Source organism: Muntiacus reevesi, chromosome 3 (genome assembly GCF_963930625.1).
Source record: "Muntiacus reevesi chromosome 3, mMunRee1.1, whole genome shotgun sequence".
NCBI classification, from domain to species: Eukaryota; Metazoa; Chordata; class Mammalia; order Artiodactyla; family Cervidae; genus Muntiacus; species Muntiacus reevesi.
The window spans coordinates 224,398,373-224,975,088 of record NC_089251.1 but is presented as its reverse complement, the minus strand read 5'-3'; the positions used below and the strand labels follow the sequence as shown (position 1 = coordinate 224,975,088).

Below are 576,716 nucleotides of genomic sequence, written 5' to 3'. Positions count from 1 at the left end.
AGATTCTTTACTACTGAGCCACCAGGGAAGCCCTAAGCTGCAAAGCTAGGAGTCATCTTTGAAGTGTCTTTCTCCTTCCTCCTCAAAGGTAATCTGCTAGTGACCGCTTCCTATTTATTTAACTCCTAAATACCACTTACATACAGGACTGCCCCTGCCACCACCTCACTTAAGAGCCTCATAAATTCTGCTGCAGCCTCCTGATTAAACCTTCTGCCTGCAGAAGGGTATCATACAACGGCATAATGTGGAATGATTACAACAAATATAAACAGACTTTCTAAAATTATCTTCCCCATGCCTTGGACTATTTGATACACAAGAGTAATCACATATCAGTCTGCGTCTATCAGGCTAAGGGACACTACAACAATTACAGGCCGAAGGGACTTAACATGAGAATTTTCAACTTACTTGAAGGAGGGAGAAGCAAGAAAGTGAAGGCTGGTCTGCAAGGGCAGGTAGGTGAAGGATTGGAGAAAAAGTCACCACTTCAACTTGAAGCAGAAAAGCTGGAGCTCGCAGAAGTCCTGGAAGCAACAGGTCTGATCACAGAAGAGGACCAGGAAATGGGAACCTCTGGGGAGGCCTCTGGAGACTGTGGGACCACCCCTGTGACCTCTGCAGCTTTCGAGCACATTGACTTCTGCTTCACCTTGGCCTGTTAAATCGCCACAGCTTCCGCTCATCAGAAACTGATGCGTAACTACTGAGAAGGCGATTAAAGGGAAATACATTTCACAGCCTTAGGAGAGACTAGACATGTGGTGCTGGTTGACAACAACTAAGCCAACTCAGAGACTAAAACTGCAGTCTGGATTCAGAATGATTTTTCTAAAATGCACCCGATTTTGTCTTACTCAAAATCTTCCTATTGCTTTCTTTTGCCTCCAGGTGGAGGTAGGTTTAGCCCTGCAAACTTCTATTTGCATACTTACATAGTAGCATAAAGAGGTCAAATATAATTCTTATATTTAGCCTTGGATGAGCAGTGGGAGAGTTTTGAAACCTCTTCTGTTCCCTCATAACCCTGTATGGAGCCCCTTAGCAGAGGAACTTCAGCACTCCACAAATCCTCATTAGAAACCAACACCCTAAATGGTGACACCCAGTCTATCCTACAGAACTATAATAAACTTGTATTGTTTTGAGCCACCAGGTTTGTAGTAGTTTGTTACAACAACAATAGGAAAAGAATACACCTCCCTCCCAACCAAAACAATATTTAATAAAAGAAAAAAAACTTGAAACTTATTCTGGTAAAGAAATATATTAACAAAATAAATCAACACGGCAGGTATGAACTAGTAGCAGTCACTTCAGGGACTGTCTAAAATCTTCATTTATTAAAAAGAAGGCAAGATAATTCAGACACTTAGATATTTTATGAAGCACTCGCTTTCATCTTCCTGGTCTCAGAAGACATATTTGTTTGAACATAATAAATTGCTACAGCATACAATTGTATTAACGTATTACCGACATGTATTTTTTGCTGTTGTCTAGCAGTATTAGAAATGATTCCTACTAATAACCCATCCTGGCTGTAGAAAAAGTAACTTCAGGAACTATGAAAATAATGAAATTAAAGGGACCATTTACAAGCATTTAGTCATTCCCTTCAATTTAGAGATAAGTGACTGAGTTCCAGAAAGAAAGTGACATGTCCCAAGTTACATAGTTTTTAGCAGAATGGGAAGTAAAACACAGCTCCCACTGTACTCTGGGCCAGCGCCACTGGCAGATGGACGAAGGGGGAGCTAGGAAGGACATGGGGCTCTGGAGAGGATCAGGTCCAGCCTAGGGACCCTACCCAAGCATAGGACTTTGGATTTCATCCAATTGCAAGAGGAAACCATAAGCTAGATATACATTCTTAAATGCCTAAATTTAACATAATATGAATACATCAATCCACAAATATATAGTAGCATGAATACATAAATTCAGTTTTGTAGAAATACAAGAGTGAAAGTAAAGAGACCAGCTGTAAGATCTTCACAGGAATTGAGGAAAGAGATGACAGCGGCTTGGACAAGGGTTACAGCGAGGTACTAAAGAAAGATGGAGGATTCACGTGCTTCTGTGGAATCATAATCAGTAGAACTTGCTGATAGGTTGATGTGTGGGTAAAAAGAGGAGAGGAATCGAACGTTATTTGATTTTGGTTTAATGGTTCAATAAGCTGAAGTGGGAAAATTCAAGGTGGAAAAAAGCAGAGTTCTATTGTATCCTCTTAAGTTCAACTAGTTGATTAAAAACCAATAACCCTTTTTTTTTCCTGATTCAGTCCTTAAATATTCACTTATGTGTGAAGCACTGTGCTAGGAACAAAGAGGGTTTAAATTGCACCAGTCCACTTATATGTGGATCTTTTTGAATAGTAGATACCTCACGTATGGAGGGCTAGCTATAAGTTATACTTGGGTTTTCAACTTCACTCCCATGTTGTTCAAGCATCAACTGTATAGCCCCTCTTCTTATGTAGCTTATAACTAAGGGAAGGGCTAGCTGGGGGGTGTTGGATAAGAGGAGTTCAAAGACACATCTGTGAGGGAAGGCAGGATAGATTTTGTGAGAAGATTACTAATAAAGTACTACAAGAGTGTGAGATTATTTCTTACTGGACTAAAGGAGGGAAAAAGGTATAATGGGTGAAGTATTATTTGACATAATTCTTTTAGGAGTGAGGGACGATGATCCAGAAAGAAGAAACAGTGCTCTCCAAGACAAAGCAGGGGGGAAATTCAAAGCATGTCCAAAGACAAGAATAGAAATTTGGTTTTGATTCGGTCATTCAACATTTATTTTTTGAAAACAGTATAGGCGAGGTAGCATGTTGCCAGCAGGTGATCCAAAGATGTTTGAAATACACTACTATCCTTCATGAGGTTTAGTGCCTGATAAGTGGTGAACAAATTCAATGGACGCACGGGGAAGATATATGAAAACAAATATTTATACATATTTTTTAATCCATTCAGTACACATTTCTTGAATACCTACTATGTGCATTGTTCTAGCACTTCCACATTGTTCTGGAACTTATATCCAAGTGCAAATAGATGTGCTCATGGAAATCCTAGAAAAGTATTAGTAGAATTCATATTTTTAAATTAATTTTTAAGGGAGTATAGTTGATTTACAATGGAGTGTTAGTTTATGCTGTATAGAAAAGTGAATCAGCTATATATAAACATACAAATGAATTTATTTACAAAACATAAATAGAGTCATAGATATAGAAAGCAAACTTATGGTCATCCATGAGGGAAGGGGAGGAGGGATAAATTGGGAGATTGGGATTGACATGCACATACTACTATATATTAACATAAAATAGATAACTAATAACCTACTCTATAGCACGGGGAACTCTACGCAATATTCTGTAATATAGGGAAAGAATCTAAAAAAAAGTCCACATGGTTTTAATCAGGGATGTGGTTGGAATTGTTAAGGAAAGACTTTATAAATAAGTCAACTTTACACTAGAGTAGTTGGAATTCAGACCAAATGATTAGGAAAGGACCACACTGTGGAGGGCATTGGGAAGTCATTGAAGGATTTTCAACCACAGTGTGGTCAAAAGTGACAAAATTGAAGGTTTGTTTTAATTAAAGAGCTTTATCTTATTAATTTGATCCAGATAGAACTGAAATAAGGAGAAAGGGGAAAAGGAGAAGTTTCAAAAGACCCAGCAGTTCTACTCGTAGAACTATAATCAAAAGAATAGAAAAGCAAGTTCAAGATTCATATTGATGTATGGAAAAAACCATGACAATATTGTAAAGTAATTATCCTCCAATTAAAAATAAAAAAACATGTCCACACAAAAATCTATACAGGAATATTTACAGCAGCTTCATTCATTACAGTCTAAATTGGAAAAAAATCAAATATATATCACCTGATGAATGGATAAAGAAAGATGCTATATCTAGTATAGAGGAATATTAATCAGCTGTAAAAAGGAATAAAACACTTGTTCATGCTACAACATGAATGAACTTTGAAACCATTATGTGAAATGAAAGAAGCCAGACACAAAAAGGCATATGTTGTATGATTCTACATATTTTAAGTGTCTAGAATATCTAATTCCACAGAGACAGTCAATTAGTGGTTTTCAGGGAAGGGGAAAGGGTATGGTGGGGAGTGTCTATTAACGTGTTTAAGGATTCTTTTGCGGGTGATGAAATTGTTGTAAAATCAGATAGAAGTGAAGACTGCCCAACTCTGAATATACTAAAACCCCACTGAATTACACGTTTTAATAGGGTAGTTTTTTACATTTTTATTTTATATTGGAGCATAGTTGATTAACAATATTGTGTCAGTTTCAGGTGTACACTAAAGTTATACATACACATGTATCTGTCCTTTTTTGAATTCTTTTCCCATTTAGGTTATTATAGAATATTGAGCAGAGTTTCTTGTGCTTTGTCCAGTAGGTCCTTGTTGGTTATCTGTTTTAAATATAGCAGCATAAACATGTCAATCCCAAACTCCTGATCTATCCCTCCCCCACATCAAAAGGGTAGCTTTTATGGTATATGAATTATATCTCAATAAAGATATTATTTTAAAAATTGAGTGACTCTAAGACTGACAATAACCTTATCAGAATATAGAGGACATGAAAGGGAGCAGATCTGGGGAGAAGATGAACTTGGGACATAGTGAAACTAAAACACTTATAAAACTTTTAGCTGTTTTATAAATATTCATTATTTTAAGAGCTCATTTACAACTTTAAAAGCAGTGTATTGGTACTGTCTACACAGAAATGACTATTGGAAACATTGAAGTGGTTAAATGCTCTGAGTGAGAAAAGAGGGGAGGTCAAGTCCAAGATAAAATCTTGAGAAACGTCATGGGAAAGCAGCAAGAGAGAGAACAGAATTCCAGGAAGAAAAACTATTTGGGAAAAGGCCTGAAGAAAGAAGGAGGCTGAAACAATGTGAACAGCTTGAATAGAAGGCCAGCATGGCAGAGTACAGAAGTAAATGAGGGGAAAGACAAGACGGGAGGCATTTTTAGAGGTGAGTAGGCAGGGTTGAGGATGCATGGTCCTTAAGCTAAAGAACAATACGAAACTCATAAACAGGAAAAGTCGAGATTAGATTTGTATTTTTAAAAGATCACTTCAGCTGTAGTGTGAGGAATGATTTGGAGAGGGTTCAATCAAAATAACACTGGTGGGAGATGAAAACTTGGACTAGGATAGTGATCATATAAGTGGAGACTTGAGAGAGATTTCAGAGATGAAATGATAAGTGGGTGATGATTGAAAATGGATAGTTGGTGAGGATTGAATGTGGCTGGTGAGGAAGAGGCAGATGTCAAGGAATATGCCTTGTTTTCTGGCTTTCTTTTATTGGATGTTGGTGCCTTTGAATGGAATATAAAAGAAACCCATTGTGAGGGAATTAATGGTGTTTGTCAAAATCCAACCAGAGCTATTGAGAAGAAAGTTGTATGAACAAGACTGCTGCCTAATAGGTAGCTCTGAGCTGAAGATAATAACCTGGGAGTCATTATCATGTGGACGGTCAGTGAAGTCAGGGAGTGAATGAAGTTGATTAGAAAGAGACCGAGAAGCCAACAGAATCAGTCTGAAACTATAGACTAATGACCACAATGAACTTGAAGAACACCAACATTTAGTGCTCATATTGAGTTGATTGAGCCACTGTAAGAGAAGGAGAGAGAGAAGGACTGGTTGGAAAAAGAAGGAACACCAGGATAATCCTCTATCATGAACACCAAGGAAAGAGAGTGTTTCAAAGAGGAAGGGGTAATCAGCAAAGACAGATGGTTTAGATGTTGCTGAGAGATCATTAAGGATAAAAAATGTTGGTTGTGAAAATTTGATACAATTCCATAGTGAAAATATATCACAAATATCTAACATTACAAAACCCAAATCTGGACACGATCTTTGAATGAGGAGGTGTGACCGATGCTGACTGTTGTTGAATGTGCCTTATGACTGTTCAAAGAAGTTCCTGGTGATTAGGGAACTGAGACTTGGTGGCCTTCCAAGTGGCTTCAGTAATCAGACATGAGGCAACCATGTGGGGGTGTTTGAGAGTTGCAGTTCTCAAACCCATATTCCCTTGGGTCCTCCCTCTCCAGAACCTCCACTCAGAGAAGCCTAGGAGTGTGGAAACAAATGGGGGGATTCCCCATCATTTTTGGTAGTCCCTGAAATCAAATCAGGAAAACACTCACATTTGAGTTACCAAATCTTTTAGTAATACAAAAATGTATGTATTTCTTAAATAATAAGTGTATCCTTCCCTCTTTCACACATCCCAGTCCCACCTTCAGCATCCTATAAGCTCATGTTTTAACTCCTGTTCGCTGAAGATGTAACTGGTCAGTTTTGGAGCAGGAGTGGGTAGGTGGTTATCCAATGAGCTATGCAGCAGTACTGACAATGTAAATTACAGCATTGTCCAACCATTTTTGTAAAATTTTCATAATCCAATAATGACTTCAGTATTGATGGTTATCAGTGAGGTAGGATGGCAATTTTCTGTTATTTAAGGTAATTCAATCCAAGCAGAACATAAACATTGTAAAAATTTATACTTTCAACTAGATCTATTTTACATGCATTTGAAAGCTAGCTGTATTTAATCACTTTTTATTACATAAGCTAATGATGTGGATAATGTTGTTGACTTTTTATTCATCTCTTAATGGGTAGTTTCAGAGCTAAACCACCTCAAGTGCCCTCCTACAGGGCTGCTAAATGATAAGATCAAAATCGTATAGGAAGATGACAAATTGTTCATCAAGAACCACAACCCTAAGTTACAGAGAAGATAAAATGGAGCTGAAAGGTCTTTATAGAATCTCTTGCAATTGCTCAAGAAATAGTAAAGTATATTTGACTGCATTCAGCTTAAAAGTATACAGTGGATAAAATCTAAGCTAACTCACTAAACTTGTTTTTCCAACTAGTATAATTAACAAAGTTTGACTTCTAGATTGTGTGTGCTTTTCAAATTAATGTGCAGTCAGATCTTACTTTCTCAGGGGCTATAATTTGGTTATCATATTTTTGGATGATATAGGCCCTCTGCTTCTTCTCCTCCTTTACTTCTCTCCCTTTGTTGTTGTTGACTATTTTCAAGATATGTCATCCCTTGTTAGTAATTCTGCTTGGCAAGGGAGCAGAGAAAGGAGCTGCAACATAATTCCATTCATTTCACCTCTTTGCTAGCAGCAATGGTAGAAGATTTATTACAGGAAGAGGTTGAAAGTATTGCCTGAAATGAAGTTCAAGGAAGACGGTATGTTTCAATTATTTGCACTCTCTCTCTGTTCTTTAGACAAACAAACCAGTCTTGGGCATGCAGTCAGCTGTTCAAGTCTTATTATCTCAAGTGCAGGCTGTCCATATACCCTGTTTCCCCCCACCCCTCACCTGCTCTGTCTCCCTACCTTTGTTGACAGCCCTATGTGTTACTGACTCTACCTGAAGAGAGATAGCACGAGGAAAGCCTAGCTGCGCATTGCACTCATGTCCGCTAAGAAGAGTAAGAAGTTGCAGCCTTGGAAACACAGTCCTTAGGGTTGGCTTAGAACCACCTGGGGATCTTGTCAAAATGCAGATACTCAGTAGGTCTGGATTGTAGCCTGAGGTTCTGCATTTTGTTCATTTTTTTTTCTTTTACAGAAGACAACTTTATTGATTATTTATTAATGAAGTAGCTATATTCTATTTTTAGTGCTACACAATTAAGAAAGGAAATTTGTAACATGTAGAAATTTAGAAATCATTGAGATAGTCAAGGCATGTATCACAAGGGTTCACTAAGTTCAATAACAAATGGTAACATGAATGGGGTCACATGTCTTCCACAATAAGGTCAATTTTAAACCCATACACTAAAGAGAAAAATTACCAGTATTATCATGATTATTACTATATTATTATTTGTGTTAGTGCCATATAATATTGTTAAGATGCAGAAGTGATAAGCAAAGAACTTGTAGCTAAGATAACAAGGCTTTAAATTTGTTAACTTTCTCTTTGGCTTCCTCCCTGTCGAAGTAGAAAGATGTATTCTGCCAAAGCTTCTGAAAAGCCAAAACTTGATAAATCCTCTTGGAAAATGTTGAGGTTCTGAATTTCTCATAAGCTCCCATGAAAACTCTGTTGCTGCTTGTCTAGGGACCCACACATTTTGAGTAGAAAAAGCTTAGAAACCCTGTGGCAGACCTTAATAAGCAATAACTAAGAACTTATTCTACTTTACATAGAGTTTGGGGTATAGATAATAAAATAAAGATCTTCCAAGGTATATTTTTGTTTAAATACAGAAACAGATATTTGTTCAATTGCTCAGTCATTTCCAACTCTTTGCGACCCCATGGACTGCACCAGGCTTCCCTGTCCTTCACCATCTTCCGGAGCTTGCTCAAGCTCATCTCCACTGAGTCGGTGACGCCATCCAACCATCTCATCCTCTGTCGTCCCCTTCTCCTCCTGCCGTTAAACTTTCCCAGCATCAGGGTCTTTTCCAATGAGTTGGCTCTTCGCATTAGTGGGCTTCAGCATCAGTCCTTCCAGTGAATATTCTGGGTTGAGAAAGATATATTTTGCTATAAATCAGTGTTTCAAACATGGTTCCTTTTTTTTTTTTTTAAAGAATTTATTGTGATCAGAACACTTAACATGAGATCTACTCTCTTAACACATGTTTAAGTGTATAATCCAGTATTGCTAACTATAGGTACAATGTTGTAAAGCTAATCTCCAGAATTATTTTATCTAGCTTTACTAAAACTTACGTCTGTTGATTAGTAACTCCCCACTTCTGCCTCACTAAGCCCCTGGAAACCACCATGCCACTCTGATTCTGAGTTTGGCTATTTTAGCTACATTATATAAGTGGAATCACGCAGTATTTGTCTTTTCTGACTGGCTTATTTCATTTAGCATAATATCCTCAGGGTTTGTCCATGTTGTCACATATTGCAGAATTTTTTTTTTTAAAGCTGAATAGTATTTCATTGTGTGTTTATATTACTCCTAGCTTCATCTATGGGAAGGAAGGTGTCGGCACATGCATCTAACACCCCCGCTTTTCTAAGGGGGCTCCCCAGAGGACTAACTTCTGTCTTGCCAGTACTGGAGCTCTGATGGGTGCAGCTCAGTCTAGTTGCCTGGGGGAAAGGAGACGGCAGCTTGAGCTACTAGGTGACTTAGCCCAGACCAAATGGATGAAAAGTCTTAGCTCTCTGCTTCCCCTTGGGAGGTAAAGAGTGAAATCAAACATGTTTTCTGAAAAGCAGTAAAACTCCTTTCTCAAAAGAAATATTTAATAAAACTTCACTACGTAAAACAGTAGAGTGGTTGCATGAAGGGCAGATCCCCTAAACCCTACCCACTTAGCCCTCCTTTCAGTTTCCCTCAGCCAGAAACATCTCAGTGGAACTGTAATTTCCAAAGGGCATACATATAAAACCATTGTTTTAGGCTCTAGTTTATATCTCTTGGCCAGTGCCACACAGTCGTGTCCATTCATTCTTTCAACACATATTTATTGAATGCCTACTGTGTGCCAGGCACATGGTGGGGCTTTACATTCTAATGGGAAAGACCAACAATAAACAGCAAACAAAATGAAGAAATAAGTCACATAATATATTAGAAGGAGATACGAGCTACAGAAGAAAGTGGGGAGCAGGGTGAGGTGTATAAGGATCCTGGTGTAGGCTGGGGCAAGTACAGCTGCAAACGGGGCGATCAGAGAGGGCCTCATGCACGTGTGTGTGTTCAGTCAGGTCTGACTCTTTGCCACCCCGTGGACTGTAACCTTCCAGGCTCCTCTGTCCATCAGATTTCCCAGGCAAGAATACTGGAGTGGGTTGCCATTTCCTACTCCAGGGGATCTTCCCGACCCAGAGATTGAACCTGAATCTCCTGCATTGGCAGGTGGGTTCTTTACCACTGGCCTCCCCTGGGAAGCAGAGAGGGCTTTAAGGAGAGGCAAAGACTTGAAGGTGACCCAATGCTACAAGGATGGTGTCGTGAACTCACAGTAAGAGGTTGGTTCTGAGACCCACCCTATGATTGTCTAAAGGCAATCCGTGATCGGTAGTTTATCCTGCAGATCCCTTAGCCTGGCCAACATCACTCAGATCGCAAGGAGGCATGAAGCCACACACTGTTTTACACCCTGCCATCTTCCAGAGATCCATCAAGATTTTGGAGTCAGTATCAATTATTCATTTATTCATTTCTCAAATATGTTTTAATCATTCACCATGCTAGGGACCTTGTACTGGGTGCCAGGCTATAGATGCCAGAGGGGCATGTGCATGAAATAGCAATCCCCAAACGGTGTGCTAAGTGCAAGCTAAAGCTATGCACCCGGATATTGAGAACTCAAGAGCATCAACCCAGGTCTGGGGTTACCCCGGACATGAAGGATGAGCAGGACTTCAGTGATGATGGTCCGCCTCCCTCTCAACAAACCCGCTTGCTAAATAATGGCCCTCCACAAGTCTGAAACCCTTTATAAATATCAGGTTTTGATTCGTGGATTTAAAAAAAAAATCATTGCTAATTGAAGTAAATTGTTACCTTCAAATATTCTTGGACTCTGCATTAGTGAGGTGCTTTTCTTCATTTATAGAGTAATTTATTTTGCTATACATTCATTGCTCATGACACTTCATCATGCTGAAATGCATTTTCTTGATTGTCTGTGGAGTTACCCAGGGGTAATAAATGTGTTGCTACATTTTGTAGACTGAATAATATCCTGCGTGAAGGAGCAATAGTGAAAAGGCAGACAGAGGGGTGGGCGGGGGAAAGACACACAGGTGCACAAAGAGAAAGGCAGAGAACAAGCAGAAATAAGCCCCAGAGTGGGGAGAGGAAAAGCACATTTATCCGAGTGACATAGCATCAAGTGACGCTTCTGTTCAAGTGATACAGCTTTGCTCATGCCAGGAAGACCCAGGGGTCGGCCTGCTGGCGGCCACTGTTGACACCTTTGTCCTGAGACAAGGTGCCCTAAGAGGAACTTGAATGCATCTCACAGTCTCCCAACACCGGGGATTTGGGCATTGTGGGGACCAGACTTTTCAACTGAGAGATCAAAGAGGAGATATCCAAACGGAAACTGGATTTGAAAGGATGTCGCCAGAGCTGTACAGAAGCAGGCTGATTCCTTTATCCTCTCAGTCCTGCCCTGGCCCTTCCAGGATGCCATGCAGACCTCCCCTGGCTGTGATCCTTTGGCACCGGGTATGTGGGCTCCTGGGAGGCTCATGTGCATTTTTCTGCTTGTAAGAAACAGTCACACGTTGTCCCGAGGGACCAGCTCTCTAGCACAAAAGCTTGGTGTGATTGGGGGGGTTCCTGGTACCTTCTGTTCCCCTTTTATCCACCTCCTTCCTTCCTTCCCCACTCAGCTCTCTCCTCCAGAAAGACACAGCAACCAAAAATAGCTAGTGCACTTACTCTCAATTCTCTGAAAGTTGATCAATTGCCACCCCACCTCCACCCCCAGGCTGGGGAATTTCCATCACCATTATTCCTGGGACTCTCTTGTGGCGCAGATGGTCACACAGACATTTCCTGACTGGTCCCACCCCTTCATTATCATAGATATCTTTTTAGCTCGGAGGTCATTAATCACAGGACTCTCCCTTGCATCTCGGAGCAGGCAGCCCAAGCCAGGAATGCTGAGAGAAGCAGTTGCTGGTTTTCAAGTCCAGATTTACTTTAAATACTTGCTTTTATAAAGGAAGAAGCAGAGTGGACACAGGGGCCATTTGTCGTATCATACTCTTTCTGATGGTGACCTCAAGGGACAATTTGCAGAAAGGCACACCTTGGAGAATTTTCCCCAGCTTAATTACATTTTAGCAGCAGTCTCAAAAGATAACCCTCCAACACCCTATTGCTTCCCTTAACAATTTTTTTGTTTGTTTAGTTGCTAAATCCTGTCTTTTTTGGGACCCCATGGACTCTAGCCCACCAGGCTCCTCTATCCATGGGATTTTCCAGGCAAAAATACTGGAGAGGTTTGCCATTTCCTCTTCCACGGGGTCTTCCCAACCCAGGGATCGAACCCACATCTCCCGCATTGCAGGCAGATTCTTCACCACTGAGCCACCGAAGAATTAGTGCTATATTATCCATGGATTTATTTACACTCATTTCCACTAATTTTTTCATGTTCTGCTGCTTAAGGAAAGAGGTTTACTACTATGTAAAGTACTTCCTATTTTTGTGAGCGTGCTAAATTTGTCTCTTTAATCCCTGCTTCCAGTATTTGGTTAATAGATCTGTGTTCCATACCTTTTAAGAATTGATCCATGAATGCATTTATTTAATAAATATTTATTGAGCACTTTCTCATAATGACTAAAAAGTTCTACTTTCCTTTGTTGTAGTTTACCTTCATACATATTCTAGACGATTTTTCTCCTTGTTTACCTACTGGTTCTTACCTGTGCATCCCAGGTAGGATAGTCTTTCTCACTGACTGGCAGCCAGCACCTTCCACTGGTACAGACTTCTATATTTTGATGCAAAGATAAGGTAATTCTGTATGTTTTTCATCTCCACTTCTCATACTAACAAGGGCCTATATTTTCTTGGTCTTTCATTGCAACTATACCTATTTACTTAATAGTCTCACTATTTGTTGTTGAAATTGTTCCAAATTAATGCCTGTGTGTTTAGGTCTGTCTGTAACACTCCTTTGGATACTTTTCCCCCAGTGCCAGGACCTTCCCCTTACTCAAACTGAAAGTGTTAGTCGCTCAGTCTTGTCCAACTCTTTGCAACCCCATGGACTGTAGCCCGCCAGGTTCCTCTGTCCATGGAATTTTCCAGGCAAGAATACTGGAGTGGTTTGCATTCCCTTCTCCCAGGGATCTTCCTGATCAGGGATTGAACTGAGGTCTCCTGCACTGCAGGCAGATTCTTTACCATCTGAGCCACCAGGGGGGTCCACTCAAACTGAAGTGCATTTCACATTTTAAATATCCTGTGCAAAGCTTAGAAAGATCTCACTGGTTAACATCTTACTGTCTGGAAGATTTCATCCTATTCTGCCATGTTAGTTCAGATCAACTCAAAAAGCTGCTAAACCTTACAGTTCTTTACTCGCCTAGTAAGTATCACATCAAATAAAAATTTAGCCTGGACCAATAATTTTTCAGCCCCATCAATGAGTTATGATCATAGAGAACAAAGAGAGCGATGTTATCATCAAGCCCACAAATAATTCACCGGCCTCACTGAAGCCCTTAAATAAAAGATTTCTCACTATGGAACTTTCTCTTTCTTCCATTTTACACCTTTTTGCCCCTATCCTTTATCTTTCTATCAAAACCATTGATTAAAAAAAATAGTAGAGATATAAATAACTACCCAGATGTAAGCCAAATCCTTGATAAGCAAAGCAGGTCAAGGTGACAATTTTTTTTTTTTTTTTTTTTTTTTTTTTTTTGATGGTTTGAGTGTGAAAGGAGTCTGCTAACTGGCCCACCAAAATCCATTTTCCCCCTTTACTGGGGGAACACACCTCAACTTCTTCTACAGCATCCCTTCTTATTCAGAAGAGCCACCTGTATGTGCTCTAACTAACTTCCACTGAAGTGAGTCATTGCATATTTGGTCTGCTTCTTCCTTCAACTGAGTCTAAGCTGACATGTAACAGGAATTCTCTCCCTTAGAGTCAAGTCTCTCTCAGCCAACAGGGATGATTTTCCTAATCTAATAAACAGATCTCCCAACTGCCAAGTCATGAGGAGAATTCTTGGAAAGAAAGGATACAGCTATTTACTATTCCCAGCCTTCAGAGTCAGAGAGTGAAAGATACAGTAAAGAGTTTGATGTGAATGCTAGTGGCTAAATCTCCTGTGGATATTTCCCTGTATCTAATTCATTCATTTTTTTTTTTCCCTCACAAGGCTGTTTCTGTCATGGTTTCTATGGTGTATACAGCTTCTGCTAAAGGATAAACACCCAGAAAGTCAAGGCTGCAATCTGTGAGTTTTGATAAATGAACAGAGTCACATAACCACCATCACAATGTTCAAGATATAGAACATTTTTGTCTCTTCAAAAATTTTCCCCTTAGTCTTTGTAACCAGCTCACCCTGAATCCTCAGCCTCTTGTAGCCACTAATCTGTTTTCTCTAGAATCTCATATAAATGGAAACATAGAGCACATACGTATGTTTTTGGAAGAGGTTTCTTTCATTAATATAGGGCATGTAAACTTCACTCACCTTGTTGCAAATATCGGCAATCCATTCCTCTTTTTATTGCTGAATCATATCCCGTTATATTGGTGTATCCATTCCCCAGTGAGGGACATTAGGGTTGTTTTCAGTTTTTGGCTACTATGAATAAAACCACCGTAAACATTCGTGCGGCTTCCCAGGTGGCTCAGTGGTAAAGAATCTACCTCCCTAAATCAGGAGACACGAGTTCGATCCCTGGGTCAGGAAAATCCCCTGGAGAAGGAAATAGCGATCCACTCCAGTATTCTTGCCTGGGAAATCCTGTGGACAAAGGAGCCTGGAGGACTACAATCTATGGAATCGAAAAAGAGTCAGACATGACTTAGTGACTAAACAACACAACAAACATTCATGTGAGAATTTTGTGTGAGCAGAGGTTTCATATCCCTTGGGTAAATAAGGAGTGGGATTGCTGGGTTATGTGGGAAGTGTGCCTTTAACTTTACAAGAAATTGTCAAAATATTTTACAGTGTGACTATTCCATTTTATACTTCCACCAGAGTTCTAGTATTCTAAATAATATATATCCATTCTAATACAGAGTGCCATGAATTATTTTTCAATGTTTTCTAGAACATCATATGAACTATTTTTTGCCTCTTCTAGAACATCATATACCAGAAGACTTGAGGGTTCAGTTCCAGACCACTGTGATAAAGCAAACATTGTAATAAAATGTTACACGAATTTTTTGCTTTCCCATTACACACAAAAGCACATTGAACCTATGCTACAGTCTATTTAATGTGCAATAACATTATGTCTGAAAAAAAAACAGTGTACATTCCTTAGTTAAAAATATTTTATTGCTAGAAAATATTACCCATCATCTGAGCCTTTTGCAAGTAGTAGGAGTAACATCTAAGATCACTGTCACCATAATAGATAAAACAATTATAATGTTTGAAATATCATGAGAATTATAAAAGTGTCACAGAGACACAAAATGAGCAAAGGCTATTAGAAAAATGGCACAAAAAGACTTGTCTGACCCAGGGTTACCACAAACCTTTAATGTGTAAAAAATGCAATATTGGCAAAGTGCAATAAAGCAAAGTGAATAAAACAAGGTACGCTTGCAAATGGAATCACTTGTCTGGCTTCTTTTGCTTAGCAGAATGTATGCAAACTCATCCACATCAGTACACGTATCAGTAGTTATTTCGCATTTTTTTACTGCTGGGTAGTATACCATCGTACGGCTAGATCTCTTCTGTTTATTCATTCAGCTGTTAATGGGCATTTGGATTGTTTCCAGTTTGGGTCTATCATGAGTAAAGCTGTTACGAATATACTTGTACTGTCTTTTTATGGACATACGCTAACCTTCTCTTGGGTATATCCTTATGAATGAAATTGCAGAGTAGGAGTATTTAACTTTATTAGAAACTCCTGTATCTGATTTTATCTTCTTTTCCTTAAAGAAAATTCTTAAAATGGTGTAAGCTTCAGAGCCAATAAAGATGAATGTGTCCTGCAAACAAGATTTCAATCAAGAGGTCAAAGTCACAACAAATCCTCTTCCAGGGAGTGAAGTCAGGATGCACATGGCGGCTGCAAGAGTCATCCCCTCTATCACCGCATTCTCCTGGCAGCCACAGTCCGCTCTCTAAGTAGCACAGAAGGTCAGACCTGGGTGGGCAGCTTGGAACACGGGCCCTCGAGTCAGCACATTTGTATGTCCTGAGGGAAGACACAATTGCTCGGATAACTAGGCCCTTGACTGCTCTTAGCTAACTCTCAGTCAATCGGCTATGGCAAGAATTAGACCTTTGTTTGGGGCTATGATTTATCTAGATCATGGTGCCGGTTCTCCTACTTGATGGGCATTGATAGAGACGCCTGACAAGGCATTAAGATGTTATTTGTGACCCAAGTTCACTCAACTGCCAGGAAATCCAGTGCCCTTCTGTCCATGGCGGTGCAGGAGGCGCTCAGCAAGGAGCTGGGTTGAAGGGCCCACCTGTGCTGGCGAACCCTCCCCTCTGACCTCAACTAGAGGCTCCCTGCACCTGCTGGACCCCAAACACCTCCCCATTCCCAGCTGAGTGCATGCTCAGTCGCTCAGTTGTGTCTGACTTTTGGCGGCCCCATGGACTATAGCCTGCCAGACTCCTCTACTCATGGAATTTTCCAGGCAAGGATACTGGAGTGGGATGCTATTTCCTCCTCCAGGGGATCTTCCCACCCCAGGGATGGAACCTGCATCTCTTGTGTCTCCTGCATTGGCAGGCGGAATCTTTACCTGGGAAGCCCCCTATCCCTAGCCATGATCTAACCCATAGCTCAGCTTGTTTCCCAGCTTTTCTGGATCACGTTGCATGTGGTTTATTTCAGAAAATGACCCAGTGATGAAAGACATGAAGTTCACCCCTGGTTATTCTACCCACTTCACACAAAGAGAATGCTCCCCCACATTGCACTCCGAAGAACACGGCTCTCAGGCCCTCAGACCTGATTATAATGGTCTGATTAACCCGCCGGGGGCTCACACAGATTTTAGCCAGTGCAGATTTACCTGGGCACTAGTCTTTCAGCTAATCCTATCAAAGGCTGTAGGCTGGGGAGTGGGATGAGATGACAAATCCAAACATATTTACACAGATGTCTTGTTTAGCCCTGCACGCAGCCAGGCCTGTGTTTGCATCTTGTAACAGAATCACAGTGATCACTGGCCAACTCTCTTAGAAACCTAAAACCAGGATATTGAGCGAGAGAGAAAATGGGAGAGAAAGAAAATGGATGGAGATTAAGATTTGAAAAAAAAAAAAAGCTCCAGGGGAAGCGGCTTCCAGCAGCAAACAGCTGAGAGCAGCACGTTTGTGTTCAGCCTATGTGGTTATTTTCTGATTAGACAGGTTGTCTGTCTAATCAGATTTTCTGCTTCCCTGTTATCCATCATATTAGGCTCTTTCTACATGTGCAGCTTTGGGTTCCCATCTAGCAGTCCCAAGATGATTCAAAGTAATGATCAACAAACGCACTTACTGTGGGATGGTATTTATTAGGTTTATTCCAAGTCAGGCCTCTCTGACTCCACCTAAGTAAGAGGATAAATATTCCTTTTCTTGCTTTTAAGTCTCAAGAGTCTAGTTTTCATGCAAATCTGATAATGAAAATGGGCTTCCCTGGTGGCTCAGTGGTAAAGAATCCACCTGCCAATGCAGAAGACGTGGGATTGATCCCTGGGTGGGGAAGATCCCTTGGAAGAGGAAATGGCACCCTACTTCAGTATTCTTGCCTGGGAAATTCCATCAGCAGAGAGAGCTGTTGGGCTGCAATCCACAGGGTCACTGAAGAGTCAGACACAACTCAACGATTAAACAACAGCAACAAATAATGAAAATAGCTTCTCGACTAATCAGAGCAGATCCTCTGGGTAGAACCTGATTCCCTCAACATAAATCAATGTTACCTGAGACCTACTAAGTGCCAAGCAGTGGGGCTGTAGAGTGATGGGCAGAATGCACACAGAGTGCAACTATTAGTATACAGTCTGGGACACACAGGAGAAAAGGGTTTTCTTTCACTGCAAAGAGCATGAATGGAAGAGAGACGGGTAATTTGTGTACAGCCCTTGCTCTGTCAGTGGCAGAGTAACATGAGGAAAAATGTTGTTTGTTTTTTCCCTAACAGCCAAGCAAGTATTCCCACCTGCCCAGCACATAGAACAGAATACCCTTGTGAAGTATTTATGTAAGCAGCTTTTGAAGAAAATTAAAATGACAAAAGTTCTTCCTACAATCTTTCTGTACTTTTAAACTTGACAATTTGAGACCATGACAGGAACAATCTGTAAAAATAGTACTTTAGAGGAAATGTATTAAAATCTCAGATAACTACATTACATGTTGTACACAAAGTAATCTTATTTCAGATTCTGTGATGAGCAAAAATGGCTATTTAGCAGAGAAGGCAAGTGCTGCCCCATGGCTAAGAAGAATTGAGCTCCACGTCGATTGTGAGAAGAAAATTCACCTTCTCTTTAAATGCCACCTACTGATGCTTTCCAGCAAGCCTTTAGCTATTTTGCAATCACAAATTGCACAAGGAATTTTGACAATCAAGGGTATGTTAAAGTCTTTAGAGATCTTTCTGAGACGGATGATCTCAAACATTTCCTACTTGCTACAAAAGGCAGTTATTACAAAGTCAAAATTTCTCGTGATTTGAAAATCCTGTTTACTTCTTGTTTCAGAATCTATGCTTCAGGCACAGAAATTTGCCTTAGGTCTAGCGTTTATGATGGTGGAGACGATGTTTATTTAAAGTCGAATAGGAATGGGGCCGGTAGAGATGGTCAAGTGGGAGTCAGCCTTCTGGGGAATGGCAAGTTACCCGTGTAGAGCAAGTGTGAATCCTATAAGAGAAGGAAGGGAGGCCCCTGAAGCTAACTTTCTGTTTCAGAATTTACACAGCACAAGAATTCAGAGCCCTGTGCGAACTGACACAAAGTGAGCCCCACTGTCCTGGTGTGCAGAAATGGGAACTGGAGGTGGGAGAGGAGGTGGGCGTTGGGATGCAAGGAAGACTGAGTCCTAGATGCACCCGTGTTGACTAAATCCTTCTCTCAACACTTATCTTTTTGCCTCCATGGCACTCAAAGTGGCCTTCCAACCCATGCTTTCTCTTTTTTTAAGGAATTTTTTTTTTTTTAATTGTGGTAAGATATGCATGCGTGGGTGCTCAGTCACTTCAGTCATGTCCGACTCAGTGACCCCATGGACTGTAACCCACCAGGCTCCTCTGTCCATGGGATTCTCCAGGCAAGAATGCTGGAGTGGGTTGCCATGCCCTCCTCCAGGGAACCTGCCTAACCCAGGGATCGAACCCGAGTCTCCAGCAGCTCCTGCATAGCAGTTGGATTCTTTACCACTGAGCCCCTGGGGAAGCCCATAACATCAATTTTGCATCTTAATCATTTTAAATGTTCAGTTCAGTGGCACTAGATGCATTCATACTGTGCAATCACTCACTCTCAGAACTCTTGCCATCTTGCAAAACTGAAACTTTGTACCATTAAGCAATAGCTCCTCATTCCTCCTCCAGGATTACAACTTTTTAAAAAGTTTAAGTGTAGTTGATTTACAATGTTGTGTTGATTTCAGATGTGCAGCAAAGTGATTCATATATATATATGTGTGTGTGTGTATATATATATATACATATACATATATATATATTCCTTTTCAGATTCTTTCCCTTATAGGTTATTACAAAATATTGAGTATAGTTCCCTGTGCTATACAGTAAATATGTTAATCCCTAATTTATTCCTCCACCCCCTGCTTTGGTAATTGCAGTTTGTTTTCTGTCTGTGATCAGCCACTGATTTCTTAATTCTCATTCTTTCTGAAGGAGAAGGCAATGGCACCCCACTCCAGTACTCTTGCCTGGAAAATCCCAAGGACGGAGGAGCCTGGTAGGCTACAGTCCATGGGGTCGCTAGGAATTGGACACTACTGAGGGACTTCACTTTCACTTTTCACTTTCATGCATTGGAGAAGGAAATGGCAACCCACTCCAGTGTTCTTGCCTGGAGAATCCCAGGGATGGGGGCGCCTGGTGGGCTGCCGTCTATGGGGTTGCACAGAGTCGGACACGACTGAAGCGACTTAGCAGCAGCAGCAGCGGCATTCTTCCTGAGTGCTGTCTCAGGTTCTCCACCTGATCCAGGACCCTCAAACTTCCCCCAGCAGCCCCACTGCGCAGCCCTCCACCTGCCCTCAGCTACTTCTTGTATCTCCATTCTGTTGTGAACAGTCTCCTGTGTGATCACACTTTACTCCATGGGTACCTTCTACTAAAAGCTGCCTTCCCCTCTTATCCCCATCCACAGTGGGGAATGTCTCTTCTTCTCCTTTTCTCTCATCTCCAGTGCTGGAGCTGGGCTCAGAGAATTCCTTACACCCACCTCCAGGTCATCATCCCACTGCGTTTCCTCCTCAGCTGCCTCCTTTGATGGCTCCACTAACTACCTAGGAGATTGTCTTGGCAGTCTCTCCCTGAGCCCCCAGATTCCCACCATGCTCAGTGAGGTCAGCTTAGGAATTAAAACTGCCACATGCAAACTACCTGTCACTTGCTTGAACCCCTAGCCCAAGACCCCAAGGAGGGATGAGCCTGTACTTGAGCACTTGGTAGTAGGAAACACTCCTTCCAGTTTTAAACAACCCTGCTGCTGCTGCTGCTAAGTTGCTTCAGTCGTGTCCAACTCTGTGCGACCCTATAGACAGCAGCCCACCAGGCTCCTCTGTCCCTGGGATTCTCCAGGCTAGAACACTGGAGTGGGCTGCCATTTCCTTCTCCAATGCATGAAAGTGAAAAGTGAAAATGAAGTCACTCAGTCGTGTCCGACTCTTCGGGATCCCATGGACTGCAGCCCACCAGGTTCCGCCATCTGTACTGGAGTGGGCTGCCACTGCCTTCTCCACATTTCAACCTAATGAAGATCTTTTTCAATCTTGATTTTGTCAATGTTTGTTTGCCATTATTCCCAGCTCCAGGTCACTTGCAGATTAATGAATGTGTCTTCTATATCTTTATTCAAGTTTTTTTTTATTAAATATGAATACAACAGTGTTAAAATTAGAGACTTATGAAAAGACACTAAGGAATGTCCTTCAGAGTAACGTCTATCTGTTAATTAGCATCTTTTGAATACAATTGTTCAATTCATCTATTTAAATGTACCTCATTTTTCTTCTGTTTTGTCCCCAGGCCTATCTTGAAACTTGGCTGCTCTATATGTATCACATTTTTCACTTGTGTCAATTTAATAACCATGACAACTTGAAAAAAAAGATTCATTTGACATTACCTCTTCAATGATATTTATTAATCACCAGATTCCTCCCATGTATAAGTTCTGCCTTGTTGTTAAGTCGGGTCCAACTCTTTGCAACCCCATGGACTGTAGGCCTCCAGGCTCCTCTGTCCATGGGATTCTTCAGGCAAGAATACTGGAGTGGGTTGCCATTTCTTTCTCCAGAGGATCTTCCCAATCCAGGGAGTGAACCCTCATCTCCTCCACTGCAGGCACATTCTTTATCACTGAGCCACCAGGGAAGCATATAAGCTCTCCCTACCATCCTGTTAATAAGTAATCCTAGGATCTTACTTAGAATCATGATATTTCCAAGAAAGTTTAGGGAGGAAAATGCCTCATCCTCTTCATTTTGAGAACCAGTATCCCACTTGCCCATCACCAGCGTTTCAACAACTCTCCTCCTTTCCATAATTTCCTCATTGGAGAAACAATCTGTTTCTGAGAATCTCAGGATTCATTGAAACCTCGTGAAACGAATCTTAGCCTCCCTCATGTTAGGGTTATTTGTGTAACATCTTACTCCCTCCACCCCCACCTCAAGACCGTCAAACTTGATTATGAACTCCTTGGCAACAAGGGACAGTGCTTATTTTTCTTGTCCCTGATGTGCCTTGCACTGTATATTTGAAGGTTAGAATTGAAGTGAATCACACAAAGGAAGAAAATTAGTTTGGTCTATGCAGTCTCAAAATCATTTTCTTGGTCAAATTGGATTCTCTTCATCTATCTTAACATCTAATTTGTGCATAGCTGAATTAGTCTTGCAGTTAATCTGATATGGTTTTCCGTCTACTGAAGACACTAAATTCATTTTCCTGATCTGGTGATTTTTAATCATATAGTTATAGCCCACTCACACAGAAAAATAAAACAGCAGATTAAATAGCAAACTAATAGCAGAATGATGAATGGAATTATCCCTAAACACAAAGGCTTTTACATATAATCTATAGTTTTTGCCAAGTCGTTTGTTCAGTTTTGATCCAATACCCTTTTGTTAAAGTGATAATAATAGTCACAAATTTCTGAGTGCTTCCTAGGGGTAAAGTGGTTAACTGAGACAGATTAACGTGATGATTAAGCATGTGGGGCTTGGCTTGAGTCCTGGGTATGTCGTTGTTGTTTGGTCACTGAATTGTGTCCAAATCTTTGTAGCCCCGTGGACTGTAGCCCACCAGGTTCCTCTGTCCATGGGATTTTCCAAACAAGAATACTGAAGTGGGTTGCCATTTCCTTCTCCAGGGGATCTTCCTGACCCAGGGATCAAACCTGCATCTCCTGTGTTGTACCCATTACTATCTGTGTGACTTTAAGCCAGTTACTTCAATTGTAGAACAAAATATAATAAATGTTGGTTATACCATCATTATTTAAATGTATTATCTCATTTAATCCTCACAACAAGCTTGTGAGCCATGATTATTTTCTCTTACTTTACAAGTTTGCTAGGTACTAGCTGCTGGATGATGTAGGACTCATAGGAATGGTCATGTCAGAGTCAGTCATGGTCTTGCCCCCAAGGACTTCATAAGTAAGTAAAGAGGACTGAATTTTGAATAACTAACTGTAATCAAAGAGAAGAATCATATATTTGCTATAGCAACATGAATGCAAAATGTGTGCGAGCACAGAGGGTTTAATAGCTAACTTTATATAAAAGAGATTCTGCCCTTGGGTGTCTCTTCAACCCCCTTTTTACCTCTCTCAGCCTTGCTAACTCTGTTACACTGGTTTTCTTTCATTCTTGAACAAATCATGCTCCTTCCTATGACAGGGCCTCTTTCCTCTACCTGGATGCTCTTTCCTCTACCTCACCTGACTACTCTCATAGGACTGTCTCACCCTTTGAATCTCACCTTAAGTGTCCCATGCCCACTTAAGATATTCTCTCCCTTTATTCATATCCTTTCTCAGTCCTTCACTGGATTCCTTCATATACTTATATGTCTATACTTCATAACTTATCAGATACTTTATTTCCATACTTGTTTTTATCAGTCTCTGCCTTTAATAAGAAGAGCCACCATGGGAATCATCTTTCACCTCTCCACTATTGCATTCCCAGTACCTAACAAAGAGTAAATATTCTTTAAATATTTGTTGAGAGAATTGATGACTATAATGCTGGATGACTTGGGTAGGATTTTCAAAAGCTAAACTTCATTTCTCCTCACTCCCCAAAACAAATTTTAAAGCTATACAGAAAAAAGTAGGCTTTAATTAGATATAATCAAATCTGATCATAATAGATTCTTTATCTTCCAACGTCAAAATTGATTGTGTATATTGAACTGAATAACCAGGTCACTTGTTTCCTTTTTTGTGTTATTTGTTATCTAAATGGTCACATTTCCTTGTGTTTACAAAGTCCTTTTTTTTTCTTTTATTGTTTCAGTTCCTATTTTGCAGGTATCTCATCCTGAAGTTTTCATGATGTTTAATAACTTCCCACATGCAGATAACATTATCTTCCAAGAATCAGGGAATTGCCTTCTTGTGGAATTAGTGGCTACAGAACTAGCTTGATGGTGAAGCTGGGAACCCTCTTCTGACAGTTACATGCCCCCTCCACCCTTTCAACAGTTCAATACCACTGGGGAGGAAAGAAAAAGGCAGGCAGCAAGAGGTTGAAAGCTCCCAGCTTGTTTCTGCCAAGACACATCAGTTTCAGGTCATGTTTCTGCAGCGCACGTGTCATGGAGCGAGCATAAGCTGTCAGCATGGAGAACAGAGAAGTTCCTTTGACAGATCCCACGTCTACATTCCAAACCCATTACAACAGGAGAACTTATTCCCTTCCAATGAGCTGCCCTCTCCCTCAACTGGACCCCCAGCTGCAGAAAGGCTCTCCATGTCTGGACAGCCGTGTCTTGAGGCCTGGAAGAGTCGCATCTCTAATTGTCATATGTATTTACAGGGCAGAGCTGCTATATTCATAGCTGGGGGTAGGGGTGAGGAGGGACAAGCAGGCAGAAACACAGCCTGTCTCTGCAGAAAGGGCTGCCTGTCATGTCACATTCTTGCCAAATGTGTTCCGTTCATATCTAGAATCATAAAAATGTGAGCTTCAGATTTAACTTTCTTTTAGTGTAAACCTCACACTTCCAAAAGTAGCTTTCAAGAAATGACTAAAAAAATACTATAATGAAAATTATAAACTCTGCCATTACCTCTGCATTCTAGTTTCCATATATAAGAGGGCTGGGGAGGAAGGCAAAGAAATATTCATTGACTGGGGCTACGCATTTTAAAATAATGGGAGAGAGGAAGTTCCACTTGACAACAGAAAGTGGTTTGAAGATGCCCCCACTGCATTTCTCTCCCAACTTTCCACTAAATCTCATAAAACCCAGCAATAGATGTAAACTTTTTACACTGGCTAGAGCTAGTACTAATAATAGTCAAGCTATTGCCAGAATCTAGGAGGAATTTCCATGAACCACAAGGATGGTAGAATTGGATTGAGAAACACATTCTGTGGTCTTTTAATTCTTCATCTCTAGAAAGAGAGCAAATCTGAACAACCTTCTACCACCCTCCCTGTTGTCCCTGGCCCAGCAGGTAAAAGCTGAATCGCCCAGAGATACGGGGAACTGTCTCTGTACCCCGCAGGTGGTGGAGAGAGGTGGGTTGGGGTGGACTGATGATGCTGATGGCAGGATGTGAATGTGTGAAGGCAGTAAGGGCATTGGATGCTGAGAGAGGTACAGTCTCACCTATTTTGGATGTTCTGAGTGTCAGAGCATCTCGCCACAGTCCAGTTGAGTCACACTGGATGAAAATGTATGGGGTATGAGGAACTGGTCTTGGAGCTATGCATAAAATCCTTCAAAGGCAAAATTATTCATTCATTCAGCCAGTGTTTACAGAGTACCTACTATACGCCAGACACTAGTCTTGGCACTGGGTAAACAATTGGCTTTCAAGGCGCTTACTTGCAAAGTGGGAAATAAAATAAATAAAAAACAAATGTTGTTAACCAACAGCAAGTGCTATGAAGAAAGTTCTATCTGAATAAGAAGGTAGAGATGGGAGTGTAGGAAGGCCTGAGGAGGAAGTCCTCCTGAGGACTTGAAAGTGAGAGAGGGAGCCAGTGTGAAGGTTAGGGGAACGCTTTCTTGAGATCAACAAAATTAAAAATGCACTTTTCTTTTTACAACAGATTCTCATTGCATTTTAACTCAATGGAGACATTAGGATGTTTCATAGTACAAAGAGCATTTATTAAGATGGGTGATATCATAGCACCACCATCGACTACTGGGGGGTAAACTCCAGTCAGTCTGGAGAATTTATTAATGACAGGAATGGATAAGCTACTGTTGCCAGCCTGATCAGATGTCTGCCTACCTTTATAAATAAAGTTTCTTTGGAACACATTAGGCCCATAAAGCCTAAAATGCTTACTATCTGGCTCTTTACAGGAAATGTATGCTGAATATTATTATAAAAGATAAGGAAAAAATTTGAGAAATAACGGACCTGAAGACAAGAGCTGGAAGCTAGGTTCCAAGGGGAGGTGCCAGCCTGAAGGAGGAACAGGGACATTTTCCATGTGTCACTGGGGTAAATGCAGGTAGGATATACAAACATGGGACATTAGCAAATCTGGAGATGGTTTACCAGGTCGTTCTCCTCTAATTATTTCTATTTCTTCCGTGAAGAAAAGAAGCGAAGTTGTCCAGTGGAGTGTGGAGAGGAGAAAGTGCTGGATCTGAAGATATGAGAAATGAATTAAAAAAAACCAGAGGGAGCAGAGGTTAGAAGGGACACATCCAACCATTTAACAGAGTGTATTGCATAGTTCTTCCCTCATTTGAGAATTTTCAAATTAAATAAAATCAACATGGGGACTTTCAGACAATCACCGAGGATCAGGAGAAATATCCTCACCAAGGCTTCAAAAAAGATATAGCTACAAACCGATAATTAATTTTAAGAGATATTAATTTCTAGCAAAACATGTTTTCAATGGCCAAGCAACTGCATTTTCAGGTAAGCACCTTAGTGAAATGTGTAAACATAAACAAATAGATAAATAAACCTCACACAAAGGCTTTTATTGCAGTCCTTCTAGTAAGAGCCAAAAATCCAAGCCAACCTATATGTTCATAGTGGTGGTATAGTCAAAATAACTGGTACATGAGGGACTTCATTCATATAAAAGTGACCTTGAAAACACAATGTTGAGAAATATTCAAGTTGCATGAGATTATTTATAGTCCAGTCAATCATTTACATAAAATTTACACACTCATAAAACAATGTGTTGTTTATTAATCTATATTTAGGAAACATAAAAACAAGGACTGGGATCACAAAATTCATGACAGCAGTTAACTGTGAAGAGAGGAATAGAGAAATTGTGTTGAGGGAAAGATTTATAGAAGACTTTAACTTTATGATAATAGTTTATTTCTTAAAAGATCAGATAAAATGTGACATAACATTAATATTTGTTCATTCTAGGTAGACAGGTGCATGGGTATCTTATCTTTTTTTTTTCTTATTATCTTTTTGAAAAACTTTTTGGTTAAGTTATTTTTCAAAATAAAAATGAATTATTAAAGTTTATAAGGATTTTTTGAAAACACCAAAACTGGAGTTGAGGTGTTTTTTAAGACTGTAACAGGGTACAGTCACCCATAAGCTCAGCACAAAGACTTCCCTGGCAGTCCAGTGGTTAGGACCTTGCACTTTCACTTCTGGGGGTCCTGGTTCATTAGCTAGTTGGGTAACTGAGATCCCAAATACTGCTCAAAACCTTAGCATTGATGGTAGGTGGGCAGGGAGGCACGTTGGCCCTTCACCATTTCACTCCTTCTCCTTGGGATCCGCAGCTGGATGCCCCATCTACCTGTTTATCTCCACGTTACCTTTCATTTCTCAGCTTACACACCCTTCTCTCAGGACCACTTTTCCTACTTTGCACAAGTGAGTTCTACTCCCCTGCACTGCACTTGACAAGCTGTGTGTTCCCACCTTGCTGCAGTTAGCACTCTAGAACCACTTCCCATTTTCTTGTTTGTCCCCACACTGGCGTGGCTGACTCCTTAGGGAGAGGCTGTGTGAAACCATCAAGAGTTCTCTAGCTGGCACAGTTCCCAAACCTGACTACATGCTTCCTACATTTTTGATGATTTTGTAGATTTTGGGTCCAGACTGGTGCCGTAGGGGGCTTTCTGCTGGCAGAGGGCAGAATAAAGGTGCTGAATGCCTGAAGATGCCAGCAGGAAATAATCTAGGCAGATTGTCTACTGAAAATCTTTTGCCTGGAGTTAGATTTGCGTTTCAGAATCATTGATATCTGAACCTGATCTTCATTTAAAAAAAAATGTAAATCAATTTTTAAAAAGCATCTGATCTTCAGGCTTGCTTGTCCTCTTTGCTTTATCTAAACATATGTGTAGGGAAAGTTGGCTCAGAAATCATTCAAAATTGGATTTTTCTTTTATAGTTTCCACTCAAAATCCCCCACGTTTCCCACATAAAGTAGCCAAGCCTCAGGCCTACAGAAAACATTCTATAGATATTTTCCTATTTTGTCATCTTGTCCAATTTTGGAAAATGTTGGAACCACGTCAGACCCACCCATTTTAAGTAATGGGGAAAAGATGGATGGGGAAAAACCACTCTTCCACAACTCCTGTCAAGCTTAACCTTAACTCATTTATAGTTTTAAAATTATAACTTAATAGTGATGCCCTCAGCTTGAAAACTACTGGTCAGAACATGTTAAAAGGCATGAACTCAGGAGCTTCCCTGTTGGTTCAGTGATTAAGACTCCATGTTCCAATGCAGGGGCCACAGTTTTGATCCTTGGCAGGGGAACTAGAACTCTATTCTGATTTTGAGTAACGTGGTGTTGTTTCCAGGACCCAGGCAAACAGCTGAGTCTGTGACCACATAGGAGGTTGTGTAGTCCTTCCTGAGTGTTCACCGTCCCTCCCTACAGTCCGCCTGCCCTGTCCATGACTTGGAGCCCCCGTGGAGGAGTGTCCCGCCCTCCCGCATGGGCAGGAGCTTGGCCAGGGAACGCGAGTGGAGGCAAAAGGCGCCAATCTCCAAAGAAAGCTCGAAGAGGCATTGGTCTTTCCTCTAGCCAGCTTATTCGCCTTTCCTGCCTCCAGCATGTTACAGAAAGAGGCTGCCCTTTTAGCCTGAATTCCAGAATAAAGAAAATCTAGGGAGCTAACTTGCAGCTGATACATAATGTGAGCAAGGAGAAAAACCAAACAAAATGAAACAAAAACCCTTCGTTTGTGAAGCCACTAAGATTTTAGGGTTGTTGGTTACCATGTCATAACCTATTAAAAGGTGACAGATGGTGAACTTAAAATTAGAATAAATTAAAAATATGTCCATGCAGTAGGTACTAGGTTAGACTCCTCTCTGCTATCAGCAGCAAGGACTCTGTAGAAGGTGAGAGGGAATTTTGCTATAGCCGGACCTCTTTTTTTCTGGAAGCCTAGCTGCAGCACATATTCTCTTTCTGATACACAAGTTGACAAGAAGCCTCTTGTGTTTTTTTTTTTTTTTTTTTTTCAATTCATCTCAAAGGTCCAGAATTTTCTGAGTCTGGAACCAGCTCCAGGGTTCCCCTAACTTCCAGGCAACTCTTTAACATTTCTAGCCTGGTTACAAATCACCATTGCTGTTTGAACTGAGCAGATTATTTCCTGTCTTCTCTGTATCACTGGTTGGAGAAACCAGAATTTCCCAAATTAGAGTAATTTTTTTTCCTATTGATTTTGCCATTAGTGACCTGCAATGGTCTCTCCAGGAAAATAGAAAGACTTTCATTAAATATTTCTTGAATGTGGGTGTAGCCCAGAGCCTGCCTGTGGCTATCCTGTTGTTTAGGAGCAAGACCAGAGTTTCATAGTTACAGAGAGGAAAAAGGCTGAGCTTCATGGAAACATGGTTCTTGGCAGGGGTGATTTTCCGGAGGAAACAGAAACTGACTAGGGGCGACAACACAAATGCTGGATACAATACAATACCAAGTAAACCCTGCAACCATGAAATGAGCGGTATCCATTTAACTTTAGTAGAATCAGTCCATCGTTTTCTTCAGCACACATAGGAATGCTCTGTTTATCAAAATAACTTTCTCAATACCAAACATGCATATGCTGCTGAGAATTCAACATATTATCCTTACTTCCAATTATCATAGGTCCACATTTTAAAGTAGGAATAGAAATACATGATTACAATGATTGCTTTTAAATTTTAGAACCTTAGTTAATGTTATTGGAATATTAGTGATGAACAGCATCTCAGCTTCTTTAGAAGAAATTCCTCTTTAGGTAGGATGTGCTCTTTTATAGTATATCATCTGCCTTTGGCGTGAACTCTCTCTTTTTGGTTTCTCCCACCCAAATTCTTTGCCTCCTTTTTCCCCCTTTCTTCTTTCCTTTCCTTCTCTCTTGTTCCCCACCCTTTGCTCTAAACAGCTTTACCCCTTTTTTGTCTATTTCCCATTCCCATCATCCACCTGATGACCTTAGTCCTGGGAGGGGCTGTATTGCAGCAGGAGAGGGAACCGAACTTAGACTCAAGGGACTTAGGGTTGAATCCTAGTGCTGCCACCAATGTACTGTGTGACTTGGGGTAAGTGACATACCTTCTCTGTGTATCCATGGCCTCATCCATAAAATGAACTGAGGAAACGATTCAAGACAGAGGGAACAGTCCAAGTGCTGAACGATGCTGAGAAGTTAGGTGAGCAGAGGACTGAGACATGACACCAGGTTGAGCAGCTTATTCCTCATTAGTGGGTACAGAGGCTTCACTGTGGGCTCAAAAGACAGATGGGAATGTGATGAGGAGTGAGTGGGTAACCGGGAAATGAAGGCAATGAGCATCACCATCTCTCAGGAAGTTTGGCTTGTGGGACACAGTGAGGAGAGAGGGGGTAGCTGCAGGGGGAAGTAGGGCTCAACTCAACTCTGCTTTGCATTGCTTTTATGATACTGAATGTGGATGAGAGAGACGCAATAAAGTGGAAGAACCTGAAGATGGGGACTGGGGAGTGATCTATTCAGTGAGGTCCTTGAGGATCCTGTGCACAGAAGGGGGATTAACCCTGTCCACATCACATAAAGGGAGGGACAGAGACCATCAATGTGGATGGAATGAGGTGCCTGGTTTGGTGGCAGTAAGTTGAGGTGTTCCCTATTGCTTATTTTTCTTTTTCATGTAAAGTGGGAGGAGAATCTCATCTGTGGAGGATGAGCTGAAAGCTGGAGGTTTGAAGAGAGTACATTACTTTGTGAAGTTCTCCAGCAGAGAGGGCCTGCGAGTTCCAAGGTACAGATAAAGCACAGTGTTGGAGGAAGCTGAGAGTTGAGATGGCGCTACAGGCTGGTCCTGGTAAGGCAAGGACCTCTAGGTCAAGATCTTTGCCCCAGATGAAAATAAGCATCTCTAATCCTCCCTGTCTGTCTTAGGTCTGTTGCTGAATAACTCAGTTTAAATGAGTAACTTCTTCCTTGTGGGCTAGGTTGATATCACTGGACAGGATCAGCTAGTGGAAGATAACCCTACAACTCCTATGCATAAACTTGGCCAAGATCAGGCTTTTCCAGAGGCATAACATCCACAGGGAATACTGTATAGGCAAGGTCCTTTTGTATCAGTTTGATCTGGTTAAGTAATATATGTCTTTTCTGTGTCCCACATGTGCCAGATACTAGGAAAAGAGCTGAGAATGAAAAGGAGATATTACCCATTTCCGTGGAGTTTACAGTATAGTGGGGACTCAATAATAACTAATTAAATAATTCTAAGTGAGCCAAGTATCATAAGGGAGTTTGGTTCTATAGCAATCAGTGGGCTTCCCAGGCACTAGTGGTAAAGAATCCGCCTGCCAATACGGGAGCCTCAGGAGATGCAGGCCTGATTCATGGGTTGGGCAGATCCTCTGGAGAAGGGAATAGCAACCCACTCCAGTATTCTTGCCTGGAGAATCCCATGGACAGAGGAACCAGGCAGGCTACAGTCCATGGGGTCACAGAGTCGGACACGATGGAAACGACTTGAGCTTGCAACGCATGCATAGCAATCAGTAGAAAGAGGGCTCCCCTTTATGTTAGAGGTGAATATGTTATGAAATGTATGTTTGTGGGGTCTGGCTGCTCACCATTCAAAAGCCAATAAACAGGCCAAGTTGGTGGAAAGGAAAGTTTGCTTTATTTCAGATGCCAGTAACTACAAGAGGAGGGGTGGCAGACATCTGTCCAAAGGCCGATTCCCCTGCACTGGCAACCAGTGAGGGAAAGAGCTTTTTTATACAAAAGTGTGTGGCGTGGGGTGGGGGGAGAGAACTACATGCAGAAACAGCACAGTCATCTGTAACAGTCATCTTCAAATTGGTCATCAGTGGTCTGATCAGCATCATCTTTGTTGTTTTAGATACAGTTCATCTTCAGTTCCAGGGCTTCCCTCCTAGCTCAATTAGTAAAAAATCTGCCTGCAAGGCAGGAGACCTGGGTTTGATTCCTGGGTCAGGAAGATCCCCTGGAAAAGGAAATGGCAACCCACTCCAGGATTCTTGCCTGGAGAATCCCATGGACAGAGGAGCCTGGCAGGCTACAGTTCATGGGGTCGCAAGAGTTGGACATGACTTAGTGACATGACTAGTTGGACATGACTTGACTTAAATCACCACCAATCTTCAGTTCCAGAGTCCATTTGTTCCCATTTCTCTGAGGCCAATTCTTGGAATTGTGGCAGCTCACGTTCTGGGTACAGTTTGGTCATCATGTAATTAACTTTTCCACCTGGTATTTTAGTGTCTATAAGGATAGGGCTCTGAAAATTATATACAGCTCCTGAGAAAGAACTAAAGGTCCTTGACTATGCTTAATGACTATAGTATTATTATTTAGTCTTCTTTGACAGTTTTCCTTTGTTTCCACATTTCTCACTTCTCTGAATAAAATTATTCTTTGACTAAAGTTTTCCACAGACAAAAGGCAGGCAGAGGTCATGGTGGAGGGGCAAGGACCATAAGGCCTTGCTGTTTCAAGAGAAGATGCCAGGGATGCATTTAAGACATGAAAAATGAGTAGGTGCTTAGTGAGTGAAAAGAGTTAGCTGGTAGGGGGGAATGATCATCAAAGGGTCATGGACATTACATCTTAAGAAAGGTATGAGGTCAATCTTGGGAGAAGTTGGTAATTAGCTGTAAGTGACTCTAACTTGGAAAGTTTTGGGTGCCAATAGACTAGTCATGATTTCTTTTTCCAGACTTACCTTCACTAAGGCTGCTTCTGTGATTACGGATCATCCCTGATGGATGTTTAGCCTTTCAAGTCCTTTAGCTAATGGCTGCCATTAGTTACCTGGGGCACAAGGATTCCATACCAGCTACATCAGAATCACTCCATGTGGAGCCTGGCCATTATTTAGAAAGTTTCCAGGTGATTCTAACGTGGAGCTGACATTGAGGCCCACCCCCCCACTCCCCACCCCGCCCACTCCCCCCACCCCCCCACCCCCCATCCCCTTATCCCCCCTACCTCCCCACCCCCTCTGCTGTGGGGAGACGTGGGTGCACTGGTGCCAAACCCTCAGGACACCCAACCTCAGGTCTCAGAATTAGGGCAAGAGCATTTGCATGTCTCAGCTCCACCCTCTTCCTTCAAATGCCTCAGGGAATTCCTGCTTCCACCAGGTCTGAGAAATTAAATTCTTGCCTATGTTTGAGTCTGAACAGGCTTTTGCTTCTTTCTTTTGTGACATTGCATGCATCTCGGTAATTTGGAGCTCATATCCTTGTCTAGTTTGTTTACAGGAACTCCAGCCATCCATCCACCTACCCTCCTTGCCGAGGCCTTTGTGGCTGTTCTGGTTTTCGGGGGCGGGGGGTGGGGGGGGCGGGCAGCAGGCAGAGTTTTCTCAGCTGCTCCCTCAGCGATGCTCCCCCACTGCTCACAGCATTGGAAGAGTTTTCTGTCTGCAGCGATCTACAATTATTCATTCAATCTGCTCTCTTGAGCCTTCCAAACTTTGCCCTGCTCTTTCCACTTTAAGTACCAGGCTACACATATTGAAGTAGCAGTGTCCATAATCGTGCTCAAAAGAAGCATTTCCCAGCTAAGTCGAACGTTCACCTTTGTGTACCAAAGGGTGAGTTCATCTTCTGAGAATTTGAGGCAGTATTTGTCTACCCTATTTGCTCAGTGGGTAGGACCTCTGACCAGGTAACCTGGGGGCCCTAGTGCAAATCAGATTCCTTAGTCCACCTAGGTGGCTTGAAGGTCCTGAGATGGGTGCCCAGCAAGGAATTCCCTGTCCCCTTCTCAGAAAATGAAAATGATGAGAGCCAGCTAATTGGACTAGATACTCATGTTGGCTAGTCTCAACACATTCAACTCTAGCCTTGACTAAACACACCATTAGACTTTTCTCCCAGACTTCTCATACTACAAATAAATTTCTGGTAAATTACCCGGCTTTGAATACAGACACCTGGGAGGACAGAGACCTTCCTGGGAGGTCTGATTGCACATCGTGTGTTGATCTTGACTGTCTTGCATGGAGGAGGGTGCGTTTCTACATGGTACACTTGGTATTTAGGTCACGCACACGCAGGGTCATTAATTAATTAAATATGATAATAAAGCTAGGGATGGGCCCAATCCTTTGAGCACTGAGAAAGACTTTAAAGGTAGGGATACTCCCAGGTCTGAATATTTCCCGGGGCCAAGCGTGAGTCATGAGTGAGCCCAAATGTGTTCTCTCCAGACCTTTTCAGATACCTCAACGCAAAGCACCTTAAGCATGAGCCCTGTCCTCAAACAACTCGTCTTCACCCAACACCACTGTGTGATGCAGCCCCTCGTTGGTCACAGGCCTGTGTTGTTATTGCTGGGAGAGGCTGGGGTCAAGGCAAAGCTAAACCAATGGGCAGCTAGGAAGCTGGACCAGTAGCCATGGGCGCGTAAACATCAGGGAGAAGACAGACAGGCTGTGGGGAAGGCAAAGCTCTGGGTGCATACTCCCCACGACCCAGATAGTGACGCTCCTCTCTAGAGAGATTAGTGGTCAGACAGTAAATCGCTTTTGAATGCTTCTAAAGAGATGAATGGATGTGTTGAGAGTATGACTTATTTTTAGCCCTTCCTTTTACATCATGGCTATTTCTGATAGTATTTTTTCCATTTTGCCTAGCTTCAACAGAGTTTCTTTTCACACACACATTTCCCCACATTCACAGAATGATCCTGTCCCTTCCATAAGAAGACTTCTGTGGAGGCCTCAATTTCTAGCCTGAATGTGGCTTTGGAAGCTGGTTGGAACACTTGATGTGCTGAAAACCCTGAGAAAACTGTTTCTGAATAAGTGATTATCTCTAATTTAGATAAATAATCCTGCTTTTTTAGGCCATGATTCTGAAAATGATTATTCCCACTGAACATTTTTTCTTCTCAAGTTAGAATGAACAGTCTATGTTTCTATCAGGTGAGCTTGCTTTTTTGGTTAAAATTTGCTCCCTCTAAATTTATTCTCTGCCCTTCCCTAGGTTGGTAATGACCATCTCACAGCTGAATGAAGGAAGAGGAGACCTCTAAAAGCTGTTCTCCATTACCCATGTCTTAATTACTTTGAGCATCAAAGAAGGAACATTTTGATGAATTTATCTTTTCTCCAACTCAAGCACAAGCAATGTAGCTTTCTCAGAGACTAATGGTCTGGGTTCTTTGGGGTTCTTTTCCCCTCCTGTATACAAAGAAGTGGGCTTCCCTGAAGGCTTAGACAGTAAAAAATCTGCCTGCAATGTGGGAGGCCTGGGTTCAGTCTTTGGGTTGGGAAGACCCCCTGTAGGAGGACAGGGCAACCCACTCCAGTATTCTTGTTTGGAGAATCCCATGGACAGAGGAGCCTGGCGGACTATAGTCCAGGGGGTTGCCAAGAGCTGGACACGACTGAGCAACTAACACTCCACTTACACATACAATAAAGAGGGTGGATTAGATGTTTTCTAAGTTTCCAGTCATCTCCAACTTTGTGACCTGAGAGACGGCTTTTAGTGAAAGTGCCGGATAAATGTAGAGCTGTCACTCATGCCATCCTGGTGACACGTGTGTGTGGAAGAGAGTCCTGGATAAGGAGTCGAAGTCCTTGTGGTAGAAACTACCAGTTGGACCTCCCTTAGCTACTCTAAAGCCTTAGCTATAAAAGCTGTAAGTGAGGTCATGTTGACTAACTGAAGCAATGATTTGTTGGAAGTGCTTTGACAATAAACTAAAATATAAAGAATTAGGAGTTGCTCTTAAGAGAATAGCAAAAAGTCCCTTTCAGAAACCATTTCTCACCTTCTGAATTTTAGGTCTCTAGGCAGCTTAAAATATAACTATATAGAGATTCCTCCTCTTACCCACTGCCCCCCCCCCATCCAATTTCAACAAATGCAATGGATTAAAATTTGCCAAAGGAAATAACAAAACAATAGTAATTTGCTAATGGGAAAAGCCATGATTCTAAAATGAGCTATGGAGAGTAACCCCTGAAAATGAAGACTTGATTTGAAAGTCACTTTGGAAATCTGCCTTGGTTTTGTAATGTCAAGTTGTAAGTTAGAAATTTTTATGTTCAAAAAATTCAGAGACCTGTTTTTCAGCAGATTCCAGTGGAGAACACACCAGGCTAAAGTCATACTGCCTCATGTTCATGCTTTAGTCCTGTTCCCGAGTTGCTATGCAAGCTTAGAAAACTGGCTGAATCTCTTAAGATCAAGTTCTCCCAGTTATAGTGTGGATTGATAGCAGATGCTCAGAGTTTTCACATATTTCACTCTAGTATGAAAGTTAAAGGTAATTTATTTTAAAATATTTGTGAAAGCCCTTTTGGTATTTCAGATAAAAGTTACCATAATGCAGCTAAGGTACCACATTTAACTTTATATACCTGATATGCCCTGAGCATTATTTATAAATAAAATCTTATAAATGTGTTAGGAAGGGGATATAAAAGGCCTTTATAAAGCAAAGGATCATTTTTGAAACTCCAAATTGAGTTACCACGTAAATCCACGTTTTCAAAACCAGATTTTCGATGAAAGCAGTCTACCTACAGCATTGTTAACCTTAAACACACAGAGCTATTCACAGAGGTTAGTAATAAGAACTATCTTCATGTGACACCTTAATAAGCACCAACCACATCACCAATCCAGAGCCTAATAGAAAATCTCTAACTTTGGGGAAAACGTATTTTCTTGGAAATTTCAAAATAAAGGGTGCTAAAGAATAACCAGGAATCATAAATGAGCTGGAGTTTTTCAAGGTCATTTTCAATGCCTATCATTTTACTAAGAAAAATGCAATAAAAGTGCTGCATAGCTAAAAATGACATTTTTACTATTTAAATATTTGTTTCCTGTTGCAGAAGATACTGTCAAGGGAAAATGTTTTCTATTGCATCATCACTAATATAATCAACCCCAAGAATAAAATAAAATTTGAAAATAGTTAATGGGGTAGTACTTAAATATATAGATACACACACACACATTTTTCTATTTCCTGATTTAACAAAGAAAATGGTCTAGGGAAATTGCAGATCTGATTGAAGGGTCTGGTAATCTTTCCTTTGATCTTCTGCAGCACATACTGTCTGTATGAAACATTTGGCATGGGTGAATTGTCTTATGTCTTTTCATGCATTTAGTTCTTGTCTATACAACTAAGTGAGCTCCTGGAAGGAAGTTCCCTTCAACACTGAGCTGTCAAAGCCTTGTACGTAACCCGGGTGCCTTAGTCATTGATTGGCATGTGCATTGCAGGGAGGAGCCTGGTGAGATACACTTAAAATCTTTATTCATTGATTTACAATATGTACAATATTTACAAAATTTAGGCATTAAATCCCATATTGACATGAATGCTGTGGGAAGTCTAAAAATAAATAAATGGCACGTAGGTTCATATTCACATCTTTGCACTTCATCACCAGCTGTAGGATTTAATGGAAGGTTTAAGGTGGTAGAAAATTCAGATGGATGACTGGTCCTGGACTTTCCACATGAATAGCCCTTCCTTGGCTCCTCGAGACTGGGGTTGGTGAGCAAACTGCTTTCTTTGAAGAGAGTGAAATACCAGCCATTCTATAGGCACATGGATGCACGAAGCCACACCCAGGTGGGAGTTTGCAGTGGCCCCCTGGGTAGCAGATAAGTTTGCACCATTGCGGACCCGGTCCCTCCACACCAGTCAGGAAGGCTTCGCAGAGGCGCCTTCTTATGAAGAACCAAGATTTGGACTTTATCTCTTATTCTAAACACATGCAGTACATGGAAGGTGTCAGTGGAGAGTGACCCATGCATGAAAATGTATTTGTAGGTATATACAACATCAAATTGTCATTTTCTTATGGCATCTTCAGATGTAGGATCAACCTGCCTCCTCTTTGATAGCAAAAGGAATGGATGAAGAAGCCATACCTCACCCCCCAAAGAAGAAACACTGTCTGGAGTCACACACAAATGACATCTTGTAGAAGCAGGACTAAACAAATTCCACATATAAGATGAAAGAATACCCATGATGTTAGGCCTGGAAGTTTTCCTAGGGATGGCAATTCTACCTTCCCTTTCTCTTCCATCCTGCCTCATCTCACATAACCTAAACCAGAAGGAAAAGCTTCTTAGAGACTCAGTATCTTCATCTGTCATCTGTCAAGTGTAAATACTAGTAACATTCCTTACTGGGTTATCACAGGCCTTATATGACCCAACTCACGTAAAGTGCTTAGCCTAGCGTCTGGCACCTAAGAGGGGCTTAGTAAATGTCTTGCCTTCTCTCCCTCTACTTCCCCTACCCCAACTGTAAGCAACATATTGATAAGCCTACCAAACTTGGAATTAAGGCCATTTGATGCAATTAAAATGATTTTGTATCAGAGTTTCTAATGTCAGGTCCCATTTGGTCCCTTCGGGGGGGGGGGGTCTCATTTCATGAGTCCAAGATCTCTTCCTGTGCAGGGCAGATGGCCCCCAACAACTGTCCTCCTAATCAGTAATGACTCCACCAAAGTCCATGCAAAGATATGCCCTAACCCTACTGAAAAACTCGTACCAGTGGTGGTCACCACCTGAATACTTTTCGGACAGCACCACTGAGGAAACCAAGAGCAAAAGCCTTGAGGCCAACACATTACTCTTTTTCATAAGTTTTTTCAACACTGGTGCAAGTATTATAGATAACTTTCAACAAACATATATTACAAGCTCTACCACCGTTGAAAAATAGGCATTCTGATTTGATCGTTTTGTTCAGAATAAAGAATCTTTTATGATATATCTTAATTTCTAGTAATGCCATACAAAAATAAATATTATATAAGTGATTTATAAGGAAGAAGAAAAAAATGTAACTTGAGGTGCCAAAAGTATAGGAAGGATGGTGAAAGTTTTACCATTTGCTTCAAAAGCAATCATCTCAAAGAAAGAAAAACTTCTCTCTGGGTTTTTGTACTATTCTCATCATGACCCTACTGGCCCACCTGCTTCTCATCCTGGGATATTATTACTTCTTTCCCTATCAATCTAGAGACAACATAATGCAGAACCTTCTCCCTGAAGTCACGGGGGATTTGGAAGAGAAAGAACAAAGAAGGCTCTTGGGCAGTGTAAATTGCAGATGAAAGGTTTGGCAGAGACAGTGACTGGGCACTCACAAACGAATCAGTTCCACACATCTTCCTTTCATTCTGAAATCCTTTCTCTATCTTGATTAGCCATGCCTGAATAGAACCTCATGCTTGGAGGAAATAAGCCCATCTTGCTGTCAGCTACTTTGGATACCTATTAGTCCAAGTAGAATCCAGAATTTCATGGAGCAAAATTAGATGCCAGTCAAGGCTAATCTCACCAATTATATGAAGAGATAAACAGCCACATTATGAACGCTAATTAAGTTGGGAAAAATCCTTTTCCAGCCTCCTCTCCTCCCATACAAAAACCTTACGATCGCCTTTTTTTATCCCATGCAGAAAAAAGGCAGTATGATTCCTATCACTGGGAGAAGAATATTGGGACAATTGGACAAACTGCTTACTATTTTTCTAGGGACTTAGATCAGAATTGTCAAGGAAATTGACCATTCATTTGGGAATCAAAGTTTTAAAACTCTAAAGCTATAAGTGAATTCATGGTTGGACCACCTAAATCAGTGGTCATTGACCTTTCTCCTGAAGAACATAGATCTACATGTGTCCATATAACATATTGGGGCTTCCCAGGTGGTGCTAATGGTAAACAATCCACCTGCCAATGAAGGAGACGAGAGACTCAGGTTCAATCCCTGGGTTCCAAAGATCCCCTGGAGTAGGAAATGGCACCCCACTCCAGTATTCTTGCCTAGGAAATTCCAAGGACAGAAGAGCCTGGTGGGTTACAGTCCATGGAGTCACAAAGAGTCAGACACGTTGGAGGACTGAGCACACACATACATCTCAGAGGGTCCCAGGACTTCTGTGGTTCGTGCATGGATTCCAAATTAAGAGCCCCAGATCTCAGTAAATGAAAACTATTTTTTAGAGGGAAAACAAATGCTTGCGGCATAGAATTCAGGGGTTGTTTGGGGGCAGGCTGCTTTGATGAGGTCCTGAAATGACTACACTGAAGCAATGCTTGTTCCTCGTGGTAAGTAGAAGTGCTTGGTTGTGAAGACACCCGGAGTGCTGTGTTTTCACATACGTGACTATTGTCAGGCCAAGGCCTCATGCATGACTATGGACCCTCAAGGTCCCCAGGGGTTGCCACTACAGGGTGCCTTTGAGCTGCTATAATGTGAGTCCCAACCACACCCACAAGCAGGACACTATCACGGACATGCAGTGTGGGTGCCCATTCGTCTGATTTATGGGTGATGTTGTGGCAAATGTGGCATCAGTTTCATTTCGGGGGAGCGGCAAGTTACAGATATTTCCTTCACAACAGGAAGTGCAGACCTGAAAGAAAGGAAAAGAAAAAGAAGGGTGATGAGGAGCTGGCAGATGAAGGGGGCAGAGAGTTCTGAAGGAATTGGCTCCCTCACTGCAAGACTCAAATGAAAATTACCTGTTCTGCAAAGGAAACACCGACTCTGCGTTTAAGTGGGTGGGATGAAATTTTACCTGGAAGCGTTGTGATCAAAATAAAACCTCCTGCCCAGACTAAACTTCTAGGGGTATTCATTCTGTTTTTCACATCCTACCACGCGGTCCTTATGGATTTCCCTGGTGGCTCAGATGGTAAAAGAATCTGTGTGCAATGTAGGAAACCCGGTTTCAATCCTGGTGGGGAAGATCCCCTGGAAAAGGGAACGGCAACCCACTCCAGTATTCTAGCCTGGAGAATTCCATGGACTGAGGAGCCTGGCAGGCTACAGTCCACGGGATCGCAAAGAGTCGGACACAACTGAGCACAACAACATGTGGCTATTATACCATTTTACAGCCTTCCAAGGTCTCGGTTATTCCATCTGTGAAATGGGAATTATAAAACTTACCTTTGTCAGAGAGGCTCTCTGACTACTTGAGGAAGCTGTTAAGACAGTAATTAATTTGCCACCTTTTCACAGTGAAAGTGAAATGCCTACAACCTAGTTAATTTAAACTTATTTAATACTTTCATTAGAACTTTCTGCATAATTATCTCCACCCCCATGGGTGAGTTAAAATTTGAAGAGCTTTCATTTATGCAGTTACTCCTGCTTTATACAGCTTTCCTCATGCAGCATAAGAAAAAAAAAAGATTATTGACAGAAATTATTTTAAGCCATGGCTCCCAAAGTACAGTAGCCTCAGCTTCAACTGGGAAGTTACTAGAAATGCAAAATCTCAAACTTCACCCCAAATTTAGCAATTTAGAATCTACATTTGAACAAGATCCCCAAGTGATTCATACGCACAGTAATGTTTGAAAAACTCTTTGATGCCTAATATCTTACATAGTTGTTATCTTGCAGAGATCTGAGTTTGGTCACAGGTGACATGGACTAGGAAGACATGATGTTGAAGAGAGAAACCAAAGGTCAGAAGTGAGTTTGGATTCTGTCTGTCACTAGTTCATCTGAGCACATGAATCACTTCTCTGACCTACAGCTTCCTTCTTGGTAAAGTGTCACTATAATGTGTGAAAGCCAAGCTTAGTTTGGAGTGGGGTAGGGGGGTCTGGTCAAGTAAAACTCTTGGGTTTATGTTTCATATTTCAATTATTTTTTATGACCATAATTTCTCAATAAACAACAAAAAAATGAATTCCTAGCGTATTTCACAAGTCACTTGAAAACTGAGTGTTGTCTTAGGAGAAAGAAGCCCCCACTAACAGTGAGAGTGGGGGCTGCCTCCAGCCACCAGGAAGGTAGCCCAATGGGGAGAAGAGGGCAGCCTCCAAGGTCAAGGACTGACCTACAAGACATGTACAGCCAGCTTGGAATGAATGGCGGGAGAGTCAGGGGTGTTCCCCACTCCAATCATGAGTCTGGCTGCCCTTCTCTGAGTCTTGACATTTTCCTTCAAGGCTGGCTTTGAAGTCTGTTCTACACTGCATGCTTCTGTCCAGGGACCAGATGGAGTTTAAGGAAAGTAAACCCACAGGAAGCAGCAGGGTCTCCTGTCACCTGCTCAAATGACTCAGAAGCCAACGTGTTAGTGTTAGTCACTCAGTCATTTCCGACACTTTGTGACCCAGGAGCCAGCAGATAACTTCCACATCAGCGTCCCGATAAAGATATGAGCTCCACTTTACAGAAAGTTATCAATGCTAAATTGTCTTGTCCATCCTCAGTTGAATGAACTTAACAATAATTTTCAATACTTTCCTGGTGTTGTGTTTACATAATTTATATTGGTTTACAAAATTTATACTGGTTGTCCTACACCCTGATGTAATTTTTTATTCTTTTAGCACCAACATGAAAGGAGGCATCTTTTCATAATGGTATGAAGACAGTCAAAAGTCAGCCTACATGGGGGAGTAGGCTCATGGAGCTCATGAGCCCTAGTGGGCATCTGGAGAGGAGGAAGCCTATGGTGTCCCATCATTTGCTTTGTTGCCAGACCTTGTGGCCTTCATGCTCGGAGTCTCTGCAGCCAGTGGACAAGCAGTCTTCCAGCGGAACACAGCGCTTGGTGACAGAGATGCTGTTTCCTGTGACTTCCATGGTGTGCTGAGTGTAGCAGTATCTAGTCTCTGTCAATACGAAAACATGGTTTAATTGAGATGGGAAACAGCCCAACCTGGATGAAAACGAGACAACAGGAGTGTTGACACTAAGATCTAATGGCACCCTGAACATACACTGTGTTAAGTTCATATCCAGTCCCAAGATCTCCTTGGAGAGATTCACTTCGCTGTGATAGAAGGAAACCTAACACTGCTCTCTGCCCAAAAAATCCCCATAAACCAAGACCTAGCGGTATCACTCTTTGTCTTCCAACAAATTTCGCCACTGACAAATTTTGCCACGGTACTGATTTTTATTTTTAGGGCATGAGAGGTTTGGAGGAATGATTTAGGATGTGGAAATCATACAATTTTCAGGAAGATGAAGGGGTAAAAAGTCCAAAGAACACGAGGTTAAAAGAAAAAAAGTGAGACAGGTAATGAAGATCTTCAAGGAAAGAAAAGACTATAGCAGAGACTGGTGTGTGTGTGTGCATCCAAGCATGTGTATAAGATTGGGAAACAGCTATTCCCAAGTAAGACAGAATGATTAAAAACAGATTCATTGTATCTGGAGAAAATGACTTCATCCAAAAGAAAGAACTTCTAGCCTATGAGCATAGTTGAATCCAACAATTCATGACAGGAGAAAACTAATCCAGCAATAAGAGTCATCTCTCCCCAGGGTGATTTCAGTTTCTTTCCAAAAAGGCAAATGGACACCATGAAGTGAGTTTCCAGAGTCCCTCTAAGCTTGTTGCTGCTGCTGCTGCTAAGTCGCTTCAGTCGTGTCCAACTCTGTGCAACCCCACAGATGGCAGCCCACCAGGCTCCCCCGTCCCTGGGGTTCTCCAGGCAAGAACACTGGAGTGGGTTGCCATTTCCTTCTCCAATGCAGGAAAGTGAAAAGTGAAAGTGAAGTCGCTCAGTTGTGTCTGACTCTTCGCGACCCCATGGACTGCAGCCTAACAGGCTCCTCCGTCCATGAGATTTTCCAGGCAAGAGCTTAGGAGTCTGAATACATGAGATTTCCTCCAAAATTCCATGGAGAATTTTTTAACTTGCAATTTAAAGAATAAAGAAAAATGACTTTGTCATGTAATTCTTTAAGGCCTCTAGGTGGTGTTCAGCTTTCTAAACCTGGGATTTAGGAGAATGTTCCTGCTTCACTGTCAGATTGAAAAAAAAAAAAAAAAACTCTTAAGAAATGCCACCAAGCTATTTTTCATCCACATCTTGGATCCAACTTTGCATGCTTTATACATTTTGGATATTTAGTGGCTAAAATAGAATTATGACCTTCTGTGATATTATTTACTAGGCAATAAAAATTCCCCTCACCAAAGTACTAAAGTCAAAAGAAGAAAGCTCAGGAATTTTAGGTCCAGAGAATGAGCTAATACCACACTGACATATTCTGGGGGTCATGAAAATCAGGGGTTTAATATTCTTCGCAGAAACCCTCACCCAACAGAATCTGAGTGGCCTGATTGAGCCTTGCTAAGGGTAAAAACGTGTCCAACGTCAGTGTGGGTACCTGTATTGAGTCTGTGTCAATGCCCTCTCCCAAGGGCTGTTCTCACACTGCCAGGATTTCATCATTTGGGACCAGGTCAGGGAAGTTCCTAGTCCCAGGTCAGGGAAGCTCAGGATTTGGGGGCTCTTTGGAGTAGGTAAAAGTAAGGTCACCCAATGAGCTCACAAGAAAACCTGCAAGTTTTGCACCTGGCAATGGTTCTCCCAAAGCTCTAAAATATTTTAAAATTGGAATGGTTGCTTTTCTGATGAAGAGGAGGTGTCATGATGTTTTACTTATTTTTTAAACCTTTAGCAGTGTTTAACAAATGGAAGTCAGTGCCCTAAGAGGTTTACCGCATCTTCCAAAGAGGACTGGCTTACTTTAGTACCAGACTTAGATGTTTATGGCCATGTCAATAGATGCCTTTCTCAGCCCCAACCCCAACTTTTAGACATTCAAGAAAGCAATAAAAACAGGAATGCTCTTATCGTCTGTCACTTCTTCCCACAGACAACCAGGAGCAGCTGCCAGAGGTTTTATTGCTCCAAATGTAAATCTGAGCAGATAAGATCATACATTTATGGAATAAGTAAATCATTACATGGTTTCAGTTTGGGAAATTAGGTTTTGTCTCTCAAGTATCGAATTACCTTGCTTTAAGGAAGCCTTAAAATAACAATGGGTAAACTTCATATGACTGCTTTTTGTTCATATTTTTATATCTATAACAAGCTCTCTTTTAATTTATTAACTTGAATAATTAAATGAAAGTAGAGACAATTGATGAACCTGTTTGTTTGTTTTTTCAGGACAATATGCAAAAGCCCAATATGTAATAAGCCAATTCTTGCCATTCTGTGGGGAAAATGGTGATCAATGATGATACTGGTTAAAGTTTTTTCTTACATGTCACCAAGTCCAATCTATAAAACAAAGATACATTGAGAACACCCCATTACTTGCAGCCATAGAGACCTCAGATCTGAAGTGTGAATCCCTTGGAAATATCCATTCTTAAAACACAAAATCCAAGGTGAACTGTGAAATGCCTTAATGTGGAAAAGGATTCGGGAGTTAAATAAGTATTGGAAATGCTCAAAGTTGAACAACTTTCTTTAGTGGATAACTTATGAAAGCCTTGCATTTACATTGCGGTCTCCAAGGAGGGCGGGCTGGGCAAGCAGGCAGAATTTCCCAAGCAGAACTAGGTGGACCACGTGTGACTTATCACTGGACGGTAGGATTGATAAAAATTCAGCCCCGGAGCCCTGCTCTCTATGCATTTTGAATAATCCTTGGGTTAGTAATGAGGTTATATGAGAATCAAGCCTGCAGATAACTTCTTCTAAAAGGATTTCAAAGACTTTTATCTAAAAGATAAAAGATGGATTTGAATTTCTACCAGGTTAGTTTCAGCCTCTAAAATCTCATATTCCACAATTGCATGGAATTCCCAGAGGTGGTGAAACAAAAGTCTTTTACTATGATACTCACATAAAATCAGAACTGGGTAAGAGAGCTTGATCAACTATTGAAAAACAAAATATAATTTTTATGAAATTCACACATACACAGTTTCTTACAGTAGCATAAAGTTGGGTTATGTATTTTAGTACACTCTGCCAATCCATTTCTTTAATTTTACATTTAATGTAATTATTTATATGGTAGCACTTAATTCTGCCATTTTAATTTTTATTTTCTGGTTGTTCTGCTTTGTGTTTGCTTGTTTGTTTTGTCTATTTTCTTTTTCCTTCATTCCTGTGAACATTTTCTAGAATTCCATTTTTATTTTTCTACAGTGTGTTTGGATGTATCTCTTTTTATAGCTTTTTTATTTTTAAGTGGTTGCTCAGGTATTGTTACATGCATAACTTATCACAGTCTGCTGGTATCATTTTATCAGTTCAAGTGAAGCATAGCAATCTTCCCTCTGTTCATGTCTTACTACCCTCTCTTGTTTGTAATATAATTGTCTTCAATAATCCCTTACATACATTTAGAACCACATTAGACAGCACTACAAATTTTGCTTCAACCATCAAACATAATTTAGAAAACTCAAGAGTAGAAGTATGGTCATATCATACTATCAAAGACATATTTTCACTTACCATGTTTTTTCTTCCTTCCTGATATTCCAACTTTCCTTCTTTCATCATTTCTTTCTGTATAGAGAACTTACTTTGGCCATTCCTTTAGAGTAGGTCTGCTGGTGAAAAGGTCTCTTTGTTTTCTCTCATCTGAGAATGTCTTATTTCCCCTTTCTTTTCCCAAACAAAATTTTCTCTGGATATGGGATTTTGCATTATTTTTTTTCTAATGCCTGAAAACTGTTGTGCCATTTTCTTCCATCCTCAGTGGTTTCTGATGAGAACTTCTGTCAAATAATTTTTCTCCTACACAGTGTTCTTTTTCTCTTCATCTTTCAGTAGTTTTCTTTGTTTTTAGTTCCAGAAGTTTGACTGTTGTGTCTTTGTGTAGATTTCTTTAGTTTTATCCTCTTCGGGATTCACTCAACTTCTCAAATCTGCAGGATTTCATCTTTAACCAAATTTGGAAAGTTTCATCCATAATTTCTTTGAGTACTTTTTTCAGCTCTTCCCTTTTCCTACCTTTCTGAGACTCCAATGACACAGTGTTAAATCTTCTGTTATACTCCTGCAGATCCCTGAGGCTCTGTTTTGGGAGGGATTTTTTTTTTTCTCTTTGTTGTTCAAAATCTGGTAATTTCTATTCTTCTACCTTCTAGTTCACTGATTCTTTCCTCTATCTCTTCCATTCTACTGATGAGCTCATCCACTGTGTTTTAATTTCAGCTACAGTATTAACAGTTTTGAAATTTCCATTTGGTTCTTCTTTATATTTTCTATTTTTTTTTGGCTGATATTTTATTTCTCATTTGTTTCAAGTGTGTTTGTATTTGTTCACTGACACATTTTTGCTATGGTTACTTTAAATCTTTATTAGCTAATTCAAACATCTTTGTAGTTATCTCATTGCTTAGTTCAGTTCAGTCACTCAGTCGTGTCTGACTCTTTGTGACCCCATGGACTGCAGCACACCAGACTTCCCTGTCCATCACCAATTCCGGGAGCCTACTCAAATTCATGTCCATCACGTTGGTGATGCCATCCAACCATCTCATCCTCTGTTGTTCCCTTTTCCTCCAGCCTTCAATCTTTCCCAGCATCAGGGTCTTTTCCAATAAGTCAGTTTTTCACATTAGGTGGCCAAAGTGTTGGAGTTTCAGCTTCAGCATCAGTCCTTCCAATGAATATTCAGGACTGATTTCTTTTAGGATGAACTGGTTGGATCTCCTTGCAGTCCAAGGGACTCTCAGGAGTTTTCTCCAACACCACAATTCAAAAGCATCAATTCTTTAGCACTCAGCTTTCTTTATAGTCCACCTCTCACATCCATACATGACTACTGGAAAAACCATAGCTTTGACTAGACAGACCTTTGTTGGTAAAGTAATGTCTCTGCTTTTGAATATGCTGTCTAAGTTGGTCATAGCTTTTCTTCCAAGGAGCAAGCATCTTTTGATTTCATGTATGCAGTTGCTATCTGCAGAGATTTTGGAGCACAAAAAAAAAAGTCTCTCACTCTTTTGATTGTTTCCCCATCTATTTGCCATGAAGTGATGGGACTTGATGCTAGTATCTATTAATTGTCATTTTTCATTCTGTTTGAGATCTTCCTGGTATGACAAGTGATTTTTTATTGAAATCTGGACATCTTGGTATTATGTTATAACATTTCAGATCTTATTTAAACCTTCTGTTTTAGCTAACTTCCTCTGACTCAGTTCCAGCAGGGGGATGGGGTCTGCAGCCTCATAACTGCTGGGTAGCAGTCAAGTCCAGGTTCCCTACTGTCCCCTTTTGCAACTGAGAGTGCTCTCCTCATTACTTCCGGGTGGGATTTACAGCTCCCCACGAGGTCTCCTATGATACCTTCTTGGCTAAGAGTGGTAGGAGTGCCTTGTTAATGAGTCCCACATGACCTCAACTGACACCACTCTACTAACGGGAGTCTGTGGCCTTATTACCACACACTCCCTAGTGGAGTCCTGCCTCTCCACTTGGCCTCCTCTGACACAGTCCCAACAGGAACTGGGGGGAAGAACAACGTCATTACTGTTGGATAAAGGTAGAAGTTCAGGTCCCAGACATGGTCTGTACTGACACCATAGGGACGGCCTCATTACCACCCAGGGGGAATCTCAGCATCTCAGGAGAGGTTAGTATGTCTCATTACAGCTTGTTCAGGGTGGAAGTCTAAGCCTTTGTTAGCATGGGGGTGGTGGTAACCTACAATTGCTTTCTGTGGTATTTGGCTGGAGTGGTTATTGTCTAGATTTCTGTCTTTCTAGGCTGCCTCCTTCTTGGTCCTTTGGCTACAGAGAGATAACTTGTGTTGGAGTTTATTATTTCGGTTCCTGGGGTATTTCCAGGTTTCCAGCTTTGTCATCTCCAAGTCTGGAATGTATAGGACATAAACAAACCCCAGAGAACTCACCTCCTTGGGTCATGAGGACCTTAGCTAGTCTGCCCTTTTCTCTCTTTCAGAGTCTTTCTTTTCACCAATATATATAATGTTCAAGAATTTAGTTGTACTTAGCAGGAGGAATAGAAAAGTACATCTGCTCTGTCTTTCCAAAAACCCTCAGCATTTCCGACATTTTGAGTTAGCTAGTTCTGAGTTGGGAGACAGACTTGTACAATGTAGTATATTTATCAGCATCTGTGGCCTCTTCTTACGAGATGCCAGTAGCACCCCCAACTGTGATGACCAAAAATGTTTCCATACATTAGTAAATGTCCTTTGAGGGGCAAAACCATTCTCAGTTAAAATAAACTATTTGAGATTATAATCTTCTTGAGACTAAGGTTCATTCTTGAGCATGTCGGCATCCCCACCCCCACTCCAATATACAGCACAGGACCTTGCATCATATAACAAGTGCTTAATGTATTAAGAATATAGATGGATGGGTGGAAAGAATATATATATATATCTGGTCTCTTCAACTCAAGGTTGCACCAAATCAACTGTTTAATTTAGTTCTATGATATCTATAACATCTCTTCCATTTCTGTAGTTTGAGTGATCTCTTCAAATTTGAAAGTGAAATAATACTATATTTCAATCAGAAGCACAACCTTCACATAGTATAACTGCTTTGGGAAATCGCTTGCCAGGATTTACTAAATCTCAACTTAAGCATATCTTAGGAATCAGTAATTCCACCCTTAGATATACATCCAACAAAAAAGATAAGTACTAGAATGTTCATAGAAAAATTATTTATACAAAACAACTGGAAACTCCAAAAATGCCCAATGGTAGAATGAATAAATAAACTATGGCATATACTCACACAGCAATGAGAATGAATTGCCTAGAAGCAGACCTAACAAAATGGATGAATCTCCCATAATATTGAGTGAAAGAACTCAGATACAAGATGGTATATACTGTATGATTCCACTCCTATTAAAAGACCTGATAAGAAACAAAACTAATTTTTGCTATTGGAAATCAGGAGGATAATTGCCTTAGTTTTCTAGGGCTGCCGTAGTAAAGTAGCACAGACTGGGGATCTTAAACCACAGAAATTTATTTTCTCACAGGTCTAGAGGCTAGAAGTCCAACATCAAGATGTTTGCAAGGTTAATTTCTTCTGAGGCCTCTTTACCTTTCTTATAGATGATCACCTTCTCTCTATATCTTTACATGGTCTTCCCTTTGCAAGTCTGTGCCCTAATCTCTTCTTGTAAGGACACCAGTCATATTGGGTTAGAACCTACCCCAATGACATCTTCAAATACAGTTACATTTGGGGGTACTGGAAAGAATTTGGTGGATGGCACAATTCAGCCCATAATAGGGCCCTTGGTGGTAGGGACAGTGACTGAAAACAGACATGCTAGAACATACTGGGGTGTGGAATATGGTCAATTTCTTATCCTGGGTGCCACGTACATGGTAAGATCAGTTTGTAAAAATTCATCATGCTGTTCACTCTTCTGTATGGATATCTCAATTTTAAGTTCAGTTAAATGAAAGTGAAAGAAAAAAAGAATCCACGATGAAGGAAAATAGACTTTGGAGAAAGATGAACTACAAATGAGTTGCAGATAAGCTGAATTATTTAAGGTGTACCCTAATTAGGAATGTTCACATGTTCTTCTCTGGCATCCAGGCATCTGATTAATCTCGTGGCTTTCCTAGTCCTATCAACTGCTATCCATAGGCCTGTAAAAAATACTGTTTTCTTTTCCCAAGTAAGAAATGTCTCAAGGCAGAAAGGAAAAGTAAATACTTATCAACCAGATTGAGTCTTAACTGCTCTCCTTTACCCTGCAGTCAGCATCTCCTGAAGAAACTACTAGTTACTTCTCTCTTTTTTAAAAACACCATCCACACTTCTTAAGGACAAGTGACACACGTCAGGAATCTCGGCTTTAAAGCAAATCCCTGAAATTCAGAAAGCGATGTGTTTATCTCCAGACAAAGTCTAAGAAGGTGACTGAAAAGGATGCAAAGCGAGTGAGGATAAATAGAACTTTAGGGTGGACAGTAGTTAAAATCAAAACGAAACGTAAAAGCATCAAATAGATGCTTCCTATCTGAGACAATTCTGTTAACAGAAAATATTTCGACAAAAACACTGAGTTGGAGTAGGTCAGATGCTCTCAGTTCAGTTCAGTTCAGTAGCTCAGTCATGTCCAACTCTTTGCGACCCCCAGGACCAGAGCACACCAGGTTTCCCTGTCCATCACCAACTCCCAGAGCTTACTCAAATCCATGTCCATAGAGTTCATGATACCATCCAGCCATCTCACCTTCTGTTGTCCCCTTCTCCTCCTGTCTTCAATCTTTCCAAGCATCAGGGTCTTTTCTAATGAATCAATTCTTCGCATCAGGTGGCCAAAGTGTTGGAGTTTCAGCTTCAGCATCAGTCCTTCCAATGAATCTTCAGGGCTATTTCCTTTAGAATTGACTGGTTTGATCTCCTTGCAGTCCAAGGGACTCTCAAGAGTCTTCTCCAATACCACAGTTCAAAAGCATCAACTCTTTGGCGCTCAGCTTTCTTTATACTCCAAATCTCACATCCATATATGACTACTGGAAAAACCATAGCCTTGACTAGACAGACCTTTGTTGGTAAAGTAATGTCTCTGCTTTTTAATATGCTGTCTAGGTTGGTCATAGCTTTTCTTCCAAGGAGCAAGCGTCTTTTAATTTCATGGATGCAGTCACCATCTACAGAGATTTTGGAGCCCCCCCAAAATAAAGTCTCTCACTGTTTTGATTGTTTCCCCATCTATTTGCCATGAAGTGATGGGACCGGATGCCACAATCTTAGTTTTCCGAATGTTGAGTTATAAGCCAACTTTTTCACTCTCCTCTTTCACTTTCATCAAGAGACTCTTTAGTTCTTCTTTGCTTTCTGACAGAAGGGTGGTGTCATCTGCATATCTGAGGCTATTGATATATCTCCTGGCAATCTTGATTCTAGCTTGTGCTTCATCCAGCCCAGTGTTTCTCATGATGTACTCTGCATATAAGTTAAATAAGGAGGGTGACAGTATACAGCCTTGACGTACTCCTTTCCCAATTTGGAATCAGTCCATTGTTCCATGTCCAGTAATAACTGTTGCTTCTTGACCTGCATACAGATTTCTCAGGAGGCAGGTCAAGTGACCTGGTATTCCCATCTCTTGAAGAATTTTCCACGGTTTGTTGTGATCCACATAGTCAAATGCTTTGGTATAGTCAATGAAGCAAAAGTAGATGTTTTTCTGGAACTCTTGCATTTTTGGTGATTCAGCAGATGTTGGCAATTTGATCTCTGGTTCCTCTGCCTTTTATAAATCCAGCTTGAACATCTGGAATTTCACTGTTCACAGTTCATGTACTGTTGAAGCCTGGCTTGGAGAATTTTGAGCATTACTTTGCTAGCGTGTGAGATGAGTGCAACTGTGCAGTAGTTTGAGCATTCTTTGGCATTTCCTTTCTTTGGGACTGGAATGAAAACTGACCTTTTCCAGTCCTGCGGCCACTGCTGAATTTTTCAAATTTGCTGGCATACTGAGTGAAGCACTTTCACAGCATCATCTTTCAGGATTTGAAATAGCTCAACTGGAATTTCATCACCTCCACTAGCTTTGTTCATAGTGATGCTTTCTAAGGCCCACTTGACTTCACATTCCAGGATGTCTGGCTCTAGGTGAGTGATCACACCATCGTGATTATCTGGGTCATGAAGATCTTTTTTGCATAGTTCTTCTGTGTATTTTTGCCACCTCTTCTTAATATTTTCTGCTTCTGTTAGGTCCTGTCCTTTATTGTGCCCATCTTTGCATGAAATGTTCCCTTGGTGTCTCTAATTTTCTTTAAGAGATCTCTAGTCTTTCCCATTCTATTGTTTTCCTCTATTTCTTTGCATTGATCTCTGAGGAAGGCTTTCTTATCTCTCCTTGCTATTCTTTGGAACTCTGCATTCAAATGGGTATATCTTTCCTTTTCTCCTTTGTCTTTCATTACTCTTCTTTTCATAGCTGTTTGAAAGGCCTCCTCAGACAAGCATTTTGCCTTTTTGCATTTCTTTTTCTTGGGGATGGTCTTGATCACTGCCTCCTGCACATTGTCACAAACCTCCGTCCAGAATGCTTTAGTGACCCTGTCTATCAGATCTAATCCCTTGAATCTATTTGTCACTTCCATTGTATAATCATAGGGATTTGATATATAGACCTGAATGGTCTAGTGGTTTTCCCTACTTTCTTCAATTTAAGTCTGAATTTGGCAATAAGGAGTTCATGATCTGAGCCATAGTCAGCTCCCAGCCTTGTTTTTGCTGACTATGTAGAGCTTATCCATCTTTGGCTGCAAAGAATATAATCAATCTGATTTTCAGTTTGACCTCAGATGCTCTAAGGGTACAAAAAAAAAAGAAAGAAAAGAAAAAACTTGCTTAGGCTGATAGCAGAACTTTTGGTGAAAAACTTGCTGGAGAATTCTAACTGAAGAGTGATTTTGAGAATTCCAATGCCACCTGAGATGAACCAAGAAATGGTAGCATAAAACTAAAATAGTTGGATACTATTAAAACAACAACCGAAATCTTGTGAAAGCATAGGTGAGCTACCAAGGCAGAGAGGATTTGATGAGCAAGATACCAGTCAAATCAACAATGCATTAAGCTTAACCTGACACTCTATACCGATTCTGCCCTCGAGGCACTTGCTAATACACAGGTGAAGAGGCTGAGAAGCCAGGCAGAAAGCCCTGCTGGGAGATGGAGAAGCTAAGCAGAGCCTTTGTCTTAATTGGGAGGCACCAACAGGAATGCAGAAGGAGCAGGGCAGCCAGGAGACAAGGGAGGAGGGAGACTGACAGTCTTGGTATAGAATTATAGGTTGGCAGTTACGTACTTCCAGTGCTTTAGGAAACGTCATTCCATCCACTTCTAGCTTCTATTGTTTCTGTCCATACTAAGTGTTGGCAAGGTTGTGCAGCAATTGGCACTCTCACACATTGCTGGAGAGTCTGAAATTGGTCCAGTGACTCTGGAAACTATAGGGTAAAATCCAGTAAAGCCAAAGCATGATTACCGCATGCCCAGCAACCCCTTCTCCTGGGATAGACCTGGTGGAAATGCATCTACAGGCGCACCAAAAGACACATGCCAAAATGCTGTGCACGGAAGCAATCCAGATGCCCATCAACAGTGGTATGGATGGATTTTAGTATATTCATATAATGATCTCCTGTGCTTCTGTGAGAAAGAATGACTGCTGCTCACAAAAATACAGATGAATTTCACATATATAAGGTGGGAAAGAAAGGAGGACATTCTGTATGGTTCCATTTATATAAAACCGCACAACAATCACAACCGTATTACCTGTGGGAGGTGGACAGTAATGACTGGGGGACCTAGGTGGCCTTCTGGGCCACTATGACTTCTGTGACTTAACAAGAACAGCAGATACATTGCACATTCATGCTGTGAAAATTCAACAAACTGTGCACTTATGATCTATGCACTTTCCAGAATGTATGGTAAACTTTAATTTTTAAAAGTTTGCTTTTAAAACAAGAATCGAAATACAGACATAGAAAACAGATGTGTGGACACAAAGGGGCAAGGGGAGGGTGAGGTGAATTGGGAGATTAGGTCTGACATAAATACACCATCATGTGTAAAATAGATAGCTAGTGGGAAGCTATTTCATAGCACAGGGAGCTCAGCTTGATGTTCTGCAATGACCTAGAGGGGTGGGATGGGGAAACAGGAGGGAGGCTCAAGAGGGAACCTATCTGTATACATATAGCCAATATACTTCATTGTATAGACGACACTAACACAACATTACATAGTAATTATACTCCAATTAAAAAAAAGGTTTTTTAAAAAAAATTTTAAAGGATGAAATCTAAGACTTTCATTTAGCAATATGACAAGATAGATCACCTGAACACTACCTCATTACATAGCAGCCAGAAGTGTTGGATAACAGATAACCAATACCTTTTGTAAATGCACAAATGAACTCTCCAGGAAGCTAGGGAAACTCCAGGGGCCAACACTGAAGAAAGCACTGAATTCTCCACCCTGGTGGGAGACGGGAGGGCTAATAGATAAAAGATAAGAAGATGCAAGGCCTTGGGTCCTCATGCGGTGTAGAGGTACAGACTCCTGTATAAGGGCAGGAACCCTGAAGGGCTATGTCCTATGAATAAGACTGCCTGAAAGAGAAAAACAAACAAACAAACAAACAATCCACCCTTAAGTAAAGTAAACAAAAAGACTGTCTGTCTAGCCTGGGCTTGACAGTCTTTCCTGAAAATCTGTAACTGTGGGGCTTGTCTTCAGTTGAGCTGGGGATCACATTTGTATTCCCTGTTTATACCAGATAACAGATACAGAAAGAGCTGCCAAGGGACATGCTCAGATTTTTCTTTACTTTCCCAGAAAGACAGCAAGCAGCAGAGGAGATGGAATGAAAAGGATACGTCCCTCTATCTCAAAATTCTGGCCAGACTTTATATCAGCAGAAATTTCCAAGGAAGATTTTGCCCTTAAGGGAGGCACCTGTACTTTATAATTAAAAAGGAACATAAAATCCTGAGCAGCTTAGGTATCTCCTACAGAATAAGCCTTTCAAAAAACTGCAGTGTTTTTGACTTGATATTTAATTCTACAAACTCTTAATAAACACTTAAGACAGTCCCTGTCTCAAGGAGATTTTAATCTCTCAGCACAGAGAAAAGTCACAGGCAAACACAGGTGCATCTGAGCACAGAATGCTCAACTCTTGTTCACCTTCACCAGTTTCTTCAATTTTGGTCCTTCATATAATATGATTTCCAGATCCTTTCCCATTCTGGTTCACAGAGATAAGAAAGTTACATAGATTTACATAATGAGCAGTTGATGAAATTAAGGTTATTGCAAAGGAAGTGCTCAGAGACTAAAGCAAGCTGAGGGGTGAACAATGGCAGTCCATGATGGAGGCTGTCCTAAATTCTCATGCCTTGGGAAGGAACATGGTCCCATGAATCTATAAGCGCCAAAGGCAGTTAACAATGCAATGGAGGAGAAAGCACTTTTATAACACATAACACACATTTCAAAAGTCAGAATGAGAAGAACTTGAAATCCAATCAATCTCCTAAGCAATTTGGGATGCAAGTTTATTCCATAGGGATAAAATTTAATATTTACACAAACTGGGTTTTTTTCACTTTCAACCAATTATTTTCATATCAGGTGTTCATTGAAACCTAGTTAAATAGATCACAAAATAAGCTAACAGAAAACAAGGAATGTCTCAGAAGAAACAACTGAGCTGTCCTTAGCATGCCTGTTGGTAGTCCTATAGCTATTTTAATCACACTAATAAATGGGTGGAAAATGTAGATTTAATGAGTAGTTTGCAGTAGACACATTTTACATTTTGGTGGCTCTAGTGGTTAAAGGACCCACCTGCCAATGCAGGAGATGTAAGAGACTTGGGTTCAATCCCTGGGTCAGGAAGATCCCCTGGAGGGGGGCATGGCAACCCACTCCAGTATTCTTGCCTGGAGAATCCCATGGACAGAGGAGTCTGGCGGGCTACAGTCTATAGGGTTGCAAAGAGTCAGACACGAGTGAAGTGACTTATCATGCACTAGTAATGATGGCATTATTTTCATTCCTAGAAAAATCTGGAGAAAACCCAGAAGAAAGGTCGATGGCTCATGGGAATCATGACTGCGCAAGAAGGAATCATCTTTTCTCAGGTTACAGCTCCAATCCTCACTCCTTACCTGATGTTCAAGACCCCACAAAACAGCATGGCTCCTCTGTTCTGCTCCTACCATTCCCCAGCACATTCTGCTATATCCAGCTCAGGTCTTTCAGGGCCCGCAGAGCCCACATGTGTGCACCCCATGCCTCTGCTCTGAGTGACTTCCTGGAAGACACGCCCCCTTCACTCTTCCTCCCCCTCCTTGCTCACCTGTCGGGCTGTTGCCATCTCCCCAGCCCACAGCACTGTCAGTGGTCACCTAAGCCCCCCAACTGCAATTCTTCCTCTTCAACCCCCACAGCATTTAATGCCATGCTGCCTTTGGCATTAGCCTTTGTCCTGCTATTTTTGACATTTGATATGTTCAGATTGTATCTCTTTGGCTCAACTGCCGGCTCCTTGAAAGAAGAAACCTGATTCCTATCTTTCACCATATAATCCCCCAAAGGGTTTGGCATAAGTGGTTCTGTGTCATGAACCTCAGGGCATCACTTTCCATTTAATCCTATAAATTTCAGGATGAAAAAGGGAGGAGAAACTGTGTAAAGACTTGCGCTATATCCAGGAATCTGTACTTTAGAAGGATAGATTTTGACCTTGAGAGAAAGCATGAGGATGGAACTTTCTTGTGTCTGGAGAGGAATTCAAGAGGAGTACTAGAGCTCCCTGTCTTCCCTTTGTGTCAGGAATAAACTTGTACACCTCCTGACTCAGACAGGGCCTCTGTGAAATACAACCCTCAGCCCAAGAGAGCACGTATTCACAAGCCCTCCTTTTCCTCTGCATCGTCTCTGCCAGGGTGATCCTGAGAGAAGAACTATACAGTATCCTATACAGTATCTCTGACCAGCACCAATGGTTCCAAAAGTTCATTTGCCAGCTTTGTCCCGGCAGGAACCAGCCCAAAGGTTATTGGCTATACAAGCAAATCATCCTGTTTTTGTCCAGAGTCACTGTATACATCGAGTCTCCAATTTTGCTGCCTATTCAAACTACTGGGAAAGCTTTCAAAAATTCATATGCCTGGCTGCACCCACACCATCTAAATATGAATCTCTGGGAATGGGTCTAGGCATCAGTGTTTTCCCCGGTGATTTCAATACGCCGCCAAGTTTGAGAAGCCATACTTTAACCAGGTCCACCAGCAACCCACCCAAATTCACTCTGTAGTATAATATTAGAAAATACTGCTGATTCTGGAATGAATACCTGACTGCAGAAGGCAGTGCAGACAGAACTTCTCTTTGATTACTTGGCTGACTAGATCGCTAGGTTGTGATTAAGCTGATCTTCAGTATTTTCATATTTTCTTCTTCCCTGTGGTCTTATGAAATTCAGCGAACATCAAAGTAAACAAGAATCTAGAAATGACAATACTACATTTTGCTCTCTAAGAGTGGGGAGAGGAGCTCCCAGTAGTTCTTGTGCCTGACTGTTCATTACAATCACCTGGGATATTTAAAGACATGGATGCATGGCCCTAACCTCAGAGATGTTGGCTCAGTTGGTCTAGAGTTGTGGTTCTGAATGCCTGACCTCTAGAACACAGCTTTGTTAACACTGTGGATTGCTTTAGAAATGCAAACTCTCAGGCCCCATCTCAGACCTACTGAATCAGAAACTAGGAAGGAGGGGGAGGGGGAGGTGGGGGCCAAAATCTATATTTTAATAAGCGCTCCAGGGAATGATGGTCATGATGAAGTTTGAGACCCACTGGTCCAGGCAGGACACAGGTCCAGATGATTTTGAAAAGATCCACAGGTATTTCTGCTGGGCAGTCTGGATAGAGACTCCTGCATCACATAAATAGCAATGGCTTAGGGAGATAACACCTGCCCTTCACAGCAATCTCCATGCTCTCCTGATGCCCATCCTCCAGGGGAAACAGCATGCTTTCCACTGGGGTGAGTATAAGAGCTCTGGCATTACATTGAAAAAATAGCAGGTTTGGTGTTGGTATATTCAGTCATTTTAACAAGTGCATTAGATCAGCAGTGAAGTCCATCTTACTATATGCTCAAACATTTGTCAATAAAATACCCCATCCATATCATCTCCCCATCAAATGAACTGACTTTCCTTCAAACCTAAAAGAGCCAGTTAACAGTGACTCTATGTAAAAATATAACCATCTTATTTGATTCAATAGGATAAAAGAGACCTGAATATGAAGCATCTACTTCATTTTGAAACAGGCCTTTGAGTCAAAATTTCATGCTCCATAGGGCATCCATCTCATCCTTCAAAGAGAACTTAATAGTTTAAAAAGCTCAGGGTTTTTATTTGTGCAATGATGACACTTAGAATTCTAGCTTTCATGCAGTCTCAGGATAGAAGCCTCTGGCAAGATATGTAATAAATGGGATCTTTATATGAACAGCAATTCATATTTTTACTTAAAGGAAGTTCCTATGCAATGACTAATGCTTCAAAGAGTGGATTACAGGCTGGTTGTTCTCTTCTTGTCCAGCGTTTGTCAGGCCTGGGGGTAAGAAGTATCACTTACCTCTTTTGGAGCTCCAATGATGCTTCATAAGAAAGGGGCTAAACCTACAGATCAGTTTATAGCTCTGACAGTGTCTGGTGATAAGTTACTGATGTGGCATAAAAGATCTACTAATAGCCTTAGACAAGAGAAGTTGAGACTGCAAGCATGCCTCTCTCATACATGCATCACAGTCAACAAGACATTCCACTTGTGGACAGCTCTGGACAGTCCAATGTGTCTACTGAGAGTTTACCTCGAGGGCAGTAGATGTCTGGAGCCCATCGGTTGCACTCATAATTGTCTGCTGCCTTTTCACAGGTGAAGCACTTAAATCCACCAGGATATGGTGTGGCTACAAAAAAAATCAAGAGAGAAGATTAATTTTTTAGATTGAGCATAAAAGCCTACATGGTGAAGTGAGATTTTTTTTAAATTTTATTTGTATTTCTTATTTTCTTTTATTAAAAATAAAAATAAAGGATTATTAGATCACAGATTATTTTCAGAGTCTGAAAGTGTTAACTGGCAACTAGCCCTATATTTGAGAATTTGTAAAATGCTGGACAAAACATAAAAAACAGCAGTATAGCAGTGTGGAGCCTGTAGTTTTAGGTGTTATATAGAAATGCACATAGGAAATTTTTTAAATTATTTTTTTAAAGGATTATCAAAATAGCCTGACAGTTTCTCAAAAAACTAAACATGCATCATATGACTCAGCAACTGCACTCCTGGGCATCTATCTCTGAGAAATGAAAACATACATTCACACAAAAATCTGTACACAAATGTTCATAGCAACTGTATTTGTAACACTGTCAAACTGGAAACAACCCAGATGTCCTTCGATGGGTGAAGGTTAAACAAACTGCAGTACATCCATACCATGGAACACTAGTCAGCAATAATAATGAATATTAATATAGTCAACAACCTGGGTGAATTTCTAGGAAATTATCCTGAGTGAAAGAAGTCAATCCCCAAAAGTTATATATTGTATGATTCCATTTATGTAACATTCCATTTATGTAACATTTTTTACATGAGAAAAGTTTAGAAGTGGAGAAAAGATTAGTGGTGGCTAGGAGGCTGGGGATGAGAGGGGTAGGAGAGAGACGGTCAGAGGGACATGGTGTGAATGAGGCCAACAGAAGCAATCTTTGTGCTACGGAAATTGTTTAGTGTCTAGACTTGGTGGTGGATCCACAAACCTACATGTGATAAAATTATGTAGAACTAAATACACAAAAACACTCATGCAAAAATACACAAATGAACACGAGTAAAATGGGGGAAGTCTGAATAAAACCGGTGGATTAATGTATTAGCATCAATAACCTGGTTGTGCTATTATTCTACAGCTTTTCAAAATGCTACCATTGGGGTAAATGGGGTAGAGTGCACATGAAATCTCTACATCTAATTTCTTATAAGTACTGATGTAGCTATAATAATCTCAGTAAAAATATCGATTAGTAAAGGGCACTCTAGATTTCCTATCATTGACTTTTATATGTCAACTTAAGTAGACATATTAACATGGCAAATATAAATACTAGGCTCAATCATTAAAACTTTATTGATGTTTGATCATTTCTTATCAACAGCATTTCTTTAGCTCAATTTAAAATTTTTATCGGACTGGACATGACATAATTAAGTATCCCGGGGGATAGTCAGTTTCAGCTAAGAGAAGAGTCTTTGTTGCTAAAATACATACTGCCTGTGCAGAGGTGACCCTCCTAATGAGGCCTGGGAGCCGATAGCCAATGTCAGGGGCAGCGTGCTCAGGGCATGGTGGGGGGTGAATGCACGGTGAATCCTAGCTCCAGCCTCAGGGATTCATGATTCCAGGAAGCTCTTCCTAGCCATCCCCTCCATTCCACAGCCCTGAGCTGCCTCTTCCTGCCTTCTGAAGGGGCTGTCCTCCAGTGCTTGTATTCTTTACCTTGCACTTGTGTTCAGGTGGGATGCACCCATGAGAGTCAGGCTCTTGGAGGGTCTCTTTGGCACTTAAGGAAGAGGATCCACAAGGAATGTCAGGCCAGCCTGTCTCTGTTCTTTACCCTGATGTATTTTCATTTTCCCTGATGCTGCTTAGTTCTAATCATTTGCTTGCTTTGTTGCTTAGAGTTTTGCCTTTCATAGACAGAACTTGTGTGTGTGTGTGTGTGTGTGTGTGTGTGTGTGTTCTAATTTGTAAAACAACCTGGCCTCTTTGAAAGCTGCAAACACGCAAACACTTCATCTGCAGCAGCCAACTGTTCTTCCTCGCAGATGGCTGAGCCTGCATGTCCCACTGGCGGAAATAATCATCTCAGGGCAAATTGCTTTGCCCACATGGAACCAATTAAGTATATTATCAAAAATAAATGAAGGAGGAGGCAGCAGCTTAAGGCCAGAATTATGGGCCAGATATAACTTTGATTTTCACCTTGCCTAGAAGAGCTGCCCATCCTCGTACTTGCCTGCAATATTTCACAGAGCTGACTCTGACAATATCCAATAAGCTAACATGATCAAAAGTCATAAGCTGTTTAAAAAAGACAGATAACTGGAACATTTAACAGGCCCATTTGAGAGTTCTATGTTCTTCCTAGTGACTGGTGACTGGTGACTCAAGTTCATAAGCAGAATGATTCTGAGAGCATGGGTTGTCTTAAAAAATGAGGAATGTAAGGCAGCCTAGTCATAGCCATCCGACCACTGCATTCCCAGAGAGAAAATTTCATTCTGGTTAAACATGCTCTCGCTATCATGTAATTATAATAAAGCAGAAGTCAAGTGTTTTGTAAAACTACACATAGAAAATTTTTCTATATTTACATCCTACTGCCTAGATAGGTGGGTTACATTCAAGTTAAAAGGTTCTGGTTTAGGTAAGTACACACCTAAAGAATTTAGAATAAATAGATTCTCATATTCCAAAAGGCACTCAATATTCTTATGGACATTTTAATTAGATTATTTTTATAGATATCATCATTAAAAACCATACAAAGTATTTTAGGAAATTATCCTGATTGGATACATTAAAAATAGCTTTGCTACCTACTTCAAGATATTCAATATATAAAAAAGTATAACAGAAAGAACTTTGTAAGATTTGAAGTAGAATTATTAAAGCAGGAGTTTTGAAAAAAATGCAAATGATTTGTCAAAGAAGAGCATTTCTCAAAAAATGATCATATTCACCAAGGTTTATGACTGCAAGTTAACCATAATACTTCAGCTTGCATGATTAATTCACTAGAGTATCCAATCTTATCTGTCTGTCACAGCAGCCAGTAAGATTTTTAGCTGGAATGCTGGATTAGTTATTCTTGGAAAGTTTCCCATCAAAGAGATAAATTAAGAACTTTGAACGAAGATTGATGATCCAGCCATTCCAAAAATAAACTCATTGAGAACCTAGCACTAGTAAGTTGCAGTGTTCCCAAATTTGGATTAATAGAGTCTTCAAAATTATCTTTTGCAAGACTAGTGACAATATTAAACACTGCCATTTCTTATACAAGTAGGCCTAGACTCTGAAATTAACTCAAAGTATATAAAACTTTAAACAGGAATATATGCTCTGTTTAAAATCATTTATCTCTGAATGTGTTTATCAGCATGGACCATTGACAATTAACCAAATGATCTCATTTTTGGTGAGCTTTATTTTTGAATCCACAACTTCATATCTGTGTGCATTCTCAACAATGACAGGCTAACATTTACTTTTAGGAACTTGTACTTATATCTTGGCAGGTAGTAGTGATCAGTGAATAATCAAATCCTTTTCGGTGACAAATCTCTGAAAACAGACTCAGCTTTCAGTCAATAATTACAACACAATACTATGTAATGGTTAAGTTCCCCATCCTGGAAATATTTAGCTAAAAAGCAAGGTCTACAGATGAACAATTATATCTCCACTAACTTGCTAACTGATACTGCATCTGATAAAAAAGTTTTGTTTTCTTTTTTTTTTTTTTAAGGACGGAAAGAGGTTTCTAAGAGATGTGCTATTTTCTTCTTTGTTACTTCAAAGCATTACAAAGCAAGTAGGGTTTCAAATTGTTGTGGCCCCAGCTGCGAATGAATCTAATTTGGCTCTTGATCACAGAGTTAATAAGCTTAGTACTCTGTATTTCAGGGCATAAGTCCTTGGTCCCTCATGAGAAGGTGATTGTAAAGAAAAAAAGAAAAGCCAAAGTGCCCAGTTACTCCCTGTAATATAATCTGTCCATTAACTCTCCTGGTCAGCCATAGTTCAACCGACCATAATTCATTTGTAAGGCATCAGGAAAGATTTCGTCTCTGTTTCCATCTCTTGGAAATTTCACCTGGAAAAAGGCCTTAAGTTACCAAAACCATGATGAGAAGAGAGTCTTGTTTTAAAAACATATACTGATGCATAATGTATCCAAACTTTTATTTTTCATTCTTGCTAAATTAATTTCCATTGTTTTTGGAAACTGGATGCAAACACAAAATTTCTAGAAATCGAATAAACTGACCTTCTCTGTCCATTAGGCAACAACATGTTGTCAGTATAATTTTAATACCATGAGTATATTCCTGATAGAAATGCATTTCCTGGGACCTTTCTAGACAGTCTTCTTACTCCCTACAATTTCCTAGGCAAGAATACTGGAGTGGGTAGCTATTCCCTTCTCCAGGGGATCTTCCCAACCCAGGGATTGAACCCCAGTCTCCAGCATTGTAGTCAGATTCTTAATGTCTGAGCCACTAGGGAAGCCCTCTTGTAAAGTAGAACTATGGAAAATTTTCACTGGCTCACTATCTGGGCGTGAACAAGCCACCTGCAGAGAGAGATCTCTTTGGTCCACACGATTAAGAAAAGCCACAGGATATGCAACCAGAGGAAAACTGGATTCCTCTGGAAAGGTTTCTATTACAAGGACAGAAAAGAGGCCAAGAACAGGCTGAAGTCACTTAGGATGTTAAATTCTGCTATCATGCATGAAGTCTAACCAAATAAGTAGCTCCATGTCTCTTAAAATGAACACCTGCTTTAAAGGTTTTTATTAGGCTTGTGGTACTTTAATTATGGGCTAGGAAGAAATCCATCATTTTTCACATGAAAAAGAAAAAACATATAAATGATGAAAAAGAATGTTATTGAGGATGGTGCCTTAAGTTTGAAAGCCATTAAGTTTATTTCTTTTAAAGGCTTAAAAACTTCAAAGATTAGGGAACCAGAGAGCAAAGCAGATTAGTCATGGGAGGTTGAACTTTGACAACCCAGGTTCCAGTCCCACACCTTGTTATCTCTGAGGGCTGTTTGGGGTCTCTGAGAAATGAGTTCATGTTTGTCTGGTGTAGAAAACGTGTGTCTTCTCACATCTCGAGCATCACTGCATTTCTCCTTGGGCAGGTTCTGAGCAGTATCTAATATTAATGGAATCGGGCTCACTCACTGACCCCAAGAAAGCTATCTGTGCCTCCATCTACAAAGTGAGGCGATTATATTAATAATTCAAAATCAAAATAATCCCACACTTCCCTCATCTATTTTTTATTATCTGTGTTCTACAGAAACCTGCTTATTTGTGGAGAGATAGCTTTATCTAAACTCAGTCTACTAGGTACTGCTCAAGGGCAGACGACCATGACCATTTAAAAATTCCAAACGTAAAAACAAGCAAACTCACACCGAAAACTTCTGAAATAGTGCAGAGAAATGTGAAGTTAACTCGGCTTTAAAGTGTGCAGAATAAACCAAGTTCTGGCCAACTGGGAAACGTGGACAGGAACTTGAATCCAGCACGAACTTACATTCCTCGTGACCAGTTCTCTGAAAGAGAACTCAGCCCAGACCTGTGGGTGAATCAACATACAGTGTAGCTGACGAACAACTGCCTCTGCCCTTCTCCATATTCCAAAATCACATCAGAAAACTCCATCACTTCTTTTATCAGTCAGTTCAGTCGCTCAGTCGTGTCTGACTCTTTGTGACCCCTTGGACTTTAGCATGCCAGACTTCTCTGTCCATCACCAACTCCTGGAGCCCACTCAAACTCATGTCCATCGTGTCGGTGATGCCATCCAACTATCTCATTCTCTGTCATCCCCTTCTCTTCCCACCTTCAATCTTTCCAAGCAGCAGGGTCTTTCCCAATGAGTCAGTTCTTTTCATCAGGTGGCCGAAGAATTGGAGTTTTAGCTTTAGCATCAGTCCTTCCAATGGATATTCAGGACTGATTTCCTTTAGGATTGACAGGTTGGATCTCCCTGTAGTCCAAGGGACTCTCAAGAGTCTTCTCCAACAACACAGTTCAAAAGCATCTGTTCTTCCATGCTCAGCTTTCCTTATATTCCAACTCTCACACCCATTCACGACTACTTGAAACACCATAGCTTTGACTAGATAGACCTTTGTTGGTAAAGTAATGTCTCTGCTTTTTAATACACTGTCTAGGTTTAATACACTGTCATAACTTTTCTTCCAAGGAGAAAGCATCTTTTAATTTCATGGTTGCAGTCACCATCTACAGTGATTTTGGAACCCCAAAAAATAAAGTCTCTCACTGTTTTGATTGTTTCCCCATCTATTTCCCATGAAGTGATGGGACCACATGCCACAATCTTAGGTTTCTGAAAGTTGAGTTTTAAGCCAGCTTTTTCACTCTCCTCTTTCACTTTCATCAAGAGGCTCTTTAGCTCTGCTCTTTTTTGCTTTCTGACAGAAGGGCAGTATCATCTGTGTATCTGAGGTTACTGATATTTCTCCTGGCAATCTTGATTCCAGCTTGTGCTTCATCCAGCCTGGCACTTTGCAGGATGTACTCTGCATATAAGTTAAATAAGCAGGATGACAATATGCAGCCTTGACATACCCCTTTCTCGATTTGGAATCAGTCCATTGTTCCACGTCCAGTTCTAAACTGTTGCTTCCTGACCTGCATACAGATTTCTCAGGAGGCAGGTCAGGTGGCCTGGTATTCCCATCTCTTGAAGAATTTTCCACAGTTTGTTGTGATCCACACAGTCAAAGGCTTTGGCATAGTCAATGAAGCAAAAGTAAATGTTTTTCTGGAACTCTTGCTTTTTCGAAGATCCAGTGGATGTTGGCAATTTGATCTCTGGTTCCTCTGCCTTTTAGAAAACCAACTTGAACATTTGAAAGTTCACAGTTCACATACTGTTGAAACCTGGCTTGGGGAATTTTTAAGCATTACTTTGCTAGCATGTGAGATGAGTGCAACTGTGCAGTACTTTGAACATTCTTTGGCATTGCCCCTTCTTTGGGGTTGGAATGAAAACTGACCTTTTCCAGTCCTGTGGCCATTGCTGAGTTTTCCAGATATACTGGCATATTGAGTGCAGCACTTTCACAACATCATCTTTAGGATTTGAAATAGCTAAACTGGAATTCCATCACCTTCACTAGCTTTGTTCATAGTGATGCTTCCTGAGGCCCACTTGACTTCATATTCCCGGATGTCTGACTCTAGGTGAGTGATCACACGATCATGGTTATCTGGGTCATGAAGATGTTTTTTGTATAGTTCTTCTGTGTATTTTTGCCACCTCTTCTTAATATCTTCTGCTTCTGTTAGGTCCATGCCATTTCTGTCCTTTATTGTGCCCATCTTTGCATGAAATGTTCCCTTGGTATCTCTAATTTTCTTGAAGAGATCTCTAATTTTTCCCATTCTGTTATTGTCTTCTATTTCTTTGCAATGATCACTGAGGAAGTCTTTCTTATCTCTCCTTGCTGTTCTTTGGAACTCTGCATTCAAATGGGTATATCTTTCCTTTTCTCCTTTGCCCTTAGCTTCACTTTTTTTCTGAGCTATTTGTAAGGCCTTTTCAGACAACCATTTTGCCTTTTTGCATTTCCTTCTGTATAGTGAGCTCTTTTTAATCAGGCCATGTCTCTATTCAATTAGCATAGATCAGTTCCATTCAGTTCAGTTGCTCAGTCATGTCCGACTCTTTGCAACCCCACAGACTGCAGCACGCCAGGCCTCCCTGTCCATCATCAACTCCCAGAGTCTACTCAAACTCATGTCCATTGAAGTTGGTGATGCCTTCCAACTATCTCATCCTCTGTCGTCCCCTTCTCCTCCCATCTTCAATCTTTCCCTGCATCAGGGTCTTTTCAAATCAGTCAGTTCTTTGCATAAGCTAGCCAAAGTATTGGAGTTTCAGCTTCAGCAGCAGTCCTTCCAATGAATAGTCAGGACTGATTTCCTTTAGGATGAACTGGTTGGTTCTCCTTGCAGCTCAAGGGACTCTCAAGAGTCTTGTCCAACACCACAGTTCAAAAGCATCAAGTAACATAGGTCACCTGAGTGGAAATTTTCCATCAATTTCTAAACAGCATATATGGTTGCCCCTCCTGTGTTATTCAAAGATCATCATTCAAAGATCCCATTCTGAAACGGACTTTCCAAATATGGTCCCATTTGCGACTTCCTTGGTAGCCCAGTGGTTAAGAATCTGCCTTCCAGTGCAGGGGACACGGGTTTGATCCTCGGTCTGGGAAGATCCCACATGCTGTGGAGCGACTGAGCCCAAGGGCCACAACAACTGAGCCCGTGTTCCTAGAGCCCATGCTTTGCTATAAGAGAAGCCACTGCAAAAAGAAGCCCAAGTTACAAAGAAGAGTAGCCCCCCTTTGTCACAACTAGAGAAAACCTGCACACAACAATAAGACCCAACACAGCCAAAAATAAATAAACAGAGGTGCACCCAACACCAGCACTGGCACACCATACCACTGATGCAGAAGCAGCATATGTGTTTGTCTGGTTCTTTATCACTTAAATCAACCCCTCTTAATTTTCCTTCCCACTCTGTGCATACAATCACAGCCTCAGAGAAGGCCAGGCATGGGTCTGTTATGAGGTCCAGCGACTTCTGAATCTGTCACTGAAGCAAACAAAGAATCCCATAGAAGCTTTAAGTCCGGGCAATCAAACACAAGAGACCGGAACCTAGGCTTTTTTTTTTTCACCAACTCCAATTAAAAAAAGCATGGCTGTGACCCCATGGACTGTAGCCTGTCAAGCTCCTCTGTCCATGGAATTCTCCAGGCAAGAATACCGGGATGGGTGGTCATTCCCTTCTCCAGGAAATCTTCCTAAGCCAGGGATTGAACCAGGGTCTTCTGCACTGCAGGCAAATTCTTTACCATCTGAGCCACTAGGGAGGCCCTTGGAGAAAATAACACAATGCAACCCTAGAAAACAGAAAAACTAGCAAAGCACTCTCTTTTCATGAATGTTACTAAAATAAACTGCCTTGGAAAAACAGCCAAATAAGCTTTCCACACAATTAACCAGTAGACACCAGCCTATACTGGTGAGAACAATAAATCTAAAGAAACTACTAGCTGCCAATCAAAAATACATTTGGAGTTTAAAAAATTAGTGATAAAAAAAATTAGTGATGTACATTTAGCATTCTCAGTTTACTATCTGAGTCGATTACAATAGCATAAATAATAAACATCTGATTTCATGTTACGTATTTGCCTTGTACTTTACAAATATTATTTCTAGTCCACAATACAATACTAAAGGGTATGCATCATTCTAACCATGCTAGAAATGTAGAGATCAAACTTTAAAAGATTCTCCTAACATTTACTAAGCATTTACTATGACTCACAGGCTTCCCAGTGGCACTAGTGGTGAAGAACCTGCCTGCTAATGCAGGAGACGCAAAAGACATGGGTTCAATCCCTGGGTCGGGAAGGTCCACTGGAGGAGAAATAGCAACCCACTCCAGTATTCTTGGCTGGAGAACCCCATGAACGCAGGAGCCTGGTGGGCTACCGTCCATAGGGCTGCACAGAGTCGGACATGACTGAAGCGACTTAGCACACACACACGGCTCACAGTGCTAAGTGCTTTGTGTGTGTTCTTTTACTTACTCTTCACAAAGTTAGAGAATTTATTTCAAGTCAGAAGGCTATGAAGTAGCTGACAGAGGTGCTCACCCAAGGTCAGGTGGAGTCCAAGCCCCTGTGCATTCCTTGAACCATCTCTCATTTAACCAGAACATGAAGACATTAAATTTTTAACTATGTAGCATCAAAGGAGTCCAAGTGACTGCCTCTACCTTGCAGACTGCAAGTTCCTCAAAAGCAAGGACTATGGTTGGTTTGCCTTTACATCTCTCATGCCTTTCACATCATGACGCCTGACACACAGTACATGCTCAAAAAAGGTTGTCAAACAGAACATTTGAAAAGAGTGATACACCTTGAGGCAAATGCTAAAAGGTCAGCCCACAGACTAAATACCCGCCTCTCACTACCACCAGTATTCTTGCCTGGAGAATTCCATGGACAGAGGAGCCTGGCTGGCTACCATCCATGGGGTCACAGAGTCAGACAAGACTTAGCAACCAACACACACTCACCACCATGCTGGTAATCCAGCAGAGGGTCAAGCAAATATAAAAGATGAGATAAATACAGAGATGGTGACCAATAGAGGAAGCTAAGCTGCTGTGTTTCCCAAGGTGCGATTCTTAGAATATAGGCAGCAGCAGAATCACCTGCCTGAATTCTTGCTGAAAGCAAAAATCCATGGGGACCGCCCCAGCTACATGCAGTCAGACACTCCGGGGAAGGGACCTGGGACACACATTATTCTGCACTCTGAAGATAACTCTTAAACACAGGAAACTGAAAGTGATAGGCAATAGGAAGTGGTGAGAGGCAATTATGCTGAAACTGAGAATTAGATGCACAGACAGGAAGGCCAGCTATTATCTTGCTTATAAAGACCTGATCTTTTACCAACACCTTCCTCTGGGACTCGGTCATTTACTTTGATAACTGACTGAGACCTGGCACAGTCAGAGAGAAGAGGGTTCAGAGTCAGAGCCATGGGGCAGGGAACAGAGCAAACAAGACTAACATTTGACTTAAAAACAAACACCCTGTAAAAGGGGGAGGTAAACACGCACAGCATATTTTGGTAGCATGCACATGTGTGCATACTCAATAGCTAACTCATGTCTGACTCTTTTGCAACTCCATGGACTGTAGCCCACCAGGCTCCTCTGTTTATGGGATTTTCCTGGCAAGAATTCTGGAGTGGGTTGCCATTTCCTCCTCCAGGGGATCTTCCTGACCCAAGGATCAAAACCTGCATCTCTTGCATCTCCTGCATCTCTTGCATTAGCCGGTGGGTTCTTTACCACGAGTGCCACCTGGGAAGCCCAGCACGTCCACTCCCAACAATTTAGTCACCAGGTTACCCCCACATGGAAGGCTACCTACTCCTGGCCAGTTTTCAGCTTTCAAATCTTATTTGAAATCAGGTGACATTTCTGCAGCGAAGAGAAGGGAGTCTTACTTGAAGGGTGGAGGTAGATAATGTCTTTCACGGTGAAGTCCCGGGACTGGGCGGCTTTCAGACAGTCAGCCAGCAGACTGAGGAGCAGCAGCCAGGCCAGGGCGGGGCCAGCTTCCATGGCAGACCGAGGCTTCACTCATCCAGGGGACCTGGGAGCGGGGACTCCAGACGATGCAAGAGGATTTGCACCTGAAATACGAAGCCAGAGTCATCTCAGTGTCTAAATGGGGAAAGTCACAGAGACTCGGCCCAGCTTCTGCTGGCAGGATGAGCTGGGGAGAAACAGGGAGCCCAGGGCACAAGGATGTGGGTAGACAGGGAGAGAAACTTTATAGACTGTAATTTTAGAGCACTTAGAAAATTTCAACCCAAATCCATTCTTAATTAGGTTGCTAAAGCTCCACTGCTAGCAGTCCCTTCTAATATCCAGCAGAGATGGTATCAAGAGAGATTGAATTTTAATGAAATCCAGCTATTTTTGCCAGGAGGCCAGGGGATGGCTGCCAGAATCGACAATAAATAAGTCAGGTGCAGAAGCTCAGAAGCATTTCTTTGATAACAGCAAACGCCAGGGATGAGAGTACAGCCGCACTGGGTCATGCTGCCCATACAAACCTGTACAGGCTAGACTTTCAGATTAGAGGAGAAAAAAGATACAGAGGTAAATTGGCCTCCCCAATGAACCAAAATGTGTCTTTATAGCTCAAAATCTCCTTCACATAACGAACATTATTGGCTGCTTACTGTTGAAGTCCTTAGTATGTATCAGCTGGTTCTCCTCATAACCCTATGAAATAGGCACTCTTACCATCCCAGTGTGAGGTAACAAGTCCAGCAAACATATAGAGGAGTCGATTTAAACCCAGGGAGTCTGGTAGAGAACCTGCCTGCAAAGGCAGGAGACATACGATACCTAGATTGGATCCCTGGGTCGGAAAGATCCCCTGAAGGAAGGCATGGCAACCCATTCCAGTATTCATGCTGGGAAAATCCCACAAACAGAAGAGCCTGGTGGGTTACAGTCCACAGGGTCACAAAGAGTCGGACACGACTGAAGCGACTAAGTGCATGCCCAGTCTGGCCATTGAGACCACATTTAAAACTAGGTGATACTGTGTTCTTCCAAAGACTGATTCATGGTATATAACAAAACCTGAAAAAATGAGATCAATGTGTTACTGTAACACTAAGCTATCATCATTCTATCCTTTATTTGGACTCTATTCTTTTCAATTAAGTTGATGGCAGTAAAATCTTTACTTACTTACTTAGAATACCATCATTTGAGCACCCATGCAATGGGTCAAGTTAGATATTCACTTTATTTTAAACTGGCTAAAAAAATAATTTGGACATTTTGTTTACAAATTCTGATACAAATATTCAATGACATTTTAAAAACAGCATAACAAAATAATCCTAAAGTTATTCTGCCAAAACAAACAGAAAACAAGAGTAAATATATTACAAATCAAAATCAATAAAAAAAATCAATATGGATTTATCAGATATTAGAACACAGTACAGAGTAATATTAATCAGAACAGAATGAGAGAAAGCATAAAAATGAATTCAGAAAAATAGAACACTCTAGGGAGCTCAGACATAGAACTATTTTTCAAAATCACAGAATAGGAAAATATTATATAATAGTATGATAACTTTATAAAAAACTGTGAAAAAGATGAACTGACACCCAACAGTGCATGATACACTCAAATTAACTCCAAATGGATTGGTGTGTTATTTTGTTTTAAATAGATGAATTGCTAGAAAAGGGAGTCAAACCCTTATCACCATGTAACAGCCTGATGATTCCAGCCTTGCCAATTTCACACTCACTACACTCTCTTCCATTTATAATTTGGTTCCCCCAAACAGGTTTGCATTCAGAAAGGGAAGGAGAGGCTCATTCACTTTATAATGCGACTGCCAGGCACTGTGCTTGGCACTTGGTTAAATAGTGTGATGAGAAAACAAGCATCAAGGATCTCTTTCCCTCCATGAGTGACAGACACGTTTATCTCATCTGAAACGGAGGTAAGAGTACTTCCGTGTACATCCACTAGGTCGAGTGAGACAGCATCTGAGGGACAGATTCGCACAGCGCCCCCTGGACCCCCAGAAGGAATCGCACTGACACCAGTCTCCTCACAATCTGGGCTCAGTTCGAGAGGGATGGTGAGGAAAGCTTTCTGGTTTTATTTTGAATAATTTAACATTAAATATCAACTAGTTACCAATCTTAAGTTCTTTTTAATCTGAAACTTGATGTCAACACATACCAAACATTGCAAGAGGCTCATTTTCATTAAAGCATCTTTCAACCACAGTATTCCTTCCAGTTATTGATTTAAATGTCTCCCTCTGCACAGTCCTTGTATAAGCATCAAGCATTACTTAATGTCATCTGAAATTAACCTTACTTCAACCTCTTGGGCATGGCTACCCAGCCAAGAGCCTTCATTTCACAGCTTGCATTGATCATGCGGGAGTAACACATAGAGGGGAAGAGTGAGATGCCTGAATTTGAAACCTTACTCCAGTACTCTTGCTGTGCAACCTTAAGTGAGTTACTTAACAACTCTGTGCTCCAGTTTCCTCATCTGCAAAATGAGGATAATACTGCCAACCTTAAAACTGTACTATGCTGGCTCAATGATAAGGAATCTGCCTGCCCGTGTAGGAGACATGGTTTGATCCCTGGTCCAGGAAGATTCCCACATGCCATGGAGCAACTAAGCCCCCCACGCCACAACTCATGAGCCTGTGCTCTAGAGCCCGGGAGCCCGAACTGTGGAGTCCACGTGCCGAAACTATTGACACCCATGCTCTCTAGAATCCCTGTTGCACATCAAGAGAAGCCACCACAGTGAGAAGCCAGAGCACCGCAACTAGAGGGCAGCCCCCCCTCCCTGCAACTAGAGAAGAGCCCGCACATCGACAAAGACCCAGCACAGTCAACAGTAAATAAATAAATACAATTATATTAAAAAGTGTACTACAAGTTGTCCTTAGAGAACAGACTTGGGTTTGCTAAGGGGGAGAGGGTCCTGGGAGGGATGGAGTGGGATGCTGGGGTTAGCAGATGTAAACTATTATATATAGAAAGGATAGAACAGCAAGAATGGGAGGAACAAACCCAAGACAATGAGGGTAAAGGAAAAAGAACAGGAGGGAAAAATAGACAGAGGTTAAGATGAAGCTAGAAAATATAAAGCAATGTGATCCTATGTTACTATGCTGCTCACCACTTCATAACAAGTCACAAAGAGATGATTCCAAGGAGCAGCTGCACTCCGTGTGGTTGGTCCATGGAGGAAGAAGGGAAGGAGAGTTTATCTGCCTGGGGCCATTCTGTCTCTTGTCTCCCACTGATCAAGTTTCATTCCACAAAGAACTCACTCCTCGATATTTCAGCAGTCAGAGTGGAGGGTCAACCCCATGTGGATGCACCTCTGACCAAGAAAGAGAAAGAAGGCACCAGCCACAGGAATCTAAGGTAACACTCAAGGTTTGTCCCAAGTGCATGTGCTATTAAACCTTGTAAATGCCACAAGCTTTTGTTTCAGGGTTTGTTATTTTTATTTTATTTAAAATTTTTTCTATTGAGATGAAATTCATATCACATAAGACTCATCATTTAAAAACAATACAATTTAGTGGGGGCTCTTAGTATGTTCATAGTATTGGGCTACCATCATCTAGTCTAGAATGTTTCCATCACCCCTGAAAGAAATCTTGCACCCATTAGCAGTCATTCCCAATTCTCTCCTCTCCCCACTCCCTGGCAACTACTAAGCTACTTTCTATCACTATGGATTTGCTTATTGGGAACATTTCATGTAAATGGAATCATACAAGATATAGTCTTTTGTATCTGGCTTCTTTCACCTAGTATAATGTTTCCAAGATTCACCCATGTTGTAATATTAATCAGTATATGATTCGTTTTTATCGCTGAGTAACATTTCACTGTTTGTTATACTACTCATCATTTGATAGACATTCAGGTGTTTTCCACTTCTGGTCTATTTGTGACTAATGCTATTATTAACATTCATGTACATTTTTTGTATAAACATGTTTTTATTTTTCTTGGGTATATACTTAAGAGTGGAACTGCTAGATCTTATGGTAACTATGTTTAACCTTTTGAGGAACTGCCAAATGGTTTTCCACTATGACTACACTATTTTACATTCCCATCAGTAAAATTTCTCTGCTTCTTCACTAACATTTACTTTCACCAAAACATTTTATTACAGCCACGTTAGTGAGTGCAAAGTGTACTGTGGCTTTGAGTTCCATTTCCCAAATGACTACTGAGTTGAACACATTTTCATGCGCTTACTGGTCATTTGCATATCTTCTTTGGAGTAATATTTATTCAAACACTTCGCACACTTTAAATTGAGTTATCTTTTTATTGCTGAGTTATAAAGAGTTCTTTCTATGTGCTAGACTCTGGACCCTTCTCAGATATATGATTTGCAACTGTTTTCTCCCTTTCTCTGTGTGGACTTTTCACTTTCTTGATGACATATTTTGATAAGCAAAAGTTTTAAATTTTGATAAAGACCACACATTGCTTTTTATAAAGAGATTGTGTTCCCTTACACAAGTCAAGCGCAACACAGTGCAACACAAGAAAAAAACATGTGTGTATACAATGCACAGTAAAAGAGCTCATCTACTTTATAGTAGCCAGAGCTATTTTTCCACCTCTCTTTTCCATGAGAAAACAGGATGGGCAGGACTATTTATTAATATCACCAGCTGCTTACATTTCTGCAATAAATCATGAAGCACCACTCACCTATTAATATTTTCTAGGAGACGAAAAGTGAAAGATGAGCAGCAGGCATTCACAATTAGTCTAACTGCTACTGAAATATGGGCTCTGATGACAGGGATGTATCTTTTCTATTCAGATTCTCAGTAGTTGATGGAGTTCTAATCCCTTCACCCCACAAATACCCTGCTGGACATACTCAGTGATATGAAAGGTCATTTCTAGAACTTTGATGCTTTTCCCTAGAGTCCACTGTGTCTTTGGAATGTTCTAGAGATTTAGAAAAGATGTTGTATTTCCATTTTGTGCACTGCTATTTGAATATGCACTGAGGATTCGTCCCTGACTACAGCTCTCTTATGAAGAAGCACACTCTCATTTTCACAGTTCTGTGACCTTTCATTTGTTATTTATGAGCTTTTGCAAATCTAATACCATTCTGACAGATTTAATTTGTGCTCTAAATTACCTTTGCATGAGTTACTCAACTGCTGGGTTTATTCCAATAGATTACTTGCTACATTCTGAAACAGAAAAAAAAATTAGTTCAAGATCTATTAGACTTCTTCCACTTGGGAGAAAGTTGAAAAGAGTGACATTCTGATTTTTACTCCATGGTATTAGATGGTATATAGGAGGATTTCTAACTCTAGTCAGACAGTCAAAGCAACAGAGTCAGAACACAGGTCAAACTTTACAAAGCTACATTCTAATTGCTATTTCATATAGTATCCATAAGAGAAGATTACTTCCTATTCCTTAAACTGATCACTAAATGACAATGAAGCACTTCTGGAAGTTACAGATATATTAACTAAGTACTAAGTGACATGGCTCAATACTAAGTCAATATATAAGCAATTGTAAAGTAGAGAACTAACCCAAATATAAATATTTTTCAATGCTACTCATATTAAAATTTGAACTGCCTTAATATAAGAACAAAATGGAATTCTAAAACCTGATTCTTGATTCAATTGTCAATATATATAGATTAGGCTTGGTGCCTTAGTGATCTAAAAAAGTTAGTCCAGCTCCCAAAAGTATAAATTAAAGGTATGATGTCACAAAACTAAGTCTACTTAAATATAATTCTGACCATAGTACCTGTCTCACAATCTGGGGACTGCCCATGATATGTGGTGGTTTTAAAACATGTCTACAAACCTGTTGACAGGTCACTGTTACGAGGTGGGATCTATTTCTCCCCTTGATTCTGGGCCAAACTTCCTGGCCAGTTGACCAGAGTGTGGTGGAAATGACACCATGTGACTTTCAAAGTTGGGTCGCAGAAGGTGATTCAACTTCTAGCCAGTGCTCTGAAACACTCACGCTGAAGCTGCACAAGCAGTCTGGGTACTTTGGGCGAGATGATGTGAGAAAGTTCAAGTCGTCCAAACAGAGCAACTGAGAGCTCTTGAGGAGAGAGCTGCCTGCTGGTCCCTAGCTGCTCCAGCTCCCTTTTCTCCCCTCCACCCCAGATCCAGCCACTGTCCGACTGCCACTGCGTGGAGACTCCAAGCGAGAACTGCCCAGCCAAGCCCTTCCCATATACCTGACCCACAGAAACCATGAGATAAATGAAATAATGGTTACTGCTTTATGCCACCAGGTTTGGGGTGGTTTATATGCAGAAATAGATGTCTGGAACATAAGGAACTGGAGCAGGAGATCTAACTAGGAACTGCAGTTCTGCTCAAGAAGATAATCCTGCTTTTCACACTGGTTGGAAGGCATAGAAATCCAAATCAAACAAGCTGTAACCTAAATTGAAGGAAAGGGGTTGAGGGGGAGAATTTTACTGTATCACTTGACTGTCCAGCTCAGACACAGCTGGACTTTAAACCCACTATCAGAAATTTCTATCCCTCTGAGAGGACTTCTGTTTTGTCCTCTCTCTTGCCTTTATTCTCACTCAGGTCTTCTCAAACTGTAACCAGTTTCAGAAGCATTCCCAGGGAGGCCTTTCCCCATCTGTTCCAGGCAAAGCCTGAAAAAGGAGCAAGCTTCACCCTTTGACCATAACTGGCCAGGGCTGGGTGACTAGCACATCACTGAGACGAACACATAGCATCAAATTCACGGAAATCACATGGATATATTGGTTTCCCAAAGGAAAATCTAGGTGCTTTTACCTGAAGAAGAAAACTGGATGCTGGGCTAGCAGAATTACACCAATGTCCACTACAACAAATAACACAGACTTCTAAGTAACTTCATTAGCCTAGAAGTGCAAAATAAAATGAATGGAAGCTCACACGAACATTTCAGCAAATGCCAGAAGGTGGAGAGGTTACCTACTGACATGATTTACTTCTGTAAAAATGGAATATTACTCCATTACAACTTTCAAATCAAATATAAGGTTTAAACAGTGAATACAGTTCACGTGGGCGTATGGAATCAGTTTTGCCCTATACCTTCCCCTTCTGAATGGAATGGCTCCTCTATTTACACATACCGTGCATTGCTATTGGCAAGCACAATGTTCTTTCACAAGCCATCCCACAGGACACTGTTAATCAGCCCTCTCTGAAAGAGAAGCCCCCAAGAAGTAAAACTCAGGAGCATGTGTATGTCCTGTTCTTCCCCATGTGGAAGAACATGGGGAAGGAGGGAGAAGGAGGAGGAAGAAGAAGAGAATGAAGCTTGCTGGCCAAGAGAGACACAGGAGAGATAGAGCAGAAACCAAGCTATGTACAACCCTTGCTTTTTGATCAATTCTTAACTCTTCCCTTGGATGCTTCAGTCTCCATCCAATAAATACACTTTGCCCAAGCTCGTTTGAAGAGACTTTCTGTCCCTTGACATCAGGAGCTCTTACCAATTCAAGAGTCTTCCAAAAGGGTCCAGACACTAGGTTATATTTTCCTTTGCAACAAATATGCACTTTATCAACTAAAATATGCTCTTATCAGCTAAAAGTTTAGAGTTGCTTTTTCAAATGTCAATAATAGAGAACTATCTCTTTCAGACTTCATAGATACTGATGCTTCATTTCCATAACCTAAAGGGTGATAGATGTTCACATATTCCCAATTTAAATTGAGGATCTATTTGCATAAAAATCAATGCTTTAAAGAATGTGTATTTTTTTTTTCAGGAACCCCTTGGCAAGGGCTTGAGTTATAGGGAAAAGCTGCCTTTCTATTTTGCCCTAAGCTGATATAGAGGTCAATTGCATCAAAAATGCTTCAATTCTTGAAGGATAAATGATGCTGGCCAAATATGTCTAGCAGTATGTTCAAGTTTCTAAAAGATGCTGTATTAGGTCTCTTCTGCTTGTTGGCCATAGGCTTGTTTGCTTCCTCTATCAATTTGAAGGTACTAGAGAACTGACGAGATGGTTTTGAAGTGCACACAGCCATAAGGGGATAAAGTCAAAGAACTCTCTGGGAAAAAACAGGACGCTGGGTACATTTCAGCTAGTCTGCCAATTTTTTATTTACTTAGAAGGGAGTAGCAATTTGGAGAAAGTTTTGCTTTTGTGTTTTTCACTAAATGTTTCTCTATGTTTAAAAATGTCGTGTTTACATTTTATTTTTTCTAGGAATTTTCATCTTAGAAACCTTCCCAAAATGTGAAAGTTCAAAATATTCTCAGAAACAATACGATAGTTAAAAGGACTTCCCTGGTGGTCCAGTGGCTAAGACTCCACACTCCCAATGCATGGAGCCCGGGGTTCAATCCCTACTCAGGGAACTAGATCCCATATGCCACAACTAAAGATCCTGTATGTCATAACTAAGACCTGGTGCAGCCACATAAATAAATATTTTTTCAAAAGAAAGAAACTATATGATAGCTATAAGTTGATTTAATTGCAAACGCATTTGCTCTTGGGTTCAAAATAGCCCAGTTCCATATCCAACATTTAGATCAAAGAAGAGTTACCTTGGTTCTGTACAGAAGCAGTCTTCTCTGTATTTGGAGTAGTATGTTAATCTTTCCCCTGATAATTTAGAGTGTTTCCAAAACTTCCCTAATAATCAGTTATAAAGCTGACACTGCCTACTGTGAATCCATGGGGATGTTCTGCAGTGTTTGAGCACGTTTTACTGGCAGAGACCACTGCATGGTGTTTGGGGCCACTCTGTTTTGCTTTTAGAGACCTGGTGTGAGGATTCCTTCTGAGACCTTGAGGCCTATTAATTCTTCATGTCACCCCTCCCAGTTGGCTGTGGCCACTACCATGCTCACCCACATTAAGTGCTCTCTGCCTCTCTCATCTCCTCTTACACATCAGAAAGCCAGACGTAAACAAATGACCCCACATCTCTAACCTCTTCATGAAATATTCCTTCTATTGCTTTAAGATTGACTAAAGTCTGGCTCACAGAGAAAAAAAAAAAGAAAATACTTTATCCAAGACTTCTGGTGGAAGGTGCTCATCTACCCAAGCTCCACGGATCCTGGGGCAGGAAGGAGCCAACATTCCTCTCCTTTCTACTGCAGCCTACAAACATCGCTCTTCCTCTTCAGCTGATATTCCTCCTCATCTCAAAAGCTAAACCAGCTGCCCTTGTGGCTGCTGTGAAGTGGCTGGAGAATATTAAGGATATAGCCCACCATCAACCATTAACAGCACTCAGCCTAATCTTGATTTTCATCCAAGATTCAGAAGAATTAACCAATCTTAAATCTTATTTCCTGTCTTGCATGGAATAGAGTTTTGCCCAGGGTTCCAGGAATCCTAATCAAGTTTTTGTCAAAAAAGGCCTTGAAGACTGTTTCCATTTAGCCATGGATAACTCAAGTTCAAGAAGACTGTGTAACTGCTAGTTTGATAGGTGTGGAGAGCCCTTTCAGGATTTCTTACAATGTAGGAAAGACAGCCTTGTTCTCTCTTCTTGTGGGAAAAATGGGGGAAAAAAAATCAAATAGCCAACATCAAAACAATGGCTTATGTAAAAACACTATGGCTATATTTTTTTCAAATCACTGGGTTCTTTGCAGCTAATTATAGACAGACTCCCCCCACCCCCACCCCCCACCAACAGTTTATAGTGGTTCAACTTAATGAGTTTTCAATTTCACAATGGTGCAAAAGCAGTAAGCAATCAGTAGAATCCATTTTTAATTCTGATCTTTTCCCAGGCTGGTGATTGATGGAGCTGGTGATGCACAATACAATCCATCCCGATGCTGGGCAGCAGTTGCAGTTCCCATCAGCCACACCATCATGAAAATGGAAACAATAGTCATTCTATTAATATATCCATACAACCATTCTGTTTTCCACTTTCAGTACAGTATTCAAAAAATTCCACGAGCTATTCAACACTTCATTGTAAAGTTGCTGTTGTTGAGTCACTAAGTTGTGTCCAACTCTTTTGCGACCCCATGGACTGCAGCCCACCAGGCTCTTCTGTCCATGGGATTCTCCAGGCAAGAATACTGGAGTGGGTTGCTATTTTCTTTTCCAGGGGATCTTTCCAACCTAGGGATCGAACACACGTCTGCTGCTTGGGCAGGCAGATTCTTCACCACTGTGCCACCAGGGAAGCCCTTCATATAAAATAGGCTTTGCGTTAGATGATTTTGCCTTAATTGTAGGCTAGTGTTCTGCTTAAGGCAGGCTGGGCTCGGCTACCATGGTCCATAGGTTGGGTGTAGCAAACACATTTTTGACTTCAGGATATTTTAACTTATGATAGGTTTTTCAAGACCTAACCCCACCATAAGTCAAGGAAGACATGTACTAAATCTTACCCCATGTTTCTCATTTAATAAATAGTATGTTTTTAAAAACAAAATTATCCATGCATTCATCCTCCAGGTTTCTGATAATCAATACCTTGAGCAACACATAGTATGTCTCTCTCCCGATGATTCAAAGATCATCAGTTTTGGTTTTGTGAAAGGGTATTGGGGTCTGTTAAAACTCAGAGTCCAGACTATAACTTGACTTTTTAAGAACACTTTACAGATTAACACAGTCATTGTGAGGAAGGAATGATTTCTTCACTCTGGGTTTGAAGGCAGAGGAATGTATCAAATGACTCTCTAACTCTGTATCATTGAGGTAGCATTCTTCCTTTGTAACACTCCATCTTCATTTATAAGTCTCCATAAATAATGGTTATTAAAGAAGTCTACTACTGTAGCAGAACAGATTCTAATAAGATTTTACATAGTATTCATTCAGACAGAAAAGGATATGGGAATTACTAATAAAAGAAAATTATCCTTGGTAACAGAAAATTTTTGTTTTTGCATCTAAATTGATTTTCTTCTTACTGAAAAAAATTACTGAGTAGCTTCTTGTGTATAAGGAAATGCAGCTATCTAGACAGACTCCGACTGCTGACACTGAATTCAGCCATGTGAGAGTGAGTTTCCCCTCCCTTCTCCCTTATTACTGTTTTCCTATTTCAGTTCCCCATTCATTCCCCTTGTTTTCTATTTCACTTATTAACTCATTCATTCATTCACCATCCTCCACCATCGTTCATTCATTCATTCACCATCCACCATAGTTACCTAAGTGGCTGTAGGTAACATTTCCTGTTACACTTGTTAATAGCTCCAGTTTAATACACAAAATTTTCAACTCTATTAGTAAAAATTAATGCAATTCTTAAAAGTCTTTTTAAAAAGACAGATGATGCATCTTTGAGTCATTTAGTCAAGAGTGATCACAGTGTTGATGTTAACCTTCTTTCCTTACAACCAAGGCTACATGTTTGTAAGATGCCAAGCAGAGGAGACAGTTAACACAATCACTGCACCACCCCTCCACAGGCCCTCTGGGCAGGAGGTCATAAGACACTGAACAATGAAATCCAATAAGAGGTCCATATTCCTTCCTATGGAAGCAGCTTCACCGGAAAAGGGAAGAAAGGAAGAATGGAGACAGGCATGACACATTTCACTTTATAAAGATCCAGTTAATCTCTAGGTTCATCTGAACAATCATATAAATATACTGGTAATAATAGGGCACTGGAACTAGAGGGATTGGAGAAAACAAAAGATGTTAAAATTCCCAAGTGTCACAGCCAGAGGTGAACTCATCCTGTAGTGAAAGGTAAACCTCAGGGGTTTACCTTTACTGCCTGGGGCCCTGCCAAGAGTCCTTCCTAGATTTAGGATTGCAATTCACGTATTCTATTCCTTAAGGACATCTCTTTGCTAAAAACCTGGCTCAGCCAGCTTAATGCAAAGTCAAAAACTTTTACGACTCCTCATAATATTCTTGCATTTTCCCCGAGGGAATTAGGTTAATGAATAAAAATACATGCTGTCATTCTACTCTCATGGAAAGGAAAAAAAGAAAATGAAAAAGAAGGAAAGCCAACCCCTTCACAGAGGCAGGCCTCCTCAAAACAAGGGAAGTGATATCAGAGCTGGAAAAAGCGATCAACCTACCAAGTAACTCCAACCTTCTGCCAGTCCTCCAACACTTGTGAGTGCATGTGCTACGTCACTTCAGTTGTGTCCGATTCTTTGTGACCCCATGGACTGTAGCCCAACAGGCTCCTCTGTCCATGAGGTTCTCCATGCAAAAATACTGGAGTGGGTTGCCATTTCCTACTTGAGGGGATCTTCCTGACCCAGAGACTGAACCCACGTCTCTTGTGTCTCCTGCAGGAGCTGCAGAGGCACTGGAAGTGGGACGGAGGCGAGTCTAAGGGAAACTCCCAGCCACAGTCAGCAGGGGCATGCAGGGCTGACTGGGCAGAGGGCAGAGAGGATGCTGAAGTGCCAGCTGAAGAGCCAGGAAGCCCCCAGACCTCTCCACCTACCACCTAGGAGTGCGATGCCGGGACAGACTCTGGAGCAGTTGCTGAGGGCACAGGTTCTGCAGCCAGCCCAGGTTAGGATGCTGACTCTGCTCCTAGTTGAGTCAACTCTGCTGATAGTTGATTGAACATAGGCAGGTTTCTTAACCTCTCTCTACCTCAGTTTCCTCATCTGCAAAATGGGGGAAATCATACTGCCCATGTCATGAGGGCTCTTATGAGGGCTAAAGGAGATGATACACATAAAACACTGTGGACCATGCCTGCTGGCTAATATAATTCTCAAAATCATCCCCTAGTGGCCTAGCAAGGCATCCAATTTCTCCTTTGAGTCAACATGCTGGTTCAGAACTGTCTGATCTCCTGTCCAGAAAGGAGGCATGAAAGGTCTTCAAAAAGGCACCGATGCATCGTTGTGTTCTATCAGGACAAATCAAAAGCCGAGGTTGCTTGTCAGATTTTCTAGCTGATCCCAAACTATGATCCACATCTGCCATGAGGATAAAGACACAGGGCAGGTGAATTAAATGAGGCAGATTAGGGAAGGGCTAGGGCAGGATTTCTCAAATTCGAAAAATGCTTTCTCCTTCGGTTAGAAAAAGACTTATAGACAGAACCTATCCCTACTGTCAACTAATTAATCCTTACTATAATAATTATACTGCTACTCACATATAAACAGAAGACTGGTTTTAAGTTCTTTAAAGCCCATGTCATAGCTTTAAAGCTAAACAAAAAGTACCAGTATAAATAAAATCACATTCACATTAATGACAGTTAAATAAAAGGGAAAATAACATATATTGAGTACTTACAATAGGGTTGAACATTATGAAACTGCCACTACTCCATCATTCTGCCCTACAAAGATGGTAATTTCTTATCTGTAATACCTACAACACTGAAGTAGGTATTATTATTGTCCCATTTTCCAACCGAAGCACCAAGAAATAAGGAACACATTTTCAAATCTTCTTCAGATGTGGCAGGTGCCCGAAGACTCATCTGCAGACACTGCTCTGGGAAGCCCTTCTGGAGGGGAGGGGCCCCCAAAGACCACTTCGACTTGGTGGCCTTTTGTCTCTGTTCTGGCTTGGCTTATCCTCCCAGGGGACAGGTGCTGGCCCTCCTTGGGGATCAACAGTTAAGGTGGATACACGGAGCCAGGAAGAGCCACAGAAAGGATAATAGGAGAAAGTGTAAGTAAGAAGGAGAAGAGAGTGGTCAAAAAAGGTTTCCAAATTTGCTGCACTTTAGAATCATCCAGGATCTTTATAAATCAGGGGTCCCCAATCTCCAGGATCTAATGCTTAATGATATGAGGTGGACCTGATGTAATAATAGAAATAAAGTGCACAATAAATGTAAGGCACTTGCCTCATCCCGAAACCATACCCCTGTCCTCGTCCACAAAAAAGTTTGTCTTCCATGAAACAAGTTCCTAGTGCAAGAGAGGTTGGGAACCACTGTATAAACTAAACTACTGATGCTGATTCTCACCCACTTATTGTTGTTTAGTCACTAAGTCGTGTCTGACTCTTTTGTGACCCCTTGGACTGCAGGCCGCCAGGCTCCTCTGTCCATTGGATTTCCCAGGCAAGAATATTGGAGTGGGTTGCCATTCCCGTCTCCAGGGGCCTTCTTCACCCAGGGATCAAATCCATGTCTCCTGCATTGGCAGGTGGATTTTTTTTTTTTTTTTTTTTTTTTTTACTACTGAGCCACTTGGGAAGCCCTTCTCACCCACTAGGATGTCATTGGTATGGAGTGTAAATTTGGTATTGGGATTATAAAAACCCTCCAGGTGTTTCTAACTTGCAGGAAAATTTGAGAAACTTTATTACACTTATTGCAAGTTGCTGGTGGAAGGAAATAGCCTTGAAACAAGTTCTGTTCATCCACGGGTACCAGCAAACCACACTGAAAAGTTCCCCACGGCACTTGATTACAGAACTATTAAGCAGTCCAACATAATCACTGTGATTTATCCTCCTAGGTCCCCTCTCTCATTCCTTCCTGGGCTCCTCAGAGCACTGGGGACAGGAAGTGAGCAGAACATGACTTATAAAATGCCCACAGCTTCCCACCTGACTTCTTCACTGCTCTGACTCGAAAGCTGCCAGGCTTCTCTTGGCTTCTTTGGAAATCACTTCTAGAAAGTAATTTTCACTCTCTTGATGAAGGGATTGTTTCCTGTTGCCCTTGAAATGCTCCGGGGTGATGTGCATGCTACAGTTCGGACTTAACACACTTAAGTTTTACGACAATAAAACAGAAAATGTCTCAAGGCCTCTCCTAAGACCAAAATCCTCTCACAACCATTCCTCCAAAGGCAGCCAGAGAGAGAGGTGAACTTTTGAGAAAGGAAACACATATGCCAACATTTTCAGAGGCAGCTTGGAGTGATGGAGAGAGAATGGTTTTTGCACAAGGCAAACCTCAGGTTAAAGTCTGGCTCTGCTGCAAAGAGTTGTGTGAACTTGAACAAGAAAACTGCCCTTTGGTTCAGCCTCTCATCTGCACTGACACAGCAAAATGCCTTCAACTCATCAGGACCCCACACCCTGACATTTCTACTGAGTGACTATGATCTTGAGGTAAAGGCTTGATTATCAAGTGGCTCCCATCTGTTTGGTGGTAGCAAATTTTCTATCTTCTCCGATTCTCTCATCATTTGTTCTGATATGATTCATAGAAAGAAAGCAGGACTGAGGACAAAACGGAACAAATACAAGTAACCTACTTGATAAGAAACAGGAAGAGGAGTAATACATTCATCGTAATTTCACTCTGTAGGCGTTAGTCACTCTCAGTCATGTCCGACTCTTTGCGACCTGCTGGACTATATAGCCTGCCAGGCTCCTCTGTCCATGTGATTTTCCAGGCAAAAATACTGGAGTGAGTTGCCATTCCCTTCTGCAAGGAATCTTCCTGACCCAGGTATCGAATCCAGATCTCTTGCATTCCAGGCAGATTCTTAACCATCCGAGCCACCAGGGAAGCCCAGAGTGAGAACGACATAGTTCCAATATCTAAAGCAAATAATTTATGCAGTTGTGTTGTATTTTGCCAGGTCTTTACTATGGATGGAAAAACAAAACCAAGCATATATTGTAGAGAATTATCCTACAAGAAGCAAAGGAACTGGATCAAAGATCTTAAAAGGATTTGATATGAGATGTCAGGTTGTTCCAGTTCCTGTTTTCATGATTACAGTGATCTGAAACTTCTAGCGAGCCTGTCTGTGCAAAGATGTCTAAAAGTAGTAACAGTATAAGCTTCAACCATTCTATGTGCACAAGCAAAACGGATCGCTTCAACCATTCTATGTGCACAAGCAAAACGGATCGTCTAAGTCACCCTGCCAGACACAGCTTCCTGCAATGATGGAAACATTGTACATTGGGGCTGCCCCATTCAGGAGTTACTAGCCATGTCTGCCATATGGAGCAACTGAAATGTGTGACAGAGGAAGTTCGTTTTAATTTATTTAATTGTTACTGAAACTAAATAGCCACATGTGGACAGTGGCTACAGTACTGGAGGGTGGAATTCTAACTTAGTGATAAATAAATGAAAACCAGTGACTGAAGTTGTGACCTCAGAATCAATTAGGACCAGGGTAAAGCAGAACAAAGATTACGCAGCTGGGTACCTTTACTACAGTGTTAATTACATCAAATAAAAAGACACAGCACAGCTGCTTCTGTGGAGGCACTTTTGGCCTTATCATTGGTGCCGGGGTCAAAGAGGATAAAAAGGAAATAACAGAACCCTAAGGGTGCTATATTCAGGAATGCCACAAAGTACCTCCTCCTGCATTTCACTTTTAGCTGATGGCTGAAAATATTATCTTCTTATGTGACAAGATGTCAATTATTTTATGGGGTATTTTTTAATCCCAATTTTTATAGATGAGGAAATTTAGGAAGAGAAGTCAATGGCTTCAAGGTCACCTGGGTAGAAAGTGTGGGAGTGGACACTGGAGTTCATACAATCTGGCTTCATACACCATGCTCTGAAGAGCCATCAGCAATTTAGAAGTTAGAGTAAATAAAAGAACTACCTTTGAGAGGAGGCTGGCTTGCTCTACATATCCTGGACATACTAAGACTGTGCCTTTTCAGATAAAAGTGGTCATTTCAGTTTTAAGAAGGAAACACGGGAACACTGCACAGAATGAGGAGGGTGAAGAGATAGAAGTAAACGTGGAAACCAGGGGCCAGGGAGACTCACTTTGCCATTTTCCCCAAGCCTTCTCTGAATCTACTGATTTCCTTCTAAGTAACTAATGTCAATGGCAAGATTGTGGATGAGATGTGAAAAATAGCACCAGCCCTGAGAGAATTTGAGGAAGTATTTCTATTGGTGACAGCTGGTCTCTAATCCAGCTTGCTTCAAGTGTAAAATTTTAGCCTTAGGACTCAAAATGTAGGTAATTTTAAGGGGCTACATTCCCCTCCTTCAATCCTCCATTACTACCCATTTCAAAGGCTTCCAGATTTTTGTATTCAAAATAACATTGTGAGTAACATCCTTGCTGCTACGTCACATGGAATATTCCCTATTATTTTCTTAGAATAAACTCTGAGACAGAGAAAATAAAGGAAACGAAAGGACTCTGGCTTACACTGGGTGGACCAGGAAGAAGGCTAGCTGAGTGTTCCCTTTCCCTGGAATTGTATCACAAAGTGATGAGGTAAGTACTTCCTAGGAACCTCTGTTCTCCTCTGCCTGCATGGGGTGCTTCATAACCCCATGCTACCGCAGACTGTATTAACCTCACCAAAGAGGTGACTAATTCATTGTTTTATTCAAAAAATATTTACTGAGGAGCTAGTATGCACTAAGCCCTGTGCTAAATATGGAGGTTCAGATTTGAAGGAGAGTCAGCCTTTATCCTCATGCAAATCATAACAAAGCAAAAAAGACAGAAATGTAAAGGTACAATGGTATATTATTTAAGGATAAGTAGATTTTTATTAGGGCTTTCCTGGTGGCTCAGACAGTAAAATCTCCATGCAGGAGACCTGGGTTCGATCCCTGGGTTGGAAAGATCCCCTGGAGGAGGACATGGCAACCCACTCCAATAATCTTGCTTGGGCAACCCCATGGACAGTGGAGCCTGGTGGGTTACAGTCCACAGGGCCACAAGGAGTCGGACACGACTGAGTGATTAAGCACAGCACAGATTTTATTAACACATTTACTCCCTACTTAAAGGCAAACATCTTTTTCTTTTCTCAGTTGTGTATTTCTATTTTAAGGTTGATTTCTTGATTTCCCAAAAAAACTGACATCTTTCAAAGAAAAACAAAACAAAAATGTTCCCAAAATGCCTTAAATCATAACCCAGCTATTTGAAAGATTTTAATGCATGAGACATCTTTTTACTATAAAACTGTAGAAAGTAAATGTGGATGTAGGAAATACAGATCATGAGCATTTTAAAATATTAATACATATTTAGTAAGTGCTTTAATAAAAGGCACATCAAAATTGCACCTCATACCCATACTCTGAGATTTCTTTTTGAATCTGGTCAAAAAGATTCAAAAATTGAAACAGTTTTTGAATACTGGCCAAAACCACAAATTAACTTGGGAGAAGAAAACAAAGTATAATACAATTTTCTTAACTGAACACCTACTCTATCAAAGTTTTGTTGCTTATGAAATCCTATTGCTAGTGATAGAAATTCGTAAAGATACAAATACAACACCAGCTCTTGCTAGGGAAATTTGGTCATAGAGTTTCTGATTGCTGAAGGCCCATCTATACATTATAAACAACTGACCCCGGCTTGAGCCTGTCTCTAACTCACGCACTTTTGCACTAACCAGGTGTGGAATGTGTTCCCACTATGCTGTAAGGTGTGGGTCAGATGGGGCCCAGAGTTAGCACAGACTTGTCAGTTGTTCCCAACACCTCTTTCCTTCATCCCCCTCAAGCCCAGTCACAGCGCAAATTCAGTTTCCTGGTACCATTCCAGGCCCACAAAGCAGGTGTGTGAACTTCACTTTCCTTATGACCCTGACCAACACTTTAATGCACACAAACTGAAACCGCTCCATGCCAGAGTACTGGGAGAATCTTAACGACCAGACTAAAAGGCCAATCAATTGGTAAACTCCCAGGGGAAGCCCTAATGCCAGGGAATTGATTAACTGGTAACTGATTTCAAGAACAAATGGAAAGTGCAAATCTCAGAGAGATGAGGTAGGCAAGGAGAATCAAATAAACAGGATCAGAAACTCTGAAAGAATTTGGGCCATAGAAACCGGGATTTGGTAAGTCTATAACAATGCAGAGAGATGATATTCTTTTTTTTCTAATTCCTTTTTATTTTTCTAATCAAGTTTAATTTTTCTTTACACATGGCAAAATTTGGGCTGTTTCTTCTCATCATCTATTTTCCTGCATAATATTGTGATAAATAAAAAGCTGGAAGAAAATGTGTCCAAAAATTCACAAACTGGACCTCCTCTTCCCCACACCCTAGTTTCACTGGTGCAAGAAAAGGCTGTGTGGCAAGGGTGTCAGGTTCAGGGTTTTTGAGTGCTGAAGGACCTATCTGGGCAGACTTAAATATTCTCAATTTGCCTTGTGTTTGGATAAAAACTGATGGATGATGCTTAACGATATGCTAATCCTTTATAAAGTCAGGGTGAAGGGAAAGGCAAGCCATAGGAGAGATATTCTGAGATGAGTGTGACATTCTCAAAAACAACAGAAATGCAGAGAAAATTAAAAATAACATAAACCTAGTAAAATATTGTAACTGTGATTGGTCTTAAAGTTCAGCTCTGGGCTACCTGACTCAAACAGAGGTCTGGGGAGTATAATGAGTTAACGATTTTGAAAGAAGCCCATTTCACTGGCACATGATTCACATGAAATATTTATTCTCTTTCTTCCATTTTCATTCCCACCACAAAAGACAGTTTGGATCCTAATATGAGATGACTTCTCTTATAATCTTTTAGCTTAAAGAAACAAAAGTGAAAGTGTTAAATTAATCTGTCATGCCTACTCTTTGCAATCCTATAGACTGTAGCCCACCAGGCTTCTCTGTCCCTGGAATTCTCCAGGCAAGAATATTGGAGTGGGTAGCCATTCTCTTCTCCAGGAGATCTTCCTGACCCAGGGATCGAATCCAGATCTCCCACACTGCAGGCAGATTCTTTACCATCTGAACCACCAGGGAAGTAGTTGACAAGGTATTTTGGCCCACAGTGATGGTGCCCACAATGAAATATGGAATACTCATTTCCTATTAACTGGAAAAGAGAGCACAGACACTATCTGTGTGCAAAACCTCTCTTGGACACTGTATTCACACAGTATACTATCAGAAAAAAAAAGTATACTGTCAGAGAAACAGACTCAGGGAGTCTAAAGCAGAACTAGAAAAAAACAAACAAATTCAGGTGTAAAAACTTTAGGATTAGGTCATGAAAAACATGAATGAATATCATCCCTAAATAGCACTCCACAAAAAAAGAAAATTTGTGAATAAATCATTTTAGAATGATCAATTTTATCAGTTAACAAGGGTGAATCAAAACAATTATTCAAAGAAATATAATTTGGTCACTATAAAATTGGCAAAAACACTTTGCTTAATAATATATCATGTTAGAATATATGTGGGAAAAGAGGCCATCTCATTTGAGAAGTAAATTCATTTCTCTTTTTTGGAAGGTAATTAAACAGTATCTATCAATTTTTTTTAATGTGCATACTCTTCAACACCAAAATTCCATTTCTGAGAATCCACCTAGCAGCTATATTTCAAATCTGTGCCAAGATATCCTAGGTGAGACTGTGCATGATAATCTATAGTAACAGGAGGTAGGTTTATAAGTTAAAGTGCAACCTTATCAAGGAATGTTGTATAGCTTTTAAAGAGAGACGATCCATAAGATATAAAGAAAAAAAAAAAAAACGATGCAGATGAGACTGTTTACTAGATCCTTGTGATTTTGTGATTTATAATAAGAAATATATATCTGTTCTTCATCCCCCATCCCTACACAGAGCTCCTTAGACCCTCAGAATTTTCTAAGTGAAGCAGTAAAAGGGGTCTTTTGTTATGCTAATGCAGCAGGCTGTCACATCTAAGGATGTCAGCTGGTTGCCAAGAGAACTAACCATCTGATTGGAGGGTTGGGACTCCCTCAACCCCTGGGAGAGTAAAAGGGCTGAAGGCTGAATCACGTGAAATGGCCAATGAATCAATCAATTATGCCTAGGCAATGAAGCCTCCTGAACAACTTAAAAGGATGAGTTTAAAGAGCTTCAAGGTTGGTGCTGGGAGAGTGAAGGGCCTGGAGGTGGCGTGGAAGCTCCTGCTTTTCCCCATTCCATTCTCTGCCCTAGACATCTCTTCATTGGGGTTGTTCCTGAGTTACACACTTTTATAATAAACCAATATTCTGGTAAGTAAGACATTTATTTGAACTCTGTGAGCCACTCTAGTTCGAGAGGAGACAATCTTGTAGAATTGAGCTCTTAACGTGTGGGATCTGATGCTATCTACAGGTACAGAGTGTTAGAAGTGAGTTGAATCACAGGATATCCACCTGGTGTCAGAGCATTGCTTGTTGGTGTGGGGAAACACCCACCCTCTGCATATACCCTATAACTGGTGACCAGAACTTTTAGTGCTTTTTAAAAGGAAAATGCATAAACACATAGATATATGTGGGCCCTTTATTTTCTACAGAAATAAACTTTAGGGGTTTCCCTGGTGGTCCAGTGGTTAAAACTTTGCACTTTCAATGCAGGGGGTGCAGGTTCGATCCCTAGTTGTGGAACTGAGGGCCCACGGACAGCGTGGCCAAAAACAAAAAACGAAACAGACTTTCTTTCCTAAAAGATGCTCAAGAGATTGTTAATGATTATTTTTGAGGAGATGGCCTTCACGTGGGGCGAGAGAACACTTTTTACTTGCAAACTAAAAACTGTCACCTGTCATCTGGTTCTACAAGAATGAAATCATTAGCCACCAGCAGCCACTGACCTTCAACACACCCTAAAAACAGTTCAGGGCAGAGATCAGGAATGAGGCACCCTGTGTTCTGGGTAAAAAACTGGCAGCACAGGCCTTTCAAAGTTAGATACTTTCTGAAAATTTTATGAGCCCAATTTCTTGCAACTTCTCATATCTAGAAAAGATTATTAACCAAGACATCTGTTCCTCATGGCTAGCAGTGACTTTCTGCCAAAATATGTGCTTGATTTCATGTACACTTTTCACTAAAATCATATGTATACTGATCTCCTCCCCCCCCCACCTTTTTGTAGCAGTTCTCTGAGAGATTATCTCCTTGGCTATAGTCCTGATTTGGTCCCATCAAAAAACTTAACTCACAATTCTCATGCTGTGCATTTTTTTTTTCAGCTGACACATGCATTTTATATCTTTCTATAGTGTTTACGTTTTCTTACCATGTATAAGTATCCAAGGGCATGCATGGTGCTTTCTGCAGGATATGTTTAATTCCAAGCTAGTGTCTCTTCCTATCCAGTACATTTCTTAGTCAAATACCTCACCTGTCAATCGCTGAGTGAGTCAATATATTTCAAATTATATCCTACTCACACTCCCAACCCACTTACTAGCAAAATGGATTTGGGGAGGCCTATCATAACATACTCTTGGTAAGATACTTAAATATAAGAAGCAAATAAAATTCATGGAAAGGAAAGGGAAATAAAAAGCCCAGACAAATGTATTGACTATGATTGAGCAACTAGCACAGTTCCAAGTTTCCCAAAGGAAAAGGCAAAAATGGAAACACAGTGGGTGATATCATTCTCCTTGTCTGGGAGAAGATTTCCTGCCCATCTATCATAGGAGACATTTTTACCTGGTGCTGAATTCTAAGAGACATGATACAAGACACTTTGAAAACATCTTGATTTTATGACCTTCAGCTCTCAGATTTGACCCTGCATCGGAATCACTGAGATGACTCTTCACACACAGATTGCAGGGCCCCAGTCTCAGAGTTTATGACTGAGTAGGTTCAGGGTAGGGCCTGAGACTCTGTATTCCTTACTGGTTCTAGGCGATAGTAGATGCTGCTGTTCAGGGACCACAAATGTAACACTGAGATCTTAGACCAATCATTCATTCATTAATATTTAATGGTCAATGACTTCATTGGTAGTTCCACTGACAATCTGGAGATACTCTTTATATAAGCAATTCAAGAAAACTTTGAAATGTAACCCAGTGAAAGTAATTTTAAAGCTACTGAAGCCCAAATATATGGTTTCTTATAAACTAATCAGAAAACAAAGATGGAACTTGGGAACAGCCATAGATATAAATGTATTACACATACCTTGGCCCTTCCTAATACAAATGTATTCCACATGACTTGATTCTGATTGGGTTGGTCAGACAGAGCTGATAATACAAATTCATGAGCTACTGACTCACATTAACAATAGTTTCATTTTACCCACAGGAGGATGATCTCCTGCCAACATCTAAAATATATTATAATCCAATTCCAAACTCAAGAATCAATGACCTTTAGACAATCTGTGCTCTGTTTTTTCTTTTTTTCTTATTGACAAGAGGAATGGAGGATTAACTATACCAGGACTTAACATAGGATCCTTCTCCTGAAGAGGTAAGAGTTCAACATACTTTTCAGGTAAGTAACCTCATTTGTCTTCTAAATTCCTGGGCAGGGGAGGAGGAGAGGTGAGAGAGACCGCACCTTCCTCATATCATGGGAATTCTGTCTGAGACCACCATCTCTAACCCCTAGTTACTTCATGGTTGTCAAAGCACTTGGTGTCACAGGAAATAATTGGTGTATTTAATAACTGCACCCAGATACAGATCACACATCCACACAAATACCACACATGATAGAACAACAAACAGTATGTTTAACAAGATTTAAAAAATACCCAACAGATGCATTTATAAATATACTTCAAAAAGAAGGGAAAAAAGTATTTTAAGTTTAACTTGTCATCAAAAGTTCCATTCAAGAAACTGTAATTAAGCACCTAGTATGAGTCAAGCACTGTTTTAGGAACTGGGAATTAAAGTTGGACACAATACCTACTCTGATGTGTAATGAGGAGGCATTCATATAAAACTAGTTCCAGATGATATGGGTTAAGTTACCTGTTGTCTTAACAGTACGGCTAAAAGTTGCCATCAATACGCAAAGACTAGCCATCAAGCCCCTCTTGGAGTTTCCAGGGGGCTTCCTGGAGAAGACACAGGCAGAACCCTGCACATGAGTGGTAAAGAGCTGGAATGAAGACAGAGGGGACAGGTGAAGAATTCTGGGGCTGGGCTGCTGGGTGTATATCCAAAATTCAATCACTCCTTATGTGTTACAAATAAAGATTCAGTTTTGTGCAGGATGGCATCTGCTTCCTTACAGCTAGAGTCACCATGTGCCACACTCCTGCCCAATGAGATAGGAGTGGAGGTCACAGGAAGGCTTCTGAGAAAGCCTTTGGCTCACATTTGGCTGTTGCTTTTCTTTCTTTGGGCTTCCCTGGTGGCTCAAAGAGTATGAATCTGCCTGCAATGTGGGAGACCTGGGTTTGATCTCTGGGTTGAGAAGATCCCTTCGAGAAGGAAATGACAACCCACTCCAGTATTCTTACCTAGAGAATTCCATGGACAAAGGAGCCTGACTGGCTACAGCCCATGGGGTTGCAAAGAGTCAGACACAACTGAACAACTTTCACGTTTCCTTCTTTGCCCGTTACCCTTCTTGCTGCCTGAAATACAGATGAGAAGCCCAATGTGGGGCCATTATTTGGGGGAGCAAAAAGAGTGGAAAAATGGAACGTGCCTGGTCACTCGGAGCAGACTACCTACTTCCGGTCTCCTTGGTGTTAAGAAAAGCAAATCCTGGCTGAGTTAAGATCCTGCAGTGAGGCTGCACCCAGCTGTATGGAAACAGAAACTCATCTCATACATGTAGACAGCACTATTATACATTACTATTTTCTTATTTTGTTTGCATATTCTGGGGAAAACTCCAAATCTTAGCACAAACCCTAACATCCAAAAGCAAACTCTGAATCCCTCACTTTTACCAAAATATGAAATGAAGGCTATCCTGACACTTTTAAAAACTTCTGTGACAATTAAGTACAAACACTATTAACAACTATGTTAGCAGAAAGTTTAAATATAATATTTAATCATGAGCTAATAAAATAACAAGTTACAATGTCCAGTTAAATTTACAGTTTCCTCTAAAAATGTTCACATGAATACATAATCTCAGAGTTTAAACAAGATTTGTTCCTCTCATCCTACAGAAAGAGAATTATGAACTATCTCCTCTCACACACATACACACAGAGCCACCTTCTGCCATTCTTATTGTAAAGATATGACATGTTGTTCTGAACATAAACAAAGGGCAATCTTCCCAAACTGGAAAATTAGAACCTAATAACAGAAAGGCAAATCTTCCCAAGAAAAGGCAGTTGGCATATCATAGTCATGCAAATAATAAGAATATTCAGAGATACAGAAGCAGATGGGGGAGAAGCAAAAACTGAAGAAATCATACAGGAAATTTTCCCTACTTTTCAAATAGACTTCAGTTGACAGGTTGAAAGAGCTTCCCCAACTCCAAGTTCAGAATACTTATAAAAGAATACTTATCAGTGCAAACTCTGATATATGCTAGAAGAGAGAAAAGCTATTGCTTTTGTTTATTTTATAATAAATCATCATATTCGCTTCTTAATTCTATCTAACTTTTTAAATACAGTCTCCTGGATTTTCTAAAAATCAAAGAGGAAATTTCACCTTTTCTTCTTCAATATTTACTCCTTTCTTTTCTTATATTCTCGAGAACCTCCAAAGTGAAAGTGAAAGTCACTCAGTCGTGTCCAACTCTTTGTGACCCCATGGAGTATACAGTCCATGGAATTCTCCAGGCCAGAATACTGGACTGGGTAGCCTTATCCCTTCTCCAGGGGATCTTCCCAACCCAGGTCTCCTGCATTGCAGGTGGATTCTTTACCAGCTGAGCCACAAGGGAAACCAGAACCTCCAAAATTCTGTTAAAAATTGTCAGTGAAAAGTGAAAATGAAAGTCGCTCAGTCATGTCTGACTCTTTGCAACTCCATGGACTATACAATCCATGGAACTCTCCAGGCCAGAATACTGGAGTGGGTAGCTGTTCCCTTCTCCAGGGAATCTTCTCAACCCAGGGACTGAACCCAGGTCTCCTGCATTGCAGGCAGATTCTTTACTAGCTGAGCCACAAGGGAAGCCCAAAAATTGGTAGTAGCTTTCTCATTTCTCATTTTAACGAAAAATCTTGAAATCACCCAGACAAAACCAAGTTATTGGCATCAGATTTCATCTGCACACTGTTGAGAGGAAAAAAAGAACCCAGGATTTTGTATTGACAAAAGATAATCAGGTCTAATAGTAAAGGGAAATATTGAAGGTAATTTGATAATAACAACAATAGTATCATTGAATTAATACTTATATAGCACTTATTTGGTTCCAGGTTCAGTTTTAAGCATTTCATTTATTATCATAATTTGTCTACATAGGTGGCTGCTATTAATTCCTTCCCTCCCTCTCCATTCAAGCTATACCTCCAACTCAAGGAGGAGTCTAGCCTCTCATCTCACAGAAATTGGTAAAGTGTTGTTGTATCAGTTCTAAGCCAAGACTTCGTGAAGTCTGGAGCCCTGTGTTCCGATGTAAGGGATCCAGGCTTCTCTGGTAGAGAGTGAGGTTATATGAGAGAAACTGAGACATGAGTGGAAAGCCACCTTGAACATCCAGTCCAGCTGCACCTCCAGGCGATTCTAGCCCCTGCTGCTATCTGAGTCCAACTCCATGAAAGCCCTCAAGTAAGAACTGCCCAGCAAAGCCCGACCAACCCAGAGAACCATGAGACATAAGAACAAACTGTTGTTTATACTGTTGTTTGGGGCTAGTTCACTATATAGCAACAGATAACCAGAATGCTTTTACCAATTCATTTATTCTGACAACGTTCACAAGAAGTAACTATACTAATATCCTCATTTCACAAATAAAGAGATGAGGCCCAGAGAAATTATATAACTTTCTCAAGGTTATACAGCAAGCAAGAAAAATCCTTGAAGGAATGCAATGATTCAAAAATAAATAAACCTCAGGGAACTCTATCCGATATCCTGTAATAAACCATAATGGAAAAGAATATGAAGAATATATGCATACATGTTTACATATAGACAGGTAACTGAATCACTATGCAGTATACCAGAAACCAACACACTGTAAATCAACCACGCTTCAATAAATAAATAAAGAAACCACATTCTTCATACATAAAAAATACTGAGAAAGACTCTAATGCAATAAAAATGCATCAAAGAAGAGACCTCAGGATAGAGAAAACAGAAAAAGGAGAAAAAACAGTGGTGAAAACTGCATCTTGTGACTATATTGTGAAATCTAAGATACTATGGATAAGATGACTAAGAGGATGTAAATTAAATGTTGAAGATTTCCAAAATAAGAGACAAACTACAAGGTTAGAGTAGCTGTCAAGAACGAAAGAAAATGTAGAAGTTGGGAAGGAGCAAGACTGGAGGTAGGAGAAAGAGAGAGAAATGAATGCATTCTAAAGTTCTTGGTATGAATTTCTGCAAGATATAAATGAACAAAACTGCTTCATGTAGAAAATCAAATAGACCAATTACCATTGGAGAGATTGGGAAAGTGGTTAAATTCCTACCGTTAAAAAAGAGCAGAAACAGATGATTTCAGAGTTAGTTCCATATAACTTATAAAGAATAGAAATGTTACTTAAATTATTCATGCCTATAGAAATACGAAGTTCCTAAATCCATTTTATAAAAGTGGTTTAGCCTTAAAACCGAAAGTGATCAAAGTAGTACAATAAAAGAAAACTACAGAGCAATTCCACCTATAAATATTTACAAAAATCCTAAATAAAATATTAACAAGTAGATGCAAAAGGAGATGAAATGAATATGCCAATGAACAAGTTTCTGCACCAGCAAATCCATTAGCATCATTCATGCTAGCAATGAATGCAGGGAGGAAAAGTGACGGATTATATCAACAGGTTCTAAAAAACATTTGGTAAAATTCATTGGTCATTTTTAATAAAACTTCAAGTAAACTATAAATCGAAGCAACCTCTTGAATGTGAAAATACCTATTTTGAGTTATTGAAAATCAATTGCAAACATCATTCCAAATAATCAAATGTCAGGAATAAAATAGGATATCTGCTCCCATTACAATTCAGCAATAAACTGAGAATAAGAAAACAGTTAATATAAATAGTATATGGGGAGATAAAAGCTTCTATTTTTGCTAATGATATGTTTACATAGCTAGACATCCTAACTTCAGTTTTCAAATGAAAACTACTAGAATCAATGGAGGAGTTTGTTCAAGTGGCTGGAAAAGTTCAGAGCTTTTCTTAATAATTGCAATGGAAAACTTTAAAACATAATAGCATTAAAATGAAAAGAAAATTTAGAGATAAGCATGTAAATTCAAAGTCCATATATATGTTTAGTGCAATGCCGATTAGAATCTCCAGTTCTTAAAGTGGATATGATAAATGTTTTGGCAAGATTAAATGTCTGAAAATTTCCAAGAAATTTGTGAAAAAGAATAGTGAGGGGTGGGCCATACCAGACTTAATTCCATTAAAATCAAATCATGGCATGAGAATAAACAACAGAACAGACTGAAAAGCCCAGAAATGAATCCCAGTATCATTTCTGTAGTAAACCCACTTGGTCACTGGCAATATTCATAGAAGAGACGCTTCTATATGACAAAGTGAATATTGTGATCCACTGTGGAGAGAACAGCTCATTGATAAAAATGGCACATTGATAGCTGACTAGGCATAAGGAAAAAAAGAATACGTGATATAGCCCACATTTCATTATGAAGATGCTGAAGAGACTGAGTTAGCTGTGTACTATCTCAAGAAGGGAAGTCTGTGATGTACTGCTCTTAAGAAAAGGAAAATTCAGAGAAGATATAAGAATCCCCCTATTTTTGGAATGTCGTGTCCATTACCTAGAATGTGGATCATGAATCCTGAACACCCGCCAACACTGCTATGGAGGATGCCTCCCTGAACAGAACCAAAGGTAAATATATAAATATTCACAGATGGTTATATAATCCACGGACAGACATGTGGAGACATAAACTAGGCTATTCAGCACTGTTTGACAGTGAAGGAGTCAGGGAGTCCCGGATATGAAGGGAGGGAAGGAACAAATAATGTAAGTTTGAAAATGTCACACAATGAACACAGACTGTGTCATGTGATCTAATTTGTGAAGAGCGACTAGTATGCATACACATACACACGCCAGTGTGTTTGAAAAGAGAGAGAAAAAGATGAAAGGATAAGACCTAAAATGTAATTTGTGGTTATCACAGAGGCATGAATTTTGGATGATTTTTTTACTTTATATAATCAGGAAAAAGTAAATTTCATTTTCAAAAAATTTCATATTTTTTGAAATATGAAATATTTCAAAATATGAGATAATTTCAAATATTGAAATATAAATGTATGGATACAAATTTAGTTTTAAAATACTGTATTTTAAATGGATGCCAGATAGAAGAGTCTTCAAATTCTTTTTTGTGAAGTTTAAACAAAGTGGAGAGTGAAAGCCCATTGCACAAGCATGAACATAGAGTAATTATCACTCCTATTACCATTATTTCCAGAAGTTTCCAGGTCACCTATTGACAGTCTAGTTGTAGCAAAAGTAAAACCTCAGTGACCCAGAGTGAAGGGAAGCTCATAGCATCACTAATGGCTCTAAAACCAACTTCCTGAAGAGGAAACTAAGATTCCCAGATGGCTCAGTAGTAAAGAACCTCCTTGGTGATGCAGGAGACACTAGAGATACAGGTTTGATCCCTGCATCAGGACAATCCCCTTGAGCAGGAAATGGCAACCCACTCTAGTATTCTTCCTTGGGATATTCCATGGACAGAGGAGCCTGGTGGGCTACAGTCCACGGGGTCACAAGAGTTGGACGCGACTGAGCGACTGAGCGCATGCACACACAGAAGAAAAGGAATATCACTTCGTTTCCTCAATACAACCTTACACCGAGGACAGATGACATCATTGTGAATTAAGATGGAAGCAAAAACACTGGCTTCTGAGTTTCCAAACAGAAGGTCTTAAGCACTCTTGTCATCCTGATGGAAACGTGACAGTCTAAGTCGATGATCACACTTTCTATTGGAGACATCAGGCCACCTGATTTGTAAGCAGGCTTTGTGTCATAACTCCCTACCTCCATGATCATGTCTAGAGAAGCCTTTCCCATCTCATTTTGAACCTTGGTATTCAAACCCTACCACAAAGGAAAGTAAATCACTCTGCTACCACCATGTCTCTAGCAGTCCATGTTTCAAAGCCCCAGTAGCTAAAACATGGTAATAGATTCCAGGAGAATTTAGAAATCCCTGTGGTTAAACTACTTTTTAAAATGTAACCAGTCTTTCTGGCTAGAGAAAGCTAATCTCATCTTCTCTCACGGTACACTGCAACCCAGATCCCTTAATCTTCCTCAGATGTGTGCATAATACTCTCTGATGTTCAAGCAATTCCATGTCCGAAAAGGCAGCTCCCAAAAGCAGTTCTCGGTCTGCAGTCTGCTAGCTGCCCACACAGTGGGAGCGGGGCACACTTGTCTCAATTCCCTCCTGGTGAGGCTGCCCAGCCTGTCCTCCATCCCTGATGCCCTCTAACTTAACAGGCCTTCATTCTTCATAAATTGGTTATTTAGCACCATCTAATATCCTGAAAGAGCAAGTCTGAGGTTATTTTCTTTGAAAATGCATGCTTCTGTAATTGTAAGGAGGAAATAAAACCATCTTCACATAGTGAAGACCTTTGACTCCATTCCCTCACCATAGGCATTTATGACCAGACAGACTTGTTCTGCTGCTGAAAATACTAGAAACACAAGAAAGGGCTTTAATGGAAACTCTCCAAGGTAAACTGGTCCTCAAAAATACTTCTGATGGAATCTATTTAAGTGTAAAACTGAAAAGCTGTAGATGCATAAATGTATTCAGAACTCTGATTATAATTACCATAAAAGAGGTTTTTATAGTTATCCCAGAATCATCTTGACTTCAGAAGTAAGAAAAGACTTATGCGAGGCTCTACCTGAATCAGGTGAATCAAAAGAACCCAAGACCATTCACTTTTTTATCACACACTCTGAGACAACATGCAAGGACTATTTTTCCAGTGATGTCCCACACAAAGCTGACAGGAAACTTTCCCAGGGGGTAAAATCTGGATCTAAAACATTTCAAAAGTGTACATATTCAAGAACTTTGTACTGCCTCAAGAAATGACACAATGCCTTTTTATGGTGGCATTCTGCTTATATACATGGCATAACACTACTATGAAACCACATGGGACTTCCCAGGTAGCACAGTGGTAAAGAATACACTGCCAATGCAGGAGATATGGGTTCGATTCCTGGATGGGAAGATCCCCTGGAGGAGGAAATGGCAATCCACTCCAGTATTCTTGCCTGGAGAATCCCATGGACAGAGGAGCCTGGTAGGCTACAGTCCAGGGGGTCGCAAAAGAGTTGGATATGACTGAAAAGACCCTGATGGTGGGAAAGATTGAAGGTGGGAGGAGAAGGGGACGACAGAGGATGAGATGGTTGGATGGCATCACCAACTCAATGGACATGTGTTTGAGTAAGCTCCGGGAGTTGGTGATGGACAGGGAAGCCTGGTGTACTACAGTCCGTGGGGTCACAGAGAGTTGGACATGACTGAGTGACTAAACTGACTGAGCAGGCATGCACTATGCCATCACTGCTTCCCTTTCCCTTGGGGGTTGCGGGGATTGATGATCACTACATGAATCTGCAAGATGCTGAAAGGCTGGAGTATGCTCAGGAGTCACACACGCCACTCTCCTCCTACTTTCAGTTCAAAGGCCCATGGAGAAACTGTTTTCTACAAGCACGATGACTGTGCCTTTCATGCCCACACTGACACATGCACACACCACATCCTGACTGGCCGAGTTGAGCTGTTCCTCTATAAGCTCCACCTGTCCACCACAGCACACACCGCTGTGAACCGAACAGCCTTCCCCAAATTCATATGTTGAAGGCCTAACCACCCATGTAAATGGTGTGTGGAGATGGGGCCTTCGGGAGGGGATAGATGACGTTATGAGGGGGCGGCCCTCGGGTGCCATTAGTGTTCTTATAAGAGACACCACGGAGCTTGCTGTCCTCTCCCTCCCATATGAGGACACAGGAAGAGTGGCCACCTACAAGCTAGGAAAAGGTCCTCTCCAGGAACCGGGTCAGCTGGCATCTTGAGCATGGACTTCCCAGTCTTAAGAACTTTAGGAAGTAAACATCTGTTGTGTATGCCGTCCAGTATGTGGGGTTGTGCGATGGTGACCAGAGCCAACCCCCTCCTGTGGCTTCTTCGTGCTCGGTTCTTTAATTCCAGGTGTCCTGCTGAGGCGTATCCCTATGTCCCTGATTCTCCACTTCCCACAGACAAGTCAAGAGCTTTATAACATTTCCTTCTAGTCGATGTCCCTTCTCTTCTTTCAGAAAGCTTCCTTTAGCAGCAATGCCTCCTCCTCCCACTGAAAAGCTGGTGTGTCACAGGTGAAAATCAATGGGTCACATTCAGCCCAACAAACACACTTGAGTGGCCTCTGAGAGTCACATCCGTGAAACCGGGAGCTGCCCTTAAAAGGGTCAAATAAAATAATGTACCTCGAAAGCATTTTGTAGGTTGTGAGGGGCCCCAGGAAGGTGAAACATAATCACACAATATTGCTTCTTTTGTGTAATCTGACTTCTATGTAAAAAGTCAGTAATAGCTTCAATAAAAAATTCATTTTTTTAAAAAAGCCACATACAAACAATACAAAGATCTATAATAATCCATGCCATTCCCTAAGTCAAGTGACTTCAGGGCAAGCACCTTCATCCATACACTTTTTAAAGGGTTTGAATAAGAGAAAGCTTAAAGATGATTTTAAGAACTTCACCTTCTCTACCAGACACCAGACACTAATTCAGTGACACTGAAAGAGAGGTTCCCCCACTAGATCCTGAGATTCTCCATGTCTAAGGCTGAGTTTTATTCACCTTTAATACTCCAAAGTCCATTTTAGTATCTGGCACATAGCAAAAATCAATCATTCATTCATTCATTCATTCAGTGAACAAATATGGTGCCACATTCCAGAGAATGCTTGAAGGTGTTTTCTTCTGCTGAGGATGGGTGAATAAAAATCACTCACTCTAAGATTCTTCTCTGTAAATACAGAGCAACCTAGCATAATGGAAAGCTTTGGCTGTGAAGTCAGATGCACCTGCTCAATGACACTGACTCTACCACTCAACTCGGGCAAGTGCCTCAATTCTTTCATCTGTAAAATGGGGATACTAAAAATAGGATACAAGCCTATACAGGCTTGCGGTGAATGTTAGAGGAAAAACAAATAAGGCAACTCAAGCATTGTCCAATACAGTGTATATGCTCAACAAAGAAAGCTTATTATCGATGAGTATCTCCAAACAAGAGTGCATGTTTAAATCCAATTACACTCACTATATCATGTCACAACCTATTCATCATCTGTAAACTACATCTAACAGTATTTCCATTCAATTACTGTCTACTGACTTAATGGACTGTGATGCTTCGTGCTGGACATGAATGATGCACAGTACTTAGAACAGAGTCAGTTATCATAAGAACTCATATCCTGAGATTCAAAACATAAACTAGGAAATGTATCCTGAGGCCTGAGGTCAAGTGGTAGGACCTGGATCACTGAGGGCAGTGGGCTTGGCTGCACCCATTCCAAATAACAAGGTCCCAAGGAATTTTCCAGAAAAGTAGGCTGTCTCTAAGCAGGGTAGAGAGCCACTAAAAGCAGCATAAGAATGAGTCAACATGAATATCTGCAATGAAACAGGACCACGGGAAGTGCTGGGTAAGAGAGAAGAGGAATAGTCGACAAGCGGGCCTCCCTAAGTTTGCTGAACCGGTCAGAAGTAGCCAGCACAGCACACACATTCACAGCTACCACCTGTGTACACATCTCCCCTGAGGATAAGGGTGCTCCCACCTCCCCAAAGGACAGACAAGAGGTAAGTCAAGGCATAAATGAAGTAAGAGGGTGCTGGGAGGAAGCGATCAGAAAGCAGATTACACAGTAGAACTGCAAGGCTAAAGATTTTCAAAACTGACCAGAGCCTCTTCCAGATTTTCAACAGAGAGCATTCTGAAAATGACTGAAGGTCCAAAATAGGAGTGAACTACCTGAATGGAATATCTTCTGACAAGGAATTCAAAGCAAAATAATTATTATAATTGATGGCATTTAGTTAATAAGAAGCTGATAATGATTTTCAGAGTGTTTACACATATGTTGTTCACATTTGGGAATAATGCTAGGAGGTTAAATGCTAATGGGTCAAGAGCCAGGATGGGCAGGGGGTCTGCTAGCATGACCCCAAGACAGCCACAAGTCAGGGTCTGGAGGAGGGACTAATTGGGAACCTGCAGCTGGTCCTCCTCTATCCTAGGTAGGCTGGCACTGGGAGAGATGAACTTTGCCTTGAACAAAAAACTTTACAGACCAAAAATAAAGGCACCAAACCAAACCCCCATTGTAGTGACAGGTCAAAACCCTTCATCTGGGTGACCTTTGCTGCTATTCAAATGCAGCCACTGTTATGAAAATGTGCCTGGATAGAGTTTGTAAGCCCAGAAACAGACAGGCACAAGTGTGCCTCCAGGCCATTCATTGATGCACGAGGTCATTTTGGCTTCTCTGTTTCTAATTTTCATATTTCCTTAATTTGATTCTTGGCCTCTTACTGGGTCATTCTCCTTGAAGTCAGGACTATGCCTAGCTGTGACTTTTGTCCTACAATGTTAATTTTTCAGGTGTCTTGTTTCTGTAAACCCAGGAAAACATCAGCAAATCAATTCAAAGAGAGAAGGGTCCCCCCACCCCTTGGACCCCCACCCCATAAAACTGGCTCCACCTCTCTCATGCATATTCAGGAATGGGTGTCTGCTATGAAAGAGCTCCTTGGGAAAAGGATAGGGAGACTTTTATCAGAATGAAAACTAAGGAAAGTGATCACTGCTTCCCTGAGCTCAGCAGTGGTAAAGAATCCACCTGCCGATGCAGGGGACGTGGGTTCCATCCCTGATCCAGGAAGATCCCACATGCCTCAGAGCAAATTAGCATGTGCACCCCAACTATTGAGCTGTGCTCTAGAGCCCAGGAACCACAGCTACTGCGCCTGTGTCCTGCAACTACTGAAGCCCATCCACTCTGGAGCCTGTGCTCCGCAATAAAGAGAAGCCACTGCAAAGAGAAGCCCTCACACTGCAACTAGAAAGTAGTTGCACTCATCCCAACTAGAAAAAAGAAGACCCGGCACTGCCAAAATAATTCATAAATAAATAAATAAAATGTTTTAAAAAGTGATCAGTAGAAAATCACAAAGCAACTACAATTTCCTAAGTCTTCAAAAGCCAAAGCCTAGGGTATATTTTACCTTCCAGCCACTCTCCTCTCCCCCTAAAATCATGGTACAGAGGACCTTTACGTCCTGCCCTGTAACTTGATTCGACAACATCCACCGTAAAGGGTAACACAGTGTGTAGAAGAGTACTAACCCATTCTGCTGGGCAAAGAACTTTCTGAAGTTTTCCCAGTCCTTCAGGAAAGAAGACAGATAATGTGCCTAGCATTAGGAAGGGTTAAGTTCACCAGACTGTTGAGAATTTTTAATCTTCCTTTTAATGTAAGTCATAGTACCATTAACTTGAATGTTATTGAAAACAGATTTAGTTGAGCGGATCATAATGTACCAGCACAGAGAAGAAAAAAGGTATTTGACTTCACCGAAGCTAAAACTGTAGTCAGCATTGTGCATCCCCAAATGCTGCCTCCATAAATACAGAGGACTGACTGTACTACACCATTTCATACAAGGGAATTAAGCACCCACATATTTTGGTATTCACTGGGGTCCTGGAACCAATTCCCTTGTGAATACAAAGGGACCATTGTATGTGAAGACCAGATTTCAAATGTAACCAATGGTCTTATAAAAAGAAACCCAAACATTCAGGCAGGATGACTGACTCTCCCTCTCTCCCCATATCATCAACCCCCTGACTAGCCCACTTCCTAACCTCCTCACACCCACTGTTAAGTTGTGAACATTACAGAGGCATAGCCAATTCTCAGATAGGTTCTCCTGACACATCATTTTTGCATGAGGACTTCACTGTGTGTGAATTTCCTTAGTTCAGGAAAATGGAGCCTAGTATTTCTCAACTTTCTTCTCTTAATTATCCCTAGTCGTAAAGCAAAAAGGCCTACTCAAGGGGGTTTGAGATCCAGACCAAGGTAGCAAGTAGAAATCTATTTGATGCCTCATGTTTTATTCTCTTGAGTGTCAATTACATTCTACTCCATAATATATGGGCTTCCCAGGTGATGCTAGTGGTAGAAAAAAAAAAACAAAACAAAAAAACCCGCCTGCCAACGCAGGAGATGCCAGAGATCCTGGTTCAACCCCTGGGTCAGGAAGATGCCCTGGAGGAGGGCATGGTAACCCACTCCAGTATTCTTACCTGGAGAATCCCTTGGACAGAGGAACCTGGCAGGCTACAGTCCATAGGGTCGCAAAGAGACAGACATGACTGAAGCAACTTAGCACACCATAATAAATGCATCTGTTCTCACATAAAGCAATGGGTTTCCTGAATTTATGTGAAATGAACAGTTCAGGAAGCTACACCAGGTTAATCCTACAGTTTTGTGATCATGGTACATAATGAGTATCGATTCACGCTATCCTCTATTTCAAAGAAATTCACTCAAGCTTTTAATCCTCTTTGTCTCTATATATTAGCTTTAGAAGAAAATAAGGTGAAAGGTAGTTCAACACATTTAATTATTTAAATAAAACTGAAGCCATCATTTAGGAACATCCAGAAGAAAGAAAGGGTTTTCCTGGTCACTCAGACAGTAAAGAATCTGCCTGCAATGAGGGAGGCCAGGGCTTGATACCTGGGTCAGGAAAATCCCCCAGAGAAGGGAATGGCTACCCACTCAAGAGTATTTCAATTTTATTCTTTTCCTTGTTTTCCTCTCCATCCTTCCTCTATACTGTGATGGAATGTGGTAGGTAGAATTTTTTCTACTTTCCCATTGCCTCTTTTGTGGTTAATAGGATCCTGTGCCAAGTGGAAAGCCTATCCCAAGTAGTTTAGAAATTTTTAATTCCCAAAAACCTATAAAAAGGGTGGCATCTGACCTAGACCAAGATAGAATACATATCCCCATAGCTACAATGATTGGTTCACAAATAGGAATGTGCTCAGTCAAAGCCAACCAGGGAACTCACAGCCAACCAGCACTTTTACCTCAAAGCTCTTTCTCCTATATTGCTAATATATATTAGCCATACATACATACATATATATATATATAGAGAGAGAGAGAGAGAATCCAAACTCCTTAGGGTGCCATCTGCAGTCTAGACCATAGGTCAAGGGTGGCTGATGGATGAGCCCTGGTTCTGTGTACTACACACAAAGATGATCCAGAAGATGCTCCAAGTCTTGATAAAAACATCTTTCAATTTTCTCAGTTTATTCCAATATTTTTACTCATGGCTCCTTCTCCATTCTCTCGTCTACCTAGCACCTGTCCCGTTCTCCTTGCTGGGAGTGTCTCATTCTTATTACCTGCCCAGTGGATGTTCATCATTCTATTTCAGCCCAAGCAGGTTCCCCTTGAGAACTCTTCCCCTCTTTCCCCAATGAGTTGCTCACTTCTACCCCACTTCCTTAAGGCCACTCTCAGAGCATGTAGTACTGTTGCCTCCACAACCACCAGGAGCTCCTCCAGCCTGTGACCTCTCCTACCTACCTTTGCGTCACCAGCATCTGACACAGTGCCTTCCCTATAGTAAACCTTACGTGAACATTTGTCAAATACATGAAAGAAAGAGTCAATAAAATGAACTTACATTGGTTAGCACTATTTGAATAAAGGGCAAGGTGCAAAAGGGAATGCAATTCGATGCCAGTTTGCTTCTTTCTATCAGCAACCCAACCAAGGATTGGGTTGATCCCAATTGATTACTCAAAGTGATTTGGCCTGAGAGAGAAACAAGGAGGCATAAATTCACAGAATTAGAAGTATTAAAACATTTTCTTCCCTCTCTTACTATCCACATTCAATACCCACATCTGTCTTTGATTCTACTTGTTTCAAAGAAACACTCTGTCCAGATGTTCACATAGAAACTGAGCGTTAACACAAAAATAGAGAGTGTCAAACTAAAGATGTCATTGACCTTCTGGAAGAACACCTCAGTGTGGCTAGAGGGGCCGTGTCACTGCCCCACTGGGGATGCTGAGACTTCTCCACTTTTTCTCATCCATTATCAGTCACTTCTTAGCCTGTCCAGAAACACAACATCCTGAGGTTATGATGGGGTTGGAAGCTGGCAGCTATGTCTTCATAACTGGGAAACGACTGGTAGATAAGCCTTGATTTTGTACATTCCAAGCAAAGGTGGCTGGAAGACACTTGGTATCTTGATAAAACACACCTTTCTACGTTCTTAATTTACTTCACTGTTTTTACTCAACAGGTAGCTAACAGGCATGGACTGCATGCAGCCACTTGCTGCTTGGCGGCAGGCTGCCTTATAGAGAGGGGACGTCAGTTTAGGTCTAGCAGGACCCCCCAGTCATTGCTGACCGCAATGCACCTTAATCCTTTCCCTCCCTTCCCAGAAATTACATGAGTCTTCAGAATTGTTCAAAACCGTCTATTTTCTGAGTCATAGCTCTTGCTAAAAGAGAAGGTGTGGTTCTTCCTGCTGGTACCATCCTGCACTAACCGCCTCCTTCCTGTCAGCAGGTTGGAATAGGTCTTTAAGCAAGGCCCGTGGTTTCCACCTGGGAAGCAGGCATCCCTCTCTCAACTCTGAGCCTGATAATAAAGGACCTGTTTCTACACTCACTGCCAAAGGCTATGCGTTGCAATCAGGTTTCTCTTGGAGAAGAGTTTCTAGCAGCTGAAGGCAAGAGGATGAGATCAGTGAGAAGCAGAAAATCCAGACCCTCCATGTCAATAAGCATTATTACAATTTAAAGCACAGGGTAGATGAGAAATCTGAAAATCACCTTTACAAAGAGGGGGAAATTCCTAGGCAGCTGTAATAAAAACAAAAATACTCTTAAGTGTGACAGGAAGCAAAACCTCCTACCCTGCCATTACTTTTCTGAAGACCTGCCTTTCCTTATAATTATAACTAAGTTCAGGTTTGTCTTCATTCTTCAAGAAGAGCTACCTTCCCCCACATGCTATTTATCTTTTTACAGAAGATTCAAAAGGTTAAAATAGATGGCTTTGGTTTTAAGGACATTTTCATTTTTGAAAACATAGGCAATTATAATGGTTAATAACAGGTTTGAGGGGAAATTCTTGACCTTTTGCCAAGATATATTCATTGAGCCAGGGGAACAGTGACTTAGGGATCAGTGGCGATGTTCTAGAGCCAAGTGCTGCCTTAATTGTTCAAAATCTGGAAAAGGAGCCCACCCTACCCCACTCTATAAAGCAGATGTTTCTCCTGTTCTCTCTCTGCCCCTCTCCCCTCGCACTCTGTATATATGTGAACTTTTTCCTAAGTGCCAGAGAAAAATCAACCTTTTCTTCCCACCCTTTCCCACAGCTTTTCTGTTCTGGAAAGTATACAAACAAGGCTTGATTTCTCGTTTGGTAATCAGGGGAAAGGAAAATTTCAGTATCTGTAAAGAGCCAGTCTAATTGTTTTCGCTGAATTCACTGATCATTTCAGTTTAAGAAAATAAATCTCCCCAATTGCCTTGCTGAAAAGACCAGTTAAGTCCCTCAGCTCTTAACAAAAAGGTCACTAAGGTAGCCCTATGCAGACATGATGGATATTAGGACTCTGTTGCTAGTTATCCAAAAGGCCCATTTCTTCTCCACAACAGGGCTTATCTTTAACTAATACTGTTCAATTCAGATAAATTCAATATGTCCTTGCTGGGCTTGTCCTGCTGGGGGCGTAGGGAAAGCAATGTGCCTTTCAGATGCATCTGCTCTGAATGCTGCACACAGGACTGGTAAGACTGGCAGGTCGAGTTTGTGCAAATGAAACAAAGCTAATGAATATTCGTCCTCACTTATTCACACACTCTGCCACCTAGAACCTCACGAGATCACCTTCAGGCAAAGGAGGGGTAAAAGAGAAGGAAAGTGGAGAGAGAGAAATGAGAGGCTGGGTCTCCTGAAGCCACAGGAAGGCAGAAGGATTCAGTGCTTGTACTGGACAGAGCCTTATAAGACGGGAGGGAAGCCCCACTGCCTAGTCACAGACATCCACGGTGACACCTCAAGACTGGCTGCTCCCTTTGGGCTGCAATTTCCTCTGTGGGGCCAGCTGCAAGATCAATATTGACACCCAACTGTGGCAAGAACCATGTCATGTGGAATGCTTCCTTGATGGTGTCCCTGACTGGGACCAGCACTGGGCCTTCACACAGGAACAAAGCAGATGGTGGAGATGTCACACTCTGCCAAAGAGGACCTGGAGGAGATATATCCCTGGCTACTGCTTTCTCAATTCTTAGGACAAACACACACAGTCATCTAAAATTTTCTATAGAGGATGCCATTTTGAGTTTTCTATGGTCAAGGGCAAATATCCAAGAGTTTGTGATCAGAAAGAATATTTTGTCTTCAGTTTTGCTTTGTTTTTATTTTTTTATAAGGATTTTTTGAATTTTTTATAACATTGCTTCTGTTTTATGTGTTGATTTTTTGGCCCCAAGGCATGTGGGATTTTAACTCTCCAAAAAGTGAAAAAAAGTCAAGTTGCTCAGTTGGGTCTGACTCTTTGCAACCCCATGAACTGTAGTCCACCAGGCTCCTCAGTCCATGGGGACTCTCCAGGCAAGAATACTGGAGTGGGTTGCCATTTCCTTCTCCAGGGGATCTTCCCAACCCAGGGAATCGAACCTGGGTCTCCCATATTGCAGGCCGACTCTATGCACTCTGAGCCACAGGGTCTCCCTTTAACTTTCCAACTAGGGATCAAATCTGTACCTCCTATATTAGACAGCAAAGTCTTAACCACTGGACTGCCAGGGAAGTCTCTGTCTTCAGTTTATGTCACAATTTTATGTCAACACATAAAATTGGATCTTATATATATTCTGCCAATTGCCTTAGTAAATAAAATATAAACATTGTAAAATCAAGGCACTGTTAAAAAATGAAAACTCCAGCATGGATGCTTAGATTGATTAGTTCACACATTCAGTCAGTCAACAAATATCCAATGGGCTTCCACTGTGCTGGAAACTGCAGTGGAAATACAAATAGGAATAAGACATGCTCCCTACCCTGAGAAGCTTATAAAGTAGAGGAAATGACAATATAATGTGATGTTTGCTCCAATGTGGATTTTTTTCAGAGTACTATTAGACCATAAAGAAGATTCAATGATAGTCTATGGGAGTTGGGAAAGGATTCACAAAGAAGTAGCATTTCATTTGGATCCTTTAAGGATGAATACCTATTTTATAAGTGGAGAAAGAAGTGTGAGTCATAGTAAGCACATCATAACTGAGAAAATTAGCCTTATTATCGACTTTCCTATGTCACCAGTTTCTAGAAAACCATCAACCCTGTTATCTAAAAGTAAATGCATCAGTGGTTTAAACTGAAAAGTTATATATTTGCACAAAGTAGACTGAGTTCATTATAATTTAACAAATGGATTCCCTTCTATGGTATTCACACAGCTCATGGAAGGCTTTGACCCGTAATAACTGAATAAGAGAAACGTTTCTCTCATTTGAGTTTCCATGTACTGCTTCCTTTGGTCATCTGTTTCACTCGGGGTCTCTTTAAACTGAACTGACTTTAATCTTCGAACTGTACATGTGGCAACACACATGATCGTCAAACCTCTTTGATGTTAAACTAACAGATGTCGAGTTTAATTTTGTGGCCCTTTGATAAAAGGATTAGGGGAGACCCATGAAAGTAATCACCTTACCTGAAAAGCTGAATTTTAACAATAATCAAGGAGGCCAAAGATGTGGCTAAGCTCAGCTTAGTGAGAAATGAGCATATTACAAAATGAGCACTCATATTGGATAGTTTTTGACTGACCTATTAAAACTTAAAGCATTATTCAAGGTGAGTCAGCTGGTACAGAAAACACTTAATATTTTCACACAATTAAAAAAAAAAACACTTACTGGGCTTAGGGTAACAAAAAAATTTTGGTAGTAGCATAGTAGTGACGGCTGCACAATGCTGTGGATATGATTAATGTTGCTGAATTGTACAATCAAAATGGTCAATGCTATGTTATGTATCTTTATCAAAAGAAAAAATACCCCAAAAAGCACCCATTGGGATCTTTTCTTTATAAACTAGATACTGACATTCAAGATTTTTTATTCTTACCATTTTCCTTGGAGAATTTTTTAAGAGATCACCAAAGACACTCTTGCTAACAGACTCTCTTTAACTAAAAGCCTATTGCCTTGTGTCCAGGCAAAACCAGTATGTAAAGTATTAACAAAATAAGAAAACCTAGTTTAGCTGAAAGAATTCTAGAGGAAGTCAGTCCACAAAATTCTTGTAACTGTCTCTTAAATTAACAAAGTAACAGCATTGCAACAGGTGATCAGTTTGAGTATTTGCTACTCTTCTATAGACATTCCAAAATTACTCCAATTCAATATATAGCTTTTATGTATGACTAAAATTTGTGCATAGTTAACTTGTTTTGCCACTAACTAAATCTTATACAAGATGTGAGTCAAGCTGTTGAAAGATTTAGAAACTCTAGTAATTTATCGTATAGTCAGTAACACTGGACTGAGATGCTGACTGACGTCAATGTGAGTTTCACAAGTACAATTTGGTGCTGCGGATCCAGGTCTAAAACAGGGTGAAAAGAAGGTAGAGCAAAAATTCAGAAGGAATATGTTGATGAGTTTGCTTTAAAGAGTCGACATTTTGAGGAGGAGATGGAGATGTCAAAATTATAAAACGACTTCTTATACAACAGGAAAATAATCAATTCTACCTTAGAAGGTCTAATCATACCTGTGGGGAAATGGAAGATATTTTACGCTAGTATTACTTAAGCACATGGCACAATTAGCATCATAGGAAATATGACCACAGAGTAAGAAGAAGAAATTCATACTTCCTATTTATAACAATACTTTGCACTTAAGGAAATTATAATTTCCCATGTTAACAAAAGTATTTCTAAAAATGTATTTATGATCTGGAAAGCAACCAGAACTTCCATTAACAAGGCTATGTTTTTCCTATTAAGTTAAGTAGATTTCATTTTTAAGTTCTGCAAGTATTTTTCTTACCATTAAACTTGCTCTATGGTGGACTTTGGCTGAAGATGATGAAACTCAACCCTTAATAGTGATGGACAAATATTATTTAATTTAATATTTTCTCTCTAGGACTGTTCAAAGCAGCAAAGCACAGAAGGGTAAATACAGATCCTGTGAAGTACTTTCATACCTGGAAATCATCACTAATTAACACTAACTAAAAAAAGAGAAGCTTAATAAAGGCAAAGAATACTAGACTGCAGTTCAGGAGACATGGACTTGAGTCTCACACTTTGACTTCAAGCTGTGTGATTTTTGCATACCCCACTCTCTCTCTGCCACTTCCTAGGGTTTCTGGGACCATCAGCATATGAGAAAGTACTCAGTAAATGGAACAGCACTGACAAATGTGTGTTGACCCTGGTAATAAAAACCAGCATCAGAAATTAGTCCACAGTATTAGATCTTAGTCCAATCCTGCTCCTATTCTCCTGGATGACAACGTTATACCTTCTCTTTCTCTTCAAACATCTACCACTCCCTACTCTAGCATCACCCTCTGTTGGTGACCTGGTTTCTCACTTCACTGAGAAATCCAAAGAAATCAGAAAAGAGCCTCCCCATGTTTCCTCAACATCTCTACCTACCACCAGAATCTATGCCAAACCAACACTTAATCTTCTTCCTAGTACAGGGATGAAATGTCCCTGTTCCTAAAATAGAACATCCTCTCCAGTGTTCTGCCCGTAGTCCGAGTCCCCGGTCGGGAAAGAAGACTCCTCAAAACAATGCAACTCGCAATAGGTTAATTTATTACTGACTCGAGCCAGGGCCTCCCGCCCTCACCAGGTGTGTGAGGACGAAAGGCCCCAAGCCCCAGTTCTCTCGGGTATTTATTAGGTCAAAATAAGCAGCAGGCAGTTGGCACAATCGGATTGGTCACACAGTGGGTAGTTGGCGTAAGCGGATTGGTTACACAGTTGCAAGGTAATTTTTGTTGGCCCAACGTGGAGCTTTCAGCTTTCCCCTGATAGGTTCCCTTTCTTCTGGCTAGGCATATGTCGATTGGCTGGCTCCAGGTAGCCTGATAATTATGTTACCCCGGGAAACCAGGCCTACTCTTAATCTAGGCTGCCTGCCATGGCGTTAGCCATGACAGTCTCACATCCAGTAGATCCTATCTTTTTCCATCTACTCAGCATCAACATTCTGGCAATTTTCCCCTTGAAATCATTGTTTGCTCTCCACCAGATCAGCACTATTGGCAAACTAACCTTCTGCTGTTTTATGCATCTGAAATAACAACAAATAAAAACAACAAAATAAAGTCATCTTGACTCCAGTTCCCCCATGAACTACCAACCTAATGTTTTCTTCCTTTTGCAGCAAAAATCTTCAAGAGATTTATCCTTGTTTCCAGTTTCTTTCCTTCCATTCTGCTTACAACTCTCTCCAAAGAAGAATTTGCTCCATCATCCCACCAACACAGTTTCCATCAAGGCCACCAGTGACCTCTAGCATGCTGAATTCAATGTTGAATTTTCAGTTGTCATCTTACTTGACAGTTCCAGCATTTGACAAAGCTCATCACATCTTCCTCATAACCTTTCTTCACTTGGCTGTAAGGACACCTGTTGGTCTTGGTTTTCTTTTTCAGTGGTTGATTTTTCCTTTTCTGTTTCCTCCTTATGTCCCAGACTCAGGATCCTGAGTGTCCCAAAGATCAACCATTAAACCTCTCCTCTTTTCTAATATTCTCTTATCCCTTGGAAATCTCTTACAAGCAACTTTAAATACCATCTACAGGCTCACGCTTGCTTGCTGGTGTGTAAGCTCAGTTGTGTCCGATTCTTTGCAACCCTGTGGACTGTAGCTGCTTGTCCATGGAATTTCCCAGGCAAGAATACTGGAGTGGGTTGTCGTTTCCTACTCCAAGGGATCTTCCAGACTCAGGGATCGAACCTGCATCTCTTGCATCTCCTGCATTGGCAGGTGGACGCTTTATCACTGAGCCACCCAAGAAGTCCCATGACTTAAAACTAAATATTTTCAGGGCTCCCCTGGGGGTTCATGGGTAAAGCATTTGCCTGCTAATGCAAGGGGCGTGGATTTGATCTCCAGTCCTGGAAGATCCCATATCTTACAGGACAACTTAGCCCATGTGCCACAACTACTGAAGCCTGTGCACCTAGATTCTGTGCTCTGCAAAAAGAGCAGTCACCACGATGAGAAGCCTGTCCACCACAACTCGACAGCAGCCCTCATTCGCCACAACTAGACAAAGCTCACATGCAGCAATGAAGACAGAGTGCAGCCACAGTAAATAATCTTAAACAAAATATTTTCAGCTCTGATCTCTCCATTGAGCTGCATACTTCTGTATCCAGCTGTCTACTCAACATCTCCTTACTAGAGGTCTTATGTACACAGAAACTTAAAATGTCTAACCTAACATGGAACTACTGATCTGTTTCCAGGTGTCTAGTGTATTCTCAGGGTGCCCAACATCTATTAATGACAACTCCATCCAATAAATCCATCAGTCATTCAGGCCAAAATGTGTGCAAAATCCTTCTCTCCACTCGTGGTCCCACACACACACCTTATGTATCAGCAAATCTTCAGAATATATCCAGATTTTGATCTCTTCTCACCCCTTCCCTGACATCATCACCCCTCATCTGGAATGTAGCAATAGCCTCCTACCTGTCTCCTACCTGTCTCCCTACCTCCACCCTTGGCCTCCACAGTCTCTTCTCAGTAGGTAGTGATTCTTTAAAAGACACCAGTTAGCATCTTCCCTGTGCTTAGAAGCCTCCTGGGACTCTTTTCCACCCAGAGTAAACTCCAGGAGTATTACAAAGGCTTTCGAGACTCAATATAATCCAGCCCCCGTTACCTTTCTGATCTCACGTCCTACCACTCTGATCATTTCACAGCTTGCTATTTCTCAAACTTGCCAACAATCTCCTGACCCGGGGCATTTGCACTTGCTGCTAAAGTGACCACCTGGAACTTCTCTTGTGGTCCAGTGGTTAAGAATCCTCCTGCCAGTGCAGGGGACAGGGGTTTGATCCCTGGTCCAAGAAGATTCCACACTCCACAGGGCAACTAAGCCTGAGTGCCGCAACTCCTGAAGCCCTTGTGCTCTTGAGTTCATGCTCTGCAACAAGAGAAGCCAGCACAAGAGAAACCCAGGCACTGCAACTAGAGAGTAGTTCCCTTTTGCCTCAAATAGAGAAAAGTCCACATGCAGCCCCAGTACAGCCAATAAATAAATAAAAATAAAGTCACCACTTAAAAACAAGAGAACCAAAATGAAACTACAGGACAAGTACTATTATTAAAATTTGCTCAAATAAGCTCCCTTGACTCATCCTATGAATTAGACATGGTCTAATTATGAATTAGGTGAGTTGTTCCCAGGAACGAGTACAACTAGGCATCATCAGCTTAAGAAAGTGACAGCTTTAGAAAAAAAGAAGAGGCCAACTGTAGGTACAAACTGTGTCTTTCTGGATCCCTAGGGGTCTGGCCCAGGGCCTGGTGCATAGCAACACTCACTGTGTGTGTGATGAGTGAACGCAGAGGCCGAGGGAGACTCCAGGGCAAAAACACCAAAGCCAGTAAAGATGATGAAAGGAAGGCTGAAAGGACCAGAGGTGCCCTCATATAGTGTCCCTGGCTTTGCTTTTCTACACTCATATTGCTGGGCCTGCGGGAGCCACTGAGCCTTCAAAAGGTGAGAGCCCATGTCTGTGAGAAATGCTTCTGCCTCCTGCAGCACCCTTACAGTCTGATAGAGCAGTTCCATGCACAGTGTCCACTACAACTCAGAACTTGTTCAACAACTGTGGTTTTCTCTGAGGAGTTGTTATAGTAACATTTTACAGATCAAATCGCCAACATCCATTGGATCAAGAAAAAAACAAAATAATTTCCGGAAAACATCTACTTCTGCTTCATGGACTATGCTAAAACCTTTGACTGTGTGGATCACAACAAACTGTAGAAAATTCTTAGAGATGGGAATACCAGACCACCTTACCTCCAAAGAAACCTGTATGTGGTCAAGAAGCAACCGGAACATGGAACAATGAACTTGTTCAAAGTTGGGAAAGGAGTACATCAAGGCTGTATATTGTCACCCTGCTTATTTAGCTTCTATGCAGAGTACATCATGTGAAATTCTGGGCTGGATGAATCACAAGACTGCCAGGAGAAATATCAACAACCTCAGATATGCAGATGATACCACTCTAAAGGCAGAAAGATAAGAGGAACTAAAGAGCCTCTTGATGAAGGTAAAAGAGGAGAGTGAAAAAGCTGACTTAAAAGTCAACATTCAAAAAATGAACATCACGCCATCTGGTCCCATTACTTCATGGCAAATAGATAGGGAAACAATGGAAACAGTGGCAGATTTTATTTTCTTGGGCCCCAAAATCATTGTAGACAGTGACTGCAGCCATGAAATTAAAAGACATTTGCTCCTTGGAAGAAAAGCTATGACAAACCTAGAAAGTGTATTAAAAAGCAGAGATATCACTTTGCCAACAAAGGTCTGTATAGTCAAAGCCATGGTTTTTCCAGTAGTTCTGTGCAGATATGAGAGTTGGACCATAAAGAAGGCCGAAAAATGAAGAATTGATGCTTTCAAACTGTGGTGTTGGGGAAGATGGTTGAGAATCCCTTGGACAGAAAGGAGATCAAGTCAGTCAATCTTAAAGGAAATCAACCCTGACTATTCCTTGGAAGGACTGATGCTAGAGCTGAAGTGCCAATACTTGGACCACCTGATATGAAGGGCAGACTCACTGGAAAATACCTTGATGCTGGGCAAGATTGAGGGCAGGAGGCGAAGGGGCGACAGAGAATGAGATGGTTAGATAGCATCACTGATTCGATGGACATGAGTTTGAGCAAACATCGGGAGACAGGGAACAGGGAAGCCTGGCATGCTGCAGTCCACGGGGTCTCAAGAGTTGGACACGACTTAGCGACTGAACAACAATAACAACATTTTACAGATGGCAGTTCAGGTTCATCTGACTCAAGCCATGGTCCTTTAAATGTTCTCCCATGGGTTTTCCAAATTAGAAGGGGTTGATCTGCTAAGCAGGTCAGGAAGCAACAGTAGAGAACTGGACATGGAACAACAGACTGGTTCCAAATAGGAAATGGAGTACATCAAGGCTGTATGTTGTCACCCTGCTTATTTAACTTATATGCAGAGTACATCATGAGAAACGCTGGGCTGGAAGAAGCACAAGCTGGAATCAAGATTGCCAGGAGAAATATTAATAACCTCAGATATGCAGATGACACTACCCTTATAGCAGAAAGTGAAGAGGAACTAAAAAGCCTCTTGATGAAAGTGAAAGAGGAGAGTGAAAAAGTTGGCTTAAAACTCAACATTCAGAAAACTAAAATCTTGGCATCTGGTCCCATCACCTCATGGGAAATAGATGGGGAGATAGTGGAAACAGTGTCAGACTTTATTTTGGGGGGCTCCAAAATCACTGCAGATGGTGATTGCAGCCATGAAATTAAAAGACACTTACTCCTTGGAAGGAAAGTTATGACCAACCTAGATAGCATATTAAAAAGCAGAGACATTACTTTGCCAACAAAGGTCCATCTGGTCAAGGCTATGGTTTTTCCAATGGTCATGTACGGATGTGAGAGTTGAACTGTGAAGAAAGCTGAGTGCCGAAAAATTGATGTTTTTGAACTGTGGTGTGGAGAAGACTCTTGAGAGTCCCTTGGACTGCAAGGAGATCCAACCAGTCCATTCTAAAGGAGATCAGTCCTGGATGTTCATTGGAAGGACTGATGCTGAAGCTGAAACTCTAGTACTTTGACCTCCTCATGCGAAGAGTTGACTCACTGGAAAAGACCCTGATGCTGGGAGGGATTGGGGGCAGGAGGAGAAGGGGATAACAGAGGATGAGATGGCTGCATGGCATCACCGACTCGATGGGCATGAGTTTGAGTAAACTCTGGGAGTTGGTGATGGACAGGGAGGCCTGGCGTGCTGTGATTCATGGGGTCACAAAGAGTCGGACACGACTGAGCAACTGAACTGAACTGAACTGATCTGCTAAGCGGAAGAGTCCAGAGGCAATGAAGGAAAAAGTACTGGGGTTGGTGTGGGGTGGGTGATGGCCCACAATCTCTATTTATATTAATAAATTCAGATGAAATTCGGGACTTACAGAGAGATGCATACTGTGACTGAGCAGCCAGGAAGCTCTTCAATATTACCAAGTTAGAGAGAGCTGCTCCTTTGGTACAGGTTTTGGATTGCAAATCTGGAGAGTTTATCTGTAGGGCTGTTTTCCCAAGGCCTCCACAACAAAGCCAGGGCAAACGACACACCCCAGGCAGACACTGCAACCTCAGCTTCTGTTGTTTCAGCCTGGGGCGTTTTCCATGCCAGCAGGCAGCCCCTTTTCTGTTTTTGCAGCTCTATCCTGGGCTATGTTTGTTTAGGTGTGTTCACCATCTCCAGTTCAGCTGCCTCCTCTCAGGCGACAATAACACTTGGCGTATGTACTAACAAAATGCTGCAATTGTAATTTTGCAGCGGTAGTGTTTGGGGAACCAGATGCCCAATTCTGTATGCTTTGCATATTTATGGCTTTGTTCTCATTAGTAATATCCTGCATAACTCTCTCACGTCTTAGCCCTAAGGCTTCTCTACACCCAGCCATATTCTCTTGTTAGAGTCCCCCCACCCCCACCTGTTAAATCCATTCCTCACCTCTCTACAATAATAGTAATAATAACAGCAGCAATAATAATAACAAAATGATACCTTCCTGGCACTTGGGAAGGACTTTTTAAAGTCTAGTGGCTCAGATGGCAAAGAATCTGCCTGCAGTACAAGAGATTGGGGTTCAGTCCCTGGGTCAGGAAGAGCCCCTGGAAAAGGGGATAGCTACCCACTCCAGTATTATTGCCTGCAGAATTTCATGGACAGAGGAGTCTGGCAGGTTACAGTCCATGGGGTCACAGCAAGTCAGACACGACTGAGCGACTAACACTTTCAATACTTTAAAAGTCTATCAGTTGTAGCAGATGGTCAGCAAGAAAGTATGGTGGAGAGGAGAAAAAATATTAATAAGAGTATACCAAGATCATGGCATCTGGTCCCATCACTTCATGGTAAATAGATGGGTAAAAAGTGGAAACAGTTACAGATTTTATCTTCTTGGGCTCCAAAATCACTGCGGATGGTGACTGCAGCCATGAAATTAAAAGACCCCTGCTCCTTGGAAGAAAAGCTATGACAAGCCTAGACAGTGTATTAAAAAGCAGAGACATTACTTTACCAACAAAGGTCCATATAGTCAAAGCCATGGTTTTTCCAGCAGTCATGTACAGATATGAAAGTTGGACCGTAAAGAAGGTTGAGCGCCAAAGAATTGATGCTTTCAAACTGTGGTGCTAGAGAATATGCTTGAGAGTCCCTTGGACAGCAAGGAGATCAAACCAGTCAATCCTAAAGGAAATCAACCCTGAATATTCATTGGAAGGACAGAAGCTGAAGTTCCAATACTTCGGGCACCTGATGGGAAGAGCCAACTCATTGGAAAAGACGCTGTTGCTGGGAATGATTTCGGGCTGCAGTAGATGGGGGTGACAGAGGGTGAGAGGTTGGATGGCATCACTGATTCAATGGACATCAGTTTGAGCAAATTCTGGGAGATAGTGAAGGACAGGGAAGTCTGGCATGCTGTAGTCCATCAGGTCTCAAAGAGTTGGGACATGACTTAGAGACTGAACAATAACAAAATACCAAGAGCAAACATCAGGAGACCTCTGCTTTCCTGATTCTGAGTAGAAAAAGTATGTTCTAAATCTTGTTTGAGACTGTTGGAGCCCCATGGGCATAGAACACACATAAATTTTCTCAGTTTTATTTTCATCATGCCAAGACAGAGAACATGTCACATTTTTAACATATCAAAATCCAGTAGGCATCATTCTCATCATCAACTAGCTTCAGAGGAAAGGAAACCTCTCACTCAAGTTTCTCCCCATTCACACCCACAGTTACCTCCAACAGCTCCATGACTCAGCCTCACCAAGTCTCAGAACAATTTAGTTGGATACCACCTGTATGTCAAAATATCACAGTGCCATATATGTCAGTACTTAGTTACAAGGTTCTCTCACACTAATAAAAAACCTTCAAAATATCTAGACAAGTCCTGTTTTGGCCAGCTCTGAAATAAATCCACACATCCCTACCTTCATCTAAGAAAGGTGTGCATTCTAATCTAAAATAAACACTGAAGTCTGTGAACCAGCTCTTCAGATGAGTTATAGACACTCCCCCAAGTCTCTCTAGATCCCTAGATGACTGAAGTTTACCCAGACCAAGCTGGACATCCAACATCCCCTGAAATTCTGCCAAGTTCCAGAACTAATGAAGCTCTTCACTACTTTCTCTCCTTGGTCATCCCAGCACATGTAAAAGAGAAAAACCAAATATACATCATTTTTACATAATTATATGGCATATCATGATATTATGTAATAATTTTTTCTTTACTTAGCATAATCAATTTTATTCATAAAAAAATAAACAAACAGAAAGTTTTCCAACCCACACAGAAGGGTAGGAGGAGGCAGGTGTCTGTCCATCCAGCCCAGCCCACAGTCCATGTTGTTTTGGCAGCAATAAGGGGTATGGGGGGGAATGCTATGCTCAGTCGCTAAGCTGTGCCTGACTCTTTGTGGCCCTGTGGACTGTAGCCCGCCAGGCTCCTCTGTCTATGGGGATTCTCCAGGCAAGAATAGTGGACTGGGTTGCATGCCTTCCTCCAGGGGATCTTCAAAAAACAGGGATTGAACTCAGGTCTCCCACATTGCAGGTGGATTCTTTGCCATCTGAGCCACCAGGGAAGCCCACGGAGGGAGTAATGGACCCCAAATTAAAAATAGTTTATGTGTGTGTGTGGAAAGGAGATGTGTGTAAAAACTGTGAGGACTAGAGGGAGGAAGACAGACATACATACATATATATGTATATGTACATATATATATATATATAACCTATATATATATAATATTTTACAAATATGAATATGCTATAAAATCAAATTTCATCCTAAAATATAAACCACCTATAGAAAAAGTCTAATACGTGCCACCTTGCCATTAAATAGTATGTCAAGGCTCTCCCCCTTGACATAACTATATAAGGACCTCACTATAGTTGTGACCTTGTAGTTCTCAGCAGAACCTCCTAAGTGGAATAAAAATATGAATTTAATACATATCATATCCCTTAAGAGCCTGAGACTCAGAAAGAAAGCAAGAGAAAGGAGATTGTCAGGGGCAGGTTTTCTATTCAGGATAATATTATTCAATATATCCCTTGGGAAGCCACTACTTTCTGGGCCCTCAGTTACACTCAAATCCTTGCCTTCATTCTCAGAACTTCAGAACACCTGGGTTCAAGGCCTGTGTCACCACAACCTTCCAGGATGTAAGAGTTATACTTCCTCTCTGCACTTTTCAAAGTTATTAACTGAAGCATCATATTCACAAAATACTTCCTATATGGAAGACCTGGGCACAATTTTGAGACATTTATTGTTCTTTTTTTTTTTTTTTTTTTTTTTTTGGCTTCATAGTTGAATTCTACCAAACATTTAGAGATGAGTTAATGCCTACCCTTCTAAAACTCTTTCAAAAAATTACAGAGGAAAGAATACTTCCAAACTCATTCTACCATCACCCTGATACCAAAACCAGACAAAGACAACACACAAAAAAGAAAATTACAGGCCAATATCACTGATGAACATAGGTGCAAAAATCTTTCTAAACTCTTTCAAAAAATTACAGAGGAAAGAATACTTCCAAACTCATTCTACCATCACCCTGATACCAAAACCAGACAAAGACAACACACAGAAAAGAAAATTACAGGCCAATATCACTGATGAACATAGGTGCAAAAATCCTCAACAAAATTCTAGCAAATAGAATTCAACAACACATTAAAAAGATTATATATATATATATATATATATAAAGACTATATACCATGATCAAGTCATGGGATATCCCAGGGATGCAAGGATGATTATCCCAGGGATGCAAGGATTTTTTTAATATACACAAATGAATCAATAAGATGCATGATATTAACAAATTGAAAGATAAAAATCATATGACAATCTCAACAGATGCAGAAAAAGCCTTTGATAAAATTCAGCACCCATTTATGATTAAAAACTCTTCAAAAAAATGGGCATAGAAGGACCTACCTCAATATAGTAAATACCACATATGATAAACCCACAGCAAACATTATTCTCAATGGTGAAAAACTGAAAGCATTCCCTCTAAGATCAGGAACAAGACAAGGGTGCCCACACTACCACTATTATTAAACATAGTTCTGTAAGTCCTAGCTACGGGAATCAGAGAAGAAAAAGAAACAAAAGGAATCCAGATCAGAAAAGAAGTAAAATTCTCACTGCTTGCAGATACATGATACTATACATAAAAAATCCTAAAGATACTATCAGAAAATTACTAGAGCTAATCAGTGAATTTAGCAAAGTCGCAGGACACAAAGATCAATACACAGAAATCACTTGCATTCCTATATACTATCAGTGAAAAATCAGAAAGAGAAATTAAGGAATCAATCCCATTCACCATTGCAAACAAAAAGAATAAAATATCTAGGAATAAACCTACCTAAGGAGACAAAAGAACTGTATACAGAAAACTATAAGACACTAATGAAAGAAATGAAAGATGACATAAACAGGTGGAGAGATATTCCATGTTCCTGGGTTGGAAGAATCAATATTGTCAAAATGACTATACTACCAAAAGCAATCTACAGATTCAATGAGATCCCTATCAAATTACCAATGGCATTTTTCACAGAACTAGAACAAAAAATTTCACAATTCATATGGAAACACAAAAGATCCCGAATAACCAAAGCAATCTTGATAAAGAAGAATATAGCTGGAGGAATCAAACTTCCTGACTTCAGACTATACCATAAAGCTACAGTCATTAAGACAGTATGGTACTGGCACAAAAAACAGAAATACAGACCAATGGAACAAGATAGAAAACCCAGAGATAAACCCATGCACCTATGGGTAACTTATTTTTGACAAAGGAGGCATACAGTGGGACAAAGACAGTTTCTTCAATAAGTGGTGCTGGGAAAACTAGACAGCTATGTGTATTTTTTTTCTTTTTTCTAAGCTTATATATCTAAGCCAAAATAGTATGTTTTGACTTTTGAAATAATGTGGCATGAGTCCTAACTGTCCTGGCTTCTTTTCTTTATCAGGACTTTCAAAATTGGTTTAAGAAAAGATGCTGGTCATTGTAGCCTAGTAGGATACTTAGCCCCAATATTAGCTGGAGAAATTCTAAAAGTCCCAAGAAAGTTCACTCAAGACTGTCCTTTAAAGCAACATGATTCAGATATCATAGAGTTCATTTCTGTGTGTGGGCCAGGAATGGACCGTGCATATAATCTCTTCAAAAATCCTACTGAGTAAATATATGGACTCCCAAATAATGTCCCACAGCATACTCTAAATTCAGCTAAGAAAGTGGGAACATAATTAATCCCTTTACATTGTGCTCTAGAATTAAACTTTAAATGTTGTTACACAATTGTTGTTGTTTAGTCACTAAGTCATGTCCAACTTCTTTGCCACCCAATGGACTGTAGCCCACCAGGCTCCTCTGTCCATGGGATTTCCCAAGCAAGAATACTGGAGTGGGTTGCCATTTCCTTCCTCCAGGGAATCTTCCTGGCCCAGGGATTGAACCCTCATCCCCTCCATTGGCAGGCAGATTCTTTACCACTGAACCACCAGTTGAGAACATATCAGGGGCTTTTTGGAATTCCCATCACCTTTGGTTTTAAATGCTATATAAAGGATGGATATTTTGAATATGCAGCTAATGCAATAGAAGTCCCGCAGGGAAAAAAAAAAAAAAAAAGTCCATCTTTATGCTGGCTTCTGCTACTACCTATCCATGTAAGCCATTTTTGCTGACGTGACCATGGCCTCCATGCTGCCAAGTCCACCTGAGGATGTCAATCCTCCACTTACCGGACTTTTGACAGCATCCTCCACAGCTGCCCACTCCCTGCTTCTAAGAGCAGTCTTCCCTTGCTTGAGGGAGGATCGCAACCTCCTTGCTGTCCTTACACCTCTTGTGCACTTTTTTACTCCTCCCACACCTGACCTCCCTATGTAGTAACTCCCCAGGGCAATCTTGCAATCTCTTTTCTTTCAACTCTGTGCATTCACCCAAAGTGATCTCATGCATTCCCATTGCTTTAAATACCACACCAGCAATTCACAAATTTATAACTTCAGCCTAGACCTATTTACTGGCTCCAGACTCATTTACTTAATTACCTATTTGTCATCTCTAAGGCTGGCTCACAGGCATCTCAAACTTAACCTGCCTTCAGCTGAATTCTTGATCTCTAGGCAATGGCCCCTCCCTCCATACTACCTTTCTGGACTCTTGGGGGTCATCCTCAACACCTCCAGCTCCTGCACCCCACCCATCACCCCATCCCTTTCTCTCCCCACCACCATTTAATCAAATGCTCAATGTCTCTTGCTGGACCACTGCACTAACCTCCTAAGCCCTTGTTGCTGCTTTCAACCCATCTCTTTTCCAGCAACAATCAAAGAGAGCTCTTTAAAGTATAAATTTTAAACATGATCTTAAAACCTTCCAAAGGCTTACTCTGAGAGTGGTTAACAAAGTCTATGAGCTTGGAGAATGATGGCATAAACTCTTAGATGAGAACTTTTTTTTTTTTTTTTTTTCTCACTGATGTATAGCTTCATGAATCTGTATATATGTATGTCCCCATGTAACTCCCACCCAGAGCAAGATATAGAATATTTCTTATACTCCAGAAAGCTCATCTTCTGCCCTGTCCCCACTCTTTCCACAGGAAATCACTTTTCAGGCCTCTATTACAGTGGATTGATTCATTCTGCTTGTTCTTGAACAACGTACAAATTGACTTATAGAGATGATTTTTTTCCTAAACTATATCAAACTCTTCAAATGCTCCTATACGTTAATGATTAGACCACCTTTAAGACAGTAACATCCTGGGGTCACCTAAGTCAGATATTCAGCTCCAGGGTCTCAAGTCCCTACAAGAGCTTGTTAATTAACAAGTGAGAATGAAATCCACACAGCATTCCAGATTAAGCTGTCCCCATGAACTGTTCCTAGGTATTTAAGACAACACAGGGATGAACATTTCTACTCATGGGCTTTGAGCCAATCTGATAACTAATCTGCCAGGCAGATTCGCTCAGGGTACTCTTTGGATCCAAACATAGACTGAAGTGTGACAGTATGAGTGCGGTGTACAGTTACAGTCTTAATAGTGGAGTGGGACTTTATCAGGCTTAAGGTCTTACCAGGTGAGTTGTGTTACAAGTATTAGGAATTAACAAGGATGAGCTGTGGTGGGGCAGCTTAAATCTGGATAAAGCCTCACCGGCACCCATTCACCAATTATAACTTTACCCTGGAGAAAGGTTACTAAACCTATTTTTAAGGCACACTCCCTGATATGTCCTCTGTCCAGAATAAGGGCCAATTCCAATAAAGAGCCCAGGGAAGTCAACCCTCTGGGATGTCAGCCTCTCCTGAGACCTGAAGTCGAAAGAGACACCTCCCCAGGGTTTGGAATTTCTAAAGCCTTTTTGCACGGGAAGCAGAGTCCTTGGGGCTTGTTTTTGCCACCCAACCATCTCATCCTCTGTGGTCCGCTTCTTTTCCCACCTTCAATCTTTCCCAGCATCAGGGTCTTTTCAAATGAGTCAGTTCGTCACATCAGATAGCCAAAGTATTGGAGTTTCAGCTTCAGCATCAGTTCTTCCAATGAATATTAAGGGCTGATTTCCTTTAGAATGGACTGGTTGGATGTCCTTGCTATCCAAGGGTCTCTCAAGAGTTTTCTCCAACAATACAGTTCAAAAGCATCAATTCTTCAGCACTCATCTTTCTTTCTAGTTCAACTCTCAGATCCAAACATGACTACTGGAAAAACCATAAATTTGACAAGATAGATGGATGTTTGTTGGCAAAGTAATGTCTCTGCTTTTTAATATGCTATCTAGGTTGGTCATAACTTTTCTTCCAAGGAGCAAGCGCCTTTTAAGTTCATGGCTGCAGTGACAATCTTCTGTGATTTTGGAGCCGAAGAAAATAAAGTCTCTCACTGTTTCCACTGTTTCCCCATCTATTTGCCATGAAGTGACAGTACCAGTTGCTACGATCTTAGATTTCTGAATGCTGAGTTTTAAGCCAACTTTTTCACTCTCCTCTTTCACTTTCATCAAGAAACTCTTTAGTTCTTCACTTTCTGCCATAAGGGTGGTGTCATCTACGTATTGGAGGTTATTGATAATTCTCCTGGAAATCTTGATTCCAATGTGTGCTTCATCGAGTCCAGCATTTCTCATGATGTACTCTGCATATAAGTTAAATAAGCAGGGTGACAATATACAGCCTTGATGTAATCCTTTCCCAATTTGGAACAAGTCTGTTGTTCCATGTTCAGTTCTAACTGTTGCTTCTTGACCTGCATACAGATTTCTCAGGAAGCAGGTCAGGTGGTCTGCTATTCCCATCTCTTGAAGAATTTTTCACAGTTTGCTGTGATCCACACAGTCAAGGCTTTGGCATAGTCAATAACACAAAAGTAGATGTTTTTCTGGAACTCTCTTGCTTTTTTAAATGATCCAGCAGATGTTGGCAATTTGATCTCTGGTTCCTCTGCCTTTTCTAAATCCAGCTTGAACAACTGCAAGTTCACGGGTCACATACTGTTGAAGCCTGGCTTGGAGAATTTTGAGCATTACTTTACTAGCGTGTGAGATGAGTGCAATTGTGCAGTAGATTGAACATTCCTTGGCATTGCCTTTCTTTGGGATTAGAATGAAAACTGACCTTTTCCAGTCCTGTGCCAATGCTGAGTTTTCCAGATTTGCTGGCATATTGAGTGTAGCACTTACACAGAATCATCTTTCAGGATTTGAAATAGCTCAGCTGGAATTCCATCACCTCTACTAGCTTTGTTTGTAGTGATGCTTCCTAAGGCCCACTTGACTTCACACTCCAGGATGTCTGGTTCTAGGTGAGTGACCACACCATCATGATTATCTGGGTAGTGAAGATCTTTTTTGTATAGTTCTCCTGTGTATTCTTGCCACCTCTTCTTAATAGCTTCTGCTTCTATTAGGTCCATACCATTTCTGTCCTTTATTGTGCCCATCTTTGCATGAAATGTTCCCTTGGTATCTCTAATTTTCTTGAAGAGATCTCTAATCTTTCCCATTCTATAATTTTCTTCTATTTCTTTGCAATGATCACTGAGGAAGCCTTTCTTATCCCTCCTTGCTATTCTTTGGAACTCTGCATTCAAATGGGTATATCTTTCCTTTTCTCCTTTGCCCTTAGCTTCGCTTTTTTTTCTCAGCTATTTGTAAGGCCTCCTCAGACAACCATTTTGCCTTTTTGCATTTCTTCTTCTTGGGGATGATATCGATCACTGCCTCTTGTACAATGTCATGAACCTCCGTCCAGAGTTCTTCAGGGATTCTGTCTATCAGATCTAACCCCTTGAATCTATTTGTCACTTCCATTGGATAATCATAAGGAATTTGATTTATGTCATATCTGCATGGTCTAGTGGTTTTCCCTACTTTCTTCAATATAAATCTGAATTTTGCAATAAGGAATTCATGATCCGAGCTACAGTCAGCTCCCAGTTTTGTTTTTGCTGACTGTATAGAGCTTCTCCATCTTTGACTACAAAGAATATAATCAATCTGATTTCAGTATTGACCATCTGGTGATGTCCATGTGTAGAGTCTTCTCTTGTGTTTTTGGAAGAGGATGTTTGCTATGACCAGTGTGTTTTCTTGGCAAAACTCTGTTAGCCTTTGCCCTGCTTCATTCTGTACTCCCAGGCCAATTGCCTGTTACTCTAGGTTATTTCTTGAATTCCTCCTTTTGCTTTCTAGTCCCTTATTATGAAAAGGACATCTTTTTGGATGTTAGTTCTAAAAGGTCTTGTAGGTCTTCATAGAGCCATTCAACTTCAGCGTCTTCAGCATTATTGGTTCAGGCACAGACTTGGATTACTGTGATACTGTGATACTGAATGGTTTGCCTTGGAAACGAACAGAGATCATTCTGTCATTTCTGAGGCTGCATCTAAGTACTGCATTTCAGACTCTTGTTGACTATGATGGCTACTCCATTTCTTCTAAGGGATTCTTGCCCACAGTAGTAGATAAAATGGTTATCTGAGTTGAATTCACCCATTCCAGTCCATTTTAGTTCTCTGATTCCTAAAATGTCAACGTTCACTCTTATCATCTCCTGTTTGAGCATTTCCAATTTGCCTTGATTCATGGACCTAACATTCCAGGTTCCTATGCAATATTGCTCTCTATAGCATCGGACTTAACTTCCATCACCAGTCACATCCACAACTGGATGTTGTTTTTGCTTTGGCTCCGTCTCTTCATTCTTTCTGGAATTAGTTCTCCACTGATCTCCAGTAGCATATTGGGCACCTACCGACCTGGGGAGTTCATCTTTCAGTGTCCTATCTTTTGCCTGTTCATAGTGTTCATGGGGTTCTCAAGGCAAGAATACTGAAGTGGTTTGCCATTTCCTTCTCCAGTGGTTTGCCATTCCCTTCTCTTACTTTGCCGCAAACATTCACTGTTAGAGTTTGGTTACTCCCCACGGGTTTATGAGTCCATTGCTCAGTATCACAACTAAAAATGAAATTTCCTCTAAAAACAAGCTTTAGTATTCTAAAAATTGAGGCTAAAGAAGTCACAGAAGACATTGTATAAAATGGAGAGGAGGGGAAAAAAAAGAAACCAGGTTAAAACTTGTAAAGGGGCTCTGGAGAAAACAGCAGGCTCCATTGGTTTATTTAACTTTTTAAATCTTATTACATTTGTTAGATGCATGTTAACATTCATGGTTCATTTACTTTTATTCGGACTTCTATAAATAGGCACTCTATGAACCCTGATAAATGACTTAAAATCTTGTTGGACTTCAATAAAGAAATTAGCATGTTAATCTTGAAGATTCTACCCATAGAAATAAATGAAAGCTGATTTTCTGCCAAGCTCAACTCCCTGCAAGTTACTCCTCCCTCCCCAGTGCCTGGTCCCTCCCTGCCATCCTTGTTCTTTTCTTTGGCTCTGTGTTTGTAAAATCTGGCATCTTCTCAAACCTCTCAGGTCTGGTTCTCTTGCAAAAACAAACAGAAGCTACCTGGAGCCCTTGATTCCCACTTACATTCTTGCCAAAGGTCAGAGGATACCAGAGCTGGTGGCAGCCAGTCAAGCCCAACATGGGACAATCTTTATCTACCAATACAGTGTTTTCCTGTCTCTGAACAAGCCAGCATTTATTTCTCTGACATTATAAATGGAAACATATGTGCGTGCATGCTCAGTCATGTCCAACTCTTTGCAGTCATGGATTGCAGCCTGCCAGGCTTCTCTGTCCATGGAAACATAGGTACTTGCCACAAATCTGAAACTAATAAGTCTAAAAGCTGAGCCCAGAGCTGGGGCAACAGGTAGACAGCAGCCCATACAAAGCTCATAAAAAAGTAGGCAGTGGGTGGAAAGAGAAGACATAATCTTACATGACCTACACGGCATCTGGAAAACCAAGACAAGTTTGATATCCAGGTGGTTGGATCACATGGAATACATATTTAAATCATTAGCAATTCATATGAAAGCGCTGCTGACTTTTAAGTGATTAGCTGGTCTGTAGTTTTCTAGCTGAAACTCCAATATTTTGGCCACCTGATGCGAAGAGCTGACAAATTTGAAAAGACTCTGATGTTGGGAAAGATTGAAGGCAGGAGGAGGAGACGACAGAGGGTGAGATGGTTAGATGGCATCACAGACTCAATGGACATGAGTTTGGGTAAACTCCGGGAGTTGGTAACCGACAGGGAGGCCTGGCGTGCTGTGGTTCATGGGGTCGCAGGGAGTCGGACATGACTGAGCGACTGAACTGAACTGAACTGAAAGAGACTTTGGTAAAGAGTAATGTCAGTTTAATATGTGCCCCTAACAGTCAGACACAACTTAGTGATTAAACCGCCACTACCAACAACACACATATGCCAGTTCCATCTGTAAATTTCACCTCTGCCTTGATAGTCAGGGTTAAGGTCATCTAAGTTAGTTTGTCCATTAACAGCATTTCTGGGCCACCAAGAAGATCAGAAGTGGTTTTTAGGAGGCAAAAAAGATCTTACCTATAACAATAGGTGGTGGCCCTCCAAAACTTAATCCTACTTGATAAGATCTCATTCCTTAGTATTTAATTTCTCTCATTAGAAAAATTTAAATTATTTTCCCCTTTGGTGAGGGAGAAATAATGAAAAAGAAGCTGAGAAACACTATTCTAGACGCTTGGAATTGTAGATGAGCACACAGGGAAGAAAATGAGCAAAGGACAGCACTGTGAAACTGCAGGCACTAAATAAAGTAACCTAGAACCCAATAACTGGATCCTGGACTATACTAGGGTTCAGTTCGGCTCCAGAACTGCTCCAGTTCTAGAGCAGAACTAGAGAAATCCCAAAGGCAGGTTATGACACAGCATTAGAAACCCTGAGCTTGAAGTCAGAAGACCTGTGTTGAGTCAGCACCTAACACATGATCACTACTTGTGTGACCTTAGAGAAAAGGTACTTATTAATTGTGGTCTTTCTCCTTTTCTGTAAAAAGAAAAAAAAATGCCAGAATCAAAAAGGTAATTGTAATAGTTAAATGAGATCATATTGGCGAAGCACTCTGCAAACAAGAAGCTGCTGCTCAGTTGAAAGGTAACACCACCCGACAGAAGTATCTGAATATTGGAAAGCTCTGTGTGGGCAGAGGATTATATTACTAAGCCCATAGTTGACACTGCTATGAATTATTGCTTCAAGATGGTGTTAGACTGAGTGTGAAAGGGCTGCTTATAGGAATAGCATGCCCTATGTAAATAAAACAGCAATGACCTAATGAAATTGATCTATTTTAAGGGGATAGGAAGAGACATTTAGACCACAGAGAAGTGATGAGAGAAAATCTCCCTTCTTATCTTTTTTCCATCAACCAAACCAGTGGTTCTCAGCCTAGCTACACTTCAAATCACCTGGGGCACTTTTGAAAACTTTTCAAAAATGTCTGAACCTGGCAGATTGTATGAACTCTAGAAATATCTGTTGAGTAAGTAAGCATTGGCAAGCTTGCAGTAAGATAAGCATTCTCATACACTACTAGTGTGAATGTAAATTAATACAGTTTTTAAAGAAAGCAATCTGTTAATATGTACCAATTATTTTTTCATTTTGTTTGCTTTTTACTTTGCTTTTGTTTTAAAGTTCATCCCCTTGGTTGACTCATTCTACATCTAAGAATTCATCCCAAGGAAATAATCCAGTAGAGGAACAACAATGTACACTTAAGGATGCCTATCACACTATCATTTTATGTTGGGATATTACCCCATTCAGTATAGTTGGAATTGCCTTGAATGTGTATCAAACACTTGAGCTCTGTAGACCATACACTATGGATGGTTAAACAAAAGAAACAATAAATCATAAAAAAGTGCTCCTTTTTAGACAGGTATCATCTCAGCCCCAACCATACATCCTGCAACTCATCAGTATTTCAAAAAGTTGACAACCTGCCAATCAGTTTAAGTCTGAGTAGGTCACATCTTAGCCTTCCATTGTCCTGATGATCTCAACTAACCTTAAAACCAAATGGCAGACAATGAGCAATTAAAGCACCATAAAGAAAAGTAATTTTGTAGGCCAAGGCAGGACAGGCAGGAAAAAAAAAATCACATTCACCTCACTGGCTTTCTTTGTAAACTGCTGATCTCCTTGAGTCAGGACACCCCAGGATTTGCAATTCAACCCCAGCCTAGGATTCTCCACCACAAATGACAAGCATCCTCAACGGATTCATTGCCCCCTCCAATGCGGGGGACCTGGGTTCGATCCCTGGGTTGGGAAGATCCCCTAGAGAAGAAAAAGGCTACCCACTCCAGTATTCTGGCCTGGAGAATTCCACAGACTGTATAGTCTATGGGGTCGCAAAGAGTAGGACACAACTGAGCAACTTCCACTTTCACTATCCCAAAGAACCCTACTGAAAAGCTGCTGAAATCACCGTGCAAGCCTTCATCAACCCTACCCTCCTGCAGGCTGTATGATACCAACATTCCCTCAGGAGCGCGATGAGAAGGATTCATTTAAAAAAAAGAAAAGGTCTATGCCAGAGACTAAATTGCTCAAGGTTTTTAGTATCAATGATTCCAAATATAAGAATGATAATTCAGAGGGCAAACAGGTATTTTTCTTTTTATCAAATGTGTTCATCGAGTACGTTAAGCACATACTCATCAAATGAGTCAGAAATCATAGCTAATGAGCCATGTAACCCTGGTCCATGAGAATGTGGACAATAATCAGACAACTAAATATGTAATGATCAACAGCATACCTGTGTGCTTGATACATCTCAAAGCACTTTCACAAATTTATTATCTCCTAGTTCTGGAGGTATAAAGTCTGAACCAGGTCTCACTAAGTTAAAATCAAGGGTGAGCAGAGTTGTGTTCTTTCTGGAGGCTCTAAGGAAGAATTCTTGCCTATTTTAGCTTCTAGAAGCCACCTGCGTTCCTTGGCTGGTGGCCCCTTCCTCCATCTTCAAAGCACATCATTCCAACCTCTGCTTCTATTGATTATCTCCGCTCTCCTCTGCTTGCTCATCACACCACATTCTCTGCCCCGACCCTTCTGCCTCCTTATAAGGACCCTGCGATTACAGTGGGTCCACCAGGACTATCAGGACAATCACTCATCTCAAGATCTTTAATCGCATCTACAGAATCCCTTTTGCCATGGAAGGTAACATTCACAGGCTCAGGGATTAAGATGTGGGCATTTTGGAGGGATCACTATTTAGTCTACCTCAGGTGCCAATGAATCCGATACAAATGCTGAGCTCAAGGGGGTTAACAGACTATTGAATAAAACTTATTTTTTAAAAAATATTGATAAGGCATATTTTTTAAAAAGAAAACAAATTCTGGCGCTCATCAAACACCACCACTCAGGGCTATTGCAGCAGTATAAACAAAGTACTCTGGATTAACAAAGGATGGATCCATGTATCTCAACCAAGAAAGGAAGAGAGGGCCTCATGAGAGTGACACATAGAATCAGGCATCAATATGTGCTTAAACTTGTGGTTAAGGGCATCCCAGAAAAGCACATGAAAAAACTAGGAATATTGAACAGGCTGGTGTGATTAGAGCCTGGGAAACAAAAGGTGGAGAAAATGACAGAAGGAAATGTTGAAGAGAGACGCTAAGGTCATATCATAGAGGGCCACAGTGAAAGAGAGGGACTTTATGGAATTAAAAGACATTGACAGCTGTTGAACCCATCATTCAGATGTGTGTTTTACAAAGAATACTCTGCAGGCAGTGAGGAGAGTGAATTGCAGAAGGCAGACCTAGCTTACAAGCTCCTTGAATTGTCCTGAGAAGAAAAGAAGAAAGATTCAATCAAGAAAGCAATACATGAAATGAAAGCAAAGTAGATTTCAGACACATTTCCAAAGTGAAATCAACAGGACCAAGTGAATACAAGATGGAGACAAAAGAGATGCTGAAATGACTAGCTCAGGCAGCTGGTGGATGTTGATGCCACTAAATGGTCCAAAAAAAAAAACCCACACACACAGAGAAAGAGAGGGCAGTTAATGGAGGGATGTGTTTCAGATGCACTGATTAGAACCTTTATGGAGCGGTAACTCTGAATGTTTACCGAAAATGGCAAGCATGCAAATACAACATCGATGTGTCTGAGAGACTGAAAAGATCTGATATTTGGAGTCAGAGGACCTGGGCTCTGGTCCTTTCCCCATATTTAACAGTTCTATGAGTTTGGATAAGTTGCTCAAGCTCTCAGGACCTTGGTTTCCCTCTCAACAAAGTGAGAGGTGAGGTTATTAGATAATCATTCAATTTCCTTCCCATTCTAACTTATACAGGCCTAACATCTGAGTCATTATTTTCTTCTCAAACACTTCTCCCAGTTACTCTTGATATTAGCCACTAAAAGAGGCTCCGATGGATTCTGATTTTTGAAAAGAAAATGGTTAGAGCTTGAAAGGGGAGGACAAGGGCACTAACAACCTCTGCAGGCCTACTATGTGCAAGGAACTGTGTCTGCCATACTCTCCCCACACTGCTTCTCCCACTTGGCCTGGACACTCCCATAGGTATCCTAGAAATGTACTGTGTCATGAAAATCAAAGACAGGAAACTAAATAATAGCTTCTACTTTCTGTTCCACCTTCATTTTTATATTCTGTCCCCAAAATATTCCTTTCCTATTTAAAATGTGTTTATGCCAACAGGGGAAAAAATGTGTTTTCTTATTGGATATTGAAAAATTACATGGGGGATCATGACAGCCTAGAGAGGGAGGAGGCAAGTAATTTTTAAAGTCTTTTATTCAAAGAATAATAAATTGAGATAGTACTCTAATGAGGTCACTGGTATTAAAAGGCAAAATAAAACAATTCAATGGCTTCTATTGAGTTTAGCTGTAATTCTTAGTGGGGTGGACACAGGGATTTAGCACAGTAATCTTGTGGGTTTTTCAAATTATAAATTCACCCTTCTTGTCTACCCCACAAAATTCTTATACTTCCCCAGGCAAGATGACAGGAGAATTCATGTCCTCTTAAGTTTAGGAACAGGCAACAAAAAAGACTGAAAATATTAATACCCAAAATTAAATCAATATTCCATAATTAGATACACACAACTATGTTCATATGTGTACATATGCATGTGTACATGTGTATATATGTATACACATGTGTCCAAGTAAGACATTTATGTTATATATATTAATATATATGTAAAACCACTCCCTGGTGAGGCCTCTATCCTACTTTTTCCATGTTCCACTTATAGCCACACATGCCCTTCACCCTAATTTTGTTCAAACATATGACCTCTTTCAGTTGACTGTGCTGCTTTATGCCTGTGTCTTGATTCACATTCTTCTTTCTTCCTTCTTGTCCTCCCCAGGGCAGATGGCCCTCTTCAGTTGTCATCTTCTAATTAAGTCTTCCCTGATCTCCACCACTCCCTCCTTTGCATCCCACTGCACCTTCTCTCAAGTCTATAATTCTTTATTGGAAGTTTGTTATTCATCCATATCTCTCTAATTTTAAGTTTTCAGAAGTAGAAAAGGCAGGTACAAAATTGATATTTGTTGATTGAATGCATGCACATGATAACAGAAGAAGAAACATTATGATTTGGTATCACTAAGGCAAAGATATTTTCCTTTCCTCAAAATTCATTTATAGACCCAGAGAACAATTTTATTTATTTATTATCAATAATTAGAAGTAAGAATGTCCAGAGATAGTGCTGTTTTTTAAAAATAAAATATTTCATGACTTTCAGGGCAAAAAATGAACCATGTACACAACATGGTCAGCAAAACTTATTTGATTAATTTTTTTAAAATTCCAGTCATTTTACATTATGTAAACAAAAAAGAGTAGAAATTAAACTGTATGTATGTGTGTGTGTGTGTGTGCGCTCAGTCGTGTCCAATGCTATGTGACTGCATGGACTGTAACCTGCCAGGCTCCTCTGTCCGTGGGATTTTCCAGCCAAGAATACTAGAGTGGGTTGCCTAATATTCCTTCTCCAGGGGATCTTCCTGACTCAGGGATCGAATCTGTGTCTCTTGCATCTCTTGCATTGGCAGGTGAATTCTTTACCACTGTGTTGCCTGGCAAGCCCAGAATTAAACTACCACCTTAAATTTCATGCCACTGTTGGATTATAATTTGTAATACTAACACAGTGGGACATTTATTTTTGTTCCATCTGTGCTGAAACAGCTACAGCTTTAGCCTTCAGAGATATATTTATGGTTGTATCAGTCAACAAGCCCAGAGAAGCAGTTCTCAGGGAGTATGACCACCACTGACGGCAGAAATAAAGTGAACATGTTAACATGTGCTGGGTGAGACTATTATTAATGTGTTCACCTACAGAGCCACCCTGAAGCACACTCAACTGAACCCTGAGAGTGTCAGGGAGCTGCATCTAAACCCTCCCTCAATCTTAGGAGACAAGGCAATTTTGAGCAAAAAGTGCTTACTCAGTGTCAGTTATAACGCAAACATCAGACTGTGATACAGGCACTCAAAGTTAAAGCTCATAAAGCTCCCTTTAGTAGGACAAAAATCTAATTCAATGGTTAAATGCCAATCAGGGCAGGATAACTAGGCAGCAGCTGAAAACACAAGATTTAGAAATCAACTGCAACTCCTTTGGGGATGCATTACTGCTGAATGGCTGTCAGAAGCAGAACATAAGTGAGCTGAGTGAGCACCATTAACTTGGGGGAACAAAAGAATGACTCTTATTTAAGTGAACACACAGAGGATCCCACTAAATTGAAGACTCACATGTTAAGTGGGTTTAGAAATTTTTCTTAGCCTAAAAAGTATGTGCAAATGAATTTGGATGATGAAAACAAATTAGGAAATAGTTCAGTTCAGTCGCTCAGTCGTGTCTGACTCTTTGCAACCCCATGAAATGCAGCACGCCAGGCCTCCCTGTCCATCACCAACTCCCAGAGTTTAGGAAATATAGCAAAACCCAAAATACATTTTCTCCAACATAAACATATGTTATACATACATAAAGAATCAAATATCTCCTAATGTAGTCATGAAATTTTGGACTTGTGATTGATCTATTCAACCTGAGAAAATATTTAGGCTTTAGAAAAGGACATTATCTCCTGGGCCAAAAGCACATTGCAAGCCTCATCATTTGACGTTTTCATCTGCCTTCTCCTGCACTGCCACTTCTCTTGGCATTCTGAAAAGGAAGAGGGGCATCACTGGGACTCAAGGGAAAAGACCAGAAGAGACCTGCTCTAAATCACTGACCCAGGAACTCTCCTATTCACATTATGTCTTGTCCCCGGTCATTAACTAAACCACGAAAAGCAATGGCATGCAAGGTAGATGTGACAAGAAAAAGAAGGCATCTGGAAGAGGCCAGTAGTCATGGTTGGTGAGAAAAAGGTGATGTGCCCACAAATGGAGGAAGGAAAACATCTCATGTGTTTCAACTTCCCCAGCCTACACTAAGTCTCCTTTTACCAACTGAAAGAAAAGGAGCCACTAATGACAAGTACAATGTGGTTCTACCCAGGGCACAGCTGATTGGTCCAAGCTGACATCTGTCCTAGGCTCGGCCAATCAGCTCTCTTCTTCAGAACTACTGCTTCTGGGAACAGAGAGAGCATGAGTCAGTCCCATGTGGTGGCATAAACTATGAGATGTACACATCTCAGGAGCATCTGAAGTCACCCTCTCTGCACCTGGGCTGCAGTAAGAAAGAATGAAAACAAGGCGAGAGAAACCTAGAGATAGGAAGAGAATATTGGATACATTCAAATCCATGCTGGTGAGACCCAGTTATATAGCCTTGGTCTTCCAGCAGTTTTACTGACTGATTCTTCCTTTAATTAATCCTCCATTTATTCATTTAAGGGAGAGGTGACACAGTCCAACACCATAAAAATGCACTCTTAGTTAAGCACAGTGTCCCAGGTGCAGAGACAAATCCTTATAGAGTCCAAAAAGAATAAGGTAGGGGTAAGAAAAAGATCCATTCTGCTCCACACACAAAATAATCCTTGAAAAATAAATTTTTCTAAATTAACTTGAGTTATTTTATTAGTTAATATTAGATATTCGAGTTAAAATTAGATATTCACTGCTTGTAAACAAGAATCAAAATATTTGATAAAAATAATAAAAAGATTTAAATGCCTGAGTACCTATGAATATAATAGGAGTCTTAGAGGGATGAGTAGATTGAGAAGCAAAGACTTCTAAGATTCCAAAGCCATCAGAGTGTGCACAAGTCCTTTGCCTCACTGATTGTGGGATTCTTTAGGAACTGCTCACCTGTGTATGCATATATGCACATATATATACATGTAGGTTTCTGCTTATCAAGTTTTAGCACCAGAAGTTAAACCCAACATCTCCGTTCCCTGATTCAATGCAATCTCAAGATGATGTGAGTCGACTGTGGAACAATTTTGCAGCTCTGAGAAATTTCCCAAGTTTCTAATTTTCTAAAACTATATGTAAGACTTTGAGAAAGCACATAAAATGCTAAAGCGATATGCACTGTAGGTGAAAGCAAATAAAATGTTGATGTGATAAGATTGATTAGAAGACAAGGTTTCATGCAAGGAATTGGAACTGACACTGGTAAGCAGATTTAATTCCTGTCATATCAGTGAAAACTATGTACCTTCACAAAAGGTGACATCATCAAAAATACGTAATGATAGTAACAAGTTTTGTTATTTAGAGAGAGAACATTAAGACTCATGCTAGTTTTTGTGGGTCACATCTGGGTAGCCTATTCTTCCAGTCTGAAACATTAAAAATATCCTGTATTAACATTCAATATACTTTTGAAATGATGAAGCCAGGAATGAACTTTGTCCCACAGGAAAAAATATAATTAATCTAGGCAACTTTTAATTAAACAAACTCTAGTTCTCTTCAGAACAGAGTTTCAACAGCTACTTCAAAACACACAAATGCCCTACGCCTCACTGTCCATGGGTTCTCAAACCTCCCAAACCTGTCAATTCTCAGGGCTCAAGAGCTCCCAAGGCAAACAAATTGTCACTTCCTGAGTAAATGAACGGAAGAAATAATTTTCAGCAGACTCTACCATTATAAAAGCCAGCACTGTCCAGAACTTCTCCAGATCCAGCAGATTATTAATACTCCTGAACACCTACTTAATCTTGAAACAGATTGGCATTTTCATACAGCAAAGTGTCAGTTTCTCTCCCAACCCCCCTACCCCACAAAGTGGAGGGAAAGGATGAGCACAAGTGAATGAGGGACTCACTTCACAGTTTTCCACCAGCACAGATGCATTCCTTAACAAACAAGGGAAAAGAGGCCAGAGGGAGCCAGCTGTGGCCCCATCTAGTCTCCTGTTCCTCCAGGTGCTACCTTGCCTTTTTCTCTTAAAATGCCATAGGGAAGAAGTGACCCAAAAGGCTTGAGCTGTCAGGAGCAACCTCGATAGCCACCCACATCACCACCCGCACCTCTCACCTCCCTTAAGCACCAGTGTCATCTGTCCGTAGAAATGGGGCACAAAGTGGGCAGGGAAGAGAGTGGATCAGGAGGAAAGAAGCCCAGAATCTCCTGTTTGCATCTTTCAGACACCAGTCCCTACCTAGTTATACCTTCTCATGCCAGACTTCAGGATAGAACTCCTTTTAAAAATAGCAAAACGCATTGCGAAATTTGAATTTGGTTTTCTGAGTGACGCTTCCGTGTCCTGCATGGAGGGCAGAACAATCGTGCTTGGTTCCTGATTAAGCAACGCTCTTTATCACAAGCCCCACAGCTTTTACCATCATCTGACCAGTGCCAGAAAGTTTTGATTTACAAGCTTTAGAGTCAGGCTTGAAAAGCCTTTAAAATGTCTCAAGAAGCAGATTTTATTTTAATGGGCATATTTAGGTTGTTTCGAGTCAAGTTCAAAATTCAAGTCACATATGAACAATTTTTATAGGGGGGAGGAAGAACCTGATGTTCAGATTCATTTACCTCCCATTTTAAGTAATTCATCTTTAAAATTTCCGTGAAAATTCTACAGAGTTGCCCAGAAAACGGCACCAACCATCTGTAAGTAAAAACAAAAGCTCTCTATAGTATATATCACAGGTTCAAAGCACTTTGGCATCGGCAGATTGAACACGTTATTAAAAGAATTTAACTGCAAGAAGAGCTACCATAATTACACAGCAGCTGGTCTAATGTTGACAAAACAACTTTTAAAGGCTTCCAGAAGCCTTAAAGGCTAATCAATTAAAAAGGCATGAATAGTAATGTACATCCTATTCCTAACACCGGGAGCTGCATCTTCTGCCAATACAGTGAGGTTTTCATTTTAGAACAACCATTTCTCGCATCCTACGATTAAACCAAACACGTGAATAAATTCTAAGTTGTGTCTAGGTGAAACTATTATACTTAAAATAAAATAACTCCATAAAACTTGATTATAAACAGTGAACTTAATGAGTATTTCCATACGGGCAAGTTCTTATCAAAATGCCAACAGCTCATGCCAGAATTTGTGCTTACTTTACCAAGAGCAGGCAGAAAATGGCTCAGTTTACTGTCTACACTGGCCAACAGCATTTTGGAGGCAAAAAGAATGAATGAATGAACAAATGAATGGATGTTGGAATGAGTCTGTTGGCAGCATCCCAGGTACACTGACTTACTCTCCTTGAGATCTGCCCAAGTGGTCGTATGGAATGGCCTTCTCTGTCAATCCCTCTGCCAATCCAATGGCCTTCTCTCTCAATCCCTTACATTTGGAGAATGAGAAAGGATTTTACATATCACTGTATCCAACCCTCTTTAGGACCCTCAACTTTTTTTATACAGGGGCAGATAGTAAATAATCTAGGCTTTGTAGGTCACGTGGTCTTGTCACTACTCACCTCCATGGTTACAACATGAATGCAGCCCTGTCCACTTAACTGGCATGGCTGGGTCCTGATAAAAATTTATAAAAGGAGGTAGGGAAAGGATCTGGCTCAAGGTCAATAATTTGCTGACCCCTGCACCAGCAGCACGAGTCCCCTCTTTCCCAGGTGGTACAGTGATTAAAGAATCCACCTGCCAATGCAGGAGACACAAGTTCAATCCCAGGGTCAGGAGAATCCCTGGAGAAGGAAATGGCAACCCACTCCAGTATTCTTGCCCATAAAATACCATGGACAGAGGAGCCAGGTGGGCCATGTTCCGTGGGGTCTCAAAGAGTCAGATATGACTGAGCACAGACGCATGCGTGCATGCATGCTCTATCAGCATGAATTCCCTCTTCCCCATTCAAGATGCAGGAAGTCTCTTTGGGGACCCCTCCTTCAAAGGGGACTAATCTGCTCATGTGGCCTCTTCTACTTTCTGAAGTTTTCTCTTCTCTCGGCTTAAATGAATTTCCCCACAACTGGCAGTCACAGTCACATCTTCATCTTCTGCTCAGCTTTCCACTCCTAAATTATTCTCCCTCACCAGAGGGCTCTGCACAAACAGGCCTTCAAAATCATTTATTTAGTTAGAAAATAACCACCGGTTTTGCCTTCTGGAGCCCCCGAGGGGAAGTACGGTACCTCTTCCACCTGACGGCCCTTTATGTCTTTGAGGACAAGTGCAGCGGACACGCGTTCACTGCCTGACACTCATCTGGGATCTCTCTCACAGCATGTTTTATTGTTAGTTTTCTTCATCCATCTACACAGATTTTTCCTCCTCATTTAGATAGCAGTTGAAGCATAGTCCCTGGCACGCAGGCTCCATTTGGTTTTATGAGTAAGAGTGACAGAATGACCACAGGAATACCAATCAAAAAATCTTTTTAAAAACCATTCTCCACAAATTCAAAATGGACGAGCTCCTCACTGCAGTGGGAAGACTGCTTGTATGCAGAATTCTTCTGAAGTGAGCACTGATTGTTGAGAGGCAAAAGCTCTCCTTCTCCTCTCGTCCACCACCCATCAGGACCCAGGAGTATCATTTTAATGGGGCATGCGTCATAACATCAACTTCCAACTGAGAGTTCTGAGACTGGGCCTACTGGGGTCCTGGTCACACACTCAATCCTTGGCCAACAGTGGCCCTAATGTAGTCATGTTAAAATCTGTGCTCTGTATCCCTCTCCTTAGTAGTCCCCACCACAGAGTGATACACTATTAATTTTAAAATGAAAGTTTTAAAGAGTCGATTATTGAAAGTCTGCTACGGGTTTTCATATAAATACCAATGGTGTGTGTGTGTGTATTGCTTGATGTGGAATTTTATAAAAGGAAAAAAAACTGGTGCAAATTGGACTTCCCTGGTGGTTCAGTGGTTAAGACTCCATACTGCCAGTGCAGAGGGCAGAGGTTCAATCCCTAGTTAGGGAACTAGGATCCTACATGCTATGTGGCATGGGCAAAAGATTAAAATTAATAAATGAGATAAAAATGTTAAAATAAATAAAAATAGTTTAGAATAATAGAAGAAAGAAACTTCCACTGTGTAAAATGTTTTAAAGAAATAAGTTATATATATATATATTCTGTAAATCTTATTCACAAAAAAGTATAATATTCATAAAGGAAGAATTATTAAAATTATTTCTTAAACAGAAGAAGATAAAAAATTAATCAAAATTAAAATGAAAAATGAAAAAAACCTTAAGAGCACTGCTTATAATTAAGCAACCATCCTCCGGGAAAGAAAGTGGGTCCCCCACAGAACCCCTACTTTCAACTAACTAGTGAGACGATTATCTCACAACATTACCCCTAAATATTGCCCCAGGATAATTCTCTATCATAATCAGTTATAAAATATTTCATGATTTAAATAGGCTATTCTTAATATCATACTTTCTAGTGCCAAAGGTCTTTAAGACTGTAACAATAAGTTATCTCTTCCAGCATCACTCTGCCTTTCTATATTCCTTCTCCCCACTTCCATGAAGGATGGGGAGGAGGTATGTCATGAAGTCCTGACCTATTCCAGTCACTAGAAGTTACCATGGGGGCTGCATCTGGATGAGAAAGAGCTGCTTGTGGACCTCTCATCAGGGTGGTGGAGAGGCCCCAGCAAGGACAGGGTGGGCACCTGCCCACTCCATGCTCCAGGAAGCCCAAGACCCACCATCAACTTGGCTGTGCTCACCAATTTAGCAGACATTAGCCACATGTGGCCGCTTAAATTTAAGTAGATTAAAATTAAATAAAATTTAAAATTCAGTTCCTTCAGCTGCATCAGCCACATGTCAGGAACTCAGTAGCCACATGTGGTCAATGCTTCTATACTGACCAGTGCAGACACAGAATATTTCTGTCACCACAGGAGAGACTAGAACGTTCTACTGGACAGTGTTCAGCCCATTGAACTGCTCACCGATCACCACTCTCCAGCCAACACCTGTGTGTTGTGTCACACACAGTCGTGTCCGACTCACTGCAGTCATGTCCGACTCTCTGCAACCCCAGGGACTGTAGCTCTCCAGGCTCCTCCGTCCAGGAATTCTTCAGGCAAGAATATTGGAGTGGGTTGCCATTCCCTTCTCCAGGGGATCTTCCTGACCCAGGGATTGAACCTGGGTCTCCTACATTGCCAGAAGATTCTTTACTGTCTGAGCCACCAAACATCTAGGGGAGCTCTGCTCTGTACCTCCCTGAAACCCAGAGAAAAAGTGGGGATACAGAAATGTCACACCTGGTGATGCCAAACCACTAACACCATGCTGTTTCAAAGGCATTCTTTAAGCAAAATGAACAAAGAAATGGATAACTTGCTCCTACCTCAGGGAGTTCTGCCAAAGTCCTCAACTTTCCCAACTTCATGAGAAACTTTTACCCAGAATAAAAATGAGACTTGATCCTCATCTAGATTCTAGTAAAAAGTAGGAGAGGCAACAAGAGGCAAAAGTTTTCTCACCATTTGCTCTGAAGTTGGCATCCTTTGTATTATTTTATGGTCACTTTTGTTTTAATTATCATTTTGCATCAAGAAAGAAGGCAGAGGTCTTTTTTTTTTTCCTTTATAGACCATGACTCCAAAGTTCCAATGAAAGCATTAAAATACTGACAAGCCTTAGATTTATCACCAGGCAAGTAAAGTCATTCAATATCTGCCTCTACGTAACGCAGCATACAATTTTTTTTCCAACTTACTGAAATTGCTATCTAAGATTCAAGAACAAGAGAAAGTTGCTAATAAATTTTAAATTTCCCACACAGTGACTTTGGAGAACATAAAATTATGAGAGGAACTAAATTCATTCCAAGCTGCTTTCTGAAAGACGAGCTGACCTCCCGATAGTCTATAAAGTCTGTGAAACATCTGTTTTGATAACATATGTACTTAAAATTCCCCACATGTCAGTTTCAAGTTACTCAAAATATAAGGTAGCACCAGCTGCAAGGATAAGGGGAAGAAGCTGTTGCTTAACTGTCAAGAAACACTCAAGATTTTAATGAGACTCAAGACTCTATTGTGTGCATATCGTGGCCCTGGGAAATAGACGGAATACAGACTATAATTCTCACCCCTCCCACTAGTGAGAAAATTCTACCCTGAACTTGGTAAGTTTCCCGTTACTACCTTCCCGCTAAGGGGCCAGGGTTTAATTCGCTTATCTTTTAACCAAATGCCCTCCCTTCGTTATTTCTAACCCTCCAAATATCATCCATTTGCAAAGATCAGCTCCATTTTCACACTTTCCATGAAAAGTTGCTTCATCTTTTCTGGCCCACATATTCCTCACTCCTGTCAGTAGGTGTAGCAAAAAAGTGAAGGACTTTATAATGGTCACTTAACTACCCTCATTCTGCCCTGACAGACCAATCTGATCTCCTCACTCATAGGGGTTAGCTCCTGTTTCCTGGCTTTTACAGAGAGAGTGAAGCCCCCCAACTACATCTTCAGCCCAGGTTTCTCTCCTGAACTCACAGTCATATCCCCAACCACCAACTCACTGTCTCCACGTGGAAGCCTGAGAAGCATCTCAAATATAAAATGTCTCTGGGTGATGGGCTCCTCTCACAAAACTGCTCCTCCTCAGCCTTCCTATCTCAGTAAGTGACAACCCTACCCTTTCAGTTCTCTGATCCCAAACCTTGGATCCATCTTTGACTCGGCTTCCTCACTCATGCCCCACACCCTACCCTTCAGTAAATCCTATCTGCTCCATTCTTTTCAAACAGAAAAAGGATGCCGCCTTCCACCACCTCGGCTGCAACCTCCACTCCACGTTGTATCTAAACCAAAGTCATCTGGATTGTTGCAATAGCCTCCCTCAGCCTTGTCCCCTCCTTCCTAATCATACATTTAATCAGGTCATTCCTTGGTGGAAATTCTTCCAATGGCCCAGCTCTCTCAGTCCAAAGAAAGAAAGAAAAGGACAGAGCGAAGAAGGAAAGCATCTAAGACTGTGCCTGATGGAAGGGCTGCCCTCTTATGTCTTTGACCTTATACTACTCTCTTCCTGGCTTACTCCACTCCCACCATTGGTCTCTTGCTGTTTTGAGAGCCAGTGACTTCATGATGCCAAACGTCATTTGCATTTCTGCCTGGAAGGCCCTTCCTGCAGAGGTCCCTAAGGCTCTCTCCCTTACCTAGTCCAGATGCTCAAGTGACACCTTCTGAGTGGGGCCCTATGGCCCCCACACTTAAAGTTACCAACTGCCTCCAGCTCACCTCTGACATACTTTCTCCCTCCCTCCACTTCAGTTTCTCCATATCACTTAGCATCACCTGGCATGCTGCATATTTTCTTATTTATGCCCTTATCTTCTGCCCCAACCCTCTAGAATGTAAGAACTATACAGACAGGGATTTTTGTGAGAGTTATTTACTGCTTTATCCCCAGAGACTTTTTCTTATTTCAGTCACTATTGTGTTTTCACTGTGAACTGTAATTGGCATGAGTTGTATCTCAAATATTTAAAGAGACAGAGGGAGAAGACAGCCCGAGTTCCATGAAGACAGTTGCCCTATCTTACCCTTTCTATTTATATCTTGGGTAGGGCCCAGAAAAGAAGTACTAGTTGCCTGATTATCACCATGTTTGAACTGGCAAGTATAAAATATTTAGCCATTCACATTTTTGGACTTGTTAAATAGCGTTGATGTAATAATGTTAAATGATGTAACTATTTTTTAAAGATTTCAACATTATTTAAACTTAAGTTTATAATCTACTCAAGTGTGAACAATTCTCAAAGTCACCAATAAGAGACAATTTCTTAAGTGCTGCCCCCCAAATGACACAAACACCTGCCCAAAAAAAGATGGACAAGGGAAGCTTAATACTGTCATTTGTTGGGTAAATTAGAGCAAATAAAATCAACTTCTATACCAAGCCCCCAACAAGTCATTTGAGTTCTTTGGTCATTAGCTTGATTATTAAAATAACAAGTGCTTTTAATAAATCAACTCGACTTTGCCAAGTGATGCTGTTGGTAATGTCCTAGACAAACTGTTAGGGAATTACAGATATTGGAGGAATGCAACAGAGAAAAGAGGAGCTTTCCCCCAATCCTGTTTCAAAAGAGACGGCTATATACCTTCTCGTTTCTTTTCTTTATTGAGGTATAGTTGATGTACAATATATGTTAGGGTGTACAACATAGTGAATGATTCATAATTTTTAAACGTTATACTGCATTATGGTTGTTATGAAATATTTCCTATATTCCCTGTGTTGAACAATATAACCTTGTAGCTTATTTCGGTTCAGTTCAGTCACTCAGTCGTGTCCGACTCTTTGTGACCCTATGGACTGCAGCACACCAGACCTCCCTGTCCATCACCAACTCCTGGAGTTTACTCAAACTCCTGTCCATTGAGTCCGTGATGCCATCCAACCATCTCATCCTCTGTCAACCCCTTCTCCTCCCGCCTTCAAACTTTCCAAGCATCAGGGTCTTTTCCAATGTGTCAGCTCTTTGCATCAGGTGGCCAAAGTATTGGAGTTTCAGCTTCAGCATCAGTCCTTACAATGATATTCAGGACTGATTTCCTTTAGGATGGACTGGTTGGGTCTCCTTGCAGTCCAAGGGACTCTCAAGAGTCTTCTCCAACATCACTGTTCAAAAGCATCAATTCTTCAGTGCTCAGCTTTCTTTATAGACCAACTCTCACATCCATACATGACCACTGAAGAAACCACAGCCTTGACTATGCTTATTTATTTTATACATAACAGTTTGTACCTCTTCATTCCCTACCCCTGTCTTGCCCCTCCCCCTTTCCTTCTCTCCACTGGAAACCACTAGTATTTTTTCTCTATACCTATGAGTCTGTTTTCTTTTTCAAACAACTAATCTTTAACAAAGGAGACTTACTAGTCAAGAAGTCTAAAAAATGCCTAGTCTTTCTACACATCCACAGCACAGCCTATACAATATCAACAATCAAGTACAGACCCAATGCAAACGAGATTCTTTTTCACAAAAGATGACTCAAACTCTATGCCAAAAGCTTTATGGAAATCAGCATACCTAAACTGACTGAACATTCCAAAGGGGAAATGCTGTAGCATGCCAAAACAAACCCTACTCAGTGGTTTGAAAGCCCTTGGGTTCAGTCCCGCAGAGAGCATCTCATTCCTATGGGAGAAGACTCAGGTCTCCTCCAGACTTCATTGAGCTGCCGCAGTACAGAACCAGCTACATCTGTTTGGTTTGGTGAAACCTGTACAAAACTTTTTAAGTGGAATTGTTTTATCTGTGTATCTTCTGAAACAGGAAAATGAACATTAAATACTAATTAGCATTATGTTGGCAGGTTATAAAAAATTTATTTTTAAGAAAAACAGTCTGTATAGTAGGTAATGGTTACATTACTGGCATGACAGTGGTGACAGTTACAGGAAGCACTGCTCATTAACTAATCTGTTTTATTTATTCAGCAAACACTGATAGAATAGGGAGACTCTTTCTCATTAGATATCTGCTGAGCATCTAGTTTGTGCCAGTGCTTGCAATGTGCAAGGAACTAAAATGCTGCTCAAATGTTTAAGGGAAGAGAAAAGACAGCCTCTAATATGAGAAAGCTGAATTAAAAAATCTAGGCACAGTGCCACTTGGAATTCTCAGTGAGACAACTCAAAAAGGTGAGGAAACACGAGTCTTATGAGTCAAGCCAATATCATAACATGTATATTATCACTTGGGAAAAAAAATAGTTAGAAATTCTTTACCAAATTTCAAACCTCAATTTAGAGTTTAAAAATATAATTAAATGCATACAACTAATTCCAATTCTTTTCACAAGAAAAACTAAATAGGAATATTGATGTTTCATCAGAGATAAACCTGAATTCAAATAACAGAACATTTGACAAATATTCTTAAAATTTTTAAATAAGGGTGGAGGATAGACAACCAAACTTTAGAAATAGTGCCACATGTAAATTTAATCGTAAAAGAGAAATTATTATCCTATTTTGGCTTTTGTATCCTAACATTATCTAATAAATTATTTCTTTAAAAACACAGAAAGAAAACTAAATTCAGAGCCCACTGAAAGTTGTCTGCTGTGGGTTACCTGTAGAGGTTTGGATTAATTCTAATTCCAGAGAATTCACAAAGTGCAATGATGACAAAATGAAAAAAAAAAAAAGTTGTGAATCCTTATTACTTCTTTCTAACCCAGAATTAAGTCCTGTTTCCCCCTACTACCCCCGACTGCTAACAACCTCTGAAAGGGGAGCTACTTCAGCACAAGGATCCAGAACCAGCTATGCTGCACCCTCCACTCCTGCTGCCTCTGCCTCCCCAAATCACCCTACCTTTTACCAGCTCCTCATCCAGCAAAGGAGGAATCTGGCAGGAGCCAAATAGAAAGTCCAAGACTGGTGCTGGGTGAAGAGAGGTGTGCTAGATGTTGCCTGTAATCCTGAAGAGGAGGGGAAGGACAGTGCACATTTTGTATACCTTCAGTATTCATCATTTCATCTTTATGCTACAACTCTGAGATTAATTGCACTGCTTTGCTCAGAAATGCCTCTGCCAGGATGAGATCTGGGTCTTTTATAAATTGTTCCTTTGTGAAATATTATCCCCTCTCTATTCTTTCTATTAATAAACATTTCAATATTTTTGTCAGGGTGTGTGTACTGGGGGAATTTGTTATTTGTGTTCTGACTGCCTGTGACTTTATGTCATCTAAAATATACAAGTTTGGGGAAAGTGCATGGCTTGCAGGTTTGCACTGTCTCAATGTGATCTTAAAGTAGATGCAGGGATTTTTCTAAGAGTACATTTTTGATCAAAAGGTTTATACAACACAAAAATTCTTCAAGATGAGAGGCAAGGAGTTAGCTAGAAAAGAAACAGAAAGAAAGATATACTACATAGCTGTACATTCACAGAATTTAAAACTGAGAAGAACCTCAGGCAACAGCTAATCCAGTATTTGGTGTTGCACAGAACACTGATTCAAAAGATGCACCTTCTAAATGGGTCCCATTGGCAAACAGGTTTGGGATTCACTGAAGAGTATACCTCCTTTCAGATATATAGAATGATCATTCACTTACTAAAAAGTTCTGAAAAGTCTTGCAGTTGAAAAGCAGTTAACCCATTGCATCCCAAACATTTCTGACCATTGTACTTCCACACCCCCCAGACATCCCAAGGAACCAGTATCTCTTCCTGCAGACCCTGCTCTAGAAGTGCATGTACAATAGACATTCAAAGAAGTTAACTGGCTTGGTCAAAACCCAGGAAGGAATTCAGTTCAGTTCAGTCGCTCAGTTGTGGCCGACTCTTTGTGACCCCATGAACTGCAGCATCCCAGGCCTCCCTGTCCATCACCAATTCCCAGAGTTTACCCAAACTCATGTCCATCGAGTCCGTGATGCCATCTGACCATCTCATCCTCTGTAGTCCCCTTCTCTTCCTACCTTTAATCTTTCCCAACATCAGGGTCTTTTCAAATGAGTCAGCTCTTTGCATCAGGTGGCCAAAATATTGGCGTTTCAGCTTCAACATCAGTCCTTCCAATGAACACCCAGGACTGATTTCCTTTAGGATGGACTGTTTGGATCTCCTTGCTGTCCAACGGACTCTCAAGAGTCTTCTCCAACACCACAGTTCAAAAGTATCCATTTTTCGGCGTTTGGCTTTCTTCACAGTCCAACTCTCACATCCATACATGACTACTGGAAAAACCATAGCCTTGACAGGAAGGAATTAGTGGTTGATAATTCAGCAAATAGCTGGATGAGCACTTAAATTAAAAGTGGGAAATAAGCGAAGATCCCAACATCTTTTTGTTTCCACCCATACCTCACAACAAAATCATTGCCTCTTCTGGATCTCTATCTCAATCACCTTGGACTCTGATTCCCTCAACTTTTACTTGCCTATTTGACCAATATGCTGGATTCATTGATTGGCCAACATGTGCTTCCCCTCAGGGAAGCTATTTTTGTTTTTATGGCCATGCCTTGCCTGGAGAATCCCAGGGACAGGGGAGCCTGGTGGGCTGCCATCCATGGTGTCGCACAGAGTCGGACACGACTGAAGCAACTTAGCAGCAGCAGCTTGCAACAAGTGAGATCTTAGTTCCCAGAGCAGAGATCAAACCTGTGCCCCTCGTATTAGAAGCGCAGAGTTTTAACCCCTGAACCACCAGAGAAATCCTCAGGGAAACCTTTTAACAGTGCTCTTTTAGACTCTAGAGTTGAGACTATGACTCAGCACCAGAATTGCCCTAATGGAGGATGCGGTAGGAACACAAGATAACCTAAGGCAGACAGAACTTTGAAGCTCTTTTCAATTTAATTTGTTTATTTTGGGCTTTCCCAGATAAGATTGGAATGAGATAGGACTGGAAAGTTTTCTTCAATTGGTTATAAAGTAGGCGATCCTTTCCTTATTGTAAGTCCTCCAGCTCCTTCTTTTTTGTACTCTTTTTCTGCTTCCCATTTCCATGTTCAACCTTATTCAGTACACTGTTCCAGAAGAGATGTGAAGCCCTCAAGCAATGTCAAACTGCCCAGAAGCTGTAGGAAATGAGTTTATCCATTTGCCTACTATGTCTTGTAGGTGCTACAGCATTCAACATTTCTTAAATTTGTTTAACCTAGCTGAAAATTACCCCTTTAACAATGGTCTCTATGACATAGTTTCCAAGCTAAGAAAGTACCATTACAAACAGTACCTCTCTTTAAACTGCTACTCCATTACAGCATACACATTGCCTGTCATTTAGAAAGCTGAGCTTCTGAACAGCTTTGATGGGAAAAACATTTTTTGAATCCTGTTGATTTTTATTTGCCTGGTTTGGTTCTACCAAAGAATAATACTATTGGCAGCAGGAGAAAATGAACTCTGAGTTGTTTCTCAGAATTGGGTGGAGTTGATGCTAATCCAGCCACATCTCACCTCAGTTCAGTAGTGCAGTTGTGTCCAATTCTTCGTGACCCCATGGACTGCAGCACACCAGACCTCCCTATCCATCACCAACTCCTGGAGTTTACTCAAACTCATGTCCATTGAGTCTGTGATGCCATCCAACCATCTCATCCTCTGTCAACCCCTTCTCCTCCCGCCTTCAATCTTTCCCAGCATCAGGGTCTTTTCCAACGAGTCAGTTCTTCACATCAGGTGGCCAAAGTATTGGAGTTTCAGCTTCAGCATCAGTCCTGCCAATGAATATTCAGGACTGATTTCCTTTAGGATGGATTGGTTGTATCTCCTTGCAGTCCAAAGGACTCTCAAGAGTCTTGTCCAACACCACAGTTCAAAAGCATCAATTCTTCAGTGCTCAGCTTTCTTTATAGTCCAACTCTCACATCCATACGTGACTACTGGAAAAATGATAGCTTTGACTAGACAGACCTAAAACAACATTTTAAGTCAGCTGGCTGTGATTCCAACATATGACAATGGAACAGGAAGAAGAATCCTGGCTATTTGAGATTAAACAGATCTAGCCTTGTCTGGTTCTCTATTTAAAAAGCATCAGCCCTAATTATGTGTTGAAAAACTCATTCAAAGAGTTTTCAACAGCCAAGAAGGATTTTGTATATCTTTACCTATATATGGCAAGTTTGATATATTGTCTTCTGTTTTATTCTATTAAGGATAAAGATCAAACACATTGAACATATGCTAGATACATATAGCCAGGTAGCCACCATGTAACCTAGAGAAAAAGAATGCTAATAAGGTAGTAAGAAATGAATAATTAAATGTGGCTGACAAGAAACAATTATTTTCTTCCTTGAACTTTTCTGTTGTTTTCCGTTCAGCAGAAATTAATTCTATACACTTCTAAAAAGCATGGTACAGCTTAGTGTGAAAGTGTGAAATAGCCAGCTTTTTATTTTCAGGTGAGCAGATGGCTTATCTAACTTTCCCAAGTCCCAGTCACAGTGATTGATGGCTTAGAGTCTGTTCGGTAAAGACCCTCAATACCTAGAGTGTATTCCTAGGAAACAAAAGCAAGGAAGGGTCTTTGAGGAGGACAGTCACAGTTGGCAGTATTTGTTTGCTCTTGGTAGTCATTCAGGGACTAAAGGTACATGGCAATTGTCATAAACTGCAAAGCCAAAGGGGCCTCCCAGGTGGCACTAGCGGTAAAGAACCCACCTGCGAACGCAGGAGACTCAAGGGATGCTGGTTCAATCCCTGGGTTGGGAAGATCCCCTGGAATAGGAAATGGCAACCCCCTCCAGTATTCTTGCCTGGAAAATTCCATGGACAGAGGAGCCTGATAGGCTATGGTCCATGGACTTGCAAAGAGTCAGGCATGACTGAGTACACACAGCACACACAAAACCACAACCTATCTCTTCCATCTAAATCTATCTTCTGCAATTCCCTCTCCTCCTCCTCCCTACCCCTCAGCCCATCCCTAAACTTTATAGCTTTTTCTCTATGAAAGCATTAAGTCTATTCAACACATTCATTGAAGGCTTACTCTGTACAAAACAATGTACTCATGCAAGCATTCAACAGAAATAAGAAATGATGTATATAATAAGCTAGAATGTAAAAATCAGTATGCTATCATGAAATACATGTATAAGTAAAAGAGAAAAATGTACATTGATGTAAATCAAGAGAAAAGACTTCTTTGGGAAGACTGCATTTGAACTAGGCCTTGAAGGATTAAAAATAATTGTCAGTTGGGAAATAATGGATGAAAGGACACTCCTGACCAAGGACACGTCTGACCAAGAACAAGTTAGAACTGCTACAAAAGTTTCTGTGGACTCATTCAGTTGGGTGACTAGGAATATGAATTAAAAGAATTCCATAAAGGAAAATCTTTCTATGAAGTTATACATAAAAGAAAAACCATGTATTTCTAATATCATTCCTTTGATCTTATATGGAAAGACCCTACATAAATGAAAAATATTACTTCTATTAAAGTCAGTATTTTTAAGAGTTAATATTTTTAGAACACTTCAAAGTCAACTTTTCTATCTTTAAAACAAAAAAATTCTAAGAAATTAAATGTATTCTACATGGATAATCAAGTCAAAGAACAGGAAGGATCTACATAGTAAGAAAAGAACAAATTCCAGGGAGATGTGCTAGATGTTTTAAATTTCTTATTACAGATCTCCAAGAACTCTGTCTTGTTAACTTAGTTTCTTCTAAATACCAATATTAAGTCACAGTTTCATTAGATCAGTATTATTGGGTAGTTTTAAATGTCAAAAAAAATATGTTGGTTGCTACTCACCTGGGAATTTAATTAGTGCAACCCCTTGATTTTATAGTTCAAGCAAATGAAGCCCAGACACTGGGTGCCTAACTTGCTAAAGGTCAGTCAGCTAGTTAATAGTAACCAGTTAAATTGGAGGAAACTATATAATTTGCCTAAGGCACACTTGCCTAAGGTCTGGCAACTGATGGGGCTGGAATTATGTGGGGAGATTCCTGGCTTCTAAGGTTGTTCTACACTGCTCTCTCTGCCAATGGAAAACTAACAATAATCCCTCATAAGCAGGTAGAGTCCTGTAGATGAAAAGCCATACAAATAATAAGTAGAGTAATAAATGCTATTATTATAAGTGCAAGTAAGTGTATATATTATCTAAATTGCTTTAATGGCATAAAGAAACAAGTATTTCTAGACATCGTGATGGAAACAATGTGTACATTTGCTAGTTTATATACTATTTGGTACTTTTTAAGAAGGAGGGAAATAAGAACAATGCAATCTTATTTATCCTGCCTTTTAGAGCATAAAAATATCAAGCAATATATTTTTGAAAATGTTCACCCCAAATACTACTGCCCAAACACATTAACTGTATTGTATTTAATCATTTAGAATGCTTAGAGATACTTGTTTAAATGTCAGACATAGGACAGTCTTGGTTTTAAGAATTCTTATATCCATGGCTTTTAAAAGGTCTATGAAAAGATGAAGATTTCACACCCAATGCTTCTGTAGTGCTTCTGTTTTGCCAACAGTCCATTATGTGGTAATCATTTATGCATACACCTCAATGTTTTTTGGTATCTTTTTTAACTTTAGCCTTCATCCTCTCTTGGTGAAAGAGAGAGTAAAGATGAGTGAGTGGGATGTAGGATAGGAGATAGAGGTATTATTAACACATAGTCTTTGAGCTTATTACTTCCTGTCTGAACCCCCTTGCTTTCAAATTCAACAGATGTGTTTTAGTTTTTTATTTTCATGAAAAATAATCCAAGTTCACTGTATTTGTAACCGTGTGCATGAGAATTTGACTTCTGCTGTCTAGCTCTTCCTTTGCAGCAACCTCAAGAGGGTAAAAGCGTCAGCCTACTCTTTAATGGTAACTAGTCACCGGTTATATATTATGAGTAGACTGAGAGAAAACTAAAATTATCTAATGAGGACATTATACATTGGGCTTCTTTGAGGGCCACGATTCTGGAAACTGGGCACATCCCTTATGGGACCCTGGAAGCTTTGTCAACACAATTGTTACAAGAGATATCAGCCTCCATTAACTTGGTTCGTCATATCCTGACGGTGGTGGGTGGTGTAGTCGCTAAGTCGTGTCTGACTTTGTGACCCCATGGACTGTAACCTGCCAGGCTCCTTTGTCCACGGTATTTCCCAGGCAAGAATACTGGAGTGGGTTTCCATTTCCTTCTCCCAGGGAAGAGGGTAGTGTGCCTACGTGTGTGCTAAGTCACTTCGGCCGTGTCCGACTCTTTGCAACCCCATGGACTGGAGCCCACCAGGCTCCTCTAGTCCATGGAATTCTTCAGACAAGAATACTGGAGTGGGTTGCCATGTCCTTCTCCTCATATCGTGATAATTATGGCAAAAACAGAACGCCTTTTCATTTCCCCATTCTCACTATCTAAAGAAAGCACAGAGTTCATCTTCAGTCACACTTTTTCTTAGTACCAAATACCAAAAAAAAAAAAATAATAATAATTTTAAATTTGCTGCCTTTCATGTATAGGGAATTCATGGGGAAAACAGAGGCAATTTTTTCAACTACAGATTTGCAGAAGACATAAAAATGATAATCTGATGAGCCTTTCTTAAGACTATACGAAATCTGAGATTACAACACTATATCTTATTTTCATAATACTTTTTTACTAAGAGCAATACACGCTCATTGAAGAATATCTAGAAAGTACTTAAGTAAAAGAAGACAATAAAAACACTTGTAATCTCATACACACTCGTAGTGTACTGTTAGTTGCTGAGTCGTGTCTGATTCTTTGTGGCCCATGGACTGTAGCCTGCCAGGCTCCTCTGTCCATGGAATTCTGCATGAAGAACACTGGAGTGGGTAGTCATTCCCTTCTCCAGAGGATCTTCCCAACCCAGGGATCAAACCCGGGTCTCCTGCATTGCAGGGAGATTCTTTACTGCCTGAGTCACCAAGGGAAGCCCTATAATCTCATAATACTCAAAGACAGTTAGTATTAATGTACTGATGCATTTCTTTCTATATAGAAAGCTGGACAGATGAGTACAGGGAATTTATACAAACTTACTCAACTACACATTTTTAATAGTATCACACTAATATAAAATTTTATATCCTTCTCTTAACATTGACTTTAACTTGGTGGACATATCTTTTAAAAGAGAGCTGTGAGAATATTATCCAGCTATTTTGACTGTTGACGGGGATGGAATTTAAAACCATCTCCTACAAATGTGCTTGGGATTGCTTTTCCCAAGTATACTTATCTTCAATCTTCCATTTTGACTTTAATCTTCTATTATTTTTCTTCCCATTTAGGTTGTCTTTTAAATTATTCCTGTGGTTCAACTTTATAAGCATAGTTTTCACTTACTTGTAAGAACTACATACCATTTGTAGACATTTATAAAAGTTAAAATAAAACCATCCCCAAACTAGTTCCCAGAAGAGCCTACCTGTCCACTCAGAAAAGTGTCTATTTATCTCCAGTTTGTTTCTTGTTTCTTGGCCAAACACAAAAGTCATGAACAGGGAGAGAACCGTGATTTGAAATCCAGTCAAGCTTTCTGAAAGCTTTAAAACATATATCCTTTCTGCAATACTTTAGCTACAAATATATTCCCTTCTTAAACTCTAACATATGATTTCCACTTTCTCCAAAATAAGTTGTATTACTGTAATCAATGTTCACGTTGAACACTGATCTCACAGTTGTCCACAGGGACATGGATCTGGCTTGATGGCTCCAGGGTCCTCCCTGAAACTCCTCCCCTGACAAGAGCCCCTCAAGTCTTCCAGCCAAGGCTCTGGAGAGCTGTCACCTACACACTAAAGTTCAACACACTTGGATGATGACCATCTTGGAGATTTAGTATCTAGTCTGTTGATTAGGTCGAGAATATCCTCGGCACTTGCCATTTCTCAATCTATTATTTACAGTGCATTTACTGCCTGAGAAAGCCTGAGGATAGAAATATTATTCAGAAAAAGCAGAAGCAAAGAACTCATTTACATTGGGTTCTCTTTTTATATCTCTGAGTATATGTTTGGTACAGTGCAAGCCAGGTACTTCTACAATTCTCATTTCACAATATATAAGAGTCTTTCATTGTTATTTTGGGAATCCATTACAAGAATTTGTCTGCATTCATTTTTGGCTATCTCATTTTTAGTATGCTTGGGATCTGTCACCCTTCATGGGCTTAATTTAGTAAACTGACCCTTCAAATATTTATGCCTACATTAATGCAAACAAAATTAATTCTACTCATCTTAATAAATATTATGCAACATATTATGCAATATATCCTGAGCAACAGTTTGGCAAGAAAAGATCTGCAAATGATGGATTTTTAATAAATAATCATGTAGGCAGATAGCTGTAAGCTCCTTATTGCTAGCTATGCAAGTAAAAACACGATTTCTCTTTAATCAATGTCTTCTGTTGCATTTGTAAACTAGTTAATGAGGATTTCAGGACTTTTGATAAGTAGGGTTTCCCCCTCCCCCCCCCCAGAGTGGTTCTGGGTTTATTTAAGTAATGTTTTGTTCAATTCTTTAAATTCAAATGACACTAACAAAACAATCATTTATTAGAATTTCATTGTAATTGTCTATTGAATGTACGAGGAGTTTCTACTTACAGAGTTGCAGACCTACATATTTCTCCAACATCTCTGCCACTGCCACTAGATTTTTCTGAAGTACTACCCTAAGTACCAGATGGCTCAGCAGGAAAGAATCCGCCTGCAATCAAGGAGACATGGGTTCAATCCCTGGGTCGGGAAGATGTCCTAGAGGAGGACATGGCAACCCACTCCAGTATTTTTGCCTAGGAAGTCCCATGGACAGAAGAGCCTGTCGGGCTATAGTCCATAGGGTCAAGAAGAGGACACGATTAAAGTGACTTAGCACACAACATAAGTACAGGGCTTCCCAGGGGGTGCGAGTGCTTAAACACACACACACACACACACACACACACACACACACACACACACAAAACCCTGCCTGCCAATGAAGTAGACATAAGAGCCACAAGTTTGATCCTTGGTTCAGGAAGATCCCCTGGAGAAGGGCATGGCAACCCATTCCAGTATTCCTGCCTGGAAGAATCTCATGGACAGAGGACCCTGGCGGGCTACGGCCAATGGGGTCTCAGAGTTGGACACAGCTGAAGCGACTTAGCACGCAAACACCGTGAGGACATCATTCTTTAGGGTTTTGATTACTTGTATATTTAACAACTCATTAATAAAAATAATATGCCCCTTTGAAAAACATAGTTCCTTAAAACCCATTATTAGCTTTCTCCCTAAATGTTTATCAGCCCACATGTAGTGGGAGCTAAGTGGTACTTTGCACGGTAAAGCCTTTAGAGAATGGTACATAATGGTCCCGTAGCTATGGGTTGAAAAAAAAAAAAGGTACAGAAATTAGAACCAGGAAATAAGGAAGCCCAGCATGAAAGAAGGAAGAGAGGGAGCAATGGAGGGAAGAACTTGGGGAAAAAACTTGAACTCTGCTATTCAACTTCTGAGAGCTTCAGTTGTTCCACCTGTAAAACAGGGGTGATGAAAATATGACTTCCTCACAGATACTTTAATAGCAGATCTCAGCGTGCCTTGTGAAGTTTACAACATGATGCAAAGTATGGCTTTTTACTTGGCATCATTCGCTATAATCAGCCCATTTATGCATTCTGTGCTATAAACATTCATCTTATAAAGACTGTGGACAGCTTCAAAAGGTAGACCCATGCATTGTAACTACCTTTTCTGGTTTGGAAGCACTTCTGATGTTTTTAACCCAAAAAGCTAATTCACAATTTTTAACAGCATTTGTGTGCCACAAGTTCAGAAAGCTTACTGTTTGTTCTCATGACTAGAGTCCTGCAAAATCTTTTTTTAAAACAAGGAAGCCTCTTTTAAGTCCTGTTTCAGTCTGGTGCCTTTGGTCAAGGTGGAAACTAAAATTGAAAACAGATAGATGTTTTACATTTAAATGGGTTTAACATAAATGTGTATAAAGCCATTTCATGGACGATTGCACAAATATCTTTTGCAAACTTGGTACACGTGAGCACATATACAGTAACCATTAGTGTCTTCTAGAGAAATAAAGTGCAGATCCAAAATTTTAAAGAGCTACTTCGAGTTCCTCTCACTGAAAGAAAATGTAATGTCTTTAAGGGAATTGCTCTAATAATATCAAGGCATCTGAAATGGCTGGCCAGAGCAGAACCGAACAGAGTGGATGTCACCGTAAGTCAATTTAACAAGAAATAAGCTTCCCCCTGGAGAATCTAAACTCCTTAGTCTCCCACAAAGAAAATTGAATTTTGGAGGTCACACCTTGGGTAGGTTACCAAAGGGAGAAGCTTAACATTCTTTTAGTCATATGTTCTGGTAGGTCAACGCTATTCTACCAAAAAATCCCCTCCTAAACATTGCTCCTTCCTCAATTTTTCCTCTCCCCCACCTCTCCCTCATCCAAATTATAACAAGTCTTTGAAATCCCCTAGGAAATGGCAAATCATTGTGACGCTTCAGATACCGGGCCCCACTCTGGTTACAGCCATGCTCACTGAGTTTGGAACCTCGCGGATAGGAATAGGATCCGAGGGCAGGAGCTGAGGGCGCGAAACTAGTGGGATTGCGCGGGGAGTCAGAGCGAGTCAGATAGATCCACCGCAGCTTTAGGCTAAATTGTTTATCCAAATATAATCAATGGAACTGCTCTTACTGGAGAGAAAAGCAGGTCGCCAAGTCAAGCCCAGGCGAAGCTCTGGCTCCGTGGGTGAATGACCCACTCGCAAAACTCCCCGCGAGTGGGTGATCGGAGGGCCTTGGGCGTTCGCGCAACGGCTGGAAGCGCCCCACCTCACCGCCCCTTCGGCAGCTGCTCGGGATGGGCGCAAGCCGGGCCACCGCCCACCCCCATCTCCATCCCAACCCCGCCCGCCCCGCAGCAACATGTGGGGTGCTGCCACTCCGCCGCCCGGGGTTCTCCCTCCGGCTGGAGTTTCTGGTGGATACACGCTTGGCCCTGGGAAGGTGCTGAATTACTCTTGGGGAAGATTCCTCCAGCGTTGAACTTGGCAGCTCCTGACATTTCCATCCCACCCCAGCGCGCAGGCACTACACACACACGCCCCTCCGGACTTGCCCAGGCTGCGCGCAGTGCGGGCTGCCCACTCGGACGCAAAACAGCGGAGCGGGATGCCGAAGCGAGGATCTCAGCTCCGCCGACCGAGGGGCCGGGGGTGTGGGGGTAAAGGACTGTCTTAGCAGAGGGCAGTTGCAGGGACTCAGCTCACTCCGTGGTTGGTCCAGGCCCCGCAGTAGATCGGGAGGCTGGCAGGAAACCCCTCTCCTTTTGTGCTTTCCCGGGAAGCCAGCCTCTACTCACCCCGGCTGCACGCGGATTCCGGCCGCCAGCGGCAGCCCGCTGCCCCATCCCACGAACACTGCGGCGCCCCCAGAGTGTGCAATGCGGAGCCCCGCCAGCGCGCGGCCGGAGCCGGGGAGTGCGAGGAGGGAGCGAGGGAGCGAGGGAGCGAGGGAGGGAGGGGACTAGGGAGGGAGCGCGGCGGGGAAGGACCGGGCGGCGGGGGGCGCGCGCGCCACTCCCACTCGCGCCCAGCACTAGCCGCCGCCCGCCGCCGCAGCCGGCCAGCCCGGCCTCGCGGGCCGGGGGACCAATCACCGCGCGGGTGGCGGGGGTGGGTAACCGAGCCCTCCGCGGGGGGCGCTCGTAGCTTCCGAGCGCGCGACCCAACTCCGGGAGAGTCCGCCTGAGCGCCCAGTGTGCAAACTCCCGCCGACCCGAGCGGGCTCCCCGGCGCAGGTGGGGTTTCCCGGCTCAGCGCTCAGGCCTGCTGGGCGAGTCTGCCGAGTTCCGCTGACGGAACCGGGAGGATGTGAGACCTGCTCTTGCAACGCGTTCGCGGTGAGCGTTCGAAACCAGCAATGTTTGTTCAGGTTGCACCGACCCCTTCCTGTAAGGAACCCTTGCGCCGCTCGCTTCACCCCGGCCGGGAGCTGAATGAGGGAAAGCCCGGCCGTGTAAAAATGGCCCCAGCCAAAGCCTCCTCCCCGCCACCCCCAGGGTCTTGCGAAACCCGACGCACCTAAGAACCCGAGCTGAAAAACTTAGTCGAGCTCCTAACCCAGGGCAAACCTAGACCACTTGACGTTTGCAACGGAAGAGCAACCCCTCGGGGCGGGCGACGGAGGGGCGGAGAGCGGGGGTGGTGATGGCCGATCCTCGTGAGGAAGCAAGAGTCGCGTTCTGGGCTTTGGTGGGGAAAGCTCCCCCTCCTCGGCCAAACATTTCCCTCAGGTACAGCCCCCCTCCCCTCCCACTCGCTGGTGGTATGGATTTTTTTCTTCCCTGGTGTAAATCATGTTTGACTCTCGGGGACTTTTCAAGCCGGAGCCTCAGAGTGGAAGCTGAGCGCGGCCCCACTTCCCCCTCCTCCCCTCTGAGCTCCGCCGAGGGCTGGGGGGGACTGGGGGTTATTTTTTGGGCGGAGGGGATCGGGTGGCGTCCAGGGAAAGTCTGAAGGAAGGACTCCAGCTGCGAGCCGGCAGCTCGCCCCCAGCTGCCCCACCTCCGCCAGGTCCCTGACCTGCGGGCTGCCTTTGCTAGGACGGCCGCCCCGGTGGCTACGTTTGTTTGTCCATCTTTCAACCGACCTCCCCCCGCCACCTCGGCACCCCACCACCCCACCCCCGCTTCCTTGGCCTTTCTCTTCTTTGAGCTTCTTTTCAGGCAGACCTCCTCTGAACCTTCCTGCCTCTGCTCCTCCTCGTAATCTACTCCTGCTCAATGTAAAAATATCCTTTCTTTTTTTTTAAACTTCCCTCCCATTTTCCCTATTTGGAAGGGTCTCAGATCATGTTTGTTTGTTTTTTTTTTTATTCACAGCTTCTGGACCTCAGAAAGTTTTTCTCTTACTTATAGTTGATATGCACAGGTTCACACAAGCTCGAGATTCAAGTGGGCAAAAATAATTATCACTCCTTTAGAACATTTGGACGCGGGAGGTGATCACTGCGGGGCGCTGCCTCCCTGCAGGGCTCAGCACATTGAATAAATTGAACATGAATTAATCAAACGGAACCTGGACATGCCCCTCATTGACCAGGCAGGTTACCTGTGGGAATCTGGTACTAATGAGAACGCGTCCTGGGTCGTCATCGCGGCCTTATTTAGTTTCCAGGGAAGAAATTCTGTCTTAGGAAGTTCCCATCCATGTACCTAATTCATTTCATTTTTCTCTCTTTTTTTAAACTGACTCAGCTTGCAGTATAGTCAAAACTTAACGTTTGGGTTCAAAATTAAGTTCAAATATTAATGCTGTTAATGAGACTTAAGTTCTTTGTGGGGATAGCATCCTTAGGATCTATTTTAAGAACAATAGGCACTCAAAATATTGGAAGTGGTTTATCTCTGTGGACTGCAACATCAGATGAATTTTTTTTCTTCTTTATACTTTCCTGAATTTTCCAAAAAAAAATGTAATACTTATTAATCAGGAAAAAATATAATTTATTAATTCCCTACATACAATACTCTCTAGGCATCAGAAAAGCTGAAATATTAAATTCTCCTTCTACTTCGCCCTTCACATCTTTTCAATCAGCAAGTCCCATAAATTTGGTCTCCTGGAATAGCATTCAAGTCTGTCTCTCCACAGCATCTCAACTGCCACTGCCACACCTATCATCTCTTATCCGGGGTTCAGCCATAGTCTTAACCGCTCTACTGATCATGTCACTTAAAAGCTTAACATCCATCACCCTCCCCAACTCCACTGCTATGACGTTCAAACCTACCTTGGTTGACAAGGCCTTTCATTCCTGTCCCAATCCCTGCCTTCCATTTTGGCTTCATGCTGCCCCACACTTCCCTACATAGGATGATTCTACCCTACTGCGACGTTTTTGTCCTTCCCACAGATGTTATGTGACTTCGAGTCCCCATGGCTAAGACTGTATAGTGCTGCGGTGCCCTTCTCTTCCTCTCCAGCCCCAGCCCCACGGCACCAGTAAGTTCCTACCTCTGCTTCAAGACTCACTTCAAATGTCACCTTTTTAAATGAGATCCCAGAGCAGATTTAGCAACTCTTCCTCTCTATGCTTCAATAGCAAACACTTTTTTTTATTCAACGATTGATTATCCAGCTCCTATTATGTTCTAGTCACTATGAAGAAAACATATATTGTATTTATACTGCTGGAACAGACTATGAGAGAGACAAACATTAAGACCTGTCACACAAATAAATAATTGCAAACTGAGATAAGTGTGATGAAACTGCTACCAGTGCAAAAAGAAGCATGGTTTACTTTGAACAAATGCCAACTATAGTTCTTACCACATTGTGCTCTAGCCTGTTGATTTGTTTGTCCAGAGCTCTATCTCCCATCATACTCATCTGCGTACTGACATCCAGAACACAGTGCCTGGCTCACTCTAGGTGCTCAGTAAACATTCTTAAAGAAATGAATGGATAAATAAGTGAATGGGTATTCAAAGCCCCCATGAAGCATTTCATTTCATTTATTTACATACTACAATTGTGCAGAATCTAAAAGTCTTTACTTCTGTCTTTTAAAAATTAAAATTATTAGATCCTCGTCTCATCTTTTATAACTGTAATCTAGTTCTCCCAACAAAAATTATCTAATTTCTTCTTGTTTGATGTCATATTTTGGAGACATAGCTAATATACTATTTGTAGATAATTTGTTGTTAGGAGGAATTTATTCTTTTGTTCTTTTTATAAATTTGGCTTTTAACATATAAATGTTCAATTTTAAGATCCAAACCACAATCTGTAGAAGAATAAATAAATTGGGCTTTATCAAAATTAAAAGCATTTGCTTTGCAAACAAAACTGTTGACAGAATGAAAAGATATAGACCGGGATAAAACATTTACAAATCATATATCTGACACAGGACTTGTAGCAGACAATGCTAATCTATCTCAGTTCCACTAATTATTAGTGAAATGCTAATTAAAACCACAATGAGATACTGTCATACACTTAATATAATGGTTGGAAAAAAATCTGATGATGTCAAATTCTGATGAGGATGCAGAGCAACCAGAATTCTTGTATATTGCTGACGGGAATGCATAGTGGGACTGCAACTCTCAGTTTCACAAATATTGTAAAATTGAATATACACTTCTCCATATGGCCCAATTCTCCACTAGATATTTACCAAAGTGAAATGATAGCCTATATTCATGCAAAATCCTCTAAATAAATATTTATATCAATTTAATCACTAAAATCTTGAAACAACTCCAAAGTCCCTCAACTGGGAAAAAACTAAATAAAATGTAGTACATCCATAGAATGGAATACTATTCAATAATGAAAACGGACAGGCTGTTGATACAATGTTCCATATCCCAATGCACTATGTAAGTGAAAGAAAAAGACTCAAAAGCTTACTGTATATACTAGTCAGGAATGGCAGAGCAGCAAGATAAAAAACTTGAGGTTTTTAAGATGATGGGCCCAAAATAACTTGAGGTCTGGGTGATCTATATTTAGATGAGACAGTTGCTTAAACCATTGTTAATTTAAGTTTCCTGTCACACAGAGTTAAACCTCATTTTACCTAATATAATGTTGTTGTTATTGTTCAGTCGCTAAGTCATGTCCGATTCTTTTCAACCCCATGGACTGCAGCACACCGCGCTTCCCTGTATTTCACCATCTCCCGGAGTTTGCTCAAAACCCAGTATAGTGAGTGCATGAATTAATCATTAATGAAAATTCCGCTAGACACTTAGTGAAAGAAGAAACTGTGACTGTCTTATTTACCAAAATATCACCAATGTCTCACACAATGCCAGTACAGAGTAGGCTCTCAATAAATACTAGTTAAGTGAATGAACAAATAAGAATGAAGATAAAGTTGAAATTTTACAGGACTGTAACAAAATTTTCCATTCAGATGAGTGTTTTCTTCTTCAAAGTAGCTACTTTGTCACATTACATTTTTCATTCCAGTGATGCAGCTCCTATTTCAAAATATATTCCCTTCCTCCTCCTACTTATTAAAATATTGCCCTTTCTTTAAGTAACAATGTTTCCCTTAAATGAATTATTCACTTTCTTTTTCTCAATGAGCAAACAATAAATTTACCATGTCTTAACATTCTACTCATTTTTCACTATTCCAAGTAATGTCTGGTTTATCTTTTTTCTTCTGTAACAAATATCAGAAGTTTATATAACAGGCACACAGTAGAAATGAAAATCCAGATTTTATGCAAAGCTTGAGAGATTTGGGCTCAAAAAACCATCCTATTTCCAGATGTATCACTAAAAGTAATTTTCACTTACTGGACACTGATGGTTGACATTAAGCTCTTGAAATATCATTAAAATATTTCTACTCTAACCAGTTTGCACAGTCAAGTGACTTTTAAAAAATCATTTACAGCTAAGCAATTATGGAATTTATTAAAAGAACTCAATTTTCTCTACCAGTTTTTCTACCAGGAAACGGTAATCTTGGCTGCCAGGAAAGACCCCTCAGTTGCTTTAACACATCAATCAATTTTATACCTGTTTCTGTCAGGGAGCATTTTTTCATAAACATGGAAACCACATAGAATTGACATGGTAATCCTTCCCATAAATAAGAATTACCTAATTACCACCTGACAATGAAAATATTAGAGATTAAGGAGAGGAAGTCGTGAGAGATGGGCAGATAGATGTAAGCTGAATGGGGTATTGTAAAGAATAAATCCAAAAAGGTCTAAAAGTTTCATCATCTTTATTTTCCCCAGTGTCTGTGACTGTACCTGAGATAATTCAGGACTGGTTGAATGTTTGCTTGTGATCTTACTTCTGTGCTCAGGGCCAAGAAAAAATGAGATAAAAAAATTTCAAGAGGTTATGTTTTCATCTTTCCTCATCGCATAATGATGTCTATAATTCCACAATCAGGGCAAATTTGCTTAGCCAGATCGCAAAGAGGATTTATCTTGAATTGCGTGTTAACCTGAGCGGTGGTAATGGTTGCCTGGAACGCTGTGCCAACAAGGATCACAAGGCCAATCTGATGGCTCGATTAGCAAACATTTGGTGAAGGAGAGCAATTATAATTTCAATTTTGGACACATGCAGATTAGTTGTAGAATATCCAGATAATGTTACCCAGGAGGTTGTTGGATATGCAGGCTCAAAGCTCAACAGAGATATGCATTTCTGAGACTTAAGTATTAAGTTTAAACTCTCCTCTCTCCACTTGTGCACATGGCAGATGTGTGCTTGTTCCTTCTGAGACCTCACTTGGCTTCAGCACCCTCTGAGCTCACTGTTCCTCCTAACCACCACCAACAGATAGTTGTTGGAACAAAAGATGAAAAAGAAACAAAAGTTGAAAAACAATTATATCCCACAGTGTCGGATTAATCCAGGTTTAGCACCTTGTGGGTTAGGACAAAAGGACAGTAGCTAAGGAAGTTGTTTATGCTAGTGAGGGTATTAGTCAAGTGACCAACCTTGTTGTTTAAGTTGGAAGGAAAAGAAAAAACACAAGGATGAACTTAAAAATGAAAATTTTTTCCCTCATAAATTTTTCAATGAATTTTTTTCCCTCCAGCCCCGAGAATTGGAATCAACGTAATTCTCTGTCCTTAAATTAACCATGTCTTGGACCAAGCATACTTTCCCCTCCCTATGTTAAGTATTACTGAAACCAAACAAAAATAGCTTAGCTCTTTGTTCCAGGGAATATTTCCTTCTGGAAAGCTCAGTTGTGTCCAACTCATTGTGACCCCCTGGACTATACAGTCCATGGAGTTCTCCAGGCCAGGATGCTGGAGTGGGTAGCTGTTCCCTTCTCCAGGGGATCTTCCCAAACCACGGATCGAACCTGGGTCTCCTGCATTGCAGACAGATTCTTTACCAGCAGAGCCACCAGCAAGCCCAAGAATACTGGAGTTGGTAGCCTATCCCTTCTCCAGGGGTTCTTCCCGACCCAGGAATCGAACCAAGGTCTCCTGCATAGAAAGTGGATTCTTTACCAGCTGAGCTACCAGAGAAGCCACACCATGCACCATGTGGGATCTTAGTTTCCTGACGAGGGATTGAACCTGTGCCCCCTGCATTGGAAGCAGGGAGGCTCAAGCACTGGACCACCAGGGAAGTCCTCTGGAAACTAAACTGTGAGCCTATTAAACTGTTCACATTTTAAGGCTAGCTTCTCATCATGTGAGTACTTCCAGACTCTCTCCTACCTGTGCCTACCAAAAATGTTATGTCATAGTCTCTGACCATTCCAACCAGTCCCTGCTTTTCAAGACTTGCCTACAAATCCCAGCTCAGCCTCTAAAACATCCTAAATACCTATGGAAATAAGTGAAAGGAACTCAAATGAGAACAGAGGCTGTTTATTCAGAGTTTACTAGAGCAAGAGATTTCAGCCACCATCATTTGGATTTGGCAGTGACTGAACACAAGCGGAAAAGTTGTAAAACTTTATAATTAAAAAAAAAAAGACAACTTCTGGTATGCGTTGCTGTCATGGAGTGGCTGGAGTACTCGGGTGACCAGAAGCAGGGAATCCTGTCTGATTGGTTTGAGGATCATATTTGGCTTTCTCTGGTTAATCCTGGGTTTGGGAGAGAGGGCAGAAGTAGGGGAGCTGTCAGTCATTGACCAGGCTTGACCATTTTAGGCTAATTGCTGAAAAGGTTGTGGTTTGGCTTCCTGACCTGTTAGTTGCAGAGGCTGTAGGTCAGAGTTCTATTGTTATATATGATCCGGTCATTGTGCATTTGTACATTCAATCTCCCATGTCCTTTCCTAATTTTCTGATTTTGAGTCTGCACTAAGACTTTGCGGCAGATGTTCTCCACATTGCAGTAGAGTTAATAAATGGACCTTTGTTTCATCTGCAAGTGTTTCTGATGGTCTTTTGAAGAGTCCCCAGTGAACAGTCCATATCTAAGCTTCATGTTATATAGGTATCTTCTTCTCCTTTTTCCCAATGAAAGCTTACCTCCAACAAGAAAAGAGAATTCTCCCCAAAGATTTCATAGTTCTTTAGAAACATGTATCTTCTTGGTGCACTCTGTGCAGGGTCTGCCTCTCCAACCTTGGGAGACCCTTGAATGTCACAGGCTCTTGGGATCCCAGCAGCCATTCCTTTGTCTTTGCGGGGAAGGCATAGGGCACAGTCTTGCAAATCTAACACAAAAGTGCCTCTTTGCCAACATTCTCCATGACTGGTAGATTGGACAGATGTAGAGGTGTCCTAGGACAGACACTGTGAAAGTACATAGAATAATTAAATTAAGAAGTGTTAAAGTTCCCTGGAATCCTGTGTTAAAAGAATAGCAATACATTTTGCAGATAGAGCAAACTCATTCTTTTACCAAACATCTGTTCAACAAAAGGTACATACCAGAAGCTGAAAAGACAGTGATGAGCAAAACAAAAACATAGCTGATGCCATGTCTCACTGAGCTTTCAGTCTACTGAGGGACAAAGTCATTGATCAAGTTATCTAACATATAAATGTGAAATATAAGAGTATTAACAGAGAAAACTGGGAAGTCTCAGAGGGTATGCTTGAGGGATCAAACACCAGTCTTCTTCATATAATGCATCCATGCAGAAGGTATCCATAACAAGACATTAAAAAACTCATCAAAAAATCATTAGTAGATCTTTGCTTCCAGCTAAGATGGAACAGCAGGGACTGAATTTACCCTCCCAGTGGGAACAACCAAAAATCGGACAGTATCTCCTCTTGTTAACCCTGTGTAGGTTTTCCAGGACTTCCATAACAAAGTACCACAGATTGAGTGTCTTAAAATAACAGATGTATTCTCTCACAGTTCTGGAGGGTAGAAGTCCAAGATCAAGGTGTCCTTCTGGCTTCTGGTGCCTCAAGCAATTCTTTCCATTTCTTGACTTGTAGATGTATCACTCTCATCTCTGCTTCCATCATCTCAAGGCATTCTTCCTGTGTGTCTTCTGAATACTTTTTCCTTCCTAGAGGACAGGAGCCCAGTCACTGGATTAAGGTCCACCCTAATTCAGTATGGCCTTATTGTAACTGATTACAAAGACCCTGTTTCCAAATGAAGTTACATTCTAGGACTTCAGGGATCAAGACTTCAACAAGGGGCACAATTCAACCTGTAACACTCCATTCTGGGAGATCAGGTGGTGGGCGTCACTGAACTCTTCCAAGCCCCTGGTTTTTCCCAAGTCAAGAAGCACTTGCACCCTGCATTTCAGGTCTATCCCTTTTTTAATCTAAACCTTCTGGCAAACATTTTCTGCAGTACTCTTTTCTATGACTACTCTCACACAGAGTAATATATTTCACCTTTCAGTACTTAACTGAAAAACATTTCCTGGTGTCCCACCCTTAACCCATATGTATCTTTAAAACATGCCACTCAGTTTTAAGTCTGTTTTACAGGGGTTTAGGAATGTACCAGCTTTCTACTTTGTCTTGAAAAGGCCAAGCTAAAACTTGAAAGAAAACCTGGAGCTTAAGGATAACCTTCCAATTACTTAGCAAATTACATTTTTGTGAAGTATCTCTCTTTTTCTTATGCAGATACGTGAGCACACATGTCTTATCGTGGATTTATATTCTGCTGCTCTAAGCCAGGAATTGGCCATGTGCGAAGGAATGTGTAGTGGCTGCGGTGACCTCACACAGATTTCGCAGCTCTTTCTCTATTTTATAGTTAAAATGCTAGGACCATCAGTTGGGTAGAGTTCTGAGTCAACAGCCTTTCAAACATAAGCCACATGTCTCCTGTTTTGTGAGTGAGCCCTGTGTCTGTCGGGAAGTGCTGGGTGGCTCAAGTACTTGACTATATTTCTCCTGCAGATGTCACACCTTGTCACTAGCCACCCCCGCCTCCATAAGAACACCCTGCAGGCATTTGTTCCCTTTGAGTAAATGCCACTCTCCAAAGAGCCTTTCTACAGGATAAAACATGTTTCACACAAAGTCCATTCCTAATTCAATGAAGGAGCATAAAGAGCATTCTCAGAGGTAAATGAATGAGCTGAAGTGTAGAGAATACATAGTTTTGCATTTTTCCCCCACTGGCTGCATCTTATCAAAGTAATGCCTCTTGCTGAATCGTTAACAGCTGATGGTGTACATTACAGAGTGGCAAGGAAAAAAATGGAGAACTAATAAGTGTTTTGGTCGACAGATGCCAGAGCCTTTCAATACAAGAGAGTGAAAGAGACTGGAAAGACTTGTGATTTTCTGTATTTCTTCACTCTTTGCCTGGGGCAGGGCAGCCCCTGCCTTTGAACAAGGTCAGGTACATTGTGCAGGCCCACAGTTTGAAGAGCATTGAAAGATTCCTGGAGGGGGTGTATCCCCAGTAACAAATGGCTCTGTTAGGGAGGAGAAGGGACCCCACGCAGGCTGCCCTTTTATCTCCCCAAAGTAGAGGCCCTGCAGGTTCTTAACTAGCTGGGTAGAGTTAACACCTGCTCAGAGAAAGAATGTACTCACCTTCTGGTTACAGGTAGCTAACTTCTTGATGGGCAGGGCTAGAGGCCCTTTTCTTTGTCCGTCTCACTGGGAATTTTTCTCTGTCACACTGGGAAACGGATAGTAGACAACTATGCACTCTTTCCAAGTTGAAAGTTTAGGAGGCACTAACTCTCAAAGCACAGAGCAAGAAAAGAAAAAAACTTGAAAATATCGAATGTGTACACATTTGTATATGGAATATAGCTGTCCACTTTTGTATTTCAACATGTTTGGATACGTAAGTGTTTTTGTTAGGATCATGATGCACTGGACAGAGGAAGTAAGGAAATTTGAGATGGGTGGGGTAAATCAGTCTGGGTGATTGGTATTTATTGAGGTTTTCTGTGTGTGGCTATCAGAAAGTGTGCCATTTGGGGAATACTTTAATGATAAATCATGGTCTCTGCTGTTAAACAGCAGATTATCTTGGAGAACAGGATATGCACACATGTAACATTTCTAACAAATCAATAAGTACCAACTTGTATAACACAGTACAGGCATTAATAGAAGATTTAAGTGCCCGGACTGTGTCAAGTGGAGGAGTAAATAAGAGTCAATCTTGATACCGGATGTGGATCTTACTCCAGAGACTTGGGGAAAATGTCATTTCTTTACCATTTTCAAATGAATTAATTCAGACTTTTATAATAATCAAGAGGCAGTGAGTTCACCTTTCTACTCAAAACACATAGCAATGACAGGTGAAATATTTAAAAGGCAGGAAGAAAGAGACAGAAAACGAGAGAAAGAAAGAAGGATGAAAGAAGGAAGGAAGGAGGGAAGAGAGAGAGAAAGGGCGAAACCAGGAAGACTCAACCAGGTCCTAATACAGGATAAGATCTTGTGGACCAGACACAAAGGGAAAACACAAACTGTGGGTTTTCTAGGCTTTGGAAGTAGGCACCCGTGACTGGGAACTTGGTCCCTGGAGGACAAGGAGTTCTAAGTGTGAATGAGACTTGGAGCAGAGCCAGGCTTCCTGTTTGATGCCAGAGGCAGACAGGGCTTTCACTCTACTGGGACTGTGGCTTCAGATGAAGCTGTAAGCCTGAGGAGATGAAGGGCAAAGACCATGTGTTACTCTCAGAAACTGAGCCAACTACCCATTCTGTAAATGGATCAGCCACATCCATCCCTCCATGGCCTCTAGGGGCAGTACCTCCTATAGTGTAGTAAAGTGAAGTCACTCAGTCGTGTCCGACTCTTTGCAACCCCATGGACTGTAGCCTACCAGACTTTTCTGTCCATGGGATTTTCCAGGCAAGAATACTGGAGTGGGTTGCCATATCCTCCTCCAGGAGATCTTCCTGACCCAGGGATTGAACCCGGGTCTCCTGCATTGTAGGCAGACGCTTTACAGTCTGAGCCACCAAGGAAGACATCCTATGCTCAAATGCAAAATTTGGTTCTGGTTTGGGAATAGGACCAGGCTAGGTGAAATCAACTTCTGAACTGTTAGGAAGGGAGAAATTTGGAGGGGATACTCAAAATCAGCCTGCACATCCAAAGTCCAAAGCATGGGAAGAAAAACTAATTTCTCGAAGGACAGCCAAGAGGACTTGGAAGAATAGTTCACGCCAAGTGAAACTCATACTAGAATCGTTTGAAAAGATGTCAGCATAAATTTGCTGAGATTGTTCAAAGAGATATAGAAAGGCATTTATGATTAAAGAAATAAATTACAGAAATAAAGAGGCACAAATGAAATGAAAATGAAACAAATTATACTCTAAGCCAGAAGAGCTAAGGAGCCAACCTTGGTCATAATCAGCCTTCTGCACCTACCAAGTACTGAGGTATCTGAAGCTTCTGCAACGTTAACAATGAGTGGAAGAGCTCTAGTGTGAGTCCATCCCAGTCGTTGCTAGTCTTCTCGTTGTGCAGGCCCTTAGTTCCCCATGATGACTCAGCTACTTGAGTTATGTGCAGAGATCTCCCTGAAGCTGAGAGCCTCCTGTCGAGGGCTGCTGACATCCCCTCAGAAGCCAAGGCATTGAACAGAATGTCACCAAGAAGAAGGACACAGGTCTCACCACTCCAGATATTCCTGTCACTTCTTTGTCTAAAAAGCACAGGTTTTCATGCCTTACCTAGAAATTTTGATTCCCCAGATCTGGATAAAGAATCCGCCTGCCAATGCAGGAGACACAGACTCGATACCTGGGTGGGGAAGACTCCCCTTGAGAAGAAAATGGCAACCCACTCCAGTATTCTTACCTGAGAAATCCCATGGACAGAGGAGCCTGGCAGGCTACAGTCCATGGGGTTGCAAAGAGTTGGACACAACTTAGCAACTAAACAACAAAATCTGGGTCAGAGCTTGGAAATTAATGTTTCTAACAGGCTTGCTTATGATTCCTATGTGGCAGGCCCTGAGTTTGGTGAACACCGATATTGCTTACAGCCCTCATCTGTCAAGCAATTAAGCCAGGCAAGACCAGAGAGAACAGTGCTGGCCCAGGTCACACAGCCAGATCGTGCTGGAAAAAAATGCCCAGTCCTTTGTTCTGCGTATTTTGGGTTTAATCCACTCTTCCTTTTCTAGTTTCTTAGATAGGTGTTGAAGTTATTGGTTTGAGGTCCTTCTGTACTAATATAGGGGGATAAATTCTATAGATTTTCTAAGTATTGCTTTAGTGGAATTGTACAAATTCTAATATGTTATGTTCATTTTCATTCAGTTCAAAATACTTTGTAATTTCCCTTATGAATTTTTCTCTGATCCATGGATAATGAAGAAGCATGTTTCTTCTTTTCCAAATACTCTTGATATCCAGACAGCACCAGGATTGTCTGGTATCAGTACTTGGTTTTGGTTTCTATCTTAATTCTTTTGTGGTCAGAAAATGCACTGTATATGACCCGAATCCTTTTTCATTTATTGAGATTTGTGTTACACCCAGAATATGATCTCTGTTGGCAAATATTCTGTGTGCCCTTGGAGAAAGTGTGCTCTGCTGTAGATGGGTGAAATGTTCTGTGAACATCAGTCAGGTCAAATGGGTTGGGGCTGGTGTTCAACTTTCTGGTTGATCTTCAGTCTACTTGATCTAACAGTTGTTGAGAGAAAGGTGGTGAAATCTGCAACCATAATTGTGGATTTGTTCTTTACTTCTTGTAGTTTATATCAGTTTAGACTCCATGTATTTTGAAGCTTTATTATTAGGTGTAAAAATATTTAGAGTTGATATATTCTCTTGTTGAACTGACTCTTATCATTATGAAATGGAATATTTTAAAACCCTAGTAATATAGTTTATCTAATATTAATATAGCCAGCCCTGCTTTCTTTTAATTAATATGAATATGGCATATCATTTTCTACCCTTTTACTTTTAATCTGTTTGTATCTTTATGTTTAAAGTGGTTTTCTTACAGATAGCACATAGTTGGGTCTTGTTTGCTTTATCCAGTCCAATCATCCCTACCTTTTAATTGGAATGTTTATTTTTATTTAAGTTGATTATTGATATGGTTAGGTTTAAAATCTGTAGACTTGCTATTTGCTTATTATTTGCCCCCTTTTCCTCTTTTTTTCTTTTCTGCCTTCTCTCAGATTAATTTTTATGATTCCATTTTATCTTCTCTTCATTTATTTAGATATATTCCTTTGTTTCATTTTTTGAAGGTTTCTTTGGGGTTCATAATATACATCTTTCACTTATCAAAATCTACCTTGAATTGGTATAATGCCATTTTATGTATAAGAACCTTAAGAAAAGCAGTTTTTCCCTCCTCCCAGGCTTTGTGCTATTGTTATCATATATTGTACTTCTGCTTGTATTAAGAATGCCATATTATGTTAGTTTTGTTTAGTCAATTATTCATTTAAAATAAACAAATAGTAAGAAAAAGCATTATATACTTACCCACATGGCTACCATTTTTGGTGCTCTTCATTCCTTTATGTAGATCCATATTTCTACCTAATATCATTTTCCTTCTGTCTAAGAGACTTCCTGTGATATTTTCTGTGATTCTACTGGTGATGAATCTTCCCGCTTTGTATGTCTCAAACAAAAAGCTTTTATTTTATGAAAGATATTTTTGTCTGGTATAGAATTCTAGGTAGATGATTTTTCTTTTAATGCTTCAAGGATATTCCTCCTCTGTCTTCTCACTTGAATTTTTCCTTTGACAAATTTGAACTCATCTTATCCTTGATCCTCTGTCTGTAATGTGTCTTTATTCCCTGGATGTTTCTAAGATTGTATCTTTATCACTGGTTTTGATCATTTTAATTATTATGTACCTTCAAGTGGTTCTATTTCTTTTCTTATCATTTTGATTCCTTGAGCTCCTTCCATTTGCAGCTTTATAGTTTACCCAAAATTTGGAACACTGTCAGCCTTGATCCCTTCAAATATTTTTTGTCTCCTCCTCTGCCCTTCAGGGACCATTATTCCGCACTTATTAGATGGCTTGAAGTATTCCCACAGCTCCCTGAAGCTCTGTTCAGTACTTTAATCCTTTCTCCCTTCTATGTTTCATTCAGGATGGTTTGTCTTTTTGTCTTCAGGTTCATTAGTCTTTTCTTCTGTAATGTCCAATATGCTGTTAATCCTTTGCAATACATTTTTTACCTCAGCCATTGTAGTTTTCATCTCTAGGAGTTCAATTTGCATCCTTTTCATGTTTCACTTCTCTACTTAAAATCTTTCCTCTAGCATTTTAAACATATGGAATATCAGCTAATTAATTAGCTGATTTAATGTCCTTGTGTACAAAATCTGTGTCAGTTCTGGAGTGGTTTGATTGATTGATTTTTTTTCTCTTCATTTTGCTTTTTTGCATTCCTGGTTTTTTTTAATTGGGTATGATAAAATAGAATTGTACTTCATTTGGTGCTGGATCTAATTTCTTTTTAATTTTTATTATTTTTTATTGATTTTTAATTGGAATATAATTCCTCTACAATGTTGTGTTAGTTTCTGCCATACAACAACATGAATCAGCTGTATGTGTACATATATCCCCTCCCTCTTGAGCCTGCCTCCCACCTACCCCCACCTCACCACTCTAGGTCAACGCAGAGCATCAAGATGAGCTCCTTATTCTGTACGGCATGTTCCCACTAACTATCTATTTTACACGTAGTAGTGTATATAAGTCAATGCTACTCTCTCAATTTGTCCCACCCTCTCCTTCCCCACCATGTCCACAAGTCTATATTTTTACATCTGCATCTCCATTCCTGCCCTGCAAACAGGTTCATCAGTACTGTTTCCATATATATGTTACTATACAATATTTTTCTCTTTCTGACCTACTTCACTCTATATGTCAGACTCTGGGTTCATCTACATCACTACAAATGACCCAATTTTGTTCCTTTTTATGGTTGAGTAATATTCCATCATATGCATGTACCACATCTTCTTTATCCATTCATCAAAGGACATTTAGGTTGCTTCATTTTCTGGCTATTGTACTAGTGCTGCAATGAACATAGGGGTATATGTGTCTATAATTTCTTTTTAAATAAATATTAATGAATTTTGTTCTAGGATGACAGGTTACTTGAAAACAGACTGACCCTCTCAAGTTTTCCTTTTAAGCTTCGTTAGGTGAAACTAGAGAAGAGTTTGGTTCAGAACTCACATTCCTCACTGTTGAGGCAACACCCTTCTATACACCTAATGCTCCATGAATTATAAGATCTACAAGAATAGGCCCTATTTTCTGCCCTTTATGATCGCTGCTGATTGTTATCTCTGATATTTTCAGATGGTTCTTTCCCCAGCCTTTCGTAGCTTCCTCACTGCACTGATCAGAACTCAGTTGAATCCTGGAGAGAAACCTTCTCTAGCACTAGAGTTTTTTCTCTGTGCAGCTGTTTACTTTCCAGTCCCATGGACTTCCCCGACTCCCATTCTGTTTCCTCAACCCTGGGGAAACTGAGGCTCTGCTGAGATCCCCCTCCCCTGTACCACAACTGGGAACAAATGAGGTGAAACCTACAACTGCCCCAACTTACTGCTTAGAAAGATCTAGAAACTCTCTTTAGACAATAAGATGGGGCAATGGTAGAGTTCACTATATTTGTTTCCTGTCTCTCATGCATCACTGCATTCATTGCCTGATGTCCAATGCCTTGACAATTCTTGCTTTCTGCCTGTTGTTTGTGTATTTAGTTGTTCATGTGGGAGGGTAAACCTGCTCGTTGTTATTTCATTTGACAGAAGCAGACATCTCCTCAAGTACAGGTTTAAAGAATGGAGTTTATACAAATGAAAATATTACAAAATTATTGGCCTGATACCACATGAATATGGCAAAAAATCATGAAAGTGCTTTGTAAATGACCAAAGTTTAGAAAATACCTATTCACTCCAGATCATTCACTACACAAGGGAAATAACTGATGCCTCCATGGGTCACAAGATGCAGTGAAGCTCACACAGTTCCTTAGTGAGAAAAGTAAAACCAAATTCACTTTTTATCTACCTGTGTCCAGGATTCTTGCCATTATTTCATTGTTTTAAGCTACCCCAAAGCGGCTCATTAAAAAGGAGAAATTTCATATTCTTATGAAAATATACCTGATCAAATCGTGATGCCTTTGCATTTGGAAGTCATAAAAAAAAAGCATCCACTAGTTCAGTTTATTTGTATCACTATAAAAACTTTTTTTTTTCAACCTCTTTATAGACACTTTAGGCACAAAATTGTTCACATTCCTTCCACTGAAATGAAAGACATTTGCAGTTCACCTGGTAAGGAAAGGGTTGCTGTGTCCTGCGAAGTGATAAAACCTAACACTGACTTAAAGACATCTCCCCTTGTAAACTGCTGCCTTTATGAGGAACTGTTTTTATGAGGACAGGTCAGTTGTCACAGAAAGCACACATCTGACCACTAGCTCTCCATCTGTGCAGGTCCGTTAATCCACACCATAGGTTTGATCTCCTGGGGCCTTCAAAATGTCCACGGAAATTTATCAAATATTTGTCAAATAAATATTTTTGACATCTCAAAAAAATATGGGGGGAAATGAATTGGTTCCAAATATTAAAAAGAAAATTACCAAATTAAAACTTAAGGTTTTTTTTTTTAGTTGTTGTTAAATGCAATACAGAACCTGTGACTGCAAGCCAACTTTTACATTTCTATATGCATTTAATTAAATGTGGATAGCAGTTCATTTTAATATACTTGATATGTTGTAAGTGGGACATTGACAAGAATCCTCAGGACCACTAAAGTTCTTTGAAATGCCCAATGTTGAATTTGCTATAGGACATAGGAAGCTCAGCCTGGTGCTCTGTGACAACCTAGAGGGGTGGGATGGGGTGAGGGGTGTGAGGGAAGTTCAAGAGGAAGGACACCTATGTGTACTTATGGCTGATTCATATTGTTGTATGGCAGAAACCAACACAACATTGTAAAGCAATTATTCTCCAATTAAAAAAAAAAAAAGATGCCCCATATTTAGTTACTGAAATTCCAGAGTACTTAGTGTTACTTGTCACTTTTGCTTGGAAATAATGATGAATTCCATTATACCCAAGTTTATTTAAGGTTTTCTTTTTTCATTTTTATCAAATAGGAGTGTGAATTTAGTAAATTCCTAGTTGGCTTGCACTTTTGTTTGTTAAATTTGCTTCTTCTGTGAAGCCAGTTCTCAAACAAGATTAGAGAAATCCATATGCCAACAGAAATAGGTCTTTTTTTCAGTGCTCCTCTGTTGAAGACTTGTAACAGAACTTAATTATCCCCATGGCATCTGGAATGCAATAGCATTTATATTTCTTAATTTTTCTGAATAAAATTAAATCTGCTTCCTACACTCCTTCACCAAGGCTAATGAGAAGTTTGGTTATCAGCGCTTCATTACTACTCTTGGATCTTCCAGGAACCCCGGACTCCAGGAAAATGGAGGATAACCCAGTTGCGATGGAGTTTTTTCCTTCATTCACAGGCCTTTAAAGACATTAAAAACCACTAGTACTGCTGACAGCACATCAAACAGTCCTTCACACCCTCACCGAACTCAGCCAAGGAGACTTTTGCTGGGACCCTCATGTTTGACCTGCTTGGTTCCTAGTTTCATAGGCAGAGAGTCACTCCCATCTGAGGTTCTACCACCTCTAGAATATTGCACTGAGGCTGCTTCATGCCTCTGTCCAGGTTCAGGAAAACCAATCACCCCACAGGGTCAGGCTTCTTCTTTCATCCATCCACAGAGCATCAGGTCACCGTCTGATTCTCTTTTGGGCAACGTAGCCCATTCCCTTGATGGCCCTAGCGCAGTGTTTCTCCTAGTATGATCTATAGCAAATGGTACCCCATAAATCATCTGCTTGTGCTTAACCAGTTTCATATGAAAAACAACATCCAAGCAGTTTTGTTCCCACCCATTTCACAAATTGGAAATGTAAGATTAAGTATTACTCTTACAGCAGTCCCTTTATTGAGTTCTTTATAACAGGGGTCCCCAACCTTCGGGATCTCATGCCTGATGATCCCAGGTGGAGCTGAAGTTTAATAATAATAGAGATAAACTGCCCAATAAATGTAATGCACTTGAATCGTCCACACCCCCAGGTCTATGGAAAAATATCTTCCATGAAACACCAAAGCTTACAGTGAAGCCCCTGATGGAAAAGGTGCCAAAAGGGCATGAGATGAGACAGAGTCTAAGAAAAGACTAGTGTAAAAGAAAAGCCTTTGGTGGGCTCGTTGGTAGCAGTAACTAATGAGAACTCTTCTAACGGGCTGCCACAGGCTCCTGTGTTACTCATATTGCTTTCTGTTTTTCAGCTTCCCCCATGAATAGAGCGCGAAGCAGCTTTATTACTCAAAAGGAAATGTTGACACACCTGGGGCTTTGAGCGAGTGAGATGAAGGGCCCAGCTTTACACCACTTAAAGTGATAACATGGTTGATGCTAAGTGAACTCATGTAACAAAATCTACTCTTTTTAGAAGCCCCCTGGCACTAGTCCTCATGAACATTGTGAGACATTTTAGGAATAGCTAGGAAACATTTTTAGGAGAAAAAAGTGAGTTTAGACAGTGGGATAAAAGCTATCTTGTAAAACTTAAACTCACACTCTTTTCCCAGGGTAAACCTTCCCAGGAACACTCAAATTCTGCTTAACATGTCACAGAAGTATTGGTGTGTTCCTTTTCTTCCAGACATTAAGGTAGCTAATAGATCTGATATCAGGAATCATAAACTACTTTGCAGAGCAATGCAATACAACCAGGAACAAGAATGATTTTTTTTTAATTTATTTGGCTGTGCCAGGTCTTAATTGAGGCATGCAGGATCTTTAGTTGCAGCATGCAAACTCTTAGTTGTGGCATACAGGATCTAGTTCCCTGACCAGGGATAGAATCCGGGCCCCCTGCATTGGGATCACAGAGTACTAACCCCTGGACCACCAGGGAAGTCCTCGGGACTTTTATAACGCTGCTTTCTTTTCCGTTCCCTAGCAAGCGGCACCAGAGTGGTCCCTCTGTAACTGTTTTTGCCTTTTAATCCATCCTATGCAATTAACACCTCATTCTACCCAACTCTATTCTCTATACTTGACTCTTTGACACTTTATTTTGCCTATATAAAATACAGTTAATTATCACGCTGTCTTCTCACTAATTGCTATTTGAAATTATTTTATTTCCCTAACTAAATTTTAAACATCTTATGAACAAAAAGTATTGAAACTCTTCAGCATACCATAATAACTAAAAGAGGCCCATGCACTGTGTTCACTCTCTCAGTCATGTCGGACTGTTTTGCTATCCCCATGAACTGTAACCCGCCAGGCTCTGCTGTCCATGGGATTTCCCAGGCAAGAATATTAGAGTAGGTTGCAGTTTCCTTCTCCAGGGGATCTTCCCAACCCAGGGATGGAACCCATGTCTGCTGCATTGGCAGATGGATTCTTTACCTCTAGTGCCACTTGAGAAGGCCTGTGTACCTAATACCTATGCAGTTATACAATCAATAATTACTTGACTCTAAGGGTTTGCTTAATAATTTATTTTATTTAATTTATTTGACTGTTTCAGGTCTTAGTTATGGCATGTGGGATCTAGTTCCAGAACTAGGGATTGAACCCAGGCCCACTGCCCTGGGAGTGAGAAGTCTTAGCCACTGGATCACCAGCAAAGTCCCTGACTCTTAGGTTTAAACCATACATCAAAAATAAACAAATCTACATTACTTCTTAGATTTTTTCCTTCAAAATTAGATATAGCCTCAGAGGTATTGCAAAATATTAAAATTAGTTGTAGTGATATCTTTGTTGTGATTTTTTTTTTTCTTTTAAAAGTCCGTTTTAGAAAACACTGGTCTGGAAGGTGTCATCACCCCCAGAGAGATAATGGCATCACAGAAGTGCAAAGCTAAAATGGACATCTGCATAGACATAGAATTGTTTCAGTTCTAATTTGAGTTCTTAAATTGAATTTAAGAAGGCTGGAACCATTTCGCAGGCCTGTGTGGAAGAGTTAAATCTGGGGCAGGTGGAAGACTAACCATAGGAAGAACAAGACCAGGTCAAAGGTCTTCCTGTGAGAGAGGCTTCCTCACCCTGCCTAATGAAACCCTCAGTGTTTGTCCCGACTTTCAAAGCACAGAAAAGTGCCCAGCTCCACACAGGCCCCGGATCCTGTCAGCTCTGTGATTAGAGACCAGATCACTGAATTGCGGGCAGATGACCTCAGTCGCTGACTGAATCTGTCAGGTTCACTTTTTGGTGTCTTCGAATCCTTTTGTGAAGAGCCAGTCTCTCCTTCCTTCCCTCCTGTCTGGTTTGCATCACTGACAAATTCCATTTTTCCTCTCTTGAAAAAGACATTCTTCCTGGGCCCTGCCCCTGTGGAACAACATAAACCACTTGGAGATGAGCTGGAATGCAGCCTTCATCATAAAACAATGGTAAGTGGTTGAGATAAAGCACCCAATAAAGCAGCTGGAAGGAGAAAAGGCAGAAAGAATGTGTGCTTTCTTCTGTAGCAGAACTCCCCATCCATCAGCTGAAAAAGAAATCTGGGACCTGGCTTCAAGTTTTCATTAAAATGCAGTAGGGCATCCGGAAGTCGGATCTGGACCAACAACAATGAGATATTTTTCTTGTAGTTAGTTTCCTCTGAACAGCCTTGCTGTGGGCTTCAAAGCCCTCTCTATGACCAAATTGAGTGAAGTTGCTTTTTCCTCCTCTCTCTGATTGAACCTGGAGCTTTGGGTAGGGCAGCGAAGTAAGCAGAAATGAAATTGCCAAACTTATGGTTCTCAAGCAAATGAGATTTTCTCTAATGCTTACCAACTGTCACCAGGTCAGATGGATTTTTCTGCTTGAAGTCCCTGGATGCATTAATTTCTCTGCCGTCTTAGGGTATCCTTCTGGAAGCAACCCCAGCAGTCAGAAAAACATAAGAATAAAATGCATAGCACAACTGGTGCACAAAAGGACCTCAAAGAATAAAAAGTGAGGCGAGGGCAAGAAGAAAGGTCTTTAGGCAAGCGTGTCGTTTGCTTGGTTTCTGACTCAGAGGGCAATCACACAGAGCCCGACTCAGACCTACCAGGAATTGGCATAATGTGCTGGGGTTGGGTCGGCTGGACTAGAAATCCTGAAAGGCAATGGCGTGTTCTCTTTTCTTCATTCATCTAGTATGGTGACTTTAAAAAAAAAAAACTTTCTGAAGCAAAGAAACCACAATATATAAAACAACTGACAGTGACCTCACACTGGCTGAGTTGGGATCTCATGAGCAGGAGGCCTCCTCTCCCCACAGTAGCAGCCCATACAAGCTTCCCAAAAGTTATGGGGTTGGAGGCATGAAAGACACCATTCTAGAAGGTGTTAGTAATCCAGGAAGTGGCAACACAGGATTTCATTTTTTTGAATAAAAGTTAGAGGGCAAGGAGACATCCTCTGTAAGACAGTCATATACAAATTACTTACTCATTTTGGTTTCTTGAGCTGAAAATTAGTACCACTTTTAATAGATACCACAAGTCTTTATCACCTGCCATCTAACTGCCATCATCTTCCTTCCTTCAACACACATTTCAACATTTATTGAATGCCTCTAGTGTCCAAGGTGCAAGGCACTAGCTGGTTATTAAAAATATAAATAAGGACAGTATTAGTATTAGTAGCAGGTAGTTTTAGTAGCAGTAGTGGTAGTAACAATAGCAAACACTTCTATAGCATTCTATTAGTGCCAGGCACTGCTCTAAGATTTTCAAATGTATTTAGTCATTCAGTCATCTAAACAGCACTCTAGGAAAGATATGCATATTATTTCCAATTTACAGATGGGGAAACTGGGGCTCATAAAGATTAAGTAAACTGGCAGAGATCACATATCTAACAATTGGCAGGGCAGAGACTTGAACCCAGGCAGTCTGGCTTCTGAATCTGTGCTTTAGATATGATTGATGCATGTGCACTATCTTTGGGATTTATTGTCTATGCTGCAATACAGAAGTTTCTACTCCTAGAGCTTTCAAAGTCTGCCTCCTTTCTGGAACTTATTAAAGGACTGTGGGCATTGTATACGTGAGAAAGGCTGATGACATTCAGGAACAACTGAAGGACAGTTGGAGATTCTCTACCACCAGGAGAGAGAGAGGATCGTGGGAGGAAATCATGGAAGGATCGTGCCTTGCCAGTTAGGCAAGCAGGGGCTCTGGAGCATTGAGATTCAAGCTATTACTACAAATGTGACATGCATATAACCATCCCTGTGTGAAGCGTGGGACTTACAAATTGCATATATAACATTTTGAATTTTAATCCAAATGAATGTGCAGTCTCTGTTATTTGAAAAGGAATGATGGCAGAGTTATATTTCAGTAGATAGATCTTTGGGGCCTCTGTAATTCATACTCTTCCATCTTTCTTAAGTTGGCAAACATTTATTGAACATTGCCATTCTTTACTTTATCTTACCCCTAAACAACCACTGAATTATCTTGGGTACATGAGCCAGTTAAGGGTTACTGCAGGCCCAGAGAATAACAGGTCTCAGTATATTCCATATTCCTGTTCAAACCTTTTGCATATCTAATAAAAAGGGACAATTGCAGCTGACATCATTGTCTCCTTCTTTCTTCCTGACATGAATGTGGAAGGGCTGTCTGGAGCAGTAGCAGCCATTGTATAAAGAGGAGGAAATAACTATGAGGACAAAAAGGATACAAAGAAATTAGATCGAAATGGCATTTGAGCAGTTAAAAAGAACAACAATGGTTCTACATCAAGCTTTCTTGTTATGGTAGATGCTAGTGATATTTAGGCCACTATTTGTTGACTAATCTGTTCTTATAGCTAAACACCTTCTTAACTAATACACAAGAATCATGGGAAACCCATAGCTGCTATGCCTCTCATTTCTCAATAAGAATCTATTTTTTAAGACAATAACAAGTACTTGTATAATGAGCCAGTATTTTTTTTTTCCAAGATGATCTTGACATGTCTCTTCATAGAAATCAATGTTGCCATCACAACTGACATACATTTGGCAAGAACAATAAGTCCGCTTCCATTCTTATCCAGTTTAGATTCCATGATCATCATTACAGTCAGCTTTGAAATGACCTTCCTCTCTAAGCCCCGCTCCACTCTCATATTCAATTGACAAAACCCCAACCATAGAGAAATCCAACCATCCCCATCTCCTTGTGGGCAGCCAAGTTACTAAATGTAGACTGGTATCACATAAGGTTCATACTTAAAAATCTCAAAAGGGCCCTCAACTCTGCACCCAAATCTATCTACATTTCTTTAGGGCTTACGTTTCCCCCCCTTGGAGATAGCTTTTATGCCATCTTCTCTCTTCTCCACTTTCTCATTTAAAAGCATATCCCTTTCTGCTCCACCCTTGCTACTCAAGAGATGGTCTTTGGGCCAGCAGCATCAACATCACTTGGGAAACTGTTAGAAATGCAAAATCTCAGCCTCCCCCTTGGCCTGCTGAATCAGTCTGCCATTTAACAAGCTTCCCGGGGTGGGGTGAGGGGTTTGACAGGCCCACGTTTACCAACATGTGAAGTGTACTGCTCTTGACTTTATCCCTTCATGAGAACTTTGTTCACGTTGTCATTCTTAGTCTCCTGAGTCCTCATTTACTTTCCCCTTAACTCCTTAATTCCTATCAGTAAATACCATCTAGTACTTCCTATCTAAGAAAATCAAAACTCTCCAGCGCCCATGTTTTTTCTAATGACTACTCCCTTACCCCGCTTCCCTTTACCAAGTCCTTGAATTAATTCTCCATATTTGCTGTCTCGACTTCCTCCTGTCCCATTCACTCCTGAACCCAATCTGACTTCTACCTCTTCTATTCCACCCAAACAACCCTTGTGAAACTCATTCGTCACCTCCATGTAGCAAAACTCAATGGTCACTTTTCTGATCTCGCCTTTGGGATCTCACAGCTGAGCTCTCCTTAATTTTCAGATACTCTTACACTCTCCTTCCAGAGCCTGCATTCTCCAGGATTTCCCCCTTAGCGGCTTCTCCATAGTCTTTTTTGCTAACTTGTTTTTTTTTTTTTTTTGGTGCTTAGTTCCTCTGTCTTGTCTGACTCTTTGTGACCCCATGGACTGCAGCCTGCCAGGTTCCTCTGTCCATGGGATTCTCTAAGCAAGAATACTGGAGTGGGTAGCCATTTCCTTCTCCAGGAGAACTTCCCAACCCAGGGATCGAACCCAGGTATCCTGCATTGCAGGCAGATTCCTTACCATGTGGGGCACCAGGGAAGCCACCTCTCTTCCTTTACCGCACTATTCTTTATTGCAGTTTCTAAGACTTAATCCTGGGTCTCTTTTTCCACCTTGTCCTCAGATGTACTCATCCCATTTTATGGCTTCAATATCACCAACATGCTGATGTTTCACAAATAATCTCCAGGCTCTGAAATCCTTCCTAGTATATCTTCATATTGATCTCAAAATTGTCCTCCTTAAAACTGAGATTTTAATTCCTCTCCTGACTCTCAAGGGCTTCCCAGGTGGTTCATTCAGTGAAGAATCTGCCTGCAATGAGGGAGACCTGTGTTCAGTCCCTAGGTTGGGAAGATACCCTGGAGGAGGGCATGCAATCCACTCCAGTGTTCTTGCCTGGAGAATCCCCATGGACGGAGGAGCCTCATGGGTTACAGTCCATGGGGTCACAAAGAGTCGGACACAACTGAGTGACTAAGCACAGTACACCACCTCTCACAAACCTTTCCTCCCCTAGTTTTCTCCATCTCGAAAAATGATACCACTATCCATCTGATGATGTAAGCCAGAGACTTAGGAATCATTCCTGATGCCTCTTTCCCTCACCCCTACAACATATATGTCAGTAAAACTGCCTGAGGCTCAACCCTGTCTTTGGAGGTAAGCCTCGAAAATACATCTCACATTAGTCTTTATATCTCTATTTCACCACCCTACCTGAGCCTCCATCATCTTTCACTTGAACCATTGCAAAAGCCTCTTAACCAGACTCCCTTCTTTACCATCTTGCCTCCTCTAATCTGTTCTCCATACAGAAACCAAACTAGTCTTTTATTTTTTATTTACTTATTTATTTGGCTGCACTGGGTCTTAGTTGTGTCATGCAGGAGTTTGTTTTGTTTTGTTTTGTTTTTAAGCTGTGGTATACATCATGAGAAACCCTGGGCTAGATGAAGCACAAGCTGAAATCAAGACTGCCGGGAGACACCACCCTTATGGCAGAAAGCGAAGAACTAAAGAGCCTCTTGATGAAAGTGAAAGAGGAGAGTGAAAAAGTTGGCTTAAAACTCAACATTCAGAAAACTAAGATCATGGCATCTGGTCCCATCACTTCCTGGCAAATAGATGGGGAAACAATGGAAACCGTAACAGACTTTATTTTCTTGGGCTCCAAAATCATTTCAGTTGGTGACCACAGCCATTAAATTAAAAGATGCTTGCTCCTTAGAAGAAAAGTTATGAACAACCTAGACAGCATATTAAAAAGCAGAGACACTACTTTGCCAACAAAGGTCCATCTAGTCAAAGCTATGGTTTTTCCAGTAGTCATGTATGGATGTGAGAGTTGAACTATAAAGAAAGCTGAGACCTGAAGAATTGATGCTTTTGAACTGTGGTGTTTGAGAGGATTCTTGAGAGACCCTTGGACAGCAAGGGGATCCAACCAGTACATCCTAAAGGAGATCAGTCCTGAATATTCATTGGAAGGACTGATGCTGAAGCTGAAGCTCCAATTCTTTGGCCACCTGAGGTAAAGAACTGACTCATTTGGAAAGATCCTGATGCTGGGAAAGATTGGAGGTGGGAGGAGAAGGGGACGACAGAGGATGAGATGGTTGCATAGCATCACTGACTCAACGGACATGAGTTTGATTATGCTTCAGGAGTTGGTGATGGACAGGGAAGCCTGGCGTGCTGCAGTCCATGGGATCACAAAGAGTCGGACACAAGTGAGCGACTGAACTGAACTGAAATGATGTGAGATCTTGCTCCCTGATTAGGGATCAAACACAAGCTTCCTGCATTGGGAGCTCAGAGTCTGAGCTAGTAAACCACCAGGGAAGTCCCCCCAAACTAGTCTTTTAAGTATATAAATTTGATAAAGCATACAACCTGTGTAGAACTCCTCAGTGGCTTCTCTCATTGCATTTAGAATAAAACTCAAATGTCTATGAACTGTCTGTATGAGGTGACGCCTGCCTACTTCTCTGCCATTCTCCCTCTCTCTCTCCTGCTGTATTTGGCTCCCCTTCACTTTTTTTGAAAACCGTGAGTCTTTTGCACGTCTGGGAAAATACTGTTTTCTCTTCCTGGGTCCTTCTAGTCCTTGAGGAACCTGCATAGATATCTCCCATCTAGATACGCCTTCCTTGTTACCTTACTTGAATACTTCCTGACACGCATTCCCTTTACTCTCTGCACTGCACCCTCTTTCCTTTTTTTTCCCCCTGAACTCCATTCTATGTGGTATTAAGGAATGTGTCTGAACTAGGTAGCATGAAGACTGGTGTGTGTATTAAGGGCTGATCTCCACCTCTTGCTGGGAGAAAGGCACTGAAGGTAGCAATTCAACAGGACTGCCTGGACTGGCTCTCTCCCACGCAAAGTGTCACTGAAGGTTGAAAGCTCTGCTGTTGGCCAATACATCCTGAGTCATTATGCCACCATGAGCCACCATTATGCCACTATGCCGGTGAGCAAGACCTCACTCTTGTGGGTGGGGTAGGTTTTCCCCACACGCAGGAGGCATGCCACTGACAACAATCTGGGTTGCTTCTGGAACAGGAAGTAAGGCTTGGAGAGGTGGGCCTTAGACTCGAGGAACTGGACATTGCATGCCTTCCTTGGGCCTTGGCTCTGACCGCTGGGCACACCTAGCAAACTCAGAGCCCATGCCAGCCCACACACAGGTACATGAGGCTCTGCTCACAGAGCCAGAGAAGGCTCTTCTTTCAGGTTTGAGAAGGAATTGTAAAGGGAAGAGCAGCCTCCATTCTGCCTCATGAGGCCAGACTGGTGTTTGATGCAGTGACTTGAAGACAGAGCCCTGGGACTTCAAAAGTGATGAGGCACTGTGATGAGGAACAAAAGTGCTAGGGACCCATTTCTGAGCACAGGTGAAAGAGCCCTCAGCAGGACCCGGTGTAACTGGGGACACTGGGGCTTCTTGTCCCCAGAGGACGAGAATCTGGTCCCTCTCATTACAATGCATTACTTAATATATATGAAATTGTATTTCTGGTCATAAACTAGTGAGACCTCTTGTTTAAGGTGATATTTCTTGACTTAATATTAGTATTTTGTGGTTTAATCAAAACTTTTAGATGCTGGAACAGAAACTCAAAGTAGCTTATGCAGAAAAGGAAACTTCATGGCCCATGTACCTGAAAAGGAGTGGCTGGGAGCCTGGGGCTCAAGCCGGCCAAGGACCCAGTGCAGCCTTCTCTCTCCTGGCTTTGCTTTTCTCTGGGTTGGCTTCATTTTGAGGGAGACCCCTCCTCCTGTGACAAAGATAATACTTGCCAGTCCTAAGTTCTACTCACCTTACCATTAACATTTTCAAAGGAAGCCTTAAAAAGGGCTATGTCCCTGAAAGCTCTCACAAATATCCTGCAGAGAACTGTGATTGGCTTAGGTCACATGCCCACACCTGAACCAATCAGGTGCAAGCTAAGGGCTGTGCCAGCCAGGGCTGGGTACCAGAGGAGGTGAGACCATGTGGTCAGAGTTGTTGTTGTTGTTAGGTTGCTAAGTCATGTCCAACTCTTTGTGACCCCCAGGGACAGCAGCGCACCAGGCCTCCCTGTCCTTCACTATCTCCTGGGGTTTGCCCAAGTTCATGTTCCATTGAATTGGTGAATAGGTGGTTGCTATTCAACCATCTCATCCTCTGCCACCCTCTTCTCCTTTTGCCTTCAGTCTTTCCCAGCATCAGGGTCTTTCTCATGGCAAATTGAAAAGGGGAAAGTGCAAGCAGTGGTTGGAGAGTGCCACCCAACAGGAGAAGGGCAGCTAGCTCCTGAAAGGAAAAGATGCCAAAATGACAAAAAGTAACATGTCTTTTTCAGTGAAGAGCATATAAATAGCTGACAATTTAACCAAAAGCTTTACCAGTAGAAATGGAGATGATATACAGATATGCAGACTACCAGTGCAGAGGAACTAGGAAGAAGGAAAAATAGGAAAAGAGGGAAAAAAGAAAAGGGATGACAAAAAGCAGAAAAAAAAAATAAAAATGTCTTGATTTCAAAATAACCAAAGAGCCAAGCGTATGGTTGAAAATATACTATAGGCTAAGTCGATCCCTGTGGTTTCTGAGAGGTGTAAAAATGATTCCCAGAGCTGAAGCCCTGGGATATACAACTGAAGACAGTGTCACTCCATCTCCAAGGGAGGAAAGGTGGCTATTCAGACTGGAATTTGAGATGCCAGGAGAAGTCTTACATATGACATTCACAGATTTTTAATTTGTCCTCTATTATGTCCTGAAAATTGCATTCCTATGCAGGATATCTATATTTTAAGATACTCATAGATGTTCCAGGAATGGCAAATAGGCCAAGAGCAGCAACTTTCCCTGAAGCAAGCTACCAGCAGGATTTATATATGATCAAACTAGCACAGCGTTTTTCACCTAATACCCAGGGTGGTCACAGGCTGAAAGAAAGACTCTCCATGTTGGTGATGATCTTGAGATACAGTCTGGGTAGGTCTTACCACAAGTTTTAAATCAGGCCTCAAACTGCTACCTCACCAGTCAGTCTCTGGAACAACAGCCTGGCTGTGGAATCCTGTTACAGATAAATACCTGGAATGAAGGCAGATTTCATAGATCAGAAACCATCCAGTAGTGGGCATATCTTCATTTCTGAATCACTTAAAGATAAGGAGAGACAGACTACTAGGAGGGAATGTACAGAGAATGAAAAAGATTTTAGAATATATTACCACGGGCACCTTATTTTTCCAAAAACAACTGCGGAAATTAACGTAGCAGCACAGTAGACATGAGACTCTTTGGCTGTCATGTGACAGAAGAATGAATGCGAAAAAGCCATCATGGCAGCAGAAAGATGTATTTCATTTTCAGCATTTCCATTCATCATCTTCCCTCCACAATCCCTTGGTCCCTTGCCGACAGTCATCTTCATGTACAGCATCTGCAGTGCTAGAGTTCTCCCTGGTCAGCAACTCTTTTGGCTGACACAACCTCTAGCCATGTGAAAAAGAACAAAAAGTCTGGAAGGGGTGAGATGTGTCCACAGGGCTATGTGAGTGGTGGAAATGAAGAAAAGGAGACTACAGGTGTGTCTCAGCCAACCCCTCGGGGATCTAATCAGTTCTACGAGAAATCATCAAAACAACTATTTCATTAAACACCAGCCATCATCACTGTTAAGTCATTTTCTAGGCGCCACTCATCTTTCAACTTCAAGAGCTAGGACACTGTATCCCTTGGTTCTGAAAATACAATACTAGGAAATACCACATCTTGCAGATTCCATTTAATCAGCCCTGTCTTGAAATAGCTGTTTACCAATTTTGTATAATATAATTAAATGGCCAAACACTATATTTAAGAAACATTAAAACTATCGTGTATGTTATGGGAGTTGGGAAATTCCCAATTTAGAATGTCTAATAGTGTTGCAAAAATAAGATTCTCCATGAGGACAGCAAAGTGGAATGGGAATTAGAAAGTATGGTTCCCCTGCTATTAAGTATTACAATTCATGAAGAAGACAAGAGGCAGGAGCTCAACGAGGCTTAAAAATCTGGTTCAACACTTCCTCCCTTAGTGAATCTAATCCTGAAAAACTGAATTTGGTATTAGGTTTCAGAAGCTCCTAGCTATGAGGGTTTTTCAGGAAGAGGAAGAGGATGTGGTAGAGCAAGCTGGTCATTTCTTCCACTTTCCAGACTATCCATTCCTTCTCTGAGATCTGCCATCTCCCCACTCCCTTCACTATCAGGTAGGAAACCTTGGGGTCTTGATTTCTTCCTCCTCCCTAAAGCATATCTTTGACAGGCTCATATCTAAACATTCCCATCCAATCCATATGGCATCATCCTGGTAAGGCCCATGTCATGTGAGGCCATATCTTCTCTAGCCTATTACAAAGGGTCTCTCAACTAGTCTCCTACCCTCCAATATCATTTTACTACAGCCTTTGCTATTCATGCTATTGGGTTAGTTTCTAAAATGTATATTTCATTCCCACCAGCCCCGTCTATATACCTCAGATGCTTGTAGATGAAATTCAGGTTTCCATGCCTGTTTTTTTATTGTTTTGAAGATTCTGTACTTAAATGTGTTAGGTCACTTCAGTCGTGTCCGACTCTGTACAACCCCATGGACTATAGCCCTCCAGGCTCCTCCATCCCTGGGATTCTCCAGGCAAGAACGCTGGAGTGGATTGCCCTTCCCTTCTCCAGGGCTGTACTTAAATACTGTCAGTCAAATCAATCTACTTCTTCTTCCTTAATAGAGTAGGTAATTAACTTGGCACAGTGCTTGGCATATATAAGGGAGAACAAAAAATATTAGCTTACCCTCCTTGGAATAAAAGAAAGCTATTATTATTCCTGGGCTTCCCAAGTGGTGCTAGTCGTAAAGGATTCACCTGCCAATGCAAGTGATGCAAGATACGTGGGTTTGATCACTGGGTCAGGAAGATCCCCTGGAGCAGGAAATGGCAGCCCATTCTGGTATTCTTGGCTGGAAAACTCCATGGACAGAGGAACCTGGAGATCTAGTCGTGGGGCCACAGAGTCAGACACAATATCACACACACTCACACAAACACACACACTGATGGCCTATGTGGGATCTCTTTCCTCACCCTACCTCACACTCCTAGACCTTTGCCCATATCATTCCTCCTCTCTAATGTTCTCCCTTCTCTTTGCCACTTGTCAAAATTTGAACTTTCCTCTAGGGCTTTCCTGGTGACTCAGAGGTTAAAGCATCTGCCTGGAATGCGGGAGACCTGGGTTCAATCCCTGGGTCAGGAAGATTCCCTGGAGAAGGAAATGGCAACCCACTCCAGTATTCTTGCCTGGAGAATCCATGGAGGGAGGAGCCTGGTAAGCTACAGTCCACGGGGTGACAAAGAGTTGGACGTGACTGAGCAACTTCACTTTCACTTTCACTAGGAGATCAAGTTCTCTCTTCCATGAAGCCTTTTCTACTCAGACCACTGTGTTTATTCCCTCTCTAAACTTCTGCAACAACAGCTTGTTGAAAGCAATATTTGGTTCCCTCCCAAGTGAAAGGAAGCTGGTATATGTACCCACCATCTTCCATCTATCATTGTTCCCAGGAACATCGATGCTTTGGCATTTTGACCTGCCTCGTGCATGAGGTGAGAGGAAAGTCATCGGAAAGCACCAGGTCTTGCAACAGAACACTGCAGGAACGTTGAGTGCCCAGGGACATGAGAGAGAACATCCTTTCATGGTGTTAGGTGTAGAACAGCTTCCCCAGTGAATTTCTTGGGTTTCAGTTACACCCCTGTCTGCCCCCATGTTTCTCAGTAACCATATCCCATCAAGGTATCAATGCTAGTATTTAACTCTAGTAACTCCTTTCTCTACCTACTGCACCACAAGCAGGAGGACCCCTACATAATTCAGCAGCAGTGGATTAGTATGATGTTCTGTGAAATATCAATACAACTGATACTTTTGGATTATATTCTGCAAGTGCGTGTAGCCCTTGGGCAAGAATTTGATTGGTTATAGCTGATTTCTTTGTTCCAGGTGAATGAAATATTTTGGGTTTCTACTTCCTGATGCAGCCTGAAGGGTTTATGTATTAATAAACGATTACATACCAAATACAAGATGCTCTGGTGCTATGTTCTGGTAAAAACATTGTATGCCGCACAGTTACTGTGATTGAGGTTATTAAGTTTATGGAGGTCCTCCATGATTTGCCGTGATCTACCTGGTTTTTTCAAGGACTACATTAGTATATCAAATGTGAAGCCACTATAGGAAACACAGAACACCTGGTTTTATCGTCTGCCTGAAACATATCTACAGAATCTTTGGAATCTTAATGGAGATACTAGGAATGAAAAACAAAGCTTCCTTCAACTGGCAGGTGTTGGAGACTGGATCCACCTTGGTTCTGTCTGTGGGTTTGCTCTGGGAAAACCCCTAGAATACAGACTACACCAGAAACACAGTATCAACCCACACAGGATAATGGAGACCTACACTGAATTGTTGTGTTTCATTTACAGTAATAAATCTTTAAAAAGAGCAGTGATTCATGCAAATGGTAGACACCATTACTAGAAAAAAGTCTTTGAGATTCTCTGGCTATATGTTGCTAAATTGTTAAAAGAAGAAAAAAAGTTACCCATGTCAGAAGCAGAGAATGCTTGAAGAGATATGGGGCTGGGACCTCAAAGTATGAAGCAAAAATGGTACAAGCCTACATCCTAGTCTCACTCAGGAAGAGTATCATTTGTCACCTCTGGACCAGGCTAAAGCTTACCCTTCCTACTGATGGTGTTAGGGCTTCCCAGGCAGTGCTAGTGGTAAAGAACCTGCCTGCTGTTGCAGGAGACATAAGAGACACAGATTCGATGCCTGGATCAGGAAGATCCCCTGGAGGAAGGCATGGCAACCCACTCCAGTATTCTTGCCTGGAGAATCCCGTGGACAGAGGAGCCTGGCAGGCTCCAGTCCATGGGGTTGCAAAGAGTCAGAGATGACTGAAGCGACTTAGCATGTACACACACAATTCAGACTTTGGGGAATACACTCATGGATTCTGATATCATTTTTCTGGTGGAGATAAAAAGCCAGGGTTGCGCTTTCCCTGGGGAGATATGTTGTTTCCACTTAGTGGTCCTGGGAAGAGTTAATTCCTAAGATGAAGTAAAGACTAAAGAAAGAGTCAGGCTCTCAAGAAACTAATACTTTGAGAAGGAGATAAGCAAACAAACAAATGATCATTAAAATAAATAACTGAAAGCAAGAACAAGAGAACTGGATTATTATTATTTTCATTACAAGTTTAGCTGCCAAAACAGGTTTAGCCTGAAATCCTACAAGCCAGTTCCACAGAAGGGAAACACACAACCCATATCAAGGACCCATAAAACTAGGAAGCGACCATTTTACCCTGCAAAATAATTTCCAAGATGATGAAAACTATGGCAAGAAGAAGTGAGCTAAGGAACAAAAGAGATCAAAACAGAAGCAGTGGTTATATTTGGTTTACACTTCACAAAATCTCTGATGGAAAAAAACAACTCTAACTGTCACATATTTATATTAATGCTGCTGGAGGATTCCTGAGATGCTAAATAGCAGGTTGCTATCTGACCAGCTTTAGGGACTTGTTTGAAGGGACAGGTTTGTGACTAGTACTCCCCTAGTTGTATCCCCCTCTTACTGCTTCTTAGGGCCAATGGGGGCCTCCACAAGGTATGGATTACTGCAACCTATTCATCAGAATAGGAAGTTTTCTCTTCACACATCTTAGGGACCTTTATTTTGCAACATTATTTGATTTGCTGTATCCATTGATTTCTAAGGCAAATATACCTACTAAAGTTAGTAGGTATATGCAGATGACACCACTTAAATGTTAGAAAGCAAAGAGAAACTAAAGAGCCTCTTAATGAAGGTGAAAGAGGAGAGTGAAAAAGCTGGCTTAAAACTCAACATTCAAAAAAAGAAGATCTTGGCATCCAGTCCCATCCCTTCATGGCAAATAGATGGGGGAAAAGTGGAAACAGTGACATATTTTATTTTCTTGGGCTCCAAAATCACTGCAGATGATGACTGCAGCTATGAAATTAAAAGACGCTTGCTCCTTGGAAGAAAAGCTATGACAAACCTAAACAGCATATTAGAAAGCAGAAACATCACTTTGATTACAAAGATCAGTATAGTCAAAGCTATGGTTTTTCCAGTAGTCATGTATGGGTGTGAGAGTTGGACCATAAAGAAGGCTGAGCACTGAAGAATTGATGCTTCTGAACTGTGGCATTGGAGAAGACTCTTCAGAGTCCCTTGGAATACAAGGAGATCAAACCAGTCAGTCCTAAAGAAAATCAGTCCTGAATATTCATTGGAAGGACTGATGCTTAAGCTGAAGCTCCAATTCTTTGGCCACTTGATGCAAAGAGCCAACTCATTGGAAAAGACCCTTATACTGGGAAAGGTTGAGGACAAGAGGAGAACTGGGTGACAGAGGATGAGATGGTTGGATGGCATCACTGACTCAATGGACATGAGTTTGAGCAGACTCTGGGAGGTAGTGAAGGACAGGGAAGCCTGGCGTGCTGTAGTCCGTGGGGTCACAAAGAGTCCGCCATGACTGAGTGACTGAACAATGACAGCAACAAAACTAGTAAGAAAACCAGCAGTTCATGCAATGGTATAGTCACCCTTACCTCCAGAGCATATGCTCATAGACCCAATGGGCATTCTTATTATTCTACTACCATTGAATAGATCCTAATTATTGCCAAGTCTGTTATGATAAAAAATAAGTATGTTAGTCCCATCTTTATATAACATAAAAAGATGCTAAACATGACACCTGGAGATTTGGTACCTTCTCTTCACAATACCTTCTTTACCCCTCTGTCCGCAGTTCTGTCAGATGTCATCCTTTAGCCTGAATGCGATGGATAATGCCACCACTTTGTCTGTTCTCAGCAGCCGTGGCCATCATATAAAGAAATACATGAGTTACATTAACATGCAATGAGTGCTTACAGTGTCCTGAACTATATTAAAAATGAGGAGTGACGGCCCCAAGGAATAAGCTCCTATTTTCTTTGAAGCTCGGAATCTGTGTGAGGAATAGATTAAAACCATCAAGTACGTAGTTCACCTTCCAACTGTGAACTGGAAAGATGAATAACTTGTAAGAATACTTTACTTTGGTTCTGGGATTTATTTTTGTGTTAACCTGTACAGGTATGAATGAAATTCTGGGAATCCATAAAACTTCAGTCAAAATATTGAAACCACAAGGTGAAGCTCTAACTCTGCCAGGAAGGTGTTCAATTTCCCCTTCACAGGCCATTCCAGATTGAAGAGGCCATCTGTGTGTATTCAGGGGCCTCCAGAAAACAGAAGGCTTTGTGGGGGGATTCTGGAGACTATTTAGGGAAGTTTGAGTGTGACTAAGGAAGCCTGTAGGCATATGAAATGGTGGCATTAGTGGTAAAGAACCTGCCTGCCCGTGTAGGAGACATAAGAGACTCGGGTTCAATCCCTCAGTTGGGAATATCCTTGGATGAGGACATGGCAACCCACTCCAGTATTCTTGCCTGGAGAGTCCCATGGACAGAGGGCCCTGTTGGGCTACCATCTGTGGGGTTGCAAAGAGTTGGACACACCTGAATTGACTTAGCCCACATGCATAGGCAAACTTGAGGATCCCTAAGATAGCACCAGGGGAAGTCATTACCGCCCTGAGAACTGACCCTGGAGAAGGAAGGGGAAGTGTCACTGGAGCCTGGATGAGGTTAAAGAGTGCAAGGGGATCCACTATGGAGGAGCAATTATCATGGAGGGATGTATCCATGAAGAGAGCAGAGGGAGAAGGAAAGAAATACTTCTCTACTCCCGCCCTTTGATATTTTGCATTGCCTCACATTGGCCAAATCCAACAAGAAGCCAGAGGTCGATAAAGCCCAGATTATGGAGGCTGTAAGGTCCCAGGTGGCACTAGTGGTAAAGATCCCGCCTGCCAATGCAGGAGATGCAGGAGACACAAGTTTGGTCCCTGAGTCAGGAAGACGCCCTGGAAGAGAGCATGGCAACCCACTTCAGTCTCCTTACATGGAGTCCCATGAGTAGGGGAGCCTGGTGGACTACAGTCCGTAGGGTTGCAACACAACCTTCAGCTGGACACAACTGAAGCCGCTTAGCCCAGCACAAGGTCGGGGTAGAGGAAGGTGGAGAGTGGATGTGGGGAAGGGTCAAAAGGCGAACGACCGTCACCGTCACCATCTAGACCAGAGCCAAGGCCACATCCCAACCTCTACTGAACTGTCTTTACTTGCTCTAAGATACTATTTCCCAAAATGGGGGAGAGGAGTAGGTCTATGTATAACTTAATTTAACAAACACTGAATTAGCCCATTTAAGCAGGTTTCACTACTTCAAAAATTTTCAAAGCTGCAAGAGGCTAAGCGTCGTAATTTTTTTTTCAGTAAATAATTGTTCAACACTATGAGGAACCAGACATTGGGCTGGGTGTTGGTGATACAATGGTGAACAGGAGAGACACCTACGCCTGTAGTACTTACAGTCAGTAAGTACTACAGACAGTAAATAGGAAACAAGGAACTAATTAATTCCAAAATGTTGATGACAAAGTTCTCAGAGAAAGATCAACTGTGCGGCACGTCTCAAAGGAAAGTTATTTAGCTTTAGAAACCCATATTTCTAGAAATTTTTTATGAAAGGAGGGGCTCTTTGAGAAAGGCACTCTGAGTTTCGCTTCACTTTTAGTTACATATTTTGGGTTTGAAATTTACATAATTAAATGCCTAATGCCTAGTTTTGATGACAGCTTTTTCACCCTGCTGGCCCTAGACAGTCAATCAGAGAATAAATCAGATACATACGGAAAAAAGATAGTGGGAAGGTAACATGATAAAGGAGAAGCAATATCTTAGTTGTCAAAGCCACTTAAATCAACTTCACATTTTCCTTTCAGTGTAGACTCTGTAAGCCAAGATGGTATTGTTAGTGAAACAGCCATGGACTAGATGTATGTGAGGAAGATAAGCCTACTTACCTGGTTCTAAGGGAAAGTCCAAAATGATTTGGCCAAGTGGTACAAAAAGCAGAAAGCAACTTCCAGGAGAATTTGTTTGTAATACACATTTATCTGACTTTCTGTTAGAGAATAGGTCTTTTTTTTTTCTTGGTCATGCTGTGTGACATGCAGGATCTTAGTTCCCCAACCAGGGATTAAACCCATGCCTCTAGCAGTAGAAGCGTGACGTCTTAACCACTGGACCACCAGATAAGTCCCAAGAATAGCACTTTGTAAAAAAAAGTGTGCAGCAGTTGTGGTACATGCTGTTTGGTTCCCCACCTGGGAGTCCTTTGCTGGCAGGCTGGAGCCCACCACCCTGGCTGCTGGCAGCGTCGCCCACTAAGGGCTGCCCTTTCTCACGTCTCGCTGACCCCTTCACCAAAGGGAATAGTCATGAGGCTAGGGCTCAACTTTATAGGAACCCCATCCTGGCCAACTTTTCCCCCTTCACACACTCTCTCTAATAAATTTTTCCTAAAGAGCACTTCATAACCATGATCCTTGTCTTCATCAAGCTTCACAGATAACTGAGAATTAGAAGGGATTTAGACGATATCAGAGCAAGAAAGGCATCATTATCCTCTTACTACCTATGCTGTGCGCTGGTCTTTCTATTGTGCCTCACTGAGTTCTAGCCACATTGGATATTTTAATAGTTTTCCGTTTTGATTCATTTTCAGAAAGGATATGTGTGGGAAAGCTTATTGATTTACCTTGATTATCCACATCTATGAGAAGCTAAGTAAGGGAAATCAGTCCTGAATATTCACTGGAAGGACTGTCGCTGAAGCTGAAACTCCAGTACTTTGGCCACCTGATGTGAAGAACTGACTCACTGGGAAAGACCCTGATGATGGAAAAGAGTGAGGGCAGGAGGAGAAGGAGATGACAGAGGATGAGATGGTTGGATGGCATCACCGACTCTATGGACGTGAGTTTGAGTAAGCTCCAGGAGTTGGTGATGGACAGGGAAGCCTGGTGTGCTGCAGTTCATGGGGTCGCAAAGAGTCAGACACGACTGAGCGACTGAACTAAACTGAACTAGTCACTAATATGCTATAATAGACCATTGATCCACATTATAGGCATAAATATCTATGAAAAATATTTTAAATGTGACCATGGCCAGCACTCTAGTGAGCTCTTCATAATAATAGCAAAGGTTACAATCCTTAAAGAATGTTTGCCACGTGATGTAAAATATTGTTAGAATAGTATTTGCACTGTGCATTATGGTTTTTAAATACACTATCATAAATATTTCATTTGTCTCCACAGTAACCCTGTGACCTGAGTAAAATTTTGGAATCTCAGTTTCACAGATGAAGGAACTGAAGCTGAGGGATATGAAGGGACTTGCTTAGTGTCTAATAGTTATGAAGTTACTTGGTGCAGTTTGACGGAGTTTTATTTTTAGCAGATTTGGAGCCTTTCAACTTTATTGCCTATTTTATGCACTTTATCATGCTCTGTCATTTCTTAAATTATTGGACTTTACAACATCCGCTTATGGTTTAGTCATCATAAAACTCTGTAGTACTATTTGTACTCTAGAATTTCTACAAGGCAGCAAAATAGGCTGCATAATTAAATACTTACCTAATTTTTATGAACTTGATGTGTTAAGATTTTTATTTCTCTCCACTTATGAATTTGACTTGTGGTTCTGTAAAATTAATGTCCATTGATTTCTCAGAGAGCTATGCGTTTGCTACACAGAGGGTTTGGTTTTTAGAAAAACCAACAGTACATCATTATTGATTATGTATTGCTTTTCTTTAAGAGCAATTGAGAATGTGAATACTCTTCTAAATGGACAGTCAGACATGCACTTTATTTAATTCATTTTCCCAACTCAGCCTGTCTCCTAGCCAACTACAGTATAGTTTACTTTAGAAATATCAATATACTTTTTCAACCAAAAAAAAAAAAGATAGTCAAACAAGAAAATATTGCTCCAAGAGTTAGCTTTTATACTTGGAGCAAATATATGGTTTTAGCTTAGTGGTAGGGAATAGAAATCATCTCTTTTTCTGTGGCTTAAAAGAATATACTCTCCATTTGCCTTATCTCCTTGAGTTTGTGCAATTAAAAGTGACAATGGGAATATTGATGAGGCAGAGAGGGAACACAGAACTGTTGAGGGGTTCAAGCATATCTTGGAAATTACCATTCCAAATGCCTCATGCACTTATTTCTAACTCTGGGAGTGCATGACAGAGCCAAGCAGGTTTCATGTAATTGCCATACTTTAAGAGTTCCAGAGGGAAATTACTGATCACAATTATTTACTTAAACACAAATGGAAAACTCAAGTAACCTCAGGGTCACACCGAAACAGCTCTGGACTTGGGTTACAACTTCAGAATTAATGGGGAAGAGTAAGCAGTCAGGCCATCGGGGTGCACTTAGCAGTCTCACCATAATTAAAGACCGACTTGCAGCCAAATGACATTACCCGCCGCTCTGGGAAGGGAGAGGGTTTGTCCATTCCAGCAGATCTCTAAGCATCAGGTGCTTGGCACACAGTTCTAAGCCTTTAAGAAAGCACACTTCCTTCAGTGTTGTTGATATACTGATTGTCATGGACTGTCATTTTAATTGCTTCTTAATCCTCAACAGTCATGTTATCAAAGGATGTATATACCATGCCAGGCCTGGCATGGAGCTTCAAGCACCACACACAGAAGGTGTCCGTGTACAATTAGCTCTAATGAGCGTAGAGAGCTGAACTCTGCAAGTTGCAAACAAACATAACCTGCAAGCTGATCAAGTCACTCAGATCTGGAGATCTGTTAGATTCGCAGAAGGTACAATGCCCTTTGCAAGGTTATTATAATAATAAGACGAACAAGGATTAGGGATGGAACAAGAAATACATGTGAGACCCTAGTTGAAAAAACTTTACTGCTGCCAGTTGAACACATTCAAGCAATGATTTAAGCTTGTGGATGGACTGAGATCATTGTCATTGTCTGGCTATTTCATTAAAGCTGATATGGGTCACTGTGAGGGCCAAGTTTTTCCCCAGAGATGGGTCTTCCACAAGAAAATAGACAGCTCTGTTCTGTGGCCTCCATAAAACTCTACTTTGGCTACCAGGCCTTGAAGATGGAGATGCAAGGACTTACTTCCATGAAACATGTAAAAAATAAGTAAAGCAGAGAACTGAGGTGACATAGCAATAATAGAGAAAAATTTTTTGTAATATTTCCTTTTAAGATATCTGATGAGTTAGCTGGCAGAAATGAGGGTGTTTTTATTTGTTGGGTTTGGTGTTTTTTTTTTCCCCCTTTTGCAGGGGGAGGGGAGAGATTAGTTTTATGTGCATAATTGTTTCTGGTTCCACCTGCCAGGTCTTGATAGCAACAGACCAGACATCCAGGCTCCTTCTCAGGGTCCAGAGGGATCTCATTAGAAGCCGAAGTTGACATAGTTAGCAGCAGCTAGTTTGACCATGACCAAAGCCACACATTTCCTCATCTAATCTGGCTTGTTGCTCTTCAGTCGCTCAGTTGTGTCCGACTCTTTGCAACCCTATGGACTGCAGCACACCACGCTTCCCTGTCCTTCACCATCTCCCAGAGCTTGCTCAAAATCATGTCTATTAAGTCAGTGATACCATCCAACCATCTCATCCTCTGTCATCCCCTGTCCTCCTGCCTCAGTCTTTCCCAGCATCAGGGTCTTTTCCTTAGGAAAAGGCTTAGGAGGAGAATAGCAGCCCTAAAAATGAAAGATTTCATTTTCACTGCAGTTTCCCATAGGACATTAGAAAGGCATAACTCTTCTGAGAAGGTGGGCAATGGGGGAAACCAAGGCAGAGTTCAAGAATTACTTGCCTCAAATCAGAGCACCGAGTGCCAACTGCCCTAGATGCAGTGGCACATGTCACCAGAGGCATCTGGGATTAGTCAGTCACCCACAAAGAGGCCCGCTGTTCAGTTTGACCTGATTCTCAGACAACACCTGAAAAGAATGTTTGCAAGTCTCTGTGATCTACCAATGCCTTCCTTTGTCATGGACTTCTACTTCACACTTTTTAAAAACTTCTAAAATTTATTTACTTTTGGTTGCACTGGGTCTTTGTTGCTCCACGTGGGCTTTCTCTAGTTGTGGTGAGCAGGGGGTGCTCTTAGTTGTGGTGCACGGGCTTCTCATTGCAGTGGTTTCCCTTGTGGTAGAGCATGGGCTTTGGGGTACACAGGCTTCAGTAGCTGTGACGCACGGGCTTAGTTGCTCCAAGGCATGTGGGATCTTCCCGGAGCAGGGATTGAACGCATGCCCCCTGCATTGCAGGCAGATTCTTAACCGCCGGACCACCAGTGAAGTCCTACTTCACCTTTTATACACTATCAGATTGACTACAGATACTTAGAGAATTAGGAATATCTGGAAGACTTGAATTTGTAAAATCCTCATTCCCTAACATTAACGTTAAATCTATTTCCTGATATGTGAGTGAAGTCACTCAGTCGTGTCCGACTCTTCGTGACCCCATGGACTGTAGCCTATCAGGCTCCTCTGTCCGTGGGATTTTCCAGGCAAGAGTACTGTAGTGGGTTGCCATTTCCTGGTATAAGTCAGGACAAATTAACTCAATCATTTGACTGTAATAAAAAAGACTAGGATTTAAGGCTTTTTTTCTGATGCAACAAAATGTTTTATATTCTTGCTTTCCAATTATCAGGCATTGTCTTAATTTCTTAAAAACTGGAAATATTTAAAGTCTAACTAGATTATTAAACATGCTATTTGCTGCTGAAGAGAAAGGCTACTTTAAGGCACTACCTTGTTGGTTAAGTCCCGTGTGCAGGAGACAGCACATGACAAACATTTGAGCTATGTTGCCTTAGGCTCAGGGTCTGCAACCGCCTCTGTAGGCAGCAGGATCAGCAGACTCTGATTCTTTCCGAGATTTTCTGTGGCTCTTGAAATCAAAGCTTCACCATGTATACAAATTAAGGTATATGCAGAGAAGCATTTAAAGAAAAGAAGTTGAGGCTCTACCTTACTATTATTCCACCATTCTTGTTCTAAAGAAACCCATCATATCCTTTTATAGTTTAAAGAAAGGGGGGAAATTACTCATTTCAGAAAAGTAAGTCATCAGTATTTGTCTTCATGTGTTCATGTGCTCAACAACTGATAGTTTTTTTTTCTTTAATGAACATCCTTTTTGTTTTCTGAAATGAATTCGCCTATTCTAAATGTAATGCTTTGTTTTCAGTTATTCCAAGAACTGAGAGCATTAATTATCCCAGCAGCAAGTCAAACTAAAACACTGGTTACAGACATTTAAACTTTGACCCTAAGTAGTAGTTGCCCTTCAAGATGATTCATTTCAGTTTTTCCCTCTAGAGGACTAATCTTTCAACCCTTCCCAGACAACCTATAATTCTGCTCCTTTGCCCTCTCTAAAATCACCCAAGTGCTGTCTGCCTTCCAGGGAGATTTACTGCCCTAATGGCAGAAGCGGTGAAGGTCAGCTGAAAACTTCGGGTCTATCTGCCCGGGGACAGGGGATTCCTACATAATTTCAGCAGTCCCCGAAAATAATGATTGGTTTCATTAACCCGATGACAAGCCAAACTACTACCCCATTATAACAAGGAGTTTTTTTTTTCTTCACTGGGAAGAATTCATTCACTGAATCTTTGAGTATAATGATAACTAACTGCGGGGCAGAGTAAACACATCTGGCTCTGTAGCACCATAAATAAGCCATTAAAACAACTGCAGGAGTTTGTGGGGTTGTTGTCTTTTGCCCTTTAAGTGCATGTAGAGTTTGGTTCTCATTCCACATTGCTCACTTGCTTTCCTCAGGGGCATGCCACACAGGCGCCTCTGTTTTATCATTCATCATGAAGCCTCTTCAGACCTGGCATCCTAACTTATCTTAAAAGATTTATGAGATGATATCAGCTAAGTTCCTTGGAGGGTTTGCCCTCAAACTCGGTTAATATCCATAAACTTAGTGAGAGCTAGAAATTGACTCTGATTGCTAAAGTCAATTCTCCATTACCTGAGAGGGGCTTACCCCTGGCCCCTCACTACTTCTTGCCTGTGGCTCAGCCCACCCAACATCAGAAGGAGGCTTGTTGGGGGTTGAGATGAGAGTATGAAGGTCCTGGAGGTTGGTGAGTGTGCCTTTGGCTCAGTGTGTTTCCGCTGGTTGCTAAGGGAGATATTGACAGCCATTCATTCAATATGCACTAAGTTAATTTATGATTAACTTCTTAGTTATTTTCTAGGTCTTTCCCCCCATTAATTACACATTTAAATTTTAAATAATAAAACTTATCACAGATAGGACACTGTATTGGTGGACAAATCCACAGATATTTGTCTATGTAATGGTCCTCTGAATCAATTTTCAATCTCAAGTGGGCAAAAAGTAGAAAGAAAAACATGCCAATAGCATGGGGCAAGGCTCTGGAATATCAAAGAATTGAGTTCCTAAGAGTTGGCTTAATTTTGTAGTTGGTGTTGTAATAAGCATTGTTCAAATAATAGAGAAGTGGAATTTCTTTGAATCTATATGATCCCCTTTCAGGTTTCAATTTCTGGAGTTAGGATAAAAGCACCGAAGGGGCACTCCAAACCCATTACTGATGCATACTGAAGAGACATGATGTTCTCTTTCAAGGAGCACATAATTGGAAAGTTTTCCATAAAACTGTCTTCAGAAATCATTCTCTTCCATTTCTTGGCCCTCATTTACCTTCTCAAAGGCTGATACTGGCTCTCTCCCTTGACCTATATGAAGTCAGAGATTCTCATCTCAGTCTAAAACGTCTTCAAAGAATTGTTCCCTCTTAAATCTCCTTCCTTTGCTCCTTTTATGTTTGTCTCCCTCTCTTTCAGGCTGGATTGACGAACAAATTAAATGATATATATGAGTTATTTGGCTTATATTTGTCCCTGTTTTAAGGTAAAACTCCAGTTTTAGCAATGAATAATTCTGTATTTTTCTGTCGGGACATCTACACCCAGAATACACACAGAAAAAAAGTTATTGGTTTTCTCAATCCTAGCCCGTTACCTCACTAATGCTATTCTTGTTTGGAGGTACTAGGTGGACTTGAAAGACATAATGTAGCCTGGTTTCCTTAAATAAGTTTCTGTCTCATTTTTCTTCCTTTACTCAAACTTGCTTTGTCCCTTTTTCATCCTTACATCCTTCAGTTTGATTATTAATCACTCATCCTTGTTTTCCACCAAACTTAGATTTAATTTCTTGATAAAAATCTCCCAAATACTAGATCAACATTTCCCATGCAGCCTAAGACACAATCATTCATGTTGTGAATGAGGATTTGCCATCTAGCCACAAAAATATCTGCTTCCAAAAACAAAGTCAGACATATTTCTTTTGTTAATTTTTACATTTTCATTTTTGACTTCCTCAGAAGCACTGGATTTATTGTCCCATTACCATGATTTGGTCCTTTCTTCACCTTTGTATTGTCGACCCTTCCATCTTTTAACTGATACACTCACTTTCCTTCAAAAATGGAAATAAATCTGCTCCAACGTGGGATGGATTTATAACTGATGCCTTGGGTTGACTTCCTTGCTTACTTTCTCACTTTTTTTTAGCACCAAGGATGGCTGTGCACACTACCTCTGTCTCTGTCCTTACTTGTCTACTAGGGGCAACACCCTGAAGCAGTGTGATAAGAAGTCGCATTGGTTACATGCACATTTGTTCCAACCCTCAATAAATACTGCACTGGTTCCCTAAGGTTTAATCGAGATAACCTGTCTGCCGCTGTGCTGCATGAGTGTCCAGTCATGTTCAACTCTTTGCAATCCCGTAGACCGTAGCCCGCCAGCCTCCTCTGTCCATGGGATTTCCCAGACAAGAATATGGGAGTGGGTTGCCATTTCTGACCCAGGAATCAACTGAACCTTTCTAGGGCTTGGCTATGCAAATGAACCTTTCTGAAAGTTTTGCAAGGAAGGGAGTACCTTCCATACAGCAGTCATTAATACCATGTTACCTCATTGAAGTGTTGCGAACAGCCTCATGAATTATGTACCATTACCCCTATTTTGCAAATAAGAAATCAACCACCTCACAGGTAAAGCATCTTTGCCCAGATTACATAGCTGCTAAATAGCAGAAATGAAATTAGTGCCCAAGTTGGTCTGGCATTCAAAGTATCTGTTTTGTCTACAATATAGAACATCATTCTGTCTCTAAACAAGTTCCACTCTTCCAAGAAACAGAAGAAGACCTGCCAACCCACTCTCTCTCCAGGCCAAAGGAATAAAATTCACATTTTTTGGTTAATGGCCCACTCTATATTATTCCCAGGTGATTGGAGGCAAGCAGGTCATTCCAGGAGTATTCATGAAAGAAAGATGTTAAAAAATCATTTTCAATCTTTAATTCCTGAAGTTTACTTAGGCCTCTATCCAAGGTATCTTTATGGTTTAGTATCACACTGACTAAGCTCTCCAGTGTAGTCAAAATTTATTAAATTGTTCTTGAATGTTGTTGACCCTGAGTATGCATGGCATGTTTGAGTTTACAAAATGTGTGTGTGTGCTCAATCATGTCAGACTCTTTGCAACCCCATGGATTATAGCCTGCCAGGCTCTTCCATCGATGGAATTTTCCAGGCAAGAATACTGGAATGGGTTGTCATTTCCTACTCCAGGGGATCTTACTGACCCAGGGATTGAACCTGTGTCTGTTACATCTCCTATATTGGCAGGAAGATTCTTTACCACTGCACCAACTGGGAAACCCGCTACAAACTAACCATCAACTATCAGAAAACAACATTTTTAAAATGTGGATGTACGGCTTATCTGACTTTAAGTGTTGAATATGTATTTGAGAACATCTGGGTTTTCAGCCTCATGTCTCCATCTTCTCCCAGCTATTTAGCTGTGTGAAAAGAAATGCTGTCTGTCACCATCTCTTGTTTGTTCTTCCTTGAAAGAATTCCTTGGTTTTGCCCCTTGCTAACGAAAGTAAGTGGCTGTCCAAAAGTCCGTGGTTTTTCGTTCTTTTGTTGCTCTAAAGCCTTCCTAAATACAGCCTCTCTGCCTCAAATTCATCTGACATACCATAATAGCCAAACTAATCTTTTTAAAGCTTATCTTTCAGCCTTTTACCTCCATGCACAAGCATTTCCTGTGGTTCTACCTATTTTGTCAAATATAAAATTCCTCAGTCCAATCACTGAGGCTCTCTGAAATCAAGACCTGTCCTCAACAAAGTCCTCACTATTCCCCAATACAAACCCACTATCATGTCAGCTATTTCACTGGGCTCCATGTGAGCTGTAACCTGTAGTGCAAAGCCTAAGTCTCATCTCTGCACCATGTAGCTCCCTTGATCTGGAGCCTTCTCTGCATCCTATTCATGCTTCATAACAATATGTTATTGAAAGACCTCCCAGTGAACAGCCAGAAACAAAGGGCCAGGCAAACACGAGGTAACCTGAGGAAGGTCCAGGAAAAGTCCTGGAAACTGTGCTGCCACAGGAACTCAATTTCAGCAACTAACCTAGGAGGGTTGAGGAAAGGAAAGAAAGGAAGAAACTTATGGAAAAGGGTAAGCCCCAGTGTTGTCGTTACTGGCATAAGGGTCAGGGAGAAACCGAGTGTTGGGAAAACAAAGCATGAGCCCATTTCTGGGATATTGGAAAAAAATTGGAGATCATCGAAAGTCAGTGAACCAACTGCAGAGGTTTCATGAAAAAGCAGATTTAAAGATTCTAAAGACAGGCTGAGTCGTAGTTGTGGGCAAAGTAACTGAGGGCTGCAAAAATCAGAAAAAGATAATATCAGGGAACCAACTAGAACATCATGACATTGAAACTCCCAGGCGTGGTTTAGCAGCTTCCAAGAGGACCTAAACCTCAGATTAATCCCTCCTTTCACAGAGGGCACATTTGTTCAACCTCACAAAGCCCAGGATCTTTCTCGTAAATCCTGGAATTCTTTGTAAGCTTAAGTACAACTTATCTCTTTGCTTATTTGTATGTGTGATCAGAGGTATGGGGAGGGCTCTTTATGATAAGTCCTAAAGCTGGACTAGAAATATGTCTTGGAAATTTTTTTCTTTTTTGAAACTCACACATCTTTTCCAACTGTATGCCAGTTTGGAGATCGGTGGGCAAAAATTAATCTACCTGTGGGCTTCAGAGTGCCCAGGGTATTTTCCTTTTGGAGTAGTTGGATAGTAGCAAGGTAATCCTGTAGTTGCTATCCATATTTTTATACACCATTCTCTCTGGTTAGGGGGGTAGTTGGGGTCGGAAGTTAGGCAGAAAATAATAAATACCTAACAGTAGACTTAACCAGTCTTTAGGATTGCCCTTCTTTGGGACTGGAATGAAAACTGACCTTTTCCAGTCCTGTGGCCACTGCTGAGTTTTCCAAATTTACTGACATATTGAGTGCAGCACTTTAACAGCATCATCTTTTAGGATTTGAAATAACTCAGCTGGAATTCCATCACCTCCACTAGCTTTGTTCATAGTGATGCTTCTTAAGGCCCACTTGACTTTGCATTCCAAGATAGGTGAGTGATCATACCATCGTGGTTATCTGGGTCATTAAGATCTTTTTTGTGTAGTTCTTCTGTGTATTCTTGCCATCTCTTAATATCTTCTGCTTCTGTTAGTTCCATACCATTTCTGTCCTTTATTGAGCCCATCTTTGCATGAAATATTCCCTTGGTATCTCTAATTTTCTTGAAGAGATCTCTAGTCTTTCCCATTCTATTGTTTTCCTCTACTTCTTTGCATTGTTCACTTAGGAAGGCTTTCTTATCTCTCCTTGCTATTCTTTGGAACTCTGCATTCAGATGGGTGTATCTTTTCTTTTCTCCTTTGCCTTTCACTTTACTTCTTTTCTCAGCTATTTGTAAGGCCTCCTCAGACAATCATTTTGCCTTTTTGCATTTCTTTTGCAAGTCTAGGCTTGGCCACATTCTAATGGGACAGGAGGTTTGAAGAACCCTTTGCCTGGGGAGTGGGCATTGGGAATTCAGAGTTTATTTTTCAGTGTGATGCTCTTAAAGAAGTATACAAGCAGCTGTCAGATTAACTTCTGTAAGTTTCAAGCTATTCAAGTCTAAAATGTGTATATACTTACAGTACTGCAGTCTTAGAGTATTGGTGTGAGGATTGACTTAAATAATACATGCAAAGTCCTAAGTATATTGTCTGGCATTCAACAGCTATATAATGGGCTATATAACCATATTGATATTGCATATAATAACTCCTTGTTTACCGGCATTGTTTGAAAATGACACATTTTGCAAATTTTGCTGTTGTTCAGTCGCTAAGTTGTGTCCACTCTTTGCAACCCCATGAACTGCAGCACTCCAGGCTTCCCTGTCCTTCGCTATCTCCTGGAGTTTCCTCAAACTCATGTCCATTGAGTTGGTGATGTCATCCAACCATCTCATCCTCTGTTGCCCCCTTTTCCTCCTGCCTTCAACCTCTCCCAGCATCAGGGTCTTTTCCAGTGATCAGGTCTCCACATCAGGTGGCTAAAGTATCGGAGCTTCAGCTGCAGCACCAGTCCTTCCAATGAATATTCAGGGTTGATTTCATTTAGAATTGACTGGTTTGATATCCTTGCTGTCCTAGGGACTCTCAAATTTTGAAAATAGCTAAAGCCTAATTCTGTATTAAACCTTAAATTTTCTGTTGTTTTAGTTGACTATATTTCTAAAATATGTTCAGTACATTTCTGTCTTACTTCTTTAAACTGAGACAAGTTCTCCAATAGGAGCAGAGCATGGGGGACTCAGTGGGAAGAATGCTGTACTTTTAATCCTTGAATTTTCAGCTACTATTTTAGTTTTTAGAAATTAGCCTTAAAGGGGACTCTGACAAAGACTTAAGAGTCTCAAAATTAATAGCAAATTTGTTTCAGTCTGAGTCTTTATTTTCATGCCCCAAAACACCTTGCAGCCCCTGGAGGGAAGGAATTAATTTGCCTGTTTAACACATATCCACTGGGTGTATACTGTGTTCCAGGATGCTGAATAAACAGCAGGACACAGACAAATATTCCTGTTTTTGTGGAGTTTACATTCACGTTGGAGCTATATTCAAGCCATAAACAAGCAAAATATGTTTTTTTCTAAGATATTAAAAGGTGATAACTGCTGGGGAGGAATACAATTTTAAATAAATAATCAGGTGAGACCTCGCTGGTAAGGTGCCATTTGATCAAAACCATGAAAAAATATGGGGAAAGAGCATTCCAAGCAGAGGAAACAGCAACTGCTAAGACCCTGAGGTGGGAGCCACTGGCTGTCAAGCCATGGGGCAGGGTAGGCTAATGATGAGTAAGAGGAGTAGGAATAGGTGGAAGATGGGGCCAGAGAGGGTTTGGAGGATATGGAAATCATTTTCATGTCCTTAGCTTTTCTTCTGTGCAAAGGGAGAGTCCTTGGAGTGTTTTGAGCAGAGTGATTTAAGTATTCATAAGTTTGAGAAGTTCTTGAAACTCCAAATGTTTGGAAGTAGATACTTGGGGGCAAGGTGGAAGCAGAGATCAGTACTGTCATGACGGAGGCTACAGACGCGGAAAGTAGACTTGTACACTTTGAAAATATAAGGTGCAGGAGAGAGTGTCCACCATAACGCCAAGCTCTTTAGCCTGAATGATTAAAGAATGGAATTATGGCAAAGTGAGATAGTGAGGACCACGTGTAGAACAGGTTTGAAGGAAAAGAAGGAATTTGGCTTGGGGATACACTGAGCTTGAGATGGGCTTCCCCTGTAGCTCAACTGGTAAAGAGCCTGCCTGCGATGTAGGAGGCCTGAGATGTGAGATGTCTATTAGAGATCTAAGTACCACTGTTAAGTAAGGCACTTGGATATCTGAGTCTGGAGTTCTAGGGAAAGATCCCGAAATAGTCCAACATGCTAGCAATCAATTGTTACACAGGCATCAAGATAATTCAATAATAAAAGTAAAATATTTTCAATATTTGGAAGTAGATATTTATGTGGGAAAAGTAAACCTGGATCCCTAACTCATACCATACATATACATTAATGTGAGATGGATCACACATCTAATCAAAACTAAAAACCTTTAGAAGAAACAAACACCTTGAAATAGACAAAGTGTTCTTAGACCAGATGCATAATAGAAGCATTAATTATGGAAGGGATTAAGAATTTTAAACATCATCAAGTTCTGCTCCTAATATGACCATTAAGAAAATTTTAAACAAGTCTCAGAATGAAGGAAAATATTTGCAATATTTCTGATAAATGACATGTGTCCAGAGCATGTAAAGATGTCTCATAAATCAACAAAAAAATGATGGTCAACTTTTTTAAATGGGCAAAAGTCTGAATGGGCAATAAACTCCTAAAAATGTGATCATCACCAGTCATTAAGAAAGTGCATTTAGGGACTTCCCTGGTGGTCCTGTGGCTAAAACTCTGAGCTCCCAATGCAGGGGGCCCAGGTTCCAACCCTGGTCAGGGAACTAGATGCTACATGCTGCAACTGAAAGTTCATATGCCACAACTAAAAAGGATCCCACATGCTGCAACTAAACAGATTCTGGATGCCAAAACAAAGATTAAAGATCCTGAGTGATGCAACTAGGACCCAGCACAGCCAAATGCATAAAATAAATTACTATTTTCAATAAGAAAGTGCATTTATAACACTCATGAGGTGGCACTAGTCATAAAGAACCTGCCTGCCAATGCAGGAGACATAAGAGACGTGGGTTCAGTCCCTGGGTCAGGAAGATCCCCTGAAGGAGGGCACAGCAACCCATTCTAGTATTCTTGCCTGGAGAAACCCATGCACAGAGGAGCCTGGCAGGCTAGTCTATAGGGTTGCACTGAGTCAGACATGACTGAAGTGACTTAGCACGCACATTAGATACTACTTCAAACCAGTTAGAATAGCTACAATGAAATTAAATTTGACAATACCAAATATTGGGAAGGAAGTGCAAGACATGAATTCTCACACATTCCTTTTTATACATTAGGATATTACAACCACTGTGGGAAATCATGATGGCAGTTCATATACCTGCTCTTTGATCCAGAATGTCTGCTCTCAGATATTTACCCAAGAGAAATGAAAACATATATCCGCAAAAAAGCCCAAAACACAACACATACAACAATATTCATAGGAACTTTATTGATATAATCTTTGGCTAGAAACAACCCAGATGTGTATCTATATGTGAATGGATAAAACAGCAGTGATATATTCATACAATGAACTACTACTCAGCAATAAACAGGAGCAAATTATTGGACTTCCCAGGTGGCACTAGTGGTAAAGAATCCACCTGGCAATGCCTGAGATGCAGGAGACTCAGGTTAGATCTCTGGGTCGGGAAGATACCCTGGAGAAGGAGATGGCAACCCACTCCACTATTATTGTCTGGAAAATCCCGTGGATAGAGAAGCCTGGCAGGCTACAGTCCATGGGGACACAGAGTTAGACATGACTGAGCATGCATACACTCACACACACACAAATTATTTACACGTAACCACATGGATGCACATCAAAAACATTTGTCTGAAAGAAGCCAGCCTCTCCTTCCCAAAAAGCACATATGATAACATGATTGCATGTATCTGAATTATAAAAATAAGCCAAACTAGCCTATAACATTAGAAAATAAGAAAACTGCCTCTTTAGTGAATGAGGGTTAACTGGGTATGAGACTGGAATTCTCTAGGGTGAAAGAAATGTTCTATATCTTGATGTAAACATTGGCTACACAGGTATACATATTTGTCAAAACTTTTCAAGCTACTCATGTAAGAGCTGTATGTTTTATGGAATGAGAACTATTTTTTTTTATTTTAAAATAGAACTGTAAAACTGGCCTCCCCTATAGCTATAAAACTATAGAATGGGTTCCCTAAAACTATAAAAATGGGCTTCTCTGACAGCTCAGTTGGTAAAGAATTCATCTGCAATGCAGGACACCCCTGTTCGATTCCTGGGTCAGGAAGATCCCCTGGAGAAGGGATAGGCTACCCACTCCAGTATTCTTAGGCTTCCGTTGTGGCTCAGCTGGTAAAGAACCCACCTGCAATGTGGGAGACCTGGGTTCTATCCCTGGGTTGGGAAGAACGCCTGCAGAGGGAAAGGCTACCTACTCCAGTGTTCTGGCCTGGAGAATTCCATGGACTATGTAGTCCGTGAGGTTGCAAAGAGTCAGACACGACTGAACGACTTTCACACAAAACCGGCCATGCCCTCGGCCTCTTCCTCTTCCACGTGAACATTTTAGCCCATTGTTCACTCAGTGCTATTATTAGATTTCTCCTTAGAGCAATGAAAAAACACACAATTGTGAGTAAGAACCTCTCAGCTCTATCAGGTGTTGCTACTTATCCTTAGACCTTGCACTGATGGGAAGAAAGAAGGGAAGAGTTTTTAGAAAAGACAGAATTTGTTGTTATGGGCATGTCAAAGCTCAGTTCTTTCTTTCAGAATTCCAGCTGTCCCAGTTGTACCCTAGGTTAAAGTAACATGGTTTATCTAGGTAGTTACGCATTCTGTAGAGTTATCTTTACAAAATTTGAATGTTACCACAAGCAGTTTTCCAAAGAGGAAAATACACACTTGCCAAGTAATTGATTTGACTATTTTGTGATCTGATTTAAATTTTTATTTCAGTTTACTTCTTCCATATCTTGCATATATTATAAATAAGCACCAAAATCTATTACATATGACAGAGCAGTGTCTGAGTTTTCCCCATTCTTCACTATGACCCAATTTAGTACAGAGATTGGCTCTGAATCTGTGAATACCTGAATTTTTTTGTTGTTGTTATTTTTGGCCACACAGCGCTGCTTGTGGGATCTTAGTTCCCCAACAAGTGATTGAACCCAGGCTGCAGCACCAAAAGCCTAGAATCCTAACCACTAGGCCACCAGGGAACTCCTGGAATATTTTTATAACCTGAGTTCTTTATTAATATCAGTCACTTAGTGAAAGTCTCAGAGGTCTTTAAGATCTTTAAAGAGTTTTGACTTATATTAAGTAATCCCAAATAACTTAGACTGGGTCTTCAAGACCATTTTGTAATGTCTTCTGCCTCCCACCTTCCAGTCAGGCTGAACACAATCATTTCTTGCTGTGTTCACACCGTTCCTTTAAGAGCCTTGACGTTGCTACTTATAATTTACTAAGGGCAGAGGTATGAGAAACCCAGTCCAGCATTGTTTAAATAAGTGCAAGTTAAGTACATACCCAACAATAATTGAAACCATTAATAGTATTATGCTGATGAAGAAATGCATTGATGAAATACCATAGAAATTGCAGAAGAAATTATATGTATCAAAATTAGAATATTTCAAATAAACAGAGAAGGGGTAGATTATTCACCAAATGGGTGGATTAAAACAATAAAAATTTGGGAATAGGGTAGTCATTCCATCTTACCAAACACCAAAGGTAATTCCAATTAAATTAAAGTTTTAAAAGTACAAAAGAGACACTATAAAAACCATAGAAGAAATATATGTGAATATTAATATTTTCTTGGGATAGGAGTGTACCTTCTATCATACACAAAGCAGAAATAATAAAGAAAAGGATTGATTTTATTACATGAAATTATAACAAATTTAAGTGTAAAGAATAATAAAATCATAAAGCAATCAGTAGATAGAAAAATAGCTAGACATTTATGACAGCCCAAGGATTAATAGGCTTAGTATGTAAAGAGTTCTTGCAAACAAATTTAAAAACCACTGAAGTTAAAAATAGACAACAGGCAAAAGCAATTCATGAAGGAAATGTGTCTTGAAAGAGTAAAGTATTGGATGGATTCTCCTAAATAGATGCATGGACAGAGCTTTACAACTGCTATATGGGTACTTCTGTGGTCTCCTTAGTCCCCCTTCTCAGTTCTTGAATGGTTAAATTTGCCAGTTAAATGTGCAGAGGTTATGAAGGGTTTTCACTGCTGGAGCCATCTTTTCACTGGGCTTCCATTAAGCCATGACTACCCTCACAAGTGAAGAAAGCGGAGCGCCGAAAAATTGATGCTTTTGAACTGTGGTGTTGGAGAAGACTCTTGAGAGTCCCTTGGACTGCAAGGAGATCCAACCAGTCCATCCTAAAGGAGATCAGTCCTGGGCGTTCATTGGAAGGACTGATGCTGAAGCTGAAACTCCAGTACTTTGGCCACCTCATGCAAAGAGTTGACTCATTGGAAAAGACCCTGATGCTGGGAGGGATTGGGGGCAGGAGGAGGAGGGGACGACAGAGGATGAGATGGCTGGATGGCATCACCGACTCGATGGGCATGAGTTTGAGTAAACTCTGGGAGTTGGTGATGGAAAGGGAGGCCTGGCGTGCTGCAATTCATGGGGTCGCAAAGAGTCAGACACGACTGAGCGACTTAACTGAGCTGAACTGAACTGACCCTCACAATTCTTACTTGGGTAGGAATTGGGTAAGAATGCTGTCTATGAACAGGGGATAGATCAAAGTTGCTTGATTTTTCCAGGCTAGAATCCATGACTCTGCCTTTATTTACATAATTGTCCTAAGTTCCTGAGGTAAGCCACCATAGACACCATACATTATCTTCCATCTGTTTCATAAAGGGCTCAGGTGGTAGAGGCAGTTCCGTAGAGTGGTCAAAGAGGAGACCCTGGACAAGCCTAGAGTCATGGATGCCTCATTGGGAATCCTGGCTCACAATTGACAACCTGAATTCTTAACCTCACTGAGCATGATTCCCCAGCTGTAAAACAGAGATAAGGATAGTACTTGCCTTACAAAATCATTATGAATGTTTAATGAGATTATATGTATAAAGCTTTATACATATAACTATACATAGGAACTACCCAGTCACTGTTGACTGTTATCTTTATTATGGGTAAATAACCTTAATTCTCAACCTTCTAAATAAAAATGCACTGAGATATCAAAGGATGATTTAGTTCCCCTTTATGTGGACATTCATGTGGTACATGGGGAAAAGTATAGCACAGTTGGTGCTCTGTATCCATGAATATGAAGAATCAACTGGTATTCTTTGTACTGTAATTTTATGTAATGGAATTCTGATACTCATGGAGACTTATTGAACCAATCCCCTCCGGTTGCCAAGGAACAATTTTACTGGCATTTAAAGATCTGATCCTAGTCTTAAACTCACCTCTCACATTAGAAATCACATGACCACTCTGGACTCAGGTTCTGTATCTTTTAAACAAAATAGTTGAACTACTTACTGCTCTACCCTTTTCTGTCCAATATTCTGCCCTAGAGAAATACAAACTGGCAGATAAACTGGGGTCTTTAAATATGGTTATGTGTACAGTAGGTAATTATGAGGATCTTTGAGCTAATATAAGTCATAGTTTTTAAAGGCTAAAGGAAAGTATTAACTCACCAAACACTTGGAATTATATCAGTTTATTATAGCACTGATTATATCTTGTCAGTCAGAAGCTCCAACTGACAGTTAAGCATCTTTGATTAATTTTTTTAATTACTTAAGAAAAGGAGTTCATTTAGCATGTCACAAAAAGCAGGGAAAGGTTTTTAGTGGTGAAAATTTTGTGAAGGACTATCCTATGTGCTTGGTATTGACAAAGATATTCCAACTGCTAACATTTTTATAGAAGAACCAAATTCCATGTTAAATTACTCTATAGAGCATATCATGTGTTAGTCAGTTGTGTCTGACTCTTTGCGATGCCATGGACTGTAGCCCACCAGGCTGCTCTGTCCATGGAATTCTTCAGGCAAGAATACTGAAGTGGGTAGCCATCCCCTTCTTGAGGGGATCTTCCTGACCCAGGGATCGAACCTGGCTCTTCTGCAGTTCAGACGAATTCTTCACTGTCTGAGCCACCAGGAAATCCCTGTAGAACATAGAACTCTACAGAGCATAGAACAAGAGTAATAATGAAAACACCCAGTAATGTTGTACGTTTATAGTAAGCTAAGAACTATTCATCTCTTTCTGTGGATTATTTCTTTAAAACCTTACAGCAACCTATTCCCAACTCACAAAGAAGAAAACTAAAACTTAAGAATGGGACCTATTGTCCTAAGATGAATCTCCAGAATTTCAATATTTTAAACAATAAAGGAGTCTACGGAACATACTTTGAAAACATTTATAATTAACCCCCTCCCCTTTTATCAGACAAAGCATTGACAATGTGCAAGACATACATGAGAGGTAGTTCCTCCTTTCAAGTCTAGTTATTTGGGAGGGAGCAGGAGCTGGTGAAACACGTAGGTAACACATGCTGGCATTTAGAGGAATTAACTGGATTACCTACTTAAGAATTATCACTGGAACATTTTTAGTTTACTCTTGATGTCTCCTTGCTTGCTCTTCAGCTCCCTCTAAGCTTGTAAATTCACATAATTAGTGTGAAAGCACTTAAAAACATGAGTTTCAGTATTAACCCAAGTAAAATGTAATTATAGAAGTAAATGTATAATAGAAAAAAAAAAGTGTAGTTCTCTGCAATGTCCAAGAAAAGTGACTTTTGGAATTAGGAAGTATCTGCTATTAGGAAGTATTTTATTTACATGCTGTTCTCTTCTACTCATTCATTTATTCACTCTGTAATTATAGGGAACATACTAACTATGCAGGAATTGAACCCTAGTTTGAGGCAGATGATGGAAAACTGATGCTGCTGGACTGATGTTGAGCAACTGTTATCACCATTCACCTGTGGGTCTCCTTCCAGAGATGTCCTTTGATGTTTAAGAACAGCTGCAAAGTAAAAAGAAAGGAAAAAGTCAGCATTGGCCACAGTTACAGCTTTGTCCTTTGTCCAGAGAGTTCAAGGTGGATTTACAGGTAAATCTTTCACAACCAGATGCCAGTTATACATCTGAATCTCACCCTCCATGGTTGTTGCCCTAATCTCTTCCAAAATACAGAGGTCACCTTGAAAAGTGCCTCAAACACACTCTAAATTACCAGGATTATTTGCTGTTTCTTTGAAAATGACTTTCATGTGAAAATGCTTCAGAAACATAAAAGTTAATCACCCCCTATCATTACTTGCATCTAGCAGCAGAATAAAGAGAAAATTAAATTCTTCTTCATTCTTTCCTACAAAATGAATTAGAACCTCACTCAATCTTCTCCACGTTATACGTAGAAATGGAACACAACCCAATATTTCTCTTTCTTTCTCCAATGTTTCTCACTCTGTTTCAAAAAGGAAAGGGTAAAATACAGACTATTGTAAAGCTGTCACAGTTGGTGAGAAATTCCAGAGGGAGTTCTGTTTCTATCAGAAGTATGTTGTGAAGGTCTGAAAATACAAGTTTATGAGAGGTTAGGTCTCTAGGGAATGAGATGTACCTTATTGACGTATTCAACAGAAACCATCAAAGTCTTCATAAGTATGTAACCCTACATATTTTATCATCAGTGTTCAGCACATCCTGGATGTTTATTTTTAATAAGAATGTCCAATCCCAACATTTTCCTTCTGTTTCAAACTTTTCCATAGGCTAGCCTGAATGTAAAATGGAAACCCTGTGTTTTGCTAACTGCAGGGTGCTCAGTTTGAGTTCCATGAATAAAATATGACTCTGATCATTAAAATGTAATAAAAGTCAGTGCTTTGAAACCTTAACCTAAGCAAGCTTGCTCTCTGATCCTGGAGGCGAACTTCAGCTGTTCTCTCAGCAGGGCCTTTTCTGCAGAAAGCCCAGGTCTCATACAAACCACTGGAATCTGCTAAGGCAACATGCACCGCTGAACACACAGCCGGAGCCTTTGCCACAGCAGGGCTCTCCCGGGGCCTCTCGGCACTCTGTCACATTCAGGCTGCCAGGGTGTCCCTATTCCCACTCTCCCCTACAAAGAATGAATAAATAGGTAAAAGTAGGGCTCAGGTTGTAGAAAGACTACATTGTGGTTGAGTGTCCCTCACCTTGCCTCTCAGAAAATCTCTTTGCAGGAACACAGACCAAGGTGACTTCAGTCAGTTTAAGAGCTGGTTCAGCAAATGTTCGCCAAAATTGGCCAACGGGATTGAGAGAGAAGGCTCTCAAGGAAGAGGTGTAGAAACAACAGTCAAACTGTGCTCTTGGAACTTCTTTTTTACTGGTGTGAATGTAGCCCACTCTGAAGCATGTGGGAAATAGCTGTAAGCTGCTACTCCCACCAGGATTCCCGAAAAGGATGTTGAATATACCCAGAGAGCTATCTTAGGGCCCATGTTTCTATGCTGGGGTGAAAAGGTCAATTTCAACTCATACCCCAAGATGGAAGTCACTTTTTTTCCTCGAGAGAACATAGTTCAAGATTTCTCTCCTATTTCCACATAACAAACAGAAAGTAAAACTGCCCAACTAGAGGAAAAAGAAATTTTATTAAAGGAAAAGGAAGTAAATAACTATTAAAACTCCCAGGTAATACATAAATAATGTCAGATTTATTTTCAGTGCTTAATTTTATAAAGTGAATTTGGGGCACTCATGCAAAACAAATGATAACTTCCCGGTGGAGAAAAAGAAAGACACTAAAAGTCTAAATTCAAAATCCTAAATATCCCTGTGCTGAGGTGCTGTCACTGTAAAAAAAATGGTGTGTTTTGATTCTACTGAAACACTGATCCCTGTAAATTTTTACTCATAAGACATGACCAGCAGCAGAAGGAAAAGGTAACTGGGCAAACAAAAATAAACAGACACATCAAGATTCCTACAGTTGATTAGGGCTTTTGAAGCTTAGAAACAATCTATGATCTAACCCTTAATATATACTTTTCTCACTTCTGGAACTCCATTGAGTACAATTTCTATAAATGAGATTTGATCAATAGCTCGAGTACTTTAAAGAGAAGCAATCATCAGATAAGAAGGGATTGGGTGCTGTTTGAACTTACTACTGTCCCTTCTATACTCAGCTAACGTATTTGTCTTAACCTCAGTTCTCTGGTACATAGGGTACCCCAGGAGGGCATATAACTTAACTTCAGAATGAAGGTTATATCTGGGAGTTGTCTGTTAGTGACTGAATTTTTTTCTTTCATTTAGGCCAGAGCTGGCCTTCAGACCACATCTAGTTCTTATTCTGGTTTCTTCCAACCTATAGGATGACAGTATTGTGATCAGTTCAACTGAAAATGAAGTCGCTCAGTCGTGTCCAACTCTTTGTGACCCCATGGACTGTAGCCAACCAGGCTCCTCCATCCATGGGATTTTCCAGGCAATAGTACTGGAGTGGGTTGCCATTTCCTTCTCCAGGGGATCTTCCCAACCCAGGGATCGAACCCCAGTCTCCTGCACTATAGACAGACGCTTTACCATCTGAGCCATCAGGGAAGACCTTAACTTAAGCTCTCTTCAAAATTCCTCTGCTTCTCTTAAATCCCCTTTCCTGTACTAACTATCTCTCATTTTTCTTCTACAGAATGCCTCAACGCTCTCATTCTTTCATTATCTCTTCCCCCTTTTCTTATCTTATACTTTGCTCTTTCCCTCTGCTTCCCCCCACTCCACACACACTGTATTCTCTTTCTCTTGTTTCCCTTCTTGTCTCTTCTATCCACTCCCTATAATCTTCTAGAAGTATAATGATTTTTGTAGTGTTTTTCTGTAAGTCTTTGGGGCTCACTCTAAGGGCTGTATATGGAAGGAAATGTTGACAAAAGGATGTAAAATGAAAAATAAGTCTTATTTTCCTCAAGTGCAGAAGAAGAAACTTATTTCAAAATGTGTGCCTCTGTACTCAGTTGCTCAGTGGTATCAGACTCTCTGTGACCCCATGGACTGTAGCCCATGAATTAAAATTCTCACCCTGCTCTGCTTGGATGCATTATCACAAGGACCCTGTTCCCGACCTTGCCTAACCAGTAAGCCAAGCTTGTTCCTATAAATTACCTGGTTGCTTGTTCAGCCCAAGTCACTTTTGGCCACTGGGCTGCTCCCTCCTCCTACGTCACCCATCCACATTAGTCCCAGATATTCACAGCCTTGGGCTTTCCAGGTAGCTCAAATGGTAAAGAATCTGCCTGCAATTTGGGAGACCTGGGTTCGATCCCTGGGTTGGGAAGATCCCCTGGAGGAGGACATAGCAACCCACTCTAATATTCTTGCCTGGAGAATTCCATGGACAAAGGAGCCTGGTGGGCTACAGTCCATGGAGTCACAAAGAGTCAGACATGACTGAGCAACTAACAGTTTCACTTTTACATGGACAAACCAGAGGACAGTCATAACCCTTTCAACTAAGAACAGCCTAATTCGTGAAGCTGAGTCAGTAGATTTCAAGGGGCACCACCAAGCCTAGCAGGTGACCTGCATATAAACAGCAGAGATTTTCCAAATAAAGCAAAAGAGGATCTTTAGAATCCCCCACAGCACAGGTGTCCCATGTATACCTTGCTCTCCGGGGCCTATTTGTCTTAGATTAACTCCCTGCCCTTCCTGAACCAACTCTGCTCTATTTCCCAGGATCCCAGGTCTGTTGGTTTCTGTATGGGTTCAGCCAATGGGAGACACTGCCCAGAGAAAATGTGTTTCTCCTCTTTTCTTTCCTCTCTGGACTCCTTTTCCCCTACTTTTCTGCTTTAGATAAGACTCTGAGTTGGCAACTGTTCCTCAGTTGTTTGTTCAGCCTCTTCCATCTCCTGGAAACCAGTTCCCTGAATTCAGTTCCCTCTGTTTTAAATTCTCACAGTGGCTTCCATTTTTCTGGATGGACTTTGACTGGTTGCTCCTTTGGAGCAATCATCTTTCTAAAAGACGACATTGCTTCTGTCTAACCCCAGCTCCCTAATACCTGTACTGCATACCTGCATGCGCATGCATTTCAGCCACCACCTACACAAATCTGTGCCTTCCATTCTACCTTCCTAGTTAAATTCCTGTTAATGCAGGAACTGCAGATCTAATTTTCTTCCACCAGAAGAAATAGACGGGTCTAGTATGTCGGGATTCAAATCACGGAATAGGAACCGTCTCCCCAGCACTCAGCATCTGTCCCTAATCCCAGCCAAGTCATCATAAACAATAGTCAAGTGATGAAAGCTTCCCTGGAGCTCCCCAGATGGATGCCAGGGAATTAAAAACCTTATGAGATGGTACATGAGATTTTATTTGAATGCCTACTATGTTTTATTTTCCTTAGGAGACAGTCTATTTATTTCATTGATTTCTCAGAGGGAACACAAATCTAAACTGGTGAGAAGATGGCTACATCAAAATTTAAAACTTTGTACATCAAAGGACACAATCAACAGGCTGAAAAGGCAAACTATGCAATGGGAGAAAATATTTGCAAATGATATATCTGATAAGGAGTTAATATCCAGAATACATAAAGAAATCCTACAACTCAATAATAACAGCAAAACCCAACTACAAATGGGCAAAATAATTCTGTGATGTATTTCTCCAAAGAAGATATATGGTTGGTCAAAAAGCACATGAAAAGATGCTCAACATCACTAATTACTGTTGCTCATTGTTCAGTTGCCCAGTTGTGTCCGACTCTTTGCGACTCCATGGACTGCAGCATGCTAGCTCTTCCTGTCCCTCACTATCTCCCAAAGTTTGCCCAAGTTCATGTCCATTGCATCAGTGATGCCATCAAGTCATCTTATCCTCTGACACCCTCTTCTCCTTCTGCCATCAATCTTTCCCAGTGTCAGGGACTTTTCCAGTGAGTTAGCTGTTTGCATCAGATGACCAAAATATTAGAGCTTCAGCTTCAACATCAGTCCTTCCAACAAGTATTCAGGGTTTATTTTCCTTAAGATTGACTTATCTGATCTCCTTACTGTCCAGGGGATTTTCAGGAGTCTTCTCCAGCACCAGAGTTCAAAGGCATCAATTCTTTGGTGCTCTGCCTTCTTTACAGTCCATCTCTCACAACCGTACGTGACCACTGGGAAGATCAGACTTGACTATATGGACCTTTGTTGGCAGAGTAATGTCTCTACTTTTCAACACACTGTTAGGGAAAAGCAAATCAAAACCATGAGATACCATTTTACTCCCATTAGGAATAGTTACTATAAAGAGAAAAACAAAAACAAAAATGCCAAATATTGGTGAGGATGTAGAGAAATTACACTTATGCACTGCTGGTGGGATTGTAAAATGGTACAGCCACTATGGAAAAGCATAAAGTGGTCCCTAAAAAAACTTTAAATAGAATTACAAAATGTTCTAGCAATTCTACTTCTGGATATATACCCAAAAGAATTAAAAGCAGAATCTCAAAGAGATATGTGTACACCCATATTCATAACAGCACTAGTCACAATAGCAAAAAAGTGGAAGCAACCCAAGTGTCCATCAACAGATGAACGGATGAGCAAAATGTGGTACAAACATACCATGGAATACTATTCAGCCTTATAAAGGAAGGGAATTCTGACGCATTTTATTAATACAATGGATGAATTTTAAAGACATTAGGTTAAGTGAAATAACCAGTCACAAAAAGACAAGTACCCTAAGATTCCACTTAAGTACCCAGAGTAGCCAAATTCATAGAGACAGAAGGTACAATGTTGGTTGCTTGATCGCTTCTCAGTCTTTTGGCTAAGATTGAGTACAGTGGTGGTTGCTTGAGGCTGAGAGAGGGGAGACTAGAGATTATTATTTAATGGATGTAGATGTTCAGTTTTTCAAAGTGAAAATAGTTCTGGAGGTTAATTGCACAGCAATGTGAATGTACTTAACACTACTGAACTGAACATTTGAAAATTATTAAGATGATAAATGTTAATGTGTATTTTATCACAATTAAAAAATTTTAAACAATTTTTAAAAATGTGAACCCTACCATACACTTGAGAACCTATTTTATTGCCCAAAATGATGGGTTAAGGAAGATTGGATTCAGGTCACACTATGTCTTTTTATCTCCATAACTTAAATAATTAATTGAGTTGGGATTTTGTTCACTTTAGTTTAGAGATGTGTAACTGACCAGAATTTCTTAGATGAAGATGACTTTGAAGATGTGGTTTGAAGACATTGATTTGGTTTTAGATTTTAATGGACATCACATAATAAATGGACTTACTGCTGTATAGTTAATGCCGGTAGCTCTGCCATCAGGGTGATAGGATGAGAGGAATTTTGACCTGAGTCACAAAATCAGGGCATGAATCTTTGTCCCATCACTGGTGACCTAGGGCAGTGCAAACAACTTCTCTGAGCCTCAGATGCTCTGTCTATAAAATGGGACAAATAATATATGTGTCTTATTTCCTAGTATGTTACAAGGCTCAAATAAGAAAATAAATGCAAATACACTTTAAAAGTTCTAAAGTGTGATCCAGAAAAGGTATTTAGTCTAATTCTCATGATCCTTGGTTATGTTCTCCTTCAATTATTGTTATGTCTCTTTTCCAAGTCAATCTGTTATTTATTAGTTTTATTGACTTATTCAGGGGCTTCCCTGGTGGCTCAGCAGTAAAGAATCCACCTGCAATGCAGGAGACGTGGGTTCAATCCCTGGGTTGGGAAGATTCCCTGGAGGAGGGCATGGCAACCCACTCCAGTACTCTTGCCTGGAGAATCCCATGGACTGAGGAATGTGGCGGGCTACAATCCATAGGGTTGAAAAGAGTCGGACATGACTAAAGCAACTGAGCACACACATGGTTGACTTAAGCAACTTAGCACACAATGAAGAATATCATAATTAATACCAGTCTTGTGCAAATTATCTTCCAAACTTTATTAATGTGCAGGCATATATTTCTCTATGGAAATTAGCTGTTTTCTACCTCTTTATATTCTGTTTTTTCCATTTAACATCATACACCATTCTCGGGTATTAATGAGAATTATGAAAGTATCTGTTACTGCAAACCAGTAATATGACGTAGTTTGTGGCATCATTCCTGGAGAGGCCCAAGTCTTAAAATATTGGCCAATAAACAGAAGCCTCTAGAGACAAACTGATGTACTGAATATGCCTTGCACAAAAGTGCCAAATCTGATGGAACTGAGAATGAATGGAGTGTCAGCCTTTTTGGCTGACAGAATTCTGAGGCAATGCCCTAAGGAAAACAGAAATGATGAATGTGGTAAACGGCAGTCCTGGGAGAGAGAGAGACTTAAATTCTGCAGAGTTATTAACCAAAACTAGATTCATCACAAGTGAAAGACCAAAGCAGGAAACCAAGCATAGGGAGACATGGGGACATCCTTGGTGGTCCAGTGGTTAAGAATCTGCCTTGTAATGCAGAGGCCACAGGTTCAATCCTTGGTCTAGGTGCTAAGATCCCACATGCCTCAGAACAGCTAAGCCCCAGTGCTGCAAGTACTGAAGCCCACATGCTCCGGAGCACCAGCAACACAGAGAGTACACGCTGCAACAGAAGATTCTGCATGTGTGACAAGAATATCCCACACACCACAGCTAAGACTCCATGCAGCCAAAGAAATTAATTAATTTTTAAAAACGAGTAAGGAATAAAATAATTGAGATCTAAAAATAAAAAAGAAATGAGTAAGGAGATGGTGCATAAAGGGGTTCATGATTTCAGTAGCAGCCTATAAAACATGGGTTTGAGTTCCGATTCTGTCACCAACTAATGTCACTGACCTATCATTGGGAAGGACTTAACCTCTACAAGTCTCCATTGTCCCATCTACAAGACAGAATAGTAGTATCTAACTCATAGGATTGCTTGGAAAATTGAATGAGATAATACATGTAAAGCACTTCACACATGCTCAGAAATTGCGGATGTTAAGAGTAAATTTGGCAATACATTTCTATATCTTAAATACTCATTGTGAAGGCTAAATGAATTCTCTGTGGAGGGCTCAAGGCATATCAATCTTGTAGGAGTCAGGCATCCCCAACTGGAGGTGCCAACTCAGTCCCTTTTGAAGGATGTTAAATTTAAAAGGCAGCACTTCTGTTGCATTCAGTGATAAGATGGCACCCGTGCCTCCTACTGTAAACCCTTACCTGACACCTGAGTACAGGGTACAGTATTTACTACTTACAAGTGTCTGATCATCCAACATTAATGATGCAGTGTGGCGGCCAGCCCTACTTCAAGTCTCAGGTACTTGAAATTCATCCTTCATTAGATAGCAGTATCTGTTGGCAAAGAAAAAATATTGCAGTCCACTTCCAAACATTACAAATTCTGGATGAATAGAAAAGATTTCTTAAGCTGCTAATGAGAAGTAGGTTTATCCGAGTGTGAAAGCAAATCCTGTGATTTGAGGAAGGCAAGGGGCGTGAAAGCAGCAGGCGATCCACAGTTAGTAAATTCCCAGGGTCTGAAACTGCCACAACACCCAGCGGCTTCAAAAATGTGGGGGTTTGTTTTTATTTTTTCCCTTAAGGTTGACCAGGAGTCACCGTTAGCTCATTTGGCAGAAAAGCTGCACTTTCCAACATGCAGAAAACATCAAGGCATCGATGCAGAGGAGGAGGCATGTGCAGTTTCCCTGTGTCCAGTATTTGATTTTTACAGGCATAACCTGTGCCCCAACAATTCCATTCCTGGGTGTATGCTCAACAGTCATCTGTATGTGCACCAAAAACATGTACAAGACAGCAACAGCAGCTTCATTTATAACAGCTCCAAAGTAGAAACAACCCAAAGGTCCAATTTATTTATGGATAAATGAATTGTGGTATATTCATGTAAATGAATGATAATCAGCAATGAAAATGAATAAAGTACTGCTGCACAAAACAATATGAATGAACTCACAAACATAAAGTCAAGAAGCCAGATAGAAAAGAATAGGTACCTGATGATTGCCGTTTTAAAAAGCTCAAAATCAAGCTGGCGTAATCTATAATGCGGAAGATTTTGAGAGGTGATCACCTTTGTGGAGGAGGGGTCAATGAGTGCCCACTGGAAAGTGCCCACTGGGGCTTCTGGGATTCTGGTAATGTTCTACTTAATGACTACGAGGTAGTTATGTGAGTGTGTTAACTATGTACTAATTCATCAAACTGTCACTTTGACTTGTTCAGTTTTCTATATGCATACATACTTCAATTTTAAAATTTTATTAAAACAGATTTTTACTAAAATGACTAATACAAAAATATGGAGAAATTACCTTATTGGATCAGAGTGATGGGAAATTTGATCTAAGTTCCCTATAAGGAAACCAAGAGACACTCATTAAAGTTGCTATGTGTGCAGTCATCATTAAGTTAAACTTCTGTCTTTTGTCCAAATAACCTGCTCTGACACTTAATCTAATAATCCATTATTACCTTCTTCAAGTTACATTATTTTTATTTATTTGGTTTAACAAGTTCTATATATTCATTATTGCTATGAAAAATATGCCTTCTATGTATTAAATGATCTCTTTCAAGCCTTAAGGGGTATCCCAAACATCCTAGTATGCCAGAAGTTAATCAATAAGTATGCATTCATATTTTATAATTTTGTCAGTGCATTTTGTATAGTCTCTTCCTACTCATATTTCCAGATTCAATACTTGTAAGCTTTATTCTCTGTGGTTAGACCCTCAGAATTTGGGCTTTGTTTTTTATATGTGACCTTCTGGCTTACTGAGCATTTTAGCAGCCTTCTTTGAACCTGGTTTGTGTTCATGAAGTCTTTCCTAGTTTCATTGTCCATGATGCTAATGAGGTGGGTGAGCTCTGCATTGCCTGAACACCCTTCTCTCACATGCCCAGCTTCCTGAGCCTTTTGGGCAGCTTTCAGGAATATAAAAATTGCCAGCCTGGCTAACCTGCATCAAAGCTGTTAGCTCACCTTTTGTATAGTTTTTGAGAAATACATTATTTGTATTTGCCACACGGCAGCTCATCTGTCTATCTCATTCTCAGAACACTCACAGAGCCTTCCATTTGCTTTCTGAAATAAATCCACTAGAGTAGTGGTCCCCAACCTTTCCGGCACCAGAGATTGATTTCGTGGCAGACAATTTTTCCATGCACTGGGGTGGGAGGGATGGTTTCAGGATGATGCAAGAGCATTAACATTTATTGTGCACTTTATTTCTAATCTAATGCTGCTGCTGATCTGACAGAAAGTACTGGTCCACGGCCTGGAGTTTGGGGACTCCTGCACTAGAGAACCCTCGAGTTTCTTGATTTTCTTTGTAAGTTGACATCAGTGTGTATTCTAACCTCTAAAACAATTATGAAGCAATTAAAAATATATAAGCTCAGCATCAACTCTACATTTAGCCTTGCTGATTGAAAAAAAGTACTTATGTAATTTTTAGTTGACATTTCCTGGCATTAGTCTGGTTTCTTGTCCTTGCTAACACATTTTCCAAAGTGAAAGTGTTAGTCGCTCAGTTGTGTCCAACTCTTTGCGACCCCATGGACTGTAGCCCACCAGGCTCCTCTCCCCATGAGATTCTTCAGGCAAGAATACTGGAGTGGGTAGCCATTCCCTTCTCCAAGGAATCTTCCCAACCCAGGAATTGAACCCAGGTCTCTGGCATTGCAGGCATATTCTCTATGTCTGAGCCACCAGGGAAGCCCACATTTTCCCAAAGTCTATAATAGTAGTTTTTGGTTTTTTTTCTAAGATTTTAACATGAAACCTAATCTATGAACATTGGAAACTCCAATACATATATGTGGTAGTTGACACTTATCTGAATAATGACAACAAGTAACTCGGGAGCTTGTAATCAGAGTTGAGGACCCTGATCAGTGATTACATGCTTTTATCTCTTTTAAGCTCTTCAGATATCCCGGTGGGTGAGCACTGTCACCATTCCAAGTTTAACAAACAGGCCGAGGTCACCTATATCTCACTGGCGGAGCCTTGCTCTGAATTCAGGTATGATAGTTGCTGTCTGCACCACTGACACATCACTACTCCCCCTTGAATGTAACCTCCTTTAATAACCTAACTGGATATATCAACTTGTGTGAAATATTATGAACCTTAATTATCCTATATTAAAATTAAAACACCACAATGCATTTCAAAGTGAAATTTATTTTTGGATGAAGAAAGTTCTTAAATTATCTGCCACCATTAGCATTGGTAATCAAGGTTTGAGTGCAAACAGAAAAAATTTAAAGAAATTGTTGGTTGAATTGGTTGGAAAAAATACATGCCTCAAAGGTTTAGTGCAAATAAAGGAACAGAAAAGAATCTCCCTTCTTGTCTGACTTCATTGTTGCAGGTTACTGTGATCCTGTTACTCTGAAGATATCACGAGGAAACAAATCTATAGGCAAGAGGATTAGGTATCTTTAATTTTTTTTTGTTGTTGTTATTTTTTTTTTCTCTTATTTATTCTCAAGTAAGGAGACAATTCATGAGGTTGCAAAGAGTTGGACATGACTGAAACAACTGAACATACAAGGAGGCAATGGGATCAGTGGCCAGGCACATTTTTAATGGTAATAGTATAGATCGTACTCTATATTAAAGATTATGACAAATTCTCAGATCCATCTCCAGCAGTCTCAAGAAAGCAGTGCTTAAATTTCCAGAGAAAAAGTGAGACGCCAAGGGGTCACTGAGGGCATTATACTAATGTATACAAATACAGGTAAACTAAGCCCACTGCATTGAAGATTTGAACTTCACAGGTAAGATAAGTGAGGTCACTATGAAAGTGTCCAAGTAAGATTGCTCCTTGAAAACAGGCTCAAAGGAGGACAAGCAAATTTTAAACAGCTGAGTTTGTGGTAAGCTTCGAGAAGAGGTCTGATGGTGATGCTAGACAGAAGTGAACTGGCACGAATTCATTTTAGAAGAAATGTTTTTATACTTCACATCATGAACCTGTAACTGAATCAAGGGAAATTCTTCAAAATTAATTACACATCTATCATAAAATGAGAGGAGCTAGTAGCTAGTATACAAAGGCCAAGAAAATTCTCGTTCACTGAGTATGTTCATGTGAAAGCTCTGAGGTCATGTCATACTCAGTGCAAATCTCAGATGTTTTTGAGAACTGAGCAACACAGAAAGAAGGCTGATGGGACCTGAAAGATATTTATTCATTGCATTGACACTGTGTGGGCATGCTCAGCCGTGTATGACTCTTTGCGACCCTATGGACTGTAGCCCAGCAGGGTCCTCTGTCCATGGGATTCTCCGGGCAAGAATACTGGAGTGGGTTGCCATTCCGTTCTCAAGGGGACTTTCCTGACCCAGGGACTGAACCTGCATCTCCTGCATCTCCTGCACTGGCAGGTGGATTTTTTACCCCTAGCACTACCTGGGAATCCCAGGTATAAGCCAATTTCACCCAGGGAGTTTTCCAATAACTATCTCTTTGGAAATGATACTAAAATATTCACCAGGATTAAGCTTTTCCATGAGGAAAAAAAAATAATAATAACCCCAACTCTGCTCACTAAATCTGCCTTATCTATCCTAACTGCAATGGTACAGCTTGGAAGAAAGGAGGGAAGGAAAGAGCAGTGGAAGGAGAGAATTACAATTCTTCCTTCTTTATCCAAAAGGCAAGGATAATGTTCATGATGAGACTAAGGGCATAGTATCTAAAATATCCCCACCGCTGCCCCACTCTATCCTCTTTCTCTGCTGTGTTTTTCTTCACAGTGCTCATTATCACTGGACATTAGTATCTATCACTTGGCTATTTGCAGGTTGAGTACTTTCTCCATGGCAATGTAAGCTGGAGACAGCATGTGTCATCTCACTGCAGCTGTCTGCCACTCCCAGCAAGGTGTCTAGGACAGTAGGCACTCAATATATATTTGTGGAATAACAAATGGGTTAATGGATCTATTATTAGCTAATTAATCTGTGATGGGTATCAGAATATCTTCCTTTTTCAAAATATTAATATCTGGGCTTCCTATTCCCCATCAGGTATAGGACCCATCAGGTAGAGGATGCTGACATTGCTCCCCCAAGCCTAAGCCCCACTTAGGGCCACTGTCCTAAGAACAGACACACAAAAAATTTCACTTATGCAGAGAAATTCAAGCTAAAAAGAGAAAATATACTCTGATAGAAAGTGAGAAGATAGAACAGGCAATTCAAAAAGATGAAAAGAAATAGCAAAAATACATCCTCTGCAGTAATTGAGAAAATAGCTTAAACAATGTTTGATGAGAGACTAGTTTTTTAGAATCTTTGCCATTTCAATGCAAGAAAAAACTTCATTTTTTTGCAAGTGTACAGTGAAAGCACTTTTATGTGTGGCTAGTGAAGTGTCAAGGTTTAGGCAGTCTTCACTCTGTGTGAGTCTTCACTCACTCACTGTGAGTAGGCTGCCAATTATGATGTCTGTCTTGCCAGAGTGGTAAGCCCAGGGTGGACCCAACACAGGGGAGATAGGAAATTGCTCTAGAAAGACTAATTCTTTAGTTCCTCCAGATCACTACAGATGTTTAAAGATGTTGAACTCATTCAGAGAAATCAACACCCAAGGACTGCCCCACTACTCTTCAGCTGGCCTTAGGAAGGGCAGCATCTTCTATGGACTTCCAGAGAAGGAGAAATTAAAAAAACATTATTCTGTTTAAGAGTCAAACTTAAGATTACATTGTCTAAAGCAAAGAAAACAATACTGTAAGTATCTAGTTCTTGCTAAGCCAAAACCTGTCAGAACTGCATCATCATCTAGTAACACAGTGAAGAAGAGACTAAGAAAGAAAATGCCCCGGTGAGCTGCATGCCGGGCATGGTGCTAGACTCGACCTGTTAGTCCTCTCCCCGGTGCTTCTTTCTCTCTTGGGAGCCAGGAGCTTTGCTTGCCAAGGTGTAATAGACATTTATTAATCTACACTGGAGGAGATCTGAGCAATCTGGTGTTTGGGTTTTTGTTTTTGTTTTTATGGCTGCGTTTGGGTCTTTGTTGCGCACATGGGCTTCACTCTAGTTACGGCGGCGCAGGCTTAGTTGCTCCGAAGCATGTGGGATCTTAGTTCCCCAGTCAGGGACTGAAACTGATTCCCCTGCATTGGAAGGCAGATTCTTAACCACTGGATTACCAGGGAAGTCCCCAGGAGTTTGCTATTAATACAAGAATAGTCCTTAAATGCACTTTTTGTTTGCTTTGAGTGATGTAGGTTAGCTAGATAATGAGTCAAAGCCAAATAGAATGTTTGTGTTTCAGTAATCATTTTCCTAAAGTGATTTCAAATAAGTAGGTGGAACTATATTCTCTATTCTATACTTTTTTAAAAAAATCAACAGCAGTTTTCATAGTGTCTCAACCAAATGTCTTCCTCTGAAGAATATTTACAAAAAAAATGTAAATTCTTTGTAATATAGCTAATTTGGTGACGTAAAAGTCAAATTGTTGAGCTCCCAGAGCTCATTGGTAACAATTGTGGCAGGGTGGTGGTGGCTTAATTGTGTGAAGTGAGAACCTTTATCCCTAGACCATGTGTGTGTGTGTGTGTGTGTGTGTGTGTGTGTGTGTGTGTGTGTGCACGCTAACACACACATGTGTACATGTGCACGTGTGTGTTCAGTTGCTCAGTCATGTCCGACTCTTTTTGACCCCATGGACTATCCCACTGGGCTCCCCTGTCCATAGAATATTCCAGGCAAGAATACTGGAACTGGTTACCATTTCCTACTCCAGGGGATCATCCCGACCTAGGGATTGAAGCCATGACTTCTGCATTGTAAGCAGATTCTTTACCACTGAGCCAGCTGAGAAACCCACCCCTCAACATATTGCCACCAGTTTCCATTGGTCCCAAAAAGGAACCACCATAGAGGGTAAGAAAAAGTTACTTCTTTTCAATTTCCAACCTTGTCATTGAGCAGTAAACCATGATTCTTCTACTTTCTACCACTTCCTCTCAAACAAATGTAATTTCCAGAATTTCTAAACACAGATGGAGAAAATAATACTAACTAAAACTTAGAAATTTTACTCAGAGCAATTAAAAATCCTTCCTATGAAAAGGCTTCATCCCTGTTTCTCCTTTCCTTCTTACCTTTCCTTGCAAGTAACAGAGTACTCCCTTATGTGTCTTAAGAGATACAAACCTTCATTTTTACTCTCAAATCCAGAGGCTCTAGAGATCCAGAATCAACTGTTTCTGGATCCGATTCTCTCTTGGTTCTTATCCTCCTAGACATAAAATTGCTGCCTCAGCTCCAAGCATCATACCCTCATTGTACATTGCCAGACACAGACCGTAAGGTGGAGCAGTGATTTCCCTCATATTCACAGGAAGACCGTATAATTTATCACTTGAATTAGATTTTTTTAAAGTAAAAGAAGGTACTATTAGGAATTTTACCAGGACAACACACATAAACCAGTACGATCTCAGTAGCACTGAGATACATGCTTGCCTTACTTATTAGAGGCAAAAAGCATTTCCCAGAAGCTCTGGATGTTTGGAAGGGACTCCCCTTCCCCGTACACACTGCCACTCATATAAGCTTCTGTTAGCCAGGAAAAAGGTGGCTTAGCTGTTGAGTAGGCAACAAATGTTGTTGTTGTTCAGATGCCAAGTCGTGTCCAATTCTTCACGACCCCCTGGACTGCAGCACACCAAGCTTCTCTGTCCCTTACCATCTCCTGGAGTCTGCACAAGTTCATTTCCATTGAATCAGTGATGCCATCTAACCATCTCCTCCTTTCTTCCCCTCTTCTTTTGCCTTCAGTTTTTTCCAGCACCAGGGTCTTTTCCAATGAGTCAGCTCTTTGCATCAGGTGGCCAAAGTATTAGAACTTCAGCTTCAGCATCAGTCCTTCCAAAGAGTAGTCAGGGTTGGTTTCATTAAGATTGACTAGTTTGATCTCCTTGCTGTCCAAGGGACTCTCAAGAATCTTCTCCAGCACCACAGTTTGAAAGCATCTATTCTTTGGTGCTCTGCCTTCTTTATTGTCCAGCTCTCATGTCCATACATGATGACTGGAAAGACCATAGCCTTGACTATACAGACTTTGTCAGCAAAGTGATGTATCTGCCATTAATCCAGGTTCATGACAGTAAACCTAAATATTCTCTTAAAGTCTTAGAAATGGAGGAGAACTGCTTTTCTGAGAACACACCTACAGGAGGAGGAAGAGCTGTCATGGTAGTAACCATCCTTCCTCTAGACTTAAATCCTCACAAATTCCAATATTAGACACAAAACTCTCTACTGCCCGTTTGAGTCAGTATTCTCAAAGTGCATAGAGCAGTGCCCTGTATATGGGATGAGCCCACAGTCAGTATTTCAGTGAGTAGGCATTCCATAGCTCAAAGCAGGAGCATCCACCTACAGGCAAGGACGCTGATGTTGGGAGACATATTTCAGCCTGAATGCCGGGTTGAATGGCATTTATACTCTCAAAGTTGAGAATTCTAGAATAAATACCTTGAGACTTTATTCTAGCTTCACTCTCCAAGTCATAACAATGAAGTATTGCCTCTTATTTAATCTCTAAGCATCCCGTTTTAAAAATCACTTGATGTACATTTAAACGAAAATGTCTCAAAGTCCTGAAAGTTTATTCAGAAGGTTGGTAAGCAGTCAAACAGATGTGCAATAAAAATCTTTGTCATCCTTTTTTGACAGTATCTGAGTCACCTGAAAACATAAAATCAACATTCTGTTACAAGACTTTGTTTCTCATGGTGGGCATACATATGTACTATGCCTTATAAACTGTAAATGTTGAGGGTACTGACTTAGTTCAAGTCAAATATGTTCCCAACCAAAGGGGAAACACAACTGTCAGAATTTGATTTTATAAAGTATGATGGCCAAGGTCCAAAAGCCAAGGCTTTGACATTTGGCATGAAAAAATTATTTCCATTATTAAATCTTCATTTCTATCTGGAGTAATTGACAGTAAAGAAAAATTTTTTACATTTGCCTAAGTCTGATGCCTATCTTAAGTTGCTGCACCAAATGGTCTTATGAAGTTGGTTGAGGATGCATATGCTTCAGTGTCATGTTTTAGGGAATGATGTTGGGTCACTCACTGAGAATTAGACCCAATCTCCCCACTTCCAGAAGCATCTTTCCAACATCTCTGAGGACAAGAAATTAACCTATATGTCAATTGCTGATGTTCTCATCTTGTGAAATATTGAAAACCTCTAATTAAGTAGATGGTAATGGAAATCAGACCAGATTCTTGGATTTTAGCATAATTATATCCCATTATAATTATAAGCAGTGACAGATTTTATTTTATTTTCTTGGACTTCAAAATCACTGTGGATGGTAACTGCACTCATGAAACTCAAAGATGCTTGCTTTTTGGAAGGAAAGCTATGAAAAACCTAGACAGTGTATTAAAAAGCCAAGACATCACTTTGCCAACAAATGTCCGTATAGTCAAAGCTATGGTTTTTCCATATGGTAGTCATGTGTGGATGTGAGAGCTGGACCATAAAGAAAACTGAGCACCGAAGGATTGATGCTTTCAAACCGTGGTGCTGGAAAAGACTCTTTGAGAGTCCCCCGAACTGCAAGGAGATCAAACCAGTCAATCCAAAATGAAATCAACCCTGAATACTCATTGGAAGGACTGATGCTAAAACTGAAGCTCCAATACCTTGGCCACCAGATATGAAGAGCTGACTCATTGCAAAAGACCCTGATGTTGGGAAAGATTGAAGGCAACAGAAGAGGGCGGCAGAGGATGAGATGGTTAAATAGTGTCACCAACTCAATGGACATGAACTTAAGCAAATTCCAAAAGACAGTGAAGGACAGAGGAGCCTGGCGTGCTGCAGTCCACGGGAACTCGAAGAGTTGGACACGACTTAGCAACTGAACAACAACAAATCCCATTATTCTAAGTTTTTAGAATGTGTTAGGAAAGTGCCTCCCTTTCCATGAATGTATAACATGCCCAAGAAATAGAGAGCCCCAGCTGTATTTTTAGACTTTGGATCCTGTGACCATTTATGGAGGAGGATTGGTACTCTTACAAATACTCTTCCCAAATGATACTGTATGTACTGTAATCAATCTAGTCTATTTGTAACCAAATCTTTAGTGTTTTATTATTATTATGGTCCACATTGAATGGACCAAAACCATTCAAACCAAAAAATCAACTTAAAAATTAAAAAACATTCTATTCCCCATGTAATGAATGAATAAGGGCAATCCTGACTCTTTTGTAATCCCCTTTATGGTGGACATTTTTCATTCAACGAAAAAGAAGTAATGACATAAGCAAAGATATTAGAAAAGTGCTTTGCAGAAAAAGTTATTTCTGGATTTAAATCATTGTCATTAAGGGGTGAAAAAAGCAGTTTTGTACCTGTCTGATAAAAGGAATTCCATTCAGTACCTTGCAAAGTGAACTTGTCATAGTCTCCTGCTATGGTCTCAGAGTGAACCCTAGGTTCACCACATCTATGCATTGCGGTTTCTTGTGCAAAGATTGCATATCAATATGCCATCTTAAGAAAGGCGCAGAAGTAAAAAGCAATCTTAGGATCCTGTCCAGGCATATGAAAAGGTTGACAAACAGTCAGACTTGCAGGTAAAATATTTCTTCTTCAATAATGGTCTCAAAAAGCCACAGGAACATGTTCTGCTTTTGAACATGTTCTGCTTTTAAACATGCGCCATTCATCTAGCCTACAATTGTATATCGCTTGGCAAACAGGCATATTATTTCAGTCTGAGGACCAACCTCATCAAACTATGGCTGATTTGCCTCAAGCTTCCCAGGCAGTAGTTAGCTCAATGGGGTTCTCAGTAAAGGCATGCCTAACTCAGAATGGCCCCTGAGGAGAAAGGGATTAGAAAATAACACAATTCTAATAACTAGGTTTTTGTTCCTGAACTGTCTCTGCACTCTTATATTAAAAACAAAACCCCCTAAATCAGTCCAGCTGTTCTCAGTACTCAAGTTCACGCTGTCCTCTCCTGAATAGAAATCGTCTTCTTTACAGGATTAAAGCCTGAAATAGACTGCTGTGGCTTGAGCCGGCAGTGCCAAAATTTAATATAAGACCTTCACAATCAAGTCACTGTTCAAACTCATGGTGCTGAAATAGTTTTCCTACTTTTTTGTGACACTTCCATTCCAGAATTGGAGTTCTCTTTTCACCTCTGCATTGTGTAGTGACTTTAAAATATGCTCAACTTTTAGAATTAAATGAAATTAATTAGCATAGAAATAAGATTGTAAGAAGACAAGAATAGCTATTCTTGGTTGTAAATTAGGAGTAGTATTTATATTTTTATTTTTCAAGGATTCCTAGAAGTCTTCAATGTGTACTTTATTTGCATGAAGAAAAATAGGTGCTTAGAAAACTAATAGTCACAATAGTTGTATTGTTGATACATCCCTTTTTTTAAGATTTATGTGTTTATTTTGGCTGCACTGGGTCTTTGTCTCTGCGTGTGGGTTTTCTCTAGTTGCAGTGAGTGGGGGCTACTCTCTAGTGGTGTTGTGTGGGCTTCTCATTGTGATGGCTTCTCTTGCTGCGGAGCGTGGGCTCTAGGCTTGAGGGCTTCAGTAGTTGCAGCATGCAGGCTCCGTAGTTGTGGCACACGGACTTAGTTGCTCTGCAGCACATGGGATCTTCCTGGACCAGGGATCAAACGCAGGACCCTTGCCTTGGCAGGTAGATTCTTAAACACTGGACCACCAGGGAAGCCCTTGATATATTCTTATTCTAAAATAAAGCCTCTGGACTTTTATAAGTGCAAATTTTATGCAGTTCCCTTCAATAAGTTTATTTTTACTCAACTTCTTGTTTCACTTTCTTCATTTCTTTAAGATTGCTAGATTTCTTTGATTTTAAGTTCGAAAGAACTGTCTCCTTGGTCCTGTTGAACAGACCTTTTAGACTTCACTTGAATACAAAGAGATTACGCATACTATGTTGCAATATATAAATACCTTCCAAGCATCTACATATTGCTCCTTCACAGAGACATGTCCTAGGGTAGGCAAATTGTGTATCTATGGATTGTGTATGGCTGTAACTGTGAGGGCTTAAGTGACAAAGTAATACAGGATCTAGTCTCTTAACTGAAAGAGTTTTATTTTCTCATTATTTGTTCAAATGTTCCAAAAACCCATCAGCTGAAACCCTAGAGTCCTGATTGATAAGGCATGGAAGAGATGTTCTAGATATGGGAGATTCTGAGGGCAGGGTTTATCAGCTTTCTGCCTCTTCCAAAATATAACTTTAATAGTGTTCCAGTAGAATGCTTGATTTTTGATGAAGTCTGCATACCAATGAGCCTACCAGGTCGGTTAGCTGTAAAATGTACTTCCAGGTGGATCATTTAACCATGCCCTGTGCTGCACTGCAAGAACCCCTTTTAAATGCAGTTTCCCCATTAATTTAAAATTGTTCACATGCACATCCATCACTCCAAACAAGAGGGCAGAACATGTGCTTCTCATTCCTCTCCAGTCCCTGCCAGAGTGCTTAGTGTCTAGTTGATGTTTATTCAATATTTATTCAATGATTCACTTAACAGTGTATTGATTATTTGAACTTTCAGATGAATAAAACTATAAGAAGGAAATGCTGTTTTGAGAAAGCCTGTGTGCTAACACAGGTTAGGCGAGGCATCATAATGCTTCAGTCGCCTCCTCTGTCCAATCCTGCTCCCCTTTCTCTTCCTGTCATGGGTGTTGATCCCTAACTAATGTCATGCATCCCAAAGTCTGTTTCAGCATCTTCTCCCAGAGAATCCAGCCCATGATGAACTGGAATGCCATATAAGACAGAGCAAGACAAACACTTCAAGGCAAAACACATCGATGGCCTCTACACAGATGGCACACTCCCAAAGAGGCCTTTGCTGAACCTTGTTCTTAAAGTGGGCTTCGCAGGTGACATTAGTGGTAAAGAACCCACCTGCCAATGCAGGAGATGCAGGTTTGATCCCTCGGTTGGGAGGGTCCCCTAGAAGAGGGCATGGCAACCGACTCCAGTATTCTTGTCTTGGACAGAGGAGCCCAGCGGGCTACAGTCCTTGGCATTGCAGAGAGTCAGACACAACTGAAGCAGCTACCCCCACACACACATCCTTAAAAAGGTCCTCTCGATTACTCACACCCACTGTACTCCTCTTCATTCCCTTGTAGTTTCCTTCCTAACAGTATCTCTTCCTGTATTCCTCACTGTCTCCCTGTGCCAGAATGTAAATTCCATAAAGCAAAGACTGACTTGTTCCTTGCTGTTTGCCCAGCCCTGAAAGTGCTGCCTGCAATACAGTAGGCATTCGATAAATATTTATTGAATGAATAAACCATGGGCAGAATTATTATCTTAGAAACATAGAGGGAAAACCTAGAAGCCAAGTTCTTTATATTGAAATTTTAATAAGAGTTTCTTCCTATGGCTAAATTTAAAAACAAAAAAAGAATCACTGAATGTACCGAATAGCCTCAGCAGTTAATTGGATTCAGCAGCTCTAACTATAAGCTTTTGTGCAATCATGGGAATAATTACTAATTCATAAATCCTAAACAAATAAAAATCTGAGGCAGACCTAAGAGGATTATCATCCACCATCCCCCAACTATTGTATTTTGGTTTCCATGTAACCTCTCTCTGTTTTGTTTTGTTTAGAGAAAACTCCAAGGGTATTTGTTTCATGAAGACCTCATTCTCTCATAGGCTAAACAGGGAGATCACAACAGAGGAAAAAACAATGGCCAGGAAAAAAAGGGTTGAATATCATTCAACACAAGTTCAGCCTATTCATTAATTTACTTTAAAAGTAGGTATTGAAAAGTATGTATTGAAGTCACCCAGGAATTCCCACTGAAATGGTCTATAAGAAGGATCTGTCTCAGGGCAGTGTGAGGGTATGGTGTATCCTTTCAAGATTGATTTCGCTTACTTGTTTAGCAAATATTTATTAAGTGCCTTTTATATACCAGGGACTCTTAAATGTTGAAGATGTAGCAGTAAGCCAAATAGCTCCCTAAAAAGTGTGTATTGAATGGTTCCTATGATCTGAGAATAATGCTGGATTCCTTACCTCAGCTGGAGAATAGGCTAGTGGGAAAGATAGATAATAGACAGGTAAACAGATAAGCAAACCAAATGATTATTGCTTGTGAAAACCCCTTAAAAGAAGGAAGAGTGCTATCCATAATAAAGAGTAAAGAGGGGCCAGGTGGGGTTATTGTTGAGCTAGGATGATCACCTTCCCTAAGGAGGTGTCATTTAGGCTGAGATCTAAGGACAAGAAAGAACCACCCCTGCAGTGAACTGGTGGATGGTTGATTCCTTGCAAAGGCAAAACGATGAGCAAAGATTATGAAGCAGAAATGAACTTGGTGGTTTGAGCAGAGAAGGGATTAATTAGGAGGGGGCATTCACCTAGGTTGTAAAATTCAAGGGGATGCCAAAAAACTCAAAAAATTAATATTTTAATGCAAAATTTTCAAAATTAAAGTAAAAATAAATCCATCTGTGTTAACAAAATATCAATCTTTTAAAAAAAGATGTGTAGTATTATTGACTTTTCCTTTTGCCTCAAGTTCCAGTACAGCTTAGCATAACACTGACACTGATCCTGTCTTTAAATTTTTTATGTTTCTTTGAGTCATTCACCTCACACTGGCCCCAGCCCTGGGAAGGAGAAACAAGCAGGACAGAGTGACTTGAGTGTAGTAAGTAATAGGAGAGGGAAGCAGGTGCGATTCACGCCATGAATTTTATTCCTAGGGTCATAAGAAGTTGTTTAAGTGGTTTAAGCAAAGGTGTGTTAAACTTTGTTGGCATTTTTTAAAAGCTCATTCACACTATGAGTACTTGAGTAAAAATGGGGTGTCTAGGGAGAAGCCTAGATGGGGATTGCCCTAGATTGGTGGTAGTGGTGGAAATACGTTTTATTTATCTATTTTTTTAAATACGTTTTAGAGATATAACATGATTTACTAATGTGATAAATCAGAAAGAACAAGGGGAAAGGAGGAAACCACAATGACTCCTCCTTTCTGGTTTGAAATGTGTGAATGGTGGTGTTATTTACTAAGATAGAAAAGACTAAAGAAAGAATAGGTTGGGGGAAAGGGAGTAAATCAAAATTTCCATTTTTTTTTAATGCCATTGAGCCTTATGTCAAGTACACAACTAGAAATATGATTTTAGGTTTGCGAGGAGAGATCTGAAGTAAGTTACAAATTTGAGATGCACCCACATAGAGATGACTTTCAAAGCTCTGGAAATAGATCAAACCACATAGGAGAGAGCTTAGAACACAATTTGTCAATCGTCACTGCTCATTAGAATTGGTATTTATCATTTCACATTTCACCTTTAAACAACTTCACACTTGCTGTTTCCCACTTGAAAATCTAAAACTTTGTAACAGTATACTTTTGCTTTGCTTGTTCGCTCATCTTTTGTGCCACTGTTGTCCCGTCTTTTACTTTTACATTAATCATAAACTCCACCTTAAAATGTTATCATTTTTGTTCTAAAGGGTCAGATGTCCTTAGAAGGGAAAAACCCATATTCTTCCATATTTACACATTTACCGTGTTTTGTGCTTCTCACTCCTTTCTATAGATGCAAGTTTCCACATGGTTTCATTTCTCTTCAACCTGAAGCATTTAACTTTTCTTTTGATACAGTTTTGCTGGCTACATATTCTCTCATCTTTCATTTATCTGAAAAAATCTTTATTCCACCTTCATTTTTGTTTTAATCAATATATATAAAATACAGAGCAGAGACATTTGCTTTTTTTCTGACTTTCATGTTGTTTGGTCTCCGTTGTCTTGGTTTTTGTCATCATCTTTTGGTCTCCATTGTTTTTGGACTTCCCCTGTGGCTCAGACTGTAAAGAATCCACCTGCAACGCAGGAGACCTGGTTTCCATGCCTATGTCGGGAAGATACTCTGGAGGAAGGCAGAGGAACCCACTCCAGTATTCTTGCCTGGAACTTCTCATGGACAGAGGAGCCTGGTGGGCTTCAGTCCATGGGGGTCACAAAGAGTCAGACATGACTGAGCCACTTTCACCCCATTGGTTTTGACAGGGAGTCTAGTCACCATTCATATCATCATGTGCCTCTGTAATGCGACATCTTTCTCTGGCTGCTTTCAGGATTCTCTCTTTCTCTTTGGATTTCAGCAGTTTGATCATCATGTGCCTAGGTGTGATTTGCTTTGTGTTTATCCTCCGAGGGGCCACTGAGGTTTTTGAATTTTTTTTTTTAATATTTAAAAAAATCAAATTTCTGGAATTAAGGCCAATACTTCTTCAAATACTTATCTACCACATATTCTTTCTTTTCTTAGACTCCAATACATTGTTTGATGGGCCGCCAAGGTTGTGTTCATTTCACCTCAATCTTTTCCAGATTGAACGTTTTTTATTGATATTCGGTTTCACTGACTTCCTGTTCTACCCTCTTCTATCTGCTATGAAATCCACCCAGTGAATTTTTCATTGCAATTATTATACTTTTTAGTTATAGATTTTTCAAAAATTTCCAGGAAAGAATATTGGAGTGGGTTGCCATTTCCTCCTCCAGGGAAGCTTCCCAAACCAGGGATCAAACCTGCAACTCCCATGTCTCCTGCATTGCAGGGGGATTCTTTACTGCTGAGCCATCATGGAAGGCCCCAGAAAGGGAGTTGGAAGGTATAGAAAAGAAAGGAAATGAGATCACGTGAAAAAGAGGAGAGATTTGCTATTCACAAATCCATGATGAAAGGGGGGAAGAAGAGAAGATAGGTTCATATGAAGGTCCACTTTTAGATTCTGTCCTGAGATTTCAGAACTGTGTTCAATAGATTTTGATTTCTCTGTGGAATAGGAAGCACATTGTCAACTGGAAATTAAGAGTGGCTTAAGGAGACAGAAGATGGGAGTGAGCAATTGTCTTCAAAAGTAGGAAGGTTTCTTTATTAAGGAAATAAGGAAGGTTTTTTACATGAAGACTGTTTTCATGATTCTCTCACCATATTAGGTGACATGGATGGAGTGAACTGGAAGTTTTGCAGACAGGTGTGCTATAGGTAGAGAGAGGGCACAGACTTGAGTGACTGATATCCAGTATAGTGATGAAAATTAGGCTATGAATATGAGAGGCATTTGTGGTTGTGGAGATTGAGGAATTAAGATATTAGGGTATCAGGTGAATAATAGTGTTTGGGAAGGTGAGGAATTTTAAGAGCCCAAAGGTAAATTGGATACAGACAAAGGACTTTGGAGGGAAGAGAGAAATTAGGAGACGTATCAAACAGTATGTAGAAAAGAGTCCAGGTGATGACAGATTGTTGGGAAAGAAAGTGAGACTTTTAGAAGGATCAGAAATAAACAGGGATGAAACATGATAGAACAAGTTTTAAAGGTCCCTTAGAGGGTGAGAACTTAGTTCTAAAGTTATGGCCTGAATATTTAGCTTCTTCCAGCTCAAAAGCATTCTGGCAGCAAAATGATTTGTGAAAATTATGATCCATTCTTCTGAAGGTCTCTGACACAGGCTTGGGCAAGCTGATGATGAACTCTACCTCAATGGCTGTATCTATTCTGCCCAAAGATTTTTTTTAACACATGTCATATATCTAGTTTTGAAGTTCCTCAGCTATCCCTAAACCAAATTGACACAGTAACTGTAATAAATGTACAGATAGAGATTTTGTTTTCAATTTAAAGAAGTTAGTCTTAGAACTATTTTAATCAATCAGTATGCATCTGAGTTTATTCAGGAATAATGCAGCAGCACACACCCAGAGCCCTTTTGAAATGAGATTATCACACTCAAATGTAATTTGTAAGTGCAGACTGAAGAAACTCTGTTCTCTTCTTATAATGGACCAGATAAAGTAATACTGAAGAGGACAATATATGTTAGAACTTGAATTCAACATGTGCAGCATAAGTCCTTAAGCAAACAGCCCAGCCTCCTTCATGCTTGCAAGCTAAACAAGCAAACTGCAGCATGGTTTCAAATTTTAAAATCTCTTTATTACAAAAAGTAATACAATAAGATGGTCATCTCATATACATTCTCCCTGAAGGTGAAGCCAGTCACATTTATAATACGATAGATACTGCCTGTATGTACTCTGACTTCTTGAAAATTTGTATCTTTATATCTGTATTCTTTTTTTGTCTTCTCTGCTGCTCTTAAGGTAGGACCTATTGTTACAAAGCCCAATAAAACCTTGTATACACCCTCAGTGTCTGACAGATAGTAGGTACTCAGAAAGAATTTGTTGAGTGAATGGATGTAGACAATCAAAAAAAGACAACTATTGTGATCTGGTAAGGAAATTAAAGCTGTAACCTCTTGAATCCAGGATCTATGACCGTAATAGTTCAGTTTCTCCATCTGTTTCTCATGAAAAGTAAGAGTTAAAATAATGCCATCAGTAAGAAAAATGATTAGACTGACTCATGGAGCTAAGTTTTGAATAGCAATGCCCTGAAAAAGAGTCTTAATGCTTCTATGACAAAGAAAATAAAGAGAATTAACTGGCTTGCCAAAATGTGCCAAAGAGCCGACTAGATCAAAAGGTTGTACAAGTACTTGCGGCATTTGTAGAAATGCTGAGACATTTGATAGTGGATCTCTGTCCAAGTTAGTCCTGGCTTCTACAACTAAATGCAAGAGACGGGATGGTATATCAATGACAAAAAACTATTTCTCACAGACCCGAAGCCTGAAGGGCTGAGATTCAGGTGCCACTCTGGTCATACTCTGGTGATGACACCCTTCTGCTTGCAGACTGCAAGCTCCTCATTATATCCTTGTGTGTGTGCTCATTTGCTCAGTGGTGTTTGACTCTTTGCAACCCCGTGGACTGCCGCCCGCCGGGCTTCTCTGTCCATGGGATTCCCCAGGCAAGAACACTGGAGTGGGCTGCCATTCGCTTCTCCAGGGACTTCCTGACCCGAGGATCGAAGCCACATCTCCTGTATTGGCAGACAGATTCTTTTACCACTGTGCCCCCTGGGAAGTCCTTTACATGGCAGAAAGAGAGCAGGAGGGACCAATGTAATTTATGAGGACTCCACCCACATGACCTGCTCACCACTCATAGTGCGCAACCCCCACCCTCCCACCCCCACTAATACCATCATATCGGGGGTTGGTATTTCAACATATGAATGGAGGGGAAGGGAACAACAACATTCAGTTCATAATAGCCTCTACCAACACCAAACTGAGCCTACTATTTCTTGGCATACTCTAGGGTGACAAATAAAACAGGCATATCACAGTTGGCGCTACCTGCACCATTGGACATTTCTGGTTTAGGCCTCTCCTCATGGTTGCCACTTCGTATGGCTGCATGTACTAACACTTTTCCAGTTACTCCAATGGAAAACAAGAGTGGATAAATTGTACGTCAGTTCAAGGAAGAGAAGAGGAATTTGATATACAAGCATATACTTTAAAAAGAAAAAATATGGTGAATTGGCAATATGTTCAATATGTAGAAATCACAGCAGAAATCTTGCAGGACAATATCCAGATTTTGCCTCAAAAAAAAAAAAATTATACAACTAGATTGCTCAACAGAAGCAATGGTAGTATACTTCCTGTGGTCTACCACCAACCTATGATCACTGAGCAATTCCCTGCATGGTCCCCTGCAGCCACATTACTTTGCACTGACTTATATATTTCCCTATGAACATTAAGATATTGTCATATATATAAGCCCTCTTTTTCTCAAAATAGTAAAGATTTAAAAAGACATGCTTCCTCTTTTTCTTATTTTCTCCTGTGTCTCTACCTTTCCCGCTTTCTTTCCAGTTTCCAATTTTGTCTGTATTTCATTTTATCTCAGTTCATACACCTCTATCCTTATTGAATACCCGCTCCTCCAGCTTCACCCTTAACTTCTTGGCTCTCTCATAGTCTTGGAACTTGACTGAGTAAAGAGAAAATTGTGCAGAAGGATTAGCAGGAGATAGTCTTGGGTAGGAGTTTACTTGTTAAGTACTACCTCTTCTTTAGCGCATTTCTGGGAGAGAAGATGGAGACTTAACCTTACAACAATGTCATTCACCCTGAGAGGCTGGGAAAGAATGTCAGCCCTTGGGACTGAAAAGCGAAGAGTCACATCTGATTTCAAAGGCTGAGATGTTGAGGTGGGAGGAGGAGGAGGACTCATTCTAGTTGTAGTCTTTAGCCAGGACTGGAAGCTCCCCAGACCCATCTACCTTCTGTGGCACCACAGGAATGCCTGGGGGAATATGTGTACTTACTTAAAACCCGAAAGAGCTGGTAACTTCAGGAACCCAGTTCTGAGGAGGCTCAGAATTACATTTAATGAGCAAAACAATTGAAGTTGAAGAATTCTCATCTCTAACCCAGGACCTGGGTCATCAAATCTCCCACTTTAATGGGCACACATCACCCCAGGCCTCTAGGATATCAAACTTGAATGCTGTGCCCTTCACCACATCACTGCGGAGTTTTCAGCAATGAGTGGCGTGGTGCCAGGTGACCAGATCATCAGTGTCTCAACAGCATAGAGCCAGAGACAACTACTCTCAAAATAAGAGGACTGTTGATGGACTGAGGTTTCCTGGGTTTCTGTCGAGAGAACATAATCCAGTTAGCTCTAGATCCCCGGGTAGAGTGAACACTGTGGAAGTTGCTGGAGGAATCCCAGGAAGAAAGGAGTCCATGAGGGAGAAAAGAACACTATTTGTGATAAACACAGAGAGAAGTGACATTGAATGTGAACGTTAAATGTAAAGAATTGCTGTTCTATGCCTTGTGCTCAAGTTGCCACTGCCCTGCCCACAGCCCCTGGCTGACCCTGGGGTGACATGCAGACAATTTCTGCAGGAGGAAGCCTCAGGCAGCTCTCTCTGGAAAAGCAGAGGTTCTTCAGTCAATGCACAGGGCAGCCCAGAAGCATGTTTATCCCAGGAACTGGTGCATTAATGCCTCAACTTCCTCACCCTTCAAGGAGACAGTGCTGAAGTAGGAGCTACACAGTGTCTCATAAGGTCCTGGGGGGATTTAGTTGCCCACAGGTAACCTGCTCATTCAAGTTCTCCAAGGGGTTTGCTCCCTCCCCTGTCCTGTTCCCTCACTCCAGGAAGTGCTTCCTGGGATAGGATCTCCTCCCTTGATGGCAGAGAAACAGGGATATGAGAGAGAGAGAGAGAGAGACAGAAGCAACACCAGAGCACAACTTGTATTTCCTTTCCTGATGATTCTCGGGCTAGCCCGGGTGGCGTCGCCTACCAGCCAAGATCACACACATAGCAGGAGGATCCTCAATCACGGGATCACACACCCCTCTGACTGAAACTGAACACAAGAAGGGCCGGGTCCATGTCACGTGGGTGAGACCCAGAGGGGCTCCTGGGCTCAGCCTTAACTGCTGATCCAGGGGGATATCCCAAGGGCAGGCCCCGTCACAGCCCCACCCAGGACCCCAGTCTCCCCACCCGCCATGGCAGGAGTGCAGCTGGAGGAAGGCTCCCTGGGTGGGGCATCCTCTGTGACTTCTTTCCAGGTTGGCCTTGCCCAGTGTGATGTGGTCAGCTAGGCGGCACCAAATCTTAAACACCCATCTGTGCAGGCCTTACTGATGAAGGGGGATGGGATCCCCCTTGAGTGTTGAGTCTATTGGGGGAAGGGGTGGGCAGGTCACTTGGCCCTGACTTCACCTTAACAGACAGCCTCCAGTTATGGCTTCTGAGGTTTAATGTGCAGTCACTGAAGAGTATTGAAATAGTTTGTTGTTGTTATTGCTGTTGTTTAGTCGCTGAGTCATATCCGACTCTTTGTAACGCCATGGACTATAGCCCACAAGGCTCCTCTGTCCATGGGAATCTCCAGGCAAGAATACTGGACTCGGCTGCCCTTCCCTTCTCCAGGGGATCTTCCTGACCCAGCGATCGAACCCACATCTCCTGCATTGTAGGCAGATTCTTTACTACTGAGCAACCAGGAAAGCATCGACATAGTTACAAGGAGGAATAGTCTCCATGCACCTTTAATGTTGTACAGCGTTTCTTGCAGTAGGACTGGAATGGATTTCTTTAATGAGTCTTGAAATTGCCTGAGTAGCAGCCTCACAGCCTCACACATCATCTCCTGTGTGGGTGTGTGTGCACATGCATGAGCGTTTGTGTTAAGATCATTCTTTTGCTTAATGGAACATACACAAAAAATATACCACTTTTGTTCTTTCCTATTCTGACATGTCTTTGTTACTAAAACCATCACGGCCTCAGTAAAAACAAATGACTCAGGTCACATCTTGTTGTAGCCATGCATTCCAAGAAAGAAACTCACTCAGAGGGACAATGCAGAGAGTGGAGCGCAGTTTATTATACCAGCGGGCCCAAGACAGAGTCTCCTCTTAGCCAAGGACCCCGACCAGTTTTTGTGGAAACCTGATCTACATTAAGTGTATAAGATTCCCCGAAACTAGTCTGAACAAAGGAAAAAGAAAGATACAATCAAAGTTAACCCGTGATAGGTAGTTAACAGTGGACAATTATCAATAGGCTTGTCATACCCCAATAAGCATAATAGAATGTATGATTCTATTCAGTTACACAGATAATTAGAGTATTCATTTAAGTGATGAAGAGCCCTGGGGCTCTTCTTTCTGGGGGAGGGGGGGGGCCTGGTTTTCCAGTTGGTATGTCGTTTCCATAGATACTAGGCATATAGCTTAAAGTACATAGTCTGGCTCAAAATGCAGTCCTGCTCTCAAGATAGAGCCTGTTCTGTTTCCTCCTTCAACCTGACCATTTCTGCAGGTCAAGACTTCCTGTCCACAAGGCCCAGCAGCCCACCAGGGCGCCCCCCGCTCAGCTCTGCTGTCAGCTGTGGGATGTCAGGTCAGTCGCCCAAACTCTGGGCTGTGTCTGGACAGGGTGGGGCTGGCAGGACAGCACTGTATGTCCGAGTTCCTCTGCCTGTGACATCTTGAGGAGGTAAAGATTTCCTTGACAGCTTCCAAAGGTGTCCTGGGTGCGTAAACCTTCCAGAAGCCAGCTTCCAGATGGGCACTGGGAGGGGAGGTAAGCAGAACAGAGAGGGTGGGTGGCCTGGAAACCAGGCAGCTTGACTCTAGGTTGCGGGGAGGGGACCAATAGGAGGCTGGACTCAAAAGACCTCATCACACCACGTTTAGTGATCAGGTATTAACTCTCCCAGGATTGTTCACTGCTCTGGTGATTCATGGACAGGAGAGTTTCCTGCCCCACCTGGCGCTTACAGTCTGTGGGTGGAGTATGGGGAACATCACTATCTGAAATGACTTTATTTATAGTTTAAAGCCATTATTTTTAAAAGGGGGAGAATCATTTGAAGTGGGGGTGTGAGGGTGGGATGATTAGAAAAGGCCTTTCTGAGTTCTTCCAGTTGAGAACTTGCCCTTGGCCGCATCAATTTCACGGGGGCGCGGGGACAGGATGCGAGGGGCTGAGGGTGTCAGCCCACAAAGACAGGTACTGGCCTCCCTTCTTCGGGCTGGGCGGCCCCCACTCTATGATCTACCTCGCCAGCGGGCCAGGCTATGTGGAAACTGGCCGGCCCTGTTTCCCCGCCGTGATGCGAGCACTGTCCCAGGTGTCATCTATTAGACGGCTGCCCGGGCCTCCCTTCCAACCCTCCCAAGCACTAACTGTCCCAGCTGTCACTTATTACACGGCCGCCGGACCGCCCTTCCACCCCGCGGAGGATCTCCAAGGAGCTCGTGGCGGCAGGGGCCCACCTGTCCCGGCCCTGTCCCGCCGCTTCGCGGGCTTCCCAGGTAGGTCGGGGCAGGGAGGAGCCGCGGGGTCGCCTGCGGGCGCGTACCGAGCTTGGATCGGGAGCCAGGAGCCGGGACTGAGATCCGAGAGCCGGGAGCCGGGAACCGACAGGCACGAGGACAGACCCAGAGGGCACAGCGGCGCAGGTGAGCGGGACAGGGGGCGGCGGGCAGCGGGCCCCCAGCCTGGTCCCTGCGCGGCCGCGGTGGGCATTGCTGGCACCGCGAGGGAGCCGGGGGCACTGAGGGGTCGGGGTCGCGTTGCTGCCTGGGGGCGAACAGCGGCGAATATCTGCCCGGGACCCGGGGTCGGGTGGGCGCGGGGACAGGATCGGGGCTGCGCGGGTCTCTGAGCGGCCCAGGCGGCGCGGAGGCAGGGTTTGCGGGGCGCTGGTGGGGAGAGCAGGGGGGCCGGCTGCTGCGGAGAGCGCGGAGCTGGGCGGGGGGTTCGGGCTGCGGGGGAGCCCAGTGCGAGCTCCCGTCTCTCTGCGGCGCTTCACCGGCCGGCGCAGGTGCCGCTGCTCCTTCTGCCCAGGTCTTTACTTCTGGCGCTGGTGTTAAAAATCCGACATAAATTTTTGGTAGAATTCAGCTGTGAAGCCATCTGGTCCTGGGCTTTTGTTTGCTGGAAGATTTTTTATTACAGTTTCGATTTCCTTGCTTGTGATGGTTCTGTTAAGATCTTCTATTTCTTCCTGGTTCAGTTTTGGAAAGTTATACTTTTCTAAGAATTTGTCCATTTCATCCAAGTTGTCCATTTTATTGGCATAGAGCTGCTGGTAGTAGTCTCTTATGATCCTTTGGATTTCAGTGTTGTCTGTTGTGATCTCACCCTTTTCATTTCTTATTTTGTTAATTTGGTTCTTCTCTCTTTGTTTCTTAATGAGTCTTGCTAATGGTTTGTCAATTTTGTTTATTTTTTCAAAAAACCAGCTTTTAGCTTTGTTGATTTTTGCTATGGTCTCTTTAGTTTCTTTTGCATTTATTTCTGCCCTAATTTTTAAGATTTCTTTCCTTCTGCTAACCCTGGGGTTCTTCATTTCTTCCTTCTCTAATTGCTTTAGGTGTAGAGTTAGGTTATTTATTTGGCTTTTTTCTTGTTTCTTGATGTAAGCCTGTAATGCTATGAACCTTCCCCTTAGCACTGCTTTTACAGTGTCCCATAGGTTTTGGGTTGTTGTGTTTTCATTTTCATTCGTTTCTATACATAAATCACAGCAAGATCTTCTATGACCCACCTCCCAGAATATTGGAAATAAAAGCAAAAATAAACAAATGGGACCTAATGAAAATTAAAAGCTTTTGCACAACAAAGGAAACTATAAGTAAGGTGAAAAGACAGCCCTCAGATTGGGAGAAAATAATAGCAAATGAGGAAACAGACAAAGGATTAATCTCAAAAATATACAAGCAACTCCTGAAGCTCAATTCCAGAAAAATAAATGACCCAATCAAAAAATGGGCCAAAGAACTAAACAGACATTTCTCCAAAGAAGACATACAGATGGCTAACAAACACATGAAAAGATGCTCAACATCACTCATTATCAGAGAAATGCAAATCAAAACCACATTGAGGTACCATTACACCCCAGTCAGGATGGCTGCTATCCAAAAGTCTACAAGCAATAAATGCTGGAGAGGGTGTGGAGAAAAGGGAACCCTCTTACACTGTTGGTGGGAATGCAAACTAGTACAGCCACTATGGAGAACAGTGTGGAGATTTCTTAAAAAATTGGAAATAGAACTACCATATGACCCAGCAATACCACTTCTGGGCATACACACTGAGGAATCCAGATCTGAAAGAGACACGTGCACCCCAATGTTCATCGCAGCACTGTTTATAATAGCCAGGACATGAAAGCAACCTAGATGCCCATCAGCAGACGAATGGATAAGGAAGCTGTGGTACATATACACCATGGAATATTACTCAGCCATTAAAAAGAATTCATTTGAATCAGTTCTAATGAGATGGATGAAACTGGAGCCCATTATACAGAGTGAAGTAAGCCAGAAAGATAAAGAACATTACAGTATACTAACACATATATACGGAATTTAGAAAGATGGTAACGATGGCCCTATATGCAGGACAGAAGAAGAGACACAGAAGTACAGAACAGACTTTTGAACTCTGGGGGAGAAGGTGAGGGTGGGATGTTTCAAAAGAACAGCATGTATATTATCTGTGGTGAAACAGACCACCAGCCCAGGTGGGATGCATGAGTCAAGTGCTCAGGCCTGGTGGGCTGGGAAGACCCAGAGGAATTGGGTGGAGAGGGAGGTGGGATGGGGGACCAGGATGGGGAATACGTGTAACTCTATGGCTGATTCATATCAATGTATGACAAAACCCACTGAAAAATAAAAAATTAAAAAAAAAAAAGGAAAAAAAAATAAAAATAAAGGACAGTGATTACGTGAAAAAAAAAAAAAAAAAAGGAATCCGACATACACCTGGGTTAGTTACCTGCGGCTTCCAAAAAAACTGGGTATTGCAGGCTGCTCTGACTGCAGGGGGCTAAGGCTGTCAGTTTACATCCAGGTCTGTGTCCTGGGGCGCTGTCGGTGTTGGGGTGGAGGGGGAGGGGTCGCGCTCCATCTCCCAGGCCCTGGCCATCAGAGTGATAAAGTGGGAAAAGTGGGAAATATAAAAATTCTAGTTACTAGCTGTGTGACCCTGACCAGTTTACTTCACTGTTTCTCACTTTGCTCAAAGATAAAAAGCATATTATAATCATTACATGCATGCATGCATGCTAAGTCGCTTCAGTTGTGGCTGACTCCGTGCGACCCCATGGACAGCAGCCCACCAGGCTCCTCTGTCCACGGGGTTCTCCAGGCAAGAATACTGGAGTGGTTGCCATTTCCTTTTCCAATTTACAACAGCCTTAAGTTATAGGGTATTCATAAAGCCCATAACATCATGCTTGGTGAAATTTCTCTCCATTTCCCCCCCTATGTGTTAATGTAACACTCCGTGCTTCCCAGAGGTTCCAACTCATTTCTGAATTGAAGGGAGATCCAGGAAGCTCAGATTTACCCTCCTTTAAGTGGTGATGGTGGTGATGTGTGTGGTGGTATTTAGTGGCTCAGTCCTGTTTGGCTGCTTGTGACCCCATGGACTGTAGCCCACCAGGCTCCTCTGTCCATGGGATTTCCCAGGTAAGAATACTGGAGTGGGTTGACATTTCCTTCTCCAGGGGTTTTTCCCCACTCAGGGATCGAACCCGAGTCTGCTGCATTGGCAGATGGATTCTCTATTACTGAGCTATCAGGGAAGTCCCTGAAGTGTGTGTCAGGGGCTGGCATTTTTCCCGCTCTGACCTGTTCATGGTCATGTCTTCTCCAGGCTATCTTATTTCCTGGCAGTAACCTAGAAGCCAAGTTTGAGAGGTGATAGTACACAGGTCCTGAATATAGAAGTGATGTGTTTGGTCTGCTTTCATCATTGCTGACTGCATTTGTCAGAGTTCTTCTTTGAGTTGGGTTTTGGTCCCTTGAAAATTGCCTGATGTAGTATAGAAATTGACTGGGTCACATCAACAAAAGGCTGAGGATGTTTGCTTCAGGAATAGCTTGATCCAGAGGCTCACATAGGGCTGCTGGGCTTGTTCTCTCTCTCTCTCTATGGTGCGGCAGATGGTTAGATAGCATGAACAACTTCAATGGACAAGAATTTGAACAAACTCTGGGAGATAGTGAAGGACAGGGGAGCCTGGTATGCTGCTGTCCATGGGGTCACAAAGAGTCAAACATGACTTGGCGATTGAACAACAAATATATTAAATACACACACATACACACACACAATCTTGGCTCTTTTTCCTGCTATGTTGACTGGTTCTTAGTATGGAGTGATAAAAAGCACTGGCGCCTTCAGGTTTATCTGTTCCTTTGGGGCATGGGTGGGGAAACTAGTAGGGATATCTTTCGCTTTTTCCATATCCTCCATCCTTACAGCAAATCTTATTGATATACTAGACCAAAGTGGGGCCAAGCCATCTCCATGGACTGGGAGTGGTTTTCCACCATAGGAGTGGGTGCTTGGCTCAGATGCCACTATGATAGACAGCCCCACCCCAGCTGCCAGGGATTTGGGCAAGAATAGTTCCCAATGAGATGTCTGACATCTGGGCAGATAAAATAGGACCTGTTCATTGTCCTGTTTTGCCCTTTACTAACCACCACCTAAAGGAAATCTTTGGTAGAAGATAGATGGTTTGGTATAGATAGTTAGATGGTTTGCCATATTCCATCTGTCAGTCATCAAGTTTTATCCAAGGTATGGAATGTATCCTGCATGTTTATCCTTTGATTTTTTGTTTGCTTGTTGGCTCATTCTTTCATTCATCCATCTATTCATTCATTCAGTATTTAATTATTCCCCAACATATAACAGTGCCTCTGCCAAGGGTGAAAATGTTTGCTTTGAGAAGCTCACAGTCTAGTTGGAAAGGCAGTCTAGTTGGAGAGGCAGATAACAGAGTTTGTGAATATTTAACTGGGGACAATCAAAGACTTCCCAAGGAAACTGATTGAGCTGTAAATTGGAGATGAGTAGGTAGGGCCGGTTGAGGGGGAGAAGTTAGAGAGACTTCCCAGGCCAAGCAGGATAGCTTGATCCAGGGGCTCCCATACAGAAAGTACTTTTGGTACTTTCTGTTCTGAGTAATATAATTTGGGTTACTTTACTGTCATGCTTAAGTCTAGAGGTAGGTGGTTCAAAGTGGCCACAGCTCTGGGTTGGCTGCTTAAAGATTCTCTTGGTTTTCCCTGCCCTGTCATAGGGTGACTGGAGCTCCATCATGCCTTCACATGCTAAACAGCTAAACCAAAAAGGGAAGGAGACAGCTTGCTTCTCAATGATTCTCTAGATAACAAGAGTCAAAATTTCTCAGAAGTTCCCTGTGTTGCTGGCCAGGATGGTCATATGTCCATGCTCAACTATCACTGGGAAAGAAGGAGAAAGTGCCTGTGACTGTCAAGGCCAAGCCATGTCCTGGAGCTGGGGGAGGGTCACCTTCCCTGAGCACATGGATGCCCATATCTGAAAATCGGAATTCTGTTAGCCAGACAGAAAGTGAAACTGCCTGTCGGGCTGTTAGGTAGGCAGTCATCCGAGTCTCCCAGAGGTGGTAACAGATGATGAAAGACAGGGCCTTGTGGGGAGACAGGAGAAGCTCAGGACAACAGAAGTGTAGGATGTGACTGAGGCGGGAAGGGGCTGAGGTTGGAGGTAGAGACAGGAGAACCACTCTGGGCCTCTCTAAGAAGCCTAAATCTCGGTCCCATTCCTCAAGGAACTTACAGTCAGAGCCTGGCGATGTGTTTGAGTCTTTCATACTTCCCTAGTGATGGCAACGGTAGCTCACTCTATGGGAGTAACTGTGGGTGGTTTAGCGAGGGGCTGAGTATAGTTAGAAAAAGCCTCACAGCTGGTTCTGCTGTGCCTCCCACCCCACTGCATCCCCCTTCACCCTCTCCCTGTCCATTATTGAGAACATCTGCTCTCAGTCATGATTATTTGGTGTTGTTACCTGTCTTCAAACTAACAGGCTGAGACTTGGTGAAGATGCAGTTAGTTGCAGGTCCTGGATTAGAGAAAGATTCTCTGGATGACAGTCCAGCGAGTAGATACTTTATAACTCTGTTCAGGAGGAAATTAACCTCCACTGTCCACTGTTTTTGAAGCATTTCACCTGTTTTCACTGAAGGTGAGCTGCTGTTTGTTTCCATTTGACATGGTGGACACTGGTGGGCGTTTGGCATTAGATTGGGCCACCAGGTGCTCCTTGTCTTGATCCTTCGTCCTCAGTATCTACTTAGCATAGAACTTGGCATAAAGATCTAGTTAGTCACTAATCCTGGGGGAAAGGAGAGAGTGGAGGGCAGCATATTTTGTTGTTTCCATCAGCAGTCCTGCTCAGGGTCCCTGGAAGAGTGTGAGGGGATAAAGTAGAGAGATGCCTTGGACAGTCATTCATTTACACATATTTATTGAATACCCACTGTGTGGCAGACACTGCTCTGGGGATAAAAAGAGTAAATGAGAAGGACGTAGGCTCTGTTCTCATGGAGCTCACACTTTACTGGAAGGAGATGTGTTTGTTTGCCTCCTGTGTCAGATGATCAGTACTATAATGAAAAGAGAAGACTGCAGTAGTTGGAAACAAGCTGGGCACAGTGTTGGAAAACAGCAAAGTTTAGTCTCTCTCTAGTTTACAGCAGAATAGTATGGCCTGAGCTGGCATGGTATGGGGCAAAAAAAAGACCTTCATTTGGAGGAAGAGGATTACATATTGAATAACTTGATCTTAAAGGATTTCTTTTATGCAGAATTTCTTTGCTATACTTCACATTGTTCCCAAACATGATTTACAGTGACTTATGAAACATGATATGTGGGGCTTCCCTAGTGACTCAATGGTAAAAAATCTGCCTGCAATGCAGGAGACTGCCTACTATACAGGAGATGTGGTTTCAATCCCTGGGTTGGGAAGATCCCCTGGAAAGGGAAATGGCAACCCACTCCAGTATTCTTTCCTGGACAATATCATGGACAGAGGAGCCTCGTGGGCTACAATCCATGGGTTTGCAAGAGTTGGACATGATTTAGGAACTAAATCCCACCAGCAGCCACCACCACAAAAGATGATGAGAAATAAGTGAAGAAATATGAACGAAGAAACAGAAAGTAGGGGGGTCATTTCTTTCATCATTGTATCCAGAATCGTTTAGATTTGGTAGCAAGGAAAGAAGAAAGTGATTTAAAATGTAGTGATTTATGCTCAGGGTTCATTATTTTAAAAGTTTTAATGTAAATTTTTGATGCCTCAGAAAGTTATAATTTCTGGGGTGTGTGTGAAAAGAGCCAATTTTATTTGATGGGAAGAAACAGTATAGTGTTTTTTTTAGATCAGTATGAAGTGCATTAAAGGTTAACAAAGATCAAAAGCCTAATTTGAGAGTCAAATAATATGGTATAAATAAAAAATGGTGAAGATTTAAGCTTGGACTCATGACTGGCTGTGGAAATAAATTCAAATAAAATGTATAGCATGCAAGTGTTACCCAGAGGTAATTTTGATTGCCTATTTTTATTGGGTTGTTTGTTTCCTTATTGTTGAGTTTTCAGAGTTCTTTACATAATCTAGATACATATCCTGTGTCATAAATGTGATTTTCAAATAAATTCTCTCAGTCTGTGCCTTAGCCTTTTGTTCCCATAGCAGTGTCTTTCTCAGGGCAAAAGTGCTTTTAACTTTAGTAACCCAGTGTATCAGTCTTTCTATGGATCAGACTTTTGTTGTATCTTAAGATTCTTTGCCTAAGTTTTGAAACTTTTCTACATTTTCTTCTAGAAATTTCATAGTTCTATGTTTTACACTTGGGTTGATGATCTGTTTGGAGTTAATTTGTATATAAGATGCAAACTATGAGTGAATATTTTTTTGACATGTGGAATTTCAGTTGTTCAGCACCATTTATGGAAAAGACTATCCTTTTCCTATTGAATTATATGGACATTTTTGTAGAAAAGCAATTGGCCATAATCATAAGGATTTTTTTCTGGATTCTCAATTTTATTCCATTGATCTATATGCCTACTTTGTGCCAGCACTACACTGTCTAAATACTATGACTTTATAATGAATTTTGAAAACAGGTAGTATAAATCCTCCAATTTTATCCCTTTTTGAAATCATCATGACTGTCCTAGTTCTGTGTACTGTTCATATAAATTGTAGAGTCAGCTTGTCAATATCTACAAAACATCCTTCTGGGATTTTTGAATAGGATTGCACTGAATCTATAGATTCATTTAGAAAGAGTTGACATCTTTGCAATTTCCAGTATTTCAATCCATGAACACAATATTGCTTATCTCTTCATGCCTTATTTCTGGTTTTTTTTTTAATTTTTTTTATCAGCATTCAGTAATTTTCAGGATATAGATCTTCTACATGTTTTGTAGATTTATAATTTAGTATTTCATTTTGGAGGTTGCTCTTGTTGCTAATGTTTAGAAATACAATCGATTTTTATATTTTGATATATTCTGTTACCTTGCTGAAGTCACTTAATTGTTTTAAAAGGTTTACTTGTAGACTCTTTGAGGGGTTTCTACACAGACAGTCGTGTTATCTGTGAATAAAGATACTTTTATTTCTTGCTTTCCAATCTGGATACCTTCTATTTCTTTTCCTTGACTCATTCTACTAAGAGTTCTAGTACAGTGTTGAATAGGAATGGTGAGAGAGAACATTCTTGCCTTGTTTCTTATAATGGGGGGAAATAATCTTTCATTATGAAGTATGATGTTAGCTGAGATTTTTTGGTAGATACCCCATGAGGCTAAGGAATTTCACTTGTATCTGTTATATACTGAAAGTTTTTATTGCAGATAGATTTTGAATTTTGTTGAATGCTTTTTCTCTATTGACAGGATTTATTCATATTTACTGTGATAAGTTACACTGATTGATTTTCAAATGTTGAACCAGCTTTGTGTTCCTAGGATAAATCCTAGTTGGTTGTGGTGTATTTTTGGAAGGGACTGTGTAGGATTGCTATTTTTTCTTCCTTCAGTGTTTGGTAGAATTTATTAGTGAAACCATCTCAGCCTAGAGTTTTTTTTGACAGACGGTTTTTAAACTACAGTTTTAACTTCTTAAATACATAGAGGACAATTCAAGTCACCTATTGCTTCTTGATAAGTCTTGATAATTTATATCTTTCTAGGAATTTGTTTTCTTAACATAAGTAGTCAAATTTATAGATATAGAATTGTTTGTGGCATTCTCCTATTATCCATTTAATGTCTGCCGTCTGTAGTTAGGTTCCTCTTTTATTCCTGACATTGGTAATTTGTGTCTTCAATTGTTTTCTTAGTCTGTCTAGAAGTTTATCAACATTATTGATCTTTCAAGGATCTAGATTTTGATTTCATTAATTTTGTCTGTCCTTCTATTTTTAAGTTTATTGAGTTTCTGCCCTTTTTATTTCCTTCACTTTGCTTTGGGTTTAATTTTACACTCCTGTTTTTTGAGGGGTAACCATATATTACTGATCTGAGATTTTTTTCCTCAGTTTTAAAAACTAAGCATTTAATGCTTTAAATTTCCTTTTAAGTATTGCTTTAGCCTGCATTCCACAATTTTGATATGTATATTTTCATTTTTATATATTTAAATTTTTCCTTCAGACTTCCTCTTGACCCATGTATTATTTCAAAGTGTGTCATTAACTTTTCAAGAACTTGGGAATTTTCCAGAAGTCTTCTTGTTACTGATTTCTAGTTTAATTCTCTTATTATTCCATACTATAGTTTGCATGACTTTTATTCTTTTGTTCACACTTGTATCATGGCCCAAAATATGGTTTATCTTGGTGAATGTTCAGTGTGCACTTGAAAAGAATGTGAATTCTGCTACTGTTGGGTAGAATGTTCCAGAAATATTAGTTCAAGTTGTCTGATAGGGTTGTTCAAGTCTCCTGTGTCCTGACTGTCTACTTGTTTTGTCAGTTACAGAGAGGAATGTTAGAATCTCCAACTACAATTGTGTATTTTTAAATTTCTGTTTTCAGTTCTATCACTTTTGATTCATATATTTTGACCACTTGTTTCTAAGTGCAACTTATGTAATAGCCAGTTATTTTTCCAGTGAAGGCAAGTTTATTTGGGAATAGCCAGAGAAATTGCAATTCAGGATATGTGAACCATGGTGGACCATAGGCAAATCCAAAGAACAAGGAAGGGGAACTTGCTTTTATGGGGAAAAGTAGGAATTTGGGAGAGACTGTAGTAACCAAAGAGTCCTGTTGCAGGATGGTTCCCAGATGGTGCTAGTGGTAAAGAACCTGCCTGCCAATGTAGGAGACATAAGGGACATGAATTCAATCCCTGGGTTGGGAGGATGCCCTGGAGGAGGGCATGGCAACTCACTCCAGTATTCTTGCCTCAGAATCCCATGAACAGAAGAGCCTAGTGGCTTGCAATCCATGAGATTGCAAAGAGTTGGACATGACTGAAGCAACTTAGCACGTACACACGCACCTGTCGCAGGAAGCTGGGAGTTCAGTGTATGGAGACTTCTCATCAGTCGGGCTGCTTCAGTCTCTGATTGCCTGGGCTGTCTTCCAGCAGCAGGAGTACCAGTAGCACTTTGTTGTTTGGAGTAATTGATATTGCATGATAGGGGCCTGAGAGTGCCCCATATGTGCCATTCCAACTTCAATTTTAGCTGAAGTTTCTTTAATTGCACAGTGCATATGCATTTAGGATTGTTATGTCCTCTTGGAGAACTGATCCTGTTCTCATTAGATAATATTCATTTTTACCCTTGTTAACATTCCTTGTTCTGCGGTCTACTTTGGGTGTTAATAATATAGCTACTTGGAGAAGGAAATGACTACCTACTCTAGTATTCTTGCCTGGGAAATCCCATGGACAGTGGACCCAGGTGAACCTCAGTCCATGGGTCACAAAGGAGTCAGACACAACTTAGCGACTAAACAGCAATTTAGCTACTTCAGCTTTCTTTTTCTTAGTGTTTGTATCCATATCTGTTCCTATTGTTTTAATTTTAACTTGTCTGTGTCTGTATATGTAAGGCAGGTTCATTGTGGAACTCAGATAGTTGGGTCTTGTTTTTTTAATCTGACAATGTGTTTTTTAAGTGGTGTGTTGGACCATTCACTTTTACTATGGTATTAATTTGGCTTAGTTACAAACCTACCATCTTGCTAGTTATGTTCTCTCTGTTTCCCTAATACCTGAGAATTTCTATAATTCCCTTTTATCTCCACTTCTTACTTATGCTTTTTTAACATTTTTAGTGATTGTTTCATGTGTAGTTTTTCTGCTATTATTGTCATCATCTACATCATTCTTCTACATATGCTGTAAACAAAACATTGTTACTATTTTTATTTTAGACCAGGAGTCAGCAAGCCCCCCTTTCTTTGTAAAGGCCCAGAAAGTAAACATTTTGCTCTGAGGCCACATATGGTTTCTGCTGCATATACTTCTTTTATCGCTAAACAGCACTTTAAAAATATAAAAACCACTCTTTGCTCTTAGGTAATACTAAAACAGATTGTAGAATGGATTTGCTTTGCACGCCATAGTTGCTTACTCTTGGCTTTAAGCATTCAGTAACTATTTATAGCAATTTTAACATCAGAAAAAGGATTGTATTTGGCTTTTAATTTATTCCATTTTTAGCACTTATCATTTCTTTGTGTAGATCCAGATTTCTGTCTGGCATCATATTCTTTCTACCTATAAAACCTTAGTATTCCGTGTAGTGTAGGTCTCCTGCCAGTGAATTTTCTAGTTTTTATTTGCCTATTGTAGTCATTTCCCCATCATTTTTGAAATATATTTTCACTAGATATAGAATTATGGGTTGACGGTTTTCTTTCAGTGCTTCCAAAATGTTGCTTCTTTCTCTTATTTGAATACCTTCTGACAAAGTGTCTTCTGAAATTCTTATCTTTGTTCCTTTGTATTTAATGTTTCATTTTCTCCCACTGGTTTTGAGATTCTCTTTTTCTCTTTGGTTTTCAGGCTCTGATATGCCTCTGTGTGTGTGTGTGCACGCGCATGTGCATGTGCACATACATGCATATGCCTGATTTTTATTCTCCATAGTGTTTTTGAGCTTCTTGGTTCTGTGGTTTGGTATCTGTCATTACTTTTAGAAAATTCTCAATAGATAATTTCTTCTGCCCTGTACTCTTTTTCTTCTTCTGAAATTTTGATTATTTGTTTTTGTTTCATTCTTTTTGATTCTTCTGGTTTTAGTTGTTGTAATTTCTGTTGACCTATGTTCAAGTTCATTGATTGTTTCCTTGAATTCATCAAATCTACTGAAGTATGTCTGTGGAGAAAGTTTTTCATTTCTTTTACTGTGCTTAAATGTTCAAGCATTTCCTTTTGATTCTTATAGTTTCTATGTGTTAAAATTATACATTTGATCTTTCATGTTGTCCACTCTTCTTCCCATTAGGGTCTTTTAGCACTAATTATGGTTATTTTAAATACTGTGTCTGATAGCCTCCCCATCTGTGTCAATTCTGAACCTGGTTCTATAAATGGCTGTGTCTCTTGGCAGTGTTTTTTCTTGCTTTTTGTATGCTCTATAATGTTTTGTCAAGACATGGACATCTTCTGAAGGACCTTAGAGACTGAGATAGTTTTTATGCCTGTAAATGAGAATGCCTTTGTGTTTCCACTAGGCCTTTAGTGTGGGGAGTTGATCGGTCTGGTTGGAAGTTGCCTGGATTTGAGGTCTCTTGTGGGTGTACTTCTCCTTAATGCCCCACAGACTTCAGCTTCCTCTAGTGACACCTTGAGTTTAGAGTTGGGGCTGGTTTGCTGCAGGGATTGTCTCACTGTTTCAGTGTCAGCCTCAGATCTTCCTTATGCCTCCAAGTGATGTGTGTCCATGCTCTTTCAACCCCCCCACCAGGGTTCCGTTGTTGTTACTTGATACGTGTGTCCAGGCACATCTGCCTCGGGTAAAGAAGTGCCCACATCTTGTCTCTTTCTTCAGGTGCCTGGTTCTCCTCAGATTCTGGGCTAGTTTGTTCCCCTGTGACCTCAGTTCTCTAACAGACTCAAGAAAGTCATGAACTTGCAGTTTATCTGTTTTATTTGTAAGCATGGGAGTGACTCTCTTTTTAGTTCTCTACATCCAGAGCAGAATCCAAAACCCTTGATTTGATATTTTCCAACCCTTTCTTTTTATGATCTTCATGTCCCTCTGTGCTTTAGAAATCGTCATATTTTATGCTTTTTACATATAAATCAGTGGTTTACAACTCTTACATGGGGAACATGAAACAAAATACAAATTTGGGACCCCAGTGTTTTAATTGAGATATGTTGAGATCCAAGCATTGGGTACCTTTTACAAGTTCCCCAGGTGATTCTGATGTCTGTCTAGGTTGAGAACCTCAGTCTTAAGTACCGTTTACAATGTTTCCTTTCACGGAGATTCTATTCCAGTATAAATGACCAAATGAAATGTCAGGCTATATGTACATCCATCCCTGTGACTTCGTGGAGATGTTTCCCTTGTATTTGTTCCTTCAATAGTAGTTAAGGGCCTGCGGTCTAGACTGACAGTCTCATAGCATGGGGCAGACACTGAAAATTCCTTACATTTAACTTTCCATCAACATGAATATCCTCCTTGACAATCTATCCCTTTAGTGCTGTTTGGAGTCTTTCAGAGGCTGGGAGCTGTCTGCCATTCATAATAATAAACCCTGTTTTGAGGCAGTATCACTTGTTTGAGGTGTTTTCCTTCTACTGAACTGAAATATGTCTTTCTGATAATAATGTGTCTATTTCACAGCCTTGCAAACTGTTTTGAAAGAAATCCATTTGCATGACACAGTGCATGTGCATGTGTGTGCACACACACACTCACCCTTATGACAAGCGTTTTATGAAACAGCACTTATTACAAGTCTTCTGTCCTTAAATTGACCTCATGACCCCACTATGGGTTGTTTCTTGTAGTATGAAAAATGCTTACTGAGCCCATCTTCCATTAGACAAGCTTCCAAAACCTTCATGACCACTCTTCTGGCTCCCCAAGAGTTTTCATATGCCCGGTGTAGTAAGGGTTCTCTCAGCTGTGTTCAGCTTCCTCACTGTCCTGGCCAGGGTCCCACACTAGGTGGACTTCAATGAGTGGTGTCCTTTGCAAATGAATGGCCTAGTTCAAAGGTCAGGGCCGTGCAAGTGCCAGATCAGTTCAGAGTAGAGAAGGTCCCTTGTTGTTCCGTAGATAGCATTTCACTCCCATGGCCCAAATTCAGTAGGATGTAAATTGAAGCCTTCTCTTGAGTCGCATTGTTTATGGCTTTTCTTTGTAGCTTTTATGTGTCCTCTTACTTTTTTTTCATACTGATGACATGTTATTCTAATTAGCTACATTGGAGTCTTTAATTTCCAAGAGACTGAACTCCTTAGATGTTGAAAAGAATATTTCTTTCTTTTTCTTCATAGTAAACACACAAAACTTCACTTGCTGAGTTATTCTTAGAAAACTGTGTTCCCAGTCAAGAAACTTTGGCCTTTTAGTACCATTGCTTTGCTCACAGTTATACTACCAACAAGGGGCAGTGGACAAAGTGGGAATTAGATGAACTGTCACCTTGGTACTCATGCACGAGACACTGTAGCAGGTCTTGGGTGAGATGCCCAATATATCACAGCCTACAGTCTGACTAGGGGCACATGCAATGCAGGATGTGTGTCAGTGAGTTGTGTAGGGTTATGTTCTCTTGGAGGTCACAGGTGAAAGAAAGGTCACACCGCTGGTCAGGAAACTCTTGATTTTGACCTTGAAGGTAAGCATCAGGCATGTGGAATGGAAGGTATTTGGGGGTGGGGAGGATTAGCAAGGAGAGGAACACTCTGTTAATATTCTCTGAAGTTCTACAGCGTTTTTGCTGTCTCTCAGAGTTACTTGGATCTGTAGGATCTGAGAGAAACTGTAGGTAAGATATAGAGGGAAATCTAACTTACATTGTTTTTGTAGGAAGGATAGACATCAACAGAAGGTAACAGGCTAAACTCCCCTGACTGCCGTCCCCAATATCTGAATCCTCAGGGACACCGACGCTGACAGATATAGTGGGGAGGGGCTTCTGGTCGTGGTGAGGGTTCAGCTTGCCAGGGGCCACCTCAGGGCTGTTGGTTCAGCTCTGCCTCTCTGTGGCTTCCGTCAGCTTTTGGAGCAAGCATCCATGGCCACTGACCTAATTTTTTCTACTTTCTGTCCTCAGGGCTCTTAAATGTTTTATTAAGAAGCATACATTCTTAAAGTATGGTGCATCTACCATGTTTTGTGATCCACTGCATCTGTGAGACACTCTTCTTAGTATTCTTGTGAAAGTGACACTATCAAAATATTGCATAAAAGCTGGATATTGCATCATTATTGTCTTATGAAAGCATTCATTTTGGGACTGTTCTGCCATGGTAGGAGAATAGAAATAGAAGTATATTATGAATTTTTTTTTTTAAGGCACTGACTGGTGGTATTTGTTCCTTAGTGAAAGATGAGGACCACAGTTCTTAAGCAACTACAGAAGTAGTTAGAACAAAGATGAGCGCTGTGAGTAATCCCCTGCCATCTTGCACTATAGGATAGGTATTATGATGTGTTAGTACATCATACATTTCTCCTAGAATCCAGTGCCAAGATGGTAGTTTATCTCCCAAGAAGAACTGATCAATCAAGCAGTAGAGACCTATATATATTTCCTTTTGCCCCTTGGCAGCCAGGAAGCCCAGAGCTAAATGTAAAAACCCTCAACTGTATTGATGATTTTATTTCAAATTCTAAGCACAAAGATTTCTTGTCTTAAATCAGACAAGTTATTGTTTTTAAAACAGTAGCATTTATTTTTTTTTTGTTACCGCATTGATACATGTTCTTTGTAGAAAATGTGGAAAATAACAGATTACCTCCCGCACCAGATATTTTCCCACTGCAAGGTGGCTGACACTGTTTTAATCATTTCATTTCTTCTAGGCATATGTGTGTATACATATTTTTTTGTTTAAAAATGAAATGTCTTTCACAGTATATTAAATTTTTTTAAAAAAAGCTTAACCTTTACAAACATTTTTCTTGTCTTTAACTATTTCTGCATGGCATTATTTTTAACAGCTGGTATAATATTCCACTGTGAGGCCACATCTTGTACTTTTAGCTTGAATTTAGCCTTCTGCTCTCATAAACAACTCTGTCATGTACATTCCTATAGCTAAATCTCTGAGCATATCCACGATTATATCCTTAGAATAGAGTTTCAAGAAGTGACACAATTGCTTAAAGGAATGTGATTTTTTTGTGCATGCTAAGTCACTTCAGTCATGTTCAACTCTTTGAGACCCCATGAACTGTAGCCCACCAGGCTCCTCTATCCATGAGATTTTCCAGGAAAGAATACTGGAGTGGGTTACCATTTCCTTCCCCAGGGGATCTTCCCAACCCAGGGATCAAACCTGCATCTCTTATGTCTCCTGCATTGGCAGACAGATACTTTACCACTAATGCCACAATATCCATAGACGTATATTCATATATTTTGGCATGTATTTAAATGTCCAGAAAACATGAGCTAATCGTCTGAAGTCTGAGAGTGCCTCTTCCTCACGTTCCAAGATGATGATTTTTCAGAATCTCTGTCAGGAGGCAGGATTCTGGCTGTGGCCAAGTGAGGAGGTTGCACATCCTCGTCCCCAGAAAGCAGCTTTAAATCTGGACGAAATGAACAGAAACAGAATTCTCATCACTCTGGTAACCCATCCATCACACCACATCCATCTGCCAAGCTACCCCGCCCTGTGGTCCAGAGGTGTTGTCTCAGCAGGGGGAGGATCCGCCCTTTGCTGCCCAGATCAGAGGGACTTGCTCCATTTGTGGTGGGCGACACCTGCTCCCAATGAGGGTTTCTCCAGATCCCTTCTCCCTGTTTCAGTTTACTTTAAATGTTTAAAAAATAAAAATAATGTTCTTTTATCATAAACATTTATATTTATTACAACAAAAGTAGAAAATAAGCATAAAGAAAATCAAAAGCACCTATAAGCCCTCTTGGTGTGTGTTCTTCTGTAACAGCTCATTTCAGTGAAAATTTCTGCAGGGATGGAAATGTTCTGTGCGGCTCAGCACAGTAGCCACTGTCCCCATGTGCTTACTGAACACCTGATGTGGCCAGTGTAAGCGAAGATCTGAATTCTTAATTTTTGTTAATCTGATGAATTTAAATTTAAATATGCACATACAATAGTGGCTATAGTTTCGGCTGCCTTGTTTCTATTATTTGTATAATACAGAGACATGAATATATACATGTATAGTTTAAAAAAGCAAAAATAGGATCATACTTCTTATGGTATTTTGTATCCTTTTCCTGGTTAAAAATATATCAGAAACAATTTTAATAGGTGACTTGTATTAAACTGAATGGATGTACCATAATTGGTTTAACAAAATCTCTGTTGCACCTTCAGGGTATTTCCAATAATTTAGCATTATAAATAGCATTGCAGATAATCTTTAGAGCTAAACTTGTGACATTATTTACAGAGGATAAATTCTTATAATTTGATTTGTTAGATAAAATTTGATAACCTTTTCCAGACCTCTCTTTCAAGAAGTTCTACTAGTGAACATTCTTACCAGCAGGATGTGAAAGTATCTCACTATTATTACTGTAATTTTATATTGAGATGAATACATGTGCCATAAAATTCACCCTTTTAAAGTATACAATTCAGTGGTTTCTAGTATATTCACAGAGTTGTGCAGTTATCATCACTACCTAATTCCAGAATGTTTTCATGACTCCACGAAGACATCTAATACCATAAATAATCACTCCCCATTCCCCCCTTGGAGCTTCCTTGGTGGCTCAGATAGTATAGAATGCCTGCAATTTGGGAAACCCAGGTTTGATTCCTGAGTTGGGAAGATCCTCTGGAGGAGGGCATGGCAACCCACTCCAGTATTCTTGCCTGGAGAATTCCATGAACAGTGGAGCCTGCCAGGCTACAGTCCATGGGGGTCACACAGAGTTGGAAACCACTGACTGACTTACACGTTCACTTTTCCCTCCTTCCTTCAGCCCCTGGCAATATCTGCTCTGCTCTCTACCTTATGAATTTGCATATTCTGGACATTTCATATTAATGGAATTATTCAATATACAGCCTTTTGTGTCTAGCTTTCTTAGCATAATGTTTTCAAGATTTAAGGTTCATAAACCAGTACTTCATTCTTTTTCATGGCCAAAAAATATTCTGTTGCGTGGATATACCATATTCTCTGTATCCATTCATCTTGATGGAGATTTGTTTTCACTTTTTGACTATTATGAATAATGCTTCTGTAAATATCCATGTAAAATTTCTATGTAAACCTTGTGTTTTCATGTCTGTTGGATATATACCTAGGAGTAGAATTGCTGGATCATGAGGAAAGTCTGTATTTGACTCTTTGAGGAACTGCCAAACTGTATCCAAAGCAGCTGTGCCATTTTACGTTCCCACCAGCAATGTGTGAATGTTCCAATTTCTTCACATCCTTCATAACATGTTTTGTTGTCCATCTTTTTGCTTATAGGCATCTTAGTGGTATGAAGTAGTATCTCTTCAGGGTTACAATTTGCATTTTTCTACTAATTAATGATGTCCAGTATCTTTCATGTGCTTATTGGCCATTTAATATCATTTTTGGAGAAATGTTTATTAAAATACTTTGCCAATTTATTATTTGGGTTATTTGTCTTTTTATTTTAGAGTTGTAAGTGTCCTTTATATATTCTGGATATACCCTATCAGATACATGATTTACCAATATTTTTTCTCATTCTGTAGGTTGTCTTTTCACTTCCTTGCTAATATACTTTGAAACACCAAAGTTTGAGTTTTGATAACATGCTATTATATATCTATATTTTTTTTTGTTCAGTTGTGCTTTTGTTGTCATATCTAAAAAAATCAGTGACTAATCCAAAGTCACACAGGTTTACTTCAAAGGTTTTATAATTGTAACTCTTATATTTAGATATTTGATCTATTTTGAGTTAATTTTTGTGTATGATGTGATTTAGGGATCCAAATTTATTCTTTCGCATATTGCAGTCCCAGCACTATTTGTTGACAAAAGTATTCTTTCCCTCATTAATTGTCATAGCACCCTGTCAAAAATCAATTGACTATAAATATATACAATTACTTTTGTGCTCTGAATTCTAGTCTATTGATTTATATATCTGTCCCTTATGCCACTACCACACAATCTTGAATGTTTTTGTAGTAATTTTGAATTTTGAAAGTATAAATCTTCTTTGTGTGTGTTGTGTTTTTTTTTGGTCATTTTAGTTCCCTTATATTGCCGTACAAATTTTAGGATTAGTTTGTTAATTTTTGCAATAAATACAGTATGGATTTTGATAGGGATTACATTGAATCTGGAGATCAATTTGAGGATTAATACATTTCAATAGTATTGTCCTCCAGTCATGAACATAGAATGTTATTCCAGTTATTTAGGTCCTCTTTAATTTATTTCAATGACATTATTAATTTTCAGTGTTCAAATACTGCACTTCTTTTGTTAAATTTATTACTGAGCCTCTTATTCCTCCTGCTGCAGTGTAAATGAAACTGTCCCAATTTTATTTTTGGATTTTCTATTGATAGTGCATAGAAATGCAATTGATTCTTGTGTTTTGATTGTGTGTCCTGAAATCTTGAAGTTTTTCTCATTGATTGGCTCTAATGTTTTTTAGTTTGTTCTTTAGAATCTTTGATATACAAGATCATCTAAAATGACAACAGTTTAATGTCTTTCCAACATAGATTCCTTTGTTTTTCTTGCCTAATTACCTTGGCTAGAAGTGATTCTATGTCTTGTTCCTATCTAATGTTCCTGGTTATCGAGATGGCCAGTATTAGTTATGCTATTATTTGATGACTGTTTTTATACTCTAAGAATCTGAGTGATGAGGTGGAGTTGCTGCTTAGTTCCTCCAAGGGAAGAAGGAATAATAAAAAATAAATTAAAAAATCACACAATAAAAATTCCATTTGTCCTATACATTGGGAGGCTTGGCATAGTAGTTACCAGAAAAGAAACATTTTAATTGAGGAATCTATTCATGTAACATCTAGGTGCCAAGAAGTTTGACTAACATCTAGTATGTTTGTGTTTGTTATTTTAAAATAATATTTAAATTGTCCCTACTAAATTAAATTTTTCACCCTATATTTCTACATGTTTTACTTCCCACTGTATACTTCAGGTACCATGTAGGATCTCAGAGATGAATTAAACACAGGCCGTGCCCTAAGGGTGCCTGTGGAGAAGTCTTTCGGGGAAGACATACAGGAAACAGGAACTTTAGTATTCTAGCAAGTGGTCCCCATCAAAGGGAAACCTGTCAGAAGAGGTGGGCTCACCATTAGAGTTTTTGGAGCTCAGTTTGCCGATAGAACATTCACTTTCTACCCCATAGAAATCAAAGAATTTTCGAACTAGAGGCTTGTAAGTCCTTTTATCTGACCTCACATTTTTCAGTAGGAGGAACCTCTTACCTTATTCAACAATTCCATTGTCTCTTATTAGCAACTGTTCTTCTCATCTTTCTCTCAAATGTTTTATCGCACACACACACACAGACAACATACACAGACATACACATGCAAAGCAGTTTCTATAGAGAGGCAATCCATGTTCAGTCCACTTCCTGGCTCCATCTGTTGTGTCTGGTTGGGGTAATATAACACCAGCCCCCATGTTCATCTTCAGGGTGATTTGTCTAGGGTTCCTGCTTCACCTTGCCCTTGAAGACTACTCAGCATTGTCCTTCTGATAGGTGTTGATGACGTGGAATTGACAAGGACAGGGACGTTATCTGACTCCAAATCTGAGTGACCCAGAGGCTGTGAGAGGGTCTCTGTTCTGTTTAATTGTACAATCAACATTTTTTGTAAAGAGCATACTCCAGCCATTTTAAACTTGTCAATTCAGAGGATTAACTAGGATGCATATAAAGACATACCTGTTTGCTTACTGTAGTCATTTTTCTAGAAAAGAATGCAAGTGGTGCTAACAAGAGCAGTTAAATAAACACAAGTCTTAAAAATGTTTACAGAAGCTTTTAAAAAATACATCAATTCAGAATGGTAGGGAACATGTGCTTCCATTTTTACTTGGATTTTTAAAAGAAAACTTTATTCTGGCTTTGTTATATATTAATATTACAATTAAAATAACATCAGGTTACTTTTTTACATTTTTTTTTATTGAAGGATAATTGCTTTACAGAATTTTGTTCTTTTCTGTCAAACCTCAACATGAATCAGCCATAGGTATACATATATCCCCTCCCTTCTGAACCTTCCTCTCATCTCCCTCCCCATCCCACCTCTCAAGGTTGATCCAGAGCCCCTGTTTGAGTTTCCTGAGCCATACAGCAAATTCGCATTGGCTATCTATTTTATATATGGTAATGTAAGTTTCCACGTTACTCTTTCCATACATTTCACCCTCTTCTTCCCTATCCCCATGTCCATAAGTCTATTTTCTATGTCTTTTTCTCTATTGCTGCCCTGTAAATATATTCTTCAGAGTCATTTTTCTAGATTCCGTATATGTGCGTTAGAATACGATATTTATCTTTCTCTTTCTGACTCACTTCACTCTGTATAATAGGTTCTAGGTTCATCCACCTCATCAGAACTGACTCAAATGTGTTCCTTTTCATGGCTGAGTAATATTCCATTGTGTATGTGTACCACATCTTCTTTATCCATTCATCTGTCAATGGGCATCTAGGTTGCTCCCATGTTCTAGCTATTGTAAATAGTGCTGCAATGAACAATGGAATACATGTGTATTTTTCAACCCTGGTTTCCTCAGGGTATATGCCTAGGAGTGGGATTGCTGGGTCATACAGTGGTTTTATTCCTAGTTTTTTAAGGACTCGCCATACCGTCTTCCATAGTGGCTGTATCAATTTACATTCCCACCAACAGTGCAAGAGTGTTCCCTTTTCTCCACACCCTCTCCAGCAATTATTGTTTGTAGACTTTTTGATGATGGCCATTCTAATGAGTGTGAGGTGATATCTCATTGTGGTTTTGATTTGCATTTCTCTAATGAGCAATGTTGAGCATCTTTTCATGTGTTTGTTAGCCATCTGTATGTCTTCTTTGGAGAAATGTCTGTTTAGGTCTTTTTCCCACTTTTTCATTGAGTTGTTTGTTTTCCTGGTATTGAGTTGTATGAGCTGCTTGTATATTTTGGAAATTAACATTTTGTCCGTTGTTTCATTTGCTATTATTTTCTCCCATTCTGAGGGTTGTCTTCTCACCTTGCTTATAGTTTCCTTTGCTATGCAAAAGCTTTTTAAGTTTAATCAGGTCCCACTTGTTTACTTTTGTTTTTATGTTATTCTAGGGGGTGGGTCATAGAGGATCTTGCTTTGATTTATGTCATTGAGTGTTCTGCCTATGTTTTCCTCTAAGAGTTTCCTCTAAGAGTTTTTCTGGTCTTACATTTAGATCTTTAATCCATTTTGAGTTTATCTTTGTTTATTATGTTAGGAAGTATTCTAATTTCATTCTTTTATATGTAGCTGTCCAGGTTTCCCAGCATCATTTATTGAAGAGGCTGTCTTTGCCCCATTGTCTATTCTTGCCTCCTTTGTCAAAAGTAAGGTACCCATAGATGCATGGGTTTATTTCTGGGCTTTCTATCTTGTTCCATTGGTCTGTTTTTGTGCCAGTACCATACTGTCTTGATGACTGTAGTATAATCTGAAGTCAGGAAGGTTGATTCCTCGAGTTCCATTCTTCTTTCTCAAGACTGCTTTGGCTATTTGGGGGCTTTTGTGTTTCCATACAAATTGTGAAATTTTTTGTTCTAGTTCTGTGAAAAATGCCATTGTTAATTTGATAGGGATTGCATTGAATCTGTAGGTTGCATTTGGTAGTATATTCATTTTCACAATACTGATTCTTCCTACCCAGGAACATGGAGTATCTCTCCATCTGTTTATGTCCTGTTAGATTTCTTTCATTAGTGTCTTATAATTTTCTGTGTACAGTTCTTTTGTCTCCATAGGTAAGTTTATTCCTAGATATTTAATTCTTTTTGTTGCAGTGGTGAATGGGATTGATTCCTTAATTTCTCTTTCTGATTTTTCATTGTTAGTATATAGAAATGCAAGTGAATTGTGTGTATTGATTTTGTATACTGCAGTTTTGCTAAATTCACTGATTGGCTCTAGTAATTTTCTGATACTATCTTTAGAGTTTTCTATGTACAGTATCATGTCATCTGCAAACAGTGAGAGCTTTACTTCTTCTTTTATGATCTGGATTCTTTTATTTATTTTTCTTCTCTGATTGCTGTAGCTAGGGCTTCCAGAACTATGTTGAATAATAGTGGTGAAAGAGGACACCCTTGTCTTGTTCCTCTTCTTAGGGGGAATGCTTTCAGTTTCTCACCAGTGGGAATAATGTTTGCTATGGGCTTATCATATAAGGCCTTTACTATGTTGAGGTAGGTTCCTTCTATGCCCATTTTTTGAAGAGTTTTAATCATAAATGGGTGCTGAATTTAGTCAAAGGCTTTTTCTGCATCTATTGAGATAATCATATGGTTTTTATCTTTCAATTTGTTAATATGGTGTATCACATTGATTGATTTGTGTATTTTGAAGAATCCTTGCATTCCTGGATTAAACCTACTTGATCATGGTGTATGAGCTTTTTGATGTGTTGCTGAATTCTGTTTGCTAAAATTTTGTTGAGGATTTTTGCATCTGTGTTCATCAGTGATATTGGCCTGTAGTTTTCTCTTTTTGTGTTGTCTTTGTCTGGTTTTAGTATCACAGTGATGGTAACCTTGTAGAATGAGTTTGGAAGTGTTCGTTCCTCTGCAATTTTTTGAAAGAGCTTCAGAAGGATAGGCATTAGCTCTTCTCTAAATGTTTGATAGAATTCTCCTGTGAAGCCATCTGGTCCTGGGCTTTTGTTTTTGGGTAGATTTTTGATCACAGCTTCAATTTCAGTGCTTGTAATTGGGTTGTTCATAATTTCTATTTCTTCCTGGTTCAGTCTTGGAAGATTGAACTTTTCTAAGAATCTGTCCATTTCTTCCAGGTTATCCATTTTATTGCCATGTAGTTGTTCATAATAGTCTCATATAATCCTTTGTATTTCTGCACTGTCTGTTCTAACCTCTACTTTTTCATTTCTAATTTTGTTGACTTGATTCTTCTCTCATTGTGTTACTTTTTTATCATTCCACTGGTAAAATGGAATGTGAACCTTTTGGTCTTAGGCCGAAAGGAAATAAGTTGTCCCTACAAACCTTTCAAGTTTAATTGTTTCAAACAAATATGAAGTTCTAGTTTCCTTTTTTCTCTTTACTACAATGCAATTTCTACTTTGATTATGTGAGGGTGAGATAAGGATGCAGCAGTGTTCTCTGGTTCACACTGTTACTGCATATGATACAGCAGCCAATTCAATCAAAAGGAAATAGGAAAATAAGTACTCTGTTTGTGCCTTGTAAGCGGTTTGTAAAGTCCCCTCTAGTCCCTGCAATTAAATGTTGGCATCTCTCCTTGCAGGCTTATAAAATGAAATTTAAAAGTGGAGCAAACAGCATTTTAAAACCAAGCACATATACTGTGTAGGGACAAATCCAGTAAAGAATCACAGCACTGCAGGCAGTCATTTGATTCAGTGCTGTGAGAAATGTCATAGAGAGAGAAATGGATGGGACAGGGGAGCCTAGGAAATTCCAAGCCATTGAAAGGCTCTGTTGATTTGCTCATGTTGGGGGCAGTTGTGGTGGGGAGTGGAGGAGATGGGTTGGTGGAAAGCAGAGCTTTGCCTCTTGTGTGTGACAAAGGCATCAGTAAGGCAGATTGTCACTAAGTTCTCTTTACCTTCACCTAAGCTCATAAGTGGCCTGGAACTTGCTGCGGGGATGGCATGGAGAGCCTTTCCTAGAAAAGGGGGTGGCACCATGTGGACGAGAGTGTTTGGTTGGGAGTCAGGAATTGGAGTCCTGAGCTTGGTCCTTCCAGCTTCCATTCTGTGACCCTGGATAAGTCGCCTTACTTTCTGAGCTGTGGTTTCCGTATTGCAACATCCAGGGTTGGCCTAAGTACGTGCTTCCCAGATTCCCAAACTAGATTTCCAAGCCCCCATTTACCAACTCAGAGGCTGTCCACATACTAACATTGGTGTTCCTGGCCCCTGTCCGCCAAAGAGAGCAGCCTCAGCTTCCTCTCGTAGCTGTACTTCTGCAAACTGTTGTTTGAACAAAGCCGTGACTGGAAAGTGAAAATTATTCGATGGTCTGATCTCAAGGATCTTCTTCTTCTTACATTCCAGCTGTCTCTGTGACACCCTGTCCCTGCTGAATGTGACAGGGGTCAGGAACACCCATTATCCCAGCCTCTCCCATCTTGGCTACAAAACACTAGGGACGTGTATCTTCAGCAACAGAAACACAGCTCATTAGTGAACATGAAGCTGCAGTGAGGAAAGGAGTTTGCATTTGTGGGATTTCAGCCTCTGACTCGTGGACAGACCAGTTCACTCTCACTGGATGTAGTTCCCCCTTTGCTCCAAGCTTGAGGCCTGGATCCTATACGTGGTCATGTGGTGTTGAGGGCAGCTGCAGCCTGCACCCCTTGACCCTCCTTAGCTTTCCACAGGTGCTGTCTGGGTGCGGAGTCCTGGCCTTTACTGGTGTCTCTGAGGTTAAGGCAATGACATCCACCTGTCAGCTGCAAGTTGGGGTTCTGAGCAATGGGCCTCTTGCAAGAGTCACTTGCTCATTGCTGTTAACTAAGTTTTTCCTCCTTTGTTAAGTCATCAGTTATCTGGTCCCTATCTTGGGATCCTTCTCCTTTCTCTTATACATTATGTGCCTCCCTCTGCAACAAACTTTCCTCCATCTCTTTTGGAATCATAGTATATGTGCTCTTGTGTTGCCAGAACTGAACTTTTAGGGAATAGGCCTTCAATTCCCCTGCTATTTCAAGCAAATATCATGCCTTTTGTTACTTATCCCACGCTGTCCTGGTGAGAACAGAAGCCCATGAGGAAGGTTTGGCAGAGGAAAGCATCATGATAGACCTATTTTAATTGAGGAATGTGTAACTGGAGACCCAGGGAGTATTAAGTAGTTTAATTAATGTTTCTGAGGAATGAAGACTTCCTGTTTAAAAATGAAAATGTGGGCCTTACATCTCCATATCCATTTCTCCATTGTGTTGTTATTCCCTTCACGTGCTTTGTAACCTAGCAGACTCTCCTTGAGTACCCTGATGAGACTAAGCACCTTGCTAGCACGGGGCTGTCAGAAGTGAATGAACCCAGGTGTTGCCCTCAAGGAGCATATGTCCGGGTTTGGGCAGGAGCTGAGTGGTGACAGTCCGCAGTGGTCACTGCATGTTCAAGGAGGTCCTAGGAGTTGGGGACACTCAAGATGGGCATTCCTGTGCTCCTAGCTGGAGCAGGAAGGGTTCCTGCGGGAAGTACCCCAGGGGGATGCTCCAGGAAGGAAGGAGATCATTCCAGGGAGGGGCAATGGACTTGGTGGGGTTGGTCAAGTGTAGCAACCCAGAATTGGAATGCCAAAGAAAGTCCAAACTACCACACGATTGCACTCATTTCACATGCTAGCAAGATAATGCTCAAAATCCTTCAAACTAGGCTTCAACAGTACATGAACCGAGAACTTCCAGATGTACAAGCTGTGGAATATTCTTAAAGAGATAGGACATACCAGACCACCTTACCTGTCTCCTGAGAAACCTATATGCAGGTCAAGAAGCAACAGTAAGAAACTTACATGGCAATTTGATCTCTGGGTCATTTGCCTTTTCTAAATCCAACTTGTGCATCTGGAAGTTCTCAGTTTGGCATTGCCTTTCTTTGGGATTGGAATGAAAACTGACCTTTTGCAGTCCTGTGGCCACTGCTGAGGTTTCCAAATTTGCTGGCATATTGAGTGCAACACTTTCACAGCATCATCTGTTAGGATTTGAAATAGCTTTGCTGGAATTCCATCACCTCCACTGGCTTTGTTCCTAGTGATGCTTCTTAAGGCCCATTTGACTTCACACTTGAGGAAGTCTAGCTCTAGGTGTGAGACCCACAACATCATGGTTTTCTGGGTCATTAAGACCCAGTTCTTTTTTTTTTTTTTTTTTTTTTTGTACAGTTCTTCTGTGTATTCTTGCCACCTCTTCTTGATATCTTCTGCTTCTATTAGGTCCATACCATGTCTGTCCTTTATTGTGCCTATCTTTGCATGAAATATTCCCTTGGTATCTCTAACTTTCTTGAAGTGATCTCTAACTTATTCCATTCCATTGTTTTCCTCTATTTCTTTGGACTGTTCACATATGAAAAGGCAAGAAGTTAGTACACTGAAAGATGTACTCCCCAGGTTGATAGGTGGCCAATACGCTGCTGGAGAAGAGCAGAGAAATAGCTCCAGAAAGAATGAAGAGACTGAGCCAAAGCAGAAACAACACCCCGTTGTGGATGTGTCTAGTCGTGAAAGTTAAGTCCAGTTCTGTAAAAAACAATATTACATAGGATCCTGGAATACTAGGTCCATGAATCAAGGTAAATTGGAAGTGGTCAAACAGCAGTTAGAAAGAGTGAAGATCAACATTTTAGGTATCAGTGAACTAAAATGGACTAGAGTGGGCAAATTTAATTCAGATGACAATTACATATATTACTGTGGGTAAGAATCCCATAGAAGAAATCGAGTAGCCCTCATAGTCAACAAAAGTCTGAAATGCAGTACTTGTGTGCAATCTCAAAACAACAGAATGATCTCAGTTCGTTCCCAATGCAAACCTTTCAGTATCACAGTAATCCAAGTCCCCAGCCACTAATGTCAAGGAAGATGACGTTGAACTCTATGAAGACCTACAAGACCTTCTAGAACTAATACCAAAAAAGATGCCCTCTTCATCATAGAGGACTGGAATGCAAAAGGTAGGAAGTCAAGAGATATCTGGAGTAACAGGCAAGTTTGGCCTCAGAGTACAAAATGAAGCAGGGCAAAAGCTAAAGAGATTTGCCAAGAAAATGCACTTTCATAGCAAACCCTCTTCCAACAACACAAGAGACAACTCTACACATGAACATCACCAGATGGTCAATACCATAATCAGATGGATTATATTCTTTGAAGCTAAAGATGAAGATCTATACAGTCAGCAAAAGCAAGACCTGGAGCTGACTGTGGCTCAGATCCTGAACTCCTTATTGCAAAATTCAGGCTCAAATTGAAGAAAGTAGGGAAAATCACTAGGCCATTCAGGTATGACCTAAATCAAATCCCTTCTGATTATACAGTAGAGGTGACAAATAGATTCAAGTGGCTAGATCTGATAGACAGTCCCTGAAGAACTACAGACAGAGGTTTATAACATTTACAGGAGGCGATGATCAAAACCATCCCCAAGAAAAAGAAATACAAAAAGGAAAAATGGTTGTCTGAGGAGGCCTTACAAATAGCTGAGAAAAGAAGAGAAGCAAAATGCAAAGGAGAAAAGGAAAGATATACCTATCTGAATGCAGAGTTCCAAAGAATAGCAAAGAAGGATAAAAAAGGTTTCTCGTGTGAAAAATGCAAAGAAATAGCAAAATAGATTCACTTGAATCTCTTACAAAAATGGGCCTGTAGCATGCACTTACTAAGATGTAGTCATCATATTTTAGGCAAGCAGCATATCGTATTTACTATGAGCAGTCTCTTAGACTGTGTATCAGTTAGCTGCTGGAATAATAATACTGGATAACAAATACTCTGAAATGCAGCAGCTTAGAACAATGGTTTATAATCACTTCTGCAGTGGAAAGTTGCCTATGGAGCTTGACTGCTCCACTTTGGACTTCACTGAGCAACTAAACTTCAAGCTTTGGCCCTGGCCGGGCCTGGAGGTTGGTTCACATCTGCTCCATGTGGGGTCCAGTCTGAAGATAGCAGCCATCCTGGGGCAGCTTTGGCAAGGCTGTGCCAGAGCTAGAAGTGGCAAGAGGAATCCTGAAAGATTTCTTAAAGCCTGGGCTCTCTGCAGTCAGTGCAGGGCCAGGACAGCAAGCCCAAGGTTAAGGAGCCGGGGATTCTGATTTTTGTTGAAGGGAGGAGCTGCAGAGTCTCTTGGGAAAGGCTGTGCACACAGGGAGCAGGGATGCTTTGGGGCCAACAGTAAGGAGCTGTGGGCGGTGCTGGCATTTCCTCCTAATGCAGCTTCTAGAGGGGAGTTTCCAGGCAGGGTGACTCCGGGGCCTGGCTTCAATTAGTGTTCTTCATGTGCTTGTTGTCCCAGCACCGACCTTCAGGCTTTTCAAATGCCTGCTTTCTTCTGCTTCTCAGAATTAAGGGGAAGACTGCACATTTCAGGGAAAATGGACTGGTGTGAGTTTGAATCTTCAAAGTGGGGATGAGCACAGGCCTGTAATGACCCTTTCTGGAAGGATGGGAGAGGAGGGGAGGTCCCACTGCAGGAGCACTGGGCAGCCTCTCTCAGATTCACCAGGCTGTGATGACCATGACCTTGTGAGCAGAGGTGAACTCCACCAGGAGACTTACTGTTTAGACCCAAGGTTAAAATGTCTTCCCTTTGTTGTTGTTGTTCAATAGCTAAGTTGTGTCTGACTCTTTGTGACCCTGTGGATTGCAGCACACCAACTTCCTCTATTTTTCACTATCTCCCGGAGTTTGTTCAAATTCATGCCCATTGAGTTGGTGATGCTATCCAATCACCTTATCCTCTACCAACCTCCTCTTCTCCTACCCTCAGTTTTTCCCAGCATCCGGTCTTTTCCAACGATCAGCTCTTGGCATTAGGTAACCAAAGTATTAGGGCCTCAGCATAAGTCCTTCCAATGAATATTATGGGTTGATTTCCTTTAGAATTGACTGGTTTGATCCCTTTGCAGTCCAAGGACACTCAAGAGTCGTCTCCAGCACCACAGTTTGAAAGCATCAATTCTTTAGTGCTCAGCCTTTTCTATTGTCCAGTCCTCACATCCATATATGACTACTGGAAAAACCATAGCTTTCACTAAATAGACCTTTGTCGGCAAAGTGATGTCTTTGCTTTTTAATATGCTGTCTAGTTTTGTCATAGCTTTCCTTCCAAGAAGCAAGCGTCTTTTAATTTCATGGCTGCACTCACTCACTGTCCATGGTGATTTTTGGAGCCAAAAAAATAAAATCTGTCATTGCTTCCACTTTCCCCCCTTCTATTTGCCATGAAGTGATAGGACTGGATGTCATGATCTTGGTTTTTTGAATGTTGAGTTTTAAGACAGCTTTTTCAGTTTCCTCTTTCACCCTCATCAAGAGGCTCTTTACTTCCTCTCTGCTTTCTACCATTAGAGTGGTATCATCTGCATATCTGAGATTGTTGATTTTTCTCCCAGTAATCTTGATTCCAGCTTGTGATTCATCTAGCCCAGATTTCACATGATGTATTCTGCATATAAGTTAAACAGGGTAACAATATACAGCCTTGTTGTGTTCCTTTCCCAATTTTGAACCAATCGGTTGTTTCATATAAGGTTCTAACTGTTGCTTCTTGACCTGCATTCAGGTTTTTCAGGAGACAGGTAAGGTGGTCTTTAATTCTTTAAGAATTTTCCACAGTTTATTCTGATCCATTCAGTCAAAGGCTTTAGCATAGTCAATGAAGCAGATATTTTTCTGGAATTCCCTTGCTTTCTCTATGATCCAGTGAATGTTGGCCATTTGATCTCTGGTTCCTCTGCCTTTTCTAAACCTGGTTTTTACATCCAGAAGTTCTTGGTTCACGTACTGCTGAAGCCTAGCTTGAAGGATTTTGAGCATAACCTTACTAGATGCAAAATGAGTGCAGTTGTCCAGTAGTTTGAGCTTTCTTTGGCATTGCCCTTCTTTGGGGTTGGAATGAAAATTGACCTTTTCCAGTCCTTTTTATGTGTTTTTAGATGCGTTTCTCTCTGTACAGTTGAGGAATTGTTTCTTTTTCTGGGCTCCCTGCCTTTTGCTCTCCACTCCCTGGGAACGTCCTGGGAGGCGTGCCTGGCTCTCCAGGTCCAGCCCTGGGCAAGTGCTGGGAGGGAGGCAGGGAGAGGCAGCCAGGCAGGATGGGTTAGCAGGTAACTCTGCCTCTTTCTGCAGCCTCCTCAGGGCTTGGGAGGAGGATGGGGACAGTGATGGGAGGAGCTGAATGTGATTGCTTTGCTAGCTTGTAAAATAATCTCTCCTCTTCCCTGCCCTCCTTATGCTGCATGACAAAAGTATCCTTTCTTCTCCTACGAAAAGAGAGAAGAAGGGAGGACAGTCTTATAGTTGGACTTTCCTATTTTATGTGCAAGACTATATTGTGAAGTGAAATATCACATTTCTTAATATACTGTTCATTTATTAGATTAAAAAATTAAGCAAGAGCTCTAAAAGTACACTTAATAGTTAAGCATAATATTGAGTAATTTTTTTTCAGAGATGTGGAGGAAATGCATCCTCAAATTTTTTTTTTTTTTTGGTGAAAAAAACACCACCAGATATAACAAATGACATATTTAATAGTGGGTTTGGTGACCATCAGATGCTCAGTAATTGTACCCATGATGGCGATGATGATGGTGCTCTCTAGTCCGTTTTTGGTGGAGGAGATTAAAAGCAGAGAATACCATGCTGAGCACTGCCATCCAGTGCCTTCGTCCAGAGGAACCTCTCAGCCATTCCTTCCCTACTTGAGAAAGCCCAGGAAAATGAACCCAGAAAAGATCAGATTCTAAAACCAAGCCATGTATATACTTTAGAAGTTATATGCTTTTTTTTTTCTTTTCTTACAGTGGCTGTTCCTAAGAGGCAATGCAAAATAGTTACAAGAATAGACAGGCTAAAAATCTAATGGGGCAGTTCTATTTTGTTGAATCAGAAAAGAGGAGTGGATAATGATGAGTCCTAGCTATGCACTTGATAAGAAAGATCATCATGTCTTGTGCTTCAGGATGTGAACTGATGGCAAAAATCTGTCCATATTATGGTGTAGGGGAGATGAATTCAAATGAAAGCATTCAGTGATAAATGTTATTTTTCTTTTTTTCTTCAAGTATCACTTATGACTGAGATGCTAAGATAGTTGATCCATTGGCAGCCTTTCCTTAGTGTCCACTGTGCATAAGAACCATAATCATGGTTCTAAATCTTGACCAGTTAAATAATTCTTGAACTTCTTTTATTTTTCTCAAGGCAAGGGGTGTTATTTCCAGGTGTGTCAGTGTTAGAATAACATTGCCACCCAAGAAATAGCCCCTCCCCATAAAATAAGCAGAGAATTCAAACAGTTGGTGACTCAGCTACTGTATACTTATATACTCCACAATTACATTCTCAAAGTCTTATACTGAATGGGAATAACAGATTTTAGAGAGAATTATGGCTTAGTTGAATGATCCCCCACTGAAGATGAAATGGCTTGATAATGACCTGATTTGTTCATAATCTCTTACTGAGATTTCTTATAAAACTATTATGTATATTTGGATTCTTACTTTGAGATTCTTGTACTTTAAAAAGTAAATTGAAATAAATTCCTAACTAAGTCAAATGTGCTGTTTTCAAAATAGGGCAATGAGGAAGGATTATTTAATAGATTATTAAATAAATGTTTTGGACATAAAAATATATAAATTTGGGCCCCCACCAAATATACCATAACCCAAATATAAACTCCAGAGAGTTGAATATTGCAAATCAAATGATAGAAGCTCTAGCAGAAAATTTAATATTTATTAGTTCTGCATAAGAATGACAATTTTCATGACTTCAAAGCAAAAGAAGCAACCAGTGAAGAAAAAATGAACAGATTTGAAAATATTAAAATTTAAAACTTCTATACAAATGAAGAGATGACATACTGGGAAAATTTGCATAAAGTTTGTGACACATAAATGATTAACATGTGTTATAACTTTATAGCTCATTCATATGTTCTAAGGAATGAATTGGTGTCCTAAAATTGAGAGATGTAAATTATAATCGCTCTCATTTGTTGACTAGTTTCTGTGCTCACATAGATTTACAAAAATCAGATGATACTGATTGCTTTGTGCACAGAATGGTTTCTAACTAACTTTTCTCACATGCCCAGACTGTTTTACTAACTAGTCTTCTAAATCACAAAGTGTTTCATTGGTCAGGAAGAACAACTCAATTTTCCTTAAATAAGTTTTCAGTGCTTGATGTAAAGGTTACAGAAATCTAATTGAAAGTGATTTTTTTAAATTGTCTCTTCTACTTATGCAGCCCTGGTCTGCTGTTAGAATGATGGTTATGGAAAAATACATCCCCTTGTACTATACGAAGAAGTACATCTGCTACTGTTTTTATCTACAATTTTTAGGGAGTTTTTGCCACTGAAGCCTGTTTTAGTGAAAGAGGAAGTATCATTTGAGGCCCCATGCTTTTCACAACGTCATCAGTTATCTTTAAAGGCTGTAGTAAAGTGAACACGTTAATTACCATCCCTGTGAGCGTTTCTAGGGTGGTGCTGACTATAGTGTTATGTTAGGGCTCTCTGTCAAGCATGTCATTCCCTTATCTTGCTTTTATAGCAGAGGAAATAAAGGCACTAGAGAAATGTCTTTGAGGTCACACAACAAGTTAGCAGCAGATAAACATTAGAACCAGCAGCTCCGGAATTCCCACTGTGTGTAATTAGTTCACTGCAGACAGGAAATGGCAGCATGGAGAATAAATTGCAAGTGTGGTGTCTGGGGACCTGGAGGCTGGTAGAAATTCTCTGTGTTCTTCTGAATGGTTAATTAAGTTAGTTTCTTTCTGAGGTTCTCACTGCCGCAGAACTGGGAGACCTCTCAGACAGTAGTCACTCTCTAGCATCTTGATGAGCTAGCCAAGTGGAGGATATTGGCTGGGGGACTGGAGCGGGGGCGGCATTAGTAGTTTCTTGGGCCTTTCAGTCTCCTCCTGAGGCTTTTGGAGTTTCTGAGTGTGGTTTTGATCCGTAGCTGCTGATGGACCCCAGAGGAGGCTGGGAAGCATGAGGACAAGAGCAAAAAGGCAGGAACTATTCTGACTCTTTACAAGTTCCCCCTCCTTCCCAGCAGCTCCGGGATCCAGAGCACCTGGTAAGCACTTGGTTGGCTCATGGAGCACATGCTTACCTTTTTTTCTTTCTTTTTTTTTTTTTGGCCTCCTTAGGAGAGAGAGATTCAGAATTGGTGTTCTCTGTCCTATTCTTAGGCCTGTGACAAATCATTAAGTAGTAGACAGTGTGGTGTTTGGAAGCTCCACCAAGAGATTTGACATGGAGAATTCTAGGGAGTCCAGAGGCAGTCTGCCAAGTTGGAATCAAAGGCTGGCTCCATCAGATGCTCTAACAAGCTCATTAGATTCCAGAATCATGATGATCTTAATTTCAGTGGCCCCCTTTTAAGGCCATGACTAAGTCTTTAATCAGCAAGGACTGACTGGAGAGAGAGAAATCCGTGCCCCTGCTTTAGACTTTTGAGAAAGGGTGGAATTTTGGAGTTCATTTCTCTTCTGTCCACTTTGGAAAGAGCATGGCAGGCTTCCCAAAGCTCTACTACTTCCCACTGTATCCATCCTGGGGATGAGGTTCATTGACTGGCAGATTAGCATCACCTCCTGGTGGTTCTTATGCCTCCTCAAATCTGAGAAGCACTGGTATGTAAGGTATAAGTTGTTTGACTGTGAAAGGTAGCTTGCTGAAATCTGTCTTCTTGATTATATTTTCTTTATATATTTATAACCTTTAATTGATACTTTAGTCCTTTGATATTTTAATAATGGAAACATCTTTTTTTAGTTTTTTTTCTTGTAAATTATTACATTCTCACTCTAAAAGCTTCAGAAAATACGGAGAAGAGCAACTTACCCTCCAGTATACTTACATATAACATTTTCTTTGTTTTCTCTGCATAATTTTGAAAAACTTCATGTTTTTCCTGATTGTAGACATAATATATGATCCTTGTGGAAAATCAAGAAACTAGGAAAAAGCATAAAACAGAGAATGGAGAGCATCCTATATATTAGGTTTTGGAGTTTTACATAGTGTAATAAAGAGGTGCTGCCTAGTCTTTGGTTCTTTCCTTTGGTTTCAGATATTGTTTTTAGTCCTTATGCTACTTAGAGATTATTTAAATTTTATATAAGTTTATTTAAATTTGATATAATTTTAAATTTTTATTTTATTTAAATATAATTTAACTTTGATATAATTTTAAAAGATTCTGGTGTTATCATAAATGTCTCACATATTTTATCTTGCGATTAGAACAGAGAATTTATTTTCTTTTATGTGCAATTGAGCTTATTTGACTCCTTATCAGTGGGCATGTTGAATATAAGAATCCTCTTTGATCAGAAACTTCCCAGAGGGTAGAAAAGCCTTCATTGTTGAAGGATGCACGACCACACTCTTCTCCACTGGCCTGATGGGCTGTCGTCCAGTGGTAAAAAGATGGACCAGTAAGATTGCTGATCCTTAGAGAAAGTTCTTGAGTCAACTGTTTGGAAATGTCTAGATTGGAGAGTGCAACTGCAAGAAGCAGGTTTTTGTTGCCTAGACTCTTGGCTGAGACTGGAAAAATGCAAGAGAATGAATATTTGCCCAAGGCTCTACCTTTTTGGGCTTCCCCTTCAGTTGGTAAAGAATCTTCCTTGTAGTGCAGGAAACCCAGGTTTAATCCCTGGGTCAAGAAGATCCCCTGGAGAAGGAATTGGCAAACCACACCAGTATCCATGTCTGGAAAATCCCATGAACAGAGGAGCCTGATGGGCTGCAGTCCATGTGGTCAAAAAGAGTTGGGCACAACTGAGTGACTTAACACTACCTTTTTAGGTAGTTTGAGAGAAATCTAGGGTATGATTTTGAATGTTTGTAGAGTAAGTGGCTTTGGTGTTTGAGGCAGGCAGGGGACATTTGGTGGTGATTTTCCCTATAACATCTTTGCAACACTTTGTTTTGGAATATGTCTTTGCCCTCAGTAATGCAGAATGCATTGTGTCATGTGAAGAATTCACTGCATTTTTTATATCCATGGACTTGGCTCTGCTCAAGTCTAGTTGTTCCAAAAGTAGATGATATAATTTACCACCCACAGGATCACAGTTCAGTAACTAAATTAACAAGTAGTTTCAAATTTCTAATGTTACTTTATTCAGATAACATTTAAAAAGAGATTCAGTGTACATTTCTAAAAACTCCAAGTAACATCTCTAAAAATCCTCTCCCCACTCTCTTGCCTTACACTTCCCATTCATCTCTCCTCAAAACTCATTTTCACTCCTCTGATCCACATCTTCTTTGAAGTTCTAGTTAGTTCTTCCTTTGCAGTTTTTCACTCTATGGATCACTTTAGCCCCACAGACATCTTTTAGTTTTCTTTTGATAATTTCCAACCACGGAGAATCATGAAATAACCCAGCAACAGGAATTTGTCCATTTTGTGGGTGGGGCAGAGGGTGTGATTGCAGCAGAACCTGATGGGGAAGGATTGTGACTACTTAGTTATTAATAACAATAATAGCTGGTTTTTTTGTTGCTGTTACTCAGGCTTCAAGTATGCCCTGGAGTCCATGCTTATTGCCTTGATAACACTGTGTGTTCTTAAGAATGGAGTCTAAAATGATCTGTATAGAATTTGTTAGGAGTATTAATATTTGTTCTTTGGAAAAGCTGTGATGCATGAAGCTGGGCTGATCAGAACTGAATGGAATTGGAAGATAGCAGATCTGAACCCTGCTGCTGCAGATCTTGGTTGATAGCATCTTATTCTTGTTGAGAAGCTGGTTGGGCAGGAAAGGGAGTGTGGTATGGATATTGCATTAGCCAGCTTGGCATTTAAATTTGCCAGAGTTTGATGTATTGCAACATTTTAAAAATGTCCCTGTGGTAAATTTCAATGCTTCAGTCTCCTGTAATTCCACGTTATTTTTTTTAATGAGCTTGACATCTTTTTATAGCATCATTGCATGTCCAGTCGCCCGTGGTGCTGAGCTGTGTTCTCTATTGTGACACCTGGTCCCAATCCTATAGAAGCTTACACTCAAAGCCACAACTGTTTCTATTTTTTATTAATAGGACATTAGGATTTTTTCTCCAGGCATATGTTGGCTTGCTGTATCATTTTTTTCTTTTTGTGGAGGGCAGGCTGCTCTCTTGAATTATGGAGATATAGATTCTTGGAAAAATAACCACTGGAGAGTTTTGAGGAAGTGAAAATTAGATGGAAGGGTGGTCTTTCTGTGATTGATAAAAAAGTCTATGTTGTGGAAGCAGGGTTCAGAATGGTCCTCCTCTAGCATCTTATTTCCTTGTCTCTCCCTGTGAATGTCAGGATCCAGTCACACTGGTCTCTCTGGGGCCCCCAACGTGCCGCCCGTGCTCTGTCATAGAACCTGGCATTTGCTCACTTCTACTGGAAATGCTCTTCCCCATTGATCTGTGAGCCTGGCCCCCTCACTCCCTTCAGATATAAATATGAGCCTCTCATCAAAGATATCACTGGCTATGCGTCTGTAATTTTACTCCCTACCTTCAGCCCTTTGACAATTCGTTAGAGCCTCCTCATTTTTTTTCCCCTTCTTCCCCTTATCGATTATCAATACCTAACATGATATATATGTTGCTTATTTCTCTTGTTGATCTCTGTCAGTGGATTAACCTTCCTGAAAGCATGGTAGGGTGTATCCCTCTGTTGTTCCTCATGCTTAGATTCCTGCCTGGACCATCATATAAATATGATGCCAAATGAAATGCTCAATAAATATTGACTAATAGAAAGCAGAAAGGAGGAAAGATTGTGAATAACTCCTGCTAGCTTCTCTCTGTCATAACTGTCCTCCCCACACTTTAGACAGCCCAGTGTCAGCTAGCCCACTCCCCCAGACAGAACAGTGTATGATTTCCAGGTGCATTTGGAGGCTCCCAAGTTCTGGCCTTAGTGATTGATATATGGAGGTGGGTCCCATAACGCTGTGAACACCTTTCTCTCCTCATGGTTCTGCTATTTCATGCATTTCCAGGAAGTCAACAGGTAGTAACAGAGGCAGCCTGATTGATTTCTGGGAGGTAAAGACAGAGCATATTTGCTATGATATAGGTGAATGGAATCTTTATCCTTTGTCCATGGATAAAAAGTGTATGACTTACTTATCGTTTAATCCCACACCTGGCATTAGCGGTGGCGATAGGTGAGGCGTATGAAGAGGGGACTTGTAAATAGTGATAAGATGGTGGGAGCATGAAACTCAGCTCTTTACCTCCCAGGAGGGTCTGCTGGGGTTTTGCTGAGTCCATAGCAATACTTAATTAACTGTGCAAACATTCTGTTCCAGATAAGACTGTAACAGTTGCCTGGGGGAAAATTCTTTTGAGTCAATATTTGTTTGATCTTTATGTATAGAGTATTTTGGCTCTGCTGTTCATGCTCTAGCAAAGTTCCCATAATAGATGCCATTTTCAGGGATTTGCCATATTTACACACAAGGTCAGTCCTGGAAGAGGTTAAAGGACTGAATCACTATCTAAATAGAGGGTCTAAAGGGTTTCAGATGAATCTTTAAACATGAAAATCCTTTGTTTCCATCACTTGACAAATAATTATTAAAAACCTGTGACAAGTACTCTGGGGGAAAATTCAAAAATACAAGGTAAGATGTTGGTCCTCAATTTGCTTGTAACCTATTTGTGGAAATGAGACTTTAATCAGTATATGTGACACAAGGTACTTGTACTAAGTAGTAGTAATAATGGCTCTGATTTATTGGCTAAACAGCACCACACCATCCTAGTACTTCCCTAAGCATGAGCTGACCCGCTCAGTCCTCCCAGTGAGGCAGGTGCTGTTGGTCAGTATGGAGTTCGCAAGGAATAGACAATGCTAGGGAGTTTGGAGAAGGGAGAGAAGGGAGCAGAAATGTGAAGGAGAACCTTTAAAAGAAGTCTCTCTCAGTCCCTGAAGATGGGGAAACAGATGTCTGTGGCATGGGAAGAAGGAAAAGGGCTTGATGGACATTTGTTGTTTTTCCTTGTGATACCGTCTTTCTTTCTGGGAAGTTGTTTTACCCTTCCTTGACCCTTGGCACAGGTACTTCTGGTGAAGGGCACCCAACTATGGAAGGAAAACATATGGAATGTCAGTGTGATATGTGCTGTAAAGAATAAAGAATACAGAAAAGGATATTGAGGTGGTAGAGGGCATTTGTGATTTAAAAAACGTATCAGGGAAGGCTAATTAAGACATTTAGGTGAAGATTGACGGAGGAGAATAAACAGCTATGAGGCACCTCTGGGCAGAGCCTTCTAAGCAGAGGAAACAGCAAGTGCAAATGTCCTGGGGTGGCCACATACTTGTTGGTTCTAGGACCTTCAGAGGCCATTCTAGGATCTTCTGAGTCCAGAGGGACTCAGGAGAATGGTGAGCAGGGAGGAGAATGGCAGCAGGCAATGCCTTTAGAGGCAATGCACGCTTGTCTCCTGCTAGTTTCGGTGGTGGTGATGTAGGAGGAGCGATGAAGAGTTTTTGAGTGAGTGGCAGGGCAGTTTGGTAGCTGAACCTGCTGCCCCCAGCCCGGTGCCACTGTAGCTTCTCTTGCTTCTCACTGGCAGTTCCATTCAGTAACTCTCCATTGCTGGTCTGTTGCTGACATGGGCAGAGGCACTTCGGCAGCTTTACATCCATCACCTGGCAGGTAGGAAACCAGTGATACAGCTCAAGCCCAGGGTGAGAGCACCCACATGAGCTGAACGACACCCTCGCCTCAATCCTCACAGTATTTTCTGGGCCTGCAATTCTGAGGTTTTTCTTTTATTTCCTGCCTGGCACCGATGTCCCTGCTGGAACCACAGTCTGGCCTGAACCGCAGCCTCCTTGGCTGGGTCCTCGGCTCCATCTGACTCTTGCCATCCCCCTGCCCAGCCCACCCGCATGTTGCTGGGAGTCAGTGCTGGTCCTAGGCTGTGTCTGTAGCTGTGTGAAGCTCTGCGCTGAGCAGAGAGCTGGAAAGGTCCTCGGCACTGCTGGGGGCCTCCTTTCCCCACCCTGATACTTTTGGTTCTCTCCCCACCACTGCTGTGTCTTCTTGGATAACAGACAGGAAACTGGAATTAGCTTGGTGGCCTGTGCCTCTCCAGACACACATGCTGGGCTGTTTCCAGAGTCCTTGGGGCAGAGCTGTGACACGTGGAACTTCCTCCAGCCTGGGTTTGCCTGTGTCTAATCATTCCCTTTGGTCCCTGAGGCTGATCCACTCAGTTATAAACAGAGGCTGTTCCCGGAAAGATGGGAACCTGGGCTGGGGGATGGGGATCCAGACCAGGCAGGTCGAATGGAGGAGGAGGCAGATGTCAGGGATCTAAAGAAGCCTCGAACGAACATGATGCAGCCTGCTCTAAGGAGATACAGCAAAGAGCAGAACCAGAACAAGCATTTAAGGGCTTAGGGATGAATATTAATCAACAAGTTACAAATGCAACAAGCATTTTCCAAGACTCTTATAGCTGAGACATGACCAACTTATGTAAAGCAGAACGTGTCTGCCTTGGAGACCCTGTGAGGGTACAGGTGGGGCTGGGTCCATGTGGGTTAAGTTCAGGTCAGGTGGTCAAGCTAATGTTTGCTCTAAGGGTGAGCCACAGGGCCACTGGTGTGAGGACACAGCCTTGCACACACACATACATGCCCACTCTCACCCATTCAGTCCTTTGGTTTCTGTTTGCAGTTGCTGTAACTTCTGTATCAATCAGTTCTGTTAATAGGAACCATTTCAGTGCCAAGGGGCCCAGTTCTCAAACTTACAGACCGGAGACTACTGAAAAATTCTCTAGAGTGAGAACCTGGTTCACTAGGGGTACACATAGCACATAGAATGTTTTTCAAATCTCCTGTGAATCAAGGCATGCTACTGAGCCCCTGTGGTACTTGAGGAGAGTAATAGGGTCAAAAATATCATTATAATAAAAATATAATATTGGTGTGATCCTTGAAGGTGGTTAAACTAAGTCATGCTCCCTCTTTGAAGAAAAATGCTGACTTAAAGTTAAGGAGTCCACCTGACTTAACCACTTACTTTCCTGGGAAGTGGATCGAGTTAACATTTAATCAGCTTCCAGGATATCCCATGAAATGCTTTAAAAGTTTTAAATGCAATTTATTTTCTGAAAAGGTAATTGACATGTGATTCAACATTTACAAGCTGCAAAAGAATATCAGTGAAAGCCCTTCCTCCAAAAGAATATCAGGAAAAACCCTGCCTCCTCGCCCTCCTTCTCCAAGTTGGCTGTTTTCTTCCTCAAGGGAACTCATATTACCAGTTTCTGCTCTATTTTGTTAATATACAGTAAAATGTGCTCAACCTGTGTTAATATTAAGGAAAATCAAGGTCACTTTTCTCTCTTTAGGAACCTTCTATTGAATAAAACAAAGTGAGCCAATCAATCATGTGTAGCTATATTTTGGAACTTTTATTATAAGTCTAGTAATTACAAAGTTCCTAGGTCATGGACAGAGGAGCCCAGTGGGCTACAGTCCAGGGGGTTGCGAAGAGTCAGACACGACTGAGTGCACATGCACACATACACATCCATAGATGCTGAAGTCTAGATTTGCTTCTCAGTTTTTTGTTCCTCAAACGAGCTGCAGTAACAAGCGCCTGAGAGCTTGTGAGAAGACAGAATCTCAGGTCCCACCCTAAACCCCCTCAATCAGAGCCAGCATTTACTGCAAAGTGACTCAGAAGCATCTGAAGGTTTGAGAACCCTCTGCTGTGTCTCACTGTCTCAGCATTGGTCTCAGGTAGCAGAGCAAGCAGAGGTTCATGTGGAGATTAAAAAAAACAAAGGGAGAGGTGGTCCTCATGCAGAGCTCTGCTCCTCATCTTATTCTGAGGGCTCTGTTTTGTTACCAAAGTTACGGGAGGCTGATCTTTTCTTAATTTGCAACCAAACCAAGGTACTGTGTACACTTTTTGTGCTTTGATTTTTAAATTGAAATCTTTCTCCTTCCTTCCCTTATGAATTGTTCTTAAACCTTTGGCACTTGCTGCTTGTTGCTGCCTTGTGGGCCCGAGCTGGGCTAAGTAAATAAGTAATAAGCAAATGTTAATAGGAAAATGTAGAAACAGCCAATCAGATATAAATTGATGGTTTCTGGTTTGATGGATACATATGTTTATGGTTGTGGTTTTACGCTATGTTTTGCGGGGTGCTCATACATTTTATTAAATTTCACATTTCCGAACAATTTAGACTTGATATGTGCTAATCTCAATGTGATGGAACTAAATAATTAATGGGATTCTGAAAGTAAATATAAATTCCTTTTAAAAGTTGTCAAACTTCTCTTGGAAGAAAGAAAGAAAGAAAAACTTTTTGTTTTGTGTAAGTGGAGGAGTAGAGGGCAAAAATTACAGAAAGTCCTGTGATGGGTGAACCTGTAAACTAGTGCAAATAATTTGAATTTAGCAACTTGTGGAACATTTACAGAAAAGGAAAGTAGAAAGTATGTCATGGGACTATATTGTGAGCTTTTTGTTGTTTTAAATGCTTTAAAAATGTTTCCAATCACTAAAGTGTCTACCTTCTATAAAATAAGTAAGATAAATACATAATCCATATCATTTAAAACATGCTAATGGGATACTTTTTTTTTATGCTAATGGGATACTTTTTTGAGTGTGCTGTGGCAGAGCTGGAGGATGAATGAAACAGAAAAAAGCAAATCCTAACAAACCCCTGCTTCTTAAAAATGAGACAATTAAGCCTAAGCCATTGGGGCCAGTTCTTCTATGGATAGGGGCAGGAGGCCTAAGGGAGGAAGGAGGCTAATCCAGGAGAGAAGATTCCAGACAAGAGTGGTTGAGGGGAAGAAAGTTGTCTGAATATGGGAGTGAAATGTCAGATTTAACACTGAAATGAGAACTGCTTTGCCAGTGTGGTGGTGAAAACTTATTTGAGCATTTGGATAATTGCTCACACCTGCAGTAATTCTAATATTAGAAATCTATTTTCCAGGGAAAATCTATTTTCCAGGGAATGTTTGAAATTTAAAAAATCTTTGGCATAAAAATGTTAAAGTGTAATTCAAAATAAAAATTGAGTTAATTTTCTAAGGGAATGGATGAGTAGATTATAGTAGCTCCATAGGATGGCACATTTTGCAGCTTAAATAATATTTATGACATTCTAAATTAGGTATGAAGCAAGACAAAAGTAGTTTGGGAAAATGACAGGAAGGAATTTTGATTGTTGTGTATATGTGATGGTATTTTTAAGAATTTTTATTGGCGTATAGTTGATCTACAATGCTTATGTTAGTTTCAGGTATACAGCAAAGAGAATCAGTTATATATATATATATATCCACTCTTTTTTAGATTGTTTTCCAATATAGGCCATTATAGAATATTGAGTAAAGTTCCCACTTCTATACAGTAGCTCCTTATTAATTATCTATTTTATATATAATAGTGTGTATATGTCAATCAAAATCTTCCAATTTATTCCTCCCCCACCCCTTACCCCCTGGTAACCATAAGTTTGTCCTGTTATATCTGTAACTCTATTTCTGATCTGTAGATGAGTTCATTTGTACCCTGTTTTTAGGTTCCACTTATAAGCAATATTATATATTTGTCTTTCCGTGGCTAGCATTTCACTAGAGATGACAATCTCTAGGTCCCTCCCTATTACTGTAAATGGCAGTATTCCACTTCTTTTTATGGGTGAATAGTGTTGCATTGTATATACATATACCACATTTTCTATATCCATTTTTCTGTCATTGTGGACTTCTAGGTTGCTTTGATATCCTGGCTATTGTAAATAGTGCTGCAATGAACATTGGGGTGCATATATCGTTTCGAATTATGGTTTTCTCTGGACATATTCCTAGGAGTTGGAATGCTGGATCATATGGTAGTTCTATTTTTAGTCTCTTAAGGAACCTCCATACTGTTCTCTATAGTGGCTGTACCAGTTTGCATTCCCACCAACAGTGGGTGAGGGATCCCTTTTCTTCAATATTTAATGTTTGTAGATTTTTTGATGATGGCAATTCTGATCAATGTGAAGTGATACCTCATTTTAATCTTGATTTCTGTTTAGCAGAGACATTACTTTGCCAACAAAGGTCCATCTAGTCAAGGCTGTGGTTTTTCCAGTAGTCATGTGTGGATGTGAGAGTTGGACTATAAGGAAAGCTGAGCACCAAAGAACTGATGCTTTTGAACTGTGGTGTTGGAGAAGACTCTTGAGAACCCCTTGGACAGCAAGGAGATCCAACCAGTCCAACCTAAAGGAGATCAGTTCTGAGGATTCATTGGAAGGACTGCTGTTGAAGCTGAAGCTCCAATACTTTGGCCACTTGATGCGAAGAGCTGACTCATTTGAAAAGACTCTGATGCTGGGAAAGATTGAAGGAGAGAGGAGAAGGGGATGACAGAGGATGAGTTAGTTGGATGGCATCACCGACTCACTGGAGATGTTTGAGTCGACTCCGGGAGTTGGTGATGGACAGGGAGGCCTGGCGTGCTGTGGTCTATGGGGTTGCAAATAATGACTGAACTGAAGTGAATAATTAGGAGTGTTGATAATCTTTTCATGTGCTTTTTAGCCAGTTGTATCTTTGGAGAAATGTCTATTTAGATCTGCCTATTTTCACTTTTTTTTTTTCCAGTTAAGCTGCAGGAGCTATTTGTAGATTTTAGAGATTAATCCCTTGTTGGTTGCTTCATTTGCAAATATTTTCTCCCATTCTGAGGGTTGTCTTTTGTTTTGTTTATGATTTCTTTTACTGTGCAAAAGCTTTTAAGTTTAATTAGGTCCCATTTATTTGTTTTTGTTTTTATTTTCATTATTCTAGGAGGTGGATTGAAAAATATATTTCTGTAATTTATGTCAAAGAGTGTTTTATGTTTTTCTGTAAGAGTTTTATAGTATCTGGCCTTACATTTAGATCTTTGATCTATTTTGAGTTTATTTTTGTGTGCAGCGTTAGGGATATTCTAATTTCATTCTTTTATATACAGTTGTCCATTTATTGAAGAGATTGTATAATCATTGTATATTCTTGCCTCTTTTTCCATAGGTTAGGTGATCATAGCTGCATGGGTTTATTTCTGGACTTTCTATCTATCCTGTTTCATTGATCTATATTTCTGGTTTTGTGCCAATACTATGCTATTTTGATTACATGTGGCTTTGTAATATTATTTAAAGTCAGAAAAACTGATTTCCTCCAACTCCGTTTTTCTTTCTCAGAATTGCTTTGCCTATTCAGGGTCTGTTCTGTGTCTATACAAACTGAAATTTTTTGTTCTAGTTCTGTGAAAAATGCCATTGGCAATTTTTTTTCCAGATATTAATCATTTATTATAAGTGGAAGGAACTGATATTACAGTTGAACGTTTGCCCTCAACATCATCCCTAAATCAGTTTCTTACTTTCTGAGGCTCAGAAAAGATATGATTTTGGTTTTTTGTTTTTTTACTTTAGACTTTTTTTTTTTTTTTTTAGTTTTCTGTTTTGTTTCGTTTTTTTTTCCCCCAATTATTTTTATTAGTTGGAGGCTAATTACTTTACAATATTGTAGTGGTTTTTGCCATACATTGACATGAATCAGCCATGGATTTACATGTGTTTCCCATCCTGAACCCCCCTCCCACCTCCCTCCCCATCCATCCCTCTGGGTCATCCCAGTGCATCAGCCCTGAGCACTTGTCTCATGCATCTCACCTGGGCTGGCGATCTGTTTCACACTTGATAATATACATGTTTCGATGCTGTTCTCTCAGATCATCCCACCCTTGCCTTCTCCCATAGAGTCCAAAAGTCTGTTCTATACATCTGTGTCTCTTATTCTGTCTTGCGTATAGGGTTATCGTTACCATCTTTCTAAATTCCATATATATGCGTTAGTATACTGTATTGGTGTTTATATTTCTGGCTTACTTCACTCTGTATAATGGGCTCCAGTTTTATCCATCTCATTAGAACTGATTCAAGTGTGTTCTTTTTAATGGCTGAGTAATATTCCATTGTGTATATGCACCACAGTTTTCTTATCCATTCATCTGCTGGCCATTGGTAATTTGATAGGGATTGCGTTGAATCTGTAGATTGCTCTGGGTAGTATAGTCATTCTTGCAATATTGATTATTTTAATTCAAGGACATGATATATGCATCAGTTTGTGTTACCTTTGGTTTCTTTCATCAGTATCTTATAGTTTCCTGACTATAGGTCTTTTGCTTCCTTATGTAGATTTATTCCTAGATATTTGTTCTTTTTGATGAAATGGTAAATGGCATTGTTTCCTTGATTTCTCTTTCTGACCTTTCATTGTTAGTGCATAATAATGCAAGAGGCTTCTGTATAGTAATGCAAGAGATTTCTGTGTATAAATTTTGTATCCCGCAAGTTTACAGAATTTGTGGATGAGCTCTAGCAGTTTTCTGGTACTAGCTTTAGGGTTTTCTGTAGTATTGTATAATCTGCAAAAAGTGACAGTATTGCTTCTTTTTCTATTTGGATTCCTTTTATTTCCATTTCTTCTGATTGTCATGACTAGGACTTCCAAAACTATATTGAATGGTAGCAAAGAGTGTGGGCACCCTTGTCTTGTTGCTAATCTTAGAGGAAAGCTTTCAGTTTTTCACCATTGAGAATGATGTTAATTAACCTAGAAGGTTTTTATCAGTGCTTTATAGTTGGAGAAGTCTTGAGACTACTGGAAGAATAAGACTGAAATCCAGAGGCAGGAGACTTAAGCCCAAAACCTGAGAACAGGGAAACTCTTGACTACAGGGAACATTAAGTAATAAGAGACCATCCAAAAGCCCCCATACCTACACTGAAACCAACCACCACCCAAGAGCCAATAAGTTCCAGAGCAAGACATACCACTCGAATTCTCCAGCAATGCAGGAACATAGCCCTGAGCGTCAACATACAGGCTGCCCAATGTCACACCTAACACACAGACCCATCTCAAAACTCACTACTGGACATTCCATTGCACTCCAGAGAGAAGAAATCCAGTTCCACGCACCAGAACACCGACACAAGCTTCCCTAACCAGGAAACCTTGACAAGCCAATCGTTCAATCCAACCCACTGGGTGAAATCTCCACAATAAAAAGGAACCACAGACCACCAGAATACAGAAAGCCCACTCCAGACACAGCAATCTAAACAAGATGAAAAGGCAGAGAAATACCCAACAGGTAAAGGAACGTGAAAAATGCCCACCAAGTCAAACAAAAGAGAAGGAGATAGGGAATCTACCGGAAAAAGAATTTAGAATAATGATAATAAAAATGATCCAAAATCTTGAAAACAAAATGGAGTTACAGATAAATAGCCTGGAGACAAAGATTGAGAAGATGCAAGAAATGTTTAATAAGGACCTAGAATAAATAAAAAAGAGTCAATTAAAAATGAATAATGCAATAAATGAGATCAAAAACACTCTGGAGGGAACCAATAGTAGAATAATGGAGACAGAAGATAGGATAAGTGAGGTAGAAGATAAAATGGTGGAAATGAAGCAGAGAGGAAAAAAGAAAAAAGAATCAAAAGCAATAAGGACAACCTCAGGGACCTCTGGGACAACGTGAAATGCCCCAACATTCAAATCATAGGAGTCCCAGAAGAAGAAGACAAAAAGAAAGGCCATGAGAAAATACTCGAGGAGATAATAGCTGAAAACTTCCCTAAAATGAGGAAGGAAATAGTTATACAGATCCAAGAAACCCAGAGAGTCCCTAACAGGATAAACCCAAGGGAAAATATCCCTAGACACATATTAATCAAGTTAACAAAGATCAAACACAAAGAACAAATATTAAAAGCAGCAAGGGAGAAACAACAAATAACACACAAAGGGATTCCCATAATGATAACAGCTGATCTATCAATAGAAACCCTCCAGGCCAGAAGGGACTGGCAGGACATACTTAAAGTAATGAAAGAGAATAACCTACAACCTAGATTACTGTACCCAGTAAGGACCTCATTCAGATATGAGGGAGAATTCAAAAGCTTTACAGACAAGCAAAAGCTGAAAGAATTCAGCACCACCAAACTAGCTCTTCAACAAATGCTAAAGGATCTTCTCTAGACAGGAAATGCAGAAAGGTTGTATAAACGTGAACCCAAAACAACAAAGTAAATGGCAAAGGGACCGTACCTATCAATAATTACCTTAAATGTAAGTGGGTTGAATGCCTCAACCAAAAGACAAAGATTGGCTGAATGGATACAAAAACAAGACCCCTATATATGTTGTCTACAAGAGACCCACCTCAAAACAAGGGACACATACAGACTAAAAGTGAAGGGCTGGAAAAAAATATTTCATGCAAATGGAGAACAAAGGAAAGCAGGAGTCGCAATACTCATATCAGATAAAATAGACTTTAAAGGCTGTGAAAAGAGACAAAGAAGGACACTACATAATGATCAAAGGATCAATCCAAGAAGAAGATATAACAATTATAAATATATATGCACCCAACATAGGAGCACTGCAGTATGTAAGGCAAACGCTAACAAGAATGAAAGAGGAAATTAATAAACACAATAATAGTGGGAGACATTAATACCCCACTCACAACTATGGATTGATCAACTAAACAGAAAATTAACAAGGAAACACAAACTTTAAATGACACAATGGACCAGCTAGACCTAACTGATATCTATAGGACATTTCACCCCAACACAATCAATTTCAACTTTTTCTTAAGTGCACACGGAACCTTCTCCAGGATAGAGCACATCCTGGGCCATAAATCTAGCCTTGGGAAATTCAAAACAATTGAAATCATTCCAGTCATCTTTTCTGACCACAGTGCAGTAAGATTAGATCTCAATTACAGGGGAAAAAAATTATTAAAAATTCAAACATATGGAGGCTAAATAACATGCTTCTGAATAACCAACAAATCATAGAAGAAGTCAAAAAAGAAATCAAAATATGCATAGAAATGAATGAAAATGAAAACACAACAACCCAAAACCTATGGGACACTGTAAAAGCAGTGCTAAGGGGAAGGTTCATAGCATTACAGGCTTACCTCAAGAAACAAGAAAAAAGTCAAATAAATAACCTAACTCTACACCTAAAGCAACTAGAGAAGGAAGAAATGAAGAACCCCAGGGTTAGTAGAAGGAAAGAAATCTTAAAAATTAGGGCAGAAATAAATGCAAAAGAAACTAAAGAGACCATAGCAAAAATCAACAAAGCTAAAAGCTGGTTTTTTGAAAAAATAAACAAAATTGGCAAACCGTTAGCAAGACTCATTAAGAAACAAAGGGAGAAGAACCAAATCAACAAAATTAGAAATGAAAATGGAGAGATCACAACAGACAACACTGAAATACAAAGGATCATAAGAGACTACTACCAGCAGTTCTATGCCAATAAAATGGACAACTGGGAAGAAATGGACAAATTCTTAGAAAAGTATAACTTTCTAAAACTGAACCAGAAAGAAATAGAAGATCTTAACAGACCCATCACAAGCAAGGAAGTCAAAACTGTAATCAAAAATCTTCCAGCAAACAAAAGCCCAGGACCAGATGGCTTCACAGCTGAATTCTACCAAAAATTTAGAGAAGAGCTAACACCTATCTTACTCAAACTCTTCCAGAAAATTGTAGAAGGTAAACTTCCAAACTCATTCTATGAGACCACCATCACCCTAATTCCAAAACCGGACAAAGATGCCACAAAAAAAGAATACTACAGGCCAATGTCACTGATGAACATAGATGCAAAAATCCTTAACAAAATTCTAGGAAACAGAATCCAACAACATATTAAAAAAATCATACACCATGACCAAGTGGACTTTATCCCAGGAATGCAAGGATTCTTTAATATCTGCAAATCAATCAATGTAATACACCACATTAACAAATTGAAAGATAAAAACCATATGATTATCTCAATAGATGCAGAAAAAGCCTTTGACAAAATTCAACATCCATTTATGATTAAAACTCTCCAGAAGGCAGGAATAGAAGGAACATACCTCAACATAATAAAAGCTATATATGACGAACCCACAGCAAGCGTTACCCTCAATGGTGAAAAATTGAAAGCATTTCCCCTAAAATCATGAACAAGACAAGAGTGCCCACTCTCACCACTACTATTCAACATAGTTTTGGAAGTTTTGGCCACAGCAATCAGAGCAGAAAAAGAAGTAAAAGGAATCCAGATAGGAAAAGAAGAAGTGAAACTCGCTGTTTGCAGATGACATGATCCTCTACATAGAAAACCCTAAAGACTCTACCAGAAAATTACTAGAGCTAATCAACGAATATAGTAAAGTTGCAGGATATAAAATTAACACACAGAAATCCCTTGCATACCTATACACTAACAATGAGAAAACAGAAAGAGAAATTAAGGAAACAATACCATTCACCATTGCAGCAAAAAGAATAAAATACTTAGGAGTATATCTACCTAAAGAAACAAAAGACCTATACATAGAAAACTATAAAACACTGATGAAAGAAATCAAAGAGGACACAAACAGATGGAGAAATATACCATGTTTATGGATTGGAAGAATCAATATTGTCAAAATGACTATACTACCCAAAGCAATCTATAGATTCAATGCAATCCCTATCAAGCTACCAACGGTATTTTCCACAGAATCAGAACAAATAATTTCACAATTTGTATGGAAATACAAAAAACCTCGAATAGCCAAAGTAATCTTGAGAAAGAAGAATGGAACTGGAGGAATCAACCTGCCTGACTTCAGACTATACTACAAAGCCACAATCATCAAGACAGTATGGTACTGGCACAAAGACAGAAATGTAGATCAATGGAACAGAATAGAAAGCCCAGAGATAAATCCATGCACCTATGGACACCTTATCTTTGATAAAGGTGGCAAGAACATACAATGGAAAAAGGACAACGTCTATAACAAGTGGTGCTGGGAAAACTGGTCAACCACTTGTAAAAGAATGAAACTAGAACACTTTCTAACACCATACACAAAAATAAACTCAAAATGGACTAAATGTAAGACCAGAAACTATAAAACTCCTAGAGGAGAACATAGGCAAAACACTCTCCGACATGAATCACAGCAGGATCCTCTATGACCCACCTCCCAGAATATTGGAAATAAATGCAAAAATAAACAAATGGGACCTAATGAAACTTATAAGCTTTTGCACAACGAAGGAAACTATAAGCAAGGTGAAAAGACAACCCAAAAATTGGGAGAAAATACCAGCAAATGAGGCAACAGACAAAGGTTTAATCTCAAAAATATACAAGCAACTCCTGAAGCTCAATTCCAGAAAAATAAACGACCCAATCAAAAAAATGGGCCAAAGAACTAAACAGACATTTCTCCAAAGAAGACATACAGATGGCTAACAAACACATGAATAGATGCTCAACATCACTCATTATTGGAGAAATGCAAATCAAAACCACAATGAGGTACCGTTACATGCCAGTCAGGATGGCTGCTATCCAAAAGTCTACAAACAATAAGTGCTGGAGAGGGTGTGGAGAAAAGTGAACCCTCTTACACTGTTGGTGGGAATGCAAACTAGTGCAGCCGCTATGGAGAACAGTGTGGAGATTTCTTAAAAACTGGAATTAGAACTGCCATATGACCCAGCAATCCCACTTCTGGGCATACACACCAGGAAACCAGATCTGAAAGAGACACGTGCACCCCAGTGTTCATCGTAGCTCTGTTTATAATAGCCAGGACATGGAAGCAACCTAGATGCCCATCAGCAGACGAATGGATAAGGAAGTTGTGGTACATATACACCATGGAATATTACTCAGCCATTAAAAAGAATTCATTTGAATCAGTTTTAATGAGATGGATGAAACTGGAGCCCATTATACAGAGTGAAGTAAGCCAGAAAGATAAAGACCAATACAGTATATTAATGCATATATATGGAATTTAGAAAGATGGTAATGATAACCCTATATACAAAACAGAAAGACAAATGTACAGAACAGACTTTTGGACTCTGTGGGAGAAGGTGAGGGTGGGATGTTTAGAGAGAATAGCATCAAAACATGTATATTATCAAGGGTGAAACAGATCACCAGCCCAGGCTGGATGCATGAGACAAGTGCTCAGGGCTGGTGCACTGGGAATACCCAGAGGGATCGGGTGGAGAGGGAGGTGGGAGGGGGGATTGGGATGGGGAATACATGTAAATCCATGGCTGATTCATGTCAATGTATGACAAAAACCACTACAATATTGTAAAGTAATTAGCCTCCAACTAATAAAAATAAATGGGAAAAAAAAAGAGAATGTTAGCTGTGGGTTTGTCATACATGACCTTTATTATGTTGATGTAGGTTCCATCTATGCCCATTTTATGGAGAATTTTTTATCATAAATGCGTTTTCAATTTTGTCAAAAGCTTTTCCTGTGTCTATTAAGGTGATCATATGGGTTTTTATTTTTCCATTTGTTGATGTAGTGTATCATACTGATTGGTTTGCAGATATTGAAAACTTGCATCCCTAGGGTAAATCCCACTTGATCATGGTTTATGATCCTTTTAATGTGTTGTTGGATTTGGTTTGGTAGCATGTTGAGAAGATTTTTGCATCTATGTTCATCAGTGATATTGGCCTGTAATATTTTTTGGTGTTATCTTTGTCTGGTTTTGGTATGAGTGTGATGGTGGCCTCATAAAATGAGTTTGGGGGTGTTCCTTCCTATGCAATTTTTTGGAAAAGTTTCAGAAATGTATGTGTTAACTTTTCTCTAAATGTTTGATAGAATTTGCCTGTGAAGCCATCTGGTCCTGGAATTTTGTTTCTCGAAAGATTTTTAATTATAGTTTCAATTTCAATACTTGTGATTGGTCTGTTCATATTATCTATTTCTTCCTGGTTCAGTCTTGAAAGACTGTAAGTTTCTAAGAATTTATCCATTTCTTCTAGGTTGTCCATTTTATTGGCATATATTGGCATTTAATAGTTACTTGTAGTAGTCTCTTGTCACTTGTATTTCTGTGGTGTCCACTGTAACTTCTTTTTCATCTCTAATTTTATTAATTTGAGTCCTCTCCCCCTTTTCTTGATGAGTCTGCCTAGTTTATCAGTTTTGTTTATCTTCTCAAAGAACCATCTTTTAGTCTCATTGATCTTTTCTGTTGTTTTCTTTGTCTATTTCATTTATTTCTGCTCTGATCTTTATGATTTCTTTCCTTCTACTCACTTGGGGTTTTTGGTTTTTTGGTGTAAGGTTAGGTTGTTTATTTGAGACTGTTTCTTGAAGTAAGAGTGTATTGCTATAAACATCCCTCTTAGAACTGCTTTTACTGTGTCCCATAGGTTTTGGATCATCGTGTTTTTGTTGTCCTCTGTCTCTAGGCATTTTTTTTTATTTCTTTAGTGATCATTGGTTAGCTAGCAGCATATTATTTAGCCTCCATATGTTTGTGTTTTTACTGTTTTTTTCCCTGTAATTGATTTTTAATCTCATAGTATTTTGGTTGGAAAAGATGGTTGATATAATTTCAGTTTTCTTAAATTTATCAAGGCTTAATATGTAACCCAAGAGGTGATCTATCCTGGAGAATGTTCTGTGTGCATTTGAAAAGAATGTGTATTCTGCTGCTTTCAGATGGAATGTCCCATAAACATCCATTAAGCTTATTTGGTCTTATGTGTCATTTAAGGCTTATGTTTCCTTATTAATTTTCTTCCTGGATGATCTATCCATTGGTGTAAGTGGGATGTTATGGTCCCCCACTATTACTGTGTTATTGTGGATTTCCTCTTTTATGGCCGTTAGCATTTGCCTTGTATATTGAGGTGCTCCTGTGTTGGATGCATATATATTTGCAATTGTTACTTCTTCTTGGATTAATCCCATGATCAGTATATAGTGTCCTTGTCTCTTTTTAAAAATTATTTATTTATTTATTTATTTTGTTTTTGGCTGTGCTGGGTCTTCACTGCTACGTGGGCTTTTCTCTAGTTGTGGGGAGTGGGGGCTTTCTCTTGTTGAGAAGCACGGGCTCTAGGTGCTCGGGCATCAGTAGGTGCAGCCCAGGAGCTTAGTATTTGGGATTCCCAGGCTCTAGAGCACAGGCTTAGTAGTTGTGGCATGTGGGCCTAGTTGCTCTGCAGCATGTGGGATCTTCCCAGACAAGGCATGGACCCCATGTCTCCTGCAGTGGCAGGCAAATTCTTTACCACTGAGCAACCTGGGAAGCCCCCTTCCTTGGCTCTTATAACAGTTTTTAAAGTCTGTTTTGTCTGATACGTGTATTGCTACTCCATCTTTCTTTTGATTTCCATAGAATATCTTTTTCCATCCTCTCTGTCTGTTTTTGCCCCTAGGTCTGACGCATAGAGAAAGCATTATACATGGGTCTTGTTTCTTTATCCATTCAGCCAGTCTAATTTGTCTTTTAGTTGGAGTATGTAATCCATTTATATTTAAGGTAACTATCAATATATATGTTCCTATTGCCACTTTCTTTATTTTTTTAGGTCTTTTTTCTTCCCTTCCTCTTTTGTTCCCTTGTCTTGTATTTCTCCCTGAGAGAAGTTCCTTTAGCATTTGTTGTAAAGCAGGTTTAGTGGTTGCTGAATTCTCTTAGCTTTTGCTTGTCTGTAAAACTTTTGATTTCTCCATCAAATCTGAATGAGAGCTCTGCTGTGTAGAGTATTTTTGACTTTAGGTTTTTCCCTTTCATCACATAAAATATATCATGCCATTCCCTTCTGGCCTGCAGAGTTTCTATTAAAAAAATCAGCTGATAACCTTATGAGATTCCCTTGTATGTTATTACTCTTCCCTTGTTGCTTTTAATGTTTTTCTCTGCGTTTAAATTTTGTTTGATTAATATGTCTCAGTGTGTTCCTTCTTGGATTTATCCTGTCTGGGATTCTCTGTGCTTCTTTTACTTGGGTGACTATCTCCTTTCCCAAATTAGGGCAGTTTTTTTTATTATAATCTCTTCAAATGTATTCTCAACCCTTTTCTCTTTTTCTTGTTCTGGGAACCCTATAATTCAAAGTTGGTACATTTAATGTTGCCCCAGAGGTCTCTGAGACTATCCTTATTTCTTTTCATTCTTTTTTCTGTATTCTGTTCTATGGCAGAGATTCCACCATTCTGTCTTTCAGGTCATTTATCCATTCTTCTGCCTTAGTTATTCTAGTATTGATTCCTTCTAGTGTATTTTTCATTTCAGTTATTGTATTGTTCATCTGTTTGTTTGTTCTTTAGATTTTCTGGCCTGTGGCCTGTGAAATCACTTAGTCGTGCCCTACTCTTTGCGACTCCATGGACTGTAGCCTACCAGGTTCCTCAGTCCATGGAATTTTCCAGGCAAGAGTACTGGAGTGGGTTGCCATTTAGTTCTTCTAGGTCTTTGTTAAACATTTCTTGTTTCTTCTTGATACATACCTCCATTCTTTTTCCGGGATCTTGGGTCCTCTTTACTATCATTATTCTAAGTTCTTTTTCAGGTAGACTGCCTGTCTCCTCTTCATTTTATTGTTCTCGTAGGTTTTTATCTTGTTCCATCATCTGCGATATATTTCTTTGTCATCTCATATTGTTAAGCTTTCTGTGTTTGTGATTTCCTTTCTGTAGGCTGTAGGATCATAGTTCTCCCTGCTGGTGTCTGCCCCCTGGTGGGTTAGGTTGGTCCAGAGGCTTTTGCCATTATTCCCTTGAATAATGGGAATCTGATTGGTGTTATCACCAAAGCCTGCCCTGGATATTGAGTAGCTCCTCCCCTTTGCTCTATGTCCAGGGCTGTTTCTAATTCTCCAGAGTACTCCCCCAGATCCAGGCTGAGAACTATTTAAGGTCAAGGGCTGGGACTTCCCTCAGGGTCCAGTGGTTAAGATTTTGTCTTCCAATGCAGGGGGTGTGGTTTAATCCCTATGCAGGTAGCTGAGAGTCCACATGCCTCACAGCCAAAAACACCAAAACATAAAACAGAAGCAATGTTGTAACAGATTCAATAAAGACTTAAAAAAAAAATCCACCTCAAAAAAAAAATGTTAAAAAGAAAAAAAATAAGATCAAGGGCTATTACTTGTCATCTCTGCCTCTCCTAAATGCACCTTAGTATCTCCTGGGCTACCTGTGTTCTGCCATCCACAGTGGCCTCCCTCACACAGGCCACCAGATTCCTCCTGGGGCCCTGGCCTTGGTCCCCCTGCCCAGACCATCCAAAGGGCACAGCAGGCCCAGGGACTAAAGGGCAACCCAGGCAGAAGTCAGGAGGCCAAAGGAGGCGAAGAGATAATGTGGCAAAAGAGAGTGTGATGGAGTTTTTTAAAATATTGTTAGTATGATCTAATAAATAGACTGTGTAGTGAGGATATAGTACCTGAAAAAGTAGCAGAGAAATCCTTACTCTAATTAAAATAAAATACAAAGGCAAAAGTTTCCCTAACAGAAATTTTGTTGCCTTTACTTAGTGGAGAATATTATCACGAATGTTTTAAATTTGAGGTTTTCAAGGCATTTTTGTAAAGTCCTTGGAAGTGAAGTGTCAAAGTTAATATTGCTGGGGTTGGAGTTGGTCATACAGGGAGGAGGGGGAGGAAGCAATTCTTAGTGGGGAGAAATAAAACATTTCTAACCTAGAATTCACAGTTTGCAGGCTCTCCTGACCCTGTACGTGAGGCATTTGTGATCCATGGAGATGACAACCAGTGCCTCTAGCTATAGGTGACCAAGCAGCTGGCTACCTGGAATGCATGGACAGCCATGGACTGCTTAGTGATCGGTGTTCTGTTAAACGCCACAGGACATTTTTAATTCTCGTGAAGTCCCTTGCAACTTTGTAAAAGATAAGGCGAGAGGCATTGCTGGGGCTGCACCCAGAGCATAAGCAGCCCCAGTGACATCTACAGAAGTTCTGGGGACTCTCAAACCTACCAGCCTTCCAGCAGCGCAGGGAGGTGTGGGCTTGGATCTCTGGCTTGCTTTAAATAGCCATCTGGACATAATAGATGAAGTCCAAAAAATATGTTCTCTGTGTATTTGGAAACAATTGTATTTCTGAGCATTTTGATTTTTCTTAAACACAAGGTGCATGTAGTAAGAAGTGGTAACTATAATTAAAAGAAAATTTCTACACTAGAGCAGCTTCTCAAAGGAGGTTTTTAAAGTGATTTGGAGGGAGTGGCTCTTAAGGTTTTCATCCTTTTTCATGTATCTTCTTCTTTAAAGTTGGTGAGTTGAGCACATCCACACTAACATGCAACTAAAACTGCTCTGCTTTTTAGCTCACCTGAGTCACAGTGAAAGGTCAGCACCATTAGCACAGTGTGTGAGCCTGTGTCCTCAAAGAACTGGGCATCTCTTTAGTGGATAAAATGCAAATTGAATAATGTAAAGACTGAAGTTAATCAGACTGGTGTCTAGCTTTCAGTTCATCATTTGGCTGAAGATGACTGGATTTCATTGAGAAAGAGGGTAGGTTGGAATGGCATCAAGTCCCAGCAGGGTAGTTTTGGCTAAAACTGAGTTGCTGCTCCTTGTAGCAAGAGCTGCTGCTTCAGACAGAGCTGAAGAGGCTATCAAAGGGGCTGCTTTGAACTGCTGGGTCCTCAATTGGAGCAGGAAGTCCTGGAATTTACAGGAGGATGTGACTGTCAGCACTATTAGTTTACTTCGTGGACTGACGCCATCAGGTCATAGCGCTACAAGGTCAGGCCAGAGGAGGGTCCTTGAAGGCCAGAGGGCATCTCATATATAAGGTGGTGTGAATGCTCCTGGCACGCTGCCTCCCCTGGGAAAGCAGAATGATGGCTGGATGGAGGCCTGTTTCCTGCCATAACTGGATCTTCATCTCTGTTGGTTTTTCCCTCTTTGTTCAAGAAATGCTTTACCTATTTCTTGCTTGAGGGCCTATTCCTATCTGTAAACCAGTGATTTGAAATGTGGACTTGTCAGCCAAGACAGTAAGTGCAGTTTCTTGAAGTTACCTTGTCCTGTAAGGATTAAATCAGTGACCTTGGCTTTTTCAAGCTGCCCTTTGGTCCCTTTTGAAGTTGGCGCGCACATAAAGGGGAACGCTCCTCCCAGTGCATACACTGTCCCAAGAGGAGCCAGAGCCCAGCCTCTGATGCTGACTTCAATGATAGTCGTAGAGGTCTGGCTAACTGTAAGACTCAGAAGAACAAATAGAAATTTCTAAGGTGATTGTCACTAAAATTCCTCCTTTAAACAGCAGTGGATATCACCACTGTGAGTTACCTCTGAACTCCAATTTGAGAGCTTCACTCTAAAATCTGTGAGGACTTTTAGACAGGACTAGTGTCTATTTTGTTCACCCCTGGATCTGACTTTGGATGGGTGGACTGCATCCAGCCTACTGCATGTGCTCAATTAATATTTCTTAAATGTGTGTCTTTCTAATTCATAAAATCTGACTCTAGCCATAGTGTTCCAGCTACTATTAAAAACAGTCTAGGTATTCCTGATGTTTATTGTAATTTGGATTTCAGCCATAGCTGTCACACACTAGAGATCAATTTATAAAACCCACCTGAACATTGATTTCTTTTGGAGTTTCTTTTTTATTTTCTGTGGTTGCATTTGAAATGGACACCATTGTGCAAGGTCTTCGCTGGATTGACACTTTTGGAACATGATGTAGATTAATTCTCTATGAAAGTTCAGAAGTGATTCTGAACTGCTAGCCTCCCTGGAAGTCTTATTACAGTGTAATTTCTATTCACATCCTCTTTTTTTCCTTCCCACATTTTCAGTCACTACATTCTTTTTAGCAGATTCAGCCCTTTGAAAGCAATTCATTCTCTCCTTGAGAATGACAAATTTCAGTGCAGATATGATGTGTTGGCTTAGATTTGCAGGGGTAGGGGCACCTTTGGGAACACACATTAGGCCCCTTTCTCTGTAGACAGGCCCACACTCGTCCCTCCTGGAAAGGAGTTAGCAGGCCTTTGGGAAAGGAGAATTTATCATTTCTTTCATACTTTTACTTCTTACAACTTTTTGGAGCACTTTTTCCCTTGATTTCTGAGTTCTAATCCTGGCCTGTGGGGGCTTTCTGACTTATAGCATCCTGAATTATTTTTCTATGCTTGTTTCTTCATCTCCAAGATAAGAATAAAAATGCCTTGTTCACCAACATTTTCAGACCTGGGCTCTGTAGACATGTTAGTTTGCTAATACAGAAGAAAGCCCTAACCGAGACTCAGGACCTTAAACAGTTCACAGTTCTGGAGGCCAGAGTCTGAGATGGAGGGGTCAGCAGGTCCATGCTCCCTTGCAAGGCACTAAGAATGTGTTCCAGGTCTTACTCCAGCTTCTGTTACTTCTTTATGGCAGTGTGACTCCAGTATTCTCATGGTATTCTCCATGTGTGTTTGTGTGTGAACACATGCCTAAATTTTTTTTCTTTTTATAAGAATGCCACTCTTGTTGTATTCAGGCCCACCCTACTCCTGTATAATAACCTCATCTTACCTACTCACGTCTACAACGATCCTGTGTCCAAATAAGGTCATGAGGACTATGGGTTAGTATTCCAGTATACAAATTATGGGGGGTCACAATGCAACCCGTAACATTAGGTAAGGTCAAATAGGCTTGGGAAATTTGAAGTAATGGACTGTACTGTTAATCTCTCAAGTTCTCTTGTCCATTCTTGCTTTTATAGCACTTGATATATTAGGGTAAATGCCAAACTGGAAGGCATAGATTTGCTCTCTGATTGGGATCCTGCTTATAAAGACCAGATTGAAGTGAACTTACATGGAGTTTTAATTTAATACTGTTTTCATGTCAGAACATTAGTACCACCTCCGTCCTTCCCTGAATTCAGCGGCTGCCACGCAGAGGTGAAAGGTCCAGGGTTGGTGCTGTACACAGATGAAGACATGGGGGCTTTAGCAGCTCACTGCTGAGCCTTGTTTGTTTGCTGTCTTCTTGGAGATCCCAGATAGAAGATATAATAGAGGATCAAAGGCCTCTGTTTCAGCTTCAGTGTCAGTCCTTCCAATGAACACCCAGGGTTGATTTCCTTTAGGATGGACCGGTTGGATCTCCTTGCAGTCCAAGAGACTCTCAAGAGTCTTCTCCAACACCACAGTTCAAAAACATCAATTTTTCGGCACTCAGCTTTCTTCACAGTCCAACTCTCACATCCATACATGACCACTGGAAAAACCATAGCCTTGACTAGACGGACTTTTGTTGGCAAAGTGATGTCTCTGCTTTTTAATATGCTATCTAGGTTGGTCATAGCTTTCCTTCCAAGGAGTAAGTGTCTTTTAATTTCATGGCTGCAGTCACCATCTGCAGTGATTTTGGAGCCCAAAAAAATAAAGTCTGACACTGCTTCCACTGTTTCCCCATCTATTTCCCATGAAGTGATGGGTCCAGATGCCATGATCTTAGTTTTCTGAATGTTGAGCTTTAAGCCAACTTTTTCACTCTCCTCTTTCACTTTCATCAAGAGGCTTTTTAGTTCCTCTTCACTTTCTGCCATAAAGGTGGTGTCATCTGCATATCTGAGGTTATTGATATTTCTCCCAGCAATCTTGATTCCAGCTTGTGCTTCTTCCAGCCCAGCGTTTCTCATGATGTACTCTGCATATAAGTTAAATAAGCAGGGTGACAATATACAGCCTTGACGTACTCCTTTTCCTATTTGAAACCAGTCTGTTGTTCCATGTCCAGTTCTAACTGTTGCTTCCTGACCTGCATATAGGTTTCTCAAGAGGCAGGTCAGGTGGTTTGGTATGCCCATCTCTTTCAGAATTTTCCAGTTTATTGTGATCTACACAGTCAAAGGCTTTGGCATAGTCAATAAAGCAGAAATAGATGTTTTTCTGGAACTCTCTTTCTTTTTTGATGATCCAGTGGATGTTGGCAATTTGATCTCTGTTCTCGGCCTTTTGGCTAAGATCAAGTGTAGTATCTGTTCTTATCAGTTTACTCTTTTAGCAGTTTTCAAATATACTATATAGTATTATTGTACTTCCCTGGTGGTTCAATGGTAAAGAATCCTCCTTCCAATAAAGATTCCAAAAATCTTCCAATTGCAGATTCAATTCCTTGGTCAAGAAGATCCCCTGGAGAAGGAAATGGCGACATACTCTAGGATTCTTGCCTGGGAAATCCCATGGACAGAGGAGCCTGGCAGGCTATAGTCCATAGGGTCACAAAGAGTCGGACATGACTGCATGACTAAACAACATTATTAACTATCTCAACCATGCTGTACCTTATATTCTCATGACTTATAACTGGAAGTTTGTATGTTCTGACCTCTTTTACCCATTTCACACACCCCCTGTAGAAGTTCCTAGCTAGTTGCTCCAAGGATCTTTGCCACCTGGGTCATCCTCTGCTAAAATGGATTGAATTCCTTGAGCCATCATGTGACTCAGTTGAAACTGTTGGAGCCTAAAAATACAAACTCAATCTAAAGGTTAAACAAGGGCCAAAAGGACAACAATAATTGCCACTGAAAGGGCCTAGGAAAGGAAAGGAACCTTGTTAACTTTGGGAGGGCTTCCTTTACTGTTGATCAGACAGTGGAGGCAATATTGCTTCTGTCAAAATTGTGTGTACAGTTGTTAATTTCAGAGTTAAAGTTTAACATGTGTATCTATTTTTTTAAATGGGACCTCTGGACCTATTGGTCCCAGGTCTCTTTTTTGGATCAAAAAGTCTAAGTCACAGATTTACAACAAGAGGGAAGACAGTGGAACACTAGATGAAATATATCATAAATCAGTGTGACTAAAAAGAGAAGGGTCATGAGAAAATGAAGATCTCCTGCCAGAATGTTCTTATACCTTGTGAGATCTAAAGAACAAGCTAAAGAACCAGTGTTCAATTTCCCCGCCCATATTGAATAGTGAGGATTGGTGGTTAATTGTAAACTACTGCCAACAGTAAACCTTTTCCTCCTCAAGGTTTTCTGTGGCCTGGCCTGTTATATCAAGCCTACAGGCATAGACCTGGTCGAGGGTTTTGAGGCAGGGACATGTTAGTTTTGGGCTTTCAACAGGCATCAGTGTTGCCCAAATGAGGGGATGGAAAATTTTGAAGGTTCCCTCTGAGGAGTCAAGAAGTAAAGCCTGCTACTTAGTAAGGAGGCTTGCAGTTAACCAGTGGTGACCTTTTATCTCCAGAATTATTTGTACTTAATGAGGTCTGGACTTTCAGCGACTGTCTAAAGGTAAGCTTGTTAGCTTCTTCCACTAATAAAGCAGTGGCAGCTACTACTGGAAGCAGCCAGGCCAACATCGGACCATGGCATCTAGTTGTTTGGAAAAATAGCCTCTGGTCTGAGCTACACCTCTGAGCTGCACCTAGCTTCTATATAAGAACCCCCAGGACTGTACCTTCCTTTTCAGCTATGTATGAGATGAATGGCTTTTTTAAATTGGTGACACCCAAAGCAGGAGATCTGGTGAGGGCCTGTTTGATATTATTAAAAGCTCTTTCTTGTCCCCCAGTCCAAAGTAATGGTTCTATATCTAGGCCTTCAGTGACTTTATATAGGTACTTAGTCATTAGTCCAAATCCTGGAATTCAAATTCTTCAAAATCCTGTCATGCATTGGAAGATATGAAAATGTTTCTAAATGTTTCTTTGTCTTTTGGGGCACTTGGGTGTAACATAGCTTGTTTTCTATCTGGAGACAACTGTCTACTTCCAGGGTTTGTAATATATCCCAGATATTTAAATTGTTGTTTTGAAATTTGTGCCTTTTTCTGAGAGACCCTATGCCCCAAGGAAATTAAAGACTTCAATGATATTTTGATGCCTCCATGGAGAGTACTACATATTATCATCTACATACTATAGAATAGTCCCTTCTTTTAGGTGTATTTCCCTTAGTTTCTTAGTAGGGCCTGGATGAACAAGTGTGGGCTGTCCTGAAACCCCTGCAGCAATACTGTCCAGGTATATTGTTGCATTTGGTTTTTGTAGGGATAGTCCGCTCGAAGGCAAATGGATACTGACATGAGGGATGATCTGGGATGCAAAAGAAGGCATCCTTGAGGTCAGGCACAGTAAACCATTCAGCATTTCCAGGAACCTGAATTAATATAAGGATTGACCACAAGGGGATGTATAGGGCCACTGCATCATTTACTGCTCTGAGATCTTGTACCATTCCATATTTCCCATTTGGCTTAACAACTGGCAGAATAGGGGTATTGCATGGAGTCTGACAGGGCACCAAGAGGCCATGTTTTAAGGATTTATCTAGGAGGGGTTGAAAATACTTTTTTGCTTCCAAATTTCTGGGATATGATCTCTTGTTAGGGTAAGTGGCTTCTGGATTAAGGGTAATTTTTATAGGTTTCATGTTTATAGCCTTTTCAGGAATTCCTTTGTCCCAAACTGTCCGGTTAGCTGTGTGTAGAATATGTCTGAGAATAGGCCATTGTTTTTCCAGCTGATTTGTCTTAGAGTCAAGAAAAGGGGCTGTTTGGGGCCCTGTAGTCCTAATAACTATAAGTCCTATAACTCCCTGAGGGAGCCCGGAAGGTCTTTCCCCACTACTGGAGTCAGACTTTCAGGCACAACTAAAAAGGAATGTGAGATCAGATGGAGTTTAAATTGGCAAGTGAGAGGCCCAGTGAAGTAATGGGTGCGAAGCTGTCCAATGACATCAGTCACCGCACAACCTTTGGAGGAAAGAGGCCCAACGTGAGAGATCAGAACAGAGTAAGTAGCTCCTGTATCAGTTTTAACATTGATTTTCTTACCTGCCACTTCAAGGATCACCGGGGGCTCTTTGATGGAGACCGATATCTCCGCAGGGTTGGGGTGGGGCGTTGCCGCCAGAATCCGTGGGCTGCCTCAGTTGTCTGGCATGGCCATCTCAGGATCGGGAGCCCCTCTCCCCCTTTGGGGCCGGGGACTGTTCCACTTCCAGGGACCTGTTTGTTTACAGACTGGGCATGGACCTGGGGGCAGTTCCTGGCATTCATGGGCACAGTGGCTAGTTGACTAGCATTTGAAGCATTCTGCCTTGCTGGTTTTACCTCCAGACAGATGGTTAAAACTTCTTGGCCCCCTTGGGTTGTCCTGAGGTTGCACGAACCCTGGCCTGCTTGTTTTCACGTTGGATTCTCTCTTCCTCCTCAGCTTGATCTCAGTTGTTAAATACCCCAAAGGCTACCTCTAGGAGCTGGGGGTATAGGAGTCTGCGGGCCTGATTGTAACTTGTGGGTCTGATTGTAACTTTGGCCTAATATCAGGGATGGACTGGCTGATAAAATGTTGTCCCAGCAGCAGTGGATGGACTGACCCTCAGGAGAGGATGAATCACTATTTCTAAAACCCTCCACAAGCCATCCCTGAAAGAGAGCTAGATTTTCTTTTTCTTCTTGGGTCACTCCTTTAATCTTTTCATAAGTTTTGATACATATAGCCTGGCTTTTGATGCACTTTCTCATTCCTTCTAATACACATTGTTTTATGTGGTTCCTAGTCTTCTTGGATGGCTCAGTGGATAAAGAATCTGACTGAAATGCAGGAGATGCAGGAGACATGGGCTCAATCCCTGGGTATGGAAGATCCCCTGGAGGAGGAAATGGCAACCCACTCGAGTATTCTTGCCTGAATAATCCCATGGATAGCCGATCCTGGCGGGTTACAGTCCATGGTTTGAAAAGAGTCGGACATGACTGAGCTCTCTCCCTTCCATGTGATTCCTGGCTTCTGTTCCCTTTGGGGAATTACAATCCCAGTGGTGCTCCTGATTTGGGCCTGTGTCTCTTCCCATGACACAATGTATGTAAGTGCTCAATTTAAGCCAACTAAATACAGCTCATTTACAAGCTAATTTTTAAAGAGCAAAACCAGAGATCTCATAGTTTTCCTGCCTGAGTTTTTAATTTTGTTTTAATTTATTTAATTGGAGGATAATTGCTTTACAATATTGTGGTGGCTTTTGCCATACATCAACATGAATCAGCCATATGTATAGATCTGCATGAGTTTAAAAAGGCTTCCCCCCACCCCCCTCAGTCTGGAGGACTATAGATGAATCAGATAGTTCCTGAGAGCATAGATACATTGCAAAGTCAGAAGACAGAAATGCAAGCCCTCCTTTTTTTTCTCTCTCTTTAAAATCCCACTAAGTAACCCAAGGCTGGATGGAGTCTCAGGTAATGTGGGCTGCATTTGTATTTCAAGGCTTAAACACTCCACTGTGCCCACAGTTTTGGCAGGGACTTGTAGGAACAGCTGGACAGATAAAACTGCATAAGACAAAGATCCTTTTACTCAACATAGACTAATGACAGAAACTTAAAGACACAAGAGGCTTTCAGGATAAAGGGACTGGGAGTGCAGGCATAAAGATCAAGGACAAGGTAAAGGAAAGAGGGACAGAAAACAGCAGGAAAATCAAGGTGAGAGTGGGATAATCAGACTTCCAGCCAGTACATCATATGAAGTTTAAACCTCTCTCACTGTTATAAATCTCCCATCAGGGAGAACCCCCTGGCCCAAGGTCTGCACACCTGCTCGTCACCCATCAAGATGAGCCATTGCTGGCCCAAAAGAATAGGGCTCACACGCTGAGAGGAGTGATGCTGTAGCTGCCTGACGTCCACTCTCGGAAGGATGGGACAGAGACGTAGGAGAGGTCAAAAGAGAAAGAGATAGAGGAGAGGAAAGGGATAAAAGAGAGGGGGAAAGTGTTGTCTGAATGAGGGTACCGATGCCCCTGGGACCAGGAAGGAACTGACTCCAAAACAAGAGGTTCAAGTGGCCCCTTGTCACCCATGGGGAAGCTGCATTCGGTGGTCCCGGAGGCGCCCAGTTCCCCCGCCTGCCCCACATTGGGCTCCACAAAGTCTGTTACTGGCCAGGGTTCTTGGCCTCCTGAATCAATAGAAATTGAGAAGAGGCCAGACAAGAAATTCAGGCAAGGCTTTACAGGGACCCGTCCTGCGGCAAAGGAGAGTGAAAACAAGAAACAATTTCCCTTGCTTGCTCCCTGGTATGGTGTGGGAGCTGGTTCCTTTGATGGAGGGAGGGTAGGGACAGGTTCAGAGGTTGGGCCAGAGGAGTGATTTAGGTGTTTACCCACCCCTTGGTGGTACTGTGTGCAGGGGGCATGTGCAGTACCCTGCTTTTGCCCCAGCTCCTTAGAAGTGGCAGTTGGGTTATTGGTCTTTTTGTGTCTTGTTCATAGTTTGCCCAAACTGGGCATGCTCACAGCTATTCTTAGTCCTATATAGTTTCTTTGTATTTTGTCCAGGTGCATGCACTGCAGCAAAGGGTCCCAGATCCCAAACTGTCTCCCCCATGCCTCTGATAACCACCAATCTGTTATCTGTATCCATGATCTTGTATGTGTGCTTTTTAGATTCTCTGTATACATGAGATCATACAATATTTGTCTTTCTCTGTCTGACCTCAATAAGCATAATACCCTCAAGATCCACCCATGTTGAAAATGGCAAGATTTCATTCTTTTCAATGGCTGAGTACTATTCCACTATGTGTGTATGTGTGTGCATATATATATATAGTCTCACATTTTCTTCATCCATCAATGAACGCATAGATTATGTTCATCTCTTGGCTATTGCTAACAATGCTGCATTGACATGGCAGGATGTAGGTATCTATCGGAGATAGAAATTTCATTTCCTTTGGATATGAATAAGTACCCACAGTGGAACTGCTGAATTATATAGTAGTTGTATTTTTAATTTTTTGAGCAGTGGCCATACTGTTTTCCATAGTGGCTGCACCAATTAACATTCCAACCAACTATGCGTGAGAGTTCCCTTTTCTCCAAATCTTTTATCAGTGCTTGTTATCTTTTTTTTTTTAATTAAACAATAGCCACTCTAACAGATGCGAGGTGATATCTCATTGTAGTTTTGGTTGTTGTCACATTTTTAATTAAACTTTTGAAGTATAGCATACATATTAAAAGTACACAGAAGAGTACAGTTCAGTGACTTTTCACATGTGGAACATACCTGTGTCACCAGCACCCACATGAAGAAATAGAGCAGCTCCCAGAGATACTCCATGTCCATGGGGACCCTTCTCAGTTTCTACTGTCTTCAAAAGTTACCACTATTCTGAATATTAACGATGTTTATTATTTTTTCTTGGTTTGAATTTTATTCTATATGACAAAAACCACTACAATATTGTAATTAGCCTCCAACTAATAAAAATAAATGGAAAAAAAATAAAATTTTTAAAATAAATTTTAATAAATTATACAAATAAATTATAGTAATTTATTACTGTTGTTTAGTTGCGAAGTCTTGTCCGAGTCTTTTGTGAGGCTCCTCTGTGTGATTTCCCAGGCAAGAATACTGGAGTGGGTTGCCATTTCCTTTTCCAGGGGCTCTTTCCCACCTAGGGATCAAACCAGCATCTCCTGCTTCTCCTGTGTTGGCAGGCAGATTCTTTAGCAATGAGCCTCCAGGGAAACCCATATAGTCACAGTATATACTTTTCAAGTGTTTAATTTCTTTTGTTCAACATTATATGATATTTCATCCTGTTGTTGCCTGCAGTGATGCCCATTTTTTCTGTAGGGGAGGAAGAAGACTTTTTCCTCTGCCCTTCTGAGTTCTTAGCTGAGACTCTTATAATAAAAGATTAACAAGAGAAAAACAAGTTTATTAACATGCCTACCTCATCATGGGCGATACCAGGGGAAAATTAGTAACTCTCCCAGGTGGCAGAGAATTAGGGATTAGACCGTCTTAATAGGGAAGGGAAAGACAGATCTAAGCCTTTTAAGGGAGAGTGAATGGTATTTCGGAAGGATGAAGGGGCCCTTGAAGAATAGCTGGGGGAAAAAAAAAAAAAGAGTAGCTGGGAGCTGTGAGAGTTTGTGACAAAGTTTGTGAGTTTGTGTCAACTTCCAGTCTCCTCTCTTGTGATAAGTCAGTCTTCCCCAGTTGATGAAACTTCCAGGGAAGGGATTGATGACAGTTGAGTTGGTTTTGGAAGTTCTGTCTTTAGGCAGATAAGGGAGTTGGAAGAAGCATCTCTCTTCGTTTACTCTTCTTCAAGTGCCTACAGCACAAAATAATCAATATATTCAAGTGACATCTTTGGGATGGCATGTCCTGAATCCCTGTGGTTCTGTTTTGGTATGGTGTATTCTTCTCCCCTTCAATTCCAATGGCTACATGACAGGGTGCCTTCTTATTAGTAAAATTTACTGTCTTCTGTGTAGTTACTAGGTAGTTAAATACTGGAGTCAGTTGCTAAATGATTGTCCACTCTTGTTTTTGTCCATATTCATGTAATTCAGCTGCCAACCTCCAAGATTCAAATGCCTGCCTAGCTTCCTCAATGTTTGTAGGTCTTTTTCCCCTTTATTCTATCATCAAGGGATATTTGAAGCTTAATTTTCCCACCCTGGATAACTATCTGCAGTAATATTGAAGAGGAAACATCTGCTCTAGTCTTTAGAATTTTCTACACTAATGTGTGAAGAGAGTTGTGAGCCATGGCAAGTAGCTGTTGAGCGATGGCCCGGGAGGAACAACTGGGTGAGTGATAGGGCTTTGCTTCTCCTGCTTTGATCGCTGGATGTCAGGAAGTCAGCCGTGATTTTTGACAGTGGTACATTCTTCCTTATGATAAATAGTTATGGAGGCCAAGATTTGAAAGAGTAAGGGGTGATTCACAGTAAGGTTCTTTGGGAAAGAAATATTGAACCTCCTCCCACCTCCAGTATCAATTCCCATTTTTTCAAGCAAAGAAGGCTCAGCCTTATGAATGTGAGTACTATTGCAAATTACTTTTAGCCTTTGCCTGTGCTGAAGGTTTCAGTCAGTCCTGGATAGTAGTACTTAATGATGATGTGATAAAGTTTGATGGATCCTGTAAATCCACACATCAGGGGACATAAGGCACTTGGTGTCTGGCACTTAGTAAGTACTCAAGAACTGTGGTTGTTGTAACAATTATTGGCAAATATTTGGCCCTTTTCTTGTGCCAGCTGAAGGTCCATGCTCGCTGGATTCTGTTGTGTGGTTAATCATTACCAGCTTGTTAGGCAGCCAGAAAGGCTTGTCAGCTGAACCTGGCTGGATTCAGCCATAACTCAGGCCTCCCTTTCTGCCTCACTGCTTGTAGGAAATAAGGAGTTCAGGGTGTGGAGCAGCGTTCTCCCTGGCTGCCTGCGTGCTCCCAGCTGCACCTCCGGAGAGGAAAGCCAGCGCCAGTACACACAGCAGAGGCTCCTGCCATCAGATGAGAAAGCTGCTGAGAACTCGGGTCCCCAGGCCGGAGTCTGGAGACGCTGGACCAAGCGCCCTTGAGTGGGGGTCATGTGGCTCTGTAGGGCGTGACTGCAGAGCAGTTCTCTTACAAAAAGGAAGAGCTTCATGTGCTCCCTGCCAGTATGCTGCCCCACAAACATTATTTTGCTCTATCTGCTCTTCTCTTCAGTTTCAGACATTAGAGCATCTCACCCCTAAAAACTTCAGAATGCATCTCCTAAAAATAGGGATATTTCCTCTTCCTTGCAATAGACAATAGTATACCAAAGAACAATAACAGTGATGGTTTTACCACCTAGTATCCAGTCTTTTCAAATTTCCATACTTATTGAAAAATGTCTTAGTATTTTTTCAACATTAGGATCTAATCAAGATTCATGAATTGCCTTTGGTTATTTTTTTTTTTTGTCCATTTTAACTTTTAATAACCTCCACTCCTGCTTCTTTAACATTTTGGAGAGTCCAGGCTAGTTGTCTTAGAAAATGTCCCACATTATGTGTTTCTTAAAGGTTTCCACACGAATTGTTTACTTTTTCTTTAGCATTTAGCATACACTGGAAATTAGTTTTAGAAATGTTAGCAGATTCAGATTAAATATCATCTTAGTCCACTTATGCGGCTCTAACAAAAATACTGTAGACTGAATGGCTTATAAACAACAGAAATTTCTCACAGATATGGAGGCTGGAAGTCTGAGATAAGGGTGCCCCCATAGTTGGGTGAGGGCCCCCTTCTAGGTTGCAGTAGGCCTGCTTGTACCCTACATAGCAGAAGGGGCAGTGAACTCTGAAGGGTCTCTTTTGGAAGGGCACTAATCCCACTGATGAGAGCTGTGCCCTCGTGATCTAATCATCTCCCAAAGGCCCCAACTCCAAATACCATCACCTTCGGGATGAGGTCTCAACATAGCAATTTTGGTTTGGGCACAGACATCCAGTCTATAGCAAACAGAGTCACCAAAATTACTTCATAAGTGATGCTGTGAAATTAATATCATATAATGTCCTGCTGTCTCAGTATTACTGATGCAGAGCTGATGACTGCTGGGTCTTTCCACCAGAAAAGTACATTTTTCTTTACAATTAGTAAGCATTTGTGAACTGGTTTTTGGCAGATTATAAATATCTTGTTTTCCTTAGAAGTTTTCAACCAGATTTTTACCTTCCTTTGATTCTTACCTGAATCAGCTATTACACTGGAAGTTCAAAATGGAGACTTGGTGATTCTTCTGTTGTTTCTATATTGAGCTACTGGTGAGTTTTCCTTACTCACCTTTTTTCTGAGTATCACTGTAGATTTGTGGATTTCTTATGGCCATTCTTTTTGATCCTCTGGATGACCTTCATGTTGAAGGTTAATAGAAAATTGAGGTTGTTAGTTGACAAGTTCTGCTTGTGTAAAAATGATAGTGGTGTGCTTTAGTTTCTTAGCTATAGACAACTGGCCTAAAAGTTGGTTATGTTCAGAAGTATTTAGGATGCTCAAGAAATCAGGGTGGATTTGTGGAATGGGGGAGGGTAGTTCTCTTTAAGAACCAGCTCTGTTTGGGACAGTGATAAAATTGTAGAGCCCAAGAGGGGATTTGATGCTGAGTATTGCCAGAGCAAGGAGTAGAGTGAGGCATTCATATAGTAACTCTTATGTTAAGGTAACTGAAGCTTTTTTTCTGATTTGAAGCATTATCCTTTCTCCAATTTTTCTGTCACTCACATGGAAGAAGAATGACCAAAGAATAGTGAGAGAGGATGGGGAGGTAGTCCTGTTCAGAAGGCCCATCAGTGAGGATTAGAATCGCCAAAAGCAGAAAGTTAAGCTCTCAGTGCCTCTCAGTTACTGCAGGCAGCCAGAGAAAGGCCCATTAAAAACAGCTCCATCAAAGTCCAGGAAGTTGCCAGGGAGCTGTGTTCAGATGGAGGCCTGAGCCTTTTGAATGCACAGATGCACCTTAGGGGGAGTTGTTTTGATGAGGGTGGAATGGAGCCCATTTTTCTCCCAAAATGAAATGTTTCCAGAATATACTCCCCCACTTGCAGACACATAAACACTTCTCCAATGTTAAACAGTCTGCCTATGTATGGGTGCGTTTATTAATTAGAAAACTAGGACTTTGCTGGTGGTCCAGTGGTTAAGACTTTGCCTTCCAATGCAGGGGGTGCAGGTTCAATCCCTTGCCAGGGAACTAAGATCCCACATACCTCAGGGCCAAAAAGTCAAAAACATAAAACAAAAGCTATATTGTAACAAATTCAAAAAAGACTTCAAGAAAATAATTATAAAACCAGAGGAGGCTCCATCTAGAAAATAGAAAGGAGCTATCAGTTCTCTCCCTAACAAGAAAGGCAAGGAGGAAGCAAGTTGGTTTGGGGTTTGTGGAGACTGAACTTCTTTGTTTGCAGCCCTCCTTTCCTGAGTTGGCTCCTCCAAATCTCTTCAAGAAAATTAGAGACACCAGGGGAACATTTCACGCAAAGATGGGCTCAATAAAGGACAGAAATGGTAGGGACCTAACAGAAGCAGAAGATATCAAGAAGAGGTGGCACAAATACACAGAAGAACTATACAAAAAACATTTTAATGACCCAGATAACCACGATGGTGTGATCATTCACCTAGAGCCAGACATCCTGGAGTGTGACATCAGTTGGGCCTTAGGAAGCATCACTACAAACAAAGCTAGTGGAGGTTATGGAATTTCAGCTGAGCTATTTCAAATCCTAAAAGATGATGCTGTGAAAGTGCTGCACTCGATATGGCAAAAGATTTGGAAAACTTAGCAGTGGCCATAGGACTACAAAAGGCCAGTTTTCATTCCAATCCCAAAGAAGGGCAGTGCCAAAGAATATGTAGGAGAAGACTCTTGAGAGTCCCTTGGACCAGAGGATATCAAACCAGTCAATCCTAAAAGAAATTAATCCTGGAATATTCAATGGAAAGACTAATGCTGAAGCTGAAGCTCCAATACTTTGGCCACTTGATTGAAGAGCTGACTCACTGGAAAAGACCCTGGTGCTGGGAAAGATTAAAGGCAGGAGGAGAATGCAATGACAGAGGATAAGATGGTTGGATGGTGGTATCACCGACTCAATGGACATGAGTTTGAGCAAGCTCTGGGAGATTTTAGGAGTTTATAGGAGTGCTTTAGTTTCTGAAGCCTGCCATCACAAAGCACTGCAGGCTGGTTGGATAAACAACCACCCGGCATTCTTCTGAGGCCTCTCTTCTTGGCTTGTAGGTGGCTGCCTTCTCCCTATGTCTTTATGTCATCTTCTCTGTGTTTAAATTTCCTCCTCTTACGAGGACACTAGTCATACTGAATTAACACCTACCCTAATGATCTCATTTTAACTTAATTACCTCTTTAAAGACACTATTTCCAAATACAGTCACATTCTGAGGGACTGGGGGTTTGGACTACAACATATGAATACATACATGAACATTATATTCCATAAAGTTGATATAGAAACCCATCCTAGTATTTAAATATTAAAAATTATCAGTATACTTATAACTTAAAAGCAAGCTGCCTGAATGCTGCTTTAGTGTACGACTTGTCCACCCCCCTCCCCCGCCAACAAAAAGTACCAGAAATAAGAACAAAAGCAGAGCAATCTACAATAATTTAAAAGTACTTAACTGATGCTTTCCTTTATGTCTGCATCTCTTACTCTGTATTCAAGTTTTAGGTTTGTAAGGAGAGGAGAAATCAGTCATGATAGACAGTACTCTGGAATAGTCCTAATATACTTCTCTGAGCAGACTCTACATTGTTGTGCAGCTCCTTCATACCTGTGCGAGTCTTGCTGTGGTTTGCTCACTCACTAACATGTCTTCACAGTCCCAGAATTGAAACCTCGGGCCCAAGGTTTAATTCTGTAGCCTCACTATCTGATGCCACCAGCATAAGAATCACATGCGGTGCTTTAAACATGCTCATCATGAGCACTACACCCTATCTAGTGAATCAGTGTCTTTGGAAATAGGGCCTAGAAACATGCATTTTAAACAAATGCATCAGGAAATTCTCAGACAGGTAGAATTGGAAAACTACTGTGCTATTGGCAGGACTTGCAAATTTGTGCCACCATGAAGTGCTGACAGTCATTTCACTTCTCAGAAGCTGTTATTTGTAGGTAAATAGCTGTGGCTTCTGGCTCCTGCCATCTTCCCTGCATGTTTGGTCTCCATTAGAACAGGATTGAAATCTCTTTGACCCACATCCCCTACTCTTTGCCTTTGGAATTATTATGCTTATTTGATGTCAGGTGTCTCTTGGGTTCATACTTCACTGTGATCATGAGTAGCTTCTAGAACCTTTTAAGATATCTAGAAAGCAGTCTAACCATGTGACACAAAGGTTTTATTTGAATGCTTAGGACCAAGGTCCATTTGGAGACATTTTTCTAATTATCTGTGATCTGTATTCAGTGTAGGCTAGTTTATACCATCCCAGAATATGGTTAACCTGGCAGGGGAGTAAAATATGAACAGATAAATTAATAAATGTTCTTTTGTTCAAAGCTGATCTTTTAGTTTCCAATTTTAATTATGTGAGCATGTCATCTTTTAGGTATGAGAATTTCTTTTTTGGATCATTGATTCCTTTTCCAAGGAATCAATGATGTCTGGGAGCAAATCCTCGCCACCTTGCCTTCTCTCCTGCTACTCGCTGGTAGTACCCATTCCCTTGTTGTCTCTGACTCTTTGCAACTCCATGGACTGCAATACGCCGGGCTTCCCTGTCCTTCACCACCTCCCAGAGCTTGTTCAAACTCATGTCTGTTGAGCTGGTGATGCCATCCAACCATCTCGTCCTCTGTTGTCTCCTTTTCCTCCTGCCTTCTATCCCAGGCCAGCATCAGGGTCTTTTCTAATGAGTCAGCTCTTTGCATCAGGTGGCCAAAGTATTGGCACTTCAGCATCAGTCCTTCCAATGAATATTCACAGTTCATTTCCTTTATGATTGACTGGTTTGATCTCCTCTGGTCCAAGGGACTCTCAAGAGTCTTCTCCAACACCACAGTTTGAAAGCATGAATTCTTTGGCACTCAGCCTTCTTTATGGTCCAACTCTCACATTCGTACATGACTACTGGTAAAACAATAGCTTTGACTATATAGACCTTTGTCAGAAAGTGATGTCTCTGCTTTTTAACATGCTGTCTAGGATTGTCATAGCTTTTCTTTCAAGATGGAAGCATCTTTTAATTTTGTGGCTGCAGTCACCATCTGCGGTGATTTTGCAGCACAAGAAAATAAAGTCTGTCACTGTTTTCACTGTTTCCCCATCTATTTGCCATGAAGTGATGGGACTGGATGCCATGAGCTTTGTTTTTTGAATGTTGAGTTTTAAGCCAGCTTTTCCACTCTACCCTTTCACATTCATCAAGAAGTTCTTTAGTTCCTCTTTGCTTTCTGCCATAAGAGTGGTGTCATCTGCATATCTTGAGGTTATTGATATTTCTCCTGGCAATCTTGATTCCAGCTTGTACCTCATCTACCCTGGCATTTTGTGTGATGTACTCTGCATATAAGTTAAATAAGCAGGATGACCATATGTAGCCTTGATGTCTTTCTTTCAAAATTTTGAACCAGTCTGTTGTTCCATGTCCAGTTCTGACAGTTGCTTCTTGACCTGCATACAGGTTTTTCAGGAGGCAGGTAAGGTGGTCTGGTATTCCTGTTTCTTTAAGAATTTTCCACATTTTGTTGTGATCCACACAGTCGATGGCTTTAGCGTAGTCAATGAAGTGGAAGTAGATGTTTTTCTGGAACTCTCTTGTTTTTTTTGATGATCCAACAGATGTTGGCAATTTGATCTCTGGTTCCTCTGCCTTTTCTAAATCCAGCTTGTACATCTGAAAGCTCCTCAGTTCACATATTACTGAAGCCTAGCTTGAAGGATTTTCAGCATTACCTTGGCTAGCATGTTAAATGAGTGCAGCTATGTGGTAGCTTGAACATTCTTTGGCATTATCCTTCTTTGGGATTGGAATGAAAACTGACCTTTTGCAGTCCTGTGGCCACTGCTGAGTTTTCCAAATTTTCTGGCATATTGAATGCAGCACTTTCACAGCGTCATCTTTTAGGATTTGAAATAGCTCAGCTGGAATTCCATCACCTCCACTAGCTTTGTTCATAGTGATGCTTCCTAAGGCCCAGCTGACTTCACACTCCAGGATGTCTGGCTCTTGGTGAGTGAACACACCATTGTGTTTATCCGGGTCATAAAGATCTTTTTTGTATAGTTCTTATGTATATTCTTGCCACTTCTTCTTTATATCTTCTGCTTCTTTAGGTCCATACCATTTCTGTCCTTTATTGAACCCATCTTTGCATGAAATATTCCCTTGGTTTCTCTAATTATCTTGAAGAGCTATCTAGTCTTTACCATTCTATTGTTTTCCTCTAATTCTTTGCATTGTTCACTTAGGAAGTCTTTCTTATCTCTCCTTGCTATTCTTTGGAACTCTGCATTCAGATGTGTATATCTTTCCTTTTCTCCTTTGCCTTTCACTTCACTTCTTTTCTCAGCTATTTGTAAGGCCTCCTCAGACAGACATTTTTCCTTTTTGCATTTCTTTTTCTTGGGGATGGTTTTGATCACTGCCTCCTATACAGTGTTACAAACCTCTTTTCCATCTTCGGCTACAAAGAATATAATCAATTTGAGACCATCTGGTGATGTCCATGTGTAGAGTCACCTCTTGTGTTGTTGGAAGAGAGTGTTTGCTATGACCATTGCATTCTCTTGGTAAAACTCTCTTAGCCTTTGCCTTGCTTCATTTTGTACTCCAAGACCAAACTTGCCTGTTACTCCAGATATCTCTTGACTTTCTTCTTTTGCATTCCAGTCCCCTGAAATGAAAAGGACATCTTTTTTTGGTGTTAGTTCTAGAAGGTCTTGTAGGTCTTCATAGAACCATTCAACTTAAGCTTCTTTGGCATTATTGGTTGGGGCATACTTGGATTACTGTGAAATTGAGTGTTTTGCCTTAGAAACAAACTGAGATCATTTCTGTCATTTCATACTCTTATGTTGACTATTAGGGCTACTCCATTTCTTCTAAGGGATTCTTGCCCACAGTAGTAGGTATAATGGGCATCTGAGTTAAATTCACCCATTCCCATTCATTTTAGTTCACTGATTCCTAAAATGTTGATGTTCATTCTTGCCATCTGCTGCTTGACAACTTCCAATTTACCTTGATTCGTGGACCTAACATTCCGGGTTCCTATACAATATTGTTCTTTACAGCATCAGACTTTACTTTCACCACCAGACACATCCAAAACTGGGCATTGTTTCCTCTTTGGTTCAGCCTCTTCATTCCTTCTTGAGCTATTTCTCCACTCTTCTCAAGTAGGCTATTGGGCACTTACTGACCTGGGGAGTTGATCTTTCAGTGTTGTATGTTTTTGCCTTTTGATAATGTTCATGGAGTTCTCAAGGTCATAATACTGTAGTGGTTTGCCATTTCCTTCTCCAGGGGACCACATTTTGTCAGAACTCTCCACCATGACCTGTCCATCTTGTGTGGCCCAATAGAGTATGGCTCATCATTTCATTGAGTTAGACATGGCTGTGATCAATGTGATCAGTTTAGTTTTCTCTGATTGTGGTTTTCATTTTAAGGTTTAGATAACACTGTTTTGGAGCTTCCTTGGTGGCTCAGTGGTAAAGAATCCACCTGCAGGAGACATGGTTTCAACCCCTGGTTCAGAAAGATCCCCTGGAGAAAGAAATGGCAACCCACTCCAGTATTCTTGCCTGGGAAATCCCATGGTCAGAGGAGCCTGTAGGGCTGCAATCCATGGGGTCACAAAATAGTTAGAATTGACTTAGTAACTAAATAACAACACTATTTTTTATGCAATAATATTTTAGGTTAGTGGACCATAATGTCCCATAAGAGTCTGGAGTGGGATCTCTTGAATGAAGTGGACTTTACTATTCAGTCATCCTGAGATTATGTGGCTTCTGGGGTAAGAAAACTGTTCTGGGAGACAGACTAACCAAAAAGGGAAAGAAATGTTTTCCTTTTCTGTACCAGATAGAGATGGATCCTCAAATAACTAAAATATTAAGATGCCCAGTGGAATTGTGGTGGTTGCAAATGTGGGCAAGGCAGGGAATGGATAATGGTGGTGAGTGGCTGCCAGCACAGGGAGGCAGGCCTTGTGGAGCAACCCTGGGCAGCCCCTTGAAGTGTCAACATCAATTACTGTATGTTGTATTATACTTGCTCTCCAAGATCACCCAATGTTTGATGAAGTTTTGTGCAAATTTGGCAGTATGGTCTCAGCTACAGAGGGCTGAAGAAGAGGATTAATGTAGCAGGGGCCATGCCTGGCCCTCTAAGTACTGAGTGGGGTGAAGGGGGGAGGGCAGTGGCGAGCAGAGGGGAATTCATCTTGGCACAGGGGGTGGGGGAGGGGACAATAGAACAGAAGGACTTAGAGAATCAGTTCCTATAGAAAACAGCACTTTGGGGAAATTTTTAAAAACAACTAGATTTACTCTTTGATTGTTGTCCCCAAGTCTCCTCAAAGTGGGTCTGCTGAGCATTTTGTGGATGTCTTTGGTCACATGCAATTATATCTGTTTCTTCTACATGCTGATATGGCCATCATATTACCCAAGAGATCCCCATGGTAGCAGACTAGCTGAAAGTGACTTCTCCCTCTCTCTTGAGTAACCATTGTAAATAGTGTCCAAACACCACTTCATCTCCTAATTACCTGGCAGGAAGAAACAAATTTATTGATTATAGTGCTGGTTTGCTGTGAAGACTCAAGTTAAGGATTTGTTCATTTAAACTTAGTGTGATGAAACAAGTCAAAGAGAAAAATGATATTGCATATTAATGCATATATATGGAATCTAGAAAAATGGTACTGATGAACCTATATGCAGGACAGGAATAGAGACATGGACATAGAGAAGGGACTTGTGGACACAGCAGGGGAAGGAGAGGGTGGGACAAATTGAGAAAGAAACATTGGCATATATATATATATATTACCATGTGTAAAATATTTAGCTAGAGGGAAGCTGCTATGTAACACAGGGAGCCCAGCCTGGTGTTCTGTGATGACCTAGAGGGCTGGGATAGGGTGAGAAGGAGGTGCAAGAGGGAGGGAATATATATATACACACACACACACACATATACATATATATATATGGTTATGACTGATTTGCATTGTTGTACAGCAAAAACCAGTACAACATTGTAAAGCAATTATCCTCCAATTAAAATAAAAACAAGTAAAAAATATAAACTTAGTACGATATGTTTATATTAGTCATTAGGGTCTAGGAGCAACTATTAAGGAATTTGAATTTTCAGACTTCTACTTGAATTTCTCCTTGACCTTGGCATTTGAAAACATAATTCATCAATCTGAATTCTTTACTGCTATTTCAATATCAGCTTATTAGACTTTGCCTTTTAATATAAACCTGTTAAGGTTAATCAGCGAGTGTTAAATTCTAATTCTCCACATCAGTTTCTAGAGCTCCTTTCTCCATGCCACTTGACACAAACCCTACACATAGATTATTGAAATGCACTGAAATTTGAATATTGAATGAGACAGTGTTTCTGAAAAGTTTGTACTTGGAGTACTTTCCTGAAAAATGTTCTTATACACTGATACTCAGAAACTCTTGACCTTCAAGGAACAGGAGACACAGCCCTTTAGCCAGCCCTTGGCCTCATTCACTTGAGTCCCAGAGCTGACATTATTTATGGAAACATAAGCAGTTGGTTGGATGAATGCCCAGGGGCCTTGGCATTGTAGATATTTAAATAAATCAAATGATCCAGAAAACTGGTATTATGTGAGATCTCCTCTTGAACTGCCACCTCCCCCATACCCACAGGCAAATCCAAAGGGCAGGAAGGACCCTCATCCATTGTGAGGGGTGGGAGAGTGGGGCACAATGAAGGGAGAGAGCCCAGCCAAGCATGCCCAGTGTTTAGTGACATGGAGACCTTGTAATATCAGGATGGGGATAGAAAGAGATCATGTCCTCCAGAAATGAGAAACACCATTTAGATTGTGACTGGTACAGATTTGGCTTCTATTCCTTGGGACCTCTACTGAAGCTGAACTGAAGCATAAACCGCAGGGTCAGGCAGAAGCAAGAAATCACATTTTTAATCAGGTTCTAGTTTTCATTATTCCTATCATTTTACTGAACACCTTTATCCTTGTGGCTGGCTTTTCAAAAATCTGGTTATCTTAAAGTATCAGACATTTCTCAGAAATTCTCCCCCAGGAAAATTAAATCCTCCTTGGACATAATAAAGAAATGCAACCCCACCATCTAAACACTCAGGATAAACACAAAAAGGTCTAATAGAATATTGACCAAATAAAGCTACCTTGTTTATTTCTTGTTTTAATATTCTTTCTCTAAGCAAATCTTATCAGTCTTGCTTCTCTCCTCTCAGACAGACCAGCAAGATCAGCAGGAAATTGAAAAAGCTGCATTTAAGATATTTAGGTCATAAGTCTCCCAAAGTGGAATCACATGTGTCTCCTGAGTGAGTGTAGATACTTGAAAGACTGATGAATGTTACATCAATTATCACACCAGCGACACCAGCAAACATGCCGTGAGTTACAGCTCGAATGCATTCAAGATGGACTTCACCTGCATGAGATTTAATTAAGTGCCATGTATATAAACCAATCTTGAACATTCTAATTCCCTATCCCAGTTAAAGTAACCCTGGGCTGGCAGCCTCTTACTCTGCTGCGTGGCTATGTGTTGATCGGTGAAAACTCAGAACAGCTAATGAGAAGGTCAGGCCCGCAGGAAAAGCAGGCATTTTGGGCTGTCACCTCTATCACCTTCATTGTGTCCCTGTGGGTTGTATCCTTTTATAAGCACAGCCCCCACTGTCCAGAATATTGGAACATAAAATGTTTCCCACCTCTCTTCAAAATTTTAAGCCACTGAAAACGTAATAGCTAGCCAGTCACCGTCTTATTAATTGAAATTCAAATACTGATGGAATAGATTCAATGTTGAAGAAGGTTAGGATGTGGAGGGGAGAAGACAGATCATGAGAGTTAGATGCCTTTATGTTATTAATACCACATTTAGCTTTAAAAGACCCTCAAAGGTGTGTCCTGGCTGATTATTTGGAGTCCTGATCAATCATAGTACCTAGCCTGCCCATCATGATTTAGGAGGGAGCTGCCCTGCCTGGCTGCCTCACAGAGGGGAGAGTCAGAAAGCCCTGTTCTTCCCCACTGTTGGACCATATTCCGTGGACCAGGGGCAGGACAAGGGCCCCAGAGTGAAAATGACATCCAAAGCAAGGAAGTGCTGAGCTGCTCAGATGGTGCAGAGGAGCAAATGCATAAAGGTCACGAGGCAGAGAGATGAAAGAAGCCCAGAGAGCCAGAGTCAGGAAGGGCTCAAATGCCTGAATAAGCAACAGCTTGAGTCTGGCGCAAACTCCGGAAGATAGTGAAGGACAGGGAAACCTGGCGTGCTGCAGTCCACGGGGTTGCAAATAGTCCGGCATGACTTAGCAACTAAACAGCACAACAGAGAGAGGGTCAGGGAGCCAGTTCTTAGGAGGGGGGATAAAATGAGAAGACTTCAAAAAGAGGCATAACTGGAAAGCCATGTAAAGGCCATGCAGTGCAGAGAAGACCCAGGCTCCTTGGCTCTGTAAGGATCTTGAATTCCAGTGCACCTGTAGGTCCAGTCGTGCATGTGTGCTCAGTCGTGTCCAACTCTCTGCGACCCCATGGACTGTAGGCCGCTGGGCTTCTCTGTCCATGGGATTCTCCAGGCAAGAATACTGGAGTGGGTCCCATTTCCTCCTCCAGGGGATCTTCCCAACCCAGGGATTGAAGCTGAGTCTCCTTTATTGCAGGCAGATTCCTTACTACTGAGCCACCCGGGAAACCCAGTCTTAGAACAGGTTAAGTCAGCAGGCCTGCTTCCTGCCCTGCTTTGTAGCTGACTTTCTCCCCACTCCCAGCCCATGTGTAAAAACTAAGGCAGATAAGCCAGGCTAATACTTTTCTGGTGGCATATTAAAGTCTCCTTATGAAAAAAAAAAAAAATAAAGTCTCCTTATGTGACAAGCATCAAGGGCAGTGTAGGAAGACTGTGATGAATTTACTTTTAACTGTCAAGTGCAATAGAACTGTTACCTATCAGTATCTTGAGATGCAAGCAAAAAAAAAAAAGGGGATAATTAAACCCAGCCTTTCAAATAAGCATTGTTGCAAAGGTTATAGAGTACTGCAGTGTTGCCAGACTTAGTGAAATCAATCTCCATTTTGTTGCAGTGTGTGTCATGCAGAGATGGTTGAAACCAACAAAATGAAAAGCATTAATAATTGGTATTAATAGCTTATATAAATTAATTTGCTAATTTGCCTAAAAGAAAATTAGCCAAACAATCCATTAAATGGAGCTCTGCACTTTATATAAAGCATATACTTCCTATTGTGTTTTTTTTTTTAAATAGGCATTTGAAGTTTGAGGAAACCTAACCAATTAACGAAAAAAAATGAGAATCTTTTTGCCAATAAAATGAAGTCAATTCCATGGGTGCAGAAGGGTCACCTTAATGACTTCAAAATATAAAGGGTAACATGTAGAATATAACTGATTGACATGACATAAAGTGAGATAATAAAAGTTCATACTTGTTTGTGGTACTTACTACCTACCAATACCTGATTCATTACTTGATTCTTCTGCAGTATCAATAAATAATAAACACAAATGAGACACTGAATGCTGGTGAGGTTAAGTACTTTGTGAAAAACATTTCATGGGTTCATTTCAACAGGTTTTCCTCATTGGGTGAAGCCTGGATTTACCTGCTATTGGCCCAATTACAGGAATTAACGTTGGGTATGGTGGGAGGGGCAGGAATTTAGGACTCCCCGTACCCAGTTTTTGTTTATAATCATCTCTTGTCACATTCAGCTCTTTCAGGGCCAAGTTACAAACTTTGAAGACTGTTAAGATCTAGGCCTCTTCTCTATTCTTCCTGCCTTCTTGCCTGTTCATTTTTAGTAAGAATCCCACCAGAGCTTGGTTTCTAACTGCTTCCTACAAAGGATGTGTGCAAGTATGTATGCGCAGTCGTATTCAACTCTTTGTGACTCCATGGATGCCAGGCTCCTCTGTCCATGGAATTTTCCAGGCAAGAATACTAAGAGTGGGTTGCATTTCCTGCAGGGGATCTTCCCAACCCAGGGATTAAACCCAGGTCGCTTACATCTGCTGTATTGGCAGGCAGATTCTTTACCACTGTGCCACCCAGGAAGCCCACAAAGAAACATCAAAAGTTGGCTACAATTTCAGAGCTTAGAAAGTGTAGCCAACTTTAGATGTAAAAAAGGCAGTTTTTAGTCACATTGGGCAAAAAAGTTTGGGAAGAATCTGAGTCGCAAATGGGATAATAGATTGCTAAGCCGTATCCTGATGCCATTTTACAAATAATTCGCCTTCACACCTATTGACCTGCCCAAAGTCATCCACCCATCCCCCATCCAAGATAACCATAAGAAATAAGAGTCATCTTCATTCAACCACCTGATCCTGAGTGCCTTTAGGATGTGAGGGCATATGTCATTCAAACCCTGGCTGCTTCTAAAGCTAAACTCTCAGAACTCAGCTGTAATGGCTGAAGCTCCCCAAGGGCAACCTGTAAGGCCAGGCTTGTCCCCTGCTTCATTTAAGGTACAACTGAACCCCACCTGATTCCAAGAGTAAGCAATGCAAAGCCCCTCTGCACGTGTGGTGTTCCTATTCGTTTCTGCAAATCTCCGATTACATTTCCCCCAAGGCACTGCAGGCTTCTCCAAGGAAAAGAAATTAAATGCTTATTAGGATTCTGCACGTGCTCCCTGAGAACTGCACCCCACATACCACACTGCTGTCCTTGCCTCGTTAGCACAGACACTTACCCACGGCTGACAAGGGCCATCAAACCACTTCGAGTAATTGTATTTTCAGAGCAGTTGGTAGGTAGTGAAATGGGAAGATTTGCGCTTGCCTAGTTCAAGATGTAGATAAGATCTAGCAGTCTTGATTTTTTAAAAATAATCAAGAAAGTATCGCCTCAAACTATTTCACTATTTCCTAACCATGAACTCTTAAGATTTTACCATGTCATTTGTTTGCAATATGTGCTTCATTATCTTATTTAATCATGGATTATCTTTCCACTTAATTAAACTCACTTTCACATTGAAACTTTGCATTAAAAAGAAAAACACAGATGTCATGTAGAATTATTTCACTAATCTGTTTTATCAGTCAAATAATTGCTCCCTGCCTCCAGGTAGTAACAGATGACACATTGGTGCAACTATGATCAAAATCTTTCTCTTGTCTTTTTTCAAATTGCACAATTTTTAAGGCCAGGTAAGTATAAAGAGTCAGAACCTGAATGCAGCTGAGAAAACATCTTCCAAAATCAATTTTGGATATTTGGATTTCTGATCTTTTACAAAAAAAAAAAAGATCCATCAAAAGAAATAGGGGAAATACTGTAGTGTTCCCTTCCTTTCAATTTAGTTATATCATTGTCTTTTTTAATTTAATTTTTATTTTATATTGAGTTATAGTTGAAACTAACTCTTCAGGTGTTAAGTTTCAGGCGTACAGCAAGGTGATTCAGTTATATTGATACATATACATATATCCATTCTTTCTCCAAGTCTTTTCCCATATAGCTTATTATGGAATATTGAGTAGAATTCCTTGTGTTATACAATAGCTCCTTGCTGGTTATCTGTTTTATGTGTACTGTGTATATATATATATATACATATCAGAGAAGGCAATGGCATGCCACTCCAGTACTCTTGCCTGGAAAATCCTGTGGACAGAGGGGTCTGGTAGGCTGCAGTCCATGGGGTTGCCAAGAGTTGGACACAACTGAGCGACTTCACTTTCATTTTTCACTTTCATGCATTGGAGAAGGAAATGGCAACCCACTCCAGTGTTCTTGCCTAGAGAATCCCAGGGATGGGGGAGCCTGGTGGGCTGCCATCTATGGGGTTGCACAGAGTCGGACACGACTGAAGTGACTTAGCAGCAGCAGCAGTATATATATATGTTAATCACAATCTTCTAATTTATCCCCTACCCTTTCCCTTTTGGTAACCATGTTTTCAGAATCTGTAAGTGTGTTTCTGTTTTGTTAATAAATTCATTTGTATGATCTTTTAAGATTCTGTATGTAAGTGATAGTATCTATTTGTCTTTCTCTGTTTGACTTCACTTAGTATGATGAGCTCTAGGTCAATCCATGTTACCACAGATGACATTATTTTCTTCCTTTTTCTGGCTGAGTAGTATTCCATTGTATGTATATATACCATATCTTTATTCATTCCCCTGTCAGTGGAGATTTAGGTACCTCAATGTCTTGGCATTGTAAATGGTGTTGCAATGAATGTTGAGATGGATGTATCTTTTTGAATTATGGTTTTCTTCAGATATATGCTCAGGAGTAGGATGGCTGTATCATGTTTGCTCTTTTTTTCATTCTTAAGAAATTTCCATATTGTTCTCCACAGTGGCTACAACCAATTTACATTCCCACCAAGAGTGTAGGAAATTCCCTTTTCTCCACACCTATTCTAGCATTTATTGTCTGTCAACCTTTTGTTGATGCCATTCTGACTGGTGTGAGGTGATACCTCATTTTAGTTATGATTTGAATGTCTCTAATAATTAGTTGTGTTGAGCAGCTCTTCATGTGTTTACTGGCCATCTGTATGTCTTCTTTGGAGAAATGTCTATTTAGATCTTTGGCCCATTTTTTGATTGAGTGGTTTGTTATTTTGCTTTTAGGCTTCATGAGCTGTTTGTATATTTTGGAGATTAATACTGTGTCAGTTGCAGATTAATCCCTTGTTGGTCGCATCATTTGCAAATATTTTCTTCCATTCTGTGTGTTGTCTTTTCATTTTGTTTATGGTTTACTTTGCTGTGCAAAACATTTTAAGTTTAATTAGGTCCCATTTGTTTACTTTTGTTTATTACTCTAGGAGGTGGATCCAGAAAGATATTACTGCAATTTATGTCAAATAGTGTTCTGCCTATGTTTTCTTCTAATTTTTTTTTTTTCTTCTAAGAGTTTTATAGTACAGTCTTACATTTAGGTCATTAATACATTTTAACTTTATTTTTGTATATGGTGTTAGAGAATATTTTTTTTTTAGGTAAGAATTGGATTTATTTAGAGAGAAACACATTCCATAGACAGAGTGTGGGCCATCTCAGAGAGTGAGGAGCTGAGAATATTCTTTTCACTTTTTTATTAAGTGTATTTATTTATTTTTAAATGAAACAAAGATTAATATTTTTAATGATAAAAGGTACAATTCACAAAGAAGATAGACATCATAAGCCATTAAACACCTAACAACAAAGAAACAAAGATAAAGCAGAAATCAGAAGAAATATAAGGGAAAAGAAAAATATATATAATCATAGTGAGACATACTAACATTTATCTGAGAATATTTATCAAATGCAGAGGAAATAAGAATAGGAGCATCTTGAGTGATGTCATTAATAATTTAAATAGAACAGATTTCTATTTATATTAATTTATATTAATCTTATATCTTACACAAATATATTTAAAATTTTGTATCTGATACATCATTATTAGATTTCCTTAGGATATTCAGAAAACCTGGCAAAAAAAATAAGCATTAGTAAATTTCAAAAAGTAAAATTCTCTTTTTGTGTGTGATTCAGTAGGCTGAGAATATCCTAATTTCATGTAGCTATCCAGTTTTCCCAGCACCACTTATTGAAGAGACTGTCTTTTCAGCATTCTGTAGTCTTGCCTCCTTTGTCACAGAATAATTGATCACAGATGTGTGGGGTTGTTTCTAGGCTTTCTATCCTGTTCCATGGATCTATAGTTCTGCCTTTGTGCCAGTACCATACTGTTTTGATGACTCTAGCTTTGCAGTATAGTCTGAAGTCAGGAGCCTGATTCTTCTAGTTCCATTTTTCCTTCTCAGGATTGCTTTAGCTATTCAGGTTCTTTTGTATTCCATACAAATTCTTTAAAATGTTTATTCACTTCTGTTAAAATTTTTATTGGTAATTTTATAGAGATTGCATTGACTATGTAGATTGCCTTGGGTAGTATAGTCATTTTCACAATATTGATTCCTCCAATCTAGGAACATGGTATATCTTTCCATTTGTTTGTGTCCTCTTCAATTTCTTTAATCAGTGTCTTAGTTTTTGGAGTACAGGACTTTTGCCTCCTTCAGTTCATTTTAGTTCAGTTACTCAGTTATGTCCAACTCTTTGAGACTCCATGAACTGCAGCATGCCAGGCTTCCCTGTCCATCACCAAGTCCCAGAGGTTACTCAACTCATGTCCATAGAGTCGGTGATGCCATCCAACCATCGCATCCTTTGTCTTCTTCTTCTCCTCCCACCTTCAATCTTTCCCAGCATCAGGGTCTTTTCCGATGAGTCAGTTCTTCACATCAGGTGGCCAAAGTATTGGAGTTTCAGCTTCAGCATCAGTCCTTCCAATGAACACCCAGGACTGATCTCCTTTAGGATGGACTGGTTGGATCTCCTTGCAGTCCAAGGGACTCAAAAGAGTCTTCTCCAACACCACAGTTCAAAAGCATCAATTCTTCAGCACTCAGCTTTCTTGATAGTCCAATTCTCACATCCATACATGACTACTGGAAAAACCATAGCTTTGACTAAACAGACATTTATTGGCAAAGTAACGTCTCTGCTTTTTAATATGCTGTCTAGGTTGGTCATAGCTTTTCTTCCAAGGAGTAAGTGTCTTTTAATTTCATGGCTGCAGTCACCATCTTCTGTGATTTTAGAGCCCCCCAAAATAAAGTCTCTCACTGTTTCCATTGTTTCCCCAACTATTTGCCATGAAGTGATGGGACTGGATGCCATGATCTTAGTTTTCTGAATGTTGAGCTTTAAGCCAACTTTTTCACTCTCCTCTTTCACTTTCATCAAGAGGCTCTTTAGTTCTTCTGTACTTTCTGACAGAAGGGTGGCGTCATCTGCATATCTGAGGTTATTGATATTTCTCCCGGCAATCTTGATTCCAGCTTGTGCTTCATCCAGCCCAGCATTTCACATGATGTACTCTGCATAGAAGTTAAATAAGCAGGATGACAATATACAGCCTTGACATGTTTCTTTCCCGATTTGGAACCAGTCTGTTGTTCCATGTCCAGTTCTAACTCTTGCTTCTTGACCTGCATACAGATTTCTCAGATGGTAGGTCAGGTGGTCTGGTATTCCCATCTTTTCCACAGTTTGTTGTGACCCACACAGTCAAAGGCTTTGGCATAACCAATAAAGCAGAAATAGATGTTTTTTTTTTCGGAACTCTCTTGGTTTTTCTGATAATCCTACAGATGTTGGCAATTTGATGTCTGCTTTCTCTGCCTTTTCTAAATCCAGCTTGTGCATCTGGAATTTCACAGTTCATGTACTGTTGAAGCCTGGCTCGGAGGATTTTGAGCATTACTTTGCTAGTGTGTGAGATAAGTGTAATTGTGCAGTAGTTTGAACTTTCTTTGGCATTGCCTTTCTTTGGGATTGGAATGAAAACTGACCTTTTTCCAGTCCTGTGACCACTGCTGAGTTTTCCAAATTTTCTGGCATCTTGAGTGCAGCATTTTAACAGCATCATTTTTTAGGATTTGAAATAGTTCAACTGGAATTCCATCACCTCCACTAGCTTTGTTCATAGTGATGCTTCCTATGGCTCACTTGACTTCACATTCCAGGATGTCTGACTCTAGGTGAGTGATCACACCATTGTGGTTATCTGGATCATGAAGATCTTTTTTGTATAGTTCTTATTTGTATTGTTTCCACCTCTTCTTAATATCTTCTGCTTCTGTTAGGTCCCTACCATTTCTGTCCTTTATTTTGCCCATCTTTTCATGAAATGTTCCCTTGGTATCTCTAATTTTCTTGAAGATATCTTTAGTCTTTACCATTCTGTTGTTATCCTCTATTTCTTTGCATTGATCACTGAGGAAGGCTTTCTTATGTCTCCTTACTATTCTTTGGAACTTTGCATTCAGATGTGTATATCTTTCCTTTTCTCCTTTGCCTTTAGCTTCTCTTCTTTTCTCAGCTATTTATAAGGCCTCCTCAGAAAACCATTTGGGCTTTTTGCATTTCTTTTTCTCGGGGATGGTTTTGATCACTACCTCCTGTACAATGTCATGGACCTCTGTCCATAGTTCTTCAGGCACTCTCTCTATCAGATCTAATCCCTTTTATCTATTTGTCACTTCCACTGTATCATCAAAAGGGATTTGATTTAGGTCATACCTGAATGGTCTAGTGGTTTTCCCTACTTTCTTCAATTTAAGTCTGAATTTGGCAATAAGAAGTTCATGATCTGAACCACAGTCAGCTCCTGGTCTTGTTTTTGCTGACTGTATAGAGCTTCTCCATCTTTGACTGCAAAGAATATAATCAGTCCAATTTTAAATTTATTCCTAGGTATTTTATTCTTTTTGATGGGATGGTAAATGGGATTATTTCTTTAATTTTCTGATCTTTTGTTGTTAGTGTATAGAAATGTAACAGGTTTATGTGTATGAATTTTGTATTACTTACTTGTACTAATTCATTGATTGTATTAATCACCTAATTTTGTAATAATTAATTAGGATTAAAGTAATATCCTGCAACTTTACCAAATTCATTGATGAACTCTAGTATTTTTCTGGTGGCATAGTTAGGATTTTTTTATGTATAGTATCATGTCATTTGCAAACAGTGATAGTTTTATTTTTCCAATTTTCATTCCTTTTATTTCTTTTTCTTCTCTGATTTTCATGAGTAAGACTTCCAAAACTATGTTGAGTAAAACTAGCAAGAGTGGATATTCTTGTCTTATTCCTGATCTTAGAGGAAATGCTTTCAGTTTTTTACTATTGAGAATAAATGTTTGCTGGGAGTTGGTTGTACATAGTCTTTATGATGTTGAAGTAGGTTCCCTCTATGCCCACTTTCTGTAAAGTTTTTCTCATAATTGGGTGTTGAATTTTGTTAAAAATATTTTCTGTGTCTATGTAAATGATCATCTGATTTTTATTCTTCAATTTGTTGAGGTGGTGTATCACACTGATTAGTTTGTGGATACTGAAAAATCCTTGCTTTCCTGGGATAAATCCCACTAGATCATAGTGTGTAATCAATCCTTTTAATGTGTTGTTGGATTTGGTTTGCTAGTATTTTGTTGAGGATTTGTCTATGTTCATCAGTGACATTGACCTGTAATTTTCTTTTTTTGTGATATCTTTGATTTTGATTTCAGGGTGATGGTAGCCTTATACAATGAGTTTGGGAGTGTTCCTTCCTATGCAATTTTCGTGAAGAGTTTAGAAGGATAGGTTTTAACTTTTCTCTAAATGTTTGATAGAATTTGCCTGTGAAGCTGTCTGATCCTGGACTTTTGTTTGTTGGGAGCTTTAAATCAGTTTCAATTTCAGTTCTTATAATTGGTCTCAATATTTCCTATTTCTTCCTGGTTCAGTCTTGAGAGATTGTACCTTTCTAAGAACTTGTCCATTTATTTTAGGTTGTCCATTTTATTGGCATGTAGTTTCTTGTAGTAATCTCTTACGATGCTTTGTATTTCTGTGGTGTCCATTGCAACTCCTCTTTTTTCATTTCTAATTTTATTGATTTGAGCCGTTTCCCTTTTTTTCTTGTTGAGTCTGGCCAAATGTATCAGTTTTTTCTTTTCAAAGAACCAGCTTTTAGTCTCTCTGTTTTGTTTTGTTTTCTATTATTTCTTTGTCTCTATTTCATTTATTTTGGCTCTGATCTTTATGATTATTTTCTTCTAGTGACTTTGGGTTTTGTTTGTTCTTTCTGTAGTTGCTTTAGGTGTAAAGTTAAGTTGTTTATTTGAGATATTTCTTCTTTCCTCAGATAAGATTGTATCACTACAAACATCCCTCTTAGAAGTGTTTTTGCTGTGTCCCATAGGTTTTGGATCACTGTTTTCATTTTCATTTGTCTCTACATGTTTTATCTCCTCTTTGGTTTCTTCAGCAATCCGTTGGTTGTCTGGTAACATATTCTTTAACCTCCACCTGTTTGTCTTTTTTATAGTTTTTTCTCTTTTAGTTGATTTCTATCAGATAGTGTTGTGGTCTGAAAAGATGCTTGATATGATTTTCTTAAATTTACTGTTTGCTTTCTGGCCCAGCATATGATCTATCCTGGAGAATGTTCCATGTGCACTTGAGAAGAAGGTGTATTTTGCTGCTTTTGGATGGAATGTGCACACTCTCTCACTCTGTCTCTGTCTGTGTGTGTGTGTATATACATATACATATTTATATACACACATACATCAATTTAAGTCCATTTGGTCTAATATGTCATTTAAGGACTGTGTTTTCTTACTGATTTTCTGGTTGGATGATTTGTCCATTGATATAAGTGGGGTGACAAAGTCTCCCACTATAATTGTGTTACTGTTAGTATCTCCTGTTATGGCTATTAGTGTTTGCCTTATGTATTGAGGTGCTCCTATGTTGAGTACATATATAGTTACAATTGTTATATCTTCTTCTTGGGTTGATCCCTTGATCATGATGTAGTGTCCTTCTTTGTCTCTTGTAACAGTCTTTGTTAAAGTCTGCATGATATGAGTACTGCTACTCCAGCTTTCTTTCGATTTCCATTTACATGAAATACTTTATTATATCCTCTCGCCTGTATATGTTCATAGATCTGAAGTGGGTCTCTTGCACACAGCAAATATATGTCTTGTTTTTGTATTTACCCAGCCAGTCTGTATCTTTTGGATGGAGCACTTAATCTATTTACATTTAAGATAATTATCAATATGTAGTTCTTACTGCCATTTTGTTAATTGTTAGGATTTGTTTTTGTAGTTCCTTTTTCTTCACTTCCTTTTTTGTTCTCTTGTGATCTTCAGAGTTGCTTTTTCTTTCTTGTGAGGGTATATATTGTAGATTTTGGTTATATATTGTATATTTTGGTATATATTGTAGATTTTGGTTAGCAGGTATCATGAAGTTTTGATATAGAAATAAATAAATATATATATAATGTTAGTTTCTTAATTTCAAATGCATTTCTAATATTCTGCACATATACTCTTCTCATGATTGCTGATTTTGGTATCATATTTGTGTGTCATTTCCTACCTTTACTGTATGTTTGCCTTTACCGGTGAGCCTTTCCCATTTGTAATTTTCTTATTTCTAGTGTGGCCTTTTCTTTTCCACCTAGAGAAGTTCCTTAGCATATGTTTCAAAGATGGTCTGATGGTGCTGAATTCTCTTCAGTTCAGTTCAGTCACTCAGTCATGTCCGACTCTTTGCAACCCCATGAATCGCAGCACACCAGGCCTCCCTGTCCATCACCAACTCCCGGAGTTTACTCAAACCCATGTCCATCGAGTTGGTGATGCCATCCAACCATCTCATCCTCTGTCATCCCCTCCTCCTCCTGCCCCCAATCCCTCCCAGCATCAGGGTCTTTTCAAATGAGTCAACTCTTCACATGAGGTGGCCAAAGTACTGGAGTTTCAGCTTCAGCATCAGTCCTTCCAATGAACACCCAGGACTGATCTCCTTTAAGATGAACTGATTGGATCTCCTTGCAGTCCAAGGGACTCTCAAGAGTCTTCCTCAACACCATAGTTCAAAAGCATTTTGAATTTTTTGGCGCTCAGCTTTCTTTATAGTCCAACTCTCACATCCAGAATTCTCTTAGCTCTTGCTTATCTGTAAAATGTCTGATTTCTCTGTCAAATATGAACAAGAGCCTTGCTGGGTTGAATATTTTTGGTTGCAGATTTTTCCCTTTCATCACTCTAATTATACTAATATTATGCCACTTCCTTCTGGCCTACAGAGTTCCTGATGAAAGATCAGTTGATAACTATGTGGGGATTTCCTTGTATGTTTCTTGTTGCTTTTAATATTTTATTTTTAAAAAATTTTTTGTCAGTTTGATTACTGTGTGTCTTGGTATCCTTCTCCTTGGGTTTATACTGTGTAGGATCTCTGTGCTTCCTGGAATTGACTGTTTTTTTCCTCATGTTAGGGAAGATTTCAGCTATTTCTTCTTCACGTGTTTCCTCAGGTTCTTTGTCTCTCTCTCTCTTCTCCTTCCGGAAGGCCCTATAATGCGAATGTTGGCACTTTGCACATTGTCCCAGAGGTCTATAAAACTGTCCTCTTTTCTTCTCATTCTTTCTTCTGTTCCACAACAGTGATTTCCACCAATCTATCTTCCAGTTCCCTTATTCTTTCTTCTGCCTCATTTTCCTGCCATTGACTCCTTATAGCGTATTTTTTTCATTTCAGTTATTACATTGTTCATCTATTTGTTCTTTAACACTTCTAGCTCTTTGGTAAACATACATTCTATCTTCCTTGCCTGTGCCTCCATTCTGAGATCTTGGATCACCTTTACTAGCATTTCTCTAAATTCTTTTTCAGTCAGATTGCCTATCTCCACTTCACTTAGCTGTTTTTCTGGGGTTTTATCTTGTTCCTTCGTCTGAAACATACATCTCTGCTGTCTCATTTTGTCTAACTTTCTGTATTTGTGATCTCCATTTCTTAAGCTGCAGGTTTGTAGTTCCTCTTGTCTCTGGTGGAAGAGGTTGATTCAGGGTTTTGTGCAGGGATCCTGGTAGGAAGGACTGGTGTCTGCCCACTGTGGGTAGAGCTGGCTCTTTTCCCTCAGGTGGGTAGGGCTGCGTCAAGGGGTGTGTTTAGAAGTGGCTGCATACTCAGGATAACTTGAAGCAGCCTGTTTGTTGATGGGTTGGGCTGTGTTCCCAGCCTGCTTGTTGTTTGGCCTGAGGTATTCTAGCACCGGAGCCTACAAGCTGTCGGGTGGGCTCAAGTCTCAGTGCCAAAATGGCTACCTTCTGGAGAGTTCACACCAATGAGTGTTCACTAGGGCCTCTGCCTCCAGTGTCCTTGCCCCCACAGTGAGCCACAGCCAACCCCTGTTTGCCCAGCAAGCTCCCTAAGACCCACGGGTAGGTCTGATGCTCTGGGTCCCAGTGTACATGAAACTTTCTGTGCACCCCCAACAGTGGAGCCTCTGTTTTCCCCTGAGGAGTCCTGTGGAATTTCTGCACTCAAGCCCTTCTGGTCTTGAAAGCCACACGCTCCAGGGGCTCCTCTTCCCAATGCCAGAATCCCTATGCTGAGGAGCCTGATCTGAGTTTCAGAACTCCTACTCCTGTGAGAGAACTTCTGTGATACAATTATTTTCCAATCTGTGGGTGGCTCACCTGGTAAGTATGGGATTTGATTATATGGTAAAAACGCATCTCCTACCATCTCTTTTTGTCTCCTCCTTTGTCTTTGGATATAGAGTATCTTTTTTTGGTAGATTCTAGTCTTTTTTGTCAATGGTTGATAAGCAGTTAGCTGTGATTTTTGTGTTTTTGTGAGAGGAGGTGAGTTAAAGTCACTCTCCTCTGCCATCTTGTCTCCTCCTTTCATGTGAGCAAGTGGCCAGGGTGCAAGTTAAGGCATCACGGCGGGCAGATAACAACCTCCCCCCAGTGTTGACACATGGGCAGAGCTTTGTGACCAGCGGGAAGTGGCTAATGATAAAAGATGCTTAGGCAAGTCCATGAGAAGGGGTGCAAGCTTCCTTGCCCTCTCTGAACTGCCATGTGTTCACCACTAAGAAGCTTCTATCATCATCTTCTTGTTCTTGGATGAGAAACAGAAAGACTTTCCTTGAGAATATGTCCATATCTCTGACAAAGGACATCTTCAGTCCATTAAGAAATTCTGATCTAAATGCATTAGTTGAAATAAAGATAAGTAGTTAGTATTCAGGACCCATTTCTGACTCAAGGTTAATTTCATAATAAATCTAAAAATATTTCAACTAACAAGTGACTATTCAGTGAATACCTTCAAAGGGCATATGGAAAGAGAGGGAAACACAATCTTTAGAAAACAATGCGTTCCAGATTGGTTTACAGTTGGGTCTTAAGGAGTAGCAGGCCCTTCGGACCTAGAGGAAAATGCCATGAGTGGGATCAAAATTAGTTCAGGAAACTGATAGGTAACAATATGAGAACATAATTTTTTTTTAAGTATTTTGCCCTTTTTGTAAGGGCAAAAACCTCAGTTTTCTGCCTCTACTCACCTGAGGATAATGGATGCAAGGATGTCATTATACAAGCATAGGATGGAGCCCAAGCTCTTGGAGAAATGAGTGTTTCTGAAGGAGTCAAGGTTCATGCACTTGGCCTGTGTTAACCAACCACCTTATTTTAGGGGTCAATTCCTTACCCATCCTCTGAGTTCTGCAGCTTCCCCCCCCTCCCCATACTTCTCTATATTTGCAAAGTGGTGTTGATTTAAGTGTGTGTTCTGTGGAATTCAGATGCTTGAGAAAGAAAAGTTTCTCTTGTAGAATATTTTGGGAAGTGTTGAATACTGTCTCCACTCCTTGCAGATTTACAGTGTACATTAATCAAAAGAGAACATGGTAGAAATTGCAGTAGACAGGGGAGCTTCTCTGTCTGGGTCTGCTACCAACTAACTGTGTGGTTAGGGCAAGTCTGTACAGTTCCAGAGGGCTTGGCTGGCTTATCTCTATCCAGAACATTTTGTCAGCCACCTTAACAACTGCCTCCCGACACAGCTTCCGACTGTGGGAATCTGGAGCAGACCTTTCTGGCTGCCCTCCCAGATCCATTTTTTCCTTCCTTCTCTTTAATTCCTATTTTGCTTAGCTATCTACCTCCTGTCATGCATCACATGTGCCTAAGGGGACACTGAGCTCCTTTTAGCTGCACTAAGTCAAGAGCAACCACATCTTGCCTGGGTGCAATTTGCTGGGGGCCTGGGTGAAGATCTTCACTTCCTGGTCAGTGTCCAGTAGCTTCTGTCTGTTCTCTGGACACGAGCTGGGATGTCTGGGAGAGCTGTGACCATCTCCTTACCAGAGATATTGGAGAGATGGAGCCAAAAAACAGCAGAGAATGAACCACTGATTTAAGTCCACCCCAAATCCCACTCTCCCTCTGGACTTCTGGTTGTATGAGCCAACAAATTTATGCCAAGTTCACTGGGCCTCTGTTATTTGTAGTTGAGGTCATCCTGATGGATACATCACTCTCTAAAAGGTATTACTGTCTTTGGGGACCCTCAACAACCTAGATAGAGTCTGTCTCCAGGACCTGTATGACCCCTATTGCTTATCCTCCTTTAAAGAATATTTGAATTGGGTTGGTTTTTCCTCTCTGCTTAGCCCCTGTGAACAAGTTCATCTTTCCCTTGGCTTTGTTGCTTTTCCTATACTCACTCAGCCATGACTCATAGGGAGTTCAGTTAGTGGTCAGAACCCTGGACATCCTCCTTGACTGAAAGAGGCCCTGGTTTCCTGGAGCTCCCAATTGTCTAGGCCTCCCTAGGACCTAGTAAAGTAATGCTCAAAATTCTCCAAGCCAGGCTTCAACAGTACGTGAACTGTGAACTTCCGATGTTCAAGCTGGATTTAGAAAACCCAGAAGGATCAGAGATCAAATTGTCAACACCTGTTGGATCATCAAAAAAGGGAAAGAGTTCCAGAAAAACATCTACTTCTGCCTTATTGACTATGCCAAACCCTTTGACTGTGTGGATCACAACAAACTGGAAAATGAGATGGGAATACCAGACCACCTGACCTGCCTCTTGAGAAACCTGTATACAGGTCAAGAAGCAACAGTTAGAACTGGACATGGAACAACAGACTGGTTCCAAATAGGAAAAGGAGTACGTCAAGGCTGTATATTGTCACCCTGCTTATTTAACTTATATGCAGAGTACATCATGAGAAATGTTGTACTGGATGAAGCACAAGCTGGAATCAAGATTTCCAGGAGAAATATCAATAACCTCAGATATGCAGGTGACACTACCTTTATGGCAGAAAGTGCAGAAGAACTCAAGAGCCTCTTGATGAAAGTGAAAGAGGGGAGTGAAAAAGTTGGCTTAAAACTCAACATTCAGAAAACTAAGATCATGGCATCTGGTCCCTCACTTCATGGCAAAATAGATGGGGAAATAATGGAAACAGTGAGAGACTTTATTTTGGGGGGCTCTAAAATCACAGGAGATGGTGACTGCAGCCATGAAATTAAAAAGATGCTTGCACCTTGGAAGAAAAGCTGTGACCAACCTAGATAGCATATTAAAAAGCAGAGACATAAAAAAAAAAAAAAAAAAAAAAAAAAGCAGAGACATGACTTTGGCATCAAAGGTTTGTCTAGTCAAAGATATGATTTTGTCAGTAGTCATGTATGGATGTGAGATTTGGACTATAAAGAAAGCTGAGTGCTGAAGAACTGATGCTTTTGAACTGTGGTGCTGGACTCTTGAAAGTCCCTTGGACTGCAAGGAGATCCAACCAGTTAGTCCCAAAGGAAATCATTGGAAGGATTGATGTTGAAGCTGAAACTCCAACACTTTGGCTACATAATTCGAAGAACCGACTCACTGGAAAAGACCCTGATGCTGGGAAAGATTGAAGGCGGGAGGAGAAGGGGATGACAGGCGATGAGATGGTTGGATGGCCTCACCAACACAATGAACATGAGTTTGAATAGGCTCCGGGACTTGGTGATGGACAGGTAAGCCTGGCATGCTGCAATCCATGGGGTCACAAAAATTTGGATACAATTGAGCAACTGAACTGAACTGAACCCAGGACCATCCACATAGGGCAGCTCTGCCAAACAGAGTGTCTTCCACCTTATCCTAGCCCTTTCCCTGGGACCAGTTTTCATAGACCAAAAAAGTGCAGAAATGGAAGTTTAGGAGTTATGTGGTAGATGCTCTTACTTGAGCCTCTATAGCCTTTACTGAAGCCTTGCATTATTGTTTCTAAAGATGATGCCGTAAGGACTCCCAGTACCAAAATCATGACCAGGTAGATGCTTGTTCAAACTGCAGATTCCCAGACTCCTTGAATAGTATTCCTTGGATAAAGCTATGAAAGCCATATTTTTCACAGCCCACACTCTGAGTAGCTCACATCCTGGATTACCCCTCTAGATAGTTCAGATTCTAGCCTCAGCATCTCATAGAAGAGGCAAGGCAATGAGGGAAGAAGACAGGGAAGGAAGTAGAACTATGAAGGCCAAAGGAGAAGTGGGAGGTGTGTGATACCAGGAAGATGCTGGACTGTTTCAGGGGCACAGCCGAGGAGCTACGCCTAAAGGCAGGCTCAAATTACATTAGGACAGCCATTTGTTCTCCAGTTGGTACAGGTGTCACCTTCATGCGTCCACTCACCTCTGTCCTCTGGCGTGCTTTGCCCGCCTCCTCCCCACCCACAACACACACACACATCCAGAATCACAGTGACACCCTCCACAAATCAGAGTCGGTGACAAACAACGAGGTGAAAAATAAAACGTACAAGATTCAAAGGTCAGAGCAGAATTTTATAAGATGGCAATTGACACACCACAAGAATTGTGCATAAGGGTAATTTCTCAGTTGTGAAACATTTCCCAATTCCACACCACACCTCACTTTCCAAGTCCATGCTGGTTCATGCTGCTCATTTCATGCTTTGCACAGCTTTTAAGTCCTCTCCCAGTGAGAAAAAGAAACCAACCCACCTCTTTCTCTTGTCTTATGAGGTGTGTTTTACACAGCGCATGACACAGCAGAATGCAGACTATACAGAAGACAATGCCTGTAATTTCTGGCTGGTAACCTCATTCAGGTTTGGATTTAGAGATTTTGGACACAGGGAAAATATGTGTTCTGTACCACTTTTTTTTTAATTTTCAGAAAGTGAATGATGGACAGGAATTCAAGATTTATTCTAGAATGTAGTTGTATTCAAAATGGAACTTTGACAGGTCATCCCCTCACACTTTTCTCGTATTCATAGCTAATCCCCTTGTGTTTTTTATAAGAACAAATCTACATATTTTCCTTTCCTGCCTCCACTACCCCAGTTCTCACGGGACATTTTGACAAGGTACTTTTCATCTTCTTGCTCATTAGGGGGCAAATGAAATTAATTTGAGGTCTGGATCACTTGGCCATTCTAGGTCACTATGTAATGGACTAAAAATATCCATGCAAATGGATTCTGATTAGATTCTTGGATTCTAGTTTTAAAACAATTGCATTGGAGACACCACATAGAGTCCATTCATAATGCATAGGGATTTCAAGGTCAAGTGTTAAAGGTTTTGGGCTTCTGTTCACTAACATCACCCCCATCTCTTATTCTCTAGTTTAGTGGCTCCATGTCAGGATCACGTTAGGAGTTTACTAAAAATACAGATTTTCTGATTCAACTCTAACAGAAAGAATCTGATTTTCTGGATTTGGGGCCTGTGAGTCCAGTTTTCTTCTTTAAATATAAACTCCCTGAGTAATTTTCATGCCCCCACCAAGGACTCATTTACAAAGACATTTAGGAAGCACTTCTCTGGTCCAGTGGTTCTTGAACTAGTGTGTGCATCAGAAGCACCTAGAAACCTTATTAAAACCCAGAATTGACCCCTTAGGGTTTCTGATTCAGCAGGTCTAGAATGGAGGCTGAGTATTTGAGTTTCTAACAAATTCCCAGGTGATGCCTACGCTGCTGGTCCAGAGACCACACTGAGAGAGACCACAACTCCAACTCAGGTTACTTGTGAGCATCTTTATTATTCATCAGCACTTATTATGTGACCAAGGACTGGGCTTCTGAAGAAGGAGTAAACCTCTCAGATCAAGGGTAACACACCTAGCATCACAGTCAACTGGGAGCTGCTTCTTTAGCATCTAATTGTTGGGATTAGGCATGGACTCCATCCCATCTCTTGAGTCAACATCTCCAAGAGGCCCTTAGAATTTGTCTTATTTTGAAGTTGGCCAGAAAATTCTGATTACAAGGACTTGAAAACATTGCCTCAGATGAGCCAGACTTATGAGTTCATGAACAACTTACACTAAAAAATTATCTGAAATTCCAATTAAATGGGACATCCCATGCTTTTATTTGTAAATCTGGCACCCCTACTCACTTGGCTGTCTTTGCACTTTGTTCCCACTGTGTGTTCTCTGTTTGGCTCAGGATAACTCTATTTTCAATGCTTAGAGGAGTGGTGGTTAGGAGGGCAAGCTATGAAAACATATGTGAGGTGAAGAAGAGAAAATTAAGATGTTTCCTTGGGAAAGAAAATTAAAAAACACACAGGAAAATTCATTAATCTAGACAGAAGAAAGAAAAAGAAGTACTGTCTGCTAAGGGTTTTTTTTACCAGACAATTCATCAACTTCACAGACAAAAGAAACCCCAGGGAATAAAAAGACATCCACCAAAGATGCTCTTAAAACGTTCCAACTGAAGTCATATATAATTAATTTCAAACAAGCAGAGCTATGAAAATTCAAATACCTCAAGGTGCTGAGTGAAAGGCAAGATAAATCTACATCAGACTTCAAAACTGCTGCTTCCAGGTGAGTCTCTGGTTCGGCCAGAGACAGGGAGGTAATGACATCTGCCTCCTCCCTGTTTTATTGGAAGGTAGAGAGCTTTAAGATGAGACGCTCCCAGTGCATCAGGGTCGAGAAGAAACATATACAGCTCAGCACCTGACAATGGCACATAACCACTAAGAGGTTGAATCAGAGGAATAGAACAGACAAAATGAAGAAGGAAAATTCATGGATGCATGTAAGGAAAGTGATCTGGTAAACCACTGCAGATGCCAGGTCGCCACCATGAGCACCGCAGCCCGAGCAAAGTAAGCAGCTTTTTCCTTGATGTACTTCTGCCGTTTCAGAGGTTAGGGGTCAGCACAGTTTCTGTAAAGGGCAAACTAGCAGGCCTTCTAGACTTCACAGACCATGTGCTCTCAGCTGCCGCTACTCATCCTTGGTGTTGTAGCAAGAAGGAAGCCTGTAGACAACAGATAAGTGAATAGGTATGGCTGTGTTCCTAAAAAATTGTTCACAAAAATAGGGGGTTGCTACAGACTGAATACTTGTGGCTCCCCCAAATTCACATGGTGGTGGTAGTCGTGTTTGACTCTGCAATCCCATGGACTGTAGCCCGCCAGGCTCCTCTGTCCATGAAATTCTCCAGGCAAGAATACGGCAGTGGGTTCCCATTCCCTTCTCCAGGGCACCTTCCTGACCTAGGGATTGAAGCCAGGTCTCCTGCGTTGCAGACAGATTCTTTACTGTCTGAGCCATCAGAGAAGCCCAAATTCACGTGTTGAAGCCTAAAGCCCCAATGTGATGGTATTTGGGTGTAGGGCCTCTGGGGGATGCTAGGTCATGCAGGTGGAGTCCTCATAAATGTGATTAGTATCCTTATGCTCACTCTTCGCCCTCTGCCCTGAGCATATATGAAAAGACCAGTCTGCAAATCTAGAAGAGGGCTCTCACTAGACAGTAGGTCTGCTGGCACCTTGATCTTGATCTCCCAGCCTCCAGAACTGTGAGGATTACATGTTTGAGTTGAAAACACCAGGGCAACAGAATCTTTGTTAGAACAGTTGGGCAGACTAAGAGTGGCGGGATGTATTTGATCCATGGCCAACCCCCATCATGGATGAGCCAGTGTGGCAAAGACGCCATCATTAGGATTCTATGGAGCACTCAGCATTCTAATGGTAACTGTTCTACTGAAAAACAAAACAGCAAACACTCCACTAACTTCTCACTATACATGTAAAGGCAGAGTGTGTAAAGGTCACTCCAAAGTGTAAAGGCGAGAAATTAGGATTCTAGAAACAGAAGTTGCTCCTTTGAAAGTCTAGGACTGTGTTATAAGAATGAAAGAGAAGACAAAGGGGCCAGACATTTTAGCATGGATTTAGAAAGTTTCTCTTGATGGCCCTCCCATTGAATCAGGTTGATTGGGAGAGGGACACTGTCTCCAGTTTCTCTGTCTTTAAGTTGCTTTTTTCTTTTTTTAATTTTTAGCCATGCTGCTCAGCGTGTAGGATTTTAGTCCCCTAACCAGAGGTGGAGCCCAGAGTCTTGACCACTGGACCACCAAGGAAGTCCGTAAACTGCTACTTCTGAGGATCTATCACGTGGTAAGGTATCATCCTCCTTGCTCAGGGAGGTTTCCTCACCTTCTCAGTTCACTAATTTTGCATTTGGCATCCTTAGAAGGGTTCTTTCCTCAAAAGAAAAAATTAAGTCACCTTGGCATAGACTTGTATACTTTAAGCCAGAATATAGCACCTGTGGTGCACGATCAACTTCAGTTGGCCTCCTTTATGACACTCCTTAATATGTTTCATCTGAGGTCTCCACGTCAGCCAAGAAACAGATAAGCATGCATTCTACACTTATAATTTAACAGCTTTATTTCCCCCCACAATTAGCAAATAGGTTTCATATTAGTTCAACTGGAAGTTTTCTTCCTATAGTGGACTTTCTCGTTACTACACCGTCAGTGGGGAAACTGCTTTCTCTTCGGGGAAGGATTAGATTTCACAGAAATACTCTGAGCCAATCACAGAATCGAGAGGGTCTGTTCCAGCAGCCCCTGAAGGAGTCAATCAGGTCAAGGAGTCCTTTCCCCTAAAGGTCTGGTCTGGCGGGGACAACACAGGCTACTGAGCCTGCCTGTGGTAGATGCCGGCAGGACCCTCCTTGCAGAAGAGACAAAATGCAGCCCTTCTGATCAAGAAACCTAACAGCTACGTAACCACTCAGTCCCTGCCAAGTGCCCTTCCTTATGGCCTCCTGCAGGAGCGTCTGAGCTAAGCAAACAACCAGCTTCTGCTGTGAGGTCCAAGGCGCATCCTTCAATCTTGAAGAGATTGGTCTTCCAAGTTCGCCATTTTACAGTGGTTAGCTTGTGTTCAGAGGACTGGTCTCTGCCTCTCCCGGGAAGGTGGCCTTATATCAACGGCAGCACGAGGGCCCAGGCCAGCACTGGTAGGTAGAGCGCAGGGGCACCGCTGCCAGACGTCCTCTGAGCGTGCATCACAGCGAAGACCGCGTTCGTGTGGTTGGTGGGTAGCTCAACATTGCAGATCATCCCCTCACAGCAAGACCTACACTCCTGTTACAAAAGGAAGAGGAGAGGGAAGAGCCAGTGAATAATGGGAAGAAGAGGGGAGGGTCAGAGAAAAACATTCTCTAGCTCTGAGGACAGAATATTTGTTTATCTGAGCATATAAATTTTCATGTAAGTGCAAAATTTTTCAAGAGTAATGACTTACAGGAGAAAAAGGCTATCTTATTTTTTAAATGTTTACTGTTTGAGACTAAAAATTATAAATTTGAAAATATACCTTTTAGCCTAACAAATTAACAAAGATTTCCAAAATGTATGCAAGCTTGGGTCCATGACATAGTTCTCAAACACTGTTACTGAGAATATAATTGCTTCAGTCTTTCTGGGGAGTAATTTGGTAATCTTTATCAAGAACTTTATATAAATCAATCTAGTAATGTGCACCACAAAGATTATGTGGGTTTTTATTTAGACTAGAGAAATATTAAAAGCTGCCTAGTATTCTTAATAGAGAAGTAGATGGATTATAGCTACAAACATTTTAATATTATGCAGCCACTAAGAATATGTCTGAATACTTAAACAGGTAAGTTTTCTTTAAAAATTTTTATTTTATATTGGAGTATAGCTGAATAACAATGTTGTGTTAGTTTCAGGTAGCACAAAGTGATTCAATTATACATGTATCTTTTCTTTTTCACATTTTTTCCCCATATATAGTTTATTACAGAATATTGACCGGAGTTCCCTATTCTATACTGTAAATCCTTGTAGGCTAGCTACTAATAAAACATAGTAATGTGTATACGTCAACCCCAACCTTCCATTTGACCCTCCATCTTTTTACTTTGGTAACCATCAGTTTTCAAAGTCTGTTTTGTAAATAACTTCATTTGTATCATTTTTTTAAGGTTCTGCATATGTGATAACATATATTTGTTTTTCTCTGTGAGTTATTTCACTTAGTATGATGATCTCTAGGTCCAGCTATATTGCTTGCTGCAAATGGCATTATATCTTTTCTTTTTTTCTTTTTTAGTGTCAAAGTAATATGCCATTGTGTGTGTGTGTGTGTGTGTATATATATGCCACATCTTCTTTATATATTCCTCTGTTGATGGACATTTAGTTTGCTTCCATGTCCTGGCTATTGTAAACAGTGCTGCAATGAACACTGGGGTGCACATATCCTTTCAAACCATGGTTTCCTCTGGATATGTGCCCAGGAGTGGGACTGCTGAATCAAATGGAAGCTCCTCTATTTTTAGCTTTTTTAAGGAACCTCCATACTGTTCTCCATGTGACTGGACCAATTTACATTCCCACAGTGTAGGAGGGTTTCCTTTTCTCCACACATTCTCCAGCATTCATTGTTTGTAGACTTTTTGATGGTGGCCATTCTGACTGGTATGAGGTGATATCTTATAGTTTTGACTTGTATTTCTCTGATAATTAGTAACATTGAGCACCTCTTCATGTTCCTCTTGGCCATCTGTATGTCTTCTTCAGAGAAATGTCTATTTAGGTCTTCTGTCCAGTTTTTGATTGTGTTTTCTTTTTTATATATATATAGTGAGCTGCTTTAGCTGTCTTTATATTTTGCAGAGTAATCCCTTGTTGGTTGCTTCATTTACAAATATTTTCTCCCATTCTGTGCGTTATCTTTTCATTTTGTTTATGATTTCCTTTATTGTACAAAAGCTTTTATTAGGTCCCATTTGGGTTTTTTTGTTTTTGTTTCCATTACTCTAAATATTGATCAAAAAAGATATTGCTGTGATTTGTGTTCAAGAGTGTTCTTCCTATGTTTTCCTCTACAAGTTTTATAGTATCCAATCTTACATTTAGGTCTTTAATCCATTTTGAGTTTATTTTTGTGTGTGGTGTTAAAGAATATTCTAATTTCATTATTTTACATGTGAGTGACCAGTTGTCCCAGCACCACTTTTTGAAGAAACTGTCTTTTCTCTATTGTATATTCTCACTTCCTTTGTTGTAGATTAATTGACCATGAGTACATGGGTTGATTTCCGGGCTATCTTGTTATTTCTAGGTTTTTCATGGGCCTATATTTCTGTCTTTGTGCCAGTATCATACTTTTTTGATTACTGTAGTTTTGTAGCAGTGTAGTCTGAAGTTGGGGAGCCTGATTGCTTCAGCTTTTCTTTCTCAGAATTGCTTTGGCTATTCAGGGCCTTTTGTGTCTTCATACAAAATAAATTTTTTATTCTAGTTTTGTGAAAAATGCCATTGGTAATTTGATAGGGATTGCACTGAGGTTGTATATTACCTTGGGTAGTAGAGTCACTTTGACAACACTGATCCTTCTAAGTCAAGAAAATGGTATATTTTTCCATCTGTTTGTGTCCTCTTCGATTTCTTTCATCAATATCTTATAGTTTTAGAGTACAAGTCCTTTGCCTCCTGGGTAGGTTCATTTCTAGGTATTTTTAGTCTTTTTGATCTGATGGTAAATGGGATTGTGTTTTTAATTTCTCTCGGATTTGGTGACCTTCCAGAGGGCTCACGCCAGTGAGAACTCTCCAGAACTACCACTGCCAGTGTCTGCGTCCCTGCAGTCAGCCACACCCACCCTGCCTAGGCTGGAGGCCCTCCAACACCAGTAGGTAGGTCTGGCTCAGGCCCCTAAGCGGCCCCTGCTTTTTCCCCTGTGTTCCAGTGCACACAAGACCTGCTGCGTGCCCTCTAGGAGCAGAGGTTCTGCTTCCCCCAGTCCAGTGGAATTCCTACGACAAACGCCCCTGCAGCTGCTTAGTCACTCAGTCATGACCAACTCTGTGCTGCCCTATAGGCTGTAGCCAGCTGGGTTCCTCTATCCATGGACTTCTCCAGACAAGAGTCCTGGAGTGGGTTGCCATGCCCTCCTCTAGTGTATCTTCCCAACCCAGGGATCGAACCTGGGTCTCCCGCTTTGCAGGCAGATTCTTTACCAACGAGCCATTAGGGAAGCCCTGGCCTTCAAAGGGGCCAGTGATTCTCTGGGGGCCCTTCCTCCATTGCCAAACTCCGCTCGCCAGGCAGGGGAGTCTGATGTGGGGCTCAACTTTCACTCCTGTGGGAGAACTTCTCTCATAGTTTTTCAGTTTGTGGATTGCCCATGTGGCCAGTATGGGATTTGATTTTATCATGATTGTACCTCTTCTACCATCTTGTTGTGTCTCTGAGTTTGGATGTAGGATATCTTTTTTTGGTAGGTTCCAGCATATTTTGTCTATGCTTGTTCAGCTTTTAGCTCTTGGTATTTTCATAAGAAAAGGTGAGCTCACATCCTCTACTCCACCATCTTGTCTCCTACTAGGTAAACTTTCATACTGTAATTTTTCTAAGTGGGAACTTTTCAAGAATTTAGGACGGGCTTGGCTGGGCAGTTCTGGCTTGGGGTCTCTTAAGTGACTTCAGTGAGACAGTAACTGAAATGCAAATATCAGGAGGTTAGAAACCGCTCTGAGGACAGAACTGAGTTGGTTTTTGATCTATGAGTCATCCAGGCCCTTGGGCACCCTTCCCCACTACTGACCTCAAAGTAAAAACCATCTTGAGAGTCTTTTCACTTTAACTGTGATTTATCTGCATCAACCCAAGCATAAGCAAGAGAAAGGCAAATGGAGTAAGACTGTTTAATGGAGTCAACAAATCTTCTGAAGGTTTGTAAGGGGAAACACTGAAACAAAAATGAAAGCTAGGAGCCTTGTGGATTAGTCATTGATTTTCTTTCTCAGTACTACTTGTTAGGGGATAATTATGACTCTATTGTCTATACTAATGCCTCATCCCTATCTTTACAGTGACACTGGCTTGCTAATCTGGCTGCTGACTGGTGAAAAACACCAGCTCCCTCCCAGCACAAGGTTGTCTCAAGAGAAGCATGCTCTTGTCATAATACCTGGTACAACACCTCCAGCTGATAAACCCAGACAGTCACAGAGGCTTTCAGGATAAAGTATCTACATCAAATGGCTTCCAGAAGGGCCAGGTAAGATAAATTATCTCAGTTGTTCTCAACCCTGGTCGCACATCAGAATCACCCTGGGGAAGCTTACCAAAGAAATACTGATGCCCAGAACCTCACGCTGAAGTTCTGTTTCAGTTGGTCTGAGTCTGCCCACCCCTACCGCTGCTGCTAAGTCGTTTCCGACTCTGTGCGACCCCACGGACTGCAGCCCACCAGGCTCCTCTGTCCATGGGATTTTCCAGGCAAGAGTACTGGAGTGGGTTGCCATTGCCTTCTCCGCCTACCCCCGCTACTAGAGCCTATAAAAAGCTCCCCAGGAGATTCCCCTGTGTAGCCAGAGCTAAAAGCCACTAGTGGTCAGCACACAAACTTATCTACAAAACAGAAACAGAGTCACAGGCATAGAAAACAGACTAGTGGGTGCCAAGGGGGAAGGAGAAGGAAGGATTGGGAATTTGGGATAGATGCAAACTATTATATATATGATGGATAAATAAGAAGGTCCCACTGTGTAGCACAGGGAACTCTATTCAGTATCCAGTGATAAACCATAATAGAAAAGAATATGACAAAGTATAACTGAATCACTTTGGTCTACAGCAGAAATTAATACAACGTTGTAAATCAACTATACTATATTTTTTTTAAAAAGCCACTGGTGTCAGAACCATTTTATGTATGTATAGGCTATATTGAATTCTAAGATCTCATGAGATTAATATACTGTTAAGTAATTTTTTTCTCAAACATTTCAGGATTCCAGGCATATAAAAGAGTCAAATGCTCATTTAAAATGGTAGAATGAGAAAACTGAAGCTACCAATTGATCTAAAATGTTACCTGTAGTTAATCATAATAAGCTGGGATTAATCTTTCAGACTCTCACTTCATCTAAGCAGAGGCAGTGAGACAAGGTTTTCTTTGTAAAAGGTGTCACCATTTTCCTCTTTGCACCTTCTCTGTGGAGCATTCTTGGTGATTTCTGGCCGTAAACAAAATACATAAGTTGGGCTCTGTAGCACTGGTCATCCTTTCATGCAGGGATGGTTTACTCTTGGAATTCCAGTGCTGACTTCAGGCTACTCACCCAAAGTCCGAGGTCAAGACCCTAGGATCTCTGGAGTCTGAGAACTGTCATTCATTTTTAGTAATGATACTATTTGATGGACAGAAAGTCTTCACCTTCTTTCATCTCCATTGTATCAGTGTAAGGAAGTCTCTCAAAGTATATGCCTTTGACATATTATTTACCCATCCTGGCTCTATATACAACCAACCATCACCATCAAGAAACCTTAGGACAATAACTTTACACACACACTCCTTACCGTGTGTTCAGAATCTCGGCTGTGGTGGCAGCCAACAAAATGACATTCACTTCTGGAGGCACACTTTTTGGTGATGGATGTACTTCTTCCATGACTGGTAAAGTGATGTACTGTTAAACAGTACTGTGTATCTAGGCAAGGGGAAAAAAAAAAAACTTTGACCAATCACTTCAGAAATGACTAAAATTCGGGACGATCCTTAAGTTTCTAGGCAAGAAATTTAATGGCAGTGAGCTCAAGTTTCTGGGTGGTTTTTCTGAATAGGTACTAGCTTCCGAAGTATGTGTATTTTTAAAATGAATATAAATGGGCAGTTATCCTCTTGTGCAAGGTAAAGCTGAGTAAAAACTGAACAAGTCTTTCATCAAAACTCCAGGTCTGCTCATTTCATAAGAAAGTGTCAGTATCTTTCTCTCTCCCTCTGAAGCACATGTTCTGTAACTCTAAAATAAAATGAAAACTATAAAGGTAAAAATGAAGTGGGCCACAGCCCTTCCTGTTGCATTGTTTCTTTATATACTAAGAGGCCATGTGGCAAACGGGAGTGAAAGCAGGTGCTTCAACAAGTTCTTCAGGCTCTAATCCTCCCAACGTGTTTGATTTTTCCCCAAAGTATTTCTGTATTTTCTCCTCCTCTTTAGCTCTCTTACCTTCTCTGTCCTCCTCTGCTTGGCTAGTTCATTTTCACACAAAGTTACCTTTAACCATTCACATTTTATTACTTAAAAGAGTTCTCTCAAGAAAGCAATTTCACTCACTATTCTGGGACATTCTACTTTAGTTCTGTGCCTCTTATTCTAGATAGCTCAGGCCGATGAAATGCTTCTTAGCTTACTGAGAAGGGACTAAAGCAGCAGTTGCCAAAAAGTAGGGGCAGGGAGGTGGAAAACTCAACTAAAGTTGAGAAGACAGGACTTAGAGAGCTGCCTCTGTCACAAGACCAAGCCACGCGACAGCCTTTGAGCTCATTTTCTTTTTAGCAAAAGGGTGAGTGCACTGGCTTTGGGTAGACTTGTAAGCTTTCATGTTAGCAACAGCAAATGCACATTAAGTGTGTCCCACCAGTCAGGTACTCCTCTAACATGCATTCACTCACTCAGTCCTCACAATAGGCCTTAAGACAAGTCATAGGAACATCCTCATTTCATGGATAAAACACTGAGGCTCACATGGGTAGAAAGTGATGGAAGGTGAGATTCTCGTGGAGGTGGTTTTCCAGGGTTTGTGCTCTCCACCAGCACACGACTGTGCCTCTCTGTATCCTCAGCATTGAGCTGAGCATCAGCAGAGCACCTCTACAAGAGTAGCGGACTGGGACTCAGGAGGAGAGAAAACCACTCCATGTGCTGAAAGGCATTCCAATTTGTACTCCAGACAAAGAATCGAAAACCGGTAGGTGCATGTGTTCATAGAGTCTGTCACACAGGCTAAAGCAGCCCTACAAAGTCAGAGTAAAAACCGGGGTAAACAAAACAAGAAGTGTCATTCTTGTCATATTTTGTTACCTAAAGACTGTCTTTTAACACCACTGGCTGATGACAGAAGCACTTTTCACTATAAAGTGAAAAGGAAACCCGAGATGACAAAGAACAACCGCCACAGGCCTGTTTGTCCCAAGAAATGGTTGACTCTCACTCCCCTTGATAATGACAAGCGAAAGGTAAGCAGTTACAGCCTCAGAACTCCAGATGATTATTGTTTTGGGGGCTTGGCTGGTGTATAGTCACACACGCTGGAATGCAGGGTTATCTCGTGTCCATCTCTCTATGAGTCAGGTTTTCAGGGTGGATGGGGAAGACCCCAATCTCCCCTCCCTGACATTTTCTTGGAGGCAAAAAACTGCAGCATCCTTCTTTTGCTCCCATGTTTCAACAGAGATGAAGTTCTAAAACCCAGAAATGCCAGAAATGCCCATTCAAGTTCCCTTAAAAGTGGCTTTGATTAATGAAGTACAAATTGGAACATGTACAGAATTAGTAGAAACAGCATTTTATCGCTGTTCAATCACTCAGTCATGTCCGACTCTTTGTGACCCCATGGACAGCAGCATACAAGGCTTCTGGGTCCTTCCTCATCTCCCAGAGTTGGCTCAGATTCATGTCCATTGAGTCAGTGATGCTGTCTAACCATCTCATCCTTGGTTGCTCCCTTCTCCTCTTGAACAGCATTTGGTAAAATTCAAATGAATGGGTGATAGTCATAAAGAGGCTGGACATCAATGCCCCAATCTACTGCTGTTCCAAACCCTCCCCCCATCCCCCAGTTCTTGGGGAAATTTAAAGCAAATAGTTAAAAAATTTTACCAGCCCTCTCATGCAAGCTAATAAAGAGAGGCATCTGCCTACCTCACAAACATTGAAATAAATGTCTGTGAAAATGTAGAAACAAATCCCCAAAAGAATACATGCACTCAAAAGCACAATTCAGTCATGCACTCTTGAGAGCTGTAAGAGAACATTAAGAAAAAAAAATCTTCATAATTATTCTTGAAAAGAAGTAGTGAACAATACTGTCCGTGTAAATGTCATAGTCATCTGTCTAATTTAGAGCATAAGATTTTCAGGCCTATAGAGGTCTCCAGTGTTACGATCAACTGGTTCCACCCATTGGCATCGTCAAGGGCTTCCCAGGTAGCTCAGTGGTAAAGAACCCACCCAACAATGCAGGAGATGAACGAGTTCAGTCCTGGGGTGGGGAAGATCCCCTGGAGGCCGGCACAGCAACCCACTCCAGTATTCTTGCCTGGAGAATCCCATGGCCAGAGGAGCCTGGTGGGCTGCAGTCCCATGGAGTCACAAAGAGTCGGACATGATTGAGCACAAGCACACTCACAACCCACTGGCATTATCTGGAAGAGGTAGGGCTATTCCACTGCCGTAATGTGATACAGAAATTTCCAAAAGATTCATAGAAATAGAGGATAAAAGCTGGTAATTGCTAAGCCTGGAAGAGTTTGTTGGCCTTTCACATCTGAAAACCTAGAAAAAAACAGTGCATCCTAAAATACATACAGAACTATAAGGAAATCAGGCTAAGTAGAGGTTTTCAATTCTATCAGCACATCCTGTCTGCTTTGCATCCAAGTTTGTTTGTATTAAGTCATTCAACTTCTCACCCCCTATATTCTTACCATATTAATCTAAGACCATCTGTTGCTGCCCAAAAAGATAATGAAAGAGCCCACTTGGTGGCCCCTTCTTCTCTTCTCCCAACCATTCATTCTGCACACAGAAGCCAGAGCAATATTTCACAATATACCTAGCATCTTGTACTCTATAGCTTCAACACCCAACACATTTCCAATGAAATCTAAACTTCTTACCAAAACAAAGAAGATTGTGCATGTCCCAGTCCTTATCTCCATCAAATCCTTTCTCCCCCTTCCACTAAGCCTCACCAGCCAGCCTTCCTGTTCACTGAAGCACCCAAATGCACTTGCTGTTCCTCTTACTGGCATGTTTTTCCTATAGATCTCCACAGAGGTGATTTGTTCTGGTCATTTGAGTCTTAGTGCAAATGTATATTTCTCAGAGATTTCCTGACTACATAGTCAAAGGCATCCATTCATTCTGTCAATATTTACCAAATGCCTAATATGGTCCAGGTACTGGATTACACACTGGGATCTATGAGACAACTAAACAAACTAAAAAGATGCTCAAACGTTTGTCAAGTAAACAAATGAGTCACTTAAGCATCAGTGTATCTCAAGAGGACAGAAACGTTCTTTTGCTTTAGCCAGTAAGTAGGACTTTTCTAGAGGTATCATCAAACATTTCTGACATTCTTAGAATGCCCTAGTCAACATTGTGGCCTATTTGTTCTCGCTGGTAAATATTAATTAAGAAATTCTTACTCAAAGCACACACAACTACAAACTGAGGCTATGCCATCAGTTTCCATGTACTCTCAGATTAGTCTGATGTCTGGATAGTCTTGTCAAACGTTCTCTGATTTCTGTAGAACATCACCGGCCTGCTGATTTACTAATCTCATCACATAAGATGCCTTTGCTCAGAGCCAGTTGAGAGAGATCTAAATGAGGTCTGGTCACAAAAAGAGTTCCAAACTCAGCACACTTACTTTGTGGGCACCATTTATCTTCTGCCCATCGATTGCAGTTATAATTATCCCCTGCATTTTCACAGGTAAAACACTTGAAGCTGTTTGGAAATGGTGTAGCTTTTAAAAAAAATGCAAAGGAAAACAATATAGTTAAATATTTCAAACATCAGATATGGCATAAAATTAGCAACTTTTACTAGAGCAAATAAAATTTACAAGTCATTATCCTTACAATTTCTATCAAGCTGGGCTTAACTGTCAGACTTTCGGTCATTTTCTTTATCCCTTTTCTTTGAATATTTCATCTATGAATACACACTACAGAGTAGTACAGATGATTCCATGAGCCACTTTGAAAATCCATGGTATTGGTTCTATTACAATTTGGGAATAAGTGAAGGTTGAGTGGCTGGGCAAAGATGGTGGCAGTATTGGGACCAATACTTTGATATATTATTAGCCCTGAAAAGAACTGGAGTCATTAACCTGAGCTTGAATTCTGCCCTTTTGACTAAGAAGTAATTTATCATTATTACCTAAAAATCCCTCCTCATGACTTGCAGAGGTATAATAAAGGTTAAACAAGAGATTGTATGAAAAATCTCTCTTAAGATCCCTGGCATATCAAACCACATTGATTACCATCCCTATGTACTTGCTTTACAGCTAGGCTTAACTTCAAACAAGTAATTTCATTTGATATGTCAATTATCCTTACATTAGACATCAACCAGGAATGTAACATTTAATATAAGGATGATAGTAATTCTCAGGCCCTTGTGCTCAGGCAAGAGTGTTATAGAAACAAGAATTATGAGCTGCTGGCAGTCTGGAATGACAACAACTAGTATGTTCTTTTTGTCTTTATGCTTTCTTTTTTCTATCTTGTATCTTGTTATTTTGATGGGCAAGAAGTCAAAAGGATAAATTTGACATTTCTCTATACACCGGAGTGTAAAGCCCTGTGTGAAACATTTAATTCTCCTGTTTTTAAAGAATGAAATAAAGATCAAGGTAACCCAAACCATCCTAGTAACGTGACCCCAAGTTGGGATGATAATTAGAAAGCAGTGGGTATTTCACATACAGAGGAGGGTATTATTGATGCGTAAACCAAGAGCAAACTATCAAAAGCTAAAACTCAGAAGACACAAAATTAGTTACCACAAATACATTTCAGTTTTGCCTATGCATAAAAGTGAATTAAATAATGAAATCCATTTCACCTACTAATTCAGTACAGTTTTAAAAATACTCAAACTCATTGCTGGTAGGTGAATAGTTAATGTAAAACTTGGCACTACCTTTTTGATTTAGTAATTCCTAAGATCTGTTCTAAGGCCATTAGCCAATGGAAAATGCATTTTAAAAGATTTTCAGTGAAGCATTGACATTTAGTTTGTTTATGATTGTGTGTGTGTCACTGCCAGCTGTATGAATGAAAACACTTTTTAATGTAAGACATTAAGATACTTTCAAAATCATGGAAACGTATTCAAAATACAATGTAAAGGAATAAAAGCTATAAAAGCTTTTAAATAAAGTAATAAAAGCTACTAAAAGCTGCAAAATTAAATCTGTGTGATCTCAGTATATCACATATTTGAAAACATATACAGAGAAAAAGCAACAGAAGGACATGCAGTTGAAAATCCTCACATAATCTCATGTCAGCCTTCCATACGTCCCTCTGCAGACCATGTAGTACTATTTACCATTGAAAAAAATCCACATATAAGTGAACCCAGGCAGTTCAAATCCATGTTGGTCAAGGGTCAACTGTATGCCAAAATGTAAAGAAGAGCTCGCTCTGAATCTTGGGATTATGAATAAATTTTCTTCTTCTACACATTTAACAGTCTTTTTTGGAATTTTCTATAATAATCAAGTATTAATTTTATATCTTTAATAATTTGCTCATCATAAAGTTATATCAGGCTTAAAAGGTTAAAAATTTGTCAATAATTTAGATTTTATGAAAATGATGTCTATGCTAAGCCATCAAGCTATCAAGTATACAATCACTACCAAATTAGAAATTTGTAATAAATGGTAGTTCAAGGTGTGTGGTGTGTATGTCTATGGCTATGTAGTACATATATGTGTACACACCTACTTACTAATGACTAAATGTCCTAAATAACAAAACACAAAGTGCAGAATGGTAACCATACAGGAATATGAACACTCCTCACAGAGGAGTATAAAGACAGTGGTTCCCAAACCTGACCGTGTAACTAAAAAGAAGAGAGGGAAAAAGAGAAAGAATTCCACCTTCCACCCTCCTGACTACTAGAGAAGAAACCCAGGAATATGTAATTTTAAAGGCTTTTGTTGTAATTCTGATACTCTTCCAGGTTTGTGAACCACTGACATTCACATTTCTAAAACTGTTTTTATCTATTACACATTGTCTATAAGGTATATCAGAGAAGTTTTACGTGTCTGAAGAAGGAGAAAGGAGGGGAGATTTTATACATAATTTATGCAGAATCTTCCTACAGTCAAAATCCTTCTCCAAGGAAGAGATCAGCAAAGAACACTGAATTTCCCCTGCTGAGCCATTCTTAGGGACAGTGTTCAGAAAATTATTTTAAGCATGAACCCTTTTAAGACTTCAGCAGGAAGCCGAACCATCTTAAAGAAATGGAGAAGATTTGTCACCATGTGTTACCCTTACCCATGGAAGTAATGAAGACTTTCCAATTTATGCTCGATACAAACCAAATGTTCCAGAATCAGCAAAGTTACTACAGGGAGACAGAGATTTTAGTTATTCCTATCCCATGTCACGGACAATGGTGACAACCACTACTTACGATCAAGAGGAGGCCGCACGTTATAGAAATTGATGTTCTTGGCAAACACCCGGTTTTCGGAGAAGATAAAGGTCTGGACCACAGCTACAGTGAGGGCATGGCAGAAGAGCAGCATTCTGACCCCAGGTGTGGGGAAGTCCAACACTCATATACCTGTGGTGAAAAGAGGCGAGTTGAGTTTATCTGCACTTTATACATCACTGTGCTGTGTTCAGTCATGTCCGACTCTCTGCGACCCCATGGACTGTAGCCCGCCAGGCTCCTCTGCCCATGGGGATTCTCCAGGCAAGAAGAATACGGAATGGGTTGCCATGCCCTCCACCAGGGGATCTTCCCAACCCAGGGATCAAACCCGGGCCTCCCACCTTGCAGGCAATTCTTTACCAGCTGAGCCACCAGGGAAGCCCATGAGGGGTGTTTGGCTTCTGTTTGAAAAAGCTTGATTATTTAAACTTACTCAACCTTCTACTTGTTCTACAGAACCAGCACCTGTGACTTAAGTGCACTCTTCCCTATCAGGTGAAAGCTAAGCTGTTGCTACCTTCTACCGGGCAGGCTCTGCAGGACACCTGGTGGCTTAGGTCCCAAGAGATGGAGCAGCAGTACTGGCCCGCCTGCACCCCATTCCATCACTGCTCAGCCAGAGCCGGCTGGGTGACTTTGTGCTGAGTCACCTGGTCTTTTAACAGTCGCAGTTTGGTTCAGCGGGTTGCTCCACTGAAGTTGCTGAACCACCTCTCTGAAATTCCAGTCCTTGGGTCAATGCTTAACACTTGATGAATTTTGCAATTCTTTCAAAACTTGGAAGACACAATAAAAGCTGGAACAGTAGGAAGGACCGTGAGTAAAAGGGCAACCAGTTTGAGAAACAAAGTCTCTACTGGTCCCAGAGCACACAGACGCTGAGAAGAGAAATGAGAGTCACTGTGACAGGCTGTCCCCACCTGTATCCTGTCTCACCGGGAGCAAGGAGAGTGGCCAGGAGGCTCTCAAGGGAATCGAGTAACAGTTGTTTGAAAACCACACACATAAGGTTAGTTCTGGCCCACAGACACTGCTCATTGCTTTCAGTCACTTAAAGTTGGCAGGGCCAAAACCCAGGGAAAGTGGTATGCACACAGCACTCGGTAAGGTGTTTCATCGTAAGCCCACAGATCCTACCCTCTTGAAGCAGACCTTCTAGGAAGGAAACCTTCAGGAGAGATGCTCAGAGCCTGAAACACCACCACCAACAGGTCCTCTTTCACAAGGGGGAGGCGTGGGCAGCAGAAAAAGGAAGTCATTTGGAGTCCAAAGACTTTGGTTCAGGTGCTGGCTCTGCCATTTATTAGCAGCCTGACCCTGGGCAAGCTCTTTAGACCCTATTAACCTCAATTTCCTCATCTGTAAAGTGGTTTAATAACACCCAGCCTGCCCACACCCTGGGTCATTGTGATCATCCAATAGAGGCTTGGGTAGGATCACATAGAACTGCGTGCATAAGAGCACGTGTAATACAAGTTCTGTGAAAATGGTGGAATCTTAGAGTTCAAAGACCATGGCTGAACCTGTCTTCTTGCTGATTCAAAAATAGGTCTCAAAGAATGGAACTGGAGGAATCAACCTGCCTGACTTCAGACTCTACTACAAAGCCACAGTCATCAAGACAGTATGGTACTGGCACAAAGACAGAAATATAGATCAATGGAACAGAATAGAAAGCCCAGAGATAAATCCACGAACCTACGGACACCTTATCTTTGACAAAGGAGGCAAGGATATACAATGGAAAAAAGACAACCTCTTTAACAAGTGGTGCTGGGAAAACTGGTCAACCACTTGTAAAAGAATGAAACTAGAACACTTTCTAACACCATACACAAAAATAAACTCAAAATGGATTAAAGATCTAAATGTAAGACCAGAAACTATAAAACTCCTAGAGGAGAACATAGGCAAAACACTCTCCGACATAAATCACAGCAAGATCTTCTATGACCCACCTCCCAGAATATTGGAAATAAAAGCAAAAATAAACAAATGGGACCTAATGAAAATTAAAAGCTTTTGCACAACGAAGGAAACTATAAGCAAGGTGAAAAGACAGCCCTCAGATTGGGAGAAAATAATAGCAAATGAGGAAACAAAGGATTAATCTCAAAAATATACAAGCAACTCCTGAAGCTCAATTCCAGAAAAATAAATGACCCAATCAAAAAATGGGCCAAAGAACTAAACAGACATTTCTCCAAAGAAGACATACAGATGGCTAACAAACACATGAAAAGATGCTCAACATCACTCATTATCAGAGAAATGCAAATCAAAACCACAGTGAGGTACCATTACACGCCAGTCAGGATGGCTGCTATCCAAAAGTCTACAAGCAATAAACGCTGGAGAGGGTGTGGAGAAAAGAGAACCCTCTTACACTGTTGGTGGGAATGCAAACTAGTACAGCCACTATGGAAAACACTGTGGAGATTTCTTAAAAACTGGAATTAGAACTACCATATGACCCAGCAATCCCACTTCTGGGCATACACACTGAGGAAACCCGATCTGAAAGAGACACGTGCACCCCAATGTTCATCGCAGCACTGTTTATAATAGCCAGGACATGGAAGCAACCTAGAAGCCCATCAGCAGACGAATGGATAAGGAAGCTGTGGTACATATACACCATGGAATATTACTCAGCTGTTAAAAAGAACTCATTTGAATCAGTTCTAATGAGATGGATGAAACTGGAGCCCATTATACAGAGTGAAGTAAGCCAGAAAGATAAAGAACATTACAGTATACTAACACATATATACGGAATTTAGAAAGATGGTAACGATGGCCCTATATGCAGGGCAGAAGAAGAGACGCAGAAGTACAGAACAGACTTTTGAACTCTGTGGGAGAAGGGGAGGGTGGGATGTTTCAAAAGAACAGCATGTATATTATCTATGGTGAAACAGATCACCAGCCCAGGTGGGATGCATGAGTCAAGTGCTTGGGCCTGGTCCACTGGGAACACCCAGAGGAATCGGGTGGAGAGAGAGGTGGGAGGTGGGGTCAGGATGGGGAATACGTGTAACTCTATGGCTGATTCATATCAATGTATGACAAAACTCACTGAAATGTTGTGAAGTAATTAGCCTCCAACTAATAAAAATAAATAAGTAAAATTTTGCTTTACAAAAAAAAATTAAAAAAATGAGAAATAGTAAAAAAAAAAAAAAAAAAAGTCTCAGTGGGTTTAGGGAATCTTCTAAAGGAAAAAAAATAATGATCCCCACATGTCTAAGCATAATCCCTGACATGGATATTTTCCCTACAACTAAGATTAAGAATGCATAATTTCAAGGGATTTTATGCCATCTCTGAGTATACTGGTTTTGCATAAGGAGTTAATAATGCCTACCTATAAGCTGAACATTAGACAAAATGTACCCATGACATCATACCTTCCCTACAGCTGGCCTCAGCCTCTGAGAGAAGTCCCTAAGGAAGGACTCAGGGTGAAAAAACTTGGCAAGTTTCACAAAACAATAATGCTAAACACTGTACACTGCATCTCAGCTCAGTCCGAAATTTGTATAGTGATATACAAATATATATCTCATTCTGCCCTTGTTCATTTTAGAAATCACAATTGACCTTTCACAGTTACTAGGTTTCCAAATCCTATTGTTATGCTCTTTCTTAAAAAAATGAACATTTAACCAACTCTATAATTCCTTATAAATAAGTGGCTATATTGACACAAACTCCGCTTCTCCTATTTCTTTCTCTGAGTTGGACTATTCCATATCCATTATAAATCTGTACCCAAGTAACGGGTACCCTCTTTGTTACACTAGTGGAGACCCTTTGAGTAGGGGAGACTAATCCCTCTTTCAGAAACATGACTGTGTTAAGAGCAACTCACAAGTGCTCTTGTAAATGTGGTGGTGGTGGTGGTGTAGTCACTCAGTTGTGTCTGACTCTTTGTGACCCATGGACTGGGGCCCCTCAGACTCCTCTGTCCATGGGATTTTCCAGGCAAGGATACTGGAGTGAGTTGCCATTTCCTTCTCCAGGGGATCTTCCGACCCAGGGATCAAATCTACTTCTCCTGCACTGGCAGGCAGATTCTTTACCACTGAGCCACCTGGGAAGCCCCTGTAGTATAGAGAGAATGCATAAGATCACAGCGTTCATATTATCTATATCCAAGTCCCGTTTGCATCACTAAGTGACAACTATGGGACTTGAGACGAGTTGCTTAAGTTTCCCAAGCCTCAGCGTTCCCATCTCCAGATCAGGCATAATGACAGTCCCTACTTCACAGTATGGACGTGAGGGCTGAGTGACATCATGCGTAGAAAGAACTCAGCCAGTGCTGGGCACATGGTCAATACATGTAAATCCATGGCTGATTCATGTCAATGTATGACAAAAACCACTACAATATTGTAAAGTAATTAGCCTCCAACTAATAAAAATAAATGAAAAAAAAAAAAAAAAAAAACTGTATTCACTGAGCACTTTCTATTCAGTGGTAAAGAGCATTAGCTCAAGTGCCTGCCTTCAAACCTACCATCTGTATAGCACCTAACACAAGTTCTTCAACCTCTGTACCATAATTTTTGCATCTATAAAGTGGGAGTAATAATAATACCTACCTCATACAAGTATACAAATTTGTTAATACATATCTATCTATCTCATTACTTATGTGCTCAGCATTTTGATAATTCTGAAGCATTTACTATTATGAATAAATCACCAAGTACTTTGGAATCGCAAGTAAGAACCCCTAATTTTCCTCACGTCATCTCAGATAAAAGCCCATCCATTCAAAACACCATTACTGACACCTAGTACATAACAGACATTTTCATCACTGGATCCCCAGCAAGTCTTTACTCTCTGGCAGTTTGCATTTTAGAGGGAGAAGACAGGCAGTACATATGGAAAAGGCCATAATTTCTGACCATTGTAAATTCTGTGGAAGGAGCATGATAAGGTGATAGGTCAGTGGACAGGAAGAACTGCTTAACATATATGGTGAGCCCAGTACATCTGAGTAGGTGACATTTACGTAGGTGAATTAAGTGTTGATAAGAACATGTCCAAGCAAAAAATCAAGGGAAAAGAAACCAAGTCCTTAGATCAGAAAAAGGGTGCCTCACTGGAGGAACTCAGAAAGCAGCTTGTGTGACCAGAGCATGCAGAGATGGGGGAACAGATAAAGCCAGAGTCAGTGAGGCCAGACTACACAGGCACTTCCAGGCCATGGCAAGGATCTCAGATCCAGCAGAATCAAGAAACTGTTCTGTTTTAGATTATCTAGTTTTGAAAACTGCTCTTAAGAAAGCTTGTCTCTCTAGCTTACTTCACTCTGTATAATGGGCTCCAGTTTCATCCATCTCATTAAAATTGATTCAAGACCAATACAGTATACTAACGCATATGTATGGAATTTAAAAAGATGGTAACGATAACCCTATATGCAAAACAGAAAAAGAGACACAGATGTACAGAACAGACTTTTAGACTCTGGGAAAAGGCAAGGGTGGGATGTTCAGAGAGAATAGCATTGAAACAAGTATACTATCAAGGGTGAAACAGATCACCAGCCGAGGTTGGATGCATGAGACAAGTGCTCAGGGCTGGTGCACTGGGAGGACCCAGAGGGATGGGGTGGGGAGGGAGGTGGGAGGGGGGATCGGGATGGGGAACACATGTAAATCCATGGCTGATTCATGTTAATGTATGGCAAAAACCACTACAATATTGTAAAGTAATTAGCCTCCAACTAATAAAAATAAATGGAAAAAAAAAAAAGAAAGCTTTGTCTCTGGAAAGTAGTAATTGGTCCAAAATATCTAGTCCTATTTCTAGCTCCGGGAAGAAAGGAATACAAATAACAGTGAACACAGAGGAAGGAAGAATTCAGATACACCTCAAAGGTTCTTCTGGATGACGTCACGCATGATATGATGGCTCATAGAAGACTTAAAAACAACGGAAGGAACAACAAGCCTAAGGATTAGACTTGTGTTGTGGTTTCTCCTTTCCTGGAAAAAGCACTGTAGAGAAGATAGTCTCATTACTAGTATATAACTGAGAACAAGGTGGGGGTTCAGGGGCAATACGTGCAAAGATCCTAGCACACAGCCTGGAACACAGCATACCCTCAAGACGTGTTTGTGCAGTTTCTTCTAGCACAAAAGTTGATAATGGTGGAAAATTAGGCCACAAGAATATTGCTTCAATATACTAGCTGGAGTTAAAACAGCATAGTCTTATTCTATCAAGATCCTCTAAAACTGCAAGGGTTTTTTACCTGTCAAATGAGGGAAGCACCAAATAACAATATCTCATATTTTCCAGAGCATGTTTTATAATCTGTACTACATACTGCTTTTCCCATAGCACCTATATTTATCTCTTTTTCAGTGTATAGGTTTGTGTTAACATGACTTTTATTTTTCACAACCCAAAGACATTAGGATAATGAAAAAGCAAATGACTAAATTATAGTATCTGAAAGTAGTTTCACATTTGGAATCATTTCATGGAGTCTCTGAACTAAAATTTATCTGCTGAGGCTTTGCTGAGTAAGCTCTTGTTGTAATCTTTCTTGCAGAACAAGGTTATAGCAGAGTTAGTATTCTGCTCCAGAAAGGGAAAAGAAATCTTTAATACAAGCTAGACTATACCAGTCTGTTACTTTCTCTAGGACTATCACACAGAGCAGAGTTCTTCATGTGGGAGAGGAGGAGCTTAAGGTTGTTTGCAATATGATGTCAGTATATAATTTCCCCCTGGGTTAAGACCTATACATGATGGTTAACAACAATTGCTCTCTGACTTAGGATACAGACATTATAATTCAGCTTCCAGTAACTTAGATGTTTTCTTACTCTGACACTAACAAAGCCTCACATAGACATTAGGTACCTGGTCCACACTCTCAAACCCACAGGTGGCTCAAAACATCCCCACCCCACCAACCCCCAACAGAGCTCATCACCATCATTCATCTTTCTCAGATAGAAGACCTTGTCAGAAACCCCTCACCTCTGGAGCTGGTCTTTATTTTAGGAGTCCTCTCTTTGGAAAGTGTATTCGTTCTTGTTCCAGAATGCAGTGTGCTTCCTTGCCAAGAGAAGGGATTTCTGCAAGGCACTTCTGTAGGGTTACAGCAGGGACAGGCAACTCTCAGGCACTCGGGGAATGGCAGGTAGCCAGATGTGTAACTTTAGGAAACTCCGTGTGACACTGGCCCACTACTGCCGGGAGTAATGGACGTACATGGCTCATGGTCCAGAAGCATGACCATCTCCCAGGTCCCGCCATGGTCATCATCCCACCCTATATGCAACATTTTAAAGCTTCCCTGGGGTACGTGCAGGCCTCAGGAATGGCACACCCTTGACCTCAAGCTCTTCTGATATAGGAACAGGACCTCCCTCACTTTTATATCCCCGAGGTCCACACTCAGCACATGGTAGATATTCAATAGACATGTTTTGGAACAGAATGAACATCATTAGCTATGACCTATTATAAGGAGCACCTTTCTTAGCAAGTAAGACAAAAACTATGGGCAATAAGGAGCTGGCAGGGCATCCAAAGATGATAAAGACATGATGGGATCAAAAGGAGATTTGAAGCCCAAGACCAAGCAGAGGTGGTAAACACCAGCACAGCTTATACAACTGCTAACAATAAGTCAGCAAGCGCCAGGCCAACCTCCACTGCCAATAAAACAAATACAATAGATAATTTAAGGGGAGCACCTCTCCTAAGTCCAGCATGGCTATCAACACCCACATTCACACCTTCCTGCAAGCATCACTCATCTGCACTAAGACACTTTAATGGCAAACCTAATGGGCCTGCCTTCCCTTATAAGAAGAATAGAAGGCAAAGAGAAAATGCAACATGAGTGCTGGAATTTTACTCACAGTGGAGAAGATGAAAACACTCCTCAGAAAAGGAGAAATTTGCCAGGAAACTTTACAGTCTATCACAAGGGTAGTACTACTTGTTTCCAGCTATTAAGAGAGTTTGACCAACAGCGATATTCTGGTTCCCAAGAAATTTGGCAAGACGATTCATGGGCTATATAGGCTGAGACTCTGCTTCAGCTGTCTTCCTTGAGGGGACCTGACCTGGGCAATGAGAGCCTGGCTCCTGCGGCTCAGTCGACCCTCTCTGACAGATTCTCTGTTTCCAGTACCTGGATCATTCCTCCCCGCCCCCGCCCCACCCAATTTTAAATATTAATTTTAAAGATATTTAATTTAGCATTTCGATGTGCCTGAAGCAAAATACAAGAGAGAATTTTAGCTTATGCTCAGTCCATCATCTTTATCTGAAAATACAAAAATCTCCATGGAGTACCATGGATTTTACTCTTGCATAAAACATTCCATAGGGAAAAATGGAATCATGATTTGACCTCTCTTTACAGCTTGTCCAAATCTTTGAAAGCAGCAGTTTTATAAGTCATGCATTCACACTAGGTACTGTGCTAAGCACTTATATACCACAGTGAGTAAGAGACATAGGCCCTGTGCTGTCACACACTACTGAAGCCCAAAAGTTGATGTGAGCCACTGGTGAATTATGACTGCCAAGTATTAATACAGTCATCTCTGAGGGGGAAACAATGGGCTTTAGATTCAGGAAGACCTAAAGACCCTGGTGCTGGGAAAGACTGAAGGCAAAAGAGGGGGGCAGCAGAGGATGAGATGGTTAGTTAGCATCACTGACTCAATAAACATGAATCTGAGCAAACTCCAGGAGATAGTGACAGGTGAGCTTGGCATGCCACAGTCCATGGGGTCACAGAGTCGGACACAACTTAGCGACTGAACAACAAACAGGATAAAATTCTAGTTCTACATTTCATAATCAGGTGACCAAAGAGTTAAGAAGTACTGTCCCCATTTGCCAGTAAGACAAGTGAGGCTTAGAGTCAGGTGGGTAAATTTTCTAAATTGTGTGGACTGAGTGCAATTACATAGGTAATGCCTATTTTACTGAGATGATGTTTAAGACTTGTTCTCCCTCTCCTTTCCTCCCCCGAGGCTTCTTCAGATAATATTAGCAGACTTGAGATCAGATCAAGGGATATAACTGTCTAACTCCATTCCATACCACCTGGATCAAATCTGGTACACAGTGTGGAGTTCTGTGCACTCATTTCTCAAGAAGATTCTGAAGTTCTCTTTATTGCAACTAAGTGGAAAGCTGGGATGAACGACTGCCAAGGTTCCTTCACTTCTAATATTCTATGATTTCAGGGGAAGAATATTAATGAAGACTTTTTGTTATGCCCTAAAAAGTCATAATGAAATACAATATTACCATAATATTTCAGATTCCACTGTTCTCTTTTAAAGAAAATCTTTCAAAAAATCTCATCAAACACAGGATCAAAAACTCACAGAACTGAGTATCTCATTTCTAAACACAAAGGTGTGCATTTTACAGTGTTAAGATGGGAACTTTTCCTACCACATGCAATGTGGTACAAGATACTGTCTAAAACTGTGCTAACATTAAAAGCATTTCATTATGCAAACCAAATTTAAATCTAATTGTGAATTAATACAGGGCCCATAAGTATGTAATTTGGGTGAAGAAATAGTCTAATCAATTGTAAAGAAATCTGTTTAAATGGGATTCAAATTTTAAGAAATAGCTAAAAGATACTTCCAAAGTAATAGCATTTCAGCTGCATTTTTGTCCAAGATACAATTTTACGTCCTTTCGAGAAGGCTTTCATGACACTGGAGAAATAAGACAGTAAGAACTCCAAATGAACAATATTTAAAAGCTTAGATGTTTGAGACTTGGAAAATGGATTCCTTTTAAAAAGGATCAAGATTGGTTTGTCGTGTTTCATTGAACTATTTGGACAACTTGTAGACACCTAATAAAATATTTTAATTGATTATATCTAAAAGTATCCTTCACATGGGTGGAATAATTTTTACACAGTTTGCTTCCATAAGTGATTTTTAAGAGGCCTATGCCAAGTCAATTATGCATTAAGGTTCTCAAAATACAGTGTAAAAACCATATTGGATGAAAGGAAAAATAAAGATACTAGCCCCTTTTACGAATGGCGTTCCTCTGCTGTATGTCACGCTCCACTCTGTACTGCCCAGGAGCCAAGGGAGACATATGTGGAATACAAATTCTCATGATTTGTAAACAGAAAACTCCCTAGTCCTTAATTCTCAAATTAATGGGCCCTATGCATTTTTCTACAGAGAGCACCAAAGAATATGCAGATAATGCCTGAAATTTGTTTTGAAGAGCTCAAGACACATCCCTCATTTGGCCATTTCTTTAAAAAAAAAAAAAAAAAGCCAAAGGCATAATATTGAGGCAGTTTTATAAAGATATTTCTGCTGTCAGGCAGGCAAATGAGGGATGTTATTTTCTTTTCTGTGCAAGAGAGGTGTCTTTAAATTTGAGAGGAAGACAGAATAACTGGACAGAACCTCTTCAAGAGAGCTGCAGGCACAGAGGTGTTGGTGCTGTTAACGCGCCATGCCACCAGCAGAACTGCACGGATGTAAACCGAGTGGCAACCAGAGGCTACGCACAGAAGACGTTGTTTTTATGTTCCCCATCCATGCTTGCTGTACTGAACTCATGTCTTTTAATAGCCAATCAAAGTTCTCATAATAGAAATCTAGGCTAAAATGTCCAACAGCTGGCTAAGGACCCATTATTCTATAATTGTTGAGTAGAGAACAATCCAAAAGATACCTTCTCTAACACATGGCATACAGAACTCAACTGAGAAAATTTAGCTTTCAAGGTCACTAGACATGCGGGTGATGGCGTGCACTTTTGACTGCACTTAGCCTCAGCAGACACAGAAAAATGACCATAGAAATAAAGTATATATACAGATATGTGTCTCACTTGAATCTCTCTGTATATATTCTAACATGATGAAATATCTGTACCAAAACACCCAGAGGGATGGGATGGGGAGGCAGGCGGGAGGGGGGATCGGGATGGGGAACACATGTAGATCCATGGCTGATTCATGTCAATGGATGGCAAAAACCACTACAATATTGTAAAGTAATTAGCCTCCAACTAATAAAAGTAAATGAAAAAAACAAAAACAAAAAACAAAACAAAAACCAGAAATCTTACATGATAATTTCATCTGGATATGTGTGTGTATATGTACATCTGTATATATGTATACATATATATGTATGTGCATATATGCAGATGTACATACATATCTTTTGAATGAAATAACTGCTTAAGCGCTATGACAAAGTGACCCTGAGCATGTGTGCTTGCTAAGTCGCTTCAGTCATGTTCAACTTTTTGTGGTCCTGTGGATCATAGCCTGCCAGGCTCCTCTGTCCGTGGGATTCTCCAGGCAAGAATACTGGAGTAGGTTACCAAGCCCTCCTCCAGGGGATCTTCCCCACCCAGGGATGTAACCTGCGTCTCTTAAATCTCCCGCATTGGCAGGCGGGCTCTTTACTACCAGCGCCACCTGGGAAGCTCGAGAACTCTGTGTAAGAGACTGTATTACCAATCACGTCAGCTGCTTTCAGCATCCGCACAGTTATCTTTCATTTGGGAAAGCTCTAGGATGCAGAACTGTTGCTATGCATTTGTCCTGTTGTCTTTCTTCTGTCCTGAGGCTTTATGTCACGGACCATGATTTATAGTACTAGCTCAAATTATTCCTGATCCTATATCTAAAATGGTATTGCACAAGAACATGTTCATGGCTATCATTCTAAAACAGGAGGCCATTTGCAAACCAACAATAAACTACACGCAATGGCAAAAGAATATCATGCTAACTTTTGCACAACCACAAATTCCAGAACAGATTATTCAAAGAACTCTCTGGAAGGTAACAAGCTTATAAAAGCAATTCTAATAAAAAAAAAAAACTCTGCATTCTATATATATAACAAAGTTACAGCAAGTCACTTGCCCTATAAATTGTCACTATTACCAATTGGAGCAGAAGGAAGTATACACATAAAGATATATATGTGCATAATTTTATATTCCCAGAGGAAATTGAAAAATTATAGACATTAGATAGTGTTTTAATTGCATCATGAAAAATTACATTTAAGCAATGGTTCACAGTCCTACAAAGGTAAAGTCAAGCGTATATGCTGCCTAGTCTAGTGCAGGGAGAATGGCTTTTAGAGGCGATCAGGCCTGGGAGCAAATTCTGACCTTGCCATTAGTTGGACCTGTCACCTCTGGCTGGTTCCTCTACTGCTCTGAGACTGAGGTTCCTATCAGTAAAACAGAGATATTAATTATCTATTTTGCATAAAGTTATGGGAATTAAAGGAGAATGGCTAAGTCCTTATACATTGTTGGTTTAATTATCAAACTATTAAATAAGTACTAAATACTAAAATTAGAAGGGGGTGGAATGGATTGGGAGCTTGGGATTGACTGACATGCCCTACTATGTTTTAAATACATAACCAATAAGGACTGTATCCTGCAGGGAACTCGACTGAATGCTCTATGGTGACTAAATGGGAAGGAAATCCAAAAAAGGGGATGTGTGTACATTTACGGCTGACTCCTTTGCTATACAGCAGAAACTAACACAATATTATAATGTAACCGTACTCCTAAAAAAAATCTAAAATTGGAGATTTATGGTTCCTCAGTGGATTACATACCAGCCAGTATGATTAAGATTATACCATATCTGGCCAGATTTAAGACAAATTCAATACCCCTATTTTCAGCTCTCAAATGCTGTGATTATCTAAGCATATATGAGAAAAGAATGTAAAACTCCTCTGAAGATGAGTTTTAAGAAAACTACTCTAAAAAAAAAAAAGAAAACTACTCTAGAATATATGTGAGCACAATATTTAGGCCTCAGTGGAGCATTTTAATTTATCTGCTTTCTGATAAATCTATATATTTTTGTCTATGCTCATAAATAAAAGCAGTTCTCATAAAGTGTGCTTTAAAAAGCAACAGGCTCCCTGGAGTCTGTCATCCAAAGTAAAATAAGTCAGAAAGAGAAAAACAAATATCGGATATTAACGCATACATATGAGATCTAGAAAAATGGTACTGATGAACCTATCTGTAGGATGGGAATGGAGATGGAGAGAAGAGACTTGGGATCACTGTGGTGTGGGAAGGAGAGGGTGGGACAAACCGAGAGAGTAGCCTCGACATATATAGACGATCATGTGGAAAACCAGTAACTAGCAGTAAGCTCAGCTTGGTGCGCTGTGATGACCTAGAGGGGTGGGATGGTGAGTGGGTAGGAGGGGAATTCAAGAGGGAGGGGATATATGTATACATATGGCTGATTCATGTTGTGCAGCAGAAACTAACACAACATTGTAAAGCAATTAGACTGCAATTAAATTTTTTAAAAATTCAAAAAAAGAAAAAAAGAGCAGTAGACTCTGTGCTTGTATTTCTCACTCTTCTTTAAAGAAATACTTTGTATTTCTCTCTCTTTTTAAAAGGCTCAGCTCCAATATTTCTCCCTCATGAAAACTTTCTGTGTCTACTCCGCCCCATGGAATAGTCTCCAGCCTGGAAAATGCTTGGGGTTTGTTTGGGGATACAAGATTACCCTTTCTTTTTGAGTACTGGAGAGGGAATTGCAGCTCCAATTCTTGCTTAGAGATGAGTTAAGGTCTCTAAATGCCTCACACACATGGGCATTACCTGTGTTTTTTTTTTTTTTAAGCTTTTTCATCTTTTCCACCAACAGAATTTCCATTTCCATGTTGAGTATTCATTTAGATTTTAGGTGAACAGATGAAGATTGTGAGAGTTCTGTTTTAAACAACTAAAGCTCTGCCCATGGCTGGCCTAGCGTATTCACATGTGGTTCAACACATACTAGGTTGGGCCTTAAACATGCTCCGACCACATGATCTTCCCAAGCTATTCTAAAAGGGTGAAAGGGACTGAGCCCTGCTGCGCTTTCACCTCTTGCTCCTCCAGCCCCACCATCCAGCCTTGTCCACCCTGATCTGTGCCCTGGGAAGCCAAACTATGATGACCAGGCACACAGTTCCCTCTTCTACAGGCTCTCAGTTTGATTTGGCCAGTGGCAGGAACTGGCAGACTGGAGAGTGAGCAGAGAGTGAGACTGAGGTGTTTACTCCCCTGACTCACTCCCTGCCAGGCTGTCCTCATGTCTCTCGGCTGCTGTCAGGTCCCTAACTTCATAGCTACCTTCTCCCGGGTTCCAATAACCATTTTTTTCTTATCCGAGGCTCAGATGGTAAAGAATCTGCCTGCGATGCAGGGGAACCCAGGTTCAATCCCTGGATCGGGAAGATCCCCTGGAGAAGGGAAATGCTACCCACTCCAGTATTCTAGCATGGAGAATTCCATGCTCAGAGGAGCATAGTGGGCTACAGTCCATGCGGTTGCAAAGAGTCGGACATGACTGAGCAACTCACAGCTTCAGGCCTGTAGGAGAGAAATGGCTTTTCTCTGTTGCTATCTCGGAAGGCTGGGACTATCCTTTGTTGATATCCCTAAACCTAGCCCAAACCACTGTAAATAGCCCCTTATTTTTTCTCTCAAATAACACCAGTCTGAATCTGCCATCTGGCTCCTTCAAGGACCCTGACGAAGCTGTGAATCTAGTCTCAAAACACCAGAAAGTGAGTCACACTGAACCAAAGTGTCAGGTGTTGTAGGGATAGCTGCAGTGACTAAACAATATTTCTTTACCAGGAGAGTATAACAGCAACTGTTACAACTGGATTTATGCTACAAACCAATCAAGGGGAGAGTGAAGGTTTTAGAAAGAAAATGAGAATATTAACAAGGAAAATCTAGCTAAAAAATATTTTATAATCCCATGCAAATAGCATAAGTCCAACAAAATGCATCTTTTTTCTGCTCCTACGATCACTGAAGAACATCATGAAATGAGAAAAAGAGGGAGGTGAAATTCCTGAATCTTATTTAATAAAAGAGCTGAGAAAAATGGACACATTTTGATGAACAAAGCACTGGAGCCCATGGAAGCTTTAGTGTATTCAAAGCTGTACTCTTAACTACATCATAGAACCTAACACAGAAATGTAAGTTTATTTAAACATAAACATTTCACTGAGGAAGAGGGAAATATGGGGGAGTAGAAAGATCCTGAGCTCACCTCCTCTCATGAGCACAGCAAAACAACAACTATCTGCAAAACAACCATCCATAAAAAATGACTAGAACCCACAAGAAAAGATCTTCTCCAACTAAAGACATAAAGAAGGAACCACAAGACAACTAGGAAAGGCAGACTCAAGATATAATCAAATCCCATACCCTTGGGTGGGTTGACCCCCAGACTGGAGAATTATATTGCACAGGTTCTCCCAAAAGGCATAAAAATTCTGGACCCCATGTCCAATTCCCCAGCCTGTGTGGTCCTGCATCAGGAAGATCATCGCCTAAAGCAGTAGTCCCCAAGCTTTTGGGCACCAGAGACTGGTTTCATGAAAGACAATTTTTCCATGGACTGGCAGGGGAGGGGGAAAGTTTTGGGATGATTCATGTGCAAATGATTACATTTACTGTGCATGTTATTTCCAGTCTAATTCTGCTGCTGATCTGACAGGAGGTACCAGTCTGTGGCCCAGAGGCTGGGGACCTCTGCCCTAGAGCATTTTACTTTGAAGGCTCCTGCTAAGTCACTTCAGTTGTGCAGGGCTTAAATTTCAGGAGCTTCACAGTACTGGGGGAAATAGAGACTTCACTCTTAAAAGGCCTACACAAAATTTCACATAAAACCAGGATCTAAGACAAAAGCAGCAATTGGATAGGAACCCGGGCCGAACCTCCCTGATTGTCTTAAGAGAGTCACCCAGAGAGATGGGAGGCAGCTGCAGCTCACCAAGGGGATGTAGACACTAGTTACAGCCATGATGGGGAATATTATACCCATGAATACTGCTGCTGGCAGCACAAAAGATCCCAAATAGCAAAAGCAATCTTGAGAAGAACAGAGCTGGAGGAACCACATGCCTTAACTTCAGACTATATTACAAAGCTACAGTAATCACAAGCTGGAATCAAGATTGCCGGGAGAAATATCAATAACCTCAGATATGCAGATGACACCATCCTTATGGCAGAAAGCAAAGAGCAACTAAAGAGCCTCTTGATGAAGGTGAAAGAGGAGAGTGAAAAAGATGGCTTAAAATTCAACATTCAAAAAACTAAGCTCATGGTATCCAGTCCCATCACTTCATGGAAAATAGATGGGGAAACAATGGAAACAGTGACAGACTTAATTTTATTGGGTTCCAAAATCACTGCGGATGGTGACTGCAGTTATGAAATCAAAAGACCCTTGCTCCTTGGAAGAAAAGCTGTGACAAACCTAGACAGTGTATTAAAAAGCAGAGACTATCCTCTGCCAACAAAGGTCCATATAGTCCAAGCTATGGTTTTTCCAGTAGTCATGTATGGATGTGAAAGTTGGACCATAAAGAAGGCTGAGGGCCAAAGAACAGATGCTTTCAAACTGTGGTTTGGAGAAGACTCTTGAGAGTTCCTTGGAGTGCTAGGAGATCAAACCAGTCAGTCCTAAAGGAAATTAACCCTGAATATTCATAGGAAGGATTGATGCTGAAGCTGAAGCTCCAATATTCTGGCCACCTGATGTAAAGAGTAGACTCATTGGAAAAGACCCTGATGCTGGGAAAGTTGAAGGCAGGAGGAGGAGGAGACAACAGAGGATGAGATGATTGGATGGCATCACCAACTCAATGGATATGAGTTTCAGCAAACTCCTGGAGATGGTGAAGGACAAGGAAGCCTGGCATGCTGCAGTCCATGGGGTCACAAAGAGTTGGACATCACTGAGTGACTGAACAACAACAGTAATCAAAACAGTGTGGTACTAGCACAAAAACATATAGATCAGTGGAATAGGACAGAAAGTCCAGAAGTAAACCCACATATTTAATCAATAATAATCAACTTGAACTTTGATAAAGATGGCAAAAACATACAATGGAGAAAAGACAATTTCTTCATAAGTGAAAACTGGACAGCTACATTTAAAAGGATGAAATTAGAACATTCTGTCACACCATATACAAAAATAAACTCAAACTGAATTAAAGGCCTAAAAGTAAGACCAAAACTCTAAAACTCTTAGAAGGAAACAGAGGCAAAACATACTTTGATATAAATCACAGCAATATTTTTGGGGTTCATCTCCTAAATTAAAGGAGATAAAAGCAAAAATGGGATCTAATTAAACTGAAAAGATTTTGTGCAGCAAAGGAAACAGCTGAAAAACAAAAAGACAACTTACTGAAAGGAAAGAAATATTTGCAAATGACATGACTGATAAGGGATTAATAACCAACATATACAAACAGCTCAAAGGACTCAATATAAAAAAATAAACCCAATTTAAAAATGAGGAGAAGAACTTGATAGCCATTTTTCCAAAGAGGACATGCAGATGGCCAATAGGAACATATAAAGAAGCTCCACATTGCTAATATTAGAGAAATACAAATCAAAAGCACAATGAGATGTCACGTCACACTTGTCAAAATGACTGTCAACAAAAATAATACAAATAGCAAATGTTGGTGAGGATTGGTGCATCCACTGTGGAAAACAGTATAGAGGTTTCTCAAAAAACTAAAAATAGAACTACTATATGACCCAGCAATTCTACTCCTGGATATTACTGAAAAAAATTTAAAAGTCATTAATTGAATAAGATGCATGCACCTCAGTGTTCACAGCAGCATTATTTACAACTGTTGAGATGTGAAAGCAACCTGAGTGTCCATCAACAGATGAACAGATAAAGAAGAAGTGGTACATATATACAACAGAATACTACTCAACCATTAAAAGAAAATAAAATTTAGCCATTTATACCAACATGGATGGACTTGGAGGGCATACACTAAATGAAATATGCCAGAAAGATACAATAATGCTATCAGTTATATGTGGACTCTGAAAAATATAACAAACTAGTGAATATAACAAAAATGAAGCAGACTCACAGACATAGGGAACAAACTAATGGTTACAAGTGGAGTCAGGTGGGAGGGGCAGCATGGGGGGAGAAGTGGGAGGTACAAACTATTGGGTTTAAAATAGGCTCAAGGATGTGTTGTACAACAGGGCTATATAGCCAATATTTTCTAATAACTATAAATGCAAAGTAACCTTTAAAAACTATATCTTTAAAAATTAAAATAAAAATAAATCCACTGAAAACCAGAATTCCATATTAACACAATTATTATTTGCCCTATTCTCCTTCCTTAAAATCTTGTATTTCAATAAACAACACTATTTTTATGTGACAATGGGCTTGTCACTTAAATTAAGGACTTTCTCCTGAACTTCCTCTGATTTTTCTCTGGTTACCTCTCACCTTCCACAGTCCAAAAAGTTCCTGTTGGGATAATGGTCTTAGCAGCCTCATTTGCCCAGAGAAGCCATTTAATTCACCTTCCAAATCTACTTGTACTAACCCTTCTTAATTTTCTCTTCTCCTCCTTTTTCACTTCCTCCTACTCTCACCCAAGGACACCTAAAAAAAAAAAAAAAAAAGTTCAGCTTGAAATGTACATTGAGATCTCATCCATATTCTGTACCAATTTCCAGACCATAAAACTCCTTATTGGCAGAGACAGTGTTCTATGATAATGCCTAAAATAGTCCCTTTTACCATGTGCTTAAAATAAAGCACACCTTGAAAGTACTTTCAGCTTCATGCAAATACAGAAGTCAAAGAGGCCAAAAGAGGGGTCCCTTTTCTTTCCCTTTTTGTTAGTGAACACAAAGATTCTTCTCACTGGAACACCTAAGAGAGAAAGCTAGCTTAGGGATTTGCTAAGAGTGGCATCTGGGAAGTGAGGGGGGCTGAGGGAGCCCCGATGACTTAGTGTTTAAACCATGCTGGAATGTGAAGCCAACTATAACCAGCTCCCAGCTCACACCACTGATGGTGACTTCTGGTCCAAAGAGTCACAAAGCTACTGTCTTCCGAGGAGGCCAACAGCCACTCCAGCAGCCAGCTGGGGGCATGCACCCCAGGCCTGCCACTCCTCGCTAACCTCCTCCTGCCCCCACCACGTTGTCTGCTGCCATTTTCACAGGATAGACACTCAGGAAGGAACTGTTGGGTATGCCCAAACAAGGATGACTTCACCCATTCTTTCAGTTTGAAAAGTCCACTCCCCTGACTCTGATGATGACCGATTTCCATTTACCCTTTGGTGTCTGCATCTGGGCAGCAGGCAACTCATGGCCGTGCAGCCTCAAATTAGCACAGTCACTATATCATGACTCATCAGCAAAGAACTTTCCCATCAGAACCTAATTAGAGTTCCCCGTATCCCTGTGAAGTAAGCGGGTATGCTCTCCTGTAGGTTATGAGGAAATTGAGGATGAAGAGGTTACCAGCTCTGTCAAAGGTTATTAAGGGTGTCTGCCAGGGATGAAGTCATTACGCAGTCATCCCGGTTCAGTCTTTCCACTCATTATGGATCCAGGCCTTTTCCTTGTGCTGTGAACACCTTATCGTTCTCTGGACTTTTGTGATGGTGCAGACAGAGTCCAGCAGATACATGCATTTCAAAAGGAAAAAAGGTATTATGGTATACCCTCCTAGTGGCTCAGTAGTAAAGAATCTCCCTGCCAATGAAGGAGACAAAAGAGACACAGGTTCAACCCCTGGGTCGGGAAGATCCCCTGGAGTATGATATGGCAACCTGCTCCAATGTTCTTGCCTGGAAAATCCTATAGACAAAAAAGCCTGGAGGGCTACAGTCTATAGGGTCAAAAAGAGTCAGACATGACTTAGCAACTAAACCACAAGAAGAAACTGTGCCCTTGCTAAATACTTCAGATGTCTCTTCCCATAATGACTCGTATTAAAAGTCCTCTCTCAGATAGTTTCCAGTAAAGGTATCTTGTTAGGTAGAATACTCTCTCCTGGAAAGAGGGTTCAGAATAAAGCATCTTCATCCTTTTCCTGAGAAAGGGACAATAAGGTTCACTCCTGCAACTTCAGAGGCACAAGCCAGCACACAGGCAGCCTTGGAGTTCAGGGTTATCGCCTGTTCAGGTTTGTGAACTTCTCAGACCACAGTGATGGCAGTCTCCCCAACACACTGGGCCAGGCCCTCTTGGCTCTTCAGCACGCTTCATGTCTCTGATGGGTTTCCTAGGCAACTACACAGCAAATACAGCAACTTCCTCTACCACCAGCCTTTCTGACTTTGCCAAAGAGAACCAGGATTATCTGCTTCCAAGGGAGAACCTCGTTTCAACCACCAAAACCATGTCCTTTTTGCTTTGCCAGTTCTCCTAGCTCCAGATGAGGACCGGTCCCACGTTTCCAGCTTTTATGTTATTACTATTTACTTTCCCACAGTGTGACTGCTGTTACTTTCCTGAGGGACCAGATTTATGCTCACACGTTCTACGCCCACTCCTTGTTGATTTCTAAGTCACCAGACCCATCCCTGATCTGAGGAGGCTGGACTGTATATTTCTGCCATTTTACATAGCATGAATTGGAGTAAATTACTATTTCATTTGGGGAATGACTAGTTCAGAAAGACAATAAAACATGCTCTAATGCCACAGTAATTAAAACAGTGCAGCAGCAGCATTTGAGTAGACAGACAAATGGAACAGAATAGAAAGTCTGGAAAACAGACTGAAATAAACCAGAGAGTCTGTTATATGGGGGAAAAAAAATGGCATCTAAAACCAGTAAGATAAGAATAAACTTTAAGAAACTGAATTGGGATAACTGGGTACATACCTCATACTGCACACACAGAAAGCCATAAATGTTCCAGAAAAGAAAATTTGAACACAGACTGGTACTGGATAATCTTAAGTAATCATTGGTATAATAACAAAATAGAAGTTATATCCTAAAAAATTTGACATGTCATTGATATATATTGATATACTTACAAAGAAAATATAATATGTGGGGTTTTGCTTTAAATATTCTCAAAATGTGTGGGAGAATAAGATGAAATAATATTGGTAAAATATCCCTAATTGTTGAAGTTGGATGACAGGTAGTTGGGGCTTATTATACTATTTTCTCTAATTTGTCTATGCTTAACATTATCTGTAATAAAATATCTTAAAAATACAAGAAAATACAAATGACTTCCTTGGAGTAGGGAAAGGCCATTCTGACTATGATTAAAAACTTAGAATGTATTAAAAAGTTTGAAAATTCAATTACATTAAGCAACAATAAATTCTGTATGACAAAAAAAATCATTAAAAAAAAAAAGCAAAAAACCTGGGGAAATATTTTCAACTCATGTCACAGACAAAACAATAGATAATCTCACTAACATGGAAAGAGCTACTGAAAATTGGTAAGAAAATTATCAGCAACCCATCAGAAAAATTGGTAAAGGACATTAATAGATATTTTGTGGAAAAAATGAATAAAATGGCCTTTAAACAACATGATGTAAGTTGACCATCTTTTCAAATAGAAGAAATATAAATTAAAACTATACTTTATAAATTCCAGATTTTGACTTGTCTGATCGATAAAAATGTTTTCTAATACTCTTTTGAGGAGACCATAGGAAATCAGTCATTTTCATACACTGCTGGTGGGAATGTGACTCCAAGGAGCAATTTGGAAACATTATTAAAATTTCAAATGCATTTACCCTTGACCCAAAATCTCACTTCTGGGAATTTTTTCTACAGATGGTCTGCTTTCATGCAAAATAATATACTGCCATGATAGTCTTTGGAGCATTGTTTATAATAGCAAATGATTGGAAAACAACCCTAAGTATCCATCAAAAGAGTATGTGTGTATGTGTGGGGGGGGTGTGTATACATATATATACACTTAAAATGGAATATGATGCAGCCATTTGAAAAAAATGGGATTTCCCTAGCGGTCCAGCAGTTAAGACTTTATACTTCCACTGCAGGGGGCAGAGGTTCCATCCCTGGTTGGGGAACTAAGATCTTGCATGTTGCATGGCACAGCCAAAAAAAAGAGAGATACTCCCTATATTCTGCTGTGAAAAAGTTCTAGGAGATACACACACACACACACACACACACACATATATATATGAAGAGATAGTTATAAATATACGAATATCGTGTCATTTTTGTGTGTTGGAGAGGGAACAAAACCTACTATATGAATTTATACTTATATGCATAAATATACTCAGGAACAATTTATAGGAAACTAATAAAAGTGATGACCTGTAGGTGGAGGGACGAGGGTAAATAATACACCTAATAAGAGGACAGAAGTGGGATGGAGACTTCTCAAAGCACATCTCATTTCATTGTTTTGAGTTTTGATCAACATGAATGCATAATTACTCAAAATTTAAATTACAACAGGGTTTGAGTGGCTCTATAGTTTATGGATAAGCACCTACTGTACATTTAAAGCTCAACAGTTCTCTCTAAATGAACCAGGGACTTTGTAAATCCAAAGAGCAAATGATACAAAAACATTTCAGAGCCAAGTAAAAATGCTATCATTTAGTGGTAGGGATGGGAGTCCCAGACAATTCACCATCTTAATTACATTTTGCAAATTCCACTGGGAAAGCCCCTGAGATCTTAATAAGAACACAGTCACAGTTGTCTGCAATATGACAGCAGATTAAGAATGTAGGAAAGGGAGATGACAGCCAGGAAGCACTGCCTCCCAGCAGAACAGGAGTGGTCTATCCATTTGAATCTACTATGATTATTGACTATTAGCAGCACATCCCTCTCACTGCAGGCCAATACGTTCTAACTTTTTCATTCCTAAAGTCCAGACCCCAGATTCCATATTTAGAAGGATTAAAATAAACTGTATTGGAAAAGACCCTGATGCTGGGAAAGACTGAAGGCAAAAGGAGAAGAGGGCGGCAGAGGATGAGATGGTTAGATAGTATCACCGACTCAATGGACATGAATCTGGGCAAACTCCAGAACATGGTGAAGGACAGGGAAGCCTGGGGCTCTGCATTCCATGGGGTCACAAAGAGTCAGGCATGACCGAGCTACTGAACAACAACAATGTAGAAGATAATCAGTAAACCAGTTTTTAAGATGTAAAACAAAATGCACAACTGCCATGAAAAGCATGTTCCACAAAAAATAATTACCTTAATATGATACACAGAATTTTGACAAGCACACACAAAATTTTTTTTTTTATGTTCATTAGCCCACATTGTTTATTGCCCCTAAAGAGCAATTTCTGTTAGGCTCTTTGAACTATGAGAAATGGCTTATCTTCCAGGATTCCAATTGAGGTTCTGAAATCTCAGAATTCAGCAACTCCCCATCTCCACATGACGGCTTCAGAGGTAAGAGGGGTCTATAACCCACTCCCATAGGAAAGGATGCAATGGTTCCTTGTGCACACAGTTAGGGGGGAACTTGCTATTTAGCTGAGTAACAAGTTAAATATTTAGCTCGTGGCCTGTTTCTCAGCATTTCAGTTTCCTCACACATTGAATCAAGTATTGAGAGTTAGTGCTAACACTGGGCAAGTCACTTAACCGCCTTGTGCCTCAGTTTCCATACTGTAAAAGGAGATAATAAAAAGTACATCCTCAAGGGAGTGAGTGAACATCACAATCACTTAGAATCATGTCTGAAGACAGGGCAAACTCAGTGAATATGAGCTGCCTACCTGTAACATCTTAGAGATGAGTATGTTGAAAACTCTGTCTTTGGAGCCAGACTTCCAGGGCTGCCTGAGACTAATTAGCTCTGGTACAAATGGAAATTATTTATTTTCAAAACTTTGACTTTACTAGTGTTGAGTGATTTATACGATCCTGTAGCCAGGAGGTCCCAGATCTACATTCTCTCCCTGGCAAATCTGTACATCTTCTTCCAAAGACAGTATTCGTTCATCACGTCTTGTCTTAGAAATGGCTTCAGGCAAGGGTTAGGCAGAGACTAGCCACCCCTTTCCCCACCTTCTGTGTGAGGCCTGGAACATGGGGCGCAGAGGTAGACAGCGCACACAGACGGGGCGGAACCAACCAGCCCCGCTTCCCCAGGGAGTTCAGAAGAGACACCGGGCTGGGCCAGCTCACGGACAGAACAGACATGCAGATCTGGGATGGGGCACCTCCAAGCTTCCCTTTTCCATCACAAAAGGATGTTAAAGTGCCATGTGCTTAGTTGCTCAGTCGTGTCCAACTCTTTGCGACCCTATGGACTGTAGCCCGCCAGGCTCCTCTGTCCATGGGGATTCTCCAGGCAAGAATTCTGGAATAGGTTGCCATGCCCACATCCAGGGGATCTTCCCAACCCAGGGATAGAACCCAGGTCTTCTGCATTGCAGGCGGCTGGCTTCTTTTATCATCTGAACCCCCAGGGTTATGACGTGGAAGCAAACGGGAGAAAAGAACATCCTTAATCAGTTTCAATGTGTGCCTGTCCTCCCCAACAGTGGCTCATCGTAACATCATGCAAACTGGAGAGGATAGGAGCTGAGGGTGGACAGTCAGGAGGACACCATCCAGAACGTTACAAACAGCTCCCCCAGATCATCTGATCTTAGAGAAGAAAAGGAAATCAGATCCTGCATCCCTAATGGGAAATCACAGGATAAACATTTTCCTGGCTAAAAGTTTGAAATATATACCTTTGCCACACTCAAAATTGTCACCCATTATTTCTTGCCTTATACTTTCCTCCTTTAAAACACACATGTTAATTTCATGGAATAATCCAGTTTAAACACTGTAAATGCACACAACTCATTTTTTCAGTTATTTAATCAGTATTTATGGAGCAACTACCACATACCCAGCATGGTTTTGTTCACCACCATAGCTTCATTCCCTAAAACACAGATGCTGCTCTCAGAGGTCAGACTTTCCAATGCTTTGCTAATGGTTTCCTCCATGAGCCCTCTTGTAGGACAACTTCCTTTTTTTAAGCTAACATTTATTGAGGGCTTATGGGTGTCAGGCACTGAACACCATTAATTCATTTAATTCTCACAACACCTCTGTGAAGTGGTACTATTATTATCCCCCTTTTACAGATGAGTTTGAAATTTAAAGACAGGAAAAATAACTTACTCAAAACCATGAACTAGTAAATCACAAAGAGCATTAAAATTCAGGTCCAATTACAAACTCCTCCATCTTAATCCCTACAACTAAACTGCCTTCAAAACTTCTTAAATAGAGTTGGCCAGGATGGATATATTTGGTTTCTAATGGTTTCTTCTGCATTTTCTTTGTTTGCTTTGCTGTGATTTTCATCTTCTGAACAATGTCTTTCAAGCATCTACAAAATGATCATTTAACAGCAATTGTATCCAGTCATGGGACCACGGCAGAGCAGGCTAAAAAATGACAGTCATTTGAACATAAATATTTAAATATATGCACTACACTCCATTTAGTGTATTATTCATATTCTAGGCTGACATAAAAAAGGTTTCTGGAACATACCAGCTGCTTTCTTTTGTGATCTCAATGATTCTCACCCAAACAAGACTCAAAGGACCCATTTTCCAAATCAGCTTCCTTATATTTACACCTGGTCATTGATGTCATTTGCTGTCTTTTCTGCCAATCCCAAACTGACTAGAGAGGAGGATCAGTCTGAATTCTAATTGCTTCCTTTCCCTTTCCCCAAACCTTGCATTTTCCCCCCTAAAACCAAAACCATAGTTTAGTGAAGTGACTGTGATTAAGCAAATTATGAACCAGCTCAGGGAGCTACTCTAATTAGGGATATTTTCCTGACTCTGCTCGCAGGAGGCCTGGCCTGCCTAGAACACCCACTCTGTCTGGGGGCGGCGTGTCAGCTGATGGCAATCACTGCTGCTATTTTTCCAGGTTAATGTGACATTAGGGTCTGAAGCCCCAAACTTGAACAATTATTCTCTTTGATATGTCTTTACTCAGTCCACTGATAAATGTTGCTTGTCAGCCCTGAATGCCCCAGCAGCCCACACAACCATTCATCAGACCTCAGATTCTTCAATGGGAAGAAGAAGGTGTGCCCACAGGCAGTATCTGTCTCCCTCTCTCATCATATTTAAGCTCCCTGAAGGTAGGAGTAGCCTTGCATCTCCAGCAATGGGACTGGCACAGAGCAGGGGCCCAAATGCTTGCTGAATATTGTGGAATGAAGAAAGGAGGCATAAAAAGTACTGTCACCTTTTCCTTTAAGGGGCACTTGATGGGACAGCGGATCTGATAATAAAACACTTGCATAGGGGATATACATATCACATAACACACTGAAATGAGGATGCATGAGCACTAAGTTACTTCAGTCACGTCCAACTCTTAGGAACCTTCTGGACTGTAGCCCGCCAGGCTCCTCCATCCATGGGATTCTCCAGGCAGGAATACTGGAGTGGGTGGCCATGCCCTTCTCCGGGAGATCTTCCTGACCCAAGGATCGAGCCCACATCTCTTATCTCTCCTGCACTGGCAGGTGGGTTCTTTACCACAAATGCCACTGTTTTCCTTAAAAAACTAAAAATAGAGCTACCACATGATCCAGCAATCTCACTCCTGGGCAAACTCCAGAAAAGATGAAAACTCTATTTCAAAAACACACATGCACCCCCAATGTTCTCAGCAGCACTGTTTAAAATAGCCAAGACATAGAAGCACCCTAAGTGTCCATTGACAGAGGAATGGATAAAGATGTAGCACATATATACAAGGGAATACTACTCAGCCATAAAAAAGAATGAATTAATGCCATCTGTAGCAACGTGGATGGACCTAGAGATTTCTGTACTAAGTGAATTCAGAAAGAAAAATACAAGATATCATTTATATGTAGAATCTCTAAAAATTATACAAATTAATTACAAAACAGAAAAAGACTCACAGACATAGAAAATAAAGTTTGGTTGTTAAAGAAAAAAGAAGCAGGTGGGATAAACTGGGAATCTGTGATTAACAGCTACTACTGTGTATAAAAGAAACAACAAGGATCTACTGTACAGCACAGGGAACTATACTCAATATCTTGTAATAATCTATAGTCAAAAAGAATCTGAAGAAGAATATATATAAATAACTGAATTACTTTGTTGTGCATCTGAAAACTAACATAACATTGTAAATCAACTATAATTCAATAAAAAGAATGTTGAAAAGACAAGGCAAGCTCTTAGTACATATTTTATAGCAAATACTAGTGAGTTTTCACCATTAACTTAAAACAGTTAAAAGCTGCAATTGAAATACTGGAGAAAAGTATCAAACAGACATAGAATCAGGAGTTTGCTCTGAGAAAACAGCAGTGGGAGCAATAACCAACACTCTCACAAGGTTAATTTGGTTATGAAATCCTTCAAGGAAAATTTCAGAACTGCAGGAACTTAATACCTTACTGAGACCTACAATGTGATTGTATATTAAAATACTGTCAGCCCTGCTTAGGCTTCTACTTAACTTCCTACACCTTCTGGCAATGGTAGTTCAAGACAGAGTTGAGAGAGCACTGTCGCTAGAATTCCTTTGGGTCTGGGCTCACTGGGCCCTGCAGAACAGACCAAGGAAAATTTGGCAATGTCCTGAAGCCATGGCAGTGCCATACCATGTAGTCCATGGATTTGGCTTCCTCTGTGTGAGTGATTATGCTGAGCCCTGGAATAGAAGTGTCACATTCAGCACCATCCATCCAAACTTATCTTTGGAGTTTTTCTTAGCTGAGGAAGTATTAGCAAACTTTTTAAATGGAAAACCGATACATATATACACACACACATATATATATGTAAACACAAATATATATATATATATACACACACACACACATACCTCTTTTTCATTTCTTATTATATTTTTTAAATTAGAGTATAATTGCTTTGCAATGTTGCATTAGTTTCTCCTGTACAACATCGTCACTCATCCACATGTGTAGATATATCCCCTTCCTCTTGAGCCTCTCCCTCCCGTCCCTCCCACCCCACCCCTCTAGGTCATCACAAAGCACCGAGATGAGCTCCCTGTGCTACAGAGTAGTTTCCCACTAGCTGTCTGTTTTATACTTGGTAGTATATATATGTCAATGCTACTCTCTCTAATAGGCATTCTTGAATGCCTACTATGCACTAGATGAGAAGCTAGAAATAAAAATTTAAGTAAGACAGGGTCCATGCCCTAAAGTTTGAATACAGTGATGAAGACAGTTTATGCACAAATGGCAAATAGGTGAAGGTTGCTATAGATAACATTGGATTGTGCAATGTTACTAACTCTGTTCCATTTATTTTTATAAAATGATTTCTAGTGATCCCTGTAGCTTGTAGTAGGTACGGAAGTGTATTGTGTATGCTGAAATCCTGTAGGGAGTCTCCTAGGAATAAGCAAGTCTGCAAGGAACAAATCTACATATGCTTAGTTTGGTTCAAGAGAAGAAATGTCTAGAGAAAAAAACATTTTTTTCTTAACAAGAGAAAAAGAAGCATGCTGGCTGTGCCTTTAGACAGGCATCACCAGAATAAATGAATGGGGGTGGACACACTGCCACCTGTGGTCTGACGGGCAGCATGCTGAGGCTCTGTGTCCACATCCTGAACTAGGAACTGGGTAGCCTAGCACTGTTTTCCAGCAAACTTCAGAGCCCTCATGTCCTCATTTTCGGTTCAGAAATTTCACCCTTCCAACAAAGTGCAATTCTCCCAGAAGCATAAGGTACACTAGATATGACAGGCTTGGAAAAATCAAGTTTTACTGATGACCAGTTTACTCATTGCAAATGAAATGTCCAGTGTAGTCAGAGGTACCCAGTATGTCCTTGTCCTCCAAGGTGAGTTTGTCACAACAGGTTTAGCTTATTTTCCTGAAGGCACTTTAGATACCTTTTAGAAATGGTATACTTCTGTATGATTCAAAATAAAACAATTTTCACTTACACGAAGCATTGGCCATCACCTTACTGAGCACCGAGAGCCCTGACTCTTACAATGGACATAATATAAGAACCTGTTTCCTATTTTGACTTGGAACAGTTGGATGCAAATTCATGTGGACTGCTAAAATGTGTCATCAGCTGAAGCCAGCAAAGGGCTCTTCTGCTGTTTCAGACTGAAGCAGTCTCCTCAGTGAAACGTGGTGTAGTCCTTAGAGTCTGAGAAGCAGCCTCACTCACTGGCACTTTCTCCCTGTCCGTTGTGAGCATCTACAGAGTTTTTTGAAGTTCTTTTGTTGTTTTGTTTTACTTTCATATGATATCATTTATATGTGGAATCTTAAAAAATAATACAGACTTATTTATAAAATAGAAACAGACTTGCAGATATCAAAAACAAGCTTATGGTTACAATGGAGAAATAAGTAGGGGAGGAATAAATTAGGAGTCTGGGAATGGTGAAGAACCTGCCTGCCAACACAGGAAACATAATGAGATGTGGGTTCAATCCCTAGGTTGGGAAGATCCCCTGGAGCAGGAAATGGCAACCCACTCCAGTATTCTTGCTTGGAGAATTCCATGGACAGAGGAACCTGGCGGGTTACAGTCCAAAGGGTCACAAAGAGTCAGACACGACTAAAAATGACTTAGTGCAGCACATATATAGGATGGATAACTAACAAGGACCTACTGTACAGCACAGGGAACTATAATAACACATACAGAATTTTTACAAGCTGTAGTGATGACTATCAGGCTCATTACAACTGGTCCAAGAACTGAGTTCTACCTTGAGTTCATTTTCAAGAGAGTATCTCACCCAAACAATTTATTCAACCCTGCTTCTAAGGTCTCCCACATCCATTTTTAAATCCTTAGAATTTCAATCTTGCTTTGGGAAGATGCCAGAAATTCAAATAACCATCTGATAATTAAATGACCACTATTGCCAGCACATCCAAAATAGTAGGTTCTTGGGAAATACCAGAGATCAAAATTCTATTAAATCCATATGAAGTACCTGCTGTGTGGTCAGCACTGAGATGACCACTTCAGAGTTGAAATGGAGTTATACTTTATATTTAAGAAAAGTCTTTGACCTAAAGAACTATTGGGACTAGATATCACACATGAAATGACTACAGTGAGAACAGGGCAGAGATGATTAATAATTATAAAAAGTGCTTTAGGGTACAGTAAGTGATAATAGAGTACATTCACATACAATAGTTCTTTTGATTTGGATGACCACATGGTGAGGTAGGCAAGGGAGATACTGCATTATTAACCTCATTTTATAGACGAGGAAACTGTGAGGTCCAGGGTAGCCAAGGGCACCTTGCAAATAAGTGGCAGAGTTCCAGGATAGTAGTATTAGCATTGCCTCTCTGTTCTGTAATCTTGGTGCCACATCACGCTGCTTCTTTGCTAAGTACCACTGAATAAGAGAAAAGGAGCATGGAAGGATGTGAAAGGTGAACTGTAAGGGTACTGGTAGGCAACAGAAAGGATATGGGGTCTTCACGGGGAAAGAAAAAGAGAGAAATAGGCAAAGAACATGACCATGGGCTTGGAGGCAGAGAATTGGAAGGGAACAACTTACTGAAAGGAGATGTATATTAGCAGGAAGTAGGATATACAGCTTGATAGGAAAATTAAATAATCATGGAATTTGCAGAAAGTTGAAATCAGGAGTTGAGTTTTCATCTTTCTAGCAAAGAGGCTATTTTTTTGGAAGGAGATGATATAGAGGTTAAGAAAGGGGACATGGTGTTCCAGCAGCAGGGGATTAGAAGCGTGGATGGTAGGGAAGCAAACAGTCTGAGTTTCTGGAATTCAGGAGCAGGGGGCTGGGGGGAGGAATGACCTGGCATAGTTCTAAAATGCTGAGATGGACATGCTTTACAGAATCTATCACCCAGTTCATTTGCACGTCACTAACAACAGCAAAGCTAAAAATAACTCCGGTTACAAGAACAGGGCATATAAAAGGAGGATGACTGGTGCTTAGAAATTTATGATGGATTAAGTCATTTTAGGCTGGTTGACATAAAGCTTATTAAATACGCCGTCTCAAGCATTTAGGATTGACAAAGGTAAAATTACCTGCATTTCTAGGCTTTCATTTGACCTCCTGCATTCAGGCTGTTATCAGGCTGAACTGATTACAAGCTGTTGTAGCTCCGACAGATGAAGGAGATTTGAATAGGGTGGGAGATACTCTGCATCCCTCACCTACACTTAACTGAAAATAGGTCTGATTTTATAAAATTGCTTTTATTTGGATATTTCACAAAATTTCATATGGGAAAGGAGTTCCATGGCTTAAATCAACCGAAAAGCCATTGATTCAATCCAATCCTAGCCACAGGCAGATGAGGAAGACAGGATAGAGAGATGCAGGGCCTGGCCCAAGGTCACAGGCAAGTGAGGCCACCTGAGGGGCATTTATAACTATTAATACTTTAAACTAGGAACTGAAAAGGCTCCACAGCAAAAGGATACAATCAACAAATTGAAAGGGCAACCTATTGAACAGGAGAAAATATTTGTAAACCAGTATCTGATAAGGGATTAAGATCCAAAATATATAAGGAACCTATACAACTTAACAGCAAAAAAAACCCAAATAATCCAATTTTAAATGGATAAATGACTTGAAGAGATACTTTCCAAAGAAGACATACAAACAGCCAACAGGTACATTTGTTGTTGTTCAGTCGCTCAGTCATGTCTGACTCTTTGTGACCCCATGGACTGCGACACGCCAGGCCTCCCTGTCCTTCAACATTTCCTGGAGCTTGCTCAAATTCATGTCCATTGAGTCAGTGATGCTATCCAACCACCTCGTCCTCTGTTGTACATGAAAGGTGCTAAACCACTAGGGACTTCCCAGGTGGCACGAGTGATAAAGAATCTGGCTGCCAATGCAGGAGATGCAAGAGATGTGGGTTTGATCCCTGGGTCAAGAAAACCCCTTGGAGGAGTAAATGGCAACCCACTCCAGTATTCTTGTCTGGAAAAATCCCATGGATCGAGGAGCCTGGTGGGCTACAGTCCATGGGGGTTGCAAAGAGTTGGACATGACTGAGTGAGCACAAACATCACTAGTCATCAGGGAAAGGTAAATCAAAATCACAATGAGATATCACCTCACACCTGTTAGAATGGTTAGCAATCAAAAACACAAGAGATGACAATTGTTGGGGAGAACATAAAGAAAAAGGAACCCTGTCCACTGTTGGTGGGATAGTAAAGATGCAGCTCCTATGGAAAACAGTATGGAGCTCCTATATGATCGAGCAATCTTGCCTCTGGGTATATATTCAAAGGAAATGAAATCAGTATTTCTAAGAGATATCTGCACCCACCCCTGTGTTCAATGCAGCATTATTCATAATAGCCAAAATATGAAACCAATCTGTCAGTCAATGAATGAATTCTTTTTAAGTATAGTATATATATTTGGGATTCATATGTAAGGAATATTAATCAGACATTAAAAAAGAGAAGAAGAAAATCCTGCCATTTGTGACAACATGGATGAGCCTGGAAGGCCGTATGCTAAGTGAAATAAGCCAAAGAAAGAAAGAAAGACAACTAGTGTATCACTATCATTTAAAAGTGGAATTTAAAAGTCAAAATCATAAACTAGAGAGTAGAATAGTGGTTGCTAGGGGCTGGGGGTGGAGGGAGTGGCAGGTGCTGGTCAAAGGGCACAGACTTTCAGTTACAAGATGAATAAGCTCTGGGGTCTAATGGTCAGCATGGTGACTTGTTGTTAATAATACTGTGTTGCATACTTGACATTAGCTAAGAAAGCAAATTTTAAGAAGCATTTTCACCATAAGAAATGGTCACTATATAAGGTGATGGAGGTGTTAATTAACTTAATTGTGGTAATCATTTCACAATATGTATGTATATGCATATCAAATCACCATGCTATACACCTTTAACACAATTTTGTCAATTTCACCTCAATAAAGCCAGGGGTGGCTGGTGGGGGAACTGGGCAACTGAGAACTCAGAAACCAAAAACCATTCAATGTACTTTGAATTCCCAGGCCAGGATCCCACCCGGTCCTTTACTGTGCCTGTGGCCTAAGCCAGTACCCTAAACCAACCCACACAGGTGGCAGGGACCACGCCGGGGATACAGCCCTTGCTGTATGCTCAGCAGGCTGGCCTCAGAACAGCGGGACCGATGCCTACTCGAGCTTCTTCCCACATTAAGCTTCTTAGGGAACTTCTAATAAGGCAAGAGTCTGGTTAATACTTTTCTCTGACTCGTTCATATTTCAAGACTGGCTTATTTCTTTTCCCCACTATAGTCTTTTTGGAAACTAAGGCAAAAAGACACAACAAAACAAAACCCCACCTTACAAAGAGAAATGTCTGTGCCCTGGGGAAGATAAAGGAGTGCTGCAGGTTTGAGATTCTCACTGTTTCCAAAGAATTATGACCCAGAAGCACAGAGTCATTAAATCTGCTGGTTTCACTTGTGTAACAGCACATAACGTACCTGGGACTGCATCACCCGCTGAATCAGGAAGTTTACGGAGAAAAGCCCAGCAGAGTCCCTAGTAAATCAGTCTTTTTGCATTCCAGTCATAAAAAAAGCATTCCCTTCACTTCTTCACACAGGGCCTACTGTCACCTTAGCCGTGTTTATCGAGACGGACAAAGCGTCTTTGCTGAAGCTAGACATTTCTCTTCTTTGACAGCAAACACTGATCAAATATACCCAGAGAAAAGTTAGGGAGACCAGAACACACCTTTTTGCCAGTTACTAAGGGACAGACTTTCAATTCTGGTATTTCCTCTCTATATTGTCAAGAAAAATAAACAAAGGTGGTAGAATTTTACAGACAATTTCTACTGAAGATATAGCTGTTTCCATTTGAACTTAGGTTGAAAGATTTCTTACCAGTTTTGTGAATTATCTCATCTAATTAAAAAAACTCCTAAACTAACTATGCTCCTGACTGTAAATTTAGGAAAATTGGAGTCTATACAGATGATATACAAACCAACAGTGCAAGCTGAGTTCACCCCTGGCAGGACTGGAAGAGACCATTTTGGGATGAAGGATTCTGAGGGGACTGTGACTTTGCCTGCAGTGATACTAGTGGCAAGACATATTTCCAAAAGGGCCTGTAAGTTATGGATTAATGACAGCCCTCTGTGAACTGACTAACTCCTTCATATTCAGAATGCACAGTTTACCAAATGACAAATCAAAATGACTTTCCCAGCACTCACCAACACTGCAAACAGAACTGTATCCTAGTTAGCAATCTGGGCGAAATATGATGTCTGCAGTCTATCTGCTGATATGAGCAGTAGAGCCTGTTTTTTAATCACCCCTGTCAGAAATATAAAAATCTCCTTAACATAGTTACCCAGCTCTTTGGGCTTCACAAGCAATTCACCAACACAAAAGCTCCTGATTTTACAATAGTGATTGGCATTGTCAGCTAGCTGCTGGGTTACTGAGATAGTTCGACTTGGTTTGAGTAGTAAAATATCTCATGTTGCCTTTGCAAGTCATCTGCATAACTGCAGAGCTTTCTAATCTCCCAAAAGACCCATAATTATGCCAGGAGAAATTGGGGCTCTCTGATCCCCTGGCTGGTAATTGTATGCACAAACCTCCCTTTCGATTATTCCTGAACGAATAGCACTCAAGCATCACTGTGGGACAGGAAAGTGGACTTCCCGGCATGCACTTCTCTCTCCTGCCCACCAGTAGTCACTGGTTCTGAGATCACGGAGCATGACTGGGACTCTCCTTCCTTGGCCCCACACGTGGGTATTTACACTAGCTAATGAAGGAGCTATGATTTTTCCAGTAATCATGTATGTGAGATGTGAGAGTTGGACCATAAAGAAGGCTGAGTGCCAAACAATTGATGCTTTTGAGCTGTTGTGTTAGAGAAGACTCTTGGGAGTCCCTTGAACTGCAAGGAGATCAAGCTAATCAATCCTAAAGGAAATCAATCCTGAAGATTCATTAGAAGGACTGATGCTGAAGCTCCAATACTTTGGCTACCTGATTCGAAGAACCGACTCATTGGAAAACTCACTTCCTCTGATGCTGGGAAAGATTGAAGGCAGAAGAAGAAGGGGACGACAGAGGACAAGATAGTTGGATGGCATCATTGACTCAATGGACATGAGTTTGAGCAAGCTCCAGGAGTTGGTGATGGACAGGGAAGCCTGGTGTGCTGCAGTTCATGGGGTTGCAAAGAGTCAGACACAACTGATCAACTGAACAACAACAACAAGTGAAGGAACAATAAATAATCTTCTGACCACTGCAGCAGACAAGCAAGCATGAAAACTGATAGATGTACACTTTTATTCTTGAGCTAGATAACATCCACTGTACCAAGCTCTAAAATGTTGCCTTTCATCCTGTTGGAGAAGGTGTAAAGTATGCTTTGTGCAGTCCAGCCTGGCCTTTGGTGGATTTATTGACAAGACCTACTGGCTTGAGTAACTGCAGGGATACACCATGTGCTCAGAATGAAAATGAATACCTTCGACAGGCTTTCAGGACCTCAAAAAAACAGCTGTTTGGCTTAGAAGATCTTATCTACAATGCATTATCATCAGGAGGAAAACATTAAAGGCATTTCTCAAGTTTAAAGGGAGAAAAAAATCTGAAAAGCAAGCTGAGTCAGCTGCCAGTGTCTGCCTGAAGTTGTTGGAAATGCAGAGGTCTTTAATTTTCACAGACTCTGCTCTGTGAACAGGGCACAGTTTCTGCATAGTTTCAGTCACTTCTGCGTGTCATAGGCTAGAGGACAAGCTCATGAGCTTCCCTGGTGGTTCAGTGGTAAACAATCTGCCTGCCAATGCAGGAGACGCAGGTTCCATCCCTGGGCTGGCAAGATCCCCTGGAGGAGGAAATGGCAACCCACTCCAGTATTCTTGCCTGGAGAATCCCATGGACAGAGGAGCCTGGTGGGCTATAGTCCATGGGGTCACAAAAGAGTCAGACATGACTTAACCATTAAAGAACAAAAGGACAGCACATACAGTTTGCACTATTTGGTCTTTCGGAGAGTTGGGAGAGGGCAGAATGATAGAAAACTGAGTTAATTTTACACTGACCTCTAGGTCACAGCAGTGACAAGATGCTGTCATTGCAATATCTTACAATTTCTATAAAGTTTTGACATTATTGGATGGCAATAAAGAACAAGTCATTGTCTATATATCACATTCTATATAAAAAGCTGTGCTGGAAGCCCAGTTGTTTCTCAACCTGAGTACTTATATCTCCAACCCCCGGAAGAACACAAGTTTTCCTCAAGGTTTGGTGTACTGGATTTAATTGGAGTCAGTGAAACCTTATTTAGATCCTGAATTCAGGGTCTGATCATCACTGTCAGAAACTGATTAACTTGAGCCAGTTGCTAAACTTCTTCAAGTCTCGGTTTCCTTATCTATAAGTCAGGATGGTAAACTTTCAATTTCAAGACTGTTGTTGTTCAGTTGCTAAGTCATGTCCAACTATTTGTGACCCCATGGACTGTAGCACACCAGGCTTCTCTGCCCTTTACTATCTCCTGGAGTTTGTTTAAACTCATGTGCATTGAGTCGGTGATGCCATCCAACCATCTCATCCTCTGTCATCCCCTTCTCCTGCCCTCAATCTTTCCCAGCATCAGGGTCTTTTCCAATGAGTCAGCTCTTTGCATAAGGTGGCCAAAGTACTGGAGCTTCAGCTTCAACATCAGTCTTTCCAAAGAATATTCAGAGTTGATATCTTAAAGGATGGACTGGTTGGATCTCCTGGCAGTCCAAGGGACTTTTCAAGAGTCTTCCCCAGCACCACAGTTCAGAAGCATCAATTCTTTGGTGCTCAGCATGGTAAGAAGTAAAAAAGAAAGAGTGAGAATTCGGTGAACTATTATGTATGTTTCACAATGCCTGGCATACAGTAAGTGCTCAATAAATGCTAGTTCCCTTTTTAGGTTAACTTTTGATTGTGGCAAAGAATAGGGCCAGGTAGCATAAGAAGTTGACATCATGTGGGCTTTATTCTTGTTCAGGTGGCAGACTCAGCTGAATCACTCTCAGTCCTGTAGGCAGACTCTGAGGACTGCCTGCTGGAGCAGCTTGTTGCAAGCAGTAACACAGTGCTTGACAGGTGTGAGATTTCTTCACAGAGTACTAGCCATCTCTTCCAACCCCCTGCAGAACTCACTGCAAAGCTTCCTGCTATTGACTCTCAAAATGCCCACCCTCTCAGCCAAAATGCAATGCATAATCTGTTTCATAGCCCTTAGTCATTTACATCCATTTTTCATATAAAATGAATGAGTCAGACAGTAAAGAGGCTTCTCAGGTGGCTCAGATGGTAAAGAATCTGCCTGTAATGCAGGAGACCCAGGTTTGATCCCTGGATTGGGAAGATCCCCTTGAGAAGGGAATGGCAAGTCACTTCAGTTTTCCTGCCTGGAAAATTCCATGGTCAGTGTAGCCTGGCAGACTACAGTCCAAGAGGTCGAAGAGAGTCTGGACACACCTGAACGAATAGCACATCACACTTCCTTATAAGAAGCAGCACTGTGCATGTGCGCACGCCAAGTCACTTCAGTCATGTCTGATTCTGTGACTTTATGGACGGTAGCCTGCCAGGCTCCTCTGTCCATGAGATTCTCCAGGCAAGAATTCTGGAGTGGGCTGCCATGCCCTCCTCCAGGGGATCTTCCCCACTCAGGGATCGAATCCACGTCTACATTCTCCTGTACATCTCGTGCACTGGCAGGAGGATTCTTTACCACTAGTGCCGCTGCTGGCTCCCAAAGAAACAAGGTGAAGGGGAGTGACAGACAGGAGGAGACGGCCAGATGGAGGAACAGCTAAGGCGCCCAACTATAACAAACATGGCTTTCCTGCCAGGATGCTAAAAGCAGGATTCCAGCCAGCTTTGCAAGTTACTATCTTAGCCAACTGGCTACATGTTTGATGGAAACACAGGGCCAACGTGGAAAAACAAAAGCACTTCTTCAGTAAATGAGGAATGGTCGGAAATGCGTTTGAAGAAAACACCGTTGTGGTATTCCAGGTTTATTCTCTCTGTGCAGCATGAACTGAATTTATTCAGCTCCCATGCTTGGGGGCTGTTTTTCTAACTACCAATTCCACCCGCAATCTAAGACACTGGGCTGTACAAATGGTTCCTCAATCTCCACAGGTAATCAGTGAAACACCATTTTTCATGCTCTAGAAAATGCAAACACAGCTGAATTGATCCACTTCAAACCTTCCCGAACAATTCAACTACGGATGAAACGAGATGAGATATTTCAAAGTAAAGTTGGTTGGACGTCCTAGGGCATGAGGATAGTGGATATCTGGATGGGGAAAGGTATCTTTTCAGTAGAGTTACTGGTTTAAAACAGAGGCACTACCTAATTCTAAAGTTTGTCAGACATGAATCCTATCTGGTTGCATGTGACAACTTTCAGGGTCATAACACCACTGCTTTCCACAGTGTCTATGGGAGGCTCGTCATGCTAGAAAGTAGGCAGCTACTGGACAGGTCCTGTCAACTGCCTGTAGTCACCTGGTTATACCAAACGCCCCAAAACCAAAAAATCAGACTTTGTTTGGAAATCTGTGAGTCTGATAGTTAAGGAAAAGGCAAAAACAAAACAAAACAGCAGTTAACATGACCAAGTGCAAGCCACAGGTCTGGGAATTTGGAGGTCATGTTGTCAGGCAGAAAGTCCTAGGCAGGCCAGGGTCTGGAATCTAGGCACAGGCCACTTATCCTTGAAGACTTTATTCCTTGCATTGAATGGCTTCTATCCTTTCCAAAACTATTGGTTCCTTATTCTGCAAGGCCCAAATTGCATTTGTCCGTGATCTTTTGGACATATCTTTACTAGGTGTTATTTACTATACTGTGTTTATAAAACTCCATCTTTATTATATAAGTAACATAAATACCCATGTGCATATATGTATATTATCAGAGTATTATAGTTATATATCTCTTTCCTTCACTAGACTATAATCTTTTTAAAGGCAAGAACTATGTCACATATATTGAGTGCTGTACTAGACACTGAAGTTTCACAAATAAACCTCCCTGAATTTGAATAAACAAAAGTGCGGATTAGTAAACAGTTGGTCTGTGAGCAAACAGAGAAGAAATAAGTGATTAGTAAGGTCTAGGATGGGTAAAGTAATGTAAAATATAGCCAAATCAATCTCTCCTTTTGTGATATGGTTATTAAATTAATATAGGCTATTAAATTAATATAGGCTATTAAATCAGTGAAATTCCACACATGACCTGGATTTGGCAACTCAGTACATAAAATTCTTTATCCTTATGGGAACAACAGCAAATCATGAGCTGCCAAATAATGTTTTTTAATAGACAAACTAGTGGCTCAGATGGTAAAGAATCTGCCTGCAATGCAAGAGACCCAGGTTCAATCCCTGGGTTAGGAAGATCCTCTGGAGAAGGGAATGCCAACCTACTCTAGGATCCTTGTCTGGAGAATTCCACAGACAGAGGAGCCTGGTGGCCTACAGTCCGTGTGGTCGTAAAGAGCTGGACATGACTGAGTGACTAACACTTTCACTTTCAACCCTAAACATTCCGGTAGTACTACAGAATTCTGTCTTTATTTATGCTGTTTTAGTGTTTTTATCAGCTACTTGAATGAAGATAAGATTTCCTATGAAACCTACTGAGAGCAGAAAGCCAGGAAAGACAGCTACTGTTTCATGGCAGAAAAAATTCTTGACACATTATATCATGAAGCTGAAATCTACACAACACTAAATATAAAATTATATATTTTGGTTTAGATTATCAACAGCATAGGTAGAGAATAACCATGACCTTACTAGACAAATTAAGTTATATGAATTTTATAGTAACTAAAAACACCATGTCATTCAATATATACATATATACACACACATACACATCATATACACACATGATTTTTTATAAAAATATAGATAGATAAGATATATATGATTTTATATATATATACATATAAAGACTCACAATTTTACATATTTAGTTGTTGTTTAGTCACTAAATCATATCCAACTCTTTTGGTAATACTGAGCCACCTGGGAAGCTCTATATACATAGTGTTGCTGTTTTCATTCGAATCCCAAAGATGGGCAATGTGAAAGATGTTCAAACTACCACAACCGTGCTCATTTCACATGCTAGCAAGTAATGCTCAAAATCCTTCGAGTTAGGCTTCAACAGTCTGTGAAGTGAGAACTTCCAGATGTACAAGCTGGGTTGAGAAAAGGCAGAGGAACCAGAGATCAAATTGCCAACATATTGGATCATAGAAAAAGTAACAGAATTCCAGAAAAACATCTACTTCTGCTTCATGAGCAAATGCTTTGGGTAAATTCCAGGAGATAATGGAAGATAGAGGAGCCTGGCAATCCCTGAGGTCACAAAGAGTTGAACACGACTTAGCGACTGAGCAACAAAAAAAGGCTGCTTAAAGAAACTAATGTACAACTGACTCTCATCTTTAGATCACAACATCTCAGTCAAGTAAAATTCCTCTTCATGAGTCTTGATCACCTCTGGAATACAACATCCACTTCTAATTAGGTGGCCTATAGAACAAAATATCCAGGATGGTGAGAGGTCAAAAAACTTTGCCTAAATTATAATATTTGAGAGAGCTACACTTGTTTGGCCAGAGAAATGAAGACTTTGGTGAAGGGAGGGGGAAATTGAGAGTTAAACCTGAACTAGTAACTTTACAAATCACTGGAGAGGAGAAAGTAATTTCAGAGGATGACTTCATAAAAGCTGCAGGGAGACCTATTTGGGGTCAAGTTTTTAAATGCCTGACAAGGGAATGGGCTGCCTGAGATTGAGGAGCACCCTGCCCATGGAATCATTCAAGGAGAGGATGGAGGAGTAACCACCAATGAGGATGCTATCAAATGCATTTCCGCACTTGAGATCATTATCCTTGAGGAAAAAGACCCCCAAACCCTTTCAATTCTATGGTCTTCATTAAAGCTGATGGTGAAGGGAGCAGAGGGCAGGAGATAGACATCTCAGATCACTGAGTTGCACTGCTGAACTTGACACAATCTCATGCTACATCAACTCAGATTGAGAATAACCTGAGAAGAGCTTTGTCCTGAAAATGCCACACATGTAGCCGCCTAGCTTCTATGGCTCAAGATGACTCGTCTGACACCTTAATGTAAAGAGGCATATGGAAAATGAGGCAGAAATAAGCAAAAAGGGGCAAAGAGCCAAAAAAAAAAAAAAAAAAAAGCCTGTGTGAGCTATAATGCAGGAAGCTTAGGGTGAAGACATATAATTCTGAGTGGAGAAGGGTAATCACAGTTTTGTGGGTTCTCGCACAGATCATTGGTTTTTATCGTAGATCCTGGGAAAGAAACCACAGAGCAAATTGCAGTAGTATTTTCCTCTTAAACCAGCACAACCACTTCTTCACCACCAAAGGCTCCAACAGTCCCAGAGTGGGGAACAGCACTGAAAATATATATTTTTCTTATTCAAAACCTCTCCCTGCATCCACATATTTCAGCAAACATGTGGCCTTCTGCCCCCCTTTCCTTAACCCTCTCCCTCCACCAAACAGAACAACAACAACAGCCTGGGGATATAGGACCAAAAAAAAAAATCCTCAGACTGAAAAAAATGTTTTTTTTCACATAAAGAATGAAAAATACAGAATTCCTATCCCTTGTGTTATAAAAACTGAAAGGTAGGGGGAATTTTATAGACCCAGAAAGTGATGAAATGAAGAGAAAGACATCAAGTCTACCCAAAAGGTGATAAAATAGTTTATTTGTTTTTTGGTTGTGAAAAAGAAAATAAATCATTAAAATGACTGTCAGAATGGCTCCAGGATAAGGACATTGAATGAGTTGGCTATAAATGTTGCAGAGAGTAATAAAAGAGTTGGTTTTGTTTCCTTAGCATTTGTCTGGACTGAGCCCCCCTATTTCAACACAGGAATCATGGAGGATGGTAAAAGTCAACCCGCCAAGTGACCTGCATTATTAGTGCCTTCCTTGAGGCCTGTCCAAGACCCTCAGAGCAGCTGCTTCCCACCTGCACCCACGTTCCCATCCGACACAGGCCCTAAAGGACAAGGCACCAATCCACCAGCACTTCAGGATCACAGCATTTCTTATTGCCATTTCTCTATTTCACATATGCCTGCTTATGAAACAGGCATTTTCCCCAGTCCTTGTTTTTCTCAGTCCTAGGAATTCAAGATGAAGAAGGAAAGGTTCCTGCCCCAAGCAGCTCAGTCTATAGTCTAAAGGGCCTTGGATTAATTCTGGTGTTGTTTAATGATATAGTTCAAGTGCCTGGAGATAGACAACAGTGACAGAAGAGCTGTTGTAAAAGCAACTGTTGATTTTATTTAAACCCGGGAAGGATTAGGTAAGAAACTGTAAAAGGGGTAGGATTTTCAACTAACCCATAAATGTATATCCCAAGATTTGCCTTTTCCCTTTCTATTTCAAAACATGTCAAGCTCTCCTAGGAACGTGTGATGCCTCAACTAAGTCTTACAAGACTGCTCCCCTTCAAAACTAAGTTTCTTTAGGTCTGTGATGAACATAAACATTAAAAACTTGGAAACAGACTGAGCTTTGGAATGAACTGTAACTAAACACATGTGCCAATCAATATTAATCTCTACAACTACCCATACATCCAAATTTGGCCCAAGACAATTTAGTCTCCGACTGATTGTCCAAATCACATACAATATGACCCAAGAATAGTACTGAGGACAGTGGCTTAGCAGGGGACAGGGGCTATCTGTAAAATGGAAATGATCTTGGCTTCCTTTCAGCATACCCATAATAGCACACATCTTCCTACGTGTCAAAGCCCTCCCAGCACCATCACAACAAGGCCAAGGCTTTCAAGAGTCTTTGCTAAGACCTCCCCTTAATACAGAGTGGTCAATCTGAAGCACTTCTGAGAAGATACCAGCATGAGATGCCCCCAAGTCACCATCCTTTTGCATAACCATATCTTTGTCCTTTATATCATCACCAGGCAGGTTGGAGGGTCTGGTTGCTCATAGAATCATTCTATGTTGACTATTAAGATGGTCACTTAGATGATACTGGACAATACAATTCCTCAAATAGACACATAACTAAAAACCTGAACCTACACAGTATCTTTTCAAAATGAGCCATGGGGCTTCCTTGGTGGCTCAGTAGTAATCCACCTTCCAATGCAAAAGACACGAGTTTGATCCCTGGTCTGGGGAGATCCCACATGCTGCAGAGCAATTAAGCCCCATGTGCCACAACTACCCAGCTCTAGAGCCCACAAGCTGTGACTGCTGAGCCCACGTGCCTAGAACCTGTGATCCAAAATAAGAGAAGCCGCCACAATGAGAAGCCCGTGTACCGCAATTAGAGAGTAGCCCCCACGCTCCACAGCTAGAGAAAGCCCGTGTGCAGCAACGAAGACCCAGCACAACCAAAAATAAAATTTTTTTTAAAAAAAGAAGAACAAGCCATAGCTCCGTGTTCAAGGCCTGTGTCTGTAATTCACATTACTAAACAGGCACCTCGGCCCTAGAGTCCACGGCCTGAAGATTCTTATTCAGTTGAAACCAACAGGAGCCAGCCTGGATGACTCAGAGAGAACAGTAATGAGGGGGTGAGTAATCACCCTCTTGAAGTCACTAGTTAGGATAAAAGCAGTTGTTGATTACCTGATGGGACAGGTTTCTCAGGCTGGCCAAGAAAAGAACAAATAAATCAATGTCATTTTCCTCCCTCACATCTTAAAACTCGATATTTAAAGTCTGTATTTCAGCCCACAATTCCAGGCAACCTCTCCACAGAACTCCCCATTAGGCCCCGAGTGATCACAGAGGTGGAGGAGATGGGCAGAGATGGAGGCAAGAACATCTGTAACCTTAGTGGAGAAAAATCCTAGAGGACCACCACCTGGCTCTCTGCTTGTGGTCACTGCCTTGGCTATGCTAGGAATGCGTTCTATAAAACTAAGACAATGTTTTATTCAAATAGAGTGAACACATGCGAAAGAGCGAAAGTAAAAGCCTCTGCCATGGCAGTCCATTTTAAAGACTTGAAGATTGAAAACCTTTCCCTTTCAGAGTTGTTATCAATCCAGGGAGCAAATCCAGAAGTGCACTAGGCACTCTCATTCCCTAATTAATCTTATTCTCCCCACTATTCTCCATACTGCTTTACTCTAATTTACCCTTTTGGGGGGAAAAGTGAAAATGCTTGGCATTCATTGTGGTCCGACTCCTTGTGACCTCATGGCTTCTCTGTCCATGAAATTCTCCAGGCAAGAATACTGGAGTGGTTCTTGTCATTCCCTTCTCCAGGGGCTCTTCCCAACCCCGGGATCAAACCTGGGTCTCCTGCATTGCATGTGGATTCTTTACCATCTGAGCTACCAGGTGGGTACCGTTTGGGGGGGGGAGAGGTTAAAATATTGTTAACTTGAAACTAGTAGACAAATAAGCACAGTATAGTGAATATAGACTACAATTCTGCATTATAATCAAGCTTGCTAAGAGACTACATCTTAATTATTCCAACCACTAAAAAGATAATGATGTGACATGACAGAGGTGCTATTGCTACAGTGGTAACCATGTCACAGTGCACAAATATATCAAATCAGCATGTTATATACCTTAAATTTACAGTTATATGTCAAATATATTTCACTTAAAATTTTAGAATATCATTTAGTTACAAAGAAGGCACTAATAAAAATATACAAACTAATTTAATAGATGGCAAGCAACCACCTACATTACTGCCTCCTATTTGAGTTCTATGGGATAAAATCCAAATAGGTTGATACCATGTGTGATTCTGGCAATAATCTAATTGGATATATTGCTGAAGCTCTGAAGTAAACCTCAGTAAAAAGGCTTGACCACACACTTGATCAAAATATGTGTGTGCTCAGTGACTCAGTCCTGACCAACTCTTCGAGCCCTATGGACTGCAGCCCACCAGGCTCCTCTGCCCATGGACTCTTCCAGGCAAGAATACTCAAATGAGTTGCCATTTTCTGCTCCAGGGGATCTTCCCAACCCACAGATCGAACCTATGTCTCTTACATTTCCTACATTGGCAGGTGGATTCTTTACCAGCAGTGCCACCTGGGACCAAAGTATACCTGGAAGTTTAAATGCAGAAGAGACACTGGGCCCCTGTGATCAGAGTGTATGGTGTAGGTGACCTCACTGTTCTAACACGTTCATTCACTGTCCATCTGGTGGTGCTATCCTGGGTAGTCAGCACAGATCTGCCATCCCAGAATAACCAGCTCTGCCCTGTTTTATCCTAGGATGGACCCACGTTCAACAAACAGGAGAAACATAGCTATTTAGTGGACAGGACTCAATGTTCCCAGGTTAAATACGGAAAGGCACCATGGTGAGAACCAGAGAATTGTGCATGGGCTTGACATGTGTAGACACAGAGGAAGTTTTCATCTCTTTTCTAGAAAGATTTCCTGAAGATGAAATTTCAAGAGCCACTTCAGGTTAAATTTGAAATGCTGTCTTTTGGTTGGATTGGTAATAACCACCTTTCCAGAAAGAGCCACAGGATAAGAAAGTTGCTAACAAGCCCTAGACTGTGGGGCGTGTGAATATGTATCCTATTTAGGAACTGCCTTTGCCAGCTCAGCTTTCCTTGCCAAGAGCCACCCTAGAGCAAAGTTGTATTTTTTTTTAAACTTCCTTTCTATGTTTATTGTTGAGCAATCATCTTCACTGCTGGGAAAAGAAAGGGGAGCTTACACAAACTTTCAGGGGTTGTCATCCTGCAACATTGGTCATAAAACCAACCAGAAAGGGGAACAATGAAACCTAGCAATTCCAGGTTGACTCAAAATTAGAGTAAATTCAAGGAAATGCCACGTCTGAAGCATCCTCTAAGGGGATAAGATGAATAACCACCCTTCTGGAGCAGGCCCATCTGAGCGTGCTCAAGAGCACAGAGTGGACCCCAGTGTGCGGGTGTACAGTCTCATCCTGCTCACCGCTGTGCCTCTCAGCTGCCTCCCCACCACACACATGCTGGTGTCCATCTCCTGGGCACTGCCAATCCCCAAAGTAGGGATGCCAGCAAGAGCCAAAGGCAACCAAGGGTATTCAACCCTGTCCGCTGATGAAGGTGCAGGCTTTGGTATTCCAGGCTGACCAGACATGAGGGAGCTGAAGGAATACCAGTCTGTTGACCAGGTCCATCCCAGGAAGCAATTAGGTTTATGGCCAGGAAAGAAAAGCCCCAAAGGCCTCGGAAACAAAAGCAGCTTCCTGCTTGTGTTCTGTTCTCATCTTAAATGCAGTCTGAGCTATGCGGCTGTGATCTCCAACAGCCAAGCACTGCTTGGAGAATTTCTCCTGTAGAGACCTGCCCGGCAGGGTTTTGTTTCTACGCTAGGGGATCAACTGTTCCAGCTGGTTTGAATGAGAAAAATAAGATGTAAGCATCCAAAAAGAAAAGATACTTAATGCAGGACAGGATCATAAACTCTTCAAGAGTAACTGAAGGAAAAGATGATAAAGGTTAACAGAGGTTCCACAGCTATGGGGAAGGCTTCCCTAGGAGTTTGAACTTGACAATCAAGAAGTTCCCGGGGTAGGAACGTGAGACGTGCTGGAAGGAGAGGGGCAGCCGCAGTGTGGGTCTCCCCAGTACATCCCCACTTCCTGCCTGCTCTGGAGGGCTGTGCCAATCCAGATTGCCTGGCTTCCCACTCAGTTTCTACTTGAGTCCATTGGGGTGAATATGCAGGTTCTCATCTATGCAGAAGATATATTAATAGCAAATGCCTCTCAGGAGTGGAAACGGGCACTGATAATAACATGAGTCACCACAGGAGGACCAGGACGGACATCAGAAGCAGAAGGCTAGTTGTGGAGTCAAGAGACAATAATGGGATCTAATGGAGAGGAGATGTCAGATGGCTAGAATGACTGCTCTTAAGTCTTACACTGCAGTCTCTTCCCCCGTTCTGGTGCTAAATACAAAGTGAGAAATCACCACTTTGAGACTCCAGTGTAATCCTGGCTCTAAAATCTGATTCACAGCTACACTACTCACACTGAGGAGGGGCTGCAGGCTCAAGACTTAAGATACAGGTCCTGTGGACCACTTAATCCATGGCTGTGAGGATGGCCTTACCAATTCAACAAAATGTGTCTCTCCCCTTAGGTAAACCACCTGGTACCAATGGAGATGGACAAACACTGTATAAAAAAGATTTCTCAGGGGTAGTCCTTAAACAAAAAACTAAGTAAATACAACATTCTTTTCTTTGGAGCCGAAGCTTTCTGGTTACCTGAATCTAAGAACAAGAGGCTGTTCAAAAGACTGGCAAGAACATTAAATATTCTCATTCCTCAATGCCTTTCTCAGCAAGAAAAAAAAAGAAACAGCAGAGTGATTCCATGATCAGACACCCCCACTCCCCATACACATCCAGGAGAATTACTCTCTGTTCCAGGGATCTGGTGTCTTTATTATGTCCAATTAAGGTCTCCTTTGACTAGATCCATTTTTGGCCCCATGGGTGTACCCAGAAAGACCTAATGTCCCTCTCCAAATAGTCAATCCCCTTGTCTCTAGAAAAATTACATGGCCCAAGAGAGCACTCTCAGAGGAAGATTTAATTTCCATCACTTGAGAGGCACTTGGGGTTAATACACAGACTTTGGAGCCAGACCACCTGGGGAGAAATCCCTGTTCTGCCACTCAGTAGCCTTATGACATTGAGGGAAGTTCTCAACCTCTCTGTGCCTCAGTTTTCTCACCAAGATGGGGATTAAAGTGATACCTACTTATAAGATTCTATAATGACCAAGTGCATTATGATGCTTAGAGGACTTAAAACACTGCTTGGCATATAGCAATAACAATTATTAACATTTGCTGATATTATCATTATCTTTATTCTTATACTCTTGGGTATACTACAGAAGAACTGTTTTCCAAATTTCTCTGCTCTCAGATGCAAGAACAACATTATCTCTATTCCAGGATGATTTAAAGTCAAATGTTGTTTTTGTATAGTTGCTAAGTCATGTCTGACTCTTTTGCGACCCCATGGACTATAGCTGACCAGGCTCCTCTGTCCATAGGATTTCCCAGGCAAGAATACTGGATGGTTTGCCATTTCTCTAGGGAATCTTTCCAACCCAGGGACTGAACCCATATCTCATGCTTAGCAACCAATTCTTTACCACTGAGCCACCAGGGAAGCCCTTAAAGTCAAATAAAGTAATGCTAATTTCAGAATGCTTTCATATCAAAATTAAGAGCCCAGATAAATTTTAAATGGCTGTGAATCCTTTGCAGCTATTCCCACCAAGAGTTGGAGTCTATTTTCAACACTCTCCCCTGACTCTGGGCTGAATCTATGACTTTCTTTGGCCAACAGACTGTGCTACTTCAATATTTACCCTCTACCAGACACTTCTATCTTGTGAAGGAGCCTGAGAGAACCTTTGGAGGATGAGACCACATGACAGAGATGAGTCATCCTAGCTGAGGCCCCTATATCAACTCCCCAGACACTGGCTGAATATGGTGGCACGGACCCCATGGGAGACTAGCAGACCCACCACCCAGCTGAGCCCAGCCCCAATCACTGGCCCACAGAATCAGGAGCAAATACAATGGTGGTTGTTTTAAGCACTGAGTTTGTGTATCTACTGTTACACAATAGATAACAGATACAAAGGCCTAAACAAATGAAGCATTATTATCAATGACATGTCAAACACAAACACACACGCACAAAACCAAGCCACTTTATCTGCCAGCAGATTTACCAATCACCACATGGTGCTTCCAAGCTCTCATCCACCCACTTGGGGCCATTGCAGTCAGCACATCAGCTCTGAAAGATGTTATGAGAGACTCACAAGCTTAAGTCCCTGTTTATTACAAATAAGACCGTTGCATCTACATGAAATAATCTTACTTATTAATTTGATGAGGTAGGTCAGCCATTGTGCTAAAGATTTTTAAACGAGGACCAAGATCATTTGTCTACACATATATTCATTTGCTCAACTCACATTTGTTTAGCACAGACTTTGTACTATCTATGCTGTGGATAAGTAGGCCGAGGGAAAAGTTGGCAGGGTGGGAACACAGAAGTGGGAATGGCAAGAATCAAATTGAAGCAGCTAAGACACTGCAGCTTTCAAGAGCCCACGGGTCTGGTCATCTCAAAAACCAATTCTCTGCTTGAAGCAACTCAGCATAACTCAGCTGAGCCCTACCAAAACTGCTGCAGCGATTTGGAACTGATTGGGCTATAAACCAAGAGAGTGCAGAAAACCCCTGATTTCATGCAATTACAGCACTGACTAGATGTAAGTGGCCCAGAGATGGAGACGCTAAGATGAAGTATTAATATTAATAATCTACCCAAAGGACTTGTAGCTAATTTCATACAAAGTCTAAGCTGGTTCTCCTGAGCACCAGGCCAGTAGGACTCCTGCCAAACCCCATAGAGACCCCTCTCAAGATACAAGCTATTTACAATGTGAGGGGGTAGAGACACCCCACAATTCCAACCCACCTGGAAGCAGACAGAAACAAGCACTCAGGATGCTGAGCAAAAGCCTGCACCTGGCACTTGGGAGCAACAGAAGGATACAACCTCCTGTGGCACAGACTTAAAAGCCCTCTAACCACATGCACTTAATAGATAGCTCAGCAGTCATCAAGATCGGATTATGAGGGCTTCCCTGGTGGCTCAGTGGTAAAGAATCCACCTGCCAGTGCAGGGTTTGATCCCTGGGTTGGGAAGATCCCACATGCTGCAGAGCAACTAAGTCCACGTGCCATAGCTACCGAGCTCTAGAGCCCGCCAACTACAACTGCTGAGCCCACGTGCCGCTAAGCCCAGGTACCACAGCTACTGAGCCTGTGCGCGAAAGCCTGAGAGCCACAGCTACTGAGCCCGTGTGCTACAACTAATGAGGTCTGCGCACCCTAGAGCCCGCGCCCTGCAGCAGTGGAAGCCACCACAATGAGAAGCCCACACACTGCAACTGGAGAGTAGTCCCCGCTCGCTGTAACTAGAGAAAAGCCCTCACCGCAATGAAGACCCAGCACAAAAATAAGCAAATCATTTTTTTAATTAAAAAAGATAGGACTATGAGAGCAAAGGTGTTAAGAAAATACTTATGTTAAACTTAAAATTCAAAACTTAAATATAGAATAATTATATGGACAAGCTATTTACAAAAGGCAAAGTCACAGCAGGACACACTAATGTGTTTGTGACTCCAGAGTTGGGATTTTTTAAAACTGCATGATTTTTACTCTTCATTCCTTCTGCTGTCCCCTAGAGCCTGAATATTCTTGAACGATCTTGAACTATTTATATATATTTGAATGTTTTGGCTGCGTCATTGCAAAAGACACAAAATATCAATGGTAGGTGGCGGGCAGGGGGCAAAGGGCAAAGAGAAGGTGAGCAGGGACAAGTGTGAAAACCTAGAGGAGTACTGGCCACAACACCTGCCCACGAGTCAAAGCTGCAGCGAGGTTGGACCATGTTCTGTGCTATCTGGAGGGTTATTTCTTGTTCTGCCCCTTTGGGACTTAGCGGTCTAACTTTGGGCTACCCATCTAATCTCTTTGAACCTCAATTTCCTCAACTGTAAAAAGTGAATGTTAATAGGACCTTCCTCATAGTAATTGGCATTCTATGCAGATGGAGAGAATGCAAGTAAAATGCTTAATCTAGGGCCTGGTAGAAAGTAAGAGCCAACCAATATTAGCTTTTGTGATGGGGGAGATAGAGATAGTTCACATTAGAGGTATGATTTTTATTGCCATTATTATCATTATTATTATGATTATCATGACTATCATTACAGTGTTCCTAACATTGTGTTGAACCTGTAACTATAAAGAAATTACGTTGCCTAGCTTTGGGAGATAACCCAATGCTCTCTGTATGTCCCATTGGTGGACATTACTTCTCTGATCTTCATATTCTTCAGGTTAATAGCAGACTCTTAAGTTCAAGTAATAGCTTGCACACCACCCAATATGCCCTAGGGAGAAAAGTGATGATGTTATGCAGATTCCTACTTGTTTTCTTGAACCTAATTAGGGTAGTACAATGTCGTCCTTTTAAAAAGGCAAGGAGTAAACCATCTTAGTAAATATTCTACAGAATAATGCTTTGTACTTGAAACATGTAATTACCATTAACAAACATGAGCACTAATGATTCAATCTGCTCTTTGTAGACAAGAAACAGGAAGGGTAAACATGGCCTTGGCCCCATCAGTTCACAATCTCAGACAACTTCCTTTGGAGGCTGCCTCCCTCACTCATCAGATGCAAGGTGGGAGGTCTGGTTACAAGGCAAAGGGCCTCTGTGCTGGGAGCTGAGAGCCCAGCCAGGCAGATGACTACTCAGTAGACCAGGCAGGCTCAGGTCCCTGAGGCTTCAAGAAGATATTCCTTGGCCTTGGTAGCCCGGACCTCAGAAAACCAGACGTTAGATTCAGTTTTTTTCACCAGGAAAATGAAGACAGACCTATCAATCAATACTGGTTGACTTGTGTATTAAACACCACACCTAAAACCAAAAGGGCCAAATGAATGAGGTAAAGAGCAATCATCAGTAAAACACAGAATTTGAAACATGCTCACATGGATGCTGCCACCTCTTCTTGCCTGGGGACACACCCTCATCCTGTTTTGGATCAGGGAATATCTTCTAATCCTGAACATATAAATGTCCTATAATTACAAATACTCAGAATAGCAAGTAGTTACCAAAGTACTTCACTTGACGTGAACACTTTTGAACATTGCTTCTATCCCTCCCTCCTTCCCCCCAAACACACATATATCCCCACCCCCATCTCTGGGACAGTTATTCTGGAAGTTTCTCTCAATTGATCAAATCAGTGCATCACATGGGAAGCAGAGAAGTCTCACCACTAGCCATTCCCTAGGCATCAGCCCTCCTCCCTTGGGCTCATCAGAAATATAATTAACAAGGCAAAACCAGGCTTCTGAATCCCAGGATGACAGTGAGAAGCAAAGGGTTAGGATGGAACAGGAAACCTGGCAAACTGCTGAGGAGATGGTCAAAGACAGAGTCCCAAGATGTTCAGGAGTCCACAGGGATGCTGACCTAACCCAGCGTTCCCAAACAAGAAGCTGACCATTGTCCGTAATCACCTAATTCTTAGCTGAAGAGAGCAAGGGAGGTTGTCAGCTCCGCTCTCCAAAAGTGAAGAGTTTTGTGACCAGATAAAGTAATCAGCCTCTCAAAGATAAAGAGATAAGGGGAGAGCCATCCTCAAGGATGAGTTATACTCCTGAACAACTGGAGTATTTTCTAACAGACGGCAGGTCCCTGGATATTTGAAGACTTTCCAGAATTGAAGAGTAACAATATAATCAACTGAACAATATTTAATGCATGAAAGCTCTGGAATCAAGTCAGGTAGAGGCTGTTAAGGTTACAAAGAGGATGAGCTAAGGTTTATTCACACACACCTGGACCCTGGCTAATTGGAAATGGTAATAATTGGTGAAATCATACACTTCATCAAGTCCCTCCACAAAAATGGCTGTTTACCAAGGAGCTGGCAGAACTCTGTATAACACCGGCCTGTATCAGGGTATGCTGGCAGGTCAGAGCATTCACACATCCACATACAATGAAGACTCTATGCCGTTTAACCAACGCTGCCTTGGAAGAAAGCCCTGATAGTTGATGAAATAATGACATGAGACTTGAACCTAGATGAGGAGATGGGAGAGTCGGAATATTTTTCTGCATGAACTGAAGCAAGTGTAAAAGACAAATAACAATTACACCAAATTTTAAGGATATTTTATTATATATTTATATTCCTATCTGTGATGGCTAATTTTATGAGTTTAACCAACTTGGCTGGGTTATGATGCCAAATAGCAGGCTCCATATCACTGTAAAGGTAATTTTTAGATATGATTAACATTTAAACAAGGGAGACCAACCAAGATGGCTGAGTAGAAAGACACTGAACTCACCATCTCTCGTGAGCACACCAAAATCACCACTATTTGCAGAGAAACCATCAATGAAAAAAATCAGAACCTATCAGAAAAGTTCTAAACTAAGGAAACAAAGAAGGAATCATAAGTAGATGGGTGAGGAGGGGTGAACTCACAATAGAGTCAATTCTATATCTCCAGGTGTGTGATTCACAAGCCGGAGAATAATTACAATTGCAGAAGTCCTTCCAAAAAAGTGAGAGGCCTGCACCCCACACTGGGCTTCCCAGCCTGGGGGTCCAGCACCAGGAACATGAGCCCCCAGAGCATTTAGTGTTGAAGGCCAGCAGAGCATAATTTAGGAAGCCCCAGAAGACTCAGGAAATAGGAACATCACTCTTAAAGGCATACACAAAATCACATATTTCAGGACCCAGGGCAAAAGCAGTAATTTGATAGGAGCTTCAGTCAGACCTATCTGCCAGTGTTGGAGAGTCTTCTAGAGGAGCAGGAGGCAACTGGAGCTCGCCCTAGGGACACAGACACTGGTGGCAGCCATTCCTGGGAGTCTCTTCTACCACATGGACACTGGCAGTGGTGGACACCATTTTGGAATCTTCCCTATAGCTTATTGTTCCTAGCACAGCCTAGACCCAACAGCCTAGAGGCACTAGTGCTGGGACGCCTCAGGCCAAGCAACTAACTGGGTGGGAACACAGACCCACCCATCAGCAGACAGGCTGCCTTAAAGACTCCCTGAGCCTGCAGCTGCCTCTGGACGTGGCTCTGACCACCAGGGGGCCCAGGACCCAGCTCCACCCACCAGAAGGCAGGCATCAGTCTCAGAACCCACTGGGCCCTGGCCCCACACTCTAGGAAGCTGGCTTTAGCCTCTGAACCAGCCTCATCCACCAAATGCAAGATAACACAATCCCACAACCAGAAGACTCAGCCTGCCCACCAGTAAGCCAGACCCTGACCTGGGACCAGATGGGCTGTGGCCCTGCCCACTAGCAGGTGAACACAAGCTCTAGGAAACTCTGCACCCTGTACCCGTGTCAAGAACTGCATTCTCCTGCCTCCCAGCAGTCTGACTCCAGCTGTGGAATCCCTGGTTCTGCAACCAGATTCCAGGATCTGTCTCTACCTCCCAGTAGTCCAGCACTAACCCCAGAACCAGCTTCATCCAACAACAGGCAGACAAGAGTCTTCTGTATCCTTTTTGCCCACCTGGATCATCGAAAAAACAAGAGAGTTCCAGAAAAACATCTATTTCTGTTTTATTGACTATGCCAAAGCCTTCAACTGGGTGGATCACAATAAACCGTGGAAAATTCTGAAAGAGATGGGAATACCAGACCACCTCACCTGCCTCTTGAGAAACCTATATGCAGGTCAGGAAGCAACAGTTAGAACTGGACATGGAACAACAGCCTGGCTCCAAATAGGAAAAGGAGTACGTCAACGCCGTATATTGTCACCTGCTTATTTAACTTATATGTAGAGTACATCATGAGAAACGCTGGGCTGGAAGAAGCACAAGCTGGAATCAAGATTGCTGGGAGAAATATCAATAACCTCAGATATACAGATGACACCACCCTTATGGCAGAAAGTGAAGAGGAACTAAAAAGCCTCTTGATGAAAGTGAAAGAGGAGAGTGAAAAAGTTGACTTACAGCTCAACATTCAGAAAATGAAGATCATGGCATCTGGTTCCATCACCTCATGGGAAATAGATGGGGAGACAGTGGAAACAGTGTCAGACTTTATTTTTTTGGGCTCCAAAATCACTGCAGATGGTGATTGCAGCCATGAAATTAAAAGACGCTTACTTCTTGGAAGGAAAGTTATGACCAACCTAGATAGCATATTAAAAAGCAGAGACATTACTTTGCCAACAAAGGTCCATCTGGTCAAGGTTATGGTTTTTCCAGTGGTCATGTATGGATGTGAAAGTTGGACTGTGAAGAAAGCTGAATGCTGAAAAATTGATGCTTTTGCAATATGGTGTTGGAGAAGACTCTTGAGAGTCCCTTGGACTCCAAGGAGATCCAGCCAGTCCATCCTAAAGGAGATCAGTCCTGGTTGTTCATTGGAAGGACTGATACTGAAGCTGAAACTCCAATACTTTGGCTACCTGATGCAAAGAGTTGACTCTTTGGAAAAGACCCTGATGCTGGGAGGGATTGGGGGCAGGAGGAGAAGGGGACAACAGAGGATGAGATGGCTGGATGGCATCACCGACTTGATGGGCATGAGTTTGAGCAAACTCTGGGAGTTTGTGATGGATAGGGAGGCCTGGCATGCTGCAATTCATGGGGTTGCAAAGAGTCGGACACGACTGAGGGACTGAACTGAACTGAAGTAAACACTAGCCCCAGGACACTCCCCAGTTCCACAGTCATCCTCTTCATGACCTAGTCCAGCAAATCAGAAGCCAAAAGCCTCTGTACCAGGCAGAGCCTGGCAAGTTTCTGAACCAGGGACCAACCAAGCTTACAAGAGTTCCAGAAAAACATCTATTTCTGCTTCATTGACTACAACAAAGCCTTTGACTGTGTGGATCACAACAAACTGTGGAAAATTCTTCAAGAGATGGGAACACCAGACTACCTGACCTACCTCCTGAGAAATCTGCTTGCAGGTCAAGAAGCAACAGTTAGAACTGGGCATGGAACAACAGACTGGTTCCAAATTGGGAAAGGAGGACATCAAGGCTGTATATAGTCACTCTGCTTATTTAACTTATATGCAGTGTATATCATGAGAAATGCCAGGCTGGATGAAGCAAAAGCTGGAATCAAGATTGCCAGGAGAAACATCAATAACTTTAGATATGCAGATGATACCACCCTTATGGCAGAAAGTGAAGAGGAACTGAAGAGCCTTTTGATGAAAGTGAAAGAGGAGAGTGAAAAAGCTGTCTTAAAACTCAACATTCAAAAAACTAAGATCATCTGATGTGAAGAACTGACTCACTGGATAAGACCCTGATGCTGAAAGATTGAAGGCAGGAGGAGGAGGGAATGACAAAGGATGATATGGTTGGATGGCATCACTGACTCGATGGACATGAGTTTGAGCAAGCTCCAGGAGCTGGTGATGGACAGGGAAGCCTGGTGTGCTGCAGTCCATGGGATTGCAAAGAGTCGGACACAACTGAGCGACTGAACTGAAACTGAAGCCTACCATACTGCCCATACAGCGCACTACAATGGAAGAACCCACACTGTCCTCATAAGGAAAACTCCTAGAGCTTGTAGCTTGGATGACAAGAGCAGAGTGTGCTTCTGGGATGAACAGTACATCACCTACAAATGGCCACTTCTTCAAGGTTGGAAAACATAGCTAATGTAAGAGATACATAAAAATACAAACAGCAGCCAAGGCAAAATAAGGTGACAGAATAACATGCTCCAGGTGATGAGGGAACAAGATAAATCCCCAGAAGAAGAGCTAAGTGAACTGGAGACAGGCCAATAACCCAAGCATGAGTCCAGGGTAGTGATTATAAGGAGATCAAAGAACTCAGGAGAGGAATAGATGCACACAGTGAGAAGTTAGAAATTTTAAACAAAGAGATAGAAATACAAAGAACTGCCAAGAAGAGATAAAGAGCACAATAAATGAAAAGAAAAATATACTAAAAGGAATCAACAATAGACTAAATGTTGCAGAAGAATGGATCAGAGAGCTGAAAGAATAGTGAAAATCTCTGAGGTCTAAAAGAAAAAAAAAGAATGAAATGAAATGAGGACTGTTTAAGAGACTACTGGGACAACATCAAGCACACTAATATTTGCAATACAGGGGTCCCAGAAAGAGAAGAGAGAGCAAAGGGGATGAGAACATATTTGAAGACATAATAGCTGAAACCTTCCCTAACCTGGGAAAGGAAACAGTCACCCAAGCCTAGGAAGCAGAGAGACGCCCATACAGGATTAACCCAAAGAGGAACACACCAAGGCACACTGTAATTAAAATGGCAAAAACTAAAGAAAAAAAGAGAATATTAAAAACAGCAAGAGAAAAGCAACAAATAACACACAAAGGAATACCCATAAGGCTTTCAACTGACTTCTCAGCAGAAACTCCATAGGTCAGAAGGAACTAGAATGATTTTTTAAAGTGATGAAAAGGAAAACCTACAACTGAGAATACTCTGCCCAGCAAAAGCAGTTCTAAGAGGAGGTTTTATAGTAAGTTTACCTGAGGAAACAAAAATCTCAAATAAACAACTTAACCTTATACCTAAAGCAACTATACAAAGAAGAACAAACAAAACCCAAAGTTAGTACTAATAAAAGAAATTATTAACAGCAGAGCAAAAATAGAGACTAAAATAGAAAGGATCAATGAAAGTAAAACCTAGTTCTTTGAAAAGATAAACAAAATTGATAAATCTTTAGCAAGACTCATCAAGAAAAAGAGAGTACCCACATCAATAAAATCAGAAATGAAAGAGAAGTTACAACTGACACTACAGAGATATAAAGAATCATTATAGACTATTATGAACAACTATATGCCAATCAAATGGACCTCCTATAAAAAATGGACAGATTCTTAGAAAGGTACAGTCTCCCAAGACTGAACCAGGAAGAAATTTTAAAAAATATATGAACAGTTGAGTTACCATTAGTGAAACTGAATCAGTAATTTTAAAATTCCCAACAAACAAAAATCCAGGACTAGATGGTTTCACAGATGAATTCTACCAGACATTTAGAGAAGAGTTAATGCCCAACCTTCTGAAGCTATTCCAAAAAATTGTAGAGGAAGGAACACTCCCAAACTCATTCTGTGAGGCCACTATCACCCTGATACCAAACCAAACAAAGATAACCACAAAAAAGGAAAACTACAGGCCAATATTACTAATGAACACAGATGCAAAAAATCCTCAACAAAATACTAGCAAAGTGAATTCAATAATATATTAAAAGGATATATATCATGATCAAGTGGGATTTATTCCAGGGATGCAAGGATTTTTCAACATCTGTAAATCAACATGATACACATTAACAAGCTGAAGAATAAAAACTAGGTGATCATTCCAAAAGATGGAGAAAAATCTTCTGACAAAGTTAAGCATCCATTTATGAATGTTTAAAAAAAAATTCTTCAGGAAGAGGGCATAGAGGGAACCTACCATAACTTAATAAAGGTCATACTGGACAAACTCACGGCTAACATCATACAGAACAGTGAAAAGCTAGAAAGCATTCCAAAATCAGGAACAAGACAAGGATGACCACTCCAGCTACATTTAATCAACACAGTATTGGAAGTCCTAGCCACAGGAAATAGACAAAAAGAAATAAAAGGTATCCAAATTGGAAAAGAAGAAGTAAAACTGTCACTGTAGGTGACATGATTCTATATATAGAAAATCCTAAAGATGCCACCAGAAAACTACTAGAGCTCATCGAAGAATTCAGTGAAGTTGCAGGACACAAAATTAATATATAGAAATCTGTTGCATTTCTATACTGTAAAACAAAAGATTCAAAAGAGAAATTAAGGGAACAATTCTATTTACCACTACATAAAAAAAAAAAAAAAAAAAAACTAGGAATAAACCTGCCTAAGGACACAAAGACCTGTATTCCAAATTGTATGACATTGATAAAAGAAACTGAAGGTCACAAGAATACATGGAAAGATATACCATTTTTTGGATCGAAAGAATACTGTTAAAATGACCATATTACCCATGGCAATGTATAGATTCAGTGCAATCCCTGTCAAAATACCAATGACATTTTTCACAGAATGAGAACAATAATTTTAAATCTGTATGGAAACAGAAAAGACCCAAACAGCCAAAACAATCTTGAGAAAGGAGAACAGACATGGAGGAATCAAGCTCCCTGACTTTAGCCCACTTTGTAAAGATGCAGTCATCAAAACAGTGTGGTACCAAAAAAGACACATAGATCAATAAAACACAAAAGACAGCCCAGAAATAAACCCATGTATTTGAGGTCAATTAATCCACAATGAAGAAGGCAAGAATATAAAGTTGAGAAAAGACAGTCTCTTCAAGAAGTGGTGCTAAGGACTAGACAATATTCTTTAACATCACATATAAAAACAAACTCAAAATGGATCAATACTTAAATGTAAGGCCAGGAATTACAAAATTCTTAGAGGAAAACAAGCAGATCACCTTTTGACATATACTGGAGCAATATTTTTTGGACCTGTCTCTTAAGCAAAGGAAATAAAAGCAAAGATAAACAGATGGGACCTAATTAAACTTAAAATCTTTTACACTGCAAAGGAAACCATTGACAAAATGCAAATACAACCTACAGAATGGGAGAAAATATTTGCAAATGATATGACTGGTAAAGGGTTAATATCTAAAACATATGGACAGCTCATATAACTCAACATCAAAAAACTAACAATCTGGTTAAAAACTGGACAGAGAGCTCAAATCCAGAAAAATAAATGACCCTATAAAATAATGGGCCAAAGATCTAAACAGACATTTCTCCAAAGAAAACATACAGATGGCTAACAAACACATGAAAAGATGCTCAACATCACTCATTATCAGAGAAATGCAAATCAAAACCTCAATGAGGCACCATTACACGCCAGTCAGGATGGTTCCTATCCAAAAGTCTATAAGAAATAAATGCTGGAGAGGGTGTGGAGAAAAGGGAACCCTCTAACACTGTTGGTGGGAATGCAAACTAGTACAGCCTCTATGGAGAACAGTGTGAAGATTCCTTAAAATACTGGAAATAGAACTGCCATATGACCCAGCAATCCCACTCCTGGGCATACACACCAAGGAAACCAGATCTGAAAGAGACACGTGCACCCCAATGTTCATCACAGCACTGTTTATAATTGCCAGGACATGGAAGCAACCTAGATGCCCATCAGCAGACGAATGGATAAGGAAGCTGTGGTACATATACACCATGGAATATTACTCAGCCATTAAAAAGAATTCATTTGAATCAGTTCTAATGAGATGGATGAAACTGGAGCCCATTATACAGAGAGAAGTAAGTCAGAAAGATAAAGACCAATACAGTATACTAATGCATATATATGGAATTTTAAAAGATGGTAACGATAACCCTACATGCAAAACAGAAAAAGAGACACAGATGTACAGAACAGACTTTTGGACTCTATGGGAGAAGGTGAGGATGGGATGTTCAGACAGAACAGCACTGAAACAAGTATACTATCAAGGGTGAAACAGATCACCAGCCCAGGTTGGATGCATGAGACAAGTGCTCAGGGCTGGTGCACTGGGAGGGCCCAGAGGAGTCGGGTGGAGAGGGAGGCGGGAGGGGGGATCAGGCTGGGGAGCACATGTAAATCCAGGGCTGATTCGTGTCAATGTATGGCAGAAGCCACTGCAATATTGTAAAGTAATTGGCCTCCAGTGAATAAAAATAAATGGAAAAAAAAAAAAAAAACTGGGCAGAGAAACTGAATAGACACTTTCCCAAAGAGGATATGCAGATGAACGACAAACACTTGAAAAGATGCTCAACATCAGTAAGCATTGGGGGAAATGCAAATCAAAACCACAATGAGCTATCACCTCATGCCTGCCAGAAGGACTCATCAAAAAGTACACAAATAAAAAAGGTTGGTGAGGACATGGAAAAAAGGGAATCCTCCTACACTGTTTGTAGGAATGTAAACTGGTGCAGCCACTGTGCAAAAACAGTATACAGGTTAATTCAAAAACTTAACACTACCATATGATCCACCAATTCCATTCTTGGGTATATAGCCAAAAGAAAAAAAAACCACTAGTTTGAAAAGATACTTGTTTCTCAATGTTCATTACAGCACTATTTATAATAGCCAGGACATGGATGCAACTTAAGTGTCCACTGACAGATGGACAGATGAATGGATAAAGAAGACGTTGTATGTATATACAATGGAATATTACTCAATCATAAAAAATAATGAATTTGGGTCAGTTGTAGTGAGATGGATGAATCCAGAGCCTGTTATATAGAGTGAGGTAAGTCAGAAAGAGAAAAACAAATAATGTATATTACACACATATATATGGGATCTAGAAAAAATAGTACTGATGAACCTATTTGAAGGAATGAAGACACAAATATAAAGAACAGAGTTCTGGACACAATGGGGGAAGGAAAGGGTAGGACAAATTGAAAAAGTAGCATTGACAAATATACACTATCATGTGTAAAATAGCTCGTGGGAAGCTGCTACCTAACATAGGGAGTCCACCCTGGTACTCTGTGATGACCTACAAGGGTGGGATGGAAGGGGAGATGGAGGCTCAAGAAGAAGGGGGTATATATATATATATAACTGTGGCTGATTTGCATTATTGTATGGCAGAAACCAACACAACATTGTAAAGCAATTATCCTTCAATTAAAAAAAAAAAAAAACCTAAAATAAAACTACCATTATGATCCACCCGTTCCATAAAAACAAACAAAAAACTCCCCACTAATCTGAAAAGATACATGTACTCCAATGTTCACTGCAGCATTATTTACAATTGCCAGGATGTGGAATCAACCTAAGTGTTCATCAACAAGTGAATGGATAAAGAAGTTATGAAATATATATATGTGTGAAATATATGTATGAAATATATATATATGTGAAATATATATATACACACACACACACACACAACATACACATGCACACAATGGAACACTGTGCTGCGCTCAGTCGCTTCAGTTGTGTCTGACTCTTTGTGACCCATGGACTGTAGACCGCCAGGCTCCTCTGTCCATGGAAATCTCCAGGCAAGAATACTGGAGTGGGTTGCTGTGCCCTCCTCCAGGGGATCTTCCCAACCCAGGGATCAAACCCATGTCTCTGGTGTCTCCTGCATTGCAGGCAGGTTCTTTACCCATTGAACCAACTGGGAAGCCTGATGGAACACTACTTAACCATAAAAAAGAACAAAAGTTTGCCATTTCCAACATGGATGATTTGGAGGGTATTATACTAAATGAAATAAGTCAGACAGTGAAAGACAAATACTATATTATATTACTTATAACTGGAATCTAAAACAAACTAGTGAGCACAACAAAAAGAAAGATATAGAGAACTAGTGGTTATTAGTAGGGAGAAGGAAGTAGGAAGGGGCAATATAGGGGTAGGGAATTAAGAGGTATAAATTATTATTATTATGTATAAAATAAGCCACAAGGATATTTTGTACCACACAGGGAATATAACCAAAATTTTATAACTATAAATGGAGTATAATCTTTAAAAACTGTGACTCACTATATTGTACACCTGTAAAACATGTAATATTATACAAAGACTATATTTTAATCAAAATGAAATCAGTGGACTTTTAGTAAAGCAGATAACCTTCCCTAATGTGGGAGGTGAAGGTGTTAGTCCCTCAGTTGTTTCCGACTCTCTGTGACCCCACAGACTGTATCCCGTCAGGCTCCTCTGTCCATGGGATTTCCCAGGCAAGAACACTGGAGTGGTACTGCAGTGGGTTGCCATTTCTGTCTCCAGGGGATCTTCCTGACCCAGGGATTGAATTTGGGTCTCCTGCATTGCAAGCAGATTCTTTACTGTCTGAGAGAGGAGGCCAAAGCACAATTCATGCAGAAGGGATTGAGCAAAGTCAAAAAAGGAGGCCAAGCACACAGCCATCTGATCATCTGGGCTGAGCTAAGGAGAAAAATTACAATAACTGGAGGAGTTCAGTTCAGTTCAGTTGCTCAGTCATGTCTGACTCTTTGCGACCCCATGATCTGCAGCAGGCCAGGCTTCCCTGTCCATCATCAACTCCCAGAGCCTACTCAAACTCATGTCCATCACGTCGGTGATGCCGTCCAACCATCTCATCCTCTGTTGTCCCCTTCTCCTCCTGACTTCAATCCTTCCTAGCATCATGGTCTTTTCAAATGAGTCAGTTCTTTGCCTCGGGCGGCCAAAGTACTGAAGTTTCAGCTTCAGTCCTTCCAATGAATATTCAGGACTGATTTCCTTTAGAATGGACTGTTTTGATCTCCTTGCAGTCCAAGGGACTCTCAAGAGTCTTCCCCAACACCACAGTTCAAAAGCATCAATTCTTCAGCGCTCAACTTTCTTTATAGTCCAACTCTCACATCCATACATGACTACTCCATTCATGGAGTAAAGGTTGTCTCTATTGCTGATTAAGGGCAGAACCACAGAAAAACTACCCTCAGGTTTATAAACTCAGGTAATACCTGTCTAAGAAGTAGCAAGTTAAATTTTTATATTTCTGCATTTTTAGAAGCTCTTCCTGCAATGGAATCAATTTTTTAAAACCTTTTTTTATGGTAATGTATACATAACATCAGAGGAGGCAATGGCACCCCACTCCAGTACTCTCGCCTGGAAAATCCCATGGACAGAGGAGCCTGGTGGGCTGCAGTCCATGGGGTCGCTAAGAGTCGGACACGACTGAGCAACTTCATTTTCACTTTTCATTTTCATGCATTGGAGAAGGAAATGGCAAACCACTCCAGTGTTCTGGCCTGGAGAATCCCAGGGATGGGGGAGCCTGGTGGGCTGCCATCTATGGGGTCGCACAGAGTCGGACATGACTGAGGCGACTTAGCAGGAGCAGCAGCATACATAACATAAAATTTATTGTTTTAAGTATAATTTAGTGGCATTAAATCATTCACAGTTGTGCAACCATCACCACTATCCATCTTCAGAACTTTTTCATCAGCCCAAATGGAATCTCCGTACTCATTAAACAGAAAGTTCCCATTATACCCTTGACCCCAGCCCATGGTAACCATTATTCTACTTCCTGTCTCCATGAATTTGCCTATTTGAGGTATCTCATAAAAGTAAAATCATACCATGTTTGTCCTTTTGTGTCTGTATTTCATTTATCATAATGTTTTCAAGGTTCATTCAAGTTCCTTTATGGCTGAATATTATTTTATTACAAGTATATACTATTTTATATAACTAATTCAACAAATAATGATCGAATGCCTGGCAGGCTAGAGTCCACGGGGTCACAAGAGTTGGACACAACTGAGCAACTAAACCACCACCACCACCAATGATCGAATATAATGTACAAAGTCTCGACTTTTTAAATATTTACTCTATTCTAAGAACAGTGTGTAAGGCAGAACAGCTATTCTGCAAGGAGCCAAATGACTGTATAAATCCTAGCTTCAGAGTCAGTAGCAGCCAAGAGAAAATAGAAGTCTTTTAAATAGTTTTCCTTCCCTGAGATTTAAATAAATCCCTCACTATACTCTTAATTAACATTCTTCATGTTGAAAGCTGACATGAGATTAAAACGTCCTCACTCTGTGGCCAGTGTACCCCGCAACTCTCCATATCATGGTGCCTAAAGCTTATAACATGTCATTCTTGACCCCTGACCCACTGATAATGAGTCATCAAAACAGCAGACATGAAGAAGTCGGAGAAACTGCAGGCCTGCGAGGCTCTGCTTTCTATCTCTGCAGATGAAATACTCTGACAAAGTCAACTATAAAAGCACATCCTTCCCCTCACCTGCCTGCCATCCATCAGAAGCTTTTCATTTCAGGGCACATAAATAAGATAACCAGCCTCTGCAAGGAGACATGGGTCCTAAGAAGAACACAGTTCCGCAGCAAGACATCTTAGTATTGAAAGAAGTGAGAAGCTGCAGGCCGCTCTGGCTTCCACCTTCAGAGTGCACAAAGGAGCACGTGGCGTGAAGGGGATGCCACCGTACACCTGAGTTCACAGAAGTGGCTCAGTGAGAGTCATCAAATGATGTCTGCAGGAAGCTGACGAAAAACAACCATTTTCACACTCTGGCAAGGGAACTGCCAGCAAAATCAAGAGCCACTTTGATGCAGGCTACTTTGTACAGCATAAACTTCTCAGCTGGGAGGATCTGCTATCATCCCAGCCTATTACCACTTGGCTGAGTTTAAGCTCATCTGCTACTTCTGTGTTCATTTAGCTAGGAATATGTCATTTACACAAAAGCTGTTTGAGAAAATTACAGAGAATCCAGCCTTGAACTCCTCCTGTATGTTTTTTTTGACTGACTCTGAGAGCAACAGGTTTTTTTTTGTTTTTTGTTTTTTTTTAAGATAAATCAAAATAAATGCCGGAAAGATTGTTCTTTTTTAGTAAATAGGTAAAGAATCCATTGTCTCTAAAACAAGAGACATTTCCATAGGTTGTAGAAGCCAGTCCCCAACAGGCTGAATGAAGATTTTAATAGCATGGATCTCAAATTTGTCTAATCAGGAGACTCCTGAATAAGAACATACTCAGCTCTCCATCCCAAGTAATTACTCTACCCCTCTTCTTAGGGTATCAGTAATACACACTCTGGAAATGGACGAGAGGCATCGACTGAGTACTAAGATTTTATCTGATACTCATTCCATACATCTAAGTAAGGTTAAGTCCATTCAAGCCTTTCTGATGTGCATACACACACCCTCAAAAAAAAAAAAAAAAATGTCCCATGGCCTGAATCCATTCTCAAAGGTAAGAACCCCAATAAGACAACTAGGGTTCACCAGTAGTTACAAAATTAAACTTAGTAGAATGCTAATTTGCTTCTGTTCTGGGCTGAATTGTGTCCCCCTCCCTCCAAAACTCACTGGTTTAAGTCCTAACCCCCAGAACCCGAGAATGTGACTATATTTGAAGATAAGGTCTTAAAAGAAGTGATGAACTTCAAATGAGGCCACTGGAGTGGGCCCTAATCCAATATGACCTGGTTCTGACAAGAGTAAATCTGGATACAGAACACAGACAAGGACAGGATGGAGGCCATGTGATGATGGCCATCTACTAGCCAAGAAGAGAGGCCTCAGAAGAAACCAATCCTGCCAATATCTTGATCTCAGACTTCCAGCCTCCACAACTGTGAGGAAATAAATGCCTGCTGTTAAACCACCAAACCTGCATGACTTGTTATAGCAGGCCTAGGTAACTAATCCCCTGTCTTTGTCTTTCCCCTCAGAGTGCCAGGATTCCCAGGCAGGAGCCTGTAAAAGTCACAGGGACACTGTCCCCCACCCCTGTCAAGGACTTCACTGTCATCCATGTCCTTACCCCAATGGGTAATCTCTAAATCCAAAGAGAGTGACAAATAGGACCATCTCTCAAATAAACTGAAGACCCCTGCACCCAACAAGGGGAGCCGCTGCCTGCCCCAAGGCCTCTGACTTGCATATTACAGGAATTTCCTCTGTTTCTCCCAAATGCTCTGTGCTCACTAGAGGCTACCCTGCAAACAGCATCTTTGGGATACTCTTCCCAGAAACTGAGTCCTCCTTTCTCTTGCCTCAATCCCTAGAGCTGGCTCAGATGCCTTGGGCAATCTCAGTTCCCTCTTCATCCTAAAGAGAAAAGGCAGAGTTGGGGGCCTAAGTGCCTCACACATTACAGAAGCAAGTTCAGAGCCAGAGATCATCAGAGACAAAAGGACTAGCAGTTGCCTTAACACTTAATTTGCACTAATTATTTTTTCCTTCACTGGAAAGGTTCATCCAGGAGAGTTAAATGATGGGCTTTGTTAGTGCTGGGAGCCACGAACACTGGGTCTGATTTCCATACTCTCCATGTTTGGCCAATTGCCCAGGGTTAGATCTGGCTCCAGGAGCTATGACTTAAAAGGGCCTGTGCTAGACTCAGAGGGAATCCTAACAAGATGGACTGCTGGGGCTAAGTCACAGGGACAGCAGGAGCACAAGGCTTCGCCTAGCCAGTCCTAGGGTCCCAGCTTCACTGATCTCCCCAGGCTCCTCAGTCTTGCTCAGCCCACCTCCCTAAAGTCAACACAAGCTAGGCACAGCTTTGCAGGGAAGGATCCAGGAATGACTGTGAAATCTATTATTAAGAGAAGGGCCCTGCAGCACTCCTGGGGTCAGCAGATAAAACCCCAGGGTCCCCTCCAGGCTGTAGGAATGGGCTGGGGCACACTCCAGGGCGGGGGCTGCTAACACTCTAGCCTGAGAATCTCAGCCTTGGAGGAGTAAGGAGAGCGAACTGATGCAATTAGCCAGGCAAACGGGAACTTGTCAAACCATTTAGATAAGACAGTACTTATAATTTATTCCGTTCCCAATCCTGGAGGTTGATTGTGCTTCCCACCCCTGCTGATTCTGCCAGCTGCATTGCATTTTCCAAGCACTGAGGTAAGGGGGGAAGAAAGGATGATCTCTCAGCCTACAAATGCCAGTGCTCTGCTATGCAGTCAGCACACGCCTTGACTCAAGCCAAGGAGTAATCTGACCTTAGTGGGATCCAGGGACATACCCTACTGAGTGACTTTGTCACAGAGCCTGAAACTGAGTGATGAATTCTGAAGGAAAAAAAAAAAATCAAGTAGCCAAATAATAGATAAACTGAGGTTCCTTATCCAGTTCAACCTTCCCTATGCCTCTTACTAATTGATTATATATTAGCTTGCTAATGGTTTTGTTTTCAATTATTGAGTTGTGAGCATCTTAAGAGTCCACATGGAATCTAATTCTAATCTCTCTGCATCACTGACTCAATGGGCATGAGTTTGAGCAAACTCAGGGAGATGGTGAAGGACAGGGAAGCCTGGCATGCTGCAGTCCATGGGGTCACAAAAGGTCAGACACAACTGAATGACTGAACAAGAGATACTGTTGGACGTAAGACAGAACATGATAAAGCATCAATTACTGATTGCTTTTTGTTTTTGAGGGCTTCCCTTGTGGCTCAGCTGGTAAAGAATCCACCTGCAATGCAGGAGACCTGGTTTTGATCCCTGGGGTGGAAAGATCACCTGGAGAAGGGAAAGGCTACCCACTCCAGTATTCTGGCCTGGAGAATTCCAGCCCATGGGGTCGAAAAGAGTCAGACACGACTGAGTGACTTTCACTTTCGTTTTTGAAATAGTTTTCCCTACAGAGAAGCAAATCCACTGCATCTGCCTCACTTGAAAGTGAAAGCATTAGTCACTCAGTTGTGTCTGACTCTTTGCAACCCCATGGGTTGTAGCCCACCAGAATCCATGGGATTCTTCAGGCAAGAATACTGGAGTGGGTAGCCATCTCCTTCTCCAGAAGATCTTCCTGACCCTGGGATCAAACCTGGGTCTCCTACATTGCAGGCAGATTCTTTACTATCTGAGCCACCAGGGAAACCCACCTGCCTAACTTACTCAACAACACAGATCTCTCCCCAATCTTGCCGTCTATGCCACCAGCCAGGTAACGTCAGTAACAGCATGATCACAGTGAATGTCCACCTTTTCAGACGATCAAACAAAACAGCAAGGTTACAGAGAGAGCTTTAAAGTCAGCAAATTCCTGTCCTCTGTTTTAAAATCTGAACATAACTATATTAGTTTCCTGAACTGTTATAACAAATTATCACATATTTAGTGGCTTAAAAAAAAAAAAAAAAAAACAGATATTTATTCTCTCAGCATTCTGAAGACCAGAAGACCAAAACTAAGGAGTCAGCAAGGTCAATGCCTTCAGAAGGCTCTGAGAGAGATTGTGTTCCATGCCAACCTCTTCCTCGTTTCTGGTGGCTACTGGCAACCTTTAGCATTCCTTGGCTTGTAACTGCACAGCTCGAATCTCTGTGCCTATCTTCACATTCAGAGCGGCACCATCTACAATAGCCAACACATAAAAACAACCCAAGTGCCCACCAAGAGGCAACTGTCTTCAGAAGATATGGTGTGTATATGCACACATCTACATACAATGGAATGGATGGACCTAAAGAATATCACACTTAGTGAAGACAGAGAAGCACAATATTATGTGTGGGATCTAAAAATAATACAAATTAATCTATACAGAAAAGAGAAACAGACTGACAGACATAAAAAACAAATTTATGGTTACCAAGGGGGAGAGGGAGGGAAATTAGGAGCATAGGATTAACAGATACAAACTACTACACATAAAATAGATAAGCAATAAAGATTCACTGTATAGCACAAGGAACTATAGTCCATATCATATAATAATTGATAATGGAATATAATCTGAAAAAAAATAAGGAATCATTTTGCTGTATCCTTTAAACACAATATTGCGAGTCTTCTGTATTTCAACTTTTTTTTAATGGCAGACTATAATATACATTTCTGTCCTTCTCTTCCCAAATCCCCACTAAAAAGATTCTTGGTTAAAACGATTGAATTTTTCTTTACTAAAGAACTAGCAGGAACTAACTGCAGAAGAGAGATTTTGGAAAATAAAAGGCAACTAATTTGGCTAGGAGAAATATCAATAACCTCAGATATGCAGATGACACCACCCTTATAGCAGAAACTGAAGAGGAACGAAAAAGCCTCTTGATGAAAGTGAAGGAGGAGAGTGAAAAAGTTGGCTTAAAGCTCAACATTCAGAAAACTAAGATCATGGCATCTGGTCCCATCACTTCATGGCAAATAGACGGGGAAACAGTGGAAACAGTGGCTGACTTTATTTTTCTGGGCTCCAAAATCACTGCAGATGATGATTGCAGCCATGAAATTAAAAGATGCTTATACCTTGGAAGGAAAGTTATGACCAACCTAGATAGCATATTAAAAAGCAGAGACATCACTTTGCCAACAAAGGTCTGTCTGGTCAAGGCTATAGTTTTTCCAGTGGTCATGTATGGATGTGAGAGTTGGACTGTGAAGAAAGCTGAGCACCGAAGAATTGATGCTTTTGAACTGTGGTGTTGGAGAAGACTCTTGAGAGTCCCTTGGACAGCAAGGAGATCCAACCAGTCCCTACTAAAGGAGATCAGTCCTGGGTGTTCATTGGAAGGACTGATGCTGAAGCTGAAACTCCAGTACTTTGGCCACCTCATGTGAAGAGTTGACTCATTGGGAAAGACCCTGATGCTGGGAGGGATTGGGGACAGGAGGAGAAGGGGACGACAGAGGATGAGATGGCTGGATGGCATCACCGACTCGATGGGCATGGGTTTGAATGAACTCTGGGAGTTTGTGATGGACAGGGAGGCCTGGCGTGCTGTGATTCATGGGGTCACAAAGAGTCAGACATGACTGAGCGACTGAACTGAACTGAATTTAGCTTATGATATTCTTTGCTCTACCAATAACCTACCAAGTAGGATACCAACAGGAAACAAACTAATTTGTTCTGCAGAATCCCTGAAGGGTTCAGCACCTGAAGACTAGGTAGCAAGAGGGCAAGTGTGGCTCTCAGGTTAAGAAAAGATTGTTTAAAAGCAGTCAGGCCAACTCTGGCCTCCAGAGCCTCTCCCCAGCTCTGCACAGCAAGACATCCAACCTTACAAAAATAGGGCTTCACCCTTTGGAAGAAATCAAGAAGAGGGTTCTCTGGCTTCAAAGGGATCAGGCACAGTGGCGCAGTGGGATGAAGTATAATACTGACAAGTGGTGGATTATCAGTAATCCACATACTCAAATGCCCATTCCTACAACAGCAGCATCCAGCTACAGAATCACAGACCTTCTCTCTCCCCTGTCCCCCTTTATACCCCACCTCACTGCTCCCTCTTTTGGGAGACTGGGCAATTCTCTGGAAAAACTAAGTGCCCCAAAGAAACACCCATATATACTCACCATCTATTACCTACAGGAAAGTCCCACCCACTTACAGCCAAGATCACCAGACCTTTGAGGAAAGTCTCCATGTGAAAAAGTGGAACCAACTAAACAGATAAACAGATACAAGGAACTCAGGGACAACAAAAAAGACAAAGATGTTATGGCAACCTAGAGGCTACAATGGCCCAGAATGGCATTTAATTTGGTCAGTACTGTTTCTTTATGTGAAAAAATTCACATAAAAATCTGTATTTCTAATTTGTCTTGAGAAAAATTAAATGCTGTGGTAATTCCAGACTCATATGGAACCTAACATGTCTAGAGCCAAGAATGAAGAGTAAAAAACAGGCAAACCAAGCCTAAGTGAGCCTGGGCACTCCTTTGAAGAGAGGTTCCAAGCTATTACTGGATTTGCAAAAGGGCCCATGACCCCAAAAGAAGTTAAGAGCCTTGAATCCGCCCCACTTCCTCCCAACATTTTATGATCCTCTAAGTGTTCTGCCCTCTGCTTCTCCCACATCTGTAGTTTGGCCAAGGCACGCATTTCACTCCTTTAATCTCTTTTCAGTCATTCCCTCCAACCCTTAATCACTTTTATGACTCTTTCTAAATTCCTCCAATTTGTTCAAATCCACTCATGAAGTCCTGCACTTCTTTTCCCACAGTTCAGAATTACCAAGCAAGAGTGTGCCTAAGAGCTTTTACAAGGGATATCCAAGATTTGACATGTTAAATCAGCTTCTCACAGGCAGTTGCCCAGTTTAGAAAGGAAAAATGCCAAGCATTCCAGAGTCCATGAGGACTTGGGGTTTTGTATCTAGATATTCCCCTATTATTTCTCTTGCATTAAAATTACATAGATAAACGGGTCCAGAGAGGCCTGCTCTTGCAGCACTCTTGAAATATTCTGAAAAAAGAATCAAAACTACTCACAGTTCAGAACACAAGACAACAACCATCTCTGACTTGAAACACACACACACACACACACACACACGCAAGCGCTTGCGCTCAGATGAATAAATTAGTAATCAGCCAAGGCTGCTCTACCCAATCCCAAGGCTTCTTGCAGTCACATCAGACAATCTGCTCAGCCTGGAGGTAATCACAATACATAACTTTCTGCCAAATTAGAATACACTTAAATTCCTCTCAAAGCTTTTCAAGATACCAAAAGCCTGCCCTTCAGAGATACTTTCTCCCAGGTTAATGAGTTGGATTATTCTGTTTATCACAAGCCAGAGGTAACTTGGTAGTCGAACCAATAAAAGTTCTTTCTCAAATAGCTTCACTGTGGGGTTCCTGCTTTGTCGTGTGTTTTGTCTGAAGTGTGCAGAGTTATGGGCCTTAGAGCTATCTGCAAAGCACCTGGAGGCAGCGCAGATATTGCCCCAAGAGAAGGTGAGTCAATCCCCGGGGCAAACACCGAGGACCAGGGTTGTGTGTCCTCCCACGAGGAGTCCTGGCCCAGGACTGTGCGGGACAGCCCTCTGCCTGACCGGCCCCCAGCACTGCCACTGTGGGATGTCACCCAGGAGGAGGTCTGTAGGCTCGGTTCGGTTCTGGAGCTTCCCACGCATGCACCTTGAGTTTCAGGTCCCAGGTGAGAGTGTTGCTAGAAAATCTGAAAAGAGAATAGTCTAAAAAAAAAGCTCCGGGAGATATAGAGAATGGGCTTGTGGACACAGAGGGGGAAGGAGAGGGTGGGATGAACTGAGAACGTAGCACTGACATATATACACTACCATGTGTAAAACGGAAAGCTAGCAGGAAGCTGCTGAATAACACAGGGAGCTCAGCCTGGTGCTCTGTGATGGCCTAGAGGGGTGGGATGAGGGCGGAATGGGAGGAAGGCTCAACACGGAGGGGATACACACACATATATATGTATGCATATATATATATGTGATTATGACTGATTTGCATTGTTGTATCACAGAAACCAACTCAACACTGTCATTTTCCTCCGATTAAAAAATGAATTTAAAAAATAATAGAAAAAGCTCTGCGACATTTAAAAATGTTCCTGGGGCCAGCAAGCAAGTATGAGGGTCTTTTTGAGGTGCCATTTCCTACTCCAGGGGAATCTTCCCGACCCAGGGATTGAACTCACATTTACTCACATTTCTTGTGTCTCCTTGCATTGGCAGGCAGATTCTTCACCGCTAGCACCACGTGGGAAGCCCCTCTCACAGCTACCAGCCCCAAAGTCTCTACTGCCATTAGCTTGGTGCTGCAGAGATTTTCCTGGAGTTGCCTGTCCTTCAGCTATCCTTGGGGTTGTTAATATCTGGTGTTTGCTGGGAAGGGCTCCAACAGCCCCAGTTCTGGCATGCAAGTCTGAAGCCCGCCCCTTGACACCTACCTCGTGTCCCACATGCTCTCCGTGCTCCAGTCACATTGGCCTGGTTTCTGACACACGCGTGCCAGGCTCCAGCCTACCACAGTCTTTGGACATGGTGTCTGTCCTCCAACCAAAAGAGCTTTCCCTTTTCTTGCTCTTCCCTTAACTCCCACCAGTCCTTTCTATTTCAGGTCATGAGCCTGGAAACCCTTATCTAGAATATTACTCAGCCATAAAAAGGAACAAAATTGGGTCATTTGTAGTGACGTGTGTGAATCTAGAATCTGTCATACAGACTGAAGCAAGTCAGAAAGAGAAAAACGAATATCCTATATTAATGCACACATACAGAATCTAGAGAAAGGGTATATGTGTGTGTCCAACTCAATTGTATCTGACTCTGTGACCCCATGGACTATAGCTTGCCAGGCTCCTCTATCCATGGGATTTCCCAGGCAAGAATACTGGAGTGAGTTGCCATTCCCTTTTCCAGGGGGATCTTCAAATCCCGGGGATTGAACTCGGGTTTTCCTCATTGCAGGCAGATTCTTTACAGTCTGAGCCACCAGGGAAGTCTGAAAAAGGGTACAGATGAATACATTTGCAGGGCAGGAATAGAGATGTAGATAATGGACATGTGGACACAGAGGGGAGGGGAGGACAAATCAGGAGAGTAGCACTGACATATATACACTACTATGTGTAAAATAGATAGCTGGAGGAAACTGCTATTATAACCAAGGAGCTCAGCCCAGTGCACTGTGATGACCTAGAGGGCTGGGAGGGAGGTTCGAGAGAGAGGGGAGGTATGTATACATACCGCTGATTCACATTGTTGTACAACAGAAACTAACAGAACATTGTAAAGCAATTATACTCCAATAAAAAATTAAAAGGACGTCTTATCTGACCTCTCTCACTGTGTTTAAATCCATCTAACAAAGGCTCTCAGAGCTGTCTCCCAGGAGCACTTAACACAGTTGCAATTTCACATTTGCCAGTGTGATGATGTGCACACTCTGTCTCCCACCCTGGATTTTAAGCTTTGTGAGAGAAGATCTGCTTTTGTTCACTCATCACATCACCACTGGCACAGAACAGAAACTGAGTAAGTATCAGACGGATGCAGAGAAGAAAGCGTGATACACAGTCTTGGGGGGACTACTCTCCCCTCCCTATTCCCTCTATTTCCACCTCTGATCAGTTGTGTCCTCTGCCAAGATGGTCCTGCCCCAACCTGACACCCGTTGTTTCTTCAGAGGTCTACCTCCTACTGATAGAAACAAACCTGCACCTTTGGCTCCTTGATACACTTCTCTAAATTTCTTTTTCTTCTAATGGTCTTTCCCACCTCTGCCTGGTTGCCCCACTGCTTCTGGATAGACCAGACTCCAGCTCTGCGGTGCAATGGGATCCAGCTCCCCGAGCTGTCCCTGCAGGCTGGGGAGAGTACCCTGAAGTGAGAGAGAATTAGCTTTACCGACATGACAAGAAGACACAAGTGAGGCTGGCACCGCAACCTCTCTCTGAGGGGCTACTACGAGGTGTGGCCCTTTCTTGCAGCCCTCCCAGAGAAGTGTGGAGCCAAGAGTAAGTGGCTGAGGGACAGATGTGTCACCTCACAGCCGCTTAAAGGGGTCAGCCAGCAGTAAAGCAGTCTCCTCTTCTTTGCCCGCATCACCCAGGGCTCGCATCTTTCCAATAAATTGTTGGCCTCTTAGTCCTTCTCTCAGACCCTGTTCTCTCAAGCATCCAGGCGGATATCCTGATATTTCCAGTGTCCCTGAAGCAACCACTCCTGCAGCCCAAGCACAGAATACCTTGAGAGGAGCCTCTCTGAACATCTTCTGAGTGCACAGACCCTGGGCATCTGGGCCTGGACCAGTAAGAGGGAAACGCATAACCCCTCTGCTTAACTCTGCACTGGTCAGAATCCACCATCAACAGTCCCGATTTTAAAGACACCCACTTTAAAACTGTGCTTCCAAAATTTCTGAATGATGGAGCCTGTGGAGCATGTGATGAAAGCCACCTGTCTTTCTCCCAGAAAAATGCACATGTGTATCCATGTAGGGGGTCCACAGAACCCCTGAAGCCCCATCTACAGGGAACACAGCCAGGGGAAATGACAAGTTCAGCAACCAAAGTCACGTTTTATGAGGAGCAGATGAAAGAAGGACTAAATCTTAAAAAAATCAAGGATGGACAACCTGACAGCTGGTATTTGAAGGCCCAGCAAGCGCAATCAGATGTTTGTTCCCATAGAATCTCCTCTTCTTGGGGTGACTTCTCTGGTCTCCCCAGTCATAGTTAGCTGTCCCTCCTCTGTTTCTGTAGCCCCTTGGGTATGCTGTGATTCTAACCATAATATATTATGTCTTTATCTAAAGGGCTAGACAGGGGCTCCACTTAGGCTAGAAACATTTTTAAAAAAAAGAAAAAAAGCAGGGCTGGAAAGTCCCTTACTCATCCCCGCTTCCTCTTTGCTTGGTAAAAATCACTGTCAGCTCATGGGTCATACCAAACCAGGTAACAGGCTGGCTTTGGCCACAGGCCGTTGCACTAACTACCGATGAATCAGTCCATCCCCACTTCCCACCACCATCACACTATAAGCTCCTCAGAGGCAAAAGTCACCCTGCGATCCAAGTTCTAACATAGTGATGGAAGTTTAATATACACAGGTTGAATGAAAGGGTCCTACTCATCTTTCAAGACTGAGCTTAGACGACACCTTCACGAAGACTTGCCAATTCATTTCTTACTAGTTTTCAGGTTAGTTTCTCACTTTCTAATGTAAAATATAAGATAACTACTCACTCAGCTTTCCATAAGCCAGGCTTTTCAAAAGTCGTATCGAAAGTGGGGATGACTCCAAGAAATCTGTTAAATATTCTTGTGCAGCTGTTCACATCTCAGTATTTAATTAGTTATGATTGCAATTTAAAAAAAAAACAATTAAACTCTGTCAGTGTTATTTACTGCATCTCATGATGAGTCTGTCTTTATGCTCCCCAAATGAGAGACAACTGGATGGAGATATCTTTGTTGAGAAACCCCTGAGACTGAAACAAGTTTTTGCCACTCACAGATGATTTTTATGGCCAGTCTTTGGAGTGAGGGTGGAGTAATTTGAGAAAAACATCATTTTGCAATTTCAGAAGACAAATTTCAAAAATCATCAAATGGATAGCTGAAACCTGATAGACCTGTGGTTTTCACTGATGTCCTAAACGTAGGAAGACCAAGAACAGACATTTCTCACTGAATGTCCTTGCCAGAATTCTAACCTCATTAGCATTTACAGTCCTAAAAAGAGTTGGAACCAAAATTTACATAACACTAGCTAAGAAGTTGGAGTAGAAAAACAAAGGGGAATTAAAGTATGTTAATATTCTTGTCTTATAAGAGAGAAAGCTACCAATTAACAAACTTCGCTGGAAAATAAATTGATTCGTGAATAGAAAAAAATAAAAGATAGTCTGTAGGGGACTTGCCTGGTGTTCCAGTGGCTAGGACTCCATGCTCCCAATGCAGGGGGCCTGGGTTCAATCCCTGGTCAGAGAACTAGATTCCATATGCCTTGACTAAGACCCGGTGCAGCCAAGGAAAAACAAAAACAAACAAAAAAAAAACCTGTAAATGTAATGTGGTGTCCTAGATGGGTTCTGGAACAGATAAAAGACATTAGGTGAAAACTAAGGAAATGTGAAATATATATATAATTTAGTTCATTATAATGTGTTGATACTGGTTGATACATTGTGACAAGTGTACCACATTAATATAAGATGGTAATAATAGTGGAAATAGTGGTTTGAGGTATAGAGGAACTCTCTGTACTATTTTTTCAACTTTTCCTAAAATCTAGAACTATTCTAATGTAAAATGTGTATTGGGACTTTTCTGGCCGTATAGTGGTTAAGATTTTACACTTCCAATGCAGGGGGCACAGGTTCAGTCCCTGGTCAGGGAACTAAGATCCCACATGCCATGCAGCATGGCCCCCCAAAAAAAGAAAAGTATTTCTTGAACTGCTACTCTGTACTAGGAAAATCCATCACCATGACTTTAAAAATGCATGCAACAGAGGTCATAAATGAATAGTACAAAAAACTTTATTAACTTTTAAAAACAGAAGTAATCCCTAAAGAATATAATTAACATATGTAGTTTACAATTACACAGGGAAGGAAAACATAAATTTTTTGAAAATTTTCATCCAACAGAATGCAGGCAATAAGAATAGAGTATATTTGGGGGTCCGGGGGCTTCCCTCCCCTGAAGGAAGAAATGGCAACCCGCTCCAGTATTCCTACCTGGAGAATCCCACGGACAGAGGAGTCTGGTAGGCTACAGTCCAGGGAGTCACAAAGAGTCGGACACGATTGAGCACAGTACAGAAAAGGTGAACAAGGCCAAAATTAAGGAGTGCACATTAAGAATGTAGTATCTCTTTTTCTCCCTAATTAAATATTAGGCTGCTATCCTCCACCTCCCTCCTCATTCTTGAGTTTTTTGACTCCTACCCTAGGCAGCTTATCAGGTTTCTGGGACTGTATCAACCAATTAAGAAGTATTAACTGAGTTGAAGGTGAAGACCCTCAGTAAATGCTGTGGGACAACATCCTCAGCATATGCAAAAACCTTCCTCAGCTGTGCCCTTCCAGACCCAGCACAGGGCCTGCGGACTGTGGGTGCTTCCTAAACACTTGGGGAGACTGTCCGGACAATGCCCTGCCTGGGCAGTGAACTCACCCAGGGAGCTCTTAATAAGAACAATGCCCAAAGCCACGCCAACAGAGATTCTACTTTAATTGGTCTTGGGTGTGAGCCAAAACATCAGTAATTTTTTTAAAAGCTTCCGAGGAGGTTCTAACATGCAGCAGGGGTGAGTCTATAGGGTGAGTCTATAAGACAAGCTCGAGTAAACCGAGCCTGGATGTGAGGAGATCAGTTAAGTATTTATTACAGCAGTACAGGTGTGGGAATTTCAAATCATTACTGTTTTCTCTTCCTCCAGAAGCTGTAATTCACTGTGCATGTCTGGAGCAGCTGAAATGTGTACGGTAGCTCTGCTTTGAAAAGTTAAGGACAGGGAAGGGAATCGAGTGACAGAGTAGGGAGATGGGACGGACAGAGTCCTGGGAGAGACCTGCCACAGAGACAGTCCGGGTCCCCAGCACACCCGCCTTGATTCCTGCAGCCACAGCGCCCAAGCCGCAGCCCGGTACCCATCACAGCCTGGCACTCGGTCTGGGATGAATACAGAGGCGAGAGGGGGATGACCCTAGGCTGCTCCTGGGCAGAAACACAGACACCTGCCTGGGTGGCATGTAGCTTCACTGTGACTACATGGGCCTGACCCATGCTTGAGGGCAACAGAGCCTGATCAAACTCCTCCGGGCTTCCACTCGGACTGAGGAACGGACCCCACGTGGCCACGGAGCAAAGAGGCCCCACCCGCCGAGCAGGGCAAGCTCTGTCACCACAACACCAGGCACGACCCCTGTCAAGGGAATAACAGCCAACACACTCTGAGGAAAGATGTGGCCAGCAGCCACACCACCCCTCAAACTAACAATAGTGGACTCACACGGTCTACACACAGGAATGTTGTTCAGTCACTAAGTCGTGTCCAACTCTTTGCGACCCCATGGACTGCAACACGCCAGGCTTCCCTGCCCTCCCCTATCTCCTGGAATTTGTTCATACATAGGAATGCTCCCACATAAAAACACCCGTTCAAAAACCACAGTAGATAACTTACTCTGCCCCTGAATTGAGGAGAAACAGTTAAGTAAAACAAAAACGTCAAGGAACTACTCCCAAGTAAAATAACAAGAGAAAGCCCTTGAAAGAACAAATAATGAAACAAATCTCAACAGTTTATTAGACTGAGTTCAAACAGGAGGTAATAAAAATGCTAAAGGTATTAAGAAAGATTATCGATAGAAATGCAGATCACAGTAAAAAGAAACTAGAACATATAAAGATGCAGAAGGCAATTCAATTGCTGAGATAAAAACCAATTTAGAAGCAATGAGGAGCAGATGAAATGACACAGAAGGTGGGAGAGCAGCCAAAATGGCAGAATAAAAAGACCCTGAGCTTACCTCCTTGCACAAGCACACAAAAGTCACAGCAGATGCAGAACAACCACTGATGAAAGAGACTGGAACATTCCAGAAAAGAGTTACAACTAAATATATAAAGAAGGAACTGCAATGAGTTGGGAAGGAGGAGCAGAATCGCTATATAGACTCCCAAACCACCCAGGTGAGGGGCCAGCAAATGAGAATAATCAAATTGTAGAGGTTTCTCCCATAGGAGGAGAGCTCTGAGCCCTACACCAGGCTCCCCAACCTGGGTCCCAGCACCAAGAAGACCACCCCCAAAGCATTTGCCTTTGAAGGTCAACGGGGCTTAATTGTGGAAGCCCCACAGGACTGAGGGGAATAGAGACTCACTCTTAAAAGGGTACCCACAAAATCTCGTGTACACCGGGACCCAGCGCAAAAGCGGTACTCTGATAGGAGCCTGGGCCAGACCTAACTGCTGGTCTTAGAGAGAAGAGGTGGGAGACAAAGCTCCAACCATCAAAAGGCTGCATAAAGATTTCCTGAGCCCACTCCTGCCTCTGGACACACCCCTAGACACAGTCTGGCTCACTAGATGCCCAAGTCTCAGTTCTGCTCAGAAGTGGGCAGGCGCCCCCAACCAGGAGGCCTGCACGTCTCTAGACCACCTCACTGACCACAGGGCAGACACCAGAAACAAAAAAACTATGATCCCTACAGCCTGTGGGCCCAGTCCACCAATACAGACCAGACCCCATCCTGGGCCACCTGGGCCCTGGCCCTGCCCACTAGCAGGTCAACACAACTTTCAAGGCACCCGGGACCCCATGTCCAACTGCATCAGAAACCAGACTCCCAGCGCCAATGAGCTCTGGAACCCCTGAGGCCTGCAGCCAGACTCCAGAAACCAGCTCTGTTGCCAGTTGACTGACACTAATCCCAGGATCTGGCTGCACCTGCCAGTGGGTGGGCAACGCCCCAGAGTCTTCCAGATGCTGACTCCATCCACTAGGGAGCCAACACTAGCCCTAGGACCCCCTAGGGTTCTGCACCCACTACCTTATAACCAAATCCCACTAAACAGCAACCAGCCTCATCCACACAGGCAGGGCTTGGAAACCAGTCAGGCTAGGGGCCAACCAAATCGACCACACACTGCCCACATAGTCAGTCTGCCACGAAAGAAGGCCTCATGCGGCTCTCTTAAGGGAAACCCTAGAGCATATAGCTTGGGTGATGAGAGGGGAGTGCACTGTTAGATCTATAGGATGTCTCCTACAGAAAGCCACTTCTCCAAGATCGAGAAATGTAACTAGCCTATCATACACATAAAAATACAAATAGCAATTCAGACAAAATGAGGCAGCAGAAGAATATGTTCCAGACAAAGGACTAAATAAGGAGATAGAAAAATAAGACATAAATAATATGCTACTTAACAACCAGTGGTTCACTGACAAAATTAGAGGAAATAAAAAAAAAATACCTACAGACAAATGAAAACAAAAACACATTGATCTCACCATATGGGACAAAGCAAAAGCTAGTTCTAAGAGGGAAGTTTATAGTGATGTAAATTTACCTCAGGAAACAAGAAAAATCTCAAATAACCTAACTTTACTTCTAAAGCAACTAGAAAAATAAGAATCGACAGAACCCAAATTCAATAAAACGAAAGAAACCATACAGATCAGAACAAAAATCTGTGAAATAGGGTCAAAAAAAACAATGGAAAAGATCAATTAAACTAAAAGCTGATACTTTGAAGAGATAAACAAAACTGATAAATCTTTATCCAGACTGATGAAGAAAAAAAAGGGAGAGGGCAAAATTTAATAAAATCAGAAATGAAAAATGTTACAACTGACAACACAGAAACACAAAGGATCATAACAGACTTCTCTAAGCAACTATATGCTAGTAAAATGGACAACCTAGAAGAAATGGAAAAATTCTTAGAAAGGTATGGTATCCCAAAATTGAACCAGGAAGATATAGAAAATATGAACAGACCAAGTATGGAAATTGAATTAGTAATTTTTTAAACTCCAAACAAACAAAAATCAAGGACTAGATAGCTTCACAAGTATATTCCACCAAACATTTAGAGAATAATTCATGTCTACCCATCTAAAACTATTCCAAAAAGTTGCAGAGGAATGAACACTTTTGAACTCATTCTATGAGACCACCAACACTTTGATACCAAAACCACACCATGATACCACAGAAAAAGTACATTACAAGCCAATATCAAGGATGAACATAGATGCAAAAGTTCTCAACAGAATCCTGTCAAACTGAATTCAACAATACATTAAAAGGATCCTCCACGATAATCAAGTGGGATTTATGCCAAGAATGCAAGGATTTTTCAGTATCTGTAAATCAATGTGATACACCACATTAACAAATAGAAGAATAAAAACCATATGATCATCTCAATAAGTGCAGAGAATGCTTCTGACAAAATTCAACATCCATTTATAATAATAAAAAAAATTTCAGAAAATGGGCATAGAGGGAACCTACCTCAACATAATAAAGGCCATATGTGACAAACCCACAGCTAATATCATACTCAATGGTGAAAAGCTGAAAGCATTCCTTGTAAGATCAGGAACAAAACAAGGAGGCCCACTCATACCACTTTTATTCAACAGTTTTGGAAAACAGCCACAGCAACCAGAGGGGAAAAAAGATATAAAAGGAGTCTATTGAAAAGAAGTAAATCTGTTGCGTTTTGCAGATGACATGGTATTATACATAGAAAATCCTGAAGTCAAAAACAGAAAACTACTGGAGCTCATGAGTGAATTCAGTAAACTTACAAGATACAAAATTAATATACAGAAATCTGTTGCAGTTCTATTTACTAACAATAAACAATAAAATATCAAAAAGAGAAATTAAGGAAGCAACTCCATTTACCAATGCAGCAAAAAGAATAAAATATCTTGGAATAAGCCTTCCTAAGGAGTCAAAAGACCTGTACTCTGAAAACTATAAGACACTGATAAAAGAAAATTGAAGATCACAGAGATGGAAATATATACCATGTTCTTAGACTGGAAGACTCGATATTGCTAAATTGATAATACTACCCAAGGTAGTCTACACAGATTCAATCCCTATCAACTTAACAATGGCATTTTTCACAGAACTGAAACAAAGGAATTTTAAATTTGTATGGGAACACAAAAGACTTCAAATAGCCAAAGCAATCTTGAGAAAGAAGAACAGAGCTGCAGGAATCATGCTCCATGACTTCAGACTATACTACATATATATAGTAATCAAAACAGTGTGGTACTGACACAAAAAAATTACAGGACAGAAAGCCCAGAGAGAAACCCATGCACTTAGGTCAATTAAAATATGACAAAGGAGGCAAGAGTATACAATGAAGAAAAAATCTCTTCAACAGGTGTTAGGAAAGCTAGACAATTACATGTAAACCAATGAAATTAGAATACTCTCTCACACCATACACAAAAATAAACTCAAAATGCTTTAGAGATCTAAATATAAGACATGACACCATGAAACTACTAGAAGAGAACATAACCAAAACATTTTGACATGAAACATATCAATGTTTTCTTAGATCAATCTCCCAAGTCAAAAAAAGTAAAAGCAAAAGTAAACAAATGGGACCTAATTAAACTTAAAAGCTTTTGCATAGCAAAGAAAACCATCAACAAGACAACCTACAGAATGGGAGAAAATATTTGAAAACTGACAAGGAATTAATATCCAAAATATACAAACAGTTCATACAATTCAATATCAAATAAATGAAAAATAAGATAAGAGCAGAAACCCTGCAGAGACCCTTGGGAGATCATGTGATCAGGATGCCAGGGTTTGGAGTGATGCAGTGCCAACCAAGAAATACTAAATACATTGTCAGCAACCACCAGACACTGGGACAATGCAAGGAAGGATTCCCCTCCAGGTTCCCAAAGATCATGGCCCTGAAGACATCTTGATTTCAGACTCCTAGCCTCCAGAGCTGTGAGAATAAATTTCTGTGGTTTTGAGCCACCTAGAAGGTGACACTTTGTTCCAGCAGCCTTGGAAAACTAACGCAGCTTTCAATTAGGGAGGGGGGAAAAAGAATAACAGAAAACCTGATTAATTCAACAGAATACAGGAGCTATTCCTAATAGAAAAAAAGTTTTTACATAATGCAGAATAACATAGCAGAAACAAATTCAAATACACCAGTAATTCAAAAAGTACGAACATATGAAATTCATTTATTAGAATACAAAATGCTGAATGGGTTTACAAATCTGATTCATCTATGCAGTTTTCAAAAGACATTTTTAGGACAGGACAAAATGATAAGAATGTAGAAAGAACACAGAAAATGAAAGATATGCCAGACACCACCTAAAAAGAGAAGAAGCTGGTGTAGCAATATTAATAACAGAGATAAAAAAGGAGCAATTCATGCATGCAATGCACCAGAAAGAAATAACTGCAATGTTCCTAAACAACAATCATCTACAAAAATGTCAAGGGAAAGCTGACTATAACAACAATTGGAAAAACTGAGTAGGAGATATTCTCTTCTAAGAGAAGTGGTTGGAGAACAGATGAGAAAAACACCAGTAGGGCGACAGAAAATGTGAACAACTTAACCATCAAGACAAATCCAAAAATACGTTCAAAACCCTGCTCCCAACAGAGAGATTTCACATTCTTTTTTCTTATTTTAGCACATAAGAAAAATTTATAAAATTAACCAGGTACTAGATTTCCAAGAAGTCCCCACATATTTCAAAGAATCATGGTCACACAGACAATCCTTCCTTGACCAAAATGCAATACTGTTCATCTCTGAATTCAACTTTGTTCTAAGAGAAATAAAAAAGAAAAGAAAACTACAAAAACAGCATTTTTTTGGCCTATATTGCAAACACAAAAGAAGCGTAACACAAGGTGTTGTTTAGGACGTAAGAAAACATGAACTCCTGGCCAAGGTGGGAGTATTAGTTGTCATAATTTGGCAATATCTATCAAAAGTTAAAATACACATTTCCTCCTTGCCCACCAATCCATTCCTGGAATTTTTTATACAAATACACTTACACATGTGCAAGAGAAGAGTGTACAAGGACTTTCATTACAGTAATGACTGTCATAGCAAAAGATACAAAAACTTTAACGTCCATCAATGTGGGAAGGATTAAACTGTGGTCTTCTCAGGTAATTGAATAGTAACAAGAATGAGACAGTGCCATGTTTATGATACTGAAGAGCTCTAAAATGTTTAAGGTGTGAAACAATGTATATAGCCATGGTCATTTATTATTTATAAGGAAAGGGGTCTTTATTTTCATTCTTGAAAAATACTGCGCTAACAGAATCTGCTAGCAGTGGTTGCTTCTGTAAGCACTGTGAGACAGGGAAGACTTATTTTAACTAAAAGAAATTATCTGCATTTTACCATGTTCTATGAATTACTATTCAAATAATAAACAGGCAAAAAGCCTCTAGTCACTTTATTCGTTCATTTAAAATACAGCATCTAAATAAAATGAAGTCTCTAGTGAGAAGCCTAATAAACTGCAGATATTCCAAATTCTTTTGCACATTCCCTTTAAATTCCTTTAATGATGAACTATCGGGTCTAACATGTCTGTGCAATTAAACCAGCAAACACGTTCAACAAGGTTTTCAAGAGGCTCATTACCTGACTGGTACACGTGAAAGTGTTCAGTCAAAAACTACAGGGCAAAAGCAGTGCAAACAAATGAAAGACTACTTCCTTTCATGGCAAACCAGCTTAATAAATTCTGGCTACCTTCGGATCTCTCTTCCCTCCCTACTCCCAAAGGACACACCAGGGAAATTCCAGCCCTTCCTCAAGGCAGGTGCTATTCTTGGTTCCTGGGATGGTCCCACCCACCCCACCCCCAACTTCCACCAACTCCAGCAGCACATCCCCAGGCAGTCACTTGACTCACTCCATGGATTTGCTGAGGTTCCCTTACCCTTATTACTTTCCCATCACTTATCACTACCTAACATGAGTATTTGTTTACTTCCCATGCTAGAAGGTAAGCCCCTTCTAGCATTGATGGCAAGGTTTCCTGCTATTCACCAGTCCCTAAAAGTATACAGTAGGCACTAAATAAATGCACGTGACATAAATTAAATTTTCAGGAAATCTGTAGCATAGTTTTTTCTTTATCTTCTGGCCAAACGCCATCTATTGTAAGTTTATTTTTTAAGACTGAAGTTTTTTGTAGTCTTTTAACCTAGACAGTGTTCAAAGAGAGGGCAAATGGAAAGAAGTTCTCTCCAGAGAAAGAACAGACTCATGAAGGGAAAAAGAACTTGTAGCCTTGATGATGGATTTTGTTTAAATTCACCAAGCTAATACGTTACAGGTTCAGAATCATTTATTTTCCCGGCCATCCAATTGTAAAAGCTAGGGAAAATCTTTTCAAACAGTATGAGGAATAAAACCCCAAAGCTACAGAAGTATTCTAAAAGCAGGATAGCTTCGATGAAGTTATTTCATCTGGGAGGGACTTCAGCACTCGTGGAGCAGCAGGTGTATGAGGTCTAATGAAGTCCCTGAGGATCAAGCATCCAGCTGCCTCTCCACAGGACACCCTGGACTCCCATCAAATTCAGCTCTCTAGTGGACTCCTCACACTTACCTTCCCCCAGCTTCATTCACCAGGGAAATGGTGCTAACCTGTGTCAGAGAATCATGGGGACAGAAAGTAGTCTCTCCACTTTGCCATTTCCAGACTGCTCTGTTTTGAAGGCATTGCCCCCCACTTTGGTTAAGGGAGCCCTGAGTGATAGTGAAGAACAGGGAAGCCTAGCATGCTGCAGTCCATGGGGTCACAAAGAGTCAGACACAACTAAACAACAACCACATCCTGGGAAGTACTGAGTCACAAGCTCACCTACGGCTCTAGTCTTCCAGCTCTGACCCACAGAGAGAAGACGGTGTCAGCTACGTGGCACCAAGACAAACGCTCCATTGTTCCCAGCCCTTCCCACTGCATCCTTGTAACCCACAAAATATAGAATGACCTGTCCAAATCCTGCCACATCCCCTGGTTCTCTGAGGGCAGGTTAGATATACATTTGTCAATTAGTGCACAGCCCAACAAACAGTTCCTGGAATCCAATTCCAATAAAAAAAATAACTGTCTACTCTAAAAAGTAGTACACACACACATACATATATACATACATTATCGTCATTTAGTTGCTAAGTCATGTCTACATCTTTTGCAACCCCATGGACTGCAGCCTGCCAGGCTCCTCTGTCCATGAGGTTATCCAGGCAAGAATACTAGAGAGGGTTTCATGCCCTCCTCCAGAGGATCTTCCCAACCCATTGATCGAACCTGCATCTCCTGCATTGGCAGGCGGGTTCTTTATCACTGAGCCACCAGGGAAGACCATATACACATATGTGCAAACGTATAAAAAAAAAGGCGGGAGCCTACTCCACTCCCCACCCATGGGTCTTTCCAATCTTTAGCCAGCAAGTTCTTCTTACAGTCTAATCTAATAACTCCTTGAATCAATGCAAGGCTTATTTCTCCCATTCTCACTGGAAAAGAAGAGTTCATAAATATTGCCCATCTTATATATCTTTGAACACTTAAGGGCCCTACTCTGCCTTCTCTGAAACAAATGAACTCTTCTGTAAGTCCATGGCAATCAGCCAATTTTTCATGGTCCCCTCAATCTTGAAAACCTGCAAGTTTGAATCAGACATAAAGACAGCTATATGGCCACAGTACTGTTCCTTCAATATTTAAATCTGTGTGATTATTATACATCTTGCCTTGTTATATTTTAACCAGAGCCGGGGATGAGAAAACAAGTGCTTTTTTGAGCATCTGTTGCTGCTGACCCTGGGTTACCTCTGCAGTGCATGCTTATAGCACTTACCAAGATTATTAAGTGCTCCGGTGACATTATTACAAGAGGGGGCAGGACCAGCGTCAGCCTAATGAGGCGGCGGATGATATCTGATGGTCTCCATCTGAAAATCAGCAGAGGCCAGCCTGTGCACTAATCAAGTCACCGAAGGCCCTTCACCCGGGACAAGAGCAGCCTTTGTCTCCACCTGAGAGGAAAATGAGCCACCTCCTTTCTAGTGCTAATAAGTTTAATGGAGACGGTTATGTTCCATGGGAAAAGCTGGGCTCTCCTCTTCCAGGGCAAGCATCCAAAACAAGGGGCTCGAGAAGGCAAGAAACTATTCCTTCATGAGCCGCAACCTGAAGCCGCAGGCACTTTCACGGTACTTGACATGGAATAGGAGCTCCGTGCATGTTTCTACTGAAGCCACGATGAAAGAGTTATTAGAATTTACCTATGGTTCTGAACTTCCTGGTAGCCTAAGCAAAGACAGAAAAAAAGGAGGACTTCCCTGGTGCTCCAGGGGTTAAGAATTTGCCTGCCAATGCAGGAGACACAGATTCGATCCCTGGTCTGGGAAGATCCCTCATGTCACAGGACAACTAAGCCTGTGTGCCATAACTACTGAAGCCTACACACTCTAGGGCCCACAAGCCGCAACTACCAAAACTCCCACGCCTAGAGCCGGTGATCTGTAGAGAAGCCCCCTCAATGAGACCTCCATGTACTGCAACTAGAGAGTAGCCCCGCTCATCACAACTAGAGAAAAATCCAAGTGTAGCAACAAAGACCCAGTACAGCCAAAATTAAATAAATAAGAATCTAAAATAAAAAAATAAAATACCCAGTAAAAAGAAAAAGAGGAGAAAGGGGGTAAGGGTGACAACCCTCTGTGCAGTCAAAAATCTGCATGTAACTTAGGGTTGGTCCTCTGTGTCTGTGATTCCACAGCCACAGATTCAACCAACTGAGGATTCAACCAACAAGAGATCATGTAGTAGTGTTACTTACTGTTGAAAAAAATTCCCCTACAAGTGGAGCCATGCAACTCAAACCTAGCTTGTTCAAGGGTCAACTCTATACTTGTTTACAAAGTTTTCTTGTGTGAATAAGACAGAATACTAACCCCGTCAGAAGATCCAGACTGCAAGCATTGTTTTGGAGAATGTTGAGCACATGCTTCTGAGTTCTTTAAAGTCCTCTGCTTCAAACCCATGCAAAGCAGAGGCCAGCAACAAGCCAGTGCCCTCTACGTTCCTTGCTGGGTGGAGATGAGACCTGGGACCTTTGCTGTGCTGCTTGCACCTGCACAAACATCTCCTCCAGCAACAAAATACAGAGAAACTGCAAGAGACCAAAAATAACTGTGTGCACGGGTAGTTGGGGCAAACTGTGGACAACAAGACACAAAACTGCCACTTCTGAGGAGCCAAGAGCAAAAACAGAGTACGTGCACATGCCCCCTGCACACACCACCACCAAAGGGGTGGGCGCACCACCTACGCCAACCCTCTGACCCAACCCCTGGACACACTCCCCACCTCACCCCTTGTAAGGAATCAGCTCAGCCCTCTGGGGGAGTGAGCAGGCAAGGGAACCTGCTATTTGTTCTCCTTCCCCTCTGCTGCAGCAGGGCCCCCATAAGGCCTCACCTGAATTTCCTGCCTGGCTTCTGATCAATTTCTATTGATCGAGGAAGCCAAGAATCATGGTTGGTAACAGAAAGATCTGTTGGTTGCACAAATACATATAAGAACATATTTGTAGCCCACCCACACTGGCTTATGGGACAACAATCAAGGTCAGACAGTAGTTGTTTCTCTGCATCCTTAACAGTCAACAGGAACATACTATGGGCTCTCAGGCATTTGCATTGCTTACTGGGCCAGAACAAGGGACCCCATGCTCCCAGTGACAGATCATGCCCACAAGCAATCTGGTTTAGAAATGTATCCATGGTTTCTCACCAAGTGATCCAATTGCACTTGCTAATGAGATACAACCAATTTTAGACATTTTTTTTTCTCTTTAGGCACATAGTCACCAATGACAAGACAGAGTCCATATATTCAAACAGGAATGCAGAGAGTAGGAAAAAGAATATAATTTGGGTTTAAAAAAATAATTTCATTGAGTAGTATCATCATACATACTCTCTCAACACAGAAGAAGTAACACTGTATTGTCCCAGCTTCTAAGAAAGATAAATAGAAACTGTGAGAGAGCAGTAAGCCTACCAAACTTTGAAATTTAATTGAGATTTCCCTCTTAAATTTAAGAGGGAAAAGCCTGAAAACTCCTCCTGTCAGCCAGGTTGAGGTGAAACAAATAATAATCTTACATGCTATTAGAGATAATATCATTGATACGTTGTGTCAAATTGCCCTATCAAAATCTAAACTATCTATTCCTTTCATCCAGCAGTTCCATTTCCAAGACTCTATTACAATGAAAAAATATATTTTTCTATTTCTTTATAAAGTGCAAAGAAGTACGTAAAAGAACGTATTTGTAGCCTGTATAAGTATTGTTTATAAAAAGAAAAACAGAGACAGATAAATTTCTATTAATAGAAATAAAGCAAGGCTTGTTCAAAGAACCATGATTCTTTCATTCTTGGCATGCACAAATACTTACTGAGCATCTGCTATTATGATGGGGTTCTAGGCAATTTGTTACCTCACAAAAAATAAACCAAAAATTCTCTGATTTTGTTGAGTTTATATTCTAGACATAATGGTTTCAAATACATTCTACACATTCTTGAAGTATAGACATGCATGTATCTGTATGACATTTCTGCAATACAGGTAATGCCAGATGCGCTCTTGAATGAAACCTTTGTAAAGCTCTGAAGCCCCGGTGAGTCCCTTCCATGCAAATAGGAAGCATTTGGAACAGGTTTAATATAAAAAATTAACACCAGCTGGAACTTTAGAACACACTTAACTGGCTTTCAGTCCTGGCTTTGATGTATACACTAACTGTACAAACTCAATTTATTTAACGTCTACATTCCAGACTCACAGAATTACCACAAGAGTTTAGACAAAAAGAAAAAAAGTCTAAAAACTCTTTAGAGCTGCCTGGGAAAAAAGTAGATACGCAGTAAATTTCTTTTTCCTGTCCTTTCTTTTCAGACTCTCTCGAGATTCAAAACCCTTAACCACTCAAGGTCTTTCTCCACTAATTGATTATTCAACTTAAAAGAAAATACATTCTTTAAAAACATTCAAATAATAATAATGTTGCTGAATCAAAGAATTTTTAATTGTCCTCACTGTCTTTCCTGTCTCAGCTCATACATCACAGAAAAAAAAAAAAAAAAAAAAAACCTTTCCTTCAGCAACTATATCTTTGTACTTCTTAGCACTATTCCTTCTTCATAAAGGAAGTTGGTTTAAAAATATTTTTAAATTAAACCGATATCTATTAGCTTATTCTCACCTGTATTCTGATAGTCACTTTTGTTTCCAAAAAATAATCCTTTTCTCATAAAGCCTACATGTCTGCAAGGGCAAAAAAAAAAAAATTGTTTTTTACAGAATTTGAAAAACCCACAGGCATGCTGAAGACCTAAACTGACCGCAGCATCCCCACTGTTTGCTTTTTATCGGATGTTTTCCCTTAATTCACACACTCTATTTAATGCTTGAGACTGTGAGCACGATAAAATCTTTCAATAGAGTATCTGTTAAATAATTCCAATCATGAAAATAAAGTCCAGTGGCATAAAATAAGCTAACTCATGGACCCCCTGCCATCTGGGAAAGTGATGCTCTAGCAGCTAATCTGCTAGAAGGCTAATGAAGACCCAGGTTCTCCAGGTGCTGGATTTGGCCTCCAGTTATTAGGCTCTACTAAAGTAATTTTTTCATATAGTCCAGGGCACAAGTAGCTGATTAAATATTGAAAACACTTCTCGAAACTTACTATCTTATCTTTATATCATGTTTCATCAGATGCTTTCAGGAACTTAGCACCAAGAAAAAATACACTGTAAAAATAATGCTGTTTTATATCCCTATGAGAACTGTGTAGTCAATATATTTTTCTTTTTGCTTTGCTTACCAAGAAGTTCAAACCAGATATAAACCTTAATAACTCATTTATTCATTCATCTATTCAGTAAACATACATGGAGCCCTTACTACATGTCAAGGACCATGCAAAGTCCTGATTATTCAGAGCTCAAGGGTACAGTCAGCTTTTCAGAAAGCCATGGGCAGATGCTGAATTAAGAAGGGACCATTTCTGTGACTGAGATATACATAGGATAATCTGAGAGCTCATAGAAATGGTACTTCATCCAGCCTGGGGAAATAGAAGGGTAAGCAGGGAGAATCAAGGATGGTGCCCCAAAACACTGAAATATTCAATAAGATATCATCTCCAGTTCTTGGTAAATTATCTCCCATTTGATTTCTGATGTCTCTAATTTCTTCCTTTAAAGATAGTTTTATTTTTTTCTTTAAAGATAATTTTAAACCTTCATAGAAAGAGACTGGAAAAAACTACATACTTACTTAATCATTCATATGCATGTTTAGACATACAAATAAAAGTCACTAAACAATATCCTTTTAACCTAAAGGAACCCTCAAATTTTATAAAAACACAGCTTTGTTGCTGTTGTTCAGTCACTAAGCCATGGCCAACTCTTTCCGACCACATGGACAGCAGCCCCCGAGGCCTCCTTGTCCTTCACTGTCTCCTGGAGTTTGCTCAAACTCACGTCCATTGAGTCAGTGATGCCATCCAATCTGTCACCCCCTTCTCCTGTCTTCAATCTTTCCATAAAAGTCACTAAACAATATCCTTTTAACCTAAAGGAACTCTCAAAATTTATAAAATCACAGCTTACAATAGGATATTACCAAGGTCTCCAGGAAAACTAGACCTAATTAGCAGTAATCTGCTTTTAAGAGTTCATTCTTGCCATGAATATTTTCCATGATTCCAAAGTAACTTTGTTTAAAAATATGAAGGTATCTTCTTACTAAGCACACTCTCAGCCTTGCCTCTTCACTACTGTTTAGCACACCAATCCCAGAGGTGTTGATTCAGTAGCTCTGGGTTGATATGTGGTGATTAGCAACAGAGGCGGACTCTACACTTTCTAGATGGGTTCTGGCTTACTTCCAGATTTGGCTAATGCAAACCCAGTGCATTCCTTTGCCTCCTCCTCCACCAACCTTCCCCTCTGCCACGTCATTCACTGTGAGAGAGTGGGGTGCCTGGCATCATTTCAAGTTCTATCATTGGTTCAAATCTATCCCTAAGCAAACTGCTTTTATTTCAGAGGAACACTTTCTAGTGATCAGAACTGCAGGGGAAGTAAAACAATTTTACATTTACATAGCATTCCCATCCCCAAAGGAATAGTTTCTATGCCTACAAACACCACAGAAGCAATAAAGGGTTTGGTGGGTTGGAGTCTTTTTTGTGACTTTGTAAAAAGTCAGAATACCATGTAATAGATAATACTTAACAACAACAAATACCATAACAAATATTTCATACACATGACTCCCATTTAATAGCAACCACCTCATACACCTGTGGTAAAAATGATAATATCTAGCTTATAAATCCAAAGCAGCAAGGGAAGGAAGTTTCCTTTCTTCTTCTTTCTTTTCTCTCTTTTCCTCTCCCTATTTTTGCATACCACTTATCACCAGAAACACACTTGTTTCCCCTCTTTCTTTAATACAATATATGCCCTAGAAAAGTTTACTACTGTATCTCCAACTCCTGACACCAAGAAGTCATGTCAATAAATATTTGTTAAATAAATAAATGATGTTTTTCAAAATTTGTTTAGCTCATTCACATTACATCCTTGCAGCTCAATACTAAAAACCAAGACACAGTGAAGGTAGAAAGGACACTTCCCAACCTCTTCTTCTCCCTTACTCTAGCAAACAACAACATCCTACAAAAAAGCCAAAGCTATTAAAACAAATGCTCCAATAAGTTCTGTTACTCCTGAAGCAGCCCATCTAGAACCTTACTGTACAGATCAACCACTGAATGTATTTTGACTTAGCAGTTTTGACACCTTTGAAACCTGCCCACTCTTCAAGGTTCCCAAAAATGTTCTGAGTGTTTCTCAAAGGGAACAGAAATCAAAGAGAATGTCTGGTTATGTCTTTGAAATGAAACATGGTTATACTGACTCCCTTTCTGATATCTCAAGTCAAAAGAAGTGGGGGGGGGGTGTACTAGGACCACTGATTAACAGTGATACTAAACACACACACACACACACAGTGATACTATATAGCATTCATGAACCTCATTAAATGGACCACACAGCCCCAGAGTACCATGGGTACAAAGGCTACCTTGACTTCAGAATCTCTGCAGCCAAAACATCATCTTCCCAAATATGAGTCTGTAAACCCCTTACTGAGTTTAGTTAAAGAGGAAGTAACCCAGATATGCAAAGAAAAATCACAGGAGACCTAGGAACTGACAAAAAGAGAATCATAAACTACAACCAAATAAGCAGTAAACTGTCTGATCCAGAGTTGCTCTTGATTCTGTCACTACAAGGGACAGACCACAGTAAAAAAAAAAAAAAAAAAGAAAGAAAGAAAGAAGTTTCAGAATAAATAAATAAATAAAAGCATCAGTCCACAGAAGCCAAGGAGCTTCAAGCAGGCCATAATTCTAAACCTCAGTACTCTGGCTTGACGTTTGCTACCAAAGTGCTCTACTAAACTGCCTGCCAAGGAGCAATGAAGCAGAGACCTTGCAATTCTTTCAACAAGCTACCGAGAGTGGAAGGCTAATTTAATGGGGCAGGGCCAAGCGCATTTAACAAACTGCACGTCGGTAAGATGGAAATAAGCTGTCCTCATCTTCAGCAGTAACTCTCCCTGCTAAGGAGCTCCAAAGTAGTGTTGAAGCCTTTCTCCCTCTTGGTGTGTAGCTGCCAAAGAATTTGTTTCCATCTGCAGAAAAGAGGCTGCCAAAACATGAGGCTTTACCCAGCACCACTGGAGCTACCGGAGCCATGAATGGAAAAACTCAAGCAGCATCTGATTCCTTTCTTGGAGAAAGGACACAAGGAATCATGTCTACTTGTCCTTAACCCACACACTTTTTCCAAGTTTCTTTCCCCTTATCCCAAAGGAAATCAAATCATCGCACATGGAAGGTGAGTTCATTTCCACATCAACCTTTTGAGTGCAAGCGTGTACCAGGAAGCCTGGACTCCACCTAGAATGTTGCTTTTATTTGCTGCACTCGGGGTGTCTCGCTAAGCCTGGAAAAGGCAGCCTACCAGTCTGACTAGTAAAGTTTTTGGGGATAAGTGAGAGCAAAAAACACAAAGAATGGCCAAAAAGGATTGATGATGAAAATAATTCCTTCAAAAAGAAAAGCATCTCAGAAAAATCCACAGAATTAGAGACTCCTAGAGTGACAGCACTCCTGGGTATCATTTTAGCCTCTTCTTTGTGCTTTGGAGATGAGGAAATCAGACCAAGAGAGGAAGTGATGTGTCTCAGATTACACAGCATGTGGCTGAGCAAAGCGGTGTATCACAGGTCCCTTCCATACTGTTAGGCTGCCTCTTCTAGAAATGGAATCGTGAGCCATCAGCCATGCTGCAGAAAATCTAACAAAACAGGACAGACAAGAGTCTGGTTATCATATCCAGAGAAGAGCCATGTCTGAAATGGAGGTCATCAGGGTGTCTGTCTTACTCTAGACAATTTCCTGTGAGAACAATTCAAGTCACTTAAGAGACAGACTTAAGACTCAGCAATCTCGAGCTCTCTGTTGTCTTCATCGCTGACAACTCTCCCAACCTTCGGTCATCAAACTTAGAGAGAAGTGCCACTGACCAGACACATGGCCCACACCCACATTTTCTCTGGGGGCCTGCAGACAGGTAACAGGTAACATTCAATGTATAAACTACTACAGGACACTGACAGCCCTCAAATGATCAGCAGCCTACATCACCTTGCCACTCGGCTATCTGCCTTCTTTATCTCCTTCCTCTTTATCTCATACTTTGTCAACCTGTCTTTTCTCCCCCTCCCTCTTTCTCATCTTTTCTCAGTCCTGGCAGCACAACTAAGAGTTGTTTAGGCCTGTTGATAACTGATAGGAAATAAAATGAGAAATTGCTGCTTGCCACAACGAAGTTAGAACACTCCCTCACACCATACACAAAAATAAATTCAGAATGGCTTGAAAACTTTTAAATATAGGACATGATATCATAAAACTCCTAGAAGAAAACAGGCAAACATTCTCTGACATAAATTATAGCAAAGTTTTCTTAGTTCACTCTCCCAAGGTAATAGAAATAAAAGCAAAAATAAATGAGACCTAATCAGACTTATAAGCTTTTGAATAGCAAAGCAAACAATTAACAAAAGACAACCTAAGGATTGGGAAAAAAATACATGCAAAACAGGCAACTGACAGAGGCTTAATTTCCAAAATATATGAACAGCTCATACAGCTCAATAACAAAAACAAACAACCCAATCAAAAAGTGGGCAAAGACTTAAATATGGCCTTTCTCCAAAGAAGACATACAGATCACCAACACAAAAAACAATGTTCAACTTTGCTACTTATTAGAGAAATGCAAATCAAAACCACAATAAAGGATCACCTCACACCAGTCACAGTATGACCATCATCAAAAAGTCTACAAATAATAAATGCTGGAGAGGGTGTGGGAAAAAAAGAACCCTCCTACACCGTTCATGGCAATGTAAATGGGTTCAACCACTATGGAGAACAGTACGGAGATTCTTCATGAAACTAAAAACAGAGCCGCCGTATGATCCAATAATTCCAGTCGTGGGCTATATCCAGAGAAAATGCAAATTCAAAAAGTTATATGCACTCTAATGTCCATAGAAGTACTATTTACAATAGCCCAGTTATGGAAGCAAAATAAACGTCCGTCAATAGATAAATGGATAAAGAATATGTGTGTGTACACACACACATATACACACAATGGATTATTACCCATCCCTAAAGAAGAATGAAATAATGCCATTTGGCACAAGGGAGGGACCTAGAGATTATCATGCTAAATGAATTAAGTCATAAAGAGAAAGATAAATATCATATGATATCACTTACATGTGGAATCTAAAATATGACACAAATGAACTTATTTACAAAACAGAAACAGACTCACATAGAAAACAAACTATGGTTACCAAAAGGGAAAGGAGGGGGAGGGGTAAATTGGGAGCTTGGGATCAGCAGATACAAACTACTATATATAAAAATAGATAAACAACAAGGTCCTACTGTATAGCACTGGGAAGTATATTCAATATCTTATAATAAATCATAATGGAAAAGAATATGAAAAAGCATACACACATATATCTCTGTATGTATATATATATGTGCATGTGTGTATATACACACACACAAAACTGAATTACTTTGTTGTACACTGGAAACTAACAACATTTTAAATCAACTCTATTTGAATTTTTAAAAAAAGAAATTGCTGCTTATCTTCAATGAACAGAAGTACGAAGATTAGGACTGAGAGCTGTTTGAAGTACATTCCTGTTAAAAACATTCAGGAAGCTACAACATAAAAGTACTTGAGATGAAATGAATTCAGGATCACAAATTAAGATTAACCACCACCTCTACATTGCAACATTATAAGACATAGCTCAGTATCAAAAGTTCTCTCATAAAAAGTCGATATGATTACAGGAAGATACAGAAATCACAATATTTAACAGATGCGCAAGCAGCATAATCCCCAAGATTAATGAAACTCCAGATCACCACTGTTTAATATAGTTTTTGCTAAGCACGAGTAGCTCATACGGTAAGCACGAGTAAGCTCATACTCATACGAGTAGCTCATTTGTAGTTCAATCAAAATATCTTCTCTGCATCCACTTGGGAACATAATACTCACAACATCCATGTGATTAACAAAAGCAGCCTAGTCCAGGAGGGTTGCCAAAGGCAGGCAGCAGTGTGGCATATCTAAACAAATGAACATGGAAAGGTATCATTATGACTGATGTTGTAGACAATGGGGATAAAAAGCTTTTATAATAAGTAAGAGGCTTTTGGCAGGGGACAAGTCTTAAAGAGGTCCTTAGGCGCAATAACCTTTCCCAGCCACAAACCAGATACAAGAAAGATCCAGACTTTAGACAGTGTCCTCTTGTCCCCAGGCAGAAATATCCAAAGAATGTAGACAGAGTGGATGCAAATTTTCAGCAGTGGCAGGAACAGGAAAGAGCACCGGCAATGCTCCTCTTTCCAACCCCAGAGAATCACTTAATTCAGCCCTGCTATAACCAGGTGGCTCAGTGGATAAAGAATTCACCTGCCAATGCAGGAGACGCAGGAGACATGGGTTCGATAACTGGGTTGGAAAGATCCCCTGGAGGAGGGCATGGCAACCCACTTCAATATTCTTTCATGGAGAATCCCAAGGACAGAAAAGCCTGGTGGGCTGCAGTAGTTCATCGGGTCACAAAGAATCGGACACAACTGAGCACATATGCACACATAACTTAGTGGGACCAGGCCGCCCTCTCTTTTTCATAAGTGGAAACCCTTGGTTTTTGAGCAAGCACCTTGAACTTTACCTCCAGGTATAAAAAAGAACTTGCCAGGTACCTACGATGGATGACTAACTTTCATCCCTCCTTGATTAATCACTCCATGGATGTCTGCCTAAATAAAGACTCATTATGGAATGGCTACAGGACAGAAGCCAAAACACTCTGATGTCCAAATTAAAACAGTTGGCTCTTCCTCCTTCTCCTCCCCTTAAACAGGTATCTGAAGGTTTTGTCCCCCCCTAGAACAATACAAATGCAAATACATCAGGAAATCTGTCATTTTAGAAGAAAGGGCTGGAGGACAGGTCAGCGGAGTGGTAAAAACGAAGTCTTCAGCGGGAGACTCACAGATGGAGCATGTCCTGGTTGTGTCTTAGAGAAACCCAAAGCACAGAAATATAAGGCTTGTCTTAAAATGTGGAGGGAGAAGAGCAGCTGTTCGGGGTCCTGGCCCGACAGGCCTTTCAAAGGAATACAGAGAAGAAGGGGTGCGTTCCTCATATTTGAGCATAAGGCCTACAGCACCCAGGCTCCGGGATCAAAGGTGAGGGCCTCTGATGAAGCAGAAGCAGAAGCCCAGGGAGGGAAAAACAGAACAAAAAGCCACCTTGTTCACAACAGGAAAACCCACGTCAAGAAGGACTGCCATTGTTGTTCAGTCACTCAGCCGTGTCTGACTCTTTGTGACCCCAGGGACTGTAGCCCACCTGGCTTCCCTGTCCTTCACTATCTCCTGGAGTTTGCTCAAACTCATGTTCATTGAGTCGGTGATGCTACCCAACCATCTCATCGTCTGTTGCCCCCTTCTCCTCCTGCTCTCAATCTTTCCCAGCATCAGCGTCTTTTCCAATGAGTCGGCTCTTCGCATCAGGTGACCAAAATATTAGAGCTTCAGCATCAACCTTTCCAATGAATATTCAGGGTTGATTTCTTTTAGGATTGACTGGTGTGATCTCTTTTCTATCCAAGGGATTCTCAAGAGTCTTCTCCAGCATCAGAGGTTTGAAAAGTGAAAGTCACTCAGTTGTGTCCAACTCTTTGCGAACCCATGGACTTTACAGTCCATGGAATTCTCTAGGTTATACTGGAGTGGGTAGCCTTTTATCTTCTCTAGGGGATCTTCCCAACCCAGGGATCAAACCCAAGTCTCCCACATTACAGGCAGATGCTTTACCAACTGAACCATAAGGGAAGCTCACCAGAGATTTGAAAGCATCAATTCTTTGGCACTCAGCCTTCTTCATGGTTCAACTATCACATCTGTACATAACTTCTGGAAAAAACATAGCTTTGACTACATGGACCTTAGTCGACAAAGTGATGTCTGAGACCATGGCAAAAAAATGAGACAATGTTATTTGTGGTCAGCATGTTAGCCCTCTGAGTTAGGTACCTGTCTGAATGTCTCTTTCTTTGTCCTTCCCAGATACCCTAGCTCTGCTGGCAGGTTCTGAGCCAATCCATTCAACAGCCGAGATTTATAGAGCTCCTGGCTTGCACCAGGAATTGAGTTAGAAATGAAGTATGCAGAGAAGCATTCTACAGGTTCTCTGCTCTGAAGACGAAGAGCAGAAAGAAAAGAAAGCTGGATGGAATCTACCAGCTTTATCTATTTCATCATGAGCACCAACATTTGCAGAAGCTGTCAACATCACAGAAAAAGCCTTGTGATTCTATAAAGCATTTCATACTCCCCATTCCTCCTTCAAAAGGTAACTTCCCCCACCAAGTAGATATAAAAGCTCTCACACATTGGAGCTGTGTTCCCTTGACTGAAGATTGTCTCCGGTTAAAAACTAAGAGGAGGAAACCCCTGGAACTTATTAGTGATTTATAGCTCTGTATGAAGGAGTTAACCGCATCCATCCCCAAAGGAGCAGTTCAGATAGAGTCTGAGGGCTGGTTCCCTAAAAGATCTACAGAGGTCAGTCCAGGCTTGGCAGCTGTCCTAATTCTTTCAGGCCACACTCCCAGAAAACATCCTGTTTGCTATTTTTTATATATTCTCAAGTTCAGAAAATTATTCGTGCTCTGAAGTAATTTCACATGCTGTAACTCTTAGATTTTTCTTTTTTTGTTAGTGTCTTAGAAGTCTTGTGCTTAGTCACTCAGTAGTGTCTCACTCTTTGTGACTCTATGGACTGTAGCCTGCCAGGTTCCTCTGTCCATGGGAATTTCCCAGGCAAGAATACTGGAGTGGGTTGCTATGCCCTCCTCCAGGGGATCTTCCTAGCCCAGGGATCAAACCCAGGTCTCCCGCATTGCAGGTGGACTCTTTACCATCTGAGCCACCAGGGAAGTCCCTTAGAAGTCTAGAAGAGATCAATTTAAAGAACCTTCCTAAACATATGGATTTTGGTTATTCTTGTCTTGCATGTCCCCAGTATATAACTAGCAGAGGCTTCCATGTATTTGAAGGGTATCCCCTATATGTTGAAAGCATGCAGTAGACCTCAAAATTGCAGATGCCCTTTGCTATTCAAAGGCAAAGGGTTTCTCCCCTGTGAGTTCTCCCTTCCTCTCATTTGTGAAGTTCAGGCAGGTGGCCTATATAATTTTCACCAGGTTTTCTTCTGGAGTACAATCAAGGGCATTAGAAAACTAGGCATTAAAAGTCAAGCCGTTTCAAGAAAAAAAAAAAAAAAAGGCAAGTGATGCGGCATGTCCATAGCATCTGAGCAATGAGCAGATCCTTAACTTTCTACAACACATCTTTTTGCTATTTTGTTAGTACAAATGTCTCTGTAATTGAAATTCTGACATTTTGAAAAGACAAAATTTAGGAACTGTTTCACATGCAAAGATTCTCTTACCATTGTTCATTTGAAACAGAGTACCTTACACATTTCTTTCAATGGTCTCTACCGAGAAGAGACAAGAACACTAAAGACTGCCTTGATTTCTTTTAAAAGATTTTTTTTATGTGTACCATTTTTAAGTCTTCATTGAATTTGTTACAATATTGCTTCTGTTTTATGTCTTGGTTTTTGGTCACAAAGCATGTGGGATCTTAGCTCTCCAACCAGGAATCCAACCTGCACCTCCTGCATTGGAAGGTAAAGTCTTAACCACTGGACTGCCAGGGAAGTCCCAAAACTGCCTTAACAACAAATAAAAGCCATTTATATCCTCCACTCTCCACCCTGGGATGCTCATGCAATTACAGCAGCTGTTCATCAATAACAGAAAGGGAGAAGTGGTACCAATGATGAGAACCAAGATAAGGAATCTGTTTTCAGAAAATATCTCTAAAGTCCATGATTTGGATCTATAAGGTGAACCAAACAACTTGCTCTGCTAATTAAGACTTATCTATCAGGAGATTTCAAATGCTATTTGAAGGTACGTCCCTAAAATGTCACAGTTACCCAGATCTCTGTCAAGCTACCTGGAAAAATGCAATTCAATTCCAGAAAATTATCACATGGTAAGTATAGCCAGGTTGCTGGGAGAAATATCAATAACCTCAGATATTCAGATGACACCATCCTTATGGCAGAAAGTGAAGAAGAACTAAAGAGCCTCTTGATGAAAGTGAAAGAGGAGAGTGAAAAAGTTGGCTTAAAGCTCATTCAGAAAATTAAGATCATGGCATCTGGTCCCATCACTTCATGGCAAATAGATGGGGAAACAGTGGAAACAGTGGCTGACTTTATTTTGGGGGAGGCTCCAAAATCACTGCAGATGATGATTGCAGCCATGAAATTAAAAGACGCTTACTTCTTGGAAGGAAAGTTATGACCAACCTAGACAGTATATTAAAAAGCAGAGACATTATTTTGCCAACAGATGTCTGTCTAGTCGAGGCTATGGTTTTTCTAGTAGTCATGTATGGATGTGAGAGTTGGACTATAAAGACAGCTGAGCACTGAAGAATTGATGCTTTTGCAATATGGTGTTGGAGAAGACTCTTGAGAGTCCCTTGGACTGCAAGAAGATCCAACCAGTCCATCCTAAAGGAGATCAGTCCTGGGTGTTCATTGGAAGGAGTGATGCTGAAGCTGAAACTCCAATACTTTGGCCACCTGATACGAAGAGTTGACTCATTGGAAAAGACCCTGATGCTGGGAGGGATTGGGGACAGGAGGAGAAGGGGATGACAGAGGATGAGATGGCTGGATGGCATCACTGACTCAATGGACATGGGTTTGGGTAGACTCCGGCAGTTGGTGATGAATAAGGAGGCCTGGTGTGCTGCGTTTCATGGAGTCGCAAAGAGTAGGATACGACTGAGTGACTGAACTGAACTGAAGTGTAGCCAGATACAAAAAGAAAAATAAGCTGTCTGGGAGATCAAGATAAGAGAATATAAGAAATGGAGTGCACTTCCTCCCCACAAATACATGAAAAATACCTCTACATATTAAACAGCTGTCATGGAATACCTACTGAACACTAGGAAAAGATGTCACACAACCTAAGTTGCAAGAAAGATCACTAAATAACCAGGTACAAAAAAAAAAAAAAACTTCCTGCAGACAAAAGTCCAGGACCATATGGCTTCACTGAGGAATTCTACCAAGTGTACAAAGAGGAATTTACATCTATCTTTCTCAAAATCTTCCAAAAGACTGAAGAGAAGGGAACACTCTGAATGTCATTCTATGAAGCCACCATTACCCTTATACCAAAACCAGACAAAGTGAAGTCACTCAGTCGTGTCTGACTCTGTGTGACCCCATGAACTGTAGCCTACCAGGTTCCTCCACCAGACAAAGACGCTACCAAAAACAGAAAATTAGAGACCAACATCCTTGATGAATATAGATGCAAAAATCCTCAACAAAATATTAGGAAACCAAATGCAACAACACATTAAAAAAAAATTATACACCATACTCAGATTCATCCTACAGTCACAAGGATGGCTCAACATATTCAAATCAATGTGATATACCATGTCAACAAAAGAAAAACAAAAATCACATTACCATCTCAACAGATTCAGAGAAAGCATCTGAATAAAATTTAATACCCATTCATGATAAAAACTCTTACCAAAGCGGGTATAATGGGAACATGTCTCAACATAATAAAAGTTATTTATGACAAATTCACAGCCAACATAATACTTAACTGTGAAAAGCTGAAAGCCCTCCACTAAAATGTGGAACAAGACAAGGATGCCCACTCTCACTGTTTCTATTCAGCACAGTACTGGGAGTCCTAGCTACAGCAATCAGATAAGAAAAAGAAATAAAAGATACCCCAACTGGAAGGGAGAGGTAAAATTGTCATTATATGCAGATAACATGATGCTATATACGGAAAATCCTAAAGACTTCACACGACAACTTCTAGAACTGATAAATAAATTCATCAAGGAAGCAGGATACAAGATTAACATTCAAAAATCTGTTCCACTCCTTTACAATAACAATGAAATATCAGAATGAGGATGTTAAAAAAAATCTTTTTTAAAATCACATTTAAAAACACCCAGCAATAAGCCCAACCAAGGAGGTGAAAGACTTATGTGCTGAGAAATATAAAACACTGATAAGAGAAACTGAAGATGATTCAAAGAAATGTAAAGATATACCATGCTCTTGTATTGGAAAAATTTACTGCTAAAATGGCCATATTATTGAAAGCAATCTACAGATTTAATACAATCCCTGTCAAATTACCCATAACATTTTTCACAGAGCTAGAATAAATAATCTTAAATTTTATATGGAACCACAAAAGACTCAGAATTGTCAAAGCAGCCCTGAGGAAAAAGAACAGAGCTGGAGTCATAACTCTTCTGGCCTTCAGATAACACTACAAGGCTACAGTAATCAAAACAGTGTGGTATTGGCACAAAAATAAACATACAGATTAATGAAACAGAATAGAGTCCAAAAATAAACCCACACACTTACAGTCAATTAATCTTCAACAGAGGAGGCAAGAATATACAACAAAGAAAAGATACTCTCTTCAGTAAGTGGTACTAGGAAAGCTGGACAGTCACATGTAAATCAATGAAGTTACAGCACTCCCTCACAGCATATACAAAAATAAATTCAAACTGGCTTAAATACTTAAGAAATAACACCATAAACTCCTAGAAGAGAATGTAGATGAAATATTCTTTAACAAACTGTAGCAATATTTTAATAGTCAGACTCCCAAGGCAAAAGAAATAAAAGCAAAAATAAACAAATGGAACCTAAACAAACTTATAAGTGTTTGCACAGCAAAGAAACCATTAACATAAAGATAACCTACAGAATGGGAGAAAATATTTGCAGGTAATGCTACCAAAAAAGGGGGTTAATATCTGAAATATACAGCCCATAAAACTCAATGAAAAAAATCAATCAAAAATGAGCAAAAGATCTAAATAGACATTTCTCCAAAGAAGACATTCAGATAGCCAATAGGCACATTCAAACATGCTTAACATTGCTAATTATCAGAGAAATGAAAATCAGAACTACACTAAGGTATCACCTCCCATTAGTCAGAATGGTCATCATTAAAGAGTCTGCAAATAATAAATGCTGGAGAGGGTGTGGAGAAAAGGGAAACTTCCTCTACTGTTGGTGGGAATATAAGCTGGTGTAGCCACTATGGAAAACAATATGGAGGTTTCTCAAAAATCCAAAAATAGCATTGCTCTATGATCCAGCAATCCCACTCCTGGGCATATATCTAGAGAAAGCTAATTCAAAAAGGTACAATGTTCAGAGTAGCACTATTTACAATAGTTCAGATATGGAAGCAACCTAAGCATCCATTGACAGATGAATGGATAAAGAAGATGTGATATGTCTGTGTATATCCATACATTGACACACATACATACAAACACACACAATGGAATAATATTTAGCTATAAAAAATAATGCCATTTGCAGCAGCATGAATGAACCTAGAGATTATCATACTAACTGAAATCAGAGAAAGATAAATATCATATCACTTATATGTGAAATCTAAAAAAAAGTAACACAAATAAACTTATTTACAAAACACAAACAGACTCACAGACACAGAAAACAAACTTGTTACCAAAGGGGAAAGAGCAGGGAGGGATAAATTATGAGCTTTAAATTAATTAGGATCTTGTAAGACACAAAATATCCTACTGTATAGCATGGGGAACTTTATTCAATATCTTATAAAATCTATAATGGAAAAGAATCAAAAAATATAAATATCTGAATACATATATGTCAGATTGTACATATAGATACATGTGTGTATATAAATATATATATATATCACTTTGCTGTATACCAGACACACAACATTGTAAATCAACTAAACTTCAATAAAAAATAAAAATTTAAAAAGAAAAATAAGATACAAACCTGATTTTCAAGAAGCAAATGCTAGTAATACCATATTCATGTGGAAAGAGCAACTTGAAAAATGGGTTATGTCCTTTTCTTTTAAATAAATAAATCAGTTGAATGCATATATTACATGAAAATGTACCTCTTAAAGAAATTAAAACCCCAAATATATTATTCTATTTTTTCCTTAAAAAATACTCATTTGCCTATGTAGTATTGTATTTTGAAGACACACTTCTAACCAACAACCTCAGAGTAACCAGTGCAGTAAAAAAAGATCATAAGTTAGTTAGTGTGTGAAACACTAGGTGATTAGCACACCGTTATACCTAAGAAGCCAAAAGTAGTTCCATGGGTCAGCCTACACTTATACACACATTAGCTATAACCAAGAGGCATCAAGGAACTGGGGCATCCTATCGCCAGATTAGTCAGATTTTCTACTTGTATCCCATATTCTGAGAGGTCCTCCTGTTACAATATTACAAGGTCCTAGGATAAATAGAAAAGCAAACTTTATAAAGCATTTCTGACCATCAAGGAAAGTAAAGAAAATATTTAAAAGGAGTGGAAAGAAAATGGAAAGCAAGGGAAGGGAGGAAGGAACAGGGAAGAAGTTTAAGGCAAATTCAAAATCGTAAGTGGCAAGCCACATACATTAGTCAAGATCACTCTGGGAGCAGATGCTATGCAGTCTCTGGCCTCAGATGCTGGGGCAGCTGGGTCTCCGGCTTGTGCATTCAGCTGGGACCCAAGAAAGTAGCTTACGTAGTCCCAGGCCCGTCCTGCCCCCCAAGTTCCAGGACACAAGAAACGCACATTTTCTCTGGAGGAAAGCTCTCAACTTAAGCCCTTACTACTGCTGTAAATTAAATCAAACACAAACTCTCAGAAAAAAAATATTCCTCAAAACATGAAGCAACATAAATCAGAGTGGCTAGAAACAATTAACAACAGACAGTGAAAGTGTTAGTCACTCAGTCGTGTCCGACTCCATGTGATCCCATGGACTGTCCATGGAATTCTCCCGGCAAGAATACTGGAGTGGGTAGCCAGTCCCTTCTCTAAGGGATCTTCGCAACCCAGGGATGGAACCCGGTCTCCTGCATTGCAGGCAGATTCTTTACCTTCTGAGCCACCATGGAAGCCTGCAAACAACAGAATTATACCCTCTATTACCAGTGTTTTACATTCTTAGACACAGAATAATTCTATATATAAAATAATTCACATAATAAGATATGAATTAAAAAATACTCCCCATTTAGATAATTGGAGTAATACTACAGAATGCCAAAGACAATAATAATATTACAAAAAGCAGCCACAAAAAATTTCAACAATTAGACTCAAAGCAGATCTCTAACCAGTGACAATTGAAGTCAGAAGACAGAAGCAGAAGATAGAAGTTATCTTCCAAGTGCTAGGAGGAAATAACTAGAAGTCCCAGTGAAGCTATTTTTTAAGAATGAAAAACATTTTACTCTAAAAAAAACCTGAACCTTTATTATCAACACAACGTCACTAAATAAATGTTTAAAAGATATACTTTAGAAGAGAAGAAAATGAACCCAAAGAAATGTTGAAATGCAAGAAATGGTGAACAGAAAACTTGGTGTATATATATAGGTAACTTTTTGGCTCAGAAGTTAAGGTGTCAGCTTGCAATGCAGGAGACCCAGGTTTGATCCCTGGGTCAGGAAGATCCCCTGGAGAAGGAAATGGCAACCCACTCCAGTATTCTTGCCTGGAGAATCCCATGGATGGAGGAGCCGGGTAGGCTACAGTCCACGGGGTCACAAAGAGTCAGACAGGACTGAGTGACTTCACTTAACTTGGTAACCATAATTTTGTTTTTATGTCTGTGAGTCTGTTTCTGTCTTGTAAATAAGTTATTTGTATATTTTAGATTCCACAAATAAATGATATCATATGGTATTTGTCTTTTCTGACTTGTATCACTTAATATAATAATCTCTAGATCCATTCATGTTGCTGCAAATGGCAATATTTCATTCTTTTATAGCTGAATAATATTCCATTATTTACACACACACAGATACACATATCATGTTTTTATCCACTCATCTGTTGATGGACATTTATGTCGCTTCCATGTCTGGGCTACCGTAGATCGAGCTGCTATGAACATTAGGGTACATGTATCTTTTGAAATCAGACCTTTCATCTTTTCCCAGATACATGCCCAGAAATGGGATTGCTGGATCACAAGGTAACACTATGTTAGGGGATGAGACTGATACTCACTGATAGAACAGACTGCTGGTTACCAGAGACGGTGTGAGGGTGGTGGTATTAGACGAAAGAGGTCAAAAGCTACAAACTTCCAGTTATAAAACAAATAAGTCCTGGGAATGTAATTTACAACATGGTGACTACACTTAACAATACCATATTGCATATCTGTAAGTTGCTGAGAAAGTAATTCTTAGAAGTTCTCATCACAAGGAGAAAACATTGTAACTATGTATAGGGAAAGATATCAACTAGACTTACTGTGTGATTATTTCATAACACATACAAATATCCAATCATTATGTTGTACACTTGAAGCTAATACAAAGTGTGAAAGGGTTAGTTGCTCAGTCATGTTTGACTCTCTGCAACCCCACGGACTGTAGCCCACCAGGCTCCTCTGTCCATGGAATTCTCCAGGCAGGAATACTGGAGTGGGTAGCCATTTCCTACTCCAGGGAATCTTCTATACCCAGGGATCGAACCCAGGTCTGCTGCATTGCAGGCAGGTTCTTTACAATTTAACCACCAGGGAAGCCCATACTGGAGTGGGTTGCCATGTCCTACTCCAAGGGACCGTCCCAACCCAGGGATCGAACCTGCATCTCTAACGTCTCCTGCATTGGCAGGTGGATTCTCCATCACAAGCGTCAGCTGGGAAGCCCCAGTATAGTGTTACATGTCAATTATACCGCAGAAAAAAAGAGGGGCTGGTGAGTTACAATACACTAAGGTGCTCTGTCATTTGGAAGAGAGGTTATGATACTGATTAACTCCACTCTCAGTGGGGGGAAGGAGCATGGCCTTAATCCACCTGAACGTCCCCTCACACCCCAGACATGCTCTCCCTAGTTGTAATCTAGGCCGGAAGGGTTGGGGGGTGAGCCCAGCAGATCTGATGCATTTCCTGACAGAACAGAACTGTCAGAACTGGGTGGGCTCCCTGAGAGCAGAGGAAGAGCCCTGAGCAAAGAAAACGCCTGGAGGAGAAGGAAAGGCAGAAAGGCTGGGCTGCCAAACTTTCAGCAGTCTCCAAAATAATCTACTTACCCTGACCTGCAGGCTGGGTGTGGCTATGTTTGGGGAGGGCTTGGTAGGGGCTGGGCATTGTTTGACTATAGCAAACAGGCTTAGAGATGAGTGATTTGTAAAGTTACTGCAAGGACTGGTAGGCAAGGATGTGTTTGAGTTTCTGGGTTTTGCCAATCAAGAGGTATTGAGAAGAGAAAAGTTTACATTCAACTGGGAAAGCCCAATTTCCTCCTGGAATATTTCTGTTAGATGCAGTCTGACCTAATCCACCCCCATCAATGTTCCTGATGGGAAAATAAAAATCATAGCCAATACCTTCTTTCTTCAAAAACTTCCTTGCAACCTGGTTATTTAGTTGAGGTCTTCTTCACTATTAGGGTCAGCACTCAGGAAAACAACCTAAAGAAACTTCTTGTGGTCATTTCTTTATCATGTTTCATGACAACCTGGGCAACGGGACTTAAAGAGGGAGAAGGGGGTGGGAATAGAGTTTCAGAGGAGCAGCACTGTAAGTGGAATGCTAACCTGTGGAATGCAGGTTCCCTTTTACTTAATCCTAAAGCAAACAGTAGAAAGGTCAATAGACAAGGAAGAAACTGCAGGACTCATTTCAATGCCAGCTCCAAATTATTTATAAACTATCTATTATTCAGATTATCTCTCCCTCTGATGAAGTCCATTTGAAGAATTAGTGAGTGGTGACAATAGTTAATAACAGCCCTGTTACCATAACTTTAGAAGCATGAGAAGTGATTCTACCCTGCTGCTGCCGCTGCTAAGTCACTTCAGTTGTGTTCGACTCTGTGTGATCCCATAGACGGCAGCCCACCAGGCTCCCCCGTCCCTGGGATTCTCCAGGCAAGAACACTGGAGTGGGTTGCCATTTCCTCCTCCAATGTGTGAAAGTGAAGTCGCTCAGTTGTGTCTGACTCTTAGCAACCCCATGGACTGCAGCCTACCAGGCTCCTCCATCCATGGGATTTTCCAGGCAAGAGTACTGGAGTGGGGTGCCATTGCCTTCTCCGATTCTATTCTAGAGAGCTGCTAAGAACAAAAGGTGTTGCCTAGCTGAGACTAGCAGGCTACTCCAGCATGCACACCTGCCCATGGGATCATATGACCCCTCAGTTACATAATGTGGGGCTTTTTTAGTTTGCTCTTTTTTTTTTCCCAGTTTTGAATCGGAGGAAAATTGCTTTACAATGTTATATTTGTTTCTGCCATACAACAACATGAATCAGCCATAATTATATGTATATCCCCTTCCTCTTGAGCCTCCCTCCTCTATTCCACCCCTCTAGGTCATCACAGAGCACATAACCTGTTTTGTAACCCCTGCCTAAAGGACAGACCTGTGAACTTAATATCAAACACACTATTTCCTGATTTTCCAACTTGCCTGTAGTCGCCCTGAGTGTTGTTAACTATCTACTATGCACAACGAGAAGACAATGCCCAGTGAAAATACTGTCACTGATACTTACAAAGTATTTCTTCCAGCCCCAAAGAGGACTATGTATTGGTAACCCCAAGGAGTACTGCATTCAAAATCTACATTATTGAAGGAGCAGCACAGTGAGGAATTTAAGAGACATCTTTAATATTTTCAACCAATGAAAGTAATATTTTAATAAATCTGTCAGCAAATATTTACAAGATTTCATCATGCTATATACTTGGTTATGGCAGAAACATGAAGAACGGCCCTTGAATTCCATATAAAAGAGACCCAAACTGAAAAAGCACAAAGCAAATGAGCCAGAGGGATCCCGTTGGCTGATGTATCTTCTAAATATGAGCTCTTAAATAAACCAAAACCTCATGAATTCTTGGGGTGAAGATTCATAAAGTCCTCACAGAGTTAAAAGAGATGATTGCAAAATTCCTTCCTTCCTCTCTCCCTTATCCAGTGCACAGAGGCTGAGATTACCAGCCTCTTAATTTACTCCACTCAGTAACTGTCCAACTTGAATTATATACAGATATTTTAAAAGAAAAATATGTCCTCAAATCTCCCAGGGTTGACTATTGTTTTTAGTGTGTTTTTTAGAAAACAACCAAAATAAAACCAAGGACGAAATCTTTAGATGTATCACCTTTAACCAATACAAACCAAAGCACATGTAGAAATGAATACAACCCAACTACAAAACCATTAGCACCCAAGCACTGTTTACAATAGCCAAGATACGGAAGCTACCGATAATAAATGCCTGTCAACAGAGGAATAAAGAAGATGTGGTGGATACACACACACACACACACGCACACACACACACACACACACTGGACTATTACTCATCCATAAAAAATAATGAAATAATATCATTTGTAGCAAAATGGATGGACTTAGAGATTATCATATTAAGTATACAAAGATAAGTATCATATGATATCACTTATATGCAGAATCTAAAAAAACTGATACAAATGAACTTATTTACCAAATGGAAATAGACTGGAAATAGACTCAGAGACATAGAAAATACTTATGGTTACCAAAGAGGAAAGGGCAAGAGGAGGCAGGGATAAATTAGAAGTTCAGCATTAACAGATACAAACTACATAAAAAAGACAAACAACAGGGACCTACTGTGTACCACAAGGAACTATATTCAGTGTGTTGCAATAAACTATAAAGGAAAAGAAGCTGAAAAAAAATTGTATGTGTGTGTGATAGTATATATAGTATATATTCTATATACTATATATAGTGTGTAGTCTATTTACAGCAGAGGAATTCATATATTTATATACACACCAGAAACTAATGCAACATTGCAAATCAACTATACTTCAATAAAAATTTCTAAGTACATAAATAAAACCAATAGCATTCCAAATAGTATGAATAAAACATACTGTATGATGCTCTGCTGAAACCACGCTGCTGCCCAAATGAAGACTTACATGGTGCTGGTCAGAGAGCTGTAGCATGGGGCCCTTTCGAGCTCAGCAAGCATTTACCTCCACATTCAATGCAATGACTGTATTCTCCCACCACCTTCCCCACTGGAACGACTGTGAAACCTTTCTTCATCAACCTGCTCTGTCAGCATTTGGTCTTTATAAATAGTACTTTGGCATCAGATTAATTCAACTCTGACTTTTCTTAGGAGCACTCTACATTTATTTTGGTTTGACCTGACGCTAATTTGAACACAAACCAAAAACCTAAAGGCAGGCAGAGACACAAAAATCATGTCACAGGGCTTAGTTATAAGATCCAAAAATATAGAATTATGTCTAAATTTTTACTGCCATCCAAAGTGAAGCCACATTTTTAAATTCTTATGGAAGAATCACAAACCCCCAAGGTCTACAAAGGCTCAGACTCACCTTCCAATGTAAGAAATGCCCTGTGGAATGCTGTGACCAAGTTCTTACAAATCATCTGCCCTTAATGTGTCCTTGAAACTAAGAACATGCTTGGATCAGAACCATGAGAGGTGAGGTCAGGTGCTGAAGGAGATGTGGAGCAGCTAGGATATAGGATAAAATCAGAGTTGACATAAGATAATAACAAAGATTGCCAGGGAGCAAACACAGAGGCCAGCAGAGATGTGACTTGTCCCCACAAGTGCTGGGTGCCCTTTCTGAGGCCCCATGCCCTCTCACTGTGTCTTGGTTTTCATAAAAAAAGAAAATGAAGCATTTAAGAGCTTTCTCAGAGACTATGGTTTATTTTTTTGATTAATTTTTATTGGAATATGGTTTCTTTACAATGTTGAGTCTGTTTCTACCATTCACTCTCTAGCAAAGTCAATCGGCTCTATGTAAACATATGGCCCCTCTTTTTTGGATTTCCTTCCCGTTTATCTCACCACAGAACATTGGGTTCCCTGTGCTATATAGCAGGTTCTCATTAGTTAGTTTTTTATACATAGTAGTGTATATATATCAATCCCAACCTCCCCTTCCCTTCAGCCCATTGGTTTGTTCTTGATATCTGCGTCTCTACTCCTTCCTTGGAAATAGGTTCATCTGTACCATTTTTCTGGGCTTTCCTGGTGGCTCATAGCATTTTTCTGGATTCCACATATATGTGTTAAAATACAATATTTGTTTTTCTCTTTCTGACTTACTTCACCCTGTATGACAGTCTCCAGATCCATCCACATCTCTACAAATGACCCAATTTCATTCTTTCTTGTGGCTAATATTCCACTGTATATACGCATCACATCTTCTTTATCCATTCCTCTGCTGATGGACATTTAGGTTGCTTCCATCCCCTGGCTATTGTAAATAGTGTTGTAATGAACACTGGGGGTACATGCTTTGGACTATGGTTTTCTCTGGGTATATGCCTGGTAGTGGCATTGCTGGGTCCCAGTTGGTAGTTCTATTTTTAGTTTTTTAAGGAACCTCCATACTGTTCTCCATAAGACGATAGTTTAGAGAGATATGAAACATAATCCAAACTTGAGATTCTACAAAATAGGCCCTGTAGTGCCACTGAGAGAAAGTTCCCAGCATTGTGTTAGGTTTTCGTCATCTGCATCTTTGCCTCCACTAGCCTGAGATCTACTGTCTACACTGCTCTGTGGCCTGGGAGGGCAACCCCTGTAAACTGAATCACCCCGGTTCCTGCATCATCTGACTTCTGGGTGGTTGGGCCAATGGAAGCCCTGGTAGGAGATGAGAGCAAGGGAGGTGAGGGAAGCTGGGGTGCTTCGTTCCACTCCCCACACGCTCATCACCGCTGCTGGAAACTGCATCCCTCCAGAGACCCAGCAGACGTTCGCTTCTTCCACTGCAGCTCTAAGTGCTCACGAAACACTTTCAGTCCAGGGCTGGCCACGGTTTCCCACTGCTGTAGTTTCTTGTTGGTTCTCTCACCTCACACACACTTTCATGAGCCGCCCTTCACTTAATTCTCTTCATTTGAACCAATGAGGTGAATTTTGTGTGTCCTGCTGGGATCATTACTGATACAATCATTAAATCTGGTCAGACAAATCAGTACTATATGAACCTCTAGGTGAAGATTAGACTCTCAAAAATTAAGATTAAAAAAAAAATCACATCATCTATGAGAAAAGCACTCACCATCTATTAGGAAAATAATCAAATAAACTGTAAAACTGGCCTTGACCTTCTAAGTTCATAGTAAAAATTTCAGCTTAAGAAAAACAGGAATTTAGGGGGGGGGAAAGCTATATCCATGACAAAGTTGATTACATTTTCATCTACAGCAGAGGAAATTTTGGAAACAACCTTAGATGTCTAATAGTAATGCAACAGTTGAATTATGATAAATGAACTTGATGGATTATGATGTTACCATGATATATTATTATAATTAAGATTTTGTAGTAGCAAACAATAGTAAGCAAAACAGATTTGAACATGAATTTTAATTATGTAAGAACAAATATGCATTCGCCTAAACATTCATAGGTGGAGCAGAGTTAAAGAATCCGCCTGCTAATGCAGGAGACGTGAGTTTGATCCCTGGGTTGGGAAGATCCTCTGGGGGAGAAAAAAGCAACAACATTCCAGCATTCCTGCCTGGAAAATTCCACAGAGGAGCCTGATGGGCTATAGTCCATGGGGTCACAAAGAGTCAGACACGCCTGAACACACACGTAAACATTCGATAAAATTTCACAAAACTAAATCCCATGTTGGAGGATTCAAATCCTATTTCTTCTCTGAAATACCCTTAGAAGAAAAACAAAGGGCATAATACTCAGATTCATGGCTACACCTGGTGACAAGAGAGGAGGATCCTAGGAGATCAAGCCTCCTCCAGCCTCTATCCTGCTCTCCCATCACAAACAGCCTTGAGCAGAGCACTGAACTTCAGGCTCCATATTTTTCCCTCTGCAATAGGATTGACTACTGTCCGACTCACAAGAATGCAAAGTCAATGAAACCTAAGGACTGAAAAAATGTTTTTTGCTTTCCTGTACCTTCTCAGAAGAGGAGGAAGGCAACAGAGGATGAGATGGTTGAATGGCATCACTGATTCAATGGGCATGAACTTGGGCAAAATCTGGGAAATGGTGAGGGACAGGGAAGCCTGGCGTGCTGCAGTCCACAGGGTCACAAACAGTCGGACATGACTTGGCAACTGAACAATAACAACCCACCTCACTGTACACAGTGACTGTGTATGCTGACTCTAGCTGGGACAATGTAACGTGAAGGCGTTTTCTCAAATTCTGTGGGGCAGGCCTTGTGAGCTCTGTTTCAGAGACTGAGCAGTTTCATTAGAAACCAGTAAGATGAACATCGTCATTTGGGGGCCTTCATCGGATGTTTTAAAATATGTTTCACGCTCCTCCTTAAAGAGATTCTATCTAGCAGAGTGATAACAGATTGATGGCCATGACCTTCTTCAAATTCTTCTAACTCCTTTCACGATGAAATCAGGGCTCTAGCTGCTGGTGTCTGTGGGCTGGGTGCCAAGGTGCTGTAACGAGGGTTACATATCATCCCCTACCCGAAGACTATCATCTCAGTTCACTATTAATGTGCTAATACCACCAACAAACATGCTGAGAGAGGAGAAATCCAAGAGAAACATGCTATCCCCATTGCCAAGGTGTATTTTCTTTAAATAGCAGTTGTCAAAAAGGCTATGTCTTTGTGCTGAAGACAAATATGACACCATATCAACATTACAACAAAATGCTTTTACAGGCATAAAGCTCTTTATGCTTTAATTTTAAAATGATGATTTGATATCTTCCTGAATTACACATTTTAGCAGCGTTTCCTAGTCTAAAACATTTATTGGTCTAGAATATATATCAACTTGAAATACTGCCATTCCTATTTCATAGCCAAGTGGATGATAATTTTCTTTAATTACACATTAATTCCAATGTATTACCTGCATAGGCAGTTATTGTTTTAACAGGGTAAGGATTAATGGGCAGGTGTTCCGCTATAATTTCACTGAAGAAGAAATAGAGAAATTATACATGATTCATTTTCTTATTTCTTCAAGCTGAATAATATTAATAACACTGCCACCTTACATTTATAAAGCACTTTTCTTTTTCAGAGTGCTTTTGTATCTGGAATTACGTTTTCCTAGATCTTTTACCCTTGACAAATCCTTCCAGATAACACACACCTCTACAGTTTTTCAACTCTCTCTCAGCTATATATTTTCTGTATGTGTGTGTTTATAATATATCAGTGGGATATGGTGAGAAGTAATAGAATAACCACAACCTTTGGAGAAGACACACCTGGGTTCAAGTCTCAGCTTAACCACATGTTACACGTGTGCTGTGAATATGCTAAGCTGCTTCAATCATGTCCTACTCTTTGCGACCCCATGGACTGTAGCCTGCCAGGCTCGTCCATGGAATTTTTCTGGCAAGAATACTGGAGTGGGCTGCCATTTCCTTCTCCATGGGATCTTCCCAGAGATCAAGCCAGCATCTCTTAACATCTCCTGCATTAGCAGGCAGATTCTTTCCCACTAGCGCCACCGGGGAAGCCCTACCTATTACATGACCTTAGATGAATTACTATGAGCATCAGTTGTGTCAGATTTTAAATGGGGATAATATCACCTTCCATCAATGACTATTGGCAGGACTAGATAAGATGTAACTTATGAAAAGAGTCTGACATGTAGCAGACACTCAGTAAATAAAACATAGTGCTGTTATTAGCAGCTATTTTACTCTGTCAAACACTGTCTTGCTCCTGATTTATTTTCTGCAAAATATCTGGAATCACAGAAATTTAACGAAGTAGAATGTCAAGAATAACAAAGTTAGTCCCAGAAAGTATACCAGAAGTACCACATCAGTGCGCTCTTGGACACATTCTACGTGGAGGGCTCTTTCCCAGCCAACAGTCTGCAAAACCTCATCCATCTCATTTCTATCTGACTGTAAGGTTAACAGGACTGTGGGTAAACCCCAGTGCTAAGTATCTGGCTTTGCAGTTTTCTAAGTTAAAAGTATAGTGAGATGGGGAGGGAGATGGGAGGGAGGTTCTAAAGGGAGGGGATATATGTATACCTATGGTGATTCATGTTGAGGTTTGACAGAAAACAGCAAAATTCTGTAAAGCAATTATCCTTCAATAAAAATAATTTAAAATATATATATATATATATATACTTGAATAAATAATTCTCCTTGATTGCCGTGGGAGCAAGCCTCCACAGTGGCCCTCAATGCCCTCACCTCTGGTAATCATATCCTCAGCAGTGGTCTCCCCTTCCTCCAACAGAAACACACTGAGCAAGGGCTGGTTAATTACACAACTAACAGAATTAGGTGGAAATGATAATATACGACTCCTTAGGCTATGTCATAAAAAACATTGGAGTGCCTGCCTTGGTCACCCCTCTAGGGAAAGTCAAACACTGTGCCGTAAGGACACTCAAGTCATTCCATGAAGAGGGACCGACTTGCCAGCACCAGCTGGCAGCTATGAGAGTGACCTTAGACATCAATCCTCCAGCCTCCGTCAGGCCTTCACATCACTGCAGCCCTGGCCAACAGCAGGCTACATGCACTAGAAACCCTCATACAGAATCTCCCAGCCAAGCCACTTCAGAATTCCTGAACCACAGAAACCGTGAGAGATAATAGATGACTGTTGGTGTTTTAAGGAACTAAGTTTTGGAAGACTCTGTTACACTGCAATGGATTATTATTACACTACCAAGGGTAATTTGGCAATAATATGAATTGGAATAATGTGGCCCCTTCACTGTAAAGCTACATAATCCAAAGAGCATGTAGATAAACAGCACATCCCTCCTATGCATGAGAAAGTGGCTTTAAAACAGACACTACTTTCACATTTCAAGCATCATTACATCACACATCATAAGCTAATCTCCTAAATCTGACACTAACTTCAAAAGCCTAAAAAAAATAGCATATTTGATTACATAAAAATGCAAAATGTCTAAATGGACAAACTGGAAGGAAAAATGTAATGATGAATGAGGAAAATAATCAGCAATGTAGGACAGACAGAGGCTAGGCTAGTTTCTCAAAGGATCTGACATCGAATCATCCATTTGACCACGAAAACATCCCAACAAAGTATACAGAGAAGTTATTAGAAGTTCCGTTTACAGATATGAAAATTGAAACAAGTTTAAACAATTTATCTAGTTAATGGAAATATCTAGTTCACTGTAACAAGGATAGTCTCCCAACAATATGAGCTTTCTTTCCACAAGTCTATGCTTAACTTGGAAAAAAAAATCATTAGCATCATTGATATCTGTGGTCATTATGGTATACATAACACATACCACAGAGTATAACACAACATGATTCTCTAAGTACCTTGCACAAAAGATAGCCCTTTGAAATAGCTGGGATCAGTCTCTTCAGACGTGTTCTTGGCAATGATTGGCTGACACCTAAAATGAAAGTCAACAGGGCTTACTTAGGATGGAAGGCTTGGGTTCTCCTAATAACACTTCAGGCTTCTTTCTCTGCATCTGTCACTGAAGATTAGCCCTCAAAGTAGCACTGTGTGAACCCCCTTCATGTTAAAAACGAACTTTAAATTTCAACATTCCCTACAGTCCTAATTTCCAGGCTGCTGACAGCTGAGCTTTCACAGAGAACAGCCTTGATGACTTCTGTGTTAAGCCTTAGGGTACAATTTCCTTTTCTCAGCTATATGGGGTCTTGATATGGTTTTAGGACAGCAGGAAAGAGCTGTGTAGGGATTTTTTTTCTTTAAGTAGTTACTTAATTCAGCAGCAAAAAATGCTAACATTTTTCAAAAAGAAATACATAGCCAAACCCTGGATTCCTATATCAAAATGAAATATTGCCTGGCATTGAGATAAAAGAATTATTCATAAGAATTTTCTCCAAAGACTGTATATTCATTAAAAAAAAAAAAAGAGTTGAAAGAGCAATTAGCCATAAGCTCTTATTTTTTCTTTCAATTCTTAAATTCCATTCTGTAATCCTTGATTTAGAAGTTGGAGTGTGAGTAAGGTACTAAGTAACAGCTTCAGATGCTATCAGGTCAACCCCTTGAAGAACCTCTTATAACTATTCTGCCCACAGCTTTCCTTTCCTTTGCTTTATTGTGTTTTCTGAGTGAAAGAGAAAGGAATTAAAATTCTATCGTCAAGAAAAATGCATGCTGTGAGTGCTAAGTTGCTTTAGTCATGTCCGACTCTTTGTGACCCTAAGGACTGTAGCCTGCCAGGCTCCTCTGTCCATGGGATTCTCCAGGCAAGAATACTGGAGTGGGTTGTTATGCCCTCCGCTAGGGGATATTCCAGATCCAGGGATCAAACCCATGACTCCAGGACTGACAGGCGGGGTTCTTTACCACTAGCGCCACCTGGGGCACATACCCGAATCTGACAGTAGTCAACCAGTTACTATTCCATCTTGGAAATGAACAAGGATTCTTTTTCAGTCCAAAACCCTACATCTTCTCAATGCCTTATATAGCAAAGACACCTTATATAGCAAAGTTAATTGATCTCCTGAAAAAGTAACCATGTAGTTCACTCCAGGAAACCACCTAAACTCACTTTTTTTCCTTTTCAGTAAAAGCCCTACCCCAAGAACAGAGAAGGCTCCCCAGATCTGTGTCATAAGGGAAAGAATATGAGGATATATGAGTTTTAGTCCCAGATCACTTACTAGCTATTTTCCTATTTAAAAAAAAAAAACCACTAGAGAATATGTTGAGAGTCAAATGGAATAATACATATGAAAGGACAATACACTTGAATAGAGTTTGCAACATACTTTACCTAACAGGACTCCCCTTGGCCTATAACAGGAAACCATACATAACACTGTCCCCCTAACCAGGACGGAAAACTTCATTATGGAAGGGTCTGTCTTCCCATCCTCAATGTTATTTATCTTTCTCAACTTCATGGCAGAATTTAAAACTGGAAGTTAACCTGAATATTCTTTTAATCTCACTGGAACACCATCCTATTTCCCAACCTAAAATACAGCTCTCAGCAGAACCACCCAGGAGCACTACAGAGTCCTATGAAAACATTGAAAGGTTCTGCATTCCTCAAATAGAGGGATCATATAATGTATCCTCCACTTCTGAAAGGGAATGGGGACGCAAAATAATGACACCAGGACCAACACCACCTTCTTTACAAGCCTCTAGCCTGCTGTCCCAGTCTGTTTCCAGTGGTTCTAACTTTTAATGACACAAGAAAAAAATGTATAGTTTGTCCACTTTAAAACATTGGAAAGCACGGAACGATAAGAGGAATAACAACAGTGGACCAAGAACCTACTAATCTCCAGGGACTTAACTTATGCTATCCCATTTAAATTTAACAGTAACACTGAATGGAAGTAGTAACTTTTTTCTTCCAGTTTTATTGAGATATAATTGACATACAGCACTAGCGACTGAGCACACACAGGCACCGTCTTAAGTTTAAGGTGTACGGCATAATGACTTGCACCATGAAATGATTATCACATTGTTTAGTGAACATTCATCCCCTCATACAGATACAACATGAAACATATAGAGGAAATTATTTGTTTCTTATGAAGAGAAATCTCAGGATTATTCTCAATTTATATATTGTATAGCAGTGTTAATTATATTTATCACATTGTACATAACACCACGAGTATTTATCTTACAACTGCAAATTTTCACATTTTGACTACCTTCATCCAGTTTTCCTTCCTCCCACCCCCTACTCTGGTTAACCACAAACCTGATCTCTTTTTCTATAGGTTTGTTTGTTTTTGAAGTATAATTGACCTATAAAACTAGGTTAGTTCCTGGTATACAACAGTGATTTGATACTTCTATACATTTCAAAATGATCAAGATAAGTCTGTCATCTATCACCATATAAAGATATTACATAATTGCTGACTATATTCCCCACATTGTACAATTCATAACTGTGACTTATTTATTTTGTAACTGAAAGTTTATACCTCTTAATCTCACATATTTCTCTCCTCCTCCTACCTCCCTCCTCTAGGGCAACCACTTATCTGTTCCATGTATCTGTAACTCTGTTTCTGTTTAGTTATGTTTGCTCATTTGTTCCCTTTCTTAGATTCTACACATAAGTCAAATCATACAGTATTTATCTTCCTCTGACTTATTTCACTTAGCAACAAGTATACTATGAAGTGTGAAACAGATCGCCAGCCCAGGTAGGATGCATGAGACAAGTGCTCAGGGCTGGTGCACTGGGAAGACCCAGAGGGATGGGATGGAGAGGGAGGTGGGAGGGGGGATCGGGATGGGGAACACATGTAAATCCATGGCTGATTCATGTCAATATATGGCAAAAACCACTACAATATTGTAAAGTAATTAGCCTCCAACTAATAAAAATAAATGAAAAAAAAAAGACCCTGGGTCCACCCATGTTACAAATGGCAAGATATCATTCTTTTTGTTTTTAAGATTATAAGCCCTTTATTTTCTACAGTATCAAACTCTCAAAATTTAACACAACGAATATACAGAAAAATAGTATACAGTAGACCAGAAAAACACTATGAACCAATTCAACATAATTAAGATTTATATAGTTTTCACACAATAGCAGGATACAAATTCTCTCCAAGTTCCCATAGGAACTTGACTGTAAACTAGGAGACACTGGAACATAGCCAGGGACATAAAACAGTGTGCAAAACTTTCATGGTCTAAAGGTATTGAAATCATACAGAGTCTGTTCTTGTATCACTGTGGAATTATGTTAGAAATCAATATCAAAAAATATTTTTAAATAACCCACATATTTTCAAGTGCAATGTGACACTTACCAAGAGAGATCTTTGACTTAGCCATTAAAAGCCTCGGACAAGTAAGAAGGCTGAAAACTCAAGAGGGTGTTTGCAGAAAAGAAAGCACTTAAGTGAGAAATAGCAAAATGAGAAATTAATGTCAAAGATACCTTAAGAACTCGTGTATTTGGTAATTAAATGTCCACTTTTAAACGATGGTTGTATCTAAGAAGTCATAACAAGGAAAATTAGAAAAAGATATCATTTTATGTCTGAGTAATATTCTATTCTGCATACAAACACACACATACCACAACTTCATTCATCGATCAATGAACACTTACGTGGCTTCCATTTCTTCATGACTGCAAATAATGTTGAATGCAAGGGTACATGTATCTTCTCTAACTAGTGTTTTTGTTTTCTTAGGATAAATATCCAGGAGTGGACTTGCTGGATGACAAGTAGCTCTATTTGTATTTTGTAAAGGAATCTCCATACTGTTTTCCGCAGAAACTGCATCATTTATTTTTCCACCATCAATGCACAAGGGTTCCCTTTTCTTCACATCATTACCAGCACTTATTATTTGCTACCTTTTTGATGACAACCATTCTGACAGGTGAGAGGCAGTATGTCACTGTGGTTTTGATTTGCATTTCCCTCCTTATTAAGTGATGAAAAACAAGTTCTCATGTACCTGTTGGCCATCTGGTTGCTTTGGGGGATTTTTCTTTTTAATGCTGAATGGTGTCAGCTTTTTGCATATTTCGGATATTAACCCACTATGGGATACACTGGATATATCACTTGCAAAAATCTCCCACTCAATGAAAGCCTTTCCATCTTGTTGAACGATTCCTTCGCTGTGCAAAAGCTTTTCGAGTTTGATGTAGCCTCATTCAATTTTATTTTATTTTTATTTCCCTCACCTGAGGAGACATGTATAAAAATATATTGCTAAGACTCATGTATATTGCCTGTATTTTCTTCTAGAAACTTTATGGTTGTGGGCCTTACATTAGTTAATCTATTTTGAGTTTATTTTGTTTAAACGTGAGAAAGTAGTTCAATTTGATTCCTTTGCATGTTAACTGTCCTGGTTTCCCCATTAAAATTTACTAAAGAGGCTATATTTTCAATATTATTTTCACTTCCTTTGTCATATATCACCTATGTAAATGAGGGTCCATTTCTGGGCTCTCTCTCAGAAAAGTGAGCCCAGAAACGAACCCTGATCTGTTCCACTGATTTGTCTATTTCTGTGGCAGTATCATACTGTTTGAATTATTGTAGTTTTATAATATAGTTTGAAATCAGGGTGTGCAAAATCTCCAGCTTTGTTCTTTCTTAAGATTGTTTCGGTTATTTGGGGTGTTTTGTGTTTCCATACAAATTTTAGAATTCTTTATTCTAGTTCTATAAAAAAAATGCCATTGATATTTTGATAGGAATTGCATTAAATCTATAAACCATCTTGGTTAATATGGTCATTTTAACAACACTAATTCTTCTAATCTATGAACACAATCTAATCTATGTGGTTTCTTTCCATCTGTTTATGTTGTTCTTGATATCTTTCATCAGTGTCTTATAGTTTTCATTCATCTCCTTAGAATGATTTGTAGGTATTTTATTCTTTCTGATGAATTGGTAAAAGGAATTGCTTTCTTACTTTCTAATAGTTTGTTGTTAGTATACAGAAATGCAATGGGTTTCTGTATATTAATTTTATATCCTGCAACCTTACTGAATTTTTTAATGAGTTTAGTAGTTTTCTGGTGGTGTATTAAGGATTTTCTATGTATAATATCGTATCATCCATAAAAAGTGCCAGTTTTACTTTTTAGTGTCCAATTTGGATTTCTTTTCTTTTCCTTGTTTAATTTTTAAACATAGAGCTTTCAATATTACGTTGAATAAACATGGTTAGAGTATGTATCCTTGCCTTCTTCCTGGTCATAGAGAAATGGTTTCAGCTTTTCACCATTCAGTATGATGTTACTTGTGAGTCTGTCTTAAATGACTTTTATTATGTTGAGGTAGGTGTCCTCTACACCCACTCTGTTGACAGGTTTTTATCACAAATGGATGTTGAGTTTGTCAAAAATTTTTCTTCTGTCCTCTTGTGATTTATTATTTTTAGTGTTATGTTTGGATCTCTTTTTTGAGTGTTTATTACAAATTTTTGGTTTGTGAAGTTTTTATACTATATATATATATATAGTATATATATATAATTGTTTTAAGTTTCTGATGTCTTGATAGCAAATGTATTTTTAAAACCCTGCATTTGTACTCTCCTCCCCTCATGATTACTGTTTCTGGTATCATATTTTATATCTAATTGTTTTGTGTATCTCTTAACTGCTTATTGTAGATATAGATGATTTTACTATTTTTATCTTCTAACTTCCCTACTAACTTTGGGTGTGGACAATTTTCTACATTTACTGTATATTTGCCTTTAGGGATGAGCATTTTTATTTCTTAATTTTCTTATCTCTAATTGTGACCTTTTCTTTTCTCCTAGAGAAGTTCCTTTAACAACTATTCTAAAGCTGGTTTGATGGTCCTCAATTCTTCTAGCTTTTGCTTGGCTATAAAGCTTTTGATTTCTCTGTCAAATCTGAACTAGAGCCTTGCCAGGTAGAGTATTCTTGATTGTATCAAAAGGTTTTCCCTTTCATCACTTTAAACATATCATGCCACTCCCTTCTGGACTGTAGAGTTTTTGATGAAAAGTCAATTGATAGCTTTATAGGAGGGCTTCTCTGATAGCTCAGTGGTGAAAGACTCCGCCGGCCAACACAGGAGACATGAGTTTGATCCCTGGGTCAGGAAGATGCCCTGGAAAAGAAAATGGCAACCCACTCCACTATTCTTGCCTGGGATATCCCATGGACAGAAGAGCCTGGCAGGCTACAGTCCATAGGGTTGCAAAAAGTCAGACACAACTTAGCAACTACACAAAAACAACAACAAACCTCATAGGAGATCCTTTGTATGGTATTTGCTGCTTTTCCCTTGCTGCTTTCAGTATTCTTTCTTTAATTTTTCTCATTTTGATTACAATGTGTCTTGGTGTGTTTTTCTTTGGGTGGGTGGGACTCTGAACTTCCTATATTTGGCTGACTTTAACTTTTCCAGGTTAAGGAAGTTGCCAACTATTATCTCTTCAACTATTTTCTCAGGCCCTTTCTCTGTCTCTTCTCCTTCTGAGAACACACTATCATGTGAATGTCGGAGCATTTGACAGTGTCCCAGAGGTCTCCAAACTGTCCTCATTTTTCACTCTGTTTTCTTTTATTCTGTTCAGCAGCAGTGATTTCCACTACTCTCGTCTTCCAGCTCACGGATGCATTCTTCTGTATCATTTAGTCTACTATTGATTCCTCAAGTATATTTTTCATTTCAGTTGTTGTGTTCTTCATCCCTGTTTGGTTATTGTTTATACCTTTTTAACTCTTCTTTTAAAACTTCTAACTTCTCATTCTATACATTCACTCCTTCCTAGTTCTTTGGTCATCTTTACTATCATTACTCAGAACTCTTTCTCGGGTGGATTGCCTATGTCCACTGTGCTTAGTTCTTCTTCTAGGGTTTTTTTTTTTTTCCTTCAGCTGGAATATGTTCCTCCACTGCCTCATTTTGTCTAAGTTGCTATTTGTATGGTTATGTGTGTGGAAATTTAGTTATGTTTCTCAATACTGGAGAAGTGGCCTTCTCTGGGACATGTCCTATGCATCCCAGTAGTGCACCCCCCTCTTATCACCCAAGCTCTAGGGGTTTTCCCCAAGAGGCTACATGGGTCTCTCTCTTGTGGCAGGCTATGTGGATGGTCTGGCAGGTTTGGTTGGCCCCTCATCTGATTGATTTCCAGGCCCTGCCTTGTACAGATGCTGCTGGCTACAGTTTAGTGGGGCCAGACATGAGGTAGCTCATTGTAGAACCTGAGAAGGCCCAAGGGCTAGTGCTGGTTCATGTTTGGGTGAAGTCAGAGTCTAGAAGGTTCTGGCTGTTGCCCACCCACTGGCAGGTGAAGCCAGATTCTGGGGTTAATCCCAGACTGCTGTTACTGCTAAGTCGCTTCAGTTGTGTCTGACTCTGTGCGACCCCATAGACGGCAGCCCACCAGGCTCCACAGTCCCTGGGATTCTCCAGGCAAGAACACTGGAGTGGGTTACCATTTCTTTCTCCAACGCATGAAAGTGAAAAGTGAAAGTGAAGTCGCTCAGTCGTGTCTGACTCTTCGCGACCCTATGGACTGCAGCCCACTCAGCTCCTCTGCCATGGGATTTTCCAGGCAAGAGTACTACAGTGGCTTGCCATTGTCTTCTCCAATCCCAGACTACCGGAAGGCAAAGCTGGCTCCTAGAGTCTGGCTGCAGGCCCCAGGGATCCCAGAGCTCAATCTCCTTTAACGCCTCTTCCTCATCTACCCTGACCTCTAAATGTTGGATAACCCCAATTCCCAGCCTTTTTTCATTCTCCATCTATACTTACCCCTAGGTGATCTCATCCAGGTTTTGCATTAAATGTTTTCTATATGTTGATGAATCTCAACCCAGGTTTCAGCTCATACTTCTCCCATGAACTCCAGACCTACAAGTCCAACTCCCTTCATGACAACTTCAAGAAAACCTCAAACACTCAGAATTGAACTCTTGATTCTCTTCTCCCAGTCTTTTCCATTCCAGTAAATGACAACTTCATTTCTCTTATTGGTAAGGGGGGAGTGAGGGGCAAGCACTAGCAAAAAAAAAAAGCTTTGATGCCATTCTTAATTTCATCTTTCCTCCCCATCTCTCACCTGCAAGAGTTCAGTTTTGACAAGCTGTCTGAGATTCCCTATAGGTAATTAAAGAACTTGACAACAAAGTAATTAAAACTGCCTGAAATGAAACAAAGGTAGAAAAAATAATTTTTTAAACGGAAAGAACATTGATAAACTGAAAAACAACTTCGTTATCTAAGATGTATGTAATTGAAGTTCCCTGAAGAAATGAGGGTAGGAGACAGAGAAAATATTTGAGGAAATATAGGCTAAAAATTTTCCAGTTTTGATGCAAACTATAAGCTGACAGCTCTAAGACACTCAATTAACCTCAAGGACAGGATACATGAATACTAACTATAGCAAGACACATAATGATCAAACTCAAAATAAATAATAAAAGAAAATCTTAAAAGTAGCCAGAAGAAGAAAGCTAAATTATGTACACAGGAACAAAGATCAAGACAGTAGACTTCTCATCAGGAACAATGCAAGTGTGAAGATAACTGAGTATTTTTAAAGTTCTGAAAGAAAAAATATTATCAACCTAGAAAATTGTATACATAGCAATAATATATTTCAAAAACAAAGGGAAAATAAAAACTTTTTCAGACATACAAAAGCACTAGAAGATTGTCAAAGGAAGTCTTTTAAACAGAAGAAAAGTGAAAACAAGCAGTATAGATCTACACAGATGTATGAACGATACCAGAAGTACATGGCTAAATACATACTTTATCCAAAATTTTTCTTTAAGAAATATATTTGACATACAGCACTGTTAAATTTAAGACATACAATATGTTAATTTTATACATTTGTATATTGTGATATGATTGCCACTGTAGCAATAATTAGTACCACTATCATATCACATATCTTTTCTCCCCCCACACTGTGCCACATGTGATAACTTAGTTCCTCAATCAGGGATTGAACCCCACCTCCTGCAGTGGAAACAAGAGTCTTAACCACTGGACTGCCAGGAAAGTTCCCATAATTACCATTTATTTTAGTGGTTGGGATACTTAAGTTCTCATCTCTTACCAAGTTTCATGATTATAATACAGCACTGTTGTCTGTATTTTTTGTTATGTAAATCTCTTTAATAAATAACTATTTAAACAACAATATCAATGGATTGTGGGGTTTCTTATATATACATATACATTTCTTTACTTGCACAGATAAATAAAATGCATGAAAAAGTAGCATAAAAGCTGGGGAAATAAGTAAAAATGAAAGTACACTACTGTAGGATCATTATACAGTGAGTGAAAAATACCACTTTAGGCTAAGTTGAAGACATATAATAATCTCTAAAGCAACCATTAAAATAAAACAGATATATCTAACTAGTCAGCAAAGTGAGTAAAATGCAGTGTTTTTTTAAAACTTCAAAAGAGTCCATAAAAATCAGGAAAGGGGAACAAGGAAAAAAGGTATTACTAGAAAACAAATAATAAGATCAAAAACTTAAACTGACCCATATTAATAATCACATTCAATATAGGTGGTTTAACAGCCCAAATTAAAGTCAAAGGTTGTCAGCCGGATGAAAAAGACAGACCCAACAACATGTTGCTTATAAGAAACACACTTCAGATGTAAAAACAAACAGATTAAAGACAAAATAATGGGGAAAGATACACCATGCCAGCCCCAGTATTTAAAATAAATAAATAAATAACTGGAGTGACAGTGTTAACAAATAGTGAACATTTCAGAACAAAGAAATATTTCCAAGATTAAAAATGGCTATTTGATAAAGTGGTCATTAGTCAAGATGACATAAGAATCCTAAAGGTTTATGAACCTATTAACAGAGCTACAAAATATATGAAACAGAAACTCATTGGAATGCAACAGAAAATAGACAAATCTATAGTTATAACCAGAGATTTCAATACTCTTCTCTCATTAATTGGTAGAACAATTAGACAGAAAATCAGTAAGGATATCAACTATCAACTAACTTGATCTAATTGGCAATTATAGAATACTCCACCAATCAAAAGTAGAATACACACTTTTTCACAAGCTCATGGGACATTTATCAAGATAGAACATATTCTGGGCCATAAAACAAGCCTAAACAGATTTAAAATACTGCTAGTCATAGTTTTGACTACAATGGAATTAGAGTAGAAATCAGATCTCTGGGAAACCCCCAAATATTTATAAACTAAACAAATGTTTGGAAACTAAACATTTCTACATAAAGCATGGATCAAGACATTACAAATAAAATTCAGATCAGTCGCCCAGTTGTGTCCAACTCTTTGCAACCCCCATGGACTGCAGCCCACCAGGCTTCTCTGTCCATGGGATTCTCTAGGCAAGAATACTGGAGTGGGTTCCCATTTCTTTCTCCAGGGAATCTGCCCAACCCAGGGATTAAACCTGGGTCTCCCACATTGCAGGCAGATTCTTTACTGTCTGAGCTCAGTTCAGTCGCTCAGTCATGTCCAAATATTTGTGACCCCATGAGTCGCAGCACGCCAGGCCTCCCTGTCCATCACCAACTCCTGGAGTTTACTCAAATTCATGCCCATCAAGTCAGTGATGCCATCCAGCCATCTCATCCTCTGTCGTCCCCTTCTGCTCCTGTCCCCAATCCCTCCCAGCATCAGGGTCTTTTCCAATGAGTCAACACTTCGCATGAGGTGGCCAAAGTACTGGAGTTTCAGCTTCAGCAACAGTTCTTCCAATAAACACCCAGGACTGATCTCCTTTAGGATGGACTGGTTGGATCTCCTTGCAGTCCAAGGGACTCTCAAGAGTCTTCTCCAACACCACAGTTCAAAAGCATCGATTTTTCGGTGCTCAGCTTTGCTCACAGTCCAACTATCACAGCCATACATGACCACTGGAAAAACCATAACCTTGACCAGATGGACCTTTGTTGGCAAAGTAATGTCTCTGCTTTTTAATATGCTATCTAGGTTGGTCATAACTTTTCTTCCAAGGAGTAAGTGTCTTTTAATTTCATGGCTGCAATCACCATCTGCAGTGATTTTAGAGCCCAAAAAAATAAAGTCTGACACTGTTTCCACTGTCTCCCCATCTATTTTCCATGAAGTGATGGGACCAGATGCCATGGTCTAAGTTTTCTGAATGTTAAGCTTTAAGCCAACTTTTTCACTCTCCTCTTTCACCTTCATCAAGAGGCTCTTTAGTTCTTCTTCACTTTCTGCCATAAAGGTGGTGTCATCTGTATATCTGAGGTTATTGATATTTCTCCTGGCAATCTTGATTCCAGCTTGTGCTTCTTCCAGCCCAGCATTTCCCATGATGTACTCTGCATAGAAGTTAAATAAGCAGGGTGACAATATACAGCCTTGACATATTCCTTTTCCTATTTGGAACCAGTCTGTTGTTCCATGTCCAGCTCTAACTGTTGCTTCCTGACCAGCATACAGGTTTCTCAAGAGGCAGGTCAGGTGGTCTGTTATTCCCATCTCTTTCAGAATTTTCCACAGTTTATTGTGATCTACAATAGTCAAAGGCTTTGGCATAGTCAATAAAGCAGAAATAGATGTTTTTCTGGAACTCTCTTGCTTTTTCGATGATCTAGCAGATGTTGGCAATTTGATCTCTGGTTCCTCTGCCTTTTCTAAATCCAGCTTGAACATCTGGAAGTTCACAGTTCATGTATTGTTGAAGCCTGGCTTGGAGAATTTTGAGCATTACTTTACTAGCGTGTGAGATGAGTGCAATTGTGCGGTAGTTTGAGCATTCTTTGGGATTGCCTTTCTTAGGGATTAGAATGAAAACTGACATTTTCCAGTTCTGTGGCCACTGCTGAGTTTTCCAAATTTGCTGGCATATTGAGTGCAGCACTTTCACAGCATCATCTTTCAGGATGTGAAATAGCTCAACAGGAATTCCATCACATCCACCAGCTTTGTTCGTAGCCGCTTGGGAAGCCCATATTATTAAATCTGTAATTTTCCACTAATCAGTCTATAAACTTGGGGGTGTGTGTGTTTGTGTGTGTGGTGTGTGTGTGCATGCACACGTGTGTGCGTGCTCAGTCATTTCTGACTCCTTGCGATCCCATGGACTGTAGTCCACCAGGATCCTCTGTTCATGAGATTTTCCAGGCTGAATACTGGAGTGGGTTGCCACTTCCTTCTCCAGGGTATAGACTTAATACGACCCAATTAAAACCTCAACAGCCTTGTTATAGAAAGTGACAGACTGATTGTGTAATTCATATGTAAATAAAAAGTACCCAGTAAAACAAAAACAACTGCTTGATTTAAAGACTTAGTTGCAGTAATCACAACAGCATAGGCACACAGATCAACGAAACAGAGTTAAATAGACATACTGACAGAAATATAAACAAGCAATTTTTGACAAAGATGCAATGGCTATTCCATGGAGAAAAGGACAGACTTTTTAGCAAATGATGCTGTAACCATCTGGTACCTATTTGCAAACAGTTGAATTTTGATCCATATCATGCACCATATGAAAAAAGTGAGCTCAAAATAGATCATAGATCAAAATGTAAAACTTGAAATTATAAAATTTCTAGAAAAAAAAGGTAGGAAAAATAATTGTGACTTTGGGTTAAGCAAAGATGACATTCTTAGATGTAACACCTAAACCAAGAAAATTAAATTGGATTTCATCAAAATTTAAAACTTCAGTTCTTCAAAATATTTTTAAAGCACATTCAGAATATATAAAAAGATTCAAAAGTGAATGAGAAAACTGCCCAATTTTTTAAAATATGCAGACACCTCATGAAAGAAGATACATAAATGCTATATAATAATAAAGGATATTCTCAATAGGCTTTCCTGGTAGCTCAGACATTAAAGAATCTGCCTGCAGTGTGGGAGACTCAGGTTCAATCCCTGGGTCAGGAAGATCCCTTGGAGAAGGGAATGGCTACCCACTCCAGTATTCTTGCCTGGAGGATCCTGTGGACAGAGGAGCCTGTGGACTATACAGTCCATGGGGTCACAAAGACTCAGACACAGCTGAGCAACTGACACTTTCACTTTTCAGTGTCATTACTCAGAAAATGCAAATTAAAACCACAAAGAGAGAAAATGGCTAATATGCCAAGGGTTTATGAGGATGTAGAAGAACTGGAACTCTCTTACATGGGAAATAGCAGAACTCTCATTTGTTTAGGATGTAAAATGGTATAACTCTTTGGAAAACATTCGATAATTTATTACTCAGTCATACAACTACCACATGATCCAGCCACTGCACTTCTAGCCTTATACTCAAGAGAAAAGAAAATATATATCCATACTAAAACTTGTACACAAGTGTTCATAGTAGCTTTATTTGTAATAGCCCAAAGCTACAAACAACCCAACAGATGACCATCAATACGTGAATGGATAAATAGATTGTGGCATACCCATACATACTACTGAATGGAATGTTATTCAGTAGTTAAAATGGAATGAACTAAGATACAATGTATATGAATCTCAAATAATTATGCTGAAAGAAGCCAGATAAAAGTGAGTATATAAGTGCTCTTAATATAAAACTCCAGTAAGGACAAACTAATCTGCAGTGACAGAGGCACTTTCTTGCCTGTGAAGGGGATGGACAGAGGCAGGTGGGATTACCAAGGTATAAGAGAAAGCATCTAGGGGAGATGAATGTGTTCATTTTCTCGACTATGGTGACTGTTTCACCAATACACATGTCAAATGAGCAAAGTACATACTTTAAATAATTTATTTTAGGTTGATTATATCTCAAAAAAGCCATTTAAAAAAAAATTTAAGAAGGATGAGATTGCCTTTTGAGGTTTCTCTTTTGCCAAGCTAAATTTTGACCTCATTGCAAAAATTTTCTTGAAGAGCTTTTAGGAACAGACTGACATTGTTAAGCTTAATGCTCTGTGAAATAGTCTAATTGTTTCAAAAGCCTGTAGCAGCAGTTTTCTGCGATTATATCAGAGGATACTTTTTTCCCTTTATGTAAACATAAATTATGGTTGCCACTGGATACCAAACAATGCTTTTACTGCAGTTATCTCAGTCATGCTCATGCCAAGAGCTGAATGTTTTTTCACCTGAAGAAGTCTAAGAACAATGCTTTTATAGTTCCCCACGGCACGCCTGTTACTTTACATTGTCGCTTCTACAGGAAATTCTCCTACCAGGGAAATAGCAGATTTGAATTTTTGGTGGGTCAGGGTGTGTGTATAAGTGTGAGTGCACTTATGTGTGAGAAAGACTGAGAGAGAATGAAGGTGAGGGACACAGGAAGGGAGACCTTTGAATCAAATCTCAATTAATAGCTGTGTTTCCCTTCTGGAACTTTCTGGCTTTCTTCCGGTCAGAAAAAAATGTGGGGTCAATTGCTTGACTTCGAAATGGCTCCAGGCTCTCCTACATATTACAGTCCCACCCTCCAAAATTCAGTCTACAATCTCTCAACTTTCCTTTGTGGAACAAGTACACGCTAACACACTTTGCACATGTGAACCCAAATCACTCCAGCAACAGTGCAGATGCTTCCTTCTACTCTCTTGTTAGAATTTGTCAGAAATCTATATTATTGTTTCTGAAAAGGCCTCTCTTCTTCGCTCTCATATTTGGTCTCATCACACTAAATCTGCTTCCTAAATTCAGTCCATGCCAGTGACAACTTAGATTTGACTAAAATAATGAAGAAAGCAATTTCTTTATATATTTACTTATATTTTAAGCATTACTTCACTTCTTTAAGAAACCAGGATCCCATGGCATAGATAAAGGAATATTCTAAACATAAATACAACAAATGCTATCGACATGCATGAAGGTCTCTGGGTCTAAGTTTAGCTCTCATGGGGCTGGGTGGCTAACCTGGCATCTCCAGCACTTGCCGACAGTGCTTTATCTTTTTATAATTTATTTATTTATGGCTGTGCTGTGTCTTTGAGGCTGCGTGGCCTTTTCTCTAGTTGCAGCGAGCGGGGGCTACTCCCCAGTGGCAGCAGCTTCTCTTATCGCAGAGCACAAGTTCTAGGCACACGGGCTCAATGGCTGTGGTACACAGACTTAGCTGCTCCGCAGCATGTGGGATCTTCTCGAATCAGGGATATTGAACCTGTGTCTCCTGCATTGGCAAGTTGATTCTTTATTACTGAGCCCCCAAGGAAGCCTGATGACAGTCCTCTTCAACACCCTGATGCCTTCTTCCTGAGTAGTGAGCAGGACTGAAAGAGTCCAAAGGGAATGATCTCTTACATGTGTAGTCCCTTGTGGCCCAGCAGCAAAGAATTGACCTGCCGAAGCAGGAGACCTGGGTTGGATCCCTGGTTGGGGAAGCTCCCCTGGAGGAGGAAATGGCAACCCGCTCCTGCATTCTTGCCTGGAGAATCCCATGGACAGAGGAGCCTAGTGGGCTACAGTCCACGGGGTCACAGGGAGTTGGACACGACTGAGCGGCTCAGCACACACGACCTCTCACACGTGCTGCCGTGTGCACCTGAAATCTCCTCGTGCCCTCGAGGATCTCTGAGAACTCATCTCCTCGGAAGACCCCTGAGGTCAAGATGGACTCAGAGCTCACACAAGTCTGGCGCGCTCTGAGGACTGGATGAGCAGTACAGCTCCTACTAGCCCACCGAGCACCGTGAAGCAGATTAGGGAAAGCAGATGAGCCCCGTGTGTGCGCACGCCGTGGTAAGAGGACAGTGTCTATGCCAGCCTTTGGACAAGGCCTCCCTTTCTCCAGGCCAGTACAGCCTTCTGCCAGAAGGGTTGGATTTTGACCCCACTTAACCTCTGGCTCAGCGCCCTTGTGCAGTGAACAACAGGCACGACCATACTTGCTGGTTTGCCAAGCGTGAGCTAAGCCTCAGCACTTTCACCAGTCACTACTAAACTTAAAATTCAGTACCCGAGTTTCTAGGGCTCTCTGGTGTCCGCGCCCCACTCCACCCCAGTTCCGTTGCATTTCCAGCTTCTGGGCTGGGCAGCGGCTCAGCAGTACTTCCACAGCAATGTGGAAGGGGAATATATTGGGGAGGATGGATGTACTAACAGTTGCCTTCAAACTTTCACATTTCCTCTGGCTTGGGCTCATCGATGCTAGCCCTGTCTCACTCACCTACTACATTTGAGGCTGGCTCTGGCAGAGAAGCCCCCTTTGTGGAGATGTTTAGGCTCTACTTAGTCATGCTGCTACTGAATAGCTGACTAATTAGCTGAGTTTGGAGGTATGCCTCTTTTGCCAACGGCACACACTAATGAACTTCAAGTCAAGGTAAATCATTGAAAGCAGCAGAACTGACAAGAAGGTCTATTGTTTAAGTCAAGGGATTCTTTCTGAAGACACAGCTCTTCCCTGAAAAATTAGAACACTGACAAGGGCTGGTCCCAGCAATGAGAGTGCCGATTAAAAATGCTACAAAGAGCTGGGTGGCCAGCGGGCCTCAGTTAGTACTGGCACAGACAGGCAGCAGATTTATATTTGTTCCACTATTTACACTCCAAATTTTGGGTAACTCACAGCCAAGCCTGCATGATGATTCTAAAAGGAAGATCCTAAAATGTTAAGTTAAAAGATGAATTCATTTAGCCTTTTACAATAGTTTGGGCTTCCCTGGTGGGTCAGACGGTAAAGAATCTGCACAATGTGGAAGACCCAGATTTGATCCCTGAGTGGGGAAGATCCCGGGAGAAGGAAATGACTACCTACTCAAGTATTCTTGCCTGGAGAATTCCATGGACAGAGGCTACAGTCCATGGGGTTGCAAAGAGTGGGACATGACTGAGTGACTAACACTTTCACTTTACAATAGCTTACACAGAGCCACTATTTTTAAAGTCCATATAAATAAAGGCCCATAAAGTCCCATGGGAGAGGGTAGTAAGAAGGAATTAAGCTTGTCCAAGAAGAAGGCATATTAACAAGTTCACTGTCCTTGAAGGTAAGTTTCTTATGAGGTCCTCTAGCCTAGTCCAAGGACACACTCCGCATTGGTGACAGGGCAGGGAGATGTACTGGGAAAAAGCAACGACTCCAATGCCAAACCCCTGATGTCTCCAGTCCTGGCATTTTTTTCTGCCAAAGCCAAGGGACACCAACTGCGACTCGCTTTTAAAAGACCCAAAAGCCCACTTTTGAATACAAATTTCTAGAGAAGGAAGCAGAGAAATTAATTCAGCTAAAACAGAAGTAGCAAACCTGCATCAGCTCATGAATCAAGGTCAAATGAGTAGCAGTGATGACCTGGAACAACAAACTGAGGAAAATGCTTAAAGAGATGGGAATACCTACATATACATAATGAAATACTACTCAGCTATTAAAAATAATGCATTTGAATCAGTTCTATTGAGGTGGATGAAACTGGAGCCTATTATACAGAGTGAAGTCAGTCAGAAAAAAAAACACCAATACAGGATATTAATGCATATATATGGAATTTAGAAAGATGGTAATGATGACCCTATATGCAAGACAGCAAAAGAGACACAGATGTAAACAGACTTTTGGACTCTGTGGGAGAAGGTGACAAAGTGATGATTTGAGAGAATAGCATTGAAACATATATATTACAATATGTGCAATAGATCACCATTCCAGGTTTGATGCATGATACATGATTCAGGGCTGGTGCACTGGGAGGACCCTGAGGGATGGGATAGGGAAGGAGGTGGGAGGGGGGTTCAGGATGGGGGACACACGTACACCCATGGTTGATTCATGTCAATGTATGGTGAAACCACTACAATATTGTAATTAGTCTCCAATTAAAATAAATAAATACATTTTTTAATTAAAAAAAAAAGAGAGATGGGAATACCACACCACATTTCCTGCCTCCTGAGAAACCTGTATGGAGGTCAAGAAGCAACAGTTAGAACTGAACATGGAACAAGGACTGGTTCAAAATTGGGAAAGGAGTATGTCAAGGCTGCATACTGTCACCCTGCTTATTTAACTTATATACAGAGTACATGATGCAAAATGCCAGGCTGGATGAAGCACAAGCTGGAATCAAGATTGCTGGAATAAATACCAGTAACCTCAGATATGCAGATGACACCACCCTTATGGTGGAAAGCTAAGAGGAACTAAAGAGCCTTTTGATGAAGGTGAAAGAAGAGAGTGAAAAAGCTGGCTTAAAACTCAATGTTCAAAAAATGAAGATCATGGCATCCAGTCCCATCGCTTGATGGCAAATAGATGGGGAAACAATGGAAACAGTGACAGACTTTACTTTCTTGGGTTCCAAAATCACTGCAGATGGTGACTGCAGCCATGAAATTTAAAAATGCTTGCTTCTTGGAAGAAAAGCTATGACCAACCTAGACAGTGTGTTAAAAAGCAGAGACATTACTTTGCTGACAAAGGTCCATATACTCAAAGCTATAGTTTTTCCAGTAGACATGTATGGATGTGAGAGTTGGACCATAAAGAAGGCTGAGCACTGAAGAACTGATGCTTTCCAACTGTGGTGTTGAAGAAGACTCTTGAGAGTTCCTTGGACTGCAAGGAGATCAAACCAGTCAATCCTAAAGGAAATCATTCCTGAATATGCATTGGAAAGACTGATGTTGAAGCTCCAATATTTGGCCACCTGACGCGAAGAGCCCACTCATTAGAAAAGACCCTGATGCTGGGAAAGATTGAAGGCAGGAGGAGAAGGGGACAACAGGGGATGAAATGGTTGGATGGAATCACTGACTCAATGGACATGAGTTTGAGCAAGCTCTGGGAGATGGTTAAGGACAGAGAAGTCTGGGGTCCTGCAGTCCATGGAGTTGCAAAGAGTCAGACACAACTGAGCGAGGAGAACAATGACAACTTGGAACACTGAGTTGAGAAACATTCTGGCATTATACATGAACCCCAGGAATTATACATGAACCCCAGGAAAAGAAGCCATAAATTTAGGTGCTGTGCTGTACTTTATTGCTCAGTCATTTCCGACTCTGTGACCCCATGGATTGTAGCCCACCAGGCTCCTCTGTCCATGGGATTCTCCAGGCAAGAATACTGGAGTGGGTGCCATGCCCTCCTCCAAGGGATCTTCCCAACCCAGGGATCAAACCCAGGTCTCCCACATTGCAGGCAGATTCTTTACCACCTGAGATACCAGGGAAGCCCAAGAATACTGTGTTGGTAGCCTATCCTTCCTCCAGGGGAATCTTCCCAACCCAGGAATCAAACCAGGGTCTCCCACATTGCAGACGGATTCTTTACCAGCTGAGCTACGAGGGAAGCCCTATAACTTTAAACTTTAATGTAGCTTTAAAATATAGTATCACCCAGTTTAGACTATGAATTACTCCACCACACCCCATCCCTCCCCAGTAGCCCCTAGCAGACATCAACAGTCAATCTTTTCCTAACAGGAAATGGAACAGGCATAAATGGTTCTCTTTAGAGCAAAAATGTGAAATTCCTCACACTGAACATAATGAGGACAAACCCTCATTCAGAACAGTGCTGAAACAGTAGAGATGTAAGCGTTAAATCTGAATTCATACTGGATCTGCTTCTGTAACCTTAACCCTTATCTTGCCCCTTTTGCTGTTAGGGGCAAACATAATGGCCTGCCTCAGGAGACAACCTGAGCCTGCCCACCTGTAGAGGACTGTGAGGAAGTGAAACGGACACATCCCCCGACCCAAGGTTCACCATTCTAGGAGATATCTGCAAGAATTAAATGATCTTTTTACTTTGTTTCCTCACCTCCCCCAACTCTGATCCATAAAAGAATATAGCATTCAGGCCCCAACAACATGGCTATTTGGAAACACTAATGTGTCATCTTCTCAGTCAGCCAGCCTTCTGAATAAAGTCATATTCCTTGTCTCAACACCTCAGTCTCTGGGATTTATTGGTTTATTGTGTGGTGAGTAGAACGAGCTTGGACTCAGTAACAGAGGACCACTCCTGCTGAGACTGACTCTACACAGCCTGCATGAATTGAGCAGGCAGTCCCTGATCAAAACCTGTAGCCACTTATCTATTAACTATCATGCTTCTGTGCTAACAAGCTTACAAGTGGTCTAACTTTAATGCTGGGCCGGCAAGGGTGATCTCACCTTGAATGATAGCTCTCCTTTCAGTCTCTGGGAAAATAAAGTTTTACAAGTGTCTAGGTTTCAAATCCTAAAAGATGATGCTCTGAAAGTGCTGCACTCAATATGTCCGCAAATTTGGAAAACTCAGCAGTGGCCACAGGACTGGAAAACGTCAGTTTTCATTCCAATCCCAAAGAAAGGCAATGCCAAAGAATGCTCAAACTACCGCACAATTGCACTTATCTCACACGCTAGTAAAGTAATGCTCAAAATTCTCCAAGCCAGGCTTCAGCAATACGTGACCTGTGAACTTCCAGATGTACAAGTTGGTTTTAGAAAAGGCAAAGGAACCAGAAATCAAATTGCCAACATCTGCTGGATCATCGAAAAAGCAAGAGAGTTCCAGAAAAACATCTATTTCTGCTTTATTGACTATGCCACAAGCCTTTGACTATGTAGATCACAATAAACTGTGGAAAATTCTGAAAAAGATGGGAATACCAGACCACCTGACCTGCCTCTTGAGAAACCTGTATGCTGGTCAGGAAGCAACAGTTAGAGCTGGACATGGAACAACAGATTGGTTCCAAATAGGAAAAGGAGTACATCAAGGCTGTATATTGTCACCTGCTTATTTAACTTATATGCAGAGTACATCATGAGAAATGCTGGGCTAGAAGAAGCACAAGCTGGAATCAAGATTGCCGGGAGAAATATCAATAACCTCAGATATGCAGATGACACCACCCTTATGGCAGAAAGTGAAGAACTAAAGAGCCTTTTGATGAAGGTGAAAGAGGAGAGTGAAAAGGTTGGCTTAACTCTCAACATTCAGAAAACTAAGATCATGGCATCCAGTCCCATCACTTCATGGCAAATAGATGGGGAAACAGTGGAAACAGTGGCAGATTTTATTTTGGGGGGCTCCAAAATCACTTCAAGATGGTGACTGCAGCCATGAAATTGAAAAACACTTACTCCTTGGAAGAAAAGTTATGACCAACCTAGACAACCTAGCAGAGACATTACTTTGCCAGCAAAGGTCTGTCTACTCAAGGCTATGGTTTTTCCATTAGTCATGTGTGGATGTGAGAGTTGGACTATAAAGAAAACTGAGCACCAAAGAATTGATGCTTTTGAACTGTGGTGCTGGTGAAGACTCTTGAGAGTCTCCTGGACTGCAAAGAGATCCAACCAGTCCATCCTAAAGGAGATCAGTCCTGAGTGTTCATTGGAAGGACTGATGTTGAAGCTGAAACTCCAATACTTTGGCCATCTGATGTGAAGAGCTGACTCATTTGAAAAGACCCTGATGCTGGGAAAGATTGAGGGCAGGAGGAGAAGGGGACAGCAGAGTATAAGATGGTTGAATGGCATCACTGACTCAATGGACATGAGTTTGGGTAAACTCCAGCAGTTGGTGATGGACAAGGAGGCCTGACAAGCTATGGTACACGGGGTTGCAAAGAGTTGGACACGACTGAACGACTGAACTGAACTGAATGAGGTTGAAGACTTGTATTCCTGCAGATCAGCCACCATAACAAGAAACAAGCAGTCCTAGACCAGGCACTGCCCCTGGTGCCACACACAGAGCTTTGGAGAACTGGGGAAAGTCTGAGATGGGCTCCGCTACATTCAGGTTACCAGGGCTCACATTGTTATTCAGAGGTATGGTATCCAACAGTCTTCTGATTCTACTGGGGGGTTCCAAGCTTGGGGGGATTTCAGAACAGGGCACGTCTCCTCCTAGTACTGGTATGATGCTACCATGACAGTCATCAGGCAGTTCAGAGACCCACTGTGGTCTAAGTAAGTGCATCTGTCCCTCTGAAGGGCTTTACTTGCTCTCCCTCATCCAGTGGACCACAATAACAAAGCTTCTTCATAGATTTCACTGAAGTACAGTTACATCTTTCAAATCTCAGCTCATAACCATTGGATACCGGGGACACTGATGGTCACCAGACATCAGGAAACATTTACTTAAGCACTTGTTTTGGCAGCTGGTCAGGAATTCAGGAGGCATTCTAAGCCACTGATCATTGCTCTGACAGTTCAATATGTGGGAAAGGCATTAAGGCCTTGTTAAAAGTGCAGGATTTGGCAGTACATCAACATCCCGTCATCTCATACTTGTCTTAAACATTCCACTTTGAAAACAGCATGATTAAAAAAAAAAAAAAAACACTATATATATGTATGTCTACATATATATCAATGATCAATCCATAGGTATCTCCAGGTTTCAAGTACTCATACAATTGTTGTTATTGTATGAGTTGTTACAATAATAAAATAACACTGTTATTGTACAATTACTCAGTCATGTCTGACTCTTTGTGACCTCATAGACTGCAGCGCCAGGCTTCACTATCTCCTGGAGTTTGCTCAAATTCATGTCCATTGAGTCAGTGATGCCATCCAACCATCTCATTCTCTGTCATCCCCTTCTCCTCCTGCCCTCAAGCTTTCCCAGCATCAGGGTCTTTTCCAGTGAGTTGGCTCTTCACATCAGGTGGCCAAAGTATTAGAGCTTCAGCTTCAGCATCAGTCCTTCCAACGAATATTCAGGGTTGATTTCCTTTAGGATTGACTGGTTTGATCTCCATGCTGTCCAAGGGACTCTCAAGAGTCTTCACCAGCACCACAGTTCAAAAGCATCATTTCTTCAGCTCATACTCTTACAATAGATGAGCTTGATTTACAGAAGCAATGCAAGAAATCAAACTCATTTTAAAATTCCCTTTGGTCATGTGTCATACAACTCACACAAGGAACAACATGGATCCATATCAGTTTGAGAACATAAACGTTAAGGAAACCTCTGAAAATCTATGTAGCAAGAATTCAAAATGAAACTCAGGATGTACAAACACTGGCACCTGCTCACGAAGGAAATAACTGAGGGGCAGCATCAAGACTGGTTCTTTTAGCTCAGATGATCAATATCACTTATTATTAGAGAAAAGGAAATCAAGACTACAATGAGATATCACCTCACACCGGTCAGGCCTCATCAAAAAGTCTACATATAGTAAGTGTTGGAGAGGATGTGAAGAAAAAGGAACACTCTTTTGCACTGTTGGTGGGAATGTAAATTAAGAGCCACAATGGAAGACAGTATGGAGATTCCTTAAAAAACTAGGAATAAAATCACCATATGATCCAGCAATTCCACTCCTAGGCATATACCCTGAGGAAACCAAAATTGAAAAAGACACATGTATCCCATTGTTCATTGCAGCACTATTTACAATATCTACATAACATGGAAGCAACCTAGATGTCCATGGACAGATGAATGGATAAAGAAGTTGTGGTATATATACACAATGGAATATTACTCAGTCATAAAAAGGAATGTATTTGAGTCAGTTCTAATGAGGTGAGTGAACCTGGAACCTATTATACAGAGTGAAATGAGTCAGAAAGAGAAAGAAAAATATCATATTCTAATGCATATATACAGAATCTAGAAAAATGGTACTGAAGAATTTATTTTCAGGGAAGCAATGGAGAAACAGACATAGAGACTAGACTTATGGACATGGGGAGAGGGGAGGAGAGGGTGAGATGTATGGAAAGAATAACAGAAAAAAAAAGAATAACATGGAAACTTACATTACCATATGTAAAATAGATAGCCAATGGGAATTAGCCGTATGGCTCAGGAAACTCAAACAGGGGCTCTGTATCAATCTAGACAGGTGGGATGGGGCAGGAGATGAGAGGGAGGTTCATAAGGGAGGGGATATATGTATGGCTATGACTGATTCATGTTGAGGTTTGACAGAAAACAACAAAATTCTGTAAAGCAATTACCCTTCAATAAAAAAATAAATTAAAAAAAAGACTGGGTCTTTTAACTCCTAGGAGTTTCCACCCTCCTATGCTAACACCCTCAAAAAGCAAACAAAAGGCAAAGTTGCAGCAAAATAAATAAAATGCAACAAATAAAACAATTTTTATTTGCAAGATCTTTAAACAATACTGCCTCAAAGTAATAAAAATGCAGTACTTTTCCCAAGAATTTAAAAATATTAGACTCCTTTTTCTTTCCTCATTAAATAAATTTTGTGGCTGTGCATTAAAAATCATATAGGGTACATAATTAAATAATTGAAGAGCCCAAGTAAACTACTGATATTTAGATCCAAGCTCACTTGTATTTCTCACTGATGGATCAACAGCCAATGATTTGGGGAAGTTTAATTTTTTTTAAAGTGTCAACAGAACCTTTAAAACCCCAGGTTCCCTGGGGGGAACAGATGGCAATGATGGCTGGTGCCACCAGAGCAGCACGCCTATAAGACTTATCAGCTCTGCTTATATAATAATGCTCAGCCACCATGGCACTTTATGGATGCTGCTAATTATTATTATTACTATTATTATTATTGTTGCTATTTCTGAGCACCTGCTTGCTAAATGCCAGAAACTAAAGTTGCCAAGCATTTTTAGTTGGCTCCCACTGAAGATGGAGATTTATCTCCATGTTTTGAGATCAAAAATACTCCCATGAAAACACCTGGAGTTTTAAAAGTTCTGTTCACATTAAAAAAAAACAAAACTTTCTTTTCACCAGAAGAAAGTAGGATATTCTTTTTCTTTTCTTTAGCTTTAAAATATCCTGATCATTCATTCCTTCTCTTGATAGAAACTTTACCTACCTCAACTAATGAACCCCTCATTCAGCAGCAACCTGCTCTCTCTTCCCACCTGCAGAAACTAAGTTTGGGACAAAAAAAAAAAAAAACTAGGAAAAAAAAAAAAAAACCAACCACCCAGGGATGGCTGAGAGGCTTAATTATTGCCTAGAAAGCAAGACCCCTTCACAACATTTTTAAGACTAATTTTCATAATTACTTACTGATTGAAACTGGGACTTGCATCAGGGTAACCCCATTTCCCATATAAATATTAAGTAATGATTAACACAGCTCAGGACCCGAGTTCAGAATCTGAAAGCATGGACTAAGTGGAAACCAAAGAAATTTAACCCATAGGGGTAAGTTTGCCACTTCTCACTCAAATGGTTTTCTGCTTATGAAACAGCATCTAACAGACTTACATTTGCCCCATAATCACTCACCAAGGGAACACAGGAAGTTAGCAAGCTGTATTGGTAACAAAGACCTCCTCCGCCAGATTCCCAACCTTCCATTTCTCTCTCTCTCTTCCCTCCCTGCTGATGCTTGCTTTTGCATATTCTCTCTCTCTCCCTCCTTCCCTCTTTTTTCCTTCCCCTCCCCGCGTCTGTGTGCGCCTCTTTCTCCTGCTAACAACCCGGACATCTCTGACTTGGGCTCTCTCACATCACTGCATTCATGTTTTGGCTCTCAGTCCCTCTCTGCCACCTCACGGAATCTAATGCCTGCAACATCAAACACAGAGCAATAATTAACCAGATTAGCTAAAAGTAAATCATTTTCAATATTCAACCCAAGGGCATACAAATCACTAAAGCACGACTGTGCTTAACCACATTCCCAACTGGTGGGGAAAAGCCCAGCTAGAGATACACACACACACACACATTAATTTTCACTCTGAATGAAATGCCTTCAACTGTATTTATCTGGGAGCATGGAATCATTTCATGCAAGAATGGGCATGATAAAGGACAAAAATGGTAAGGACCTAACAGAAGCAGAAGAGATTAAAATGAGGAGGCAAGAATATGCAGAAGGACAATACAAAAAAGGTCTTAATGACCCAGATAACCACAATGGTGTGGTCACCCACTCAGAGCCAGACGACCTGGAGTGTGAAGTCAAGTGGGCCGTAGGAAGCATTACTAAGAACAAAGCCAGCGGAGCTGATGGAATTCCAGCTGATCTGTTTCAATTCCTGAAAGATGGTGCTGTAAAAGTGTTGCACTTAACACATCAGCAAATTTGGAAAACTCAGCAGTGGCCACAGGACTGGAAAAAGGACAATCTTCATTTCAATCCCAAAGAAGGGCAATGCCAAAGAATGTTCAAACTGCCACACAATTGCACTCATTTCACAAGCTAGCAAGTTATTACTCAAAATCCTTCAAGCTAAGTTTCAACAGTCCATGAACTGAGAACTTCCAGATGTATAAGCTAGATTTAGAAAAGGCAAAGGAACCAGATATCAGATTGCCAACAATTCATAGGATCATAGAGAAAGTCAGAGAATTTCAGAAACTCATCTACTTCTGCCTCATTGACAGGGTGAAAGCCTTTGTGTGGATTCCACAACAAACTGTGGAAAATTCTTAGAGAGATGGGAATACCAGACCACCTTACCTGTCTCCTAAGAAAGCTGTATGTAGGTCAAGAAGCAACAGTCAGAACCTTATATGGAACAACTAACTGGTTCAAAATTGGAGGAGTATGACAAGGCTGTACATTGCCACTCTGCTTATTTAACTTATATGCACAGTACATCATGCGAAATGGTGGGCTGGATGAAGCACAAGCTAGAATCAAGATTGCTGGGAGAAATATCAACAACCTCAGATGATGCAGATGATATGCATCTCAGATACATAGATGATACCACTCTAATGGCAGAAAGTGAAGAAAGAGCCTCTTGATGAGGGTGAAAGAGGAGAGTGAAAAAGCTGGTTTAAATCTCAACATTCAAAAAACTAAGATCATGGCACCCAACCCATCACTTCATGGCAAATAGATAGGGAAAAAGTGGAAGCAGTGACAGATTTCATTTTCTGGGGTTCCCAAATCACTGCAGACAGTGCCTGTAGTCAAGAAATTAAAAGACGCTTGCTCCTTGGAAGGAAAGCTATGACAAACCTAAACAGCATATTAAAAAGCAGAGACATCACTTTGCTGACAAAGGTCCATCTAGTCAAAGCTATAGTTTTTCCAGTAATCATGTATGGAAGTCAGAGGTAGATCATGAATAAGGCTGAGCACCAAAAAGTTGATGTCTTTTAATTGTAGTGCTGGATAAGACTCTTGTGAGTCCCTGGACTGTAAGATCAAACCAATCAATCCTAAAGGAAATCAACCCTGAATATGCATTGGAAGGACTGATGCTGAAGCTCCAATACTTCGGCCACCTGATGTGAAGAGCCAACTCACTGAAAAAGACCCTGATGCTGGGAAAGATTGAAGGCAGGAGAAGAAGGACAAGACAGAATGAGACAGTTGAATGGCATCACTGACTCAATGGACATGAGTTTGAGCAAACCCTGGGAGAAGGTAAAGGACAGGGAAGTCTGGTGTGCTGCATCCATGGGGTAGCAGTCAGTCAGACATGACTGAGTGACAGAACAACAACAATGGAATCATATGGAATGTCATAAAAAGGGAAAGGGCCTTCCAACTTTTGTATTTTTCTTTGGCCACCCTGTGCAGCATGTGGGATCTTCGTTCCCTGACCAGGGATCAAACCTGCATCTTCTACATGTGAAGTATAGAGTCTTAACCACTGGACCACCAGGGAAGTCCTCAACTTCGGTCTTTATCTTAAGAGATCAGCTATGGTGTTATGCCATAATCTTCTAAAACAAATTCTTGAGCATTAAAAGTTGTAGAAGCATCCAGGATAATGACATAAGATATTAATTTCTCATCGTCTGGTAGGTTCTTTTGGAATTGCTACTTGATAATGGCCATTCTCCTTAAAAGTCCTTTGACAAGTATACCTAAGCAATGCCAAGCAAATAAAGCAACCACAACATACTAGTGGTCTAAAGCCCCCTCATTGTAACTAAGTTCTATTTATCTACTGGCAAGTGATCCTCAGTGATCAGTGCAAAGAAATAGAGGAAAATAATAGAATGAGAAAGACTAGAGATCTCTTCAAGAAAATTAGAGATACCAAGGGAATGTTTCATGCAAAGATGGACTCAATAAAGGACAGAAATGGTATGGACCTAACAGAAGCAGAAGATATTAAGAAGAGGTGGCAAGAATTCACAGAAGAACTATACAAAAAAGATCTTCACAACCCAGATAATCACAATGGTGTGATCACTCACCTAGAGTCAGACATCCTGGAATGCGAAGTAAAGTGGACTTTAAGAAGCATCACTATGAACAAAGCTAGTGGAGGTGATGGAATACCAGCTGAGCTATTGCAAATCCTAAAAGATGATGCTATGAAAGTGCTGCACTCAATATGTCAACAAATTTGGAAAACTCAGCAGTGGCCACGGGACTGGAAAAGGTCCGTTTTCATTCCAATCCCAAAGAAAGGCAATGCCAAAGAATGCTCAAACTACTGCAAAATTGCACTCATCTCACACACTAGCAAAATAATGCTCAAAATTCTCCAAGCCAGGCTTCAGCAGTGAATTGTGAACTTCGATACTTAAGATGGATTTAGAAAAAGCCGAGTAACCAGAGATCAAATTGCCAACATCCGTCAAATCATTGAAAAAGCAACAGAATTCCAGAAAAACAGCTATTTCTGCTTTATTGACTATGCCAAAGCCTTTGACTGTGTGGATCACAAAAAATTGTGGAAAATTCTTAAGGAGAGAGAAATACCAGACCGCCTTACCTGCCTCCTGAGAATCCTGTATGCAGGTCAAGAAGCAATAGATAGAACCAGACGTGGAACAATGAACTGGTTTCAAATTGGGAAAGGAGGACGTCAAGGCTGTATATTGTCACCCTGCTTATTTAACTTCTATGCATAGTATATCATGCGAAATGCTGGCCTGGATGAAGCACAAGCTGGAATTAAGATTGCTGGGAGAAGTATCAATAACCTCAGATATGTAGATGACACCACCTTTATAGCAGAGAGTGAAGAGGAACTAAAGAATCTCTTGATGAAGGTAAAAGAGGAGAGTGAAAAAGTTGGCTTAAAACTCAACATTCAGAAAACTAAGATCATGGCATCTGGTCCCATCACTTCATGGCAAATAGATGGGGAAACAATGGAAACAGTGACAGACTTTATTTTCTTGGGCTCCAAAATCACTGTAGATGGTGACTGCATCCATGAAATCAAAAGACACTTGCTCCTTGGAAGAAAAGCTACAACAAACCTAAATAGCATATTAAAAAGTAGAGACATTACTTTAGCAGAAAAGGTCCATATACTCAAAGCTGTAGTTTTTCCAGTAGTTGTGTATGGATGTGAGTTGGACCATAAAGAAAGCTGAGTGTCAAAGAATTGATGCTTTTGAACTGTGGTGTTGGAGAAGACTCTTGAGAGTTCCTTGGACTACAAGGAGATCCAACCAGTCCATCCTAAAGGAGATCAGTCCTGGGTAATCATTGGAAGGACTGATGCTGAAGCTGGAAACTCCAATACTTTGGCCATCTCACACAAAGAGTTGACTCATTTGAAAAGACCCTGATGCTGGGAGGGATTGGGGGCAGGAGAAGAAGGGCACGACAGAGGATGAGATGGCTGGATGGCATCACTGACTCAATGGACATGAGCTTAAGTAAACTCCGGGAGTTGGTGATGGACGGGGAGGCCTGGTGTGATGCAGTCCATGGGGTCGCAAAGATTCGGACCCAACTGAATGACTGAACTGACCTGAACTGAAGGATAAGACATGAAAATAGGGATGCAAATGGTACCGATGTTCTTATTGTCTATAAATGTTTCATTTTAAATAATTTAAAGTAAAATCTACTTTTATTCATTCTTCTTTTCAAAGAAGAATCTGAGAATTAACGAGTATTCTCAAAGAATTCCAGTCTTTTGGGAAATGTGTAATTATTCTCCTGTTCTAATATGCAGCATGTGCAAAACTCACTCCCTAAGTGGTTAACCCCAGGGTAGCAGTCTAACTATTCATTTCTTCTTGCCTGAGATTCAGGAGTACTTTTCAGGCAATCTTTTGGATACACAGTTGGTTCGGCAAATCTAATTATGATCTTTACAGGCAAAATATGCTCCCCAGATTATCTTATGTCCCTGGCATTCCAGAAGTGAAATTATAAGGTTTTATTCAAATTTTCCTCATGGGAGCCAGAGTCCAATCATTCCTATGTCCAAACATATTTCATATATATTTAGTGAAATTGCATGCTGGCATTCAGATCTTTGCTTGAATATTTAAAAAGGAAGACAAAAGAGATTTGATCTATGTACTATTTTACCATGTCTATTCATTTACACAGAGGGACCAAAAATAATTAAATTAGATAACTAAGTAGATAATTGTTTTCTTATTTGCTAGAGGAAATCTTATTCATTACACATATTTATATTACTTATTTATTGCTCTACAACTTATTATCAACTTTTCCAGACCAAAGTAATATTGCATTAGAATACAACAGGAGCAAAAACAAGTCAAGAAAACTCTTGTTTTAATATCATTAGAAAGACTAAGTTGATGTAAAGGAGTCTCAAAATGGTAAGAGAAGGATAAAATGCATCACCAAACTAGTGTAGCTGAGAAAAAAGTTGTGAAAAAATTAAGTAGCCACCATAAGTTGGGAAAAATCTAGTTATTCACAGACAGCTGAAGAAGTAAAACAAAATGCAAATTCACAATAAATACAAGAAGTATAAAAATGTTCTATGGGAAAGAGAAAATTACAAATTGTAGGAGCCTGGGATAATGAAGAAAATGTTAGAATATAAATGCAGATAGAGACAGAAAAAGAAAGAGACCCAGTCTTGTCTAGATAATGAATCCTCACTAGCCATGTGCAGCTCAAAATATCAAATCCAAGGAAAAGAACCTAAACTCGATCTTTAAAGAAACGACCCACAGCACTTAAAGCATGGGGATCATCAGGAACCAATGGAGATTATCCCAGAATAATACACAGTAGACCTTCATTCCTTTAAAAAAAAAAAAAAAATTTTTTTTTTTCCATTGAAGTATAGTTGATTTACAATGTAGTGTTAGTTTCTGGTATGCAGCAAAATGATTCAGTTATACATATATACATTTTCTTTTACAGAATCTTTTCTATTACAGGTTATTTCAACATATTGAACATAATTCCCTGTGCTATATAGCAAATCCTTGTCAATCTGTTTTATATATGGTAGTGTACATCTGTTAATCCCCTACTCCCAATATATCCATTTCCTGTTTGATAAACATACATATGCATTCTGCGTCTGTGAGTCTTTTTGTAAATAAATTCATTTGTATACTCTTTAATATTCCATATATAAGTGATATCATTTCTTTTTCTGTCTTACTTCACTTAGTATGATAATCTCTAGGTCCATCCATGTTGCAGCAAATGGCATGATTTCCTTTTTTATAGCTGAGTAACAGTCCATGGTGTGTATGGAATACCATATATGTCAGTATGCAGTCCATGACGTTACAAAGAGTCGGACACTACTATGTGACTGAACCGAATCCTGATCATTCCATGGTGTGTGTGTATATACATACATGCCATTATCTTCTTTCTCCATTCATGTTGATGGACACTTGGGTTGCTTCCTTGTCTTGGCTATTGTAAATAGTGCTACTATGAACACTGAGGTACATGTATCTTTTTAAATTAGAGCTTTTGTCTTTTCTGGATATATGCCTAGGAGTGGAATTGCTGGATCATATGGCAACTCTGTTTTTAGTTTTTTTATGGTGGTGGTGGTGGTTTAGTCACTTAGTCGTGTCCAGCTCTTGCAACTCTATGGACTGTAGCCCACCAGGCTCCTCTGTCCACAGGAATTTCCAGGCAAGAATACTGGAGTGGGTTGCCATTTCCTTCTCCAGGGGATCTTCTGGACCCAGGAATCGAACCTGGGTCTCCTGCATTGCAGGCAGATTCTTTACTGACTGAGCTGCAAGAGAAGCCCAACTCCATATTATTCTCTATAGTAGCTATTATCAATTTACATACCCACCAACAGGGTAGGAGGGTTCCTTTCTTTCCACACCCTCTCCAGAATTTTTCTGTAGACTTCTTGATGATGGCCACCCTGACTGGTGTGACATGATACCTCATTGCAGTTTTGATTGATTTGCATTTCACTAATAATTAGTGACACTGAAAATCTTTCATGTGCCTATCGGCCATCTGTATGTCTTCTTTGGAGAACTGTCTATTTAGGTCTTCTGCCCATTTTTTTAAATTGTTATTATTGAGCTGTATGAGTTGTTTGTATATTATTGGAAATTAAAATGTTGTAGATTGAATTGTTTGCAAATACATTTTCTCCCCTTCCACGGGTTGTCTTTTCACTTTTTTTGATGTCTCCTTTGCTGTGCAAAAGCTTTTAAGTTTGATTATACCCTATTCATTTATTACTACTTTTATTTCTATTGCCTTGGGAGAATGAGCTAAGAAAACAGTTAGGATTTATGCCAAAAAACGTTTTACCTATGTTCTCTTCTAGGAGTTTCATGATGATTTGTCTTTTATATAAGTCTTTAAGCAATTTTGAGTTTATTTTTGTGTATGGCGTGAGGGAGTGTTCTAAGTTTACTGATTTACATATAGCTGTCCAGCTTTTCCAACACTAGTTGCTGAAAGACTATCTTTTCTTCATGGTATATTCTTGACTCCTTTGTTGAAGATTAATTTATGTAGGTGTGTGTATTTCTGAGCTCTCTATTCTGTTCCATTGATCCACATGTAAGTTTTTTTCATCTGTCTTTCTGTTTGCCCCTCTAATTGGGTGATTTCCATTATTCTACCCTTCAGACTACTTATTCATTCTTCTGCATTATTTAGTTTGCTATTTATTGTCTTTAGATCACTTTATCTCAGTGATTGATTTGTCTAACTTTGATTAGCTCCTCTTTACAGAATAGCCTTTCTTAATCCCTTCAGTATTTTTATCACCTCCTTTTTGAACTCAAAATCTGGTAGACTGGAAAGGTCTGTCTCATTCCATATTTCTTCAAGGGATTTCTGTTGTTCTTGTAATTGGGAGTGGTTCCTCTGCATTTTCATTTTTCTTCAATTTTTCTATGATAAATAGTTATCTATTTTCACCTTGAAGGGCTGTTTTTATGTGATAGCATCCCTGCATATCCTGCTTGAGTCCAATGAATTTGGTATAGATGTATGCCATTTCTTTCTTAAGGGTGTCCTGGCCATTTTCCCCTTGACAGAGGTGCTATGGTGACTAGATCCTACACTGGATATTGGACAGGTCCTCCTGTTTGCTCTCCAGTTATCACCACCCTATCAGAGGCAGACTCTGCTCTCTGGTTGCTGGAGTAAAAGCCGCAGATCTGATTCTAAGCTGTGGTGTGAGGCAGGCGCACCTGGAGGACTCCACCGAGAAAGAAGTTGCTGCACGTTCTTCCACAGGAGATGTCCACTGGGACATGCGGTTCTCTGATGCCACCTGCCACCTGCTGTGCATGCCCACAAAGATTACTGCTGCCAGCACCACCCTCACTGGTGACCTCTGCTTGTGGTCCCTTGTAATTGGCTAGGAAGCCCCTTAGGCACACATGGCACTCACAAAGCCACTGGCACAGAAACCCACAGAAGCCATGTCCCCGACCTGCAGATAATTGACTCAAAAGGGCCTTAGACATGTGGGTGTATGATCCCAGTCTCCAAATTCACCAGAGCAAGAACCCACAGTAGCCACATCCTGGCACCCACAGTGGGACTGCCAGTAACTTGTTCAGATTTCAGGTCCCCCTCCACACGTGTGCATGTGTGTGAGCCCACAAACCTCACAGAACCCTTGGGGCCAGACCCATGCCCCGCTGCAAGCACGCCAACAATGCAGCCATGGCAGACCACGTCCCGTCCCTTCCACGCTGACGATGGGATTCTTACAGCAGGCCTGCACCCCATCCTGCATGTGCCCCAGCTGCAGTCTGTACTACACTGTAGGCCCTTTGGGCTGTCTGCACAGCCAAATCAAGTCGCCCCGCGCCCCCCGCCACCATCTATCCACTGAAGCCTGCGTTTCAGCTGCCTGTCACTGCACACATCAGCAAGCATGCGTCTCAGGCTGGGGAAGGGCTGCGATGAGGCCAGACCATCTGTGTTGGTGTTCCTCTACCCTGAAGGACTGCAGACAAGCTCGCACACTCTCCTCTCCAGGCTCGGAAGCCCCCTTACTGTCTCAGCAGATCTCCCAGCCAGAGTGATGGAACATTTCTTACGTCACAGCTCCCACCCAGGGGCACAGTTTCCCTCCCCATTCTTCCTCTTTTTTTCCCCTTCATCCTACTCAGTAATGTGGGGATCTTTCTTACAGCTTTGGTTGTATGAGATCTGTAAGCTTTCAGTAGGTGTTCTGTGAGAATTGCTCCACATGTAGATGTATGTTTTATATGTATATTTCAAGAGGGAAGTGAGCTCCACATCCCTCTACTCTGCCTTGTTGAGTTCCTCTGTGGAAGTCTTGTATGTAGAATTTAAGTCTGTTTAATATGAACAATTCTGTATGAACAAGTACCAACAACATTAGTAAGGATCATTTCCACTCCTAAAATTCTGTAAATACCTCTCACTTCTGGCTTGTGGGGGGGTGAGGGGTGGTTGGGGGGTTGCAGTTTAAAATGAAAAAGAGTGATCCAGAAAGACTGGTTTAATCATACTACTTAAGCCCATAATAATTTCATTTGCCATATAAATCATTATGACCCACTAGACAGTTGGAAATTATATCTGAACCATTCTCAGAAAATCAGTCCTTTTGCTAAAAATGCCTATTTAATTGCATGTAAGTCTATGCTATTTTAGTACCTTAGGTTGGTTATATGAATTCATCCTTTGAAGGACATGAATCTCTGAAACATGAAGTCCTTTTTCTCAGGATGTCACCTGTTATTATTAATTCAACATCTTATGATGACACAAAATCTTCACCACAACGGAACAGTGAGAATATATGGAGAGAAGAACCACAAATTCACTGGCCCTTCCAATATACATATCAATGCAGACTCACAGGTTTTCTGTTGACAGAATCAAGTCATCTCCACCACCCCCCCACCACACACCATTAGGTGCATTTTGTGGAGGAAGAAAGTGAGGTAGGATATGTGCATAAATATATGTGCATTCTACCTCCACCTATAAAAGATAAATGTGATTGACTGCAACAGTGTTCCAAATCTGCACCCATCGGACTTCCCAGGTGGCCCAGTGGTTAAGAATCCGACTGCCAATGCAGGGGACACGGGTTCCATCTCCAGTCCAGGAAGATTCCACCTGCCACAGGGCAACTAAGCCCAAGCACCAGAACTGTTGAGCCCACATTCTGTAGCCTGTGTTCTGCACCAAGAGAAGCCACAGCAATGAGAAGCCCATGCACCACAACTAGATAGCAGCCCCCACTCACCACGACTAGAGACAGCCCGCATGCAGCAACAAAGACCCAGTGAAGCCAAAATTAAAATTAAAAAATTTTTTTTTAAATATGCACTCATCTAGCCTCTGTACAATTAAGCAATTTTGATTTTTAAATAGATTTATTTTTTATTGCTTTGTTAAACAACTCAAATATTTGAAACACATAATTTAAAAGTATTAGAAGCTGCAGGACAGGCAAGACTGCACAGCAACAATTAAAAACAAAAAAAAAGGAACTGTTAATAAACAGCAGAAGTTAATTTAGTTCCTCTATACTTATGCAAAATGAAGCTTTCCTTAAATTTTCTCCTCTATCTGGTGAAGTATAATATATCCAAACCACAAATACATACAGTATGGATGGTCACACGGGAAAAAATATTAACATCAGATTTAACTATTTTAATTATCTTATAGAACCAGTTGTTTCTGTCTAGTATAGAAAGGCATGGAAGAAAACAGTACTGATGAAAGAGCTTAGCTATGACATAGAGGACTGGCAAATGCACAGTATGGATGTCTCCAGTCTTCCCTCTAGAACCTGTATAAACACCCCAGCAAGTACCCTGGCGTTCAGACACAGCCTCACCATCCTCAATGCAGCCTGACAACTAGCCACTTTCAACCTGTAACAAAATACACTAACCAACTCCAAGTTGGATTACTATTAGATTTACAAACAACTGAAGGTGAACTAATAGACTACAATGTTCTCTATTTTTGTTATGCATCACGCCAAATAACTATCTCAATATTAAAAATAACATTCATAGGATCATGAAATGCACAGAAATACCCTAATAACATGGCAGGCACTATACTACATGCATTAATTGTATCTTTTGATCCTTATTGTGTTAGAAGCTGTTATTATCATCATTTTAAGGAGAGGAAACAGACTTTGAGAGGGTAAACAACTCCTCTAAAAACACCCAGGAAGTATGTCGTAGGTCTGTTCAGTTCTCACTGCTAAAACTGTGCTCTTAACCACTCACACTATAATGTTTCTCCAAGTCTTTTCAAAGGCTCAAACTATCTATTTGATGTGACTAACTTTCAATAGGAGAATATCACATTCCTCATCTTTCTGTGACAGCCCTGACAGTTTATGACTACCATGAAAATTTGCTAAATTGCCAACTCCACTACACTTTGTATAACCACTGCATGTGGTTCTAAACATCAAAGGTTCAATTTATAACTTATTAATATTATTTCATGCATTGTGCAAAATGGAACTCTGCTTAAAAAAAATTCTTCCACCTAGAAGACAAACTTTTAAGAGAGACGTGTGTGGTCAAGCTGACCACAGTGATCATGATCTTAGGCTGTTAACAGGGGGATGGGTGCCACCAGCAAGCAGCAGGAGAGAAGGCAAGGCGACTGAGGTTTGCTCCTGGACATCAGGATTTTCCAAGGAGTCAATGGTCCAAAGAAGAAATTCTCAAACTGAAAAGACGACATGCTCACATAATTAGAATTGGAAACTAAAAGATCAGCTTTCAACAAATGAACATTTGTTAATTTATCTGTTCATGTTTTACTCCCCTGCCAGGTTAACCATATTCTGGGCTGGTATAATCTAGTCTACACTGAACGCAGACCACAGATAATTAGACAAATGTCTCCAAATGACCTTGGTCCTAAGCATTTCAAACAAAACCTCTGTGTCATATAGTTAGTCTGTTTCCTAGATGTCATACAAAGTTCTATAAGCTACCCACCATCACAAAGAAGCATGACCCCAGGAGACACCTGACACCAAATTAAAGATAATAATTCCAAACGCAGAGTAGGGGACTTGGGGACAAGGAGATTTCGACCCTGTTCTAATGAGACCAAACGTGGAAGGAAGATGGCAGGGGCCAGAAGCCACAGCATTAACTTATTTACCTAGAAACAGTGGCTTCTGACAAGTGAAATGACTGTGAGCACTTCATGGTGGTGCAGATTTGCAAGTCCTGCCAGCAGCACAGTAGTTCTCCAGTTCTACCTGCCTGATTATTTCCTGATGCATGTATTTAAAATGCATGCTCCCAGGCCCTATTTCCAAAGACACTGATGCACCAGACACAGTGTAGGGCCCATGATGAGCATGTTTAAAGCTCCACATGTGATTCTGACAAAGGAGGCATCAGATAGAGACACTACAGAATCTTCTCTGTGCCCAAGGTTCCAATGCTGACAGCTGCCACCATGTGACTTTGAAGATGTGTTAATGAGTGAGCAAACTGCAGCCAGACTTCCACAGATACGGAGTACTTGTACAACAATGCACAATCTGCTCAAAGAAGTATATGAAGACTATTACAGAGTAGTGTCTATCATGACTGATTTCTCCTTTCCTTACAAACCTAAAACTTGAATACAGAATAAGAGATGCAGACATAAAGGAAAGCATCAGTTAAGTACTTTCCTCCACTAAACTCAATTATTGTAGATGACTGTGCTCTTGTTCTTACTTCTGGCATTTTTTGTTGGGGGAAGGGAAAAGGACAAGTTGTACACTAAAGCAGCATCCAGGAAGCTTGCTTTTAAATTACAAATATATTGACGATTTTTAGTATTCACATCAAATATTAGGATGTGTTTCTATATCTACTGTTATGGGATATAAAATTCATGTGTGGATTCATAGGTTGAAGTCCAAACCTCCAGTCCCTCAGAATGTGACTGTATTTGGAAATATGGCCTTTAAAGAGGTAATTAAGTTAAAACAAGGACTATCCCTGGTGGTTCAGAGAGTAAAGCGTCTGCCTACAATGCGGGAGACCCGGGTTCAATCCCTGGGTTGGGAAGATCCCCTGGAGAAGGAAATGGAAACCCACTCCAGTACTCTTGCCTGGAAAATCCCATGGATGGAGGAGTCTAGTAGGCTACAGTCCATGGGGCCTCAGAGTCGGACACAACTGAGCGACTTCACTTCATTTCACTTAAGTTAAAACAAGATCATCGGGGTAGGGGTTAACCCAGTATACCTGGTGTCCTTATAAGAGGAGGAAATTTAACACAGAAACAGAAGATGACATAAAGACATAGGGTGAAGACGGTCACCTGCACTTCATGGAGAGCAGTCTCAGAAGAACCCTGGGTAGGTGTTCACTCCACTCAACCTGCAGTACTTTGTGATGGCAGGCTTCACAAACTCATACACATACTTGTATAAACAGCAAGGCACTCCTATCTCAACCAATACCTTCCTTAGGACAGGGTACTTGTCCTAGTTCTGAAAGGAGGCCAGCCATGGTCAGAGCCAACACTCTAAGAAAAAAAAGAGAGAGAAAGAAGAGCCAGATTCTCAACAAGTTATCACTTGGTGATACCCTGACGCGCATGGTACCACTCCTGCTCACTTCCTGGGCCTCCTCTTCCCCTCCTGGGTCTGGAGGAGACAACTGGGGCAGGAAGGGCCGTGAACAAAGAAGTTCAACATCCACAAACCCCAAACTAACTTGCCTCATCCTTGCCTCTCTTGTTAGGGAGAGAACTGATGGCTCCTTTCCATTTTCTAGGTGGAGCCTCCTCTGGCTTTAAAATCATTAAATATACCCATACATGGGCAGACTGTTTAACACCGGAGAAGTGTTTATGTGTATGGAGGCAGGGGAGTATATTCTGGAAACATTTCATTTTGGAAGAAAAATGAGCTACATTCCACCCTCATCAGAACACCTCCCCTAAGGTGCATCTCTGCATTCAAAAGACCCAGACCTCCATCTGAGCACAGCTCCTTGGCAACCTCCTGGACTTTGATGGAGCTGTTTTTAATGGGCCTTTCTCTGGCTGCCTGCAGTAACCGAGAGGCACTGATGGTCTAACTTTATGCTTTTGGTGATTCCAGTCCTCACTGATGAGCCTTCTGGACAGCACTACCTTCTAGTCTTTGGTCATTCTTCTTCCACGTTAGTGACAGAAAAGTTGGAGCAAAGGATAATGCTTCAAATCAGAAAAAAGCTTCAGTTACCTTAACATAAGAGTTACTAAATGAATGCCTCACTGTCCTCCTTGCTCTAGCAATACTCAGCATCAAATCCCTTCTTAGGCTCTACAGTTTTAGAACCACTCCAAACAGAGCTGGTTCATAAAGAGAACTAATGTTTCCCCACCCCACAAACCCACCCCCATTGCTGGAGCATCCTAAATCCTCTGAACATAACCAACTGCTAAACCAGTTGCCTGAAGTTAGGAAACTAAACCACAACACTATCATTCTTACACAAGCAGAACTTGTCAACTAACAACCTCAATTTCCCATTAACCTTTCAACATGAAGGTCATCCAGAGGCTCAAAAAGAATGGCCATCAGAAATCCACAAATCTATAGTGATACTCAGGAAAATGGTGAGTAAGGAAAACTCGTTACAGCTGAATGCCAGCAGCTCAATATAGAAACAACAAAAGAATACCAAATCTCCGTTTAGCATTAATACTTTCAGTGTAACAGCTGGTTCAGGAAGGGATCAAAGGAAGGTAAAAATTTGGTTTAAAAATTTTTAGGAAACAGGATGTTTGCACAAAAATCAGCCCACAAATTCCAATTACAAAGGAAAACACACATTTCTGGTGGAAAGACCCTGCAGTCACCAGCTCTGCATCAGTAATACTGAGACAGCTGGACAGGTATGTGATATGAAGCTCACAGCATCACCTATGAAATAGTTCTGGTGGCCGTTTGCTATAGACTGAGTGTCTCTACCCACACCCAGAATTCCTATGTTGAGACCTCCTCCTCAGGGTGATGGTATTTGGAGGTGGGGCCTTTGGGAGATGATTAGATCACAAGGGCACAGTGGGATTAGTGCCCTTCCAAAAGAGACCCTTCAGAGTTCACTGCCCCTTCTGCCATGTAGGGTACAAGCAGGCCTACTGCAACCCAGAAGGGGACGCTCACCCAACCATGGGGGCACCCTGATCTCAGACTTCCAGCCTCCAGATCTGTGAGAAATTTCAGTGTTTATAAGCCACTCAGTCTACAGTAATTTTGTTAGAGCAACCTAACTCCAGTATTGTTGCTTGGGAAATCCCATGGACAGAGGAGCATGGTGGGCTACAGTCCACGGGGTCGCGAAGTTGAAGTGATTTAGCATGCAAGTGGACCAAGATAATGTTTAACCTGAAATCTACTCACACTTTTAAAACTAACTTCCTGTTTAAAAGAAATACACACCTTCTGTGTGTGTGTGTGTGTGTATGCTCAGCTGTGACTGACTCTGTGACCCCATGGACTGTAGTCTGCCAGGCTGCTCTGTTCATGGGATTTCCCAGGCAAGAATACTGCAGTGAGTTGCTATTTCCTTCTCCAGGGGATCTTCCCAATCCAGGCCTCTCTTATGTCTCCTGCATTGGCAGGCATCTTCTTTACCACTGTGCCACCTATATATACATACTAAAGAATAAATACATGATACATGAGGAAACCATCAAGAAACCCATAATATGGGACCTTCTCCAAAACAACTAGCCTAGAGTCCCTAAAACATTAGAGGAGGAGGTGTGGAGACTATTAAAAAAGATATAAGCAAATGTAACTCATAAACCTTGATTAGATCCTAAAGTTGAAAAAACACTATAAGACATTTTTCAAATAAGCACAGAAATTTGAAAATACTGGATATTTGATGGCAAAACAATCACTGTTCATTTTCTTAGGTGTTCTATTGTCCTACTGGAAGGAAGGAGAAATGTCCCTATTTTTAGGAGATGCATTCTGAAGTTTTCAGGGGTGAGATGCTCTAATGTCTGAAACTTGAGAAGAGAAGATAGAGGAGAAAGCTGTTTGTGGGGCAGCATACTGGCAGGGAGCACATGAAGCTCTTCCTTTTTGTAAGAGAACTGCTCTGCAGTCACGCCCTACAGAGCCACATGACCCCCACTCAAGGGCGCTTGGTCCAGCGTCTCCAGACTCCGGCCTGGGGACCCGAGTTCTCAGTGACTTTCTCATCTGATGGCAGGAGCCTCTGCTGTGTGTGCCGGCGCTGGCTTTCCTCTCCGGAGGTGCAGCTGGGAGCACGCAGGCAGCCAGGGAGAACGCTGCTCCACACCCTGAACTCCTGATTTCCTACAAGCAGTGAGGCAGAAAGGGAGGCCTGAGTTATGGCTGAATCCAGCCAGGTTCAGCTGACAAGCCTTTCCGGCTGCCTAACAAGCTGGTAATGATTAACCACACAACAGAATCCAGCGAGCATGGACCTTCAGCTGGCACAAGAAAAGGGCCAAATAATTGCCAATAATTGTTACAACAACCACAGTTCTTGAGTACTTACTAAGTGCCAGACACCAAGTGCCTTATGTCCCCTGATGTGTGGATTTACAGGATCCATCAAACTTTATCACATCATCATTAAGCACTACTATCCAGGACTGACTGAAACCTTCAGCACAGGCAAAGGCTAAAAGTAATTTGCAATAGTACTCACATTCATCAGGCTGAGTCTTCTTTGCTTGAAAAAATGGGAATTGATACTGGAGATGGGAGGAGGTTCAGTATTTGTTTCCTAAAAACCGCTACTGTGAATCACCCCTCAGTCTTTCAGCTCTCAGCCTCCATCACCATGTATCATGAGGAAGAATGTACCACCATCAAACATCACAGGTGACTTCCTGACATCCAGCAATCAAAGCAGGTAAGCAAAGACCTATCATCAACCTAGCTGATCCTCCCGGGTCACCCCTCATCAGTCACTTGCCATCATTCACAACTCTCTTCACACACTGGCTCTAGAAACTTCTAAAGACTGGAGCTTTTGTTCCCTCCTCAACATGGATGGAGGAGCCTGGTGGGCTACAGTTCATGGGATCGCAAAGAGTCGGACACAACAGAGCGACTTCACTTCACTTCACCATTACTGCAGATGGTTACTGAGGGTGGAGAAAACTAAGCCTCAAACATCCTGCGGGATAGAATAAAGGGGGGAAAGACCTACAAACATCAAGGAAGTTAGGAAGGCATATCGAATCTTGGAGGTCGGCAGCCGAATCACATGAACATGGACAAAAACACGAAGGATGGCCAACCATTAGTGACTGACTCTAATATTTAACTACCTGGTAACTACACAGAAGACAGTATATTTTACTAATAAGAAGGAAACCTGGACTATAAGACAGCCATTAGAATTGAAGAGGAGCAGAATACAGCATGCCAAAACAGGACCACAGGGGTTCAGGACATGCCACTCCAAAGGTGTCACTTGGGTATATTGGTAATTTTGAGCTGTAGCCACTTGGAAAAGAGAAAATGCACAGAGACGTTTCCTCCAACTCCCTTATCTGCCTAAAGAAAGAGTTTCCAAAACCTATTCAGCTGGCATCAATTCCTTCCCCGCAAGTTTCAACAACTGGGAAAGACAGACTTATCACAGGACAGGAGACTGGAAGTCAAAACAAACTTCATCCCAAACTCTCATACCTCCCGTCTACTCTTCAAGGCCTCTTTCATTCTTCCTAAAAAGCACTCACTCTCCACTAAGAGTTTAGATCTCTCTCCCTTTTTCCTATGAAGATGGTCTAATCCTGAGTTTTTTGCCACCGGGGGGAGTTACTAAATTTTCCCTGGTATCACCCATATATATGTGAGGGACACATGTTAAGGTGTTTTTCTCTTGTTAACCTGTCTTTTATATACAGGGGTCTCAGCTAAGAACTGAAGGAAAATTTTTCTTCTTCCCCTATAGAATAAATGCAAACTACAGGCAACAGCATGGATGAAATCTCATATGATGAACACAAGAAGCCGGACACTAAAAGAGTATATAATGTGGCTATATATTGATACAATTTACTTGTATACTTTATTCATTTAAATTTTAATTTTTAAATATACTTAAAATATGTATATATAATAAAATTCAAACCAAGCAAAAATAACTAATGGCTGTTAGAATTCAGAATAGTAGTGACTTTCTTTTTCTCTTTCTCATAACTTTTTCATTTATTTTTAATTAAAGGATAATTACTTTACAATATTGTGTTTGTTTCTGCCACACATCAGCACGAATCAGCCATAGGTATACATATGGCCCCTCCGTCCTGAGCCTCCCTTCCACCTCCCACCCCATCCCATCCCTCTAGGTTGTCATGGAGCACTGGGTTGAGCTCCCCGTGTCAGATAGTGAATTTCCACTAGCTATTCTACCAAATGGTAACCTGTTACCATATGTAACAGTGGTAACTTGAAGAGAATAGTAACTAAGAAGGGGCACCATGGACAAGGACTGTCACTAGAGGCGGGTGAGGCTCCACTTCCTCATATGGGTGCTGGCTACATAGAAATGTTCTGCATGTGAAAATCCACTGAACTGTGTTCTTCTGTGTGTACTTTCCATATGTCTGTTAGACTTCAAAAGTTTAATTAAAAATGTGAAAACAATCAACCACAATGAGATATCACCTCACATCTGTTAGATATGAGGCTATTATAAACGAAAAAAGAAAACAAATGATGTAACAAGTGTTGGAGGAGATTTGGAGAGAAGGGAGCCCTCCTCCAACTTTGGTTGGAATGTAAATTTGTGCAGCCACTACGGAAAACAAAATGGAGGTCCCTCAAAAAATTTGAAATAGAACTACTGTACATCCAGCAATTCCATTCTGGGTATATCTCCATATCCAAAGTAAGTGAAATTGCTACTCAAAGAGATACCAGCACTCACCCCCATGTTAAATGCAGCATTATTAACAACAGCCAAGATATGAAAATGAAAGGCACTCAATCCTGTCCAACTCTTTGTGACTCCATGGACTATATAGTCCATGGAATCCTCCAGGCCAGAATATACTGTAGTGGGTAGCCTTTCCCATCTCCAGGATATCTTCCCAACCCAAGGATCAGACACAGGTCTCCTGCATTGCAGGCGGATTCTTTACCAGCTGGGCCACAAAGGAAGCCCAAGAATACTGGAGTGGATAGCCCATCCCTTCTTCAGCGGATCTTCCCAACCCAGGAATCGAACCAGTGTCTCCTGCATGGCAGGCAGATTCTTTACCAACTGAGCTATCAGAGAAGCTTAGTAACTCCCCCAGGTGGCAAGGAATTCAGGATTAGACCAACTTCATAGGGAACGGGGAGAGAGATCTAAGCTCTCAGAGAGTGAGTGCTTTGTAGGAAGAATGAAAGGGGCCTTGAAGAGTAGGTGAGAGATATGAGAGTCTGGGATGAAGTTTGGGTTGACTTCCCGTCTCCCATCCAGTGACAAGCCAATCTTCACCAGTTGTTGAAACTTGCAGGGAAGGGATTGATGACAGTTGAATTGGTTCTGGGGCTTCCCTGGTGGCTCAGAGGGTAAGGCATCCACCTGCAATGCAGGAGACCTGGGTTCGATCCCTGGGTCAGGAAGATCCCCAAGAGAAGGAAATAGCAATCCACTCCAGTACTCATGCCTGGAAAATCCCATGGACAGAGAAGCCTGGTAGGCTACAGTCCATGGGGTCACAAAGAGTCAGACATGACTGAGAGACTTCACTTTCACTTTCTTTAAAGATACAAAAATAACCTATGCAGTCACTGATGGATGAATGGACAAAGAAAATGTGAGATTATACATACACAAACACACACACACATACATGTACATACATACATATATACATATATAATGGAATGTTATTCAGCACTAAAAAAGAATGAAGTTTTGCCATTTGTGACATGGATGGACCTCGAGAGCACTGTGCTAAGTGAAGTAAGTCAGAGAAAGAAAACCACTGTATGATCTCACTTACATGTGGAATTTAAAAAAACAAGCAAGCAAGCTGACAGATACAGACAACAGACTGGTGGTTGCCAGAGGAAGGGCAAGAGTGAAATGAGTTAAAGGGAATCGAAACATAGAAATTCCCAGCAAAGATGTCATGGGGATGTAATGTACAGCATAGTGACTATAATTAATAATAGTATAGGGTATATTTGAAAGTCACTGAAAGTAAATCTTAAAAGTTTCTCATCACAGGAAGCAGTTCTGTAACTATGTATGGAGACAGATGTTAACCAGACCTACCATGGTGATCATTTTTACAATATATACAAAATCATTTTTGATATATTTGCAAATTTCAAATCATCATGTTGCACACCTGAAGCTAATATAAAGTTGTATGTCAATTATATTTTTCATAAACAAATATGAAGACAACTGAATATTCCTATACCAAGAGATCTCTGACTCCTACTTTTGAAACAACCTCAGACATGGTGTTATGTAAAATCATCCAAAGAAAGTGAGAGCTCAAGGCAATTAGGAATTAATCTTAAGTCCATGTGTAAAGTGAAATGAGACACAGTTCCTGCAATAGCTATACAAGTATCTGCAGGCATTAGCAAGAACTACTGGGGCGAGGATCAAAGGCCTTTGCTCCTCTATTATATCTTCTATCTGGGATCTCCAAAAAGCCAGCAAACAAACAAGGCCCAGCAGCGTGCTGCCAAAGCCCCCGTGTCTTCATCTGTGCACCACACCAACCCCAGTCCCTGCGCCTCTGCATGCCAGCTGCTGAATTCAGGGAAGGACCAAGATGGTACTAAGGTTCTGACATGAAAATAGGATTAAATCAAAAAAATTCCATGTAAGTTCACTTCTGTCTGGTCTTTACATGCAAGGCCCCAATCAGAAAGCAAATCTATGTGTCCCAGGTTGGCATTTTTTCCTAATATATCAGATTCTATAAAAGCAAGAAAGATCTGTTACTTCAAACCTCCCAATCCTACCTGCTTCCCTTACGGCTCAGCTGGTAAAGAATCCACCTGCAATGCCAGAAACCTGGGTTCGATCCCTGGGTTGAGAAGATCCCCTGAAGAAGGGAAAGGCTACCCACTCCAGCATTCTGGCCTGGAGAATTCCATGGACTGTATAGTCCATGGGGTCGCAAAGAGTCGGACACAACTGAACGACTTTCATTATTCACAATCTTATCTGACCTATCTGACCTTTCACTATTCAGAATCCTACCTGACGCTACTGTTATGGGTTGTATCATCTCCCTCCATAATTTGTATGCTGGAGTACTAACCCCTAGCCCTCAGAATGTGATCTTATATGGGAATAGTGCCACTGTGGATGTTATTAGTTAAGATGAGGTTATACACTGGAGTGACCAGAATCCGGCACAGTCAAAAGGTAGCTGAGTCAGTAAAGAATCTGCCAACAGTATAGGAGACTCCGGTTTGACCCCTGGGGTGGGAAGATCCCTTGGAGACAGAAATGGCAATCCACTCCAGTATTCTTGCCTGGGAAATCACATGCACAGGGGAGCATGGCAGGCTACAGGCCATGGGGTAGAAAGAATCAGACACAACTCAGCAAAAAAACCACCACCACCAAAATATTCACAACTTTGCCCAGTTCCTTCATGAAAATATGTCTCTTTGACTTCCTTGGTGGCTCAGACAGTAACGAATCAGCCTGCAGTGCAGGAGACCTGATTTCGATCCCTGGATTGGGAAGATCCCCTGGAGAAGGGAACAGCTACCTACTCCCGTATTCTTGCCTGGAGAATTCCAAGGACAGAGGAGCCTGGTGTGCTGCAGGCCATGGGTCGCAAATAGTTGGACATTACCAAGCGACTTTCACTTTCACTTTAAGCTTCCCTGGTAGCTCAACTGGTAAGGAATCTACCTGCAGTGCAGGAAACCCTGGTTCGATTCTTGGGTCAGGAAGATCCACTGGAGAAGGGATAGGCTACCCACTCCAGCATTCTTGGGCTTCCCTGGTGGCTCAGCTGGTAAAGAATCCACCTGCAATGCGGGAGACCTGCATTTGATCCCGGGTTGGGAAGATCCCCTGGAGAAGGGAAAGGCTAGCCACTCCAGTATTCTGGCCTGGGAATTCCATGGACTGGATAGTCCATGGGGTCACAAAGAGTAGGACATGACTGAGTGAAATTCACCTTTCACTTTAACATACTGGAGTAGGATGGACCTGAATACAATACAAGTGGCATTCTTATAAAAAGAAAAAAATATAAAAAACTCTCCTACACTGTTGATGGGAATGTAAATTGGCACAGACACTGTGAAAAACAGTATGAGATACCTTAAAAAACTAATCATAGTACCATATGATCTAGCAATCCCATTCCTGGGCATATATTTGGAGAAAAACATGGTCTGAAAGGATGCATGCATCACAATGTTTATTTCAACACTCTTTACAATAGCCAAGACAAGAAAGCAACCTAAATGCCCATAGACAGAGGAATGGATAAAGAAGGTACATATATACAATGGAATATTACTCAGCCATTAAAAAGAATGAAATAAAGTCATTTGCAGCAACATAGATGCACCTGGAGATCCTCATACTGAGTGAAATCAGACAGAGAGAGAAGTATCATTTGGTATCACTTATATGTGGAATCTAAAAAGAAATGCTACAAATGAACTTATTTACAAAACAGACTCACAGAGAATGAACTTATGGTTACTGGCGGGAAGGGTGGAGGGAAGGGATGGTCAGGGAATTTGGGACTGACATGTACACACTGCTACATTAAAATGGATAACCAATTAGGACCTACTGTATAGCACAGGGAATGCTGCTCAGTAGTATGTATTAATAACAACCTAAATGGGAAAAGAATTTGATAAAGAATAGATACATGTATTGATATGGACGTAACTGAATCACTTTGCTGTACGCCTGAAACTAACACAGCATTGTTAATCAACTTTATTCCAATATAAAAAAGTTTCTTTAAAAAAAGATAAATAAATAGAAAAACGAGGACACATACACAGGGAATGCCATGCAAAGACTGGAGTCACAGTGCCATGAGAAGTACCAAGAGAAGTGCCATGAGAAGCTGGGGAGAGTCCTGGAACATATCCTTCCTTGGTGTCTTCCAAGGGAGCATGAAACTGCTGACCCCTCCACCTCAGATTTCCAGCCTCCAGAACTGTGAGCTGTTTAAGGTCCCGAGTCTGGGTTATCTCTTTGTTCTGGCAGCCCTAGCCAACTAACACATCTACAGAGTTGCAGGTCTGATAATGTTGGTGAACATGGCACTTTTATCCTTATCTTGGAGATGAAGAAACAAGCACAGAGAAATAATGCAGAATGCTGTATTGGCCCTCACTGGCCAAGATTAGAACTCAGGAATCGAGGGGGGAAAGTGATCCAAAAAGTCGTAATAAGTAAAGGCATGAAAAAAATGGCAAACTGTCTTTTCCTAAAGGCTTGCTCCTGTCTGGGAGGGCTGAGGGGGGCTCCTGTGTACAGAGAAAGAGGCCTAATGTATCCTCAAAGGTGACCACCCCCTCTGCAAATCTAAGCCAACAGAGCATACCTGTGCTAAGACTTGTAACTCCCAAGGAGGGAATGAATTACTTTTCAAAGGCCTGAATCTGCTAAAAAGAATGTAGGGACTGAAAATGATGCAAGAAAAAAAAGTGAATAGAAATGGCATTTTAATAAGTATTATGACTTCCAGGGAGCCTAGCAGTTCAGAATCACCTCTGAACTTTCATATAGAATTAATCTACATCGTGTTCCCAAAGCATCAGTCCAGCAAAGAGCTTGCACAATGGTGTTCATTTCAAATGCAACCACAGAAAATAAAAATGACCCTCTAAAAGCAATCAATGTTAGGGTAGAGTTTATTAATAGATCTCTGGTGTGTGCCAGTTATGGCTAAAATTCAAACTACTACAAATATCAGTAATATCTAGATTGTATTTAATAGTAGCTGGAACAATATGGCTAGAGTCAGATTTTATGAAATAGAAAGCCACACATTTGAGCATGTGCCACATGCTGGATGCAGTCCACCCATTCAAAGTAAGATCCAGGGGTGAACAAAATAGACACCAGCTCTGTCTAAAAGCCCTCACAGATTTTAGAGTGAAGCACTCAAACCAGAGTTCAGAGTTAACTCATGGTGGTGACAATCTGCTGGTCTTTAAAGGAGAAATGTTAGTGGCAACCATCTTAGAAATTTCCATTTGTTCTTCTGAGTCTTGAAATTAGCCAGACCTCCATGACTATCATTGAAGTCAGCACCAGAGGCTGGGCTCTGGCTCCTCTTGGGTATGGTGTATGGACTGGGAGGAGCGTTCCCCTTCGTGTGTGCGCCAACTTCAAAAGAGGACCAGTGGGTGGACTGAGAAAACCAGGGTCACTGACTGACTCTTCACAGGACCAGGTTACTTCCAGAAACTGTACTTATTATCTTGGCTGTGTGCGTGCATGCTAAGTCCCTTCAGTTGTGTGTGACTCTTTGTGACCCCCTGGACTAAAGCCCACCCAGCTCCTCTGTCCATGGGGATTCCCCAGGCAAGAACACTGGAGTCGGTTGCCATGCCCTCCTCCAGGGGATCTTTCTGACCCAGGGATCGAACCCGCGTCTCTTATGTCTCCTTCATTGGCAGAAGGATTCTTTACCACTAGCACCACCCAGAAAGCCCAATATCTTGGCTGACAAGTCCATATTTCAAATTACAGGTTTACAGAAAGGAGCATGCCCTCCAGCAAGCTCAGAGGGGATCTGAGTAAAGCATGTCATGAACAGAGAGGGAAGCAAAGCCAACAGAGATGAAGATCGGGTTATGACAGGAAACAGGCCTCCATCCAGTCAGGCTGACACCTTCCCAGGGGAAGTAGAGATGCCAGTAGCTTTCCTGCCACTCTATACTTGAGATACCCTGTGGCTTTCAAGGACCCTCCTCTGGCCTGACCTTGTGGTACTGTGACCTGAGCGTGTCAGCCCACCAGCAAACTAATAGTGCTGACAGGCACATCCTCGTGTGAATTCCAGGATTTCCTGCTCCAGTTGAGGACTCAGCAGTTCGGAGCAGCCTCTTTAACAGCCTCTTCAGCTCTTCTTGAAACAGCAACTCAAGTTTTAGCCCAAAGCTACCCTGCTGGGACTTCATGCCATTCCACCTTTTCTTCTTTCTCAGTGAAATCCAGTCACTTTCAGCCAAATGATGAATTGAAAGCTAGACATCAGTGTGACTAACTTCAGTTTCTACATTATTAAACTTGCACTTTATCCACTAAAAAGACATCCAGCACTTTGAGGACAGAGGCTTACACATTGTGCTAATGATACTGATCTTTCACTGCGTCTCGGGTGAGCTCAGAAACGGAGCAATTATAGCTGCGTGTGTTCATGTGGATGTGCTCAGCTCACCGACTTTAAAGAATAAGATACATGAAAAAGGATGAAAACCTTAAAAGCCACTCCCTTCAAAATCACTTTTAAAAACCTCCTTTGAGAAGCTGCTCTAGTGCCGCTGCTGCTGCTGCTAAGTCGCTTCAGTCGTGTCCGACTCTGTGCGACCGCATAGACGGCAGCCCACCAGGCTCCGCCGTCCCTGGGATTCTCCAGGCAAGAACACTGGAGTGGGTTGCCATTTCCTTCTCCAATGCGTGAAAGTGAAAAGTGAAAGTGAAGTCGCTCAGTCATGTCCGACTCCGAGCGCCCCCATGGACTGCAGCCCACCAGGCTCCTCCGTCCATGGGATTTTCCAGGCAAGAGTGCTGGAGTGGGGTGCATTGCCTTCTCCGGCTCTAGCGCAGTCCTGGGAAAAATTTTTTTAAATTATAGTTACCACTTCTTACTATATGTCACATTGTCTTTAAGAAAAATCCAAACACACAGAAATATGATAGTTTGCAAATATGAAGGGAACATATTTTTCAGGGTTCATCTGTTATGTCCAGACGGCTATTTAAAGCAAGCCAGAGATCCAAGCCCACACCTTGCTGCGCTGCTGGGAGCCTGGTAGGTTTCAGAGTCCCCAGAGCTTCCTGCAGACGTCACTGGGGCTGCTTATGCTCTGGGCGCAGCCGCAGCAGGATCTCTCACCTTATCTCTTCAAAGTTGCAAGGGACTTCAGGAGAATTAGACATGTCCTGTGGCGTTTAACAGAACACTGGTCACCAAGTACTGCATGGCCGTCCATGCATTCCAGGCCGCCAGCCGCTTGGCCACCTATAGCTAGAGGCACTGATTGTCATCTCCACAAATTGTAAGTGCCTCACATACAGGGTCAGGGAAGCCTGCAAACTGTGTGAATTCTAGGTTAGGAATGTGTTACTTCTCCCCACGAAGAATTCCCTCCTTCCCTCTCCTCCCTGTGTGACCAACTCCAACCCCAGCACACCTTAACCTTGACATGACATTGCTAAGGAATATACAGAAATGCCTTCAATACCTCAAATTTAAATCATCATGATAATATCCTTACTAAATAAAAGCAACAAATTTCTGTTCATTTCAATCTTTGCTCTTTCTTAAAAATTAGAAAAAGGATTCTTTCCAACACTTTTTCTAGTAATATATGCTTATTATGGCCTATTTTTAGATTCAGAATGGGTTTTTTAACCCAGTAACAAATACACAACCACCATCAAACCTCCTTCCTGTCATTTTTCCAAACTATTTTTATCTTGTTTCTTACCTAATTTAGAATATGCCATAATCGTTATTTTAGCTGTAAAACATCCCATCCTATGCATATATTAAAATTAACTCATCCATTCCCTCTCTGCTATAAAATTAACTCACTTTCCATTTTTATTATGAATTATACTTTAAAGAACATTTTTATGGCAAAAATTTCTAATTTCAGACAGTTCCTTGAAAATAGATTTCTAGTGTTAGAATTATTGCAGGTGTGAGTAATTATCCAAATGCTCAAATAACTTAAGTTTTCACCATCACACTGTCTCAGGGGTTCTCTCCCATATTCAGAAGCTTTCTTCCCCTCAACCACTCTTCTCTGGAAACTTCTCTCCTGAATTGGCTTCCTTCCTCCCTTACACCTCCTGCTCACGTCAGTAGTAGAACTGCCCTGGAAGTTTTAGGCTTAATTGTCTCACTTTTAACAAGTCAGGGTTTGTTAGGTATTTACTTTATTTCTACATCACTCATCCTCCAACTCTGCCATAACACATTCAAAAAAGTATCCCATTAGCATTAGCTTTTTTTCTGTATGAAAATTATTTTATTTATAAGTCCTAATTATTTCTAGGATGTCAAGTTTTCAGCCCCAGTCCAAGGTCTGGATGGTGTATCAGATGATCATCCTCCACTGTAGCATTAGTTTTTAAATGACATCACAAATTTATCTTACCTACTTTTTAGAAGGCAAAACCTTTAGTGATTAGAAACATTTTTAAAGCATTTAACAACAATATAGTCCTACGATCTACTTTCTAATATTCTTTTTATAAATTTTCCACAAGTTTTCAGCTAATTTCAAATTATTTGCACTAGTTTACAGAGTCACCCATCAAAGAATTTTCCATTTCTGCTCTCTGCTCCAATCGAAACGCAAAGGAGAAAAGTAAAGGTATAACTATCTGAATGCAGAGTTCCAAAGAATAGCAAGAAGAGATAAAAGAGTCTTCCTAAATGAACAATGCAAAGAAATAGAGGAAAACAATAGAACGAGAAAGACTAGAGATCTCTTAAGAAAATTAGAGATACCAAGGGAACATTTTATCCAAAGATGGGCACAATAAAGGACAGAAACGGCATGGGCCTAACAGAAGCAGACAATATTAAGAAGAGATGGCAAAAATACACAGAAGAACTATACAAAAAAAGATCTTAATGATTCAGATAACCATGATGGTTGTCTGGCACTCACCTAGAGCCAGACATCCTGAAGTGCAAAGTCAAGTGGGTCTTAGGCAGCATCACTACGAACAAAGCTAATGAAGGTGACGGAATTCTAGCTGAGCTATTTCAAATCCTAAAAGATGATGCTATTAAAGTGCTGCACTCAATGTGTCAGCAAATTTGGAAAACTCAGCAGTGACCACAGGACTGGAAAAAGGTCAGTTTCATTTCCAATCCCAAAGAAGGGGCTATGCCAAAAAATGTTCAAACTACCACACAACCGCACTCATTTCACATGCTCGCAAGGTAATGCTCAAAATCCTTCAAGCTAGGCTTCTACCGTACGTGAACTGAGAACTTTCAGATGTACAGGCTAGATTCAGAAAAGGCAGATAAACCAGAGATCAAATTGCCAACATCCACTGGATCATAGAAAGAGCAATAGAGTTCCAGAAAAGCACTTCTGCTTCACTGACTGTGCTAAAGCCTTTGACTGGGCAGATCACAACAAACTGTGGCAAATTCTGAAAGAGATGGGAATACCAGACCACCTCACCTGCCTCCTGAGAAATCTGTATGCAGGTCACGAAGCAATAGTTAGAACAGAAATGAACAATGGACTGGTTCCAAATTAGGAAAGGAGTACGTCAAGGCTGTATATTGTAACCCTGCTTATTTAACTTATATGCGGAGTACATCATGAGAAATGTGGGGCTGAATGAAGCAGAAGCTGGAATCAAGAATGCCAGGAGAAATATCAATAACCTCAGATATGCAGATGACACCACCCTTACGGCAGAAAGTGAAGAGGAACTAAAGAGCCTCTTGATGAAGATGAAAGAGGAGAGTGAAAAAGCTGGCTTAAAACCCAACATTCAAAAAACTAAGATAAAGCATCTGGTCCCATCACTTCAGGGCAAATAGATGGGGAAACAATGACAGATTTTATTTTCTTGGGCTCCAAAATCATCCTGGGGGCGGGGGGGGGGTGTGAAGGTGACTGCAGCCACGAAATTAAAAGACCCTTGCTCCTTGGAAGAAAAGCTATGACAAACCTAGACAGTGTATTAAAAGACAGAGACTACTTTTCCAAAAAAAAGTCCATATAGTCAAATCTGTGATTTTTCCAGTAGGCATGTATGGATGTGAGAGTTGAACCAGAAAGAAGGATGAGCAGCAAAGAATTGATGCTTTTGAACTGTGGTGTTGGAGAAGACTCTTGAGAGACCCTTGAACTTCAAGATCAAGTCAGTCAATCCTAAAGGAAGTCAGTCCTGGATATTCATTGGAAGGACTGATGCCAAAGCTGAAGCTGTAAACTTTGGCCACCTTGATGTGAAGAGTTGACTCACTGGAAAAGACCCTGATGCTGGGAAGAATTGAAGGCAGGAGGAGAAGGGGATGACAGTGGACAAGATAGTTGGATGTCATCACCGACTTGATGGACACAAGTTTGAACTCCAGGAGATAGTGAAGGACAGGGAAGCCCGGCATGCTGCAGTCCATGGGGTTGCAAAGAGTCAGACATGACTGAGTGAGTGAACAAGAACTCCATTTACACAAAAGAGTTTCCTCCTTTCTTTCCTCCAAGAGAAGGTTGACAACTTTCAAGGAATTTAAATTGTTTTTTCAGAATCCCATTAACTAGCTCCATCACACTGCGATTAGCACATATACATGAAGTCTAAGGTGCTCAGAATTGTGAAGATTAATAAAGTATACAAACACACTGCAAAGCCTAACATAAAACCACAACCGTAAACATGGACCCATCAAACCAGAACATGCCAATCTCTATCTGATTGGCTGTTTCTACATTTTCCTATTTAACATTCACTTATTACTTACTCACTTAGCTGAGGAAGGCCCCACAAGGAAGTAAACAGCAAATGCCAAGGATTAAGAACAATTCGTAAGGGAGGAGCCGGCAAGAAAAGGAGGAAGAAAGACTTCTGAATTTAAAAATCAAAGCACAAAAAGTTTACATAGTAACTTAATCTTGTGGCAAATTAAGAAAAGATCAGCCACTATAACTTCAGCAAAAAAAAAACCACCAGAGCCCTCAGAATAAGGAGAGGACAGAGCTCTACATGAGGACCATCTCTCCCCTTTCTTCACTCAAACATAGACCTCTGCTTACCCTGCTACCTAGGCCAATGCCGGGACAATGAGACACAGCAGAGGCTTCTCAGACCTCCAGATGCTTCAGAATCACTTTGCATGTATGAAACACTGACTCTCACCAAAGAGGTTTGGAGCGGAACCTGAGATTCTGCTTTCTCACAAGCTCTCGGGTGCTTGTTACCGCTGCTGGTTTGAGGAACAAAAAAGTGAAAAAAGTGAAAGTGTTAGTCACCCAGTCATGTCTGGTTCTTTGAAACTCCAGGGATTGTAGTCTGCCAGGCTCCTCTGTCCATGGGATTCTCCAGGTAAGAATACTGGAGTGGGTAAGCTATTTCCTTCTCCAGGGGAGCTTCCCAACCCAGGTATCAAACCCTGGTCTCCCGCATTAAAGGTAGATTTTTTTACCCTCTGAGCCACCAGGGAAGCCCTGAGGAACAAAAAATCTGAGTAACAAATACAGACTTCAGCACATAAGGACTTTGTCATTATTGGACTTACAATAAAAGTTTCAAAAACACAGCTATAAATGATTGATTGACACACTTTGTTTTATTCAGTAGAAGGTTCTTAACAAGAGAAAAGTCGCCTTGTTCTTCCTTAATATTAACACAGGTTGAGCACATTCTATTCTTTATTAACAAAATAGATCAGAAACTGGTAACATGAATTGCCTTGAGGACGGAACCAATCAATCTGCAAGAAGGAGGGAGTGGAGGAAACGTTTTTAATAATATACTTTTGTAGTTTTTAAATGTTGAATCACATGAGTCAATTACCTATTCAGAAAATAAATTATATTATAAAAGTTTAAAGCATTGCATAGGATATTCTGGAAGCTGACAGAATGTTAAATTTATCCATTTCCCAAGAAAGTAAGTGGTTAAGCCGGGGAGACCACTTACTTTGTTAGCATTTATCTTCAAAGAAGGAACATGCCTTAGTTTAATCGCCTTCTATGATCATACCAATATTATATTTTTATTGAAATAACATTTTTCAACCCCGCTACTCTTCTCCAGCACCACAAGGGCCCAATAGCATGCTTTGATTCACAGAAGACTCGGAAAAGCTTCCACGTGGTATATGTACCCCTAGGGAGTCAGGTTCTCATTGCAGAGAACTTTCCAGTACCTCAACCTCTTGTAAGTTTGAGAACTGGGCCCCTTGGCACTGAAATGGTTCCTATTAACAGCACTCAAGTTGGTGTTTCAGATCGACACAGAAGTGACAACAACTGAAAACAGAAACCAAAAGACTGAACGGGTGAGAATGTGTGTACATGAGTGTGTGCATGGCTGTGTCCTCACACCAGTGGCCCTGTGGCTCACCCTTAGAGCAAACATTAGCTTGACCATCTAACCTGAATTTAACCCACATGGACCCAGTCCCACCTGTGCTCTCACGGGGTCTCCAAGGCAGACACCTTCTTCTTTACTTAACTTGGTCAAGTCTCAGCTATAAGACTTGGAAAATGCTTGTTGCCTTTGCACCTTGTTAATTAATATTCATCCCTAAGCCCTTAAATGCTTGTTCTGGTTCTGCTCTTTACTGAGTCTCCTTAGAGCAGGCTGCTTTGTGTTCTATCGAGGCTTCTTCAGATCGCAGACATCTGCCTCCTCCTCCATTCACCCTGCCTGGTCTGGGTCCTCATCCTCCCGGAAACAGCCTCTGCTTATAACTGAGTGGGTCGACCAAAGGGAACGATCAGACACAGGCAAACCCAGGCTGAAAGGAGTCCACGCATCACAGCCCTGCCCTGAGGATTCTGGCAACGGTCCAGCATATGAGTTTTCATCACCAAAACCAGCAGGAGCCAGGCGTGCATTGCCTTTAAAGGCTTTGCTTGCTGCCATTCTCCTGAGTCTCTGGCCTCTGATGATCCTGAGTAAGTGGCCACCCCAGGGCCTTTGCACTTGCTGTTCCCTCTGCCTAGAAGGCTCTGCCCACAGGTGCCTTCATAGCTCTTTCTCTCTCCTCCTTCAAACTTCACCAAAATGTCTTAGTTAGCCTTCCCTGACCACCCTTTTTAAATCTCAAATGCTCTCCTTTTTCCTGTATTTCTTCTTCTTCACAGCACTTATCACACTGACATTCTGTATGTTTGCCTTCTACATGTGTGTGCCTTTCATGTACCCTTCACCAGAAGCACATGTGCTGGGAGTCATGGAAGGGTAAGACAACCTCCCAGAGAGAAAGAAGATATTAATACAAGAGAAAACCAACAGAAGTCCATCAAGCACTTTTCCTTCTTCCCATGCCACAGCCATCTGTGTCCCAGTCGTTGAGAAACCTCTTCCCGAAGGTTCTCCTTCACGTCTCTGCTCCCCACTCTCCCCTTCCTCCAGACCCCTCAGCATTGTCTATTCCACGCGAACTCCATACTGACCAACAGCACCTGCCTCAGTGGGAGGACTCAGCGGGTCAGCTCATGCTTAGGGAAGTACTAGGACGGTGTGGGGCTGTTTATTAGCCAATAAATCAGAGCCATTATTCCTGTTATTTAGTTTAAGTAACTTGTACCACATATACTAATTAAACTCTTATTCCCACAGTCAGGTTACAAGCAAATTGAGGGCCAACATCTTATGTCTGGATTTTTAAATTTTCCTCCTGAGTACTTACCACTAGTTTTTAATAATTATTGTCAAGTGATGGAAACAAAGGATTTCCATGTTTAAAGTTTCATTTGAAACCCTTGAGACCCTCTATTTAGACAGTGATTCAATCCTTTAACCTCTTCCAGGACTGACCTTGCCTGCAAATATGGCAAATCCCTGAAAATGGCATCTATTATGGGAACTTTGCTAGAGTAGAGCCAAAATACTCTCTACAAGATCAAACAAATATTGACTCAAAAGAATTTTCCCCCAGGCAACTATTACAGTCTTATCTGGAACAGAATGTTTGCACAGTTAATTAAGCATTGCTATGGACTCAGCAAAACCCCAGCAGACCCTCCTGTGAGGTAAAAAGCCGAGTTTTACACTCCCATCATCTTATCACTGTTTATAAGTCCCTCTCCTCATACCCCCTCACCTATCACCACCGCTAATGCCAGGTGTGGGATTAAATGATAAGTACGTCACACACTTTTTATCCTTGGACAAAAGATAAAGGAATCCCAGTGCCAAAGAGTCCATTCACCTATCCCATAGCAAATCTGCTGTCTTTACCTCCAAGAAATCGGTCAGGTTGCCTCTGTTACCAACTGCTGACTTCCTGGAAATGTATGAAATAGCAGAACCAGTGTCAGCAGACGGTCTCCATACACCAAACACTGAGGAAAGCTTACTTCCTCTGGTTACTGACCCTGAAGCCTGCCAGAACCCGGGAGCCTCCCAATGCACCTGGAAATCACACACTGTCCTGCGTGGGGAGTGGGCTAGCTGACACTGGGCTGTCTAAGGTGTGGGGAGGACAGTTATGACAGGTAGAAGCCAGCAAGAGCTATTCACAACCTTTCTTCCTTCCCACCTCCTATCAGCCATTATTTATTGAGCACTTCATATGGCATCGTATTTATATGATGGTCCAGGCAGGAATCTAAGCACTAGGAACAGCACAGAGATACACCCTACCATGCCCTCAGAAAGGTTAATCCAGTGACAGAGAGAGAGAGATCAACAAGAGAAATAAGCAACATGTATATCGTGTTAGGTATTGATAAGGGATAAGAGGGAAAAAACCCTGAAAAACCAAACCAGGAGGCTGGATACGAACTGTCAAAGGGCCAAATGGAGGGAGTGAAATTAACGGATGCACACCCAGTGATGCCCTAATGAGAGGCTCATATCTAAATCTGAAGAGAGTGAGGGGGCCAGGCTCACAGTCAATGGGGAAGAGCATTTCCGGCAGAAGTGAGCAAATGCCAGGTTCTATGACAGGGCATGGGCGACATGTTCCGAGCACCACAGAGGCCAGTGTGGCTGGAGACTGACATTCACAGGGAGAGGCGAGGAAATAAGATGCTAGAGGAGCAGGAACAGCACCATTCTGAACCCTGCTTCCACACATAGGCCTTTTAATCAATCACAGAAAGACCACCCTTCCATCTAATTTTCACTTCCTCAAAACTCTCCAGCGGTTATTTCTTCAAGAATCTGTATCTGCATAATTCAAGAGAGCAGGCTGCCCTCTATAAAAAGAAAAAAATTATACAGCAAGCCAACATATGCCTAGGGAAAAATCTTAAGCTCCTATTAATAAAAATGGAAACGGTCTGCGGCTCTGAGTGTACGCTTCTATAGGATTGGGACCAGGCATCACAACAGAGAACACAGCTCAGCACCATGGGCGACGGGACATGCACCGATGCTATGGAAAGAAGCCAAACTGGTTAAAAAGAACAACATGCGGAATTACAGGAGACTGAAGCATTGAAATTTACCACAGGGACATGTTTTTAAATGTTGCAATACATCAAACTCTTTGGCAAATTTAAATGCCAAGCTGGCTAATGCAGTATCCAGGCCACACCCCTTTCCTGCCCAACCAGCTTCTCAACAAGAATAAGATGCTATCAGCTAAGATCTGTGGCAACAGGGTTTGGGGGTGGGACCTTCAGAGCTGCGATCTTCCAATTCCACTCAGTCTTGATCAGCCCAGTTTCAGGCATCATATACACAGTTTTCTCATTTTTAATTTTATTTTATATTGGAGTACAACTGATTAATAGTGTTGCACTCATTTCAGGTGTATAGCAAAGTGATTCCGTTATACATATACTTGTATCCTTTTTCAAATTCTTTAGTTTTTCTAATGGACAAATATTCATAAGAAATTCTACACAACTCACTGCAGTGACTCCACTATTCTTAAGAACATACAGTTTGGCCAAGGCAACAAGTATGGACTAGAGGGCATACCTGGAACCTGTATAACAGCAACAATTTTTTTTAAAGCTATTATTATTAATAACTAAGCAGTCACAATCCTTCCCATTCAGGTTCTGCTGAGGCCACAGCCACTGCCCCACCCACAAAAAAGGACAAATTCCTGTCGCTGGGTTATTTCACAGCTCTTCTTGGTTGGAAGTTTTCAGAAGAACTTCTTTCAAAGTAAAGCAGTCATTGGGGCTAAAGTGATCTGTAGAATGAAAAACTGCAGGGAAGAAGTGACTAAGAACTCTAGGAAGGTGTGGATCAGAGGAGTGAAAATGAGTGCTGAGGACAGATGAAAGGGAAGTGTGAGGCAGGAGAGAAGGGAGAGAACTTTGAGAGATGTTACTTGGAATTTTTAAAAATAAACACTGAATCTCTTTTTAATGTTCTCTGAAAGAAGTAAAGTTTGAGATTTAGAAATACTTGTTACTTTTAGTTTCAGCACTGTGTTCCTCTGGGTGGTATATTGTATCAACTATTCATGGAACAACCAGACTTGAGCAAATAGTCTAGTCCACAGACATAAAAAAAATGCAGGAAGTCAGAAAGAGAAAAACAAATATATTAATGCATACATGTGGAATTTAGGAAAACTGTACAGATGAATCTATCTGAAAAGCAGGAAAGGAGACACAGATGTAGGGAACAGACACATGCAGGGGAGAGGGAGGTGGGATGAGTTAGGAGATTAGGACTGACATATATACACCGCCATGTGTGAAACAGACAGCTAGTGGGAAGCTGCTGTCTATCACAGTGAGCTCAGCTCAGAGCTCTGTGACGACCTAGAAGGGGGCCTGGGGAATGGGAGGGAGGCTCCAGAGCAAAGGGATATGTGTAAAATATAGCTGCTTCACTTCCTTGTATAGCAGAAATTAACACAACGCTGTAAAGCAGTTATACTCCAATAACAAGTAAAAATAAAACTATTAAAAAGGCAGTGAATTCTTCACTTGACACAATGCAGTCTGCATTACCAAGGGCAATGACATATTCCAAAACCAAGTGTGGCAAAGATGTTACAGAGAAAATCACCACCAGATGTCCCCTGCCTACCTCAAACACTGAAGCCAGTTACTCTACAGACATTCAAAATCATACCCTAGATTTCTCTCAAACTACCGAAAAAGGTAGAGATTTGGGCAAAGATTCATTTTCTTGCATTTTTCCAATCTCAGCCAAAAGTCCAGGTAACAAAAATCTGCTTCCTTGCAGTAGTGTTCTCCAATCATCTAGAAGGCTCTAATCAGTTGACTCAAGAAAGAAGAATTTTCTCTAGGGATCAGCAATCTAACTGGTTCATCCTTTACCCTCCAGTGTGATCATGCATCCTTCAACAGTGAAGGCTTTTCCACCCACAGGGAAATTTCTGGTCAAAGATTCACATATACCACAGAGCATGCCGCCCCCCCCCACCCCCCCCAGATGAAGAGTCAAGTAAGCTTTTCATTTACACAAAAAAGTTCTCTGCTCTGACCATAAAAATAAGTATTTGAGACACTGGTGATTACCCCAGCATCTTCCAAAATTTTATCAAATTGAAATAAGAAACTGAACCTTTAAGTAGCATAAGAACTAAAAACATTTTCTGAAAAGATCCTCTAAAACCAAAGGATAGAGGCAAAGACTGGGAAGCACCTCTTTATTACACTATACAAAACTCCAAAACCTAATAAACAGGATGCCTTCCATTCTGTTTTATGCATGTTCCTAGTTTCTTGATTTTCTTCAAGGATTATGTATTATGTCCACCATGAAAAACAAGTTATTCAAAATTGTGCACAGAAAAAAACAGAAAGAAAACCTACCTTTATAAAATGTTCTGAGTAAGTATATTTGAGGGTAAGTTGCCCTTTACTTTTCACTTTTCTGTATTTTCTGAAGCTTTTAGAATGAATGTAGTAATATAAAATGAAAAACAACTGTTTACAAAAAGATGCTTAAATTACCAAAATGTCAAAGGACTGACTATTTATTAAGACTTATAAGTGTATAAATACATAATAAAATCAGGAAGAAAGGTTTGGCCACTGATCAAATTACATTTCCAAGTCAAACAACTTAACATCACACATACCAGTGCTTCTCAAACTGGAGGAGACAGAATAACCACCTGGATGATGTGTGAGAGCAGGGCAGAGGAGCTCTCAAGTGATACTAATCTGCCAATCACTCGGGCTCGCTCTGAGCAGCCGAGGTGGGTGCAATGCGAAGCCGGCAGAGCCTCAGGAAGCCTGCCAAGCTCCTTCCAGAGTGGACAGAAGAGAAATGAACTCTGAATCCCACCTTCCTTCAAAGCTCTAAAGCAGGGGCACGGATTTCTCTCTCTCCAGCCAGCCCTCGCTGATTAAACACTTAGTCATGGCCTTAAAAGGGGGCCAATGAGATTTACACCATCATGACTCCCAAAATCTGAGGAGCTTTTTTAGAGCATCTGATGGAGCCAGCCTCTGACTCCAGCTTGGCAGAGTGCCTTTGGACTCCCTAGAATTCTCCATACCAAACTTCTTGGTGGAGCTTCCAAACACCACACTGTCTCCTACAATGATTTGTCACAGGCCTGAGAATAGGACGAAGAACACCGATTTTGAATCTCTCTCTCCTAAGCAGACAAAAAAAAAAAAAAAGAAAGAAAAAGAAAAATGACAAGCATGCCCTCCACAAGCCAACCAAGTGCTTACCAGATGCTCTGGATCCTGGAGCTGTGGGAAGGAGGGGGAACTTGTAAAGAGTCAGAAGAGTTTCTGCCCTTTCACTCCCACCCTCACGCTCCATTAGGAGCTCCAGAACAAAACCACACTGAGAAACTCCAAAAGCCTCAGGAGGAGACTGAGAGGCCCAAGAAACTACTGAGCCTCCCAACCCCACAGCCAATATGCTCCACCTGGCTAGCTCATCAAGACACTGCTGCTGCTGCATCGCTTCAGTTGTGTCTGACTCTGTGCGACCCCACAGACGGCAGCCCACCAGGCTCCCCCATCCCTGGGATTCTCCAGGCAAGAACACTGGAGTGGGTTGCCATTTCCTTCTCCAATGCATGAAAGTGAAAAGTGAAAGTGAAGTCTCTCAGTCGTGTCCGACTCTTAGCGACCCCATGGACTGCAGCCCACCAGGCTCCTCCATCCTTGGGATTTTCCAGGCAAGAGTACTGGAGTGGGGTGCCATTGCCTTCTCCAATGCATGAAAGTGAAAAGTGAAAGTGAAGTCTCTCAGTCGTGTCTGACTCCTAGCGACCCCATGGACTGCAGCCTACCAGGCTCCTCCATCCTTGGGATTTTCCAGGCAAGAGTACTGGAGTGGGGTGCCGTTGCCATCAAGACCCTAGAGAGTGACTAGTGTTTCCTTTCACCCTAAGGAGTAAAGTGCCTACCTGAGAGGCCTCCCAGTTCTGTGCAGTGAGAACCTCAGAAAGAAACTAACTTAATTAACCATTCAGAAGAGCACAGAGAATTCCCACCAGCCTCCAGCTCCCCAAACACCACACTTGCCATTTATCCCCCATGCTGCCATTTCCTGCCTGCAGTGAACTAATTACACACAGTGGGAATTCCGGAGCTGCCGGTTCTAATGTTTATCTGCTGCTAACTTGTTGTGTGACCTCAAAGACATTTCTCTAGTGCCTCTATTTCCTCTGCTATAAAAGCAAGATAAGGGAATGACATGCTTGACGGAGAGCCCTAATATAACACTACAATCATCACCACCCTAGAAATGCTCACAGGAATGGTTATTAACATGTTCCTTTTACCATGGCCTTTAAAGACAGCTGATGATATGTTGTGAAAAGCATGGGACCTCAGATGATACTTCCTCTTTCGCTAAAACAGATCTCAGTGGCAAACACTTCCTAAAAATTGTTGATAAAAACAGTATCAAGTGTGCTTCTTTGTACGGTACAAGGGGATGTATCTTTCCATAGCCAACATTCCCATAGCAGACAAGAGCTTCATAAGTAGAAGAGACAATAGAAAAGTCACCTTCAATTAGATTTCTATAACCTTCACTTCCAGCCCTGAAAACAATGAAGTAAAACTGATTTGTTATTCCTGACCAATGCAGCATTTTGCAACCCCTGGAAACTGTGAAGACTAGTTAGTAAGAGAAAAACTGGTTACAAAACATTCATTACAAAAAAAAAAAAAATTTTTTTTAATTCATTACAACCTGATTTTTTGTAAACCTATATGGGCATAGAAAAATATTCGACAAATGGAACCAATTGTATTTTACATCCATTAGAATTCCAATTGATTTTTAGTATATTTGAGTATAGGTATGTCAAAAATGTAATGCAAATGTTCCCAGTATGTTGTCTCTTCATTTGTACAGAAGTTTTAAATTTTAACATATTCAAATCTGCTCATTTTTTCTTCACAGGTTGCTTCTTTTGCTTTAAAGCCATGAAAATTGTTACTCCTGTGCAGAACTAATAAATATTCTATTCTCTGCTAGTGTTTCTATCATTTGATTTGCAATATTCAACTCTCCGGAGCTTACATTTGGTGAAGGTCCAATTGATATCTTACTATATCCAAACCATTTGTTAAATAATCTATTAAATAATTCTTCCTCATTGCCTTATTTTGAAATTTTAGCATATTTGAGTTATAGTCAGGAAATTATTCCAATTTACTTTTTAAAGTACAAGAACCTCAAAGTAAAAATCCAAATATACATAAGAGTTTTATAAGAAATCTCAGTAAGAGATTATGAGCAAATCAAGACATCATCAAGCCATTTCATCTTCAGTGGGGCATCAGTCAACTGAGCCATAATTTCTGTCTAAAATCAGTTCTTCCCATTCAGTACAAGGCTTTGAGTATGTAATTGTGGGGTATATAAGTATACGGCAGCTGAGTCACCAACTGTTTGAATTCTCTGCTTATTTTATGGGGAGGGGTTACTTCTTGGGTGGCAATGTTGTTCTAACCCTGACACACCTGGAAATAATACCCTTGCCCTGAGAAAAATAAAAGAAGTCCAAGAATTCATTGTTTAACTGGTCAAGATTCCGAATCATGGATTTTTACTCTATTGATTTTTCCTTCAGATCTACTAGAAACCTACCATACATAGTGTGTACTATGTAAATCGGCTCTTGTGTTTTAGGTTCTAACGTCTGCACCTTGCCATTCCCATCAAGACACGGCTCCTGGAAAGCCAAGCCTGAATCTACTCGCCAATGAAGGAAGGAGGGACTCAAGTACAATCATTGCCGAGACCTCTATGTGAGCCTTACCCACAGCGGACACTCAGGAAAGGCTGCCAATGGATCAACTGTCTTAGCATCTCAGTCATAAGTGATGCTTGAAGAAAAAAAGAAAAACAACATATTATCATTGACAGCTTTCATCTGAATTCATCTCCCCTACACAGTAATGTGGACAGATTTTTGCCATCAGTTCACACCCTGAAGCACAAGCCATGATGATCTTTCTTTCCATTTGCATAGCTAGGACTCGTCATTATCCAGCCCTATTTTTTTGACTCAACAAAACAGAATTGCACCATTAGGATTTCAGCATGTCTATTCTTGCAGTAACTATTTTGAATTGAGTCTTTTAGAAGCAACCACTGTATAAAAAAAAAAAAAAAATTATAACCTCAAAGGTTCATACATGGCTTGGTTTTAGAATCTGAGCTTTCCTGGTTCAATTCCCTGCTGCTTTTCCAACCAGAAGAGAAATGTCTGGGAGGTTCCTCTGGACCAAGGCACTGGATGGCAGTGCTCAGCCTGACATTCTCTGCTTTTAATCCTCTCCACCAAAAATGAACTAGAGACAGCATCACCATCAGAGGTACAATTACTGAGCATCTAGTGTTCTCCAAGCTCACTATTAAATATGTCACCTGTTATAATATATCTCATGCTGTTTTCCTTACCAAAAAAAAAAAAACAAAAAAACCCTAGGATGTATTTTTTCCACATCTTTGAAAAAATTGCTCAATTTAACATTATACTTAACTATTAAGTGTAGTTTTAGAGATCTTGCTTAATTTTTTTATCTAATAAGTGAATAGCATATTAAGAAATGTGATATTCCACTTTACAATACTGTCTCATATATAAAATAGGAAACTCCTACTATAACACTGTCCTCTCTGCTTCTCTCTTTTCTGTCAGAGAAGAATGGACACTTTTGTCATGCAGCATAAGGAGGCCAGGGAAGAGGAGGGATTATCTTACAAACTGGCAAAGCAATCACATTCAGCTCCTCCCACCACTGTCCCCATCCTCCTCCCAAGCCCCGAGGAGGCTGGAGAAAGAGGCAGAGTTACCTGCTAACCCATCCTGCCTGGGCTGCCTCTCCCTTCCTCCCTCCTAGCACTTGCCCAGGGCTGGACCCTGGAGAGCCAGGCACGCCTCCCAGGAGGTCCCCAGGGAGTAGAAAGCAAATGCCAGGGACACCAGAAAAAGACGCAATTCCTCAACTGTACTGGGAGAAAGACATCTAAAAACATATGTAAGCGAAGACATTTTATTCTTGGGTCTAAGCAGTAAGTCTTCTGGTGGAGGTCATCACAGCCTGGTGAGTCTGCAAGAGGCTGCCCAGTGCTCCTTCCAGTAAGGGTCACTACAGCCTCTGCTCATCCCCACTTTGAAGATTCAAACCCACACCAGTACATTCTCCCTGAAACGTGCAGGCTTCCTTGAGACTCTGAGAGGCAGGAGAAAGCAGGCATTTGCAAAGCCTGAAGGTCGCAGCTGGGACAAGCGCAGGAAGGACAGTAATTGAAGTCAGGCCCCTGGGGTCACCCTGTCCAAGGGAGTGTTGCTTCACCCTGCAGGGAAACTCCCCTCTAGAAGCTGCATTAGGAGGAAATGCCAGCACCACCCATGGCTCCTCACCGTTGGCCCCCACCCCTTGAGGGCATGGCCTTTCCCAAGGGACCCTGCAGCTCCTCCCACCAACACGGATCAGAATCCCTGGCCCTTTGACCTTGGGCTTGCTGGCCCGGACGCGCTGTTGATGCAGGCAGCCCGGGCCTAGAGCAGTCGCGCAGGATTCCTCTCAGCCTTTCCAGCTCTGCCACAGCCTTGACAGGAGCTGCCCTGGGACCACAGCTGCCCTCAGCCTGGACCCCACATGGAGCAGACATGAGCCAACCTGCAGGCCCAGTCAGGGCCACGGTTTGAGGCTTGGCCACTAAGTGAAGTCCAAGGTGGAGCCGCCAAGCTCCACCGCCAACCCACCACTGCAAAAGTCATAGTAAATCACCATTGTCAGCTGCTGTGTTATGTTTGTTACCCAGCATTACTATGCCAACAGCTAACTGATACACAGTCTAAGAAACTGCTCATGGCAAATATGCTATGTCCCCTTGGCCCAAAATATGATGACTACATTTTAATAAGTTCTTACTGTGGGCCCATTTTGGTAAGAGTATTGGTACTGCAAGGAGATCCAACCAGTCCATCCTAAAGGAGATCAGTCCTGAGTGTTCATTGGAAGGACTGAGGCTGAAGCTGAAACTCCAATATTTTGGCCACCTCACACAAAGCGTTGACTCATTGGAAAAGACCCTGATGCTGGGAGGGATTGGGGGCAGGAGGAGAAGGGCACGACAGAGGATGAGATGACTGGATGGCATCACTGACTTAATGGACATGAGTTTGAGTAAACTCCAAGAGTTGGTGATGGACAGGGAGGCCTGGCGTGCTGCAATTCATGGGGTTGCAAAGAGTCGAACCTGACTGAGTGACTGAACTGAACTGAACTGATGGGCCCATTTTGGTAAGAGTATTGTGGCTTAGTGGTGGTTGAGTCATTAAGTCCTGTCCAACTCTTGTGACCCCATGGACTGTAGCCCACCAGGCTCCTCTGTCCATGGGATTTCCCAGGCAACAATTCTGGAGTTGTCATTTCCTTCTCCAGGGGATCTTACCAAACCGGGAACTGAATGTGCGTCTCCTGCACTGCAGGCGAACTCTTTACTGCAGGCCACCAGGGAAGCCCCAAAAGGTGGATGTATTTATTTTTTCCTCACAAGAACCCTATCAGACAAGAAGGACTATTGTCCCTATTTGAAAGGTGAGGCAACAGAGACACAGTTAAGTAACCTGCCCATGGTTGGAAGGTAGTAAAGGCAGGTTTCAAACCCCAGTCACCTGCACCAAGAGCCCTTGCTTATTAACTCTATGCTCAATGACCTTGCAAATCTCCTCCCATACTTTCCAGTCTGCCTGACATCCTGCTCTGGGTTCCCATGCCCTAGGGGTAAAACCCACACTGACAGGCAGAACAGTCAAGTATCCAAGATCCTTCCCAGCCTGATTCTGCTCATCCCATCCAGGTTCTTGCCCCCTCCTCATCTCTCCCTCAAGGTTGGCCCAATGACAACTCTGGACTCCTACACTTGATCAAGCCTACCAAGTCCTTTGCCTCCCCCTGGAATCCCCCACTTTCTGGAGCACCTCAGGGTCATCCCTCTGGGGTACCTCCTGCAAGAACACTTCCTGCCCCAGCCAGGAGCATGTGACTGCCCATCCTGAGTGTCCCCAACACCAAGGACCTTCTTGAAAGTGCAGTGACCACTGCGGGCTGTCACCACTCAGCTCCTGCCCGAGCCTGGCCACGTGCCCCTTGAGGGCAACGCCTGGGTTCATTCACTTCTGACAGCCCCATGCTCAGCAAGCCCCATGCTCTCATCAGGGAACTTAAGGAGAGTCTGCTAAGTTACAAAACAGTGAAAGGAACACAACATGATGGAGAAATGGATATAGAGACACAATGTCCAAATTTTCATTCTTGAACAACACGTCTTCATTCCTCATAAACATTAATCAAACTGCTCAACACCCCCTGGGTCTCCAGCTACATATTCCTCAATTAAAATAGGACTATCATGATGGTCTCCTCTGCCAAACCTTCCTCATAGGCTTCTGTTCTCATCAGGTTGTCTTGGGATAAGTAACAAAAGGCATGATATTTGCTTGAAACAGCAGGGAAATTGAAGGCCTATTCCCTAGACGTTCAGTCCTGGCAACACAAGAGCACATGTACTATCATTTCAAACGAAAGAAAGGAAAGTCTGTTGCAGAGGGAGTCACATAATGAATATGTGAAAGGAGAATGATCTCAAGACAAAACCAGATAAGTGATGACTTGGCACGAGGGAAGAAAAGCAAGTGACCCCTGAGAAAGGCCCAGCGCTCAGAACCCCAACTTGCAGCTGACAAGGTGGCTGTCATTGCCTTAACCTCAGAGACACCAGTAAAGGCCAGGACTCAGCACCCAGACAGCATCTGTGGAAAGCTGACTAGGGTAGAGGGGTACAGGTTGCAGCTGCCCTCAACACCATACGGCCATGTCCAGGAGCCGGGCCCCAAACTTGGAGAAAAGGGGAAAACTAAATCCACTGGGAGTGAACTACTCTGTCCGCGAGTCAGAGGCTGAAATCCCACAAACACAGACTCCTTTCCTCATTGCAGCTTCACGTTCACTAATGAGCTGTGTTTCTGTTGCTGAGGATACACGTCCCTGATGTTTCCTGGCAAAGACAGGGGAGGCCAGGATAATGGGTGTTCCTGACCCCTGTCACGTTCAGCAGGGACAGGATGTCAGAGACAGTTGGAACGTAAGAACAAGAAGATCCTCGAGATCAGACCACCTAATAATTTTCACTTTCCGGTCATGGCTTTGTTCAAACAACAGCTTGCAGAAGCACAGCTATGAGAGAGGAAACAAAGGCTGCTCCTTTCCACGGGCAGGGCCAGGAACCCCAGTGTTGGCCCAGGCACAGCCTTGGAGCTGGCTGATGGCAGCCCGGGGACCTGGTCTGGGAATCACATACTTAGGTCAGCCCTGCATGTTGCAATATGGAAACCACAGATCAGAGTAAGGTGACTCATCCAGGGCCATGGAAGCCAGAAGGACAAAGCTCAGGACTCCAGTTCCTGACTCCCGACCAACCACTCCTTCCTCCACGCGGTCCCTTTTCTAGGAAGGGCCCTCCACACCCTCCCCAGAGCAAGATCCAGACCACTCCAGGGCTTAGATTGAGGTAAAGAGGGACTCAGGGACAACATGCCTTACTGACGCATTTGTCACACACAAGAGGCAAAGCTCTGTTTTTACCATCCCATGCTGCTACTCTCCCGCCCAACTGCCCCCGACATAGGCAAGTCATCAGAGCCTTTCAATGGCCTGAAATTTCCCAAGCTCCCCTGCCCCATCCATTTCCCCCTCTGTAGTATTTCCTACAGCACCGAATCAAATGACTGCCTGCGGTGCTGTGACTCTTCTCTTTGCTGGATTTGTCCCTTACACAGTATATGTGATAGGTTTTAAAACGCTGTTTGCTCCACTTTTAAATTTCATTTTAGAAGCCTGCAAGGAGAGATGCCAATATTTAACCGCAGGGACTAGAGGGGACTTTACAAACTGCTTACGAGGCACAAACAGAGTAGTTATTTTCTTATTTCCCTTTTGATGGAAATGGCTACTGTATCATACACAGTAAGTGTGAACCAGACAGCACTCCTGCATCCTTATCTTACCCTCACATAATCAAAAAGAAAAAAAAAAACCAACGCATTGTAATAGAAAAGAGGAAACCAGAACTTCATATTTGCTTGAAATTTAATTAAACTTGAAAGGTTTGTAGGGACAATTCATTTCCTTTTGTAGTCTAAGACCATAAGCTTCACATCCATTTTACCAGAGGAATGATAAAAAGTAACCACATGTTATTTTAATTGTAATAATAAATAATATATAACAAAGTTAGATTAAAAGTTTCTTTTAAATAGCCAAGTGGAAACACATGTTCCCTACCATTCTGAATTGACATTTTTTAAAAGCCTCTGTAAACATTTTTAAGGCATGTGTCTATTTAATTGCTCTTGTTAATACCACTTGCATTCTTTTCTAGAAAGATGACTTTACAGTAAGCAAACGGGTATGTCTTTATATGTGTCCTAGTTAATCCTCCAAATTGACAAGTTTAAAATGGATGGAGTATGCTCTTTACAAAAAAATGTTGAATGTACAATTAAACAGGACAGGAAACCTCCCATAACCTCTGGGTCATTCAGATTTAGAGTCAGATAACATCCCTGTCCTTGTCAATTCCACATCATCAACACCTATCAGAAGGACAATGCTGAGTAGTCTTCGAGGGCAAAGTGAAGCAGGAATCCTAGACAAGTCACCCTGAAGATGAACATGGGGGCTGGTGTTATATTACCCCAACCAGACACAACAAATGGAGCCAGGAAGTGGACTGAACATGAATTGTCTCTCTATGGAAACTACTGTGCACGTGTACATTGGTGGGGTTTCCCAGGTGGCACAGTGGTAAAGAACCTGCCTGCCAATGCAGGAAACATAAGAGACCTGAGCTCAATCCCTAGGTCAGGAAGATCCCCTGGAGAAGGGAATGACAACCCACTCCACTATTCTTGCCCGCAAAATTCCATGGAGAGAGGAAACTGGCAGGCTACAGTCCACGGGGTCACCAAGAATTGGACACAACTGAAGTAGCTTAGCATGCCGGTGTACGTTCGTGAGTGTCTGTGTATGCGATAAAACATTTCAGAGAGAGAAGAGTTGCTCACTGCTGATAAGAGAAAACAGGAATTGTGGAACAAGGTAAGAGGTTCTTCCTATTAAAAAAATATGAGGTCAGATATTACTAAAAGGGTTTACAAGCCTCTAGTTCCAAAATTCTTTGATTCTATAGGATAGAAAGTGAATGTTCCATCAGAAAACTAAGATCCAAAAATACTAACGGTGAAACTGACCTCTTCTGACAGGTTACCCTGTGACAGAAACCACTTGCCAGAATATTAAACTTCCTGTTTCCTGTCTTCCCTCAAAAGACTTTTCCACAAGCACCTTAGGGTTAGGGGCACAGCCTGTGTTTAATTCATCCCTGTGATCCCACATGGTACCTGAAGTTCACGTGGGAAACCAAAACTGCAGAAATATACGGTAGAAAATATCATAGGGAAATTTAAGTTTTATTTTAAAATAATGAATGCATACATAATAATAAATAAAAAATTTAATCAAACGCCTTGGTACCTAGATATTACATGAATAAACACCTCAATTAAAAAGCTTCTTTTCTAGCAACTACTATACCAAGCCCTCCAATGCACAGGACAAACGGAATGTTTATTGTGTGATTTTATTGTTTTGATTATCTATTATTCTTCCTCCCCTTGGAGGAACCAAGCAGCAACTCCTGCCCCATCACTCAGAATCTTAGAACATAAAAACAATCATCAAAAACAAGCATAAATAATACTCACCATCTCATTAACCAGGAATATTAGACAGGAACAAAACAAAGATGCCTCCTCTCATCACTACTATTCAACATTGTACTGTCACTCCTAGCCAAGATAGCTCGGCAAGAAAAAGAAAGAAAAGGAATCCCTGCCGGAAATAAGTACAACTATCTCCATTTTTAGATGATCTTGTATATAAAAATTCTAATGAATTCACTAAAAAATCATTAGAGCCCATAAATAAGAAAACCTTGAGCAAGGTTTCAGGATACACAATCAAAACATAAGAATCAATTGTATTTCTATGCAATACCAATAGAAAATCCAAAAATAAAACTAGGACAATTTCATTTACACTGCAGCAGAAAGAATAAAATTCTCAGTAATAAATTTAACAAAAGAAGTGCAATACTTGAACACTGAAAATTAACAGCATCATTGAAAGAAATTAAAGAAGACCTAAATAACTGGAAAAACATCCTATGTTCATGTCGAGAAGACAATATTGTTAAAATGCATTAATCCCCAAATTCATCTCCAGATTCAATGTAATCAATATTAAAATCCCCACTGGATTTAATGCCAAAATTAACAAAATAATCCTAAAATTTGTATAGCAATATAAGGTCTAGAATAGCCAAAGGCATCTTGGGGGGAAAAAAGAACAAAGTTAGAAGACTTATATTTTCAGAATTCAAAACTACGACAAAACAAGAACAATCAAACTGTGTGTCAGTGACATAAGGATAGATCATAGGGATCAACAGAGTAGAATTTAGAACATGGAAGTAATTGCATATATTTATGATCAAATGATTTTTTATAAGAGTGCTATGAAAATCAATGGGGGAAACAATACACTTGTCCACAAATAGTGCTGGGACAACTGGATAGTTACATGCACAAAGAACAAATTTGGATCCCTAACTCACACCATATACAAAAATTACCTCAAAATAGACCTTTTTGTATACAATGTGAGTTAGGGATCCAAATTTATTCTTTTGCATGTCCCAGCACCATCTGTGGACAAGTGTATTCTTTCCTCCATTGACTGTCATCAGTTCAGTTCAGTTGCTCAGTTGTGTCTGACTCTGCGACACCATGGACTGCAGCACACCAGGCTTCCCTGTCCATCACCAACTCCCAGAGCCTACTCAAACTCATGTCCATCGAGTCAGGGATGCCATCCAACCATCTCATCCTCTGTTGTCCCCTTCTCCTCCCACCTTCAACCTTTCCCATCATCAGGGTCTTTTCCAATGAGTCAGTTCTTCATATCAGGTGGCCAAAGTACTGGAGTTTTAGCTTTAGCATCAGTCTTTCCAATGAATATTCAGGACTGATTTTCTTTATAATGGTCTGGTTGGATCTCCTTGCAGTCCAAGGGACTCTCAAGAGTCTTCTCCAACACCACAGTTCAAAAGAATCAATTCTTTGGTGCTCAGCTTTCTTTATAGTCCAACTCTCACATCCATACATAACTACTGGAAAAACCATAGCTTTGACCAGATGGGCCTTTGTTGGTAAAGTAATGTCTCTGCTTTTTTCTAGTAATGTCTAGGTTGGTCATAGCTTTTCTTTCAAGGAGCAAGCGTCTTTTAATTTCATGGCTGCAGTCACCATCTGAATAGAATTCTATAAAAAATTAGTTGATCATAAATATAAACAATTACAACACAAGAGATGACTCTAAACACAGACATAACCAGATGGTCAATGTCAAAGTCAGATTGATTATGTTATTTGCAGCAAAAGATGAGGAAACTCTACCTAGTCAGTAAAAACAAGACTTGGAGCTGACTGTAGCTCAGGTTATGTGTTCCTTATTGCAAAATTCAGGCTTATTGAAGAAAGTAAGGAAAACCACTAGGCCATTCAGGTATGACCTAAACCAAATCCCTTATGATTATACAGTGGAAGTGATGAATAGATTCAAGCAAGGGATTAGATATGGTAGACAAAGTACCTGAAGAACTATGGACAGAGGTTCATAACACATATAGGAGGAAGTGACCAAAACCATCCCAAACAAAAAGAAATGCAAGAAGCCAAAGTGGTTGTCTGAGGAGGCTTAATAGCTGAGAAAAGAAGAAACCCAAAAGGCAAGGGAGAAAGAGGAAAATATGCCCAACTGAATGCAAAGTTCCAGAGAATAGCAAGGAGACATAAGCAGGCCTTCAATGAACATGCAAAGAAATAGAGGAAAACAATAGAATCAGAAAGACTAGAGATCTTTTTGAGAAAATTGGAGATATCAAGGAGATATTCATGCAAGGATGGGCACAATAAAGGACAGAAATGGTAACAACCTAACAGAAGCAGAAGAGATTAAGTAAAAGTGGCAAGAATACACAGAAAAACTATATGAGAAAGGTCTTAATGACCCGATAACACGATGGTGTGGTCACTCACCTAGAGCCAGACATCTTGGAGTGTGAAGGCTAGTGGACCTTAGGACGCATTACCTCAAACAAAGCTAATGGAAGGGGTGGAATTCCAGCTTAATTATTCCAGCTGAGCTATTCAATTCCTAAAAGACAAAGCCATTAAAGTGCTGCACTCAATACACCAGCAAATTTGGAAAACTCAGCAGTGGCCACAGGACTGGAAAAGGTCAGTTTTTCATTCCAATCTCAAAGGAGGGCAATGCCAAAAATTGTTCAAGTTTTATACAATTGTGCTCGTTTCATATGCTAGTAAGGTAATGCTCAAAATTATTCAAGTCAGGATTCAGCAGTACGTGAATCAAGAACTTTCAAATGTATAATCTGGGCTTTAAAGAGGCAGGAGAACCAGGATCAAATTGCCAAGATTCACTGGATCATTTAGAAAGCAAGCGAATTCCAGAAAAACATCTATCTTGGCTTCATTGACTACACTAAAGCTTTTGACTGTGTGGTTCACAACAAACTGTGGCAAATTTGCAAAGAGATGGGAATACCAGACAACCTTACCTGTCTCCTGAGAAACCTGTATACGCTGGTCAAGAAGGAACAGTAAGAACTAGACATGGAACAATGGACTCTTTCAAAATTGGGAAAGGAGTACAAGGCTGTATTTTGTCAACCTGATTATTTAACTTATATACAGAGTACATCAAGTGAAATCCCAGGCAGGATGAATCACAAGCTGGAAGCAAGGTTGTCAGGAGAAATATCATCAATCTCAGATATGTAGATGATACCACGCTAATGGCAGAAAGTGAAGAGGAAATAAAGAGCCTCTTGATGAAGGTGAAAGAGGAGAGTTAAAAAGCTGGCTTATAACTCAATATTTAAAAAACTAAGATCATGGCATCTGGTCCCATCACTTCTTGGCAAATAGAAGAGGAAACAGTGGAAGTAGTGACAGATTTTATTTTCTTGGGCTCCCAAATCATGGCAGATGGTGACTGCAAACATAAAATTAAAGACACTTGCTCCATGGAAGAAAAGCTATGACAAACCTAGACAGCACATTATAAAGCAGAGACATCAATTTGCTGACAAAGATCTGTCTAGTCAAAGGTATGGTTTTTCCAGTAGTCACATACAGATGTGAAAGCTGGGTCATAAGGAGGGTAAGCACCAAAGAACTGATGCTTTTGAACTGTGGTGTTAGAGAAGACTCTTGAGAGTCCCTTGGACTGCAAGAAGATCAAACCAAATCAATCCTAAAGGAAATCAACCCTGAATATTCATTGGAAGCACTGATGCTGAAGTTCTAAAGTCTTTGCCACCTGATGCAAGGAGCTAACTCATTAGAAAAGACCCTGATGCTGAGAAAATTGAAGGCAAAAGGAGAAGGGGGCAACAGAAGATGGGATGGTTAGATAGCATCACCAACTTAATGGACATGAATTTGAGCAAACTCTGGGATATAGTGGAGGACAGAGGAGGCTGATAGGCTACAGTCCATGGGGTCACAAAGAGTCAGACACAACTTACTGACTGAATAACAGCAGGTCAAATATCTAAATGGAAAAGCTAAAATTATAAAACTATTAGAAGTAAATTTTTGTGATTTCGGATTAGGCAGTAGTTTCTTAGATATGACAACAAAAGCATAATGGAAAACAAAACATAAATAGGATGTTATAAAAATTAAAACTTTTGTGTTTCAAAGTATATTAGCAAGGAAATGAAAAGATAACCTACAGAAGGAGAGAAAATATTTGTAAATCATACATCTGATGGGGTATGGTATCCAGAATATATAAAGACCTCTCTCAACTCTAAAATAAAAAGACAAATAACCCAAATAAATGTGGCAAAGTTATCTCAATAAACATTTCTTCAAAGAAGATAAATAAATGGCCAATAAGCACATAAAAGATACTCAACATCATTAGCAGAAAAAATGCAAATTGAAACCAGAAAGAGATACTACTTCACATGCACTAAGATGGCTATAAGCAAAAACATGGACAATAAAAAGTGTGGAGGAGGATGTAAAGAAGTTAGAACCAAAAAAAAAAAAAAAAAAAAAGAAGTTGGAACCATCACACATTGCTGGTGGGAATGCAAAATGACAGCTGCTTTGGATACAGTCTGGCAGTTCCTCAAACAGTCAAATATAGACTTAACCACATAATCCAGCAGTTCCACTCCTAGGCATATATCCAAAAAAATGAAAACATGTCCACACAAAAATCTGTACATGGATGTTCGTAGAAGCATTATTTACAATAGTGAAAAAAAAAATGAAAACAACCCAAATCTCCATCAAGATGAATGAATACACAAAACATGGTCTATCCATGCAATAGAATATTTTACAGTCATAAAAAGAATGAAGTACTGGTTTATGAACCTTAAATCTTGAAGACATTATGCTAAGAAAGTTAGACACAAAAGGCTGCATATTTATTGTTCTGTCGCTCAGTAGTGTCCAACTCTGTGACCCCTTGGACTGCAGCATGCCAGATTTCCCTGTCCTTTACCATCTCCCGGGGTTTGCTCAAATTCATGGCCATTGAGTCAGTGATGCCATCCAACCATTTCATCCTCTGTCGTCCCCTTCTCCTCCCACCTTCAATTTTTCCCAGCATCAGGGTCTTTTCAAATGAGTCAGCTCTTCACATCAGGTGGCCAAACTATTACGGCTTCAGCATCAGTCAATATTCAGGACTGGTTTCCTTGAGGATTGACTGATTTGATCTCCTTATAGTCCAAGGGACTCCCAAGAGTCTTCTCCAACACCACAGTTCAAAAGCATCAGTTCTTCAGTGCTCAGCCTTCTTTATGGTCTGACTCTCACATCCATACATGACTACTGAAAAAACCATAGCTTTGACTAAATGGACCTTTGTCAGCAAAGTAATCTCTCTGCTATTTAATATGCTGTCTAGGTTGGTCATAGCTTTTCTTCCAAGGAGCAAACATCTTTTAATTTCATGGCTGCAGTCACCATCTGCAGTGATTTTGGAGCCCAAGAAAATAAAGTCTGTCACTGCTTCCGTTGTTTCCCCATCTATTTGCCATGAAGCGATGGGACCAGACGCCATGATTTTAGTTTTCTGAATATTGAGTTGGATGATTCCATTTATATGAAATGTCCAGAATATGCAAATCCATATGCTAGAGAGTAGATCAGAGATTTCCAGGGGCTGAGGGATGGAGGGAATGGGGAGTGATTTTTAATAGGTATGAGATGTCTTTGTGGAGTCTTAGAAACATACAGGAATTAGATAGTGGTGATGGCTGCACAACTCTGTGAATGTATTAAAAACCACATGCTGCAGTCCAAGGGGTCACAGAGTTGGACACTAGTGAGCGACAGAACAATAAATATGCAGCCTTTTGTGTCTAACTTTCTTAGCATAATGTCTTCAAGATTTAAGGTTCATAAACCAGTACTTCATTCTTTTTATGACTGTATATATTTTAAAACGGTGGATTTTATGGCACATGTATTTATCTCAATTTACAATTAACAGTAATAACAGTGAGATATTTTCCCATATTTTCATGCTGGTGAGAATGCTCACTGGCAGAATTTCTTAGAAGAGGGGTCTGGAAAAGAGTATCAAAATTTACCTGATAAATTCTAAGAATTTATCCTCCATAAATAATTATGAAGTCACAACTTTAGCTCTAAGGTTTATCTGTAATGTTGTTTACAGTGTCAAATTACTGGAAATATCCTGAAGGCACAACAGAGATTTTGTTAAGCCAACTATGGCACATTCATTCAGTTTAAGGAGTCACCTGTGAAAACGATATTTATTGATAAACTGTTAACTGAAAAAAGAGGGATGCAAAATACAATATGAAGTATGATGGTATTTTTGTTTTTTTTAAACTATGTAGCTGCTGCTGCTGTGGTTCAGTCACCAAGTCATGTCCAGCTCTTCATGACTCTATGGACTGCAGCATTGCAGGATTTCCTGTCCTTCAAAATCTCCTTCAGTTTGCTCAAACTCATGTCCATTGAGTCAGTGATGCCATCCAAACATCTCATCCTCTATCGCCCTCCTCTGCCTTCAATCTTTCTCAGCATCAGGGTCTTTTCCAATGAGTCAGCTCTTTGCATCAAGTGGCTAAAGTACTGAAGCTTCAGCATCAGTCCTTCCAGTGAGTTTTCAGGGTTGATCTCCTTTAAGATCAACTAGTTTTATCTCCTTGCAGCCCAAAGGACTCTCAAAGTCTTCTCCAGCACCGTAATTCAAAAGCCTCAACTCTCCTGCACTCTGCCTTCTTTATAGTCCAACTCTCACATCCGTACTGACTGCTGGAAAGACCACAGCCTTGACTATATGGACCTTTGTCATCAAAGTGATGCCTTTGTTTTTAAACACACTGTCTAGGTTTGTCACAGCTTTCCTGATAAGAAGCAATCATCTTCTAATTCCATGGCCGCAGTCACCATCTGCAGTGATTTTAGAGGGCAAGAAGAGGAAATATGTCACTGCTTCCACCTTTTCCCCTTCTATTAGACATGAAGTGATGGGGCTGGATGCCATGATCTTAATTTTTTAATACTGAATTTTAAGCCAGTTTTTTCCACTCTCCTCCTTCACCCTCATCAACAGGTTCTTTAGTTTCTCTTCACTTCCTGCCATTAGAGTGGTATCATCTGCATATCTGAGGCTGTTGATATGTCTCCCTGCAATCTTGATTCCAGCTTTTAAACTATATATGTATGTATTCATGCCTCCATATTATAGAAATAATAGAACTAGGCAGCCCAAACTATAGTCACTAGCCCATGTGGATATTTAAATTCATAAAATTAACAAAAATTAAGAATCCAGATCCTCAGTTATACTGGCCACATCAGGGGCTCAGTAAGCACACGGCAACAGTGGCTACTGTACTAGACGGTATAGAACATTTCCTTCACTGCAGAAAGTTTCACTGAAATGAGTCGATACAGAAGAATACACACCAAGAGGCCTTAGAGATGCTTTTACATTTCTTTGTGTTTATTTTCCACTTTTCCGGTAATAAATAAAAATGTTTAGATAAAAGAATACTGTTGGTTTTTTTTTGTTTGTTTTTTTTTTTTTTAAGATTCAAAGTAAACTCACAGGGAGAAGGGATCTGAAGAAACCCTCAGTGGGAGCAGGCATCGCCCACCACAGATGGAGCAAGTCCCTCTGATCTGGGCAGCAAAGGGCGGCCCTCCCCTGCTGAGACAACGCCTCTGCACCACAGGTCGGGGCAGCTTCGCAGATGGATGTGGTGTGATGGATGGGTACCAGAGGGATGAGAATGGCTATTTCTGCTAATTTTGTCCAGATGTAGAGTTGCTTTCTGGGGAAGAAGATGTGCAACCTCTTCATGTGGCCATAGCCAGAATCCTGCCTCCTGACAAATTCTGAAAAATCATCACCTTGGAACTGCAAGAGGCACTCTCAAATTTTAGGTGATTAGCTCATGCTTTCTGGACAACAATATGGAAATACATATCTAAAGCCTTAAGAATATTACAGCCCTTTAAGCAACCATGTCATTTCTTGAAAATATCATATGGACATAATTGTGGATATGCTCAGAGGTTTACCTACAAGAACATACATGAAAGAGTTGTTTATGAGAGTAGAAGGCTAAATTCAAGCTAAAAGTCCAAGATGTGGCCTTATGGTGGAGTATTATACCAGCTGTTAAAAATAAGGCTAAGCAGGAGTATTTAAGGACATGGAAGCTGTTCACAAAGGTTACATTTTTTAAAGGTTTAATACAGTGTAAGAGGGATCATTTCATTTTTTAGGGGAAAAATACATACACACATATGCTTGGGCTTCACTGGTAGTTCAGTTGGTAAAGGATCTGCCTGCAGTACAGGAGACCCGGGTTCAATCCCTGGATCAGGAAGATCCCCTGGAGAAGGGAATGGCAACCACTCCAAAATACTTGCCTGGAAAATCCTATAGACAGAGGAGCCTTGTGGGTTACAGGCCATGGGATGGCAAGAGTCGGACATGACTTAGCAATGAAACCACCACCAAGAGGTATCATTTCATTTTTTAAGAAAAAAATACAGACACACATATGCTTAGCAAAAATGAAAAAGATTAAAACAAAGTCAGCTACTATAGGGCAGAAAAATATCTGATGAGGGAGGTAAATCTGCTATTTTCCACATTTTCTATAATGAACATGTATGACTGGGGTAATAAGAAAAAAAAGTTACTGTTTTTAAAAAGATGAAATACGATTTAATAAAGGAAATTTTTGTCCTGAGAACTTGAAATAAAATTATCATGATGGTTGAGTATTTTCACATTTAGCTCTAGGCCTCCTGACTGCCAAGGCACAGAGAGAAATGAAGACTTATATAAGTCTCCACTGCTTGATTTATCAGTTCTTCCCAGGATATAAACTACCATCTTGGCACTGGATTCTAGGAGAAATGTATGATATACACTTTGTTCTAATGACTCCTATGGTTGCTTAAGAACTGAACTTCTCACTGCTCACTAAGGGACAAATACCACACAAACAGTGCCTGTTTCTTCATAATGTACTCCCATCCCATAGCAAAATAGACTCAAGATGAATGAGATGTTTTCAATAAGGCATCAGTGATGAATATCCAACTTTTAGGCAGTATGCTGATGGTGTCACTTTCACAAGAATACTCATAAGATTGTCTCATGGGTGCAGTGGATCACAAACAGTGGTACATGTGATGTACTTTAAGAATGTACGTTTCTTAATAAAATATTTAAGAGCCCTCTGAGAAGACAAAGTAGAAAAAAATTAGGTCAGTGGCCATGGATGCTTGCTCCAAAAGCTGATGGAAGCCACAGAGTGGCAGAGCTGAACTACCAGGCCTGAGGTGGCCCCTGGAAAGATGAACACAAGAAGCCCCTCCACACTACATCTGTCAACGTCAGTGTCCCTGAGGATTCAGACACTGGGGAAGAGGGTGAGGGAAGTTGAACCTGTTACCTTCTGTTGCTGTCTATCCTTTGTACAGAAACAATGTAAATTAGATTTCCCTCTGTATCTTACCTACAGTTTCTCCCAGATCCTACAGATCCAAGTCACCCCATGAGAGAGCTAAGATGTTATAGAATTTGGGAGACTATTAACATAGTGTTCTTCTTCCTCCAAATCCTCCCCACCCCTAAATACTGTCCATTCCATATGCCTGATGCTTATCTTCAAGGTCAAAATCAAGACTTTCCTGACCAGTAGTGTGACTTCCAAGAGAACATAGCCCTACACAGCTCACTGACACATCATGCATGGCATGTGGCCCCAGTCAGGCTGTAGGCTGTGACATATTGGGCATCTCACCCAAGACTTGCTACAGTGTCTCGTGCATGAGTACCAAGGCGACAAGTTCATCTAATTCCCACTTTGTCCACAGCCCCCTTGGTAAGTTAAGATAAAATTGGTAGCATAATTGTGACCAAAGCAATAGTGCTAAAGGCCAAAATTTCTTGACTGGGAACACAGTTTTCTAAGAATAACTGAACAAATGAAATTTTGTGCGCTGCTCACTATGTAGAAAAAGAAGGAAATATTCTTCTTGATATCTAAGGAGTGCACAGTCTCTTGGAAATTAAAGACCCATATGTAGAATAACATGTAATTAACATGAAACAAAAAAAAGGAAGAGCTTTGGATAAGCTCCAAAGAAAAGCCATCAACAACGTTCCTCAAGAGATGGCTTCAATTTACATCCCACTGAATTTGAGCCATGGGAGTGAAATGCTATCTATGTAACAACAAGGGACCTTCTCTACTCTGAACTGATCTGCCACTTGCACGGCCCTGACCTTTGAACAAGGCCATTCATTTGCAGAGGACACCACACACTGAAGTCCACCTAGTGTGGGACCCTGGCCAGGGCAGTGAGGAAGCTGAACACAGCTGAGAGAGCCAGTACTGCACCAGGCACATGAAAATTCTTGGGGAGCCAGAAGAGTGGTCATGGAAGTTTTGGAAGCTTGTCTAATGGAAGACGGGCTCAGTAAGCATTTTTCATACTACAAGAAACAGCCCATAGTGGGGCCATGAGGTCAATTTAGAGGTAGAACACTTGCAGTAAGTGCTGCTTCATAAAATGCTTGTCATAAAGGTGAGTGTGCATGTGTGTACACACAGGTATGTGCACTGGGTCACACAAATGGATTTCTTAACAGTTTGCAAAGTCTGAATTAGACAAATATTATTAGAAAGACCCATTTCAAAAGAAGGAAAACACCTCAAACAAGTGAAACTGCCTCACAAGAGGGTTTATTATTGCGAATGGCAGACAGCTTCCAGCCTCTGCAAGACTCCAAGCAGCGCCAAAGCCATAGATTGTCAAGGAGGATATTCACATTGGTGGAAAGTTAAATGTGAATAGATTGTCAAGGAGGATATTCACATTGGTGGAAAGTTAAATGTGAAGAATTCTAAGTATCCGCCCCATGTATGAGACTGTCAGGTCTAGACCACAGGCCCTTAATTACCACTGAAGGAACAATTAGAAGGGAAACGACTCCATGAAGTCACAGAGGTGACATTTCATTTGGTTATTTTTATTGCAACAGTACCTCTGTGAAAGGAAACATTGTAAATGGTACTTGGACTGAGGGCTCTCAGCCTAGGTGTACAACAGAATCACCTGGGGAACTTGTAAAAGACACCCACACTTGGATCCCAATATATCTCAACTAAAACACTGGGGCCCAAGATTTGTATTTTGTGTCACGTTCCCTGGGTAAAAGTTGCAAACCACTGATTTATATGTGTAAAATGTAAAAATGACATTTAATAAAGCACAGAGGAAGGGAAAACAGCACCAGGATTGTATATGAAGATCATAAAAAAAATTGGACAGAAAATATCAAATCAAGGGTTTAGATTCTTCTCCAGGTACAGAAAGCTGAAAAGAGCATTATTCCAATGCTTACAAATAAAACAGATAAACTGCAAGTTCACGAATCTCTTGAGTCTATTAGACAGCTGAGGTCACAGGGCAACAAACTAGCCCAGAACCTGAGAACCAGGCACCTGAAGAAGGAGATAGGACGAGCACTTGCTTACCCGAGGCAGATGCACCTGGACACAAGTACCAAATACCAATGGGGACCTACTGAGGGAGATGAAAGAGCATAGACAGGGAACGCTCTGAGACACAGGGCACAAGGAAGACCTGAGGCTGATGCTGAAACAGTGAGACAAGCCCTGCAGCAAACCAGCCCCAACTCTAAACTCAAGGTGTCACTAGAGGAAGCTGGAGTCTGTGGGGCATTGAGGAGAAGTGCACCCACAACAAATTTCGAATCCAGTCAACTCCCAACCAGATGGGGAAGTTATCAGACACATCAAATTTATTTATTTTATTTTTCCAATTATTTTTATTAGTTGGAGGCTAATTACTTTACAATATTGTCGTGGTTTTTGCCATACATTGACATGAATCAGCCATGGATTTACATGTGTTCCCCATCCTGAACCCCCTTCCCACCTCCCTCCCCATCCCATCCCTCTGGGTCATCCCAGTGCACCAGCCCTGAGCACTTGTCTCATGCATCCAACCTGGGCTGGCGATCTGTTTCACACTTGATAATATACATGTTTCGATGCTGTTCTCTCAGATCATTCCACCCTCGCCTTCTCCCATAGACCCCAAAAGTCTGTTTTATACATCTGTGTCTCTTTTTCTCAGACACACCAAATTTAAAATAACCATAATCAATGGTCAAAGATTCTAATGGAAAAGAGGGTAGACAACATGAAAGATCAAATGTATAATTTTAACACAGAAACTGTAAGAAATAATCAAATGGAAATGCTTGAAATGCTAAACACAGTACCAGAAATGAAGAATGCTCTCAACAGTAGAAACAAGACAAAGTGCCCAATAGCTGTGGACTAATACCAAAAGTCCTAATGTAGGTGTAGTCAAAATTTCAGAAGGAGAAAGAAGAAGAAATATTTGAAGAAATAATTGCTGAGAATTTTCTAAAATTAATGACAGATACAAAACCACAGAAACAAGCAGCTCAAAAACACTATGGAGGATAAATACCAAGCATGTGCATGCATGCGCATACATACACACACAGAGGCATACTGTATTAAAGCAGCTGACAACTAAAGACAAAACAAAATCTCAAATGCAGCGGGGGAGAATGAAACATTATATACAAAGGAACAAAGACAAGAATTACAGAAGACACCTTGTCAGAAGGTATGCAGGTAAGAAAATGAAGCAACATCTTCGAAGTGCTGAAAGGTATAAAAAGTGTCAACCCAGAATTCTTTACCTAGGGAAAATATCTTTCCGAAATGAACAAGAAATAACTGCAATAGGCCAACAGAAATTGAGAGAATTCATTGCCAAGAGACCTACACTACAATAAATACTGAGGTTTTATAAGCAGAAGGAGTATGATGTCAGACAGAAACTTGGATCTATTTTAAAGTGCTAGAAATAGAATAAACAAAAGTCAAATACAATTCTTCTTTATTTTTAACTGCTATAAAAGGTAACTGAATGTTTTAAGCAAGAGTCAGAAAACTACAACCTGCAAACCAAACCCAGCCCAAAGTCTATTTTAGGGATTCCCTGGTAGCTCAGAGATAACAAACCCACCTGCCAGTGCCAGAGACACAGGAGATGTAGATTTGATCCCCGGGTTGGGGAGAGCCCCTGGAAAAGGAAATGGCAACCAAAGTCTGTTTTAGTATGACCTATGAGCAAAGAATGATTTTTATATTTTCAAAGTGTTATTCAAGAAGAAAAGAAGAACAGAGAATAGGGACCAGATATGACCTCAGAGCAATATATTTACTTTCTGGATCTTTACAAAAAAGGTTGCTGACCCCCAGTCTAAAGCAAAAATAGTAGCAATGTTTTGCTTACAGCACACATAGAAGAAAAATGATGATGATAATAGCACAAAGGATGGAAAAGAAGGATTCAGAATATACTGCTGCAAGGTCCTTAGACTACATGTGAAAGAGTGTAATATTACTTGAAAGTAGACTCTAATTAAGGATATACAAATATAAACACTCCAAAGCAATCACTAAAAATGTTAAAGCAGCATAAAAAAGAAGTAGAGCTAAAAGAGAAACATAAATGCTCAAGTTATAGGGAAAAATGGAACAAATGGAAAAATAACTAACAAGGTGGTAAGTTTTTAATTAAGCCATATTAACACCACAGTAAATATGAAGAGTCTAACACACCAACTAAAAGATAGATACTGTTAAATTCATTTAAAAAGGAAGATCCAACAGACATAGGCAGGTTAAAATTAAAAGAACATCAAGGAAGCAACCTAGATGTCCATTGACAGATGAATGGATGAAGATAATGCTCATATATACAATGGAATATTACTCAGCCATAAAAAAAAGAATGAATTTGAGGCAGTTATAGTAAGGTGGATGAACCTAGAGTTTGTTATTCAGAATGAAGTAAGTCAGAAAGAGAAAAACAAATATCATATATTAGCACATATATTAATATATGGTATCTAGAAAATGGCATTGATTAATCTACTTGCAGGAAAGGAGTGGAGATGCAGATATAGAGAGTGGATTTGTGGACACAGTAGGGGAAGGAGAGAGTGGAACAAATAGAAAAAGTAGCATGGATATATATACATACACACTACCATGTGTAAAATAGATAGCTGGTAAGAAGTTGTCTTATAACACAGGGAGCCCAGCCTAGTGCCCTGTGATGACCTAGAGGTGTGGACAGGGCCAGGGAGGTGGGGAGGCGAAGGGGGACCAAGAAGCATACGTGTATAATTACAGCTGATTCGCGTTGTTGTATGGCAGAAACCAACATAACACTGTAAAGCAGTTTTCCTCCAAATAAAAAATAAATTAAAAAAAAAAGAACATGAAAAGATATGGATGCAAACACTAAGCAAAAGAAAGCAGGAGTAGCTATATTATCAACACCCAAAGTAGATCCCAGAACAAGGAGTTATAACATGAATGAAGAGGAATATTACATAATGAGAACAGGATCACTTTTCTAAGAGGACATAATCCTAAGAGTGTTTCCACTATGGAATTAAAGAAACCTGACTTCCCAGGGGGCACCAGAGGTAAAGAAACCACCTGCCAATGCAGGAGACATAAGAGATGCAGGTTCAATCTCTGGGTGGGGAAGATTCCCTGAAGGAGGGCATGGCAACCCACTCCAGTATTCTTGCCTGGGAAATCCCATGGATAGAGAAGCCTAGTAGGTTACAGTTCATGCGGTCACAAAGATACTTAGCATGCACAGCTAAAACTGGAGTTGAGACAGACCTGTAGGGGAACTCTCACTCCCTACCATGCATCATAAATTAACCCCAAACAGGAAGGTGTTGACTACTATACAGCAGAGACAAGAAAACTTTGCTCTGGAGGACAGCCCAGTCAGGGACTATAGCAATACAACCAATGAGAAGCCTCCGTACAACGGACTCTCAGCTTACAACAAAAAAATTCTTTGGTAATTACAGCCCCTTCCAAGTTTCTGCTTTTTCCTATAAAAGCAAGTTCCCTTTCCATGTTCTTTGTATTTGCATATGACCCACCATAGTTCACATATCCTGAATTGCAATTCCTCAGGCTATTTCTGAATAAAACTTGCTTTCACTGGTAAAATAACTGGCTATTATATTATTAAAGTTGCACTTAAGAACAAATGGTCAAGATATATGAATCAAAAAGTGATAGAACTGAAAGAAATTTTAAAATCCACAACTGTAGTTGGAGATTCTAACATGCTTCTCTTATCGATAAAAGTAGTAGACAGTCAATAAGGACATAAGATACCTGAATAATCTTATCAGACAACTTAATACTTCCCAAATATTCTAACCAGCAATAAGAATGCAGATTATTTTCAATTGAACGTTCACCATAAACCATATTGTGGGTCATAAAATAATGTGAACAAACTTAGAATAAAAACCACACAAATTATATTATGAGATAATAATAGAATTAAACTAGAAATCAGTAACAGGAAGACTTTGGGAAAATTCCCAAGTACTTGAAAATTAAATGACATACTTTAAAATAACACATGAGTCAAGAGGAACTCTCAAATAAAATTTTTAAATATTTTAACTTAAATAAAAATACACATATCAAAATTGTGGAATGCAGCTAGAGCGAGCAGTGGTTAAAAGGAAATTTATACCACTAAATGCTTATATTAAAAGAGAGGAAAAGTCTCAGATCAGTAATAAGAGCCTACCCCTTAAGAAAATAGGAGTATAAATTAAATTCAAAGCAAGGTGAAGGAAGGAAATAAGCTAGAAGAGAAATCAATAAAATTGAAAATAAAATTTCCTTCAATTAAAAATAAATAAGCTTGGAGGAAAAAAAGAAAACAGAAAAAGATACAAAATCAATGAAATAAAAGTCTGGATATTTGAAAGATCAATAAAGTTGATAAACTTCTAGACAGACTAAGAAAATTATTGAAGACACAAATTACCAATATCAGAAATGAAATGGGGAACATCACTACAGACCCCAAAGACATTAAATGGATAATAGAAGAATACCACAAACAATTCTATATCCATAAATTTGACAACTTAGGTGAAGAAGACCAATTCCTTGGAAAATAAAAACTATTGAAACTTATCAAGAAAAACTGAGTAGCCAGAATTGTCCTATATCTACTAAAGAAGTTAAATTTGTAGTTTAAAAATCTTCCATCAGAGAAAACTCTAGGCCAAGATGGTTTCACTAATAAATTCTACCAAACACGGAAGGAAGAAATAACAGCAGTCCTACAGTGTCTCTTCCAAAAATACATCACAATCAAGTAGGATTTATCCTAGGAACACAAAGCTGTTTCAACAGTTGAAAAGTAATCAGTGTAACTCACCATAGTGAATATGAATAAATCACATGATCCTGTCAACAGTTGGGAAAAAAGGTATTCAACAAAATTCAAAATCCATCCATAATAAAAACTCAGTAAACTAGAATAAAAGGGAAATTCCTTAACCTCAGGTGGAAAACTCAGCTAACACCATATTTCATTATGAAAATTTACTTCACCCTTATTATAAGAAACAAAACAAGGATATTCTCTCTCATCACTCCTACTCAACATTCAACTAGAATTCTTAGTCAGTTCATTAACTCAAGAAAAAGAAATAAAAGGCAACCAGACTGGAAAGGAAGAAATAAAGCTGTCTTTATTCACAGATGATATGACTTCATATGTAAAAAATCCCAAAGAATTTACAAATAAACCTCCTACAACAATAATTGACTTTAGCAAGGTAACAGAATACAATGTCAACATACAAAAATCTACTGTATTTCTGTATATGAGCAACAAAAACAATACCAAAAGTGAAACACTTAAGTATAAATCTAACAAAACATGTGAAAGATCTATATCCTGAAAACTACTGAATGCTGATAGAAAAATAGAAACAGAAATAAAGAGATAGGCCATACTGTGTTCATGAACTGGAACACTCAATATTCTAAAGATGTCCTCCTAAATGAATCTACAGATATAATGCAATGCCACTCAAAATCCCAGCAGGATTTTTTGTAGATCTCTACATCTTACGTGAAAACGCAAAGGAACTAGGAGAGCCGTAATGAGTTTGAAAAGGAATAAAATCAGAGGACTTATACTACCTGCTTTCAAAATTTATTATAAAGTCACAGTATCAAGACAGTGTAGTGGTGGTATAAAGGAGGTATTAAGATCAATGGCATAAAACTGGTAATCCAAAAATAAACCTTTGATTATACCTTACTGATTATCAACAAAATATCAAGACAACTCAATAGGGAAAAAATAGTCTTTTCAACAAATGATGCTGAAAGAACTAGAATTCCATATGCTATGAAAGAAAATTGCTTGACTCACAGTTTACATGTTACACAAAAATTAACCCAAAGTGAATCCTACATCTAAATGTAAATCACAGAACTGTGAAGAAAATATAGTAGAAAACTTCCAGAAGAAAAGACTAATAAACTGATTTACCAAAGTTTAAAAACTTTTGCCCTAACAAAGACACTGTTATGGGAATAAAAAGATCAGCACAGGATGAGAGAATGTCTCTGAAAATCGTTTCTGACACAAGATATATATCCAGATTATGTAGTATTAGTATTAGTCACTCAGTCATGTCTGACTCTTTGTGACCCAATGGACTGTAGCCATCAGGCTCCTCTGTCCATTGAATTCTCCAGGCAAGAATACTGGAGTGGGTTGCCATTTCGTTCTCCAGGGGATCTTCCTGACCCAGGGATTGAACTCTGGTCTCCCGCATTGCAGGCAGATTCTTTACCATCTGAGCCACTAGGGAAGCCCAGATTATGTAAAGAACTCTCAAAACTCAATAAGAAAACAAACAATCCAATAAAAATAGGTAATCAAAATTACCTTTGCATAGCACTTCTATTTTATAAATTTTTATTTGAATTTGTATATTTTTCCCAGCTAGTAATCAGACTAAACTCAACTTCTCACTAATTTTTTATACTATATTGCTTTAATTTTGGAATTATGCTTTTGATCTCTGTTAACCTTTGGGCACTTTAAACTGGCCTTAAAAATAATACTATTAATTTTCTTTGAACTCAGAAGATAATTTGCATGCACAACTTTAATAAAGAGACTATTTTTTCCTATCAAATAAAACTAGCTCTTTTCACACACACCCAAATGAGTTATAACGTTGGGACATCAAAACTTTACACTGTCACCTTTTAAATAACAAACCCTGCGTATGAATCATTTTTAATCACCCTACTTCTTTCTTCCCCTGCTACCAAATCTAAACAATTATGGAACACAATGATGAAAGAAATGACCCTTATTTTCCCTTTGCTCATATTTCTTCACTTATTTCGTCACCTGGCACCATGTTCTGTAAGTCATTAAAAATCACGTTTTGGGGATAATGTGAGGTATAGCAAACAAAGAAATTCTGCATGAAAGAAATTCTTTTAAGATCAAGTTATTCAATATATGATCCTCTTCCTCCACCTGAAGGTCTTTTTTCCCAACACCATACCTGTGCAAGCCGTATTTCTCTGCCGGAAACCAGAGAGATACTAAACCTTGATGAGTTCCAGCACTGTGCACAGCTTGGTGCCAACTACTGCTGCGGTCTTCCCATAACTTATTTTTCATTATAGGACTTCTCATCCCTGACACAGGAGACAAAACAAATATATCTCATTCCAGTAAAGTGTGAGGTCCATAAGAACAGAGACTTTGTCCTTCTCATATACTTTTTTTTATCCCCAGAGTAGTGTCTGCCTTACAGTGGGTGTTCAACAAATATGTGTGAATGAATTGACTGCCCAAGGCATCTCTCTACTTCATCCCCTCACACTGTCTTAGGGATCCTGGGCAGGACTGCTGATGGAAACAACAAAATATGCTGCCTTCCACTCCCTCCTTTCTTCCAGGATTAGTGACTAGATCTTTCTGCCAAGTTCTATGCTAAGTAGATACTGAGGATGAAGGATCATGAGAAGCAGCACCCTGGTGGCCCAATCTAACACCAAACGCCCACCGTGTCCACCATGTCAAATGAAACAAACAGCAGCTCACTTCAAACTTCAAAGAAAACAGGTGAAATGCTCCAAAAGAAGTGGAGAGTAAAGGCTGGTTTCCTACTGAACAGAGTTATAAAGTATCTACTCACTGGACCCATCAGGAGAATCGTTCTCTAATCCAGGACCTACTGCTAACTGCATCTTCACCAAATACCAGCTGTTAGTTGGAAGACAGGTAACAACCCTGAAAAATCATGATTGAGAGCAGATGGCCCCAATATGGGATGAGGAGAGGATGACAGGGTGCTGGGGGGTGGGAGGCACAGCAGAAGCAGCTGTGAGGCTTTTTCTAACTACACTCAGCCCCTCCCTAAACTTCTCCACCCTAAGCCACCCCAGTTACCCCATAGAGTGAGCGACCGCTGCCGTCACTGTGAAAGTATGAGAGATTCAAACACTTCACCAGGTTCCAAGCGTAAGTTCTTTGAGGGATGGGACCGAGATTTAGGCTTCTTAGTGATGCCCAGAGTGGTTCTCCTGTCTCTACCTGCGCCTCCAACCTCAGCCCCTTCCCTCCCTCGGCCACACCCTAGACGCCTCCTATTGTCCTGAGCTTCCCCTGTCTCCCCACAAGGCCATGTCTTTCATCATCTGTCACCACCTCTGGGAGACTCGGATGACTGCCTACCTAACAGCCCAACAGGCAGTTTCACTTTCTGCCTGGCTAACAGAATTCTGATTTTCAGATATGGGCACCGATGTGCTCAGGGAAGGTGACCCTCCTCCAGCTCCAGGGCACAGCTTGGCCACGACAATCACGGCCACCCTCGCCTCCTTTTCCACTGATGGTTGAGCAAGGACATATGACCATTCTGGCCAGCGACATAGGGAACTTCTGAGAAATTATGACTTTCGTTGTCTAATCACTGAGAAGCAAGCCCTCTCTGTCCCTTTTTGTTTTAGATGTTAGCATGTGAGGGCATGATGGAGCTCCAATCACCCTGTGGCAGAGCAGAAACCTAGAGAATCTTCAAGAAGCCATCCCAAAACTGTGGCTGTTTTGAACCACCCACCTCTAGACTTCTTAAGCAAACAGTCACATAACCTAAAAATGTTACTTACAACAGAGAGTACCCACCACTTGGCCTGGGAAGTCCCTCCAACTTTTCCTCCTAGAGCAGCTCTACTTATCTCCCATTCAGAGCTCAACTACAGTTTCCTTGGGAAGGCTTCGGTTGTCCTGAGAGTTAAACAGTCACAGACTCTGTTATCTGCACATCTGCCTCTCCAACTAAACTGTGAAATTCTCAAAAGCAAACATTTTCACCCTTGGCAGAGGCCCTGCCATACACTGGGCACTTACTAAATGCTGAATGAATGAATGAACCAACAAGCAAACAACAAAATAAGAAATCAAAGGATGAATATGCAGGACGCCTTCCACGCCTTGGATAAGCCTTGACAACTGACAGATGGAATATGGCACACAGGCTGTCTACATTCTACCAAAGACTTCCTTTAGGTGGTGGTGAGCAAAGGCTGAGACTCTACAATGAACAGGTCCTATTTTTATCTGCCTGGAAGTCAGACATCTCATTGGAAACTATCCTTGCCCAATCCTGGGAAGCTGGGGTGGAGCTGTCTATCTTAGTGGCACCTGAGCTAAGTACCCACTCTTATGGTGAAAACCCACTCCCTGTCCATGGAGATGGCTTGGCCCAGTTTTAGTCTAGTATATCGGTAAGACCTGCTGTTAGGATGGAGGAGATGGAAGAAGAGAAAGACATCCCCCCCCCACCCCTCCCACAAAAGAACAGATAAGCCTGAAGGTGCTAGTGCTTTTTATCACTCCATACTAAGAAGCAGTCAACACAGGGGGGAAAAGAGCTAAGATAAGTACGAGAGAGAGAGAAAGCCATGCCACCTTATGTGTGCCCTGGATCAAGCTATGCCAGCAGATGAAATGCTCAGCCTTTAAAAAAAAAAAAAAAAAAAAGAACTGCTCAGCCTTTTCATTTATGTGACCCAATCAATTTCAATATAGCATAAGGCAATTTTCAAGTGACTAAAACACAACCCAAAGAAAAGAATTCTGACAAATACAGTCAATAATGTTGAAAGCAAACTGTTACCATCCCTTCTATATTCAGGACCTGGGCGCTGTCACTTCTCAAAACTTGGCTTCTAGGATGGTGGTGGGAACTAAGACAGCCTAGAGGAGGCCTAGGCATGAACAAAACACACACCATCATCACAGCCTTTCCTCCTAAAGGAGGGTAATCTGAACCTCCTGTTTCTCTTCTGTTCAGAAATGAATTTGAACCTCTGGGAGGCACAAAGTGTTACATTAACTAGATATAGAAAAAAATGGAGAGAATTCTCATCAAGCAACCTACTATGGATTTTACAAATATCTTACAACTTCACTGTTGTGATGATTATAATACCCTTCTTACCTCAGAGCAAACAGAATCAGCGAAATTAAGTAACTTGCTCGAGGTCATACTGCTAGTAACTAGAATTTAAATTCTATACTTTTCCCACTTTATCGCTCTGATGGCCAGGGCCTGGGAGATGGAGCGCAACCCTCCGCCTCCACCCCAACACCGACAGCGCCCCAGGACACAGACCTGGATGGACCCTGACAACCTCGGCCCCCTGCAGTCAGAGCAGCCTCGCACACCCTGTTTTTTTGGAAGCCGCAGGTAACTAACCCAGGTGTCTGTCGGATTCTCAACACCAGCGCCAGAAGTAAAGACCCGGGCAGAAGGAGCAGCGGCACCTGCGTGGGCCCGAGAAGCACCGCAGAGGGAGAGGCGGGGGCTCGCTCCGGGCTCCCCCGCGGCCCGAACCCCCGCCCAGCTCCGCGCTCTCCGCAGCAGCCGGCCCCCCTGCTCTCCCCACCAGCGCCCTGCAAACCCTGCCTCCGCGCCGCCTGGGCCGCTCAGAGACCCGCGCAGCCCCGATCCTGTCCCCGCGCCCACCCCAGCCCGGGTCCCGGGCAGATATTCGCAGCTGTTCGCCCCCAGGCAGCGACGCGACCCCGACCCCTTAGCTGTGCCGCGCCCCCGGCGCCCTTGCTCCCCCGGCGCGCCGGGCAGGGGCGCCCGCATCGCCCACCGCGGCCGCGCAGGGACCAGGCTGGGGGCCCGCCGCCCCCAGCGCGCTGCGCCTGTCCCGCTCACCTGCGCCGCGGCGCTCGCCGGGCCTCCGCGCGCCAGCCCGGCTCCCGGCTCTGATCCCAGCCCTAGCGCAGAGCGCGCTCGCGGCGGGCCGGCCTTGGTGTGGCCGCGCAGGGAGGGATCGGGCGGGTGCGGCTCCTCCCCGCCCCGAGCCACCTGGGGCGCCCGGGAAGGGGCGGGGCAGGGCCGGGACAGGTGGGCCCCGCCCGCTGCCGGCAGCCCGGGACGTGGGCTCCTAGGAGATCCTCCGCGAGGTGGAAGGGGGGCCCGGGCGGCCGCGTAATAAGTGACACCTGGGACAGTTAGTGCTTGGGAGGGGCGGGGAGCCAGGACCCGGCCCGTTTCCACACAGCCTAGCCCTCTGGGGAAATGGATCACGGAGCGTGGGAGCCGGAACCCCTTAAACATGAAAAGGAGAGGCCAGTCCTTCTCTCGTGGGCTGTAGATATCAAGAACCAAGAGCCTCAGGGTGAAATTGATGGGGGCCAAGGGCAAGTTCAGAACTGGAAGAGCTCAGAAAGGCCTTTTCTAACCGTTCTGCCCTCCCATCCCCACTTCAAATGATTCTCCCCCCTTTTAAAATAATGGCTTTAAACTATAAATAAGGTCATTTCAGATAGTGATGTCCTCCCCCCCTGGAGACTGTAAGCCACAGGTGGGGCAGCAAACTCTCCTGTCCATGATGAATCATTAAGAGGTGAACAAA

At 40.9% G+C, this 576,716-nt stretch overlaps 2 protein-coding genes, 1 long non-coding RNA gene and 1 pseudogene across 7 annotated transcripts; 2 read left to right on the top strand and 2 right to left on the bottom strand.

Moving 5' to 3' along the window:
• Positions 1 to 39,734: 39,734 nt before the first annotated feature.
• Positions 39,735 to 161,200, bottom strand: LYPD6 (LY6/PLAUR domain containing 6). Its single transcript, XM_065927843.1, has 5 exons — positions 161,106 to 161,200; positions 69,934 to 70,122; positions 58,857 to 58,955; positions 42,182 to 42,312; positions 39,735 to 40,088 (listed from the first exon to the last, which is right to left on the bottom strand). Exons 2-5 carry the CDS (start codon positions 70,049 to 70,051, stop codon positions 39,921 to 39,923), a joined length of 516 nt encoding a protein of 171 aa, XP_065783915.1. The 5' UTR covers positions 70,052 to 70,122; positions 161,106 to 161,200; the 3' UTR covers positions 39,735 to 39,920.
• A 343-nt stretch (positions 161,201 to 161,543) lies between these two features.
• On the top strand, positions 161,544 to 187,851 carry LOC136163424 (uncharacterized). The gene is made up of 3 exons (XR_010662241.1): positions 161,544 to 161,645; positions 182,072 to 182,155; positions 186,874 to 187,851. It is a non-coding gene; the product is annotated as an uncharacterized lncRNA (long non-coding RNA).
• A 122,857-nt stretch (positions 187,852 to 310,708) lies between these two features.
• On the top strand, positions 310,709 to 310,840 carry LOC136165543 (U2 spliceosomal RNA; annotated as a pseudogene).
• A 36,738-nt stretch (positions 310,841 to 347,578) lies between these two features.
• Positions 347,579 to 576,150, bottom strand: LYPD6B (LY6/PLAUR domain containing 6B). 5 transcript variants are annotated; one of them, XM_065931513.1, is made up of 8 exons: positions 576,014 to 576,149; positions 461,124 to 461,194; positions 382,822 to 382,880; positions 368,217 to 368,449; positions 364,319 to 364,471; positions 361,518 to 361,616; positions 357,435 to 357,565; positions 347,579 to 352,178 (listed from the first exon to the last, which is right to left on the bottom strand). In XM_065931513.1, exons 5-8 carry the CDS (start codon positions 364,431 to 364,433, stop codon positions 352,014 to 352,016), a joined length of 510 nt encoding a protein of 169 aa, XP_065787585.1. In that variant the 5' UTR covers positions 364,434 to 364,471; positions 368,217 to 368,449; positions 382,822 to 382,880; positions 461,124 to 461,194; positions 576,014 to 576,149; the 3' UTR covers positions 347,579 to 352,013. The 5 variants fall into 5 exon arrangements, with proteins under 5 accessions (XP_065787585.1, XP_065787586.1, XP_065787584.1 ...); XM_065931514.1 differs by lacking the exon at positions 461,124 to 461,194 and having other exon boundaries at positions 576,014 to 576,150; XM_065931512.1 differs by lacking the exon at positions 368,217 to 368,449.
• Between the last annotated feature and the right edge of the window lie 566 nt (positions 576,151 to 576,716).

Coding starts and splice junctions, on each gene's coding strand:
- LYPD6 (XM_065927843.1), bottom strand. CDS start 70,051: ATGGAAGCTGGCCCCGCCCTGGCCTGGCTGCTGCTCCTCAGTCTGCTG. Junction 58,956..69,933: donor TATCTACCTCCACCCTTCAA/GTAAGACTCCCT, acceptor TTTTTTTTGTAG/CCACACCATATCCTGGTGGA. Junction 40,089..42,181: donor CCGAGCATGAAGGCCACAAG/GTCTGGCAACAA, acceptor CCTTTCTTTCAG/GTCTGCACTTCCTGTTGTGA.
- LYPD6B (XM_065931514.1), bottom strand. CDS start 364,433: ATGCTGCTCTTCTGCCATGCCCTCACTGTAGCTGTGGTCCAGACCTTT. Junction 361,617..364,318: donor CGTGCGGCCTCCTCTTGATC/GTAAGTAGTGGT, acceptor TTTTTTTAAAAG/CTACACCATTTCCAAACAGC. Junction 352,179..357,434: donor GCCGAGATTCTGAACACACG/GTAAGGAGTGTG, acceptor CTTTTGTAACAG/GAGTGTAGGTCTTGCTGTGA.